At 44.0% G+C, this 472,958-nt stretch overlaps 14 protein-coding genes and 5 long non-coding RNA genes across 54 annotated transcripts in view; 11 read left to right on the plus strand and 8 right to left on the minus strand.

Moving 5' to 3' along the window:
* The window catches only part of LOC121070274, a 29,122-nt gene extending 6,818 nt beyond the window's left edge, over window positions 1-22,304 (minus strand). For 2 of the 4 annotated variants that reach the window (XR_005819980.1, XR_005819978.1), the window contains exons 1-5: window positions 21,982-22,304; window positions 21,367-21,885; window positions 21,007-21,113; window positions 14,759-14,911; window positions 4,254-4,357 (exon numbers count right to left, since the gene is read on the minus strand). This is a non-coding gene — a long non-coding RNA (uncharacterized LOC121070274). Of the gene's footprint in view, window positions 1-1,749; window positions 4,038-4,253; window positions 4,358-14,758; window positions 14,912-21,006; window positions 21,114-21,366; window positions 21,886-21,981 lie in introns of those variants that run through there. The other 2 variants (XR_005819979.1, XR_005819977.1) reach the window with 2 other exon arrangements.
* Window positions 22,305-46,342: 24,038 nt separating this feature from the next.
* On the plus strand, window positions 46,343-138,855 carry PTPN13 (protein tyrosine phosphatase non-receptor type 13). The gene is made up of 47 exons (XM_040555434.1): window positions 46,343-46,462; window positions 54,775-54,944; window positions 59,458-59,523; window positions 61,940-62,125; window positions 64,882-64,975; window positions 75,768-76,331; window positions 85,931-86,026; window positions 87,664-87,763; window positions 94,156-94,375; window positions 95,671-95,811; window positions 95,929-96,103; window positions 97,164-97,317; window positions 97,467-97,605; window positions 98,045-98,197; window positions 99,554-99,736; window positions 100,768-100,930; window positions 105,977-106,460; window positions 106,570-106,667; window positions 108,342-108,398; window positions 109,681-109,773; window positions 111,036-111,143; window positions 111,889-112,020; window positions 112,427-112,893; window positions 113,878-114,006; window positions 115,317-115,410; window positions 116,171-116,256; window positions 117,110-117,272; window positions 118,120-118,334; window positions 118,423-118,521; window positions 119,933-120,297; window positions 120,465-120,639; window positions 121,900-122,058; window positions 122,394-122,565; window positions 122,661-122,871; window positions 123,812-123,882; window positions 125,543-125,604; window positions 126,319-126,475; window positions 126,801-126,977; window positions 128,277-128,359; window positions 129,592-129,647; window positions 130,573-130,676; window positions 131,899-132,047; window positions 132,671-132,761; window positions 133,491-133,828; window positions 134,357-134,572; window positions 137,052-137,114; window positions 138,033-138,855. Exons 1-47 carry the CDS (start codon window positions 46,348-46,350, stop codon window positions 138,108-138,110), a joined length of 7,671 nt encoding a protein of 2,556 aa, XP_040411368.1. The 5' UTR covers window positions 46,343-46,347; the 3' UTR covers window positions 138,111-138,855.
* Window positions 138,856-139,744: 889 nt separating this feature from the next.
* AFF1 (AF4/FMR2 family member 1) lies at window positions 139,745-245,815 on the plus strand. 6 transcript variants are annotated; one of them, XM_040556081.1, is made up of 25 exons: window positions 139,747-139,899; window positions 152,027-152,158; window positions 153,233-153,398; window positions 153,904-154,016; window positions 161,141-161,203; window positions 196,186-196,306; window positions 196,860-197,768; window positions 216,525-216,569; window positions 217,973-218,059; window positions 218,833-218,869; window positions 219,254-219,305; window positions 225,442-225,496; window positions 225,628-225,665; window positions 227,018-227,180; window positions 229,517-230,434; window positions 232,572-232,669; window positions 234,603-234,852; window positions 235,885-235,976; window positions 236,958-237,021; window positions 237,863-237,999; window positions 238,655-238,726; window positions 239,315-239,408; window positions 239,505-239,548; window positions 240,847-241,076; window positions 242,724-245,815. In XM_040556081.1, exons 5-25 carry the CDS (start codon window positions 161,169-161,171, stop codon window positions 242,843-242,845), a joined length of 3,663 nt encoding a protein of 1,220 aa, XP_040412015.1. In that variant the 5' UTR covers window positions 139,747-139,899; window positions 152,027-152,158; window positions 153,233-153,398; window positions 153,904-154,016; window positions 161,141-161,168; the 3' UTR covers window positions 242,846-245,815. The 6 variants fall into 6 exon arrangements, with proteins under 6 accessions (XP_040412019.1, XP_040412017.1, XP_040412015.1 ...); XM_040556085.1 differs by lacking the exon at window positions 229,517-230,434 and having other exon boundaries at window positions 139,745-139,899; XM_040556083.1 differs by lacking the exons at window positions 225,442-225,496; window positions 225,628-225,665 and having other exon boundaries at window positions 139,746-139,899.
* Window positions 245,816-250,853: 5,038 nt separating this feature from the next.
* Window positions 250,854-269,971, minus strand: KLHL8 (kelch like family member 8). 5 transcript variants are annotated; one of them, XM_040556091.1, is made up of 12 exons: window positions 269,899-269,951; window positions 267,444-267,565; window positions 265,878-266,220; window positions 264,314-264,560; window positions 261,639-262,187; window positions 258,677-258,863; window positions 257,879-258,022; window positions 257,044-257,155; window positions 254,854-255,022; window positions 254,105-254,264; window positions 252,884-253,085; window positions 250,854-252,448 (listed from the first exon to the last, which is right to left on the minus strand). In XM_040556091.1, the coding sequence occupies exons 4-12, from the start codon at window positions 264,518-264,520 to the stop codon at window positions 252,325-252,327; spliced, it is 1,854 nt and encodes a 617-aa protein (XP_040412025.1). In that variant the 5' UTR covers window positions 264,521-264,560; window positions 265,878-266,220; window positions 267,444-267,565; window positions 269,899-269,951; the 3' UTR covers window positions 250,854-252,324. The 5 variants fall into 5 exon arrangements, with proteins under 5 accessions (XP_040412025.1, XP_040412022.1, XP_040412023.1 ...); XM_040556088.1 differs by lacking the exon at window positions 269,899-269,951 and adding an exon at window positions 267,673-268,302; XM_040556089.1 differs by lacking the exon at window positions 267,444-267,565 and having other exon boundaries at window positions 269,899-269,971.
* LOC121069687 lies at window positions 257,044-262,185 on the plus strand. Its single transcript, XR_005819550.1, has 3 exons — window positions 257,044-257,597; window positions 259,075-261,076; window positions 261,444-262,185. It is a non-coding gene; the product is annotated as an uncharacterized LOC121069687 (long non-coding RNA).
* Window positions 269,972-272,914: 2,943 nt separating the features above from the next.
* On the minus strand, window positions 272,915-277,902 carry LOC121069685 (estradiol 17-beta-dehydrogenase 11-like). The gene is made up of 8 exons (XM_040556095.1): window positions 277,886-277,902; window positions 277,617-277,849; window positions 277,417-277,524; window positions 276,718-276,849; window positions 276,017-276,123; window positions 275,045-275,182; window positions 274,677-274,793; window positions 272,915-273,580 (listed from the first exon to the last, which is right to left on the minus strand). The coding sequence occupies exons 2-8, from the start codon at window positions 277,824-277,826 to the stop codon at window positions 273,493-273,495; spliced, it is 900 nt and encodes a 299-aa protein (XP_040412029.1). The 5' UTR covers window positions 277,827-277,849; window positions 277,886-277,902; the 3' UTR covers window positions 272,915-273,492.
* On the plus strand, window positions 277,830-283,044 carry LOC121069688. 3 transcript variants are annotated; one of them, XR_005819553.1, is made up of 4 exons: window positions 277,830-278,503; window positions 280,195-281,256; window positions 281,856-282,156; window positions 282,919-283,044. It is a non-coding gene; the product is annotated as an uncharacterized LOC121069688 (long non-coding RNA). The 3 variants fall into 3 exon arrangements; XR_005819551.1 differs by having other exon boundaries at window positions 280,195-280,723; window positions 281,100-281,256; window positions 281,856-283,044; XR_005819552.1 differs by having other exon boundaries at window positions 281,856-283,044.
* Window positions 283,045-285,773: 2,729 nt separating this feature from the next.
* Window positions 285,774-292,153, minus strand: LOC121069686 (17-beta-hydroxysteroid dehydrogenase 13-like). The gene is made up of 7 exons (XM_040556097.1): window positions 291,872-292,153; window positions 291,328-291,435; window positions 290,601-290,732; window positions 289,649-289,755; window positions 288,204-288,341; window positions 287,819-287,935; window positions 285,774-286,457 (listed from the first exon to the last, which is right to left on the minus strand). The coding sequence occupies exons 1-7, from the start codon at window positions 292,079-292,081 to the stop codon at window positions 286,370-286,372; spliced, it is 900 nt and encodes a 299-aa protein (XP_040412031.1). The 5' UTR covers window positions 292,082-292,153; the 3' UTR covers window positions 285,774-286,369.
* Window positions 292,154-292,275: 122 nt separating this feature from the next.
* Window positions 292,276-299,824, plus strand: NUDT9 (nudix hydrolase 9). 2 transcript variants are annotated; one of them, XM_040556093.1, is made up of 8 exons: window positions 292,276-292,428; window positions 293,674-293,913; window positions 295,086-295,181; window positions 295,952-296,038; window positions 297,229-297,340; window positions 297,765-297,911; window positions 298,120-298,204; window positions 299,573-299,824. In XM_040556093.1, exons 1-8 carry the CDS (start codon window positions 292,331-292,333, stop codon window positions 299,746-299,748), a joined length of 1,041 nt encoding a protein of 346 aa, XP_040412027.1. In that variant the 5' UTR covers window positions 292,276-292,330; the 3' UTR covers window positions 299,749-299,824. The 2 variants fall into 2 exon arrangements, with proteins under 2 accessions (XP_040412027.1, XP_040412028.1); XM_040556094.1 differs by lacking the exon at window positions 292,276-292,428 and adding an exon at window positions 292,610-292,631.
* A 1,361-nt stretch (window positions 299,825-301,185) lies between these two features.
* On the minus strand, window positions 301,186-303,634 carry LOC121069689. Its single transcript, XR_005819554.1, has 5 exons — window positions 303,102-303,634; window positions 302,734-302,804; window positions 302,254-302,295; window positions 302,046-302,142; window positions 301,186-301,375 (listed from the first exon to the last, which is right to left on the minus strand). It is a non-coding gene; the product is annotated as an uncharacterized LOC121069689 (long non-coding RNA).
* A 4,111-nt stretch (window positions 303,635-307,745) lies between these two features.
* Window positions 307,746-318,126, minus strand: SPARCL1 (SPARC like 1). Its single transcript, XM_040556098.1, has 9 exons — window positions 317,230-318,126; window positions 317,053-317,106; window positions 313,584-314,741; window positions 312,343-312,412; window positions 311,582-311,700; window positions 310,869-310,989; window positions 309,970-310,106; window positions 308,939-309,087; window positions 307,746-308,044 (listed from the first exon to the last, which is right to left on the minus strand). The coding sequence occupies exons 1-9, from the start codon at window positions 317,371-317,373 to the stop codon at window positions 307,822-307,824; spliced, it is 2,175 nt and encodes a 724-aa protein (XP_040412032.1). The 5' UTR covers window positions 317,374-318,126; the 3' UTR covers window positions 307,746-307,821.
* Window positions 318,127-329,588: 11,462 nt separating this feature from the next.
* Window positions 329,589-332,642, plus strand: DMP1 (dentin matrix acidic phosphoprotein 1). Its single transcript, XM_040556685.1, has 3 exons — window positions 329,589-330,467; window positions 330,553-330,588; window positions 331,073-332,642. Exons 1-3 carry the CDS (start codon window positions 330,381-330,383, stop codon window positions 332,267-332,269), a joined length of 1,320 nt encoding a protein of 439 aa, XP_040412619.1. The 5' UTR covers window positions 329,589-330,380; the 3' UTR covers window positions 332,270-332,642.
* A 457-nt stretch (window positions 332,643-333,099) lies between these two features.
* On the plus strand, window positions 333,100-337,253 carry LOC121070036 (integrin binding sialoprotein). Of its 5 annotated transcripts, none has more exons than XM_040556641.1 (7): window positions 333,100-333,116; window positions 335,689-335,800; window positions 335,875-335,925; window positions 336,052-336,117; window positions 336,273-336,335; window positions 336,473-336,562; window positions 336,657-337,253. In XM_040556641.1, exons 2-7 carry the CDS (start codon window positions 335,747-335,749, stop codon window positions 337,164-337,166), a joined length of 834 nt encoding a protein of 277 aa, XP_040412575.1. In that variant the 5' UTR covers window positions 333,100-333,116; window positions 335,689-335,746; the 3' UTR covers window positions 337,167-337,253. The 5 variants fall into 5 exon arrangements, with proteins under 5 accessions (XP_040412575.1, XP_040412574.1, XP_040412577.1 ...); XM_040556640.1 differs by lacking the exon at window positions 333,100-333,116 and adding an exon at window positions 335,287-335,383; XM_040556643.1 differs by lacking the exons at window positions 333,100-333,116; window positions 336,473-336,562 and adding an exon at window positions 335,287-335,383.
* Window positions 337,254-337,626: 373 nt separating this feature from the next.
* On the plus strand, window positions 337,627-340,611 carry LOC121069493 (ovocleidin-116-like). The gene is made up of 4 exons (XM_040555766.1): window positions 337,627-337,852; window positions 338,463-338,513; window positions 338,682-338,774; window positions 338,856-340,611. The coding sequence occupies exons 1-4, from the start codon at window positions 337,772-337,774 to the stop codon at window positions 340,563-340,565; spliced, it is 1,935 nt and encodes a 644-aa protein (XP_040411700.1). The 5' UTR covers window positions 337,627-337,771; the 3' UTR covers window positions 340,566-340,611.
* A 492-nt stretch (window positions 340,612-341,103) lies between these two features.
* LOC121070111 lies at window positions 341,104-344,582 on the plus strand. 2 transcript variants are annotated; one of them, XR_005819900.1, is made up of 3 exons: window positions 341,104-341,375; window positions 342,552-343,389; window positions 344,372-344,582. It is a non-coding gene; the product is annotated as an uncharacterized LOC121070111 (long non-coding RNA). The 2 variants fall into 2 exon arrangements; XR_005819901.1 differs by lacking the exon at window positions 344,372-344,582 and having other exon boundaries at window positions 342,552-344,173.
* Window positions 344,583-351,301: 6,719 nt separating this feature from the next.
* Window positions 351,302-355,365, plus strand: SPP1 (secreted phosphoprotein 1). Its single transcript, XM_040555989.1, has 7 exons — window positions 351,302-351,531; window positions 352,687-352,753; window positions 352,859-352,906; window positions 353,494-353,598; window positions 353,752-353,799; window positions 354,065-354,325; window positions 354,715-355,365. The coding sequence occupies exons 2-7, from the start codon at window positions 352,700-352,702 to the stop codon at window positions 355,117-355,119; spliced, it is 921 nt and encodes a 306-aa protein (XP_040411923.1). The 5' UTR covers window positions 351,302-351,531; window positions 352,687-352,699; the 3' UTR covers window positions 355,120-355,365.
* A 424-nt stretch (window positions 355,366-355,789) lies between these two features.
* Window positions 355,790-385,564, plus strand: PKD2 (polycystin 2, transient receptor potential cation channel). Of its 7 annotated transcripts, XR_005819348.1 has the most exons (17): window positions 359,874-361,932; window positions 364,243-364,376; window positions 364,725-364,975; window positions 365,268-365,492; window positions 366,076-366,304; window positions 366,492-366,662; window positions 367,815-367,996; window positions 368,695-368,815; window positions 370,954-371,052; window positions 372,066-372,187; window positions 372,545-372,662; window positions 372,889-373,052; window positions 373,452-373,599; window positions 374,574-374,760; window positions 377,492-377,610; window positions 379,886-382,328; window positions 384,578-385,564. XR_005819348.1 is itself a non-coding variant. In XM_040555192.1 (16 exons), exons 1-16 carry the CDS (start codon window positions 355,805-355,807, stop codon window positions 374,805-374,807), a joined length of 2,694 nt encoding a protein of 897 aa, XP_040411126.1. In that variant the 5' UTR covers window positions 355,790-355,804; the 3' UTR covers window positions 374,808-377,144. The 7 variants fall into 7 exon arrangements, 4 of the variants coding, with proteins under 4 accessions (XP_040411126.1, XP_040411125.1, XP_040411123.1 ...); XM_040555192.1 differs by lacking the exons at window positions 377,492-377,610; window positions 379,886-382,328; window positions 384,578-385,564 and adding exons at window positions 355,790-356,063; window positions 356,101-356,223 and having other exon boundaries at window positions 361,819-361,932; window positions 374,574-377,144; XM_040555191.1 differs by lacking the exons at window positions 377,492-377,610; window positions 379,886-382,328; window positions 384,578-385,564 and adding exons at window positions 356,134-356,223; window positions 374,871-377,144 and having other exon boundaries at window positions 361,819-361,932.
* Window positions 385,565-386,130: 566 nt separating this feature from the next.
* On the minus strand, window positions 386,131-406,806 carry ABCG2 (ATP binding cassette subfamily G member 2 (Junior blood group)). Of its 2 annotated transcripts, XM_040555194.1 has the most exons (16): window positions 403,972-406,806; window positions 398,429-398,641; window positions 397,273-397,332; window positions 396,708-396,822; window positions 396,195-396,347; window positions 395,701-395,858; window positions 394,876-395,027; window positions 394,385-394,489; window positions 393,218-393,465; window positions 391,710-391,792; window positions 390,872-390,961; window positions 390,128-390,252; window positions 388,844-388,998; window positions 388,173-388,262; window positions 387,347-387,444; window positions 386,131-386,886 (listed from the first exon to the last, which is right to left on the minus strand). In XM_040555194.1, the coding sequence occupies exons 1-16, from the start codon at window positions 404,169-404,171 to the stop codon at window positions 386,736-386,738; spliced, it is 2,196 nt and encodes a 731-aa protein (XP_040411128.1). In that variant the 5' UTR covers window positions 404,172-406,806; the 3' UTR covers window positions 386,131-386,735. The 2 variants fall into 2 exon arrangements, with proteins under 2 accessions (XP_040411128.1, XP_040411127.1); XM_040555193.1 differs by lacking the exons at window positions 386,131-386,886; window positions 387,347-387,444; window positions 388,173-388,262 and having other exon boundaries at window positions 388,289-390,252; window positions 393,218-393,468.
* A 13,454-nt stretch (window positions 406,807-420,260) lies between these two features.
* On the minus strand, window positions 420,261-466,713 carry PRKG2 (protein kinase cGMP-dependent 2). 9 transcript variants are annotated; one of them, XM_040555129.1, is made up of 24 exons: window positions 466,616-466,713; window positions 461,132-461,926; window positions 460,502-460,685; window positions 456,615-460,193; window positions 456,198-456,377; window positions 455,600-455,712; window positions 446,134-446,655; window positions 439,442-439,608; window positions 438,898-439,011; window positions 436,200-436,305; window positions 434,847-434,910; window positions 433,713-433,790; window positions 432,652-432,746; window positions 431,002-431,070; window positions 429,752-429,850; window positions 428,837-428,987; window positions 427,438-427,574; window positions 427,201-427,290; window positions 425,253-425,394; window positions 424,325-424,488; window positions 423,509-423,631; window positions 422,528-422,590; window positions 421,557-421,623; window positions 420,261-420,699 (listed from the first exon to the last, which is right to left on the minus strand). In XM_040555129.1, exons 7-24 carry the CDS (start codon window positions 446,640-446,642, stop codon window positions 420,604-420,606), a joined length of 2,334 nt encoding a protein of 777 aa, XP_040411063.1. In that variant the 5' UTR covers window positions 446,643-446,655; window positions 455,600-455,712; window positions 456,198-456,377; window positions 456,615-460,193; window positions 460,502-460,685; window positions 461,132-461,926; window positions 466,616-466,713; the 3' UTR covers window positions 420,261-420,603. The 9 variants fall into 9 exon arrangements, with proteins under 9 accessions (XP_040411063.1, XP_040411061.1, XP_040411062.1 ...); XM_040555127.1 differs by having other exon boundaries at window positions 456,198-460,193; XM_040555128.1 differs by lacking the exon at window positions 466,616-466,713 and adding an exon at window positions 462,256-462,616 and having other exon boundaries at window positions 456,198-460,193.
* Between the last annotated feature and the right edge of the window lie 6,245 nt (window positions 466,714-472,958).

Genomic DNA, 472,958 nt, shown 5'->3' on the forward strand with positions numbered 1-472,958 from the left:
GTTCCCAATAAACAGCACAATGCAGTAAACCACATTGATCGAGGGCTTCATTAAATGTGTTGTGCATCTGTACTCTTGCTGGGGCTCAAAGTCATGCAGGGACAGGACTCAATTCAAATATGGTATGTACTCTATGCATGACGCCTATATTACACCTTTATGACCTTATAGTGGGGGGAAAAAAAAACTGCTGATCTTTACAGATGTGGATTCGGACTATCTTTTTGGGGGGAGGAAGGTTGTAGCGAATCTTGGTCCTTATCCTACGTGCCACTTGCTGCTATTCAGAGGAGCTAAGTGGAGGCTAAAGTGGAGCAAAGGCTGCCAAAGGGGGCCGCACATGGAGGTGAATTTCATGCTGTTTGAATGTGATCTTGCCAAAAAGCCTGTATGTCTAGCAGGGGAGACTGTGACTGTTCTAGAAGGAGTGTTGTGTTGTTTACTTAAAAACAAGCTTTGCTAATTAAAATAGTGTATTCTGGAGTCCTATTTGAATGGCATAAGGGGTTATCAATGAAAAAGAGGCCAAGTACATTCATGCAGTCCTCCTGGCTTCTTGTTGCTTTTCCTGCAGTGCTCACTAGGGGACTCAGATCAAGCTGTAAACATGTGAAAGTTGCCAGGATTACAAAATCCAGTTAGTGCTCCATGTGATGTGTTCCGTAGGCTTTACCCTGGCAGTCACTGCTCATTTTAAGAAGCATTTACAGCACTAAAGGCATGTAAAGGGACCTTAGTGTCTGTGGGACTCAGACTGTTTTCAAGTAGCTTATGAGTTTATTCCTCTGGTTGACTGCCTAAATATGTAGAAAAAAATTACGAGATGACTGGACAGAACGAAGGAAAACAGCCAAGTAAAAGCTCTTTATTCCTTCTCCCATCTCCTCCCCCATTTTAAAAAAAAAAAAAAAAAGTAAACCAAAATCAAACTAACAGCAACAAAATAGGAAAAACAACATACCAACCGTAGTAGTTATTTGTGGCCTGTCTTGGCCTGATTTTTCACAAAGTTAAAGGTACTGCACTCTGCTTCAAGTGAAAAGGAACAAAAAGGTGAGAGGTGCTGCCTTTTGGAAAACACTGCTGTTTTTCTCCCTTCTTGCACAAGCTATCTGTGCCCTGTTTTAACTCCAAGTAAGTCAAACCATAATACACAATGGACATTTTTATGTTTGGATTTATCATGAGATTAAAAAACAAAACAAAAACACAGCCTTCTGTCAAAACAAAGCGGTCTGGGGAGGGCTATATAAAGGAGTGAATTCAAGTACCTCGTAAGCACTATAAAGGGAGAAATTCTTAAGGCTAGTAGTTAAATAGCCTTTCAAACATACTGTGTAGAGCTGGTATTTTTGCTCTGACTTGCTAAAACAGGAGACTTCAAGGTTTATTTTTCCCCCAGTTTGTGTATGCAGAGAGTGGCTAAACTAAAATGTAATACAAACCTCTGGCTTCCAGTAACAAGGAGATTTGGGCTTTGTGATTCTTACTGCAAAATGGGGAAGATAGGGAACAGCTTTTTGGTTTCACTGGGTGCCATTTGAAACAACTCAAGATTCCTCTTTTTTGAGAGGTTTGCCCTTTTTGGGATTCAGAATTTTTTTGATCATATTTCAGTTATATCCACCTCATTAAATCCCTATCTGAAGCTGTGACTGTGATTTATTTTTACATAAACCCAGAGTCCTAAATTCCAGAAAATCTGAAGTTAAATTTGAACAGGACAGGCCTCTTAAAGTACTCCTTGGTACAAAACGGAAGTACCTTTTTAGCACCACACCAGCCTTGGAATTTTTCTCCTGCAGTCAGTTGCAGTGACAGCCTAATCATCACTTGCTTGGTAAGAGGTAGTGTGTGTTACACGCTGACAAGCTGCAGCAAATCCATGGAATCGTTTGTCCTGAAGCAGAGTTGAAGGATGGAGATTGGACGGCTCCTGCAAACCCTTCTCTCCCTCCGCTTGAGGCAGATGAGTGGGATGAAGGTCAGTGAACAACCTTTGTGCTCAAACTGATGAACCACTGTGGTGTTGGGCAGCCCATTTAAACACACTGGGCCCAGTTCTCATTCCTTTACAGAATGTATGGCTGCTGTGAGCTGCATGTTAGTCATTTTCTAATTCGGTGATACAGTTGAAGACTTTTTCTTCTGTGTGGAGCCCTTTGCTGGGGGCTGCTCAGTGTTGGCTACGTTTCTGTCTGTGCCCTGATGCTTACAGAGCAACACTTTCATCGGCTCCCTTCACTGCCCTGTAGCCCAGACTCTCCTCAAGTCCATACTGATAAACACCGAGATGATCTCACTTTTCAACGAGCTCTCCCAAGCCCCTGTTAACCACACAGGATGGAGCCTGAATTGTAAATCTGCTGTGCCTCCAAGAAAATATGATCATGAGTACAGTGTAGGGAGTTAGGGAGGAAGTTTAGATGCTTAAATTAATACTCATTTGCTGATGTATCTGTCTTAGTTTAAAATGGACTGCAGGGTAAGAATAAGTGTTGGTTCTTCTTGATGCTTCTCTGTGATGTTCTGTCGACATTCCAGGTGCATTTAGATGTGGAATAGTAATTAGGGTGCTGGAGAAAACAGCTGGCTCTCTGAATATGGCTATTTAATGGACAGACTGCTGTTTTTGTTAACTAAGTCTCATTGCAGGGAGTGTAATCTTCCAGATTTTAGCCTTTCTAGTGTCATTAGCCTGGAACTAACAATGGGACATTTAACATTTTTCTTGGCTAAATATGAAACATGAATTATTCCCACCTCTACCTCATATGTAACACTGGAGAAGAAGGGGAATTATCTTGGATTCCTACAAACTCATGAGACAGAAATTGCGAAGGAGTAGCTGCCACAACAAAACAGCCCTTCAATTTTTGAAAATGCTTAATGATTTAATGTGTGAAAGAGGTGGAAAGCTATACAATCTCCCATTCCTGCATTTAACCTGAGCTAGGTAAAGACCTATCTGCTATTAACAGGATTAAGCTACGATAGTGATTAAGAAATTGACTGCAGATAACTATGAAAACTATTTTAAGCCTTGATCTGTCATCGAGTGTTCATAAAGAGTAACACATTTATTTTTTGTTTTGGAAGATAAATTTATGCCCATTCTTTGCTGAATTTGTCCTCAGCATTGTCTAGGTGATGCTCCCGCTCTTGGAGTAGCCTTACCTTCTCAGTTCCATCCCATCATCTTGGATGGGAAAAGATTTGTTTTTGAGTATTTTCAGCAGTTCACTTGATCACAGCTAGAATAAGGATTCACTTTTTGATTCTGTTCCTTTTTATATGAATAATGACCCAAAGTAGTCAAATAACAAAAGTTGTGGTTTGGAGGTAGCTCACCAAAGGGTTATGTTAAAGGTCCCCACCCCACATTTGTTCTCCAGAGAAGTCTGCCTTGCGGGAGAAAATTTGTGGATGTAGGTGTTCCAGAAGGAATGGAGATTCTTTATGTCAGCCTCAGTCCAGAATTAACAGGATTTGAACACAGACAAATTCGGAATGTGCACAAAAGCTCTTTTCAGTAAAATTGGAGGTACTGTAGGGCCCAGCAAGTAACTGAGGGGGCTGAAGGATGACACTCTGGTTTTAAAATCAATGAACAGTAGGAGAAACAGTCCAGTGATGAAACCTCATGGCTGAATTCCAAAGCATTTCAGTGTTTCAAGCAGCCAGAGCACTGTCCAAAAGCTCCTTCAAAAGCTTAATACCATGTAGCAGACAGGAATGCATGCTACAAAGCCGCTGCGGAGCATGAGTCATCTAAGATTTTTAATGTATGTGTTTCCGAATTGTCAGTACATAGTAGTTGTAGGATTGTTATGATTCTCTACATAAAGAAAGATTCTCCTTTTTGGCAACATGCAGACATCCCATAAGGTTTTTTTCACCATAAAGGAGAAACACCGCAACACAACACCATGCTGCTGACTGCTGGTGGGTGAGTGAGAGAACGTTGGCCAGGTTTCAGGGGAGTTGTACTCATCGGTTTTGATTTTCTGACGTCCTTTTTTCACGAGCTCAAGACACTTAGTGGAAAGCGCAATAAAATTACAGTATGTATTGCTAAAGTAACTCATTGCCAACAGTTATATGTGATTTCTGAAACATATGAACTAAGTTTTAATCACTCTTTTTGGTCATAATTCCAAGCATTAGCAAATTGATTGAATAACCAAGCTGTCAGTCAGTTTTAGCACTGGGTTTTTAAGCGGTTAGCACTGAGACTAATGTAAACAACTCACTTTTACTGCAAAAATTCACTGGCACCGCTGTGTAATACCAAATCTAGAGGGACTGCAGTTCCGCATCAGTCTTTCACTTAGTTGCAACAGCTCACTGGACCATCCTGCAGTTGGGAAAGAAAACAAAACAAGAGTGTGCAGTACAAACAGCTTTTTAAAGCTGACAGAGCATGGCAGCCATGGTCATTCCAGCTTCTGCTTTGTCGGATGAGATCCCCTATCCCAGGCTGACATTGCACTCATCTTACTCCCCTGAATGTGATATTTGCAGAGCTGTATAGACACAGCTGCTCCCTTTATCAAGGAAGATGCTTGATACAAGCAAAGAGTGCCACCTAAAGGCAAATGTGCTGAAGGCTCCATGGAGAGCCAAATTCAGTGAACCCTTCAGCATGTAAATCACCTGCTTGTTGCATTTCTTCTCCAGCCAGACTGACCTTGGACAGTTCATCATGTACTTGATGGTCTGGAGCATTTCTTGGACAAAGCTAGTTCTACATTCTCAGTAAGTTTTCATTATTTTTTGTTTTCCAATAAAAGCCATGTATGAAAGCGTATAAATCCCTCCCTTTAGTGTAGGAGATAACAACAAGGTGCTCAAATGAGCAGTACTGAGTGGTAGGTGATTGTGGCACTAAGCCAGTTGTGTGTGTGGGTAGATTTGGCCATCACTGATCTCTACAACATGATTTGGAGTTATTGAAGTAAAAGTCCACCAAAAAATAACAAAAAAAATACTTTTTAAGAATTTTCAACTGTCTGGTCTGCATCCAAACTGAAATTACACAATGAAAACTTCTTCCAAGATAATGTCCAAAGATAGCTAAATAGATGTGCTAGGTAACCAAGCATCTTTTCCCTTTAGTTAGCTCAGCCACGAGGCAGCAGTGTAACGAGACACCGCTATCATGCAGGGAAATGGCTTTGTGTTAAGTTCTTTTAACCACAAATCTCTGCTCCAGTTGTTTTGGTTTTGTTTGTCTTTTTATATCCAGCTTTACAGATGGGCTTTCTCTGAACCATACCATGTGTGCCTTCCTCCAGTTTCTGGTAACATTAATGACAGAGCTTTCTGACTTAACACAACACCTTTTGGGATCTGTGCAGAACCTTTTTCTGGTTAAATTTCTATACTTAACACAAAGCAATTCCCAAACAGGAATATGTTGCTCATCTCAGCTTCCTGTTCCTTGAGGACTCCTCTTTGGTGAGCTCTGCCCTGGTGCTGTATGGGCTGTCTCCAGCCACTCCAGCTATACTCACGAGGCAATATAGATTAAAAAAAAAAAAAAAGTAGTGAAACTGGAAACTTAGGAGAAAAGAGTAAATACAGATCTTAAATGGTAACTTTTTCTAAAAATCATAAAAAAAACAACACCATGGTATATTAATCTGTCATTGAGTCCATGTTTCCTGTGTTTAGTGGCTTTAGAGACTGACCAGTCTTATGTCCAGTGTAGTGTGTAATGCAGTAACATCTGTCTTGTTATCCAGGAACAACGTTTGTTGACTGCTCCTAGTACCACAAAATATACAGAGGTCAACCTTGTCATACTACTAATTATTCCTTGTAACAACTTCTTGTAGCAGTGGAAACAGTCAGGAGTGGCAGACTGAAGTTCAAAGAAATCAGACTTGACTACTGTGAGTAATGCTAATTTCAGCTAAGCCTTCCTTCAGATTTGTACAGTTGAGCCTGATGGCCCCATACAGAGTAAACAGTATAATATTCTAGAAACCATAAATCTTGACAAGCGATACAGTTTGTATCTTCTGGTTCTAAGGTCTAGTGCGTTTATTTATTAGGGGCTACTCTGTCAGCTCAGGAAATGAGCCCTCTTAAAGAGAATAGCATTCAGTAATTACCACATCTCTCATTTAACCATGTCAGAGAAGCTGCTTAAAATGATGATTACATCTAAATTCCTGTTACTTTGCCCTTAAGAAGTACTGTAAGTCAAGAAAAAAAATGTTACTGCATCAACATTGCACACTTGCTGTGATGACTTTGTACTTCATAGTGAAGCGCATGCAAAGAGTGGATACAGTCAATGATATGATGGTGTAGGTGATATTTAGTTAATATGCAGGTAACAGCTACATAATATATTAAGCGCACATGAGTTGGGTTTTTTTTTCCACAAAAGAAAATTAAATGGAAGAGCAGCAGTCAGAGCAGTATCAACTACATCAAAAACTGCAATTAATTAATTAATTAATTAATTAAAACTGCAAGATATCCTAACCAATTTATTTTTGTAAATCGGAGTCTACTAAGTCCTGTGTCAGGCAATGAGTTTGTATCAGGTTTTTAAATATGAATTACTAGTGCGTGTGTTTCATATGTCAGTAACTCATATCACAATGCTGAATATATTCAAAGGCTACTTAGGAGAGTAAATGACGTTGTATATAGGCAGTAGTTGCTTTAAATTAGTGTGGTGTTTTGGAGAAATATCCCTGGAAACATTTTGGCACAATGGCTTGCCTTTTCTCTTTTTTCCACAACACTGAAACATGGCAATAGCCTTGCCCCCAGGTCACTGCACTGCAGAGGATATTTTACATTCTTTTCCTTTCATTCTTTTACTACAGAGGAGTTTGGTTGTCTCAATAGTAGTAACAAACTAATCTACTCTAGTGGCTTTTTTGCAATTACTCAAGTCTTCATGTGAGAATAGTTTGGATTTTTCTTTTAGGGGCTTTTATGTTGAAAGAAAATAAAGCAGGTTGTTAAGGAATGTGGGACTATAGTTTCAGCCAAGCTGTGCAATTAATCAGGACTAATGAACTGATACGCTACTGGACTGTTGAGCAGCCGGTTGAAACAGCTCTGACAGTGTAAGTAATCCAGTTCTGATGCTGCGTTCAGCGTTTTGAACTGATGAATGACTGCCTGACAGCTGTGCTGGCTACAGTCATCACTCTTTTAGGAAATACCTCATTTAATGAGCACAATAGAACAAAGCAATACCTGCTAATTGGGAATGGTCTTACTGCAGCAATTGGATGTAAATAATACCAAATCAGAGGCCGGGTTCAATACCACGCGTGCTGCTGTAGTGCCAGGCTTTTGTGACTTCGTGTAAGATTACTGCCCCTGAAACACATGCACACAAGTTTGCGCTGCAGAGGAGCAGTGGACTCCCCAGCATTTCTCTCCATGGCAGGAGGACTCCTTTTCTGCAGTGTTCTGAGAGCAATTGCTGGTGTGGGGGTAGTGGCCTTTGATGTCAGATAATTTGACTTGCAGGTTTTGCTTCAGTTGACATATGATGTTTTCCCTGGGGCTCAGTAATGTGAACTGGAATGTTTTTTTTTGTCATAGAAGCTAAGAACTAGTCTTTGGTTTGCCCGTGGGAGGGAGGCCTCCGCAAACAAACTCATATGGATTTCACCTACCCATCCACATAGTTTCAAACCTAAAAGACTGAGGCAGGCAGCTCCGAGTCTGGGAAAGAAAATCACTGTTCTTCAATTGAGCAGGACTTAAAATAGCAATTAAAAGGACTAACATGACGGTGATAAAAGTACAGGGCGTGTACTTGTACCCTTTAAAGTTTAACCCATGTTCAGGCAAAACCTCCTCCACTGCCTAAGAGGAAATCTGGCAGGAGGAGGTCAGAATCAAGGTCAAACTTTATATACAGATGGAGGCAGAGAAAGAAACTGTTTAACAGCTGAGACTAAATGTAATTCTTTTCTGGAAAACAACTGAAGAAATAGCAACTGAAGCAATTTTGGCTTGTTTTTCATTAGTATTGATTGTAACTGATTTTTTTCTGGCCTGAGAGGGAGGTAAATGCACCGTTCCTCTAGAGCAGTGCACTGTAAGAGTGCGAGAGTCCCATCCTCTTCTCTGCTCCCAGCTCCTGGAACTTCCATTCCAACTACCACCAGACTTTTCATAAAAGTACACTCATTTCAGGAAATGACTTATTTATGTCTCCTGTCCTGAACCAGTTATATTTTTAGAAGGGAGGGGGAGGAAGGACACTGTATAGATTTTAAAGCTCTTCCGTATGAATAAATACTCCATGTATGATTGAAAATAAAAGCGAGTCTTTGAAATCTGAGCCATAGTATGGGCTGCTTTATAGACTTTTACCTCCTGAACGTTGCCTTTTTAAGAGTACTATTATCATCAAATGCAGCACAGCCGTGTCCGGGGATTGCCCACAGGAGAATAGCCAAGCAAATAAAAAATTTCTGCCTTGCAATTCAGAGATACTGGATGCAATGTAGTTCTATGATTCTGTATTGTGCAAGTACTCTGGGTGGTGGTGAACATTAGACATGACAAGGTTTTCAGCTACTTCCTTCACTTCAGTTGAAGATTGAGTAATATATTGATCAAATATACTGAATTTGCTGCCAGGATAATTCTGCTAGTTTTTTTCTAATACTTTGGTATTCAAGACCTGCATAAAAATATTAGCTATCCTTTAGTATGTGGATTACAACTGTTTCTCTAATTACTCAAATCGATTTGCAACCACAGCCCTGAGGAAAAACTTTGTTTTTACTCTAGAGATTGCTCATGGTTTTTATATAAAGCTATAACCTTTATTTATTGACACATTAAATTAAAATGGAAATAGGAAGGTACTCTGATAAAAAGCAAAGTGCTTTTCATGCTGTATCCTGGACACTACTCTTCTTGCAATTTTATTTAGGATGCTAGATAGGAGTGAAATATCCCATTTCCAACAGCGTCTGAAGTTTCAACACCGTCAGGATTTTCCCTCAGGCAATAAAAATTTAATTAAGTTTTATGGAATGAAGTCCAAAACTCATTGGATATTCACATTAGATTTTGATAAAATAAATTCTATGGTTTTAAAAAGTAACATTGTATTTATATATATTTAGGCTGTCAGGATGCCCATTTCGTTATCTATTGTGTGCTCCCTTTTCACATACTACTGTGTTAAGAGTGCTGCCATACATTGAAGTTCGCCATTTGCATAAATGCTACTGCTCTTTTCTTATCATCAGTGCCCCGTGACTCCTCATGTCTTACTGAAAATGCTACAAATCAGGACTGGCTATCGGTAAACATACCCTAAAACACATAAATCCAAAATGCAGCTTCCTAAATTGACAACTAAACTTCCTCAGAAGGCTGCATCTCCATTCAAAATCATGTGCAGCACACTAAGCATCTCCATCTTCTCCACCTGTTCTATAAAGAATAAGAGAATGTCAAAATCAGGGATACTAAGATGTCCACTAAGGAACATCTGTTATGGTCATGATGCAATTTTTTATTATTCTGCACCCAGTCTGAATTAAAATTTGCATAAGCCTCCCTGTATTTAAGAACCTGTAAAGCAGAATATTAATTCATTATCAATATAAAAAGATTAATTAAATTCCTACAGCATGGAATAAATAGAGTTGAGAGTTGTTATTGTTTAATTCAAATCTGAATGCTGAGCTGTGCAGGAGAATAGCAAGAGACAGAAGGAAAATGTATCTATAAAGAAAGTCAAAGCTGGTCCAAAGAAAATGAATGTATAAACATTTCACAATGACGTCGGAATTTCTCATGTTTCACTCTAAACAAGTAATTCTGCAGGGCAGAACGGAAGAGGAGGCTTCCAAAAATGGGGTGTCTGTTAAAGGTTTGGCTCATATAAACACAGTACATGTTGGGATGTTAACAATCTAGCGCTTTCCTCGACAAGCCTTTCTGCTTAGTGGTAAATTCCAGGTTGTCAGCCATGCTCATCTGTTTAGTTAAATACCATTACGGGATCTTGATTTTGGTGAGAACTGTGCTATTCCAGAGAGCTGTCTGTTCTGATGTTTTGAAGGAGCCAGGGGTTTTGGTCACAGCATGCATGCTTATGGCATGACAGCTCTGCCAAGAAGGTACTGTTCCACTGCAAATACTCAGAGCATATTATCCAAAATATAAAACAGTCCAACACCCAAGCATACAGATGGCAAAACAGACTGAAAGATTCAGTAACATGCTAAATCCATGTGCATTTCTGATTTTGTTCATTATTTGTTTTAACAGTCAGAGAAAAAATGTCCAGGGTGAAAAGGCAGCTGCTTTGTTTTTCTCCAGAGCCGAACAATGTGCATCCAACCACAGTCCCACGTGCAAGGAATACCTTTCAGTTCTCCAGCATGGCCAAGACAACGCCAACAAAGTCAGCTGAGTTTCAGATTTTTCTTTAAAATTTAAGTCACTTTACTTAAACCGTCTGTGGAGAGAGAGTAGTTTTGCAGTGAAATGTGTTCTTGGGATACACACGAGTATGTACAGTGTCAAGCCAGTTCTAAGTGGGCAGTATTCTAAAATAGCTGTTTTGGGATTACTGCTTGGCCAGTACTCTGTAATAGAAAGCACTTCAGCAGTGCAGTAAAAAAATATCCTCTGGATCCCCTGCTGGGTAATAATTACACAACAAGGTAACAAGGACTTTACTCAGAGCATTAGCAGGTATGGTTAATTAGTGCAGCTCCGCTGACTTCAGTGTATTTATGGCAGTATCAGTAAATGTTCTTGCTTGCAACATCTCCCTGCATTGCACTTCATTTTCTAGGACTGAATATTTCTAGCTATGCTCCCTGTGTTTCATAATGTACACGAACATTGGAAGTACTAGTTAGGAAAATGGAATAATGGCACTTGCACTGGTGTAGACGAATGCTCTTAAAGGAAACAAAAACTGTAATAAAATGAGGTTTTCAAGGTCAAAAATCAAGTGGCTGCTGCACCACTGGTAAAAGCAACTTCCAGCTAGAGCAGGACAGAGAAGAGATGGGAAAAGATGAGCCAGCAGGTGGAAACGTACAGGATGTTTAGCGTCAGAGGGTGAGATGAGTCTGTGGAGAATTTCAAACACTGTAACACCAAGTTTAGTTGATCACAGGGATGGCTAAGGAGGCGATCGAGAATCAAGTTGTTTCATCCCAGTTCCTGGAGCAAGCGCGTGATCGAGCCCCAGAACTGCAGCCTCCCTGAGGCCAGGAAGGCTTAGGAACACTGCAAGAGAGGAGTGCATGCACAGGGCTGTCAGGCTGTGCGAGTGCAGGTCAGCATCAGGGGGACAGGACAGGAAACTGCCATCTGCTACTGCGAGGGGTAAGTCTGTTTTCTTCCGAGGGTAAGTTTCAAAAGCAGATGATGTTGTTGCTGTGTCGGGGACACCAATTGTCAGTCAGTCATCTTCAGTGAAGTCTCCTGGACCAGGAACTGGACTGCAGTGGGTCAAGAGGAAGTAAATGCATACAGCCCAAATGCCTGCTGATGAGTTAGTGGCTCATGCACACGGTATTTTTCAATTTATGAAGACCTCCCTATGCTTTTTTTCGTGCGTGTGTGTTATTTCTGCCCTTGAAACACAAGGATAACTCTAACTAAAGGACTTCAGAAGAAAAAATCCTTCCCCACACAGTGGAATTTTGGAAGGAATTCCCTTTTTTCCGCATTTTCCAAATTACTTACTGAGACTGCTTTGGTTCTCCCTTGTTTTTCTGCTCGAGTACTTTTCTTCTGAGTACTATTTTATGCATAGTGATTCTTGGGGAACTCAGATTTACAGCACAACAAGCAATATGTTTTTTTTTTCTTAATTGCTACATACCTCTGCTTTTAGCCCCCAAATTTGAGTTGTCTACTCATGGAGCAGCAACCACAGCATTTGACTTGGGTGTGCAGTCACTTAGTCTGCTTGAATAATTCTGAAGACTGAATAAGTAAACAATACTTGTTTTGAACATACATGAGCTGTCTTCAGGCTCATGTTTGTTTATGCACACTACTGATCAGACAAATTAGAAAATAAGTTCACAATTTACATGCTGCGAAATCACAAAACAGAGGGCAGACTTCTCCAGCTAAATACTTTGGCAACTTTTGAGCTTATGTACTTTCAATTCTCAGACTTGTTCTACTTACCGGGTAAGTTTCTTGAGCACTGCTGGCAGAAACTAGCCTACTGTCAAAAAGAAGACAGCTGATTGGTATTAAAATCATGTAATGTCACATCTAATTCTTTTTAGGAAAAGGAAAATCTATGATGTGATAATGGCACCACTGGATACCAAAAAAAAAAAAGCCTCTTGTATAAAAGAATGTCAGGCTTGCTTATATAGACTGTTCCTATTGGTATAAGGCAGCCATACCAGCACTATTTTTAAAATTACCAATATATTTCTATAGGAAGAGGGAAAAGTTCTTCAAATTTTCAGTGACTCCTGATGAACTTATTTTCCATAATTCAGGTTTTGACGTCCACTCTTAGGCAGCCTAAAAAATGTGGCTACTCTCCTCTGGTGATTTCATATATAATGTTATTCCTACAGCTATTTAGCAATTATAAGATCATTTAGATTAAAATAAAAAATGAAAATTACCTTCTTCCCTACTTTGCTGCCTGCGTGTGCATAATATATGGTTAAGTTTGCTTGTCTAAGTCTATGCGTGATAAGCCCTGGAGACAATACTTCTATTTAAAAGTGGTAAAGGAAATAATTGATGCCAAATAGTTTCCTGTAATAGAAAAGACTTCTCCCCAAACACATCTAGCAAAGGGTTTAGGCCAAAGTCTGATCCAGCTGCAGATGCAAAGCCCCCTTATCTGAAGCTTCATTTTGAACTGTCATGTTAAGCAGGTAAGTTAACAACAGACTTGGTCACAGTGCGTTTGCATGCATCCCCTTGATTTTCATTTTTATTTTTTAACAGGAAACTAATAGAGCGTGCTAGACTTTTTGTTTCACTTTTTTTACCCTATTGCTTTAATGTTTCTCCTTTTTTTGTTCTACTGGTTGAATGAAAGCTGGCCAGTTTCTGCCTCCACCTATGAGACTTCAAGTCAAGACTCACCAGGGTCTTTCAATGATGACAACTCCTTCAAACTCTTGATGTACTAGCACTTTTCAGAATGCTGGGCAAATACTGTTTCATGGGGAAGCCTCACAGCATTAAAGGTACGTATAAATTAACCTCCTTCAACTTTCCCAGTTCATTTCTGGCTAATTACAGTCCAGTCACACAGAAGGATGTTCCCATTTGGTCTGAGAGCAGGAGCGGTCAAGGTTGTGACAGCTCACACCCTGCTTTTATTGACAGCAAACTCTCTGTTGTGGGATAACTGCTGCCTACCACATCGGTGTATTGAGTTCTGGTTCTCCAAAATCCTTGGCACCGACTCTTGAGAGGACCGTTTGCTACTGATGGTCTGCAGAAAGTGCAAAGCGTCTGCACTAACAAAGAACAATCTCTGTCCAGTTATATGAAAAGTACAGAGCTGGGGTGAAATGAAGGAGTAAGGACTGCATGCAATGGCAGAACATGAAAATATGTGTAGTCAGGGAAAACAGGAGTCATTACAGAAATGGTCTATCACTATGAAAGGCATAGTCCTTAGCAGGACAGAAAAATGCGGTAACTAGAAAACGTACTACTGCTCTGTTTCTAGGTCTGAAGATAGCCTGTTCCTCCTGAAGTTGTCAAAGTACTTATCAATGGAGAACCTTTGCTACATGAGGATCAGAAAATATGTTGTGGAAAAACATATGCCATTTTTTTTCTCCAGAAGTAATGGCAATTTCCCTGTTCTGACCTCAAGCAGATCCACTGTGATATGCATCACAGGGTACTACTACATGTTATTTGTACTCATGTGGTCCAAGTAATAAGAGCACTCCATTAATGACAACCTCTGTACATCTTTCCTCCAGCTTTGACTGGTAATGTGGTTATGCTTTCCGATCATGGCATGGTATGATTTGAATATACCCCTTTGATATATTTTGCATTCATGGTAAGTGTGTATTCCTTGGGGCACAATTATTTTCTGTTTCCCTGCACTGCGATAAATTTCACAGAGATGTGGACAATGCAAACAAATCCTAGCACAAGAAACAGAAAAAAAAAAGTTTTCTGCTTAAACACTTGAAATTAAACACTTGAAAAAGCTTCTTTGAGAACTATCATTTTAGAATGAGACTGTTCTTTGCACTGGTAGTAACAAGACAGGTAATGTCCCTTTGGTGTGTGTTTTTCATTCTGCAGATGCCCAGGCACAGATTACGCTGTCCTGGCACACAGCAGACACTTGATTTAGCAGACTCCCTGTCCCAGCTCTACAGCTCTCTTGTACGTGCCTGCCTCCAGCGCTGCTATGCACATGGCAGACAAGCACGGTGCCTCGAGTCTCGTTACCAGAGGAGTGCCTGACAGCCTCCTGACATGCCCCTCAGCCTGTTGCACCAACCCGCACCCTGTCCCCACAGATGCCACTCTGGTCTGCTCTCGCAGGCTTCTATCCAGCCTTTCCACACACATCTCCTTTCATAGCTCCGAGCACGTGACAGTTTCAGCCCCAGCAACCCAAATTCCAGCCAAGCACTCAGCCCTTCACAATGTGTATCCAGCTTGTGAACTACGTACCTAGCCGCAGTACCTCTCGCTTTCGGTCGGCAGTCTTTATCTGGGGAGGAAAGCAGGCAGAAGGAACAGCTATGGCCTGAATTCTTACCTCTTAGGGTGCGTGTGCTGTCCCAGACAGGTGATACAGGAGCATTTGGAGGTTTTGCTGTTATACAGCCTCGGTCTCTGTTCAGTGCTGATGCTGTGCTACGGACTGCTGTTGTCTGAGGAAAGAGGAGCTCTGTTGGTATGCCGCTGTTGTCTGAGAAAAGAGGATGCATAAGGGGCTTGATGATGCTATGAAAAGGCAGGTAGCACTGCATGATATTGCATTGGTCCACTGTATATTGTTATTTGTTGTATTAATGCATTCAGCCATCATGGCACGTTTAATAACAAAGACTGAACGTAATTGACATAAGATCCATTCCATGAGTGAAAAGTAGTTATTGCAATTAGTCATGTGATAAGTATACCTGGAACATTTTATGCTTGGATTCTTTAAAATATAAGCTGTCAAAGAGAATGAGGTATGGTTTCTTTGATTTTCTTAGGTGGCACTGGTAAACTGGTTACATTGGTGTCAAGCTAAAGAGTTTCAAACTCAGGACGATAAAAGTTGCTCAAAAAATCAGAACGTTTTTGCATGCTGACTCTGCCTGTATGCACTAGGTTCTGTTGCAAATGTAGCCTGAAATGCTCCTTGCATGCAATGCCCTGTAATTTCTAAATGTGCTGCGTAAAGATTTTATTTAAAAGGATAAACTCGTGGTTCCACCATAAGGAAGTAGTTTACAAAGAAACCCTTTGAAATTTAAATAAGACAGTCTTCTACCTGACGATCTCCACAGTTGCAGGGAGAAAAGGGTATGTTTTATATTCAAAGTAGCACAGGACATATTATGAAAGGTAGGGAAGTGAAAACAGATGAGTAACTACTGCTATGTGTAGCCAGAAGAAAACCTACCAGCAATTAAGCAAGAGGCAGATTCCTTCTGGACTACCAGCTCTTCTGTAGGAAGAGCATGAGAGTGGAAGTCAAAACACATCATCTTGAGTGCCAGTGCTTTGCACCGGGTTTCCTGTGTAACCCAGAATATGTCAGGTCACGCCTTGGTTTTTCCTCTTTGGAAATGTGAATGGTATTACCTTACCTTACGTGGGATTTAGCATATTAGTATAGGAACTGCTTTGAAAGTTTCAAGAGGCAGGAGCTACAGCTGTGAGAATATTATCATGCATACATGGACACATGAAATGATACAATCGGAACTGTAAAGTCAGAATTGAAAATTACGTACTTCATTAACGCTCGACGCACAGTCAAATGTTCCCTTCACTGGGTATCAGACAATAATGTGGCTTTTAGAAGACAGAAACTTTTCCAGGGGTGTGTTTCTATTGCAAGCTGTTTTCCGTCTCTGCTTGCTCTAAAAGTAATTCATGACCAGGGGATACTGAAGAAATTTCTCTTTAGGGTTAATGACTGTTATACGTTCTGTTAAAGATTTCCAGCTCTAGAAATACATAGTACAACAGCAACATAAAAGGCACAGGCTGTCCAACATACTGCTTCATACTTCAAAAATAATTTCCAGTTAACAAAGCAGTAAAATGTCATTAGGAGAAGCAATGTAATGAAGCTAAATAGAACTAGAAAAGAAGTTTCTAAAAATGATCCACATGAAAAATGTAATTATTTTAATCACCAGAGTAAATGTGGAACTCCTACAGATGTTCACATGCAATTCACACTGAAGTCAGCTAGTGGTTGACATACTCGATATGCCTATGATTCGATACATATTACTGAAAATAAAACTTACAGAACTAGAGGGATGCCCCTTACTCTGTGTGCAGAGTTCACTTCTTTAAAAGGAGCCTTGATTTATAAGTTGTCAGACCAAAACTAACTGGTAAGGACTTGCAAGAAAAGTAATATTGCCATGGCAGCTTGGTGATAGTAAGCAATTAGGAAGTAAATGCTAAGTCTTGAAACAACGCCTGCACAAATGCACAGACATACAATTATTCCAATACAATTAAAAGTAACCCAATTCAGTAGGCAAAACTGTGTGGAAAAGCTGTGGCTTCTCCAGATGAAATCAGTCCCTTTAGTTTGACAATGTAAGTTTCAATTAATTAAGAAAAAACAACAACAACAAAAAAAACCAACATCATAATCAGATATCCCAGCAAGTGAGTGATTTTTTAAAAGCTTGTATTTGTACAAGTCGAAAAACGTATACTAAAATAAGCCTTTCCCTTATACAGGAACACAGAGGCATTTCTTAGGAACAGAGCAACTTTTTGGAAAAAGTAATTCACAGCTTGTTACGACAAATGTGAGTAGAAGCGCAAACGACAGTAGATTGTACCATATATGGGTGAAAAAATTGCCTCCTCTAGAGGCAGATTATGGTTGCTGTAACATCAGTATAAATCTGGAGTATAACTCTGGTGTAATTACCCAGATTTCAGTGTAAATACTCTGGTGGAACTGAGAATAGCAGCATGCAAAATGAGAACTATACCTTTAAGAGATTTGCAGAAGGACAGAAGAGATTTTGCTGAATATGGAATTACATTCTGGCACCATTAAAGGGAGTACAGTATTTCTGAGGCATCATTTTCTTATTTTTTCTTCTTTTGACTTTCTCTTAATTCTTTCAGAGGTTTTTACAGAGATTCCACTTTAATTCTCTGTTTCTCTCACTATGTTTCCCTGAAGTCTATATTTGGTCTTTTATGGCTGGTTGTTTTAAAGAATTTAATTCAAAAGACGTTTACATCATTGTCTCCTATCCTGATCTCGTCATCCATCAACTTTTCCATCTTTACCAAGATACCATTTCACTACCTGTAATCTCAGCTGTCTCTTTCTCTCTGTCTTGCTGCTACCCAAAAATGTAATGGTCCGATTTTGTCATTGAAAAGATGATACTGGGAATGTGAAAAGCATAAAGAAAACACCAACTGCAATTTCCAGGACCAGAGAGTCTGTTTAACTGTTGCTACAACCAGTGTTCCCGAGTGAACGTTAACAATGACAGGAAATGCAAAAACAAAGATACCTAGTGGTATCTTTAGATGGTGGTACCTTAGATAAAAACAAAGAGACCTAGTGGATTAAAAAAAAAAAAAAAAGTACTCAAAAAAAAAAAAGCTGAGTTGGGTTATGTTAACTTGTTTTCTATTTTACTGTTTTGGCTAACTTTTCATGAAAGGTACCACAGTGAATGTATTCAGTTCCCATCTCTTCCAATTAGATGTAAGATCACGCACTTGATGTGCACATATTCACGGACCAAAAATAGCAAAAAAAATTTTGTATACTTTTTATAAAAAAAAAAAATTCCAATCATTTCTATCAACTTAGAAAATTCAGATCTGATTCAGCAGAAAAAATTAGGTGACTAGACTTATCAATCGCAACAGCTCAATGTGAAAGCGTAACAAAAAAGTGCATGAATGCTTTTCTGGATCTACATATCAGAGCTGTTTGCCTGCAGAGATTCACTTACTAAAACTGTCATTATGCAACTTTTATTGCAGGACATCAAAAACAGAAATAAGGATGACCACCAAATGATAAAATTTACCACCAGGTAAGCAGGCTTTCTGGTTGACATGTGAGTACTGAAGATCACTGCAAAACATAAAGCTGCCATTTGTGCAAATAAGGTCATTATTCATTTAATGGAAATAGGAAGCTCTTACCATGTTCAACAAATTTCTGCTATCACTTCTACACAGGATGATGCTAAGTTGCGGTGCAGCAGTAGAGCAATGTACTTAGTGAAGATAAACACAGTGCTTTTAGATTTTGGACAGCTGCAGCAAAAGAATATTCCGAATCCAAATTGTCTGCCTGGCCTTTAAAATTTGGTCATCTGAAAGTCATTAATTATGGAATTAATAGGAACATGTCAATTTGGGAAAAAAATCTGTCTTTTCTCCCCCCACCCGCTGCTTGTCTAGACTCAGCTCTGTCCTTCCACACAATCTCGCTACTGTTATGTGAGAGCCTTTTCTTCCAAATAGGCTGGAGTCTGGGACAGCCTTTGTGTATTTCCCAGCCTTGGTGACCCTTCATCTCATTTCAAATCTCAAATAAAAACAACTCCTTTTCTCCTCCTCTCCCTATACATTTTAATGTCTCTCTTCCGCTGCTCTGATTTAACTCTTGACTGTAATATTCCCAAACAAAACCTTCATTAAGATAGACTCCAAAGTTGAATGCAGGAAGGACCTGTTTGAACAAGTAGTTTCTGTCTGGGCAAGATTGTTCTCTACCATATATTTACAACTGTTTCAACCAGTCTGCTTTTAAGTATCTACAGCTAATTAGATTCTGAATATTAGATTTTCTCCAAGATTATCCTTCAGAGCTGTAAGACTTACCATAGGAGAGATTTTCCTAGTAAAATCTATTTTTTTTTTCTTCCTTAGCTGGTACATACATAACTACAATCCCAAATATGTTTCAGGTCTCTTTTCTGCAATTGTACTGCTATAGAGCCTGTGAGCACACTTGAAATCTCATTGGCAGTGGCCTACAAGAAAGGTTTCATTACAGGTAGGGAGCCAAAATTACTTTATTTCTCACAGTGGCATTCAGCCTCATCAAATGTTTGTAGCCCTGTCCCTTGATTGTCATTTAGCCAAAGAATATAAAAATGGCTAACATTTTGAAAGGGATTTGTGCATGAAGCTGCCAAACTTCAGACACCATTGTTGAGTGCTTTTGGAAAATAGGTTCCTGTTTGGGCACCAGAACTGGGAGACGCCCAAAATTAATTGTCACTTTTGAAAATCCCAGACAGTCACTGCACTTAATCTTTCTCGGAGATTTAATCTTTCTTGTATGTATTTCTTTTTGCTGCTTCTTTCTCAGCCACTCATTTCAGTTCTTTAGGATCTTTCCGATACTGCAAGGACAACACCTCACAGTCTAAGTAAAAAAGAAGGTGCTTTGCTGCCTAAGAACTTGCGTGTGAATTGCCCTAAGATGCAGCTGAGTTAGGCTTCCCTTTTTCTTTTAAATGGTTTTCGTTAGTTGCAAAATGTGCATGGTTAGACTTAGTCTTCCTCTAAACTGACCTTTAAAAGTACACTGGAGCATGCTAAACAATTTTTGACTCCCCAGTTACCCATGAGCATGAGATTAAGGGAGGGTGCTGGTTTATGTACAGGTTTTGTCCTGATACATAGCCAAGGTGTGGCCAGACGTGTCCCAAGCCAGGAACATGGAGGTGCTCTTGACTCCCCCAGTTGAGACATATAGAAAGGCACACCTGTTTGTTAAGGAGGTTTCAACAAGAACAAATAATGTGATTTGGCGTCTTTTTTTCTAGGCAATGATGTACTGCGCTATGCAAAAGCACTGAGTAAATGATGCAAGGGTTTGAGGTGGAATAATTGGAGTATATTTATTTGCCAGACACTCTGTGCAGAAGAAAAGTTAACGTTTTGTAGATGCAGCTAGCATGGAAACTTCCTCTGAACAGCTAAGGAAGAAGTCACGCTCTGGAATCTTTTAAGTTAAGTGCTGGCATTGTCAGTCTTCCCAGTAAATATACATAGCGTTCACAACAAATGACAGAAATACCACACTGACAAAAGCCATTGCGTTTTTCCACAGTGGAGACAGTCCAAGGCGTCAGTCTTTGTGCACAATGTGTTGTCTTTCTTTTAGTCAGTGATATAAGAAGTCTCTAAAGCTACGGCAATGCTTTTCATGTATTTGCATCCCTGTAAAATGCATAGTAGGTGAAGATGGAAATTATATTTTCCATTGATCCTAAGCTCCAAGTTTCCTTGTTCAAGATAGTTAATTAAAAAAAATAAAAATTAAATAGTCTAATGAGATAATCGTTAAGGTATTCACACACATTTACAAGGCTAAGGAAAACAGTGTCCCAAACAGATGCTTATTAGTAGGATAAAGAACAAGGAACTAAATCTTGTTTAGAAGAAAGTAAATTACAATCAAATTTGCAGTCTTTTAAGAGAGGTGACTTTTGGGGGAGGAGGCTGCTTTATTCAGAGACATTCTAGTACAAGAAGGTAATATTGCCTTATTACGTAGGCTGAGTTTTAACACATCTGTAAGTCCTGTTTAACTCATTACGTTTACCTCAAGTAATAATGTGTCTTTGCAAAAAACATTTCCCTACAAAGAGACCTTTCTATGCCCCATTTTCAAACAAGGTAAAAAAGATTATACAGTAACTTGTTATCAACTATAAATTGACCTGAAGGACAGAAGCAGAGTTTGGGGATAAAATCTACTGCAGATTGTCAATATCCTTTAAAAAATAAAAATAAAAAATCTTTTCTCAGTAAGAGACTAACCTGTAAAATGAGGAGGTGGGCCCTTGCTGTGGAAATGTATAAATGTACAGAGACCAAAATAAGCTTTCTTCTTGTTCGCGAGGTGGGTAACAATATAGTGAGTTCACCTTAAAATGTAAATAGACAGTTATCAACTTAAGAAACTTGTATTACAAGAAAACAGTATTTAAATTACATAACTAACATCTCAGATTACTGTAGTCTCTTAAAATGTTAATTAGCTCTACCATTCATCTTTATATTTATTATGACTTACACAAAGTCAGTGACACTATTACTTATGGCAGACTCACTTTCATATTGAGCCCTTAATACCGCAGTTAGCACAAAGGAATTTGTATTTAATGATGCAACACTTACGGCAAAGCATTTTATTTGCTCTCAAGTAATCGTTTCCACACAAATGTTTCAGGAAAAAAATAAACAACTCCTCTTGACTATCATTCTGAAGAAAGTTTAGTGGAAAGAAGTGAAATGGGGGTGTTTTTTGCACCTGAGCTACTGGTCTGTCACTGCCACCAGCCTGAGAGGAGCCCACCATGAGGCACCCCCAGAGGCGCTCCAAGATGGCTCCAGCCACCAACCTCGCCTTCAGAACGGGTAAAGAAGGCAGTTTTCTGAGGTAAGTTCACCTCACCAAGCAGGCCTTCTCACCAGAACGTGTCTGACGTGCTAAAAAGGAACGGCCATGTTTGAAAACTGGGCCACGGACGAATCTCTCTTTTTTTTTTTTTTCTTTTTTGACCAATTTAGCTGTGCTGTAGCTGATGGTCGGCTCCCTCGTTTCACCTTCCCTTCGCTATCCCCTAGAGTCTACAGGACACGGTCCCACCGCGTCGAGCATCAGCGCTGCCATTTTATGGACCAGAACCGAGGTAACTGTTAAAAAAAAAAAAAAAAGGGCAGAGAAGGGCAGTTGGGGCCAAGCGCAGGTTGCCGTTAGCGGCGCCACGGCTGCGCCAGTCCTCAGGTTACCTTCGAGCCGGGGCCGGGCCTGTGTGAGCAGCTCCCCGCCGCCTCGGGGGCGTGAGGGAAGGAGGGAAAGGAAAGAGGGCGGTGGCTAGCGGCGGGGAGCGCTGAAGGGAGGAGGGGAAGGGAGGAAAGAGGGGAAGGATCGGCGGGGCGGGGAGCGAGGCCGTGCCCGCCCCTCAGCGCCGTGAGGGAGAGGGGCGCCGCGGGAGGAGATGCTGCTGCTGCGCCCTGACGGCCTCCCCCCGCTGCCTCCCAGCCGCCGGCCGCACGGCTCCGCCAGCGCTGCTGAGGACTCCTCGCCTCCGTCGCCCTGAAGGCGGCCGGTAAGTGCGCGGCCCCCGGGAGGAGGAGGAGGAGGATGGAGGGAGGGAGGCTGCACAAAGCTCGGCGGCTGCTGCGGGTTCGCCCCTGCGGCTGAGGCGGGCTCTGAGTCCCGGCCCCACGCGCGTTGGGGGCCCCGGGAGGAGAAGAGGAGGCAAGGAGAGGAGCAGCCCGCTGCAGGGGGACGCTTTTCGCTCCCCCAACGCTTTTGGAGGGGCAGAAGCGAGGTCTGAACCTATTGGTCGGCGCTGAGTAGCAGCGTAGGTTTCGCTGGCTCTTTATCTCCTAGCAATCGACAGACACCTCCGCAAACCGCAGGGTAATCTCTCGCATATTCGAGATTGTGTCATTCTCCTTAAATTGCATGTTTGAAACAACAAAGGCAGTGACTTCATAGGGAACCGCCAGGAGCTGCTACATACCCTCCCGTTTATTGGGGAAACATTTGGGAACCGGTTTGGTTTTGTAGGTGGGATGTGAAGTAAATGTAGGACGTGAAAACTGTAAAGTTGGTTGCAGTAATCTGTGTCTGGGCGTCTCATTAAGGCGCGAGATGTGGAGAAGGGAGGCTGAAAGTCCTGTGTGGAAGGAGCTAGCAGGGGCTGGAGCCATCATGGGCGCATGAAGCTTTTTCAGTGGGAAGGGAGCGCATTTGGTGGACTGGGTCTGAGTCCACAGCTTTCCTCAGGGTCTGATCATCAGGTGAGAAGGCCGGCACCGAATGTGTAAGTCCTTATGTGTCTTGGCTTCCAGCTTGTTCCTTTGGGCTCAGGCTGGTGGAGTAAGGATTGTGGAGAAGGCTTGCTGTCTGTGTTCAACTTGAGCATCAGGCCTCTTCTGGCAATGCCAGTCCATCTTTGGATGTCTTGAGACACGTTTTAAAGAGGTTTCAGCAAGAGTTGGGATCAGCCAGTACAGAGATACAAATGGGAAAAACAACTTGAGCGTTTTGGTTCTTGTGCAAGAGGTACTGATGAGGAAAGAGTAAATCTGGTCTTAGAATCTTTTGTTTGGTAGTGCAGTTACAACAGATTTTGCTACCACTCCTAGTGCTATCAAACATGCCTATCTGTTCAGCTTTCACACTGGGCATTTGTATTTCATCTGGAGTGCCTCTTTTCCTGCCAACAAGCATGTCTCTCCATAAACAGCCTTTATATGTAAGCATTATTTTAAAGGAAGAAAAGAATGACAGCAAGAGAGAAATTATATAGTGAAGTTGGACTGTAGGGTTTCGTTACGCATTATTTAACCCAGCAGTCTTGTCTGATGACTAGAAAAGTACATGAATTCCCTCTGTAATGAGATGTTTCTTTCACTGTTGCCCGATAAAAAACAAACCTTGTGTACATAAGGGGTTTTGTACTGATACTTTTTTTTAACTGTTGCTCTGAATGCATAGGGTGCGTTATAAACTCCACGGGGAAAGTATTTGTACATTAATAATCTTTATATTTCTTTAAAGATGCCTTTGCATGGCCTAGTTGAGCCTGACATGTGTAAGGCACCGAAGGGTCTGTGTTTATATTTCAGCTGCTTTAGGGTGATCTGTAGATTTTTTTAGTGGAAGGTATGGTTTTGAATATACAAATTAAGTTGGAGGATTGGGGTTAAAAAGTTACCAGATGGAACAGGAGACAGGCTGTATCACAGAGTGCTGTTAGAACAGCTTAATTAAAAAAGTCTCATAGTACTGACATGGTTGTTGAGAAGAGCTGGAGGCTGAGAGCCACAAGTTCGAGGACACTCAAGTGGATGGAAGAGTGTGTGGCACTGGGAAGTATCCGGGGGATAAGGATGGGCTGAGTGTGAAAGTAGGACTGAGTGCACATGTGTTTTCACCAGGGAGGCAGGCTGTGTGGAGAAGGTGGGATTTAGTAGTTTGTTCACAGCTTTATAGACCCCTGGAAGTACAAACGTGCCACGATATGGATGAGTTCTTAATAAACACTGCAACAGGACATCTACAGTCGTGATAACTTGTGCATAGCATTGCTGTTTTGCATGCCCCCCTGTGCAGAAGCCTAGGTGAGGGAGGAGATTCCTGCCTGGGGGGAGTTGTCAGGGCACGGGTGTTGCGTTTGCCCATTCAGTGAGAGGGAAGGTGGTGTGTTTGACTGCCTTGTTTTGCTGTTTTTCCTTTAGAGGGGGATTTCTCAGCCATATGCTTCTTGGAAATATGGGTTAAGTATCACACCAAAGGACTGCAAGTTGAAACACACAGCATTTTATCAGTTGACTCACTTAAAAGCACAGCAAAGCAAGTATTTTAACTTGAACAAGTAGAACAGGAGACAGATCTGAAATAAATTGGCACATAGCTGTTTTCTTCCCAACCCAGTGTGGGTCTGAGAAATAATAATTAGCAGTTGTGTAGCACAATAAATCTTCAAAGTGCCTTCAAATCTTAATCAGCAAACTCTAATAACATGCTGTTCCTGCAAGAAAGGTAAGTAATTAGGCAGATAGAATGGAACTGGGCAGATTCTTCAACGGAATTTATTGTTGGAGCTCCAGTCACTTGGACAAAGCTCTTCTTTATCACCCAAGCTTCTGAATACTGCTGTGCATTAAATGTCCTCAAATATTTACACGTTGAAATAGCCAACTGCATGGCCTGGGGAGTCTGGTTGAGATAAGAGAGAGTCACTCTCTTGCTTGAGCGCTCTAGAGTCGCGGAGATCTTGGTCCGAAGAGTCTCCCTAGTGCTTGTTCCAGAGCACCTGTCAAGATTTGGTCACTCAAACAAGAGTGGCATCAGCTCTTTAAGGGAAAAGGATTTTATTTTGAAGAGCTTTCCTGTTTACCCATGCACCAAGCCTAGGACTTTGTTGTGTTGATGATAGTGGTAAAATTGTAAGTGATTTCCCCAGCACTTTGTTAAGCAAGTGAGCCTGTAAGCATTGGTCTGGCTGCCACATTTTAGATGTGTGAGAAAGTGTTGGTTAGCTGCCTGATGCTCTGTCAGTCACCTTTCCCTGTTTATGCAAACACTGGCTGGAATTTTGCTGTTTTAAAATGAGCTGGTCAGTGAAACAAAGGGACTCAAGTCCTGCAGTGGTGTGTCATGGTGCAGGAAATATCTTTTAAGCAGTTGCCCTAAGCTGTCACTTTCCATGGGACAAGCTCAGATGGAAAGCAATGAATACCAGAGTAAGTTAATGTTGTATGTCGCCAGTTAAGTATTAATGAAATCTGTGCATCTGTAAAGAAGGGTGGAACTTCTGAAAGCAGTGTTTCCCAGCCCCACCTCCTCCTGAAGTGTAGAGGAGGAAACTGGCGTTTACAGATGGGAAGGGCAGAAGACGACTCTTTGGTGCCGTTTTTATTTTGTCCAAGCTTCTCTTTCTCTTGTGCCAGTTAAATACCTGGTGAGCAACTAGGCATATTCTTTGTGCATCATTATCTATTAAAATACCTTCATAAAAGGCAATTGAGTAGTCTGCCTTGGGACAATGATATGCTGGGTGAATTTGAAATCCAATTGCCGGGATACAGATCTGCTCCACTTAGCTTATGAAACTCCTTAGGAAAAGAAACAGAGGTGAGAAGACTTTGTTCTTAGGGTTTCATTTGTTGTTCTTTATCTTTTATGTGTAAATTTATAATGTCACACCAGCAAGCCACAGAAATGTCTGCGAGAAGTATGTCAAGCACCACAGGAGACATAATATTGAAACTGCTGATTTTTGATTGCTGGTATTTAGAGGGAATACTATAGTTTTTGCAGGACATTTAGTGTCATTAAGGATTTGTAGGTAATATTGTAATGTCAGATTTCAAATTAGGTGTCATGTCAGCTAATTGTTCCTGTTTCAAACAGTTTATTGTCAGCGTAGATGAGATGGGGCACTTGGAAAAGAGAGGGAGGCTTTACCTTCCATTTCGCAGCTGGAAGCAAAGCACAGAGAGAAATGAACTGATGTAAAAATGACAGGTAAGTGCTGAAATTTGGATTTAAACACAAACTTCTTAGTGCCCTAGTCCAGTGCTTGGGCTAGCCTCTCAAAAAACACCCGTCGCATTTTCTGTAGACTCTCAGGTAAAAAGACTTTTGACTTGTGTGTGCTTCTGCTTTGTTCGGGGAAGGACATGTTTGGGGATGGGGAGTGTTCTCTTAGCTATGGATGAAGAATTGTTTGGTTTTTTTTTCTTGCGAAATTCTCTTAGTCAAGAACGTTTGCCTGTACCCATGGGAGAAATGTGGGAGTGAACTTCCTATAGAGCTTGCTGAAGTTCTTGAAAATGAATCTGAAAATGGTCTTCATGTCGTATCGACATCTGCCTGTGTGTAGTGTAGGTGCTTGGTTTCAGGCATACATACGAGGAAGTTTCTCAAAAGTGGCATCTCTGAAGTCTGTTTCATTTAGAAAAAAAGTTATCTTGAGCTGAAAGACTACTTGGGTGACTGTTCTTTCTTGATGGTGCTGTTGCAGATGCATAGTTGTGCTGTAATCTTGAAATTGATGCTGATTTTAAGAGGGAAAATTCCTAACCTATTTAACTCTTTGCTCTTTCCCAAGTGAGAGGACTTAAATACAAGTTCTTTACTACCTTTCCAGGAAATACAGTTTAGTTTTGTTGCTCTTGAACGTTTTTGGGGGGAAAGCTGGTGGATCATGCAATTTTTCTAAAGGTAGAATATCCTCCTCATTACAGTTGATGCAAGACACTTACTGGATAACTCAGTGGAAACACCAAGTTCTCTCAAGTTTACTATCCTGTATCTCAAAAGCTCTGTGTGTGTGTGTATATATATGTAGTCATAGGTAGGTACATGTGATGTTCTGTCCAAGCCCAATGACAGTAGTCTTCCCAAAATGTTCCAGAATATCCTTGTACGTCAGAATCTTAACGCCACGGCTGTTTGCTGTACAAAGCAAAAGGTACAAGTTCATTGTAATACTGTAGTTAGGCCAGGGTACTATAGAAACCGTTTGATATGCTGTTGACTTGGTTGCTGTTTCAGAATCAGCACTGAAAGGTGTAAAAAGTTGATTATGTAAATAATATTAATAGCCAAGTGGCATGCTTCAAGATGTAAGCATCTGTGAGCTCATGTCCATTCTGTAGTCTTTCTTGATTCTTCTTTGTGTAATGTGCTCAGGTAGAGGGCAGGCCCTCAAAGCTTGTTACAGGAGGAAAAAAAAGGAACCGAATATAAAGGCTTTCTAAGTTATTACTAAGTACAGACACAACGTGACTTATCTCAATCGCAAGGGTTATAGATACTCTCATTTGCAGCTCCTTGTTTGTGCAGGGGAATTAGTTCCTAGTGATTAATTTTATGTTCCAGATGATGTTTATTTCCCTCTTTATTATTAGTTTCTTCAGCATCTCAATGATGTGTGTAGATTGGCTACTGTATCTTCAGTTTTTCATGTAAACGTGAGTGACTGTACAAAGGGCAGAAAGAAACGGTGAACCTGTGGCACCGGTGGTCCCAGGGTTTTCATGGGGTCACCAAGGAAAGGTAATGGGACCTGACTCGTAAAGCCATGTCTGCTGTCCCAAAAGCTGTAGGATGTTGCTGTTGAAATGTTCACTATAACATTTCTAACTTACCGACTGCCTTTGGTGCTAAGTGTGTTGAAACTTTCTTGATGGGGCTTTTGATTTTTTTCTGCTTACCGCTTCTGTAGTTGAATTTTAAAACATTAAATGGATTAGAGGGGACTAAATCGAAGTTTGAAGGTTACTTAAATTGTTACAAATGTCTATGTTCATGCTTCCCAGCAAAGTCTTGCCTGGTTTAAATGATGAAAGATTTGAGCTTGCATGTTGCCTGAAGTTAGGAAGGCATGAAAAAATGAAGTATTTGGATTTTTTTTCCCCATGTCATGTCTGGGTAGTTGAACACTATAGCAATCTTATTCCTAGAGATTGCTCATCAGGATACCAGTGCATTTAGTGCAAAATTTAGTGTTTCAATGAAGAATTACAGAATGGAAAAGGAATGGATGTATCGCTTTTAGTGTGTTTCCCATATAACCAGTAAGTGGAAGATCACATCCTAGTGCTTAGGATTATGGTCAGTAAAATAATAGCTCCCTTTTCACAGGTCTGAGCCAAGCTGTATTTGCCACCAGTGAGTTAACGGGGAGTTTGAGTGCCAGGCAAGCAAGTGTTTGATGCAGTGGTGTAAACACTACTTTCATTCTTCGTTTGGCATGTCAGTGAGTATCAGCATGCGTGTCACTTGGAGTGACAGTCTCTGCAGTACACATCACTGGCTGGACAACTGTCCGGTTTGGGTTATGTAGAGTTGTCCCTCCAGCAGCCTCATTACAGAGCATTTGTCACTTCCTTACCTGTTGTGTTTCACCGGGTAGTAAATGATATTTTCTCCTGCAGGGGTCTCTTTATGGTATTTCTTTCAGATGTCTTAGTATATTTCAAATATTTTTTTATGTTTGAGGTATATTTTCTTGCTTGTCATTCTGAAGCACATTTTCTTTTGTTTTATGCAAGGCTCAAAAATGGATTTATTTTCATTAATTTGGCTTCAGAACAAGTCAGCATATTGATAAGCGTTAGAAATCTGTAGATGGAGTAGCAGCAAAAGATGCTAACACATCTACCTAATTAGATGATATCTCATGACCTAGAAGGCCTAGCTTGTGAAAATAACACTAGAAAAACAGTATTTTTTGGCAGTGCACACAGCTTAAAAAAAAATAAAGGACAGAAGCATTTCTGGGATGCTGGGGCATCTTTATTTCTCTCTGGTCCAGGTTATGCGCCTTACCAGAATGTCCCTGTCATCTCATATAGGTGGTGGGGGCCTCTGCCAGTTGAGGTTTCTCCTTGATAAAGGTTGGGGTGAGGTTTCACACCTTCAAACTTGGAAGTATTTGTGGGTCTGCCACTTACTGAGAACTGTTGTACTTTATTCCTTTTCAGCCAGGAGGTTGCTCAAACTCCAAAAACAGAGACATTTGCCTGGGAAGTCTGCTGTAGTGATCCACTTATTAGGATCTGCAACTGTAACTTTCTGAGGAAACAGCAAAACCTTACAGTTCTGTTTCCTCAATGAGGTTTCTTCTTCTCCTCTTTAGCTGGCAAATGCATGTGCTTAAGAACAAGAACCTTAAATTTTGAACCGTTCAACTTTTCAGTGTGCCCTGCCATCGCAATCCCTTCAATGACCTTAATAATGAATTTAAAGATTATCTGATGACAAAGATTGCTAGTTGGCAGTGATCAGTGTGTTTCATCAGCTATAGAGCCTCATTTATTGACTGGCTTTGCAGTTAGGCTATCACGTGTGGAGCAGCCAAATCAGCCTGAAGCTTAGAACTGAATTAGTGGCATAGCTTTGTGAAGTTGTTCCACGTCTAGTTAAAATGTGTGTGCTGTTGATGATTGTTTCAAGACACTGGTGCTTCTGAACTATGTGATGGATCGTAAAATTTTTTCCTTGCTTGTTTTCTGTGTCTTTTGGTACTGTTGTTTTATTACATTAGCATTAATGTTTTCTTAAGTCTATCAGCAAACAGTTCCAGTAGTTACAGTTTTCCCCCTTTTTCCTAGTTTCCTAATAGAGTTCTGTGCTCTGAATTTGAGGAATATGGTATGTAACAGAAGAACGTAAGCCTGATTTTTTTGTTGTTCTGTCACAGAATGCTAAAGAAAACCCTCAAATGGTTTTCATTATCATTTTGTTATTTTACTTGCCTGTGTACTCTTGAGCAGAATGGACAATATTTTCTATGCTGGAGGATTGTGTGATTTGTCAGGTAGTGTACACAACCAAGGCTGGCAGGAGAAAACATTTTCTCTTATTTTCAGTGGCTGCAGACGTTTGTGGCTGAGTGGCCACTAAAAGCCAGGTGACCACAAGGCATTACAGGTACTTCAAAACCCTTGGCATGTTTTTCTGTAGTGAAATTTGATATTCTGTAGTGGAATTTGAGAACATGAGTTAATGTCTTCACAGCAAACAAGAAAATACTCTGTGCAGTACTGAATTAGAGCTGTGTTACTGGACCAGAGTGCCCTGTGTACTAATAGTGTAAATGTGTTCGGAAAGGGATTAGACAAATTGACAGGACATAGGCCATTAGTGGCTCTGTGACTTGGCTGCGCCACTCAAACCTCGATGCAGCCAAAGAGTTCAAACACTGAGAGCTGTCATGCTCTCCAGATCTGCACAAGTCCACGTTGGAGCTGCATAGTGGGTGCACTTAGCTCAGTACTCTGCATTTTAGGTAGCAGCAGCTGTCAAGGCTGTGCCTGAAAGAGAAGTTTCCACCTAGCTGCAGAAATGTAAGCAGGGCCTTGAGGTGTCTGGTTCAAGCTGCAGTTAGTTCCTGCATGGTTGTTCATCCTTTTTGTCTGGGAATCCTTACGGACACCTGAAGGAGCGATGAAATGACAGGTAGTTGAGTAATCAAGGGAGTTAGCTGTCACGCATACAGCTTTGCAGAGTGAAAACAATCAATTGGTCAGGAAGAGAGGAGGAAAAAAGACAGGAACACCCCAGTGCTATCACTAAGCTTCTGTTGCAGTATTAGGTGGTGTTAAAGAGGAAGGTGAAACTGGAAGCTCTCACTGCTTGACATAATAGTAAAAACGGTTTTGGCAAATCTATTCAAGTATGAATCGTTCAGTCACCGCAAAATGTTAAGGAACTTGGTGCTGATGTGTATGCTGGTGGATACACACACGTATTGAAGTGTACCTATGGCTTTTAAGATGGTTTCCCTTACATAATAAGTGTTAAAAGGTCATTTTTTTATGCTAATTGAGTTCTAGGTAGATATGAGTTAGAAAATACTGGGTGCTAAGATTTTTTTTTTTTTTTAACCAACTTCAGATAAATGAACAATCACCATCTGAAGAAAGTAAACTTCCAGGTATGCTTTTAAATGATGTATTCTGAATAGCAAAAAATAGAGCTACTACATGTAGTGTAACAGAGTTGGGCCTTTTATACCTCATTAGATGTTTACATTGAGGGAGAGGTATTAAGCATTCATGCAAAAAGTAACTTTTGAAGAATAAAATGCAGTGGAATGTTAAAACAAGCAATATGTGCAGACAGGTTTTGCTTTGTACAGTAGTAGTGCAAATCCTGAAGTTCTAAATCTCACCTGCACAGCTAGGCTTAGTTGTGTAGGGTACGTGGGCATTTCTGCCCTACACAATTGTTCTGTGCAGACCTGAAAGCAGAAAAAGAGAAATTGACTAGTAATTTAAAGAACAGGAATAATTAAGCAAGCAAGCAAAAAACAACTTGTGTGGTTGTAAATTGGTTGATTTCTTTGACGGATGAGGAACATGTTCATGAAGAACTGACGGGCATTCTGTAATGATAAAAGGCATTCTTTTTGTTCTTGCTTGCCTCAACATCAGATTGTTATTTTCTGTTGGCGCTAGTACATGTGCAGTTTGCTGTGTGCGCTCTTTTGCCTTGCATGCTGAAATACGCATATAACAGTCAAAAAGAGGATTTCTTAACTCAAACCTCCTAGTTATGTGGTGATGTCAGACAGTGACAGGTTCTTTGTCTTTCAGCACTGAGTATTAAATAGCCAAATAGAACAAACAAATCGAATTTAATTTGCTATGTGGAATTTTCCCTGGTGCTTGCATACTACAGAATATACTTTGCAGTATTACAGAAAATATTTTTTCTGCCTGACATTAACTGAATTCTTTGATATATGCATTAATTCTCGCTGATTCTGTCCCACCCATTGCTTTTGCTTTGAGAATATTAAAGAATTGAAGATCACAGAATTTAACTTGTCACTGTAATGTGAACTGCAACTTGGGAAGTCTGCTGATAATGCAAAATGGGCTGTTTCTGCTTCCCTTTTCAGTGGTTTTGAAGAAGTGGAAGAGAAACTATTGCCTGTCTAGACTTCAATAATTTCTATATACATTTACTTTTTATGCAGGCAGCATTCGTTTCAAGGCTTATGATGTTTTTTCAATGATATGCTATGAAGACAGTTTGTTTTAAAAACAGGGTGTGGGGAGAGGCTGTTGTGCCACCAAGTAAAATGCATTTAATAGGAGTGATTGCATTTAGTTTTGGAGCCCAGGTTATATTATCTATAAACTGTTCCCAGTGAATTTTTCTTCTAGTGCAGAAGTGAGATTTTCCTGTGTGACAAAAGCTGTAGTTAGTGACCAGCAGCCTCTTTAAGACAGAGCAGCTGTAAATCGTGTGTGAATTTCAGGTGGGAAAAGTTTGGGTTTCCTTCTTCCTTTTTCTTGGCCCCAGCTGCCAGCTGGAGCTGCTGGGGTTTTTACTGCCTGCTTATATATACTGGGATGTAGCATGCAGAGTGAAGTCTTACAGCCAGTTTTACAGAAGTGTGATTATTGTGGAAGACCACTGAAAAATGGAAGGGGTTGCTGATCAGCATGTTAAAAGGTGAAGTCGAAGTTAGTGCTAGCTGTCTTCAGTTAACATTTCTGCCAAAACTCAAAATTTTCATCTCTGCCTTTTAAAATGCAGCCTGTGAATTGTTGTAAGCAATTATATCACCCAACAGGACTGGGGTTAATATTCTGCTTCCAGGTAAGTGGATGAAAAATGGGCAGTAAAGTAAACCAAATCATGAAAATACTACCAAAGGACTTGAGGAAGAAATAATTTCTTATGTAATTGATTAGTAATGATAGTGGTGATCCACAGAGTATCTTAGGTTGGCTAGCAAGACCTGGCAACTCTTAACGATTCGTTTTTTTATAATTTCCAATACCCTTAACTGCTCCCTTGCCTCTAAGTTGGGTATCTCTTCCTCGGCTAAAACAGCTTGTGTATGCGCTCGTGCAAGCACACTTGCTCGCTGTCCTGCTTCTCTTTACCACCTGATGACATCTTGATTCTGTCTTGTGTTCCTCTGCACAGTGAGGAATCTACGGATTATTCCTCCCACTATAGACGGAGAGAGTATTAAATTCTTCAACTTTTCTAAGATTTAGCTCCTCAAAATTTGGTCTTTCCCTTCCTGTTTGCTTTGTTTTTCTCCTTGCCTGCTTTTGTTAATATCAGTTTGGGGGGTTCTGTAAGTGGTGAACTTTTGATGCTTCTCGCTGATTATCTTGTTCTACTTTTTCTCAGTTCAGCATATGCAGTCTGAGGTAAACCTAAACAAGTGGAGCAGTTTTTGTTTATTTGTTATAAAAATCTTGAGAGGGTGCAAAGAAGTGGAAATAGATTCTCATTCAAGTATCTGTGATTGTAGGTAAGTGATGGCTTGCCTAGTATAAAATGAGAGAGGCTGTTGCTGTTTTCCATTAGTCCGTTTAGTCTGATAATTAACAAAGAGTGATAACAGGCGTGGCAAAGCAGAGATTCTGCCAACTCCTGTAATGTGCTCATCGATGGAGTGGTGAGAGGTGGTATTTATGGCTTCGGCTTCTCTTACTTTGGGTTTTAGGTCTCTGGAGGGAACTTGCTGGATATTAGGAAAACTTAAACTGCATCTTTTGACCAGACATAAATTCCATAACGCTTTATGCTTGGAGCTAAATGGAAGACTTTATAAGGCAGACTTGACTGTATGGTATAAAAAGTAGATGTTGGAGAAAAGGGACTTGGAAGAAGAAGGCAGTGTAACTACTCTTTAGACCAAGAACTTGGTGCAGGTGACGGTTGCGTTTCTTCTCTGAAGTTTAAAAAGATGATCAAAAAGTATCAATTAATGGCAGGAACGGATGCCTTCCAGTGTTGTAACTTGCAAAAGACAGAAAATGAAGAAAGAAAATGAACCTAATTAATGAGTTTAGGCACGCACAACTGATGTGTTTAATGTGGAGAAAAAAATGCTATTTTTTTCCATTCCATTTTTTAATTTCTCTTTTGTATCCATCGAACTCTGGACTTTTAGTGAGTATCACAATTCTGATACTGGTGGTTTTACAGTTTATTCCACTTCCCCTCCAGAGTTAAGGACAGACTGCAGTATTTAGCTTGGATGTGTAAAGGAGCTAATTGGAGCTGAAGACATCGTTTATTTCCTTAGCATGTTTGAGTTTTATATGCTCTAATGAGGGGATTTTTCAGTCTTTCCTACTGCTGTGGACTGACTGTTCCTTCTGTTGATTTCTCAGGTGTAGCATGGTATTTGGGATGGCTAGAAGCTTAATATTGAACTGAGTATTTACCGGGTGCCAGAAGGAGAGTGAGCTCCAGTTCTTGCGGTGAACCTGGGGGCACCCATTCCCACTTCGTTGGTATACGCCAGCGTATATTGGAGTGCCACAGACTCTCCAGTCTGCACAGTTGTTCTTATCTGATACCGTCATAGCCATCAGTTAACTTTAACTTTATTCTTATAATTCTTCTTTTCCCAACTTCAAAATATTCAAAACTTCTGGAAGTGTTTTCCAGTTTGATAACTCATCATTAAAATTCAGTATTTTATGAACAAAGTTTATAGTCAATGCAGGAAGGAAAAAATGGGATTGTTGTGGAACTTGTATCCTTTCATGGAAGCGATGAAAGCTGGGATGAAGTCCGTTGTATACAGGCCATGTTGTATTAGAGTTGAGCTCTTACATTTTGGAAGGATGATTCTATTTTTTTTTTTTTTGCCTCAATGTGATGTTTTTGCTTATTTTAGTTCCTCTGGTTAGTGTTTTCTTGGCTCTTTATGAGTGAAAGGGTTGGGCTTGAGCTGCTGAACATGGAATTACCACAAAGCTTTAGAGGACAGCAAAATTTGTTGCATTCTTTAGCTGGTCTAACTCTCTGTGGTCTAGCTGCATCAATAAAAAAATGCCAGTACTGTTATATTATCCTTCTCTTCTCATTTCAGTTCATCCCTCACAGGGCCGTGGGTTCAGAGGTTCCTACAGCCTCCTGCTTGCTTCCATTCCAGTGTGGTGAGCGCAGTTTGCACGTGGGCATTGTGTGCATAGATCCTCAGTCTGACTTGCTCTCTGCTGCTGTTCATAGGAATATTGTTAAATGAGAAGAAAGATGATGCTGGCACTTGCATTCCTCTCATGGTTTGTAGGCCTGCAGAGGAAGCATTTCTGCTAGCTTGTCCTTGTTATGCAGCCAAGGGTGTAATATGGCTTTTTGTCCCGCAACTCTACTAATATGAATGAATTTATCATCCGGACAAAGCAGATCTTCCTGAACTCTGCTTTTTGGTGACAGAGGGCTTGGCGTTGTGTAATGGGAGGAGGTGCTGCTATCTTGTTTTTCCTGTTCCTTGGCAATGCCACCTTCTGTAGCTTGTTCTGTCCTGTAATCTTACCAAGTACCAAAGCACCGAGGAGTGCAGCTGGTGGTTGGATGGAGCGCTTGTGCATTCTGGAGTGTGGAACGAAATCAGATGTGTTGTGCTGCGGACTGTTGGTGGCTTTGGGCAGCCTGCCTTGCGTGGAAGGTCTAGTTAAGAGTCCTGTAAATCACCCCTGCAGCTATTTCACGTTCCATCAATTGATACTGAAGCTTGTGTTCTTTGTGGTGAGCATCCCTTTTGTGCTCTGAAACCCATTGAATGTTTTGGCGCTGTAACCGTAAGCTTGGTAAGGATTTGAAGCTGGGCAGCGGTAACAGGTGGAGGAGTCTCTTATGAAAGAAGTAATGTCATGTCCCATCTAAAAGAAAAGCACTAATCATCACATCACCGTTGAGGACAGTTAAGACATGAAGAATGTCATGGCTGTAGGACTAAATAAATTAAGCACAGCATCTTAATTTGAGATGAATCAGAAACTGGGCATGTGTTCGAAATTTGTTCAAGGGGCAGTATAGTCAATTTAATAGCAGTTAAGTTGTGAACAGCATATTGAATCATATAATTGGATATTTTTCTGAAATGCAATAAGCAGAATGACAGGCTGAGGGACTCTCGTTTCCTGATCACGTTCCTGTTAACTTGTGTAATTCTGGTACAAAGCCCTATGTGGTGTGTCAACTCATGTTTTAGAGCAAGATCATGATTTCCTAACCATAGGCGTTCCAAGTCTTCAAGTGGCTTTGTCTACTAATTAATCTGGAGCTAAAACCTCCTAATTGCAGGATTTAAACTAGACAGTATAAGCTGCTCGGGAAGCTTTTGGCTTCCATGGAGGTACGTTTAAAAAGCAGGCATCCATGACCAAAAAAATAACCAGCACAAGCAGATGCTTCAAAATTTTGGGAAAGCCTGTAATGAACTGGTAAGGAGTAATAGCCTTCCTATAAAGATCGGCTGCCTTATCTTGCCTAATGTCTCTGACAGCATGAAAGAACATGCTGCATGTTGACTGCCCTCTTCCAGATATTTTTGACACACTGCACAACTTGTGCCCTGGATAGGGAGTAGGTGTGCAGAGCATATGTACCCTCATAGTCCTAACTGTTTTCTTGTGTGCGTGGGTATGGAAGAAAATGCAGAAAGAAGGTATCTGCAGTCCACAAGAATAAGTGATAACCCTAGTTGTTGTGGTCTGTATGCTTACGCCATGCAGCTGGGAGGCAGAAGAAGGAATCTCCACGTTTGTGCTGCATGCATCTGAATCAGAGCATGAGTATCTCCTGTATTATCCTGTCCTTTCCTCATTGGTTTCAGCAAATAATGTTTAAGATAGGTAATGTGCAGACCTCTTTGGCAGCTCACCCAAATTATATTACATTGGTAGATGGTCACTCAAGGGGTGGAAAAATGCTATGTAGCCCTGTACAAGGACAATATTGATGACTTTCAGCAGTCTGTTTCTCAGCTCGGCTTCATTTCATGAAGGGAAAACATCTTTTACATCACGGTAACAGGTGCTAAGTGCTTTCAAGAAGTATTAGTTATAGAACTTTATTTTATGGAAAAGCCGGTCACTGATGGATAGCAGAGTTTTCTATATAGGACATGTCTATATAGAGATGACAAACGCCATTAAAGTGCTTCTGTAGGAATGGCCCTACCCTGTGAAACTTGTCAGTGCTGCACCTGCAGTACCACGCATGTGGAACCAAGCTGGTTTCTGGGCAGATGGAAGTCTGTTCCTGCCATTGCAGCCCATCTGCCGGTATAAATCTGTTTTGACAAATGCTTACAGAAACTTATTTTAAAGCTTCCTTGGCCAAAACCCTTAATAGGCTTTAGAGGCCCTCTCATTTGGCTTTCAGGTAGTCCATGTTTACTGCTAGAAATAAATGAGTGTTCCTGCTGCTCTACAACTCTGTTTGTCCTTCAGGGCTTTTCTCCTGTCCTGTAAGTGAAACTTAACAATGAATTTTCTGGTGTAGATGAAGAACATAGGTGTAGGCAAATGCATATATACAAGTTGTATAGGTGTGTGGTAATGTAATGCACTCACACCTACATGCGTATGTGCACATACATGCTCTCTCATGGGTATGTGTTCTTAAAAACGCACGCTTCCTGAAGGCTGATGTAAAGAAAGCCAGGTATGTAATCTCACTTCCCAGTGCTTCCTATTTCCTTAGAATCAGTCTGCCTTCATTTGAGCAAACTGTAATGAAGCAGCAGCTTATCAGCTGTTGTCCTTCTAATTGCTCTGCGTAGGACCATCACTCCATGGACCAGCGAAATGTAGCCAGCAGCTTGTCTGCATACCTGCTGGTCCCTTGGAGAGCACACGTTTCTTGGTGAGGTCTCAGTAAGAGGATGGGGTATCATCAGATATATCTGCTTCAAAGAGGTAGTTTGCTTGAAGTTGCTTTTCACTTGGAAGTGGATGAAATCATGGTAAACAGTGATTTTTCCCTCTGCAGCCCTCCGCCGCTTCAATTTCTTGAGCAGAAATCTTTGCACAGATTTTAACATGTGTCGGGGGAGCATAGATCATATCTCTTAAACTGTATTTTGGGCATATCAAAAGCGTATATCTGATGTCTTGTGATACCGTATCTTCATTCTTACTACTACCTAAGAATGTTGCATACCAAGTTAAGCTTTTCTGAGAGCAAAATGTCTCTTCCTGCTGTAGAAGAGTGAAGAAAAGGCTGCGCTCTTTGAGGAAGACTTGATATTTGCTACTGACCTTGAATTAGTTCAATTTAAGTCGAAAAAGGACCTCCCAGTTTGTGCATTGGTCCTAAAAAATGCTGTTGTTCTTGTGTATACAGCTCGTGACAGCTGAAATGTAGGCTTATGTTCTGTCTTGTCTGTTTTTCAGGGTAGAAATTGAGCCTTTCACAATGAGAATTAGTCATCTCTTGTGTGAGTAATAGCTTTATTCCCAGACAGGTGAGTTCACAGATAAGGTATCTGTGGTGTCATCTAGCTGCAGACCTCGTAATGCTCTGTTCCTTGTGCCGTATGGCACTGCAGTTTCTTTTCCAGAAATGAAGCATGAAATTGTAACTGTCTGGAAAGGTAGCACAGTGTTTTTTTTCTGCTGCAAGTCCTGGGATTCTCTGGTGGTTGCCTGTGTTTGGACAGTATAAGCAGTCGCTTAGAGAAGCTGCCATTTCTGAGAAGTTGGGAGTATTACTCCCTTGAGCATCAAAGATGGAAGAAAAGGTGCAAGGTAGGCCCTACAGATAGTTAGGACAGATAATCTGCCAGATGCCAGAGATTTATCCTGGCTGAGCACACAAGCTGTGTTCTCTGCTAGCAGATCACTAGTCGGAGTATGCAAGTGTGCTGACTGCAAACTAAAAACACAGCAGAATTGTTTCTCAAATCAGCATATTTCTCACATGAGTACCATAGGTTAGATTCTTCTTACTAGGGAGAAACTGACTGGTCACACGTATGACACGAACAAGGCTTTTTGCTCATATACCCCCTTCCTCCACGGGGCTAAAAATATGAAAAACAGAGTGAACCCTGCAGTTCAACCATCATGACAGCAGCAAAGGAAAGCAATTTGTTGAAGGATTGGACTTGAATATATAGGATTCAAGTCTGGTTTTTAAATAACACGTCCTGGGGGAAGTCTTCATACTTGTTAAGATGATTTTGAATTTAACAGCAATTTCCAAATACTGCTACGATCTTAATGCTTATCTTACTAAAGTTGGTGAGAATTATTATTTTTTCAATATTTTATCATCTCAATTTCATGATATCCTTACACCTATTTGAAAGTCAGCCATTTTCTTCAGAGGGGAAAAAATGTAAATCTTTCTGAACTGAACTTTCTTTTTGTAATGCTGCATCCAAGAAATTTGAGGACTCCTACTCTTTTGGCAAGATTTGTGCCTAGGTTCTTGCTGATCCAGTCATGCTGCCTTCATTTACACTCATTATTACCTTACTGCAAGGGGATGTTGTACTGAGAAGGGATAGTTATAAAGCAAGGTATCATTCTCTGTTACTGAGAATGGAAAGATAAATATCTAACAGAATCTGAACCCAGCGGTACTAGAGACTATTATCTAGTGTATTGCAGTCGGTATCGCCTCATTACCACAGGAGAGAGCTTAAGCCAAGTTTTTAAAAACACACTCTAGAGTAAGTCTGTGCATTAGGGAACTTAGCTGTTCAGCAATACAGGTCTAATGGTACCTGTTAAATTACCGAAACTCTGTGTGTACAATTAGTTTTTAGTCTGTGGCAATTTATGTCTTGGTGTTAAATACATGCTCACTGTTCTTCTCAAGCCTTCGGGTGGGATCACTGAGAAAATCTCTTCGTAGTGATAGGAAAAGCAGTTATGCTGTATGGTTCGCACTGCTTTCTGGACTTGTTCCCCGTCAGAGGCTCATTGTCTTTCTTGTACATACCTCTAAAATGTCACAGGAAAGGGCACTTGTTGTCTTACAAGCATGCTTCCCAGTGACTCCGTGGTATTTAACTGGTGTGTGTGCCACTGTTTCTGCTTCTCTCGCGAGAGCTCACGTTCCTTCTTTGCCTGTGGTAAGAGCTGCAAGTGAACAAGGACAGACTTCAGTCACGACCTTTTTATAGCACGCAAGGAATGTGTAGCTCTTCGCACAGCGGTGGGGTAACTGCTGGGCCGGAGCTGGAGGTGCCATTCGCAGTTCGTGTCAGCGTGGTCTGGCTTAGGCGTGGTGACAGCGCCTGTCACCAACGCAGACCTGACCGCAGCGGTGTCATCTGCGCGCTTCACGAAGAGCCTGACTGCCGCTGTGCACTGAAAAGAGCAGCACGGAGGGCTGCCAGGGAAGGCATCTTCACTGAGACTGCTGCACCTTCTGGAATTGGTTTGTCGTAAGTGGAGGAATGTGGCAGTGCATCGCTACATCAGGAAGTTAGGCTTTCAAGAGTATGGCGTGTTTTGTTTGCAATTATTTTGTGTCAGTGGAAGAGTTTCATCTGTTGTGTGAACAGGGGTGTTAGGGGTTCATCTGTTACTTGAGAAGTGTTGATATCACCAAGCTGTCTTTGCAGCCCTGAAATTTCTGCTTTTCCGTTTATAAAGTTTGTATTAGTCACAAGTACTCCGTCACTACTTAGCAATTAAAATGAAAGTTGTGAGCCTGAGAGACGCAGCAAGGAGACGTGCCTATCCGAGGTGGAGCTGATCAGCAGCAAAATAAGGGAGTTACCCAAGGATCTTATGCTGACAATTAAACCAAGAGAGGGATACGAGAGTCATGCCCTGATTTATGTGGATTATGCTTACTTTGTAGTGATAATTATACACTATTCTGAGTAGAATTTTAATATCAGATGTGAAACATCAGCTACCCTGATGTATAAGAGAACATTTTGCAGTTGCCTAGAAAACATGACTTTCATGATGATTATTATATACGTTTTGGACTGGATTTACTAGTTTGCCTTACATGAAGCCTCAGATAAACAAGTTTATCTGGTTCTGGTGATAGAGAGACAGAAAAGCCAGAGAGGGAGCATATTGTCAGCGATAACCCTTGCTCGTCTTCCATTGCGAATTCAGTCTGGTGCCGAAAGCTGATTTCTTTCCACCTTCCAGGAAAAAACAAACACTTCTTGACTAAAATAAACTATGCTTGCCCTGGAGGTGCAAGCTAAGATTATAAATAAGTTACATTCCTCTGTCTTCCAGACACTGGAATACAAGACTGAGTTAAGGCTTTGCAAGGAAATGCTAACGTCTCAGCTGTTAGTGTGTGAGAGCATCACCATGTAGCTTGAACAGCAAGGCCAGCAGTCCCCTGTACTTCTGGCAGTGCGCAGCTTCTGTCGTAGTCTTTGTTTTATCACAACTTTCAGTTAGTTTCTGCTCCTTTAATTCAGAGGTGTAAGCTCCAGGAGGAAGCAGTCAGTTTGAAGAGGAGATGCAACTCAAGAAACTTTCTTGATAAAAATGTGAGGCCCAGGAGTACGGGACTGTTTTGCTGGTATTTCGTCCTGTCTGCCTGCAGGAGAGAGAAGACGACAAAAGGAAAAATAGGAATGGAAGAAGCTGATCTCTGCCAAAAGTGGATCAGAGGAAAAAGGTTCTGAGGTAGTAATCCTGGTCTCTAGTGGCATCTCCAAAATAAAGGATGAGTGCTCAGATAATATTTTTACCAGGTAACCGATTGAATGAAAGGCATCAGGAAACATATTTGGTCTCAAACTTTGATTCACATGATTTCCAGTGCTTGTTTAGAGACCTAACAAAACCTTAAAACAAAAAAAAAAAAAAGAGGAGTGGGGGGGAGGAGGAGGGATTTGCATCTTGCAGGGCTCTTCTCCATTTTTGTCCCCTCTTCATATCTGTAGGAGAAGTGAAAAAGGTGGACGTAGTACAGGGCTGGTTTCTTTATTCTTTAAGGGGATAAATGATGATAATTTGCAATAAGTATCTTCAGTTCAGGATTCTAAAAAAATATATATAAACGCAGTTGACTTGATTAGCTCATATATTTACCCTGACTGCATGCTTGACTTGAATATTTGCAAACGTTACCTTATTTTGTGGGCAGTCTATGCAAATTGGACCTGCAGCTAGGGTTTCAAAGAGTATTGAAGCAAAAGCTTTCTAACTAGGCTCCAGGGTTCTGTACTTAAGCAGAGTTTCAGCAACAGTGTTATTGGGGATAAACTAATTGATAGATGCGTTCCAGGTCTTCTTCAGGAGTGTAAGATGTGGGTCAATGCAAATAAATAGGATGGGTGCCAGCGTTCTGAAATTACAGGGCATGGTAATGACTCGAGATGCTTAGGTTCTGTAATGGGAGAGGTCAGACTTTCTAAGCTGTCCTGGTACAGCTCCAGTTCAGTTTCACTGGGATTTGTGAACATGGAGTGCTTCTAGAAAGCACTTGACATGCAGCAAGTGCTCAGTAAAACAGTGTTTTATTTTCAGGTAGCTGACTGTGGTTTTAGAGATTTTAATTTTAAGATGTGGTTGTTTTTTTTTTTTTTTTTGACAGAAATACACAATACGGTCTCGTTAAATCTACTTCTGCTTTCAAATATTTGAATCGACAAAAGAGAAGTTGATAAAGGGCTCCTTGCTTATCTGTTAAGAGAAAAGCACTCCTCAGAAACGGCTGTTTTTACCAAAATATACCTATAGAGCAGATGGGCAATGATGTGGGCAGATGAAGTCACCTAACAGAGTTTGACTTGGGAGAGAAAAGTTGGTGTTTTCTGTTTGCTTGCTTGTTTTTCTTTAAACACCACAGAGCAGAGTTTGGATTTTTACAGAGTCTTCTTCCTACCTCTTTTGTCTGTTTCAAATTTGATCAGAGGAGTAAAATGAATAGCAGAGTACAGTGCTTTTTAGTCTAGATTTTTTTCGCTATTTGTAGCACATCTTCAAAACTACAGTGAGTGTAAGCAGAGCAGCTGTTCTCTACATTTCTTGGCAGCATAGTCTGATGAGATATCAAACAGGAATGAGGTAGCTGCAGGCGTCTTGGTGAGCTGATGCTGTTCAAGCAGAGGTTTTGACTTGGAGTTTGGGTTCTGAATTTGCGACATCGGGAAAAGTGCTGATGTGGAAGGCGAGGTAAAAAGCAAACAACGCGTGGTGTTAAAAACAAAACACAAAGGAGTTGAACAAAGGCTGAGTTGAAGCAGCTCAGCCCTTTGACTTTAAGTTTAATACTTTTAGGAACTTTGACCAAAATACTGCTCCTCTAGTCTTTATTAAACACAGTTATTGCAATAGCTTCTTAATACTTCAAGTGGCAAGAGCTCAGTAAAGTCAGGAAAGACTAGGCCATTCAGCTGTGCCTAATTCTCAGTTGCTGTGGGGGACCTTCCATTCCAAATTTCAAATGAATTCCAGTTCAAATTTCAAAGGTGTGAGGAAAACCTTAGTGGTGGGGGAATGTGAGGCTCTGGAGCACCTCTGCTGCACGCGCAAATGATCAAAAAGCAAATTGTCCTAAACTTGATAAGCAGCAGGACGACAAGTCGGCGGATACCTGGCCGAGGGGAGGTTTGGCAGTATGGCTTGGCATGGGGGCTGCTCTTGCTGCCCATCTCTACCCAGGCACTGAGCCTTGCCACGGGCGGTGGAGCACAGGGGCGAGGAGGTTACCTAGCTTACTTTACAGGGAAGAGACAGAGCTACTCATCCCACTCATCAGGGAGTGGATAAGCTGTCTGCCTTGCAGGGAGGAGCTGGCAGCTGGCCCCGGTGAGGTAAACAGGCTTTTTAAAGGAAGTGTTTGAGATATGGGAGAGGCCTTTGGCCCAAGCAGCATTCTTTCTTGGAACTGTGCTGCCTGCGTGGCTTAGGGCAGAATGGCGTGGAGGGTGAGAAACTGCACTCAGGGCTTGTTGATACAAATGATTTACACCTGAATTTACTCTCTTGTCCTGAAGCAAAAAAGGTGGCCTCCACATGATGCAACTCCTTTCCTGTGGAAATTGCCCTCCTGTATGGTCAAGAAGCAAGTTCTGGAGCAAGCAACTTGCAAGTAACATGCGTGTGCATGCTTCTCCAGTGTCACCTGTTCTTGTGTGTTTGCCGTCTTCCTACACTATGTTGCACTTCCTGCAGCATGCATGGCGCCTCGCATATGTTGCTGGGACTTCGCATGGTTTTTGGGTGGGTGTAGGATTCACGCCTCCCTGGTTCATGCAGAGTTCATAGCACTGAGCCCTTTGACGTGCCTGGGGATCACAACTGTGCCCTGACTTCTCACCTTGTGAAGAGAACTTTCCTGGTGCAGCTGGATGCTTTTTGCCAGTCCGCCTGATAGCCTGAAAAACACAATGACTGAAGGAGGTGAAGGTAGCAGTCTGAACAGTTTGATAGGGTTTTTTACAAAAGCTTTGTATGATTTGCCCCTGTATAAGTTACTCGATGCTGTCAGCGTGTTGCAGCGTATCAGGACTTTGAAGCATTGCCCTAAACGAAAAGGTTATGAGTGTATTGAGCACTCAGCACTCCAGCTTCTGTATTCACAACAGGCCGGATGCTATTGCAGGGTCCTAGCATCTGAGGAGACAGCAAATTCAGAAGAACTGTGCACTGTAAAGCCTACCATTCCTACAAATTGCCACTTTCTCCTTGTGTAAAATCCACAGAGAGTGTGGGATTATGGTGCACAGTGCCTGCAGAGAATAGAAAATGCAGTTTCAGACCATGTTTTCTTCTGGTCATTTCCAGGGTAACCAAAGACCATAAATAGGTCAGCGCAAACTTGAAGGGAAGGGCAGAAATCACAACATTGTTTCCTTATTCTTTCTGAGGACTAGTAAGGTCAAGTAACCACTATGGATTTTTGCTTTCATTGCCTTGCAATATGAGCGAACAGCTTTGGAAGTTTTCAGGCCCACAGGAATAATGGCAGCTGGACCAAGTCCAGTGCGCTTGGGGCTCTGGCGGAGCAGGGGAAAACAAAAAACATGGGAAAAAAAAGTCACAGATCTTTCTAGAGGAAGAAGAGTTACAAAATTTCTTGGTTTTGTTGATCTTCTTGAGGAAGGAAAGTTAGAAAAATAGTTAGAGAATTCTCCTTAGAATCCTTAGAGTCCCACTCAAATCCCAACTCGAAGTGTTTTGCACGTGACTGTGTTGGTAGGGACTGAAGTTTTGCTCTATTCCGCTTGGGCTTTCAAAATCAATTTGAATTTATTTATTTTTTTCTTTCAGCCAAGCTACTGCTGGCTTTGTACAAGCAGATCTTCTGGCTTACCATGCTACAGCTGAGGCCTTTGTAGCTGGATGGATATTCATTGACTTGCTCTTGTGATCTAGAAACTGCTTTATGTACAATTCTTGTCCTGTTGATGTAATGTATTTGGGAGATTGAGCAGACTTGCTTATGGGCTCAGTAGTGGTGTTAAATAGGCAAATGGTTTATATTGCCTGCAGAACAGTCCGTGCTATTGTTTAATCACAGCTGAAAATAATCAGCATTTTGCAGGACTGGGAAGAGGGAGTGGTAGGGAAGTATTTGGGGGAGATTTTTGGTAGTGGTGTTGTGTTCAGCATATTTTATTTACAATATTTAGCACTTTCTGTGCTAAAGAATATTTAGAATATTTAGCACCTTCTGTGCTAAATATTTTCTGTTCCCTTTGGGAGTCATGTATTTTTAGTCTCTGCAAGTCTAGGTCTCGTAGCTCGAGTAATGCAGTTTGATTCTAGAGCTACCTAATGAAATCTGAGACAGCACCGTGAAATCCAGAATTCCCTGGTATGCATAATAGAGCAGCACTCTGTGCCAGTTGTATGTGAAGCAGTTGTATGGTTTTCCTTCACTTTGTTACGCGTACACAGAAGCTGAACATAAGATACCTGTCAGACCCACAGCTTGCTTGTATGTTTGCAGGCTGTGCTTCATATTGTTTGGTCATGAAATAATACAAACAGCCCTCTGAAAATCTGTCACAAAAGCTTCCTTTTCTAACAGCAGCTGATCTTACTTAGGCCTTTCAGAATCATTTTAATAGGACTATTAATGCAAATCAGCTGTAGCTATTAATTGTCTTTTTTTTTTTTTAAAACAGAGCAAACTCTTGTTAATAATATAAGGACTAATGACAGCTTATTGAATGTACTGGTTTAGTGGCCTATCATATTAATATGGATCGTTGTTGTCTTAACCTTTTTCTCATCTGCCTAAGAGCAGGTGGGCCTTACTGTGTGTATCTGCTGAGTTCTGTTAATATCAGAGACTTTTTGTGACTGAGTTGAAAATTGTTTATTACTACATGAGTGCTGCATACAAGGAGAAAATAGCTGTTAAGCACTCTTAAATGGGTTGTGTCTTATTTCCCAGGTAACATGCATGTGTCACTGGCTGAGGCACTGGAGGTTCGGGGCGGGCCACTGCAAGAAGAAGAAATATGGGCTATTTTGAATCAAAGTGCAGAAAGCCTTCAAGAGCTATTCAGAAAAGGTAAGCATTTTAAAGGAGGGATATATGGAATGGAAACATCTTGGTTATGTTTACCTGTAATATACTCTCTTGTTCTTCGTTGACTCTAAACCCACATAATAAATTGCTCCTAGGTGCACCTCAACCCTGAGGCTGTTTTCAGCCATTCCTTCATGTTCTGTCAGGACACAGAACACGTGGTTTCATGTGGTGACAACTTCACTTTGGTAGGAAACTACCACACAGTCTCTGCATTGTTCTAGACACTTAGAAATGAGATGGAAACAAAAAAAAAAAAAAAAAAAGTACCTCTGAGGCCATTGGAGCAATCTGTTGTAGTATACTATACAGCATAATATAGTGCTGTCAAGACCAGTTTGCTCTGAAGTGATTTAGTCCTGAGTGAGGTGAAGCTGAACCACTGAAAACTTGAGCAGATGGTCAGGAATCGCTCCCCAGCGTGGGTTTAGCGATCCAGGTATAGATACTGAGAGGAATGTGAGTGCATGTTTTGCTTTCCAGGAGTTAAAGTAAATCTCTCTTCTTCCTACCTCCCCCAAAGTAGTAGGTTTTAAGTTGAGCATGTGCAGTGTTGCTAATGATCATCTGTTCTAGCATTTGATCTAAGTATGGCGCCCTTTTCTCCCTTAGGTTTTCCTTCGCTTTTTTATAATCTGCAAGTCCTTAAGCTCATTGTTCACCCACCCACCATTTTTTTTCTCCCCATTTTTATGAAGTTTTGGACTTAGGTGACCTGACCTCAGATAGAACATGCGTTTCGATGATGCATCTAGCACTTGAGAAAACGTGTGGGGCTGTCATCTCGTTCTATCTAGGCATCCATATGTATGAGTATTTAACGTGATTCAGGAAAAATCGCAAGTTCTCACTTTGAAAATGGCTATTGTTTTTGCCACATTCCTATGCAAGAGATGTATCTTGATTATTGAGGGAAAATTCTGTTGTATTTTTGCATAGGATTGGCTTGAATGTATAATCTTGCTGAAACTGTAAATTTATTTTTTTAAGATATGCTTTAGAAAATATCTAGTCAGACACTAGATCTATCTCATACATGGATATATGTATGATCTCTGAATAGTTCACAGAACTCAAAAGAAGGCACATATGGGCAGAAACTTTCATACAGCACTTGATATCTGAACAAGATCTACTTAAGATCATAATTATGAAATTAAAGGGAAAACTGGTGTCTTCTCTCCTTTCTTTTTCTCTGTTGCATCTCTATGGAAACCATTTTTAAGACAGTGAGTTGGTGAGTCCATGGGAGACTTGGACTAAAGATCATCTTGAAAGATTACAGGTTCATACCTGAGAATCAACACCGTGAGCTCCATCTTGAAGTCCACCTGAAAGAAGCCAGTATCCTAAATACATAGCAGAGAAACTACTTAAGAAGTGTAGACTTAATAGAAGTCTCCACTGAAAACAGGAGCTCATCTGTTCTTAGCTTGAGTAGTGTAGAAGAGTTATAATTACTGTGAAGGCTTCAAGGAAGTGTTGAGAATGAGAACACAGGCAGCCCTCCTTTGGAGGGACAAGTACTGAAAGATGAGAGCACAAAATGGAAATCTGCCCCAGGACTTGTGGTATATGCTTTTAAGGTAGGGGAGTGTTTGCCAGTCAAGACTGGCTAAGATGGCAGAAGTTTCTGGTCTTGCTTCCTATCAGTGAATACCAAAACACAGCTTCAGATAAAATCAATGCCAGAAGATTCTGTCTCTTTTGGGATATGAAGGTGTTTTACTGAGTTGTTCTGCTAGTTCAGCAAACTATTTTCAGTCGCATGCTATTAATTAACCTGGGGTATAGCCCTGTGGTAAAATGCTCTTTAAAAGACACCTAAATGAAAGAGCTTTACAATGTAACAATGGTTGACAAAAACAACTTAATTCCTCCCAGCAAGATTAAGATAACCAGTCTTTAATGAAGATTTGGCTTTGCTAAGGAAAAAAAAAATAGACATCTTGTTTGGTCATCTTCAGTATCAGTTTCTGTGCTGGCTTGTAGAGCTGTGTTGCAGAGCAACACATGCATTTGAGAATGCAAAGGTTCCTGTGGGCTTTCTTGTCTGACTCAATTTCATTTGCTCTTTGTGGAGGACTTGCAGCATATGGAGGATTCTAGGGAAATCCTGCTTTCCACAGTTAAATTTTAGACATACAGAGAGCACAAAAGAGCTGTTCAGTGGCAGAAGTCAAACTGGCAGTTTTTCAGAACTGACCAGCCACTCCTGGGCAGAGGGCAACACAGGCAAGCTCAGAGTTTTGGTAAGTTCACCACAGGCTTGATTCTAGTCAGTCTCAGGGATGGTCTTTTCTTGCTCTTGTATCGCTCTGGATACCCTGATAATGTTGTTTTGTAACTAGATCTAAGCTTTGATAAATGTTTTCTATATTAAGTTTCTTTATTTTAAAGCAGCATCAACAACAAAAAACAATTCATCAGCATGGTCCAACTGTTTTGAAATCAGGAGGACAAAACGGCCATGGAAATTGCCATCACTTAACTTGCCTTCTATTGGAAACCTCCTACACCAGTCCAGCAACCACACACTTAAAGGAATTGCCAACCCAAGCAACCATTTATGTATTTATTTATTAAATCCTGGTAGAATTTTGAAGTTGGGAATTCTTGCTCTTGTTCCACCAACTGAGAAAGTGTTCTTCAATTCATTTGTTATTTAAACTAGTTTCAGGAAATTAGGGAAAATTGCTTAGGCAAGCCTCTGTGACAGATTTAGTGACTTGTTGATTTATACTTGTCTCTTGGTGCGTCTGTCTATTTATCCATCAAAGCACTGAATAAATAAGTACATAATGAAATTCCATGTTTTACATTCTTAATCACAGGTCACACCACGTCAAATTCAGTGACTGATCCATAGATGTGCATGTTTTTATGCTTATTTGTACTTAGAGTTCTAAAAATTGTTGAACCCATTAAAACACTTAAAAATTTGATTGCAGTCATTATAAGCAGTGAAAAATTAGATGGAAATGCCCAGTTGCTAATCACTGATTTAGAAGATCAACTCTGGTAGCTGTCTTGTCAGCATGTTATAAGCTGTTAAATGGAGGAGAAAGACAATCCAGTACTCCTAGTTGCAGTTCTGACATCAATTGTAGTGAAGTTGAAATTAATCTGGAGGTTTGAAAACGCCGATACCAGACCTGCCCTTCTCTTACATCTGTTTAATTATCTGCAATAACTATTTTGTTGTTCAGAGGGTGTATCAGCTGTTTCAGACATGCTGTATCTTGCATTCAGTGCTGCATGAAGTCAAAGGAACAAGGCTTTGAAGTGAAGCATCTCGGAGGCGAGCGTGTAGGTGCTGTGCTCTCTGGCGTTCAGAATAGTAAGCCAGGCATTCTTTTAATTTAAGAGGGTGAACTGGAGAGGGTTTATCAAAACTTCAAAGTGGGAAGACTTGGTGGCTTAGGCCACTCCTGTGCTACAGTGTTTCCTGGGTTCTAAAAGTAGTCACACCTTGTGTTTCTAGAGAAATGTGTGTTCGGAGGGGGAGAGGAGGAAGAGGAGGGGAGGAAACCTTTCTGATAATAGAAAGTCAGGCTGAGTGAAGACAGAACTACTGTACAGACTGGCTTTCTGCACAGAAATATAAACGGAGAATGATTTATGTTAAAAAAAAAAAAAAAGCGATACCATCTGAAAGTGCATGTGAGGAAAGACAGTTGTGTTTTTTGGGGACCTGTAAATCTTGTCGAGTCATGCCATTGCATCTGCTTATCTTGGGTAAGTTTAATGAAAGGGAAAAAGGCAAAGTGAAACGTGTTGATGGAAGCTGGTGGTGGGTTCCAGTAATCAGAGCTAGTTGGTTTTAGGGGGAAAAGGGCAGGGAATGGATTCTTTTAGTTGACGGGAGGGAAGAGGCAATAAGAGGAAACAAATCCTCATTTTCCAGCAACCCCCTCGGAGGCAGGTGTTAGTACATTCTTTTTCCCCCTCACCAATAACTGTTGCAAAATGGTTTTTTTCCACATTGTGCTAACATTTGATCCTTTAGTGAAGGAGGAAGAATGAGGCCAGACTTTTAGATTTGGCTGAGTTTCTGTTCTTCCCTAAGCAAGTCTTGCTTTTTACTTGCACTCTTTCTGGAACTCTGCAGGGTGTGCTTGAGGTGGTGGTAAGGCACGGTGTGCTGTTACCCTGAGCAGGGAGAGTCCTGGGAGTGACAGGGGTTTCCCAGAAACTAGTCATTCACGTTATTTCTTGCTCCAGTCCTCTGAGGAAAGAGTAACTTTCATTACACCTCCCATTCTTCCCTGTGTTGCTGGTTTCCAGTGGCTGAATGTCGTGCCAAGGCTTTCTGCTCAGTCCCGTCCTCCTGCATCTTGGTGATGGCTAGGGAGCAATGCAAAGAGGCAAACGTTGAGAATCCTGTGCGTGTACGTTTTGGGTTGTGGTTTTTTTTTTTTTATTTGGGGTGTTGACTCTTTTAAGACATTTTTTGGTGTCCTGAAAGGGTTGAAATGTTTGTCATTTCCTACCATTTTTTGCTAATTGCTATGGCCTAAGGGAGAAAAAGTAGGAGAAATCGCAACTTTAAGAGCTTGAAGTCTACCTGTTGTTTAGGAATTCAGAGTTACCAGCCATCACTATTGTAAAATGGATCAGTTTTAAACTGCTGCCTGAACTCGCTCTCTCTTAGAATGTTTGTTTTTTTGTTTTTTTTCTTTGGCAACTTGCATCCTGTTAAACCATTTAAAGGTTTAGAAGTCTTTCTTTTATTTTCCAGATGCTATGTAGCTGAATAATCTTCCAGTTTTTACTGCCTTTTAAAGCCAATTTACTCTTTTCCCTTCAAGTAGACCACACTATTTATCTGTGTCTTGGCACTGCTGGATAAACTGTGCTCTCACAAGTGTTTTGTTACCAAGCTGCATAGTTCGTGCATGAACTCAGAAGGCTGGCAGCACCAGTGTGGCTGAAAACCTCCTGGATGTAAAACTGACTGGGAGCCATACCCTGACTTGCAGAGCTTTCAGAAGACAGGCTCAACTCTCTTCTTATATCATTTTCCCCAGTGTTTTGTGCAATAGATTTCCCTCACTGCTCTTAGAAATGTTTCTGAAAGCATAAAAGAGGAGAAGACATGAATGTTATCTCTGGAAAGGAGTTCCCGTTGTTTTGTTATGGTCCCTGGCTCTGTGATGCATTCTGTCTTTGTTACTTTTTTCTGTGGCACAAACAGTGAAGTGGAAGAGTAGAGTAACTTTAAAATATTATTTTCAGGATAAATTTGCATTTGCAGGAGTTTTGAGGCAATTAATTTGATTTGTGACAGATGCTGCCTTAAGGAAGTAAATAGAGAATGATTTATTCTCATCACTTTTAAACGTAGATAGCAAGCTGTGATGTAGGCAGTATACTCCAGTATATGAGTTAAAAGCTACTAAAAGAAGAAGCTTTAAAAAAAAGTGCCAACAAAAGAAGCTTTGCAAAAGCAGACCCTTTTCTAATCTTAGAATTAACTGTGTTCATTGCATGTTGCCTCAGGTCATGAAGACTGTAGAGTGTAGATGGAAGTATTTTATGTGGGTCAATAAATTCAGCCTGCCCATCTGTAGGGCACAAGGGCATGCTCCACAGTAGGTTTAAACTGGTATTTGCAAGACTACGTGCTAAGAAGCGTGTTGATTTTAGTATTGTTAAAACTAAATCACACTAAGAGAAGGTGCCTGAAGAGGTAATCTTGTGTACCTCATTCTGTGTGTCTGCTACGTGCTGCAGTAAAATCATCATCTTGAACACAATTGATGATTTTTCCTACTGTATCAAACAGGTATCTTTTCATGGGTGATACAAATGTTGATAGGCTTAAATCTTTTTGAAGCCAGGGGTCATTGGGGTCCCCGTGGGGAAGAAGGAAAGTATGTACTGCAGTCAAAGAACTGGTGATTAATGTCTGCATCAAGTTTTTCTCCTGGCCAAATATATTTCATGTTGCTGAAGTAGCTCAGCAAATGGAATTCTTCAGTGATTTGGTTGTGCGTTTTTTTTTTTCTTTTCACAGCTTGATGAATTCAATATTTGGAAAAATAGTGACACTGGACAAGCTCTAGAAACAGAAATAAACTTGTACAACACCTGCTAGTTCACCCATATGTTTTATTTACTTTGCCTTATACTGATGTTGGTAGGTTCAAGTACCATACATTGCTTTGTCTCTTGAGTTTTTTATTTTAATATGATAGGAAAACCCTCTTGCTCCTGTATATCCTCTCTGAATAAGAAGAGAAAGATCATTATGCAGGGTTTTATATTTGTATTTTGTATATTTTTTAGGGTAGGTTTTTTTGTTGTTGTTGCTTGCGGTGAAGTGTGCTGGTTTCCATGGGCAGCTCAGCAGTTCTGTACAAGAGCTGAATTGATTTAGCCTATGTGATCAGAGCTGCCTTCTGCAGCAATTACTTGCTTTGGATCCAGAAGATGAAGGCAGAGCAACGAAGTATGTCCCCTTGAGGCAAGAAGACTGAGAGCTTCTCTTCTATGTCATAAAAAGTGAGGAGAAACCATTTCTGCAATGTGAATTCTAAGCTTTTCATACGAGCTTTTAGCATAACACACTGATGAATTAGAAAAAGTGTAACAAACTTTATGTAACCAAATTGCTATAAAGAAAAAAAACATGAGTCGCAGAGTAACAAAACAGCATATATCCTATGCTTTTTTTGGCTTGGGTTTATAAATAGAGTATTTTCAAGTTACTATTGAATGGGGACTTCTCTGTTCACATGGAAGCTCTAAAAACTTTCAGAAAAAGTCTGTGTAAGTACAAACATTTTGAAGTGAAAAGCACAAGTTTTTACAGGTCCACTTACTAATCGCTCTCAGGTGTTTAAACTTGAAATAATTAATTCAAGTAGAGTCTGCAGAATCTTCTAGAATGTTTGTTGCCCTCAGTGGTCCCTTTTTCTTTGTAAGGGAAAGTTCTGTTTAGGGTTTTAAAGAGCGTTTGTAACACTGAGTGTGCTAGTCTTAGGTTGAAAAAAGTATTGGTGGCTTCTCTGTTGAATGATTTTTTCTGCATGCACTGGTGTAGGAGGGGAAGCTTTGAGCTGCAGGAATTCAAAATTGGACGTTTTTCTGGATAATTGTACTAGCCAATTAATAATACAGTTCTGCTTCCCACGTCAGAGAATGTGGGACACCTAGAAGCAATTCCTTGGCCCTTCTTGGAGGAAGGGGAACAGAAGGAATGGAAGGGCTTGTTTGCTAGATCCTTTTACATCTGATACCTGCATGCAGTAATTTAAAACGTTTCCTAGGAGATTAGAAATATTCTAGATTACAAGATAGTTGAACAGCCTGGGCACCAGCACTGTAGGAGCATCCTGAGCTGATAGGAGAGTGGAAAATGTTGTTAGTGGTGGTGCTGAAGTAGGAAACGATTGTTCTGCTGTTGTTGCTTATTATGTAGAGGAGGAGGACCGACCTGTCCATCAAATGTGGGTTTCCTCAACTCTTTGAAACAGAGTTAATTTTTATTTTTACAGCGTTAAAAGCTTGTGCCTCCTTCAGTGAAAGTGAGCTATATTACTGTTAGAAACGTAGAAAAAATATTTTAACTCAAGAAAATGGAAGAGGAAAGTTTTCTTTGCTCTAATTTCAGTGTTTGTTCTGCTGTTCTAAACTAAGATTTGAAAGGAGGATCTTACAAAGGGATTGGGTTTATTCTTTGCCCGCTTCCGCTGCTGTCTCAATTTTTTTTCTTATTTTTCAGTTCTGAAAATACTTTTTTCTTTGGGCTGGATCCAACTGTAATGTCCCAAGACTTCTCTGCTTGTCCCAGTCCTATCAGCTAGTCTTAATACGGAGTATTCCTTTTCTCTGCTAACCTTGTCTTCCCTCTTCAGATCATTGCTGCTACAACAGTGCTATTAAGATAGCAGTTAACTCTGTTCTTAATGCAGGACCTCACCTTAATGACATGCATCCTATAGCATTTCATAGAATCAGAATCATAGAATTTGATCGTTTTAGTTGTCAGCTGTGTTTCAGACATGAAATAACCTGAGGGCAGGAGATCCGTGAGATTTTAGCAAGCTCTTCATGACCTTGGTGATATGAATAATGGCACAGAACTAAAGAAAGAAAAAAAAAAAAGAGATATTACTCTTTAGTGTGATGAAAATTGGGGTTACTGTTGTGGTTATGAAGCGTCACAGGTCGAAAAGGAAGCATTTTGATATTCAGTTTGTCTTTGAGCTAATAAAATTACATCAAGGAATGCCACAGAACAATTGTATGGTAATTTGGGGCTTTTTCTTTTCTTCTTTCAAATACAGCTGATCCTACTGCTCTGGGATTCATCATTTCTCCATGGTCTCTCCTGTTGCTTCCATCTGGCAGTGTATCGTTTACTGATGACAATGTGTCCCAACAAGATCTGCGAGCATTCACGGCTCCAGAGGTTCTGCAGAATCAGTCTCTGTCATCTCTCTCAGACGTGGAAAAGGTACGATACCTCTCCCATGGCAGAGAGCAGCTGCCTTTTCCTGTTGATGACTTCGCAGAATGGCTTTAAGCTGACCTTTTTGTCTCTGCAGTATTCTTGATTTCTGTGCTTGATTGTTGATTTATTTTGTGAATGCAAGAATCAGATTCAACAAAGCAGGATACAACTGCCAAGCTCTGCAGTCATAGTATTGGAATTGTTTATCTTGTTTCAGGAGAGACAACTTTGTTGAAGATAGTAATGTTGTCTCTAATGTAATCTCTGAAGGTAACATGCAATACAGGCCTTGAAAAACATCAGAAAAAAACATTCTGAATGGCACATTTGTGACATTCTTCAGAATTGATTGTGTTCTTTGTTCCATGCCGGGATTCATTCAGTATGGTACTTTTTTCTATTTGAAAAAAATAGAGAGCAGTTAATATTTAAAGCCACATTGTGATGTTTCTTTATCTTCAGGAAAGAAATCATCAGAAGGACCTCTGGCTTGTAAACTTGAGCAGGCAGCATATCAATAAACAATGACCGAATACTGGCATTCAGCACATACACACTTCTGATTAATCCTCTCTGATTACGGATGTGCAAATTTATTTCGTGATAGCAATATAACTTTGCTTGCTGCAGGGTGATGACAAAATCAAGCCTCTCCACTGCAGCAGTTGTGTTGCTTTTTGTATTGGGAAACAATTGTGTGTGGAAATGTACAAGCTTTGGCTTTACATAAGCAAATTCTTCACACAGTCACCTATAAACTAAATAAAACCCTTTAGCTTGCAGTGTTCCGTCTTAGCATTAGGTTGAAGCTTCAAGCTTTGGGCTTAGGATAAATTAACCTGGTTTGTGAATTAACTCTGCTTAATTTCTGGAAGTGTATTGTCCACACTGGCAGGTGAAAAAGGAACTGTTGCCAATACCCTGAGATGGTAAAAACATTTGAAAAAGATGAGCTGCTCCCATTCTTGTTCCCAGTTTAAAGCCTGGCAGATAAATCACAGAGCTGTGCCCCCAGTGTGGTATTCATGTCTGGGTGCTTCCAAGATATCGATCCTCTAGGGCTATTTGCTTACTTGTATGGCAGGGAAAAACTACCTGGAACAAGGAAAGGAGGTTAATCTTCACTGTAAAGACACTGGTGAAGCACTTCAATAATGGTAAAACAATATCAAACATCTCACTTGGGGAATAACCTAGCAAAACTAACAAATTTTACTCCTAGCATAAAATTGCAACTCTAAATAACGATCTCTGTTTATTTCTTCCCATTGTATTGTATAAACACTTGAGTCTTATTATGGCTTTGTTATTTGGAGATATTAGAGCTGATAAATAACTGGTCTATGCATCCTTTTTTTCTGCTCATTTCCCTTCACATTAGCAACATACTGTGCGTTGGAGTGTACGCTGTTAATTTGTCGTGACTTCATGTTTCTTAGGTCTTGTTTTGCACATGCTGACTTAATTTGAAACCCGTTTAAACCTCTTTTTTGTTGTTCTGTTGCATCTCAGCATAGTTTGCTAGACTCATTTAGTGGAAATCTTTGGTGTTTTCCTCTTTTGGTACTTGTTCTGAAATCAGACCCTGTCTGCAAGTTGGGCTTTCTTGTTGTCTTCTTTCTTCTAGCCTCTGATCAGCCAACAACAGAGTCGCATTCAGCTCTTCAGCTATGACTTCACTTGCTAGCCGAATGGAACAGTGTATTCAGTGATAACTGTTGGACAAAATGATAGTCACTCAGTGAATACCCTTTTGGTTCTTTCAAGACACTCGGTCAAATTGAATACAAACCAAGCCTGATATAATTGCAAGCCAATTGGAAATGCAGTTAGCAAACCATTTGAAGTTATAATAAGAGACGAATCTGGGAATTGAATTTGGCATTGATTTATATATTGTGGAAATTATTACAAGATGAACTCAAATTTTTTGAGTAAATGCTTTAATTTTTAAGAGGTGCCTGTGACATTCTTCAGTCAAAGATTGCTTCTTCTGGAGAGACAGATGAGTGTTTTCAATATTTGTGCCCATTAGTACTGTACAGAACCACCTATTATTTATGGATCGTTTGAAATTACCAAATTCCTGTTTTTTATTTTTTTACAACACAATTTTTCAGGAGATCATCTTTGCCTAGTTTGTCATGCATGCATTGTCTTGGGTAAGGAACTTGATGTAATGCTGCACAAATGTCAGTTAGCCATAATCTTGTAAACAGGCTGGTGTGGGATTTCATGTCCCCCACACCCTGACTTTCTGTCCCAAGCTAAGGCTGTCAGACCGTAATAAGCAGTTAGAAATTTGTTAGGGGAAACGCCAAACGCCAGTCTAGCAGCAATATCATTATTGATCTGGTTCTGAAGAGAAACTGTATGAAATAGGAGAGAGTTACAGGATATAATGCGTGCAGGCATTACTTGACAATCCAAAAGGGAATGTAGGTATGTAGCAGATAGATTTTTGTCTTATGTGTAGCAGTGGCTTGCAAGCAACTACACAATGCTGTACTTAAGAAGCCTCCAAGTTCATTTAAAACTTGAAATACGATGGAGTACCACATCATAGACTATTAAACTTATTTTTTTTTGTGAAAGCTGGTTTCAGATAGGCTAGTAGGGTAGCATCTTTTGTAGTAGTGACAGTCTTTGTTTTGAGGTCTTATAGATTGTGCTATAGTGTTTTTGCTGAGGATGACACACTTCTCAGTTCTAGAACAGAATAAAGCCACGGTGACATTCTCCCTTCTGAGCAAGAAGTTCTCTGTGGTTCTGCTCCGGCTTCCTCACAAAAATGCCATGTCTCTGTTTTCCTCTACCTACATAACCTTCTTGCACGCTTATCTGAATGCATGAACTGGTCCCGCTCCCATCCTCAGTGTTTGTTCGCCAGCTGGACTGAAGCATGCCAGTGAGGAATCTGCAAATTGCTGCTGCTTGCTGGTGGAGCCCATTCTGTCCTGCTGTGACTCTCAGGCTGTGCTATAAAGGCCGGCCAAGTGATCTGAGTGGCAGAAGCTTAAGGTTGGAGTGCTTCTCGGAGTGTGTTCATTTCCAGTGTTGTCTGAATAAAGCCCATTGAATTTAAGAGAGCAATTTTTAATAATAGGTTACTTCTACGTGTGTTCAGTAATTACTTCCTTACCCTGTCCCAAAGCAGTGTATTGCTTTTCTGAATACATAAAACAGAAAATGTTTCCTTATTACATGAGAAGTGTAAACATACATTATACTTGTGTTCTTGGCTAAAAGTCTGCACAGCGCAGTAATGTTAGTTAGGCCATTATCATGTAGTAGTTATGAAAGACATTATAATGTCTTTCAAGCGGTCTGATCTAAACAGGAAGACATTTTGGCGTCACCCTCTGAGTCTTTGTGAACACATTTTGTACGTTAAGAGACTTCTCAGTGCAGAGATAAATTCTCATGTACAACCTTAAGCTAGTACTAGACATGTAATTTCTAACAATTCTACATACTGAGTTTGGGAAGAAGAAAATGAGCATCACACTGGTTCTGTTCACTCCACTACCTTTGTCCAGTCAATTTACTTGGAACTTTTTAAAACCTGTATATGAAGTTCCAGAGCCTGGACAGATCTTGTCAATATACCTAGGACTTAAGTAAGATGTTTTGCTTTTAGTTGGCAAAGAGGTTGCCTTAAATGGATCATCCCTAACTTATCACTGTCCCTGTAACTGTTGTTCATTGTCTGCACAATAATTTAATCAGCTGCTTGCTTGAAGTTACACAGATATTACTAATAACCTGGTAGAGAGTCATCACTAGTGTATGCTACTTGCATAGTCCAGAAAAAACGTTTTTTTGTTTTTGTCTTTTACCGCTGTTCCTTAGCTGTATTGTTATTTTCACAGTGACCTGTTTGGACTGTGTGTATTTGTAGTCTGAAATCTGCAATATTTGACGATTGTGTTCCATGTCTTGAAGGATTTAATATGTTCAAGATGTATATTAATATCATTGTTGTTGATATTAACTGTTAATTATGAATGTAATGATTAATGCCTTTGTGTCTTAAAATACAAATGATAGATTAAGGTGACTGCTTTATGCATTAATGCTTTTGTGTTCATTACATTTTTTCCTTTGATCCCAGTCCTAGTAATTTCTTGACAGTAGTAGCCAGCTGATGGAGTCCCGCTAAGGCCTGCCTTGCCTTCAGACTAAAGGTTTCAGGAGCTTTAGATACCACCATGCAGTCTGTTCCCCTGCGCGGCTGCTGACACAGATATGTGTGCTTCTGCCTTCCTTAGGAGATGAACATGTGAAGCTAAACAGCTAGGCCAGAGGCACTGATTAGATGCAGTACCTTTTGTTGCAGTAGGATTTACTTCTCTAGCTCTCAGGCAAAAGAAAATAAAATATCTGAAATACAGATGAGCTTAACTGCCAAGAAAGTATATAGGCAAAGCGACACTAGGTTAGTTGCTCTGCTTTGAAGGTGCTTTGCATTTCCTGTGCTGTTCTGAGTTGATAAATGTCTTGTGTTTTATTATAGGTGCATATTTATTCTCTTGGTATGACACTCTTCTGGGGAGCTGACCATGAAGTACCTCAAAGCCAAGTAAGTTTGAATTTGGTTTTGTTTAATATCACGGTCTCAGACTTGGTAGTGTGACCACTTCGACATGTGAATTAACATGACACGATGTCCTTGTGGGACGCAGAAGAGTGTGGCTTCCTTGCTCTACTTGGAGCTTTTCCCTGTGGTGTGTAAGACTATTGTTGTTAGCTTGCAGAAAGAAGGTGCTGATAGAACGTCTGTCAGTTTCCATGTAGGTATATCTGGGCTAGTCTATACTGTAGTGTCACAGGCGGAAAAACAACAGTTAATGCTGCTGAAAAATACTTGTTTTGTTTTAGGCTTATGTATAAAAAAATAAACATTTAAGTAACGTTGTTGATTTACTCATAATAAAGCAGCTTGTGATCTCTGCTGCTGTAATTTCAGTGCGTCTGGAATTGGCACGTGCCAATACTTGCCTTGCACAATGGCCAAGAAAAAGGGTATGAATTGCTTGGAAGAGGGAGTAGACTTGCTACTGACTTGTCAGCCACTGCAGACACAGTCGCAGACTGCTTAGAGCTGAATGTTATTGCTCAAGAGGTTATCTCCCACACCCAGCAGAACGCCTTCACTTAGTTGTGGAAAGAGTCTGGAATGCCTAATTCGTCATCTGCCTGGGTGCTCCCACCTGCTCCCAGCTCAACTGTTTGAAGGCACTATCTAAAAGGGTGAAAAGTAGGTGAAATGCACAGAGAGAGCATTTAATGAGAGACCTGGTGTTGAGGGATTTGACAGAGCATTGTGCAGCTCAGGGAGCTGAGCTATTTCTGTTTCATGTTTTGGTTCAGTCCTATTTATTGGCGTTATGTTTAAGGGTAAGGAAGGAAATTTTGAAAGGCTTTGGGAGCTGAAGTGCTCGGTTTCTAAAATTTTCTGTACCATAGTAGTTGGGTTCTAAGTCCTCCTGCTTTGGAAATAGCTGTCTGAATGCAGAAGTCACAAAATTTGATGCTGACAGTTACAGGAATACTTCTTGGTAGTCTACCATGTCTGTCCCCCAAACTCCACTGTTTTCTTAGACAGTTATCCCCCTTCTTTGCTCACCTGCCTTGTAAGGGATGAAGGGAGCAGTATAGAGCAGTAGCAGGAGAATGGCTTGAGATAGGTGTTCAGCGGAAGGTAGGTAGGAATGAATTTTCTTCCATGTTTTTGTTCCTTCCTTTAGTATTAGATTGTAGCAACAGTTTTATAGTAATGCAGCAGGAAGAAATGCTTTCTCAATGCTTTCTTTCAGTGTTTTTCCAAAGTATGGTGTGGTGAGATATGTCTGGAAAGAAAGGGGGAGCAGAAGTACAGAATTTTCCATCAAATGTTCTGGTGCTCTGCCCTGTGGAGGTAGTAGAGGCAAAAGGACAGGCTGTGTATGGCATAACTTTTAAGTGTTAGTGTGTATGTGTGGAATTTCACTGTATTTTATTTGTCTGCATTTGTTGGTTGATGGGCTGCTTCTCTGCTGGGAATTTGGTTGAACTGCAAGAATGATTTGTATGTTTTGGGAGAAGAAGTGCTGAAAAAATAGGTGGGAAAAGCCTACGTTAGTTATACCAGGGTGATCCAGAAGAGTTATTTATGGCACCATTTAAAAAATAAAAAAATCAGGAGCACTAACACAGGAAAGGTGGGAAGATTGTTATGTCTTAAAATGCTCTATGTCAAAAAGCACGCGACAGAGCTTGTGCTTTGTAGATAACCCCCCGCGATGGGACAGTTGCACAGGGGGAAGTTGAGTCCTCAAATGCTGGTGGCACCTGAGAACAGGTGTTATCTCTGACCATTGCGTACCCTGTGGAGTCGTATTCCACTGGCAGTGTGCTGGATTAACTGGTTGGGGAGAGGATAATCAAACCTAGATTGTTCTCCACCATATGTTTGTTTTTTTTAACCAGTGGCTTTGCTGCTTGAGACCTTACTTCTTTGTTGATAATGTTTGGTGGTGGCACTGGACTTTGGAAATGCTGACCCAGCTGGAGCAAAAAAATATCCAAGTGTGGAATTAGAGAAAAGTAGTGAGGCAGACAGAGTCTTACAGAATGATTGTAATGAGGACTGAATTTTATGTTTGTGACCGGCAGAGTGTTTAAAAACAGCAAAGACCTTTAAGCAAAACCCTTTCACTGGTAATTAAGCCCTTGAGAAAGGAAAGTGGCAGTGTCCTGATGGTACGGATCAGGCAGCTTGTATGGACCATACTGTTGTAGGAGCCAAATCTAGATCCTGGCTGATTGTCTAGTGACTGTAACTGCAACTTCTTACCACCTAGATGGTGACTTCCACATTGGCACTCATTTGATGTAGGCAATAAGCCTCATGAATAGTCATTTTATTATGTTGAATGTCTTTTGTTTGTATGTGTGTGCTGCAGGTGACAATTAAAATTGATTCTCACCACCCTCCCATTTTTGTTTGTCATTAGCCTATCAAACTTGGAGAGCATCTCAACAGCATACTCCTCGGCATGTGTGAAGATGTCATTTATGCCCGTGTATCTGTACGGACCGTTCTGGATGCCTGCAGTGCCCACATACGGAACAGCAACTGTGCCCCTTCTTTTTCATACGTGAAACAGTTAGTCAGACTGGTTCTGGGAAGCCTGTCTGGGGTAAGTCTTCATATGCGTCTGAGGGTTAAGGGAGATCAGCAGGAAGAGAGCTAAATTGCTAAATCAGAGTCATTGCGCAGTCGTTCTTCCTCTTGTTTGACCATGTTGCAGTTGTGATAAGGGGGATTGTTGAAAGGGAAAAACTCTGAAATTGTAGGAGGAGAGAATTGTTCTCCTCTTGGTAACAGTTTGTGCACTCGACAATTCTTCCTGGAATAAAGATTTAAGCTGCTGTTGCTGAGGAAGATAGTTTTCTGAAATGGTTATCCTCTTTGGAAGAGAAGTAGGAAAAAACATGAACTCTGGGGGCAAACATTAGACCTATTCCTACTTGAAATTCTGCAAAAATGATGGCTGTGGTGTTTCTTTTTTATAAGTGTTCTTGACTTTGGGAGAGTCACTGATTAACTGGAAGAAGGACTTCTTAGTCAGTGTGCCGGTTCTCTTGCACTTCTCCTCAGCTCCTGGATAGACAGGATTTTGTGGAGGACTTTATTGTCTAATGATGACAAATGCCTTGAACTCTTGTAAGAAGTGAAGCATGCTACATGAAATCATCCTGCAGAGTTACTATTCCTGACAGGCGTCCTCTCCCTTCACCTAAACCATCACAACGTAGCCACAGATTAGTCAAATGACTTCAGGCTCTGAATTCCAAGGAAGGCCATAAATTGTCAATATTATTAAGATTGTTCTTTGGTCAGTACTTCCTTTTCCTTGTGTTCTGTTCATAATTCTAACAAATGCCAAGGAGTATGTTTTTGCTAGAGTGATATGCAGCGGTGATCTTGAGTTTTATCCTGTTCTATACTGTTGAAACTCTATCTCGTAGAGGTTACACAAATGTAAAAAACTGGTGTCTGGAGACGTAGCACTGTAATTACAAGAAAAGTATTTGAGTTGATAGTACTCTCATTTAACAATTTGTTTTATTATTTAATAGTTACTTAGGCTCTTTATAAATTTGGTTTGGAAGTTCTTGCATGATGTTACAGGTCCCTGTGTTTGTCCAATGTTCAGCAGAAGCTGTCTGTGACAGGACTCCGGAAGCAGCACTGAGTCGGAGTTCCAGATTTGTCTAATGTGTGAGGTTATGTCTGTCAGTCCGGTTTGCTCCTCGCTGTTACGTCTGTCAGTCCAGTGCTCCTCGCTGCAATGTCCAAATTCTTGTGCAGCTGCCAAATGGATCTGGCTTGTGATTCAGTGAAATGAAGGCCTACAAGGCCTTAATCACTGAAGCTACTAAAGTGAAGATCTAAATCTTAAATCAGGCCATGAGCTATAGAAACAGCCAGTGTGGAGAATTAAGTCATTCATTTTCAGATTCTTAATGGCCCTTTTTGCTTAGCAAATTTTCTGCTCTTCTGCTCATCTTGTCCTTGTCACTAGGCTTGCAAAGGGTCTCCACAGTTAGTGTGACAAACTGACTGGCCTGGCCAGCCGAGGACAGCAGTGGTGGTCCTAAATGCACGTGCTGAATCTAGCTGCTGGGTTCCCGTGCTGCGCTAATGACCAAGGAGCAGGACTGCTGGACGTTATCCAGTGTTGAAGCTTTGCTAATATCCTAATTTTCCTCTGGCAGAAGTATGTTTTAATCTAAGTCGAGGCTTTGCAGCAAAACAAGAACAAAATAGTTGAGTAGAGCCATGTGTTGACAGAACAACAGCAACATAGCTGTGCTTCTGGGTTTTTCTGTGCCTTAGTCAGCCCTCCATGCTGGTTTTAACATTTTAACTCTGTATGTGTCCTTGAATTTCAGTTTAATAAGAAACGTACATAAAGCTGTTTTTTCAGAACCAGAGTAAACTTTAGTGTGCCTCTGATCCTGCCTGGGCTTTTCAAAGGTTGGAGGAGCCTGAGCTCTGCAATAGGTCCTTGGGTGATATGTGAAGCACAGTGAGAGATCCTCTTGCATCTTTTCACTTGATGTTAATATCCTTTGTAAAGGGCAATACAGCGTAGGACTGATCGAACCTGTTTCATGTTGAGTTGCACAGTAACTGTGATGGATAAAGCTCTTTGATGTCTCCATCCCACCTCCCAGCTAAGCCACTGTTTAGGTTGGGCTGATTGCCACCATATCAAAACACCTCAATGAGAAGTCTTTGTTACAGCAAATAAGGTTTTTTTTTTTTTTTTTTTTTAATGAATGATTGATTGTGTATGTAAAAATCACTTCTTTGGGGAAGTGGTGTTAAAAAAAAAAAAAGCTAAAAATTAGTAATAAGAACAGTGAATTTTGGAATACAAAAAGAATGTGCCTGTGGGGATAAATGTAGCTTCTCACAAGTGCATAAGCTATTACATACAAAATAAGTTGCTTGAGTTATCAACCAAAACCGCTCAGGTACGAGACAGTTCTCTCGACTCTGTAGAGGACACATCAGGCTAATCACAAGTTCCAGTCATGTTGCAACCATGGAACGCATAAGGTTTTCAAGTGGTGCTGTCTTTGGAGTTTGTTGCAGGGATGGATGTATTTAAGTTACACAGTTGTGAACTTAATTCATACTTACTAGAAAAAAGTCAACCAGTTGTGTGCTAAAAATCCTGCCCTGAGTATTCAGATGTCAGTACTACAGGGGATGGTCTCGCTGGTGAAACCATTTTTTCTTTTGAAACATTTGAGCCTGTACTCCGAACTTGAACTTTAATGTTCAATGCTACCTTGTGTTGTGCGTTATTTAATGGGCGCTAGTTTAATGTTACTATGAGTTCTTTCAGTACGTAACTAGGCGTCATTGCCTATTTTGCAGATGGATCAACTTGCTTGCAATGGAGATAAAAAATTGCAGCCAGACAGGAGCCAGGCTATTCGGGAGAGGCTGAGGGGGAAAGGACTTCCCACAGGTAAGTGCTTCCTTGCAGGGAGGGTCACGGCAATAACAGCCCTGTGGGAGACCACATTTGCGGGGTAGATTTTGCAGCCAAAGAAGCTGAGTATTGGAGCCCTTGCTCACGGTAACAGAGCCCTGTTGGTAGTTCCATGTCTAACAAAGCACAGACAATGTCAACAAGAGAAAAATTGTTTCTAGAAAATACACGTCTTTTTCTGGTTCTGTTCCTGATGCTAGGAACAAGGTGGCCAGAAGTTTTATTTCAGGGGAGGAGAAGTTTCAGGCAACTGGAGGAAAAGGAAGCGGCTTCTCTTAGTTCCTTCATTTCTGTGGGCCCTCCTTTACCTCACTGTAACGCTCCTTGCATACAGCCGCTTGCTTTCCTTCCCAGGCAGCTCAGGGCTCTTCTCTCTGCACACAAAGCTTCTTGGTACCCCCTCTTTTTCCCTTAGCAGAGGTGGTGTGTGTTTGTCACAGTTCTGCTGTGCTTTGGCAGTGTGAGGTGGACGTGGAAACAAGGTAAGGTTGTAAAGTTGCTTCAGGGAGGTTAGGAAAGAAGAAAAGGGGGAGGAAGGGAAACAGCCCTTTTTGGGGACACACTGCCGTTGTTGCCAGTGGGGAGTAAAAGGGATTAAGTGATGTGGGATGACAGCCAATTGCTGGCCAAGACTTTATTAGATGTTGCTGTTCAGGGTCTGTGGCAGCATGAGCTCTGTGCTAGGCTTTTCAGACAAGAGTAGGTGTTCTTCCAAATGACCGATCTCATCTTTTTTTCTGGAAGAGTTGTGGAGCGTTTGTGATGTTCCAGTTGGGCCAATCAATGTCATTGTGAGGCAGGCAGTGCGATGCGATAATTATCTGAGACCTTTACTGCTTTAAAATGCTCATCAGTAAATGGAGTACCTTGGTTAGCAGTATGTGATGTCTTCCACAGATACTCAGCTTTGTAAATGCTAGCAGCACAGACTTTTCAGCTACCTTATATTAGCGCTCTGCCTAGTTACCACTAGTAAACATGGAATGAAAGTGTGTTGCTGATGTGCTTGAGCTGCTCCCTCTGTCTTTTAGTTTGGTGTCCTCCAAAAACAGCAACAGTTCTCATCTCCTCCAGAGTCTTTCTGCAGCAATAGGAAGACCTCTAGGAATTCAGGGTTTGGGACTGGATCAATCCAGTTGACTGGATTTGTAAACAGTAGCATGCTTTCCTTCTTATGCTCTTGTCTTAAAAATAATTCTTTCCCTGGCTCCCATCAGTTCTGCAAAGGTTGTGCCAGAACCTTATTGTTTTGATTTGTTAAATTGTTAGTTTCTTCTTGAACCCTCTTCTTTCCCAATTTCTAGTTTCGTCATATTCATGGTTTCTTTACACACCTTTGTTCTTCTGCAAGTACATACCATATTCCTCACCGGGCACTTTTCTTTTGCTTTTCAAGTGGATTCCCATCATCTTCAGTTTAAATAATAATTTGCTATGTAGCACAGCAGAACTTGATTTGAGCACATTAGCATTTGGCTACTACCTCAAGCTTGGTCATTTCCATACTCTCATTTCCATCATCTATTCTGCTTTTGATCCCATGATTATCATAAATTGCCTGTTTTGAGAATGGTCAGAATGAATATTTGTTTCGTTTTGGAGGCATAGCAAGGTTGTTTTTAAACTGTTCTCACTGTACTAGCAACCCTAATTTTTTCTTTACTTTGTTCTCTTGCTGATACAGCTGAACAGTCTTTTGCTCTTCTGCTTTTATTTTTCTTAGAAAATGCTCATGTTGAAGTCTGTGTATGCTTTGAGGTTTTTTACCTTTCTGTTTATTTTTCTTACAACTTTCTGGTTAAGCTGTTTAGCAGATGATTTTTTTTAATCTCCAAGAAGTCATGTTTGTTCCCAAAGTCTTAACTGTATCTTAACAAAGGTTTTTTTTTTTTTTTTTTTTTTTTTTTTTTTTTTTTTTTTAGGTTTTACTAAATTTTGTAGATTGGTGCAATAGCTCCAGCCAGTATCTCCATGGCTTTTTGGCTCAGTGTCCAGTCAAATAACCTCTCTTTAATGCCTGAAACATTTTCTGAGGACTATGCCTTTTGCTTACAGAGTATAGACTAGATGATCTAATTGGTGTTTTCCTACTGTATCCTCTGACTTCATAAAATGTCATGGCCAGAATACTCTTTCCTCTTATCCTTGCTTTCTTTGAATCACTTAGTATGTATGATGGTGCTTCTGAGATGTTTGAGAGGCATTGCTTTTTATTTTAATTAACGCAACATTCAGTTAGTGTGCAGCGTCTGGGTCACTGAAGGGCTGTGGAGCTGGAAGTCTGGCTGCTGGGTGCTCACTTGCCTTCTGGCTCTGCCTGAGATTGCCACAGTGCCAGGCAGAACAGGTTCCCTGCAGTGTGTGAGCTTGTGAAATTACCAGCTCGGAGAGGACTGCCTGAACAAAGGGTTCTCTCAGACTGAGGTGTCCAGCTGAGTCAGCTGCTACAGACCAGGACATTGTGGGTTGTTTTTTTTGTTGTTGTTTTGTTTTAGGTTCGCCTATTCTGATTCCATTCCAACTTGTTTCAGTTTCCCTATATCACATTAATTACCTGTGGAACTCTGTTTACTTATCTCTTTTTCCCTAAAGGGCTTAAAACCATCTTAGTCACCCCCGCAGACTTCTCCATTTCAACGTCTGACTTCAGTCCCATTCCCTGGTCCTTTTTTTTTTTTTTTTTATTTTTTTACTAGCATCATCTTAATTCTCTGTGTTTCCATCTTCAATATATGCCTTCATCTCACTTTGCTGAGCCCTCAGGGAATATAGACCATCAGAAACATACCGAACAAGACATCCTCGTAACCAAATGGGCTCTAGCTATTTTCAGTTCCACGTGGCATACTTATTGAATCATATATTTGAAAGTTAGGGTGATCCCAGTGAAAAGGGTGTCTGATATTAATGAGTGATAGCTCTCATTTGATTCAGGGCTATCTAATTCTTTGTTCTATTTATTGATTTACAATGAATGCAGGAGTATCAAAATGTTGCTGCATCCAACTTCAGATTGATGATCAGTCATGCTGAGTTAATGAATATAGAGATGGTTCAGCTGAAGAGAGATGTGCTCCTAGTTTCGGTCTTTGAAAGACTTAAACATGAACTTTAAGATCAGTTTTGCATATCTCGGTCATCCAAAATTACAGTTGTTGGGGCTTTTTATTGGCTTAGGATAAATGTTTTGAAATATTTTTCTACTTCATGTGTTGAAATCAGGTATTTTGTTCTCCTGTATGCCAAGGTTGGATGTTTTCAGTTATTTATTTCTGTCTTTACATCTTAAGTACAATTATTAAATTATTAAATAGCTTCATGCTAATATTCTCCCCAATTAAATTTATTTTCTGTCTCTTTCATGACTCACTTTCTGTGGTTATTTTGGTGAATGAGCTTTATGTCAGGGCAGACTGCAGAAGTAATTAATTCTAAATTAATATTACAGAATGTTTGCTTTTAGTCAAGTCATACTCAGAGCACAATATTTAGGAACTGACTTAGCCAGCAGAAATAGAAACAGTAAAACCTAGTGTGAGTCATCTGAATATATGAGTTGTTAAGGTTTCCTGTTCAAAACACTGTCGACCTTAAGAGTTTTCAAGAATTATTTGTGGAAGTTGTTTGATAAGATTCTTTTGGGGTGACAAAAGAGCAAGTAATTTTCAAACTCTTCCGAACATAAAGCAAGAATTAATTCACCCCACTACTGTTTTTGCTAAAAAACATAGCGTTCATCCCTCAAAAGAATGTAGCCTATTTAAAACTTGGTTGAAATCTCCATAACTTAACCAGTCCTGGGAGTCTGCTTCCCAGCTCTGAAATAAATGAAATCTTGCACCAGAGAAGTATTGCTGTGTCTCCTTGTGTGTTTACTTATTAAGTTCCACCTTGTGTTCAGGATCTGTCTGCACCAAGAGCAGACCTTTGAAATCATACTTGTCTTTTCAAGAAATTTAGCTACCATGTTTCTTGGCTTTGCTTTCCTATCACAATGCTCTTCAGTGTGACCTTGACTCCTACATCATGGAGTCTGTCCCAAATGAACCTTGTGTGTTACAGTGCTGCAGTTTGAGCCGTCAAATTTCCAACCTTCATCTCTGCCAAAAGCATGCATGCCACCTTATTCTGCTTGTGATGACTTTAAAGTATCATCCACTTCACCTTATCTCTGCTTAATAGGAAAGTGGAAAGAGGGAACAAAATTCTAAGTGTTGATGAAGTGCCTGTTTAATTAGACCATACACTCTGTTAAGTGCAGCAAAAATGGTAGGTTTTGTAAACCAAATAAAAGATCCTAAGGCTCCACGAAATCCTTTTAATTTTAACAGGAATACTAATGTTCAGTTAGCTCTCTCCAGAGTATTTATTGTTTATATGGCTGCCCAGCAAAAACTCACAGGAAAGAGAAAATAAGCCATTTTGATTTCGATCCAGGGAAATTAATTGCGGATTATGTTTTAGTACCCAATCTTGATGCAAATGTAGCTTTTAGTCTATAAAGAAAGAGTTTATAGTGATCACCTACACATGTGAACTGAAACAGATTTCATTTTCTTGCTAAATCCAAGCACAAAGCTTTCACTTACAAAAAAAAAAAAACAAAACAAAACAAAACACCAAAAAACCACAGAACTTTATTCCATTGATTTGAGAATCTCTTATCTGGCAATCTTCACACACACACACCCTGCCCATCTTCCCGCTATTAGAAAAACAGAACTGAGTAGGTGGGAGAAAAATTTCAAGAGTTGAACAAAACAAAATAGAAGCCAGATGAAGATTTTTATTTTTTTTAATCGTTGTTTTGCACTCTAGAAATGGTGTCTGTTTTCTTCCAATACATTCGTGCATCCTGCAGTTCTGGTGGTCGGTGGTGGTAGAGATCTTGTGATCTTCGGTATAATTGCTGCTGCTTTACTGAGCTTCCAGCCTGGCAGTGCTGCTGGTGGTGCTGAGGGCAAACTCGGAACTCTGGGACAAAATGAGAGGGAACGCAAAGACCCAGGAGTAAAGCAAACAGGAAATGTAAAATGCTGTCTCTGTGCAGAAAACGAGCTGTATGCCTGAGTTTCTTCTGCACTGTGCCCAAATCCGGGAAGGGAAAAGCAGGGTGGACCTTTGCCTAATAGACTCAGAAATGTACTGAAAGGAAATCAAACCATAAGCCTTAGTAGAGAAAACTGCAGTCGTGCAGTTCTCTGTCCTGCAGAGATGCTGAGGAACAGGAGAGGTGAAATGCTGCACTTAGGAGGTGCAGCTTGGCAAGTGTCTCTACCACTGTTCTGAACAAGACTGGAGTTTCTGGAGCTGTTTAGGTTGTTTGATAGTGGAGCCATGCCTGTCCAAAGCTGAGCACAGATTGTTCTAAAGGATTTACAGCTTTGCTGTTACGCACGGCACTTTGAACAGTCCTTCAGTCCAGCTCATTTCGTCCTTGACAAAGAACACATTATTTTAGGAGCGCTTCAATCTCAAACTTGGAATTTCTCAACAATTAAAAAAAAGTAAGAGAAAGGAGGAGGTACTGTTTCTAGCAGGCAACCCACAGGCCACAGCTGGCTCTGTGGTCTTCTGTTTGGCTCACAGCCAGCCCCAAAGGGATTGCAAATCCAACTCCTCCATCAGCTTCCCACTCACATCTGAGAAACTAACCGCATTGTCTCGGGATAAGGATTTTTCTCTTTAGCTTTTCTGCACGCTGATTGTGTGGGAGATGTTTTTTTAAACTTAGGCATAATCAGTTCCTCTTTTCTGAGCTTCCTGTCTAGCAGTGATGGTCTGCTCTTTTCGACGCGTGTGGGCGACCTCTCTTTCTCCCCCCAGCCCAGCACACGTGCATGCACATATGGGTGTACCTGTAAGCATTGCTGAAATGCAGCTGGAAAAGGTTTTCTGTTCTTTACAGACAAAAGAAAGGGGTGATCAGAAAGCATTTCAACAAAGTCGAACTGAGTTTATTCAGTATAAATAGACCCAGTCTGTGTTTGCATAATGCTTGATCAATTGCCTGTACGATGAAGGCGTTACACAAATAATTGCAGACAGACTGAATTTAGGTAGGACCAGATGACAGCTCTTTAGCTCAGATGAAAATGGACAAGATTACTGGCAGTGAGAAAGACAGATGGTTCGTAAATAACACTTGTCAAAAAGGGTGTAGTTGCATTCATAGCTGAAGACTCCAAAGGAAAAAGGAAGCAGGCCCATGGTCATGTAGTAAACGTAACTTCGGCCTTTTGTGCTCGTGTGGAAACGTAGATTTGGGTTTTAGCACCAGAAGGGATTTTTTTGTGAACTCTTGGTGATTAATTGCTATTCTCATGGTATGTATTCCCTCGCTATATATTATACTTTGGAATCATGCAATTACTATAATTGCATTTGAATTATTTACAGTAATTATGAATAATTGCACTAATGTAAAATCAAGTAGAAGATAAACACCCAGGGGCGAGATGTGAAATTGAGAGCCCAGATACTGTTCTGAGAGTTGGTTTCAGCAGAAAAGTTCTGGGGGAAGGGGAAAGTCTGCTCCTTGTCATTGCTCACATGCTGTGGTATCTTAACTGCTTGTGGCTTGTCCTGTCACCATTACCAAGATGTGGGGAAGCGCTTCTCTATCCTGTCACATTGCTGGGTAACTGAAGTGTAGAGTAGCTCTGTGTGGTGCCGGGTGAGGAGATAGTTTGTCATTAGTGGAGCCAAGAAACTTTGGATAGGTCTCGAGAGTTTCCATTAGAAAGAGAAGCCATTTTCAAAAGGATGGCACAATTCACGTTATGACCTTCCATTATAATTTCAAGATGTAGAAGTTGAATTATGTAGCCAGGTTCTTTTTGATCCTTAGTTGGATCTTTATTCTTCATATTTCGCTGGCAGTCATGTTCACATTTCATCATAAAGGATGAAAAAATAAATGTGATGGGTACACTGCATGTTGGCTCAATGAGTTTGGACTTGTGTATGCCATTCATCTGAAAGTAAATGTTTGGGGGTGTCAGAAAAATACTGCAGAAGTACTTTGAAGACTGTCGTATTAAGGATGCACAGAGGATTCCAGGCTTCCCTGTGCCGGCAGTGTACCATTAGGGAGTGGTAGGCCTTGTCCTGAAAGAGATTTACTGCAGTCGTTTAAGACCTCCTGATGTAAATAGTACTGAAGTAGCGTGTTTTGCAAGTCCAGGAAGAACAGTCAGAATTCCTTAATGGTTGGTTTTATGACTTTGGAATTCTATAACAGTGCTTACAGAATTGAGGGGGGGTGGGGACAGAATTATTACAAAAGGAAGAGTTGGCCTGGAGTGGTGGCTGGTTGGCCCAAGTAATGATGATCCAATTTGTTCGCTGCTTTCTGCAGCCAAGTTGCTTCTGTGCTGAGAAGTTTTGTACCTTGATCGTCGTGTGGACCTCTGCTCTCTGGTGCAAAGAGCAGTATGGACATGTGGCTGGTGTGAAGTACAGATCTGGCACTGTCAGGCATTGCTGCTCTTTCCGCTCTCCTTCTCCACATGCCCAACTTCAGCAGGCTTTGTACCCCTGGTCTTCTCTTTGCCTCTCTCTGAGGATGATTCTTCAACGCCTCACATTGACACTGTGATTCAGTTTGGGGAGAGCTTGTTGGAATTAGGTTGAGAAGGATTTTTGTCTTGCAGAGGTGTTAAGAAGCACCAAGACTGGTGAAAAGCAGAGGTGGGAATGGGGAAGGTAATGAAGGAAAGAAGGATGATGTCCAAGAGAATTTTAGAGTCTCAAGAGCAAACACGAAGGCCATGTGGGTCGCTGTGGAAAGGAGTTACAGAAAGACCTGCGGGCACAGTCAGTCAGCAGTGGGGAAGCAGTGTGTCTCCTGCACTGCTTCCTGACGGGACAGCTCATCTCCTCGTCGTTACGCAATTAGCTGAGTGAGAGGCCAAGCTGCAGCAATGAGTACTTTCCCGGTCACTGCTGATGAGACAGTGTTCCCGGCGTTCACTTTTCCTCATGAGGAAATGCCAGGTGGGTGGGTAACGTGGGGAACAGAAAGCACCTCTTTCATGCTGAGGCAAGGAGCCTGTGCTGCCCAACAGCAGTTTCTCAGCAGCAAACAGTGGATTCCTTCGTGTCTGTGGGTGCTCTGAAACAAGGTAATGCTTCTACACGCAGGGCAGTAAAAGACCTTCTGAGCCGGGGATGTTCTTCTGAGTTGTGACCAATAATGTACCAGGCAGTCCTGAATTTACAGCACTGGTAGTTTATTGGAGCGGCAGCCGTCTCTCTTTTCCTGCTTTGCTTGCCATACTTTTTTCACTAAGGTCTTGTGTTTCCAAATACTTCTTGTATCGGAGTTGGTTGTTTTTTTTTTTTTTTTTAATGAAAAAAAGACAAAGTGAAAACATTGTATTAGGGAGATTGTCTAGTGTTTTTTTTTTTTTTTTTTTTTTTTGCCCAAGTATACCTTGGAACTGTCGTTATCGCAGAGGATTCTTGGAGCTCCTTTTGATTTTCTGTTTTGGTGAGACTCTTAAATAATGAAGTTGTTTTGCTTTTTATCCCTGTCTCTAATGCCTGAGTTACAATCCTGTTTAGGATGCCTGATCTTGATGTAGATGTGCGTGAATGTGAAGTATGTGTTTGCAGAAGGGCTATCATCACAGCGTGCTGGATAGACAGTAGGAACTTGACAGTGGAAAATTATTTTTCAAAAGGCTTTGCTGTGTCCTTGAATATTATATGTAATTCACTAGCCTTGTGAGGGACATGCAGTCTGAGAGAAGCATAAGAGAATGACGTGACACGAGATTTATCTGACCACAATGATAAATATTCTAAATCGAGTTTAGGGTTGAAGCCATATTTATAAAAATATGAAGTGATGTGTCCAATTGTTTCAGAAGAGAAATTCGTTCCCATTGGCAAACACTTCAGTTTTATTCTCTTGACTGTCTGAAACATGTGGGAACCTTGTAATGGAGACGTGTTTGGGCAAACAGAATCCTAACATGTCACTATCAAATATTTGGGGGGAGGGGTAAGATGCAGGGGGGAGCATTCTGGTTTTGTTTGGCTTTTGTTTTGCTTTTTTTAAGCACCTGGTTTTAGGTTTATCACAGAAATAGAAACTGGGAAGAAATAGTCCCCCTTCAAGTAGAATGTCAGAGTACAAAGGTACAAAACCACAAGCTTTTAAAGCATTTCTAAGTGCAAGTATCAACACCCTTATGGCATTCTCTGAAACTTGATGCAAAAGAATAATAGAAGTTCAGCTTAAGCCCACTGAACAAGTGGCAATTGATCTCAGTTGATTTTCAAGGGAGGAGGGACCGCTAGCACTGGAACCATCTCACAGAACAGAAGATAGAGCACACGTATTTCCTCTGAGCCCACAGCTGTTTTCCTGTGTCAGGAGGGCTTCAAGACAGCTTCTTGGTCGAGGTTGTATGTGGCAATATCACACTAAGGAAGGGGCTCGCTCTAAGAAAGGCACATACATCACACTGTCACCAGCTGGGTGAGCAGGCATTGCTTAGACAGTCCCGCACAGAACACGTTGCAGTTGGCTGTTCTCAGTGGTGATACCAGGGTGAGGTTGAGATTGCCATATGAATGCAGTGTGTATGCTGCAGATTGAAAAGATTGGACTTGATGATGATTTTTGTAATGTATTTGATCAGTTGTAGTTATGAGTAGACTTCTGTATGTGTGGTATCTAAAATAGACTTCATTATTGCAGAAGTATTGAAAAATTTTAGTGTTTCCTAATAGGAAATAGCAGTTGGTCAGTCTTCAATACTGGTTGTTTTTCTGTGACTTTAATATTAAGATGCTTACTATTTTATTCTGATCTCAGGTAGTCTTAAGAATACGAACAGTAAACTGGGGTTCATCTGTGAATATTAAGAAGTTTCATTGTGCTTAGTAATGTTTGTAATTAGTTTTGTAAAACTGGGCAAGTACATTTAGAAAATCTTAGGCCTGAAACCAACATAAGCATCACAGCTTTTCAATGACGATTATACGGTACTCTTTTGAGAGTGCGTATTTCACCAAGAATATTACACCTCTGACAGTTTTTTTTTTATTGTGGAAGTTATTTCATGATAAGGGAGAGGGAGAAGAGGCAGCGTTCACCAATATTGACTGATCCATTTATTAACAAAACGTGAAGTGTACAGGCTTGTGCCATCACCTTGACCTTGAGAGCTTTGTCAGTTTTTTGTTCTAGAATATTCTGCATCTTGAGAGACTGTCATCATCAAAAACAGTCATTACAGGAAGATCAAAGATTTTTTCAATTCCTATCTGCACAGTCATTCTTCCCTTGCTACCAATAGTACATTAAGGCATCTGTAAATGTGTGGAACAAACCTGGACTTGTTGAGAGGTGATGAGAAACTGCAGCTTGTGCCTTTGTGTGTGAGGGGTGAAATGAATTGCTGATTTTGTATTGATGGTTAAACAGTGCTTCTGGCGGTAGTCCAGACTAGGTTAAAAATACAGTGAGAAAACAAATTTGCACACGTACCTAGTAGTCATTTTTAATATTATTGTTTAATTATACTAGGCTATAGTTTTTCTTGAGCTCTTCAGAAATAGGACAAATATAACGTTTCTGAGCTATGAGATAGTTGAAGTTTTGTCTTTGACTGAGGTAGCAGCTGTCTGAGTCTTTTGCATGACCAAATCGATGCCAAATGTGTGCTTGGTGTACACTCCCAAGTAAATAACTTCTGTCGCACTCTTGTGTACTAAGTACAAATTACATGTATGAAATGTCTCCTTATTCCAGGAAAAACCTTGGTGGTTGATGCAGATGACGGACACAAGACTCATTTCTCTCAACAGACCATGCTTAACAAAGGGCTTAGCAAGTCTATGGGATTTCTGTCCATTAGAGGAACACAAGGCGAGGAAGAATTTTTCCAGGGCATTTCCTCAGATTACAACTCAGGACAGGAAGATGCTTTCTGTCCTCACAGATGTAAAACCAATGAGTTTGGAAAAAAAGGTCACCTTCATACAGATGCTGCTCCCAGGCGGAAGGTATGGGCTTCCTCCACAGACTTGCTCTGCACAACTGACAAGGCCGCTGAGAGGGACCATGCTGGAGACTCTCACAGGCATGGTCATCAGTGTGAGACATTTACAGTGCGGACTTCTACCACCACCAGAAACAAGGAAGCAAGGTACTCTGATGGCAGCATAGCACTGGATGTCTTTGGACCTCAAAAACTGGACCAAACACGCCATGTGCCAGAGACATCAACTTCCGCAGCGATATCGAGTGCCTTTGACAGGATAAGAGAGAGACAAAAGAAGTTGCAGCTCCTGCGGGAAGCCATGAATGTAGAAGGTTAGTGAAGCTTTTAGATATTCTGAATCATTCCAGTCATTAAACAGAGATTGTCTTTATGATAAATTTGAGTTCTCTAATAGCAACTCTAGAAACTGCTGAGCTCTTACTTTTGTCCTCTGTTTTTAGGTGAAATCAAAGCATTAAAACATCTGTTGCCAACCAAGATGAAAGTGCTTGTCCAGATGATTTAGCCAGTGAAGATAGATGCTCTTTTAAAGTCAGCCAGTGTCAAGTTCATCAAGTGAAATTAGGAAATATATAGGTAACAGCCAATTGTCAGGTAATTTTCCTTCAAGGAAAACCTTCATCTTGAGCTCTTAAGGATGGATTTATACCCTGAAGGAAAAGAAGTGTGTCATCTACGGATCTCTCAGTTTTTGCTCTATATAATTCTGGATGATCCACTTAAGCCCCATAAATATGTAGTTTCTTTTGAGCTTAAGATCTTTACCTCAGTGAGGAGAATTGTCAATAAGTTCCCTCAGTTAATTTAGAGAACATGTTGGGGGAGAAAAACCTTGGGACTTATTGTGTGCACACTTATGGAAACGTCTTTATGTGGAGCCCTGTAATGGGGAACAGCATGTTTCGTTTCTTTTGAACATGCATTGTGATTTTCAGGGGTTGTAAAAAAACAGCTGGATTGAAACTGAGTGCCAAGTCAGATCCTGTTCATGATGGACAAGAAGGTGTTGCTTGTTCATCTAAGGTATATGCTGGAAGAGCTGTACGTGCAGATCTAGCTGGGTGATGTAGTCCAGTGTGTAGAAAATTGATACAACTGAACAATCATGGTGGCCTGGCCGTTGTGTGACAGAAGTGACAACTGCCAGAAATAACAACGTCTGCCTTGTTTTCCTGCACTGAGGTGTGAACACCCCTGTTGAGGAGAGCTGATAAAGCCTTTCATCGGGGTTGTAAAGCACTGTTTGTGCCCTGTGTGCTATCTCAGGAGGAGGCTGTATTGCAGGCAGCATGGGAAGCATGTTCTTCCTCTCCTGAGCACGTGAGCCTTGAGCTCCAGAAAGAAGGAGCCTTACTGAAACAGCATCAGCGGTTCAACAAGCTGCTGTGATTATGTACCAGCTGTGCAGAAAAGACAAGCGAAGGGTTTCTGTGCTATGGCATTAACATCTTCCAGTGAGGGTAACGTTATCAAGTGAAAAAATGAATGTAGATGGAAATAGTACAGTGGAGATAACCATTGTTTGTTCAGAATAGAAGTTGACCACCTGTAATTACCTACTGAGATGTCTGATGGGGTGGTGGGGACATTGCTTTATGTTTGGTTGAAGAGTGTGAAACTGAAGGGGACCATATCAAGTGCATGAGTCAACTCGAACCTTTGGAGATAGGCACCTTGCAGAGTGTCAGCAGCCACTCCCTGCATTGGGAAAGCTCAAGAGCTTCCTTGCTGAGGAGTTCAGCTTCGCGCGGGGTTGTGTTGCACAACAGCAAAACCAAAAGCTCGGCCAAGCCCGTTGATGAGCAAGGGTTTATCGTTCTCAGTCAAACAGGTTGGGAGACGACAGAAAAAGTAACGCGCCTGGGCCTCACGAACTGAGATGGTTCAGCTGTGTGAAACTGCTCGCTTAGTGTAGAGAATGGGTGACAGTGCAGCCAAAGCAAACCGGGAGCCGGGGCTTTACACTTGGAGGAGCTGAGTGAGGGCAGATCGAAGCCGTAGCTCATGACTCACTGCCCATCCTTCTGAATTCAGTCATCACTTCGTAGAAAAAGTCTCGATACTCTCAGCACATAGCTGGGTCACAATGTCCTTGTCTTCTGAGTTACTACTTTCAGTAGAGGAAGGAGGTATGTTTCACTCTTGCATTGGAGTCAGAATTGTGTACTCTGCGCTTTTACTGCAGGTTCGCCATTTATTTTTCAGTTAACTTCTTAAAAGTTTCAGGCCAAAATTGGACTGTGAATGTCAATTTTTAACGAGAGTCAGTGCAAAGAGGTATTTGAGTAAGATGAAAGGGGAATGGTTTTTCACAGAGGAGTTGGTTGCTGTTGGGTTGGAGGTGGCTTGAGAAGTCTGACTGAAAGGACTCCTTTTCTCCTTGAGGGCAGGGTTGCAAACCCCCTGAGATGTGAAGTCTCTTCAGGCTGCTTTTCCGCTTCCTTTCTTTGTTCCATACATTTTGCTATTTCTTACCGCACGTCTTGTTTGCAATAGATGAGTGCCTTGAGACCTTTCCTAAAGAGAGTCTACTGCTAGCCTCATCTGTCTATGAAGCAAAACCACAGCATGTAAGTTATTTCTCTGTGCATTACTCTTGTGTGTACTTCTCAGGCAAGTAGTGGGTAGATGGATATTGCCAAGTTGCAGGTACTACCGAGTGCGTGTGGATCTGCTCTTCTGACATAGAGCCAGCCTGGCTGAGAGCTGTGGTAACAATTGTCAGCGCTGGGATAGCGGTGGTGTCTGTCTTGGGCAGCACATGGTGGTGCCAAGCTGTCTGCCTGCAGCTGGTGGGCAGCGGTGAGAAGCGCCATGCGTGAGGTGTCTGGGGAACACGACAGCAGCTGCCCATCTTCTCCTTACGGTTATGTTAGGCCTCTGCGGCTGACACAGCGCGACCGCCAAGGGGCAGCACTGAGAGGAGGCGCGGGAGAGAAAGCAGCAGGTACGTGGGAAGCTGCCCGGTGGGGAAGAAAGGGTCTGCTCAGCTTGGAGGGTCGAGGAGAGCCTGGAGTCATGGGAGGGTCAGTGGTTGGGCTTAGTGGAAGGGCGGGCATCTGCCTGCTCACTGGTACGTCTGGGGATATTTTCAGTTTGCCTGAGTCCCACTTGAGGTTACGTGTTAACAGTAGGTAAGCCTCTGCCTTCAGCTCTTTGTTTTCTCAATTGTGAAAAGGCATCGGACTCTGCACAGGCAGAGCTTTGCCAGATATAACTTCCCTCTTCAAACTACAAAGGAATTTAAGTGACACGTGGCTTAGTTCTTCCCTAGCTTATTTTGGGTTCAGCTGGCAAGCTTTTTTGTTATTCATAAAACCTTAAGGAGCTGACTGTCTTGGAAAAAGAAAATGTTCCCATGCGTAGGCTCTGGTACGCCAAGCTTTCACTCGGAACAGATTTTTACAACCCAAATTATAAACTCATGAAAAGCCGAGTTTATAGTGGAAAGAATGACAGAGCTTTAATTACAACTATGCTGTAATGAGGTAGTTTGTAGTGAGCTACTAACCATCCACAGTGCACTATAATCTGCAGTTGGAACGTCTTGGATGCAGCCTCCCAAACCCTCCAGAGGCAGCGTCTTCCAAGTGTCTTGCTCACAAACTTGCTGTGTTGAATGTTGGTCCTCTGTGCTGCCTGAGGGCTGAGGTGGTTGTCGTAGGCCAAGTTTGGGTGTTTGTCAGTGACGAGGTGCTTGGCCACAAGTTTGGGGGGAGAGAAGATGGCTGCTATTTCAGCTCAGGTGCATGTCAGCCAATTCTGAATGCTCAGATCAGACTCCAAAAATGTGTTTTCATCTTGTCAAGTGATGGAAGAGAGAGTTCTGTATCTCTGCTGCTGTTATTTGTTCTTGTTTTTGTCGTGTAGTTTGTCAGCTTTGGTGTTAAACCCAAGCAGCTCTTCTGTACCGAGTGAGCTGATGGTGTTGATGGTCTGCAAGTTGGCAATGGCTGCTTGGCGCCCCCAGACAGCATCCCCTGTCAGAGCCAACAACCTTCTGGCTTTGGCATCTTACAAGCCTGGATCGCTGCTCGAGAGCATGAGAGCCTTGTGCCTTCTCCCTTACTCCCAGCTTTCTTTGCCTTCTCACCCACAGAACTGATGGTATCTTCTGAGAGCTGCAAAGCATAAACAGAGTTCAGTTTTTGTGTTGGGCCTGCCTTCAGCTGGCGCGATAGGCAGGCACGTGGCTCTGAGATAGACTACTGACAGCCTCCCCCATTCGTTGGCTCAGGTGCCTTTTCCCCCTTGTTTCATGCATCTCCTTAGTTATAAGGGAATTGGTTTCTGTGTTCCTTGAGCAAATGTGCATCCTTTTTATGTACAATGTTGCTTATGGGAACGTTGGAAATGAATGCAAGAGGGAGCAAGGAGTAAAGATTCTCTATGTCCTGGTGCACAGGAGCACAAGAGGCGGTTGGGAGAGTAGTAATGCAGAGCTGGCTGTGGATTAAATAGCACACGGGGGGAAAATGGGAGGATACCAAAAAAGTTGATTGTGCTGGAGCGTTGGAATGCTGGATACAGGGGTGAGGGACTGGGGGTGGTTGGGGAACATTCTCAAGGCTGTCTTTGTTCAACATGTTTGCAGTTGGGAACCATGTGAATTCCAGGGCCTCAACTTGTGTTACCTCTGTTTTCTCCAACTGGAATCCTGCATGATTAGCTCTGTTTTTCCTTCACATACTTGTGTCTGCTTCTAAGAGGTAGCAGCAGCAGGCAGTGTAGGATTCTGTGTTTCTAGATTGGCCTCTGCCTCCCAAGTCTTCTGAGTATTTATCTCGCAAGACTGTTAATTAATGTGCTCACCTGAAGACTCGTCTGGACCCCACTTATACACCTTCCATGTCATGGCTGCGTGTCGTCGGCTGGCGAATTAAGCTTGCGGGTACTCTAAATGTTCAGATTTTTAAAACTCTCTTAGTTAGAAGTTGCATTTGGGAATAAGGAAAAGTTATTGTGGTCAGTATATTATGGGTAAGCAGGTTGGTAGCGAATGCCTTCCAGCAAATGAAGCCCAGGGGCTGGAACTGGGGAGCTACAGGAGAAGCAGGTTAAGCAGGAGGTGGGATGTAGGGCAGAGGAGGAATAGCTGCTCTGCAAACTCACCTCTGCGGATTCAATGACATGCATACTTTCTTTTTCAGTTGTTGTATATACTCTACAGGTAAGCTAAGTGGAGGAAATGCGAGTCACCCACAATGATGTATGCTGTTTGCATGTGAAAGCAAATTGAGGCTCAGTTTACACTTGTTTTAGGCTCATCCTGCTGCAGTGTGATTTCAGCTCAGTGGCGGTGAAAGGAATTGTCATGTGGCTGGTATGTCCGGTATGGATAAGGTTCAGTTACTGTTCAGCAATCAGTCATGAAGCTGCAGGGTAGGCTAATGAACTGTTCCTAAGAAAACTTTGGGTCATGACTTATACTGGCACTGTGGAAATTGGCCTTTTAAGGAAGAAAATAAGAAATACTTGTGTGAAATACCTGTAAGGTACAAGGACTCTGGCATCAGTCACAGCTGTTTTGTTCTGAATTATATAGCTTAACAAAAGGTAGTAAAACAGGATGGTGAAAATCCTGTGTGTTACTAGTGAGCATGTGTCAAATAGGAATCCTTACCAGGGATTCATTCTGGGTCACTATGCTCTCTGTTAAACATCTGCCATGCTGCCTCACAGAAGGTAATTCAAGTTGTATTCGATGAAAAGAGGAAAGGGAAGAGTAAACATGACTCTAACTTACTTTCTGCGCTTCTGCGAAAGAAGCACATCCCAGCCCTTTCTCAAAAGACCATGGATGAGTTTCACGGCATTACAGTGAAGCTCTTCAGTACTCAAGACGCCCACCACCAGAACCCCAAGAACAAACCAGAACACCCGCCCTGCTGGGAAACTGCTTGTTGAACTCTATCTCTATCCTTTTCCTTCTCTGCACATCCAGTAAGAATTTTGTAATAATGTGCATTTGAAAACCTGTGTATCTAATGTGAGTCATGAGTTCGGAATAATGACATTCCAGGCTAAATGCGGTCCTCTGATTTCTGTTGAAGTTGGCTGGGACGAGGCTTTCTGTAAATTACGAGCCTGGGCTTGCACGTCTTGCCTTGCGTAAATGGCGTGGTTTGTTGTTTTGTACTGGGTTAGGTGCCTGTGAGGTTGTGCTCTGCTGGCTTCCACGGGGAGTTTCAAAAAGTATTACTGCAGTGCTACAAAAATGGCACAAACGTGCTTTCTTCCATTTGTACGGCAGCTCTTATCCCTATGTTGTGGTGCTCGCACTTTTATTACAAGTTTTATATCTACATCTTTATTACAGACTCTTAAAACAAAAATAAAAATACCAAGGCTATTCAAAAATCCCAGGGAAAAATGTGAATTCTGGAGACCAGTTGTTTATTGTCATCATTAGCTTTTGCAGATCTCATTTTACAGTTCCTTCCAAGCTATTCAGGCTAAAAGTTGGTCCTTGTTTTTGAAATTCTTGGATGAAAAGCTCAGCTTCAGCTCGGTCCCAGAGTGTGGACTCGTGACCTTTGGAAGCCAGTTCTTCATTAGAAGAGGTTTGGTTTGGATGCGATCCAGACGCCTTCTCTGAAGTTAAACCTAATATGATATGTTAGAATTGAAGAGAATTTGCTGGAGGAGAGAAGAAAACATGAATTACTGGGTGAATTCAGCAAGCACTGTAGATACAGCAGTCTCTGCATTGATGGTTGAATCTCACTCTTGCAGCATGTATCCTGTCCGTGCAATCAGTTCCACTGCTATGTATATTTTCCTGAAACTGAGCAAAGAAAAATCTCTTGCTTTTACCCCGAAGCAGAGGCTGTGGCTTCTCATTTGCCCCTAAACTACTGTTCTTAAGCTGGGGCTGATAGTCGTGGGCACGGCCCCATATGGGAAGGTTATAAAATGATTGGGGAAATGAGAAGATGACCTTTGTGTGTGGTATGAGGGAAAGTTGTCTGGCCTCCTTAGGGTGGAAGGTGTGACAAGGCACAGCTGGTCCCAGCTCTGCCTATGCTTGCTAACAGTGCGATAACAGACTTACAGCTGGCTGGGCCTCCTGTGGCGAGGTGCAAAACCTCTGAGCGGTGACTGGGAATCTCACTTGGTGTTCCTGGCCCACGAGCTGCCCCCGTAGCCTCCAGCAGGGCGTCCGCTGATGGGCTGAGCGAGGGGAAGCTGGACAGCCCGCAGAGTCTGATAGCTCCGCAACAAGTGCTTGTTTCATATTCTGCTTTACCATTTTACGTGTATTTTTTTGCAAAATTTTGTGTCCCAGAGAGCCAGGACGGAGCCACAGTTCTGTGTGCAATTCAGGAAGCCCAGGCTGCTGACTAGGTGGAAAAAAATCTGCTTAAAATCTCATGTTGTGTTTTATTGTTCCCTTCCCTTCCTTTTGCTTCAAAGACAGTCTAGCAGACTTGCAAAATCTACAGCTAATAAAACTACTGGGAAAGAGATCTGTTTTCACTTAAGCATTTCTCCACTGTAGCTCCAATATCATGTTAGGATTCGTGCCGCATTTGGAGGGCTGGGAGCATTTTAAAATAAGCAACAGAAGGCTTCCCACTGAATTTGGGGTTTATTTTCCTATTTAGGCAAGTCATTGCTAGATTGGTGGTGGGTTTCGGTGGTGTAAAATCCAGAAGGCTGAAAGTAGCCATTGTGAAAAGCTGAAGCAAGCCCCCCCACCCCCCCCCAATGAATTCTCTGCATCGAGCTGTAGGTCGCTTTGCAGATGTGCACGCAGTGGTGCTCAGCTGCAAGAATCCAGTGAGGCATGTGTGTAGGATTCACCGGGCTTCAGCTTTTGATGTGTCTCTTGCAGCATCTTGCTGCATTTGCTGGGGCCCTGGGGAGCTGCACAACTGAGTGGGCTGGTAGATAGTTGTAGGAAATACCAGCTTTTGGAGGTTTTGGAAACAAGTATTGCAAAGTTAACGCAATCTTGTCTTCAGTGTTTGTCTACTGCAGCACTTGGTTTCTTCTCATATCTTTTTCTTGCTTGCAGCTTTCTCTGCCACCACGCCAAATCCAAGCAAGTAGTGCTGTCAGCTGCGTGTCTGACTTTTCCTCTGGCCTCATTCAGGCTTTGCTGCACCTTTTTTGTTGTTGTTTTTCTCAGAGGGTTTTGTCTTTTGAACGTGGGAAGATGGAACTTCAGAATTCCTTTTTGCAGAATCATCTTGGAAAAACAAGGATGGGGTTTAAACCACGCGTCAGAAGATAGTTTTGAGAATGTTACTTGCGAGCCTAAAATACGTTGCTTGTTAATAATTAGTGGAAAAACCACTCCAGGTTGTGCAGGTAGTGACAGGGCACAGTTGGTAACATGTGGTTCTAGTTCTCTCAGAACATAGCGGAGAACAGAAATCTGTTTGGTGCAGGCTCTGTTTGTGGAGCCCTGGCAGGCTGGGGTTGGATCAGCCACGTCCAGCTCTTGTGGTGATGGATTGCACCCTTGCTGCTCAGCCTGTCCCTTCGTACTGGTAACCTTGTACTGGAAAACTTGTTCCCAGGAACTGAGCTAAATATCTCATCCTGCCAATTTCGCTCCATTTCTGCTTTTCCAAACAGCAGGTAACTGCTTTGTTCAGAAGAGCACTCTGATGCTGGAGTCTTTTGCCCATCTCCCTCTTTTCTTTGTTTTCAGTTATTTCTCATCATCTGTAGAGGAAGTAGCACTGTTTCACTTAACCATTAATGGTGGATGATGTTCTGGTTGGTTATGGTTTGATTTTGCTGCTCCCGTCCAGAAGGGGGAAGTGCAATTAACTGAATTCCTCTGTATTGGTTTTTCACCTGTTTTGGAAATAAGCTTAGTTTACCAGTTGTGTCCTCAGCAACATTGGATCGGGTAGAAAACATGTTTTCATTATTTCTATATAATAATTTTGTTATTAAGATGGTTCGCTTAATAAATTTATCACTAGTGTTAATCACACCTGGTCAAGCTGTGGTCTGCAATAACTTCACATCTCTTGCTGCTGCCTGCTCGATTGTTCACCATTTTGTATTCCTCCCCTTACATGCCTTACTGCAGTAATTGGCACTTGTATTTACAGCTGTTACATGTGCTTGCTCTGTATCATCACTTCCGTTTTCAAAAATGTTAACTGTAAGTGGACCCAAGACAGCCTTTTGGAAAGAAGGACATCTGAAGTGTGCTCTGTTTGACAGCAAAGCCTTGGAAGTCTCCAAGTGTGGAGGCTTTTTTGTTTTCTGTTTCTTGCTTATAAGTGTTGTACATGGTTGTTCCCTGCCTTGCATATGACAAAGTTTTGAAGATAGCTGAAAATATCAAGTACGTATCCCTTCCAATTCCTTTGCTTTCAGTGCGTTATGTGGAGAGTTCACTGACACTAGGAGTTGAGGCTGCGTTGTTTTGCTTCCTCTTCAAAAGCAATTAGCTCTTCTGGTTAATTAAAAATCCTGCAGGGACTTAATAATTGATTGCTAATCATATTTTATGGATGTCAAATTAAGGCTGAATGAATTCTCATTTTCCAGTTCCTGCTTTGTTGCTATGGATATTTTTTCTTTCTCATAGAGAAGGAGCCAGGGGCTGAGTCCTGGCTGTTGCTTTCTACACACATTAGGCATGCGCCAAATGTTTTAGTCAGTTTTGGTCTGGGTACTGGGGCTTGTAGCTGTTGTGTGTTTTGTTGGCTTGTGGGGCTTTAGATAGGTTGGTTTTTCTGTTTTTTTTTGTTTTTTTTTTTTTCTTCTAACTATTAGTTTTCTGCACAGCTTCCACTGAGCATTTCCTTTGCTTTCAGACTCCCAAACCACAGACTGGCATTTAAAATGTTTTGAACAGATCAAATTTCAAGTGTTGCTTTGTATTTGACTTTGCATTAGAACTGTTGTTCTTTTCTGACACCCTGATTTAAACTTTCAGAGCCTCTGAGAAGGTACAAATCTTACCACAGCGATGTTTATAGTACTTCGAGTGAAAGCCCATCTGTTATTTCCTCGGAACCAGATTTCAGGCAAGGTAAGACCTGTGTTTAAAAATAATAGTAAAAGAAATGGAAAAAAAAAAAAAAGCAAGAAGAAAGTTCAAAGGAAAAAAAATATGAGGGAAGTTAAATCATTAGTAGGAGGCTTGATAATTACTACTAATATGAAGTTGTAAGATGATCTCATGTAATTAAATAATTGTGTTCAGTTCCGCATAATTGGCAGTCTGTTCAGAAATGAGTTTGACATTTAGCACTCTGAAAGGGAACATGGTAGGAAAAGGTGGAAATGGTTAACTTCACTGGAGTGCTTGATTTAAATGGCACATGGTCTTCACAGGCACAAAAACAATCCTAGTTGTTGCTAGTGTGCAATCTCAGTAACTTGTAAAAGCTTTCTATGGAACGTATATGGTTTAATTTTTTGGATTTCCATAGGCTTTACTAAGAGGATAAAATGGTCGATAATTTATAAACCAAAGATTTTGGTGTAACGCAAAAAAGTAGATAGTACAGGCTAATTGTATGACAAATTTATACAAGTTCTACTAAATCAGTGGCTTGGAAAAACAGACAATGGTATTATTTATTGATATATGACAGGAAGGTTTTCTTCACAACATGGAAGCACAACATGGAAAAAAGTGCTTGGGGTTTTTTATTAAAGCAGTGCTAGAATATGCTCCAACCCAGCTGCTCTGTGCTCACCACTCCTTCCACATCTTTTGGCAGTCCTCCTCCTAAATACTGAGCCTGAAGCCTAATAAGCAGAAACAAGCAGCAAGTAACAGTAGTGGTCTTGAGGCACAATAACTATTTTCCCATCTGTTTCTTGCCATTTAGAACAGGCTACTTAAGAGTTTCTATCCAAAGTCTGTACAGGTGAGAGAGAGCTGCTTTTTGGGTACCAGTAGCCAGAGTCAATGAAATGGGTGTCATAAAGAACAATTTCAAATTCAACATGGCTTTAATGTGTTGTCCAAGATCTCTCCTGCTACTACCTCTGTTCACTGAGGGTACAATAAGAAATCAAAGCCAAGCACTTTGCAAAATCAGGTCAGAAGTTTAAAATTTCAGGTGCTGCTGCAGGAAGACACACCAGCAAAGGAGCTAACCATTATAAACAAGAAAGCAGATAAGTTGGTTTTTTTTTTTTTTTTTTTTTTAAATAACACTAAACTTTTTCGTAGTAAAGGGTCAGATTTCAGGGACAAAAATTAATCACAGGAGCTCAGCAGTATACTGGTTTCTTAACTCCCTTCTTGTGAACTGGATGCAGAATTACTTTGTGTAGCTGCTTTGATACTGTTCTGGAGCGGTTTTGTATGGTGTCTCTGCCACTTCGTGTCTCAATAGAATAGCAGAAAAAGAAACCCTTTGTGTTGGAAAGGTGTCTATGCAATCGTGTATTTATTTTTTCAGCATGTTTTTTAAGCCTTCCTTAGTATTCTTCCTCAAAGGAATTCTGTAGTGTAGCTACCTTCACTGGGGGAAGCAGTAAGATTTCTCTGAAAACTGAAATCAACTTCCTAATACTAGTGTGTCTGATATGCAGAACATAGAAATCTGATTCCTTCTAAGTAATCTCATATGACTGATAAATCCTTGATTTTTAAATGGGATCGATGCTTTGTTGCCCAGTCAGGTATTAATTTGTCTTTTGGTTTGCTAGTGAGAAGAAATGAAGGTTTCAAGAGAGATGATGCCAACGGTGCTTTACCGGGCGCTGATGATATCTCGACATCAAGTCAAGCTAATTCTCAGAGAGCCAGGTAAACCATGTGAAAACTGTGTCTTGGAGTGCTCAGTCTCTATCAGAGAAATTATAGTTAATCTGCAAGCCAGTTTTTCACTCCCATCCTAGCTTCTGTTTAATTTTAGTAAATTGTTGTGTCTGAACGATGATGGTGTTTCAAAATCGCGTAATGCAGTCAGTCCAAGTCTCATCGTGCATGTGGTGTAGAGGTAACTATACCAGCTGTGAGCTCCCGTATTTATTGGAGACTGGGTTGTGCTCTGTCATGTTGGCATATCTGTTAGAAGGTCAAGGTTTATGTTCTGCTTGGAAATAGTTAATCATTTCTATTTCAGTTATACTTGTCTAAAATTTTTAGGAAGTATTGGTATTATTTTGAAATGTGTTCATTTAATAATGAGATGATAATATGCAATTGCTTTGAAATAAGCTAAAAGCCATACATTTGGTTGTTTATTCTGACAAACTCTTGGTTTATGATAATGTTAGATTATTTTCTTTTTTTTTTCTTTTGTATAATCTCAGCACTGGTTAGGCTGGCCAATTTAGTAACAACTTAGGCTTTTTGAAACCTATTTTACCATACGGTATATTGGAATATTAAGTTCGTATGATTCTGTTGCATTTTTAGATTAATTTGTTTTTTAAATGCTGTTTATCAATATTGCTTTAAAAAGCAGGTTCTCTTTTAGACTGTACTTGTGTACAGCAGAGGCTACTCTAGCCATACCTGCTAGGTTTTGTGAGTGGTTCCATTGTAAATGTTGATAATCTTTATAGGCGTGAATCTTTTAGATGGAAAATTTTCCTCTGTTAGTCTTTGTCGCATGCTGAATCACCTTGGAATATTTGATCAAAAATATTCCAATAGCATTTTGGGTTGGGCGGGCAAGACGTGTTTTCTCTTTCTCCTCTCATTTCATTACAACTACAGCCATCTCTCAGCAGCTTTTAGCTTTATTTGGGATAGATCAGGAGAATGATTGCTGCTGTGCTCAGTATTGTAGGATATTTATAACTTTTAGCATGGATCAGGTAGAAATCCTGCTTTAATTCTATTAAAGAAACTCAGAGGTGTCTGAAGATTGTAAACGTTTCAGGAAATGTGGCAAGGCTGCCAGATATGTCCTTGTAGTTTAGCCTATAGAGCTATGCTTTGAACATGGAGATTAAAATAAAAGAACATGTCCTTCTTGCACTATTTGTTTCCCCTAAATGCATCTGAGTAAGGCAGGGTCTCAGGTGGGCTGTGTATGGGTGCAGATGAGAAAAAGAACAGAAACTTTGAAATGTTATGGCTTCTGTAGGTCTGTTGAAATAATGTATTGGTTTCCTTACCACTTGCACTTTGCCTGGAAAATGTGAAGTCGTTTAGAGATGTATGTATTGGCATTTCTTCTGGTGGAGCAGTATTTAAGCATTACTTAGCTGGGCAGAAATACAGTATCAATTCATATAACGGTGTAGGTGTTGTGCTGCAATGTTGAGGCAATCTAAGAGATCTGTCCTGTTGTGACTTAAGAGGATTTGGGCTTGTATGGGAGCTTGCAGGGCAAATGTTCAAGGACCCTGCTTACAGGTTCATGTTGCATGTCAACCTGTTAAAGATCTGTAAAGTTCTGCTTCCAATTCTATGCTACCTTAGAGCAGTAAAATGGCTACTTCCACTGAATGCACAGAACGAGCTCATTAATTTATTCTTTGCCCTTGCTTTTCCTTTTGGTGAATAGTGCTATGTCAGCCTCATTTCCACAGTGGCTGATTTTGACCCCGGGAAGCTGCCAATTCAACGCTGCAGCAATGCTTCAGAATAACCCGTCAGTAGTTGGTGGATGCTGGTAGAGAGCTTGGGTTTCTATTTACAAAATGTTTCAGAAACAGAGTGTAGTATGTGGTATGGAAACAAGTCACATTGTTGTATATGAATCAGGCCTATTATGCAAGTGAAGGTGCTGTGGTAAAAGAGTACATACTTTCTCATGGTTCGTTTTACATTGTCTTATTTTAATTTATATTGTTCTGTTAAGACTGGTCCCTTTAATGGAAGTAATTTGTGTATGTGTGAAATCCAGCAGGAAAATACTGTTCGGTAAGTGCAGCGTAGAATCATCTCCTTGGCTTAGCAGTGGTGTGAGCTTCACGTTTATGGAACTCTACAGCCTTTCTCCAAGGCTTAGAATTTATTTTGGTCTGCTGGTTTTGCTTGGCCTCATATCTCTGCATCTGCTGAAAGATACCACTCTATACCTGCACAAAAATGGCATAGAAGGGTACCACAGGTAGTTCTTTACAGAGTTAGAGACTGACACCCTATTTTCATAAGCTGAGAAACCTTTTCCTCAGTACCAGACTAGTAAGTACATCCAAGATAAAAAATAAAAATAAAAAATTAGGCTGAATTCCTGAAAGCTAATTTTACCTTTTTTTTTTTTTTTTTTGACCCATTGAGAAACAGAGCAAAGCAGCCAGGAGCAGAATTTGGTCCTAAAATAATACTTAGATAATATCTGTGTTAATTATGTGAGCTGAACAGAAGACAGGTCTGTCTGTCTGTCTCTTTCTCTGTGTGTCTTTCTCCAACAGCTGTTAAAACTTCCCGGTGGTATGGCGTGCGGAAAGGAGTACCACCACTGATGGATGGTAGCTGGTTCAGCAGGGACATTTCCAAGGAAATAACCTTCTATTTGTATCCAGCATATTGTGTATTGCTCCTTCAGAATGCTCCGTGCTGCAGAAGACCATGACTTTCATAATTTCAGAACCATAAACTGTCAGAGTAGAATCATTGATAGCAAGTAGTTCCAGGGAGCACATTCTCAGAGTTCAATGGTTTTGGCTCCGGGTTTGGGGAGGCACATGTGAACGAACCTATAACTTGAGTCCCTGCAGATGTTCAGAGTGTTGTTCTCTGTATTCAGAGATAGCATCTGTACTTTGGTACATTTTAAATTCACTGCTCCTGTGGCACGTCCTTAGAGGCAGTCTGCTTAATTATCCATGGAATAAATCTCATACAAGTGAGGTGTATATCAAATGGGAGGATTTGAATTTGAGGGAGTCAGCAGCTGATATTAAGAAAGTGGTAAAGCTGCATCAAGATTTGTGCTGTTTGGGAGAGCAGCCTACTCCTAAACAAACATAAGCCATAGATTTTATTTATTTATTTATTTAGTAATTTTAGAGAAAGCCCAAGCCCTTCTTGTGTTCCATGACAGTTGTTACCCTTTAAACTTCTTGGAATGCTTTCCTTTTGGCAATGGATACTTGACCTTTTCCTCTTTGCTTTTCGTATTTCTTATTTTTGTCCTTTATCTCTTTTTCCTCCTTTACTATTTCTTCCTTTTTCTCTCTAGGAGCAGCAGCTGACATGGATCTCTTCCTTCTGTTGCCTTTTCCTTCCAGTTACCCGCTAGATTCCATTTGCATCTCCGTCCTCTCCTACCACTGTGAATCCATCTTTCTCTGTCTCTTCCTAACCTTTCCACTGCACTGTTCATTGCAGAATGCTACCTGCTCCCCTTCTTCCAGCTTGCTTCCTTCTGTGATCCACTATGTGCTCATGCCGTGGTAAGTACACTAGGAGTGAATTCACTTGCTGCTTTGACAAGAGTCAGCCTTCCAGGTGACTGCTCACCTGCCATCTTAGGTTAATACCTAACTGCCAGACAGTGGTTTGCAGCCAGACATGGATGATAATAAAGAGTAGCAGCCAAGTACTTGCCTTATGGGGAACCATAGGAAACACGCTGCTGTCTGTTAGGAATGTCATTGGGATTTTTTTATGGCAGTAATAACACTTGCCTATTCCAAACTTCTCAAAAGAGCTCTACCTGGATCTGTCAGCAGTATCTTCTCTGCTGTTGAAAGATATATTTCTTGTCTTGGGACCTGGAGAGGGAATCAAGCTGCCACCCTCCATGGAAAATAGACACTCTGCCCAAGCCTGGCTTTACTGTACTTATCTGGGATGCTGGAGTGTGCTTTCTCTGGGTGGTGACAGTGTTTATATCCTGAGCTGGGAAAACTTCTGAAGCATCAGATTTTTGAGCTGCTTCTCCCTGCCACCACTCACGTTTTCAGAGAAATGCATGTGAATTAAAAAGATAAACCAGCGTAACGAGACTGTTTTGCACAGTAATTTATGATTGCTATTGCACAGATCTATATGTTATTAAAAAGGCAATTTTTTTTCAGCAGTAGGGGTGGTTTCACATTAGCAAGTGTTTTCAGGTACAGCCAGTTGCAACATGTCTCACTTTTTCATATCAACTTTGATAATTCATAGATATTTACATTCAGAAAGTGTTTTGGTTTTGTTTTGTGTTGTTTTTTCATTTTGGAGCCCATCCTTAGACCTTGATCTGAAGAGTGCTTGTGGGCGTATTTAACTAACTTCATTGTGAATATTCCCACACAGACTATGTTGATCTTAATAAGCCTCCTCTCTGTGAAAAGCTAAGCTCGTGCACAAGTCTTTGCAGGTCTGAGCACTGTCCTCATTACTTTGGCCTTTTAGGTGCACGTTATTAAGTCTGCTGCAAAAAGAAGCAGAGGAGGGAGAAGGGGAGCAATGCTAGGAAAGCCCAGCACAGTGGGAAGGATAATGGGCTGACATCAATAAGTTTCTCTGTAACTCCTCAAGAATTTGCCTGAAACTCCGTTTGAGGAACCTCTGCCTTATCTTGCTCAGTTCTCGGCACAGCAGTGCCGTTTTATTGTTTGGAATTTTCCACGGTAACATAAATCTTATTTTAAGACCATTTTTGTATGTTGGTCGATGGAACTCCAATATCAGAAAATGTATGAGGACATGCTGTATGGTTCACACTGCTGGCATTCATTAGAAGCTTTGCTCTGAGATGATGGAAATAGATTTGAAATTATGCCCACAGATTATCATAGACAACTGTGCTGTCTGGGCAGGTGCCTTTTCTCTTACTTGGTAACTGATCTGTCATTTATCAAACTTATATGTCTACTTCTTAAAAGAAACTAATGGTAAATTTTTCTGTCTGAAGAAGTCTGTAGGTTACCTTCTTACTACAAAGTGTCAGTGCAGGACTTGTTTTACATTCCTCTGTATTCCTAAATTTCAGTGCAGGGGTATACAGGATTCAAAACATTTTTTCTTTCTTCTTTTGTGTTTTTCATTGCTCTAGTGTGCCATCAGAACTAACTTAGCTGAAAAATAGAGTTGTTAACTTAGCTGGCAGAATTGCTAACAGAGCTAATTTAGCTTGGTATTGGTCAAAGTGCCTTTGCATTGTTAAAGGTATTTTTCGGTAGATGAACTTCATGTTAGTTTCTCCTATCTACTTGTGCTGAAAAATTGTGTCTGTGTAGTTCTGTAAACAGAGGGAGAACAATAAGCCCTGATTAATTTCTATTTAGTTTGGGGTTTAGAGGTGTTTTTGACTCGTAAGTACAGGAGACAGGGAGAGAAGTCAAAGTTGTGTTTATTTTTTTCCAATTTTTCAAATAAAAATGGTTGTTTACCCAAAATGAGACCTGGATTTTTTTCCTAATTAGAATAAAATTGGTAGGATATTGGGGATCCTTATTTGCTGAGTTAAGAAGTGGAGGCTAGATTGCTGTTTTCACAGAAAGAGTGGTGGCTTTTTATTTTTGTTCTCTTCTACTTTTTTCCTTCAAATGATTCATTTAGACTCTTACTTCATTTATTGTCATGCCTATATATCACCCAAGTCATTCTTAGGAGTTTAAGAGAAACGTTTATTTTTTTCCAGGAAAAAAAAAAAAAGATGATTAAAACATTTTAGTATGGTATTTAGAATAACTTAGGATGCTGACACATATAAAATGTTTATATAAATATGAAATATAGTAAATATTTCAAGTAAAGCGTAGCAAATATTTTAAGCTATATTTCCTGCTCAGGAAAAGTTCAGGGAATAAAATACAATGTTGTGCAAGGAGTTAGTAAAGAATTGCTGCAGAGGAAATGATTGGAGCAATACGTACTCATATAAAGTACGCTTTTTTATTTTTTACAACATCTTTTCAAGCATGCCTTTTTCACAGTCCCTGCTTGAACAGACTCAGTTGTTCTTCCTCCTGTAGATTGCCTGGTTTTGTATGGATTCCACTGGTTTGTAGTGTCGAGTATTTTTTAGACTGCAGTTGAGCCTTTATTTTCATACAGATAAATGACAGGCAGTTGTAGAACCTCGGCATGTGCTACTCATTTTCCATACTGATTGCTTGCTATAGAGTGCTTCTGTCTAGGAACACCCTGTTCATCTCCTGGCTGCTGGATAAATGTTGAGTTTACCATAGTATTGGTTAGCTTGTTTATGTTTCTGGGTTTCCACTTCGATAAGTGCTTAATGCAGAGGAATGTCTTAGTCACACCCGTAATGTCTTTTATCCTCTCTGACTATGTAACAGGCAGCATGAAGCACCATTTGAAGGCAATCTTATAAGTCAAGAAGTGATGCTAAAGCGTCAGGAAGAAGAAATGATGCAACTGCAAGCTAGAATGGCTCTTCGGCAGTCCCGACCGAACCTCTACCCTGGAGATGCAATTAGGTCCTCAATGCTCGATATCACCAGAGATCCGCTGAGAGAAATAGCCCTGGAAACTGCCATGACTCAAAGAAAACTGAGGGTAATGCCTTGATCTTAGGTGAACTCTTATTTTCATTGAAATGGAGCAATGTCATGACTGAAATTGAAATATATGGGATTCATAAACTGGGTCCTGCCATAAACAGATGAAATACTAGGTGGTTGGTGTTGCTGTGGTAGGAAAGACTTAACTCTCACGAAGTAAACTCCTGAGCTTTTGTGGTGTTAGTGGCCACGTAGCATAAAGAAGCAGCAAAAGATACTGAAACAGACAGCAAGCCTTGACTGAACATTGCATTGGTTAAACAATCAAGAGTTCTAATGGGGATAAGGTATATTTTTTCCAGTATTCGGTTCCTCTTAGTGGAAAGTAGATGTGTCCCACCACCATCAGTAGTTATTAAATAAATAAACTGGGAAGGTAAAGAAAGAATGGCAAAAAGGTGATACATTTTGTGCTTGGGTTCACCCTGACTCATTGTGCAAACTGCCCCTCACTTTCCCAGCTCTCTTGGTATGTGGATGAAGTACAAGATTAAAGAGGGAGACAGAGACATAGGTAAATGGAGTGGATGATGTTCAGAGGAGATGACAGTTTGATGCCCTCTGCTGCTGCTTTCAGTTAATTGAATTCTTTTTCTTGTTTGCATGGGAAACAGTGATACAAGATTTGCAGGTGAAGTTGCAGTCATCATACTGGCTAAGAGTCTATGTGTCTCCAGTCCCTAGCACTCTGGCCAGTTTATTCACATAGGCCTTAACTAATAAGTATTTAGGTGAATCTTGGACCACTTCCTTACGGCAATATTCAAGTCAGTATTGTGCAGAGGACTTCTTTGAACAGTTTAGACAGTTTATGCTCTTCTGTAATTCACGGGAAGAACAAATATGTAATGCTTATTTGCCTACAGGCAGATAGAAATTTGCCAGAACCTTTGCTTGAATCCAGCAGACAGAATGAGACTGAAGCATTTCAGACTTTAGGAAAGGAGAGTTGGGTGTTGCAGGCAGAGATCTGTCAAGGCAGAGTTGCTGCCAGTGCAGAAAACCTTAGCAATGTTAGGACATAGATTACTGAAATAAGCCCAGGTGGTCCTAATATGCAGCACACACCCCTATATTTTCAAGGAAGACAAATAATATCAGTGTTAGCTTTTTGCCCGGGTAAGGAAGGAAAACATGTAGAGTAGCAATGTCATCAACACTGCAGCCTGCCAGCGCATCTGGCACGCATGCTGACAAAATAAGATTGTTCAAACTGACCAGCTCCTGTGAGGAATTCATAACAATTTTCCAGCTTCAGCCTTCAGTTCCTCTTTAGTGTGTACAGGGCAGGAACTAACTGTCCCTTGGTCTCTTATTCGAGCAACACAGTATTCATTCATACGCTTGTGCTTTGCAGAATTTCTTGGCCCTGAGTTTGTGAAAATGACGATTGAACCGTTCATCTCCTTGGATCTACCTAAGTCTATCTTGGTAAGAAAGGGGCTGTTGAGCAATCAGTGGCAGGGGTAGGAAGTTTAACGAACAAATAAACAAATGCACTTTTACCGTGAGTGTGAACATTGGGATATTTTATTTCACACAACGCAGACGAAGAAAGGGAAGAATGATGACACAAGGCGGAAAGTAAATGTGATGCTTCTAAGTGGGCAGAAGCTGGAGCTGACCTGTGACACCAAAACAATATGTAAAGATGTCTTTGATATGGTTGTTGCACATATTGGCTTAGTGGAGCATCACTTATTTGGGCTGGCTACTTTAAGAGGTAAGAATAATCTTTTTGTGTAGTAGACTGGTATAGAGCAATAAGAGGTAAGTACAGGGTGTTGAGACGAGATAATCAGAGACTGCCTGGCACGTACAAGGCATTTACTTTGAGTTACATGCTTTTGTACAGAGGCAAAATATGTTCTGCAGTGAAGAAAAATTCTATTCTTTAAAATCGTTTGTTTGCCTGAGTAATGGCATCTTGGCTCAGGCAGCCTGTTCCTTTTGGTTGCTGCGTGTTCTTCACTGCAGCTTGCTGCCTTCACAATGTGTATTGCTCTGTATGGCACCCCTCAGAGGATGTGAGAGGGGTTTGGGTTCTGATAATATGCTCTCAGCAATGCTGCAGCCTCTTGTGGGGGCAGGCCCACAGGGGTGCTGGGTTAACTAATAGGGCTCCTGGTGTAGAGGGAGTTGTATTCAGCTAAAAAAGGTTTGCTTCTGAACTGTTTATTTTTTGCTGTTAGAACAGACCAGAAGTTGGATTTCTTTTTCTTCACTGGGGGGAAGGTCATTTTGGCAGAACTAACGTGTTGAGACACAAGTTTCCTGTTTTCTTGTCTAGTGGACTAGTGCAGAACTGTAGCACTCAGAGTACTGGCAAGAGATAGAAAACCTTAGCAGCCTGAGAACATTCTCCGTCTGTGGCAGCCTCCCAGTGCCCTAGGCAGTTTAGAAAGCCTTGAAAATACTTTGCAGAAGCATAATTTGGACATAAGTAGTAAGGGAGGGAGGGAATGACAGATTAGAAATTCCTATGGGTTAGGAAATTTAAAATTTTAAAGATGCCGTAGCTCCAATTTCATGGCTATCGTGGAATATTACTTTTTTTTCCCTTCCCCTATTTTTGTCATTACTAAAAATTATTTCTAATACTGTTACTCAGTGTTTCTTCCCTTCAATAGCCATTCTGTTCATAAGCCTTTGTTAGCCATCACAAAACCTTACTGTATAAAACTGAGTTTCAGAATTATAAATCTGGTCTTGATCCTCCAGCTGGAAAAATTACTTGACTCTGATGTTTTTACTCATGTGCTTCTCTTTAACATTCATGGCAGACAATGAATTTTTCTTCGTTGATCCTGACATAAAGCTAAGTAAAGTAGCTCCAGAAGGATGGAAAGAAGAACCAAAGAAAAAGAACAAGCCCCCTGTCAACTTCACTCTGTTTTTTCGCATCAAGTTTTTTGTGGATGATGTCAGTCTTATACAGTGAGTGTATGAACATCTTTTTAACCTCTTAAGCCCTAAATTTATGTATGGAAATTGGATATTAATCAAACACTCTAAATTCCTAAAAGGAACAGTACCAAAGTTGGTGTGTTTTTTTGTGTTTTTTTTTTGTGTTTTCCTTCTTCTAGGCATACTCTCACTTGTCACCAGTATTATCTGCAGTTGCGGAAGGACATCTTGGAAGACAGGATGCACTGTGATGATGAGACAGCCTTATTATTAGCATCCCTAGCTCTTCAAGCTGAGTATGGAGATTACCAGGCAGAGGTACACCATCAATTTCATCTCTGAGAAACTGTGTTCTTTGTGTTCTTGCTGCTTAATAAAAGAACGGACTGTGAGCAGCCATGCGTGCTTCACAGTTCTGCCCTAGACAAAAAGGTCAGCCAATATGCTGCTGACAACTGTAATTTTTTACAGTCTAACAGAGAACATGCACAGGGCTGTTGTGGAACCTAGTTCAAGATCTAGATATTGAACCCTCCCTATTCGGTAGAAGTGGAGTCAGGCTTGGATGGGCTTTGAAACTATATGTGAAACTAAGCTATGGGTCACAGCTGGGAGTCTGAATCCCTCCCCTTACTCAGTCTGAGTTTGCAAATGTGCACTTCTGCCTAAAATTAACCTTAAAGCTAAATTAACTCAGTCACGCCCATATAGTCCGTAGCATATGGAAATGCTGTCACAAAAATGTTTCATGTTGTAGGTGCATGGCATGTCGTATTTCAGACTAGAACACTATGTCCCAGCTAGAGTGATGGAGAAACTAGATACATCCTACATCAAGGAAGAGCTGCCAAAATTGCACAGCACTTACGTGGGTGCTTCTGAAAAAGAGACAGAGTTAGAATTCTTGAAGGTAAGTGGTAACTGTTTGCTTCCTTAGTCTGGCTGCATGAAATTCCTTTCGAGAAGTTGGGTGCATGGACTTCAAATGAAATCAGAGGAAGCCAGCTTGAAAGGAAGAAAGCTGAAAAGATCTCAAAAGATTAATTGTTAAAAGTGGAAAAAAAATCGTAATAGATGAGGAGGAAATCCCTTATGCTTTTTTTCCATCATCAGTAGTCTTCTTGCTTTAGCTCAAATAGGTTAATTAAAAGCAACTATTGATCCTTGTGTTCATTCTAAAGGAAGCCATGATTATGAGGCAGCACAGCCTGCATGCCCTACCTAGTTTGTTCTTTCTGCTGTGGGGAAAAAAGAGAATGTAAATAATGAAATGTTTTGTTAGATCTAATACCTTTTATGCTGGTTAGGACACATGGTATAAAGCGAGCCAGAAACATTACCAAGCAGACTTCCTTTTGCAGATAGTGTGTACGATGATAGGAAAACTATAATTGCAGACATACCTGCTTTATTCTAAAAGGACCGATTAAGGAATATAATTATGGGCTTTGCTGCTGTTGCTCATGAGATAATGATCAGGTCCTGCCTTGATTCAATGGCTGAAAATGAATTAAGCGTCTGAGAGTATGCAACTTAGACGCTGGATAACTATTACACTGTATTTCCAGAGTCACTCTCTGCACTGCAGCAGCACACTCAGAGACCGCAGCGGCAGAGGTGGTCTCGGCTGTTGCTCATGTGGCAGAAACGCTCTTATAACCACCAGGAATTAGAGCGAGCAAGAGCTGGGGACTTGATCCTACCCAAATCTAGCCTGGCTGGGGGCGGGGTAGGGAGAGCAGTTGGATTTCCTCGTTTGATTCATTGCATCAGTCCCTTAAGCAAGTACTGAAGAGAGAGCGAGAAGAAGGACTGGGAGTGCAAAGTGAGCCAAACTGCTTCTTTCAGCAGTGGGGATGCCTTACTGTGATCACGGAATGGAAGCGTAGATCTAATTCTGCTTTTAAGAAATGTTTTAACACAACAAATGCATCTGACTGGTTACAATTTATTCTTAGCAATTAATGTGTGGAAAGTTTGATTTCAGTTTTCATTATTCATACTTGAGTTGTTAGATTTTGTAATGAATCCTAATGAATCCTTTGCTGTAGTCTTGGGCAGTGTGTCAGCAGATACTGCCAAGACTTAAAACCATCTAGAACAGTTCGTGTTGACGTGTGTTATCATCACATTCATAACCTAAGTGGAATCACCAGATGAAGAGCAATCTTTTTTTCCCAAATCCATATGTATACATAAATATATATATTTCGTACTTGTACTATATATTCTTAACTTCAGACCCTCTTTGCGTTGATCTATGCAGTTGTGTCAGAGGCTCACAGAATATGGCATTCATCTTCATCATGTGTTGCCTGAGAAGAGATCCCAAACAGGTATCCTTCTGGGAGTGTGCTCCAAAGGAGTTGTTATTTTTGAGGTTCACAATGGTGCTCGCACACCTGTACTACGCTTCCCATGGAGAGAGACAAAGAAAATATCCTTTAGTGTAAGTCAGCCTCTTTCACTGTTTGATTTTTTTTTTCTTTTTTACTAGCGTGCATTCTATGCTGCTCAGGTTCCAGCCTCAGAAGAGATTTTAGCACCTGTGTTTTGAAGTGCTTTACAGCAAATCTGTAATGGTATGAAATGTGGCTTCCCTGCTGTCTAGGAAAGAACTAATGCAAAGATAGATCAGAGGCTACTGGGAGTGTGGGGAAGAGCTCTACCCACTTAGTGCATTTCTGGGCACTCTGCCCACGCTGCTGTATGGCACCTGAGAAGTGAAGGAGCCCTAGGGTGAGAATCCCGTGTCAGAGGACCGCGTACTGGCAAGTGCCAGTGCTCTCTGGAAAGAGTTGTTGCACCAACGTTGCTTGTCAGCTGAGGTGTTTAAAAGAGTCGTTAAGCTAAGTGATATATTGGATAGCAGGGGGTGAGACACTTGGTCTGGGCTATACCAGCCAACTTCAGGAAGCACACCTTAAGCTGGGGGTTGTGTGTCAGTTGTTAATGAGCTGCCAATGCTTGCTTTTATAGAGGTATTGAAAACAGTACTTCTAATTCTGATACCATATTGAAAAGCTGCAGCTTGTGTTGCCTGTTCTAGGATTGTAATGGTCAATTGAAGTTTCAAGAATCTTAAAAAGACCTGAAGCATTAGCTGATAGATTTCATAAATAGATGGGCTTATAGTTCCTCTTCTCTTGAGCGGTACCAGCTCCTGTAAATTTCGGAGAGGTTTTTCAAAAACTCATCCTGCTAAATGTGACAGTACTAGTTGTTATTCAGCAGTAACAGTAGCAGACACTAATTAAATAATAATGAAGTACCATCTCAACTAGCCCAGAAGTAGCTTTAAAGTGCTTCTTTGTAAAGCTCAAATTACTTTCAACCCCTATTTTAAACAGAAATCTCTCCCATCGATGCATTTTTTTCAGGAAAGTTTGAATGCTGTCATTATGCAAAAGCAAGTAAAAAAATTATTCATAGGGTAAAAGAAATCAGTGTCTTAAACTTTTTTTTTTCCCCATCATGTAGAAGAAGAAAATAACTTTGCAGAACACATCAGATGGTATCAAGCATGCGTTTCAGACTGACAATAGTAAGACCTGTCAGTACCTTCTGCATCTCTGCTCTTCCCAGCATAAGTTCCAGTTACAGATGAGAACCAGGCAGAGCAACCAAGACACTCAGGACATTGGTAAGGACTGTGGTGCTGTGGTGGTTTTTAATAGCAGTCTATATGTACTTTTATAAGGAGAAAAAAGTGGACTTCAGCTTCTCACTACATGTGTAGCTCTACATTTAGAGAGAATGTATAAGGAGAATCTACTAGCTAAGTTTATTTTGAGACAGTGAGTTGGCAATCACACAGAGCTGGCAGCCAGCAGTTCCTTTTAAATAGAAGGAATCTAAAAATAGGTCATTAGTAGTGCTCTCCTATCTGATTAATAGCTTTTGGTATTTTTTAGGAAAAAAAAAAAGATAATTCCTAAATGTGATTTGTAGATTTTGCTTAATGTGAAATGCGTTGATTTCATCATGTGGAATTACGGATAAATTACAGTGTTAACTCACTAGGGCAAATAAACCAGGGAGCATTTCATGCTGCTGCATCTGTAAGTGGAGTGGGTAGCTGTCTTTTTATTCTACTTACTTTTTGGTGGACCAACTAAGGAACGACACTGATGATAGTCAATTTTCTTCAGATAGGAATTGCCATCTAATTTGCATGTATATAATAGAAAGTAAAGTGATGTTCTTCTAGATGGAAAGTATCTGATGAGCAGTCATTTAAAAAGAAAAAAACAGCCCCTGTAGTAATTTCTTGCCTACTTGGATCAGAGCTGGCTTCTCTGCCTGACTTTAGTGCAGACTTGAAAATGCAGTTCTGGTCAGTCTGCCTGCTCAGTCTTTTTGTTCTGTGTTTTTATCTGTCTGCATTCCAGTTGCTGTTAATCCAGATTTCCACCATCCTAGCTGGGATGGAGTCTGTGACCCCATTGCAGTAGAGGTTGTGATATAAATATATATGTATATTGCAGCCTTTTCTGTTCAGTCAGGTGCAACCAACTTGTTAGTGCATAGTGGGACCACAGGGTACCTTGATACGGTGCTTGGTACTGCACTTAGTGTTAGCTTGCACTGAAATGCAAAGGAAGGCAGTACATGCAAGGCTGTCATGGCAGGCAAACTTGGTTGCTTGCAGATGAGGTAGGTGTTACGCTTTCAGAATCTGGAAAATAGTAGTTCATTTCTGTGCAGTGCAGGTTTCTTTGAATTCAGCGGTTTCAACTCTCACCAGTCATTTATAACCAGAAGAAAATTGTGCTGTGGTTAATTCTGTTATGCTCCATCATTAAAAGGAAAAATAATGCAAGGGAAAAATTTGCTTTTGCCGTAATTTCACTGATCTAAATGGATTAGCCCTGTTTCTCTTTCCTGCACATAAATATATATATAAATATATATATATATATATATATATATTTAGTAATAAAATCATTGCAATAGTATTTTTTAAATAAAAAATACTGCAATACAGATAGGAGAAAACAGTAATGAAGTAGCTAATTCAAATAGCATATTAATTACAAATACTGCTTTCCTTCTGTTAGAGCAGTGAAATCCCAAGCAGTATTTGGGAAGCATTATTATTCATCTGCAGAAGCATCCTTTTTTTTTTTTTTTTTCCAGAGCTGTTAAAACGTTAGTTAAAAAAGAAAACAAAGTGGTGGTTGGAAGAACTCAGCAAAACAGTAAAGAAAAGGACAGGTCAATAAGGACATTAGTAACTCTAGGCTGATCACCCCAGAAGCTGCACCTGTCGAAGGCTTCTAAAGGGCTGATTGTGGGTTAACAACAGAGTAAACACACACGTGTACCTAAGGCTTACAGCGTTCATGGGTTGGAGTAGCAGAGTGACAAGGATTCAAATGCTTCTAAAGACTTCAGAAATACAGTTTTACTGTGTCTAGCAGCCTCACATGTGATTTCAGATGATAAGTGGAGAAAATACTCGGAGAAAAGGGAGAAGATCTGGTGTGCATAATGGCAGTGAATGAATTTTCATGGAATATAACAGAGGATAGAGACATAACAGAGAGCACTTGATAGTCCCTGTGATGTTCCATGGCATGTTTTTCACTTGCTGCACAGTGTCCTGGGAAAAAACATTTTAACATACACAAACCTAATGAAAAGAAATAGGTTGGGAAAATAAGAGGAGAGTGCCTCTTGGATAACATTCTTTCTGCATGAATAAAAAGAGATGAGACACAGAGTTCAGGGAAAAAAAGTAAGGAACAATTTTACGGCACATAAGAAAGGATGTTAGCTATAACTTGAGGGATAATCACTTCTTTTATACACAACTTCTGTGTCAATGCAGCAAACAGAACCAGGCACCGAGTTTTAAGATGGATCTTTTGGATTCTTGAAAGGGTGTATAGAAAACCACAAAGATCGAAGGGTTAAGTCAGTTTTACAAAGGAAGATTTTAGAGCACATGAGAATTCTCAGTTATGGGGTTGGCAGAAAACACTCACCTGAAATCCATAGGAAAATTCAGTCTTGTATTGTCAGAGGGTATGTACAAGGTCAAGAATAGAAATCTTAAAATGTTTTATGGCGGTACTCTTCCTCAGGATGTGAACGCAACAAGAGCCAGCATCACTGAGCTTCTGTCACTGTCAGGAAACAGATTTGTGTGTATCTGATCCAGCAGAACCATTCTTACATTGCTTATCAGCTATTTGATGTGGATAGGGAGGTGATAGTTGTATGCTAATTCACATTTTAAAATGACAAAATGTGTTCCACAACTAAACCTTCTCTCTATCTGTGTGTTTATTACAGAGCAGGATTGAGTTACTGTTGCAGTTAATTTCTGACATACGTACTAGAGGAAGGAATGTCTTCCTCAAATGGCAGTGCTGAGGCTGTGGTTGCCAAATGCGCTCTGCAGTGGCGAATGCTTCAGCATTTAGTAGTGCTGCTGGATGATGCCTACAAAAAAGTAACATTTCCCTTGCAAGTTACACTGCTGCTTCCAAAAGCAGCTTATTTCCCAGCTGCATGTGTGGAGCTTAAAACACTAGCTAACAGAAAATGAGAATTATCTACGTGGTTGAGGATTGCTTTCCTCCATCTTCCCTCTGAACTGACTCCAGGACATCAGTGAAGTTGATGAAGGGTTCAGATGGCCAGATTTCCTTTGGAGGCTCTAACCAGCAAACATGTTGCCACAGCTTATCAAGCTTCTGTGTGAGAGCCAAGCCACAGGAACTTACCTGCTAGCCTTAGGAGGCAGTTAGGCTAATAGATGTGGGCTCAGCTCAGCTTTGCTCTGAATAAGGCGGGGTTAGGCTAGCTTATATTATGTCGTGTTTGCTTTCAGCTAAGAATATTCACCCAGACGGTTCCCACGACTCAGCTGACACAGTAATTTAACTACAATCCAAAACCTGTTTCTCTCTGCTGCTTAAAGGAATTGGGATTTCAGGGGTTAAAAAGTCTGGAAAACCCCAGTCCACATTGTCTGTTCTGTGCTAGAACATTAAGGATGTTTCTGGCAGGGGAAGTCCCCAAGTTCACCTGAGTGAACTGATGTTCTTGTACTGGGTAGAGATGCTGCCAAGCTGTGATGGTTTTACTCAGGTGGGCAGCCGAGTTCCACCACGGCCTCCCTCTCACTCCCCTTCCTCAAAGAGGAACAGGGAGAAAATACGATGAAAAGGGCTCAAGGGTTGAGATAAGGATGGGGAGATCACTCAACAATTATCGTGATGGGCAAAACAGACTCAGCATAGGGAGATAGTAAGATTTATTGCCTATTACTAACAAGCTAGAGAAGCGAGAAACAAAGGAAAGAAACCAAAAGCACCTTCCCCCCATCCACCCCCTTCCACCTCCTCCTCCCGAGCGGCGCAGGGGAACAGAGGAATGGGGGGTTGTGATCAGTTTTTGTATCCGCCGCTCCTTTGCAGTCACTCTCATCTCCTGTGCCGTGGGGTCCCTCCCACGGGATGCAGTCCGTGCTGAACTGATCCGGTGTGGGCTGCCCACAGGCAGCAGCTCTTCAAGAACTGCTCCAGATATGGGTCCGTACCACGGGGTCCATCCCACAGGAGCAAACTGCTCCAACCTGGGTCCCCCACGGGCAGCAGCTCCTGCCAGGTCACCAGCTCCTGCGTGGTCTCCTCTCCATGGGCTACAGGTCCAGCCCGGAATCTGCTCCGGCAGGGGTCTTCCACAGGCCGCAGCCTCCATCAGTGCAGGTCCACCTGTTCCACCGTGGTCTCCTCCACGGGCTGCAGTGTGGAACCCTGCTCCACCGTGGTACTCCATGGGCTGCAGGGGGACAGCCTGCTTCACCATGGTCCTCACCACAGGCTGCAGGGGACTTCTGCTCTGGCGCCTGGAGCACCTCTCCCCCGCCTTCTTCACTGACCTTGGCGCCTGCAAGGCTGTTCCTCACTCCTCTTTCTCTCCCAGCTGCTGTGTGTGGCAGCGTTTTTTTTTTTTTTTCCCTGTCTTAAATATGCTTTCACAGAGGTGCAAACAACATCGCTTATTGGCTCGGCTCTGGTCAGCAGCGGGGCCCTTACCTAACATGGGGCAGCTTCTAGATCCTTCTCACAGAAGCCACCCCTATGGCCCCCTACTACCAAAACCTTGCCACGTTTAGCCAACAGGGCTGTAAGAGTGTCAGGGACTTGTGAAGAGAGTTAACCAGTGGTTGGATGGAAATTGTGTGGGATCTGATAGTATGGATGTGGGGCAGCGCTGCTTGTTCAAATTCTGGAAAATAATTGCATGAGCAGGTTAAAGGAAGTATAGTCTTACAGTTCACTTGGCTTGAGATGCGACAAAGATGACTTGCTTGGCAGACGGAAGTGATGTGCCTGTTCATAAGGCGGCGCGGCAGTTTAACAGGAAGTAAGAATCTTTGTATTATTAAGGGGATAAATGTTTTTCAATTTTAGTGTTTTTGAACTTCAGTGTAGCATACAGTTAGGTTAGCATACTATCATTAAATCCAAACTTTGCTTTTTGAGCAAGCTGCATGGATGTCATATGTATGTACCTGATGATGGTGCATACTTTTGGGTGTTATGGCTACAGGAAAAAAAAAAAAAGCTTTGTTTGAGTTGGTTGTTTAAAATGCATGCCTTATACAAAGAGGTCGCATTAGCTCTGTTTTATAATGTGAATTTGTTTCTTCTTTAAAAAAAACAATCTGCAGAGCGAGCTTCATTTAGGAGCCTAAACCTTCATGCAGAGTCCGTCAAAGGATTCAACATGGGACGAGCAATCAGTACCGGTAGCCTGGCCAGCAGTACTTTGAACCGACTTGCTGTCCGGCCTCTGTCAGTTCAAGCAGAGATTCTCAAGAGGTTGTCCTGCTCCGAGCTCTCGCTCTTCCAGCCTCTTCCTGGCTCTTCAAAGGACAAGAACGAGAAGACTTCTTGGGAAGACAGACCCAGGGTTATGAGCAAATCATTTCATGATCTGAGTCAGAGCCATATCTCGGTTTACCCTCCAAGGAAAAATATTATCGCTGCTTTGGACTCTTCCTCCCAAAAAATAGAGGACATAATGGGAAGAGTCTTTCAGCAAATGCCAAAATTTGATACTGGATTGGCAGCAGGAGCATTGAAACGAGCAAGTAAGAGTCTCTCTGACCACCCTGAAATGCCTTTGTGTACAGTCAATGTACATATGCATCGGTTTTGATTTATTATTCATACCATTATTTTATTACATTGATCCTTCCTTCCCTCTCCCAATTTCCTTTTCCCTCTGTCTGGTTTCCCCTCTTTCCTTCTCCCCTTTAAGTTCAAAATCTCATGCAGGTTTAAGTAGAAGTCCTGAAAGAAAGAAAAATGAATCGGACTCATCATCCATTGAAGATACTGGTCAAGCCTATGTTGTAGGTCAGCATACATAAATCCTATTGCGGTATTTACTAACTAACCTCTAAAATTGCTTCAGATGTAATGCTTTGATATACATATTAAGTGATAGTAATATTTGGACTTAAAAAAGGGATCACATGTTAAAGTATGCCAGACACATCGCCTGTAGTTCCAGAATAACTGTAGCAAAGAAACAAAAAAAATACTCCTATGGAGAAAGTGACAAACCAGTCTATACACAGGTATGCAAAGAATCAATAGTTTATGGTACCGATTGCACAAATAAGTCCTAGCAGACAGTAAAAATCAAGTTCACAAAAAAACAAGCTGAATGCTTTTAAACTCAATCATTGGATTATGGAACAAATTTTTAGTAGTTCTGTCATGAATTTCTGGTTATAGAAGGTTCCCTGTTAAAATAACAGAAGCAAGGATGACTGAAGTATTTGCAACCTTAACTTGCTTTTTGTGTGTTTAATATAACATTGATTGGTTATGGAATTTGAGAACAAGTGGGAGAATGTTAAGTTTATGGGAGTCGATAGAAATGGACCTTTCACTCAGAGGGTGGTGAGGCACTGGAACAGGTTGCCCAGAGAGGTTGTGGATGCCCCATCCCTGGAGGCATTCAAGGCCAGGCTGGATGTGGCTCTGGGCAGCCTGCTCTAGTGGTTGGCAACCCTGCCCAGAGCAGGAGGGTTGAAACTAGATGATCTTTAAGGTCCTTTTCAACCCAGGCCATTCTATGATTCTATTCTGTGAAATAAAAAAATGCAAATAGTGACCTGCAAATACTTAACAACTGCACACAAAACAAGGACTGAACTGGGAACCAAGCTTTTTCTGGATTAAGAGCATCAGCTGCTCAGAAGTGAGATGAGGCATGGAATTTCTGTAGAGACTGATGGCAGCCATTTGTCCTGTGCATTTAGCTTTACAATTAGTCTTGTTATCATGTGCTAATCCATGATCTCTGGGTCAGCAAGTCCGATAACCATCTTAGTTACATGTTGGACATTGCTGCTGCTGGGGGACACATATTCTTTGTGGATGAAACTCATCAGCTGAAACTTTAGGGTTTAGAGGTTGAGAAGGTCTGCGCTGCTTTGCTAAAAAGCTTGAATGGTCTTACCTCATTTAATTCCATAACTTAGTACATTTATTATTTCATCCTCTGTAAAGTACAGTCTTATTTACTCGGCATTCCGTCTTCCAAAGAAAATATGGTCCTAAGAGCAAACCAATTTGAATAGGAATATTTGGTCCAAGTGGCTTGTTACTGCCCAGACTTGCTTGTTACTGTATAAAATCTTACAAGGCTACTGTTCTGTTGCTTTATAAAGTTAGGTATATTCATGAAGTCGTGTAACAAAATTTAGTCTTTGACTTAGGCCTTTCCTTAAAACCCTGCTAATTTTATCTGAAGTTAAGAGTGGCTGTGAAGGCCAAAGCTCTGTCCTTTCTTTAATTCTTTGCCTTTGCATGAGCTACCCCCCTCTCTTAACTTCGAATTGCGACCAAAGTACTTTAATCACCACAATTTGCTAAACCATAACTTCTTTGGTGTCTTTTTTCAACTAAGTAATCTGATATTGTGAATGAGCTCATGCACGTTCTGTGTAAAGTCTGAAGCTTCTCCATAGCTTTATGGAAAAAAAACGATAATGTCTAATATTTGCATTCATGTTGCAGGCGTTAGCATGAATAGTTCTGGAAATCTTCCATCATCAACACCATTAAAAGAGAGCAGTAAGTTGATAAATAGCATGTCTATTTAATTATTTCAGTCAGTTACTTTTAATTTGTACTTGTCAAGTGCTTCACTTGAACCTGTCTTGTTTCTTGGCTATTCTTAAATCAGATACTTCTGCCACTTAGTTGGATGTGGAACATTTTGCTAGATACAGCTTCCAATATTTGTTTTGGATGGCTTTTTGAGGGAGATTTTTACGTTTGTGTAATGCTTTTCTGCTGTGGAGGGTGTCTGTTCAGTCTGATGCTTGGAAAGTTGTTACCTAACATGCCATGCCCTTCCAAGCTCATTTCCCTTACTTGTGAGGCTAATGATGCTGTAGGGTCCCAAAAGACCATGTTTTGACTTTTGCAGTGGGGATCATAACCCTTTTCCAGATGGAGAAGTCTGTCACATTCTCTCGCATCAGGTTTTTTTGTTTGTTACTGGTGTGCAGAGCACACTAGGTTTCCGCTGTTGTGGAAGCACTTGTACTATTTACAGCAAAACTGAGCCACCTGTCCAGTCTAAACGAATTCCATCTTCTACAGGTAGAAAAGTCATGAGGTCAGACTTAGAATACATTGCCTTTTTCTGAACTGCAGGAGACGTTGTTGTGGTGGGTTTTGTTGTTGTTTTTTTTTTTTTAGTTGTTTTTTTCCCCAAATCATGCTGCTTCTGTCTCTTAAGTGCCTGGGTCTCTTTCAGCCTGTTGAGAACACTCATAAGTCACATAAAGCTACCATGAGTGTGCTCAGATTTGAGAAGCGGCAGAGTCACCAGCCTTTAGAGCTGCAAATGTGGAAGTCAATTTAAACAAGATAGGGTCTAGAAGATGTTTCTAATGTTGACTGTTTAAACAAAGGACCATCATTAAGAGAATTCACTCTTAACCTTTAGTAACTTAATATATTAAGCCCCAGTTTCGCTTTTACCAATGTGTTTAAGCCCTGTGTCCCTGGGCAGGGTACATAACCACAGATCTATATACCTGGCTGAACTGAGACCTACCAATTTGAAGATTTAAGGCTCAGGTGAGCTCAGACTATGCTGAGTGCTTTTCTTAGGAGGAAACAAAGATTTTACCTGCTGAAGATGAGATGAGGTGCAATTTTTATTTTTTCTTTTTTACTTATACGTGGCTTGGAACATCCAAGCTGGACCCACTGCTTCAGAGAAACTTTTCAGTTTATCAGAGGACTAATTTCTCCTATGGAATAGGATTTAAAGGCAAACCTAAAAGGATGTGCATGTGCAAGTGTTCACCTCGTGCCTGATCAGCAAATGTTGGCTTTTCAGCTGACTCTCTGCAAACAACACAGAGCAGAGTTTCCTCGCCAGAAAGAGAGATCACTTTAGTGAACTTGAAAAAGGATGAAAAAATGGGTTTAGGTAAGTGACTTCAAAATTGTTGAGTGTGTTATTTTTTATGTTCGTTGAAGCTGAAAATAAAATACAGTTTTGGTATTCTGTTTTGAAGTATTTATCATAGGACTGAGGAAAACAGACATGAGCTGGATTTCTAAGGCATTTGTTTAAGATGTAGAAGGCTAGGCTTTCTTAACAGCACACACTACTGACTTGATTGGTGTTAAGCAAGCCTGTTTCTCGGCTTCTCTATATTACATGTGGTATAACATTTCTGATTATTGTGAAATAATCATCATAGAAGTTAGCATTTGAAGTTTGTCTCTGTGTTCAGCTAACACGTGGACACCTCACAGTTGTGACAACTTGGAGGTTTTAAAGAAGAAAACCTTATAAAGCTGTTAACAAATAATTGTGTTCTCATAATATCATTGAATGGAACATTAGTATGAGGTTTAGTGAGTCTGGAAGTTGAGATATTTGGATTTCATTCCTCCTCCTGTTGTTGTTTTCCATAAACCCATGTAATTTTTCTCTTTAATTTGATAACAGTTGCACTTGAGGGGAGGCTCTTTGAAGTGTCCTTTAGGGTATAGTTCTGTCATTCCACATAAGACTGTTTTGTAAATTTGAAGAGGGAAAAAGTTGACAAGATCATATTGTGCAGGGTCAACACTGAACGTTAAGATAAGAGCTGACCAAAAAGGATAGCAGTTCATATGAACTTTACCTTTTCTTTCCCATGCAATCTGTTACTTTGCTGTTCTGCTAGAGTAGAGGAGACCTGTCATCTTTGACCTTTTTGTTTCTTGATCATGGACATCTTTGCCAGCTTTACCTTGTAGAATTGGCAGATAGATCTTAGAAGCTTCAAAAGAAAGCCTAGGTATGCTGCTCTTCAGTACACAAAACTGGGGTTTGAAGAACCCCGTTCTTAATATCAGGGTCAGACATTTAAGTAAAGCATCTAACTTTAAGTGCAAATACATTTCATCCGGTCAGTGAATGGACATATAATGTTATCTTTTTGTGCATGTTTTTTGTGCCACAGTTGACAGCTAGACAAAGTCTGAACTGCTTACTTAAAAAACAAGAGCACAGTAAAGTTTTATCAAAAAGCTTTAACGTTTACTTTCATGTAGAATTCTTTGACATGTATAGATGATTTTCTGTTACTTTACATATGTTGGAATGATTAAGTTTTTGTCTGTTTTGAAATATAGACTTGCAGTGTATTAAGATAAGCTCTGATCACTGACATATTTGCATCGGGCCTTTTTTAATAGGCTTTCAAATAGTTGGTGGAGAGAAGACTGGCAAACTTGATCTGGGAATTTTTATTCATTCAGTTACTCCTGGAGGGCCAGCTGATCTGGAAGGATCTCTAAAGCCAGGTGAATAATGTGAATTAGGAGAGGGGTATACATGACACAAAAGGCCAAACTCCTACGTAGTGCAGTTGTCATCTATGGCTGCAAAAGTCAGTCCCTTAAACGTGCCAAACTTCAGATTCCTTCAGGATAACTTAGAAAACTGGTGATGTACATCTCAGTTAGACAATATGAAAATAAATGACATTTGCATCAAAATAAAAATTGTAAACTTGAAGGAGTAGAAAATGGAAAATTCGTAAAAAGAGAGAGGTTTTCTTTGATGCTATCTCTTGATTGGTACTTTCTAATTTAAAACTGTTTAAACTCCCAATCCATACCAGGATTTAGGGAAAAGTGCATGTAATCCTGTTAATACTATTTAAAAAAAGAGAGAAAATGGATTTTATGTAATATCAGTGCTTATTTATTTTAGTTTGTGCCTTGAACTGAACTGCACAGTCTATTTCACTTCTCAGTTTGTTTTTGCATCCGTTCTGCTTATGGCAAAGGAAAAGGTTGAATGAGTAGAAAAAAAAATCAGGAAAAAATAACAGGGAAGGGTTTGGCAGTTTCAAAAAAGGAAATATCATCAGTTGTTGATTTTTTTCTTATTAATGATTGGGGTTCCTTTTCCCAGCATCAGTTTAATTTTAGTAGTTTTTATTCCATGCTTTGCATAAATATGTTCAGACCTGCACACTCATGTCATCAATGATGGCTGAAAATATGTATGTTAGATTGTATCTGAATAAATCATTTTGTGCAGGACACCGACTAATATCCGTGAATAGCACAAGTTTAGAGGGTGTCAGCCATCATGCAGCATTAGAAATTATAGAGAATGCACCTGAAGATGTGACACTTGTTATCTCTCAGCCCAAGGACAAGCTATCCAAAGGTACGGAGAGAAATATTCTTTACTATTAAAGAGTTTTTTGAGTTTGAGCGATCTGCCTTCTCTGACAACTTTTGTAAAGTCTTTTCTCTGTTTCCTTTAATTCACTGATCTGAGCAACTGACCTAGCCATAAAATGCCACCCATAACTTCAGTCACTTCTGTGAAAACCCAGCTAATATGTGCTTGAAGTTTTGTTTCGGGACTGAAAGCAGACGCGTTGAATTTAGCAGTAAGATAACTTGTGGTAACCTTTAGTGAGGACACACTGCTTGCACTTTAAGATGAAAGTGTTCTACATGATATGGACCGGTAAAACCGTGCATGGCTGTAAACTGAGAAATTTCTATAATACTGCAGACAAGATGTTACCAGCAGCTCCTGACTGTCTTGTCTTGTGATTTTTCAGCATCATCCAATGCTGCACACCTCACTAACGGAACCAGGACTTATTTAAGGAGGCCGTCATCCGTGCAAGACAATGAGGCAGAGTCCTCTTCGGAAGAGCACAACCGGTCCCGTGGCCACCAGAGGCCTGTCTCAGGGAGTTTGTCTGGCTTGTCAGGAGCCAAGCGGGATGGGAGCATGAGCTCCCAGGACTCCAGAACTGAGAGTGCCAGCCTGTCTCAGAGCCAGACTGCCGGCTTCTTTGGCAAACGTGCAAGTGGCAGAGCCCAGCAGGATCCTCAGAACAACAGTGATTCCCAGACTGGGCTTTCAAAAAGTAATGAGAAGAGAAGATCGTCATCTGACAGTACTCGAGCAAAAATTAAAAGGCCTGGGGTAGCAGAGTCGGTGGAATATTCTGACCGAGGAGATTCTGACATGGATGAAGCAACTTACTCCAGCAGTCAGGAGCAGCAGGCAGATAAAAAGGCATAGTTTATCTCATATGAGCATTTCCCATTGGTGTTAAGAGTGGGAATGAAATAGCTGCCCGTGGGTGTGAATAAGGTGAAAGGGTGTGGGGGAAGGCCAGCCTAGCCTGCAGCTTATCCTGCTAATGGCAAATGCTAGTAGCTAATTTCTACTAGTTTGGTGATTTTGTTCAAAATGAGTGGAGAAAATCACTCCTGTGACTTCCAAGAGCTTTCCAATATCACATCATGGGCATGTCTTAGTTGAGGCAGATTCTGTTTTGGGATGAATGTGTAGTGCTCTTGCTGATTCTGTAGAGAACATGTTTTCAGTTCTTTGGTTTTGTCCAGTGTGGTCATGGGGTAATGGCCACTCCTGAAGATAAATTAATTTACCTGGAAGATAATTTAAATTTTTCCTAGATTAGATAAATTAGTAGTGATGTATCTGGAATGAGTAGCTAGAATAGCAGCTCAACTCCTATTGTTTGGGAGTTCATTATCTAATCACGGAAAAAATGCTCTTGTTTAATGAGAACTTCATTGCAGAGAGCCATGCCGGAGCAGAGAGCTTGCTACTTCACCTTGCTTGAAAGCACATGAGAAAGTACTACAAATTCATCCCTAACTTGCAGTGATCCCTATTTTTGGCTGATGGAGATAGTTCAGTGAAGTTGTAATAATTAATCCAACAGACCCTAGGCTGCTGTAATACTGAAGTTTTATAGTTAACAGTTTCTCTGTTCCACAGCCAGCTCACTTTGACAGTAAAGACTCAGCCGCTGAAGGCCAGGCATGTTTCTGCACTAAAACTTTGACTGCAGCATTAGAGGAGTTAAAGCTATGAGTCTTACGAGTCAGACCGATGGGTCCTTTCCCATGTGGACTCCTTTTGGCTGCCTCTGACTCAAAAGCTCATCCTGTGGGAGTCTTAACTGCAAGCTTCTGTTCTAACAGAAACCTTTCTCTTTGTTTTTCTTTTTGCTTTTTGTTTTAAATAAAGGAATCTTCCTCAGCGAATACAGCACACAAAACGAATTCTAAAAAGGTTACTGCAGCACTTCTTAAACCTGGAGATATCTTTGAGGTTGAACTAGCCAAAAAAGATAACGGCTTGGGAATAAGTGTCACGGTACTGTTTGACAAGGTTTTTAGATGTTTTCTCTTTTTCTCTACTCCCAGCAACCCATTAATTACTAATTTACAAGGAAGCAAAACATTTTCTGGAGTCACTGCAGAGTATACAGCTTTACTGACGTAGAATTCATCTCACCAAAGCTGAAAAATTATAATATTTTAAGTCCCTTTTTTGTCATCTCCCCCTTTGTTGTTTTATGGTAAATCCCCAAAGTCCTAGTAGAATCTTATTGTAGAAACTACTTGCAAGTACAAATAAAAAGATGTTATTTGGCCCCTGCCACCCAATAACAGGCAAGGGAGAGAAATAAGACCTTTTCTGATGGGCATCATAGGCAGTGGAAGGAGTAGTGTTACCTCAGGGTATCTGAGCACTTCCATGTGTACATGCACCGTGTTCTGTGTTCTCCCTCTGCTGGTTAAAAGGCAGAAAGCAAAAAAATACTTAGATCCAAATTAGACCTGGCTGACACTGCCTCCTTGCAAGGTTACTGCCTTATGAGATCAAAAATGTTTTTTATTGGACAAATTTTTCATCAGGTTATAAAATTTTGAAGGTAGTTTGCATTTAGGGCCTGCCATCCTGCAGAGTGGTGCTTCGGGGTGATGAGAAGGATTTAGAACTGAGATGCACACGTCTTTCACAGCTCCTGTTTTTGTTGTGTCTTAAAAAATGCTTTTTGGGTAGCTTAATATTCCAATATACGCATTGCTGGGCTCCCTCTGCCCTCCGAGTCTGTGAAGAAGCTCTGGTGGTGCAGCATTAGCTGTCTGTGAGCCAGAATCACTAAGGCCCTCAAAAAGCGATGCCATTTGAGTTTGGGCAGGTGTTTTCAGCTTAAACCTTCAGACTTCTATGATGTGAGAGAAGGCAGCACTCCTTAGTTTGATGTTACATCAGAGAGGGTGAATCGGAGTAGGACAGTGCATGGTATGCATCTTCTGCTTTGGCTCTTGATGCGTGCTGTGCTCTCAAACATCTCGGAGCGTCTGTGTGCATGCAAGCCTTAAACTGCAGAGCAGACGTCTTTTTGCTGAAAGACGCCTGTTTGCCCTGAGTGCATCTGCACTGTGAAGCATTGTCTTTTTACAGTCTTCCCACCCCAGCTTCACTCGTAACAAATTGCATGACTGTGGGAACATGCTTTGTGAAACAGTTTGCTTTTGACGGTTTGGCTGTTCCTTATACATGGCAGTAGCCAGAGTGCTTCCTGAGTGCAGCTATCCTTGTGTGACATAGCATTTAACTACACAGTGCTCTGACTGCAAAAAGGCTGACAAATCCTGGTTTTGCTCTCCTTTTAGGGTGGTGTAAATACTAGCATACGGCACGGTGGCATTTATGTGAAAGCGATTATTCCTAAGGGAGCAGCCGAAGCAGATGGCAGGATAGAAAAAGGTAATATTTCACTTGGTTCAGTCAGACTCTTAATGTGCAAAATGACAGATAACTGTCTGTGGTGGACTTGAGGGGTACGCTGTGGCCTAGAAGCTAGGAAATATGTTGGATAAAAGTACGATTAGAGGAGGCACTGAGAAGAAGAGCAGTTTCCCTGAGCTACTGCATTTGCAGTTGTAATTTTATATACTGTCTCAAATGATTTGACAGGTAATTCTGCAGGGAAAGATAAAATGTTAAGACAATTGCAGAACCAACAGAAAAGTGCAGGGATGGTGGAAAGGAAAAATATGAAATACGCTGCATGATTTCTGTTTCCCTAATGCAGCCTGTGGTAATGCAGAACACTTCTCTGTGCCGGCCATGGAGAGGGCTTTGTTTTATTTGTGGCCCTCTTGCTTGTCGTTCAGGGTAACTTGACACAGAAAATCAATGTAATTGCTATGACTTTTCGTGTTTCTAAGCCAGGCTTCATTCTTTACTAAAGAGAGAATTGCCCTTGTAGACTAAAATATTTTTAAACAAAGATTTTGAGGTTTGTGGCAGATAGCATTCTCACAGTTAATACTGGCTTTGACGCGCTGTTATCCCAGATTAGTTGGGTTGCAGAGTTCTCTCCTTTGCTCAGAGAATGGAGGGGAGAGAGGATTTACTTCAGTAACTGCCTTTGTTAGCTGAGACTTGAAGGTTTCTGTATGTCATGTATGTTTTACAGATGTTCTGATTAATTTTTCTCAAAGGACTCATCATTTATTTGTAGGTGACCGTGTGCTTTCTGTCAATGGGATTAGTTTGGAAGGCGCTACCCATAAACAAGCTGTGGAAACACTGAGAAACACCGGGCAGGTAAGTGGTGGTTGTTCATTCCTTCTGTCTGTAGTAAACCGGCTGTTCATGAGGGAATAAAAATAGAGGAAACAACAGACAGGTGTTCTCTGCAGTGTGCTGGTTGTTTCAGGTGTGATTTCTCAGACTCTGTTGCTTCCTGGGTCCCAAGTCTCTCTGTCCATCCAAGCCAAGTTCTGGTGCTGTGTGTGGGTGAGAGATCTGCAAGCCATTGGTTTCTGCTTGACCCTGAGCTTCGTAGGAAGGAAGCTGGGGCACGTGGGTTGGAAAAAAGCTCTGGCATGCTACAGAAAGGTCCTGAATCTGATCCACTGGGAACATAAGGGCCTCCATGTGTACAGCTGTGTTTGCATGTTGTGTGAGTAGCTTTATTTGAGTGTTACCTTTCTGGAAGGCACTAGAGTCTGTCAGCAGTGTCTCCTCGTAGTGCTGTTCATGGCTGCTGCTTCATCTATGGAAGTACATGCACACCTGAAAATAGCCAGTGACTGCACACATCCAGAACTATGAAGGATTACTGTCTGTGCACACTTTATAAAATGCTTTTAACTCTTCCCTGTACCCATGTGAAAATAACACCATCTTTGACACTTAACCCCTTCAGAGACTTATTGGAAGAAAACCTTTTCTGATTCTGCCTTGACAAATAATTTGCAAGCCCATTAGTTTATTATGGAACTTGTCGCTCACAGCCTTTAAAATAAGGAGCAAACTGAGGACATGTGAGGGAGGGAGGTGTCCATAAAACTTGCTGCTGTAAAACTTAAGATCCTGACAAGTTAGAAAGAAACATAAACTGTGTGTCGTCTCTGTGACTGTTGCAACTTAACTAGAGATTGTTTCATCCCTTTAGGTGGTGCATCTGCTGTTGGAAAAAGGGCAACTTTCAGCGGCAAAGGTTCATGCTCCGGTAACACCACAGTGCACACCTCCAAATCAGGTGGGGCAATGTGAGCCTCAGGAGAAACCAGCGATAAAAGCTACAAATGCCAAAGACTACAGCTTTGTCACTGCAGGTCGGGTCTTGTAGGAAAATTGTCTGAAGGCTCAAAGCATCCTTTAGCTTTGTTAATTGTTTTCTCTTATCTTCTGTGAAATAGAAAGGCAGACAGGAGACAAAGCTGGTAGGAGTCTCTACCAAGCACCAGCGCATAATGCAGTTTCTTACTTTTTGTGATGTTGCATTTGTTGTGAAGGTTTCCTTTCTCATCTTGTTAACGTAATTCAGTGACTATTAACTGTTTCCTCTCTCACTGCTCCTGGTTGTTTCCCAATTTTGCCAGCCTTGCAGCCCAGGTTGGTAGCAAGATTGGGGTAAAAGGGGTGCTGCTAACTCTGGTGCTGCTAAGAAAAGCATACCAAGTGGAGGTCGAGATACTCAGGTGTAAATGAGTGCTCCTGTAGGTCCTGCTGTTCCTGTCTAGATGAGAGTAGACATCAAGAGCTGGGTGAGGCCAGAAGAGGGACTGGAAAGGCGAGAATTTTCTGGCTGACAAGAGGCTGGCACTCTTCAGCTCTTGCTGGGGATGTGTGAAAAGGGAGGGAAGCTTACTCAGATGGCAAAGCCACTTCAGATGGCTTTTCGTCTTCCCATGTGGGGTTTATCTTGTCTGTCAGGATCTACCCTTACTTCTCTCACAAATGTCTGATCAGTGACCAGAACGGTTACACCACTCGGCTGTAACAGCCTCCTGAATGGACTGCTTTGGAGACGCCCTGGCTTTCAGCAGCTTGGAAGGTGAAGGAGAACCGTGTGAGGGGGGAGAGTGTGCAATGTCACATCTGGAGTCAGAGCACATGCTGTTGTGTTTTTTTAATGACCAGCATGGTGTAGAAAATCATGTGCAACTCTTTCTCTTGCAGAGAACACATTTGAGGTGAAGCTGTTGAAGAATAGCTCAGGCCTTGGGTTCAGCTTCTGCCGTGAGGATAATCTTACCCCAGAGCAGCTGGGCTCAACCATTGTGAGGGTGAAAAAGCTCTTTCCTGGGCAGCCTGCTGCAGAAAGTGGGCAGATAGATATTGGGGACGTCATTCTCAAAGTGAATGGGGCATCACTGAAGGGTTTATCCCAGCAGGTATGTGCTTTCTACTATCTGTCTTAGTGGTGTGGTAGCCTTGGAAGTCTTGGTGTCTGTCTAATACTGAATCCAACTCTGGCCATAGGAAGTCATCTCTGCTCTGAGGGGAACATCTCCAGAAGTTTCTCTTCTCCTTTGTCGGCCACCACCCGGTATACTACCAGACATCGATCCTTCTTTGTTGGTAAGGTCTATGGCATAGAATATTTTTCTTTTAATTACTGTTTGAAGGTTTATTTGTTTGGTCTGGTGGATTAGTTAAATAAATGCAAAATGGGGGTGGAAAGATGGGTGAACGGCACTCACAGAAATTTTGTTCCTCTGGTAAATTCCTTTATCCATGTACCAAGGATTTCACAGATACTAAAAGAATACAAGCCTTCCATAATGTGTTTGTGGTTTGTTTATTAATATTATTATGTAGTCTAAAACATTTGAGATTGGCTTAAACTTTTGGGGGGAGGGGGTTGATTAGTAGAAAATAGGTTTGAAAAGTATGTTCTATTTGTCTGCTTCTGGCACATGTAAAACTGGGGAAAAGATCGTTATATTTACTTGCTGGACTTGAGAGATGTTCCAAAGAACATGTTACAAAGCACTCCAGTAAGTAAATCAAAAGAACAGAAGAACATTCTGTTCAACAGAAGGATACTTAGAAAAATTGAAAAAACAAATATTTCAGTAAAAGAGAATATATAGAGGAGTTTGTCTGAAATGTAGGCTTTCCATAATACAGGGAAAAAAGTACAAAAGGAATGGCAAAAATTCTATTTAAGTTACTTAATTTCATGTTCACACTGTTAAATCCATTCAAGTCTGATGGCAGAAACCTAAATGTACAAATAAAAATGTAAGCAAAGCAAAGATTAGAGTAAGAAAATGAGATGAACAAGTGGGCATAATAATACAAACAACTAATCCTACAATCCATTTCTAGTAAGGAATACCTTTAATAAAGGAGCACATATATTAAAATAAGTAAATGATCAAGTGAAAATTTTTGTATATAACACTAGCACAGATGGGCATGGTCATGAACGCAAGAATTTAGCCCTAAAAGCATATGTGAAGCTTATAAACTTTTTTTTCATTCTTGGGATTATGTGATGGTTGGCCAAACTGTCTTTTATCCTCACCGTAGTTGTTAACTTGGCTAAACAGTCTCCATTTGGTGTAAATTCTGATGGCTTTTGTAGACTATTGTTTAGCTTTTTGTTTAAAACTTTTTCTGATTCCCTGCTGTGTGAAATCAGTTTGACTTAAGTTGCACTTTAACCATCAGCAGTATATTATGCTCGTCATAGCTTAGAAGCACCTGTCAGCAGGCTCTCAGAAGCAAAAGCGCAGAGTGTATTTGTTTTCCATAGATGATGTTGCAGTTGTTTAGCAATATATGTTTCCAAGTTCTGCATAATTCATCTTGGCAAAGCTGCATTGAACTTGGTAAAACTGCACCATAGTATGTTCACTGAATTGAGGCTACATCTAAATGGAAGGGGTCACTGACTGCTTCTGGTAATTTAACGCAGTCTTTGCAACTTTCTTCTCTCTGCAAAATTGGAGTTTGATGCATTAAATCTCCTTGCTTTCTGTAGACTCCCATCCATTCACCCCACCAAGTATTTCCAGATGTCAGCAGAGAAGTTTCTGGTCCATCGACTGGAGAACAGGGTGACAGCTCAGATGAAAATGAAACCATTGATCCGAGCAAGAAAAGACTAAAATCTCCCTCGAGGAGAGATAGCTACAGTGACAGCAGCAGAAGTGGTGATGAGGAGGTGATGGACTCAGCAGCACAGGTGGGCTCTGGCTGGAGTTCTGCCCTATACCAAACATCAGGTGAAGCTGTGACACAGGCACACAGCCAGTACGAGGCACGCAGCGGGCAGGAAGAGGCTGTTCGCACCATCTTGTATTCTGTTCATGAAACTTCTAGCAAGTCGGAGCTAGAGGACGACAGGTATGTTGCTCATAATGACCCTTGTAGTGCTGCAGAAAGTGTTTACAAAAATAGTTTTTTGGACCTACTCATGGAAATACATGGAATACTTTAGTGGTTTGTATATTCATTTATTGGTGATAGGTACATTGTGTAAACTGATCCTTGATTTGCTTGTTTATCTTTAGCACTGTGCCATTGGATTTGCCACTGATCCCAACCTGTAGAACTGTTCCTGATGTTACCACATCCGTTTTAATGAACAACTGTTTTGCTACTCCTGCATCTGAGCTGACTCCACACCTGGGAGGAATGGCATCGTTACTCAGCCAGTTGGAAAAAAATGCTGAAGAATATGAGCCAGTAATGTCCTTTTTCTGTCTTTCAGTAATATAAGCATACTTGTTGCTGTGGCCAACTGGAAGTTTTTATAGCTGTGGTATTGGGAGTGACAGTATAAAAGTTATGAATGTTAATTTACAAGGGGGATAGTTGTAAGTTATACTTGCAGTAAACTGGAGTTGTGTCTTATAAATGGCACGTACATCTGCCATTTGTAACCACTGAGCTGTGGCTGTTCATACAAGCGTTGGCAGATGCTTTCTGCCTGGGTTTTTCAAGGTTTTTTATGTTTCCCTCTGAGTGTGGAAGCCTCCCTGCATGCATGTATGCGTGTGTATTTCATGTGTCATCTCAGCCTTAGAACACTTGGCATTAAGCATTTATTGAGCTCTAGGCAGTGGTCTTAGATTAACCTTATATGGCAGTTACCTTGCTTTGTGGTTGTTTGGAGAGAATGGGATAAATCAGGGCAAAAGGGAATTGGGTAGACCCTGTTCTTTGCTGCTTTAGTATCTATGAATCCCCCAAATTTTCTGCTCTGCCACAAAATGCAGCTTATTTTTAAGATTCTTCTGAGATAGCTTACTGCCGCCTGAGAAACATTTGTGTTGTGTATCAGAAGGGACTTGTGCTTCCATAGCCTCCCATAATCGATTCACAGATAGAAAAGAAAATGAAAAGTGAGGCTCGATATTTTTTAATCATGAGAGTCTTCCAAGTTACACAGCTGTTCTAGCCTATACTCCATTTGGAGAAGTTTTTCCTCAAATCTTCATGGTGCTGTGTGAGTTTCTGTGCAAGTGAAGTAGATATGCATCTTTCAAACAAAAAATCATGCAAATTAAAAAATACAAAACATATGCCTGTGTTCAGTTCTAAGAAAAGCTAGTGTTGTATCCCATCGTAAGAAAATGTATTTGCCTAGTTTAGTTGAATAGCTGCTGCTGTATCGTCTGTCTTGGAAAATACAGAGTCTTTTTATTGCTTGGCAGCTAGTTGAGGGTAAATTAAGGTGTCAGTTTTGACAGGTACCTTGACAAATCTGTTTAGATAATGGGCGTTTGGCACAAGGTTAGCTTCATGAAAAAGAGGTCCAAATTAGAGGTAATTACTTGATGCAGCTAAGCTGAGCCTGCTAAGACAGACATCTCAGTACTTATTCAGGCTTGTGTTCCATTTAAACCGATAGGTAAATCCATTTTATATTTCTGACGCTCTTAAATTCAGTGAAGTGTTTGCTTCTGTTTGTATGTGTTGTAAAGTGCTACTTTCTTTCCCTAGGAAGTAGAGCTCCAAGTCACCATGACCAAGTCTGAAAAGGGTAGTCTGGGCTTCACAGTGACCAAAGGTAACGATAACGTTGGCTGCTACATTCATGACATTGTTCAGGATCCTGCCAAAAGCGATGGGAGACTACGACCTGGAGACCGACTAATAAAAGTGAGAGAATTACCATTTCCAGATAGAGTGATTGCATGAAAAGGACAACTTTGACCTTAAAATAAATGTGAACTCCATTGTGTGCTAAAGTAAATGTGCTTAAGGAACAAAGGTGTGCACATTTTGTGAGGCATAATTAGGTAGTAGTTAGACAAAAGAAATAAAAGTAGGAAATAAGTATGAGTAACCGCAAGTGTTGTCAATAAAGCATCCATAGTTTTGTCCTTTAATGTCAAGCGTCAACAACAGGAACAGTAGTGATTGTTTATTCTAACACTGTCTGTTTTATTTGGAACCTAACCGGGAGATGCTGCTTTTTTTTTTTTTCTTCGCAGGTTAATGACATTGATGTCACTAACATGAGTCATACAGATGCAGTAAATTTTCTCCGTGCTGCCCCCAAAACCGTCAGATTAGTGCTAGGACGTGTTTTGGAGTTACCCAAGATGCCAGTATTGCCTCATTTACTGCCTGATATTACACTAACGTGTCATAAGGAAGAGCTAGGTAACAGAGAATTATACTGCTTTTTTCTCTACTGTGATTTTTTTTTCTTCAGTTACAAAGCAAGAACATGATTTTTTTTTTCTTTACCTACACAGGTCTGGTGTTATCAGGAGGTCACGACAGCCTTTACCAAGTTGTGTATATTAGTGACATTCTCCCCAGATCAGTTGCTGCCAGGGAAGAGAGTCTCCATGTGCTAGATATTATCCATTACATTAATGGAGTAAGCACACAGGGAATGTCTCTTAAAGAAGCCAAAAGATCATTGGAAACATCCCTTCCTAAAGTGGTGCTCAAAGCGACCAGGTATGTTGGAAGCAAATGCTTCCCTTTCGATTTACTCAAAAAAAACCACAAATGATTATGTGAGTATTTGGGTAAAACGTGTTCATGCTATGATAGCTGATTCACCGGAGTGGTACCAGCTGTCATGTTACTGAAGACTGATGCCACAAAAAGGGGATGTATATTCCCAATTTTTGTGCTTCAGGGGAGAAGGGTACTTGGTACTTGTTGTGTTTTGTGTTTCTAGGGAACACAAGGCAGTGTCCAGCCATGAAGCATAAGTGTTCAAAGTATCGTTTTCAAAATATAACACAGGTTGTTTTAATGCAATTATTCCCTTTTTGTTGTTGTTTAAATCAAACTGCTACTGAGCATTCTGTAAGCATAAAAAGGAGATAAACTGATGTTCAGTGCTTAAATAGTTCTATCATCGCATGGATGCTCTGGCACAGCCTTGAATGTCAAAACCCTCTGGCACAGATCTTAGTCTACCATTGCATTTTCACTAATCCCTGCTGCTTCTTTTATGGAATACAGCAGTCTAACAAACTCTCCAGATTATTGTGAGTTTTAGTTTTTGCTTGGGACAGAAAGCCTAGTGACATTTACCTCATTTTTGAAATCTTCCAGCCATGCTTGCTGTTCTTTGCTCCCTCCCCGCCTTTCTCCTCTGTTCTGTCACAGAAGGGGAAGAGTGTTGAGGTCAAATCTTTTTGTGGGAATCCAGAATGAAACTCCATCTCTAACCAAGTCTTGGTTCCTTCTCGAAGTAGGAACTAACCAAACCACCAGTGCTTTTATCTCTATTATGGAATATTTTAATGTTTCAGAGCTCTTGTAATAGGCAGAACAACTAGCAGTTTTACTGGTCATCAGATATTGATGTATGTATGTGCAATAATCATGATTTTATTGATTTATATATGTTAATACACATTTCTGTAAACATTTCTTTTCATAGAGATGGTCATCCAGTGCTTCCAAAATCCAAAATCCCAGACAGCTCAAATTCATGGTCAAAAAAATCTAATGGTAAGATTTGCTTGGTTACTTATTGCAGGTGAAATGCATGTGTCCATGAACATGAAGGAACTTGTATGCATCTTAAGATGCTATCCAAGTGCAGTTGCTGCACTGCAACTCCATGTACTGAGATCAGCTCCAGCAGGTGTTTGCTGGCTCTTTGCTTTAAAAGCTGCACTAAAAGAGATTCAGCAATAGTCTCTCTGTTTCTGTTTCTACTGTAATTTAGAAATTTTCTCTAAAAACAAGCCAAAGGAGTAAGTTCAACTGATCTTTTATTATGATATACTTGTAAAAATAATTATAATAAAAATAATTATTCTACTTGTGACCTGTATCTTCTGACCAGGCATAAAAATATCATTCTGTTACATTTGCAAGGGCTTCAGGTCACCTGTTAATCTTTTTGCAGACCAAACAAGCCCAAACTGATCTTATCATTCCCCTCCAGTTTGTTTACATTGGGCTGTTTTCCTCCTCAAACATGGTGTCTCCAGTCACACACATGACATTGAGTGAGGCTCACAGACAGGCCAAGCAGACAGAAATAATTGGTTTTAGTTTTCTGTAGACAGCATTCCTGTTAATGCTTTCTGAGTGAGATGAGATGAACTTCGTTTGGCTAAATAGTACCTTGTTCACTCACTTAAATTCAGGATGTTTTACCACCTACATTTGCTTCCCTGCTGAACCAATGTTTATGCTGTCACTGTCTTAAGCATTTGTTTCTTCCATTGAAGTGTGGTGGTTGGCATTTGTTGTGATTCATCAAGGTCTTGTTTTTCACACTTGCCCTTAATGTATCAAGATAGTTTTGAATATTGATCTCACCTTGTAAAATTATTGAACTGTTCCATTTCATTGTTGTTCACATACTCGACAACTATGCTAAACATTCTGTTTCAAAAGACTTAGTCAAGATATTGATTAGGAAGATGCCTTTTAACTGAATCTTCAAAGATACCACCTTAAACTCCCTTCTCTTAGATGACTTGTCATGCATAGGTTCACAACAAGCAATTCTTACCTTTTGGTAATTTCATCTAAACGCGTCTCAGCTTGTAAAAGCACGTGTAAGGAAATCCAGAACTCCACTAGAAGCTACATACACAGCATCAAGTGGTTCCTCTTTGTCTTATTTATTATACCAGTAATATGATGTCTGACATAAGCAATGGTCTTATGTATCATGGTATCACTCTTTTCTTGACCAAGAAGGGAAGGTACCTTACAACAAGGACCAATATGTCAGATGATGTTTATTGAAAAATAAACAAGCAACAAATTACCAGATGTTTGCAGGGTTGTAATCTATACATCTGAAGGGAAAGGAAATCATATCGTGTTTCCCTAAGATGCCAGTGCTGCCTTTACACGTTAAGTTGTTACTCTATTTATTAACATTTGTCTTTGTTTAAAGTTGGTTATTTTTATGAGCAGTCAAGCTTCCCCTTCCATTGAACTTTATTTTATTATGGCTTTTTGAAGTTTTAGTTTGTCAGATGTAAGCTTGGCAATGTCCATTAATCAGGCTGGCAGAAATGTTACTCATTTCACAATATAATACAAAACATCTTGTTTATTTTATAATAATAACTGATGGGGACTAATTTAATTATGGTAAAAATAATGTTCTTAAGTTGTTGATTTTCTTCCCCATTTTGTTTAGGCTGTTCTCATGGTGATCCCTGTGATAAAACAGAAAAGACAACCGATGCTTATGGGCCCAAGGTAAACATTTCCTCTGTGGTGCGCATTTTCATTAACTAGAGAAAAGAATATAGTTTACACAAGTTAGAGTTTTGTTCCTTTTCTTTTTTTAAAGAAGAAGTTAGTTTGACGTAATGCACTGTTTAATTATGCAAATCCCCTGTTGCCATTTGTTATGAAAAAGCAGTGACGATAATAAATATGCTAGTTTTGGGAATTCATCTTCACTTTCTTTAGGATTGCCTTATAGGAAGACAGGTGATCTTATGAGAGGATGCAAGGCTATTATCTATTCTCTTCCCAATTCCTGCAGATACTTGCATGTTACATCACCAGATTGTTTTCTCCTTTTCGCCTTTGTTTTTTTTTCTGAGGAAAAGGTGTAATGTGGCACCAAAAGAATTGAAGCCTGCACATTTTATTGAGGATATATAATGTGAAATGTTATTGTGTGTTTTCTTGTAGTAGTTAATTCTTCATCTGTGTTTTTTTCTTAATTACTTTATTTCTTTTCCTTTGCTAATGTCATTTGAAACTTCAAACAAACTTTAAAGCTGCCAAATGGGCAAGTAGAATTCTGCCCACCCATCACCCAGCTGTCTGAGATGAAATAGGATATGACTAGTTTCTTTCTGTTTTTTGCTAAGTGGAGCTGTGTACTTTTTACTTTTTAAACTGCTTAAAAAGATGCCAAACTCTTTAAGAGTTAATTTGTAGTGTTCTTCACTTTATTAGGTCAATGGCAATGGCATCCTAGGACCATCTCATGCAAACACAGAAAATAATACCCACCACACAAAAGGACTGATGAATCTCACAGGGTCTGGAGATGCCTCTTCCCTTGGCTTTGCCACTCAGATAGCAGATTTTTCTAAACACAGTGACAAATCAGGTAAGAAGAGATGAGATGAGATAAGGGACCATTTGTTTGCGGGCGAAAGAGAATCAATGTAATAGAGTTTGAATAGACTGAAATTAGTCCAAGCTAGGTTGGCAGTCAACATTAAAAGATCATCTTTAAGCCCCGTGGTGTGCTCTTGAGGAATTAATTCATGTTGGAAGTAGATATATGAAAATTGGATTTTGCATCAGAGGGAAATGAGGGAAAGCCATGATAGCAGCTAGGAATAATGCCTTGGAATAATGCTCTTTCTTCTCCTCGTCCGCCCCCAACCCATTTTGGGAAAAATTGACTTTTTATGCTATTTGTTTTTCAGAAACAGAGGTTCCAGATGATGAATATTATGATGAAGACGACCACAATGAAGTTGTCCAATACCTGTTGGATGTTGTAGATGAGGAAGCCCAGAACCTCTTAAATCGTAATAACGCTACATCAGAGGCCCAGAACCTTCTACACATCAAGAAGGCCACATCAGAAGACCATCTGTCAGGTACTGTGAGCCACTGAAAAAACAGATGACTTGAAACAACATGCCTTGTGAAATAGGTGCTGAGTAAGCCGCAGCAAGTGTGACAGGTGACATTGAATTGTTTTCTGAAGTGAAAGTTTCCAAAGTAAACTACAAATGGTTGCTGTTTCCAGTGAACTTCAGATGCAGTTTAGTATGTCAAGTTCTAGGTTGATAAATCTGAATCATTGCATTCAGTAATCTGGGAGAAAGAATCCTGTTCTGTTCTCAAATTGTTCTATGAGTGGAATTAGTGCTTAGGTACCTAGTTCTTTAGCTGCAATCACACTTTTGGCATTCCAATGTTGCCTTGATAGCAGATTGCAAAATTTGGAAATGTGTTGAGATCTCTCAAAACCAAACAGTTTGTTCCAACATGCTTTATCTCTTAGGAAAACCGTGCATCTTTTCAGTAGCTGTTTCTGTTTGTGCAGCTTTTTCTTTTTTTTTTTTTTTTGTCTCCTCAGCTACAGTTGTTACTAACTGAAAGTTAGTATGCAGTATGATTTGTTGTTCTTTGTGGTGTCATGCTATGGATGCTCCCCACTGCTCAAGCAAGATGCTTGCTAACTTGTATAGAGTTTCCTTTCAGAATTGAAGATAAACCTTCCAAAATTGTAACTACTTCAGCTTTTTTGCTGCTCTTTAAGTTTGTTGGGTTATAGTCACCTGTCATTATATTAGAAATTAGGGAATACTAAGGTTCTGGCTGTGCCAGGACCTTACCTGAGGAATATCATTTGAGCTCCACTACTTGCAATTTCTTTTAGCTGTGATCTGCTCTTTGCAAATGAACATATATTGTACATTTAAGACAGGGCAGCAGAGAACTGCTATAGCAGCCAGTTTTTATCCAGAACTTTTGATTAGGACTTGGTAATACAAGGAGAGAGTAGAAGCCTTGTTTATAACTGTTGCAGGTCTAAATGTAATTGAAGTGCAGAAACACTGTTGACATGGGAATCTGATGATTTCCTAGCACTAGCCTGCCCATCTGTTACACTGTGGAACGTACATTCTGTTAGCTGTGCAAACAACCTCACTTTTAATCACAACTCTCCTAGTTAAGAAGGAGGAAGCCGTAGGTCTGATTCTCCAGAACGCTGGTAGTAAAGGGACTTAAAAGTTGTTTCTTGATTATTCTGGCACCTGTGAATACTGTTACACATGTTTGGCACTACACAGGAATACATGAGAATACAGGAATCTGAGAAGGTAGTTTCAGGATAACTTTCATTGTGTTCGTGCTGTATCTTCTGCATTCTGATTTTCCTGCTACAGTAGAAATGAATGGGAAGCTGACAGAAGATAAGTCTGAAGATACTGACTGTGATGGGTCATCTTTACCTGAAGATTTTTCAGAGGTGAGATGGCAATAAGCTGGCAGACATGTCTGCAGATTTTGTTGTGTCAGTCTGTTTTAATTTATTGTTTTACTTATTTGTATAGGCCTTGTGGAAATAACCTTAACGTGCATTTTAAATGAAATTATCTTTGTCAATAGTAGCTTTAAATGGTGTATAAAAAGTTATTTTCGAAATAGTGTATGATTACTCTTTAATAAAATAATTATGCAAGAGAACAAAGCATGGAATTAGCATAAACTTATTCTCATATAAAACCAGTTTTTGTTTTGTTCCATGTGTTGTTGTTTTTTTGTGATAAAATACCTCATTAGTGTTACTTCAGTCATTTCATCTCAAAAGTTGCCTTGATTCCTGCTCAAATAAGGGAAGTAGTCACAATGAATATTGTGTAGATTTATCTGTGCAACATATAAATTTGAGGCCTCTTTTCTCCTTTTTGCTAGAATTCTTTCATTAACTTGAATACCTTCTACATGTGATTTACCCTACATTATTACATGTCCTGTTCTACATTGGTCACTAGATGCCCTAGTATGGTTTCACACTTCAAATTATCAGAACTCCTTTGTATCTGCCATATCCTAGCTGTTGTAGATTTCTCTGTCCAGTCAGGGAGAGCTGAGAGACAAAATGGCAATCTGGCTCTCTGTCGCATTCTCTAGGAGATCCAAAAGTAAAATGAATTGACTATGACAGTGGAAACTTCCAGGATGGCCTAATAAGCATAAATCCTTTTGGAGAGTTGTTCTTTCTCCAAAGGAGAATTTAAATGCCCTCTTCTTTGCTGAGTCATCTTTGTCTTTTGAGGAAGACATAGATAGGAGTACCTAGAATTTAGAGGTAAAGCCCTGTTCTGTTCTTTATGGCAGCGGTGGCTTTTCAGGATGCCTAAGCGTTCACTGTCAGACTTGCCTCATAAGAGGTTTTTAAGGATTACAAACAAAAAAGTCACCTGGAAAAAATGTGGATGGCTCTACTGCTGCCATGCGTCAGGAATAATTTTAAGATAGCTGTTGGCCTTGTTACAGTGCAGCCTTCTTCCAAGTGCTCAGTGTTCTTCTCTGTTATTTTGCATTAGTGAGCTAAAATAGTAAACTCTTACATTATTTGATGCTCTGAACTTAGTCCCCTTCAGAAAAACTCTGTATAACTGCTCACATCCTTGATAATTTAGAGTGGATGAGCTTTATGACTATGATCTTGATGTGTGTGTTTTTCTCTTCCACTAGCCAACGCACTTAAATGGTTGTGAAGACCATTGTGAAGAAAAAGCTGTGCCAGAAAGGTAAGATTTCTAGTGTTGCTTGAAAGTAAACCCGTGAGATATGAAGCTCTGAAGAGAGCTGTTACAATGCAAATATAGCATACGTGTCTGTGCAGTGGGAAGAGGGATATGGATAATTATGTATGTAATGTCTTGTTGAATTGCTGTCTGCCTGTTCTTGTTATTGAAAAGGTTATAATTCACCTGAACATTAGTCACCTTTCTGTGGTTTACTGTGCCCTGGCTGTATTTATTCCTTTGATATATGGTTTTAACATGTAATTAGGACGTGTGCAGTCTGTTTCCACTTGGGTGCCTGGGGCTTCCTCTTCTTACACGGAAAACTAAGGATGTGCCTGGCCATGTTACCAGCTTTTGCTTCGAGACACCTTGAATCTTGGAAATTCACACAATGGTTTCTCTGTGCTAATATTTGTCCTTAGTCTAAGTAGTGCTTCAGTCAAGATGTGTGTGCTTCTGTTTTGATAAAGCCTCTGGAAAGTTTGAGTTGAATCTTGGCTTAAACAGTGCCATTATGTTGTATAGGTACTTGATATCTTTATTGCCATTCTCAACAAAGGTAGAAAACTTGCAGTTTAAAATAGGTACCCTAGTACATACGTGTTGAATTATGTGAATGGTCCAAATATTCTATTGGATGTTATTTGACTGCTTTGCCTTTGAAATGTAATTGTAGTGATTATTATTACTAGAGTAATATTGTCCGAGTTCTTTCCCCGCTGTCATCTTTTTTTTTTTTTTTTTTAAATCCCCAGTGGTGATTGAAAAAAAGTGGATTGGTTTTGTTCTTTTTTTTTTTTGAGATCACTTGTATGGATCTGGTCCAGAAGAACTTGTAGCTATAAATTACCTCCTGGTAATGTTTCATTAGATTGCAAATGTGTTATCTCTGGGTGTTGTTTCTTATGTTCCTTGTCTTCTGTAGGTCACCTCCACAACCTCCCTTGAGTCAAGCAGATGAAGATGAAATCACGTGGGGAAGCGATGAATTGCCAATTGAATCAATCAACCAGGAACGTGTAAATAAAGGCAAGAACTTCAGCAAATAATCAACTGAAAACTGAAGATCACATTAAGGAGACAATATGTCAGAACTGAATAGTAAAATGTCTAGGATGTGTTTTGAGGATGTAGTGATAGGTATAATGGGAAATATAACAGCTCCACTACCCACTGGAAAGGATCTTTACAGCTGTAGTATCTGTGTGAGAGCTGATCGGAACAAGTATTGTCAAGATTTGGCCTCTAGTTGTAGTAGAGTTGAAACCAGTTCTCTCCCATAGTATCTATCTGACAAAAACTGTAGCAACGTTTGAAGGTTTGTGTGGTTTAACCGTGATCAAATCACTGTCTTGTGTGCTTGAAGTAGTACCTACATGTTCAAATTGTGCAATATTTTCCCTCTATATTGAGTCTCAGTTTTCCACTGTTGCTCAATTTGGCAGGGTGAAGTACTGCTACGTTTGATGCATTTGGCAGAAGCTAGTCTTTTCCTTTTGAGATAGGATTAGAAATGTCAGCTCCTGAAATTCATACACAGTAGCATTTGTCTGTAGTATCTGTATTCATTAAAAGAAGTAAAGAATAATCCATGTAAACCTTTTGCCTAAGCTAGTAGATAAAAAGACACTTAATTGCAATAGCAGAGACTTCTGGTTTATGAATTTTTTTGTGTTTCAGAGGAGTGCTGAAGTTCTTACAGGAAGCAGGCTTTATTGGAGAAAACAATGTTTTTAATGCATCTTACAATTAACATTTAAAAGCCATCTTGACTTAAAAGCGCTACAGATGAATTCACAGGATGTGATGTTTATTTAACTGGAGACTTCTGAACTCATCCATGTTTATATTTATGAATTTAGTAGATTATTGTTTTTAAGAACCTACATTTAAAGTATATATGGAGTTTAGTTTAGTTTACTTATTGTAAGTTCAGGAAAACATTCCATTTGGTACCTGGATTAATGAAAGCCAATTTTGCTTCTTGCTGTTTGTTAGTTTGTTTTTGCCTGTCAAACTGAGAAACTATCTACAGAGGTAGCAAATAGCGTTGAAAAGACTGTTTCACTCAAAGATGCTTTATTGGTCATGCCTTTTTTGTAAAAGATAATAATAATGTATGAGTCACTCCTGCATGGCAGGAAAACCATATATAACAGTAACAAAGAAATCTAGCACCGCACTGCATTTTATGTTGCCTTAATTTTAGCTATTTATACAGGCATTTAAATCATCCTTATTCTTCTGCTAGATTTCCCTTTGGTGACAAATGAAGAGATCTCTTCGCTCCCTACTGTGAATGTGCTCCCTGGAGGCAAGTACGCGGGAGCCAAATTGAAGTCGGTCATCAGGATGTTGCGTGGATTGCTGGAACAGGGAGTCCCTTCTAAAGAGATTGAAGTGAGTAACTATTTGTCCTTTTCGGTCCTTTTTTCTAAAACTTTGCTTTTGAACAGGATGAAACAGTTAGAAATAGAATGGTTGATTCATCACTGCCTTAAAGACCACAGAGCTTTGATTTGCAGCTCTTTAAAAGGATGAAAAGACTTCGTTCACCAAACATCTCTCCCTTCCCCCCGCCAGCTGCTGAGAGATGAGATGAGGTGGAGCTGGCAGTTCAATTCAAAAATGTGTTTACGTCATTCTTATTTTTAGTAAATTTCTGGTAAATTCTTATTTCATTTCTGTATCCTAAATGAATATACAGGCGTGGATAAGGTAAATAAATGCTGCAAAATCTAGCTGCAGAATCAGAAAACAGTCCTTTCCATGTCTCAACATTGTTAAACTCTCCTTTAGGAGAAGGAGCTGAAGTATTTACTAGATCACAGGGTTTTTTTCCATTGGTTTGTTTCATGGTGGTGTATTTTTTTAGGTATCTGACATTGGCTTCCTTTCTGTGACCCAATTTTTGTGCATATCCACAGTAGGATTATTTTCTTTGTTTCGTGTCTCTGAGAGACTGCTTTACCACTTGTCATCATTCATTGCATTGTAATGAATGAGTTATTTCTTCCTTACAGAATCTTCAAGAGTTAAAACCGTTGGATCAGTGTTTGATTGGACAAGCAAAGGAGAACAGGAAGAAGAACAGATACAAAAACATACTTCCTTGTAAGTCCTAACTAATCTGATGCTGTTGATATTTTGTCTCCATCTGTATGGTCACATGAATTGCATCACAAGTTGAGATGGTTTGATTCCCAGTCCCAGTTCTACTGCTGAGTAGGGAAAAGATAATGTCATTTTCTACAATTTTAAATTGAATATTTATAAAGCAGTTTAGTATTGGTAAGCAACAAATTCATGTGGTAGGTAGGAATGGATGTCCGTGGGTTTGGCAGCTATTTGAGAAGGTTCCACTTATTAAATGAGATATATTTATGGAGCCAGAGAACTTTTTTTCAGTTTTACTCATGTACATTTGGGAATAACAAACGTATACACAATTGCCAGTAAGTTTCCTACAATAAACCTACAAAGAAGTTGGTTTGTTAGCTGGGAGATGAGTTGAGGAGTAGTGAGAACTGACAGAGGCTACCTCTGAGTGAAAAATACTCCAATTCAGTTTCAAAGGTGATGCAGTTTTAGTCACGTACCCTGCCTGTCTGTTGGTTAAGTTTCTCCCCTAGCTATCTTCTTTTCTCAAGAAGTACTGACTTGTATCTTAAAGCAAGTATTATATTGTTTTCTGTTGGTTTGGGTTTTCTTTTTAATAAAATTTAGAAGCATCTTTGAAGATAAGCACCATGTAAGTGTGCAAGGCTCAGCATCTCTATTGTGTGAAGGTCTGATAATGTGCATGCATAGCTTTAAAGTATTTCTGTTGCGTTGGGGTTGCAGATGATACCACTAGAGTACCTCTTGGGACTGAAGGTGGATACATCAATGCCAGCTTCATTCGCATGCCAGTGGGGAACGAAGAGTTCATTTACATTGCGTGTCAAGGACCTCTCCCTACTACTGTAGCGGATTTCTGGCAAATGGTTTGGGAACAAAAATGTACTGTGATTGCCATGATGACTCAGGAGGTTGAAGGAGAAAAGATAAAATGCCAGCGTTACTGGCCAGATGCACTCAATAAAACCACCATGATAACTGACAGACTACGGCTTGCTCTAGTAAGATTCCAGCAGCTGAAGGGCTTTATCATTAGAGTGCTGGAGCTAGAAGAGATTCAGGTAAGTGCATCTCATTTGGCGTGCTGAGAACTTCTTCCTGGGTGCTGATGTTTTAGTTCTCATATTTGTGGCTTGCCTGCTTTCAATTGCAATGTCCATGTGGAGATGTAACATGGAGCTTCTCTCTGGCCAATGAACGTTACTGAGCAACTCTTCTGCCTTGCAAGTTGTGCCACTTAGAGACTTTTTACAGGAGAAGGCCTGATGGGCCAGGAGGTGATTTTATGATGCTCTGTGGCTCTTTATGTGCCTTTGGTCATGTAAACAGAAAGATATATCAGGATGTAACACTCGTTATTCAGTCTGTCTGGTTCATTCCTGTATATGATTAACTCAGCCTGCACATTGAACCTTATACAGTTTAATTATCAGCTAGGAGTTTAGCTCATGGCTTCTCTTGTTTCACTGGATTAGAGACCACTTTCATGGGTCAAATCTGTCTCTTCAGAAACTGCTTCTTTTGAGAACTTACCTTTTTCTTCATTCTATGTGTAACATTTTATTGTTCCTGTTGTTCTTAAACCTCAGACAGGTGAAGTACGGCACATTTCCCATCTGAACTTCATTGCCTGGCCTGACCATGACACCCCTTCTCAACCAGATGACCTGCTAACTTTTATCTCCTACATGCGGCATGTCTACAAATCGGGACCCATCGTAACTCACTGCAGTGCGGGCATTGGCCGGTCGGGGACCCTCATATGTATAGATGTAGTTCTGGGATTAATCAGCAGAGATCTCGATGTAAGTACCTGACAGGATGGGTAAGCTGTGCTTTTGACTTGCAGGAGCTGCTCAATGGGAGTTGATCAGTTGTTTTGAGAAAATGCCATGCTTTTGAGGTCAGCATGTAGGCCACAACTTAGTGTAACATAAAAGAGGATGTAAAGTCAGTCTCACCTCTGTCCCTGGAAAGGTGTTGGAACAGCTTGTTCTGGATGTCATCTCCAAGCAATTGGAAGAGAAGAATGTTATGAGGAGTAGTCAGCATGGATTCACCAAGGGGAAGTCGTGCTCGACCAACCTCGTTGCCTTCTATGATGGCATCACCAGCTGGGTAGATGGGGGGAGAGCAGTGGATGTCATCTACCTTGACTTTAGCAAGGCTTTCAATACTGTCAGCAAAGCTGAGAAAGTGTGGGGTAGAGGAGTGGACAGTAAGGTGGGTTGAGAACTGGCTGACTGGCCGAGCTCAGAGGGTGGTGATCGGTGCTGCAGAGTCTGGCTGGAGACCTGTGACTAGCGGTGTTCCCCAGGGGTCGGTGCTGGGTCCGGTCCTGTTCAACATCTTCATTGACGACCTTGACAAGGGAATAGTGTCTGCCCTCAGCAAGTACGCCGATGACACAAAGCTGGGAGGAGTGGCCGACACGCCAGAAGGCTGTGCTGCCATTCAGCGAGACCTGGACCAGCTGGAGAGATGGGCAGGAAGAAACCAAATGGGGTTTAATAAGAGCAAGTGTAGAGTCCTGCACCTGGGAAGGAACAACCGGATGTATCAGTACAGGCTGGGGGACGACCTGCTGGAGAGGAGCTCTGAGGAGAAGGACCTGGGGGTCCTGGTGGACGACAGGTTGACCATGAGCCAGCAGTGTGCCCTGGTGGCCAAGAGAGCCAATGGGATCCTGGCATGCATTAAAAGGAGTGTGGCCAGCAGGTCAAGGGAGGTGATCCTCCCCCTCTACTCTGCCCTGGTCAGGCCTCACCTGGAGTACTGTGTCCAGTTCTGGGCTCCCTGGTACAAAAAAGACAGGGATCTCCTGGAAAGAGTCCAGCGGAGGGCCACAAAGATGATACAGGGCCTGGAGCATCTTCCCTATGAGGAAAGGCTGAGAGACCTGGGTCTGTTCAGCCTGGAGAAAAGAAGACTGAGAGGGGATCTCATCAATGTTTGTAAATACCTGAGGTGTGGGAGACGGGGATTTGGCCAACCTCTTTTCAGTGGTTTGTGGGGACAGGACAAGGGGTAATGGCCACGAGATGGAGCACAGGAAGTTCCGCACCAACATGTGAAAGAACTTCGTGACAGTGATGGAGGACTGGAACAGGCTGCCCAGGGAGGTTGTGGAGTCTCCCTCTCTCTGGAGATATTCAAGGCCCGTCTGGACACCTACCTGGGCAGCCTGCTCTAAGGAACCTGCTTTGGCAGGGGGGTTGGACTTGATGATCTTTTGAGGTCCCTTTCAACCCCTTCAATTCTGTGATTCTGTGGAAACAGCAGCAGCTGTGCAAATGTTTCTTTAATGATGATGGGGATGCAGAAGGGTGCAGGGAGAGATCTAACATCTGGTTCTTGGATTAGATCAGGGAATTTCTTTAAGTATCCTGGTTGTTGAGAGCTCAGTAACGCTATATGAGGTGCCGCTTAACATATTCTAGGTTGTGCTGCAAGGAGATCTACTGAGCAGATTTTCAGTGTGTGGCTTGGGAATAAAAGTGTATTGCCACAAGAGCTCAGGCGAGTGAAGGAAAGGAGTTAAAATGCCTGCCTTACTGGCTGGATGTACTGACAGATCTGAGAAACCCTTACAGTAAATGACAGTAGAGATGACAGATGTGACGCTTGATGAGCCAGAGATTGATGCCCAGTTGCAGAGCTGCTAAAGGCAAGCAGAGTATATGTTTAGGCAACTGAATCCCAATCTTAGTGACAGTGTAACTTCCGTGTTTAAAACAAGTAACAAAAAAAAAACATCAAAAACACACAGTGCAAACACCTCATTCTGAGACAGCACCCTGCTCTCTAGGGTGATCCACAGGAGGGTGCTAGCCTCCTTAATGTTTGTATCCTTCACTGGACCAGTGTAGCAAATGTTTTTGTGAATTTTGTAGAGGTGAGCTATAATGTCATCAGCAGGGTTTCCAAGCACCCACTAAATGTCTAGAACTCGTATAGACCTGTAGAAATTAAAAGCATTGTGTTAGGTTGGGATGAGGGGCTCTATTTTCTGTACACTCGGTTCCTAGTATGCGTAAGCAAGAGAGCCAATAGAGGCGCACAACGAAAGAAAAAAGAGAAAGGTATATGGTGTAGGAGGGCCACATCCTTATCGCTCCAAGATAGCTCATGCTGGTAATCTGCCAAACATGTGCAGGATACACTGAATTGTAAATCGTTTCACTACGAAATGTTTCATGTAGCTAGTTGGATTCCTTTGTGTGATGCTCATTTTCTTACATGCAGTATGTCTTTCAACATTTCACTTGCTGTTTGTTTTTGTAGTTTGACATCTCAGACCTGGTGCGCACGATGCGTCTGCAGAGGCATGGGATGGTTCAGACAGAGGTGAGTCTGGCTTCTCCAGATTCAGCCTTCCAGCTACAGGAAAGATGCTGGAATTCTAACTGATGTGCCAGGAAGCTTTTTGTAAGGCATGCAGTGGTTGTCTTCATGTCCTCTAATGCAATGTTTGTGTTGGGAGAATTAAATCGGATGCTCTGTGCTCTTTCAGTTTGTGGTTAAAAAAATAATAGAGCTGGAGTTAGGGTTTTCTTCTTCTAAAGCATGTGTTAGAGTAGAAATCAGATGAGCTTTTTTGTCAAAAAGAATTGCATTGCGTGCTGAAGAGAGAGCCTAACTATATAGCTGCTGTGAATCGCTGAAACTACTGGAGACATCTTGAAACTGCCTTTTAGGGGGAGGTGTTAAGCTAGAAATAAATTGAGTGTCTTAGGAGTGATCTGGATCTGGAGCTGTTTAACCTTACTTTGGATTTGCACCACTTTTTGAACATGAAGGACTTGTCTAACTGCAGTTAAAAAATAAACCAGAAAGAACCATCGCCCCAACCTCTTCCACAAAACGAAGATTAGCTCTCAAACCTGTATTGACCTATAAAACCTAAGATTTTAAGATGATAAGATGCTCTGTAATCTGAGTTCTCTGTTAGTTGGAGTGATCAAAGATCTTTAAAGGTCACTTGCTGTCTTCATTTCTGCTTCTGTGAAGTGTTTAGTCTATTCTATTTCACATCAAAAATGAAGCGAAAGGAGGATAAATGCCCTATGTAAAACTATACCTTTAGTGGCAGTCAAGTACCTATCTTTGTTTGAAGTTGAGGTTGTATATTTCTCAATTGTCTATTTTTTTGGCTTATTTTACTATAGAAATAGTATTGAAATCAAGTGCTGTGGCAGGTGAGAGTGAATTGCTTAGGTGGTGCAAGCATTTTTCATGTGTACTCTGATTTCCTTTCCCTTGCAGGACCAGTACATTTTCTGCTATCAAGTTGTCCTATATGTCCTGAACCATCTCCAACAGGAAGAACAGAGAGGGAAATAAAATACTGAATGGAAGTGCTTTTAGAACAAGGAAGCAAGGAGATCTAAAGACTCTCACCTGTTTTATTTGTTCTGCGAATATTATTCCAGTCATTTTCTTCAGTTGCTGTCAAATGTTTTTTCTAAATAGTCTCTTCATCACTCCAGATAAGGTATATAGTATATGGAAAAGGGATAGCTCATGCAATACCACTAGTGTCTTACGCCCATGGACACATCTGTGAGATACTTGTATAACAGTAAATAATATTTAATAAAAGCTGCATTTTTTTGCAGCATCCTTAGTATGTGATTAAGTACTGAAATAAAAATATTTTAATTAAAAAAATGAAGAAAAAAATAATCTTATAATACCTCCTGCAGTTCTGCAACTGCTCTGCGGTATTTGTTTCTTAGGGGGGTGGGATAAAGCAGTATTTTTGGCCTGGTCAACTTTATTACGAAGATATTTTACTAGTCTCTTTTAAAAGCTTGTTTATGGCACAGACTTTTTTGTCCTTTTAGTACAGTTAGAACTATTTTATAGAGGGTATCTTGAAATCAGTATTTAAGCTTTAAGAGATGCCTTTTAGCGTAAGGATAGTAGTGAATGTTTACTGTAAGTATAACAGTTAATAATGTTTAATTGATAGAGTTTCATGTATATATTTATATACTTTTACAAAAAAAAATTGAATTATCAGATGTCTAACCTTATAACTTATTAGGCATCTCTACTCTGTAAATAAAAATACACTTAAAATACACTGATCGGTGGATCTGGGTATTTTTGTGTCCTTTTACTGATTTCCCTGGCCTAACAGGGCATTCTTCCCTAACACTGTGGTTGCTACACTTCTTACACGATTGGCAACAAAAGGGCCATTCTGGTGCCTGTTCTTCAGTATCCATTTGAGAAAAGCTGCAGAACTGTGGGTTCCGTTCTAGAGAGCTTCCACACTGTGGTGAAAGGAAGAGGTATTTTCCCTTCCCTCCCTGTTTTTCGGCATACGTGGGCGTTGAGACCTGCATCACATTTTTATGGTGGATTGGTACTTGGATGCTGTGGCAGTGAGCTGACAACAACGGAACCTGCTCTGCTTGAACCAGCCACGTTTGATGGGGAAGTCAGGATACTGAGTTCTAAGTAACTCAGTGTTTTAGTGATACTACAAACAGCCAACTGTTCTGAAAGGAAATCTTAGTTTTATGCTCTTTGGGCATTTTTTGATGATGGAAAAACTGCTAGAAGCATTCTGCATTGCAAGGGTAAAAATAAGTTCAGAGACCTGTGACTCTCCAAGGTTTCACTCTTCAAAATAGTAGCTGTATTGATCTCCCTGTCCTTATCTCAGCCCTTGAGCTTTATTTTCATTGTATTTTCTCCCTGTCTGTCTGAGGAGGGGGAGCAAGAGAGCAGCATGGTGGTGCTGAGCTACCTACTGGTGTGAAACCACCACATACCCCACAGTGTTCTGCTGTCCCAACCCTGGAACGGTCACCATCTAGCTTATTTAATGGCATTATATATTATTAATGGTAATATAACTAGCAATAGCATGACTGAAGAAAGGAAGAGAGCCTTTTTCACTTGTCACAGTAATGCTATGATCTTTATTCCCTCCAGCTTACCAGCACAGCTGAAAAATTACGCCTTTTAAGAGCAGTGTATATTAAGGAAGGAAAACAAATTCTGTGTGCATAGTGAGAAGCAGAGGCAAATTGACTAGCCATGTTGACAGTACACCTGTATGAAGGAGCTTTAAAGTAACGAGAGAACATTTTCAGGACTACAGTTGTCAACAGGCAAAGTAAGTAAAGACAGCTGATATGCTGCTACTGTTTTCACATAAGTAGTGAGTTTAGAGGATTTGGGTATGTCTGGTTTTCAGAAATAAAAAATTACATTATTAAAATAAAAAATACATTATATTTAAAGCTGTTAAATTCTTCCCTAAGATGTTTTCATATACATGACAAAAAGTATAGAAACAGGAACTTTTTTATATGCTACGCTATGTGAAGCCCACTTTTGTATTGTGCAAACAATTTGCACAATACAGCAAACAGCCCATGGGAAACAGAAATCAGTGGAAGATTCCGGGATTTGCTTGTTGTTGTCACAAATACGAAGATCTACAGTATGGTATATTGTACCCACTTTCCTTTTAATGATGGGTGCACCAAAGCAGAGGATAATTAGCTTGACCAAACCTCCCCACCCCCAGGAAAAAGCAAAGAAAAAACTGGTCTGAATTTCTTCCCGTTTGTGTCTCAGCTTTGAGGAATTTGGTATCCAATAAAGATGAAATTGCTCCTTTGTCTTGTACCTGTTGAGGGCACTGAGAAAGGTGGGTATCTGTCTTTTGCCTAACAGGTAGAACTCACCATCTGTGACACTGGGCTGAAATGGACCGCATAGCTCAAAACTTGTTACCAGAAAATGCACATGCTCACACAATGTCGTCGCTTAAGCTTGGTATCCATGGGGAATCAGGTTGGAAGCAAGCAGCGATTTTTATCTTTCTCCACAGGGTTAGACTACCTGAAATCTTTATGTCCCCTTAATAGTAGGTAGAGGAAAAGTGATTGAGAAGCTACTTCCCTGGATGGATAAATACTTTGTGATTTCTTAGTAGGCTGACCACATAATTCTTAGGGGGAAAAAAAAATCTTGTGTTCTCACACACACACCTTTTTATTTACTTTTTTTTTTAAATAACATTGTGATGTCTTGCTGATTAAGCAACCAGGGCAGGTTAGATCTGAAAGGGATTTTCCCTTTTATAGGGTATCTGATTTTCAGCAGGAAGTTTACTAGACTAGGGAAAAAGCTGATACATACCCCATTATGGCTCTAATTAAAGGATTGTCCTTGTGTTAACAGGGGAAGGATTCTTTTTTCTTCCAAGTAGAATTAGCTGACAGAAGCATATGTGCTTTGCTAAATAAGCAGCCCTGTGCCATTAGTAGTTTATCTGTACTTTGACTTTTGTTGATGGTCTTCCTCTATGCAAGAGGAGGGCAACAGCCTATGAAGGATTAATTCCAGTCACTCCTTGGAGGCTGTTCTGAGGACTCATTATTCTTGTTTCTTGAATGCTTCTAAGCAGCCTCTTCTTTCACTTTCACAGTGGACTTCCTTCTACAGCTAGCTCGATAGCTATCTGGGGAAAGTAAGTACTTAGGAATGATTGAAAACTCTGCTATTGTAAGGATTGCTTCCCTGCATCAACTGCCCAGTGTTTTGCAGGAAGATCTAAAAGGCAGGAGGGAAAGATTTCAAAAGGTGCTTTAAGTAAAAGGAAGCAGGCTTCTTGCTGGGATGTGGGCTTGTTTTCCATTAAAGCTCTCATCTGTCATCTTCTGACAGTGCAAGTCCAAACAGCCACTCACTTTCTTGGGTGTCCGGATAATTCCACAGCTGCACATACTTTGTTGTCTGTGTGGTGAGATGGGACTGAGGAGGACTATGGAAGATGAAACAGGAGAAATCTCAGGAGCTGAACAACTCTGTGCATAGTGAACTACATGGTAGTGAAGGTTTTCTGGAGTGACTCTGCAGGCGTGGCAGAAGCCAGTGGTATAACCCCCCCCCTGCAAACCCCTTACAGGACCGTGCATCAACAGAATGTCTGGGCCATGAGTACTGCATATGATGAACAAAGTAGAATAAAAACAAAATCTAAGCTTTGGAAGTTGAAAAACCAGCTGACTTGCAGGTGCTATAATGCTTTTGAAGTGCTTTGGACTTCTTTGTTGAAAAATATTTTCCCACTGGGAAACCAAAGCGGTTTGGCCCCTCATATATGCTAATAACTTCTTGGTTTATGTCATCGTAGTATTTCTCACCCAAACAAACCTGCTGTTAATATGCACAATATGTGACGTCCGCTTTAGAGCACCCCAGGGGTAGAAACCTATGGGCCAAGGGCCACCTTTTGTTGAGTGAGTGGGAGGTGTTTTGCTAACATTCATGAATGTGAAGCATCGTCAGGATGCAAGTCTGAGTTTGTTATGGTATCCACCGATAGTCAAGTTGTAACGAAACCAGGGGCAAACGTGGAATGGTTTGCGGCTCTTCACCCTGCTGGAGTGGACAGTCTGTTCGGTGCTACCTTTCCAGTGCAGGTAGTTGATCTTGGCCGAACGAAGGGTTCTGGGAAACGTTACTCATCATTTAAGCAGCTTTTGAGAGGACAGCCCGGCAGCAGCTCTGAATGTTAGAGGCACAGTGAGTTCTGTTGTGTTTCTGTGTTGTGTTACTTGATTTTACTGGTGATACAAGTGTGTCTGGTGTAACCCAGCAATTATTTTTGTGTAAACTATGAAAAAAGAGCGACTGAGTCACCTGAAAGTCTTGGGAGGGGGTGTGAGCGGTGCTGGTTCATAAAACTGAAGAATGCCTTCTGCAGGTGGCATTCAGACCTGAATTTGAACTTCTCTTGTTGTGCTTTGTTTCTACTGATTTGTCTTGGCTAGTCAAGTGGGCTCTGCAGGGAGCTTTGTTTCGTAATGAGATGTTGGGAGCGGGGGGTTGGTTTTGTTTTAATGAAGGCAAGATCTTGCTGGCTAAAAGAATGGGATCTGAAGGTGAAATTGTTGGGCTGGGAGCAGATTTAGTTACTAATTTGCCTAGATGAGTCCCAGGAAGTGGATTTCATCTCCATTGCTGTACTGTGATGACCTCACTATTTTTTTTTTTTCCTCTGGTAGGGCTGTGACTGCTACTTGATTATAATAACAAGATTCCCAAACAAAGTGTTACCTCTAAATGAGTCAGCTTGGTCACAGAAACAACCTGGTATTCATTAACAAGGAGCTTTGCATGGACTAATTTGTTTTTCCAACTCTTTTAAAGCTAGATATACAGTATTTCCACACTGTCCTCAAGCAGATAGAGATAATGAAATATCCCATTAAAAACATATGGCACGTCTGCGGCTGTGTTTTCACATATGCTCATAATTCTTCTCAATTATATATACGTGTATGTGTCTCTCTGTGTGTATGCTTTTTAGTTCTTTGGATTTCTTTTGGGGGAAGAACATGTTCAGCACCACCTTTTTCTATTGCTGGGTTGTATTCCACAGACATTAAACCATTTTTATTTTTCTTCACAAAAATTCTTGTGAAAGCTCTGCTGTGGAAAATAAGGTAGTATGCCAATTATTCAGCCTTTCCTTCCTCAAGAACCTGCTGCATAAGTCTGTTTTGTTAGTTCTTGCATCTCCAGCATCAGCAATGTTTTTGGCATTGCCAGTCAGAATTTACAGGCCCTACTGAAGGCTAAGGACAAAAACATCTTAGTGTTCCTTCCTTGTAGTGTCACCATCCGTTAAAAAGTTTCAGTGTTACCTCAGAGCACTCTTTATTTTTCATACTGTTTTTCAACTTCTTGAGGTGTTCTGTTGAAATAATCTCAGGGGTGCCTTTTAGGGCCAGTTGTGCCGCTTTGTGAAACATTTATGGAGTCCGGCCTTGCTTGGATCATTTTATGGTGACTGTGGATCTGAGTTTCATTGCTCTATTCATCTTCCTCAATGCTGCATGTTCTCCTTGAAATCTGTTGCTCTTACAAAGCACGGGCAAAAATCCAGCACCTGGAGTTCCTTTTTCACATCAGGCGTAAGTTTCTGCTTGTACACCTGACAAATCGTACGTAAAAGAATCACACTAGACTCCAATGCTTGAAATTCCTACACAGTTGCACTGTTGACAGCAAGTATGTTTTGGATATCTTCTCCCTGGCCCATGAGGCAAATGGAGGTTAAAGGAAATCTGACGGAGCGCTGGCAATGGAAAATGAAGCCTCTTGCCCCTCAGAATATCCCTGGGTGCTGTGCAGGTGTCATAACATGACCATCTATCATCTTGGTGTTAAGCAGAGACCTGGCAGACTCTACACATGCTTCAGAATGTATTCCTTGTCTGACTAATAGCGCAATCCCAAACGCAGGTGTTAGTCGTGCGCCCAAAGGCAGAAGGCATTAACATTCCTCTCCATCCTATTGTACTTTTCTACAAGTCTCCATTCCAGCTCCTAGAACATTGCTTCAGCCTTTGACAATGAATGGATCCCACAGTGCTGAGGTGAGCCTTTGTGTGTTCCAGCTGCTGGTTTTTAGAAAAGTGGAAGGTTCTTTTGTAAATGGTGAGGTTGGGTCTGAATGCATACCCAACCTTAGTTAACAGACAGAGTTAAAGAAAGTATGCAAAAGAGTCCAGAAGATAAGCAAAGGAATTGTGGTGTTTTCTGTTCCTGTTTCCCCAGTAGTGAATTTCCCTGTGATGGTAGCTGCAGTTCTGCCCTCAGCTGGGTATGCTGTGCTTGGCACTGCAAGGGGCAGGTCCTTAATAGCTGCAGAACCTAACAGGCTTGCAGGAAACTCTGTAAGGACTCAGAAGCACTCTCTAATTGATAACAGTGTAGTTAGAATACTTGTTTTAATAATGAGCATTCAAAACTTCACTGCTCTTGCCTTGAAATCTTGAGTGAGGTAGAATTCAAAGCTTGAGTAACAGCTGGAATTTGGTTCCTCCTCTACCAGTGTTGGGCATTCAGGCTGAGCCTACTGAAATGGGAGCTGAGGGCTTTCTGCATTTTGCACCTAACACCTTCCTGCCTGAGCTGGGAGAGCCAGCTTTGATGCGGTGAGCAAGGCAGCAGGAGTCGCTTGGAAGCTGGACAGAGTTAGGGGATAAAGCAGAAGAGCACTTGGCTATGCACTGTAAAACGGGATCACTTTCCCCACAGCTATTTTGACATTTGTCAAGCAAATAAATTTCTCGCATCAAACAGTTGTGGGTTTAAAAATACCCTGGCCTTGAGTGGTCAAGAGTCAGGACTGTATCTTCTTGCATCTCTTCTGCACGGCCTTTTCGGGCTTAGGGAAAGCAGAACGCCTCTAGAGTAGTGCCACCATGGACCCACTGAAGCCAGATCTTTCCAGCCCATTGGAGCCATCCCAAACAACACCAGCAGCTGATAGCCTGTCATCTCATTTGTCTCGTAGCTCACCCTTGCTCTGATGCCCCGTGGGCTGCTGGTATGTTCAAATAGGGCCTGTCAGCCTGCCGTGTGGAGTCTCTTTGCTTTCCTGTGCTCTCTGTCCATCTGCTGTCATTCTGTCGCTTCTTACTTTATATATAGGTTGTCAGCTTCTCGAGGTCAAGGCTGTCTTTAGGTGCTGGCATTGTTCAGTGGAGTCTAGGAAATGACAAGGCTTTTTTTTAGCAGTTATTTCTCTAGCAATAATGTCTCAAAGGCCAGTGACCTCAGACTTGACGATTAAAATAACTGGTCCTGGTCCACTTGATGTATCCACAAAGAAAAATTTCAGCTACAACAAATGAAATTACAGAGTAAGGTCAAGTCTGTTTGTCTCAGTGTTTTTGACAAGCTCTGAACGCTGTGAAGCAACTGTAATGCTGCCTGCTAGCTACTGAGGCTGGATCTCAGGACAGTGACACAAGGGCATCGTTGTCAGCTCTATTCTGGAAAAGGTTATCATGCTGATGCTGTGGATGGGAGCAAGTGGTTATCACGAGGCATTTCCTCCACGGTACTGTGCCCAGGGCCCTGCCAATCTGTCCATCAGCATAATTCGATCTTCCTTCCCCGTGCCTCAACGGAAACGATTCCCAGAGCACAGCTGCCTGCTTTGCTTGGCTTTCCTCAGTAAAACATAAAGCATTAGCAAGCAAAGTTAGATTTATGCAGGAGCTATGTGAGCCAGGCTTGCAGTTAAACAAGCAAGGCTGTTTGTTCATATGAAAATTGTGTGTTTGTCCCCCTGCTGCAACCTGTTTTTCCATGTTCCGTTGTTTTTTCTTTCCAGCAGAGCCCCAGTGGTGGTTGTTTTGTATCCCTGGCTCATTGTAAGCGTTCAGTACTTCTGGTGTGCTGCGGTAAGCCCTTCCTGCGACCATTTTGAGAACAGCTCTTCGTTGTTCTTTTCAGAATCCAGGCATGGTATCAGAGGCTCCAAGAAATGCAAGATCCTTCTTCCATGCTCCAAAGTTACAGAGCTGGGCGGAAAACCAGTGCAACTGAGGGAACCCCAGCAAGCATGGCCTCCTGGCTTTTCCCTAGCACAATTTATTGTGCGGTCGTGCTGTGTCATGATTTCTAGCTGTCTCACTCCCATAATTTGCTGAGACTTGCCAATATTCTTGGTATGAGGCAAAAGCACATCAGGACCTGACCCGAGAAATTTATCACCTTATGTGTTCAGAAAGATGCAATGTAGTATGTTCAGTCAGTTCCTGCTTATAGAAATTCATCCTCAAGCCCCAAGGAACACTGCGTGAGAGCACAGCTGAAGGCTGGAATGGAAGGAAGTTTTTTGGTTTGTTTTTTACAAATGGCATTTTAACAGTAGTAAAATCTCTCCCTTCCCACAGAACATAAGGTTTCCTTGTTTGTTGCGCATGCGGTGACTCCACCCGGAGAGGGACCCAGGAGGTAAATAATAGCAACAAAGCCTTGTGCGGGGTCTGAAGGGCAGTGTTTATTTCAGGCTAAAGGCTTCCTCTGTCTCGCTCTTGCCTCAGCCTTTCGAGCAGCTTTCGGGGCGCCAGGCTTCAGGCGGATGGGGCTCTTGGGGTGTTTGGCATCAGCTTGTGCTCGGAGGGAGGGAGGGGTCGTCTTGCACCAATCCTCGTGCTGTGCAGGTCAGATGCAGCTTGCTGTCTGAGCGCGCTCTGGAATTCAATCCTAGCTATTCTTTTTAATTCGGAAGTCCTTTCAGCCTCTATAGCTACAAGGGCAAAAGAGAGCCAACAGAATGATACCGACACCTTTTCAGCAGTCATCTGCAGTGTACTGAGTACAAACTGCAACAGTAGGGTTCTCCCAGGAAAAGGTGATTTCCAATAATAGTTGGTTTTGTTTTGTTTTGTTTTCTCATTTATTTCCCAGGATTGGACACTTGTATCGTTCATGGCCTAATTAAGGAAAGCATTATCTCCTGCAGATGTGATTTTAGCAAGTGCTTATTTCCCCAAGACTTGGGGGGGGGGGGGGGGGGTTGGAATGTGAGAATTTTTCCTCATATCATTTTCTTTACCATCTTCTGTGTAAAGAATTGCTGTGTGTATTACCAGAAACTTTCCTTCTGGACCCTTTTTTCAGCCTGAGTTTAATGTTGAGATTTTGCCAAACATGCCCAAGTACTATCAGATGGTAAATTACAGCTTATCTGTAAAAAATTGTTCATGAAAACACACAGAAATTCCAGAGGATAAGAATGCAGACTTCTTTAGTCAGCAAGCTGGAATAGCCTAGTCAAAATAAGCAACTGGTTTAGGTCACTTCTACCAGTAACAGACCCAGTGCACCTGACATCTCTGTATGCAGCTCTACAGGAAGCAATTCAGCTACATTAGCATTTACATTCTGGAGTCTGACTCAGTGCTGTCGCTAATCCTGAAAGGATTGCTGGGGGATATGAAATTCCTCTGAGAAGCTGCTGCCGTCAGAAGTTAAAAATAAACTTTTTTTTTTTAAATGTATTTTTAAAAAGTTAAGCTGTAAAGTGAAAAGAGAGTGCTTTAATGCATGATTTAGAGAAGTGGCTTTGCTTTCTCCCCTTGCAGTAATTACAGCTGAAGATAGGAAGAGTTCTAAATGATTACAGAAGGGTTTTTGAGCTAGAATCTCGCCCAGCTTTAATCCAGTTTCCATAATCTTAGCACTGCCCTTCAGAGGCAGGTAAAGATTTAACACTTAGAGAGGGAATTTCCCATGGGGGTAAGACTGGCAAGTTGAATTCCTCACTCAAGCAATCCCCACATCTGCCAGGGGCTAGCTCAGACTTCGTGCAGCCCATGACTTCTAGAAGGTGAGACGTGCCTGCACATTGGCTGGCTGTAGAGTGAGTTTGAGTTTGCATAACTGGGAATCAAGCACTTCTTGTAAGCAAGGCAAGTGCAAACACTTGGCAATTTTCAGTGCCATGTCCGTCTCTCTTCTTACTTTCCTGCTGCATCTCTCCTTTCTGCATGGGCTTCTGGTGGGACTCAAGTAGACCTGAGTCAGATTCGAACTTAAAATGGGTCATATAGCCACCTTGTGCTCTGGTTTCCCTATCGGAAAAGGGTGATGACAATTCATTTTGTCAATAGAACCCAGAGGTTTTCTAATTGTTTTTCCCACATTTCCACTTAGAACATGTTTTACTTTGACATTAAAGAATTAATTGTGAAGACAGCAACCACTTCAGCTAGTTTTTATATGCACATTTTGCAGCTGACTGTTTCAAGGTTGCGGTCAGTGTCATTGTCATAGGTGCAAGGGACCGATATAGTGGAATCCCTTCAAATTAACCAGGTTTGAAGGCACGTTGTTCAGAATGGCCCTGTGCTGCTTCAGAAAGCAGGCAATACCTTCTTTTGGTGGTATCAGGCCTCTCTCAACGGTTATGGCTCTCTGCAGCGTGACAGTGTGTCTCTTGGGAATGTCTGGATAAGCAGCCATTCCGTGCTTTCCCGGTTCTTGCAAGGCTGGCTCCATGGGGTTGTGCCTGTGATGTTCCCAGTGTGACAGAAAGAGTAGATTTAATAGAAATGAAAACACAGAATCGGGGGATTCTTCACATTGTGAAGAAAATTTTCAGTATCTTCTGGATTTGCAGTGATTTGCAGGCTCATCTTTTCCATAGGTTTTGTCTTAGGAGAAAGGTGCTTAGGAAGAGCGGTGTGACGGTGTAATGAACCCAAGCCCAACATGTTCGTAGCCAAATCAGCACAAAGCAGAGCCTGAGGCACACAGCTCTAACTCAGACCTTAGCATCACTAAGCACAGCTTACAAGTATTCTGTTTCTTTGGTAAAATCTGAGAAGAGAAAAAATTTTCTTACATGTCTTCTCTCTTAATTTTTTAATTTCCTTCTCCTGGAGTTAGAAGGCAAGATTTGGGGAAAGTGGGTTATTTATGTGCACAAGACCCTGCACTTTTTGCTTCTATGCACACTGCAGGGCTCAGAGAAAACAGACTGATTTGTCTGCATAAACACCTTAGGTGCTATTAGGTTTCTCAAAGTGCTGTTGCTGATTTAAATACACATAGGATACACTTCCTAGTTTAGCAGTGACTGGGAAGAACTGGCCCCAGTGGCTTAGGGAATCCTTCCAGTCCCAGGGCCTCTACCTGCGATCCCCTTTTCTAATATGGGAATTGAAGCATAGGGATCCTCAAGCTCAGCTCCTGTCTCCCACTCACTTTCTCTAACACTGAGCACCTGTGTCCTTTTTGAGGCCGGGACTCAGCCTGATCATTGGGAAGTGAGGTAGGTTTCATCATGTCCACATGGCGCCCATGCTCCCATTACAATCACTGGACTTGTAGTCACACCAGAAAAGGTAAAAGAAAGTTGAGACCATTACGGTTAAAGGCTTAGACAGGTAGATAGATAGATAGATAAGTGAAGGTTGAGAAGTCATGTTGTTGACTTAGATGATACAGAAATGAATTAAATTTCTTATTTCTACTTTTTATGTATGCTTAATTGACTGCTATGCATGCTTAATCTACTGTTATTTTTGGTGGGCTTGGGTGGTGGTGCGGTTTCTACATTGTTTGGGGTGGGTGTTTGGTTTGTTTTTCAGTGTTTGCTGTTACATAAGGATTGCCATTTCATCTTGCACATCCTGAAGCCTCTTTTAGCATGTTAGCTAGCTTCCTGGCATTGGCAAGCTGAAATTTCCCCTTCCGTGATTGTCGCATCACATGTGAAGGGTTGCCAGGATGCGTGAGCAAGAAGCTGCTGGTGGTGGTGCTCTTGTCGTGGTGCTTTTGCTGTCTTTCTGCCCAGACAAGGGAGAATCATGTCCCTGCCTTTCTCCTGGTCAGCTTAGTGGGGAGCATTTTTATGTACATCTTCGGCTGAGTCCCTTTTACGATGTATTTTGGTTACTGCCCAGCATGTTTAAGTTGCAGTCTCTTAATAATGAGTGATTAATATAGTAGAGCAGTATAAAGAACAGTGCTGTGCTGCTGTGTCACTTACACAGGATTGGATGTCCTCTTTCCATGTAAATTGTACTCTGCAGTCTGCACTTTATGAAGCTCACCTCCGTACACGTGGCAAAAACTGCAGTGAACTGCCTCCTTTGCCTCGGTGCCCACCTACAAAAGGAGTTTCTGTTAGCTTTGAGGAGCTTTGCTGCTTGGAATCTGAGCTCTTTTTTAATTACCTGATTCTGAACAAACCATGAAGAAAAGAGTGAATAAACTTGCTAATTCCAGCTTCAATCTTGCTCTTATGTTTTCCATGCATAAAAGGAAAACTGACCTTTAGGCTTGATTGAAGGTTAAGAGAGTTGACGAAAATCCTTTCTCCTAAATCCAGTGGGCCTATCTCAGGCTCTTTTGATCTAGAATTTCTAGGTTAGAGTAAGGAGAACAGGAAAAAAAATAGGAAAAATGAACCAAAAGAGACCAGGAAAAGAGTTGTGTTAGGCTCTTTAAGTTAAAATCTGCCCTGCCCGTTCCTGGCAATGGCCTCTAGAGCATTTAGAGAAAAGTTTTCAAATGAAAAAATAGTCCAGACTTTTCTGTTTCAAGTAAAAAAATCACATCCTTTTTTTTTTTTCACTTGTCACAGGTGTTTTCTCCCCAAGTGTCTGCTGTCCACTCTCATTTGGATGCTCTAGCATTTAAATTAAAATCTTTTCTTAATTTTTATTTGAAAGAATCAGAAAATACTAATCACTTAACAATTGTAAAGGATTAGTCACTTAGATGCGGTAGTGCCTGGGAGTAGCTGGAATCTTTTTGACCAAAGAAGAGTTTGTGGGCAAAAAGTAGTCATGGTACAGACCGATGTGTGAAATGATGTGCATGTAGGCTGGCGCTGGGGGCAAAGATCCTGCAGTAATTGCACCAAATCCTTACTAACCCACACAGCTGGGAGGAATTAGCCTTTTATATTCGAATATATGTAGGGTTTATTTGAATAGCAAGCAGGTAATAGGTTAGGGTAAACAGACTGGCTGAGTTAAAAGGTGCCAAGAGTTCTGCAGCTCACAGCCACAGAGCTGATCCCAGCACAAGGAACCTGCTCCTTGACACCCAGCAGCCTTTCTGGGCTGAGTATCTGGCTGAAGGTTTTATGGAAGCAAATAAGTCAGCGTATTTATGGTGCTAGTGGAGGAAAACCATCTTCACAGGCAGAAGCATGACTTCCCCCTGCTGGCATTTTGCGTAAGAGCAGGATTTACCCTGAGGGAGAGGACGAGATGGCACTCTGCAGCTTGGTAGCCAGAGCTGGAATGGCACAGCGCCCATCTTAGTGTTCCCAAACCCTCTGCTGCTTCTCCTCAGTGCTTCCTGAGGGATGTGAGGAGGGCACAGACTGTGCAGCACAAGTGTGCACTGGGTGGTTTAAACTGGGACAGGACATGCTTGTTTGTGGGAACGTTGGTGAAGAAATAAATGGGGATTGATTCATTTTTTAAATACTGAAAGATAGTTCTTGATGCTTATCACTCCAGCATTCACCATGGGAAAATGGGACACGGGAACTTCTTTGAAGCAAAATTGCAAATGTAAAGCTCAGGATGTAGGAAAACTTAAAACAATTTGAGGTGAAATGAAAAGTCTGATTTTATTTCCAGGTATATAGCAACTGTAGAAGTTCAGGATGTGAAAGCAGGGTAGGTGGAAAGAGACTAGGTGGTGATAGCTGTTACGTCTGCAGCAAAAGGAAGCCAAAACATTCCCAAGCACTGTCTCCTCAGGCCTCCAGGCTGGAAATGACTGCGCTGTTCTGCTTCTGAATTCAGTGCTGGTTGATGCCTCTCGAGTCTTTTAATGGAAGAGGTATACTGAAGATAACTGCTCTGTTAACAACTATGGTTTGAACTGCATACTGAAATGAAATTGTTCAGGCAGTACATTTTGGGTAAAATATCTAATATCTGTTGCTCTTTCAGAAAAATGCCAAGGAATGTGAAGCGGTGTGCAGCAGGAGTCCAAAAATGAGGCAGCTGAGCAGTTTGTGTGCCCCAGACATCTTACACTCGTCTACCGTGGAAAAGGCTGGAAGTCAGACAGTTCATTTTATTGTATGTACAGTTAATGGAAAGAAAGGCATAGAATATTCAATTAATTTGCTGAAATCGTGCCGTCTTTCTAAGATGAAGGAGTTCCTGTCCTGTTGGGTTCCAGGGCATTAGGGCAGGATTTCTCTGCAAACCAGTTCATCATGTAACACACCAAGAGCTTTTCCAGCAAAGCCAAGGTGTACGAGATCAAATGTTAAGTGCTGTTAATGTTGTGATTGAAAGCCATCCTAAATAGGAATTTGTTACAGGATTACATCCCCCACCCTCCAAAAAATAAATAAATAAATATCTGGCATAGAGTTGCAGTGCAGAGCCTTGATGTTGAAAAGATTGCACAGCTGGCAAGTGAGTAGAGCAGTTGAGCTGCATGAATCACCCCTCACCAAAAAGAAAAAGTCTGACAAGTATTTGTCAGCGTAGAGCTGAGCAAATAATCTCTTTGATTCTTTGAATTGGTGATTTAAACCTTCTCAGTGATGTGTTCATTTTGAATTTCTTAGATTAATTGTCTATATTTCACTGAGGAAATTTAATACTGCATTCACAATCTGATGGGGATGCTTGGGAAGGTTTGCAGAAGCCTTTTGCAATATTAAATCTTCCAAGAAGTAGCTGCAATTTAAGGAAACTTGAGAAGACTCTGTGAGTCATACACTCCTGCTCAAAGCTGGACTGCTGTGGTGTTTGGCTGGCTACAGGGTATCAGAGTTTCGAGAGGTTTTTGTTCCTTTAACCAAGGATTTATATATGAAATTCTTGTTGTAAAGGCCCCAGTCCAAAGTTAGCCTGTCTAGATAGGTAAATTCAGCCTCCTTGTATTTCCATCAGTGTGTGGTTGCCAATGAAATGTGCAAGTCATTATTTCATTTAATTTTCTCGCCTTTTTTCTTTTTCCACTTAATCCCTTTGGTACTGCAGCCTTTGGAAAAAATAAGCCACATTTCTGGTCCTGGTTCCTAAGGGTTCCTGAGATGGCTTTTTACCACCTTCTGGACAAGTGGTTGGGAGGTTTTGTCATACACATACATCTGTGCTATATGTACTAATGACGTGCCTTTGTCCTGATGTCCCCAGCTTCAGGTGGAGATGGGGGATGGGGCCAAGCTGTCCCTGCGAAGCTAGGAATGTGGGGCAGTGGGGTCACAATGCTGGTGCTGGCAGTGTCTTTGTGATACCCATGTGCCCGGCTCCGGGGGACATGGGGAGTCACAGCGCCACTATCTTCAGGCGGAGCTAGAAGGTAGGTGTGCGTGGCGGTATGCCTCCCTTCAGGTCTCTGCAGCACCGCTGCTTTAGCAGTGCCCCTCTTGACAGTCATGCTGTCGTTCAGCTGACCCTCAAAATCACACAGCTCATTTGAAAATTAAGGCCTGGAAAAAAAAAATCATAAGCACTGGGTTCAGCCAATTCACCTTCTTTCATTTGGGGGTGGGTTTCTTGTAAACATGGTAAAACTACGACCTGTCCCCAGAGCAGCCAGCATCTACTTCTGTAAGATTTCAGAAGTCGTAATTCACAAGCTCAACTGTTAGCTATTCTCTTAAGCATTGCTTTTACAGGTGGCTTTGGAAATGGTCAGAGCTGTACCTTTGCAGTGCTGTCCCCTAGTTTTCATTCACAGAAAGCACAGACAGTATCTTTGACCTCGATCTCTGTGCATATGGTACAGAGGATAAGGGACACTGAACCTGGTGACTCCTTGCAGTTCTTCCAGCAGTCCTAGTTTTCTCTTACTTCCTTTTTAGGAGAGAAAATTGCTATTACAGTTCTAACTACAGATTTCTACTTCTCTGCTCTGCAAGCTGGATGCCACAAATTGTTTTCTCTGCTAGAAGTCCCCACACCACGCAAATTGTGGGTAAGGCCATTTTTATGGATTTTTATTTTTAACAGCCTGCAGTGTGTGAAATTAATTTCACGTGGAGAGTGTAAGGTTCCAGGAGGGCTTGGTGCTGATTGAGCATTAAACACACGCCTCTTTGAGGACGAGGACAGCCATGCAATCCCTCTTGTTTATGAGTGCTCTGTAGTGACAGTTTTGTGCTGTGATCCTACATCTCTGCAATGTTGTAAGCAACCTGGCCAAATACAGATTTCGGTGTCATGCACATGATATTTCTCTCTTGTGGGAAGGCTGGACAAGGGAGAGACTTGCAGGGGTGTAACTTTTGGCAGGAAGGATATGTCTCCACGATAAAACTGCCCCTTGGATTTGCGCTGCCAACCTGGAGGCGTCTTTCCATGTAGAGTTGTCCGGCTGGCATGAGCAAGGTCAGCCAAGTGAAATACTCTGCAGAGCAGAATTGTACCAAAGCACAGACCAAGAGCTAGTGCGTGGTTAGGAAGTAGCGCTACCGCTGGGACAGTCAGTGATCCTAAAAATATCTTTTTGAGGGTTTCTTGAAGTTTCCTCTGAATCAGCTGCCCCTGGCAACGCAACAAAACAAGATCAGGCAGAGGTTCGGCACGAGCTGACTGCAGTGTGACTGCTGCAGCAAAACGGTATGCAGGCCTTGCACACAGCAGTCTCCATAATTCAGCAAATCTCTGAGGAACAGATGGCATTTCAGAGTGTTATGATTTTGGGGGGCATCCTTCTGTTGTCTAACACTCCTGTTAGACAATCTTCTAACCCTTTGAATTAAAACTTAAAATGAAGATGAGAGTGAGTCTTAGACAATCGATATTTAAACAGCATTGACAGAAGCAGCTTTGAGACGGTGGCTAGCACGAAGTTAATCTTTTAACTACATTGAGTCTGAAATAAGACTTGGAAGGTCCTAGGATACACAGATGTTACTATATTAATTACTTACTTTCCTGCTCTTCCACACATCTCTGCCTGCTTAATAGCTGGCAGTAAAATAGTTGCTGTTGCTAGGAAGTCATTAATGTGAAAGGAATATTACTCTACAGAAACAGCAGTTGTTGCAGTTGTTGCCTTCCTAGCTGCAAGACCTCGTGCTGGTGTTTTGCTTTTGTATTTCCTGAAAGTTGCTCTTTGCACATAGTGACCTCGCTAGCCAAGTGCTTAGGCAATTCTTAGTACCTTTATGGTGGTTTTCAGCCTGAGGTAGGTTCTGTGGCAGGCTCTGCGATGAGATAAAATTCATGCTTTGTTTAGTTAATTGGCTGAAGCTGTTTAATACATCAAGAGGGCCCACAGGGAGCTGTGTGAAGCAGGGAATACGGTGGAAATTGTTTGTCTGTGTGTGGTTTCTCTCCTGTGTGCAGAACACATGTACATCCGAAGATCTGTCTGCAGGGTCTGGCACAGGTTTTATGATAATCTGTCAGCGTGCATGCATGTGTGTGCATGTGTGAACACTGAGGGAGTTCTCTTGTACTATGGTAGATGTCCTGTGTTGAAAATGCTTCTTTGCTTGTTAGTGGGGGGAAAAAAAAGGAGGGGTAAGATAGCAAGAGAATATTTATGGCAAACAGCCTTCTCAGTCCATCAGTTCTCCTGGTGTTTCTGTTCAGTTTTGCTTCCTATACCAGCGAGCTCCTTGGGAACGCACAGCACGTTCAGAGGTTAGACGCTTTTCATTTGCGTCTGGAATCTGAGGAGAAATACCAGACAAGAATTTACACGTCTTCCACATGTACTAGTGTGATGGCAGAAACAGGTCTGTGCTGACAAAGCAAGTTCATGGCATCATGCTCTGCCCTCCACTCCTGCCCTGTTTCCAGCTGCCTCACACCTTTCTGCACGCCTGCTTCTGCAGCCCAGCAGAGCTGGGCTTCTCTGTTTGCCCCACAGTTTGTGTAGTTGGGAGCTGATTAGCAGGGAATCTGCTCTGGGAAAGGAGTTTATCTGGGCATTTTTGCTGGGTTGAGTACCAGCACTGTTCTTGTTTGTGCACAGTCGTTGGTCAGTGTTCAGCTGTAGCCCTCACTGACTTGGAGGAAGATGGTAAAGCTTGTGTGGGGAAAAATACAAATTAGAGAGATGAAGCCCAAACTGTTGACTGTTTTTATTTGTTGTAATAACCCAAAGTCTTATCTGACTCTAGGCAGAGGTGTCTCTTTGAATAATTTTGTATATACAAATATGTCAAGTTTTTTCCATAACAATATCAAATTAGTAATATCAGGCCTGAAGGGGAGCTCTTCAAATGGGTACATATGATTTAACCTTCCCAACAGATTCTGGGTTCATCAGAGCAGCTGGTTGCCTGTGGCTTGATGGAGAAAAGCAGAAAGAACACAGTTATGTCCAGCTAAGGAAAGCAAAAATTACTTCTGCCAAATACAGGAGTATAAGCAATTTATTAAAAAATGAACGATCAGTGCCACTTAGGTGCCTGCTCTCATTTTCATGGTACTCTGTGGTTGTCTATGACAGTAGCTATTTCGCTTTGCTTTCATAAAATTTTGATCTCCTGAAGAGTCTGGTTTTGAGCATTTCTGTTGCCTCTCAGTATAGACAATTATCTTTTTCAACTAATTGCTAGAGTCTGTGTTCTTCTTGGCCGTTGGAGAAGCACAGGGTACACTTGATCCATGTCCCTGCTGGACTGCATTTTTAGTTAGGCTTCCCTTTAAAGGCAGCACTTGTGTGTTTTGTTAAAAGCTGGGATTTAATGCTGTGATCTAGCCAGTCACAAAGCAGTCTTACACGTTGCTGGAGCTGTGATGGAAAAATCTAGAAGCTTTTGCATACCTTATTTTCTATTAGTTAGGAACACGTCTCAGCTTTGGCACAGAAGCTGCTGGCCTGGTGTTGCAGCTGGCTGCCATGCTGAGGTATGCAGCTCAGGTGCTGGTGTCTGAGTTACGAGTCCTCCAGCTGGTGCCAGCGGTGGGTTAGGAGCTATCGATGGCTCAGCTGGGGCTGGGGGCAGATGCGGACAGTTTCTCCCCCCAGCAGCTCTGCACTTCCCCAGCTTTAACTAATCTCTTGATTAATCTGCACCTAACGGCTTAAAATAGAGCTTGGCTCACCAGGGTTTGGCACAGGTAGAAGATGAGCTGCTCCTCATGGTTAGGAGCCTGGGCTTTCTGCAATGTCACCACCAAGGTGGGCTTGCAGCGTTTTTGTCTTCCAGGGGCTGTCAGGGGTGCATTTATAGTATTTTGCATATGCTCAGGTGTGTGGTGCTAACCTTTCCTTTTTCTCCTTTAAGAGTTATAGTGAAGTAATATTAGAATTGCTATTTTTAAGACTTCAGTAAAGCAAATAATAAAAATGTGACCTTTTCCCATACAGCAAGCTGTGTCTCCTGTTATGTTAGCTCATTTTTGCATGGCTGTTAGTGTCACCATTTTGGGAAGATAAGTTAGCAGGCTGAATAAATGTGCACAGGCATTACTGTCTATTTTTAGTCTGGTTTTATAGCCTTGATTCTTGAAGAATGAAACAAAGAACTGCAAAGAAAAAGAAACGACAGAAATGGTTAGTGTGTCGTACCAAAAAAGAGATGTCTGCAAATCTTGTGGAAGACAGGAGGCTTCCGGACAGATTCTGAAGGAAAACTTTGGCATTCTAGCATCCCTGAAACATCAGGGAGGTAGCAGATGGCACTGAAAATGAGTGAAGAAACAAAGTTTGAAGCGTTTTAAGTAAAAAGCACTGTTAATAAAATAGCTGCTTTTAGAACAGGAAGAAGCATCCTAGCTAAATTACCCAGATAGTTTAACTGACGTTGAAGAGGAAATGAAAGGCTGTGTTTATAAACATTGTCTGGTTGTAGAAAATAAAAGCAGAAGCATTTGTAACTTGTCGAAGTGTGACAGATCAGTGGTGCCCATGCAGCCTAAGTTCCTGCTGCAGCTCTGTAAGTGTAACATTATTTGAAAACCTGGTGCTGTTACAGGCAGTCGCAAAACTTGTAGGTAGTTGAAGGAAATCGAGTTGCTGCTGTTGGACGCTGGCACATTTGTTAAAGAGATGCTGGCATAAGAGTACGTGTCCCCAGCACCCAGCTTCATCAGAAGTGTGAATGCATCTCTATCTGCCTACGTTATTGCAAGGTGTGAGGTCTGTGCTCTGTTTATTTTAAATTCAAGTGGATGCCCCTTTCCCTTTAAGGTGTTGATTCACCAGTGAAGGTTACAGTTCTCATTGTTCTTAGAAGGGAACGGATATTAAGGGTTTGTTCCCGCTCAGATCTGTTTTCTAAACTTAGCATGCGTGTCTAATCTGTAGTCTTCTTAGCCGCAGGTCGAGGTGGTTGTCCGAAGGAATTCCCATCATCAGTGGCCTGTGTCTTTCTGCAGTCCGTAGAGCGGTCATACAATGGTATCTGACCTGGGATTAAAACCATGACCTGGAGGTCAGCTGCTTCATCTAATTGCCATAGCATCTGCTCCTGTTTACTCTCAGTTACCTTAAAAAATTTCACATGGCTTTGCGTGCTGCTCCTGTAGCCTGCCCTCCAGACAGAAATCATTTTGCTCCCTCAGGCATGTGAGATGCTGCAAGTGAATGTCACAGAGAGAAATGTGGATGCTTTCAGCTGTTGTTGCAAATTGTCACTTCTGATGAGGTGATCTTGCATGTTGATTAAGCCCAGCTTGTTATCCTTCCTTTGTGTCCCCAGGCAAATTTCTTGTAGACCACGTCTTAGCTGTATGGGGCACCCATGTGGCAAGCATGTTGCAAGCTGTTCAGGTGCTGTCAGTCTTGCACACGCCTGGCTTCCTCTGCCCTACTGAGAAAGGCAAGCTTGGGGCAAGCAGGGAAGGTGAGGAAGAAGTGTTGGACAGAGTGAGAAGAGCTTTGTGACAAACTATGCTCCATGTTTGTCTCTTTCATGTGCACAGGAGCACCGGGAAGACTTTTTTGGATGTATGTTCTGCAATCTGCCAAAATGGCACTAGTTGTGTAGTTGCTGAAGCCTGTCTGAATGCCCTGCAAGGTGGAACTGCTGTTACAGCAGCACAAGAGTCAGTCTCTTGCAGTAATTACTGCAACATCCTTCCCCTTCTGTTTCCTCCTTGCTTCCTGAGCACTGCTGCTTTGAATTTTTTTTTCCTATGTTACCTTTTAATCAGTAGCTGTATCTTTTTTAAATATTTTTCTTTTCTCTCCTTCCCCTTTCCACAAATGTTTCCGTTCATCAGAAGGCTATTTGGTTGTCTGAAGGGAGTGCCCTAATGGCATATTTGTTCTGCAGTTGAACAGAACAGCGTGGAGCCTGGATTGTCACGCTCTTGGCTGAGCCCATAGTTCTCTGAAACGCAGGATCACTGCTGAGACAAGGGATAGATGCGCCTCAGGACTCCCTGCTTCTTACCTACCTGTGATCCATACACCTGGCTTGCGTGGTTTTGGAGCACTGCAGTGGCTGCCAGTTGGATATCAGGGGCTCTGTGCATGCTGTGTCCCTGGAGAACTCGATGTTCTCTCCCCACTTCAGGCAGGTATTGAGCCGGCTGCCACTTAACTCCTTGTTATCAATGCTGAAAGGCTCAGCAGAGAGAGTGGCATAGCTGCTGGCTTAGGTAGGTGCTAGACCTTTGGAAAAACCTGCCTGTGAGAAGCAGGATCCCATGGTGGTTCCTGCTGCATTGCTGTTCCAGTCAGATGATTGCTAAACACATTTTGCTGTTCCTAGACAGTTAGGACCAGTTCCTGCAAACACTCATTATCATGTAGTGATGAGTGTTTGGGGCTCTAAGAGGTCTCTTGGAAACTTAACAAGTGTTTACAGGACCAGTCCCAGCATTTCCAACTTTTTCCAGTATTCAGTCTCTTAAACTGTAAGCGTTTTCGATGAAGAGAGAGTGCCTCAGCCTGTGCATTGGGGATTGAAGCTACCAACCTAGCGTGCAGCAGAAATTCAAATGATTTGCTGCCTCGGATAAGCAATCTATTCATTAGGTTATGTCTCACCTTTCTGTTGGGTTCTATTTCACACTGTCACCCTGAACGTAATTGAGAGAAGATTTAGACTGCTAGTGCGAATGCCTCAATTCTCCCAATTCTGAAAATATCAGGCAGGGGGGATGAGTACTGTGTCTTAATTTTGTAGTGCATAATGGTTCTGGAGAGTTAACATAAAACGGAGATTTTGGATGTAACACAAATCCAAACCTAAAAGCAGAGTGTACAGAGAGAGAAGGGAAATAAACATTTAGATTTCATTTTCTGTTCACTGTAACAAAAATTTTAGACATTACCATACTGTAATGTTGGCTGAATATGAGCCAGCAGTGTGCTCAGGTGGCCAGGAAGGCCAACAGCATCCTGGCTTGTATCAGAAACAGCGTGGCCAGCAGGGCTAGGGGAGTGATTGTCCCCCTGTACTCGGCTCTGGTGAGGCCGCACCTCGAGTACTGTGTTCAGTTTTGGGCCCCTCGCTACAAGAAGGACATGGAGGTGCTTGAGAGAGTCCAGAGAAGGGCGACGAAGCTGGTGAGGGGTCTGGAGAACAAGTCTCACGAGGAGCGGCTGAGGGAGCTGGGATTGTTCAGCCTGGAGAAGAAGAGGCTCAGGGGCGACCTTATCGCTCTCTACAGGTACCTTAAAGGAGGCTGTAGCGAGGTGGGGGTTGGTCTATTCTCCCACGTGCCTGGTGACAGGACGAGGGGGAATGGGCTAAAGTTGCGCCAGGGGAGGTTTAGGTTGGATATTAGGAAGAACTTCTTTACTGAAAGGGTTGTTAGGCATTGGAATGGGCTGCCCAGGGAAGTGGTTGAGTCGCCATCCCTAGAGGTCTTTAAAAGATGTTTAGATGTAGAGCTTAGTGGTATGGTTTAGTGGAGGACTTGGTAGTGTTGGGTTAGAGGTTGGACTAGGTGATCTTGGAGGTCTCTACCAACCTGGATGATTCTGTAATGACTTGCTTCTTTGGACACTGAAGGTACTTCAGGTTTCTTTATTTAATTCTGTTTTCTCTCTCTGTTCAGACTCTGAAGAAGGATGTTCTTGTGTTGGTCTTTGACTGTTGAAGCAAAGCTTGGGTTGCATCAGCAGAGTGTAATGTGCTGTTCTTTTGCAAAAGAGATGTTCAATACCTGTTTTTTCTCTTCCAGGTGAGCTGACTTAAATGAAAACAAAGCAATGGCATCTCCAGACAACAAGAGCACCACAGACAGGTAGGAGTTCGTTTTGTGTAATCCTGGCTACCCAGGTGCTGAGACTAATTTTGAGATGGTTTAAAAAAATAAAAACCTCAATGAAAGAATCATTATGACTGGGTGGGATGGAAGTGGTTTCAAGCTAATGCTATCTTTTACCAAAGAATGGATGCCTTTTGTAACCTGCACCTAATGTGAAATGAAGTCTGTTTGACACCAGGTCTCAGTGAGACCCTCACTGATGCAAGTGGCCCCTTGTCCTGTGTAATCTGCAGGTGTCACACTGAGTTGGGACATTCTCTTGCAGCACAGTATGCCTCCATCTCTTCGGAGCAGTGCACTGGCCCTGTTGTTCCATATCCCGTTGGGTTCGCAGCTTCATCATCACAGGGGGCAGCATTACCATTGATCTGCATGAGGCAAACCCAGCCCTTCAAACAAGCACCCCTGTGCTCTAATGCCTTTGAGTTCCGAAAATCAGTCCTGACCAGGGGGCTGAGTCTTGCAAGTACACATCATTGGAAATTGGGGCAATGAGGGTTTTCCCTTAGATGCCTAACTTGCAAAAGTGATTTTATGGGGGTCGTTTTTTCTGCAATTCCCATTACTGTCTCATGAGGCTCTCTGCAACTGCCAGTAGGCTTTTTTCACAGGTCAGTGTTCTTTTCCCCTGTTTTGTGTGCTTGTCCTGAGGCATGAAAGGACAGCGATCGCTGCAAAGCCACATAAGGGAAGGGGGGAGGCGTGGGTGGGCAGAGACTTAAACTTAGCTATTGTGAAGACATTCAAACAATTCTACTGTGCTTCCTCTGCTGTCACCCTCCAAAGTACATCTTCATCTATACATATTCAGTTGGTGATATAGCTGTGAAGAGTTAGCCATTAAAAAATCTATTTCTGGATGGTTTCTGTTGGGAATATAATGTATTTTTGCCTGATCAAAATGCAAATCAAAACTGTGGGCATTCACTTGCTTAGTGTCCTACATACCTTTCTGGCTCATCTGGGGATTAGATATCACTACAAAATGAATCTGACAGCTGTAGTGAATCTGAAGGGTACAGTGTGTTCTGTACATAGGTGTTATCTTGATTCATTTGGAATATAAATCAGGATATTTAACACTCGTTCACAGTGTGGTTTCTGACAGCTCCAGTGCCAAAGCCAACGAGGACTATAAACTTCTCTCTGTTGATTTGAGCTGTTTGTGAAAGTCCTTACTGGCGATGGAACGTTCAAAGACATGAGGAGTGATAAGTGAGTAGTGCCAAGGAAGATGATGGAAATTCCTCCTGATGGCTGCCAAAAGCTAGTAGGGTGCAGCCTCCAGTGCAGTCTCATTCGTAGGAAAAGGTGGTTTCTTTTTTTAAAAATGTTTCCTTTAATTTAAATAGTGAAGCACAAAGGGTTGCTTTCCTCTCTTTTCTCACAAATGTTTGATTTTTAACATCTGTAGAGCATTTTTTTCCATTTATCTTAGTCCTCTATTGTTCAAGTCAAAATAACTTCTTGGTTATATTCCTCCCCTCTCTTTTTTTCATTACAGTACTGATTTTCCTGCCTTTGCCCTGCTGCTTCTGTAGCCTTGCTGTAGTCATGCAGTATGGGTTAGACCTGGTGAAATCTGAGTGCTTTTCATTGCCCAGCAAGGATGTGTTGCTGGCAGCCAGCTCGAGTTCTGAAAAGTGCCAAGTTAAAGAAGGTGTGATAAAGCAAGCCTATGGAGAAGTGCTCTGCTGAGTCAGGGTCAACAAAGAGCTTTGCTACCTCAGCCTTCTCCAGGCTCTTGCCATTGCTCACAGCAGGCAGCTTGATTTACCTTGCTAAACTGGTTTTTGTGCATGCTTGCATGTACGGGTTTTTGAGTTTTACTTGCTTTACAATTGTACTTTGGAGGCAGGAGTGTGGGGACCGGACTAATCTATCTCCTTTCTTCCAAACATGTGGAGCCTGTGAAACACTGCTTTATGGTGGTGTAGCCTGTGCTTTACAGTAGCAATGCATATACTTGTTGTGCAGCTACCTCCTCGGCTGGTAGTGGAGGAAGACAGGAGAATATCAAGCCCTTGACAGGTTTGTGCAGGGTTTGGGATTGCCAAAACGTTAGCTGCTCTTTAAGGATGAACCTGTCTGCTGGCATGCAGCCTTGGGTTTTCTACAGAGTTGAGGAGGAGGAGCGGGGAAGGAGGGTGCTGACAGCTAAGAATACTCCTGGATCTGAGTGGTTAGAAATCTCCTGCAAGTCTGGGGCAGCTGAGCCTTGCAGGAATGCCATCTTTCCTTCTGACATGGTGCAGAAGTCCCCTTTGCAAATGAAAAGGCCACCCTCCGCTTCACGTATCTGGAATCACAATACGCATTTGACCCTTTTCACCCCTCAACCAGAAGGACTCATCAGTGGCAATAAATGGTGGTGGTGAGATGTATTTCTAGTCAACAGAGCTGGGAGGGCCCACATTAATTAAAAGACAGCAGTGACTCTTGAAGACTGAAAGTAAGGGTGTGTGTCTGTTTAAAAAAAAAACAGATGTGGTACAGTGTAATGAGATGTTTTGAGAAGGTTGGTAGGGCAGGAAGCTGACCTATTTCTGGGTGTAAACAAGCATATGGTTTATTTTACAGCAAATGTGATACTTGAGGAAAGCTTACAGGCCATGTAATGTCTAATGATTTTTATACAGTATGGTATCTACTCCTGTATTCACCCTCTGTGCTTGCTGAACTGTTCTGCAATAGTGTAAGTTTCTGGGATTTGTCACACAAACTTAATGAATTATCATACATTTATTAGTCTAATGTGTTATTGCAATTTTTTCCTGAGTAAGGGATGATGTATTGCCACTTGAACAGTCCCTGATCCGTATTTGTTGGAATCTTGCACCAGAAGTTAGGTACTGATTTCTGTCATTAACATTTTTGCTTCTTTTGTTCTTTCCCCACCACCACTTTTTTAACACTTCTTGAAAACAAAGATATGTAAAGATTTCTTTAATAAAACCTAGAAGAACCCCCATACATACCCACCCCGCCCCCTGAAAGATGTTATAGCAGAAAAGGGCCTGCAGCAACTAAACTTCATAACAGGTTAAAAAAGAGTAATGTAAAGATTGTCTTCCTGAAGTTTTGTGAAGATGTGGAAAGCTTCTAGGTGCTTCAGGAGGAACAGGTTTAATGGATTAACAAAGCTGAAGATAAAATGCCACATGATATCTTTCAAAATCCACGGATGTGTGAACTGAGTAGTACGGAACTGATACTCAGGTATGGCAGGTGTTGTTACTGGTGGGTTGAGAGATAATGCTCTTCCTGCAGTAGGAGCATTGATTTTTAATCCTGTTGGCAATGCTGTAGGTACTGTCTTGGGCCACTTCTCAGCCTCTGCACCTTATTTGAAAATGTCACTTCATGTTCAAAACATCTGAGCCTCTTTTTTTCCCTATACATGTCAGCTTCCTTTTGGTCAGCACCTGTGGATCCAGCTAGGTAAATGGCTGGAGGAGGCGGTGCTTCATGTATAAAATGCACATAATGTACCCGCATCCTGTGTTTTACCATTGGTGCCTGAGGTCAGTAGTCTGGCATTTTCAGGAATTCAAAATTAGGAAATGATGGCATCTAGGTTGCCTGTGCAGCTTCATTTGCTGTTCAGTTGGATTTGCATTTCTGTGCGATGTTTAATCACCAGCTCCATCTCTGGAGAAATCCATTCTCATTCAATCTGTAGGTAGATAAGAGCGGATCTTCTAATATTGAAATGCTGCTAAATAGCTTAAATACTTGTTGAATTGTGATCACCTGTAGGAAGCTTTTCCTGTGATGTTTTTAAGAAGTATTGCTCTTCACCTCAGAAGTACATTCCTGAGCATGTGATGAGATGGAGTATGAAAAGCTTATTTTATTGTTTTGTTCTGTTTGCATTTTACCTCATGGAGACTGTTTCCTTGGCTTGGAATGTGTTTTTCAGAGACACGGACTTGAAAAGGGGAAACTTGTAACCCTGGTGGGTGAATAAAAAAACAGGTGGGGAAAAGCTGCAGTCTGCTAATCTTGAAAACAGATGTAAGGGAGGGCTCTACAGCTGACAGGATGTATTCGGACAGAAAGCTTTCTTCGGGGAACCACTGATTTGTTGGACTTGAAATGTTCCACAGGAACTTATCGGTTTTCATCAAGTCTTCCAACCGGAATGGCACAATCTTGTTTTTAGGGCAGCTGGTCAGCCAGAAGCCAGAGGTTGGGAATGCAGGGCCTCTCGGACGTCCCCTGGGTTGTGAGTTTGAAACCTAAAAAATAGCATCATAATGGCATTTGCTTCATGTGAAACTCTTGTGGTGTGGGATTTGTGAGGCTTTGTTCTGGGTGGGCTGTTCCGTGCTCTGCCCCCCTCTCCTTCCTTTAACATGGAAAGTGGATGCCAGCACAGCTCAGGAATTATTGTTCATCTCTGTTGGTAGAAAGCAGCTCCCTGTCCTGCCCAGCCTCATTGGAAAACCCCAGGAAGCACAAGTAGGATTGTTGAGATGTTTTAGAAAATCTGAAAGGACTAGGATGTGCTTGAGCAGTTTACTATCTTCCTTGTTAACTTACAGCTTTGACAAAGAGCATGTTCAGTTTTGTTTTCTTTTAAAATCCCTTTTATATCTTCACCGAGCTTGAAATGTTGTTTTCACACGTCACTCCCAGTATTCTTTGCCTTTTCTTTCCCCAGAGATATCTTCCTCAGAAAGGAGTAAAAACCACTCTGCAAGTCAGAAGTAGCATGTAACTGTGAGCAGCACTAGGGGAAGCACAGTGCGAGTGTCCCACATCTCGCAGACCTTTCCTGCTTCAATTCGTGGTTGTGTTATTCCTCCGGTCCAGTAGTCAGCAGGACCCTGATGTTCTCCAGCTGTGCTGTGCAATTTTTGCACTAAGGTTTCAAATTATTTGAGTATTGATGTTACTTAGAAGCTCTGTCCAGGGGTTATGCGTTGCGTGACATTGTGGTGACTTTGTTCATCTTTTTAAAGGCTGATATTCATACGCTTTTTATTTGAATTCACTGTCAAGCCAAATTTAGCATGATGCAGTTTGGGGATGGGAGGACACCATTAGGATTGCTTTGTCCTGAGGACTGGCAGTGGGATCTGTGTGGTTCGTGGCCATGTCTTAAAAGACTCATTCATCATTGTTGCCTAGGCATCAGTGATACTGTCATTTCTTAAATTTGAAGTGCTCACCTTTGCAAAAATAATAGCATCCTTTTCATCACAGTGTAAGTTCAATTAAAAAAATAAAGCCAGCTGCTAGGCTGGCATTCCTGTGCCACGGCGTTGTACAGTCATCCTTTGCTTGACCTGCAGGTCTGCAGCCTCTTCAGAGCTCAGCAAAGGGCTTTGCTTTGTGCTTTGAAGAAACTGGTGGTAGGCATCCTCACCTGGCAGCGTGAAGGGTGGTAGACATCTGTTATCCTGTCTCAGCGGCTCTCATGGACGTTCATGAGATGTGAGGAGGGCTGAAATGCTGGATAGTGACATATGGAGGGCTCTCTCCTGCCATGTTCTCTCGGAGAGCCTCTGTGCTACCTGTGCCAGTGCCTCACCTTGGCACAGCTTGGCATACCTCGGATCAGTGCAGAAGACCTTGCTGGAAGGCCATCACCCTGTTAAACATCAATGCCTTTGCACAATGTGGGAATCAACAAGTGCTCAAGCAAAAGGGCAGAAAACTGCTAGAAACTTTCAATGCAAACAAAGCATATTGTTTTTGATGATTTTTCCTGGAAAAAAAAGCTTAGCTGTTCTGGCAAGAGTATATATATATTTTCGTCATCTATTGTTATGCCCGAAAGGGCTGAAACGGATTGTATTTAATCTTCAGGGAGATAACCTTTATGGAAATCTTCAGCCTGTACTATCTGGATTAAGAGAAGCTCTATGAACAGCCAAATAGGGCCTTAAAACAGACAGCAGCTCTGTCTGTAATTTGACAAATGACATTTCTTAAAATTTCTTAAGCGGTGTATCTGTGCAGTGTAGACAGACAAAAGCTTTGTTTGGTATTGGAGACAAAGAGGAAGCCTGTAAGTATCTAATTTTCAAAATTGTCTTGAACACAGAGCAGGCTCCAGCCTGGTTAAGTGTAGGCAAGGGGCTTGAGATATCCTTTACTGATGCTGTCAGTCTCTTCATACGGGACTGAAGCATCCAGGCGTGTCTTCAGAAAATTTGTACTTGTTCTCACGGGAAGGAAAATGACCCTTTCATTTAATGGTCTTCTTTGACAAATTTCTTAAAAGCTGTGTCGCCTGGCTTACATTAAACATCTGGAAATGTAGTCTGGACTTTGGGCCCAGGTCCAAATTCATTTCTAGTCAAGCAGATCTGACATTTGGTCCGAGTCTTGATGTTTCCCTAAGCACTTGAGGAGCCTGGAGTACTTAGCATTCCCTTCGTGTGGGTGAGCAGCTGAAGTGTAGGGCTTGGAGAGAGGAATGCTGACCGCCATCATCTCCATCATGGGCTTTCTGCAGGGTTGAATGAAAGCAATGGGATTGTCTGCTTTGTGCACACTTACCATCCGGACAATGGGAATAGGTTGCTGTGTTTTGTAGTGGCTTTGATTCAAGTGCAAACCGTCCTGTTAAATGCAGAAAATAGTTCCAACTTGCGTGTGAAAAACATGGAAAACACCAGCAAGCAGGTTGTTGGAGCAGTGCAGGAGCCGCAGGTCTTAGCAGGGTGTGGGGTAGCCAAAGGCCTAATTGCCCCCGTTTGCATTGTGCATTTCCAGCGCTGAGCCTGCGGGGTGTGTGACTTGGTGTGGCAGGACATATTTTTTGTTTCGTTGTTTAAACAGCAGGGTGGAAGGACCTCATGTTCTACCCATAGATTATGAATGTTCAGAAGTGTTTTAACTTCCTAGATACATCTATGGAGGAAAAAAAAAAAAATCAAAGATGAAACTTTGAGATAGATTTCAGCTCATTTCCTTTCTCTGCGTAGTACCCCTTCTTTCAAAAAGAAGGATTCTGTTGTTGCTTGCATGAAGACAGTTCAATGAAATTTTAATTACTTGACTTGAAAAAATGTAGATACTCTTAAAAAAGTAAATGCGTCCCTTCCCTTTTTCCCTGTTTCCTAATCTCTTCAGCCGAAATTGCAGAAAATAATTATATGTATAACTCTCTAGGGCAATCTTTCTTCTAGTGGGAAAACCCCTCTAAAACATTGGCTGGATATGCAGTTCTGGTGCCACTAATAGTATGGTTAATTATCAGTGCTTTTGGTTATACTTACATACTTAGAACTTTCTAGCAGCAGTGAACCATATTCTTTTCTCTGCAGATGTCAGATTCTTGGCATTATTATTTTCTTAGGGGAAAAATGAAGTTCCTTGGAGTGACAAATGAGCTTGAAAGAGGATGTGGGATTATTTATGTATATATTTTTTTAAGTCATAATTTTAAATGATGTGATCAAGCCCTAAGAAGAAAAGAATACAAACTTTGAAAACTGCAGTTGCTCCTGTACTCTTTTTGGTCATGTCCATCGCACTGAATCCAGATTTTGCCACTTAAGGGAGGTGAATGTCCTGGTAGAGAAGATGAACATGGGCACAGAGACTTTGTAGTCTCTCCATCCCCAGTGCAACTTGGTCTAAGTCGGTCGTGTTTTGGGGGCAGGCACTGCAATAACTGATGTCTGCACATTGCACCTATATAATATTATGATTCTGCCTTGCAAAACAACACTTTAAAAAAGGGGAAAAAGGCTCACTTTTCAGTTTAGAAGCATGTATCGTGAGTGGGCGTTTGGGTAAGGCCAAGGCCTGCTTTGCTGGGGCTGGCGCCATTCCTGCCATTGCCCCCAGTGATGGAGGGCTGGCCCCCGTTTGCTCAACGGGGGATGATGTTTTGTGGCCCTTGAACCGACAGGGATGTTTTCTAATCGTGTAGCTATGAGGTTTTTAAACTGCCTGTTTGAATCAGTAGGCCTGCAGAAGTTGTGGGTAGTGGTGGTGAGTACTTTGTGATCTAATCTACTGTTTCACGTGAATGGGGTACAAGCTGCTCTCTGGGTTTTTGATCTTTGACATACTGATGGGCTTAGAACAGCAATGGGGAACGTGTGTCGGTGGAAATGCTGGCTGTGCCCGAGCTGCCAAGAAAGGCTGAGGGGACGTCGGTAAGCATGCTGCCTGCCGAGTGTTTGCTTCATGACTGGCCTGTAGGAGTTGGGTTTTATAATGGTGCCAAGGAACACCCAGAGAAAGGGACGGGTAGCGCTGCTTTCTGCATCGGTTCGTACACCGATTGCGTAACTGGTTGGGGTTTGTTTTTACCTTATTTTACTTTTCCCTTCTCCCAGCCTGCAGTCTGAGGCGTGGGCACCTGCACGTTGAGCCGCTTCCGACGCCGCGCTGTGAAGTTGCCTCTCGTTTTGCTAACCCTCTTCAGAGCCCTGCCCGCGACCCACTTTATTTGCGTTCGCCCCCCTCCAGCCTCCCGCAGGAAGCCCCCAGCCTCGCGGCCGCTGCTCTCCCCTCAGCACTTCCCCCGACACACACACACCCCCACCCCCCCGGGCGGCTCCAGTCGCTCCGCCCGCCCCCCGTGCCTCCATTTGCGGCCAGGCCGGGCCGTACCACAGCGCCCCTCCCGCGGGGGGACCGGGGGGCAGCGGCGGGCCCCGAGGGGCCGCGGCCGGTCCGCGGCGCCCCCTGCTCGCTGCCCGCCGCGGGGCCGGGCAGCGCAGGGCGACGGGGCCGTGAGGGGCCCCGCTGCCGCTCCCGGGGCCCTTCTGTGGCGCCGGGGCCTCCCGGTCGGCGCCTCCCCGCCGCCGGGCGGTGCGAGGAGCCGGGGGAGGGCCCGGCCGTGGGGCGGGGGGAGCCGGGGCCAGCCCCGGCCGCCGCCGCCAGCGGGGCGATGAGGAGCAGCTGCCGGGCGGCGCCGTAGCGAGGCCGGCAAATGGCCGAGGGGCCCCGTGCCGGCCGGCGGCTGAGGCACCGCCGCATGGGGGCCCGGCGCTGAGCTTCGCCATGGCTGCGCATTCCAGGTACGGCCCGGCAGCGGGGGGGTGGGATCCCGGCCTCTTCTCCCGGTACTCGTTTTTGGGGGTTTTGTCGCGGTTCCGTGCCGTAACTCGGCGTGAGGAGGCAGCGCGGGCTGCGGGCGGCAGCCCGGGGTCAGGCTGCGGGCGAGCTGCGGTTTGCCAGGGAGAAGCGGGGTACGGGGGGAGGCAGCCCGAAGGCAGCCGCACCTCACCCAGCCGCCGCGCTTGGCGAAGCCACGCTCCTTAAGGGACGTGGGAAACATCTGGCAGCTTTTCGGCTGCTCTCAGGGACGTTTCAGAAACTCGGCTTCGGGCTCCTTCGTCCCGCACCGCACAGCCGCCCCGCTCCCCTTCCCTGCGCGCAGGAAGAAAAATGGTGGCATCGCCGAAGCAGAAGTTTGGCACCGGCGCTGCGCTTTCGCAGCGGCGCTTCGCTGCAGCTTTGAAGCCAGGAGCTGGCTTTAAATTACAAACTGCAAAATGACAGAGCCCTGAGCTTTGGGGAGGAAGGGCTGGAAGATTGATTGCTTCGTTAGCAGCTGAACTCTTGTCGAGCTGCAACTGCCTGCTCTTCTCGCTGTGTGTGGGGAGCCCGGGAGTACTTAACAAAGAGACCAAGGTTTAATTTTCCAGCTTTTTTTTTTTTTTTTTTGCTTCCCCCTTTGTGCGATCGCTTGATTCGCATGATTTACTGGCGTGCATTATCAGTGCATTGCTTTAATAGACCCACATGCTAAGAGAGGGTTCAGCGTAAATTTCGGCGCTGCTAGCTGGCCTTGAGGTTTGGCTGGTCCCCAAGGCCAGGGCCATGCTTGCTGTCTCAGAGGTCGCACAGCCATTTTCTTGGGTGCCAGGGCCCAGCAGCAGCCCCCAGACCCATCTGTAACCCATGAGGGGGAGGCGTAATCCTCTTGGGCCAGGCGCCACTCCACCAAGAGCAAAATTCTGTCCGTCAAGATGTCCAAAATAGAAGGGACAGAGGTCAGGGGCTGGCCTGTGGGGCCAAGCACTGCGGAATGAGTGACCCACGGCACGTACCTGCCGCCCTGCTCCTCCATTCTGTGCGTTGGTTTCTGCTCCTTGTCAGGATGGTGTGAGGCTCTTACACTGTAAATCTGCGTCAGAGCATTTTAGCGCGGTGAGTAAGAAGGCAACCTCTGTGTGCTTCAAGATCAGTGTTCAAGTCTGATAAATGATCACTTTAAAAGACTTTTAAAAGGGAGTAGGAGTGAAAATGAGCAGCAGAAATGAATCTCTTGCAGGAGAGAGGTTATGTTTACCAGTAAGCTCAGTGCTTGTGATACTCTTCTTTTAGTGGCACAAGTTGGCTGTGTTATCCACCTCATTGCAACAGATACGTGCTGTATGAGTGCATAAAAGCTTTTCTTCAACAGCAAAGGATGAATTCGTATGTGCAATAAATAACTGGAGTTATGCTGCATAGGAAGGAGAGGCCAAATGTCTCTGGAATGAATTTGTTAAAACATGCCAGAGGGTTCTCCCTGGTAGGCAGCTGATGAAAGATGTGGGCGAGCTTTTTGGTTTTGCATCTCTTCTTAAAAAATAAAAATCTGCAAGCTCAGTAAATTACTGATGAGCTGGTATGATACAGAACACCACAGTGTTTAGGTATCGCTCAGTATGAGATCTTCGGGCACTCCTCCATCTGCTTGGGCTTGCTGTTTCTCATGCTGAGTGTTCAGTAGGCACAGCTAGTGCAAGGGATGTGAACTTGGGGAGGGTGCCAGTTTGGCAGCAAGAAAATCCTGCACCCATCCTTCAGCTTCAGTGCTGTGATCCAGGGCAGCTCCCATAGCATTTGGATTCCCTTGTTCTGAAGGGTGGAAGGGTAAAGAAAACCAGGTGGTAAAACATGCCTGTTGCTGCTCGCCAGCATTTTAAAAACTACAGTAGTAATGAGCGAGAAACTGGTGTGTTAATGGGTGCCGTAACAATTTTTTTTCCATACTGAATCTTAAGAATGGATTACAGCGTGAGTTGGGTGTTTTGTTTTAGCTGTTTGAGATGAATCAGCTTCTGCCACTGGCTACTGTAATTAGCTTATATCCAGAATCATTAGGTGAAGAAACCATCCCTCGGTCTGTGTTGTTCTGTGTAGAAAGTAGGGGGGTTGTTTTCAAGTTGCTGTCTGAGCTGTAGGCTTGCAGCCGTAGCTCTCTATGCACTCACTTCTGGAATGTGTGGCTGATGTGATGCTTGCAGTGTCCCCGGGCAGCACAGCCTCTGTCAGGTTTTTGTGCTGTATTCGGGAACGCGTGAAATTCAGAAGCAGAATCGAGCAGAATAAGGACAAGTTCACTTTCTTGTTGGATACGGTATGATGCTCAGCAGTGCTATGCAGCTGCTCTGAGGTATGGCAGGACCCCTAGGAGGTATGTGGGACCGACCGAGACCCTCTGTCAATGTGACAGCTCCAAGCAGAGGTCAGTGAGGCACAAGGATGTGGCTCCTTTGCCGGGTGGTGGAGCCCAGCTCTCTTCTGCTCCCTTCTTCATTAAAAAACAAGCTCTGCTGCAGCAACCGCAAGCTGAGGATCTTTAAATGCATAGCTGCTTTTTTGAAGAGGTAGGCTGCTGTTCTTGGGCTGGTCAGGACCATTGTAAATTAGCGGTGGCCCCTGTTGGTTACACTTAAAATTATGGATAGATACTGTGTTACTCTGGATGCTAAGAATTCCTGATTGTTGTAAAACTTGGCTTTGGATGTGCTCAGTGTGGTTGCAGGTAGGCAGAACCAACTCCGTTTCCTTATCTTTGTAGGGCAGCACTGTCAGAGCAGCGTGCAATCAGTGTCATGCCGTCATCCCCGCCGGGCTCACCTTGCTCCTTCTGTGCTGGCCCTGCAGGGAAGGGTGAGGATGGGCAGTACCCTGGGGAGCCCTCCCTTTCCACCCCGACAGCCCCATCACCGCAGCTGGCCCCAGGGGCGCCTCGGAACGGGGCTGGACCACTCATTCGGGTAGAAAAAGGAGCAGATGATGTGCCGAAAAAACCTTGTGGCTGTACCAGCGTTTAAAACACAGTGAATGCAGCAAAACAGTCTCTTCTAAAGGGAGTGATGCCGAGGCTTTTTCCCAAGGAAGAGCTACTTTGAATGATGCAGCTTGATTTTTTGCTCTGTGTCGTTTTTCAGCTTTCCAGGCCAGATCAACAGACACGTTTCATAACATGTTTGTTCTGTGGGTCCTGTTGATACAGGCAGATGCGAGTATTGGTGATACTGCATTCCAGTCAGCTGAGGCAGGTGAAGAAGGGCTGAAACAGTGTCCAAGTGCGCCTTACCTGTAAGTTGAAAGCTAAAACATCCACCACACTTCTCTGAAATCTTCCTGGAGAATTACACTTGGGTTTTCTCTGGCATGCGATGCCTGGCTGCCCTGCAGCATGCTTTGCAGGCTCCTGGGGAGTTTCAGTCCACAGCTGCCTACTTGTCTGGGCTCTCTGAGCTTGCTGTGGGGCAGCCCAGCTGGAAATGGCCCACGACTGGAGCTCCTCCAGGGAAGAGGACACCCAGGATGTTTGTTAGGGGTGGTGGGGATTACAGGTCCAAGCTGTAATAGGACCCAAGTCCCCCGAAACCTTGGAATTGCTATTATCACAGTGTGCCAGCCCTGGGATGGAAGGGAACGTTTCCTCAGATCAGGTAATTTTTGCTGGGTCTGAATCTGTATTGTAGAGGGAGGCATCTTCTTGCTGCTTTTTAGGAGAAAGTGCAGGATGCAGCACAAATAGCAGGAAACAAGCTCTTAATGAACTGCATCAATTCTCCTCAGCCTTTTCTTTCTGTGTGTAGCCACAGTGAACGAGAGCACGAAGCTGTTAAATCCTTTAAAAGATGTTATCGAACGGACCTCAGTGAATACATAGGAAAGCTGCTAAGACTGTTCCTCCTGTCGTGGTGGGCTACAGGGAGGCGAGGGAGAGTTTTCCACAGCATGCAGGCTGCCTTTCTACTGCCAGCTGCAAGTACAGGGCGGCAGGGAGCTGAGAGGCTGTTTAACCTCTATTTATAGGAAAGCATTCATCCTGTTTGGGCTTGAACATGGCACAGAGTTTTTTTCCCTGTGGTACATCACTGTGAAAAAAGCATGGCCGTGCTCCGTGTTGCAACTCAGGCTCCTGGGGCTGGTTCTGGCCATGATGCAGGGCAGAAGACACACGTAGCGCTGGGGTGGAGCGACTGGCTGGGGCAGACATCGCTCCGAGATGCGTCGTGTCACCGTGGGAGGATGAAGGCAGAGCTGCTTTGCTCGGGTAAAAGGCTTTACTGGGGAGCAGACAAGTGCTTGTGCAGATTTTCCCCAGCTGTGTGTTCACAGACAATTTGGGGAAGCAGCCCCCAGGTGCTGTCTGCTGCTCAGGTGCGGAAGTCATCCGTCGCCTGGTTTTACCGCACGGGTTTGGTGTGTGTTAGGGTTGTTCTGCTGCCCTGATCTTGTAGTGGAAGTGAGGGAACCAGCTTCATCACAGCTGCTCTGTGCTTCATCTGCACACATTTGTCTTCAGCATTAGCCTTGTTTGTTGTTTAACAGTTAGAGCTGTCATTTTTCATTGTACTAAATGTTTGTTTTAACAGTGATGGGAAGTTCCAGTGTTGTTCTGCAGCATTACCCGTCAGGTTAAGAGAAAGCAATGCCCCTGCTTTAGTTTTTAGAGAGAGGTCAACAAGCAAATGGTTAATGGTTAACCTCTGTGACAACAGTAAAACTCATTCTCAGAACTGTTTAAAAAAAAAAAAAAAAACAACAACCTAAAGTGTGGGTTTCGTTTGTGTACTTGTTAAAGGAAAAAAAAAAAATCCTCCCCACAACCTAAACAGGAAGAGTACAGCAGATGCTGTTTTTTTTTTTTTTTTTTTTTTTAGGAAGAGCAAAGTGAGAAGTGTATGATAGTGTTTGAGATATATATATACATACATGTGTGTGTGTGTATATATATATATATATATATACCTTTTTGCTCAGAATACCATTTACGGTGTAATTTATAAGCAGTAATTGATGTATTTGTTCATCAACATAGGAGCAGCACCTTTGTGGCACAGTAGTGTTTAGCAGCTGGTGTGTGTATGCGAGGTATGTGAGTGCGGGTGCCTCCTCTGAAAGGCAAGTCTTTTTTTCCTCCTTTCCTGAGCTGAGTTACAGGCATTGCAGTTTGAAATACTGACAGCTGTTAGCATCTGAACTTGCAAGGAATTATTAAAATGTGTAGTGGTAAAGGGGTTTTTACATCTTCAAAGAGTTCGAGACACCTGGTCAGAAATTGCTCTCAGTATTTGTGCGCTTCTGTAGTGTGTGAGATTGTATTTAACAAATGTATTACAGAGCTAATCCATCTTTGCAAGTACGGCTGAGAAACTCTCCCTCATGACTGCTCTGCAGCTCTTGCTCAAGGCTCCTCTCTCCCCAGCAGGCTGATATGGAGAAAACACCCAGCTTTGAGGGCTGGGCCGAGAACAGGCTGTCGTCGGTCTAGGAACACATTTGTTTGGGGCAGGGAGCTGGGCTTGCTCAGAGCCACCAGTGCCTGTGTCTGTGTGTTTACCAGGAGGAGTTTGGCTGGCGAGCTGGAAGTACAGGCAAAGAAATAGGCTGCAGAGGTGAGATAACTGCTGGCCAGCGCTGAGCGTCAGCTCCACCGTATCGCTGACCTCCTGGAGCTGCCTATCTTAAAAGCGCTAAAACCCCCGTGGTTTCAATAGATGCAGAGGTGAAGGTGCCTTGGACACACATCACTGGGCACACGCTCTATGCCTCTCTCAGGAAAAGTAGATTTTCCTTGCTACTGCAGCGTAGTTAGAAACAAGAAATACACTTTGGTAGTGGTACCTGTCTGGGGGGAAACAAGGCAAAGTGGTGATGATACCGGAGACTTTGCGCCTCATCTCCTGTGATTTTGAGCTGAACCGATGGCCGGCTGAGGTTCTCACATGACAGTCCACCAGGCAGTGCTTCTCCTGCAGGAGCAACCGGCTGGTTTTAAAGCTCAGTCGGTGCCAATTCAAAAGCATGTCAAGTCTATATGCTGTTTTTTTTTCCCCCATCTATGACTATGCTTTATGCACGTTTATGTTGAAAGCTTGTGATTTTCAGTTTGTTTAAATGCTGTGTCTGTGAAATGTTTAAAGTGATGGTTTTTTAGTTTCACAGATCCTTGATTTAAGAGACAATGTTCCATAACTTCCTGCAGACCAAAGATGCCCTTTTAATATTTAAGGGGAACGCGATCGTTACGCTGAGGTTTGAGAACACCGTTTATCATGTTTATCTGTTTGCAACCCCCTGTCCATTGTACACAGCTGATTTCAGCAAACTAATAATAGGCTTGCTTTGCTTAGCTGGCTTTGTGAACCTCCTAGGAGTAAATGCCTGGTTCTGTGCAATGGACCACGGGCCTAAAGAAAGCTGCTGGTCTAGAGACTAAGAAAATTCTGTTGAACTGCCCAAATTCTGGAGGGAAAGAAAAACAGTTAGATTTGTGTTCTTTTCTTTGAGAAAGTCTTGTCTCCTTTCAGAGGCACGACAATAACGAGATGTGGTATTCAGAGACGTTTTTTCCATGCCATTCTGCATGAAAATCAGTTGACTCATACATCGAGGCATTAAAAATAACAGACCAAAAAACTTCCTAAACTGGCTGACATGGAAAAATGCAGCAACTCAAATGTTTCGCCTTTGAAAAAATACTTCGGGTCAATTAGTTCCACGGAGCTTTCACGCATTATTCTCTATGATCTGTTCCAAAAATCCCAGCCTTCTCTGTTAAAGCACATGCTGATAAAGGAATAGCTCTATGTCTTTTGTTCTTCCGGTACAGGATTTTTCAGTGTTCTCAAGCTATTGGGATAAAAATGATGTGATGTTTGGAGGAGCTAGCTGAAATTCTTCCCTGCTGGGAAAAGGCAGAGTTTGTCAGTTAGATGGTATAATGCAATCAAGGATTTGCAAGTACAAGAGCTGAAGGAGAGCATAGATGATGCTAATAGTGCTGTAGGAGTTGGGCCCTCTAGTTGTAACAGATGCTGGAGATTTTTTTTCCATAAGTTACCTCTGAAAAAAAACATATTTTTAACATATTCAGTAAGTTCTATTTAAGGGGAAAAAGAGCTTCACTTTCTAGTTTGTCTTAGCGGGATACAAGTGTTTGTACTGAGCAGTTCCACAGCCTAACAGGGAGCCATTAGTAACAATGGCTAAAGGAAGAGTTACTGGCTCAGGTAAACTCATCTCATAAAATGAGCCCCTCTGAGTACAGTGGTGTGCTGAAGGATTGGTTCTGAGTAGCCATCTACAACCTGCAGCTTCTTGTGCAGGAGTAAACCGTGCTAGAAACGTGTTTTAGCCAGAGACTTTCTGTGCAGTTACATGACATTGTGTGTGCGAGGCAGCCCGATCTGTCTGAGATGATGAGTTTGACTTAGGAAAGGAGAAGAAAAAACGATGCTAACAGCTTGGTTTCCAGCAGAACCTAGATTTCCCCTCTGAAGCTGCCCTGAAGTTTTCTTCCATTTTTTAGTCCTCTCCTCCTTCTAGGCCAGTTTGAAGCCCTCGATGGGTAAATAGGATGAGCTCGGCCTTTGAGTGACTCACAACATGACAGCCCTGACCTGGCGTTTCCACCCCTACTACATTGGCACGTCGCTGAGCAGCGCTGCTCAAGCGCTCCCAAGCCCTGTCAAAATACATGAATCGGTCTGGTTCCTGATGATTTGGAAGGTGTGTTTTCCTTCCAAGTCAGTCGAGCTAGCGGCCCTGTGGTAGGTGGGTTTCCCTAACTACACATCCCTTTCCCATAGGTTTTTGGAGGGACATGCGGAATGGATGGGCAGGGAGCCCATTGCTGTTCTTTCCCTTACAGCTCAGACATCTGATACAGTCTAGCACTGCTTTTCACAGCCAGAACCTTCATTCTGTGATTTTTAAATAAATGCAAACAGATTGTAATTGCCACACAATCTGATAATTGCAACCAAACCCACCTCAGGCTGGTTGTTGGCAGCTGTATTGGTGTGTGTTGATGTTGTTCCACTATTTGAATTTATTGTGGAAGCTTAGCAATTGATTAAAATCTGTTCCCAAGTGCTATTTTATTAAAACAAACAAAACCAAAACAAACCTATCCTGTAATGCATGCAAAGCCAGACACGATCTGGATTGTTTCTTGAATCTAATGAACAATAATTTGACATTCAGACCTTTCAGAGACTGGATCTTATGTCTCAGTCCTTGCCCTAAGAGCTGGATTTGTCTCTGTGCTGTACTTCGCTTGGTAGCAACACGCATGGATCACTTGGTGTCTCAGGTGAGGATGGTGCACGTGGCCCTGTGTCCACCCAGCTCTCTTCAGAGTGCTTGTTCTTGGGGCTTTCAGGTTGGGCAACAATTACTTGTGCTAGCCATAACAGGGGCAAAGGGGAGAAAAAGTCATTTTCAGCTATTGCAAACATAAAACTCAAAAGTAATGTGAGTAACATATTCCCCTACCCACTTCAAAAAGTCAGATAGAAATGTCGTATAGAAGATGGTGGTGTGAAGAGATCTCTCTTCTTTCCATGTCCTGAGCCTATCTTTTGCTTTTCTTTTGAGGGGTTTCTGTGCTACCGACCGTTTCACGTCTTCCTCTGGTCCTTTCCTTTCCCGCTGTGACCTTGGTGGGTGAGAGATGTCGATCATGGGCCAGATGAAGAAATAAACAACTTCTGGGTGGAGGAAATATCAGGAAAATAATTTCTTTATGTGCCTGTTCCTTTGTGCATGTATTAAATACCAAGGTAATGGTTTCCTTTTTTTAAAATGGCTTCCTTTGAAAATGTGCCATCCACCCCTCTCCCAGCTTAACAATGGAAATTTACAGATGATAATTGATATAAGCTATGTTTACTTGAGTGTAACAACTTTAAAGACCATTTATGTATAGTAATCTGCCAAGCAAATAATGATTTGTTTAGGTTTGTTCAGTGTTTCTTTCCTTCCCCTAGAGGAGTCCCTCAACACGTGTGAAACAGGCTCGGAGGGCTGAGACACCGGCAGCAGTCACTGGGGTTAATATGGTGCTTTTAAAAGGTCTTCAGTTAAGTGATGCACTTTTCTTAGAAAGTCCTTGAATGGTTCTTTCACCCATTCCTCTTCTTTTTCCCCTCGGTGAGCAAGGACAAGCATCTCACATCTTCCCAGCACGCAGCAGCCTCTGGGTGGAAGCGATGCATGGCTTCTGCTCCAAATTCCATCACCGTCACTTGTGCTCAGGTCCAACTTGTGGCCAGCTGAGCTGTCCCCTTCTTTTGAAAGGCTTAGCCTGTGTGTTGTAAGGCAGTCGACTACTTTTACGATCATGATCTGATTTCCTCGTTGCCTTTCAGCTCTCAAGTCCAGTTCCAGAAAGCATTCCAGTGAAGAGCGCTGCTTGAGTGTATGCGCAACAGCAATTCTTGACCTGGAGCTAGAAAGTGAAATGTGGAGGATGTTTATTGTGTCTGCATCTGTGTAAGCAGGTGCTCAAAAAGGGCTCCTGATCATAGCTTTAAACTGAGGAGTGACTTCTCTGTGTGTGCATGACAGAGAAGTGATGTGGGAGAGAGGAAGGCTGTTAGGCTCACCGTTTCCTCTATTCCTGTTCTTCTTCTGTTGTGTTGGTTCTTGCAAATGTCATATTTTATAAAGCAAAGAAATGTTAAGTTGGAAAAAAAAAGAAAAAAAAAAGAAAAAAAAAAAAGGTGTTTTAGACCAAAATACTGGCCAGAAAGGATTCCAGTAGTTTTTGTGAGGTGAAGTTGGATAAAAGCAAGGTTTTAGGTAGAATAGGCAAAAGAAGCAATAGTGATTCTGTTCCTTCCTCCTGCCCATTTTTTCAGGTGCTTCTAGAAATACTTACATGTACCACATCTGTAGTGCAAAAACGTTTGTGTCTCTGGTGGTGTGTTTAGTAATTGTAACAACTGAACCACTGAGTAACATGGAGAAGATACAGACTTCTGTAGAGAGTATGTGCAGAGGATTTAGGGAAATTCTGTTTGAAAAACAATGAAAAAAAAAAGGCAAAGAGTTACTGCGAGTCTTCACGATCAGCCTGTATTTTCTTGAAAACGCCTAGCTTTCCACGGATGACTGGGCTGGATGTGGCTTGGGTTATTTTGGGGGTTAGCCAGTGCTGGAGGTGTTGTAGTCTGGGGAGAGGCTGTTGGCGAGGCTTGCCACACCGCGTATAACAGTGTCAGGCACAAGCCGGGGATGAGGAAGAATCCCTGGCAGCATACGCAGAAGGATTTTAAAGCTTCTTTGGAAATTTGACGTGGTGCTTAATGCAGGGCATCTGCTGAGACCCTGGGAGAGCAAAAAGCCTCCTGCTCAGGGCGATGAATAAGCCTGGCTGGAAAAGGCATGTGGGAGGTCTGAGGACGACGAACCCCAGGGAGAGGCGGTGTTGATTCACTTCTCCTTTTGAAGCTGCCTCTTGCCACCGTGCCATAGAGGATGGGGACTGGAAGAGGCCATGGGCTACTGCCGTGAAAATCGTCGAATGGGCAGAGGCTCCAGAGGTTTTATCAGGGAAGCGACCTGCCCCTGGAAGAAGTCCTGAATGGACAGAAGGCTGCGTGTGCCTCGTGGAGCTTCTCCTGTGAGATCCTACGGCACCTTGGTGTAATTTGCCAGCCGTGGTTGCAGGTTTGGCATGAAATTACCGCTGTTATCGTCTGAGCAGATGTGACTTCCTTTGGTGGTGGTGGTTTCTGCAGACAGAAGGACAGCAGTTCAGAATGGGCTTGGAAAGATCCCAGTCCCTTAGAGAGTTCAAACTGGAAACAGAATGATAGAGAGGGTGTTGAAGCCAATACAATAGAAGAGCTGTAATGTAATTAACAAGGATGTTGACTAGTTGCCATTTACCAGTTGGCTGTCAGGTTTTGCTTTCCTTGAAAAAGGCAAGCAAAGTTGATGTGATGTGACCATATGTTGTGATGGCTGAGATAGGCCAATTTTTATTCAGCTGAAGTTGAGCTTCCTCTCTGATTTGCATTTGCAGGAGTTGCAGCTGATCTGTCTGTTCGTTCCGTGAGCTTCCTGCCAAGCTGAGCAGGAGGAAGAGCATCTTTCTCATTTGTCACAGCCTTGGTACTTGGCAAGGGCTTCACTGTATCGATGGTGTCTCAGGGCTGAAGTTTTGCAGGTGACAAAGCGGGGGCTTCCAGCAGTAACCTGCAGTTTCTTTCTCGACACGACCAAAGGTGCTGCGTCTGCATGGAAACCCTCCTGTCCTGCATGTAGGTGTCCAGCCAGCGGCTCTTGACTCTGACCCAGATTCCCGGCCGGCGGTAAGCTCCTCCCACACTTCCTCCAAGCTGGCCCCTTTGCAGTCATGCTCGCTGTCCTTTCCCTGATTTTGGGAGCCCGTCTCTGTTCCCGCTCGGGCACTGCCTGCCCTTCTGGGGCTGCTTTACCGGGATCTGCTGGCGAGGCTCCCGTGGTTACGTAGCCTTCAGTTGCTCAGTTGTTTAACCAAGTGCTTTTAACGGGAACATGAAACCAGGCAGAAATACAAAACCCCACAGAGTAATCTCTTAATTGCAGTGCTGTCGATGTCGATCCACCCCCCGTGGTTACTGTACTCGCAGGAGGGTGGTGGGGAAGGAAGAATATTAATAGAAATAGGCTAAACACTTAAGAAGGATAATTTATTGCCAGTCCGAGCATCAAGCTAAGCATTGCAAGTAAATGGACAATATAAGTGCTTTTGGAGGCAGAAATTGCCTCATTTGATGTAGTTGCTGTGTGGGACACCTAAATTCTATGGGGATAAATACACAAAGAGCAATTAATTAATAGTGGCAAGATACACATGCCTGCGCTGTCCTGAGGCAACCCCAAAAAAGTATTCATCAGCAGATTGCCCAGTTGCTGGCAGATGACTCCCTGCTGTGCAGCAGTTTGCCATTTCAGCTGGAAAATGCATTGTCCCTCAGCCTCCCTGCAAAAATCATGGCTGTGGCTGCTACGTGGTTCACAAAAAGCAGCGCGTGGCTTTCCAGCCGCAGAGGGGAGGTGTTTGCAGGCACGTTGGCTTTAGGATTTCTGGGTACTGCTGTAAACCTCCCAAGGCCCATTAGGCCTTACAGACGCCGTGTCAATCTTTGGGGTATCTCACCTAGGTTCAGCAGCAGCAGGCGAAAGCAGAGCAGCTCAGTATTGGTCTGGCAGTGTGTTGGTTGTACAGCTGCGTGCTCTCCCAAGCAGAGCAGGGTTATCAGCGAATCCCCACGCAGGGTAAACATTTTGGAAGCGGCCTTGCTGCTTCCTGCCAGCGCTGCCTTTTCCACTGCGTACTATGGGAGATCCGTCTGCTGGCTCCACATGCTGGCAGGAGCCCCTCGGTTGCCTGAGCCTTTCTTTGCGCGTTTGGGACATCCTGTGTTGCAGCTGGGCTCTCCGGGAAGCACGTGCGTGCCCGCCCAAGTTGCTGATGGTTGTAGCCCCTGCAAAATGCACCGCATGCGTGTATTTTTAGCAAGCAGCAGAAAGGAAAGGCGAAGCACCTCCGCATGTGTTTTGGAGGGACATATGCTTTGCAACGTGCATTAGGCATGCTTCAGTACCTGCCTAATGCGCCCTGTCGCGGATTATTGCATGGTTTGAATGCTTTCCAAGCCCTTCTGAATGACAATGAGCCGCTTTGTTATAGAGACATCAGAGTGATGGTTCAAATGCAGTTTGAAACCTCTTTATAACATCAAACAAAAGCGACAAACCATGGGAAAATGTGCAGACGGTTCTGTGTGTGGATGGAAAAATTAGGAAATACTTGTGGAATACCTGAAACCTGGCAGAGAGTGCAGGAAAGATTTTTTTAAATAGGCTTTTGAGCATATAAGCAGGCTTCTTCTGCAAACAGTGCTAATCTCTTTCCGCTCCTACTTAGTCCTTGCTATGCAGATAAGACTTGTTCAACCTGTTACGTGGTAGGTGCTGTTATATAAAGGGAAAGCTCAGGGGAATAGGAAACCTTGTCATTTGTTGCATGAGTTGTTTGCTGCCTTTTTCTATGGAAGTATGGAAGAATTTAAGCCTTTAATATTCCTTGATTTTGCTAGTGCCAAAACCGGCGGTCTGCAGGCACATGGTGGTGCAGGCAGTGCAGCTGACACTGAAACGAGGTGTCATTTGAAATGACACGTGAAATGAGGACATGGGGCACTGGCTGGCAGCGTGGCCGTGATGGGGCACCCATGGACGGACCGTGTAGCACTCGGGTCCTGGTGGACTCATGAGCTGCTTGGCGCAAACTGCACAAGGTCGGCTGGTAGCAGGCTCTGCAGAAACCCAGCAGCGTGCTCACTCAGCTGGACATGCAGAGGCGGTGGCTGTAGGGTGAGGATGCTGTTCAACAAGAGATTTAAAATGCAGGCACACAAAGCAGCTGCTCAGTAAACATTGCAGGGTTTTGTTTTTTTACCCAACAACATATATCTTGTTAGACTTCTTTGGTGCAGTGGAGAGCAACGTTTTGTGTTTTTTTTTTTTTTTTAAGAGGATTTAAGGAGCCAGTTCTATAAAATCAGTGAACAAAGTGAACAAAGAGCACATCTGCTTGAATAATTTTAATGTAGCCTTAAAGTAGAAAATGTATTGCATTTGACTTCTTGCACCTGCGATAAGCATTGCTGTATGCTGGATGAACTGAGGTAGAATAATAGATTGCAAGACATGAATCCTTGATTTGCTGTTCAAAGTCATTTCAGGTGGATAATTAAACATCTTTTTTTTTTTTGATATGTTGATATCTGGATTTTTTTTGTAACCTACTTTTTTTTTTCAGTGCTTTTTACCACGACAGTTGTTGGAAAGGCTCCCCATTTTTGTGGGGCCCCCTAGGAAAGAGCAAGTGTGTTAGGGGACCACTGGGCTTTGCTTTACCAAGTACTTCTGTGCGAGGTCAGGAACACAATGTTAGGACAGTTGGTCTGAAGAAAACAGTAGTTCTAAGTAATCACAGTTCCTTTCTTATGATCAGTAAAATGAAAATGGGTGTGTGGGAATCAAAATCTTGTGATTGTGTGAACAAATGAATGAAATTTGGGGGTTTGGACCCAATGATCTCTTGAGGTCCCTTCCAACCCCTGCAATTCTGTGATTCTGTGAAATGGGTCTGAGAAATTGATACTTAAAAGGCAAAAATATGTTTTACTCGATCCCTTGACTATTAAGTTCTTTCTGCACCAGTGCAACTTTGCTGCAGCTTTTTCCACATAATCTCAGATTTGCCTGTGAAAGACTTCTGGAACCTGTTGTAAGGGAACAGAAGCCTGATTTCATGATTTTGTTCCTCTCTTGGTAGTTCTCTGCAGCAAATGCCTGGTTCTCTTGCTGTCTTTAAGCATGTTACCAATGAATTGATTGTACAGAACAACAACAAATGCTACTTCACGCAGTATTTCAATGCAAATCGACAGGCAGGATAGTTCCCACGTAAATGGAACAGAATGGAGGTTTTATTTCTCTTCCCAGGCAAGCCTAGAGCAGTTCCCCAGAGCTGCTGCATTTCTGTTGAGAGCAGGAGTACCGAGGCAGGTGGCTATGGTGAGAGAAGATTTCACGCGGCAAGAGCCCGTCCCTGCCAAAGAGGCTTGCTGCTTGCCACGTGGTAGCCGCTGCATTCCTCTACTCATATAACTGACTTTCAGAGCTGTAACAGCAAGATTTGGCACAGAGATCATGGCACAGCTGCAGTGGTGCGTGCTGAATTGCAGTGCTGGAGGATCTTGCCGTGCTTGACCTAACTTGTGTTTCGGCGTTCCTCCACGTATTTCACTTCAGTCTCATCGTTTTCAGAAGCTGCGGTTTGTAAGCTAACACTTGATCTGGGTTTATTTATGTCTCTTGGGCTGACTTAATTGTTTTCATTATGAGTGGGATGCAGCTAATCAAGAGGAAGAAACACTGTGGGAGTGGGTGATACTGCAGCTGAGTCAGTTCCTGAGCAGTGGGAGTTGATCCAGGTACCGCAGCCCTGGTGGAGGAGACTTGGCTCTTGAACAGGTGCCCGTGCTGCAACTTGTCCTGTTGGTCCTTTTCTGTGTCCTACTGCCTGACCGTTCCTTTCTCCAAGCAAATGGCTGCCGTGCCATCCTGACACAGCCACATCTGATCTCCTGTACGCATCCCTAGCACATAGCAGCTGCAGAGTGCTTTTCCCCCATTTCCCATCAAGTGGAAAACTCCCTTGCAACAAGCTCCTGGTGCTGTAGGGCCAGGGTAAGTGCCTCTGAAACAGCTCCTGCCCAGCGGCTGTGTGCAGTGGTTTGTTACCCGACTGCCGCTGTGCCTGCGCTTGCCCTCTGGCAGACTGGGAATAATGCGAGGTAGATTTTGTTGATGGGAGACTGTATGACCACCTTCAGCTGTTAAATCCTGAAAATGGGAAATTGGGGTAAACGTAGACCCTGCTCTTGTGTTCTGGGTGGGTTTGCACATGGAACAGCCGGCATAAAAGCTGCAGGAGGATTTCTATTCACTGCCATAGGTAAAATACATTCAGGCTTTGGGTGGCACGTTTAAGTTACATACATTGGAAAACAGGTTACTTTTTCAGAAGGCTGTGTACTGTGACAGTAGCCTTTCTGCACCCCTGGTGTGCTGTCATACATCTGTGGTGAGTTAAGCATACACTTTCCTTAGTGAGATAGGTCGCTTCCTCCTCAAGTTTCTTCGCATCAAGGTTGTGTTGTAATGCTTTGGCTGTGAGGAACAAGACCGGCCCCCATCAGCCCTGGAGAGCGACCGTGGCTTACATAAAAGAGGGTTTTTCAACTCTCTGTCTTCCTCCTCATCATTTGAGGAAATCAAAATGAGAGTATGTCGTTAATGTCTCCCTTGCACATTGACAGTTTATTTTTTTGGTCAGGTTTCTCAAGATCTAACATGAAAAAATCACTGGGAAAAAATAAGACAACTGAAGAAAATTCAGTGATTTATTTCTCCCTGTGTTTTTCTTCTCGTTTCCTTATTTTTTCCTCATGTCATTTTTGCATTAGTTCTACAAAGGAGTGCATGATATTTGCCAAGGGCTTTGTAATGACTTTTTTTTTCTTATCCTCTATTTGGTGGACGTCTGGGCTTTGATCTGCAAATATGTCCCAGTTCTTAGATGGGGAGCTCTGCTGCATCAGGGAGGCAGGGAAGCACTTGGCAGGTATACGTGCTGGTAAGGTTACTCCCCTAGCCTGCATGGCACTTGGTAGGTAAAAACATAAACAGAAAGCTAAAAAGGAATAGCCATTTTTGTGGTAAGGGTGATTCATGGGCGTAAATTCCATAGCTGCTGATAATCTATTGTTCCTAACCAGGGAGAGCTTGCTACTGGGGTGTAGCTTTTTATCTGAGAAGCTGTTGCCTGTACATATGAAGTGTTTGATCAGAAGTGAGTCTCTCTGGGCACTATATTAAATGCAAAAATGGACTGAATTTTCAGTTTAAAGACATTCTTTTTCTTGTATGTGTTCTTCATGGAACTCTCTTGAAGAAGAAATTGAATTCTTGTGTGCTGATTGTTGTATGATGCTCTGCTGGAAAAAGTATTGCTTTGTTTTGTGTTTGGTGACTTAGAATAATAAGTTACGCTAGCCAGAGTTTCTTCTATTTAAAAAAAAAAGGAGAAAAAAGTGTTGTACAACATAAACTCAGAAATCATGCTTCTCAGGGTGGGAGGAGAGACAGGAGATGAACTGAAGGGTTTAAAGCTATCCACCAAGTAAACACTCCTTAGTAAATTGAATAAGTTTGTTTTAGGAATGTGGTTTTTTTTCCTGCTTGTGCATTTAAAGTCAGAAACTGCGTCCTTCTTAAGCAATCCAAAAGAGTTCTTAAAGCAGCGTAGTATAAGCAGAGTGGTGAGTTACTACAGCAGGTCTGTGCCCAGCAATTCCCAAGACTCTTAAGACTGTCAGTTCTGTCAGTGAAAAGGTGGGATGTGCTCCTGTCCTCGAAGCCACGTTGCCTGCTTGGTTCAACTCAGCTGCCCTGAGCTGCGTGTAGGCAGGCAGCTCACTTCTTGTTCGTTGCTGGTGGACCTGTGGGTGTTCAGAAGGAAGACGAAATGCTGCTGATGCTTGCTTTGTCGTGTGGAGGCATTTGGAGATGGCGGCATGAAGGCAGGTGCTCGAGGCTGTTGGTGCAGAGCCGCAGCAAGTGTCTTGCAGCGTGGCTGTTCTGATGGAAAAATAAACTTCCGAGGTAGGAACTGGCCTCAGTGTAGAGGAGCCGTCAGGAAGATAACAAGTGAGACTTGTCAGAATTGGGCCTGAGATCCTGCGGGGTGACGCCCAGGCACGTCCGGAAGGAAGATGGAGAGTGACAGATGAAAAGTCGAAGGCGATTCTGCAGTCACTGTGGTGATGGATGGTGCTTAACGAACGCTATGCAGGGGGTCTTCCCAAAAGTCCTTTCCAAATAGCTTATGAGCCTGCGTGCTGAAGCAGTGTCTGAAAAAAGGGCTCAGAAATGGTAAGTTGATGTCTGGCCGCTTGAAATAAGACAAGTGGCAAAAGAAAGCGAAATAAGAGCACGATGGCTGTGAGGGCAGTGAGAGGAATGGAGAGGCTGGTCTTTGAAATCTGATTTTCCTGTGCTTTGACAGTCGATGTTTTCTCTCGGAGCTCAACTTCTGAGCAGAGCCTAAGTTTACATTCTGGCGGAAAGGCTACACCCCACCCTGAGTGTTGGTTGATAATGCCAAGGCCTTGTATTTACTTGCAGCAGCCTTTGATCTAGGGAGGCGTGATGTAAATACCTGTGCAGGGTTAATGTCTTCTCTGTCAGTGTGGTAATTTCTTCAGGACTCTTTGCAGACCAGTATGGGGCTGATGGTTGGTGACTCAGGGTCCCCTCCCTGGCCGAGCAGGATCCGCGCAGCGAGGATTGCCATTTCTCCGAGGGGCAGGTTCTCACAGCCAGGATGTAAGGTGCTGTCAGAGCAAGCTAGGCACATGCCTCCAGAAATACCATCGAAACTTAGCCCAGGTTGGTCTGCTCTCTGAGAGCATGCAGTGGCAGCGCCTCTGGAGCACTTGTGTTGGTGTGATAAGGTTTGCTCGGCTGTAATCACCTTAGTGGCAGGCCGAAGTCTCCAGCTTCGGTAGGGAGAGCGAAGTTCTGCCCAACTGCCAATTCAGTTTTGCCCACTGCAGAGTAACCCCAGTGATTTGTGTGCTCATCTGTGTCCTGAGTAGGCTAATCTTTTGATCCTTGTCGATGAAGTGACAAGAGACACTGGCTCCTCTTGCCTGCTCAGAGTTTCCTCTCCTTTCCTCAACTACCCGAAGAGACATAAGTGCCTTCGGGGCTGAAAGGTGGTCGGACCACATACTTGGCTTGGGGAAATCCTGAGACGTGTGCCTGATGAATTAGGCTGCTGTATACAGAGCGCTCGTCTCTAAGAGACAAAGTGGTCAGGATTTTTCATTGCTTCTACCCGGTGATTTAAATTTTTCACATTTCCTCCTGTGCCTGCCACTTCCAGATCAAACAAAGCCTTAAATTCATCATTGTTCCGCCGCCTAGGCTGCTCTCCTTGTAATTACTCTTCACACATCCACACCTTCATAGAAGCCCTCCCGGTATATTTGCATTTAGATGGAGAATGACAACTTTCGTGTTCCCTGCATAACTTGTAATTAACGCCTTTCCTGACAGCATTCTATTAACATCAGCCTACCGGGGAGAGGGTACAAGCCTGGGTTTCTTTGGAGACTTGATTTCTGGGGCATCCTGGGCAGAGAGACTGCCTCTTTTGGTTTGCTGAGGTGCTTTGACTACAACGTAGTTAAGTGCTCTTACTGAAGATGACAAAGTGGAGACCGTATGAAATAATTGTCATGTCTTTGCAGATTTTTTAGGCTGCTGCTGTAGACAGCTGTTAAGTGAGGCTGGCCCTCAGCACATGTTTCTGTTTGTAGGGTGAGTGGTGTGTCTGTGGAGGCTGAGCCGTGGGCAGCTGTGGGCGTTTGGGGCTGTAGGCCCAATTCTGTGAAGGGTTTGTCCTTTGTGAAGAACGTCACAGAAGGTGAGCTCCCGATTGCTGCTCAAGTCACCGGGCACTGCAAGGGCTCAGCTCCTCTCAGCAGACACTTGGGCTTACTCCTGGGAGCTGCTGGGTGAATCAAGGCCTACTGATGCCAAAAGGAAGCAAAAACCTTTTAATGACTGAGTAATTAATGTATTTTTAAACTTGGCGACAGCAATAGGAAACAAGTAGGAGTTTGAACCCAAAGATTACCACAGGAGAGGCAGTGTGGAGATGTTTGACGTTACTTAAGTAAAAATGATTTTTTTTTTTCTGGAAAAAGCCAACTAAACTTCTCCTTAACCAAACTGGTGATTCCCTGCCCTCTGTTAGAAGACCCCAACTGTTCTCTGACTTTCTGGGTTACCTGGGAAGGCTGTTCTAGTTCAGAGCCAGCAGTTTTCCTGCAGCCATGGTGGGCCTGCAGGTGGGCCGGGAGGTGTAACGCTGCTGTCGCGCAGGTAGCAAACAGGGCTGCACACATGTGGCGAGCTGAAGGAGGAGGGGAGCCAGTGCTTGAAATCCAAGTTCCACCTCTTATTTTTCCAGTGTGAAGACGTGTTTTCTGGAAAGCATGCACCGAAGCTGGTCTGTGATGACGATGCAGAAAATAATTGACTAACTGTACCATCTGTTGCGCCTCTGCCATATGCTTGCTTCTATCGTCTGTTTCTGTTCAAACTGTGTATGTTCAGTGAAGTAGTGTTTAATGATGTGAGGCAGCCTTTCCAGTAAGGAAAGGAAGGAAAGGTTGGGACGAGGCTCGTTTGATGGTGTTTGCTATTAGCTTTAATGTCTGTCTTTGATCTGCCTGTCTCACAGCCACGTTGTAAGGCGAGCTGCTTGGGCACTGCGGTGCGAGAGCCGAGCCTGATCTGAGTTGCTTTCCAAATGAGGCAGGAACGTGTCCCTCAGCCCTGAGAAATGTTGATCGGCAGCTTCTCGTGATAAAAGAGAATCTGTTTTAATGACAAAATGGCATTAATAAATCTGTGATTTCCTGCAGTTGTACCAAAAGGAAATGTTCCCTTTTAATGTTCTGGAGGAAGAGCTTGTGTGTGTTCAGAAGGAAGTGAGCGCTGTTTGTGTTTGCTTTTAGCCTTTCTCCACCCCCTTCCCTGCTGCTGGAGTAATTCCTTTTGGGAGTCAGCAGCAGATCTTACTGCAATTAAAACTAAAGCAGATTTTTATTTGACTTTTGTTTTCATACAGAGAACATGCAGGTCAGGAGCAGAGACAGACTTTCCTTTCACAGCCGTCTATTTTTTGAAAACGGCATCATGGGCTAGATAGCCGCGTGCCAGCATCTGAAACCGTGGCAAAGACTGCGATGTCTGTGAGAATGGTCTCAGAGCATGCTGCTCTCTTCATGGCTCGCATTACCGACCCGAGCCTGGGTGGTGCTGTCAGTGTGGGGGCATACCCCAGCTGGTCAGGTTAATGGTTGACTGAAACACAGATGCTGGCGTTCGGATGACTACAGGCTCGTGTTAAAAAGCATGGAGATTTCAGCAGAACACGGATACCCGTGGTCTGAATTCAGAATGCCACCTAGTGTAATGCAACAAAAGTTGTTCTAAACAAAAGCCCCTCACTGTGAGGTGGTGTGCACAGAAACCTGACACTTACAATGTAAAATACATGAATTAACAGGAGTTTCAGCTTTTGTCTTTAGTTAGCTTAAGGGCTTGCTTTTAAAGCAAACTTAGGGTAGGTTCTCTCAACTGCACGATGAGATTTTCATCCCCTTTCTGCTTTTGAAAATGTGTCCCCTTCTGTGCTCTGAAGTGGGAGGAAAATTCTGAACTAAAGCCGGTCTGATAGCTTTTGGAAAGCAAGGATGAGCGTGGATGGGGCTCCTTGAGCACAAAATGGAGCGGGTGACCTCCCGAGGTGATGGATGGGTGGTCAGCTGCCCAGCCATGAAGTGCCGGGGGGAGTAGGGCAACCCGCCGAGCCGTGCCTGCCAGCCCATCCGTGGGAGAGTGTCTGTATCTGCCGGAGTCGGCATGTCGGTCTCCTTTCAGACCTGCTGGAGTTGGCTCCAGGGCAGGAACGCAGCATCCCTCCACCCCCTCGGTCCCTCCTCCTCTTCTCTTCACACACTCTTGAAAAAGAATTTATTGCTGGGAAGCGGGCTGCGGGTCAAGGAGGGTTCAGGGAAAGAGGAGGTCCTTAGACGTGTTACAGCTGCTGCTTCTGCAGCAAGCAGCACGTATAAGATGCTTAGTGTTCAGCGCTGGGATACACAGAGCAAAGATAGCTCTGTCTCTCTGTAAATATTACGGTTGCAGGAGATGCAAGTTTGGACTGTGTAGGGTTTTCCTTTTGTTTGGATGTAGTCAGGACCTGTGAGGAAAACAGCTCGATGGCTCTGAATTTGGATGCTTGCCAGCCTAGAAATAGAAGGATATCCGTAATCCACATGGACGCAGTGCTTTAAAAAACAGTTTGCAAGGTCATAATACTTGGATCCTTCTTACTGCTGCTGTTAAACTGCCTGCGAGTTTTGTGCTTCTCTTGCTCTAAGCTGAGAGCTTGTGAGACATTTGTGACAGGACACAGTGTAAAATCAGAGCCCTGATCCTTCCGTGTTGACAGCAGGCATTGTCCCAGTAGGACAAACACAAACAGCCCCCAGGGTGTTCCCCCCCTCTGTGGTCTCAAAATCTCAGACTGATGTTCCTCTTGCCTCCATTCCAGTCAGTTTTTGCTCCTGTATGTATGTGCACACACACGGCCTGCTTTATCTTAATAGTTGTGATGTTACTGCTGAGACAGCTTCTGGTAAAGTGGACAAAATGCAGTCCTGTGGTGTGCGCACTACTGTGGCACTATTGCTTTGGTTTACATTTAACGTTTAGCAGCTCAAACCCTAAATGTTTAAGTTTTTCGGGTTTGTTGTTTTCTTTTTTGGAAAGGCACCGGAGCTGAGCCCTGTGAGCTGCTGCGTAGCGTCCAAATGACGACGCGCCTTCCTTCTGCGTTGCTCATCTGTGCCCAAGGTCAGGCCTGTTTTGCATGACTGAAGAATGCTCACTCGATGCCCAGCACGCGGTCTGTTGAAGTCGATAAGAATATTTTTGCCTATTTCAGTGGGCTTTGGCTCACCCACCTGCTCTGCAAGCTGGGACAAGTGACCAAAAGGTGAAGCCTCCCGGTCAGAATTTCCACTTGGTGGCTTCTCAGCTTCGAGCTGAGAAGCGATTCATAACCTCAGTGCTCTTCCAGCCAGCAAAATACACACATACTTGTGCTGATGTTTGTGGATCACCCCAGGTGCTTTTCAGTCTTGGCTTACTGTTGATAGTGGTGTGATCTTGGGTGTTTTTTTCTGGAAGAAGGGTCATCTGACTAGGTTACTGCTCCTGCACTTCTTACCCAGCAAGCATTAACAAAAACTGCTGATACAGAGTCAAATTCTGTATGGGTTTATCATACACAGGGAGAGCACAGGCCACATCGTGGACATCCTTCCCCTGGTCCCAGCTCCCCACATCAGCTGGAGGCTCTGCAAGCCCTGAGCGCCTTGCAGTGGGGGCACCGCCAGAGTGAGCCACGTCAGATTTCAGCTCTTGGGTCCTGCTGCGAAAGCCTTGCTAAACAACAAGGCAGGCTATAAAGGGATATCTGAAGGTAACTGAGGTGGTTGTGATGGTCAGGAGTGGGTCGGCTGGGAGAAGGGAAGTTACTCCTTTGGTCGTGACAGCATTCTCCAAGAGGCTTGCCTTCATCTTCCCCGTCCTCACTGAAAGAAGCAAACCATTTCTCACCTGGGGAGATAAAACGAGATTTAACAGATGGTTTGTCTGCTGCTTTTGTCCTTCTGTGTTGTTTAGATGAGTATTTTAAACTGCTTTCATTACTTGTGATCTCACGCTTCAGCACAGAGCTATGCCAGCTCAGCAGTTCACCCGCGGGAGGCCTGGATCTGAAGCGTGCCTCAACAATCTGCGAATTGCATTAGCAAAATCTGTGTTGGGGAAAGCTAGCACAGTATCTGTGAGTACTGTACTTCAGCCAACACTGTCAGTAATTTAATAAGCACTTGGGAGAAAACAAACAAAAACAAGGATGTATATTTAGTGCAGCAGTTGTATTGCAAAGAACCAAGCGCTTGGTATCCACGGTGTGCATCAAGACAGAAATAGCTATAGGGCAGCCTGAGGTGTTGTCAGTGCCATGCAGGCCAAAATGCATATGTGTATCCAAAGACATGAAGGAGGGGAAGGAGCTTTGCTCTTTTTACTCTTTGTCACATTGCAAAAAGTAGATCCCCTTTGTGTCCGCTAATTTCTTGCATGTCTTCCTGCCCACGGAGCAATGGAAACAACGGCCTAAGCACTGCCAGGGGAAAACTTGACCAGGCAAACAACTGATACCAAAGGAAGTGGTGGAGAAATGTGTTTTAGAAAGTCATTTGCAGCCTGAGATGGGACTATGTCTGAAAGCTGTGTCATCTGCTTTCCCTAAGAGGTGTGTGTGATGAAAAAAAAAAAAAAAAGTATGTGGCATGTGACCAGAATAAGCAAACGTGCGTTGTGTGTAAACACTCTTGGGTTTGTTTGTAGTAGCAAATGCTGTCTCCTGGGATCACCAGGAGGAAGAGTTAATTTTAGCTGCATGCTGTCTCCTGTTTCTTGCCACTTGTGTGGCTGGGGTGGGGGAGGACTCGGGGTCACCATGAGGAGTTGGCTCTACGTGCATGCTCCCGTTGTAGCTTTGGCGCTGATCTGAATGGTGCTGTTAGCCTCAGATATATACTTGGTGCTGGCTTTGGCAGGCAGAAGTCAAGGCTGGGAGCAGAGCTGGAGCCCAGCACGTGGTCACAGTGAGGGAGGAAATGAGCCCAAACAGGGGTCAGGAGAGCTGCTTGCAAGGGAGCTGTGTAGTCTGCTCAGGGAAAGGGATGACTGTAGGGCAAGGAGACAGGAAAAGAAGTGAGGGCTGCCACCAAGGGCAGCCACCCTGCTCTGCTTTTGTTGGCTTGTGCAGCCACCTGGGAAATGCGACAGGGCTTGGGGGGGCGGGAAGAGGATCTGGTCCACGTTAAATCTCACTCATCTAGTAACAAGTTTATCCTATGGTTGACATCAGTGTTCCTGAAATGGGGCTGTAATCTCACAGCTGTGTACAAGGGAAGTGTCAGGGGATTGCTTTGTGCTAACAGCCAACTTCTTAGCAGTTAAAAACATGTTTCAGGGCTTTTTCATGCTTGCTCTGGAGGGAATTTTTTTTAGAGTTATATAAAGGATATTTACGGAATCACTTTTTACTTCCTGGAATGGTTGGAAAATGATGTTTCATTCAGTAAAAATTTTCCAGATAACTCAGGCAGAAATGTTTAGAAAATATTGTCAACATGAAATGCATTCATTTAAGAACTCTCTCACATACACACGGTTTCAAGGAGTGGATGCAGCCAATATTTCGTCTAATTTGCCCTAATTCTTTTATTCTGCAGTTGATATCTCTCACATCTGGGTGGGCAGAGGTTTCCCAGCGCGCACACACAGGGCAGCTGACCAACAAACTGCTTATAAATAGGACATTTTTCACATGCAAGATGACATCAGATGCACAGAGGAAATGTTTCTCTTGCATATTGTTTTTAACAGAAGGGTTGAGTATATTTACCAAATCAGTGATCTGTGGTTCCTTTTTATTATTTTAATTTCTTGCATTGTTTTCAGAAGTGGATTACCTAGTAATTGGAAGCATAGTACATGGAAACTTCTGGTTTGCTATGTTTGGAAACCATTCAGCACTAGCAAAAGTTGGAAACTATTTTAAATGTGTGTCGTCTGACCCCTGAATATGTTTTTCTGCCTTAGTGGCACAAGTACATCCTTGCTGCAGTTCCATGTATGGAAATTTGCCACCAGGCAGCATCCTTTTCCAGATTTGCATGGAGTCAGGAATACCCCTGTGCAGTTGTCAGACCTCTTGGCTAACTCTTGGAGCAGAACCTCTGCTCCTCTAGGGCAAGTTAAACCTTCAGTAGGTGGTTGTGTGTGTGTGATAGCTGAGAAGGCATTGCTCGTGGGCGAGACATGGCTCTTCCCTTCCACACTGGGATGCTTCAGAGCCAAACTAAAAGTAGCGGAGGATCTGCATGCATGCAGTAGGCTGCACAGTGGTGAAGGAGGGCTGAAATACCTGCGTCCATACACTACACGGGCATGATTTTTCTTTCTAAATGTCCAGAAATATCTGAGCAATGGATTTCCTTGTTTTGCAGTAATATTTCACAGAGGAGCATTAGCTTACAGTGTCTGGTTTTCCATGAAGTCGTCCCGCTGTGCATACGAGACAGCTTTATTGCTGTTTTGATGTAGGGCTGATGGAGTGAGGACTGTGCATTTGTGGTTCAGGAAGGGTTTTTGCCTGGTATTTTCCAAATTCCTGAGACCTTCTCTTTAAATATGGCTATGTGATGGCTTTAAATGCGACTAAAGGGTTTCCCAAGTAAGCTGCTTTCCAAATGTCCATTTAAAGTAAAGAGGAACAGGCTTGTTTCTGAAGTCAGCAAAGTTCAAACTCTGAAACTTCGTTTTCCCCAAGAGAAGAACTGGAGTGGAACTGTGGAGTACTTCTCAAGTCATTTTTTACCATTAAATGGATGAATATTTTCCTCCTTCCCCGTCCTTCTTGATATATGGTATCAGCGGTAGCAATGACTGAGAAGGGTACACGCTGGATGCGGTACGTTACCTTACGATGCCAGATGGCAAATACCTGATGTGAACAATTTGTTGTCGGTAAGCACCCTGTGCATTTCAGAATGGCTGCTGTGCTGGATGGATACAGTTGTCTGAAAACCAAGGGTTCTGCACAAAGATGTCTGTTGATAGTGGTGCTCATGAAATGTTAACCATCCTTTATTCTCTCTTTCCTGAAGCTTGTACAATGAGGACAGAAACCTGCTGCGTATTCGAGAGAGAGAGAGGCGGAATCAGGAGGCGCTGCAGGAGAGAGACAAGTTCAGTGAGAACACCCCACTCTTTGCCGAGCCCTACAAGGTAACGGTAGGGCTGTGTGGTGGAGGGCGAAGAGAAAAGAGGGTTGGGGCAGAAGAGTAGAGCCATGGCCTCTGCACAAAGTATAGTTGGCTTGAGTACGATATTAACAAATCTAACAACGTCCCATCTGTTTCACTTAAATCAGCAGTGCATGTTCATAAAGCTCTGCAGGTGGCAGTGTATAGTATGGCCTTTGGGGTGGGCAGGTTCATTTGGGGGCCTCCTGTAGTCTGGAAGTTTGTGGCAGAGTGCTCACACGTAGCTTGGCCACACATCTGTCTGCAGCTATGGTTGAAACAAAGTGGTCTGATGTTCGCAGACCTGCAGTTGGGCCTGCAGCATTTCTAACGAAGAACTCATCCTGCTAAGAGCGGTCTGATTCTCTTTGGAGAGACTGCCTGCAGAAACAAAATGAGCTTGCCTGACTGAAGTTGTAGTGATGCATAGCAATTAAAATAAGATCCTGAAGGGTGTCTCGTCTTGAGCGGGATCTCTGGGGTTGTTTTTTTTTCTGTGCTTTTTAAATTTCCCACTTTCTGTTCTTCTGTTTCAGACTAATAAAGAGGATGAGTTGTCAAGCCGTATTCAGAACATGCTGGGCAATTACGAGGAGGTCAAGGAGCTTATCAGCGCCAGGTGCCATCAGAATCTCATAGGGATACCAAAAAGCATCGCTCCTCTGATCCCTCAAGGAAAGCCTGATCGCCCGTTCTTCCCTGAAAAGACCAGCCATACACCATCTTCATTCCACCATGCAAGCCGCCATCCACACATGGGACCTCCGGTTGTAGCTCCTCCGCCTCCAAGCCACTCCGTTCACTACCAAAAGGCACAATCAAGAACAGAACCAGCTTCAGGTTTGCATGCCAAGAGTCACAGCTTGTCCAGCAGCCGGAGCCAAGGTCAAGAACACAGTCGTGGTGGGCAGGAAAGTCACACAGGTTCTCGCCACAAGAGAACCGAGAGGCGTGCTGTTGGTGAGGGTCGTGCTAATGAACTGCAGGCCTCCCTTCTGGAGCTTTCTCCATTGCTGTCATCTTTGTCTACTCCAGTGGCACCCCTGTCACCTCTACATTCCAGCCAGCATGTTAATTCCAGGTCACAGAACAGCAGCAAAAGTCATGGGCCGACCTACACTCAAACAAAATCACCTCAGGACCTAGTGGCAGGCTCACAGGAGAATGAAAGTCGGGACAGCTCAGCCATTAACTTGGCTGGCACCACTCAGCCTTCCTCGCAGACCTTTCCCCCACCTTTGCCATCAAAAACCAGTGCAATGCAGCAGAAACCAACTGCCTATGTCAGGCCAATGGATGGCCAAGATCAGGCACCAGTAGAATCCCCGGAGCTCAAACCTCTCCCAGAGGAGTACCATACAGAACCGTATGAGAAAATCTCAGATTTGAAGGCAAACGCCAAAGCCAAGTTATCCAAGCTGAAAATCCCTTCTGAGCCCGTTGAGGTGAGTGCAGTGGTCGCGGGGCTTGGCTGGCAGGGTACGCTGAGCTGTGGGAGAGCAGGTCACTGAAGAACAGTTGGCTGTTCTGTTGGCTGCTGGCAGTGCTGACGGCTGTGCACATTACAGTGTCTAGAAGGTGCATTTTGAGGTCGGCTTCAGCTGACCTGGGTGAGATACCTTTTTGAGTGGTGAAACTGCAGTGCTCATGGTGATTTTGATGAGGTTGCAACAGGTTTTGTGGTTAGAGAGGCTGCTTTCTATTGCTGTATCTCCGTGCTGGTGGGTAGAGGCCCCAAATACTGGCTGAATATTGGGGCAGCTGATCGTCCAGTGATTTCTACGGTCACCCCGTAGGCTCAAGTTTCTGGGGCTCTGTGGTAAGTGACTCTGAGCACCCCAGAGTTCGCCAAAGTCAGTCCGCAAGATCTCACCATAGTGCGTCAGGCAAGAATGCGATGAAGAAAAAACATGATGTAGATTTCTGCCAGATGAATTTAGCCTAGCATCCTCAGGAAACATATCACCGTTCTGTCTTCTCCTTCTTCACATCCCTTTTGAGCGTGTTTTGAAGATTTAAGTAAATCTTAGCACAGAGGAGGAAGTCTCAATGATGAGGTCCCAGAAGTTCTGTAATACTTGGCATACAAGCAAAGGAGGTGCCCTCTTCCTTGTCCCAACCAGGAGAAAAATGAAAACAAGTCTGCTCTTTGCTCATTCTTATCAGCACAGAGCGGCCTGGCCTGCGCGTTCGAGCATACCTTTGTTCTAGCTCTTGTTCTTTCTCTCCCGAGGAGTGAGAGGAAGTGGGACGTCCCAACAGGCATAGGATGGGAAGCTGCGGTTTTTGCAGTGGAAAGATGGCAGATCTGCTGCATGTAAATGTGCAGTTATTCCTGCGCATCCAAGAACAGCTCCTTCCTAGTACTTGTTATTTTCTTGAGAGCCAAACGCTTCTTCATCTGCGCCCCGTTTTAAAATTGATCATCTTTATGGCTTGGAAGATCTGCAGTTAGATTCCAATCTTGAGATGTCATTTCATCGTGTACTCTCCCCTTGCAGTCGTCGTCATGAATTGCTGTTTTCCAGGCTGAGACATTGCAATAGGTTGCAGCAAGGTTGGGCATGGAGCGTGCGATTCAGAAGGTAACGCTGCCACTCGTGCCAGCAGGGGAAAACTTCTGAAGATACAGATATTTTGTGTAGCTTTCTCTGCAAGTTCAGTTGTTTAGAGGTTATATGCAGTGTGTGGTAGAGACTGGCACACTTGAACAGGATTAGACTAGTCTGTTCTAGCTTTGGCTTCAGAGAAAAAGCCCAGAGCAGCTGTCAGAGTGGTTTGGACGGCTTTTCTGACAGCGTTGGAAGGCATCTCGCACCTATGTTTGGACCCTGCCGTGAAGTCACTGGGGTATGTTGTTTATGAGACTATGGGGAGACTTTAAGGGAAGGAGTGGCTGGAATTAGTCGCTTCTTAACCAGGGGATGCTTCCCCTTTCCTTTGTAATTGTTTAGAGACAGCAAGATCCCTCGTTGTACTCCATCTGTTTGTGCCTACCCCAAGGCCACCTATCTGATTTGTCACATGTGGTGGCGGACAAGTCTTGGGGTTCTGAGACGCGCTGTAGGATCAAGTGGCTTGCAGCCCGCCCCGATGCAGCACTTTGAGAGTAGGAGCAATATTGTTGCACGTGTTTTGGGAAGCTTTACCATGCCTGTCCTTATGCTCATCCTGTGTGTTACAGCATGTAGGAACCCACAGTGCTGACCTCAAGGTATGTGGGTGAGGAGACCTGCAGAGATGCTTTTCAAGTTGTATTTTGCATTTGTAATAAAAAGGGATAGGACGGGTGCGGTCTGCTTTTCATGGAAAAGAGTGTTGTAGGGTGTTTTCATCAGCTGCAAGTAGCTGTAGGCAATTTCTTGTGGAAAATGAGAAGAAGCTGGCAAAATGACATTGTCAAGAAGTTGTGAAAATAGTTTCATGCTGAGAGACACTGTTTGCTTCCAAGTAGATTCAGCATTGCACATCATAACTCAAAAAGGAAAGAGCAGCGAGGTCTGGATTTCATTATTTGCTCGACCAGATATTTTACTCCTGAGGGAGGAATAAAGCAACACACGGGGTCTTAGTTTCTTCACTACCCATTCTTCATTACCCCAAAGATAAAGGGCATTTCTGGTTTTAAAACTGTCTTTGTAAAGCCTGAGTTTTGTCTTGGTGTTGTTTTCTGTTGAGAAAGAGTGCTTACTTGTCAGAAATGGGACTTCCCTGTTCTGTCCCAGCTCTGGTTCCATTACTGTTTTCATCTTATCTTTTTTCACATCCCCATGCTTTGTATTATCATACGTGCGTATGCGTCTGTTTGAGTCTGAGCTCAGATAGGGCAGTGTTAGCCACGATGCTGTCTACTGAATGAAACTTCTCTGCTCACTTTCCATTAAGCACATGACTTTGATTCTAAATGCCTATCCAAAATCCTACAGCTGCCAGAGCTGTGCAGTAGCAGTGCTGGTGCGGGAGTGCTATTACGTCTGTGGCGGAGTAAGAATATAGTAAAAAGGGAATCAAAGCTAATGTAGAAAATGATTCTGCACAAGCCAAAACCCTAATTTTATTTATATGGTTGGACAACTTAGAAGTTGATAGATGACCCCTTGAGTAAATGTGCTGAATAACCCTCCCATGGAGTAGGCTGTGACCTCTGTTGACCGTTTTCTATGCACGGGCATTTGGAATAATGGCTATAAGAAGCTCTACTAGAAAATCTGTGACTTCATTTTCTGCCTGTTTGAGCTTCATCATTATGGTATTTACTTTTTTTTTTTTTTTTTGTCATTAGTGACACAGTCTTTCAGTGTAAAGCCTGGAGAGTGAAGAGGGAAAAGGGGTACTATGGCACAGCTGGACAAGTCTGTGTGCTGGATGTGCAGTATGAGATAAGTGGCTTGGGGAGAGGGGTGGTCTGGCTTGCTTCCAGGGAACAGCAAGGTGTCTTATGGGCAGGTAGGATCTTGGGAAGGCAAATCAGGGGATCCTTCAACCAGAGGTTGACCATTGTATGATTTTGGTGAAGTGTGGCAGCGAGTGGGTCTGGGCTAGCGGAAACGCTGCAGTTCTTCCCCCTCCCTCCCGGCAACTTGTAGCCTGGTTTTACACTTCTTATCCCCTTCAGCCCCAATTGTGCTGAACAGCCACATGCAAAGTACAGTTTTTCCCGTGATCTCCCCTGACATCATTTAGGAAAGCCATTTCTTTGACCACATGGTTTGTGGTTAGTTGAATTCTGAAGGCGTGTCACCTGCAGCTGTGAATTCATTATCGACAGCTTCTGCTCATGGCAACAGTGATGAGTTAAGCCTTCCAGTCTGAATGGACGAGCAGATTCGCTGTCAAGTGAATGAATCCACAGCAGATAACTGTGGTGACTCACTTTGCATTCATATACAGAAGCTGAACAGCCTTTCCCCTCTCTTCCAAATAAAAAAAATTTGCTTTCAAACTTTATCCCCTTCTCTTCAAGGCAGCTGTCCAAATTTACTGTGAGAAGACTTAAAAAAAACAAAACAAACAAACAAACAAAAAAACCCACACAAATACATCATGCGTGAAGCTTAAACATATCCATTCTCTAAATGTGCCAAGTTTTACCTCTTCACAGCTCTTAAACAAAGATGCTTTTAAAGCCAGTCTCTCTTTCCATCTCTTCAGGAGAGCTGCAGCACTACCAGAAACGCTCCTACTACCTCCATTTGCAAAGACGGAGATGCCTGGAAGGGAATTGGCTTGACAGCAGGGCCCAGAATCAGTGAGGCTGGTTTGAGAGAGAGTGTTTATAAATCCTAAAGCTTTATTAAGGGCATGTTGTCTAAAGAGATTTGTCTTGGTTTTCCTCACAGTTTTATTAATGTTAGTAGGTAGCTGCTTTATCCCATGCGATGAAGCATCACAGGACCCACCTCTTTCACCTACAAACTGGGAAGTAAATTGGCAAGCAACTAGTTTAACAAACAAACAAACAATGTTTAAAATAAAAAACACGTAAAGGTATGTTAAGTCTTTCTGGTAGTACTTCATTATCCTTGAGGCACAGGATACACAAAAAGATCTCAGCTTTCACAATGGGATTGCTGTCGTTGAGCCCTGTTCACCTCAGTACACATCTTTGAAGGGTCACCAGTTAAAATGTGATCATGGTATAGCATATAGTAGTGACTAAATACCTAGCGAGACATTTAGATGACAAATAAAAAGTCCATTTTAGGTTTTCATTGACTTCTTTCCATGGCAACTGAATTCTTCCGCTGATAGAAGTGGCCAGACAGTTGAGCCCTGTAAACTAGAAATAAATGTATTGTTTTAATCCTGGATTAAGGTGCTATTCTCTTCTTTCCACCAACCTTATATATACTTAACGTTTATTAAATGGGGGGGAGATTGATTTCCCTTCCCTTTTTTGACTCTCCTTGTTTTTGTGTGTGTGTGTTTTTTGCTTTGCACTAGGAGAGAAGCCACAGGTTATTAGTTTAGTTACGTGTCTCCCCTGCTGCCCTCTTCGTGGTCAGAAGTGTCATATGTGGCTTGAGATGGGTTTCCTTGCTTCGCCAGGATTGTGTAAATTTGTCTTTTTGTTGGTGCATGACTGCAAAACAGGCAGATCAAACATTAATGACAGTTGTTACTGCTGTTTTTTTAATGTTTACTTAAGGTCCTGGGAACAAAGAATGCTCTGGAAGAGCTGGAGGGTGAGGTTATGCGGGGCAAGGAGGCAGGTGTTTGGTTCAGAAGCCAAAAGGACATCTTGTATTGTTACTGCAGCTGAACCAGACGCTGATGTTCAAAGCTCGTGTGTCAGACTGCAGAGGTCATAAATTAGCAGTGCTTGTTCATCTTCCTCTTACGCTTGGTGAAGGTGCACTCCGGTCACATTCAGCTCCCAATTCTCAGCTGCAAGGCTCTTCAGATCAGAGATCCTTGCTTGTTCGCTTGGATCCAAGATCTGGCCTTGGCTCTTACGCAGAATACCAAATATCAGGGGAATTGCGCTCGCTTTCTCTCCAAAAAAAAAAAAAAAAAAAAAAAAAAAAAGGTTAAATATCCATAGTGCTGCATTCAGCTGTCAACAGCAGCGGGCGGTTTGTGCTCCTGCTGTTTGGAAGGCCAGCAAGGGGGTATCGTGAGGAAAGGAGTGGGGGTGCTGCATCTGCCTGGAGTATGGTGAGAAGGGGAAGGAGGGGATGCCTTCAGAAACACTCAGTGTTTCTTAGAGTGGCTCAGTCCTTACCAGCTTCTCCCAGCAGGTATGGGTGGACTGTGCCTGGCATAAGCCAAAGAGCTGGCTTCTCTCCAGAGTGTCTTAGAGCACCAGGTTTGTCCAAATTCAGTTGCTAAATCCACTGCTTCACAAAGCAACAAAAGACTGAGTCGTGAGCTGCCTTGCATCTTTCCAGGTGACTCAGAATTCAGTGCCTCGTCTGGGCTGTGACAAACTTGTGCTTAAGTGAGCTAGCACAGTGTATTCATTGCCACCATGTTGGGGGGTTTGAGGTTTGCCAGTCTGTTGACCTGCCTGTGAAGGGTTTGTGATCAGCCATCCTGGCTGGAATCAGCTGTGACTCCAACATAGCGTGTAGACCTTTGCCTTGCATAAAAGAGAGCTGCTTAAAAAAGGAGGGAAAAAGTAAAAACAACTGGAAACCCATGGTTCTCTGTGGTTTGCCAAGTCAGGAGCCAAGCTGAACTTAGGAAGAAGTTGAGAGCATTTCCGTTTTTAATTACCATTGTTGTGCAGCACAAAATTAGTGCTTGTTAAATGCTGTGTATCTGAATAGCTGCTTTTTTCTGTGATAACCCATTTTAAGTCAACGGCTGTGCATTAAGCAGTAAAATGCATATCCTGCAATTGTGGTTAAGAGAAATTCTCCAAACCTTCATCTGTACCATGTGTACTAATGCACTGCAGCTTTTCAGAAGGCGAGTACATGAGTAAGGAAACATTCAGATGCAGTGCCGAGAAGGTGGTATCAAAAGGGAATTAAGAAGTCTTTCCTCAAAGCACGCTGTTAACACGCTTTGGTAAGTAGAGCAAGAGCTGCTACTGTGATTGTGACTGCCCGATGTTCTGAGTAATAAAAAATAAAATATATATTTTTTAAAAAAGGTGATGCACAAAGCCTGAGGAGGGCTGACAGCGGATGGCAGCCAAGCCTTCCAACCAGGTAACTTGCAAGCCAGCGCTGGTGGCAGGCGGCATGCGTGCCGATGGGCTGCAAACTGAAGGCAGCCACCAGCAGCTGGCTTCCCAAGCAGGGCAGAGATCTGCCTCGGTGGAGGAGTGATGGTGCTGGCCTCAGCTGTTGGTCTGCCTGGTGCCCAGCCTCCATCATCCTGCAGTTTTGTAAGGCCTCTGATGGCGGGGGGTACAAAAAGTGTTGATTCATTCTAAATGCACATCTTGGAAGAAAAAAAAAATCCCACTGCGTAGACCATCCATGGTGCACTCTGTGTTAGGCAGCCACTGGCAGATGATTTTCTTGCTCTTTCAGCCAGGGGTGGTAAGCTTGTTAAAATGAAAAGCTGAGAGCTGGCTTGTTTCTGACCTAAAAGATGCTTAAATGTGAGCTATGGCCAAGGTGTCTTTAATTTGTGATTTATTTAATAATTCTTTCGGGGTTGGAAAAAGATTTTTTTCTGTCTTGGACACGGCTGATTTCATCCATCCTCTGCAACCCAGGCTGCTGTGGTTTGGGCATATTTCAGAAACCCGTAGGGAAAACTTCACGCTTCAGTGGATCCTTGCAGTGGCAGCATGTTACTCTCTGCTAAAGCAAGATGGAAGAGGCAAAAAAAAAGGATGAGCAGCTGGTTGGGTATGTCAGACTGCCTTCTGCTCTCTTCCTTCTCTCCCCCGTGCCTCACCAAGCTTGCCCTGGGTTTCTTCAGTGTTTTCTGCCCTACCCACTTTCTTCCCAGTGCATGCCAGGGAGGTGCAAGGGATGCATTTGTGGCACAGGTTTTTCAGTCTCATCCAGTCACCACTAGCATCACGGGGGGTGAGCACCAACCCTTGAACAAGGAGCCTTTCACCTGTGTCTTCCCCGTGGCCCTCTGAGGCTCTTGGAGATGAAAGCGGGTGGATCCCTTTCTGATCTTGCACTGCTTTTGTTGTTTTTATCCCCTCATGTGGTTGAGCTCCCCAGCTCTGTTGCAGGTCCATCACAGGCATGGATCCTGCCCTGCGCTCCTCGGGCAGCTTCAGGAGAGGCGAGCAGAGGGTCAGAGAGCGTCTGGGCACAGGGTCAGGGCTGCACACAGCTTTTGTGCCTCTGAGTACCCAAACAACTCCTGGATTCCCTTGTTTTCTCTCTCCTGATGCGTGTGCACATCCTTAGGAGGAATTTAGCCCGATCCCAGTGGACAGGGATCCACATGGTGTGGTGTTCTGTTTTTTTTTGTTTTGTTTTTAAACCAAGCCAAAGCATGCAGAAGTAATTATATAAACAGCAAAAGCTACTTGTTGTATTTGATTTAATAGGTGAGTCCCACCGGATGCAAAAGACATTTTTTCCCTTGTGTGCCTCTTCTTTGGAAGAAGCAGCACGTTTTATCCAGGCTGGAAATAAACCAGCAAAACGGCGCCCAAGCAGCTGTAGCAGCTCACGCGAAACCTCTTCGGCCAACCTGCCTGTAGATTTTAAAACTCTCCGCACCATTTCTTGCGCGAGTGGAAAGTGCTGAAGGGACAGATGTTGCCAATTTGAACCGTACAGGGGGAAGGCGAGTATTGCTAAGCAACCGTGTGCTTGAGAGACCGTTTTTCGGAGAGGAGCCAAGGGAGTTATGCCTGGGAGCGCTCGCGGCTTCTTGTGGCTCGGCGCGAGGGAAGAGAAGAAAAGTTCTTTCCTGCCAGGGCCGTCACCAGCACAAAAGGCACCGTAACCTGTTGGTACCAATTAGGGCCAGCAAGGGGATGCACGAAGACAGGACATCTCCCTTGCCATGCGGGAAGGCCCTACGAGATGTTCACAGAGGTAAGCGCAACACGCGCCACCCGGCGCTGGCCACAGGGACCTCGGGACGGGCTGGCGGCAGCGGGGCTGGCAGCAGCTTCTGGAGCCCCCGAAGGAAGGGCAGAGGGGCTCTTAGCCATGACCAGCTGTAAAACCCTGCGTGTGGCTGTTCCCCTGCCTGGCCAAGTGGTACTGGGAAGGCAGGCAGCAGGGGCTGCTCTCCTCCTGGCCGTCCCCTGGCTCTGGAAGGAACATTCAGAAAGCAGTGCTGTTCTTGCCCTGACGTCGTGCTCAGCACAGTCCGTCTGCTGTCGGTTGTGCCTCTCTTTTTTGCCTCTGTGGGGGGTTCTGCTGCACTTCAAAGTTTCAGGTCTCATGGTTCACTTTGACTGATGTCTAATGATGTCGCTGCCTGAATCATCTTTAGTGTTTCCTTCCCTCCTTCCCAAGCTTTAGCTGCTAGTTTTCATCATCTTAATGATGATACTTGGACAATTAAGTTGTATCTTATTGTTTTTAGCAGCAGAATATTTTAACTCCCAGTTGGAAAAGGTGATGTTCCTGCCTTTTCTGTCTTCTGCTTTTCAACATACTAATTTCACTTTCTATACCACATTAGCAGGTTTCCATTTTTCTTGTGCGTTTGGTCAGACATTTATGAATGTCATCAGACATCAGCGTGCTCTTTTTGTCTGCGGCCAAGTGTTGCAGATACTGCCCGATGAGATGATGTCTCCGTCCCGCTCCGAGCAAAAGGTCCAGCTGGGTTTCCCAGCCAGGCTCTGCCCTCAGCCCGGCCGCCTTTGCACATCCCCAGCCACACAGAAGACAGGCTGCAGCCACCTTGTGCTTCAGACTGGAGAAGGGCTTGATGCTGCAAAGGAGGCGTCTCCTGTCCCGCGGCCAGCTTGGCTTAGCAGTAGACATTGCCACTTTTTGTGAGGCTTGCTTCTCCAGGCTCCTGTATTTATTAATCCCTTGGCCTTTCTGCCAGTTCCTAACATGGAGCTCTTCTTGAATCACAGGGGGGAAGAGCCAGCCTGATGTTTGCCTTGGCCGCTAAGTAAAGGGAGATCAATAGCTCTGGGTGCCGGGACTGATTGTTAACCTGTTGGTCAGCTGCAGAATTAGCAAATGGTGAAACTTCAGCTAAGCTTCCACTCGCAGCACTTGCAGATATTTGGGTCTGGGTGTCTGGTCCAGATGTGCACTTCGCTCTCATAAATGCTGAGTAGCTCAGATATTGCCACAGCCAGAAATATGTTCTTGACTTGCCTGTTAAGCTTCATTAAGTCAGAAGAGAAATATGGTCAGCATTCAGTTTTTCTAAAACTCTGGTGGGTATTTCACGTTTTCAGAGGATCATTCTTTCTCTTTGGCTGCTTAAATTTAGAATGAATAGGGACAACGTAGCAATGCTGTTCCCTCACCTTGAGAGATGTTTAGAGAACTAGGTGTCTGTATCAGCAGGGTTTCTGCAAGAGAGCTTACCTCTTGAATCAGAACCTAAACTCAAATATTTGTTTTAATGCATATTGAATTCGATAAACAAAAAAAAAAGGAGCAATTCCTGATTTTTAAGGCTGATTGCTGTATATATTTACAAGTATTTTCTGTGTCCCTAGCATGAAAACACTGGCTTGGTGGCTGCACATTTTAAGAGTCTATTGTAAAATAAACAATGTGTGGAATGATGCCGTGTTAGCACTGTAGCACATACTTCTTTCAAAGCGTATAGTTCAAGATGCTCACTACTTGAAGAGCATTTTTTTCCCTTGCGTAAGAACCCCAGATTTTTATGATGTGCCTTCAGCACACTGCATTTTGAATGGCAGTGGTTTATGAAGAATGTTATGGGGTTTGGAAAACGGGGCAAACTGACTTAGCAGGAGACAAAGTTGAGTCAAATTTGGAAACTTCCAGCTTTCACCTCCTTTTAAAAGGCATCTTTTGGTTTCTTTTGCCAGCCTGTCCGCTCCTTGCGGTTCAGACTACACTGTAATTCAGACAGGGTTGGATGCCATCTGTTTGTTCAAGGTGGAAGGTGTGTATTTGCAGCTTGAAAGTTTTCACTTGAAGGAAGCACTGTGCTAAAGGTTCTCCTGTAGCTTGTCGGTTCTCAGCTGTGCTCCACTGGCTGAACATGCAGAAGGAATATATTCTGTGCCATGTGATATGTCTATCTATTCAAGAGGAATATATTCCAGGGCTACAAGTAAGTCTCATTGTTTGCTGTCCACTGAAGTTGCTTCAGGGAGAGACACAAAAAACTTTTCCTTAGGCAGAATTTGGCTGGTGTCTTGGTGATCCATGCTGCAGCCATCTCCCCTTGGTTGGGTTTTCATTACAAGGCAGTCAGAGTGTTTCAAATAAACAGAGAAGCTGCTTCTCCCCTCCAGAGTAGATGGGAGGGGACAAGAGCAAACAGCTGCCTTTCTCCTGTCTTCTCAGCTTTGGTTTCTGGCCTCGCCAAGCTGCCGACGCAGAGCGCACCCAGCAGCTTCCTGTCCTGCTTGGAAAGTATTTCTGGACGTGGGGAGGACACCCCCGTACCTCCTGGTCAAGCACGCTGCAGAGTGCACAAAGCTGTGTGCAGAGGAGGGGATGAAGGTGCCGGTGTGTGTGCTCTGTTGTGTCATAGGACAGGCTTCGGGCCTTCTGTTGCAAGGCTGGGGAGCTTTCTGGGACAAGTGTCGAATATTCATCTCAGGGAGACGACCTTTCATCTGAGCGTACGTGACTTCAAATAATGTTACCGACAATAAGACGCTCTTCTCTCTCGACTCCAAAACATACAATCTAGAAATGCTCTGTTTGCATTCAGGTCAGTTGTAAAACAATGGCGAAAGTTGCCTTGACAAGCAAAAGGATATCCTGCTATTTATTTCCCACAGGTTAAGTTCCTTGGTTTGGAAGCACTTGAAAATATTTCTTAATTTTTTTCCTGAGTTTTAAAAATAGCACCTAGGCTGTTTCTCAGTGAAGAGTTCTGCTCATATAAGGAGAGAGGTGAAACTTGTCTTCTCTAAAGGCTCACGTTTGCTTCCTTTTCCCCTGGGAAGGCAACGCCGGATGCGCTGACAAGCACCCGCTTCTCTGCTGACGTAGCAGCACCAGCATTGATGCTGAGCCCTGGTGCTCCCCGACGGGTTGCTGCATGGTCCTGGGAGCTGCAAACCCACAAATGAGCCCGAGGTCTTGGTTCAGAAAAGGGAAGGAGTGCTTTTCTGGGCTGGGGCCTGCACATCCACCGCTTGTTTGCTCAGCTGGGGGCATCAGGTGGCACTGCTGCCAGCAGAACTCTTGCTCTCCGCCTTTTCCAAGGGGAAAATGAGGTTGGAAAGGGAAAAGCTTGTGAGAGATGGCAGGCAGTAATGGTCTGAGTTGCTCTGAGTACTGCAGCATACCTCTTGCAGCTAAAACCTCCTGTTTCCTTGATGGTTTTAACAAATATCATTACCGCTGTCGTGCCTTTGTTGAACTCAAGTGAAGATCAGAATTTGCTGTCAAATGCTGTCTCAAGCTGACATTGCCTCCGACTTGGGAGTGCATCGTGCTAGTTGTAACGCGGCAGCGTGCGCGGCGTTACTGTCGCCATGCAAGGGAAAGCAGTCCAGCACCAACAGTCTTGTTGACATCGGAAGTCAGCCTGCTCACAGCTGCGGTTCCTGGGGGCCTTGGAAGGGACTTCCTTGTGCCAATACCCGGGGGGTTGTGAGACGGGCACCGAGTGTCAGCAAGACAACAGCAGTGGGCAGGAATGGGCAGGGGGAGAGAGGAGGTCTTGGAAGCGTATGTAGGTTCTCAGAAGTGTGAATATTTTGAATATTTTTTTAAGCAGAAGAACAGACAATATTTTTTTTGAACAGAACAAGAAGTTGCTATGTTCACTTTTGGTCGTAGTGAATAGAGTTTATTTGCAAAGAGCTGTTGGCTTTTAAGAGCATAATTCCTGCTGACTGTGACCAAAACATGGACTCTTAAATAGTTATATCATGTTAGCAAGTAAAGCTGGAGCTACTGAGAAATTCAAAACCTTGGGAATACGTAGCCCATCATTTGAATTTCTGAACTCGTGCTCCTTACTCAGTTACGACACTGTGATTTTGCTATATCCTTGTTGTAATTGATAGGTCACTTGAGCATGTGTATGTCTTAACCGTGGTAGCACATTCTTGCTGATGATCATGTATTAAATTTTGCAGACATGTTGATGCACCATAATGCCTGACTTCACGTTTCTTTGCTTTAGAAAATGTTGACTCCCATCACCTTTCAGCCAGCCTGTGCTGCTCTCCCCTCCTCCCCCAGACCAAAATCACCACAGCCATGATTTCTCCTCCTGCTCCGCTCCCTTCCTGTGAGTAGTTTGTATTACCAGAAATTCACACGTAACTGTGGTTATGCCAACAGAGCACGTGTGCAGATTTGCCTCATTTATTCATCTGACAAATACCGTCAACAACAAACTGCCTCTGGTACAAGTTCTGTTTTGTTCTGCTTGCTCAGCTTTATCTCCATCAGCTGCGGCAAGCAACATTTTTCTGGAGCCAGGCTACTCAAAATAGTGTAACAAGTATATCTAGTAGCGTAAATTGCAGCAAGGGGGGATTGGAAGGGAAAAATACTCAAAGTCATGACTTGTAGCTCTTACAGAAGTGGTTTTCATACCATCAACACTTACGCTGAAAGACACCTTGTTTTCCTTCTGGAGACATCAGGGGGACACTAATTAACTAATGAAATCATCGGCCTTGGCTGGAGTTCTGGTCTGCATGGCTGTATGCAGGCTCTGCTGCAGTGCTTACTTTTGATGTTTTGTTTATTTGGGTTTCAGCTGTAGTATTATTAGGGCAGGGCTAATAGGGCTGCAGGAGTTTGTTCCAGCGGCTCACGGTTTTGGAAGGTCCTTTATTAAAATGTATCTGCACAAAGCACTGTGCTCCTTCAGACAAAGGCATATGAACCAGAGACTTTTTCGTTGTCAAGAAGGAGCTTCTTATAAAATTGGCTTTCTATTTCAGTTTCCTCTCCATTTCTTCCTTTTGTCCCTCTGTCCTCTACCTTCTTGTACCTTTTTTGTTGCGGTTGTCCTATTTTTGCTGAAATCAAGCGAGCTTTCTTCCGTCCTTAAAAACGATGAGTCTTGTGGTAATTCTTCACCTGCTGTGAAAATTAATCCTGGTCCTAGGCAACCTGCAGAGAAAACTGACTTTCCTTCTTGTGGCTTTGCCTGCCTCTGACAGCACGGCCCTGAATTTCCTAGAGCATTCAAGCTGCTGTTACAGGGACCCTGCTGTCAGGTACTATCTGTGTGTTAATTTGCAGTGGTAATGAAACCCAGGGCAATATGCCCATAACAAAATGGTGTTTAAAACCTGTGGCTGTTATGTTTGGAGCCAGTCGTTAAGGATGTATTTAACTGGATCAAATTCGAGGCTTTAAACAAATCATATCAACAAAGATTTCCAATTAGATAATACAAGCTCCTGCTTAACTCTAAGTTAATGAAATAAATGTATTTGGGCTTACTAGAGAAATAGCATTAAGGAAAACCTAAATTTACACAAGTATTCCCACCCTGAAGTCAGGGAAGGGGTGGTTGCATTCTTAAACTACCGCTTGTTTCTAAGTCTGTCTGCACAGTCTGATTTGTTACTGACTTACCAGAGCTCACAGGAAAGAGCATAAAGACTTAATCATCTCAGCAAGTTTTAGGTCAAATTCCATATTTTTCCTTTTCAAATTTCCAATACTTTTGTAAGGACTTGGAGAAAAACAAACAAAAAAAAAAAAAAACACAAAAGAAAACCAACCAACCAACCCAAACCTTACAATCTGTGAACTTGAAAGAAATCAGAGGAAAATCTACCTTCCTGCACCGCTTTTCTTTGGTGCAGCTTTGTTGCTTTTATTAGCTCTTCATCAGCGCCACGGTTCCCATGTGCAGTCAGTTCTCCTGTGGTTTGCAGGGGTCTCTTTTTTTTTTTTTTTTTTTTTTTTTTTTTTTTTTTTTTTACCGCAGCAGTTGTGCTAGCAGTGCTTTTCCTGTATGTTCTCTTGCAAAACCACGCAGGGTTACAAGTGCAGGTGATGTATACGCAGCTCAAGATGTTTCACATGTCTGCGTGCTGGCTTTCGGGCTGGCCACCTGCCCTTTGAATCGATTTCTCCTGCTGCTCCTGAACCCCCGTGGCACAGCAGATGTTGCTGGATGGCTCCTCATAGGTCCTCAGCGCGGCAGCGAGGTTGGCTCTTGACTTCGAAATCAGGCTGCTCCTGGCAGCTGGGAAAGGTGGCATGGCAGCCGACCGTCGTGGTTGGGGCTCACCTGCATGGGCAAAGCCAGTTCCACCAAGTGCCTGGTGCTGCCCGATCTGAATCTGCGGTGGAGTATCAGAGGGGCAGGTGCTGACAGAACGTGCAGGGAGGAAACAAGTGTGGTTTTATGCCTCAGAGAGCTCTTGAGGGCAGTGAGTTTCATAAGCGTGTCCTGCACTTCGGAACTAAGGCATCGCTTTCTTTTGTTTCCCGTCTGCTGAGCTGCAAACAATTAAAGAAATCTGATCCATGCTTGAGAACTGAGGCAAAAACAGTGCTTTGGACTGGGTTAGTGCATGCAAGAGAAGAAAATGCAGTGTCGTGGCACCTATTTGCATGCTTTCTAGGGAACAGGAAATGAGCTGGTAGCAAAGCATACATTGCAGGGGAGGATATCTTTTCAGAAAGCTGAAATAGTTCATCTTTTTTTTTTTTTTTTTAAATAATTACTTTCAAGTTATGCAGTATGAGATGCAACATAAGAGGCACTCCAGGTTTGAAAAACACCAAGACCTGTAACACTTCTTCCACCGGAGCTCCCAGGAGTTTTAGCACTGCAGGAGCAGGGTGAAGCTGGGAACTTTGTGCTTCCAGAGGAGATTTTGACCTCAGGTGGTCAGCTCTGGATTCCATGGTTTTACCTAACACTGAAATTGTGTAAAATGAAGATTTTGTTCCCTACAGGTGAGCTGAGTGTTAGCACGAGCTGTCCTTCCCCCTTGCTTGTACCCCTTCTGGTATTCATCTGGTGCTGTGGCAAGGTGGTTCAAGGAGCTGAATCACCAGAAAGAGAAAGCCACCAGCAAAAGAAAAAGCAGAAGAGCTAATGGTTGTCTGCCAGGTTGACATAGAAAATGTTTGCTGTACAGGCCATATTTAATTGCTGGATGAGGCTGTGCGAGAAGAATCACAAAGTAAAAAAAAAAAAAAGCTTGCAGGCATGATAACCTTGTTAGCATTGTTGTCTAATTAATCTCATTTTCATTTCTGTTCACCCCCTGTTTCTAGCGTATCGTAACAGTAGTTATTCATGATAGGAAAATGATGTCGAATTCAGGAGATACTTTGTGAAGGGGTGTTTAAGAACTTATCTATACAATAAAGCCTTAGGTGACAGAGTCGAGAAAAGTTGTCTTTTGTCATATGAAGAAAGAGCTTCCCATGCGTCAGACGCTACGGGGCATCGGTGAGTGCCTGAAAGCAAGAGGTCTGCTGAACAAATGTGCTCCGTCTGCAGCAAAACAGAAACATCTTTTAACAACATGTTCTACGGCCACCCATGCCGACCGCATGCTGACAGCGGTGCCTGTTCTACAGTAAGAGATACTCATCACGTGTGTGTTCGCACAGTCTTCATAGCTGTTCTGCTACATGCTTTACAAGCAGATTAATAGGTGTTACTGCTTCAGCTTTCCCTGAAAGCAGCCGTGTCGCCACATCCTCTAAGAAACATGGATGGAGCAAGCCGGGTTTGAGATCCTCACTGCTGTCTTTGCCTGATAGATGCATTTCAGCCTGTTTTGTGATACAGAGCACTTACGCACCCTTGGAGGACAATCTGCCAGTGTCTGATGTTCCTCACAGTCATGTGAGAAAATCTGCACAAGTTTGTGCTTGCACTTGTTTTGAGCAACAAGGTAATGCAAGCTCAAATTTTGGCAGGCTTTGTCAGTATGCTGCAAAATGTTTCTGTATTCATAATCAAGGTTAGTAGAAGATTGTTTAAAAACATGCATCGTCTCTATTGTTGGATGGCTTGTCTTCGAAGCTGTGTGTGTGCAGCTCATGAATAACTATAGAGTGGAAAGGGGGGGGATTTTAACTGCGCAAAAGTGTTCTTTTGCTGCTGAAACTAAGTTAATGTGCTGTCCCTTGGCATGACTTGAGCATGAGTAGAAGAGTCTGTCTGCTGATGTGCACCGTCTCCTCCTGCTCTGAGCTAGTTGTGCAGTACAGGTGAGGTGAGGACACTACAGCAGCTTTTGCTCCGGGTTAGTCCTACTTCTTGTTTTCAAGCAAACCCTTCATGCAGATGCGATTTTGTGATGTTCGCTACGTTCAAACAGTGAAAGTCCATGCGGTTGACATGGAAAAAATAAATGGCAAGGTGAATGTTTACTTCCCATTTAATCCTATATTTTAAAATAGCTGTAAATGTGAACTCTGGTTTGCTTCTTAGCATTAGTGTGTGACCTTTTCTGCCAGTAATTGCAGTGCCAAAGTTAGGAAACAGAGACATAGCGAGTAGTGGAACTTGGGCCTCCCGTAGCAGCCCCTCGCCTGGGTTGCCACAGATGCTGGTGTGCTGGTGCAGGAGCCCAGGGCTTGTTTGCACGCAGGGCATCAGAGATAGCTCCAGAAGGGCCGTGGCATGCACGGAATCTCTGTTGTGCATCAGCTGGTTGCTCAAGCAGCCACAGGTCTGGTTTTGTGTGGCTCTTCGTGTCCCGAAGTCTCTGTTCGCCTCCCTTGAATGTGTCTGGGCCGTGCTGGCCTCAGGGCACGAGCAGAGCTCCGTGCTCATGAAAGAGTGCAGTTTTTGGAGTGGCTCGTGGGGGGGAGACCTGGAAATAAATCAGGGAGATGCAGTACTCCATTGCTGTGCAGTTCAAATTGAATGCCTGTGCAGATTGTAGGTTTTTCTCGGGACGAAGAGCTTCCCTCTTCTTGTGCGGATGCGTGCACCTGTGCTTTTTTACAAGGCAGAGCTTGTCCTTGCAGAACTTCTGGGGCCTTTGTGGGACTGCAGGAAATTACCCTGGCTGCCATCCTGAAGTCCCTTTCAGCTCAGGACCACAGAGGTGCTGAATCCTTCAGCAGCTGTTCTTGTTTGACTTGTAATGGGCACACCTAAATCCCATCATGTAGTCAAAGCAGCAGATTATCTGCTGCCCTAGTACGTATGGGGAGAGGATTCTGCAGAGTTCTTTACTGTAAACACTCTAATAGGTTTTTAAACTTAATTTAGCTTCTCCCCATCTTTTTGCATGGGGCAAGCTACTTTTTATGTGGTTGAATGTGTTATGTTACAGGGGACTGGCATTTAACCTCATCAGTGGAAGAACGATGCTATAGAGCAAAGCAAAATACTCTTAATCTGGTCAGCTTCAGGACATTATGAAGTAAACGGCAATTCCTGCAGGTCCCTGGCTGCTGATATGCCTGTGCTCTGATAAAGTGAAAGGATCATCAAGGCCTCAGGAGCTTTCTGAAGCCACCTCCTAGCTGAATCCTGCTTTTCTGTACAACCAGATGCAATTTTCTGTGCCTGCTGTTCACAACTCATGAAATTAAGCAGTGAATTAGGTGGCTGTGCTACCAGGTTAAGCTTGCTAGCAAAAGAAAAAAAGCAGAAGGGAAGGATCCCTTTTCGGCACCGTGAGTTACGAAGCATTTTGAACTCTGCCACATGGTAAAAGTTTGCTGCCGTGCCCTGTTTCCACTGATCTTGGGTGAGTAAGTGGCAGCCCTGCGTGTGTGATTTTCTGAAGAGCAGTCAAATCTTTGGCAGACAAGTACTGTTCCACAAGGGCTTTGTGTAGACACAGGCAAATGAGGATGCAGGGCAAAAGGGTTCCTCACCTGCTGTTTCCCCTGTGGTGTAGTATATGGAAAACAGTTGAGTGTCCTTCCTGTGTGAGCACTGAGGACACTTTTGGTCTTTACTATGAAGCCCTTTCTTGCTTTACCTCTCCTGGGGGAGATCCCTCTGGCCACGCAGGGGAGCTCGCTGCCCTCTGCCTCCCAGCAGGGAGCATCCCCTGGAGCGGGAGGTGTTGGCTGCGCTTCTGTCAGCCCCTGCATTGCTTTTGCTTGGGACTCGTGGCAGGCTTTGCCAAAAGCCAGCACGTTGCTCCAACTTGGTGGTAGAGCCAAGGTTTTGCTCTGAGATGTGCACGTCACGATTGCACTGTTTTTTAAATTTCAATATCTTAATGGCGATTGATGTTCACATGAGTCCGAGAGCTGGAATTCAAGCTCTTGGTGCACGATAACCTCCACTTAAAAACCACCTCTATTTTGCCTTCTCTAAGCTTAGGGCTTTAGTTTCTTTTTTGGCTGAGTGCACGTGGCTGCGTAGAAGTAAGAAGGCAAGTCACAAAATGAGGAGAATCCCAGCACTGTTTAATAAGCTTTGTTTCTCTTTACGTGATTTCTTCAGGAGATGCTGTTTGAAGACACTTTCCTTCTTTTTCAAATTTCTTAGAATATAGCTTCTGCTAAATACTTGAAAACAACAAACTTTGTAGAGACATGTTATTATCTGCCCTTCTGATGGCCTTTTACTTCTTGCTAGCATTTTTTTAATTAATAGGTTTCCGTGAAGCTTATAGAACCAGGGGTGAGCAAATACTTGCTGAGTTTATCTGCCCAGTGTCAGTTGGTAAAACTGAAACAAACTCACACTTCTTCCTCTTTTTTTTGTTGTAGCAAACCTTCCCCAGTGATGTCCAGTGCGTTGAAGAAATTCTGAAGGTGGGTGCTCTTAAATACCACATCTTGTGTTTCCTTATATTTTGCTTGCATTAAAATAACATGCAGGGGGGAAATACTGCTCTGCTTCTTTTTTATCAACTGGTGTTGCAATCACCAGAAGCATGTCTTTGGGTATGCTGCAGAGAAGTAAGGTGACAGCTTCAGATACAGTTGGAGTTGTCACACCCATCAGTGCATACACACAACGCAGCCTGGTGCAGTCCAAGAGGAAGATGGGCACATCACCTGAACCAGCCAGAGCTGCTCCTCGGCCAGGCCAGGGGGCTGCTGTTAGATATTTCTGAGACACTGATGCAACCAAAAGGAAGCATGTACGCATGCCTGAAGAGATGTAGAGCAGTATATTGAGGGGTTTGCTGTCTATTGCAAGGTCGCACAGCTAGAGAGTGTAGAGAGCAGTGAGCTGAGCAGTGGAAGGGGAGAAACAAGAAGATGAGGGTGATAATTACATGACCAGATGGTTACACAGGTTACTTGAAGGCTGTTTACAGTTCTTGCACAAAATCCTCCTAGATTTATCCAATCCCTGCTTGTAGAGCCAAAAGTAGCCACATGAAGTCACTTCCCTATAAATTTTCATGTTTTGTGCTATTCCTAACTGATAAGGAAACTGAAGCCACTTCTGAGCTTTTGTGCCTTGATGAAAACAGGCGCCCCAAAATTACAGCCCGATAGAGATGTTCACACCACAGTCGGTGTATTTGGTGCACACGGTACAGCCATATAGTTTGCAGGCACCTTCTCCGTACATTTCTTTCCAGTCCTCAGGCAAGCCACGTGTGGTGCATGTCTGTCTTGAGATGCGTTCAGCACGAGCACAGTTCCTACCTCTGTAAATCGAGTCCAGCGCCAGTGTTGTGTTAGCCCTGGTTGGAGGCAGAGCTGCTGCTCTGTGCCAGGCTTTCTGAGCACGTCGACGGCGGTGCCAGCCGAGCACGTGCATTGAGGCTGGTCCTACCCAGCTAGCTCTGTCCCGTGGTGCGCTGCCCCTGCTCTGCTCTCACATGCGCTGTCACCGAGCCCAGAGTCTGCACTCTGAAAAAGCCCACAGCTACTCATGTGCAGGTTTTGTTTGCTTTTCCTTTTATTAACTGTTTGCTGTAATGCCGAGGCCAGATGCTGCAAACGCAGTAGGTGCTTAGCTCTGCAAGCTGCGCTGAGATGGCTGCTGCTTGGGCAGTGCAAATGTGCTTGCAGAGAGGGGCAAGTGCTCACCGCGGGGCAGATGCTGCATCCCAAGGATGGTTTCTCACTGCGGTGCTTTCTCCACGGTCTGCAGTCCAGCCTACAAGGGCTTTAGGTAGATACGAGTCTTAAGCTTAAAACTTCACTGCAAGTATCAGCAAAAATACCCTAATCCACTTTTCTCCATCTCTTTCCAGGAAATGACCCAGTCATGGCCACCTCCTCTGACAGCTATTCATACACCTAGTACGGCAGAGCCCTCAAAATTTCCGTTTCCAACAAAGGTAAAACAGCCTCTTTTTGTCAGACCTTTTGATATATTAAAGACAGCTTTCCAGCTTGCATGTGTATTCATATAATTTTTGACCCCGCCCCTTTCTTAGATAAAGGCTGTCAGGAGAGATTATCTTTTGAAGCAATCAGATAAATGAAAGCACAGTGGATCTCACATTACATAACTGCTGCGTGAAATGCATAATTTTACTGAGAATTAGATCAGATCGTGCTTATGAGTAATTATTTCTGAGTGAGCTATGTGGTAGTGTGATTATCTTTTACCTTTTTTTTTTAGCAAGCTTTATATTTTTAGAGTTGTAAGATGTTTGAGCCAGAGAGAAGGATGAATCAATGCTGTTTAGATGACATAGATGTTTGTTCGAATTGTCGACTCCAAATGTGACTACTTTGCAGAAACATTTTAAGCATCTCCTCTCTGTTGCAGCACAAAAGAAGTTTTAATCTTTACTTTCAAGAAAAATATTTGTTGACTGCATTAAACAGAAATATTTGGCAGCTCTGTCAAAATTTTCTATATTCCTTCAAAAAGGCGCATACTGCTAGTTTGCCAGCAGCACGTTTTTGGTGGCAGTAGGACATTATGTTTGTGCTAAACTACGTCAGAGCAACCTAAACTCTTAGACAGTTCAAAGGCAAGCTGTGGTTAGGCTGACTTTTATTACAGTAAGTTACACGTTGAAAACACATCACCAACATGCAGCTATTGAGAGAGAGCTGGTGTATTTTATTCTCAACTTTTCGCTTTGTCCTTTCTTTGCAGGAATCACAGCATGTTGGATCTGTAGCACAGAATCAGAGTAAGTAGAAATCCAAAGAATACACAGCAATGTCTGTATGAGCTCACAGATAACTTTGTGTGTTGTTTGTGAGAGAGTGATGAGAATATCAAATGTTTACATTGATTAAGGAGCACAATTTCCTGGGCTTGGTTGAACACTGAAGAATTTAGATAATGCCTCAGAGATTGTGTACGTTCCTTACCTGGAAAGTAAAGCAGCAGTTCAGCAGAGAACAAACAGTGTTTTGTTAGGAAATCCCATTTAGGATGATGAATAATCTCACTGGCAAAGGATTACATCCTGGAAGAGAGTGACTTTCTAATTGTGACACCCAGAGACCATAGGGTAAAATACAGTTCATGTGAGGCAAGTAAAAAGAACTGATTTGTTTTTGATTTGCAGAACAGTATGACGCACCTTCAAAAACGTTGCCTAGTTCTCAACCAAGAACATCGTAAGTAACCAGACTCAGTTCCCATGCTCTACTATGCAGTTACTTAAAAGAATCTGTAATGAATTAAAATATGCCTTACTTGATGTTTCTGAAGATTAAAGTTTATTAGTTCAGTTTTTCTCTGAAAATTTCAACGGAGGGAACTTACAGCCACAGCAATATTGCTGTTTCATGTTTATGGTTACTGTATTTAAAAAAAAAAAAAAACAAACACAAAACCACACAACTATTAATATACCAAGTGGAGGGGGTTTTGTTCTGTTAATCTGTGGCTACTTAACACCTTGTCACACAGTGTGTGTGTATTAATAATGCATTAAACTGACAAATTAGGCACAAACTGAATCTGATCCATTTAGCATACCATTTTGAATTTGTGAAGGTTAGTAAAGCTATGCTTACAAAATTTGTGAAAACTTGCACATCTTACAGAAATCATGGGGTATAATTTTTTTCAGTTGTCCAAGGGAAAGTTCGTGAGAAGTGTTCTTCAGGTTTTTTTTAAATTTTATTGAAACCCTCCACCCCTCCAAAAAAAAAACTACCTTCATATGAAGTTTCTAAAAACCTCAACTTACATTATCTAATCAAGTTAGCAAGGTGCAAAGTGGGGTCCTGGATTTTTTTAATATTATTTACATATTCCTTTTGTCTCTTTGTGTCTCTTCTTTCCCCTATTATTTTATGGTTTCTCTGAGAAGGCTTCTCAGAATTGGAGTCCCAGATTTTTGTGCATAATCTTGGCAACAGTTTTACAAAGGCAGGGAAGGAATGCCAACTAATACTTGTATTGCTTCAATATCGAGTTGTAAGTTGGTGGGAAAGATCCATAATGGCAATAAAAAAAAAAAAACACTTGGCAATGTCCTGGTAGGTTCAAGTGGTTGTCTATTAATTAGGTTAATCACAGGAATTTCTTGAAAGTAGTTTTGTGTGGGCTGACTTTGAGTCTTTCGGGATTAACCTGGCCAGATGGCAGTATTGATGGGTTTTGAGCCTTGAATAATAGAAACCTTTCCACATCCAGGAGGCTGAGTGGTCTGTGTGCGAGTCAATCGCCCAGGCATTAAATACCTGTCAGCTCAGTGATAAAGAGCTCGTTTTACTTCACACTGTATCCTTCCGTGGAAGGCTGCAAACTGCAGACTACAAAGCTTACACCTTTTTTTTTTTTTTTAAACTTATAATGAATAATTCAATTAAAATAAAGGAAACCTGGGAAGGGCACAAGCAAGAGGCTCTTCTCCTCAGCTGAATTGCAGGATTTTGTGTTCAGGCTTTTCATTCAAGCCTTCCTGACCTGACCAGTCTCCAAAGGACAGCCAGAACCTTCCTGCTGCTGGTTTCTGGTAACATCTCACTGAGCCTCTGCGTTTAGGGATTTCATTTGAACTAAGACAAACACAAGCCCTCTGGGGCCAGCTGGGCGGAAGGCACAAGGCAGCTCAAGCCAGGGACCCCATCCCTGGGCGTTGGTTGCCTTCACAGGCTGGTCCTCCTTGAGGGTGAAGGGAACCTCTGTTTGCTGATGTCCATCGGTGAATGTCTTTCCCTTCATGGTGATTTTTATTAGCATCTCGGAGCCAGCACTCACTTACCGTGGCCATACATCAACAGAGGCAGTTGAAGGCAGAGGAACAGAGCGGCTTAGGTTAACATCCTAAACGAACTGAACCGAGGTTTGCCCGAGGACTTGCCCTGCGTTTTCCCCTTGAAGTGATGCATCCCTTCTTTTTGTCTCCTTTTTTTCTCCTTTGCCAAACAGGGCTTTCTTTGCTCTTCAGAAGCCACGTGACCCTCAGAAAACTCAGCTGCCGATAGTAGCTCATGTTACCAAGTGTGGCTGGCTGAACACAAACAGCGTTTGTGTTGCTTAATTAGAGGTTGAAATCCCTGGGCATTTGTGTGCCCAAATTAAGCATCCAGCTTCCCCGAGCAGGCACAGGTTCCCAGATGGCTTTCCTTCTTAGATGCAGCCCCCAGGTCAGCTCCTGGCTGTGCTGGAATGGGAGCAACTCTCCTGCTCACGGGGGAGATGCCGACCTCTGCCTCTGCAATGCATCTTCAGCACGGCCAGCAGAGAGGGGCCGGCCTGTGCCTTCAGGGGAGCTGCTGTGCTGATTTTAGCGCCACTCATCTCACGAAAAGAGCTCTTTATAAATAGATTCACAGGGATATTGATGATGTGTGCATAAGCGGCAGGTCCTGCAAATGAAAACTCAGCATCTTTTAAGTGCTGAGCTAATTAAAGTATAAAGATTATTAGGGCAGATTTATCTTCTTTAAGTAGGCTATTTAGCAATTTGTTGAAACCTTGTTTTGGGGAAACTGGCTTTGTCTAGCCATGCAGAAGTGTGACTCATATAAAATTTCCATGTTCCTCCTTGATACTAAATTGAATTTAAGTGGTAGCAATGTTCTTCCTTGATTCTAAATTGAAGTTAAGTGGTTGCAATGTTCTCGCACTCTGTGCTTTACTTACCAGCAGCTCAGGTGAAAAAGGCAGTCCTTATGTGTAGAAACAGTTACATCAGATTTAAAGGACAATCTAGGTAGCATTGCCTAGCGTATCCTTTAGCCTCTAAAGGAAATGTATCTGTAGGCCAGAGTGCGTAAGGTAAAACAAAACAAAACCCAGGAAAAACTTCCAGGACATTTTCATATCCCTGGAAGTGTGTTTAAATTGCAGGGCAGACCAGCTTTGGCTCCAGCTGAAGCCAGTGCGCACGATGCTGCGGGCTGCATGCCATTTGCCTTCAGTAGGAGATGGAGGGGGGGTTGTTTGCCACATCAGCGTCTTGTAGCGCTTCCCTCCAGTGTTTACTCTAAAAGCAGAGGCTCCAGGTGGTGTCCACAGGGAAGGTGTGTGAGGAAATGAGGTGTTGGAGGCTGGGAGATGGAAGAGGACAGCCACGAGGGAATGGCGAAGTCAAAATGCCTGAACAAAGAAAACATGTAGCTCTGCGAAGGTGACAGCAGGCAGAGCCCTTATGGCACCAAAAGCCTTTTCTGCATCAGTGTGAGGTAACGCGGGGCAGTGGGGCTGGTAACTCCTCGGGAGGCAGTGCTGTGCAGGAGGGGTGGGCCCTGCTGGTGGGCACTGGAGGCCTCTGGGCCTTCTGGGTGCCATCCTGCTCCAGGTACAAGAGCGTGGGTCCCAACCTCAGTCTTTAGTAAACTCTGACTCAGATGTGTGTCACGTAGCAACATACCCTTCTGAAGCCAATTTTTTTCTGTGAACTGTACACTAGCAGCCCCGTGAACGTGTTTCAACAAAAGACCTCGTAACTGGAAGAATAACGTCAGCAGCAACGAATTACACTGCTGGTGCTGCAGTGGGAGTAGCTAGTCTGAGTTTGGGAAAAGGGAAGGCAGGAGAACTCAATTTGTCTCTTATTACTTGGACACCCTGACCTTCTTAACCTAACTCATCTTTACATTCTGTCCTGAGGTTTGAGGGGTTTATAACTTGAAAGTAAAATGCACGGAGAAGCTGTCTCATCAGAGTCAGCAGTTGACGTCCAGAGCTGCCAACCCTGGTGTCTTGGGAAGGAAACTGTACCAAAGTATACATCTTGCCAAAATGAGAATGTACCCTAGGATAGCAAATTTTTACTAGATTCAAAGATGTAAATAAAAAGATAAGAAGGATTAGATAAAAAGAATTTTTTTAACAGGGAGGAAAACATTCCCATTTCCTCGTCTTCCAAACCAAGAGCCTGAAAGTGTAACAAACAGCAAGCACATGGGAAACGGAAATGGCCCCTCACCCAAACCCCATACAGGAAAAAAGAAAAAAGAAAAAGGAAGGAAAAAAAAAATCAAACCTGGCCACGTCCCTAGTAAGAGGTTAATTTGGATGGCTGAAGTTTTTCAGCTTAATAGTACAAGCAGATGGGATGACAGCAATGTATGAAGACAGCAGTTCAGACATGCAACGTGTAATTCAGTAAGAGAGCCTACCACAGTATTGGAGTGTTGTTTTGCAAAGAGACTGGAGGTCTGGGGTTTTCTCATTAGTGGATATTCAGCTTCAGGCAACAAGTCCTGATTTTCGTAGTGAGGATGTACAGCACTGCATGAAGAGAAGTTAATTCTGGAGGGCAGTATGCTTGGTTTTCAGTTGCACAAGTATTAGAATCTCAACTTGCTTGTAAACCAAAATAAAAGTGTTTGGTTTTAGGCATTTGAAATTGTCTTTTCAAGGGACTTCAGCAGTAGCGTTTTGATGTTCCTTTTCTTAGAGGCATCCACAGTAAAATATATATTATTAGGAAATGACATGCGTAAAAGCAGCAAAGCTGTTGGAAGAGATGTCTCCGTTGTGAATGCTATGAAAGGCTCAGAGCAACTCGCCCTTGAGTACGCAGTGGTTGAGATGGCGAAGCCTCACCAACGATCTCCTTCCCCATAGCTCAGTGCTTGTCACCCAGCGCCAGTGTGAGGAGGCACCTGTGTCAAGGGCCTGTCTTCCTTGCTAAAAAGAGCAGACGGGGCCATGGGTGTGTTAGCATGTTCAGGCTGTCCTGCTGAACTGATGCGCTGTCATTGCTGGTATGTGACTGTAGGGGGGTGTGGAGTTTCCCGGAGGGCTCCCGGCTGATTTTGACATCTCACTTGCTCCAGCTGGGGTTGAGGTGCCCTAGAAAGCAAGTGGTTGACCTTCAGTGTGAGCAGAAAGGCTTTCAAGTAGCAGGAAATCACTGACTGCACTTCCTGTGGTTTTATGTACAGGGCTGGGTTCCCTCCTCAAATGGTGGAAGCAGAGGATTTGTTCCTGGTACTAAAAGGAAACATAAAACAGGCAACAACAGAAACAAACCTTGAGAATAATTGCTGGAGTCTGTTCTCTCTTCATTCTGAATGTGCAATTTCCATTAGAGCTAATAGAAGTGACGTAGCTTTCTGTTTGAAGGAAAGATACAGTCTTTCCTTTGAATTATAGTGCTTTAATCTGGTGCTTGGAAAGGTTGAAAGGTACTGAGAGAATGCCTAAGTTATTGTTTGACCCTAATCCTCAGTTACTGACTGCTGAAATAGATTTTATCTGTTGACTGACAGGTCAATTGCTCTGAAATTTTCTTTTGGACTTGAGGTTCATTGCTTGCGGTTTGTGGACTCGTTCGGTGTGAGAACATTGCTAGCTTTGACACTAAACACAGTCTTGTGTCAATGAAGGCATCTCTTTGCCTATTGACTGCTTTGGTCTAAGTATAAAGTGACTTGAGTTAGTGGGGATAATAAATAGGAGCTCTCTAGGCTGAGCAGTCTCCGGGCAGGCCCGAGGTTTGAATCCACGTACTTCTAAAGCAATAAGAGATTCGTCTTTCTGCTTTCTGGCTTTTTTTAGAATGCCTACGTGGGTGCTAAAGGGGGGGAATGACAGTTCAGGAGAACTTGGGGTCTCTGCCCACAAATCCCTCTCCTCCAGCCTTCTGAGGACCCCAATTTCATAGAGGACGGGGAAATTAGAAGCAGCAGGTACCACCTGCCGACTTAGGACTGAACGGTGCATCTGGAAACACTTGCAGGCAGCCCACTGTCTGCTGTAGCAATGCTAGAACAGGACTTGTGCCTCACCACTCGGGAACTGCTTTGGGTATGTGAATCCCCAGTGTTAGGGCTCTCGCTGTGCAGAGTAGGAATAGGAGCTTGGCTTGACCTTGGCCTCTGCTTAGATATGTGTGTGATGGGAGATTGAGCAGCAAAAAGAGGAGCTTTGTGTCAGGAGAAGTATTTGCAGCCCACAAAGAGCAGGATGTGTGAACATGCGCATCTTGTGGTGCTTTCTGCCCCTTGGGGAGCTAGTGCCAGCTAAAAGCTTGCCCGTCTCTTGCTGTACCAGGACTGGACTTGTTCCAGCAGTTGTCTGCAGATGGCAGCCAATGGTACTGACCCTGTGTTGCAAAGTGCCCTGAGGTCAGGTGGAAGGCACAGTAAAAGGCATAGGCTGTGTGTTTCCATTTTGTTGTTCATTCAGGTAACGAGAGGATTTAGCAGATTGAGCATGCCGAATGTTAAAAAGCCTTGGGGAGGTCCATTTGTTTTGGAAAGTGCAAACCAATTCTTTTTTGAGTGTCTGCTGCTTGAAAACGTGTCTGCCCTGGCTGATGTGTATCTTCTGGTTGTCTTTCAGAATGCTCCAGGACGACCTGCAGCTCAGTGATAGTGAAGACAGTGGTGACGACCAAGTCAGTTTTAGATGTTTTATACCCTACGCCCACAGACATCCCGTTAAATCATCGCGACGTGTTGCGTTGCTCTGAGCTCCTTAAGCTAACCTTTCCTCCCCCTCTCCTCTTTGTTTTTGTGAACAAAACAGGTTGTTGAAAAGCCACCTTCTTCACTTGCTCCTCCAAGGTACAGGTTTGTTCCCAAACTGCTAGGTAGACAGATAAGGAGGAAAAAAAGAATTGTTTATTTTATATGAGGGTAGGTGGGAAAGGGTCCCTCATTTCTGTCATAGATGCAAGCTTTGGTTTCTAGCTGCCTGAAGCCAAATTGGCTTTAGTTGTGTGAGGTTTTATAGAAAGCTTCAACTAGAAATCAGTCCAGGCATGCTAGATTTTGCCTTTGAACCGGAATTGTATTTCCCCATCTGTTCCCTTCCGTTCTCCTCTTCCACACCATCACATTATTTGGAGAGCACACTGGAGATGATGGGATTTTCGGTTGTAATAGTGATGGCTAAGGTATGAGTGCAGCTTTAGTTCAGAAGGAAGCCAGAAACAGCCAAGTAGGCGAAGAAGAAATTTGCTGAGGCTGCTTCAGCCCCTCCTGATAGGGCAACTTAGAAGCAGTATTCAAGGTTGACTGAAAAGCCACATACCTGGATTAGAAGCAGAAAGGTGGAGAAACCCCAGCAAGAGAGCACCTATGTACCTTTCTGGCTTGATGTGTGTGCTCTTCAAGCACTGGTGACAGTCTACAAAGTCAGGCTTGCACAAGGGCATATCGATTTCTTGGCATGACCGACTGTCTCTGCAGGCTCTTGAAACAGTATGTTCTTGCAATATCAGTCTGCATCAGCAAGCTCCACATCATACAAATGCATTTATGCTGACATGGGAAACAGTTTTCAGAGTCAGAAGTCAACGTTTTGACTTCTTTAGTTTGTTTCAGAACAAAAAGTTATGCCTCAGCTCCATACACTCCCATTGTCAGCAGGGCTGGGGCAAAGCACTTGTGAGCAGTGATGGGTTTTGCAAAAAATGCTGCTGTTTGGGGCTGTTCACAAAACAGCTGCAGCACCTCAAGCAAGTAACATGGGTGAAGAAGTGAGAACCTGCTTTCCCCCTTCTTGTGAAGGGGGAAAATAAAAACAGATAAACCATCCGGGCATGTATGTTTCTGTCTTGTTAGTCTTTATTAGGCATCTTTTCTGCTGAGTGTTGGGACTTTCAGAATAGCATTTGTCGCTTTTTTTTTTTTTAAAGCATTTTGTTGGCTAAATGCAGCTTTGTACTCTTGCAGTGACATCCTGCTTGTATAGTTATGGCTGGGTTGGAATTGAAGGTTTTATTATTTCCAGAGGTTTTTTTATTCCGGTGCTTTATCTTGGAGTATGGCAGTGTATTCTTTTGGCCTTGTCCCCTTTCCTTCCAGTGTCAAAACAGGGGGTTTAAGTTTTATTTCTGAATGCTTCCATATCAATATAGTAAGTAACCTTGATGCGTGCTGCTTTCTAATTTTATCTCCTGGTGGCCTTGCAGTGCCCTGCAGTCCCAGCCCGAGAGCGTGGCATCAGCACATTCCAGCAGTCCAGAGTCAGGGAGCACCAGTGACTCAGACAGCTCTTCAGACTCGGAGACGGAGAGCAGCTCGAGTGACAGTGAAGCCAACGACCCTGACCCTCCGAGAGTGTCAGCTCCTGAGGTGAATGCACGTGAACTGTAGGGGCTGCTTAATGCAGGCTCTCTGCTGGCTGAACGCAGTCAGACAGGGGACCTGAAATACCATCATCCTTCAGGTGTCCTGTTGACATCTTTGCTGCATCATCAAGCTTCACTTGCCCTTTGCTTCTTTGCAGGAGTTTGTCAATGAAATAACCTGTAGTAATAGCATAAATTAGACTTTGAAGTGCCTGACCCTTGCCTTTTGGCGTCATTGGCTAGCACTCCTGGAGGAACTGGTGCCTTTACTGGTGAGGCGTAAGCAAGGCACAGGTGGGAACTGCAGCTTGTCCTCAGTGCTCGGGGCCCACCTCTGCCTGTGCAGCTCTTCAGGGTGCCGAGGCTGTCGGCTGCTTCGGGGTGAGCCCAATTCCCTGACATGCTCCGGGAAGCTGCCACTGCCCCTCTGCAGCTCTTGCGCATGAGTGACAGACTTGGCTTCTCCCAGCTGAAGTGATCAGGCCTGCAGGAAGGGCTGGAATGTGCTTAGACTTGCTTCTGTTGAGTTTGGCTCACATAGTGCTGCACTGGCGTTTCTGAGGCTTTTATTGGGAAAAGCAGGCAAACAGAGCTTAGTGCCTCCAAGTTGCATAATAATTGAGACCATGCAGCTTTTAAAAATCTGCTACAAATGTACTCGTGTCCTGTGGTTTAAAACAGATCCTCCAGCTCACAAAACATTCTTGGGCCAGCAGGAAGTGCAGGGTTATATCTGATGGACCACAGCTTATATAAACCAGTCCACTGACAGCTTTGCAATAATTCTCACAAAGCCCAGAAACCTTGTCATTTATTCCTCTTGATCTCCCTAGCCTTAGCTTTCCTTTCTTTTACCTTAGGAGCACATTAACAGGGAGAATTTTCCGTGCAGAAGACATTGCAGAAGCTCTGAAAAGACCTGTCTTCTGATCTCACATCTAACACGCTTCACTCTGCAGCAGTTCACTCACAGACTTTACCTTGTGCTATGTGAGAAACAGATATTATACTTACCTTCTTATACCAAATCATGCCTGCTTTATACTGAAAATATACTGTATTACAGTATTGTTTTCACTCTAGTGAAGTCCTAGTTATTGTGGATTGACCATTTTCCCCCCTTTTTATTCAGTAAACTGTTCATTTTACACAAGGAGTCAAGTGGTGCACATGCTCTGTGTTTTTTATATCCAGCTCCTCACATAAAAGCAAAGACTTTAGGACCCATACGCAGTATTTCCTTATTGTTGTTTATTTTTTTAATATTGTCTCTTACTATCATTTGTGATTGGGAAGTTTAAAATGTGATAAAACCAAGTCCATTTTATAAACCAACTTTTTAGATGGAGTCACCCAGACACAGCTGAAGACGTCTTCTTTGTCAACATGTTGTACGTCGCAAAGAAGGGTAGAGTCTGGGTGGAGAAGAAAATGCCAGCAGAAGGGATTAATTAGTCCTGGAAAGCCTTTCATGTGCTAGGGCTTCTCTTTTCTGAGAAGTGCTGTGGCTGTTCTCCGAAGAGAGTTGTGGCTGGGGAGGATTGGTGAGGGCACAAACGTAGCTGTGCTCTGATGGTGCCCAGATCGCAAGTGACACGTTTGAGCGATGCTGAGAATTAAGCGGTATTTTCAGAATGGGCCCTAGAGAATTGTGCCCCTAATTTGCAGCTTCAGATGTCTGTTTTTACAGCTAGCTGGTTAAGTTTTCTCCTGATACGTCAGCCTTCTGTTTTGATTAGGCAGGGCTTCTCTTAACTACGTTACGTATCTGAGTGATTGCAGAGACCCTCAGTACTCAGTTGTAGCTCATGCCTTGGTTGACCCAGGGGGACGCGAGTGTTGGATTGTGTGGGCAGAGGACTTGGAAGAAACTGGGCTTGATGTGTAAATTCTTTTGGTAACTGCTTAAACCAAGGGAGCCTGCCAACCTACCTGTCAGACTTCAGCAAGATGTGACAGCTGGGACAGCTCTTGGTCCATCTTGTGCAAATTACTTTGTAAATGCATTGTGAGGATGGCACCTACTTTGTTTTCACAGTTGGTACTTGTCTGACTGTGCAAGGACGTTGGGTAGTGGCACAGAGCAAACCAAGCAGGGGTTTTCAGGCGTATCTCTTACTGCATGACAGGTAGGGCTAGCAGAGATCCAGCAAAGCTGCACCACGTGGTTGGTCCTGTGCTTGTGAATTAAATGTTGATGTGTACGTACTAGAGCGTCCCCACTTTGTCATGGTCTTTCATCTTTAACAGTAAGGGGAAATTTTACTGGGTTCTGATAATGTGTTAGGATTGAGATAAAGGCGTCAGTCTTGCATCCTTCCTTTCTCTATTTATCTACAGCCTGACCCACCAACTTCAAACAAGTGGCAGCTTGACAACTGGCTCACCAAGGTGAACCCGCCAGCAGTGCCAGCAGAGAGCCCCAGAGAAACTGCCCACACAGATGGACGTGAGGAGGACAAGGAGCCAGGACAGCATATCGACAGCGATTCCTCCCACGAGCACGCTGAGCCGAGGGAGCCTCATCACAAGAGCTCTGTCCGAGCAGCCAGGGCTTCTCAGGATGCTCACCTTCCGACCAAACGCAACTGCCAGAAGTCTCCCATGTGCGCTGAGGAGCCCTCGCAGAGGCAGACTGTTGGTATCAAAAGGCCCAGCAAGCCTCCAGTGCACGAGGGGCCCAAGGGAGGCCTGAAGGTGGAGAGTGAACCTGGTCCTTATGAGGTTAGAGACCAGTCTTCCAGAGACAAGCCAAAAGTAAAAACGAAAGGGAGGCCAAAATCCAGCGACCGAAAAGAACTGAAACCCAGGCTGCAAGAGCCCCCCGAGAGCAGAAAGCACAAGAACTCCCATCAGGCCAGCGCCAAAGCCCTGCTGGACCCCAAGCCCCCGAGGGACGTTGTGGTGGGCAGTACCCAGGAGCACCTCACTCTCAGCCCCCACTCTCAGGGCCAGGGCACGACTCCCACCAGGACTAGCGGCCACAGGCCTGCTGCTGTGCTCAGAGAGGACTTCCACAAGGAGAAGCTTCCTTTGTGTGTCAAGGAGAAGAAGTTGCTGTCACCAGTGAGGGACGTGCACGTCCCTCACAGCCTCATGGTTAAAATTGATCTCCCACTGCTGTCAAGAGTTCCCCAGCTCCCCGGGAAAGGCGGTCAACAGAAGAGAGCGGAGGCAAAGGAGTTCCCTGGTGCAATGGGGCAGGATGTGGAGAGGAAAAACACGGACACTCCTGACAAGTCCTTCAAAAAGAGGAAGGTGAGAGGTGGAGGTGGAGGTGAAGGTGGGTTTGTGCAAGGACCGTGGTGATGTGTAGGGAGTGTGGAGCTGTTCGAAAATCCCGTGCTTGGAGTTTGTTTCTGCTTCATAGGGTCGGATTGGGCTCATTGTCCTCCTCATACCACGGCGTTTCCAAACTTTTAAAGGGAAGATGTGTCAAAAACTATTCACAGATGTTTCTTATTGGTCAAAAATCCACTGCTGAGCAAATGAAAAGCCCTGCAAGCTGTCTAACAAATGCTTTGGTGTTTTCAAAGAATTCTTGCTGTTACATCTTGCTTGCAGCCTCAGTCTGAGTAGCGTGGCCTTTTCCTGTCCAGAGTTGTGGGTTTCTGGGAAACAATTATGATGGCTGGCTTACGCAGAGAGAGAACAAATTCTGCGGCTGTGAACTGTATGATTTCCGGGGGTGATGCCAGCAGCTCCATGCCTTTTGCTTTTCCCTAAATGCAGACTTTGAACTAAACCACTGATAATAACAACCATCACTAAACCCTCCTGTGCATCTCAGTGCTTGGATGAATACATCGAAAAAGCCTCTGATTTCTCCTGGAGTTGCTGTGGCACTGGCAGAGATGCTGATGCTCACGAGATGCACGTCTCCAGTAAGGGGCTTTCCAGGGATCCCTTTGCAGAGTCCTGTAGCAGGAATAGTTGCTTTCGCTTGAATTCCTTTGCTTGGTTTGTTTGCAAGTGGTTTTTTGAAAGCTGCCTCCCAAAGCAGGCTGTGAATATACTCACAGCCAGCTGGTTCACCTGCACAGCAAGTTAGCTGCAGGACTTGCAATGAACAGGCCTGCTACATGTATTCATCGCTGCCTATATATCTTTTTGGTCCCTCCTCAAGGAGCAGGTGGCTTAGCACGTGGGGTGAATAACTGTGGGTTTGGGGTGGGTTTCATTTACACTTGTCCCCCTGTGAGCTTCCCATGGTTACATGGGAGAACTGAGAAGAGCAGGGAAGTGGTGAAGAACCATGGGAGGCACAAGCAGAGCAGCAGGAGGAAGGGAAACAGGCAGTAAATAAACAGGCAGTAAATCTCTCACTGCTCCTGTTGTTCTCCCTGAGACCCAAGAGAGGAGCTATTCTACACTGGGCATCCTGTGCCCTGCAGCCTAAGCATTGCACGGCTGGAAAACCCATCGCAGAGCCTCAACACCCGTGTTAGGTCAGCGTGCCTGTGGTGGCTCAGGCTTTAACCCAGACAGCTTCTTTCTGCAGCAGCATGAAGCTCAGTCTGACAAGCAGTGTGAGAACTTATCCCATGCACCTGCTGGAGCCATGTTCTGGAGGCTCAGAGGTGGACTTTGTGCCATGCATGACCCGTGGAGCTCCATCGCGCTGAGGTTAACCTGCATGTGCCCCAGGAGGCAGATGCAAAGTCCTGGGATGCTTTGGGCTAGCACCAGACACTCCATGGGTAGTGCTGGCTGAAGAGTTTTGTTTGAAGAGTTTTGTCCAGCCTTTTGTTTTGCATTTCCTTGTCTTATAATGAATTATTCTGAAGGTTTTCTGTTCAGGTGAGACGATAATTTGGTATTGCATGCTTTGTATCGTAAGATCTGTGGAGTGTGCTTAAAAAGGGTCATTTATTATCCCTCTGCCTCAGTGGTTCCTGCTGTTCAGTGTATAGGCAGCAAATTTAATTGACACTTCAAAATTTCATGCTATACTTGATTCTTGCTAGTAAAACATCTTGACTACATCCCTGCGTAGTCTAGGTCTCCAATGAATGCTTTTTTTTCCTTCCCTTAGACAAAAACAAACAAAAAAAAGCCTATCACAAAACACTAGGAGAAGAAAAACAACACCCAGAACAGATCCTGAAATGCTTCAGCTATAGAAGTACATTTGTTTCAGACTGTTGGCAAGGAGAGGTTCTGGCAGTTCATCCCCTCCACTACAAAATAATTATTCTAACCAGCAGAAGTAGATAAAATGTCATGTTAGGATACTTGTCATTGAGCCTGAAATCAACTGTGCTCTGGTTTTCCACTTTGTCAGTTCCAATCTCTTTTCTTTTTTTAACATGAAGCCATCAAATGTAGCTGTGTTGGTCTGTACTGTACATGAACTTCCTAAATCTGAGTGATTTTTTTTTTTTGTTTTTGTTAGAGGGAAATGGAGAAGGAGATTGATAGGAAGAAAATGAAATCAGACAAAGAAACAAAATCATTGCAGTCTTCAACTAACAAAGACTCCACTAAACAGAAGTGAGTATACAGCGGTGGGATAGCAGAAACTGAGCCTTTCTTTTAAAGCTTAAAGCAGGGAACTGTACCTTTTATTCTTCTTGTGAGTTTGTTTAACATAATGTGCTTTCTGAAACTTAATCTGCTGCAGATTTGTCTGTACGTCCTGACACCAGCCATGTGGCTATAAGAGTGTAATTTATTCGCCTCTTTATTTGTTGCAGATGTACAATTATACTTGGTGTCATTGATCTTCCTCTCCCTTTATAATGCAGAGCGTTCATGTTCTTGTTATTCAAGCACAAGGTGACGTTGTAGTGCCTGTTTCCCCTTCCATACTTGTATTATGCTGCTGTAAAACCATTGAATGTGGTGGCATTTGTCCTGATTTCTAGCAGCTGAGAAGGAATGAAGACTTGACCATTTTCAACACAAACTTGTCCATCCTGCAGTTCAGAGTGCTGTGTGCTCTGATCCATCCATTACACGTTTTCCCCTTCTTGGTTTCTGCTGTCTTACTTGTTTTTGGGGCTGTCATGCTCATGGTCCAGAAAACAGATCTGTGTATGTAGGTGAGGATAGATAGGGAGCATTTCCCTTTTCCACTAAATGCAGCTCGTGTGACTGAACAAATGCACACCCAGGGTGCCTTTGGAATCGTGACCCTGTCTCGAATTTCAGGTGGCCCTTACAGCCAGAAAATTCTCATCTCACAGAGCAAGTGAGACAGACTTAGAAAACTGAAACGTCAGGACTGGGGGTTAGCCAGGTGAAGGGACGTTGCAGCCCTGCTAATAATGGAAGAGTTTTGAATCCAGGGTTCGTACCTCCCCTTTTCTCAGAGCAAACAAGCACCCCTTCTAGCCATGTGGTGACCTTCAGAGCGGGAAGAATTGGATCCTTTTTTGTGGGGAGAGAGCTCCAGGATCAGGTCAGGGATGCAGGTTAACTTGGCTGGAGGTTGGGAAGGAGGTTGGGGCTGCTGCTCTGCTCCCTCTAAAAGGCCCTCTCTGGAGGATCGTGCTGCACGAGGTGGCACAGTTAAGAAGGGAGAGCTGAGCAAGCTGCTCAACTTCACGCTTCTCACTGCGTTTCATTTTGTTTCTTCCTCTCCTGACTTTGCAGCTGGAGGGTTGGCATTCACTGCTCTAGACATTTTGTGCATTCTTGGAAACTGAGGAGCTGAAGGAAAACGAAATAAAAAAGGCTAGTTGCAAAACAAGGTTTAGTGCTATTGCGTGCTGCCTGTAACTGCTGGAGTTCCTGTGTAATCCTAACCCCAGATGATCAGAAATTTGCCACAGAATTATTAAATATGATCAGCTCTGCCATTTAAAAGCACAGCATTTTAAGTCTCTGTCCCTCATATCCTCCCAACTCGTGTGTGTTGTCTAGTTTAGCTGGCAAGTCCCAAAGGAACAACTCAGTTTAATTCTGTCAAAGCACACACAGGATCAAGTGTCAGGGCGAGTATCCCTGACTGTAAAAGATATCTTCTACCGTAACGGGGAGAGAGGGGCAGCGCTGTGCATCACTTGACATGTTGGGTGATGTGTCCTGGGGATTTTACTCGCTGTAATTACCTCTCCCCCTTTTTCAGTGAAAAGGTGCTGTGTTGGAGGGGTGTCATTTTTGCAACATTCTGACATTCTGGTTGCAAGCCTTTCCTCCAAGGATAAGCCCTGGGGCTTATTCCTACTTCAAAAGCAACTTGCTTGTGTGCTGTTGACAGCTGAACATGTGGGATCTAATGCACTGTGAAGTCCCTGAGGTTTCATTTTGCTTTTGCAAGATTCTTTGTTAACAAGTCAGTTCACATTTCCAGAGAAATTTGAACAGAATTGGTACACAATGTATTTAAGTTTTCTGATTGTTTTTTCTGTTTAAAAAAAAATCCCTATATTATATAGACATTGTATTCATGCCAATTGCAAAATTCATTTCCCATCTCTAGAGCACCAAAAGCATCATTTGAGACCCAGAAGAAAGATCTCCTGCTACCCCCACCACTGCCACCCATGTCTCCCGCACATTCTGCACCAAAGTCAACCAAGATGGCCCAAAAGAGACCCAGGAGTGAGAACGGCCAGCTGCCTGCCACAGAAAACAACACTGCCAGGGACTCAAGCAGCCACAAGGATCCTTTGTCTGCCAAGCACAAGAAGGTGGAGAGAAAGCACCCTGAACAGGTGAAGGGCAGCAAAGTAGGTATCCGTTACTGCTGGTGTATCCTGCGACCCGTGGGTGCTGTGTGATTCTCTTTAGAAACCTTCCCTTAGGGTATTAAATGAAAAGAAGGGTAAGCCAGCCACTAGAGAAAGCTCTTTGAAGCATATTTGCCCCTTCAGTGGCTATCTGTGACCCTGTCTTGCTAGCCCTAATGCCCGTGCTGTAATATCTCAGGTCAATTTCCATCTTCTGTTTTATTTTAATCTTACCTGTGAAACACAATGAGAAGCTGTGACCATGTAAAAATTAAAGGCAAGAGAATCGTGTTTATGCCAGGACCTGGTTCTGACTGTAGGCAACTGCGAGTATAATACAATAGGTGTGAAAATAAGTGTGTTTAAAAGGAAAAAAAAAGTTCAGTCTTGAAAATAAGCAACCTTTGGTTTTAACTGTAACCTTCACTATGAGCTTTCATAGTTTGCTTACAAAATTATTGTTAATGATTCTTGCAGCTGAATCTTTGCATTATTGGGTTATAAAATTCAATTATATTGCCATTTACAAGTGCCTGGATGTGTGTGGTCTGGGACTTCGATGTGTGTGCACATTAATGGAGACTGTCTGTGCTGGCTTCTAACTGCTTTCTTTTTCCCGATGTTGTAGATAGCAATGCAGAGTCAGCAACTGCTGTGTGGTTAAACTAGGAGTAAGTGTGAATAGGTAGTACTAGTTCCTGCCTTTTCTAGTGGCCATGAAAAATGTGCTCCTAGCGTCCTTGCTGCTCTCTTAGCCATTCTGCAAGGAAACCTGCTACCTAATTTCTGCATGCTCAGGGAAAATCTGAATGGTATTAACCCTCACCAGCAGTCTAGCGAGAAGCCAAGTTTTCATTTCCAGTATTGGAGTGGGGACTGGGGAAGAAAGAAAGAAGAAAGGGGGGAGCCTGGAGAAGTATACTATGTCTCAGACAAATAAACATTTTCTCTTTAAATTTAGGAAAGCTGTGCTTTAGAACAGTTTCAGATGGATGTCTCTAACCAGCTTTATCTCGCTCTGTGATTTTTCAGGGATCTGCAGGGGATGTCACGAATCCTTTCCCAGTGCCTTCTTTGCCAAATGGTACCTCCAAGCCAAGGAGACCTCAAGTCAAGTTTGAAAAGTAAGTGTGTGTTTTGTGCTCCTCATCTGTTCTTTCTGAAGACACTGGGCTTCTGCTCCATATTGAGCACTGCTTTCGTGAGAGAGAGAGGTATGGGACCTGCCCCGTCCTTCTCACCTCTGGGACTTCCCCACCCACCACAAAGCAAAGCTCCCTCCTCTCACCAGCTCTTGTTTTGAGGGAGCTGGTGTAGACGCAGGTACTTCTTAACTCAGAGACAATCCCCCTCTGCAAGGCCATGTCTCTTGTGCCTGCCTGCAAGGGATGGGTGCTGGTTTGTCTGATTCCTGACAGGTGGTAGACTTGTCTGTGACAAGGTGCTGTGCAGGAGACTGATGTCTCTGAGAAGACGTGATTCCTTTCTGGCTCATTGTGTTAGTGCTCAGGTGGCTCCATGCCATTTGCGCGGTGAACAGATTATTCCCGCACTCAGAATCGTGCCTGGTCCTGCTTTATCATCAGTTAGGAGACTGGGACCTGCAGCAGCCTTGGTGACCCCATCACTTGCAAGCAGCTACCTGGAACGCAAGTTCTTGTGCTCTGAGATGAGTGCATCGTGTTGCAAGGTGTGCTGTATGCTTCAGACAAAATATGGGGGTGTTGTGATTGAGGAATGACAGGCAATCACATGACTACTATTTTTACATGGAAGTGAAGAAGTAAGCTTGTACTCGCAAAAGACTAACTTCCTATTATTTTTTTTATGTCCAAGTGTAAATTTTACCTGGTTTTCTATCATATCCTTAAATAGTCCTAAAAAAAATCAACTTCTTTTCATACCATTTTGTTTGTGCATTCAGCAGCTGTGTAGTTACGAACAGGCAGATAACACTGATTTAGTGATTATCATAACTCTAACGTGCATTTGGTAACAGTACCAGGTTGTACTGGAGTCACAGCATCCTCTAGGTAAGGTAAAATCAATACTTACACTACCCTTTTTTTCTTGTGTCTGTTCTCCTCTGTCTGCCCCCAATTCAGACAGCATTCGATGGAATATCACATAGAAGAGGCCAAGAGGCTGAAGCACAAAGCTGATGCAATGGTAAGCCTGGGCCCTCTGCTAGAAACGTCCAGTGGCTCTTGCACGGGGATCTGATAGCTGCAGGCACGTGATCAAGTTGTGCTGGCTCATGTCACTTCCACCTAATGGAGTATGTGCTTAGTCATACGTGGAGAGGCTGTTTTCATTTGCCTAATTTTCAAGCACTTCCCTTTGTATAAACACACTTAGAGATTATGCCTGGAGAATAGGAATCGAAATGGGCTTGGAGGTTAGCAGGCCTCTTTGCTTTGCAGAGCTATCACTCTAGCTTGGGAAGATGGCTCAGAGAGTTGGTTTTACAGCAGTTCTCTCTGAAATACCAGGATTCAGATGATAATTGTGTTGCTGGTGAACAAGACTTGAAAGTGCCCTTTGCTGGCTGTCTCAGATGCGTGCAGTTTAACAGCATGCATGGTTAAACTACGTTTTTTTTGCTAGATATGGCTCAGTCAGGTAATGTACATTTGTCACTTGCCGTTCCCCTGTGAAAATAAAGTGGGGAAAGTAATAGAGTGGGAAAACCCCACCTGCCTCGCACGAGGCCTGCCCCCAGTGCCAGCCAAGAGTATCCAAAGAATGTGAAGAAAATAAATTATCAGAGAAAACCACTTGGCTGTGGCAGAGCATAAGGTGGAGACCCAGGTAGCCAGAGCACACAGGGCTGATGACTAGGACTACGTTAGGGACCCTGAGGAGAACCCTTTCGTTATCACCTGGAGGTTTGACATGATTTTTTTTTTTTTATTTATTCAAATACTGCCTATTTAGGGGGAGAAAAGGAATTCAGGTAGAGAGAAATAGTATTTTCCGTAGTCTGAAAATAGGATTTTTTTCCCAACAGACCGACAAGACTGGAAAGGCCTTTCAGTACCTTGATGCTGCCCTTTCCTTCATTGAATATGGGATTGCCATGGAATCAGATGCATCAGCACCAAAATCTGCTTACAGCATATTCGCTGACACGATAGATCTCATCAAGTAAGTGGTTTTGGAACCGTGATGGTTGGGCAGTATGTTTGGAGGAGAGTGGTTGGTTGTGTCATTTGTTTGCAACCAGGATGGCTCTGGATGCCTGTGAAGCTGATTGAGACAACTGCCAGTTATTTTTTGTAGTAGGCTTCAAACTTACTTTTAAACATGTTATTGCTCTATGGTTTTGACAGACTGTATTTCCACAATGCTGTTGTCGTTTTGCTTTCAAAAAGGAGATTTGCCTTTTTTTTTTTTTTTTTTTAATCTTCCAAAAAGAAAGAATTCCACCAAGATGTCTATCCTGGCCAGAAACACTGGAATTAATATTTCACCCTCAGTTCAGGAGGACCCTAGGTCTGTGGTGGTCCCCTGGGGAGGCACTTAGCTGTACATGTGCGCTTGTTGCCCATTAATCAGTCTAAGAGGAGAGGAGGTCCTGTGAGGGGCTACATCTGTTCCCACTATGGGTGACACAAGGCATTTTCAGACAAAGTTGTCTGCTCAAAATTATACCAAGCACTCAGTGTCAGCACCAAGGATTCAGGTCAAGTTTCCTGGTTTTTGGACCAGTGTTTAAGGTGGTGGTATATGATAGTTTTTCGTGAACAGTGGGACTTAAGAGCCTTGACGACTGACATGATTGTTATTTTTGTTTCCTTAGATTCATAATGACATTAAAACCCTTTACGGACACCTCAGCATCTTCACATGAAAAAATCTTTGCCGTGTTATGGTGCGTAATGTTTTCTCTGTGACTTCATAGTCTGTTCCTAGATCTGGTATAGTGAAAGCCCTGTTGCTGTCAGGGGCAAAGGAATGAGTGAAATGGGAATCAGAGTTCTGCAAAGGAAAAAGCAATATAAAAGCCAGAGCAAACTGGAACATCTCTGAAGTGAGCCAGGATACCTAAAGGGACCACATGTGGAAGGCACAGGCTCTAAAATTTGATCTGCTGGTAACTTGAGAGCGCATAAGGACTTTCACCTCAGGTGGAAGAATGTGATGTCCCTGCCCACATTTTGGCCACGTTGAACAGAGCTGAGGTGCTGCTGGACAGGGGCACATTCAGCCCATGACATCCGTAAGAGGCTGGGCACCCATTTCTTTAAAATGTGGCCCTTCCTCTTTTTTTTTTTTCTGTTGTGTGATTTTTTTTCACTGAGTCTTCGTTTCTGAGATGAGCAGGACAGGAGAGATCCTGAGGTCTCTTGAATTTGCAGAGAGGCTGATGGGTGCCTGCCCCCATCCCACGTGGTGGATTGCTGGCGAGCCAGCAGCAGTGGGCCCAGGTACTGACTCTTGGGTTTCTTTCTGTTCACAGCATGCGCTGCCAGTCCCTCCTGCACATGGCAATGTTTCGTTACAAAAAGGACACTGCAATAAAGTATTCCAGGATCCTGAATGACCACTTCAAGGTAGGGCACATGTATTGCCAAGCTGCCAGTTGAATGGCTGTAGCTGTTGCTGGTGTGGGCCAACAAAACTAACAAGAACTCTCTTCCTTGCTGCAGAGTTCTTCCAGAGTAACACAAGCACCTTCTCCATGTGTTGCAAGGTAAGATGTAGAAATATGGGTCTTGTGATGCGTCCATGAAGGTGTAAGCGAAAACAGTAGCAGGGATCGTTGAGATGCTAGCCGCATTTGAGAGTGACTGACTCTGCCCTGCCACCTGAAATCGTTTTTTTACAGGGTGCAAGTATGTTTCTGCTCTCTTATTCTCCATCTTCTGCATCGGAGAGGGATTTTTTTCGCTATGAGATCTAGAGGGTTAGCGCCCATCATGCAGAGTAGTTTTCCACCAGAGGACCAGGGAGAGTAATGTCACTGAGCTGCTCTCAGAGCCCCTGCTGTTCTCATCCTTCTTTTGGATGTCAGAGATCCCTAAGACCTGCTGGGACAGCGTCCCCTCTCCCTGGCTACTGACCAGTGGGATTATGCCTTTACCATGTGGCAGCCTCACTTTAAAGTGGTATTTATGTATTTTTCTCTGGTTTAGCTGCTGATTAAGAAAAAGAAACACATTTTCTGACTTCTGATTTATTGAACGTCTTGTCGTTCTTATGTATTTGCTGCAGAGTTCTTGTATATGTAGCAGCAAAAGTAAAAGGAAAGCTGTCATATAAGAGTGTTTGACCCAAAGCCCAGCACACTGGGCCTGCTTTTTAGCAGCACTAGTTTTACTGTGTTTTGCAGTAATGGTGTGTGGCAAATAGATGCTCAGCTCTGCGTCTGTTCCATTTAAACTCTGTGGTTGAGAGGCTTGTTTGGTCTGAAATTCCAGTTATTCTTCTGCCACCTTGTGCAGTACAGCTGACCAGTATGTAAATAGTCTCCCAGGAGTAGTGGTGGAGGCTGTCTGTACAAGTAACTTATAACTAGATTGGGTGAAGCAGTGGGAAGCAATGATGGGGTGAAGCCAGCAGGCAGCTGAGCTGGCCACATTGAGCTTCTCCAGGTCTGCAAGTAAAGGACTAGCTGCCAGAAAGCTCCAGTTTCCTAAGCAGGGGACAACATAAGCATGCCTGAAGTCGTTAGGTAAAAACACTCGGATTACCTGGTGAAGGCTTCCACAAATAGGTGTGGATTTTGGAAGGTGGGTGGGTGGTGCTTTTGGGTGTCTGATCCCTTGTTTCTTTTGTCCCAAGAGGAGTGCTTGGAGTTGGGAATCACTTGAAAAACCTTGGCGTTGCACCTGAAGGATAATTGTCCTCTCTAGCTGAACACTTCTCAGTTTTCAACACTCACTCCATAGCACAGGCCCAAATGACATGGGATAGCTCCTGGTATGAGCCTTGTGGTAAGACATTTGTCGCTGAAGGTAACATTCATGGTGGTGTTTCTTTCTCCTGCAGAAGCACAGGCATGCCTTCTCCTCTTTCTCCAATGCCCTCTCCTGCTGGATCCATGAGTTCTCAGCCAGGATCAAATGCTAGCAATTGTGGTGGCAACAGCATTAGCTCTTCAGTCACCATCCCTTATAATATCCCAAGCATCACCTCTTCATATGTCAACATCACTTCCTATATCCTCTATGCGTATGATATTTGGGAACAGGCTGATGCACTGGCCAGGAAGAATAAGGGTAAGGTTTTTTCCCTTTGGCTTTTCTGTCTTGCACATCGTGTTTATCTGCATGTGCCTGCTTAAATCCTAACACTCGGTGTAGCAAACACCATACCTGCAGATCAAAGCCTCAAATATGTGGAAATAGACATCTGTGGTGTATTGGCTGGTTTTAGGCAGAGATACTTGCTGGCAATGCATTGGTGAGTGTTCCAAATTAAAAGTACTTCTCGGTAGCCTCAGAAGTCTAACAGCCTAAGGGGTGAGAGTATCGAGCACAGAAAACCAGGCAAATTGCTTCACAGTAGCAAGAGAAGCACCAGCATTTTTCTGCTATTTGTTTTTCACTTTGTGGGGAGCTTAGGTTTTCGGAGTTGGTTCACCCAGCTTTCAAACAGGTTTGTGCCCAATGGCCTGGTGTTTCATTTTGTTTGTCAGCCTCCCAGGTATTCTTGATTTGAAAATGGCGAGGCTGGTTTCCTGCCATAAGAGAGCAGGCGAGCAGCACTTCAATGGGAGCCCTTGTTGGGCATGTGACTGGCATTTGCCAGTAGCATTTCCTAAATCCTCTGCTACTTTTTTACCTTAGAAATTTATTGTTTAAAATAGTGTTTCATTGTCCCACAAGCAGCTGTGGGTAAGCAACAGCCCCAGAGCGGGCACAGTTCGGTCTGTGACCAGCCAGCCCACGTGGTGTTCGCAGTGCCGTTGTTCATAGAACACCATGTTTTGTCAGCTACTGTGAGTGAAGGGATGTATTGCCAAACCTGCAAAAGAAAATGAGAAGGATGTGCCTGGCCTGAATTATTGGAAGGCTGTAAAAACACTCATGCTAGTCAGGCAGTTGCTGAAATTCAAAAGGCTTTGCAAGTCAATGTTGAATAAAGTAACTCCAGTTGTTGGCTGTCCGCTGAGCAGATGCGTGCTCACAGCAGCAGTTCACGTGTAGTGTTTTGGGCTGTATCCTCGAGAGGCTGATCAAAGGCTGCCACACTGAAGGCATGTGCTGGTAAGCCAGAGCGAATGAGTCATGGAAGAAAACCCACGGGAGAGCAGGCAGAGCACAACCGTGCATCAAGGAAGATGAAAATCAACCCCTGTTCTAGGCTGCTGCTTCAGTGCAGGGGAATGACGGCAGGGGATTTAATACTCCCGAGAGCGTGGGTCCATGCAGAACAGTGAATAGTCATGTAGGCTTGGCACTTGTTTTGGTGGAGACGTTGGAGGCCTGTCTGGCTGAGGAGCTGTGAGGTCTCCGTGGTCTGAGGATGAAGGACAGCAGGGACCAGTCTGATGACAGCTGCTGGTGCTTCCAGGCAGCAGTCAGTAAAACACTCAAATTTGGCTTCTTAAACCTGGGGGACGTGCGCGGCAGGGACTGAGCTATGAACACCCAGACTCCTGCTCACTTGCCATGGAGTAGCCATGTCCTTCTGATGCCAGCACGTGGGGAGGCACTTCAGTGCGTGTGTGTGATCCTTGCATGCGCCCTGCGTCACGTGCTTGTTGCACTGGTGAAAGTACTGATCTTTGTGCATTAACAAGGTCTTTCATGAGACTTGAGGACTGCTGCTGTCCCCCCTCGCTGCCCCCAGCCCACTGGCCGTGCCTCTTGTGTGAAACCAACCAATTGTTCTATCTCTCTCTCTCTCTCCTTCTTCTCTAGAGTTTTTTGCTGAACTCAGCGCAGCAGTGTGCCCTCTGGCACTGAACAGTAGCATGACCGAACTGGTACACTACAGTAGGCAGGGTTTACAGTGGCTGAGACTGGAGACAAATACGCCTTAACTGGTGCTCAAGGTGGTTAAGTACCTTGAACTCTTTTGCACTTTGGAAGCCTCAGAAACAGTCTGGCTTGCTGAATCATGGGATACAAAGCACCTGCAAGGGAAAATAAATCAGAGTGGAAGGGATCTGGTTACACTGGAAAAAAAATGAACTTTGTTTTTAGGGTAACATTTTGCTGCCTTGAAAAAGAAGAGACAGAGGAGGGCCCCAGCGTTGATGTCGCCTTCCTTTAAAACAACAAAGTGCAATGAATTGTCTGAATGGCTCAATGTATTGATGGTCTATAAACATTTCTATTACGAATAACCAGCAGGACAATAATCACACATGAAGAAGTGCCGACAAGAAGGAAATCTGCCTCCACAGGTGAGTTATTATGCAACATGCCACAGTCTGCAACAGCTGTGTGCCCAGAAGAGATGTCAGAGAAGTGTTTTTGCAAGCACGGATGCAGTCCATCACACCACGTTGGTTCTTTGTCCATCACACCACGTTGGTTCTCGGATGGCGAGTAGCGTCCTCGTCAGCACCCAGCAGCATTATGTTACAGTAGACAGCCGAGTGATCTGCCTCGCCTGCTTCCCAGCCTCACCCGCGTGCACTCGCCAGCCAGCTCCTGTGCTGAGAGTCGGGTGAAGCCCTGCCATCGGTGCTGCACGTTCACTTCTGGAGTCACCATTGCTGCGGTCCTCTTCCTTGCCGTACGCTCACCCACACGCCCGCCCCTAACGCTGTGTTGCTCGCCATCTCGCTCGGTTTCAGCCACGTAAGCTGAACGTGGTCGAGGTGGTGAAATCACCAGGTGTGGCTGGAAACAGCTCAGCGCCCGCCCTGCTGAGGACGCTTCGTCCGGTTGCGTTGGGTGGTTTCGGTGGGTGGGGGCGCGCGGCCGTCCTGGGGCTCTGCGGGTGAGCGGGGAGGGGCTGCTTGTGGAAAATGAGGCAAATCCTGCACTTGGATATCGGCACGCAACCCTCGCAGGTCTCGGTGAGTATCTAAGAGCAGGATCTGGTACCCAAGTTGTGGATCCTTTGTGTGGGAGGTAATTCATGTGCTCTTCCTCAGCCAAGCCCCAGGATGGGCCCAGGGACTTGGAAATCTGTCTTCAGGGGGATCATGGAAGGGAATAATGAGGTGTTTGCAAGCCTTTTTTTCCTTGTCAGGAGCTGCACATTTGAAATTGCGATTTTGCAAGTGGCAATAAGAGCGAAGGCAGTATCTGCGGCATTTGTGTGTTCAGTAAAAAGACAGCCTTCTGTACCCAAAGATTTCCTGTTGCATGACAGCAGCATCCTGCCATCCTCATGTCTAATAGTGTGCCTTAGCCCTCTGGTCCCCTCTCGCATCCCTCGCCCTGTTGCTGACGCAGATGCGGGAGTGGCAAAGAGGAGGATGATATCCCAAAATCATTGTGCTTACAGGAAGGAACATGTCTCCGGTGAAGTAGTTCCCTTTTCCCACCTAATACCAGGATGGAGGAACAGGTCTGCACACATGCAGCAGCACCTCCATTGTAAAATACCTGCTGGTGGTTTGGAGGCTCGCAAAAACCAGCAGCGAACACATATCAGCAAAAGGTCTGCATTTCCAGAAGTAGGTCCCGTAGAAGTGGCCCCTGCTGCGGGGCTCAGCTCCAGTTGGAGCTGGCGGGAGCGTGCCGTGCTGGAGACGCACCTCCCCGGGCGTCTTCCCGGACCTTCGAGTCGTCTTATGTTCACTTTATTCAAAGCCTTAGCGCATTTCAGGGATAAGCTGCCCTAGTGGTGGAAGGGAGGTCCCTGTCCCCTGCCCGATTTACCTGCCAACCCTCACGCACGCTACCCCAGCTTTGGCCCGAGTGCGGAGGGCAGGCTGGGACTTAGGGCTGCGATCTCAGGAAGCGTGGGAGGGGACAGCCAGGGCCAGCTCCTGGTGTGCACTTTGGGGTTGGTCGGCGGGCCGGTGGCCTTTTCTGACTTGGTCTTGGTGCAGAGTTAGTTTCGGGTCCACCAGCCGAGCAGGACAAAGGCAGAAAGCCTCATGGCAGCCAGACAGCAGCATGGGAGTGGGCAAGAAGCACGGCAAGGGTAAGGGTGATTGGGAGCAGGGAGGGTGCTCAGTCTGGGACAGCATTTCATGTGCTGTCCTCAGCCGTGGCCCCCGGCCCTCCAAGCACTTTGCAACCTGGATGGGGAGCACCCATTGCCCAGCGGGCGAGTGGAGTGTGTGCAGCTGCATGGCTGGCACGCGCCCTCGGCGTTGGGGCGGTGGGGGGCTCTCGTTTCAAAGGCCAGGGGCCGGTGGAAGCATCGGTAACTGGCTTCACGCCGGCAGCCAGCTTTTTCTTTCTGTTACGGAGGAGACTGCTTAAATAGTTGTTACTTTTTAGAAAGCCATCGTATTTCAACCATGAGCCAGGTCAGAGGCCTGTGAGGGATAAGGGAAGATGCCCATAGTTTTCACCTGAGTCTGGTCAGGCCCTTTAAAAAAAAAAAAAAAGAAAAGGAAAAAAGAAAAAAAAAAAAAGGAAAAAAAAAAAGGAAATAGGATTTGCCATTAGAAAACAAAACCATGCATCCAAGGAAAAAGGAAAAACAGAGGTGATGGTTGAGTCCCCGAAGGAGAGAAGGAGGGTATGGTGGCAACAAAGCATCATTTCCACACAATATTTATTTAGAAGGAATAATACATGTGTTTAAATTGTCAAATGTTCTATTTTTAAGATGCTGTTTATTTAAGAGTTGGAAAGCCCCACTTACATGGAGACAGAGATCTCTTCTGTAACCAAAAGTCAAAGTCTGACTGCAATGTCCTTGTTTTTGTGGTTTTTTTTTTTCCCCTCCCTCTTGGTTCCCATTGCAAATCTGTACATCTTAAACTTATTTTGGGGATGCACATCCCTCTTGTAAATACCGTTTTCTGCCCTGTGTGTGGTGGAGTGTCGGAGATGGTCGATTCATTCCTACGGGGTAATAAACAATAAATGAAGTAGCCCATTTGTTACGAGTCGTTGCGAGAGTCCTCATGTTCTCAGCTTCTTGTCGAGAAACCAGGTCTGCGTAGGCGGGCTGGTTAGTGTCTTTGTGCTGTGCCGCGAGGGGCAGCGGCACCCTGTCAGCCCGCGGGGTCGTCTGCCCCGCCGCCCCTCACCCGCCTAAGGGGGTCCCCGTGGCCTCGCGCTTCTCTGGGTGTTCTGCTCTCTGCTTGCCATTGGAAAATGTCACCGTTCCCTGGAAGAGTGGCTTCGCATCTCTATGCACTGTTGTGGTATAATCCGTGTTTCTTTCAGGTCCTTTCTGCAACACGCATTGCACCTATGATGTTTGCTACTAATGGATGTGGTTTTTTTTTAATACAGTGTCTAAAGCATAGAGAATACTGAAATCTGTTTTAATACTCGCTAGATATGTTGCTGTTACAGATAATGTATATGGAAATGTACACTTTTTTTTTTAGGTCAGTGCAGTTTTTCACTGCGCATGTAAAATCCCAAGGGCAAAATTGATCTTGAAGTAAAAGGAAAAAAAACAACTAGTTTGACAAAAACTGCAGTGTGAAACATCCCCAGGTGAGCACCTGCTGCAGTCTTGAGCTGTGGACTAGACAGGAGGAGCTTGCAGCAAGGCGGCACTGGACTCGGTTTGCCAAAACCAGATGTTTCAAGCAGCATGGAGCCAGCTTAGCCCCTGCGAGGTTTGCCACAGTGCAGGGTGGTCACGGGGCGAGCTGTTGGTGGCCGGCAGAGCCAAACCTGGAGCTTGCAGCAGCGTTGTGCCAGCCCAGGCGTCCTGTGGCAGTAACGTACTTGGGGTTGGGTTTTTATTTTTGCGTGTTTATTTATTGAGCCTGTATTGACCAAACCTAATTTTGCAGCCGTGTATAATTTATTTTGATTAGTTATACACTATGGATTAGCTGTCTTTCTCTCCTTGGCTTTGCTTATCTGTTTCAGAGGCAAATGTTATTTTTGGCAAACCAGCTGCATTAAGTTTGATTGCAGTTGCTCAGCTCTCTGCTGGCCTCCAGACACTGAGAGATCTCTTTGGCAGCCTGTGCTTTCTTGATGTGAATTGCACTGTGAGTAACCACTGTCACTACCCGAAATCAGCAGTATTCCAAGGCCACCGTCAGCATTTCTCAATCTGTTTCCGTAAACTTTGTGTTCCTGAAGCAAGGGTTTTGTACGTGCTACGTCTGCAGCATGTTGTCACTGGGGTTTTGCAATGGGCTTTGTCAAGGTACGAGGCTCCTGGAAGTCTTGTTGGGATTTGTCCTCTCCCACTCAGTATTGCTGAGGTTAAGCTTTTCTCTGGGTCCAACGTTTCATGTCGTAACAGCACAGTAGCATTGTCCACTTCCATTAAGCCATCAAAACCGCAACCCAGCTGGTGGCTTCTTTCTGTTCTGCTTCGATGTCCGCAAGCGTGCGGCTGCCCAGCCGCGGCCCCTTGCTGCTGGGAGGCATTTCTGCAAGCTGCTCAGAGCCGTGCACTTCCTTGCTGGTTGCACGCAGGAGCTGGTGAGGGTTGTGGGGGGCAAGGTTTTTGCTTTGTTTGGTTTCTCCGTGTGTCCCCAGGAAGCAGGGTTTGGTGAGATGCACCCTGTGCCTGCGAAGGCTTCACTTATGGCACTTCTCAAGCAGAGTAGAGGTGCATGGCAGTGGCAGGGCTTCCCCGGCAGGTGCTGCTCAGCTGCCACGCTCACCCCTGCCTTTCTGGGTCCTTGCTGTGGGCTTTGTATTTCAAGAGTTACCATATGGGCTTGTGTTTTAATTCCTTTTTTTTTTTTTTTCCACCCTACCTTTCTCAGCTTTTTAAAGCATAAATAAAATACTGCAGTTCTCAGTGAGGATGTCCTTAACAAAGTAACTGTGGTGTTCCCCCAAGATGGGTTGTAAATGTTGTCAAGTTACCCCCAGAAAAGGTGTACTGGGGCTGCGGCGCTGAATCTGCACTCTGAGGCTTCTGTCAGTAAGAAGTAGCTGCCTTTATAGTCCTTGAAAAAGGTGAAAATCAGATCTGTGATACAACTTGGGAAAAACAAACAAAAATCTCTCCAAAGAAATTGTGCCACAGATCTTTTGTCTGTCTTCTGTACTGAGGATGAAGTGTTGTGTGCGCGTGTGTGTATAGTTATATAGATATATATATATATAATTAAAAGAAATGAATTTTGACTTGCTTGTCTTTAAATTCTTCAGATGAAGGAGATGTTGGTTCAATCTGTAAAGGCGAAATGGCAAACAAGCCACCTGGGGGGAGGGAGGGGAGAAGGGAATCTCTTGTTTTGGCAGTCCTGAGCTTGAGCGGTCTTGCCCTCCCTCAGCCATGCTCTGCCCACGCATGAGCGCAGCGTTTTCCTTGGCACGTGCTGGAATTTCCCAAAAAACTCAGTGGCATGAACACACCTTCACCTCCTTACTGCCTTTGGAGGGAAGACATCATTGCAGTATGTTTCGTGTTGGTTTTTTTTTAACCTTTAAGTTTGACATCCAGGTGTCCATCCTGAGGAGACAGCAATGCTGGCGCTCATCCGTAAGTACTGCTTTGGCAAAAAAAATTGATGTGTGCTTCCAAATTGCATCTATCTTGTTGAAGGGCAGTCATGTATTACCAGGTAAATTGTCCTCAGGAGCACCACGAGCCTGGTAGGTTCGCATTTAATTTTTGCCTCTTTCCTGATACCTTCATGCAGGGTAATCTGGCCCTGTGGCTGCTGATGGCACTAAAGAGAAGGCAGAGCCAGCCATCCACCTGGCCACCCTGTGTTGTCCACCTTCTTTCAGTGAGGAAAAAATTAATTACTTTTAATTAATTTTAGTTCACCTTCTGTTAACAACCAGCCGTCAGCAGCAGGCGGATCCTGGTCATGGCACATGGGGGCTGCAGGTGAGACAGGGCACATCATCTCCTTGAATTGAAGCAAGGCCTCAGGGCGCAGCTGGGTGCCCAGCGTGTGGGTTTGCAATTACTTTCTCCCAGACGTGCTGGGTTAGGTGTGCTGACTTGCACTGTTCTGTTTCCTCCTTTTTTGTTTTTCTTGGAAAATGCATGTGTGGGAAGACAATTTGCTTATGATTCTTGGCCTAAGCTAAGTCTTACCATCAAGCAAAGACAAAAAAGTTTCTCGCTGGCTGTGTAACCAGAGCCAAGCCTTGATGCCACTCCCAGGAACGGCTGTAACAGCATACTTTGCTGCTTAGAGCATTCCTTTTCAGGACCATTTAGTTAAAAAAGCATCAGAGAGGTGCTCCCGTGGGTCGCTGTCAGGCAGACGGGCACTTCAGCGGGGTGGCCAGGCCCCTTGTGCTCACAGCCCAGCCATCATTTCCATCCGGACGCCAGCTGCGGGCAGGGACCAAAGTATAAAGTCGCCGGGTCGGTGGAGATGTGTTAGAAACAGTGCAGGTATTTATCAGTGTGGGATTTTTGCTCCAAATGGTGGAGCACAGCAACCCTTGCAGACCTTTCTGACCACACAAGTCAGATGGCAGACGTAATGCAGCTGCCTGTTGACTTGCTTTTGGTGCTGGAACAGCTTTAAAACAAAACTGTAAGCCAAGGAATTGCGTAAAAAAATGTCATGAAATGACAGCAGCACCAACCTTGCTGACAGAGCCAGGAAAGAATTACAAATATAAGTTTAATCTCCTGGCTAGGAGTGCTGTGTTTTCTGCCAGTTCTAGTCAGAGAACATGCAAAGGTTCAGAAAACAAATACAGATGTGGCAGAAGCGGTCAGCAAAACGTTTAAGGGGAGCATCTGGTATAAAGTACTTAGGTTTGCAAAATAGTGCACAGCAGTGATGCTGAAAATAGTTTTAAAAGTAGATTTAGCCTAAATAAAGATAAAAGGCCCCATTTAAAGGTGGGAATAGCCTGGACTTTCCAGGCATTTGTTGTAATTAAGCCTGGACAGGTGAATTGGCTGAATTTTTATGTTGATGTGAATTTTCTGGTGCAGCTCATTACCAACTCCTGTTGATCACCGCAGAATCAAAATGCTGTTGAAAGGGGAAGGGGGGATGCACAAAGCCAAGGCCATGCAGTGGGGACACAGATTTAGGTAAGTGCACACAAAAGTTGTGAACAACGTGGTGACCTCCTACAAGTTCCAGGGACTTGGAGCCCGGTGGCCACTGGGCTTTGTGCGTCTCTATTGCCCGGGCTTGGACACAGTGGGATTGAGCAGAGCGAATGGTTTTTCTCAGCTGGCTTTCAGGTAGGGGAAAAGCAGCACGTAGGCTTTCTGATGGGACTAAGAGCGCACACATGGTTTTTGAACACTTGGAAATATGTAAGCATCGAGTGCAGCACCTTCTACAGCCTTTTGCCCAGGTCTGGTTGGTGTTTGGCATTAAGAGCTGTTGCTGAAGGTTTTAGCAGGATGTTTAATCCAGTTGTGCTTCCAGCCTGGCTGATGGAAAGGAGATGCTTTTAGGAGAGAGCAATATTTAAAAAACCACCTTTCTTCACACACGTGGCGAGGTCAAGAGTGGCTCAGAGCCTGCTCCTGCTCTGCCTTGTGCCACAGTCACCACAGGGGTGACCAAACCCTTGCATGGGGGCATTTGTGCTGGGGTCTGGAGCAGGATGTCACGGGTGGTGTGCAGGCGGCCTGGCTCCAGCCTCGTTACTGGGAAGGAGAAAAGCTTTGTGTCTGCAGGCCGTGCTGCTGTGGCACTCTGGGCAAGGCTGCAGCCCTTCCGAGTGCTCCGATCTCGAGGAGAGTGGGGTAGCAGCAGCTTCGCTGGGCCTTGTGGAAGGTCCAAAAGGTCCCAGCTTACGCCTGGAGTGCCAGGGCAAGCCTGCAGCCAGTGCAGTGTGATCTCCATCGCCCCTTCCTCATGCCCTGACTGAGCCGGGTACTGGGTGGCACAGCTCGTGGCTCTAGCACAGGTTTGTCCCCACGGACAAAGGCCTCCTGCTCAGAGCTGCACTCTGCGGGAACCAAGAAACACTCCCTCTTTTCATGTTTCCCCCAAGAAATGCTCCCTCTTTTCACGTTTCCCCAAGATAGCATGATCCACTCACACTATAAACAAGGTGAAGTACAAACGTTTTATTGCAGTGTTTAATTATTTACAGTACCGTTTGTTATGTCCCTGGGTGCTACCCACGTGCAAGCTGTTTGAAACTGAAAAGCTAAATGATGGTAACACAACAGTAAAAGGTGGCTGTGCTTTTATGCTGGTGGTCGCACCTCTTCCCTGGTACTGAAGGCACAGAAGTTTGCTGCACTCCCTGGTCACTTGAACACGGTGGCACCGTGGGGCCCTGCTCACCGCGGGGCGTCAGTCTCAGCCTGTTGGCGGTGATGCAGACCAGGACACTGTGGTCTCTCCAGCCAGACTTGACCTCGTGTTCAAGGTTTGTGACTGTGTAACAAGATGTCTTTGTACGGAGCAGTGTCAAGTTCCTATTTTAGTCTTTAAGGTAAGTACTGCTTATTTCCACTTGTTCTTGCTGCTGGTTCTCTTTGGTTTATTTAAGCTTTAAGCCATGAAACTGCTTTGAGGAGAGATCTTTCTAGCTGAATGATCTTAAAAGAGCCAGCACCCCTACTATTGCCACGGAGTTGTTACTGGGTACTGAAATTGGACGTGTCATTTCCTAGAGCTGCATTTAAAGGTCTTAACCAAACACTGCAACTTCATTATGTTTCCCTTTAGTCTGAAAAGGGTAATTCTGAGACCACTGAAGCCTACGTTCTGGCACACATCTCAAGAAGGCCAAATTACATTGGTTACTTTTGGAACGATCTCTCTATAGAAATTTGTCTTTTGGAGGGCGTCACTACTACAGATTTTATTGAGGATAAAATAATTTGAGTAGTACAGTGGCTCAATTCAGGCTGAGGCTAAATTTCAGCTTTCTAGCAAGTGTGTGGGCCTGAGAAAGAATACCTGCAGTTCCCACCGCAGCCAACAGTCCCCTGGGAGGTGTGCAGTTAACTTCTGTACTCCAGTTAGCTTCATGAGAAACGCGGATGTCGTTACCTTCTAAAACTTGGAAGGCTTTGTGTTTCAGAGCTCTTCTACAATTAGGAAATGCTTAAGACTTGAATCCTGAAAATAAGTTACATTAATAAACAGCACTCTGGTCCTTCAGAAACATGCAGCAGGGCTGTCGGGTAAGGCTTGGCAGCACTGCCTGCTGCTCTCTCTTCCTCACCCTCCCATGCCTGGTTTACAGTTCAATAATGAGTCGCTGCAGCAGCTGCCTCCAGTGACTGAAATTGCAGCTTCTCAAAGACGGGATGATTACAGCTCTTGGCAGGTTTTCTCCTGTAAGTCATACTGTTATTCTGTGTTTTCACAGGCTTTTCTGTATAGCTGTTGTCAGAAAGCCACCCAAAGCCTGAAAGTCACAGAAGGTAACATTTTCACAGAGAAAATGTATAGTGTTTATTTCTTAACCTACCACACAAAACACCAAATTTAAAAGCTCTGTAGTGCCTCTGTACAATGACTCCTCTGGAGTTTGGAGGAGGCAGCAGAGCTCACATGCAATCAACAACGTTGCTGGATCCTTGGCCCACGTCACGGATCTGGCTACTGAGGCAGGAGCACACAGCCACGCCTGCCCCAGCCCTGCAGTGCGACACAGAGCCGACGAGCTCCCACCTAGAGGAGAGGGCAAAGGAGAAAAATAGAAGTAAGCTGTTGGCCTTTCTGAGCAACCTGAACTATTTATTTCCAGTGTCTGAAATTCTATTGTAGAACCTAGCTGTTAACTCTGCACAAAAATACAACCTATTAGTTCATTCTCAGTATTTCTCTGGTAAGTTTAGTGCAAAATCAGATTGAGACCGCCACAAACTGAATGAAGGTAAGAGGACAAGGGATAGACAGGAAGAGGAAGCAGGAGGAGAATGTACTTAAGTATTTCAAGAACCCAGCAGCATAAGCAGCATTCCTGCATCACTGATCATGAATATTACTCAATTACTGCCAGGAAACAACAGACATGCTCCTGCTACACACAGTTTCTATTAAGCTGTGTTTTCATATAGGCAGATATGAGCGCTTTCGTAAGCCAAATGAAAAACATTAAATTACCTGTTCACTATGGGATCAAATGCTTCCACTGTATTCAGGTATGCGTTGCCGTTGTGACCTCCCACGGCAAAAATTCTCCCCATCAGTGTTGCTATGCCGACTCCACCCCTTGGAGTTGTAAGCTCTGCGACATATTCCCACTTGTTGCTGCGTGGGTCAAAGCGTTCCACAGAGCTCAGTGGAGAGTTGTCATCAAAGCCACCTGCAAGGAGTCATCACGTACTTGTATTTGGCCACTTGGTGGTGGTAGTGATATTCCGGGTTTGCATTATCGGAGCTTTCTTAGTATAGAGTGGGCTAGTGTCCAGGTCTGTGTTTTTATCTGATTCTTAAAATGTCCTAAAAATCAATCTAGTAGCTCTCTATGCTGTCACCTTACACACATCACATTAACGCTGTTTCTTAAACTCACTTTGGAAGAGAGATTTCTGTCATTTGCTCCTTGAATTTGTATTGCATGTAGTTATAATGAAATGGCTTCTAACTTGGAATGGAAAAAAAACGGTAAGCCTGGTGTAAGCATGGTTTTTGATTTCATTCAGGTTTAAATAAAACAAGCTCTTGCAGTATGTTCAAAAGAAACAATTGCTGAAAACTTGAGTAGGAAAAAATCCTCAAGTAAGACTGACTTCAGTGATGGACTCCCATTGGTGGGGTCAGCTGTCCAAGGTGCATTTTACTCAAAAAAGATTTAATTACTACTTTTTAATACACAAGGCAGAACTCAGTAATTTTTTATTGTGGCATCCCGAGTTGGAATGTTCCTCCCTCAGGAAAGAAGGTAAATGCAAGTTGAACAGAACAAGTCGGGCCCAGGTTGGCAGGCCAGGGACTTAGTGTAATCTCTGCACCAAACAGCTGTTGGGGTCTGTGCTGAAATCAGAAGCGAGTGCTTTGCAAGTATGTGTAGTAACAACTCTTAGTAATAACTTACATAAAAAGGAAACTTGTGATGAGTGAGTTGCACAGTGATTTCATACGTAGACATCTTGTTCTGAACAGTATAGCCCTCCTGAAATGAGTTAGGAACTGGTTTTTATTTCCTTTTAGCATACACAATTAGTTAAATGTGCCCTGGTTGTGCTTACTTTCTTCTCCTGCCCAAGAACATGCAGTACAGGCCAGGTCTGTCTCTTCCCCAGTTCCTTTAGCAAGGAGAGCCCCTTCCAAACACTAGTGCTTGGCAGAAACTGCACGACGAAACGCCCTACACCTACTCACCAACAACGTACAAGCAACCGTGGAGCTCGCTGACACCGTTGCCAGCTCTCCGCTGGCCCATCTCTTTCACTTCTATCCACTTATCCAAATGGGGATCGTATTTCTCCACACTGGAAAGAGATGCTACACCATCGTTGCCACCCACAGCGTAAACGTGGTTCTGAAAAATTTGTATAGAGAAAGATTATTTGTAATACATATGTATTTAGGTAGCTTTTCATAGGCAGTGTTAGAATTACAGGAAAATACGGTATAGCCATACCCTCCTAATTATTTACCTTGATGTAGGAATTCCAACAAATTTATCTAACTTGCAAATGCTGTTTTCCAGCTAAAGAAGTGAAAAGGGTGTGTGTTGTTGCAGATGTTTTGCAGAGTACACAGGGAGGATTACAGTGGAGATAAAATGCAGCACATTCAAAGATGGTAGCAATAACAAAGCAGAGTCTTCTGAGTGAGACCTGCAGCATTAGCCTTGCTCTCCCCTGTTGTTTTTAGAAGTGTCCTGGTGCTTGCTTACAGTACCTCAAGTACTTCTCAAACAGGGAGCACAGTTTGATAGGAGTATTATCCTAAATACCCACACCTTTTGCAAACTTCTGTAGGATTTTGACAGCCAGAGGAGCTCAGCCCTACCAGCTGCATTTGGTTTAAATCCTGTGTTCTGCCATGTAAAACAAGATTTGAAAAGCAGTCCCCGAGGTCAGTTCTGCTGCTTGCTGCAGAGCTGGGAGGAAGCAGTAACTCACCATGAGGGCTACGGAGCCAACTCCTCCCCTGGGAGTGTTCATGGGAGCTATCGCACTCCATCGATCAGACTCAATGTCATATCTTTCCACATCGCTGAAGCACGTGTTGTCATCTAAGCCTCCTATTGCGTAAATGGGGCCACCAAGGGAGGCAAGAGCGATTCCTCTCCTAAGAAAACCATAGGATCAATACCACAGTGCAAATCCTTAAAGGGAATGGGAAATGTGCATCAGATGCAACATTACCTGACTGGCAAGTATGTCAAAATATGGGAAAAAAGTAATGAAAGCTTATCAGGTGAAGTTTTAAATAAATAATGATCAGTAACTGTGGCTGATTCTCTGCACAGCTGTGTCAGTCTCACAGCATTACCTAGAAAGTCTTTTGTATGTTTGCAGCCTCCCATTAGAGGGGAATCTAGAGTTTTATCTTAGCTTCACCTCAGCTTCACCTGTATGTTATTGTGCCATCCATGAACAGGACTGTTGAAGCTACAATATTTTAAGACTGCAAAAAGAGAAAGTCCTATTAAAAAACAAAAAGAAAAGGAAAGAAAGAAAAAAGGCCAGGCAGCATGGAATACTGTTTTGATTGCACGTCATCAAAGGCCTAAGTATTCTAATCAAATGTGTGAATATATGAGGTTTTCTTACTTATTAGATTGCTCTACCTGAATACTGAATCTTGCATCTCCTGTCTTACTTTGTTGTGTCTGATGGAGAACTAAAACCTGCTGGTTTTAACTTTGTTGGTATAGCTGCTGCTATGGCTTGCAAACCAATTTTTGAGGGGTGATAATACATACTAACAGGCAAACCTGTGCTGCAAAATCTAGCAATATGAGAGTACAACTAGAGTGTGAAATGAAATGTGTCGTTGTCAGAGAGCTTAGTGTAAAGTGTGGTCTAGAATGAAACTGGTAAGATACTACTGAAACTACCAAGATGTCTGATTTACTGTTTCTCTGAGAATATTCTCATGTTATTGCACAGAGGGTAAGTTTGCAGATACTTATGTGTGCAGAAGGTAGAATCCCTCAACAGAATATAGGCTGTGGCGATATCCTGGGCTTATCTTACATTGCCTCAGCAGGTAACTTGTAGTCACAACCAATGGTGGCAGTTTTCTCTCAACAAAATGTTCTGGCACTGCCTTCTTGAACTGGAGGGGTGGGGTGTGGCCAAGGCACAGCAGCCATTTCATTTACCAACCTCCTAAGAAAGAAATGTCACAGAAATCCAGAACTGAAGTTCACCAAGGATATGCCCAGCGTGGTGGCAGGAGGGAGGAAGAGGAGCGAGAAGACATTTCTAGAACTCTGGGCCTTCTCCTTTGATTAGGTCACAGCCACAAATTGTGTTAGGGTGCAGCCATGGCCAGTATTTCACTCCTACTTGTACATGTCACTTTTAGAAACAACAAATTACAGAATTAAGTGTAGAATTAATGAGGTTGATTTAAATGACGGAAAAAAACAGAGATCTGAGAGTCCTATAACTCCATAGAAGAGTCTTACAGTAGCAAAAGGCAAGAAAAATCCACAATGTGTCTTTCAGTGTTTTAGTGCTTTCAGTGGCAAAAATCAGGCAACTACTGGACATTAACTATTTTACTATGCATGTCATGCTGACGTATCTTGCTCATTGCTTAAAATAGATAACATACCAAAACAGTTAACCAGTTTCAGAATTTTTATCTGTCTTAGCAGAAAGGCCCTAGTTATCAGAACATAAGTAGGGCTGCAATGGAAGAGTTCTCTCTGCTTCACAAGCCAGACCACCAAAACGAAAAACAAAACAAGGATACTGAGGGGCTGGGGGCAAAAGAAAACAAAAGAGCAAACAAAACCCACATTACCAGCCAGGACCTCTTGCTGGAGAGAAGGAATTATGCAGTTTTGCACTGAAACACAGTTTTGCACTAAAACACTTAGTATGTTCCAAACAACTTTGTGTTCATGCAAGTACGCGATGTATGAAAGTATGTGATGCAGATTTTTGTTTGCTCTATCTACAGAAATTGTTTGTTAGCATTCAGGCCACAAAATAGGAAAAAAACAAACAAAAACAACCAAGTTTGGAAACCCAAATAAAGGCAGGACAGATGCACAGTTTTTTAGCATTAACAAGAAATGATGTATTGTGGAGTAGGGCTTAAATTTTGTCCCGTGTGGATCCTGGGACACATACCTCTTTGTGTTCATCGATGCCTTCATCATCCACTTGTTTGTGAGAGGATCAAACACTTCCATGCTTCCTAAGTGTTCATTTCCATCATGTCCACCTACTGCATAGACTTTACCTGAAAGGCATGCACATTATTTGGATACAGAGATTGTCTGGCAGTGTTTCAGTTTTCACTTGTACAGTCTCCCTGCCTATGTGGAGAAATAAGCTCAAACAAAGGTTAATGTTTTTAAAGGTTTTCCGTATCAGGGTTTTATTAAGTTAAGGACCCGATATTTTTATATGCTGTACTCAACCAGAGAGCTGTTTTTATCATAGACTTTACACAAACCTTGAGATATTTAAACAGGGAATCTTCCCGTAGCTCAAGTAGCGCGGATCAGATCCGTTTCAGATGTTTACCTCAGCCTCTCCAGATTTTCTACAGGGAAAGCAGATCTCTGTTCTGCTGCAGCAACGCAGGGGATACCATGTACAAAGGAGAGCTGCATCATGAGTGCTAAGCTGCTCTGGACTGCCCAGGCCTGGCTGCAGAAGACGATGACCCAAAACTAAAGGTAGGTCTGTCCTTACAGTCTTAGCGATTTGCCTATATGGATTTTATTGTGAAGGAAACTAGCATGAGTACTAGCGAAGTCTTGGTGACTGCTGAGTAACTCCACTTTAGGAATTTGTGCTCTGAGATTGTTTCAGAAGCAACAACCCCTTCACGGAGAAGAAGCTTTACTAACGTGAATTTGAGAAGCCATGCAAGGCATTTATTTAGCAATAGCACCAATTCCAGCAAAATGTGCAAACAAGTCCCTTTTGAACAGGGTTGCTTGAGTAGGTTACTGACCTCCCACGGAGATGACACCCACGTGTCTTCTCCTGCTGTTCATTTCAGGGCCGAAGAACCAGTTGTTCTTATTTATAGAGTAACATTCAATGCTGCGAAATGGGTCGCCTGATCCTCCTCGACCACCGACGCAGAACAGCACACCTGAAGGAGACGTAACAGGTTTCCAGAGAGCTAGCAGGGAAAACAGGGATAAAACTGTATAGCAGAGTAGAGGGAAAACTATGCAGTTCAGGAGAAGCTGTATTTCCCTTCAAGGGGCACAGTCATTGCATATTGGATGCTGGACTTTGGGCTTTGTTTGGCATGCTGCTAGGGCAATTAACTGTCTACTCTCTTGCAAAAGCAATGCATATTTTAAATATGTTTTCTGATTTGCTTAGGGAGAGAAACTGATCGTTTGTTAAATCTTAACTGAATGTAGAAATTAGAATTTGCAGTGTAATATCACTTGCTTTTGGTGTAGGTTAGGCAGAGAATCTAAAAGCTAGCTCAGCCTTCTCGCACCAAAAGGTAAGTGCCCATTGCTTTCTGCAGAGCTTTGAGCATACTGCCTGCACATAATACACTTAACAGTTCTGGCTGATCAGAATAAATACTGCTCTAAACAAAGAAAAAAAAACCGCTAAAGTTCTGTTAAGAAACTGTAGCACAGAACCTAATCACCACAGAGGTACACAATGGTTTTCCCAGTTACGCATTAACAACCATTTATACCAAGCTGTCTAGCCCTATGCAGATGCGCTGTCTTTTCTCCACACCACTTCATACTGGATAATCAGACACACATTTAATTACCAGCAGTCTGCTTCCTTGGTGTTGTGCGAATGGAGTATTCAAAGTCTGGCACTGCCCTGCTGCTCAGGTGAAGGTGGTAGTTTCTTGCTTCATCCAGCAAATCCCTACATTTTAGATTCTGCTTGACAATCTCTTCCTTTGCCACAACACCCATAAGGAAACAAATGGGCAAGAGAGGCAGTCGTACCTGACAGAAATGAACACAGTTGGAATAACTGGCTAAACTGAATCTAACCATTTACAGCGACGTACGCGTAACAGACTGCAACTTCCGAGCCTACTGTCAGCCCCGTGCTCTTTGGTAAAAAGAGCAACTTTCGTTTTCTTTTCCAGAACAACACTGAGACAAACAGTTCGTTTTGGTGACAAATGTTTGCTACAACCATTTGCATTTGTAGGCAATGCATTCACCGTGGAGGAAGAAGGGCAGCTTGGCTGTACCAGGAGGGCCGTGGATGCAGGTGCACTGAGCATGGCCAGGTGTTCCCTCCCAAGCAGGGTCTGCTGTTTCAATGGGATCGCCCATTTCTGGTTAGTCTGGTGAGGGTACCAATTTTCAGCTCACTGCTGTGCCTGTGCAAAAGGGCTTTTTCTAGAGTTTTATCTTGGGTGGCAAGTCTGTCAGTGTGAACTAAGTGAATATTAAGGAGGTGTTACTGACTGCACAGTTACACCCTTCTCTAGGATGACTTGACAGGCTGCAGGATAAAAAGAAGCAGGCCGTGGACAGCTAATTGCCAAAGCCCACAGGGAGCAGACGGAGCTACAGTGCTGTACAGTCCACTCAAATTAAGATAAAATCTTGATGTCAGATTAATATTGGAATGTATCAGGAGCAGGTTAAAGACTATTAAAAAGATTAATACCAAAAAAAGCATGGTGAGGCAGAGACATGAAGGTTAGAGAGCTGTAAGGCTGTAACCGTGCTGGCAGCTGCCTGTTGATACCGTGACATTTATACTGCTCAGACTTGAGTTTTCCTGATGGGTGGTATTACCCACCACCACCAGGTGCTGCCTGGGTGGGACAGTGCTGCTCGGCCACCAGCAGTCCCTGCCTCGAGCAATCCCCAGTGACAGAGCAGCTCTGAAATACGGTCAGCCTCTCAAAGACCACCTTGAAATGTCCCTCCCCATAGGAATTAATTTCTGCAAACCTCACGTTGGTCCTTCTGAGAGAAACAATGAGGAATACGAAGGACAATCGGAGTGGGGCGACAGGAGGAAGGCCAACAGGCGGGACAGGTCTGGACGGGTGAACTGAAGTAAAGCACCACCTGGCTTGCTAAGGGCTGGAGTCAGCACCGTCACACAGCTCCCAGGCAGCTCAGCAAGAATGGTGAAGGACAAATCCAGCACCTCCGGGGCTTCTCAGAGCAGCAGAACAGTGCTGTTCACGGCTGGCAAGTACCCCTGTCTTTCAAGTAAGCAGGTCTCTCTAGCAATTATTCCTTAACCACTTGCTTTCAATCCTATTTCTTCCTTCCCTTTGGCCCCATTTTATTTTAGGCTGCCTCAAAGCACTACCATAGTCCTGCTAATAGGCTCACAAGGTTAATAATGCAGTAACAACACAAGGCTGATGAAAATTCAGAACCTCATTTTAACAGTGAAGCCCATAAAACTTACTGTGGTGTTGATAATAACTGTCAGGAAGGCCCGTCCTGTTTCCTGCTAGCAGTAATGTCAAATGCAACTGCAGGCTGCACACATTTTGGCAAACAACCTGTATTTGCAGGAAGGGTTTTACTTTTTCATTGTTTTGCTCTGGACTCTGGTTTCCATGAATAGAATAAAGCCATTAATCTCATCTGCTAGCATAACTGGATTGTAAACACCAACCTAATTCTTCTTTTAAAAATGTTCAAGTTATGTGGCCTGTAAATTTAATTAAGTGTGCTAAAGAAGGGTTTTTGTATCAAAAAATTTTATGCTAGCCTAGATACAGCTGAAAATTTTTGGAAGTCACTTAATAAACAGTTGAGGTCTTTTACAGGGAAAAATGAAAAAATAAGGCGTCGAGGCAACGAGAGCAGCATGTTACTCGCATGACGCAAATATTAGAAACTCTGCTCAATGCAGTGCGTTCAAATTGGTGTTCGGTGACAACTGTCAGACCACAGCTGATCCCACCTGCGGCGATACATGTGGCACTCTGCAGCATGTGGCACATTCCCTCCTCCCCAGGGCAGGTTCTGCCTACCTGTCTCAGGCGCTGTATTTTAAACTTCCATTACCAGCACGTGCAGAGCTTAACTGAAGTTCTTACTGTTCTGACAGGATGATGTTCATCTGAATGGCCCTGCTGTAAGGGATGCCTGCCTAAGGGTTTCCTCTCAGAAGCAGTAAATTCTTAACACATCTGAAGGATCAAAATGCAAACTCCTTTTGGATCCTACACGTAATCAGCGCTGATACTCTACCTTGAAAAGGTCTAGAATGTGTTTCCTGGCCTGTTTGTAGGGCTGCAAAACCTTGGTCTTTTGCTGTTTGTATAACAAAACATTCTAGGAGTAGCATAACTTGACAACTTATCTCCATTCTTAGCCATGTAACAAACAGCTTTGTTCGCCTTTCACAAGTGCAAATACTTACCAGCAAGGGAAGTTAGTTTCAGGCTGCATAGCATGTGAAGTGATGGCTCTAGGTTCTCCACTTCACTACATGTAAATCTAAGAATTCTCTGTTCTGGCACAGAAAGAGCTTTGTGTTGGCTCCCCCTGCTCCCTCCTCTGATGAGCTTACAGTGAATACTCTTTTCTTGACAGAAACTGGAGAACATAATTTGTTCCTGATGCTCCTGAGGCCTAACCTGCTCTCACTGTCAACACACCACTATGAATACAAGATGAAGCACCAATTGGTAAAAGCATTTTTCTTCTCAAAATCTACCCAAATATAAACAGTTGGTATAGAACCACACCAGGGATGAGACAGGCACCCAGCGCCTCACTCTGCCCTACCTGTGCGAGTATTTCATCCAGCCACATAGCGTGATGCTGGGGATTGGCTAGCAGCCACTTGATAGCAGCACTGTAAACTTGCTTTTCATTTTCAATGTTCAGATCATTGGAGGACAAGAGTTTATGCAGGTGCTGAGGTGAGATTCTCACAAAGTCTTCACATTCCACCACCTCAGTGAAGTGTTCGCAGGCGTACTGATCGGCCATGTCCATCAAGTCGATGCGGTTGTGACTCTCTGCGAACGCCCTGACTGCCAGGCAGTTGGAGGGATGAAAGTGCAGCTTCATGTACTCGCAGCATGCCTTTGCCACCAGTTCCACCTGAAGAATGCAGGCAGCATACAGAAGTGGCTGGACATTGTCTACAGTCAGCGTAAGCCGGGAGGAGTACACAAACTTCACGAGGTCTTCTACTGCGTCACCATCAAAGTCCCTGATTTCAATCAAAGTCTGCTTGGCTTCAGCCATCTCTGAAAGAAACATGGCTCTGAAGTAAGGTATAACGCACGCTAGCACCAGTTTGTGGCAGGAGATGAGCTTTGTACCAACCTGTGAAAAAAGAAAAGAAAGAACTATTTTTTCAGTTACTTTCCTTCAGCTCTACAAGAAAGGCCAGTTAAGCTGAAAATGTAGAATTCTGGGTTCAATACGCATTGAACTCCCATATTTTGCTGAAACAAACAAACTCTGTTTGCTCTGTACTGCTGACATTAGATCAGTGCATCCCAAGCAGATCTGAGCTGTAACTTGGCCACCAGAGCATGGCAAGGCCATAACACAAGGAAGCAGTATCATTCATCTGCTGAACTTTTTTGTCTTTCAAGAGCCATGCCCCATTTTTTAAAGGAAACTTCCTTAGGAACCTTCTCAAAGCATCTTGGAGACAGGAGGTGACTGCCAAAAAAATCTTGGTTGTTTTATGAGCATGTAGAGATTTTGCAGGAAAATCTCTAAAGTGACATTTTAAAACTATTTAATTTAAACCTCTGCACTTTTACTACTGTTTGAGGAGTCTGTAATGCTCTTCATATAAGAAAAATCATGTAAAACTGCAATAATAAGAGCAAGTATAAATAAACATAAGGATTATTAAAGGTTACCAATCACTTCAAGGCTTTAGAAGTTAGTTAGATGTGCTCAAAAGATGTACTATTTCCTATATTTTTTAAAATTCTGATCAGAAATTGTGAAACAAACTTTTCACTTAGAAATCTGCAGATTTCAATTATGTTAAAAGATAGTCAGCCTAATACTTGTGTTATAGCAGTGCTTTCTTACAAACCTGGTCATTTTTCAGTCTGTACTAACATAAAGGGATGGGAGTTAAGCAACAAATTTCATTGACAGATTTCAAGTACGTCTTCATTTTCAGATTAAGGTGTGAGTGATTTAAAAGGAAAAAAAAGGGATTTTAAATTCTATAGGATATTTTGGAGTTTTTCTAGATGTGATTCAATACAGAATCGCTCTTTCCTTTTTAATAGTGTTATCAACACAGGTGTAAGCTGTTTAGAGAGCAGCACATTCAGTTCCAAAAGCAAATACACATGGAGGAGCATAAGGACAGATTCAAAGACAGGAATGAGCTGTTCACACGACAGGAGCAGTACTTCAGGAGAAATTCCTGATTTATGTTTGCAGAGCACAAGTCTCCCCGTGTGCTCCTGTGGCTTATGACAGTTACAGTGTTAGTACTCAGGTACTGGTGTAAGCAGCTGTTGCTCTAGCCTCCGCAGATTCTCTTCTCCACTTCAGGACTGGCAGCCTTCAATCTAATATTTTTAAATTACCAAAACAGCTTCACACAAATAAAAATGAACAGTAAGAAAAGCCTAACGGAAAGTTAAATTGCAGCCATAGGAAAGTATATTTTCCATGCCCAATTTCCCTAGCCAGAACACACATTAACTATGCCTATAACGACTGTAAGCAATAAGACTATTATAAAATAAACAGAAAAGGAGGCTTTTTTGCAAGGGTGGATAGAAGGGGAGAAAGGAGAAGATGAGGTCAAAAGAAGCGAAAGGAAGGGATGCGTTGTTAAGAGTTCTGAAATGCTCTTCCCCAAAAGAAGGTTTGTAGGTGCTGGCAACCACAGCTACAAATGGTAAATATAATTTTCTTGTGATCGGGGTATAAATAAGATAGAGCTGAGCTGCAAAGAATGCATTTAAACACAACGCAGCGCAAGAATTGTACAACTGGTTCCCTCCTTCTCATTTACTCTTTGATTGGTTGTAGAACGACATGACTGTCTGAGGTTCTTTTTCTTCTTTGCGAATGCTGGGAGTTAGATTTGTTCCAGAAATCCTGTTTGCCAGGAAAGATACGTAAGAGTAACACAGAATGCAAAAATAGAAAAATTGGGATCAAATTGCATAGTAATGAACTGATCAATTGTGGGAACTTGCTTATAACGCAAGTTGGGTGAGGTGACAGTCACGTTCTTGATCTCTGGGATTGTCAGTATCTTCAACATTCACATTTTAGTTGTGAACTTTCTAAATGACAAAAAAAAAAAAAAAAGCTTATCTGGACATGCCTCAGATCCAACAAGTATTGTATTGCTTTTGCCCCCCCCCCGCCCCGCCCAAATTCGCTGCCATCTCCAACACACTTATTTAAAGCCTAATCCTCAGCCTGTTAAACGCAATGGATGAGGGTGGGACTGTCACCTTCAGCGTCACGTCGCAGAGCTCTCCAGCTTCAAAGAAGTGAAGAAGAGAGCTGTGAAAATCCTTCCAAGCCTCATTCGCCTCAAAGACGAAGATGTCATCTTCACCATCACCGTTGGAAGATCTCGTTTGCTGCTGCTGTGGCCGCCTTCTTCCCTTCATCAGATGTTGCTTTCCCTGCTCGGAGACCAAGGATTCTGAAGCCATTGGCTGTTTTGTCTTTCTCAGCGTGAATCTTCAAATGCTCCTGCCAAGACAAAATCCAGCCCATCAGGGTCAGTCCTAAAATGCAGCTAAGTCCTTTTCATCTTCCTGTTTAAAAAAAAACACACACAAACCAAAGGACAAATGAGGTATTAGCTACTGTTAGTACCTACCATTAGATCCCATGCAAAAAATACTACCTCCATTCTTATTTGGGGTGGGGTGAGAGAGAAAGAAGGTAAAACAGGCCCAGAGACAAAATGGTACGCAGGTACCTTTAGGAAAACCCCTTGTTTATGGACTTGTTCCCCTCACTTCTTGGAGAAAATAGCAAACAAAAACAAAAAGGCAAGGATGTGTTCTCTGCCATTCCTGACCTAACAGCTGTGGATGGCAGAGGAGCAGAGGGACACGTGCAGAATGTTGATCCTAACCCAGCAGGTATGTTTGTATGTACACATTACTAAGTACATATGTTTTCCTTAAACTCCTCAACAGCTAAAGCCATCCTAAAGTGTTTTGTGTATTTATGCAAATATACAAAGCAAAATGCAAAAATGAAACCACTCTAATACTGTTTCAACAAGAACTAAAAATAAATTTACATTTACAGAGAAACTTGGGAACGAAAATGATTTGCTTTATCTAATATTAACCCAAAGACTGATGTTTAAAGCATGAAAATGAGCATCCTGCAAAAGTTTGTTACTGCTTGCTAGCTTTTATTTTTTAGAGTCTGTCTACTTATCTTAGCTGACAAAGTTTACGGTGTCTAAGATGTATAATGTTCTGACAAAAAAAATCTTAGTTGTACTGATAGCACAGCTTTTCCAGGACTGAAATATGCATCTGGGATACCACAGGCAAGGGAGAGAGGAAAAGGCTTTTTCTGCTTCTGTCACAGAAATATTTTACTCTTTCTGCTGCTGTGGACTTCAGTTTGGTTAAGTTTGAAGTCCACCTTTTTATTTGCAAATAAAAGTTCAGTAGTAGGGGAACAGCAATTTGGTTTTCAGTTCAGTAGCGCAATTCAAGCTTCATCTGTGTCACAAATCCATGAAAACTTGAATCCCATTAAGTCAGTGAGGTGTAGGCTGTGCTTTATTGAAGATGATGAAGCCCACGAGAAAAATGAAATACTGATTGAAAGCATGCAGTTACTGATTCAGGTTACAAGCTGTTTTGGCAAGGGAAACAAATGGATCTGTAAGGTTTTAAGACAAAAGTCTCTGGAAAGCAGAGGGAATATTTAGTAGCGTGTGCCTTTCTTACACTGGCTAGCTTTGGGTTTAATGTTTGTTGGTTAACTTTCTGTATGATCATTCTTCATTCTACGCTAAGAATTGATCATTGCTCTTACCCCGCGATTTCTGCTCCTAGGCACTGGTGTTGGAGGAAGCCGACTGACTCAAGTAAGAAACTTTTAAAATAAAAACCTAAGTCACGTTTGGGCGCAGGACTTCTGTTTGTCTGGAATATTTTTAAGGTACCTGTGCCCCTTAGTAAACGTGCAACTCCTCAAGCATCAGAAAGAGCAGGAAGTGACTTGAGGCAATCATACACATTTCTGCTCTAGGTCTCAGCGTGGCTGACAGCTCCGTGTTCCATGCAGTTACAACTCGGGTGGCAGCAATAGGCCAGGCAGATTACAGTGCGGCGTGCTTAGAATATTCTCTATTGCTGCTGCAAGCAAGGTACCTTTCCTGTAAAAGACAGCCAAGAAAAAGACACAAGTTGGAATGCTGCACAAGGGTTTTGAAGAGCATCGTGTGTTATTCACAAGTAAGATGTAGCATGTGACGGTACTTTTACAGTGGCATAGAAACACTGCTTTCAGACAGAACTGTCACTGACTCGCGAGCAATAGTTTGCAGCTCCTAAGGAATACGGTTATGCCACCTGGTGTATGTGCTAAGTGTGTCTGCATGTTTTAATTGCACCTGCACACCCAGCTTTACAAGCCTACACTGTGACCCTTCGTAAAAGTGGCTGATGGTGTAAGTTTCACCCTTTCTGGACATGACATTGTAAACACCAACCCCAAACTCACGCTTCCTAACCTCAATCAACACTGCTGAGATGGCTTTTTATTTTTGTAATAAATTCAGCAGTAACTCAAAAGCCAACCGTAACTGATTTTAAGCAATGTTTTTCATCCTCACAGGATGCTCATATCAAATGAAGCTGTTGGAGATGGTCTGTGCACTTACGTGGACTGATGTATTTGGTACATACCAAGAACAGACATGGTACTACAGGGGCAGAACCTAGAAATCACACTGGGGAGACCAAGGCTTTGTACACGCACAAAGTTGTGGACAGGAATCACATGTACCAGGGGAAGCTTCTGATACAGGTCACGGCAATATCAAATACGTGTATGGGCACATGACACTAAGGTAATCCTCAGGTAAAAAGAAGTTACTTTAAGACATGTTAAAATTAACAGGTTTAATAAAACATGAATATGAAATTCAGATACTAAGTAGTATGACGCACCACAACTTCATTGTGATGAGATTCTGGGACAGATATTAATATCTTAGGTTAAGATTTTAGTTCTTCCCCAAATTCACCAATTCAGGAACATCTTGTTTCTGTGATGTGTCTCGCTTCCCAGGTCGTGTTAGCTACTCTATCCCCAAATCTGACGCTTGTCTTAACTTCGGTATCTGAGATTTCGAGTCTTTAACCAAATCATTGGCTTCTATGGAAAAGAGCAGCCGAAGCCATGAGGCAGCTGAAAGGCTAACTTGGAAGGAGATGGAGGTCCCTGTATAACTGCAGCTGCCCAGGGATAACTAAGGGCTGCCAAGTTGTATCTCACTTGAGAAATATCACTGTGAGCATTACTGTTGTCTGTTGTGGAAATCAAGCGTTTTTTACAACCAGAGGTTTTAGAGGAAGTCAGCAGCCTGTACCTCACCTTACTTCCTGTAAACAGGCGGACGCGTTCGCACGGCATGCTTGTAGAGTTACACACAGGAGTAATATTAGAAGAGGTAACACGCAATATTAAGAACACGTATGGGAAGTGTGTGATACAATCTGTCGGGACAAGGAGAGAAGAAAGGTGTAATTTGCAGAAAATACTGGTCTGGGCTGATATGAATGCCTGGCTACAGGCCTTTGCTGTTCTCAGCTTTTAAACACACCAGCAATGAGTTTTAGCAGTAGTTTTTTCAGTCAAGATAGTGAACTGCAGAAACGTGAAGGTCTCGCAGAAGTCTTGAAGGTCAGCATGCTTCAGCTCCAGTCTACTCTTCTTCCTAGCCAGAACTGGAATGACAAATTGTTTTGCCATTGCACAGCCTTAAAAGGATAGCATAACAAAGTTGTATTTTTCATCTCCTGAATTGTATACAAGTACTCTAGTTGAAAAATCACTTGCTAGGAGGCTTAATAAGCATTTAGATTAGCATGCATGATGTTCTGTCAGTGTCGTACCATGACTCCACAGACCAACAGAGAAAAGTTGTTTGCAGACGTTCCTCAAATCAACAAGAATGCAATGTAACAGCAGCTATGTGAGGGGAGGTTAGTGCTCGGAGAATGCTGCGCACAAATCATGCGGCGCCTTTCTTTCTTCTCTAAAAGCAAGTATTGCCATGGCCAGCCACTGTCCTCATTTTATCTTGGCAGTGAAGCATCCACGCTTGGGTACAGACTGGCATTTTCCCTGCCTGAGCAGTGTAAGTCACCAGCTGTAAGGAAGCTGAAGGAAGTGCCTCATTCACGGCATCATCCGGTGTTAGTCTGTAGGCAGCAGCCTAACACTTTCCATGGAAGAGTAATGCCCTGACGAAAAAAAAAGTACATATTGTTTGTATCACGCTATTGTTTGCTGGCAGCAGCACAGCAATTTTACTGGTCAAGTTATAAACATTTAGAAATATTTGTTGGCAGAGTGCAGCCGTCCAGAGATGATGTTCTGGTCCTCGGAAAAGGGTTCAAGGATCCTAGCCCAGCTATTTCTCAAGAAACAAGCAGGGGTGATTGGTCAGAGCACAGGCACAAGGTAGCTGCTTCAGTTCAGCTAACCATAACGTGCTGAAGTGATTCGTTCACTTTTGATTTGTTCGTTCTAGCCAAACACTGAAATTGAAGCAACCGTAAAGTGCCTCGAGGCTGACAGAGCGGTTAGGTCCAGTACAAGTAACGCGCCTCCAAAAATTCTGCAGCAAAATGGAAGAGCTGTCAGGCACAAGCTGGGCACGACCATTGCTGTTTTCCTCTGTGGTGAACTGACAAACAGGCCAGCCCACACATGGAGCACATGGCCTCCTCCCCAGCACACCAGCTTGGAGACGATGCCCCAGAACAAGGGGATTGTTTGCCCAGCTCCGCTGGCACAACGGAGGAGGGCATCTCAGCTACAGGACATGGAAACGGAACCATGAGTTAGGTATTACTCACAACCAGAAATGCTCAAACGAGGGGTTTTGTGCTATTGGTAGGCTTATAAACAGGCATTGGATCTGAGTACACATAAATCTAATTGTGCAAGTGCAGATGTGTAACACTGACTAGTCTACTGCAGAGCCTGATGAGTTTCTACAGGTACCTATATGACAGTGCTGCTGCCCACAACATGCGAGAGGCATCGTTAGGGATGAGATCCTCCCTGGCTGAGGCTGGATAGCAGAGGGCAGGTACTGCAAGAGAGGCAGTGAGGGCAGGATGCATGCAACACAGCACAAACTGCAGCCCAGCAGTAGCTGCTCAAGCAGCTGCTCACTATGGCTGGCTTCAGCTGCCTTGCCAGGAAGGAACACGGTGGGGGGAAATATGCCCATACTGAAATGCGGCAGAAACTACTTGTTGGTAGTCACAGGTGCAAAAATAAGCCTTGGCTACGCTTCCAGAAGCCTTTGCGAGAGGTCCAGAAAGCCCACATTCTCAGCATTGCGACACACCCCGGTCATTATATATACACGATGCATCATATATACATGAATACAGAGTCATTAGGACAGGAGATTGATAAACGAGCCCTACGCGGTCTGCGCGTCCCCTCTTAACGGCGCAGAATTGCTTAATTGCTATTTCCCACCCACCAGCGAGCTTCCCTGCAGAGGTAAAGGTGGGCTGGCCGTAGCGGGCGAGGCACCAGGCAGGGCACCAGGCAGCCCCCGGAGCGGGCCCGGCCCGGCCCTGCCCTGCCCGTCCCCGCCGTGCCGGGGGCCGTTGGGGGCCGTTGGGATCCGCAGGCCCCGGTCGCCGCGCTGAGGGGCCGGGCGTTACGTAAGGCACCGGGCGGCCTCGCCTGCTCCGCCGGGGCCGGAGCCCCCCGAGCTTCCCCCCGAGCTCCCCACCGCGCCCGTCCCGTCCCGTCCCGGGGGAGCCCCGCGAGGGGCCTCCGAGCCCCGCCGCCCGCTCACCTGCACCTCAGACGCCGCGGGCCGGCCGGTGGAGGGGGCGCCGGCGGTGGGCAGTGCGCATGCGCGGCGGCGGGAGGGAGGGAGGGAGGCGGGAAGCGGGAAGCGCGCGCTAGCGGAGGGCCGCCCTCACAGAGCCTGTGAGGTGCTGGAAGGCACCGGGGTGCGCCTGGGGGGGTGCCTTTACGTGTGCCTGTACGGGCAGAGAAATTACTAGATGAGAGTAAACTATTTTGCTTGTGATGTTTTGGAACGTGATCAGCTGCCAGCTGTGAACGCTAAAAGGCTGAGAACACAGAGGAGGAAATAGTTTGCGTGAGAGCAGGTTTATTCCTGGCAAGAGGGCTGTAGGTCAGTGTAAAATTATTCATACGCTGATAGAAGTCTTGCAATGAGGACGAGGTACTCGTGGTGGTGAGCTCAAACTGTACCATCAAAAGCAAGAGACGTGCTTGGAAAAAGAGGAAAACGCATGGCTAGATGCAGACTTAAAGAATCCTTGAGGTTTAGGGTAACAGAAATTTGTTTCAGATTAGAATTTGGCAGGCAGCCTTGCACCCTTGGTGAACAGTGATCTCAGATGCTTAATTTCAGTGGGACAGTAGGAAAATCCTTTTCATTAAGCTTCTGGATTGAGGAAGTTCTGTGCATTTAGAGTTCCATTTCCTGAACTGCTGCCTAAATTTGCATATTATTGCATGCATATATTGGCATTACCAGCAAGCATTAAATTATGAGTATTGCCCCAGGTATGAGTTTGGGGCCTCAGTGCTACCTTGGTGCTCGGAGACAGTGGCAATATGAGGTACAGACACAAGTTTCACTTGTAAGTGGCCTATGTTTGTGACAAGAAACGCAATATGGATGATAGTTGTAATACAGAGAGGAGGATTCAAGAACTTTGGAAAATGCAGCAGAGCTGGTAATCCCAGACTATGCTGAAGAGACAGATCACGTTGTGGTGTTGTGGGGAGCTTTAACCCGTGCTAGTAGGAGGTCGGTAAGAGTGGGTCTGCCCGAGAGGAGCTGAAGCCTCTTAGAGGCATCTGAAAACGTGTGGACACGCAGAGCTAGGCACTAGTCATCTCCTGGAACTTGTTACTCTTCCTAATTAATACGTTTGGCAGTTCAGCCAGGCCCCGATTTCACAGCTCAGCAGTCCTGCCACTCTCCTGGCATGGGGCTGTGGTTGAGGCAGGGGAGTGCCAGCTCCAAGAGGCGCCAAAAGGGAGGCAAAGCATGAAAGCAGAGTCCCCACCGGGCTCATAAGCGCCCTAAGCTGGCAAGTGAGATGCCCCCATTTGAATTTGGGGCTTTGCTGGAAGTGTCTATATGAGGTTTGATGGCATAGGCTTCTGCTAGGTTTAAATTCTCACTTTTATGTTCCTTTATGCCAAGCAAAAGTGGGAATATGCAGCTCAAATAAAAGCAGGAACTGCACAAAAACACAGAACTTAATTCAGAGTAGATGCAAGGCAAAAATGCTCTTTTCAAATTTCAGGGTTGCTTCTGAGAAAGGGAGAAGAAAAAATAATTCACTAGACATGCATGCATATTAGCCTGCTTTTCCCTTGTGGCTCCAACAACACTTCTCAAAAGTTTTGCCATTAGGAGGGTTTTAGTTTGAAATGCAAAACTAGTATTTCCTTTACCTGGATAACTTGTTCATTATTAATTTTAACTTATTTCCATGAGTGGAATTTTGACAAGCCCTTTCTCAGCCATAGGATCAACTAGGAATCAAATTGTCCCAACCTGGGAACTTGTGCTTAGAAAGTCCTGTTCCATGGAGTTTGTATGAGTACCAAAGGAACCCTTTCTTTTTTTTCCTGCCGGTTCTTGCCAGCAGCACAAACTTAGACCTGTTGCTGCATAAGAGCAGGTAAAGCTGGATTACAAGAGCTCTCAATTGTCTGAAGAATCTCAGTTGGCAGGACAAATGCTCAGGAAGGACATCAGAACGGATTACACTGGAAGCCACCCACGTGTAGCCATGCCTAATGCAGCAGTGTGTTCAGGCCTCCCTCAAATGGCCGCCAGCCAGCAAGAGCCTGCCGCAGCCAGCAGTTGCACAAGTAGGCAGAAAACCTCTCTGTGCTCTGAAGAGGTCTTTGACCGGCGTTTCATCGCACGGTGTTCTGCTGTTCCACAGGCCAAAGGGAGTTTACAAAGACCTTTGGAGGCTTAACCTCTTCCTGGTCATGGTGATGCCAAGGGAAGCAGGCGGGAGGCTTGTGAGGGAAAGCGGGGCTCCTCTAGGGCCGTGGCCCCAACACCTGCAGCACCAGGCTTGCTTCCTGCTGTGCAGCATCCCTGATCCCCTGTTCCTGCAAAGGGCAGAGCAGGGTGAAGAAGAGAAAGTCCGGAATCATCCTGAGCTGTTGGTGCTGAGGCATCTTGTGCAATGAACAGTGCCAGTGTTTAAGAGGAGTGGAATTTGCCCTCAATCAGCTCCGTGTGTGTTTGAAGAGATAAGAAACACAGGTATATGGAAACATGCATGTTAACTGGTATCAGTTCTGGTTTTACATTGGGCTGTGAAGAATGCATGAGTTAGCTGAAATGAAGGCTTATCCAGGAGTCGCTGGCTTCCCTGTTAAGGATTTCTCTTGTGCTCTATACTGGCATAGAAGTCCCATGGACTTCCACTTCAGCTCACCCCAGCATGTGAATGAAGGGCTTCCTGGCTTAGCATCTCCTTGCTTTTTCTTTAAAGACATGAGTGCCTGCTAGCGTGAGGACAACAAGTCCACATCTTTTTTTTTTCAGTGCAACTTTTCCTACCTTTGGTTGAAATAAGTTGCGTTCTCAAGTGAGCATGAAATGCGGGAGGGCACCCGGTAACTGGCCGAGAAATACTGTGCTCGTTTCAGAGGAAGCTGTTTGGAAAGAGTCTGGAGATTACCGATAAGCCATGTGGGAAATGACACCGGCAGAGGGCGTGTTACTTGACACTGCTGTGCCTTAAACGCACCTCTAGGACCTGGTTATGGCTGAACTGCTGCGAGGCACCTTTTGGGTAAAGAACTGTATTTATTCTGTACAAGTTGTGCTGATGTTGCTCATGCATAATGCAATAATCAACATATTCAGGTAACATTTGATTAAAAGGTTGTGTTCTTTCAGGTACTCACTACAAAAGCATATAAAACTGTGTGCGTTATAGGGCTTTTAAAATTTAAAATGATTGACTGAGGTGAAGCAGACCACCCGTACGAATTTCCTCCCACAAGATCACTTTGCTCAGTGATCAGTCCAGATTAACATATATATACTCAGGCAATCCCTGTGTTGCCCAAAAATGGGCTTTGCTGCATTTCCTGTCTGCCTCAGTGCAGAAAAGAGCTAGGGCTGATACAATGCACAGCTAAAACAGCCCTTCTGACTTGCAGAGCTGCATCTCTGCTCTGGTAACACTCCATGTTATGCATGTGTGCTCCTGCTGCAGGTGTGGGATAAGCGTCTAGGTGTGAAGGGTAGTGGTGGCCTGGAGGAAGTACCTGTCTTGCTTCTGCTCTGAATCGAAACTGCTGTGCTACACATGGTCTGTGTTCTGCTTTCAGTCATGCCACAGGGAAACGAGAAACAATTTGCTGTTCATTGGTTGCTTCGCTGCCCGATGATTGCATCAAACTTAACATCTGTCAGCTTTTTCAGACAATTCAAGGCACGTTCTGGAAGCAACCTGTAAGATAAAACCGTGAGATGAAATCTAGGATAAGACCTTGGGTCACAGGAAAAGTGGCAGCACAGGTGAGACAAGAGCTGGTCTGGGTGCAGAATGTGTGCTTGCCTTAGACAGAGAACAAAACTGAAACTGGGAGTAGTTCCCAAGGATATGTAGCCCTTGAAATGCTTTGGCTAGCTTTGATTCTGATCCCTTCACCACCTTCCTCCTTTGATGACAACTCCAAGGACAGGTATCCCCCGGGCAGGATGTTGGTTGCAGCATTGCTGCTGCATCCAGGAAGGTTTAACACCGAACGTAGGCCTGTGCATTAAAAATAAGGTGAGAATTGCCTTTGCCTTCTTTGCTTTCAAAACCTCATCTGGTTGATTGAGGAATTTGGGGAAAACAGAAGAATCTTTACAACCTCTCATAAACAGGAGGTTTTGGTTAGAGCCAAGTTGTCTTCCCACAAACAAGTTGTTACCAAGGGTTTCTTGAGGGACTGTAGGAGCTAACTGACGTGGCAATTTAGTTGTTCTGATGTGCCTTCTAGGCTTCGAACCTGAGCTCTGGTGAAAATGTCCCAGCAGAGCAGCTACAACAGGGTAAAGAAGCCTGAGAGGACAAATTGCGCTTCTCATGGCCAGGAGAAGCAGCAGCGTCCTTCTCAAGCACCCTTCCCAGCCCCTGTGGCCTAGACCTTCCGGTGCTGACACGAGGAAGTGAAGGCTAAAATGCAGCAGTTCCTCAGCTGCTTCTGGAGCTTGTGGCTGCTGGTTCAGAGAACCTGTGAAGCTGTTCTTGGCAAGCCCATGAGAAATTCTGTCTGTGAAGGAAGAGAGATCCCTCTGTCTCCCTTTGCCTCCCTGTCAGCCTGCAGAGCAGTCGAGTTCCCCACGCAGCAGCTCTCTGCAAACAGTGGGTTGCAATGACCTACGACAGGACTCAACAAAATGCTTTTATTTCTCTGCTGTTTTCAATAGGAAGAAACATGATGCTATTTCATTGTCTCCTCACGTGTTCTAAATTAATGGTTAAACTTGAATCCGATGTTACACGCTTAATGGTTGTACACGCATGGACTTATTCCCAATACTTATGTTGTTCTTACCTTTCAAGAAGTAAAGCAAAGCGTTGATTTGATGGAACAAAAACCATTTTTTTGTTAGTGAGTATTCCTTCCATCAGTTCCTTTACAACTTCGTCAACCTCCAAAATCCTTCCAAGCCTAAAATGAAAGGAAAGCATTCATATAAGAGCAACAGTGGTAATATAAAGGTAGCAGTTGAATATAAAGTAGGATGTTTCATGCTTCCATCAAGTTAGGTAATTAAAAGATGACCATCATGTAGGATAAAAAATGTTGCAAATTTTTGTTAGCCAATTGTATATATCAATTAACCTCAGTTTTTATACACTCAGTTTGAATAACAGTTGTAAAGCAGATTCAAATATGTAATGCTGAATTTTGACCATTACCTGGTACTGGGATTTTTGACAAATCCAGTATTTATAAAAACCGGGCAGAGACATGTTGTTTTTATTCCATCCTTTCCCAGGGTAGACAGCTCCTCAGTTAGAGCTTTATGAAATCCAACAGCAGCAAACTTGCTTGAACTGGTTGGGAAAAAAGCACAAACAAGAAGGTATGAATGCTATTTCCAGCCTCATACAAATGGAAATGTGCTGAAACAACATGCAGTACTGACTTGAGGGGGGGAAAAAAGGCGATCCACCTGAGAGGGCAGGGAATAATTCTACTTTTCCCTGTGCTGCTTTTCAGCGCAGCATAGTGCTGAAATGCATATTGCCGATGGGGAACACACTGTGGAATTTAGTGGGGAAAACATAGGTTACCCTAGCAGTGAATAGTCAGAAGAATGTTAAGAATTCTTAGGAAATAGTAATTCACATGCATAAATCTAGTGTTTCCTTTCTTAAGGAAGCACTTGAGGCAAGCCTGTGCTGTCCAGCATTTCTCACTGCAGGGGACAAAAATACTGCTTAAGTTTTTAAAATGAAGAAGAAAGAGAATAGTAAAAAACAGTAAAACTACCTATTGTTTATTTGAGGACTACAACAACTCACAAGTGCACTATGATATCGTAAGACGAAAAGAGGATACCTTTCTTACCAACCAAACTCTGGAGAAGGTATGGAGAGAAAAAGAAATGGAAGACATTATTAGTTGATTTATCACATCATCATTCCTTCACTGAAACATTCTTCCTTTTTAGTCAATGCTAATAAGCAAATCACTGGGTACACCCATGAGTCCTTATTTGACGGGTGTTCTGTTTTTTTTTTGTTTGTTTGTTTGTTTTTTTCCCCTCCTTAGCCATCCTGCTTAGCAAGTAACTTATTCAGTGGCAAACTATTCTTACTCTCCTTGGTAGTGCAGAAGGCAATTAGAAATAAGAAACGAAGAGAGCTGATTTGGAAGTCACTTACCAATAAGCCACCATGAAAGAGGTTACAAAATGACCTGCTGCGGAAGCCACCGTAACAATGTGACCGCGGTTGTTGTCTATCATTGCTGGCAGAAAAGCTCTTGTTGTCTGGACAGGGTTTTAGAACAAGAGGAAGAGGTGGGGCATGGGAAGGAGGAAACAAACAATGACTTCTTAGGAGTCTTCAACACTGGCCTCAATTATGTGCAATTAATTGAGCGATCCAATTATGTGCAGTTAAGTGACTAAGCCTACCCCTAGTGCTGGGGGGTGCATGGCACCAAGCTCCTGAGAACCACAGAGACACCCAGTCTCCTTTTAGTTTTTAGGTTTCACTTGTCAGCAGCCACGCTGCCAGTGTCTCTCCTCAGCACACCCAAACTGTAGCACGCCTTTTAGTCCCCTGCAAGCAGAAATTGTTTACTGACCACTCTGTTTTCCCTTCTGAATGCTGCCCCTGTACATGAGCTCTCTTCCATGTCCGAGCTGGGCCAAGAGCCAGGGCTGGCCCTACCCTGTCTGGCCCCTGGGGCCAGGTATCAGCCACTGCCTGCTCTCAGGGCTTGCTGACAAAAAAACATTTTGCATTTTTGAGCCGTGCATCTCCTGCCTGCAGGGTCTCGGTGCCTCGCTGAGGGTGCCCCCACCCCCTCAATGACACTCACACAACCACGGAGGGACGAACGCGCTAGCGGCCCTTACCCAGATGTGGGCGAGAATGTTGACCTCAAACATTTTCTCAATCTGGTGGTCCTGGGTCGAGAGCAGGTCGGCAGCCGTGATCACACCAGCATTGTTCACCAGGATGGAGACATCGCCAATGTCCTTCTTCACCTTTTTGACAAAAAGAACATGCAGCCACGTCTTGTTTGTTATCACAACAGTGCAAGGTTGTGAGCAGCAATTTCTTACAATTCTTTTATTTGAGGTAGGAATTGTGCAGTATCCTTGAAGCCAATTTAGATGTGACTTTTTTCCCTTGATTTCTGCCGGTATTTGTAGTCTTCTATATATCACACAGATGAATATGCCCTGCGCAGTCACAGCTGGCTCTGTGAACATACTGAATATTTTGGACCACCTGAACCTTACTCTCTACAACAAAGTCTTTCAAATTTCCACAGAGGCGTCTGTGTGTTTTTTGGCAAGATTAAAGGAAGACGTTCCTTCATGGGTCTAAAGCCTAAAGTGGGAGCTCGCAGGGACAGAAGCCCACAAAGGAGGATGAGCTGGGCTGTGATACCCAAAGGGCCACTGCGATCTCTGTATGTGCAGCAACAAAAGGGCAGCGATTTCAAGATTTGTACGCCATGAGTGGAATACCCCGGGTGCAGTTTTCCAGCCCTTTCTGACACCCAAGCCCATCTGGCTAAGCTTTCGCTCGTGCACCTGCCCCCCTACCTTCTCCGCAGCGCTGTAGATTTCCTCCCTTTTGCTGCAGTCCACCACGAAGGTGTGGACGGTGGCTCCCAGCCTTTCGCACTCCGCAGCCGTCTCCTTGAGGCCGTGCTGGGACAGGAAGGAAAGGAGCGGACGTTATGTGCCACGCACCCCGCAGGGGCTCGGCTGGGCGGGGTGGGGGGGGCTCCACGGCCCGTTACCGTGTCGACGTCCCACAGCACCAGGCGGCTCTGGCGCCGGGCGAACTCGCGGGCCGTGGCCCTGCCCAGCCCGCGGCCGGCCCCCGTCAGCAGCACCAGCTCCCCGCCGACGGCCTTCCTGCGGGCGGGCAGCAGCAGCCGCACCGCCGCCTCGGCGTACGCGTAGAGCAGCGTGCCCAGGAACAGCGCCAGCTCCCGCACCGCGCCCATCCCGCCGCACGCAGCGCCCCCAGTGCACGCAGCGCCCCCAGTGCACGCAGCGCCCCCAGCGCACGCAGGTACCGCAGCGCACGCAGCCCGGCACCCTGACAGCGGCAGGGGGCGGGGGAAGAGGCAGCCAATCGGGGAGCGCAGCGCGCGGGGGGGGGGGGGCGGGGACTCCGCCCAATGAGGGGAGGAGGGGCGATGGCGGGGCAGCCGTTGGGCGCCTCAGAGGGGCGGCGGGTGCCCGGTGCCCGTGTGGGGTTCGCGGGCTGTCTGTTGTCCGCAGAGCGGTGGCTGTGCTTAATTCTGACGGTGTCTTGTGCTTAGGGCAGGTGTCCTTTAGCCCGTTCTAATTTTTCGAGTTTCTCCTAGCCTGGGGTTTGCTTCCTTTTGACAAGTGAACGTGGGACTCCTCCCATAACCACAGCCTGGCGTGAGGGCGTGCAGTGTCCTCAGCACCCCTGAAAAAGGGGGGCAGCCAGGGAGCGCTTAGGGACACTCAGTTCTGTCTTTTTTTTTTTTTGTTCCCCCTTTAGGGGGATGGGGGACCCAGGGGAGAGGTCAGCGCCACTCTTAGGCAATAATTTGGGCAAGAGGCCTTGAACTCCTTGCAGAAATGGCCTGAGGAAAAAGGAAGCTTAGAGAAGCGACTCCAAAGGTTGCTCAGCCAAGAGCACTTTGTGGTAAGCTGTGTCTTTTGAGATAGCTTGGGGGTAACTTGCACCTAGTTAGGAGTTGAAAAAAATATGTCTGTCATTGAAATAAGCTGCGATGCCCTGGTTACATACCTGTGTAGGATTAACAATTATTCACATCCTAATGTCTTAGAGTGTCTCTATCTAAAACATGCTAATAGCCTTGAGGTTCCCTTTAAATCCCTGTACACTTCTTTCCCCATACTTTATATCTTGTACAGTATTACTAACACTACATAAATGCTTTCTGTTGCTGTTTAAGCTTACATGGATCTTGTTTACAAAAACACTGTCTTAAGTTGTAGTTAAGATGTGGTGTTTGCTTCAGTGGCCATGTTTGTAATAAATAGTCTCTTAAAAGCACAGAGAGGAGGCTGGGTAGTATTTAGTAGGGCCAGATAGAGACCTGAGAGAGCCTGTGAATCTCAGCATGGACAAAAGGCAAAGCCAGCCTCAGGAGTTCCCTTCCTTTCCTACTCATGGTCATTGCAAGCAGGGCCACTGAAGTGACATTGATGTGTTTCTTTTTCCCAAGAAATAATTAAGAGACCTTAGTCATTTGATGCTCAGCATTTATTCAGATTTAGGAATTAAGCAGAGAAGGGTTGAGAGTCATGCGCTTTGACACACACCAGCTTCAGCAGTGGGCGTGTGAAACAGGGACCCTGTTGTTGGTGGTCCTCCATTTTCAGCACATTGGTGACAGAAGATATGAAGGAGATGTGGGAAGTAGAAGATCATCTAGAAGTAGCAGCGTCCTGCAGGAGACAGCCATGGTCGGCACCTGCAGAGCAACAGGAGAATTGCAGGTTAGAACCAAGAGCAGTTAATTGTTTTAACGTCTTAATGAATGTTTTATTTGAGCCCTTAGCAGTGTAATTGTCTTTTGAACCGATGGCCCCAAGAGGAGGCTGTTTCTGTGTTCACGGGAGGTGGCTGGGCGGCTCCTGACAGTTGGGTATACGGTTGGCTATGGTGTGGCAAGTCCAAGTAGCACGTTTCTTTCTTGTCTGTGAAGTGCTTAAGATAATGTTCAGTGCTGAAGGAAATGAAAATCACTTAAGTTCTGAAAAGTACTCTGCAGAATGATTACAGTGTAGAACGTAAAAAGTAGGCAAATGTCATGGTAGTGCTTGCTGCAGACTTCTTTTTGTATAACAAGATAGGTTGCTTACCTCAGGCTCGCAATCAGGAAGATCGAGCAGCCCTGAGCCTTTCCAGGAAGGGGCGAATAATGGGACGAAAAGGCCAGAAAATGGGTCGTCTTGTTGGCTGTGAAAAGAAAGGCATTGTGTAAGTGTTTCCCAGTTCAGTGCCAACTGCCTGGTTAAATCTGAATGTTACAACTGGTGAGACCCAGTAATTTAGAAAGAGAAGCCTTACCGCCTCAGTGGTCTCCCCACCAGAGCTATCGCTGTCGTCTTGCTGTAGAAGAAGAAACAACTTTTTGTTAGAGCAAAACACACTTGAAAAAACACACTTCTCTTTGTTTTTTTGTTTGTTTGTTTTAAACAAAGTGCTCAGTTGTTTATTTTTAAGTGTATCCTGTTAGAAAGCCAAGATCTGCAGAGGAAACTTGTTCTTCAGTGTCCGGAAAATGGTCAGCTGTGCGATGAAGGAATTGGGGGGCCCCACTGATGGGCTGGGAGTGACCTTGCAATTCCTCTTTTGCTTTAAAGTTTGAGGAGGACTCGATCTTAAGCCAGAAGTCTGGAATGGGAGTACAGTACATGTGTTCAGCCTTGCACCAGCCATTGGTATTTCTGAGGCTCTCCCATCAGTTAAAAAAACTTGCAATTTCCAAGTGACAACATGGAGATTGCCCACATTGGACGCCCGCCTGTTTCTTTGTTCGGTACTTACAGCATTGGCGACAGCAAGGACCATGCTCATGACGCAGGACAGCAAGAGGAGCTTCATTTTGAGCGAGACGCCTGTGGAGCAGATGGCACAGAGTTGCAGCGCCCCGGTTCCAGCGGAAGGGAAGGCGCGGGGAGCACGCACGCAGGCTGGGTTGACTGCAGCAGCTGGCCCAAGGCTGCTCCAGCTGTGCTTTGAGCATCTCCTGTGGCGGAGGCTCTGCGACCTGTGTGGGCAACCCGTTCCAGCGCTTGCCCACCCTCCTCGTGGACTTTCCCTTCTGTTCCCTTCCCTTCCCTGCAGTTTGCAGCCATACCCAAGCAGATTTCTGTCCTGCAGGGCAGTGGGGTAAGAGCTCTCCCCGGTACTACCTTTGGGTTGCATGTTGAGCGGCTGGTCAGCAGGTCAGGAGAAGTCGGCTGGCTGTGGTGATAGCGCTGCCTGGACGGCCGGCGTCTATATATACGCTGCTGGGTAGCGTGGCACACATCAGGAAGCTGGAAGGTGTCATGTGTCATATCCTCATAAACCCCGCTGGCTGTTTAGTTTAATTACTTCTCACCTGATAAAGCAGCCAGATTTTGCAAATGACCTTTACATGATGTTTTTCATATAATCCTTGGGGGATCGACAGATTTGGCAGTGGAAGCATATGTTACAAAAGGAATGGCTGTTGTCTGTTTCACTAAAGATCTTCACCTGACTATAGGGTTCTGCATTTTAGTGTTGCTGCAGGAATGCTTGTGTGGTAACAGTGCCCAGAGTACTGAAGCTGCTAACTGAGATGGAGAGTTACGATGTCCAAAATGGATGGAGCAGCTGATCTGGGAGACCCTTTCCAGGCATGTGAAGGACAAGAAAATGATCATTAGTCAGCCTGGGTGAGATACCACACTCAGTGTGAGCTGGCAATGTGCCCTGGCTGTGAAAAAGACTGCTGGTGTCCTGGCCTGCACTAGGCAAAGCATTGCCAGCAGGTTGAGGGAGGAAGTTCTTCCCCTCTGTTCTGCACTGGTGAGACCACACCTGGAGTGCTGGGTATTGATGGGTGCTCCACAGTACAAGGGAGACTTGGGGCTGCAGGGGGGAGTCTAGTGAAGGGCCTCAAAGAAGATTAAGGGCCTGGAGCACCTATGAGGAAAGGCTGAGAGAGTAAGGACTGTTCAGCTTAGAGGAGAAGGTTTGGGGGGATCTGATCCATGTCTGTAAATCTCACAAGGGAAGATGTAAAGGAGCTGGAGCTGGGCTCTTTTCAGTGGTGCCCAGTGACAGGTCAGGAGGCAATGGGCACAAAGTGAAACAGGAGGTTCCCTCATCAGGAAACACTTTTTTTTCTTTTCTCTCTCTCTCTCCGTTTTTTTTTTTTTTTTTTTTTTTTTTTTTTTTTTTTTTTTTTTTTTTTTACTTCTTTCTTACTGTGGGCATGACTGAGCACTGGCAAAGGTTGCCCAGAGGATTTGTGGTGATTCTCTCCTTGAAGGTATTCAAAACCCATATGCGTGTGGTCCTGGGCAGCCTACCTAGGTTGTGCTTGAGCAGATGATGTCCAGAGATCCCTTCCAATTTAAGCCATTCTGTGATGTTGTGAGGAAAAGGACCTTGGATTTCCTGAGGAAGCAGGACTTTGTGAATTCTAGTTACTGCTGACCTGTGAGGCCAGTGTTTCCTTCTTTCTGGAGTCCTCCATGTGGCCCTGCAGGTGGGCTGAAATGAGACTGAAGGCAAGAACCTCTGGTATCAGTACAGCACAGGGATTTGGAAAAGGAGATTCAGATTGTCAGGTAACTGAAAAGAGAGAAGGCTGCTTGTCTTCAGCAGCTGTATCTTGCTGGCTTGTTAATGTTGGAGCAGAGGTGGTCAACTCTACATGTGGAGGGAACCCACCTAACTGAGCAGTTTCCCTAAGTTGCAGAGAAGAGTTTTATGATTGGGTGCCAGTCAGTGGAAACCAGCTGGAGGTTGTTTTGCTGATTTGTGCTGTTTGTGGAGTATTTCTGATCTTTAGCCTAACAAAGTACAGCTATTATTCAATGTGGACTGGAGGTTATATATACATCCTGAACTCGTATCTACCTAAAAGGACCTGTGTAAGAACATTTAGCCTTATCTGCTTTTTCCATCTCACTTAACATTGACCTGATGTTTTCACTGAAATAGAAGGAAAGTCAATAAATGTGATATTTTTACTCTGGTTCATCTTTTAAGCAACTGCAGAGCTAAGATTGTTCCCACTAAAACCCTCGCACAATGAGTGTGTTCATAAGGGCCGGGGGGGATGTATCTCCAAGGAGGGTGCCAGATGCTGGGTAGGCATGAGACTTCACTGATGATACTTCCTTGTAGAGAGGATAAATACTTATGACTAATTTTAACTTAGACTCATTAAAACCAAGTGGAAGCAATCGAGTCCACAGAGGGTCACAACCTTTCTTTTACCGACTTCATAAGTTAACTGTAGTGTTATTGTTACTGGTTAACACACTGGCAGGTGAAACAAGTGGTCATTTATGGTCCTTATTCTTACTGGTGTTTATGATTTGTAGGTTAACGATCAACTGCAACTCCCCCCCTAGCAGAGGACAGGAGCTGAGCTGAATATCTCACTGGTGTAGCACTCTGGGAGAGCAGCATCTCTCCATGTGAACGCCAGCAGGCGCTCCTCCTCTGTGCCCCACAGTGGGAATGTGGAAGCAGCGGCATCACGGAGACCTCTGGAGCAGGTGGGATGCTGGCTCCTTCACGTGTCAGGCACTTCAGATCTCCATGGCTGTACTGGTCTTGGGGTGTAGTTGTCTGCCCCGCGTAGCTTGGGTAGTTTAAGGGCCTTTCTTTCCCGTTTGTCCTGATGAATTCTGGTTTGCTGCATCTTTTCCTACCGTTTGGCTGGAGCGCAGCACTGGTGGGTTAGCCTGTGGAAAACAGGACAGTCCCTTGTGCATTGTCCTGTCCTAAAAAGGGCAACGAACTCACCTGGATCGCTCTAAGCAGGCTGACTCATGGCTGTAGAAAGAGCAAGTAAGCAATAGGCTGCGGCCAGGCAGAAGAAAAGGCTGTCAAAAGTTCCTCTTCCTGAGAGATATCAAGTCCCAGAGAAAGGCTCTTTATCAAAAGGAATTAGCAGACTGTGTGTGCTGTTTGTACATCTAATATGGGGTTATGTGTACAAGCTGCTGGGTAATGGTGCACATGGTAACAGGTCAGGCTTACGGGGAAACTGTCAGCAAGATGGATTTTGTTGGGCAGCTGCCCTTAGCTTATGAAAGACGTTCCTGTGTCGAGCGTCCCATTGGCTTTATTTGTTGTCTTGTGAAGCATCAGGCTGGAGCTGGGCTGGCTCAGGAGCGAAGGAATAGAAGGCAGGTGGAGTGGTGCGTCCTGAGCCGCCCCAACGGCATTTTGGGCTGCCATTCATTGTTTGTTGGGAGGGTGCTGTGGTTCAGGTGGAGGGGGGCGTGGGGTCTGCCTTTGTAGGATGTAGTATTACTTCCTACTATTACTATAACATAGTAATTGTAGAAAATGAAAGAAATTCAACTGTAAATCACTTGAGTTCCTTCACCCACCTCAAACAATGTAACTGCTTAGTCTTGTTTGAAAGAAATTGTTTTTTTTACTTTTCAGTTTGAAATTTGGATGTATTTGAATCATGTTTATAACTGTACACAAGGATTTTTTCCCTAGTCTGGGCAGAGTAAAGGCTCCCTAAATATCTGCTCTCTAACTAGTATTGGCTTACAGCTAAAATGAGTTGTTAGAGGTTTTGTTGCTGTACTTTGGCTCCACAGTTGCTCGTACTTTCAGTGGGAGAAGATATTTGATGCCAGTGGGGATGCCCAGAGCTAGGTGCTGGTTTTCTCACGGAACTTTTTCCTCTTCCCAATTAACACATTTGGCGGTTCAGGCAGGCCCTGATTTCACAGCTCAGCAGTGCTGCTGCTCTCCTGGCACGGGCCTCCAGCTGGGGCTGGGTCTGAGGCAGGGGAGTGCCAGCTCCAAGAGGCAGCCAAGGCAGAGGCAGAGCACGAGAGCAGAGTCCCCATGAGGCTCGTAAGTGCCCTAAGCTGTTATGCAAGATACCTCTCTTTGAGTGTGGGGCTTTGCTGGAAGCGGCTATATGAAGTTTGATGGCATAGGCTTCCACCGGGTACCCTGAACAACCAGATTTTGGGGTAAGTTTGAGCTGTATTGACTCTGGTGGCCAGGAAGAGAACTGAGGAGGCCAGGAGAACATTGGTATGGAGAGCAAGGATTACACTGGAAGCCACCCACATGTAGCCATGCCTAATGCAGCAGTGTGTTCAGGCCTCCCTCAAACGGCTGCCAGCCAGCAAGTGCCTGCCGCAGCCAGCAGTTGCACAAGTAGGCAGAAAACCTCTCTGTGTTCTGAAGAGGTTTTTGACCGGCGTTTCATCGCACGGTGTTCTGCTGTTCCACAGGCCAAAGGGAGTTTACACAGACCTTTGGAGGCTTAACCTCTTCCTGGTCACGGTGGTGCCCAGGGAAGCAGGCGGGAGGCTTGTGAGGGACAGCGGGGGTGCCCCACACGGGCCTGCCCGTTGGCCTGGCACCTGCGTTAAAGCTGCAGCCTGTGCGTTGGTGGTGCTGTAGGTGTTCAGTGCCTTGCTGATCCCGACCCAGCGCTGCTGCTGTGACTTCATTGCCGGGTTGGGCCAGGGGCAGAGTGGGGCTGGCCAGTGCTCCATGGGTGAGACGCCTGACAGGTTGTTGGCCATAGCGCTGAGATTGTCTCCTTCTGCTGGGAAACCCTGCTCTGCTGCTCCCCTGCAAGGGGCAGAGCAGGGTGGGGAGGGGGAAGCCAGGAATCATCCCAGGCTGTTGGAGCTGCGGCAGCTTCTGCAATGAAAAGTGCCAGTGTTTGAGAGGAGTGGAATATGAAAACCCTCATTGCTGTGCATGTGTGTCTGAAGAGCGTCAGTGAACTGAAATGAAGGCTTATCCAGGAGTCGCTGGCTTCCCTGTTAAGGCTTTCTCTTCTGGTCTATACTGGTGTACAAGTCCCATAGACTTCCACTTCAGCTCACCCCTGGCATTTGAATGAGGAGCTTCCAGGTTTAGCATCTCCTTGATTTTTATTTAAAGACATGAGTGCCTGCTAATGTGAGGACAAGTCCACATCTTCTTTTTTTTTTTCAGTGCAACTTTTCCTACCTTTGGCTGAAATAAGTTGCATTCTCAAGTGAGCATGAAATGCGGGAGGGCACCCGGTAACTGGCCAAGAAATACTGTGCTCGTTTCAGAGGAAGCTGTTTGGAAAGAGTCTGGGGATTACTGATAAATCACGGGGGAAATGATACCGGCAGAGGGCGCGTTACTTGACACTGCTGTGCCTTAAATGCACCTCTAGGACCTGGTTATGGCTGAACTGCTGCGAGGCACCTTTTGGGTAAAGAACTGTATTTATTCTGTACAAGTTGTGCTGATGTTGCTCATGCATAATGCAATAATCAACATATTCAGGTAACACTTGATTAAAAGGTTGTGTTCTTTCAGGTACTCACTACAAAAGCACATAGAATGGAGTGTGTGTTACAGGTTTTTTAAATTTAAATGATTCATTGAGATGAAGCAGACCACCCTTATGAACTACTTCCCACAAGATCACTTTGCTCAGTGATCAGTCCAGATTAACATATATATACTCAGGCAATCCCTGTGTTGCCCAAAAATGGGCTTTGCTGCATTTCCTGTCTGCCTCGGTGCATGCGGGAAGCAGGGAAGGAGCTAGCGATGACACAATGCACAGCTAAAACAGCCCTTCTGACTTGCAGAGCTGCATCTCTGCTCTGGTAACACTCCATGTTATGCATGTGTGTTCCTGCTGCAGGTGTGGGATAAGCGTCTAGGTGTGAAGGGTAGTGGTGGCCTGGAAGAAGTACCTGTCTTGCTTCTGCTCTGAATCAAAACTGCTGTGCTACACATGATCCATGTTCTGTTTTCACTCGTGTCATGGGGAAACGACAAACAACTTGCTGTTCACTGTTTGCTCCAGTGTCCAACAATTGCATCAAACTTAACATCTGTCAGCTTTTTCAGAAATCTTGAGACACGTTCTGGAAGCAACCTGTAAGATAAAACCGTGAGATGAAATCTAGGATAAGACCTTGGGTCACAGGAAAAGTGGCAGCACAGGTGAGACAAGAGCTGGTCTGGGTGCAGAATGTGTGCTTGCCTTAGACAGAGAACAAAACTGAAACTGGGAGTAGTTCCCAAGGATACGTAGCCCTTGAAATGCTTTGGCTAGCTTTGATTCTGATCCCTTCACCACCTTCCTCCTTTGATGACAACTCCAAGGACAGGTATCCCCCGGGCAGGATGTTGGTTGCAGCATTGCTGCTGCATCCAGGAAGGTTTAACACCGAAGGTAGGCCTGTGCATTAAAAATAAGGTGAGAATTGCCTTTGCCTTCTTTGCTTTCAAAACCTCATCTGGTTGATTGAGGAAAATGGGGAAAACAGAAGAATCTTTACAACCTCTCATAAATAGGAGGTTTTGGTTAGAGCCAAGTTGTCTTCCCACAAACAAGTTGTTACCAAGGGTTTCTTGAGGGACTGTAGGAGCTAACTGACGTGGCAATTTAGTTGTTCTGATGTGCCTTCTAGGCTTCGAACCTGAGCTCTGGTGAAAATGTCCCAGCAGAGCAGCTACAACAGGGTAAAGAAGCCTGAGAGGACAAATTGCGCTTCTCATGGCCAGGAGAAGCAGCAGCGTCCTTCTCAAGCACCCTTCCCAGCCCCTGTGGCCTAGACCTTCCGGTGCTGACACGAGGAAGTGAAGGCTAAAATGCAGTAGTTCCTCAGCTGCTTCTGGAGCTTGTGGCTGCTGGTTCAGAGAACCTGTGAAGCTGTTCTTGGCAAGCCCATGAGAAATTCTGTCTGTGAAGGAAGAGAGATCCCTCTGTCTCCCTTTGCCTCCCTGTCAGCCTGCGGAGCAGTCGAGTTCCCCACTCAGCAGCTCTCTGCAAACAGTGGGTTGCAATGACCTACGACAGGACTCAACAAAATGCTTTTATTTCTCCTATTGTCATTAGGAATAATCACCATGTAATTCCTTAGCCTTGACATGTGGTGTAAGATGCTTGAGATAATTCAATCAGATAAAAATGTCTCCTGCAGACTGATGCACATTTTCAAGTGGCTATAGACATACTGAAGTCAAATAAGAAATGAATTTAATGACCTAGTATATTGATTAAAGATGGTAGAAAATAAATGGAACTGGACTGAATGTAGACTTTGGGTGTCTAGCCATCATTCAGGGGTATTTATTTCAATGATACCAACTGAAAGTTTTCCTACTGTGAAAGCAAAAGACACTTATTTCAATGGTAAAACTTGAATCAGATGGTTCAAGTGTGACGCTTCTACACTCATGCAGTTGTGTTGAATATTCCCCCCCCCCCTTTTTTTTTTTAATGCCACTTACATGTCAGAAAGTAAAGCAATGCTCAGCTGTGGTGGAACAAAAACCATTTTCTTGTTAGTCAGTATTCCTTCCATCATTTCTTTCACAACTTCATCAACTTCCAAAATCCTTCCAAGCCTAAAATGAAAGGAAAGCATAAATTTAAGAATGATATAGGTAAAACATGGGAGAGTTGAATGTGAAGTAGGATACTTCAACTGCAGGCAAAGTCAGGTAATTCAAATGCAGGTCTTGTGGTTGAAGTGATGTTGCAGATAGAGATTTATATTCAGCCAATTTTATTTACCCTTTGATATACAGGTTGGAAGCAAGTCCTAAAGCAGGGGTAAATACATCTAAATGCAAAGAAAGGCAGGCTGAGATGTGGCTTTTATCAAAACATTACCTTGTACGGGGGTTTTTGACAAATCCAGTGTTCATAAAAACTGGGCAGACACACGTTGTTTTTATTCCATCCTTTCCCAGGGTAGATAGTTCCTCGGTTAGAGCTTTATGAAATCCAACCGCAGCAAACTTGCTTGAACTGGACGGAAAAAATGTCACAAATGAGAAGGTGGGAATGCTATTTCCAACGTGATGTAAATAGAAAGGGGCTGAAAGAACACCCAATACTGACTAGCAGGGGAAGACATGTAATCCATCTCTAAGAGATAGGGCAGGAACTAATGCTGGCTTTTACTGTCTCACAGAAATAGATAGTGCTGCCAGGGGAGGGCATAGCGGGATGTGAAGTGGGTGACTCTAAAAAAACTTAGGTTAGTACTGAGCAGGCAGATAAATGCTAGGAAATTATAGTGTGTGAATCCATACAGCTGACTTAGAATGTGTTAGGCTGAATTCTTTCGAAGAATTTTATGAAGTGTGCAAAATTAAGAACAAATGTGATTATAGGTATGGGCAACAATCCTACTGCTTCTTGTATCACGTGGAGCATGTTGTGACGTTGAAGCACGAGATTTGAAACAAAGGACTTAAGCAATTTAGTGCGACTGAAGTTTGTGAAGGCCAGGAGTATAAAACAGAACCAAGTAGAAACAAATCAAATGAGCAATATCAAATAAGTTTAACAGTGTAATACAGCTAAAAGTCCTGGCTCAGGTGTTCTTACATGGCCAACAGTGACTCCCCATGAAGGAACATACCCAGGGAAAGATGGTTCTTCTGGGAAACACTATTGTAGAGGGCTAGGTCAGATGCGGTATGACATTATGCCAGACAATAGTATTTCTGCAATTTTGTGCATGCGTTTCCAGTGCCTCTGTTAAACTTGGGCAGTACTTTGGCCTCTCAGCAGTGTCATGTTCCTTACAGCACTCAGTATTACTGTATCTTTTATCTTCTCAAAAGATTACAGTAGTTTTACAGTCAAAACCTTGTTTTATCTGATGATGGCAGAAGCGTTTCTATCCACTGCAGTCACTGCCACAAATGCTAGAAATGCAAAAAGCTGCTCAGTAAGGATTTTCTTGTTAACACCACACCAACTCACAGGAGTGCTACATTCTAAGAAGGAGAAGGGAAGAAGATACCTTTTTTTTTTTTAACAAAGCAAAATCTGGATTAGGTATGGAGAGAAAAAAGTAAGATTTCATTAGTTGATTGGTCACATCATTAATCCTTTACTGAATCACCTCAATCAGAGCTAATAATGAAATTAGTGGGTACCTCTGTGGGTCCTTATTTGACAGGTGTTGTGTTTTTTTTCTCCTTAGCATTGCTCTTTGGAAGTAGCTTATTCAGTGGGATGTTTATTTCGGTTACTCCGTGTGTGCTGGTGGAGAAGACAATTAAAAACAAGAAATGAAGAGAGCTGATTTGGAAGTCACTTACCAATAAGCCACCATGAAAGAGGTTACAAAATGACCTGCTGCGGAAGCCACCGTAACAATGTGACCACGGTTGTTGTCCATCATTGCTGGCAGAAAAGCTCTTGTTGTCTGGAAAGGGTTTTAGAACAAGAAGAGGTGGGGCATGTGGAGGAGGAAATGAACAATGACTTCTTAGGAGTCTTCAACACTGGCCTCAATTATGTGCAATTAAGTTACTCGGTTATGTGCAGTTAAGTGACTAAGCCTACCCCTAGTGCTGGGGGGTGCATGGCACCAAGCTCCTGAGAACCACAGAGATACCCAGTCTCCTTTTAGCTGGGACAATTTGCATCCCAATTTCCAAAAGGAGCCTTTCAGCAAAGCCAGGGATTGACAGAAGGTGATGTTCACATTGCTCCTAGCCTAGTTTTTAGGTTTCACTTGTCAGCAGCCATGCTGCCGGTGTCTCTCCTCAGCACACCCAATCTGTAGCATGCCTTTTAGTCCCCTGCAAGCAGAAATTGTTTACTGACCACTCTGTTTTTCCTGCTGAAAGCTGTCCCTGTCCCCGGGGAGGGGGAAGGCAAGGCCTAGCTCTGATAGGGCCCAGCTATGTCACCTCCATGCAGAGAGAAGTTCTGGAGGGGTATAAGGAAGGTGATACACACAGGCAAAGGCAGAACAGCTCCAGGATGGGCTTGAGACAGTGCCATGAGCCTAGAACAGAGTCAGCAATGCAGGCAGGTACAAAATGCCCTGGGGTAGAGACCTGGAGCCCTACTGGGCTGACAGGAGCAGTTGGGAAGAGGCTGGCCCTGCTGCCTGCTCTCAGGGCTTGCTGACAAAAAAACATTTTGCATTTTTGAGCCATGCATCTCCTGCCTGCAGGGTCTCGGTGCCTGGCTGAGGGTGCCCCCACCTCCTCAATAACACTCACACAACCACGGAGGGACGAACGCGCTAGCGGCCCTTACCCAGATGTGGGCGAGAATGTTGACCTCAAACATTTTCTCAATCTGGTGGTCCTGGGTCGAGAGCAAGTCGGCAGCCGTGATCACACCAGCATTGTTCACCAGGATGGAGACATCGCCAATGTCCTTCTTCACCTTTTTGGCAAAAAGAACATGCAGCCGCGTCTTGTTTGTTATCGCAATAGTGCAAAGTTATGAGCAGCAATTAATTTAATTTTTACAATTCTTTCTTTCAGGGAGAGGAAAATCATGCTGTGTTTCCTGATCCAGTAGGAAGTGTGCAGTATCCTGGAAGCTGATTTAGATGTGATGTTTTTACACGTGCCAGTTTTTATAGAATCTTCACCCACAGAAAAATACACTCTGCACAGTCACAGCTGGCTCTGTGGACATACTGAATGTTCTGGACCACCTGAACCTTACTTTCTACAATAGTCTTTCAAATTTCCACAGTGGTATCTGTCTGTTTCTCAGCAAGCTAAAAGGAAGACGTTCCTTCATGGGTCTAAAGCCTAAAGTGGGAGCTCGCAGGGACAGAAGCCCACAAAGGAGGATGAGCTGGGCTGTGATACCCAAAGGGCTGCTTTCCTCTCTGTACATACAGAAACAAAAAAGCTGCAATTTTAAGACTTGCACACCGTGAGTGGAATACCTTGGGTGCAGTTTTCCAGCCCTTTCTGACACCCAAGCCCAACTGGCTAAGCTTTCGCTTGTGCACCTGCTCTCCTACCTTCTCTGCAGCACTGTAGATTTCCTCCCTTTTGCTGCAGTCCACCACAAAGGTGTGGACGGTGGCTCCCAGCCTTTCGCACTCCGCAGCCGTCTCCTTGAGGCCGTGCTGGGGAAGGAAAGGAGCGGACGTTATGTGCTACTGTACCGCGCCCACATGTTGCCCGGGGGAAGGACCTTGAGAAGAGAGCACCTTTGGAGAAGATTTTTTTTATATGTTTTTAAACCAGTGGAGCGGAGAAGCGTCTGACGAAGATGGCTGTCTTTTATGTTAGAGAAATGTCTATCCTGTACCCTGAAACCAGATCCGCAGGGGCATGCTTCCGATCTTCCATCATCACCTAAGCTGCCAAAAGCTTTGGGCTCAAGCGTCTCCCTTGGCAACGCGACGCAGCGCCTGCCCGGCCGGCATCGCCATGCGTGTCCCGGCGCTGCAGGTGGGCACTGCTGCTGCTGGCAAAGGCTGCCCGTTCCCCCCTTCGTGCCGGTTACACCGTGCCTCAGCGCCCCCCCAACCGCCCCCCCCCCCCCTCACGGCCCGTTACCGTGTCGACGTCCCACAGCACCAGGCGGCTCTGGCGCCGGGCGAACTCGCGGGCCGTGGCCCTGCCCAGCCCGCGGCCGGCCCCCGTCAGCAGCACCAGCTCCCCGCCGACGGCCTTCCTGCGGGCGGGCAGCAGCAGCCGCACCGCCGCCTCGGCGTACGCGTAGAGCAGCGTGCCCAGGAACAGCGCCAGCTCCCGCACCGCGCCCATCCCGCCGCACGCAGCGCCCCCAGCGCACGCAGCGCCCCCAGCGCACGCAGCGCCCCCAGCGCACGCAGCGCCCCCAGCGCACGCAGCGCCCCCAGCGCACGCAGCGCCCCCAGCGCACGCAGCGCCCCCAGCGCACGCAGCGCCCGCCGCCAGGGGGCGCTGGCCGCGCACTGAGGGAGGGGGCGGCAGAGCCCCACCCCTCCCCAGGGACAGCCGTGCCGGGAGGAGGGGAGGCCGCGCTCGCTGCCGATGCTGCCGGGCCCCGGCCTGCCGCCTGCCCTTACTCTGCTGGGGTTCGCCGCCGCGCTGGCCCCCCCGGCCGCCCGCTGCGCCCTGCGGCCCTGCAGGTACCGCCAGCACCCGGCTGTGGGGTTCGCGAGGGGCCAGGCCGCGCCTGCCGCCCCCCGGGGCTGCTGGGGGAAGGGGGGCGCTCGGCAGGAGCGCTGCGGCCGGCGCCCGCACGGGTGGCGTGGCTGGGAGCTGGAGGGGCCGTTCTGGGAGAGGTTCGCTTGGTGCAGCCTCCTGTGCCCCTTTGAGGTGAAGCGGTGGGGTTAGTAAGTAATATAAACTGGGTGTTTTCTTCACAAAAAGCTCGCTGCCCGTCTTCACCCAGTCAGCACGGGCGGTTGCTAAAACCCGTGCCCTTTTACAGAGCAGATGGATTTCCTCCTGTGCCGGGACTCCTTAACCGAAACCCCAAGGCTTCTTGCTGAGAGCTTGTAAATATTTTCCTTTTTAAGCACTTTGCAAGACTGTAGCCTCTTGCGGTACTTCGAGCCTCTTCGAATATTTCCCTGCATTTTGGGGACAGTTTATAAAAATATGAGTACAGGAAGGCTGCTTTGTGTGCTGCAATTAACCTGCGTAGCATTTTTAAGAGCTGCACGTCAGCCACTATAACCTAAATACTTTTAAAAACTTTATTATCAACTGCAGAATGTCAGCGCCGCAACACCCATGGCAAAGTAAAATCACAGGAGACCAAGGTTTTTCCTTTTCACTGAGTTGCTTACGTGCTCAAAGCCTTCCCAGAAATAGAAGAGCAAGGTGTATGTTACTCTCTGCAATGTCACACAAAATTGCGTTGCTCAGAGCAACTCGTAGGGTTGTTTTGCTAAGGCTTCTGGATTATTTCCTATTTGGTTTTCCCTGCTCTGCTGCTGGCTGTGAGAGCAGGCCTCTCATAAGGCTGAGCTGGTTTGTTGATGAAATGCTCAAGTGCAGGCCTCCCAGCTGCAGGTCCTGGTCAACACCTCTGAGCCGTACCTTGGAGATTAGTAATGGTCACAGCACTGCCCGGCCCAGAATGGCACTGACACTTCTCAGCTTCTCGTGCAGCAAAGTCCTCATGTGTCCAGTGAAATACTTGGTGCTTCACAGAGCTGGAGGAAAAGCTCAGAACCTGTTGGTCCCAAGTGACTGTTTGCAAGCTTTCTGAAAGAAGCAGCGATGCATTGTTGAAAGCTGTTGTTTAGCAAAATGCTTAGGCTGTTCTGCTTGTTCTAGTCTCATATTCAGATGTGAGATTTAATAACAGGCTTAATACTTACTCATTATGTGTTCAGGAATAAGATATTTATTTTTTCTTTCAGTAACTTGTCTGCAACCCATTGGTCCCATCTCCACCCTACTAACATGTTCAACAGTTGCAACGTTAACAAGTTCTACCACAGCAAAGCTCTCACCTCCCCGTATCCTGGATCACACATTGAGCGTAGCCAAGTTCCTGAAGACAAAGTGGGCTGGCTGACTCAGTGGGAAGATTATAATCCTGTGGAGTACACTGCAGCGGCTGTTTTGGCCGGACCCAAGTGGGCGGATCCTCAGCTCAAGTGAGTGGAAAGTGTGGCTCTTGGCTTTTTTGAACTGGGCAGGAGGAAATACTGATCGGCTGAGTTAAGTGTCACGTGATGCTAGAGGGATTTTGCAGGCTAAGACCTGGGGATGGTGGCTGGGGGACTGAATGGTTTGGGTCAGCTGTGAATGTCTTTGACACATGGTTTTAGTGAGCTGGTGATTGAGGTAAAGCAGTAGTGTTAATTGCAATAATGGGCAACTGTTCCTACGGCTGTTCTGTGTTGTGAGAGAAGTAAAATTCTCAGAACCCTTAATGATACATATTTTCCAATATTTTTGACAAGTGCGAATAAGAGCTTGGGAGAAAGTTTTCAGTACGTACATGCGTAATTGGATGCAAGATGAGAAGAATCTAGTTAGATCTGGAGGTCTGGAGCTGAGCTCTGACTCAGGAAATGCAGCAAGTTGAATGCCTGATGGTGACTGCTCCGTGAATGTGTGTATTGGTTCCGTGAACACGTTCTCTGTTCTCCTCTTGAGGAATGCCGTAGGCTGCTTAGTGAGGGGATTAGGTGCATGCACTTACCTACTGCCAGATGCTCTTGTAGGAGGTGTTGGTAACGCTTGAAAATGCAGAGTTGGTTTTTAGTGTAGCTTCCCAAAGGGATTGTGAGGAAAAAGCTGGTCAGTAGGTTGACTCCTGTGGTGGTTTGAGGGGAATTGCTTTGGGGAGCAGCAAGGAGGCTTCTGTAGACCACCCTACCAGCGTGTGCTTCCATTTTCAGAGGTGCACACAGAGCATGGGCAGTAAACTTTTGCAAAGTTGTTGATTGCTTTTAGCATGTAACTGCTCGCTGCTCTTCAGTTAGGAAAGTGTTTGTTAGCTTTGTCACTGGATAAAATCTAATGCTTCCTAATGTGAACAAGAACAGCTTTGAAACATCCTCTAAATGAAATTGTAGGAGGAGAAAACGTTAAATGCTTTGAGTGCCATGCGTAGCTGAAGATTTAAATACAGAGACAGTCATCAGTAATTGCTCAGACTGTATAGCTTCCCACAGGAGAGGGAGGGCCTGTACTTTAAGTTCCATCTAAACCTGCCCATTAGCCAAATGGGTGTTGTAGATTGGGTGGCTGGCCTCCAACCTTTTCTGGTGCAAAGGGGTGTGTTGGGTTTTAACTTGCTTCTAATTACTCTTTTCTGCAGTGATAAAAATTTTTCTCCCAAATTTAACGAGAGAGATGGAGAAGTAGAGAGGACGAGTCGGAATGGCTTGTATGTGGTTGAAAATGGGAGGCCCCGGTGAGTGATTTTCTTTGCATATTCATTTCAGTGGTGTAGTTTTAGAGCTCCTATAGGTCTGTGTCAGTTTAGGTAGATGGTACCTGCTAGAATAAAATCAAGAGGGTCCCCCCTAGAGACAGAAGAAACGATACTTCAGTGCCAGAAGGTTCTTTTGGGAAGAAGGCTGTGGCAGCGAGGCACTGAAACGCTAGCCAGTTCTGCCCCAACAGTGGGCTGTGGAAACCTGGGAGGAGGAGGTCATTAGCACCTTTGACAGCAGGGTATGGTGGAGTTGCTCCCTCAGTCAGACCCTGTGTTATGCTCTGAAGTTTTTTATACCATTCAGGTGTGCTACGGCAGAGTAGATGAGTATTTCCATCCACTAACAAATCCTCGCGTGGCACAGATGTGTAATCAGACCTGAATTTCATTTCTTTTTTTTCCTCTGGAATTTTTATGTAATTAAATGCTACGTGCATGTGTAGTCTGGTAAACTGAAAACTGGATTAGGTTCCCAGACCAGGTTATATTTGTGTGATGAGAGTAAAACTTGATCAGGAATATGTCATCTGGAAAATAACAGTTATTTTGTTCTTTGCCTGTACTGTCAGACACAAAAAGGTAATGAAGGAGAGAATCTCTTTATTCTTTAAAGCTTGTGCTGACACTGGATGTACGGTGCTATCCTTAGCTTTGTTGTTTCAGCTTCCTTAGAGCTGCTTTTGCAGAACACTTGAAGCCCACATGGGGCCGTACACTTATTTAATGTACTGTGCTGCATCTTTCAGGAATCCCGCGGGAAGGACTGGTCTCACAGGCAGAGGACTATTAGGGCGCTGGGGGCCAAACCACGCCGCCGATCCCGTTGTGACTAGGTAAGGAACAACCGACCGAAAGGTGGCGTGCAGTAAAGCAAAAGCATTCACATCTTTTTCTGTGCATTTGGGAACCAGCAATTACATGTCAGGTGGCTTTTTGTGTGTTGCTCTGCGTAAGCCTGTATGTGTATATGCATGGAGAGATGTATAGATATGTGGAACACAAAAGTTTTTTGGCCTTTGTTTCTGGAAAATGCTTAGGACTTGCTGTTCATTATAAGCCATTGCTTCTGAAATGCTGAGAAGGCAAATGAAAGATCAAGAAAGTGTAACTCAGTAGAAATACACTGTACAAATGCTATTCAGTAACAAACGTGAAAATTAAAAGATAACATGACATTTTGTTATTGTCTGAATAATGCACCAAAAGACCATAGCTGAGGCATAATAAATTGCAGGAACAGAATTTTGTTTTGGTGCCTCAGCTGTGAATGAAGTGGTGTGCCTGGTTTTGCACAGGAGGAAACACTGGGGTGGCCTGGTGTACAGGAGAAGGAGATGAGGGCTTGCTTAGTCTGTTTTGTCGGTGTGTGCTCTACTTTAATGGTGGTTTTGCCTCCAGAGCCTGTGTGATTTCATGTCAAGTGTATTACACCTAGAGCTTTTAGAGGAGCTGGTGTAAGTACCAAACTGCAAGCTAAGGAATACAACGCTGAAGACAGAAGCATTGTTAAAGTCATGCTGCTGCCTTTTCGTTCTTGCCCTTTTCAGAAGGCTACCGATGCTGCTGTTTTTTTCCTTTGAAGTAAAACAAACACAGATTTGATTTTTGTCTTTATTTAGATAGTTTTTTGCTGTAATTACTGCAGTTATTGTAAATCCTGAGTGCAGTGGTGGGTGTTTGAGGCCTTCTGTTGGTGCTGAGTGGGTGGTTTGAAAGTGTTGCAGCTGGAATTTATACTTTGTCATAGCAGAAAGTATAATTATCGTTATCTTACAGGTAGTTAGAAGTACAGTTAGACGTAAAGGCTTCACAGTGAGAGTTACAGTAGATACCAATGTTCTGGACCTAGCTGCAAAAATGGAGGGACGAGATCTTCCCGGACAGCTTTTGTCTGTCTTTGATCCAGAACTGTGCTTGATCCGCTGCATTGGCCCTCCAACAGGCCATTTTGTGGGAGCTCTGCTGTTTGGTTTCCTTCTAAGAAGCAGCAGCAACAAATGTCCTTATTTGTCGTTTTCTGCAGGTGGAAGAGGGATGGAAGTGGCAATAAGATCGCTCACCCAGTTACTGGCAAAAACATCTTGCAGTTTGTAGCTATAAAGAGGAGAGACTGTGGGGAGTGGGCCATCCCGGGGGTAAGAGCAAAGCTCTGGAAACGGTGGACATCTCTCTGGCAAGGCCATAAGCAGATAGATAACTGGCATACGTGTGATATAGTTACTTTTTGGGGATGACCTCATGATGTAGAGGGGAAGAGAAAGGTCCTATAAACAATTTATCTTTATCCTCCCAAGCATCAATTGATAGGCTTTCTGCTGTTCCTACATTACAGGGCAGTACGTGTATTTAATTTTGATGGTGTCCTTTGCTTAATGCAGGTATAATTTCATCTGTTGTAGTTTTTGAAGAATGTGTCTGCTTGCTTTTTACAAAGAAGTGTAGAATTTCTCACATAACCAGAGCATGATTTGTATGGGTGTAATGTCCTAAGCACCAGTAAAAGAGTGATAGCAAGGGAGGTCTTAGGCTCCTCAGTTGTGTTTTTTTCTCCACTCTCAGGGGATGGTGGACCCAGGGGAGAAGATCAGCGCTACTCTGAAGCGAGAATTTGGGGAAGAGGCCTTGAACTCCTTGCAGAAATCTCCTGAGGAAAAAGCAAGCTTGGAAAAGCAACTGCAGAGGCTATTCAGCCAGGAGCACTTTGTGGTAAGCTGTGTCTTTTGAGATAGCCTTGGGGTAACTTGCAGCTAGTTAGGAGTTGAAAAAATGCACTGTCATTAAAATAAGCTGTGATGCTCAGGGTTTTGTGATATAAGACAGGGAAGAGACAATTGCTTACTCTGTAAGAGTGACTGTAGGTGATTTTTAGTGATGCCACCTTTTTTAAACTTCTTGTGATTGTTCACTGAGTTAGGTGTACAGCGGATATGTGGATGACCCTCGTAACACCGACAACGCGTGGATGGAGACGGAGGCTGTGAACTATCACGATGAAACAGGTAGGCATTGCTGCTTGTGCTTTTTGCTGCTTTTTTTTTTTTACTGTAGATGTTGTTTTTGTGTACGTGGGGCTGGGGTGAGCCATGAAAGTGGAAGAGAATGCAAGTTGAGTTTAATTCTTAGACTGAAAGCAATGGGTGTGAGGGTCTCCCATCTTTTGTCATGTTCACTCACAGCCAGTATTGGTTGTCATTCCCCTTGGATTTCTTTCAGTCCTGAATTAAGGAACATAAGGGATTTGCCCGAAAATAATTTATTTTTGTGTTAGCTAGTTCCAAATCGCAGAATGTGCATTTGTTATATAGATTGAACACTAGGCCAGTCACTGTCCGGTCACTGTATTTAGCTTGAGTTGGTTTAATTTCCTGTTTCAGTGACTGAGTTGGATGGCTCTTGGGTTTCGTTTCTTCACGGTCAGTACCAGTGTCTGCTTTAGGTGCATTGCCTCTGGCTGCTGGCTGATCTTTACTGCGTTCTTGACTTTGTTGTCTTATTTGCTGTCTCTTGACACCTTTTATCTTTGTTACTCTGCCAGAGCAATTGTTGTACTTTAGATTCCTTCTATAATTTAATTGGAATGAGCATACATTGCTAGTTCTTGCATCGATCTGTTATCCTGAATGCTCATCTTTCCCCTCTTGAGGTGAATCGGTCTGCTTTCTCTGTCTGGAAGTCAGACAGACAGAAGTCATACAGAGATATTTTCACTCTTGGGTAGTTAAGAGGTAATAGTGGTGAAGTTTAATATGCTGCTGGTTTTTGATTTATTAGCCCCCAGAAAAAAAAATGAACATGGTGTTCTTTTGGTCTTTGCTTCCAATACACTTTTTTTTTAATAAGCATTTATTGGCTTGTTTTTTAACAGCTTCAGAGCAACTATAAAGCCTTTCTGCATCCTTATTTAAGTACTGGTTATGTTTTTTACTTCGGTGACTTTGATAAAATAGTAATTTGGGGAGGGGAGGGGGCAGGATTGCAGGCATATGTAAGTTTCAGAATTCAGTTCATATTTTGTTGAGTACCTGAGAAAGTAAGCAATCAGATGTTAAACGTTTAATTGATGCAGAGGGATTGGCTAAACTTGTGCTGTTGTAATGATTTCTGGTAACTTGTCACACTCCTGGTGTTAACCTAGGAGTGGCGATAAAGAGTTATAGCTGTGCCACTCATATTTCCGAAAAAATGTTTAATTCAAGTCTGGAAAAGTTTTCTAGCACAGACTCAGTGAGCTACTTGATTGGTTTCTCTCTGAGAAATAGTTGAAGGTTGCTGCCTTTGAGGGAGCCTTGTGGAAAGGAAGAACTGGTCAGGTGTGAGAAGAGAAAGTAGGAGAAAGCAGCATGTCCTAACGCTTGTTTTGTGAACAGGTGAGACAATGGATAACTTGCCTCTGGAAGCAGGTGATGATGCTGGGATGGTGAAGTGGGTTGACATCAGTGAGAAGCTCAAGCTGTATGCCAACCATAGCTACTTCATTAAGCTTGTGACTGAGAAACGGGGAGCCCACTGGCAAGAGGATCCTGGTCCTGAGTGCCATGAGTGATGTAAATGAGGAACAGACTCCCACACGAGGGGAATACCAGCTGCCCAGCCTTGAAACTGAGATGATGTCCTTTTCAGTGCTGAAGTTCAGCTGGCAAAAACTCTTACCTGGATTAGCAAGGTTGCATTGCAAGTGATGTATAACAATGACTGTGTCAAGTGCATGCAGTGTTACAGTTGTGGGGTCACGCTCTGGCTAAATATCTGCCAGAACTTTTGGCTTCAATGAGACATGCCGTAATGGAGGCTTTTGGAAGATATAAAATGGCTTTGTTGGATTTCTCAAGTGTAAAATGAGATTAACGTGGAGCTGTTAACTTCTTTCTTGTCTTAATTGTTTTCAGCCATTCTTCATATCTAAAGCGTTTTATGAAATAATTGGGAATTTGATTGTAGTTCTGAGCTACACTTGAACTCTGTATTTTTGCACTGATTTCTTGTCAGGAGTATGGATCTTTCAGGCACGTGAGACTTGTAGGATGATGATCTGAATTAATTACTAAGATGAATTAAAGAGCTATGTAAAAAAGCGATGTTTCTGAGTGGTTTCTCCTTAGAAAAGTCACTGGATTGAAGTCTTATTTGAGATGAGTTTTCACCTTTAGTTACTTTCTAGTTGACACTATGGTATTCACATGAGAATGTCCTAGTGTGTCTATCTAAAAATATCACTGTTGGGGGGTATACCTTGACTGTTTTTTTGGGCAAATCACATTTGGACGTTCTTCTCTTCACACTGCACATGGCAGTACAGCTGTTGGGGAGACAGTGCCATACGCAGGATCATTGGGATGTGTGGCCTTGAGAGTAATCTTCCAAATGTTTTGGGTGTATTTAATGCTTTAGGTCATGCGTGTAACTTTTGGTCAAGAGGCATTTGTGGACAACAGGAGATGTACAGCATTGGTTGCCATTTTTGCCTGTGTTTAGTCAAGCTTAGCTGTGTAATAGTATGAGAGTATATTAGTTAACTTTCAGAGGAAAAAGTGAAGGTAAAAGCTTTTAGTTTTCCTGTCAATCCTTGCCCTGCTTACTCCTATACATTTCAGTTCATCAGCAGTGTTATAAGACAGCATCAGTGGTTTCTGTTGCTGTGTAGACTTCCACAGACTTCATTTACAAAAACCGCTATCATAAATTGTAGTTAAAATCTGGTGTTTTCTTCAGCATCAATGTTTGTGATAAACAAGCCCCTAAAAGCACAGAGTGCTGGGTAGTATTTGGTAGGGCCAGATAAAGACTTGAGAGAGCCTGTGAATCTTAGCATGGACAAAAGGCAAAGCCAGCCTCAGGAGTTCCCTTCCTTTCCTACTCATGGTCATTGCAAGCAGGGCCGCTGAAGTGACATTGATGTGTTTCTTTTTCCCAAGAAATAATTAAGAGACCTTAGTCATTTGATGCTCAGCATTTATTCAGATTTAGGAATTAAGCAGAGAAGGGTTGAGAGTCATGCACTTTGACACACACCAGCTTCAGCAGTGGGCGTGTGAAACAGGGACCCTGTTGGTGGTGGTCCTCCATTTTCAGCACATCGGTGACAGAAGATATGAAGGAGATGTGGGAAGTAGAAGATCATCTAGAAGCAGCAGCATCCTGCAGGAGACAGCCATGATTATCCAGGTAGGCACCTGCAGAGCAACAGGAGAATTGCAGGTTAGAACCAAGAGCAGTTAATTGTTTTAACGTCTTAATGAATGTTTTATTTGAGCCCTTAGCAGTGTAATTGTCTTTTGAACCGATGGCCCCAAGAGGAGGCTGTTTCTGTGTTCACGGGAGGTGGCTGGGCGGCTCCTGACAGTTGGGTATATGGCTGGCTATGGTGTGGCAAGTCCAAGTAGCATGTTTCTTTCTTGTCTGTGAAGTGCTTAAGATAATGTTCAGTGCTGAAGGAAATGAAAATAACTGAAAGTATCCTGCTGGATGAGTTTTAAAAACTGCACAAGGGTAGTGTGTTACTTGTGGAAGGAAAAATTCTGTAATGATTTTCCTGTCCTCAGTTTTCTATTCAAGCCATTCTGGCAGGGGTACGGGGGCTTGGATATGTTTTTTGGTAGTCATTTGTTCCCAAGAAAGATTTCCGGCTAGACCATTTTCAGCTGGAGTACCTGATCTTAGACAGTATGTTGTACAGAGCACCATTGCTTTATGCCTGTTCCAGTATCTTCATAGCTAGATCTTGATGCTTGCTTGGGCCATGAAATTTCTTGCACAATTAAAATATTAACAGTGAGAATTAGGCAAATGTCATGATAGAGCTTGCTGCAGATGTGTTTTTGTACAGCAAGATAGGTTGCTTACCTCAGGCTCGCAATCAGGAAGATCGAGCAGCCCTGAGCCTTCTCAGGAAGGGGCGAAAAATGGGGCGAAAGGGCCAGAAAATGGGTCGTCTTGTTGGCTGTGAAAAGAAAGGCATTGTGTAAGTGTTTCCCAGTTCAATGCCAACCGCCTGGTTAAATCTGAATGTTACAACTGGTGAGACCCAGTAATTTAGAAAGAGAAGCCTTACCGCCTCAGTGGTCTCCCCACCAGAGCTATCGCTGTCGTCTTGCTGTAGAAGAAGAAACAACTTTTTGTTAGAGCAAAACACACTTGAAAAAACACACTTCTCTTTGTTTTTTTGTTTGTTTGTTTTAAACAAAGTGCTCAGTTGTTTATTTTTAAGTGTATCCTGTTAGAAAGCCAAGATCTGCAGAGGAAACTTGTTCTTCAGTGTCTGGAAAATGGTCAGCTGTGCGATGAAGGAATTGGGGGGCCCCACTGATGGGCTGGGAGTGACCTTGCAATTCCTCTTTTGCTTTAAAGTTTGAGGAGGACTCGATCTTAAGCCAGAAGTCTGGAATGGGAGTACAGTACATGTGTTCAGCCTTGCACCAGCCATTGGTATTTCTGAGGCTCTCCCATCAGTTAAAAAAACTTGCAATTTCCAAGTGACAACATGGAGATTGCCCACATTGGACGCCCGCCTGTTTCTGTGTTCGGTACTTACAGCATTGGCGACAGCAAGGACCATGCTCATGACGCAGGACAGCAAGAGGAGCTTCATTTTGAGCGAGACGCCTGTGGAGCAGATGGCACAGAGTTGCAGCGCCCCGGTTCCAGCGGAAGGGAAGGCGCGGGGAGCACGCACGCAGGCTGGGTTGACTGCAGCAGCTGGCCCAAGGCTGCTCCAGCTGTGCTTTGAGCATCTCCTGTGGCAGAGGCTCTGCGACCTGTGTGGGCAACCCGTTCCAGCGCTTGCCCACCCTCCTTGTGGACTTTCCCTTCTGTTCCCTTCCCTTCCCTGCAGTTTGCAGCCATACCCAAGCAGATTTCTGTCCTGCAGGGCAGTGGGGTAAGAGCTCTCCCCGGTACTACCTTTGGGTTGCATGTTGAGCGGCTGGTCAGCAGGTCAGGAGAAGTCGGCTGGCTGCGGTGATAGCGCTGCCTGGACGGCCAGCGTCTATATATACGCTGCTGGGTAGCGTGGCACACATCAGGAAGCTGGAAGGTGTCATGTGTCATATCCTCATAAACCCCGCTGGCTGTTTAGTTTAATTACTTCTCACCTGATAAAGCAGCCAGATTTTGCAAATGACCTTTATATTATGATTTTTATTTAATCCTTGGGGGATTGACAGATCTGGCAATGGATGCGTGTATTACAAGAGGAATGGCTGTTGTCTGTTTCACTCAAGATTTGTTACCAAGCATGCTCTTTGCCTGCAATAGTTGTGGAGCAGTTTGTTCCAGAGTATGGGGATGAAAGAGCAGAAAGTAAGTGTTGTGCTTTTTACTGGGTTTTCTTTACTGGTGTAGTGTGTTCTTTTCGTTAAGTAATTTGTTGACTTCTTTGAAAGTCCCCATGTATGGAAATCACTAGCAGTGACTAAAAAACCCAGATAGGTACAAGTAGAAATGCACTTGAGATGCATGCAGCAAATGTGCAGAAATTCTAATATGTTTTCCTTTTGGACGCATGCAAGGCCACGGAGGCAAAGGTGTAATCTGGGGTTCCTAGTGTGCACTTGTTTTTTGGGAATGCAATCAGGTAAAGCTGGTCAGTGTTCAACAAAATGAGAACTGTGACCCCGCATCTTTTGGCAAGAACCTTGGAGCCAGAAACAGCAGCAGAGGTGGTGGTTTCCTGTATTTCTTTCTTTCTAGTGTTTGCCATTAGGCCAAACAGGCAGACTGAAAGTTAAACCTAGTGTAAACATCTCTGGTATCAAGGAGTACAGCACAGGGAGCTGGAAAAGAAGAATCAGATTGCCAAGTCGGTAAAAAGTAAGCAGCCAACCTGTGTTGGGTAGCAACGTCCTGGTGCCTCGTTGGTTGTAACCAACCATGATGGATAAAACTGTGCAATGGTAAGTGTGAACAAGGAGTGTGGCTGGGAGGGCGCTCTGTGTGTGTGTGTGCCTGTATGTCAAATTAGGTTGCCTTAAGCTGGAGGGGAATGACATTTCACTGCTGATACTCACTTGTAGAGGGAGAAAATACTTCTAATTTTAATTTACGCTCATTAAAACTAAATGGAAGCAATCAAGTCCACAGAGGTTCACAATCTTTCTTTTACCTACTTCACCATACTGTGAAGACATGAAGTGATAAGTGTTAAGATATTTTTAAGTTAACTGCAGTGTTACTGTTATTGGTTGGTGCTATTTCTGGCATGTGAAACAGGTGGTCATTTATGGTCCTTATTAATGGAGTTTTTTATGATTTGTAGGTTAATGATGGACTGGTGGAGCTCCCCTCTTTGCAGCAGATGTGAGCTGAGCTGAATATCTCACTGGTGTAGCACTCTGGGAGAGCAGCATCTCTCCATGTGAACGCCAGCAGGTGCTCCTCCTCTGTGCCCCACAGTGGGAACGTGGAAGCAGCGGCATCACGGAGACCTCTGGAGCAGGTGGGATGCTGGCTTCTTCACATGTCAGGCACTTCAGATCTCCATGGCTGTACCGGTCTTGGGGGCTAGTCGCCTTCCGCACGTAGCTTGGGTGGTTTAAGGGCCTTTCTTTCCCGTTTGTCCTGATGAATTCTGGTTTGCTGCATCTTTTCCTACCGTTTGGCTGGAGCGCAGCACTGGTGGGTTAGCCTGTGGAAAACAGGACAGTCCCTTGTGCATTGTCCTGTCCTAAAAAGGGCAACGAACTCACCTGGATCGCTCTAAGCGGGCTGACTCATGGCTGTAGAAAGAGCAAGTAAGCAATAGGCTGCGGCCAGGCAGAAGAAAAGGCTGTCAAAAGTTCCTCTTCCTGAGAGATATCAAGTCCCAGAGAAAGGCTCTTTATCAAAAGGAATTAGCGCAGTGCATGTGCCATTGTACATCTAATCTGGGTTTATGCGTACAGGCTGCTGGGTGACGTTGCAGAAGGTGCAGCGGGTGACAGGTCGGGCTTACAGGGCAAACTGTAAGGGCAGGGTTTTGGTGGGCAGCCGCCCTTAGCTTATGAAAGACGTTCCTGTGTTGAGCATCCCGATGGCTTTATTTGTTGTCTCCTGGGACACTGGCAGGAGTTGCACTGGGATCATTGTCCCTGGCTGGCGAAGGAGCAGGAGGCAGTTGGAGTAGTGCATCCTGAGCTGCCCCAATGGAGTTCTGGACTGCCGTTCCCTTTTGTTGGGAGGGTGCCATGGTTCAGGTGGGGGGGGGGGGTTGGGTGGTTTGGGGTCTGCCTTTGTTGGAAGAGTATTTGGGGTCTCCTGTGTAGGGCAGACACTTGGGGTGTCTGTTCTTTGTGAAGTGTTTGGCTTGACATCACAAAGCTACTGGGATTCGAAACTAATATTTCTGTCCTTGCTTTTCCATGCCTAAATTGTGCTTGTTTTCAGGCAAACAAGAGTTGGCAGGTGGTGAAAGGAGTAGGTGGCGGTTCTTTCTGTGGAAAAATGGTGGCAGTAGTTAATGCTTCTGTGGAAGAACGGAAGCCACTGGAGGAGAAGTTGCAGCTGAGATTTCTCCTGCATTCTTGTGGACCTATCACTAATTTGTCTTTGTATGCACACCCAGGCTTGCTATGGTCCTTTCAGTTGTTTGTTACACAGTTGCTCAGCTGGAATTCGGTGTGACACACTTCCTGCACTGTTACTGTTTTTTCCAAGGGACGGGAATAAATTGCTGAAAAGCCGATAATGTTCATGCATTAGGAATTAGAATTTGGCAGTCCTTAAATTCTGATAATTCTGATCTATCCTGGAGTTTCTTTTCCAGCCTTAAATTTAACATGGATTTTCCACTGAACCTTTACCTTGAGCTTTTCTTTGACAAAAGTCTTAAAAACGAACAAACCACAGAACAAAAAAAATCTAGGTAGACGTTATCTTTATTTGACACTTCTATGCAGAATGTTAAACTGACAGTAACAGGAAAAGAAATAAATGCTATGTCAAGATAGGTTTCAGTGTGTAAGATCCACATCCTATAGTTCTACTGAAGAAGAGCTTTGTCAACAACTCGGCTCTTGGGCTAGTTCTACTTCTTGCTTCAGAGAGGTCATGGGTACATGTGGAGGAAAACACTTCTGTTCAGCAATGAGCCGCTTGGAGTTCTTAAATTTTTTTTGTTAGTGAATTTATATCAGTTATGCACTTGTGTTATTTGAGAATAACTCAGCCTACAAGAACCTTACGACAACTTTGTTCTGAAAACTATGAAGCTGTTAATTACAGTAACAAATGGGCTTTATATATTTGACCAGTTGTAGTGCAGCACTGGGATACTGGCTCAGAACAGGCTCATCCAGGCTCAGAACAACAGATTTTCATTTATGTCTTCTGCAACATAGAAGAAAATGTTAATAACATTTGAATACTTGATGCCAAAGTATAGTTTTTATGTAATGTTGTTATTAAGAAATTGACACAGGAAAATTTCATCAGGCTTAGGTATGGGAACATTATTGGCACTAAAAAATACGGTTGCTGTTATAGTCAGGAGCCATTCCTTTTGAGCCTTTCAAGCTTCATTGTTCATGGTGTTAGGTCTTAAGCTGTTTGTGAGTTGAGAATCCCCTACGCCCTTACCGTCACTCTTTACTAAAGGATGAACCCTAAAACCTTCTCTGGATGAGCAATCATTAGCAGCAGTACATGCATATTTTAACTCGTAGCTTATTTCCACATGTGGTTTGTTACTCATTAAGTGTCGTCAGAAAAGCTGGAAAAATTGTGTACAGAGTATAAACTCAGTGAATATCTGACCTCTGCGAATCAGCCTCTGGTTGAGTTTAGGGAGCAGCTAGTAGGATTTTGAAAAAAAGTTTTCAATCTGTGTTCCTAGCTCAGCTTCTATCATGCACCTGTTCCAGGTTTAACCTGTACTGCTGCTACCCTTGTTTAAAAACTGGCTGCATTACTTAGCTGTCACTCAAGGCTAGAATGTGGATTTCTAAAGAGTGCCCTAGATGGAATGTCATCATGTTAATGTAACATCAGTCACAGCAGCTTCTGTTCAGCTGCTGCCTAATTTTGGAGACATCACAAGCACAGTAGTGCCTAGCCTTTTAGATGTCTCAGGTGTCTCTGGATCGACCTGAGCCAAACATATGCCTAGCACATGTAGGATTGAGAAAATCCCTCTGCTGAAGCCTCAGGATGCACCAAGTCTGGTGGGCAGCCTCAGCATGTGTCGCATTAGGCAGGGGTTAGGTTAAATGCGCTGCCCGGCCTACTGCTGCAGTATGACAATGGTGATTGTGTTGCATATTGTCAGGTACAGATGAGTATAGTTAACTGCAGATGTCTCAGTTAATTTCACTACTTGGCCTGAGATTCTTCAAGTGCATCTTCAGTCGGTATGCTCTGACCATTGGTTTACATCACAAGTTTGCTTAGCCTTGCTTTTGGCACTAAAGGATGAAAAATCAGTACTTCGGGAGTGGTGGAGACAGAACATACAGGGTCAGACACCACAGAGAGGAGTGATTTCCTATTTATTACAAACTACCTCCCAAATTATTCCTGGTGAAAAACATGACTTTTTCCTGGTTGTAAACCATTTCAGAACCTTGCATCTTTCATTGTCTTGTCAGTACTATTCCTGTTGCTGTTGTGCACACTAGTCGTAGCTTCTGTCTAGAATTTTTCTTGTACTTTATGGCCTGAGACTTAGCCAAGCATTAATGAGAACACTTTGTCCTGCACACCTCCCTGGTCTTAGAGGCTTACCTTCCTTAATCCCAAAACAGTGGCACCACTCCTTCAAAGCAATGAGTTTGTCTTGGTCTTGGTCACACTCCTGGAAGAAACGGGTGATGCAGTGTTCCATGGGAACAAGGGAGGCTCTCAAGGGAGCAAGCTCTGAGTGCGTCAATGATCTGAAAGAGCAGATATGTAGAGGTATATTTCAGTGATAAATCACCAGGATCATCAAAGATGCTCAGTGTGGCTAGAAGATGGCAGCAGTGGCTTTGAGAGAGAAGCTCTGGTGCTTCTGTAGTGACTCTGTCCTGGGTCCTTAGGGTGATGTATAATACCTGATAATCTAACATAAGCTTTAACTGCTCTTCTTTAAAATCTTTTAGCTAGAGCAAGCATCATTGTCCTGTGTTTACAGTTCACCAGTGGTGTCATTTTGCTGTTGATCTTAAGGAGAAGTTTGCAAAGGTGCTTAGTTGCTTTCTAAGATGCTAGGTGTGATCAACACAAGGTATTAAGGGCCTGCACCCTTGAATTGCTGGACACTGATCCAATACTGAGTGTTCTGATGGAGGGCCTGAAATCTGAGTCTTATTTTCAGAGGTAAGCTGGGGCTTTCTCTGAATTGTGACATTAGTGCTGTCTTAATGTACTTGCTCCTTAAACTGAGAGCTTGTCAGTATTGGTTTAATAAATGGTACCTCACTAGTGAATTATTGCTGACAGGCATCTGCCCATTGTATTTAGCCTGTTTGTCCTAGCTTCTGTGGCAGCTGGATCTCATGAACTGCATTCTCCTCCACGATCAGGCCATGAGTAGCAATTAAGAAGCTGTAGAGTTAGCTGTAACATGATTATGAAAAGCAAGAAGATAGCAGGTTCTGGCTCAAGACATTGTTCCTGCATAGCAGTGAAACATCCTGTGTTTCAGTTGAGTTCTGAGGGGGGGATACTGGCTCGTATCAGCTGAGGGACGGGTCCTGTATGTCAGAGGATGCTTGACGTGGTATAGCAAGGTAAAACAGCCTTAGCTTGACCTGCAAATCAGAACTTAACATGCAAAGAATTTTTACCTGTCAGCTGGATGCTGATCAAGCTGATAAAACTGCCAGTGCACAGGATACACGTACATGTGATAGTTTTTCTCAAAGTCATGCAGGAGAAGCTCAGCTGAGTGGTTACCAGCCATGAGACGCTTTTCATTCTGGTAGATCTTTTTGACCTGAAGACAACAGAGAAATCCATTTTTGTTTAGGGGGGGAAGATTGGCCTGAAGAGAGCTTTCCAGCAAGGAGATGATTTGAAGAAGTGACTCTTGATAAAATACCACAGAGGAAAGGGGGTTTAGTGTTTGTGGCTGTATGCTATACAGAAAGTTTACCTCAAGTTTGCCGAGTGATTGGTGGTGACTGTGTGAGCTTCAGTAGTAACTGGAGAGGAAATCAAACCCCTACAATGTAGTTATCTGGCCCAGCTAAACAGGGCAGTAGCCTCAGGATATGAGACACAAGCCACTGTTTTGGGGTAAGCAACTCCGCTTTGGCATGGAATAAGCCATATCAGATACCAGGTAATTCATACCATTTAGTACGAGATGTTCCTGGTCAGCCACAGGCCCTCTTGGTGTTTATAGGAGTAGTCTTTGGTACTCCTCAAGAACATTTTGTATAAGCCTGCTGTCGCCTGCTGTTTGCATCTTTGATTCCAGAGTTAGAGCAGCCCAGGGTTTTGTTCAACTTTAACTATTTGTCTGCAGATCAGCTCTTAGGCAGTTATGACATCGGTTTCTTCAGAAACCGCCTACTGTCACCAATTCATCTGATGTAAATCCTTTGTCTCCCCCTGTTTAAGAACAAAAATGCTCAGTGGCAGTAAATGCTAACTATGTTTTAAGCCAATGTAGTGTGATTCTGCTTTAGGTCTACTGGGTGGTAGAAAGTTGGTTTTCACTTGAAAACTGAGTGTCACTCACTTGGACCAGATGACTTCAAGATGTCCCTTCAAACCTCAACCATTCTGTGATTCTGCGAATGGCTTTTGTGGGCTGCTTCGTCACACTCTAACAATGTAACTGCATGATCCTATTTGAAAATGGATTGCTTACCTTATTCCTTTGCTTTTCAGTTAGAAATCCAGTTGTATCCTGATCACGTTCATAATATTGCATGAGGATGTTTTTGAGCCAGTCTCTCATACGGAGGGGGAACTGATCTACTTCGTAATCAGTACAGTGAGGTATGTCTGTGCCAGACAACAAAGTTTTTGTTAATGGATCACTTGTTAAATACTCATTCAAGCATTTCTGAGCCAAGTTAGACCTGATTCTCACTAGCAAACTTCCAGTTCATCTTAAAATTGATGTAGTTAATACATAAAACTGGGAATGCAACTAATGGATTCGATAATAAATGTATAATTCATTGATTGGTGTGCATCTTTCACCAGTTGCACAAGCCACAAGCTTTACATACCTGTGCACCTTAAAGGCAGAATTGTGCAGTGAAGCTATGATCAATCTATTTGCTTGTATGAAAGCGGAGTTTCTAGGAGAAAAGGAATCTCCTCCTCCTAGGATAAACGGCAACTGAAGAAGAGCTTAGAAATCAGTTAGAGCCTCTTGATCGTGATTCCTGTATTTAGGTGACTTTGATTTTACCTTGATATTTTCATCTATTAAGTTGATTTATGTACTGTGGTGGGTTTTTTTTTTGAGAGTAAGGATATGAAAAATCTTCAGATGGTAAAGAAATACCGCAATAGTGCTGGGGTTGTGCTGGTTGTAAGCACAGGAGGAACGTATTTGGGATTCAGCCACTTAATAACCTTAACTGTAGGAAAAGTGAGTTGTTTGACATGGTTAGAATTGGAAAGTCAGTTTTACTTATGAGTTAATTGATGGAGAAGGGGGAGAGCACAGGAAGAAAGCAGATCACTAACGGTTAGCTGGTGATGTGAAGGCTTGTTTATATCTAAGTCAATTCTATATGGCAAAACAAGTCTTACATTTGCAGGAGCCCATATAGTCTAGGTGCAGCTGGCGTCCCATTTTTGTTCCTTCAAGTTGACATTTGGTACCAAAGAGTTGGCATGTACCGTCATAAGTCTTATTATCTGTGCCACAAACCTAAAGGAGTGAAAAACAAACACACCCCCACCATGTTCCGAAAAATTACCTGGTCAGTGAAGGAGGCATTACAATAATGAAGTGATTGTTGCAATGTGCTGTGGCAGTTGTGGATGCCCCACAGAGACTGGATGTGATCAGAAGTACTGAAAATTTTGGTTACAATATGCCTACATAGAGATTAGGTGACTGTACTTAAGCACCCTATTTCAAGACACTTGAATTTATTTTCATGTGGTAATAATACAGTGGTTAAAATGCTGCTGGACTATTGCACTAGTGTTTGCTATATGCTCAGAAACCTTAAATGGATGATGACTACTTTTAATGGCAGGAAAAAGCCATGTTCCCTGAGAGAAGACTAATGGCAGAAAATCACAGTAAGTACTTTCTAGCTACATATGTTAATACTATTCTCAAGTATTTGTAAATGTTGGTACTCTGTACTTACATTGACAGTTACTGAAATGACCCAAACCTACTAGCGTGATTTTTAGGGTAGAATTATTTGAAATAATAGCAGGGGAATGTGGTATCCTGTAAGTGTTGTAGCTGGATTTCCCACATGCTGTGCACTGAATGTAATACTTACACGCTCATAATCTTTGGTGGAAGGGCAAGCAGCAGGATCTTGGCAAATACAGCCGGGTTTCCCTTGTCTGTCTGCCTGGCAGACTTTTCCTCTTTTGCAGTGGAAGTTCCTGCATGGGTCTAGTGGTAAGATCAAGAGGGAGGGAATGTTAGAACAGGATGAAACCAAGCATTTCTGTCAAGTACTGCTTACAGTCGAAGCAAAATAGAGCCAAACACTCACCAAGGAGTCAAGTGCTTTTTGTAAGTTTCTGAAAACACAGCTGGATCTTTCACTGAATAATACAGCCAAATTTTAAGTGTGTTATTTTGAGGGACTCATGGTGCTCCCAGGCTTGAGTTGGATGGGGAAACGTTTCTTAGAAAAAGCTTTCTCCTGTAAGGGCTGACGTTCACTTCCAGCTTTCTTTGAAACTTATCCCATGCGTCCTTGCTGCATCTGAGACACTTGACCCATTCCTAGTTTAATTCAGGCTAAAAGTGTTAAACTGAGGAGTTTCAATGGAAAATGTTTCCCATTCTGCAATGCTGACACAAAAATATGTACGCTATCTAAATGTTTTTGAGAAACAAATGAGTGAATCCAAGGGTGTGCAAAAGGGATTGTTCTTGAAACATATCTATGGTGCAGGATGATGCACCAGCGCAGGTCAGTCATGTGAAATGGCTTGCTGCTGAAGGCAGAAAAGAACTGCAGGCCAGCAGATTCCCCAGCCAAAGAGAGTTATAGTGATGTGTGGGCTTTGCATGTGGTTTACTCACCCAGAAAAACCTCCCCAGTGCTGTTGCTTGCACTTCTCCTCGCACTGTATGAACTGCCTGTGGTCTTAACCTGTACAGTCACAGAGAGAAGCAGAAGCTGTGGTAAATCTTGGAAGGAAAAAGTACTTTGGGAAATTTTTTTTCAGATACAAATATAGACCTGACTCAATTTGCTATATTTGCTACAGAAAGGGGTTGCTGTGCAAGATGTGTGACAGTTATATGAGGCCTAGTATTAGGTAGTATATGAGGCCTAGTATTAGTGCTCTCTTTTCTGGGGAAAAAGTAATGGGTGGAGAGAAGCTAGGAGTCCAGCAAGACCTGGGCTCCTTGTAGTTTCGCACTGATTGACATAAAGCAGTGGTCTGCCTTGAGGCTTGGCAGAACTGGCGTTTTAGTCCTTACTTGGGTCGGTGGTCCCAATGGGTCAGTGAGCATAGACAGCATCTCAGTAGTGCCTGGGAGCTGCAGCAGTGCTGCGAGTGGCCATGCTGTGTGTGTGAAGAAGGAGAAAGGATGGATGTGTCCTCAGTCTTGTCCCTCCTATAGCGCTGTGGGGAGGTGCCTACCATACTCCATCTGGAAAGCTTTCATTGGTTTTTAACAGTGTAGATGTTGAACTAACACATGTAGCAAACAGTCTCTATTTTTAATTGACGTCTCCTGCTTGTCTAGTGGCTGACCCTGATGTGGGAGGTCAGGGTGCAATATTCTCTTTTGTCTGAAGGGACAAAGTGCATGTCCTTCATCTTGTGCAAAAGTCTGCTAGCCACTGGGGTGGTCATGCAGGGGATCCTGTCCCTTCCCTTGAAAAATGTTCAGTTTTGTAGGAAAGGTATGCATGAAAGTGGGAGAGGGGAGTGAACAGACTTCGGTACTTGGGTTGAGACTTGGTTCCAAGTGTTGTTATAGAAGTGTCCACGTTTATAAGTACATTTCATTACATGGTCCATTGGGACTGGAGCTATTACGTGAGCTGTGTTCACTTCCTTTCTGGACAATTTATTTCAATGTTGTACACGAAGTGACGCATAACAAACTAGGTGAACAATGTGTAAAAGGAGATCAGACTTCTCCAAAACATAAAGTTTGGTAGACCCATTTTTTCTCCAAAATGTCCCCTTAATTGCAAGGGGCATATGGGAGCACATAAAGGACCTCTTAATCACAAGAAGCTTAAATATGGGACTGATTTTTTTTCCCCTCTCTACTCTTCCAGTTATATTTTAAAGAAAATTTACCTCATCTACAGGTTCCATTGAATTCACACTCTGAACAGAGCCACTTGTTTGCAGTTGTTGCTTGCTGTCAGAATTAGGCACCTCATAGTGGTAGTTAGCATCTTCAGAGTGAGTAAGGTCTTTAATTTTGACACCTTGGTGATCCCATCTCTCTCTCTGAACTGCACTGTCATCCCCAGTGGTTCCTTCTCCTTCAGGCTCATTGCTGGTGCTGTCTTGGTCATTTCTCTGGATTCTCTCCTCTTCCTCATAGGCTGCTTCTTTCCAGGCATTGCTGAGATCTTCCTCACCATCATCGCCACTATCAATATCGTCCTTATCAATGTTACCGCCCTCCTTATCCTGTCTTTTCATCACCATGCCATGATCGCTCTGATGGTTTACTTGAAAACTATCTTTGTTTTCTTGGCTTTGCCATTTTTCATCCTCATCATGACTTTTCTTTGAGAAGGGGATTTTTTCTTCCTTATAGGGCTTTTCTTGACTTTCCTCTTCCTCCTCTATGCTGAATTTCTCACCGTGTCTCTTGGTTATCTGGATTGGCTGACTGGAATCTCTCAGTATTTCATCAGACTGCCTGCTGTTTTCTTTCTGCTGTCTCCTGTATTGGTTTCCGTGACTTGTCCGGTGGGCTTTGTGCTTCATATCCCTGTAATCAGTCACTTCCCCCCATTCCTCGTCCTCTTCTTCCACATTTTCCTCTTCATCGCTTTCACTGTTGTTTTCAGATAGGCCAATTGTATTTTTATTATATTTCCATGCATTATGCTCATGATCGAGATTGAGAGCATCCACTGGATTTTCTCCAGCATCCAGTGCTTGGTTGGCTGTGTTGCTGTGTTTCTCATGCCTCCTGAGCTGGTAGTGGTCAGAGCTGGACCGCTCTCTGCCACTGCTGCCAGAATCACTCTCCTGGCTATCAGAAGTCAAGCCTAGTTTACCCTGCAGGGAAAGGAAGTTAATGCTCTTCAGACTGGTTTTCATTTGATGCTCATGACCACTTTGTCCGTGTCTTCTAGCTGTCCAGGGCTTCTCCCTGTGCTCAGCATCTGCTACTGGTGCCTTTGCTTTTATGTTTCTGTGGCTGGGCTGCAAGTCGCCCTCGTTTGCAGGCCTTGTCTTCCCTTCCTTTTGGGCTTCAGAATGAATAGCCTTAGTCTGAAGGAAAAAAGACATTTAACAAGTAGATTAATAAATCTTAGGGCTTCATTTTGAAGTAGGTGCAATGGCATATACATCAGAGAAACATGACACTGTTATGTTCTTTGTAAGTGACTTCTTAACAAATTAGGTCAAATGATGAAATTGACATCTGATATCCTTTCTGCTTCTCAGTGAGTTGGCTTCAGTTCCCTCTTTCTGCATGGCTAGAGTTTAAGTAGTCCGTGCAACTCCACCTAAGTTTTGAGGGGAGCTGAGAGGCTTTTATTGTGTGCAGTGACGTCAACAGCAAAACCGGTAACTTGAGGGCAAGGTACAAATCCTCAAGGAGAAAGCAAGTTCTAAAATGACTGCTCCCTATTGCTGAGGGGATTCCCTTTCTGCTGTTAAACAGCATCACAGCTACTGCAGGTTGAGAACGGGAACTTCTGATGTATTTCTGAACACATATGGGTGTTTGGTGTTGCTTTTACTAAAGTATAGCACTGAAACTGGTTTTCCTCAAAGCTTTCGGGAGTCATTTATGAAAACAGAAGTTAATTCTAAGTGTCCAAGTTGATGGAAAAGCATTTCCTTTAGTGTGGGAAGAATCTTGAATGCTTGGAAACAAATACTCCACTAACAAATACTTAGACAAATAATTTAAAACAAATACTGTAGGATTAGATGTATTTATTTGGCTCATGGCAAATAAGCTATATCCTGTTTCCTAATGTCAAGATGGTATCTAAAAATTGTTTCTTTTGTCTAGTGTACTTAGTGATGCAGGAGAAGTACTAGGCAAAATATAAACCTTATTTTTTCCAACTCTTAACTGTTGCAGGAAAAGAATGCATGTTGACTGAAATCTAATAAGGTCAGTGGGAACTTTGTCCAGATGAAATGCATTTTTCTTGAAGATGTTATAAAAGGTCATTATGTATTACAAAGCATCACAAGATGAAATCAAACCAAACTCAACTTCTTGAGTAGTTTGTTTTTCCTATGTTTTGGGGCACTGTGGCCTGAAACATATTATGCCTTTATCTTGAACCAAAACCAATCTTCTGCAAAGGGCTTGGAATTCTATATAGTTAACAAAAATAAGGTCAAGCCTTCATTAAAATCCTTTGCTCTGGGTGCCCCTGTTTGATGAAACAGTCTTTTTTTGAGGAAGATATTTTGTCTCCTGTCTCAATAGGAAGCTTTTATGTGCTGCAGCTTCAATTTGTTTGTGCCTGGATGTGGTTTTCAACTGTCTTTTTTTTTTAATGCCATTGTTTTTATTTTAAAGTAAACCTTTATGACTCTTTTGTTTGTAAAGATACTGGGGTCCCTCAATATGATGATCTAAGTTTTGGTCAATGTAGTTGTAGTCGTCACATCTTAGGGACAACTGGCCTTGGAGAAATGCTGTGTATTGATGCGGAACTGATGGCTTGTCTGTCTGGTATCGCTGTGTTTTCTTTTCATGCAGGTGTCTGCTTCTGGGATATAGCTGTAGGCTGCCAACTGTTCCAGTTCTGCTGAAAACTTGACTAGGAACAGATACTTGCTTGGTTTTCCTAACACAGAGCGCTGTCTGGAGTGACATAGAATGCATCTAGAAAGCTGTACGGAGCTGGATATAGTTATATGAAAATGTTAGCAGGGGAGAAGGGATTTTGTATGTTAGTTCTGTACAGCATCCTCTGAATTTAGTTTTTACAAAACTTGATTGGATTGGGGCCCATGCCCATTTTGTCTGAGCCACAGATGCTGACCAGAACGGTGCATTACAAAGCAATTTTCATTTGGCTTGACCATGAATGAAAAATTGGGAGCTCTGTCCTTAGCCTGCACGCATGGCTTGGCACTGCTGAAGTCATTGTTCTCACTACCATCAGAGCTGCCTATCTGGCTTCTCAGCCACAGTGCGGTTTTCCGAGCTGAATCTTTCTAGTGCTCTGTATAGTGAATAACAAAAGCTATGGTGGCTAAAATTTTTACGTTTGAGAGTTTGCATATGATGACTTGACATGATAATTTGAGGATTGCATCTTATTCCTTCAATGGAGCAGTGAGGATCACAGGCTGGGTTGTTGCTGGAGCTTATTGCCTCTATGAAAATGAGTGCAATGTTTATAAGGGAATACATGTATATAAGTCAAACTTCTGTTTTGAGCTTTAGATTTTGTCCTGTTGCGTTGCTAGCTATGTGATGTGCAAGGCATGATATGCCCTGTAATAATTTGGGGACGGGGGTGTTAGGGTATGTATTTGGTAATGGCTTTTTATAGTTGGTATCAAAAATATACATTGCCTCTTAATGCTTTAAGAACATCAGTACCTTTTCTGCAGCTTTCTGTCTCAAGGCTCCAAGTTGGTGGTTTAAGGGATATGTCTAGAAGAGGCAATTATTAAAAATCTGTATGTAAATAATTTTGTATAACTACGTGGATTGAGAGAGTATTCACAGGAAGGGAAAGTTCAAGTGAGTGGCAATAATAGTGTGGTGAGCACTTACTGGAATAGCCAAAGCTGATCCTAGCAGGCAAATCAAGAGCATCAGAGTCTTCATGGTTTTCATCTCTTGAACAGGCCAGTAGTTAGTGGTACGGTGGAAGGATTTGAAGGTTTCCTTTCTGCAAGTAACATCAAAAGAAACCATGTTAGGTTGTGGGTATCATGGTTTAGAAATGATGGATGGAAGCAACGTGGTGGCTGCTGTATGGTACAGATCAGTCTGAAGCCCTGTAACATTTGGATGCTGTGCCCACTTGTATGTGAATTCAGGTGTTAGACCAGCTTATCCAGGGGGTGCTTTGATCCTGGTTCTTTTACTGAGCTTAGGTTGCATGCTGTACCCATGAACTCTAGTGGCCTCTCTGAAAGGCAGAGTTATAAGTTCTGTCCTGTAAAGCTTTATCCACTCTTCTGAGATAGTACTTCTTGGAAAAGATGTCCCTCTTCATGCAATTTTGGGACGCTGCCTGATTGGCATCCCTACAGCCAAGGGCTGATGTACTGTGCTGCAGTAGTGGGAAGAATCGGGTGGTGAAGCTCTGTTCCAGCAGGTTTCAAAGCCAGAAGCTCTGCGTAGAATGCTCAGTGCACTGCTTGAGTCCTGCTTGGGGAGCACCAAATCCAGCTCTGCTACATACCAGTGTGAGACCGGCAGCTGAAAGAATATGGGATGCAATTGGAGTTCTGCCTGTGCCAACCTTCTTAAGTGAGTGGCAACTTATTTTTACTTAAGTGAGTGGCAACTTATTTTTACCTTGCAGGTATCGCTAGTATATTCTCTCACCTATGCAATGCACATGCGCTGGAAGTTCCTATAGCTGTAGCTGTATCACCAGGAAAAGCAGGGAAAAAAAAAAAGGAATGTTTATCCTTTATTGCTCTTTTGCTTTCTTTCTGTTTTTCATTTCCTTCTCTACTTTTACCCCTGGTCGTAACTGATCACTGACATTTTTCCTTTGCTTCTGTTTCTGTCCACATGTTACTGGTTGTTCTTTTCCTTAGAAAGTCTCCTCTGTCTTCCCCCTCCTGCCCTTGAAAATATTTTCAATTTCTACATCACAAATTTTCGTTCCCCCCCGAATGAAATTTGGAATGAATATTTGGTTTCCAAATATTCATCCAGGCAGTTGTTCTTGATTGGGGAGTGGGGGGAATAGACACCAAAACCCAAAAAGGGGGGTGGAATTCCAGAGGAGCTTGTGCTTATTGGAGCCAGAGCGTGAACCAAGTAACAAGCATCCTGGTTCCTGCCATGCCTAGATCTATTGGGAATATACAGATTGGAAGCTTGCTGTGTTTTCCAGCATTCCTGAATTATTTAATGTCAATATCTTTTAGTTAATGAAGAGCAAAATACTTAATTAGTGGGGCACATCTAGTATGCAAACAATTTTTCTCTCAATGAACTAATTCAGTCTCCAAATGTGGCTCAACATACAACATCAATTATCTCTGGCATACAGGGTTAGCTGAGATTCTCTCATAGAGACAGAATATAACAAAAGCCATCAAAGAGGATATGCAGAATTCCTAATTATTGCATATAGGCAATCACTTCAGATTAAAAGCACATTATGTTAGACCGAGGGCCATGCAGGTTACTTACAAGAAAGTGGTGTAATCAAATTGATAATTAACATATAGCCCCAAAAACTGTATGCCATGCTCTTGAAGGCCTGGCAAGTGACCGAGGGAAGTAGTAGTTGAACTGCAGTTTTACAGGTCAGGTAGTCTTCATCTGTCTCCTTGTTCTTGGCTAGCAAAGCAGCTCTGGGCACGTCTTCCCATCACTGAGTTTCTCAGCTTTAAAATCACATTAGATGCATTTATTCTGGTAAAGTACTTTGAGAGCTATAAATGGATTTGATTTATGATTAGGTTTTTCAAATCTGGCTCTAACTGGGTAAGTTGGCTCCAACACCTTTATCCAAATAACAAAAAAATGGTTGGAATAACTCTTGAGTTCATGCGGCAAAACAGATCTTTTGCATTGTTTTTCTCTTAGTCACTAGCCTGCAGTCACCCACGGGAAGAATCAATCTTTAATTATCAGAGAAGTCTGACCTCCTTGAACTGAGTATAGGAACAGAGTCCAGTTAAGCATCTCTTCCTGTCGTGATAGTCCAAATGAGTTGCAAGCACTTACAAAATGATCTGCAGTTGGGATAATCTGCCACAAATCACCAAATAGCATCTGAAGAGTTAAACAGCCTCTTGAGCTGTGATGCTTATGCAAGTATTGCCCTTGTTAATTCCTGTTGTTTGCCTTTTTCAATATGGCAGCAATAGCATGCAGGAAGCGTTTCCTCGCATGGGTTTCGGAGCAAGGAGTTCTGGGGTTCTTCAGAACTCTGGTGCTTCATATTGGACCTGACGGCTGTGAGTGAAATATCTAATTCGTTGTTTCGTTTCTGATGCCAGTTCCATTATACTATCAGTACAGGGAGCTGTTTGAGGCGGGCAGATGGAACTACTGAACAAGTTCAAAAGCCACAGTAAAAAAAAAAAAAAATTCAGTGCTGGCAGCATTCATAAAGAAGGGGGAGCAGTGGGGGAAGCTGGGATTGCTGTCATAAAAGCTGCAAAGTCAATAACATGGCAGCTGGGCTTCAACAAAGGGGAAAAAACATCCTTGTACAATGGGCTGTGGTCCCTTCTGTCCTCCAGAGGTGAACAGAGTGTTTCTGTTGGCATCGCTTCCTTTTCGGTGAGGCGCCAGGGGCTTGGCTGTGAAATATGCAAGGACCTTTTGCCAGAACCCAGGAGAACAGTTGGGTTTGGTACAAATAATCCATGTGAAGGATTTAAGGCAGTTTGCTGGAGCAGGGTATTTAGTTTGAGGGGTAGTGCAGTTCGGGGGAAGAAAACACAAAGAACTCTTCCTGAAAGCCTGCTGCCCTTCTTGCTGCCAAGGTCATGGCAATGGCATTTTTGCACTTGCTCTTTTAGCCTTCTGGCGCTAGAAAAGACAAGTCATTATTGTTACAGAAGCTCAGGCAGGTGCAGAGATGAGCGGTTTTGTGGGTCATAAGTAATGCATGGTAATTAAGTTGATGGTCATGGAAGAAGTTCGGCATTACCTAACTGTCGTATGATGCAAGGATCTGCATTGTGACAGTACCTTTTTTCTACACTGAGATCTAAATGTGAAGACAATTTGTTCTTACTTTAATTTCCAAACTTATACTTCAGGACAGTGCCTAAAAACAAGCTTTGTAACGCTTGAGATCAGCAAAACTGCCCGTGTGGAAGTATTACAGTGGGAGCTATTTTAAAAGCAGCAGCCATCTACATAGAGCAACACAGTCACCACACTTTGCAGTGAAATCTGTAGGAAGGCTTGGTCAAAAGATAATATGCAGTGTCTTAAATTGGGATTTTTGGACAAAGAAGTGAGTAATTGGAAAACACTTTTGTTTGGGGTCTTGGGAAAGCAATGCTAACCAGGCCCTCGCTCTGCCCTTTTTCAGTCTTGGAAAGAAATTGATTTACCTGAAACTTGGAGGAGGCAAAAGCTCTGACTCACTTCATCCATGGTAGTGGGGTCTCTGTAGGATACGTGCTGCTCAGCTTAATATGGGAAAAAAAGGCCTTGCTTCACCAGTGACAGTCGTTTTGAGTAGACAACCCTAAAAAGTCTCTTTTTCAGATAACAGTGCAGAGCTGCTGTGAGGAGATGGGTGGAGCTAAGGAAGTTTTTGTGCACACAGTCCTGTTGGACTCAGGTACATTGGGCCATGTTCAGTCATTCCAAGGCAGGTTCCTGCAGCTCTTGCACATGGGAGTAGTCCCAGCTCACGAGAGCCTCTGTCAGGATATGAGCGGAGTTACTTTATGAGGAGCAGTTGGCTACGAGCATGGGCTGCATGTGACATGGTCATCTCCAAAAGTACCCAATGGCCTCCTGAGCACGGTGAACACCAGTCGCAGCCTGTGGTCAGACCTGTGACCAGCAAGAGCTGCAGAAATGTATGATACAGTAAATGAAATTACCTGACATATCAATAGCTTTTAAAACAATGTATGTTAATCTACTTGGTTTGCTGAACTTGCAAACAATAGCCATGTCCATCCAGACAGGAGAGAGAAAAATAGATCGCAAGTTAAATTGCAGTGTATCCTTAAGACAAGTGTATTAAAAATGACAGACATCAGTGTTTATAGTTAGGTCTTTGGTCTGGAAACCTGATAGTTGTAACTCAGTGGTTCAAGTTTTACCTAAGACTTCTGCTCATGTCTTCCAAACTTAGGTTGTAGAGATGATTGCTCAGGGGTTTATTTCACTCCTCCTAGTCCTGCAGTTGCTGGCATCTTAGCAGACACTCGAGCAATGCACTCTTGGCCATCTAAGAAACTACTTGTGAGCTTATCCTTGACAGGAAGACTGTGCAAGGGCTGCTGCTGATCAATTGTGTCAGCAGTCACTTGAAATACTGATCAATGACATGATTTTTGTCTAGAGGTCTAGAAGTAATGACATTTGACCTGCCTGCCAGTCTTGCCTGTCCTCAGCTGTGCTGTACCTCATGTATTTTGAATAACAGTTCTGCTCAGTCACCCAGGGATCTGACAACAGTTCGCTGTTTCTCATTGCTTACAGCAGGAAGCCTGCATCTGAAGTGGGAAATCAGATAAAATCATCTGCAAGAATAGATGAGATGGCAAGTGCAGTCTTTACTGCTGCTACTTTGTTTTGTTTCTGGTTGAGCATTTTTGTTCAGCCACTGAAATAGCAAGTCTCATGCAGCTGAGACCTAGCAGGTTCTCTAGCCTTTTGAAATGCCACCCAGAAATGATTAATTGGTGCAGGTCATGGCTGAAGGTGACAAATGCCTTGTGATGGACAAAAGAAAGCATGTGAACTGACCTAGTTTCAGCTCTGGCAGTGGGAGATAATTCTGCATGGTCCTTGGTCATTAGACCTAACTCTAGAAAATGAAGTTACCTAATCTGCCACCATCACTAATGAGTGTGGCTGTTGTCCAGCATTCAGAAAGGAGAATTAGAAGACAAGTCAGCTTTGGAACTCAGCTTCTCATTGTGTACAGGGGACACCAAGTCTCATCTCATAAGGATGAGACTTAGATTATGAGCTCTTTAAAACTTTGAGAGTCAGGTGAAGTGTGATAAGACTTCATGTTGTCATAAAATATTGTTTTTCATAATTCATTAAATGACAGAAGTTTTAGCTTATGCTCACGTACCCTAAAGTATCATCGAGAAGATATGCAATGAATTGTGAAATCAGCCCATTGAATCAGTTTGAGATTGCAATAAAATAGTCTTACTTGAATTCTTGTGAAAGCACTGTCCTTGGTGGTGTGTCAGCTTTGTTAGTAGGAAATGCAAATGCTGATGCCTATCCTCACTGATAAATACTTGGAAGATGTGGACCTCTTAGGCAATAATCACAGCACAAATAGTTGTGAGTGGATCAAGTTTTGTGTACAAGTATTTGGTGGAGTATGGAAACTAAGAGTTCACTGTACAAAGTCTTGCTATAACCAAGATGTGCATGTGATTTTCTTCAAGTGCAATTGGTACAGAGCTCGTAAGTGTAGGTCTGTTTCAGAAATTCTTGTAGGAGTATGTGTGTACACACACGTACCTAAACTGAATCACATGTGTATGTGCATACAGAACAAAGGCAGTTACATCTGAGCAGAGTAAATGAAGAGAAAGTAATAAAAGCATATCCCAGAAGGTGAAATTATTCTACTGTTTCACTCTGCACCAGGAAGTGGCTGCTAATGAGACTCAATCCTTTTGATGTTACCAGTTTTACAGCTGCAAAAGCCTTTGGTCTTGATGGCTGTTTAATTCAAAAATATGAAACAAAAGTACTTGATGACACCTTGAAACAATTATTAAATAAAATATTTCACCTGTGCTTAATGTTATTGTTAGATCTATTATCTTTCCTAAGTAGTTTAAGTCAAGTTCAGGATATTTTGATTCAATTTGAGATGGGATGAAATGAGACCTCTTAAATAGTGAGACCTCTTAAATAGTGAGAATGTTTTTCTCTATTTCTTATGAATTAGTGATTATTGCTATGTCCCTGAACCTGCCTTTCCTTTGCAGATCCTGTAGGTTCTACAGCCTTCTACCAGTTCTACAAATAGCTTTGTGAAAGGTTCCTCCAAGACCAGCCACAGCTCCTGTGTCTTTACTTCCTTATGGGAAAGGACAAGGGTGTACCTTGCTTTTTGTGGCCTTTTCTGTCAGATGAGGTTCTTGAGCTGATAATGCAGGAAATTGTCAGATGGGAAGCCAGGTTGCCCAGCAGTTTCAAGTGGACATTTGTACACTTCTGTAAGAGGTACATATTTTGCTTCACTCCTGCTGGCTGTCACATAATGCTTTATTGTTTTGCAGGATCACAGGGAAAATAATGGTCTCAACAGTAAGATAAAGGTCACCTTTTTCAACACAATAACTATACAGTGCTTTCTCTTCTACAGAACACGTTTCTTTCTGCTCCAGGCATAAAAGTCTGATATGATTTATCCTTAAAATAAGCAACAGTACTCTAAGAAAACATTAGCTATTTCAGTCCACAGGGGGGGAAACAGAGGATTAGAGAAGATGTTCTATGGTTTTAACTAAAAAATAAAGAAACAGTACCATAGCAGTAGAAGAGGTGCTCCTGCTTGGTTATCCACTGACGCACTGGAAATCCGTGAGCCTTGCAAAATCTTGCTTCTTTCCCTGTGGTATATTTTAGCATATAGTATGGACTCTGAAAATGTTTTGCTGTGAGCTTCAGAGAAGGAAGATCTGATTCTGTGGATCTCAGTAAAAATAAATGAACCACCCTCTTAGGCTTCCACAGGATGAGGTAGAGGGGTGGGGGGATAGATTAGTGAAATTCTGCTGAATTAATTGAATGAGAAAGACCATTCAGTGTTCATAGGCTCCGGGCCAGTGGAGCTCAGCCGCAGTGTGGGAAGGACATATTTAGTCTTTCAGGGGGAGGGGAGCCAAAGGGAATGGGTGCAATAACTCTGAGGCCAGCCAGTGTGGCAGAAAGAGCTGAGCTACAAGTTTGGCCGGGGCAGTCATGTTGCAAGCCTGGGAGCAAGAGAAGCAGGGAAGATGCTGGTCCTTGCTGAGCTTTTTGGTGTTGTTTCAATATACTGCATATGGTGTGTGCAAGCCTGTGGAAAAGAAGGGAAAGGAGCAAAAAGTCAAGCTCTAAATTAAAAGAAATGTAGATGATGATAACAAAGGGATTGGCTGGAGTTTTGCATAATTCTTGAGCATTGGCTCTTTTAATGCTGTCGCCATTGCTGTGCTGTCTCTTGGAGAGTGATGGTACTAGTAGAGTGAGCTCATGTATATGTGAAAAGCTCTGTAGGTGGCACCTGTCTGGAACAGGTGCCTGGTGGCTTTTGGTTTTGTACTGACTCCCTAGTAATGAGTTTAATCTTTATTTTTCCTTTTTGTTATTCTAGAAAATACATCTCCTGAGCTGACATACTTCAGAGGAGGTTCTCAGATCACAACTAGTGGAGCAGATGCACTGAGAAGAGGCACTTTCAGTGGTGTGTGCGGTAGATTCAGCAGATCCAGCCTTCTATTTCCCATTCTTCCAATATCATCCGTTACTGACGAAGGCATTTTGTATATTGTCCTTACACAATTGGCAGAGAGGTCAAAGTAAAGTGAAATGAATTGCATGAATGGTGCAAACTGTAATGCAAATTCTGAAAAATAATTCTTTTTGGATGATGTTTTGACATGTTTTTTGAAGGTTACGGTTGTACTAGCTTCTACTCTGTTCATACCACAAGGTAACAGATATCGTGGATCTGAGTAGACGAGCTACAGTGAGAAGTGTACAAAAACTTACCTTGTTTTGTATGGCCAACTATGAAAATTATTGTTAATGAATTAAAAAAAAAAAAAAAGGCTGATATCACAGCTGAGCCGTCTCTCTGTAAACCAAACAGAAAATCAAACTTTGACAAAAAGCCTGTGAGAAATTCTTTAAATCCCTTCCCCTTTTATCTCTGCTTCTTTGCCTGGAAACTGATTCATGCCTATTGGAGTTGAAATTCTGCTGTTCTGTCAGCTAGTCAGCATCTGAAGGGAGAGGTGAGATTTCAGAACTTCTGTTTTTTTTTTTGTTGTGTATCAATAAAAAGACCATCCTTTTTATTTATTTAGAATTTTGCAGTGCGCCATGCACATCCCTCTTTGTAATATGTCTAAGTTTATTGGGGGATTGGAGGTAAGTGTTTTTCTGTGATGATTAAATATCCCAAGTATGGGCAGATCCTCAGCTAACAAATCAATGTGCAGGTAGTTCCCAAGAGGTTAGAACAAATGGTCCAATGCTAATCTTACACTAGCTAAAACATGCAAGTCTTAGTTCTGGTAACACTTGGAGACAGTAGCTATTAAAATTGACCTGCAATCCCCACTTGACAAAAAAAGGTGCCAGATTCTCTCAAAGACCCTGTCTATGTAAGGATTTCCACCCAAAGAATTAGGATCAGATCACATTTTTGACAGCTGCGTGAAGAGCTGTGCAGGAACTTGAGGCTGGAATTTGTAGGAGCCAGGTTATCAAAAAAGGTGTATGTGATTTCAAAGCTTTGCCCGTCTTGGTTTTTAACAGATGTATTGGGACTTGGGGGAGGAAGAGGAGGGTTTGATTTTTTTTGAAGGTTTTGAAAGATTACGCCTTTGTTATTTGTTGACTGGTGTAGCTTATCAAAGCTCTTAGTTATTTGCAGAATGTTCCACAAATCAAAGTCTGTTTTTGCCTTTGATTTAAAAAAAAATAAAATCGGTTAAGAAAAGACCCCTGGCTGCTCCCTGAATGTCATCAGGTAGCTTGAGCTTGTCTCAGTCATAGGTGTTGGTGGGGATGTCTGCAGCGAGTCCTGCAGTGCCAGGGAGGGTCACTTTAGGAAACCCTATGGTTTATGGAATGATGTTTCCATCACCAGGAAGAGATGCTGTACTGTCATGGTAAAGTATGTGGGGGAGGGAAGCTGAGTAGTTGGTGTGCCGGAAAACTGCAACCTAGAAATTACTGTTGTGACTCATTAGATGATATCATTTGGAAACTGAGTAATTACATCCTATCCCCCCTTTTATTTGACTTGGGGTAATGTACTCGAGCACTGGTGTGTTTGACAGCTAGGTGACCTTTTAGTGAAGTGTCTGGCTGCATCAAGGATGGCTCCATGGTATAGAAGAGCATGAATTCGTTGTGTACCAGAGTTATGCTGGAGGTCCTGATACCTTTGTTTTGGTTCCCCTTTGTGTTGCTAAATGAGCTCTTGAAACAAAGCAAGAAGAGGAAAAGCGGAGAGAAGTGTATTTTTTGTTGATTAATACACGTGCCCTGTGTTGTGTTGCGTAACAGGAAGGACTGAGGACAGGTTTGTTTTTATTGCAGCTATCTGCACATCTTTGTGCTTGATACAGCCACAGACCTTCAGACCTGTGCCCACAAGAGAGTGGTGTTGAGCCATCCATTTGCATACCAGGTACAAGGATTGAATTTACAGGTTTTTTATACGTAAAGTACAATTTGACCTCGGTGCCAGTTCTGATTCCCAAATAAAATGTGACTTTTCTATCAAATATGCTTTATGCTAATTTGAAATAATATAAATATTTTGAAATTCAGCTGTTTTAGAATATAAAGGAATACACCAGCTGTTGTTTCCGTCATATTATTTCTACTGTATGTGTCCACATGGTTTTTTACTTACTACTGGAAGAAAATAAACCATTTTGAATCTGCTTACAGCCAGGGCTGGTCATTCAGTGTGGATGTGCCTCTCCAAGGTTTCCTAGGTGGTTTGGGGTTGTAGTCTGCCTGGTGGTGCTGACAGGGCTCTGAGCCTAAGTCCTCCTGTTTGTGACTTAGGGTTACAGCTGGTCAGGCACAAAGGGAGGGCTCTAACTTCTGTGCTGGATGATGCACGTTAAGGCTTTGAGCTGGTGAAGTGGCTCTCATTTAGAATATTTGTATGTAAGCACTTGAGACTTTGGAAAGATCACAACCTGTAGCAGCTCATGCTGAAAAAGTTGGCCTTCCCTGTTGGAAATAAGTGCTGATAGTGGTTATAATCGATGTGTTTGAATATGTACGTTATTATCACGTGTTCATTTTTGTTCTCTGTACTGGCTCACATTACTACTTGACTTGCTCTTTCCATTTCACCTCAAACAAATGAAAACTGAAATGCCTCCTGAAGGCTCATTGTTTACTGAAATTTGCATACTCTAAAAAAACCCTAACTTTTAGCACTGTTTTCTTGAATTTAAAAGCTACGTTTATCCGTCTGAAATGGGTAGTGTCCTGTGCCTGTCTAAATTTACAAGCAGCTCTTAAGTTGGAGCATAATAATAAATGCATATGAACTGACAATATTTCTTACTTGAGCTATCTCTGGAGAACTTTTCGGGAAAAATATCAACAAAAGATCACTATGATAGGGGCATATCATTAAAAAAGAAAATCAGAGGAAAAAAAATCCTCCTGTGCTCTTTTTAGCTGGTTATTTCATCTTCCTTTCGGGGGAAAAAAAAAAGTCAAGCCAGAGGCATACAGACTAGGTGCTTTCAAAGTTGATCTTATGTGCTAGTCAAGGTGTCTGACATCATCGCGTAGTTTTTCCTTACTGAAAAAAACTGCAGGAAAGCTGGGAGCAGGTGGGATTCCTTGGGCTTGTCCCTGCAGATGTTGCAGCTCCGGTGGCTGGTGGGCATGGTGTGGGTGAGCCTGGCGTGGGTGAGCTGACCTGTGCCCTGTGTGCATAAGGCAAAGAACTAGCCCGATGGTTTTCGGGGATCTCATTTGTGTTGATTGGTTCATTTTTTTTTTCTTGTATCATACTTCTCTTTTTTATTGTCAGTTTTGAATAAAAGCTGTAGTGACTGCATTTGTGTGTGTGGTTTTCCTGATAGAGGGGAGAACGGCAGTCGGGGCTCTGCCATCTTGATGTGCTGGCTCTGTGCGGGAAGTGGCTCAGAAACGCTCAGCTGAGGCTGCCCGTATGTGGCTGCTAAATTGGGTTTGGTCCTTTGAGGCGTGATGCACTCGGTGTATTAGAGACTCGAACCCTGTCGCCTCGGAGCTGCTGTGTTGGGCTGTGTCATGTTTGACCACATAGCCTACGCAAGCTGAAATTAAAAGTTTAAAAAAGAGGGAGAGAAATAAACACTGCTCCCAGCCTGGGAACATTTGACTCCCGTTGGGGAGGAGCTATTTTAAAGCGCAGACGGAGGGATGGCTATTTTTGCCCCTCAGCCAGACTGACTCAAGTAATGCCCTATACTGTCCAAAGTGTCACGTTGACCAAATTCTTAAAAAGTAGAATAAAACAGAACAGGAAGGGTCCTTCAACTAGCATGAGGCAGACACAGAGGTAAGCTGGAAGTACCTGATCTGTACTGGATCCCCTTGGGGTGAGGTGTGCTGCCATGTGCTTTGCCTTGCTGCCTTATTCAGGCATGCACTTGCATTAACAAGGAGGAGTGGAGGTGGAGGCCAGTGTGGGTAATGTGAGTGCTCTTCCACCACAAGCACCCAAGATGGGCAATGTCCATGTGCAGCTCAAGTTCCTGGTAGTTCTGGTCACTTCAGACGCACGGTGCACCTGGAGTCTTCTGGAGAAGCACAAGTATTATGCATCACGTGTAATACCCTGCTGAGTTACGTGCCTTAGCACTGCCTGTGCATTCTTGGGGGTTTCCAACACATTTTGTGTTAGGAGCAAATGCTGTTTTCCTCCGATGGAGGTGGAGAAGGATCTCAAAATGGCGAGGAGCTGTACTATACTGTTGGTGGGGTGATGGGGGAGACCTGAACTTGTGCAGCCCCATGAAGAGGTGGCGGCTTTGGGCATGGGCAAGACGTGAGCCTGGGCTGGGCGGCCGCACTCACAAGGCTGTGGCTCGGAGGTGAGGGTGGGTTGAGGTTCCCCAGGTCTGGTGGGGCGGGTTGAGGCCACTTCTGTCCAGCAGACCACGCAGCGCATGGTGTCACTGCCCAGGCACCGCCAGAAACCCTCAGGGCAGCATTTGCCAAGCACATCAGTCCCGAAGTTAGTCCCCCCCAAAAAAAACAACCTGAAGGGAATCTTTGTGTACCTGCATGGGTCTCTCTGCACAGAGGTGTGAGCTGGGTGCGTGAGGGAAATGCTTAGTACTCAGTTCTCACATGGCCTTTTTTTTTTTTTTCCTAAAGTAAATGTAACAGTGCTTCTGGTTGCATTTTGAGTCACTGCAGGCTTTCTCTTGTCCTCCTGACATTCAAAACTCAATATTCACACCATTTTTTAGGAGCTGAGGGTGAACAAGAACCACTTCCTGGCTCTGGGCACCAGCACCTTCTGCTGCTCGCCTCCCGGGCCGTATCCTGCTCCTCCAGGCTCTCGCTGGGCTGCAGCAATGCTTCCTGTCCGGCTCCACTGGGCAGAGGTAAATATAGCAGGAGGGCGGCATAATTACAGCAGAGGAAGGCGAGGAGTGTGGCTGCCCTCCAGGTACCCGCGTCACGGGGAGCGGCAATGGTATATGACTGGGATTTGGGGCACCTCACCCCAAATCATGACCCGATGCGGCCCTGGCTCCTTCCTTGGGGGATTTGCTGCTTGATGCCTGTTTTGGGGTCCAGTCCCCTTCCCAAGCAGGGATGTGAGGTAGCACCGGGTCCTCAGGGGCTGAGTTAAATACGGGCTGGACACGAGGAGCAAAATAACACATTGTAATTGTTCGAGGTGCCTAAAATAAGGCCGGTGATGCACGCTTGCATCTGGCGGGGGCCAGGGATATAATTTGGTCACAGGTCAAGAGGAAAACACGTCCCACGGTATCTGCGAGGGAAATCGGGTGAGGAGGAGGGGAACGTTGACAGGAGGGGCGCAAATTTAGCAAGGAAAACAGAGCGCAGGCCTGTCAGCTCATTAACGGCCAGCCCCGCCACTTGCCCCCCCCCCCGCCACCAGGAGCTGTTTTTGGGGCCGGCGTCCCGGTGGAGGAAGCGTGGGAGGCCGCTTCCCGCCGACACCTCCGCACCCGGCCCTGGTGCCATTGGCTGCTGGCCGCCCAGGACAGCGGTTAAATGCCGGGGCAGCGGCGTCGGGCCGGCAGCACACGCGCTGCACGCTACCGCACGCGTCCATGCCTTGGCTGCGTCGCACCGGCAGTGGGATGAAGGCTGCGCTGCTGGCGCTGCTGATGCTGTGGGCTGCGGCCTGCGCCCACCCTGTGAGTACCCCCCACGCAGTCCCTGAGCCCCAAACCCCACTGTTTCTGCCCCCAAACTGATGCGGGGTGTTTCCTTGGTGTTTAGGTGCACAACCGCCTCTCCGCGCCCCTGGAGCCTGAGGTAAGGTGCCCGCATCCCGTGGCAGTGGGACGTTCCCCGTGGGGAGTGCTGCTGCTGCTGCGGGTCTGGGAGCTTTGCCCCATTAGTTTGGTTTTTTTAAGCTGCAGGGGCTTCAGCTCGGGTGACTTTCTCTCTCCGTGCATGTTTTCTATTAACCTGAAGCGCTACACTACGCTTGAGCAAAAAAAAAAAAAAAAAGAAAAAGGAGTTTGTGCTTTCAACTGTTGTGGTTTAGGCTACCCTGAGCTCAAAGCCTTCTTATTCATATATCTGTGCATGATGACCTGTCCCATCTCTGCAGGATGATATGGCACCTAACACATAAGGTGACAGTCTCTTGTAATGTCTGGCCCCAGCTAAGAAGGGCTGGATTTTTTTCTCCCACCCGCAGTAGCAGAGGTGGGAAACGCTGTGGGTCCCAGAGGCTTGCATGGCTTACGAGGCAGCGATGCTCAGGCGACTTACATGCTGTTATTACCTGCAGGACACAGTGCCGGGGGACGAGGTGAGGGTACTGGGCCCCCTCCTGGGCAGTGGAAACATCGGTCACCTTCGTGCCAGCGTGGGGCCAGGGGACGGCGGTGACAGGGACCTCGCTGTTGGGAACCACGTGGAGCAGGACCTTGCCAAGCATGACGGGCTGCCTGCCTGGCCAGGGGACGAGGAGGACGACAGCGGGGACGACACCTTGGACGGTGAGGAGGGCGAAGGGCCCAGCTATGGCACTGCGGATGCTGGAGGACATGGTGGCAGCAGCAGCAGCAGCAGCAGCAGCAGTGAGAGTGCAATGGCCCAGCACCGCTACAGCAGGTACCGTGGCAGCTTCAGGCGGGGAGGGGGCAGCAGCAGCAGCCAGGAGGACGAGGAGGAGAGCGCCGGCTTGGGCGGTGAAGGCATGCAGGGCGACGACCCCTCAGTTTTTGACAATCTGGGCAGAGGGCGACGTGTCCGGGGGGCCTCTGTCAGCCCCCGGGAGGATGGGGACAGCCGGTCCCCGGAGGCCGAGGATACTGACTCCACGGAGGACAGCCCCTCAGCCGAGGAGAAGAGCAACTCACAGGAGGACAGTCAGGCCAGCAGGTCTGGGGAGGAAGAGGACAGCCACGATGAGGACAGGGATAGCCCCTCCAGGGAGGCCTCAGATGAGGAGGCCTCAGATGAGGAGGCTAAGGAATCCACAGAGTCCGCGGAGGATGGCTCGGAGGAGGCAGTGAGCGCACCAGAGGGGCGCAGTGGCAGCAGGGAGGAGCGGGCGTCCCCTGAGGACAGGAGCGCACCATCTGACCTCGACAGCGAGGAAGAGCAGAGCAAGTCCAGGGAGGAAGAGGAGGAGAGTAAGTCCACAGAGGACAGTTTGGAATCAGAGGAGGATGGGAACGACTCCAAACCTGATGAGGATGCTCCGAGTGCATCGGCTGAGAGCCACAGCGCATCCCCAGAGAGCAGTGACGAGGACGACGAGGATGAAGACAACACAACAGGCGAGGACAGCACATCCACAGAGAGCACCAACAGTGCGTCCCCAGAGGACGAGGATGAGGATGATGAGCAGAGCCGCTCCCAGGAGGACGCCAGCTCTCCGCGCAGCCTGGGCAGCGAGAGCCGCAAGCGGCGGCTGGACGCCTACCACAGGAAGCCAGCCGCTGACTACGACGACAACGACTGCCAGGATGGGTACTGACAGTGGCACATAACTTTTTGGTTGTGTGGACGGGTTGGCTTCCTCCGGGGAAGATGCTATGGACAATATGAGTGAGGGCTGGCCATGTGGGGCAGCCACTTGTGGGGGGATGCTGGACACGGGTAAAACCCAAGTTCTGCATCGCACGTGGATGCGTCCCGGCACTCTCCCTTAAACTGCCTACCTGTGCTGCACGGGGAGCTGTGCGTGGAGTGTGTCACACCACATCAGGATGAGGTGTATGTAATATTTTGTAAGAAATGTACAGAAAGCATTCTATTGTATCCTTTTCGTGTCAATGGCACTTACCTTTTCGAAACTGAAACATATCCTGTGTACTTCTTCATCAACATTAAAAAAACATCAGACCCCACTGCTGTTGGCTTTGCTGCTTTTCTTTCCCAGAAGGCTGCGGGTGGGGGGGGAAGGAGCTGCTGGGCAAGAAGGGGTTAACCCAAACCGGGCTCTGCCCCCAGCTGGGTGAGATTTGGGGTAGAAAAGCAGGAAATGGGCTGGGCCGTAGGAAGGTTGGGGCTATGCTGTAAGGTGGACAGGTTGGTTTGGGGTGCCTTTTTGCCATTTTGGGCACAAATCTGAGCTGCAGAGGGGTGCCAGGCGGGTGCCTCATGGACCAGGCTGCAAGGTTCTCACGCGCAGCAGGAAGAGGCACTGCTTTGTTTTATTGCAGCTGCAGGGAGCAGGTTTCTGGAGGAAGAGCTGAGTCTGGAGAGGAGAGGAGAGGAGAGGAGAGGAGAGGAGAGGCGAGGAGAGGAGAGGAGGCACCACCTGCTGCTGCCAGCCGAAACCCGGTGCTGTGCCATCTGCAAAGCACAAGGCAGCGCACGAGGTCCGTTACGGCGCGCAGCACCCCTTACAGTGCACGCACCCCCAGAGCCTTCCTTTGCAAAAGTAAAACGAGCACCTGAGCTGGAAAGGGCATGCTGTACGCAGTCAGGTGGCTGGTGGCGAGCGTCGAAGCCCATCCGTACGAGTTGCACAGTGACTGATCGGTGTGGGTTTTGGCACTGTCCTCCTGACGTAGCAGCTCGGCCACACACCGCACGCATTGCAGCCCTGCGCTGCTGCTGCTGGCGCGGGCAGCATCTGACAGGTTCGGGTTTGCGACAGCTCCGTGATCGCGTTTCATGGACCTGCCCCGTTTCCGTGTCCCTGCGTTTCGGGAGCATGCGTTGCAGCCCCAGTCGTTGCCTGCTTTTAGCTGGGTGCATAAATAGTATTAATTCCTTTGATGTGGTTTCATGCCTCAGAGAAAATGGGAAATAATATGAAAAGTGTGTTTGCAGTGGGCTGATGCAAGCATTTGGGTGCTAATACCTTAGCCAGATACCTGAAGAATTTTAGGTGCTCTCCCCTCCTGCTTTTACTCTAAAATAGACAGCTTGCTGAAAAAACAGCCAGCCCCGTGCCCGGCCGATGGGCTTTGGATCCGGGGGCACATGCCACCCTTCTCCCCGCCACCTCCCGTGTAGAGTGAGCTTCTGCCTGTGTTTGCTTTACTTATTTTTGGTGCTGAGGTTTCCTGCCAGAATAGCTGCAGGGCGAGGAGATGGGACGGCACCGCCTTGCCGCACTGCAAAAATACCAATTACAGGCAGGAACGTGCCGCTTGGCACCAGGACGGGGCGTCCCGGTGCGAGCCCCAAGGCGTGTGTCCTGTGGGGCAGAGCTCAGGGGTGCCTTCCCCATCCTCCTCCTCATCCTTCTCCTCCTCCTTGGGGCTCCGGGGGGTCCAGTCTCCCAGCCCCATGTTCGTCATCGCCTGCAGTAATGAGCCCATTGTGGAGCCCCGGGTGTTGGGTTGCGGCACAGCGAGCCCCACGTGCGCCATCGCGGGTGGCATCAGGGGACGTGGGGACACCGGGGCTGGCTGGTGCCGGCTCTGCCCTGCCAGCTAAAGATAGGTGTGTGGGCACAAGGTCATTATCCCCCGGCTTTTTTAGGGATTTTGGGTGAAATCAGCACTTTTAGAGTCAAAGTTCTTTTTTTAAAAGGCAGTGTCCCTCTAATTACATTACGGATCGCCTCCTGCAGCCCAGTTCTGATTAAATTTAAACTCCAACCTGAGCAAGCTGTGCCTGTCCCCATCCCCACCTAGCCCTGTTTTTTTTTCCCTCTTTAACAGAGAGCACTGCAATGGCTTTGGAAAAATGTATTGTTTATATATTGTTGTTATATATATATAATTTTTTTTTGCGGGTTTTCCTGGCCCAAGGCGCCGGCCGAAAGCTGTGGCCAGCCCTGCTGCTCCCTTGTAATTATGGCTGCAGCAACACCGTGGGCTTTGAAGCCCGATGGGCACATGCAGCTCTGCCCCACAGGCACATGCTTGCCACTGGGGCCACCGGTCCCCTGGGTGGCCGTGAGGGACCTCTCCGTCCCCTCAGATGTGGGAACGGTGGGAGCCCTTCCCCAACATCTCCGTGCTGATGTGGGGATGAAGGCAAGGGCAAAAAAACAATGCCTCACTCGTGCGGTCCCAACCTGGGGACAAGCTGACGGGAAGCGTTTCATCTCCAGCCCCATCCCACCTCACACGGGAGCAGGCGCTGCATTTTTTATTACACTTCTGTCCCAGGCAGTGAGTTCACCAGGGGCTTCTCCAGGCAGCCCCATCCATCAGGACTCAGCATTTTTTTGGTCCGTGCTTTCGCCCAAGGGACCGTGGAAGCTGGGCCTCTGAGATCGCCATTTATTTATTTTTTTTGGTTGTTTTACAGAAAAAAACAGCAGCAGAGTTTCCCAAAGAGGGAGGCAGCAGTAGCAAAAAAAAAAAAAAAAAAAAAAAAAAAAAAACAACCCCGAAACCAGATTTCCCAATATTTATTTTAACCGAGGCCCAGGACATTATTATACCCTCCAGCCATGGCCAGACCCTCAATTAAGTGCCGCGGCACATCCCTCCTGGCATCAGCACGGGGCTGGCCGTTGGCTTGAAGAGATTTGGGGGTTTTCTGGGCGGGCAGGGCCAGGGCAGGGCGGCGACTGTCTGGGGGGGGGAAAGGGGGGGCCCGCGGCCGCCTTATATCCCACAGGGCAGCAGCTGTGGGAAATCAGTGCCGGCCGACTCGCTGGGAGCCCCGGGCGCTGCAGAGCGTGAGTTTTTTCTATTTGGGGTTGCATGGATTTAATGTGTTTTGGGGGGCTGAGAGGGGGCATGGGGTGTTTTCAGCCATCGTATGGCTGTATGAGGTGGCTTGGGGATATGGGTCGGCTGCCTTCCACCCAGGATGGCAGCAGCATCCTGCTGGCGATGGTGGGGATGCAGGGTAGGGACCGGCACCACTGACGCCATTCATGGGGACACGGCTCCTCCAAGCAGTACCCCGTGTTTTTAGGAAGGGGTTGGCTGGGCATGGGAAGTGCAGATGCCAATGTCCCCTCTGCCTTTTGGGGCATAGCTGTGGTGTTCCCCGGGCACGGCACCAGCCTCTGCCTCTTCCCGCTGCTCCCGGCACCATGAGGACAGCGCTGCTGCTTGCCTGCCTGCTGGCCATGGCCTCCGCCTTCTCGGTGAGTGTGGGGACCATGGGGGGACCCTGACCCGCCCCACCCCCAGGCTGGCACCAACGCAGCCTTTCCCCCAGGTGAAGAGCTGGCTGCGGCGAGTGGGGGCGGACGACTCAGAGGAAAACGCGGTAGGGTCGCGCCCCGGTGGTGCCAGCATTAGCGGGGTCGCTGCATCCCTCCCCGAGTGATGGGGGTCCGCAGCGGGAGCTGACCCCAAGCAGTAGGGCTGATCCCCTCCTTCCTTTCCCCTGCAGGTGTTCAAGAACCGGCGCCGGTACTACCTGTACCGCTACGCCTACCTGCCGCAACAACGCTACCAGGTGGGTCCACTGGGGGCTTCACGGGTGTCTCAGCCCCACGCCTGGGGGTTTTGCCCCCAAAATGCCCCCGCACATCCGCACCAGCACCTGCAGGGCTGGGGCCGTGGGGCTCATAACACTGATGGGACCCAACAGCACGTTCTTCATCTGTGTAGGGCAGCGACTCCTCGGAGGAAGAGGGGGACGGCTCGGAGGAAGAGGAGGAGGGGGAAGGTGGGGTGAGTACTGGCCATAGGGGGCCCTCCAGCCTGGAGAAGAAAAAACGCAGACATTTGGGGGACTCACGCCCACACATCGTTGGATTTGGGGGGGAAAAAAAATGCAACTGACGCTGTGTCCCCTCCTGTCCCCACAGGTACCATCCCACCCAGGAACCCAGGTGGCAGGCGAGGGGGTGGCCCCTGGGGACGGCGGGCTGGGGGGGGACGCTGCATACCCCCAAAAAGTGAGCTCAGGGGGCAGGGGGATCAGTGTATGGCCTCCAAAGTTGGGCCCCCTGAAATGCACAGCTGATGCTGGGTTATTCCTTTGTGCTGCAGGGCTGTAAGGGGGCCCTGAAGGGCAAGGGTGGGGATGAAGACAGCGATGAGGAGGAAGAGGAGGAGGAGGAGGAGGAAGAGGTAGAGGAGCAGGAGAGCAGCGTCAATGGGACGAGCACCAACACCACGGCGGGGACGGAGGGGCCCCATGGCAATGGCACTGCGGCAGCCGAGGAGGAGGAGGAGGAGGAGGAGGAAGATGAGGAGGAGGAAGAGGAAGAGGAAGAAGAGGAAGAACCTGAAGCAACCACTGTGGCTGCCACCACCGGGCTGGTCGAGGCGACCACGGCGGGCGACGGGGAGCACACCGAGGCCACCACGGCCGGGGAGCAGTGGGAGTACGTGGTGACGGCCGGGGGCCGCGGGGACGAGGGCCCCACCGAGGGCAGCTACGGGGATCACGAGGGTTACGCACGTGGGGACAGCTACCGGGCGTACGAGGATGAGTACGGCTACTACAAGGGGCACGGCTACGACATCTACGGCCAGGATTACTACTATAGCCAGTGAGCGCAGGAGCGCTCGGGATCGCGCAGCAGCCGCCTCCCATTTTCTGTGTATCTCGCCAACCCAAATGCAATAAAGCAACTGAACGGAGCTGGCTCGCAAGGCGTGGTTTGCTTCTGGATGAGTGTTTCGGGTCAGCAGGAGCGGCTGCAGCCCTGGGGGGTGGACAACAGCATCAGGTCCAAGGGTCCCCACGTGGCCCTGGTGTTCCCACGGCAGGGCTGGCCGGGCGCCAGGCTGTGAGCCGCGCTAATTATCGGGCAATTGCAGCCCCCAGGGACAGATATTTATACACCGTGCTTTCTGTTTGCGCGGCCAGGTGGAACATTTGATAGCTGCCTGCCACCACAGGCTCATTTTTAGATGGAAATTACTCCCCCCCTCCCCAGCCCAGCATCCGCAGGCGCTCCCAGCCCTGACAAATGGCCCTGGGCAGGAGCTGATTGGCTCTGGGCCCCCCCCGGGCAACTTTAAATTTCAGCCAAGGGCACAGAGCCCCCAGCGTCGCCTGCAGGGACCAGCCTCTGAGGAGCACAGGTAACCCCCCCTGCCCTGCTGCCCCTGGGGCCACCCACCCACACCACAGGTGCGGAGCCCTCCACGGGGTGATGCTGTGCCCCCAGAAGCCGCCCAGGATGCGTGCAGCCCTCCTCTGCCTCTGCCTGCTGGGTGCCGTGCTGCCCACGCCCGTGAGTATGGTGCTGCCCGCTGGGAGCAACCCACCGAATAGCCCCGTCCCCTGCCCCGTTCCACATCCCATCTAATATCCCACTGAGCATCCCATCCAGTATCCCATCTAATACCCTATTAACTACCCTCTTGAATACCCCATCGAATACCCCATTAACTATCCCTTCGAATACCCCATTAACTATCCCTTCGAATACCCCATTAACTATCCCTTCGAATACCCCATTAACTACCCCTTCGAATACCCCATTAACTACCCTATTAAATTCCTCATTAGCTATCCTATCAAATGCGTCATTTATATGTCAAATATCCCGTTGAATACTCCATTAACTGCCCCATTGAATACCCCATCCAATACCCCATTAACTATCCCATCGTCTACCCCTGTAACTACCCCATTAAGTACCCCAATGAATAGATCATCTATTACCCCATTAACTTCCCCGGTGACTACCCCATTAACCACCCCAGTGACTACCCCATTAGTGATCCCATTAACCCCGCCAGTGCTGTGGCAGCAGAGCCCGCAGCACCACTCAGATCCGCTTACCCCACGCAATCCCAGGTACCACGCTGCAGCTCCCACTGGTGTTTTCCTGCCCACAGGTACCACTGCCACTGGCCAGGGCGAGTGGGAACTGCGCCGGACAGCATCGGGTAGGTCAGGCCATGCCAAAAATCACATGGAAAATTGGGAAATGAAGCCAGGGGACATGGGATGCATGAGCCCGGGAGGCGTGTGAGGGAGGTGGTTGGAGCTGAACCCCACTGCAGGGAAGCTTCTGCCACCATTTTTAGGAGGAAATCATTTTTCCCTCTCCCCAGATACTGTTGAAAGGCTGCAACACCAAGCACGGCTTCTACATCTTCAAATATGTGTACTCGTTTTCCACACGGAGGAACCAGACGCAGATAAAGGTGAGAGGTGCCGGGGGTGGTGTGGGACCCCGGGGTGTGCCCACTGCCCCATGCCCACCCCCCCCCCCGTGCCCCCCACAGAAGGAAGAGGCTGATGAGCAGAGCGCTGTCCCCGTGCACCAGCCAGGAGAGGAGGATGGGGAGGCTCCGGTGCGAGGCAGCGGAGGCCGCTATGCGCTGGAGGATGGGTACAGCCCCAAGCCTGAAAACCGCAGCACCCCGGGTAGCCGCGGGGAGAGTCATGCTCCAAGCCCAGGTGCCAGCACGCATGTGGGTCCCACCTTGGCTAGCTCGGAGGGCAGTGGTGACATGGATTTGGTGTTGTTGGAGGAGGTCAACGGTGGCGAGGACATCCTCCTGCAGGGCATCCTCCCTGGTGGCCCCCGTGGGGACAGCGATGGAGGGGATGGGGGTGATGGTGGTGTGGGGGGGGTCCTGGTGGACAGGGCTGTGACAGCTGGGCGGGAGCGGGTCTCGGCTGCCAGAGGGGCTGGGGACGAGGGCAGCGGCGATGTCACCACGCCTGGCCGAGGGCGGGCAGGCAGCACAGGTGGCATGGGGACAGGACGCGCCGCTGTCAGCTCTGTCACCAAGAAGGAGGAGGACGTCCGCATGGACGCCGAAGGCGTGGATGAGTTTGCGTACATTCCCAATGTGGGTGCCATCACCATCACCAGGGGGCTGCCGGGCAGTGCTGGTGTCACAGAGATCACCCCAGAGGATGAGGTGAAGATCTTCATCGGGAGGGCCAACATCCACATGGGTGAGCACGGCGGCACCCCGGGCAGCACCAGCGCTAGCAGCGAGGATGGCGCCATCCCCACCGCGGGGACCACTGGGCCCTGGGGGCAGCCTGAGGGACTGGCCGCCACAGACACCCCACGCCACGGGGACAGCATCACCAGCAGCCCTGGGGGTGGCCGTTCCACAGAGAATGATGGGAGCGGTGCCACTGCTGTCCCCAGTGGACAAGGGTTGATGGTCCCCGTCCCTGAGGGAAGCACCAAGGGTGACGTTACTGTCACCGCAGTGGTCAACGGCCACAGGGACCATGGCAACAAGGTGAGAGGTGAGGGGCCAAGGTCCAGGGGGAGGCCTGCTGTCACAAGCGGGGGTGCCAGCAGCGTGGCATCCTCAGGACTGACCACAGGGGACTGCAGCACCACTGCCAGCACACCGGGTGGGCACACGAGCAGGAGCGCCGTTGCAGGGCAAGGAGGCAGCGTGGAGGTGGGGACGGCGTCCCCAGTGAAGTACGGGCCCAAGGCCCGGCCGGAGGAAGCTGAACTCGGAAAGGCGGCAAGGATGGAGGCAGCGTCATCGCCCAGGAGGGCAGCGGCGAGGCTGGCCTCTGGCAGAGCCCACACAGGGGATGCCGTTGGGACCGCCGCCAGAGTGCCGGGAGCCCCCAGGCTGCGGGGCAGCCCCCGAGCCCGGGCCCAGCACCCCGAGGGCAGCAAGGCATCGCCCTCGGCCTCAGCAGGGGGCTTCATCCGCCTGCATGGAGGCCGGAGGCTAGTAGGTCTGGCGGCACTGGAGCGCTCCAGGCAGCTGGACCAGGTGAGGCACGCCGACGAGCTCCACCTGCACCAGCGGGCCCTGTACAGCCTCGGTGGGGTAGGGGGCAGCCCCCCGGTGCCCCCCAGCGCCCACGCCGGCCGCTGGAGTGCCGACAGCAGCCAGTCCTCGGAGGGGGAGCGAGGCAGCCGCAGTGGGAGCGGCGAGGAGGACGGGTGGGGTGCCCGGAGGGGGGCGGCGCGGTTCCACCATGGCCCCTCTGTGCCTCTCTGAGGTGCCACCAGTGTGTGTCCCCCCCCGCCACCCCAAAAATCAGCAGTGTAACAAAGCGCGCGCTCGGCAGCGGCGTAGCAAAACGGTGAGGAGAGCCCCGTGTCCTCCAGCCTCCAGCACGATGGGGAAATAAAGGCATTTCTGTCACTGAGGCTCTACTGACTTTTGTGCTCACAGTGGGGACTCGTGTGCCGTGCGGGGCCCCGCAAGCAGACCCCCCCCCCCCCCCCCCCCGGACGCGATTTCTACCCGTCTGTAGCGATTTCTGCCCATCCTGTCCCTGTGCTGTCCACTGGCGAGAGCTGGGCACCATCTAGTGGGAAAAGGCTTTTGGAGGGAGAGCAGCCAGGTGCACGTGGGCAGCTGTTTATTTGGGTAAATGCTTAGGGGAGGAATGTCAGCCACGGTGGGTTTCCAGCGATGTTTAGCGTCTCGGCCCCCTGGCACACGGGGTGCAGAGGCTTTTGGTAGTGGCCTCAGCAGCAGAAAACCCCAGGTTTTGCAGCTTCAACCTCTCCCTAGGCCCTGATACAGCTGTTCCTGCCTGCAATATGCACAGCTGTGCCGGGAGGAGCCTGGCCCTTCATCAGGTACACCCTGCCCCACAGCTATTTAGTCCCTGAGGAAGCACCATCCCTCTTTTGGGGAGGGCAGCAGCTGCAGCTTCTCATCCTGGCGTGACCACCAGCCTGTTTGCAAGCCCAACCTGGAGAGATGTGGTGCCATGGCCACTGGAGCTGGTGGGGCTGCCACTGCCATCACCCAGGTACTGCCGGTGCCTTTGTTTTAAAGTCGGGGCACCCTAAAAGTGTGAGATGTTTGCTCCATGCTCTCCACACAGCTCTCCTTGCTGTTGTTCATGGTTGCCTGCTCGCTCCCCGTTAACATGGATGCAGCGATGCCACAGCTCTTGTGGTGGGAAACCTCTTGTCCTGCCCTCCTGGGTCTAGAGGGGTTGGAGAAATGCTGCAAGCAGATGGCGGTGGGGTTTTGGATAATTGTAATTAATACCCAGGCTGTTTCAGCTCCGGAGGTGTCTCTGAAGGGCTCCCACCTGCCTCGTGCTGGGCCTTGTAGGGAGAGTCAAGCCTTCCTCCGCTCCTCATGCAGTTGGTGTGGCAGGCAGAGAGTTTCAGAGTTTCCTGGCACCACAAGGAGGTAGCACAGCCTTTGCCACGCAGCTCCAGGCACCAAGAGCAAGGTCCCTGACCTTTAGGGGAAATCACCCCTGTTTTGGGGGCGTTTTTTGCCATCTCACGCGCACCGGAGGAAGCCAGGATGGGCGACAATGCTGCTGGGGCTGCTCCATCAGCAAGCAACGGGGCCAGAGCTGGCACGCTGACCTTGCTGATGGCACTGAGGAAACATGATTCATGAGCCAGGAGGCTGCTGGAAAATCTCACGTTACCGAGCCGCTGCAGTCTGTCACACCTCTGGAGTGGCTCAGAAGTTATTTGTGTTTCCTTGCCCTTCGGTACCTTAAGGGGCAAGGTCGAAGCTCAGCTCCTCTCTGGTCTGGATGCTCCTCCAAAACACGTGGGTGAGGCTGGTGCTTGCCCTGGGTGGCTTTTTTCGCATGCCTTGCTGGTGACGGTGACCAGGAGGGAGGGCAGGGCATGCATCTCAGCATCCCTGCCTGCTTCTGAAGCACGGCTAGACCAGTCACGGCCTCCACAAATGCAGCTGAAAGGGGATTTTGCTGCTAAATGCTTGCTGGAAGCACCAGGTCCTTGGGAAAACCCTTGCTGAGCCATGGTTGTCAGTGTTTTGTAACACAGTAACCTCCTGGACCTAATGGGCCAGAACATGGTAAAACAGACAGCAAGAGGGACACCTTTTGGGTGACTGACTTTCAGTAGGAGCTCGTGCTTCCAGAAGCTCTCAGGCTTTGTCCTGTGGTCTTTGTGCGGTTCCCTGGAAATCAAAATATTTGCCTGCTTGGTTCCCCTCTCTTACCTTTCTCCCCCACTGCTGCTCTCATTTCAGAAAACGGCTTGGATCTCAGCACTCCTTGCACGAAGGCCAGGGAGAGGTAGTGACTGTGAGGAGGGCCGATTCTGGTCGCTGCCCAGAATTGGGCTGATTTTGGGAATTCTGCAGGAGTATCCCATGCCCTGGTGCACGCCACGTGCAGATTGTCAGGACTGGTGTTTGTACACAAGTTTTACAACTACTTGGGATCAGAAAGGGGTTTGTCATGTCGAGCAGTGGCTCATGAGCACACGCGTGTTGTGGCGCATGTTTACTCTGTGGAAAATTGCATTTATAGACTGGGGAGAACAAGCTGCTCCCAGCGAGCCAGCTGTCATTATAGGTTATGGCAGCCCTTCCCAGACCACTGCCTTAAACAGGAAGGCAGAGAGACGTCTGCCCTCTCTTCAGTTTTACAAACCAAACCCATCACAGTGTTTTGAAATGCTCAAACCAGAGCTCAGAATAACCCCATTCTTGTGCTTCGGTTTGTATGTGCAATTATACCTTGCGACAGGAAGAAAACCATGTTAATTACATTTCACAGAAAACACGTTTCTCTTCTGCTTTCCTAGACTGTTCTGCAGGGAGATTACTGTGTTGAAATAAAAACACGAACAAGCCAACCAACCGCTGTTTTCATTGGAAAGCCCAGTTTCCCCCCTGCCACTCGTCAGGGTAGGCTCTGCTCGGATGAAGAGATTTCCTGGAGAGTAACAGCTGAACAACCTGCAGGAAAAATGCTCCTTCTGGGCACTGCTCTCTTCCAGACCCTGTTTTCAGCTTTTTTAACACCTGAGTGTTCCTAACACCTTTCCCACTGGAGGCTTGGCTACCTGGGCAGCCTGCTGGGGTGGGCAGCTGGGAGAAGAAGACCAACACATGAGAGTGTGGTGTGGGTGGTGGAACTGGTGCTCATCAGTGTGGTTTTTAAAGAATAATGGCTTTAATGTGCAATAACACCAATACAGGAGGAGTAAGCGGAGAAGAGCGAACAAGAGAGTTAGTGAGACTTAGTGGAGTATTGTGTACTGTTTAAGTGGGGGCATCTTGAAAATGCTCCCGAGCACCAGAGGGTACGATCCTTTGAAATGCAGCACAGGTGGACACCTCTTAGCCAAGGGCTAAAAAAATATGCACTGGGATGCCTTGTGTACGGCTGAAAAAAGTGAAAAATTAACCCCAACATGTGTGACAAAGGTGCAAGGTCTTAGAAGTAAGCCATGGCCACTGCGATCACGAATAGGAGAAATGCTCACAGCACATCTGCTGGATGGCAGGATTTGGCCCAACGCAAGCTGTTGGGCTCGGGTTCCTCGTGCCCCCACTAATTGCTGCATGTGGATGGCGTGGGGCAGCGGGTGCAGACAGGCTAATTGTCCGCAGGCCGTGTGGTGGTGAAACAGGAGCAGCCCTGCTGTCTGAGGCTTCAATTTGCAGTGTCTGCACAGCCCACGTAACAGAAAGCCGCCCAACACACAGTCCCTGCGTGTATGAATGCAGCTTTTCCCCACCGAAGTCTATGGGGAGGACTTCCCGCTAGAGTTTAGAAGCGATGGCCGCAGAAAGCAATTAGGTGGCCAGGTTTCTGTTTGTTCTGGTGTTCTGTATCTGTGGGGTTTGCTGCCAGTATCCATGCTGATGGGAAATCAGTGTGCTGGGAGAAATGCTGGCATAGCTGTGGGTTGAGAGTGAGATCTGAGCACCTCTGGGGCTTCTGTGCCCCATCTGATGTGTGGGCAGCACGGAGCTGGGGCTGACAAAAAAAAAAAAAAAAAAAAAGGCGAACTACCATTTCTCTTATAGATGGCTCCTTTCTTTCATACCTTACCTAGGACCCGATAGCTGCACGACCCGTGAGGAAACGTGTGTCCTTTGAAGCAGCACTGCGAGGTCGGGCCTGCACAGAGCCACGATGAATCTGACCCGCGCTGAAAGCGATGCGAGTTACACGCTGCAACATCAGGATGGGAAGGGTTGGTAGACATCGAGTTTAACGAAAGGCTAGTTCAAAGAGTGGTTTCCATTAGGATTTTGATGCTACTGTGTTTTGGTTATAGTCACTTTTGGTGGAAAATCAACGTAATTGCAATCATTTTAAGAGCCCAAACCATCCAGCAGGCATGTCTTTGGAAAAGGGTGACTCAACTGGAAAAGCAGCCGTGCTGCCTTGCAGTGAAACTCACAGTGTTTGCCAAAAAGCCACAGGGAGTGTTCTCTGCACAGCCCACCTTGTCCTGCTGTTGCTCCTGAGACCTGGTCCCACTTGTCCTCCTACGTGAATCTGTGAAATGGTACCAATGCTGTGTTACCCTGCAGCCTCCCGTGATGGCAGTGACATAGCAGAGAGGCAGGGTGGCTGGGTCTGGGAGGTTGGAAGGTATATCTGAAAACAACCACTGTGTCTGCTTGGGGTGCAAGCAGAGGAGATGCCCACACCCATGACTACTTGTGGGAATTCATCCCTCCTCTTCCCATCTTCTCTCAAGCAGGGGGCTTGGGTTATTTGCATTAGGACTTCTGACGTACTGTACAGGAACATGCTCCAGGTCTCTCTCTTGTTGCTGTGATTTTCCATTTGTTTTGTAGCTTCCGTGTGACTCAGAACTCCAGAATTTCATTTGGGACAGAAAGGGGAACGTAACTTATTAACCGCATGTGGATGTGTTTCTATATGCACACCTGCGTGCAGGAAGCTCGCTCCCATCGTGCTGTCAGCCCTGGATGTAATCGTGCCTCCTGTTTCAAACCCGCAAAAATACCTCATGTGTGCCCCTGCATACCAGAGCCTGCCCAAGGGAGCTCAGCACCTTTTGGCAAATGCTGAACACAGAACACTCTTGCCAGGGTTTGTTAATCTGAGCAGCATTGCTGACCTGCACCCTGCCCTGTGTTTTGCTGTAGCCACCATCTGATTTTTTATTTTTCCTCCTGCTTTTCACATCCATATGCTGCTGCTAGGGTGGTGCAGGAGGGTGAAGCACTGGGGAGCTGTGTGGGTCAGGTGCTGCTGCATCAGTGCTACTGAAGGTGCAGGTGCTGGTGTTTCTGCTGCTCCTCAGGGGCACGGTCAGTGCTGCCCAGCAGCTCTGCCACTGCCCCCCGTCCTGAGATGAGACCAACCGAGCTCCCAAAAACCATCTTGCTTCCTCCTGTTGTCTAATCGATGGCTTAGATGTGAGTTAGGCTGTGTTTCAACATCAGTTATTTTGGGTACAACAGATCAAATTTCTCCATACAGAACGGATGTTGCTTCCCAAAATTGCTTGTCATCTTCTGTGCTCACATTTTCCATGGGTGAGGAGAAGTCACTTGACCTCTTGGTGATAAACAAGGCTCTGTGAGCAAACTGCACTTCTGGCTTGTTATTTATTGGCCTGTAATGTTGTTCCTAATGCAAAGATCCCTGATGCTGCCTATGCCTCTCCAGGGCTGGTTGCCCTGGTGGCTGTCCCTTCTTGCTGTTTGCTTTCGAGCCTGCTCATTAACCGAGTTTCTTAGACTTTCCTTTCCTCTAGTTAATGTATAGCTCCAGTACGCTTCCTGCTTTGCATCCCTATGCCAACCACAGTTTGCCATTTATTCTGTCAAATTTATAGCTGTAAGCTCAACCGATAATCTTTCTAGGTAGCCACTATGAATTATGTGCAAAATGTTATTTCCTAAATCTGGATGTGATTATCTTTTCTTTTTTTTTTTTTTTTTTTTTTTTTCCCAAAAAAACACTCCCTTCCTAAGGGTGCTGGAAAGCAAGGAAGGAGAGCAGGAGCTTGTCCTTCCCGCGTGGCAGGCTGCCGGGGGAGCAAGTATACGATTAGGAAACCGAATCTGTCCCTTGACTTGCTGGATGGCAATATCTCTCTCGGGTGTGAGTGACTACTTCCCATTCCATCAGAAAAAAAAAATAAATTACATTCATAATTTTTTTTAATGCAATTTTAGGTAGAACAGGAGGAGAAAGTGCTGGATGTGAGGGATGTTCTATACCAGCTCATTGCTTGCGCATGGTGTTGGAGATGTTTGTCCCAATGCTAATTAAAACAGGTTGCCCTGATGAGCAGGAGCTGTCTTGCCTTTCCAGCCTGGAGCTGAGCCTCCGGCGGGGAGCCTCTCCCGACTCGGGCAGGACGCCTTGACCCTGGCCTGATGGTTTTTGGTTCTCCCACAAAATCAGATCAGCCTCTCCACCAAGCTACTTCCTCTCCAAACCCAGTCCCCAGGTCTCTAATTTCCTTTCACCGGGTCCACGAGAGGATTTTTCCTCCCACTCCGCGTGCAGTGCCCAGGAGAGATGTTTGCTTTCACACTGACTCAGTGCTGCATCCGTCCCCTTCCCACCACAGCGGCACCAGACTGAAAACCATGAAAACTGCTCACAAAAAAACTGACACCGTGCGAAAGCAGGGTGGTTTCTGGTGCTCAGCCCAGGCTGGGTCCAAGTTCAGGTTCAGTGGCAGGGTCACAGCCCATCCCGGCAGTCCTGCACTCCATCGCAGCTCGTGCTTCACCTTCCCCAGCCCTTCTGGGGACAGAGAAGCACAAGCAGGATGTGGACAACAGGTCTTGTGTGCGGGTAACCACAGACCCGCGTGCTGCAGAGCATGGTGCAGTGCCTGGCACTGCTCCAAATTCCCCGGTCAGTGCTGGTCCCTGCCAGGAGGTGCTGGGAAAAGGTGCCCTGTTCAGCGTTTGCCTCTGGCACGGGTAGCAGCTTTTCTGGGGGGGCTGTCTGCTCCCTGTTCCCTCTGCTAGGTGGAACGGGTGTCTTGTGACTTTCCGGCAGTTTCGCAACGCAGAGCGAGGCGATGCTGTTCTTTCCATGCCCGTTCTGCACACGCGGACCTTTCCATTAGTGTCCTCTCTCCCTGGGAGGAGAAAATTGTGTTGCAGGGATAAGAAACAGGGACTCTGAGATGGCAGGGGAGGTGGAGAGGGAAGTGACTCGTCACCATGCTTTGCAATCCTTGCTCAAAAAGCAGTCTTCTGCAAAGCTGTCTCTACGCTTAGGTTGCCCTCAGTTCTTGGATCATGAGGCTTGAGCGGGCAGGGTGCTGGTGACTTTTTAGGAGCACACGGAAGATTTAAGCACAGGTCTTGTGGGCTTTCTGCATCAATGTTCAGGCTTCAGAGCCAACACCTCAAGAGAGCTGCTTCAGCCCCAGCCCCTGATGGGGTGCTACAGGCCTCACCCTCCAGCTCTCAAACAACTGCTTTTTAGGGGTTACGTACACCACAGAATGGCACCGCTGTGGAAGAATCATGCACAGCCTATGTGTTTTTGCCTGCTGCATTTGTTTCTAATAGTAGTCTGGACAGTTTCCTAAATTTTCCACTTGAAACAAATTGAAACAAATGCAATTCTTGTCCTGTCAGCTCGGTGCTGAAGCACAGCAGTACTGCAGTGTCTGCAGCTCTGCTCTTCGTACCAGGGACTACTGGATGGGAAAATAACACAAGTGCTCTGTGCTGCTTTGGCTCCTGCAGCCACCCTGCTGGCTTTGGTATTAAATCACGTGAATTTCAGCAGAGAAAAAAGGTCCAGAAAAGTTGATTATTATTGCTATTATTTTATGTCTGGCTTTGAAAGCTAAGGGAGGAGACTCATCTAGGGCTCCATTTTAGGAAGCTACAGACAGCTGGGCTGTATTTATGCCATAGTAGGAGCAGGCTCTTGGCTATCCTAGAGCTGTAATCTGGCTGAGGCCATCCAGCCTCGTGGATTTCTGGTCTACAGCTGTATGGCAATTTCTCAGATTTCTTTTCTTTTCTCTGTTTTATTTATCTAATTATCTATTTATTTATTTAGTCCTCTGTTTTTGAGAAGGCACTCAAAACTGCAAACAGGTAGCAGCTAGCCTCATAGGGTCAGAAGGAGCAAGCCAGTGGGTGCTCCGTGTACAGGGGGAGGAAATGGCAGACCAAAGCTGGTGCTATCTGTCAAACTTTGGCACTTTCTCGTCCACTGGCTGCTTACATCTGGGTTGTTTTCCCAGAAAGTCTGCTTTCTGTCCCTATCCATCCCTCTTGGGCCAGTGTTGTTCTGGAATGGCGAGAGCTGGCACTGGGTATGTGGGATTCTGAAATCCCCTTTGGTGCCTGAGCAAGGGTTAAATGGCACTCGCCTTGGCAGCTTGGCATCTGCACTGCACAGCAGAACAGAAATGTTATTGCCTCGTGTATTCCAGTATTGGGTGCTGCAATACGCAGACAAGTCATAGGTCCCCGCATCATTCTGCAATGGCCGTGTCACTCCACACAACATGGTTGCGGTGCAAGAATGTTTTGGTTTTCATCTGTTTTTCATAGAAACCGGTATTTTCCAAGCCTGCTTTTCTTTGGGATGCTGTAGCTGCAGAGCAGTTGTTTATAAGAGCACTGCCAAGTTGGGGTTTCTTGGGTTTTCTCCTTGACAGTGTTCGTAACGCTGCTGAAAAAAATAACCTCTCTGTCCTGGCCTTACTCACAGCCAAGCAGAGGATGCTGCTCTGGTCCCAGAGTGCAGCTGGAGCTGTTGCTCGGCCTGATGTACTGAATGGGGTCCAGGACAAGTAGGAAACCCAGGCTGGATTGTACCCAGAGGACTGACAACTGTGGGACAACAAGGCGAGCAGGGCCAATATGGGAAAGGTCAGGAGGGCTGACTCTCCTGGACTGGGTGTTTCAGGTAGCTGCAGGCAGGGGTCCCCCATGCCCAAGATGGAGCAGGAATTTGGGAGCTTAATGTGGGAAGTGAAAATGGTGGAACTCTACCTCCTTTCTGCTCCACTTGTTGCTTATCTCTGACAGGACGAGAAGCACTGCCTCCTGCCAAGGCACAGGAATTTCTCGGCTGGGCAAAACAATTTACAGGATGAATAACCACATAATGACGGGCATGAGACAAGCGCTAAATTTACTACAGCTCCATACTAGCTGATCGTGCATAAACTGAAGCTCTTTAGTAATAACTGTCGCTGCATGTCCTGCTTCTGAATTAGTGCAAAACATGACTATTGTTCTCCGTCTCTTACAAAATCAGCCCCGTGGCCTTGGCAGCGGTGCTCAGAAGCACAGCCATCTCCCAGCAGGCTGGAAACACCAGTTGTTTTCCAGAAACAACTCCCTGGGGTTCATGTCATGTCTCTCGTGAGATACAACAGCCGTATCAATGTATGATTAACTGGGTGTATCAGCTACTACCTAATGCTGAAGCTAAAATATCCAACAAACACCCACCTGCAGCTGTAGGCCTGCATTTGCATCCAAGGTCTTCGGTAAACAGCCTGCTTTCCAAAAGCACCAAACTGCGGATGTGATGGGATGACAGAAGCCATCGAAATCCTCAGGAAACCTCTGTTCCTGAAGGCTTTTATGCTTTAAAAATCTTTCACAAGGTAGTAAATTGTGATTCTGCTGCTCCAAAAATGAAAGCTATGACAGCCCTCATCCAAGTGGATGCATGCATGGGCTTATGAATGTTCAGAGCTTTTAGTGATGTACTAGCTTTTTACCCAATTCTCCTACACTATTAACTTAAATTATTAAGGTGACGTTATTAAGCAGGCTAAGTTAAACTTATAATTGTTGTTGATCTGAGCTCAAAAATATAATGAGGTAGGTCTGTGTGGTGCTGTGGGGGATAGTCGCTGAGCTAACTTGGGTGTGTTTCTGGTGGTGTTTCCAAATAAACAACACAAGTGTTAGTAAGCACAGGGTAACTGGTGACAGGAGCCACGACAAGGTATCTATTTCACTGCTGCTAGACCAAGGACAGACAGCCATTCTCTCACAAAATGAACATCTTCAGTGATGTTAAGCTGCAAAATCAAACATTAACCACGTATCGGAAATGAGGAGAAAGATAAGGGCTTTGAGACAGCTATGAATATTTTGCTTTCTAAAACGTCTGCTGGGAAGGTTTCTCTGTGCTTTAATGGCATTCCTGTTTTATTTTAAAGGCACACCAGTTGGAAGGGAGTCTGCAAGTCTGGCAGCAAGTCACAGACCAGGCAGGGGGACCGGCAACAGTGGCTGTCCAGGCAAGGTGCTACCGTCAGCAGAGCTGACATGCTGCTCGGTGGGTGGCAGGTGTGGAATTTCATCCCACAACATCTCTTTGTTCCCAATACTAGTCATGGCACTTCTTGAGACGGAGTATATGCCTCGAATTTGGTCCTTGGAAAGGGTCCTGCAGCGGGCTCAGTGCAGCAGACAGCTGCAGCAGGTGACTCAACTGGTCCAGCTGAAAGAGTGAATGAAACTGGAAAGGACCCAGAGGGGATACTACTGAATAGAAACGGAGAGAGAATTTCAGATAATGGCGCACAACCCCTTTTTAATTAGCATATCAGTGGATCTGATGTACCTTTCCAAACAAGTTTCTGGAAGCAGAAAGCTTATTGAGACAGACTAATATTGTTTTCTTGTTCAGACTGAAAAGGCAGAAAGCCATCTTCTGCGCCCTGCCTTTGTAATTCCCGTTGCAAGATGTATACCTGCTGAGCAAATCTCCTTAATACCTTTTTGGGGAGCTTTATGTTCAGGTCTTCCTGCAGGCATTATGCATCCCTACCCCTTACAGAACAGGGCGTGAAAGGTTTCTGGGAAGCAGGGCTCTGCCTCCTTACAAAAGGAGGACGGATGTGCCCTGAAGTCCTCCTACACGATACCAACTGCTGTGCATTCAACAAACCTGCTGGTTAATGATCTTGCCCATAAGTAATGTTTTAACCATAGAGTGGCTTTTGTTTGCTTCAAAAGCCACAAAGCCAAAGAGGAAGTGTAGGAGAACGTGGGCAGGACGGTGGCCAGGAGCCTCATGACCTCAGCTTTTTCCGCCACGCAGGGATTGGTGGCCAGTCTCGGGGACAGGGTTTAAATTCCCCATAGTTGCAGATGCCAGGCAGTCAGGGACGAAGGGAGAAAGCCAGAGCTTCTTGCAGCCAACGAGCAGGAGCTGCTGCTGGGATCACTGGGAGCCCTCCTGCTACAGCAGACTCCTCCAGCACCAGAAAAGGTAATTTTTTGCTTTTTCACCCAATGCATGCCTTTCTGTCTGTAGCTTCACCCAAGGCGAGCTTCCAGAGCTGCATTGCTGGGCAGGAACATTTGATGCTTCTCTGTGGGAAAAGGTCTGCTTCTAGAGGGAGAAGGTGGTTGCTGAAGCAATACAAAGTACCACAAAAAATAAAAAAATCACAGTTTTAAATCTGTGTGCTGATAGATATCAGGAGGTTACTGAAAACCCTGAAAGCTTCCTTCCGCGTGTAACCACAGCCTTGTAATATCCCAGTTTCTCCTGGCAGGCTTGCAGTTGGTGCTGCATGCTACTGAAGGGGTGGGAGGTGTGCCCTTCTCTGTGTATCTCTTGGGACTGCAGTACCTCTAATAGAGAGTCCTGCCTTACTGTCAGGCTTATTAATATGTTTTAAATGTCTGTAGTAGCCTTTCGTTTCTGCTATGACTTACTAAAGTTTTAAATGCTCCTTGTTCATTCCAGAACTGGCTTAATTTATCAGGGATGTTGTTTATCCTGGGAAATGGTCTGTCAGCACCAAAATTTACTGCAACTCAGCACTGTCCCACAGGCACCACTCTTTTATCAGATTGCTAAAACTGCAGTGTGAGCAGTTATTTCACTTCATCTCCTGCTTGGAAATGCAGGTTGTTCTGTTCAAAATTCTGCAGGGGAAATGAAAGTCTGTCCATAAAAGCGGTTCCTGTTCATGTAAAGTGAATTTACTCACAGCCACTCTAGTTAATAATTCTGAAAACTAGTTTTAAAGTAACTGAAAAACAAATCCAAGCTGGGTTTGTGTTGTCTGGTCTCTTGATGAAATGATGTTAACTCGATGATAACAAACCCTTACTGACCTGCATAGCACCTTATTTTTCAGAAGAGGTCTGCTTGTCCTCTCAGTGGGATTGCTCTCCCCACTGCTCAGCAATTTTCAATATCTGCTTTTAAATTTCTTGTAGCTTTTGAGTTGCTAAGTCATTGCAAAACCAGCTAGTTGGGGGACAGAAAAATAAGATGGCAATGGGCTGGCTGAATCCGAGTTAGAGAGTTGCTCTAGGCACAGTAAAGAACACCAGGAGAAAGAAAAAGCCTATGGCATTTTTTTTTGTGGTAGTTTACCTCATTAACTTATCGTTACAACTTATTTTCCAGGTAAAACATCACAATGAAGGTGACAGTTCTTTGCTTATGCCTTATCAGCGTTGCTGCTGCATGGCCGGTGAGTACATCATAAATGTGTATTAGTGATCACTTGCAATATTTTCTGTGCACTTTAGCGAGAAATTGATACCCATAAACCCTTTTTCTCTTTCCTCCCTTCAAGATTAAATCCAAGCAGCATGCCATTTCTGCCAGCTCTGAAGAAAAATACGTAAGTTTCTTTGTCCTTCTATCTGTTGTCTTTAATAAAGCAGTTGTGATTTATACTACTACACACTAGTGTGGGTTGGATAACAATGTCTAGTGTTAGAAGAGCACTGCAACCCACTTCCTGTGAATTTTGGAGTGGTGTGAGCAAATGATATTCATCTTGTATAGAGTTATTTGATTTATACCCAATCACTAGCTACTAAACTTGTAAAATCAATTATTTTCTCTAAGAACCAGCTACTGCATTTAGTTTGGGGTCTTGATGGTGAGGGAGATAGATCACTGTAGGGAAAAGAGTCTGAGAATGAGCAGAAACCACAGCGTTTAGATGTAACTCCAAATGTCACTAAAATGAGCACAGGCACATCTGCTGTACCATCTTATTTGGGTCTAACGTTCATCTGGGATTGTGGCTTGTTCCCAGTCCTCTCCCTGTGGCAGGGGATGGTTGAGGACACATCCTGTATGAACAGAGTACGTGCTGCAGCTGCCACACCTGCGTGAACACAGATTGCACGGTGCCGACAGTTTCACTGGCTCCACTCTGCTCCTTTTTTCCTCCTTAAAACCTCCTTTTTTCTCCTGAAGGACCCCAGGGGCCATCACTCACACAGACAACACCACAACCTTGTGAATTCTCACTCTCAAGAGCTCCTGCAGCACCCGCAGAATGACCTGGCATCACTTCAGCAGGTACGCCCAACTGACTTGGGGAGAAAGTGTGGCATCTTTCAATGCCAAACCTTGCGATTTAGGATTAAGTGCTTAAAGAATAATGAGCTTGTTTATCAGCTCCACTGAATGCGCCTCTTTGTGCTAATATAGTGAGTTTTCTGTTGTTTTCAGACTCTTTACTCTTCAGAAGAAAATGCTGAAAATGTCCCGGTAAAACTGGTAAGTGTTTTGGATGGCTAAATGCCAGCTGAGCTCTGCAGGGCAGCCAGTGCATAGCAATACTTGCTCTCCTCAGCCAAATGCAGTTCTTGTGGTAACATTTCCCCCTAAATAAAGCAAGGCTTCAGGCAGGATGGGGCAAATTAGGAACAATTTGGGCACTTAGGTCTGCAACAGTGCCTAAGCACTGGTTTAGCAGGAGGGACGTTGCTTGGCATGCCTCAGTGTATGTCGATTTGATTGATGCATGGTTAATGCTTTCCAGCACTTTCCTGATGTGCCAAGCAAGAGCCACGAGGCTGTGGATGACGACGACGATGATGATGATGATAATGATTCCAATGACACTGACGAGTCTGATGAGGTTGTCACAGACTTTCCCACAGACATCCCAGTAACGGCACCCTCCCCTCCCTTCCCTTTCACCCGTGGGGACAACGCAGGCAGGGGCGACAGTGTGGCATACAGGATGAAGGCCAAAGCCAGCATGGTGAAATCGAGCAAGCTCCGCAAAGCTGCCAGAAAGGTGAATGGGGCTGTGCAGCGGGTATTGGAAAAGGGTGGTGAAGATGAGAATGGAGATATTATCATATGGGAGTCAGCTCTGAAAAGGATTGGCGGGAGGTAAAGGCAGGCGTAACCAGAGGGGTGCCTTTCCTCTGGACACCCCCAGTCAGTGAGGGCTGTGGACATGCGGAGGCAGGAGCACAGCCCGCTGCTGCAAGCAAGGCGGTAATGCGGGTTGCACTGCCCTGATGGGCTTGCACGCAGGAAATCTGAGTCCAGGATCAGACCTGAGTTTCTTATAACATGACCAGTTTGTGTAAGTCCACACTGTCTCAGAGCAGAGGTGTAGCACTGCAGCACAGGTGGCAGGCGGCTGATGGCTCTTCATTTTCCCTTTGTGCAATGCAGCTCATTGCAGATGATGCCACAGAGGAAGATGAGAGTGCCCTGCATGGGGACAGCCAGCAAGTGGGGCTCTGGCAGAAGGAACTGGCTGCCCACCGTGCCCCAGGGAAGCGTGCTGTCAGTGGAGAGTGGCTGGACAAGAGCCATGAGCGGGACAGCAGCGAGCTCACCCACCACCAGAGCATGGAAAATGACAGCCGTCAGAAATTCGACAGCCCCGAGGTTGAGGGAGGTGACAGCAAGGATGGTGCCAGAGGCGAAGGCCGCCACAGCATGGAGAGCAGAGAGAGACGGGTCAGCGCAGCTGCCAGCATCCCCACTATTGATGACACCAGCAACCAGACATTGGAGAGTGCTGAGAACGCTCGAGAGCATCACAGCATTGAAAACAATGAAGTCACAATTTAAGGGGAATCTGGTGTGTTCCTCCTTTCCGTAATTTCTGCCAAAATGTGGGGCTGGGGGAGAGCAGATCTGCTGTGGTATCTGTAAACACAGAGTGCGTGGCGATGCTCAAGTTGGGGCGCACTGCTTCCTGACCACCCAGCCAGGCTGTGGTGGGGTGCTGGGGAGCGGTGCCTCCGGGGGATGCTGCGCATCCTGCTGCCTGTGTATATTTTGTAACCGGATTTAAATAAAATCATAAAAAACCCATTCCTCAGGGTTGTGTTGCTGTGTGGTGGTGGTGGGGGGGGAAGAGCTGCGTAGCTCATGGTGCGAGGAGCTTCCACACGTACATGAGGTGAAATACTCGTGTGTGTGTGTGTGTGTGTCCTGTGATTATTTCTGCTTTTACCAAAACACACAAAACCACAAAACTTTATTTCGGCAGGGCCCGACTGCGTGGCGGGAGGAGCGCTGAGGAGAAAAGGGCGGGAAGAGCGCTCCCCTCAAGGGCCGCCGGAGGGAGGGAGGGAGGGAGGCGGGCGGCCGTGAGAGGTGCTGCGGCCGGTCGGGCCGACCGACCGACCGACCGACCGCCGGACGGATCGACTACATCTCCCTCCGTGCCCCGGGCTTTCCGGGCTGGCCCCGGAGGGCGGGGAAGGGGCGGTGGCGGCTGCGCCCCGCCCCGGGCAGCGGCGGCGGGCTGATGGCGGGCCGCGGCGGCTGCCGGCGCGGCCGGGAGCAGCTGGAGCTGGAGCGGCTGGGCGAGGCGGCGCGGGCAGGCTCCTGCCCGCCGTCGCCGCCGCCGTCCGCCTGCTCGCGGCAGGCGTGGAGCCGGGACAACCCGGGCTTCGAGCCCGAGGAGGAGGAAGCGGCGGCGGCCGCGGCCGCGGCGGCGGCGGCGGGGGGGCCGGTGCTGGAGATGGACGTGGAGTGGGGCAGCCCCGCGGCGTCGCTGGGCAGCGGCGCGGCGGGGCAGGGCGGCGGCGGGGGCGGCGGCAGCGGCGGCGGCTGCCCGCGGGGCGCGGCGGGCGGCGGAGGCTCCGAGCCGCCACCAGGGGCCGCCCGACGGCGCCGCGCCGCACCGGGCCGCCTGGGCCAAGCGGCTGGCCCGGCGCCTGCGAGGTGAGAGCCCCGGCGGGCGGGCTGCCCGTCCGTCCCCCTTGCTTTCCATCTGCTTCTCCTCCCCGCCGCCCCTGCAGCCTCGGCCTGCGCGCACCTCGCTGTTCTGTGCCTCCGCGCTCTGTCTGCTCTCAGTGTGAGGCCGTCCCGAGCGGCTTCGGGGCCTTCGTGGCATGTGGAGGGCTGTTCTCTGCTCAGCTGGCCCTCTGGCTCCGGTACAGCAGAGAGAACGACCCCGGGGGTTGATTCAGGGCACCTGCGAGAGCGCCCCTGCCTCTTGGGAAAAGTTTGAAATGTCAGCATCAAGGCACAAATATCTACTGTGCTTAAGGGTCAGAGAAGATCTTTATAAATTAAGCCTTCTTACAAAACATGGATTTTCCTGGTGTGGTGGACGCCAATGTTACTGGTTGTCGCAGCGTCAGCAGAAGCGTTAAAACGCACCCCATTTGAAGCAGGGACTTGTAAAGCAGACGGTTCTGCGCCCTTTGCATCTTCACTTGTTTTTTATGTGCATTAAGAAGCCATTTGCTGTTACGATTGCTCTGACTTGAGCTGTCTCAAACCAAAATAAATCCCTCTGGATCGCTGGGGTGTTTTACCTGGGTGCAAGTCGGATTTGCAGAGGTTTTGGATTAGAGGATCTTTGCAGCAGGTATTAGTGGGAGACTGCTTCAGTGAACTAAGTCACTTTATAACGAGAGACCAGAATGCCCAGGAAAAAAATGCGAGTGATAATTACACATTATGTACTAACTGACAGTGCTCTGTTTGGAGTCTGCAGTGGTGTCTTTAGCTTAGTGAGTCACTGAGGTCTATAAATGGTTTGGGTAGGAGCTGCTTAACACAGAGAAAGTCAAGTCCTGGTATCAAAATGCACAGCTAACAGTGCTCCCTTCCCACCAGCCAGCGATGAGAAGCATCTTGCTGTGCGTGCTTGCAGCTATGGTGAAAAGTCACGGTTCTGCGCGAGGCGAATGTGACAGCGATGTGACAGCGATTTCGGGATGGCTCCAACCTGGCCTAATTGCTGCTGTCTCACCTCAGTCCTGGCTTCTGCTGGAGTGCTCAAAACAGATTATCTGCATTAGGACTGGTTTTGGTGCTGGTTTCTGAGTTGTTTTGAATCTGAAGTCAGAGCTAAATGCTCTGTGATTTGAGTAAGGTCAGAGTGCTCTCTAGGTGGAAAGAAAGTACAATGCTTTTATCCACCTTATGAGAGACCATTCTAGCAAAGGTTTGGTAAAATTTCTCGTTGAATCACCCACAGCGCATCTGCAGCCACAGCTTAGTGCAGTGTGGGATGGCTTGGGGAACAGGAGGGTTATTTGGTTTTAGTATGCTTGGTTTTGGTTATTTATTTATTTATTTAAGGCTGTATGTGTATTTTCACCTAGTTCAGTGGTGTGAGCAGCAGTGCCAAGAGGGATCGTTTTTTGGTGAAGCTGCATGCTGTGCTGGGCAGAATGAGCCCAGGGCAGCACCGGTTCCAGGCAGGCATTGCTGGAGGAGATGTTCAGGCCCTGTTCTGCTGCCTAAAAGCAGCACAGCTTCAGCTGGAATAAGCAGTTTGGGAGCTGATGCACATCTGTAACTTGAACATTTAATTTCTGTTCTCAGGCTGAAAGATGAGGACCAGTTTTGGCATGGTAATGTCACACAAATGGTGTGCTTCTCTTTCTGTTACTGGGTGTCAGCGATTAATCAAGCGTGTGCTGCCTGGCAAATGGTGCCAGGTTCCATCTTTTTGCACTGTAAGAAAGAAAAAAGAACTGAAGAAAAAAAATTTTGATAATGGCTATGGACCAAGCTGTCTCTTGGTGTTTTAGATGGTGAACGCTGTTCATATTCTATTTTTAGCCGCAAAGTACAAAGAGTTGGTTTCATGGCCTAGGAATGTTTGCAGTGGATTTATTCCTGTGGTTCCTATCTGCAGTTTCTGCTGATTTCTGACCCATGTGCGTTTTGTGCTTACAGGCAAGTGCAGCCAAAGTTCCTGCAGTAGACAGGTTTGTTTCTGGCTCTGTAACCCCGAGAATGTTGTTGCCATTAATTTTATAGGTGCAGGAAATTACTTTCGTGCCATAGGGGTACTGCTCGGGACTGCGTTTGCCTGCCGTGTGGGCAGTGAACCTTCTCTGGAGAATGTGATGGCTTCAGGCTACATAGCGAAAGGGCTGATTGCAAGCCTGAAATTGACACGGAACACTTGAAGGATAACTGTCAAAGAGAAAACGGAGGTTTCAGTATTGGAAACGGCACTCGGTAGTGACATTTCGTGGATAACCACGAGGATCTCTGAACACTGGGATATGGCAAACTTAGTTTTATTTGAAGATAACTAGAGGAAAATTAACAGAGATCTGTTTGATGAAATGCTGCTTCACCAGACAGGATGCAATGCAAGAAGGATTAATCCTTTGGATACCAAAAATAATAGCAGTACCGTGGATAAGCAGGTTGCTGCTCGTCAGCAGAGTGCTGTTAAATGACAGCTTATGCTTTGCTTGCTGTCCGGTTGTGAAATAGACATGCTAACAAAGAGGATTGCTGGAAACAGGATTTTGGTAATTGCAGCGATCAGGGAGACTGCAACAGGAGTTACTAAGTGAATAGAAACTCGACTGATAATGATTGTCGCTTAGTTTTCAGTCAGTGGGGCTTCTCAGTTGCAATGTAAGCCTCCCCTGCCTTTGCAGATCTCCCCAGCTGCCAGGAGGAGAGGAGGAGGTGGCTGCTCATCTCAGCTACTGAGGAAGTTGTCAGAAGGTTTGATGGGCAAGGGTAAGGGCCGTTTCCAGAGCCAGGCTGGAAAAGTTATCTTCCCGCCAGAGCTGTGCTTGGTCACCCAGCCTCACCGTGTCCTCGTATGCGTCAGTACGAGGTCGTGCACGTGGTGGTATTCTTGAGAGGTTTTCCTGGTTATTGTTAAATGGCAGTATCAAACGCCATTTTCAGCCATTCGTTAATTGTGATAACAGTCATCCGATCTGTACCGAGTTGGGTTAGTACCGGCTCTGAAAGGAATGTTAACTTCAGCTGGAGCAGGAGGCGGTGTTGTTGCTCTGGTTGTTTCGGGAGGAGGAACCTTTCCTTGGGGCCACACTGCTCTCCCTCTGCATTTCTGGGCAGGCGTATGGCCGTGGGCACCTGGGGGGTGGCAGCGCCGTCCCTGCAGAGCTACTGGGTGCCTTTGGAAATTTTCCATAAAGCCTGACTAGTTTATGTGCCTTCTGTACCTTATAACCTTGGATTTACGTATATAAAGGGGTATATGTGTGTGTGTATGTCCATTGTGTGTTTATATGACATGCAAACTACTTTTATGCATGCAAACAGAAAGATTTTAATTTCCTGTGTTACCTGTGTAGCAAATGTATATAAGGAATGAAATGAAATAATTAATCAAGGCTAGAAACAACGTTTTTGGTGCTCACATTAGATGTCAACTTAAATCCAGCACTGCTTATCACCATTATGCATTTAGATGCATCTGAAATAATATTCTAATGCAGCAAAAAATGGAAGTACTATGTGTGTTTGCTAAAAATGTGGCAGCTAATGAATGCTTCAAGCTAGCTATTGGGTAAATCCGAAGTTCACTTAACAGAAGGATCATTATGTGATCTCTGGTGCTGGTTTTTGTTTTATTTTGTTTTGTTTTTTTTCATATGAAACTTCCTGTTCTTTGCTGACTTGTAACGGTTTTCTAAAAGGACAGAAATGAAGCTTGCAAGCTTTCTCCACATTTCTTGCTGGTGAGTAATGTGCTGACAGCCCGGACACAGCTCTCGCCAGCCCAGCTCACTGCCTGCTCCAGCCTTTTCTTCCTCTCTCCTGCAGTGTTTTCGCGGTTTTATTATGAGGGTTGCTAGTGCAACGTACTGCTGGATTAAGGGCTGAATTTGTTGCCTTCTGTGCTACTAGTGACTCTGTAAACCTTCTTGGTTTTGTGTTTCTGCCTTCCAGAATGACCTAATGGTGAGGATTTGGCATTTCGTGTAGTAAAGCAGCAGTCCTTACTCGTAAATTTTCAAACTTACCCTTAAAGAACAGCTTTGGAAATGTTCTTTTCTTCTGGGGGCTGATGCCAGTGAAGGGTGTAATTAAGGGTGTAATTAACCAATCAAGGAGCATGAGCAGAGATCAACGCGAAGGCTGTCGGTGCTTGCTGGGCATATGCACGAGAGGTTTCCCAGTTGACTTTGTGGTTAGGTCACAACTCAGTCTGTGGTAGCTGCAAGGCTTCTGCAAACATCAGGCGCCTTAATGCTTTCTGAATAAAACTCCTCGTCAGGCTGAGTGAAGAGCTTCCTCATTCCTGACTTTCTGTTAGCAGATGGAGCTCTTCGGTGGGAGCAGCTTAGCCCTTTGGCTGTCCTGGTCTGGGCTGCAGAGGTTGTAAAGCAACCAGACCCTCTCCTCCTTGTCAGCTTTGTAACTTGTTTTGGCTATCTCTTGTTGCTGTTCCATTCCCTTCAAATTACTGTGGCATGATTGAAGGATCCAAGATTTTTTCCTAGGAATTTTGGGGTCACTTCGTTTCCATCTACTGGGAATGTGAAGAATGTTTGAAAAGGTTGGCAGTTTAAGATGCCTGAAAAGGCAAAGAGTGGAAGTTTGGCAGTCTGCTGTAGGAGTTAAATATTATTTCTATATGCTTTTCCTTCCACCATAAACTAAGGTCAAATTTATTTAGGCTTAAATAAAGATAAATTCCCTGAAGGTAGCAATCCTGGACTGAACAGCACCAGCTGTTCCCATTTTTGTTCTGTTCCGGTATTAGGCACAGGAAATCAGCGTGGTTGCTACTAACTGCTTTCCACTCTCATGCATCTTACTGTTAACAACTCCATTTAATAGACTCTTTTGCTTTTCTGTCACCCTTTTGGAAGTATTGAGCACCCTCCAGTGAGTTCTTATACACTCTTGTCTTGAGAATGCTGGGTGTAATGCCACGAAGCTGGTAGCACACACGAATGTTGTAACGCAGTCGTCCAGTTTGACAGCTCAACATCAGCTGGTCCCATAGGCTGCTGCTAAATTTTTGCTGTGCAAGGAAAGAAACATGAGGTTACAACATATTTTCTTTACAGGTGTTTGACAGGCCTACCATCCCTTTCAGGTAGAAAGTTATTTAATATTACTAATAAAGGTTCAGTACTGAATGTGCATTTTCATTCATCCGATAATGCTTTTCATATTAAAATTGAAAAAAACAGCACGAATTGTAGCATATCTTGGAGGATGGCTACCTGTGCATGCCTTTGTATACTTGGGTGTGTTTTCATACCACCTAATTTAAGTGGCAGCACTTCTGGCAGATATTCAGAAGCTTCCACAAGAGTTCTGCTGCACGGTTAATAAATGATTATGGTCCCTCACGAGTAGCTAGCACTGCTGCGGGCCCAGTTCGACTTGCACAATGGTAACGAGAGAAGCAGTTTTTGCTTGAGCTTAGATCAGTTTAAAATCCAGCACAGAACCTGTGGCAGACATGACGTGGGTGAAGCTTTCAAAGCCACTCGACTAACTGTGCCACTTGTGTATCTGGTCTCAGACCCCTGTGTGTATCACTGTGTGTGTTTTTCTTAAAAGGTCTGTGGGGCACAAGACTCATGGAAGAAAGCAACACCAGCAGAGAGCGATACCTGAAAAGTGTTTTACGGGAGTTGGTTACATACATGATTTTCCTTGTGGTCTTGTGTGTCCGTAAGTACCCTTCAGCATTAATGCATGTGGTTCCTTATGCTCAAGTGTATGTGGATCACTGGAGACTTGTATGATTTTAGTGTCATTTGTCTTGTTATCTGTCATATGAAACACAGTCAGGCTGTGCTTATGAGTGTTATGTCCAAGTACGTGAGACATGGCTGTCTGGTTCAAGGTTTGCAATCTTACTGACCACCTAGAGAGGAAGCAGAATGCAAACCTCAACTCACTTCTTAAAAAATTATTATTTTATTTGCCTTTTAAGCACATGACTGGTTTTAGGTATGTACTCTAGAGTCCACACAAGATACTATTAGTCAATTTTACTAAAGACACGCTTGAGAAAAACAGGCAGAAGTGAGGAGTTTGATGGATCTCCAGCCTAATGCACATAATGTTCATGGACCCAAAATGGGCTTTAAGGTGTAATGTAACAGATCTGAGGGCAGGTTTTTTTTGTTTTTTTTTTCTGGGCATATGAACTTAGATTTGAATCTTTATTTTTTTAATATATTAATTGCCAAAACAAGGTGTGTTCATATATTTGCGTAACAATCAGCAAGTCAGTGCAAAATAAAACTTGATGTGGTGTTGATGAAATAGATGTTTTACTTGGTTACTAGTGAGAATAACAAAAAAATCTGTGTGCATTAAGTTAGTGTAACTTGGTGGGTTACCCCCAGTTCTTAGCAAGGGCAGTTCTGTTCTAAATGTCCACAGTGTAAATGGCTTTCAAGTTGTCATTTTTGATCAGCTCTAACAGGGCAAGGTGCTGTTGTTATTTCTGGGGAATTAAAACTTTTTTTTTTTTCCCCTGAAGACAGACAGACAAACAAACAAACAAAAAAACAGCTCTGGGAGCGAGTGCCTTGCTTGTCCACAGCACAATTACTAAAACAAAAAACAAACAAACAAACAAAAAAAACCCAAACCACAAGCCTTATTCTGGTGACACAACTCACAGCTGTTTAGGTGATGTACAGCACGAATGATTATGTACTAACTCTAATGTTTATTTCCTTCCTGAGACATTTAGGAGTGCTTGGTGCAGGTTTATGGACAAGGGAATGTAAGACTGCTTGTGGCTCAGCCACTGGGAGAGGTGTAGCATGAGAGACTTGAATGAGAACACGTTTGTCTTTGGTGGGAGAAGCTTGCTTACAGACTGTTCATAATTCATTCTGTTGTAGAAAATATTTCTGGTAACAGAATGTGGGGAAAAATGTAGTATGCCAAATGTGTACGGACACTGCTAACTCATTAATTTTTTTTAAGTACGATCTCTTTTAATTTTACACTCAAGCAGTAACTATGGGACAGACTGGTCTTTGGTGTGACACGCCTTAGGAGGGTGCTTTCTGCTTCTGGCTAAATGCTATTAGCAATCCTTGTGTTATTTATTTTTGAGAGAATCCAGGTATTCCACAATTGAGGCTCACATGCAACGTGCCACGCAGCAGGAAACGTTTATTAAAAATAGTTCTTGTTCTCCATTTGCTAAAGAAAACATGCTTTCTTCCCTATAATAAAATATTTGTGTAAGTTTGTGAGAACAGATGAAAATTGTTCACCGTAGATGTGATCTTTCAGGCTTCTCTGGGTTTTAGCCTTGAAATGGTTTTAAGTATTTATAGGCAGTAGCAGTACCAGTGCCAAAGATTGCTTTCTCAAGCTGTCAGGGCTTTGTATGTCATTTTATAATTTATGCTCCGTGGTACTCAGCCTCATGCTTGGCCCAGCGCGAGGGAAAGAAGTAGCATGCAGCCATTATTTTCTGCAGAGAGATTCTCTTATAAGCACTGCACACCTTGGGTGGAGTTCTGTTGTCTAACAACACATGTTCAGTGTTGTTTGCCATGCCCCACGCTGCCTACGTTGAGCATCATTTTCTGCTCTGGCAGGACATGGTTCTTCCAACGCCTTGCATCATCCGTTCCAGCTCTCTGCCGAGACCTTGGATAGCTCAGGACACCTCAAATGGCACTAGCTGCCTCTCTTCAGGCTGCTGAGTCCTGCCTTTGTGGTTCTTGATGTTGGGTTTTGTAGGAGCATTAATAGCAAGTGAGGTGTGGGAAGGAGAACTGTGTGTTCTGAACTGGTTGATCGATCTGTTTTTCGCTGCTTTTTATATTGTAATCACAGCTGACAGACAGTTGCTGCTTGGTGTGGGTTTTGTTCTGAAACAGACTTTTTAGTGCAGAATCTATGCAAGTGCAACCCGATCTATCCAAAACAAGCGAATAGGTACTCTTTGTCTTTTTCTTCCCCTTGCCCACTTTAAACTCTCTCCCCTACCCAAATCTCTTGCAGTGACTTACGGGACAGTGAGTTCCAGTATGTATTACTACACGAGGGTTATGTCACAGCTCTTCCTGGAAACACCTGTCTCGAAAATGGAGAAAACTGACTTCAAAACGTTGTCCACAATGGATGACTTCTGGAAGGTAATATTATAAACAAATTGTTATCTTGCTGCTGCTGTGACTTGTTTCTCCTGTCTTGGCCTGTAAATTCAATCTGCAAGCTCTTTTTTTCTAGCATGACGGGGTTGGTTCACGAAGAGCTCTTTGTCAAAGCGATGGAACAAAGTTGGCCTTCAATATGTGAAGGTAATGCTAGGCTAGGAAATGCTAGTAGGGCAGGGCAGGGCTGGGGAACGTCTCTAGAGGACAGCTAACAGTAAGACCTTTGCCTTAACATCAAAAAAAATATATTCTTACATTTCCACAGAATTAAGATGTATAAAAACAGTGCTGGCAACATGCAAACTAAAATTCTGTCTTCCTCCGCAGTTCACAGAAGGCCCTCTGCTGGATGGTCTTTACTGGGATATGTGGTACAACAACAAAACCATGGCAGAAAACAAAAGCTTCATTTATTACGAGAACCTGCTCCTAGGGGTGCCTCGCATTCGGCAGCTGAAAGTGAGAAATGGCTCGTGCTCGATACCCGAGGATCTAAAGGATGAAATCAAAGACTGCTACGATGTCTATTCTGTAGCTAATGAAGATACTGCACCTTTTGGACTTCGAAATGGGACAGCGTACGTAGTACTCTTCATCACGTAGATGTATGTTTTTTTCTGATTGGGTTATGCTGAATGCTATGGTTAGTCACTTCTCATGGGCAACTCTGGAATTGCTTTATGTTGTCTGTAAAGCCAGCTAAAATCCAGTTTGTAAAGCTACCTAAATCCAGCAAACTGTGAAGTCTGCTCCTGAAGAAACCTTACCAAACTTGGTGGTGGTTTTTTTTGGTCAGATTTTATTTGTTTTGTTAATTGTAAGTTGAAAGTGGAAGGATTAACATGCTCTGTCTCACTACTTCTGAACTAGTTGGACATACACCAATGAGAAGGATTTGAATGGGAGCAGCCACTGGGGCTTGCTCGCCACGTACAGCGGGGCTGGTTATTACCAAGACCTCTCAAGGAGCAGGGAAGTGACAGCTGTGCAGATTGCCAGCCTTAAGAAGAACCTGTGGCTGGACAGAGGGACGAGAGCAGCTTTCATTGATTTCTCCGTATACAACGCGAACATCAACCTATTCTGCGTTGTAAGGTATGCACAGAAACACCAGTGGCGTTCACATGGCACGATGTAGGTTGTGGGCCTGGCATTTTCTTCTGATTGCTTGGTTTTAAGAGCATGGGTAAGCGTGTGTTTTGGAGTCAAAGGAGACATCAAGGAGAGCTTGTTCCAGACTACTGAAGTGGCATGCCTCCCTGTCCAGGAAGTGGGACTGCATGTTGTGGCTGCACTCAGCATCTGGAGGCAGTTCGGATTTTCCTGATGCCGCAACAGTTTGGGTGCAGTTTGCATGACTTCCCTGGTTATTAAAGTACATAGGTGGAGAACACCAACTGGTGCAACACCAGTCTTTACGTAGTGTGAAACAGATGGAAATGCAGGCAGGTCTTTATGCATTCCTTCACTGTTTCTGAAATGCTTTGGATTTTAGTTAAAATTGAGGGAACAGTAGTTGGGTTTACTCAACTGTATGAAGACTTCTTTGAAGCATGTGTGGGCTTTTGCCTATTTCCACTTGATTTAAATAATAATATAAATAAAACCAAGTTTCTTTAGTAGTGCTTTTTGTGGACACTGTTTAAATGAATTTTTTTTTTTTTTTTTCCAAATGCAGGTTGTTAGTGGAGTTTCCAGCAACTGGAGGCCTTCTTACGTCTTGGCAGTTTCAGCCAGTGAAGCTGATTCACTACATCTCTACTTTTGATTTTTTCCTGGCAGCCTGTGAAATGACATTTTGTCTCTTTGTTCTCTACTATATGGTGGAAGAGATATTAGAAATTCACATTCATAGATTGCACTACTTCAGAAGTCTTTGGAATTGTCTTGATATCCTTATCATTGTGGTAGGTAATCTTTATATTAAGCCTGAAATTGCTTTCTGAAATGCGCTCTGTGGGAGATGTTAATGGCACTGCATTCATAGTGGGTTTAAAGGGTAGTGCCGTCATCCTGTTTGTGAATATTTTAGGCTAAAATAAAGTGTTTTAAAACTCTCATCACCTTTCACACATTCGTTTCTCTTGTTCTCAGCTCTCTGTAGCAGCTATAGGAATTAGCATCTACAGGACTTCAACTGTTGATATGCTCCTGAAGAAGCTGCTGGAAGATCAGAACTCATTCCCCAACTTTGAACCCTTGGCCTATTGGCAAATGCAATTCAACAACATTGCTGCAGTCACTGTGTTTTTTGTCTGGATTAAGGTAACTCCAAGTTTCCCGTCCTTATTCTAAAATCAGGATGTAAGCTTTCAGAGTGTTCTGAATGTCATGTCATGTATTTCTTTCAGTTTCATCATGTTCTCCTAAAATTGGTCATGGGACAGATAGAGAGCACAAGGGTACCTTCTTGCAGATTAAAAACAAGGTTATAATTCTCTCTCTGCTTTATTCAGCTCTTGTTTAAGTACTGAAGATGCAGTCTGTAGTGCTTTGTCACAGCAGGAATGTGAGGAAATGTTTTCATTATTCCTGAATTGACAAATCAGGACTTGGTACTGGATACTGCTTTTTCCTAGATTGGCTTAACTGTACCCATTTTATCTTTTCAAAACTTCTGTATCATAGAAGTGTTGGTAGTGTCTGATTCAAGTCATAAATGTGGGAAAGCTAGTCCAATTCATACCAAAATTAGATATCTTGCTTTAGTTTAACGTATTTTTTTTTCATTTTAATTTCTCTTTCCTAGTGCTACTTGTCTTCCTGACTTTCCTGTCCTCTGCGTGTAAAAATTGCAGAGGAACATTAAGTTTATGAATTGTCTAGCAGTGGAAAACTTAAGAGCAACGATAAATGCATTTCAGCTATGATATTCCAAATCGATACTTAAATTATCAAGCAAGTTATCCAATCTCCTACTGTTTTGTAGGTCAAAGTTGCATGCAATTTTTGTGTCACCGTGTAAAAACAAAGCAGCTTATTATTAGAAATAACTAACTGCAGAGCTGCAGAGAAACAGAATTATGCAGGTTTAAGGGGACTTCAGGAGGTTTCTCGTCCAACCACCTGCTCAAAGCAAGGTCAGCTGTGAGATCATGTTTCCTCACGTTTTTCTATTTCATTCTGAAAGAATGTAAAGATAAATAAATAGACTTTTGAAAGCATATCAGTAACACTGCTCCGAAGCTAGGGTTTCAAATAGGAGCGCAAGTGGAAGTCAGTTTTCTCACAGTTTTTTTTCTTCACATTTCAAGCCTTAGTGTTTTTTTGGAAGCAATGTATATTTCTGAATATAAATTACCTGACTTTTTCAAATTCAGTAAGGCGTCTTGTGTAAAAAGCCAGAGAGCAGTTGTGATGAGAAACTGTCTTACTTGTCTTCACAGGTTTTTTTTTTTTTCTATTTTCTATTAACAGCTTTTCAAATTTGTGAACTTCAACAGAACGATGAGTCAGTTATCCACTACCATGTCTCGCTGTGTCAAAGATGTCGTTGGCTTCGCTATTATGTTTTTTATTATTTTCTTAGCATATGCTCAGTTGGCCTATCTTGTCTTTGGTACTCAGATTGATGATTTCAGCACTTTCCAGGACTGTATGTAAGTAAAATAATAAAAAAGGCAAAGAATTTCTCAGTACACCTCAACAGAGACCAAAGAAATCCTATAACATCTATCTAAAGAGATAAGCTGTAGACATCTCAATGCTGGTGTAGCTCAGTAGCTGCTTTTTAGAAATGCTTAATCATTTGTAGGTATCTGCGAGAATCCATGAGTGTTTGGTTGGACTCAGTATAGGACAGTAAATCAATTTCCCCTGTATTGGTTTGGTACAACATAACCTGATTCTAAGTGTGGTAATTACCAAGTTGTTTTGACAGATTTCCCCCCCCCCCCCCCGCCTTACACTGGGGCAATAGGGAGCGAAATGTTTCCTGTAGAGAGGCAGAGGCAGCTTTAGAAGGAAATGGTTGGGATTTTACATACTTGAGGGGCAGAAGGGATAGGAGAGCGACAGGCTTGGGTCATTGGTTTTCTTTGCTTCATGTTGCTGCCATTGTCAGTTGTGACCAAAAGCCAGAAATAACCACCTTATTTATGCTTCTTGTGTTGTATCTGATCACAGGTTTGGTTTTGCTTAAAGGTGGGTTTGAGAACTGACTTGGCAATGTCTGATGGAGTATTATAGTAGTGCAGACCTCTCTGCTGCCCGTCTGACTGTTACAGTGAAATAGATTGAGAAGTGCACAGCTCCAAAAGTGTTTTTCTCAACTCCTGGATGTGTTTTGTTTTTAAAGATTTACTCAGTTCCGCATCATTTTGGGAGACTTCAACTTCACAGAGGTTGAAGAAGCTAATCGAATTTTGGGACCAATTTATTTCACTACATTTGTGTTCTTTATGTTCTTCATTCTTTTGGTATGTACACCTTTGTTTACATGGGGTGGGTAGGTGGCAAGTTTCTTTTTATGGCCATTTTTGCATCTCTTGTTCTTGGATTGCTACTGCTACTTGGGACACATTTGTGTTCCATGTAAAGGGCCTCACTTTTACATCATCTTTCACTACACTTTTTGCTTTTTATTTCCTTTAAAGTAGATATGCGTTGTGTATTTGTTGTCTCTCCCTTATAGTGCTCCACGTTGTTGGTTTACTTTTTTATTTATTATGAAGAATTTTTCATTTCTAATTCAAAGCAGTGCCTAGCTTGTATACACAGCAAGCCCATATCCTGTCTTCCTCGTCCGGGGCAGAGCTGGACCAATTCTTTATTTCCATAAAACAACTTGGGGTTCTCCTTCCCCTGCAGATTACCCCTGTACTTCTAGACAAACAGTATTTTAGGAGGCTCAGCGTATCTGAGAAGCAGTATGTAGACATGAGTGTCTCAATTAAATTCACACAGTACAGATATTAGTAGTGAGTAGCCGTCGTTTGTATACTCTCTGTTCACAGTAGTGTTGAATTCATATTACAGTCTTATTAATAAAAGTTAAATACCAAAAGGTGAAGTGAGAAAGACCTCCGAAACCCAGGACATCACGTAAAACCATTTTTTTTTGCCAATATAAGTTAAGAGTCCCAGTATCTTCTACCTGTATGTAGCTTACCAGTAGTTTGGTACTAGCTTTGCTATACGGTAATCTGGTTTCTAATGGTATCTCCAGGCTGAAACTTCTGTGAGCAAGATGTCTTCAGATTATTCCCAGAACGGTGTGTCTTCTGGTGATTTGATAAGGTGGCAACAATTAAAGCAGGATTTTACTAACCTAAAATTGTACAGCAGTCATGTATCATCCTAACTTGCAGACTGATTTAATGACCCTTGTCATTAATGAGTTCTTATTTGTTCTTTGGGATGAGAAGAAGTGGTAGTCAACAGGAGACAGCTGGAAAATAATACATGGGTTACTCTGACCAAAGAAGTGCATGAGGCAGGTGCTTTGAATCACCTCACAAAATCCAGAGGTGCAGAGGCCAGCAAGGGAGAGAAACATTTTTATCTTTTTTTTAAGGGATAGCAGAAAAGCTCTGGAATGTGAAGGCACAGCAGACACTCAATGCAGTTTGTGTATTTATTAATGTGTACATGCTCTAATTTGGGTAGAGGGATATGTTGGTGAAAGCTTTTGAGACCAGGCTTAGACCTGGAAATAAAGTTAGGGAAGATAGGCAGAAAGCAGCATCCTTGACACTTATATTTGGGCAGCTGAAAGCAAAATAGACAGTAGCCCAGGTATCTCTTATTTTTTCTGGTGTTAGACCAGAATGTATAACAATATGACATTGGAAAACTATTCTTCTAAAAGGATTTTTTTATATATGAAATAATGTTAACAAAGCTTTTCCACAAGAGTGGCACAGTGAATATACCAGTATGTTGAGTCTTTTTGACTCAAATGTCCAGCTTGCAGTTCAGTCATGTGTATTCCACAGTCAGCAGGACACTTTCAGTAATGGCTGCACAGATCTAGTAAAATGCTGGGCACAGGGGCAGCGAGACCACTTCTTTCTCTTCTCTGAACAAGACACCGAAGTCATGTCAGAGTTGGTGACAAGCATGCCAAGTGTCTGATTTGACATCTTTTTCTTCTTATCTTTGTTCTGAACCGCAAGCAGGGCTGTAACAGGGTAAGATCCTTGTGTTTGTGCTGGTTATTACGGGATGAGTAATTAACTTGCATCTCCATGGCATTTTTGTTGCCAGCTGTAATGCCGAGATGATTTCACAGATGTTTTGTGTACGAGTTGGACCCTCTGCAGGTAGAACACATTTTATTGGCACCACTGTGTGTAGGTATGAACCCTCTTTAGAAACAAATTCCCCAGTTAGGTTAATTACCAGTAATTCGGATTAAAAGCTGAAGGGCATTGTATTTCAATACCTTAAGCACTTGGTGTTACTGCTTTTTAAATATGGCACCATTTTCTCCTGGCCCCTTTAAAAAAATAAACAAAAAACAAATGTGTAGGTCTGCACATGAAGGCCATGGGTGTAGTAGGATTTGGACTTGTGGAGATTTTTTAAGCGTCTTTTTCATTTCTTCCATGAACAGAACATGTTTTTGGCCATTATCAATGATACATATTCTGAAGTGAAATCGGATATGGCACAACAGAAGGCAGAAATGGAACTGTCTGACCTTATCAGAAAGGTAAAAGTAATGTTTTGTTTTGTTTTTTTTCATGTCTCATTCCTCACATCTGAACTTAATCCAGAAAACACTATAGAAACTAAAAAGTAAAGCTGGCAACAGCTGGTGAAAATATGCATCTTTTAGTTAAAATAAATGTGTGAGTTGAATGTGAATTAAACAATGAAATGTTGCATCACAACATATTTTAGCAATCTGAGACTTTATGTCAGAGGATCAGCCTCTAGTGAATATGACACAGGATATGTCTGTCTAGGCAGATAGAGAGATATTCACTTGATGAAGCTGAAGTGCCATTTTGTTTGGGCACAGAATTCCAGGTTATTTCATATCAGGCTATAAGATGAGTCGAGTCTTGTTTTACATATTGGGAGCTCCCAGGGCAGCTACCGGTAAGGTTTTCAAATACAGAATTAAAAGCTCGACCTGAATCTCAGTTTAGGACAAACCACATGCACCTGCATGTGCTCTGGCATGGGTGGTGCGGTGCTGTACCATGGTCAGAAATGTCTAAACACAAACTTAGCATGATCAGTGATTCAGTGTTTTAAACTTGGGAACTGGTTGTTAAAACAGAGCAGGGAAAAATGAGAAATCTTACTTTGTTGGATGAGGACTGTTTTTAGAAATCATTCGTACAACTGAAGAATGAGGGAAGCAAAATGACCAATATAAGTTGTACCCAATTTGTCAGCGTTGTTTAAAACTGTCACTTAACTGTCAATAGCTGCCAAAGGTGTCTTGAAATAATCTATTCCTACTGACCTGCAGTGCCAATTGAATGATAAAAGCCTTAATTCTAGCTGCAGGGGTATTTTCGTGTTGTTAATTTAAGCACTGAAATAAAAAATGGGTAAACTGGAGGAAAATACAGGTTCTTGCAGAGCTTTTGGAACACACTGCATGCTTGCGTATGCTAGTAGATTTTGGTAATCCACAAAAGTAGTCTGTTGGAAATCAAGTGCTAATGCTTCACGCCAAGTAAAACATGAAATCTCATTTTTTTCTTTTAGGGCTACAACAAAGCCATGGTCAAACTTAAACTGAAGAAAACTACTGTTGATGACATTTCAGAAAGCCTAAGACAAGGCGGGGGGAAACTAAATTTTGATGAACTCCGGCAAGATCTAAAAGGGTAAGGAAGCTGTTACTTTTAATCTTGAGTAGTGTGCCCAGACATATGATGTGAAGTCTTTCGTGCAAGTTGCTCTTGCCTCTGCGATGTCTTTCAGAAGTTAAGGATGGTTGGGAAGGATCAGGGTGCAGGTCAGGGGAGGTTTGTGCCATTAGGTAATGAAAAGTGAGGGTTGAACTTTGTTGTGGTCAGTATTTTGTATACCTGGTGGGGTAGAATTTATGGGCAGCTCTGGGTTCATTGTGTCTTTTGTTTGGGGATGAAAGTTCATTGGGAGTGAATTGCTTTTCCAGCACATGAAGTTGATTTAGCATCTGAAAGTGAAAAGTAAGGGGTCTGTTTTTATTGCTTTTTTAGGAAGGGCCACACTGATGCAGAGATTGAAGCAATATTTACCAAATATGATCAGGATGGGGACCAGGAGTTGACAGAGCATGAACACCAGCAGATGAGAGATGACCTGGAAAAAGAGAGGGTGAGCTCAGCATTAGGAATAGCTTGCCATCAGCACCATCAGCCAATCTGCTCCCTGTGCTGGTTTGCTGCCCCAGAAGAAAACTTTTGTTTCCTTTTGCATTTGCTCTCTACCCTGGCTGTCTTAGCAGAACTGTAAAATGGCACGGTGGAGGTCTTTGGCCTCCCCAATGCACAGGTGACAAGTCTTTATATCTTCCCTGTCTGCGGGTTGTGTTGCCCTAAAGGAGGATCTGGACCTGGACAGGAGCTCTCTGCCACGTCCTCTAAGCAGCCGCAGCTTCCCCCGGAGCTTGGATGACTCTGAGGAGGACGAGGATGAAGACAGTGGGCACAGCTCTAGGAGGAGGGGCAGCAGCTCTAGTGGGGTTTCCTACGAAGAGTTCCAAGTGTAAGTTGAGCCTCCTAGGGGAGCAAAACTACATGGTGGGGCTTCCCTTGGGGGATTTTTATGTAAGGTATGTTGTAGTCTCTCCTATAACTGAATGTTAGTCAAATAATTCAGTAAAAATCAGTTTTTTTCAGGTGCTGAAGTCACCTGTAGCTTTCAAGTAATATTTGAATTGTAAGTATTTTAGAGAGGCTCATGGGAGTCTGTCCCTTCCCTCCCACCCCTCAAAAAAAGAAAGTGAAAACCTGGTCACTGAAACAACAGAGAAAATAGCTGTGTTAGAATAATGCCAGAAAACTACTACTTTTTTTTTCCTAGTAGTAAAATCTCAAGGCTTGTAAGTTTACCAAGCACTTCAACTTAGTTCAATAAGTTGAAATTATTGTTTATTGCCCTCAGACTCATGAGGCGGGTTGATCGCATGGAACATTCAATCGGCAGTATCGTCTCCAAGATCGATGCGGTTATTGTGAAGCTTGAAGCAATGGAGAGAGCCAAACTGAAAAGGAGAGATGTGTTGGGAAGACTGTTGGACGGAGTGACAGAGGTAAGTAACCCCGCTCTGTCCTGTGTCGTCACCTGCTGGTCGCAGCCGGCATGGCTTATTTAGTGTCAGTACTTGTTTTCTACTGCTTGGCTTGGGAGGGTGCAGGGACTTGTGGTAAAGATGACATGGCTGCTTTAGCACTGGCCGAGCAATCTTGAGTTTTGTGTTACTGAAGGGACTTGATGCAAGTTTCAGATATGAGAAGCCATCTTCTAGCAGACCCGTGTCACATTGTGGCTGCAGAGCACCCTTTAAGCCCCTGGACAGGACAGCAGTGGTGATGAGGAGTTACTGAAGAAGCTTTTTCATCCCTTGTTGTCTGTTGGGATGAATACAAAGTTTTATGGACTAGTCTGGCAGAGTCAAGGTGATCCAGCCCAGCAGGCTGTGCAGCCTGCTCTTCTCCTCCTGATTTTTTCTGGGGGTGTGTGTGTTATCTAGCTCCTGTTGCCTCCCTTCCTACCTTCCCTTTTCAAAGGGCAATGTGGAAGCAGCCAGCAGGATAAGTGCATTATTTCTGCAGACACTAAAACCTGTCAGCTCCCTGATGGGTCAAGAACAGTCAGAAAAGGGCTGCTAAGGGGTGGGTGAGATGTTCTGTCTTGGTGGGTTATGTGGGTCAGACTCGCAGCTGCCCTGTCAGAATATAGTATCCCTGGCTTTTACTGTTGTTGCACCCAAAAAATCTGCTTGATTCTTGATCTGGAGCTTCCTTGGGGGTGTTCTTTCCTCAGTATATTTTACATTTCTGGAGGCGGACTTAAAAAGTGTAATACAAATTATGCTTTCATAAGTGAAGGGGACGACCCGGGAGTTGCGTTAGTGGAAAGAAAGCCATTTACTGCAGTAGCTGTGATTTGCCTCTAGCCTCTTGAAATACTTGAGTGCTACAGGGATTTCCTGTATTGCATAGGATTTTGGTGAGGCTGCAGTTTGGAAACTGCACTTACATCTTGCATCTTGTATCTGTTTAGGATGAAAGACTGGGTCGTGACAATGAAATCCACAGGGAACAAATGGAGCGGCTTGTGCGAGAGGAGTTGGAGCGGTGGGAATCAGATGATACGGCATCCCAAATGAGTCATCGTTTGGGAACACCGCTTGGACTGAACGGCCAGCCTCGTTCGAGGAACTCGCGGCCATCTTCCTCGCAGTCGGATGGTATTGATGGGGGAGGAGGGAATGGGGGAAATAACATCCATGTGTAGGATCGGCTTGGTAGTTTGGGGCCAGTATTAAGCCAGCAAACACCTGACTCCACTGTTTCCCAGCTTAAGGTGATCGTTCTGATCAGACCACTGAAGGAAAGCTCTAGTGGTGTGTAAGAAGAAACACTCTCTTCATAAGGCATATTCAGACCTACATAAGCCACACGTCAGGCTAAAGTCACCAACAGCCAGCCTGCTAGCGTTGGAAATGAAATGCAAGAGGAAATCTACCTGGACAGAATTCTGATACATGTATTATGGGGAACAGCTTCACGAGGACAGCAAGCTTTAGACAAAATGTGCTCTAGCTAAACCATTCAAATGAAGAGCTGTGGGTTTTCTGCTTTTTATTGGAAAAACAGAATTTTTAAAAGTTTTGAAAAACATTTTTTAAAGAAAACGGCACTAGTTTATTGTCTCATTCATTTTAACTAACTCTTTTCAAAGAGACAAATCAACATCTTTTTATTTTAACTCTGCGTTTTTGTATATTTTTCTGGAGTTGTTCTTGGTGTACTAACATTTTACTTTAAAATGGCCGTTTTTTCCTATTATTGAGAAATACTATGTCTTTAAACAGAAGAAAGTGCACTGAGTTTGTACACCTGTTAATCAGATCATTCTGTAATAGAAACCATATATGTTATGCCTCCTTCCATTTCATTATCATTTTAAAAGTAATATTTGAGAACTGCCTTCTTACACCCAGTTAATGTAATCGTCTTCAGCTCTGTTGTACAGTGCCCATTTTTAGTGCCATGTTTTGAAGATCTAAGTGTTATTGGGATAAATATTCCTCACTTCTTTAGGTAAACACAGTAACTTGGCAGAAAACACATTATTTAAAATGACACACAATTGAAAAATGCCAACTCTTCCTTGGATGGGAAGGGAGCCGGAAGGGAGCCCAATGGTAGGGAAAACCCAATCAAGTGCTCTGCGAAGTTCTGCGAAGCGCACCTCACCTATTTAGCCTGTATTTACATTTAACAGATCTGCTTGTAAAATTATTAGATATGCTTTTACGTACTCTTTTCTCCAGGGATTCAACCTGATTCCTTTGGAAAGGTGTTTTTAGTGTAACCACTGATTTTTAGTATTTAATTTTCTGTGCTTTCCATGGCACAGACGCTTTATTTTTGAAAGGAGGTACGCCACAAATTATGTTGTTTTCCTCTAGAAGGCACTGAAGCACAGTGTGTGTGGTTTTGCCTAGCAGCCTGTTTCAGTTTATGGCTTGTTGGTTTAGGAGAGAGGCTGTCAGTTGTGTTTTTATCCTGAAGATGGCAGTTGTCTTGTATTTAAATTCATACAGTTGGCTTAAAGGAAAACAGAAAGCTACATAATCAAACACATCTTAGCTATTAGCAGGAGATACAGAGGAAAAATGCCTATTTAACGAAGTAAAAATAGCATATTTATGTTATATTGGTGTATTTTTGTTTCAAACTAAAGTTGTTGCTAGAGGCTAGTACTACTTCTTGCAGTGGTGCTATGTGGGCAAAGCTACATTTTGCATATGCTCTTATCACTACATTGCCTGGACATACCCAGAATACATTCCCTCTAATCAGAGGATGTGCAAAAACTAAGTAAGACTATATGCCTTTTCCTGTTTTTAAGTTTACGAGAAACCCTATGCACAGAAACTTACTTAATAAAAGGTGGAGCAGGAGGAAGTTCAGTGCGGAGACTGGAATTTCTTGGTAGCTGTGGCTCAAGAATGGAACAAAGTGGGAAAACAGATTGTGAGTCTTATGAAGGGCTTTTTGTTTCTGTGGGTTTTTTTGTCCTGCACTAGGAAAAAATTGATGCACTCTGACAAGAGAGACCTGGCAGTACGGTTTGAAATAGCTGGCCTGTAAAAAAAAAAAAAAAAAAAAAAAAATGTGTATTTGAAAATGTACATTCAATCATGCAGCTCCTTTTTATTTGTAGTATATGTTTATTATGAAAATGAAAATATGTGCATTCATAGCTGTATTTGTTGAGGTATATTTCTGTAACGTGTCGTTACTTAATAACAAACTTCATCTTGAAGTGCATTAAGTTTTCATGGGGTACCCGTGTGTGTTGACAATAGGCCTTGCAGTAAGTGCATGGGCACTTGACAAATGTTTTGAACGTTTTTATTATTTCATTTTTAAATTTTAGATTCTAATATCATTTGTCACTTAGTAATAAGGTAAGGTTTGCATAGGAAATAAATGTACAGTATTTGGTCTTATTAGGAAGCTATTAATTATGCAAGCCTTCTACAATGATCAAGAATGTATTGATCTGTAAAACTGAGCACTTTACTTCCTAATAAACTTCTTATATAATCTGTAAAGCCAATATTGTGCCATACATGTGGATTATTTGTAACGGAACATTAAGAATGCTATTTTTGTATGTGAATATTACTTGTATCTTATCATACCTTACTCTCAAAAGAAATAATAATGTGAAAAGGAAGTACAGGCTGTAAATGAGCAGAGAGGACTGGGTTGGTCCAACTGCTTCATTGCCCAAACAATGCTTTCCTTAATGCTTCACTTTATATCTGCATAAATCTATCTTCTGCTATTTCAGGTAGCAGCTGTGACTGCTAATAACTGTCCCTTTAGTACTTCACAGTTGCTGTTTAAGCTGACTCCATTACTCTTTTTTTCTTCTCCCCTTAATTTTTCCCTGTGTTTCAGATGATCGTACATCTGGAGGGTTACATGCACCTTGGAAATCCCAGGCTCACATACAAGCTTCATAGTTCTGCCCGGGCAGCAAAGAGTAGGCAACTGTCTCACCAGCAAAAAAGTAAACCGTATTAATGAGAATTGAGTGCATAATGTGAAATCATCACAGTCTTTAATGAAATTCATACACACTGAGTTTAAGTATTAATCCTCTAGTCAGTGTACTATAAAAGTCACAGAGCATGGTAAGAGGGAAGCTTTCTTAGCGAGTGCTGTGTGTATGCTGTAGTATTGCTGACTTTGGAAAACTTCTTCAGGAAGTGCAGGTTGAGATGCATGTTTGGAGTAAGAGCCACATAATTCTTCCGAATTCATTCCCCACAAGCAGAAGGAGGGAGAATGAGATGTGGAGAGAAATCATTTACTTTATGCTTAGAAGACATTTGCCTTTTTTGGTAGCTAGCAGTGAGATGAATGTAAGTTCTGTCTGACAGAAGGAGAACTTTTTTTTTTTATTAAAAAAATGTGAAATATTTAGGATGAAAGAAGTTATTTGCATTTGTTAGAATGATAATCACACGAACACATAGTAAATTACTGAGAAAATAAAAATGGGTAGCGTGGAAGATTCATAGATCTAACTCGAGTCTTTGTTGGCACTGCTGCTATTTACATTTTGAGACTGTGCTCTCTTGTGCTGCTATACCATTTTTGTGAAAATACACAGATAAACGCTAAGACAGTGATTGCACTTGACCAAACCTTCAAGAGACAAGTTTATGTTTACAAGAATTAGCATTTAGCATTTAGTGTCAGTAAATCATTGCTTTTTTTCCCCCCAGAATTCAATGAGAGTCCTTTTTAGAAGACTACTTTAATAAAATGTGCAGAAAACCTAGAACTGTTGGGCTATAGTGAGGAATACTGAAATATTTTATCCAGGAAAGAAAAATTCCAATACTTAAGATATTTATCAGCAACACAGAGAAAATCTGTAAACCAGATGTTAAAAATGGCTACAACAATTATCCCTAGAAAAGTAAATAACAAAGTAATAAATATGTATTTAACTAAAATTAAGATCTTGTCGAAAGCTATAGTAACCACACCAAAAGACAAATACATGTATATATGAACAAACAACAAAAATGGATTTATGAAGCTCTGGATTTTTTTTCAAACTAGGAGGTGAAATCATAGCATAGCAGTGTAATTTTTGTATTTGTAAGGCAATTCTCTCTTCCAGCAGTTTTTTCGACTCAAACCACTTGCATAGTCAATGAAGGCTGTTAGTCTGTAATTAGGACAAAATACTTTCAAATCAGTAACTTTCTTAACTTTATAACAAAAATCAATAATAGTGGTACACAATAAGAATTATTAGGCAGTTTGTTTTCTGTATTGGTAATACTTAACTGTATTTCCAAAGTTGTAAGAACTAAAATTTTGAAAACTCAGCCTGAAATTCCATGGGCTACAATACAGCAAATCCTCAGCAAAGCTTGATAATGTATTCTGATTAAAATTAATAAAACCTTGCACAAGTAAGTCTTTTAAAGTTTCCTAGAATCCAGATTAAATCACTTACTCTTCAATGTCAAGAAACCACAACAGGAATTTTTATACACAAAAACACATTTTCAATCAAGTTAGTGACATAATCAGAATGATTACATTTTTACATCGCAGTTATTTAAGTATGTATGACAAATCTCAGCAAAAACAATGGTATCAGGCAGTTCTGTCATCTGTAAGCCCCAGCAATGCCTGAGCCTTAACACACTAAATCACTTGGTCTGGGGTACCCTGTCCCCAAGATCTTGCTGACAGGAACAAGTGTCGGGGATAACTGAGCTCCGAAGCCAAGTGTACGGGAAAGCAAGGATCCTAGCAAGACCCCTTCGGAGGAGATTAATGAACAAGGCTCAATGAAGCGTGTACTTGTAAAGGAATATGTGTAAAATCCATCCCTAACGAGGTGGGGAAAGAAAAGAGATTGTGAGAAAAAGTCAGGACCGTTAACCTTGGGGTATTATGAGATGGGTGGGAGTCTAATTCTTGTCACAAGGTCAAGCTTTTACAACGCAATTATTAAGGATCTCCATAATATCAGCATACAGACACACACAGGTACTCAGAGCCTTTTAACCTTGGGGACTCCGGGCTCATTGCCCTACTGCTAGTAATTACTTTCTCTTTTATTTTTTTTTAATTCTTCTTGACTTTTTTTTTCCCTTTCCATTGCTCTTCAAGGTACATGTGATAGTGACTACATATTTTTTTATCTCCAGAGGTTTTTTGGTGCGTTGTGTTTTGTTTTTTTTTTATTTGGGCTGATGGATTTTTTTTTTCTCCTCCAGAAAAAGCTTCTCTAATTTTCCTTTTGTTTCTGTGTTGTACAAGGACCTGTAGTACTCTTCTGCTGATTGCTTTGCAAGAACCCATTGCTGTTCATCTCCTCAGTGTTATCTTCTACTTAAAAAGGAAAAATATGTAAGTAAACTGCAGGTAAGAAACATTGACTGGCAGCTTTGGTACTCTGAAGGCTTTGTTTTTTTCCCCATCAGTAAATGATCAAAGCGATATAATAATTACTGATTAGTTCAGCAAGACCCTTGCTGACTAATTTTATTGTTACGAAAAAAAACTTAAATGGAAAATGGTACTAATGAAAGCTTTATTACCTTTCTTTGTTCACATCTCTAGAGCTTTCTGCACAAAGCAAGGAATCAAAAGAGAAATTTATGTTGGGGTAATTCCATGAGACAGAGACCTGAATGAGGCAGGAAGAAGGCATTTTTAAAACCATGTTATCTTCTCAGTATGCCTCACAAGTTGGTAATACTACAGCTATCAAGGAAGTTGCACAGGTAAAGAAATGAAATGTTTGTATTTAACACTGTATGTACGGCACCTATTTCTCTTAGCTATCGTGCCTAATGATGTTGGATATAGTTTATAGAAAGCGTGTTACTGAGCTTTCAAAAACAAATCATAGGACTTGCTATATCCTCAGTATGCGAAGAAGTTCCCTTGGGTTTCTTAAGAGGTTAAAATATATTACTATGTTACTGTCTTAGAAGCTCTGATCCAAGCAGTAAAGCCTTAATTGTATACACAAGTATTTATTGATGCAAGTCATGAAACAAGCTGGAATCCCTGCTTCAGTTCAAGTACTTTAATAATGACTAAACACACTTCGGATTTTTCACCAAGTTTTAATATACTATTTTTCAGTATTTCAATAGAATAATGTAATGACAAGGTGATTTTTTTTTTTTTTTGAGGAGAATGCAAGCACGAAAGCTAAAAAAAAATATTCAAATCTCAAATGCAATGTTTTTTTTAATTTTTACCTAAGAAAGATACCAAATGGTGACATGCTGGAAGGTTTTTAAATGCTTGCAAACAGGTAGAAGAATAGAAATCTTCAAAAAGAATGCTGTAACAGGCCTAATTTCCTTATGTCTGCCTAGTCTGACAATTTATATAAAACCATCTTTACCAATGTCTATATAAACCTTGTACTGATTTTTAGAAGTATCCCCTAAACTTGCATAAAGGTTAACCCAGTCTCAGATTTATTTTTTTTTTTTAACTTAATAATGATTTTCTTTTTACTAGTGGAAATAGATTACCATCTTGCAAATAAAATAGTAATATTGCTTATTCTCAAGCTGTGAAACAGTTTTTTGAGAAAAAGGAACCATCCTTTTATACTGGAAAGAATGTCACATGTACATTTTGTTCAGTGCCACAGCAATTGATTCTTGATTAGTAACATTCAGGAAAAAAATCAGAACCGTTGTTGGGCTCACATTTGTAACCTGCAAAGAACTGAAACAGTACTGGGCATTAAAAAATGAGTAATGGAAGATTTAATTAAAGGGTACAGAATGCTCTAAGATTAACGCTATGACAAATGTCTGTAAAAAGTAGTCACATAGGTACTACAGATAACTAATAAAACAAAAAAGCCCCAGTGTTACCAGACATGGCAAAGGGCCAAAGTCTTGAGGTCATAAATGGGTCTACACTTCATAAACGCTTTCAGTGCTTTAATTCATGCCATCAATCAGAAAGATGCAAAGTTGGAAAGATGAAAGTTCAGCTACCGAGCTCAGATAAGAATAGAGAGGACCCTCCCTGTACTTCCAGAAACTCACATTAAAATAGGCACTTGAATCAGAAAATGAACCATCGGTACGGTGGTGGATGCGGTGTGGTGGGTGCTGTGGAAAACTTCTTCGGTATTTTAAGGTAATGTAGGACATGTCCATAACTGTAACGGAGTACTGCTAGATCCCTGGTTCCCGCTGGAGTATTGATTAGATCTGGTGGCTTAAAGCATCTTAGTCTGTTTGTGTGGATAGTTAGAAATTTGTAGTCCTTTCTGTTTCGTGCAGTTTGCAAAAATTATCTGCATCGTGCGAGTACCATGTCCATCTGTGGTGTTCGTGGGAGGCATATTCTTAACAAACATCTACAAAGTACTACCAGATAAAGGACAGTTTCCAGGCAGTTTGTATGGTAAATAGGAGGAAAAATACTCCCTCTACCCCTACAACTTGGCCTGAGAAAGGCTCGTGATTAATTTCTGGTGCATTTCAGATTGCTGATACTTGTCTCTGGAGCTCTGAAAGCTTTGGAATGTACCACTTGATAAATAGCATGTCATGTTTATCTTTTCCAAATAGTTGTGACTCACTTAGGTGCTTTGTCCATGAATTCCTCCTAGGGTCCTACTAAATGCTGAAGATGGAGGCAGGACATTCCGACTGCAAAGCACTGATCACCAGACCTTTCCTACCCCAGAAATTGATGACTGAGTTCCAAAAATATTCAGGTAAATGGTTTGCTGCACACCATTTCATAATAGAGCTAGGGTATGTGAATTAAATTGACAGTAAGTACAGTGTCATTTAAAACCAGAGAAGTGCCGTACTTTAATGAAAACAGAGTCTCTTTATAAGCTGTATGGGAACCTGTTGTCTTGGCATTTTACTCAGCAATCTATCATCTCAGACCCTCACCAGAAGAGAGCCGAGGTAAGTTATATTTACATCTTTCTTTCATAACCAAAGGGACACTAATTAATGTTGTTTCTCTTTACAAACACAATCCATATAGTGCAAGGTGAAAGGTTTAAGTCTGTCCTCGTGATTAGAGCCCCCAGTTGGTGAAAGCTCACCAATCTATCTGAAGTTACTGTTAAACGTTACGAGCAGGGCCATGGTACAGCAGGCTTACTGTCAAGCTATCAAATGCTTCGAATATGGACTACTGAGGCTGATGAATGGAAAAAAAATATTGTTTTCCCTTGCCATGGCACCCTGAATGTGAACAAAAACAGGAACGACATTCAACCTCTGCATTTTTCCTTCCACAAATTCCTTGTATGAGGAATTCTGCCACGTCAGGCTGAATCCTGACATCCTTTTCCGTATTTAAATAGCTTTTATGAAATATATTGCCACTGATATTGAAGGGAACTCACTTAAGTAAAATCTGAGCAAAAGAGGAAGATAGGACTTAGTGCTCATATGCTATTTCTTAATAATAAATTATTTTCCTGGCAAGTAACTAAATTTAACCTGATCCCGTTATCGCTTTGATTACTTAAAAAAACATTACAAATATAGTCCCAAAGAAGACTTACAGAAAATACTGCCTAGCTTCAGTTATTTTCCTTTCCAAAAAAATATTTGTGATCTCTTTGTTCACATAACTATATCTTGTAAATAATTATGTATGAATTTTTGCAGAAAGCACACAAAAGTAGACATTGGCTAAATCTTAAAACCAAAGCAGAGAGAAAGCTGGGTATGGTCACATCTCCCAGAACAAAGTAATACTACAACTCTTCTCCCAGACCTCAAAAACAAAAGGCACACTTTGAAGAAAAAGCAAATGAGCAACAACTCAGAGATATATCTATCCCAGTGAGGCTGTCTTAAATGATGTGTTGTTTTGGCTTAAATGCAGTCCTTTCTACAGAATTATGGAAGAGCAGATGGGACCTGACTCCTAAAAGAAGAATAAGACTGTACTGGGTAGGGCTGGGATGTTAACTTTCCCTGCAGCAGCCCATACAGTGCTGTGCTCTGCACTCATAGCTAAAACAGCAATGGTATCACACCAGTGTTGTGTCTGCTGCTGAGCAGTGCTGGCACAGCATCAGGACTCTCTCTAACTCTCCTAGGGGTGGGCAAAGATGTGAGAAAAGAAACATCACCAGGGCAGCTGACCTAAACCAACCAAAGGGATATTGCATACCATACGATGTCACACTCAGCAATAAAAGGTGGAAAAAGGAGGAAGAGGGGAGGGGTGGGCTCTCGTTGTGAAAATGTCTGTCCTCCTCCCGAACACCGGCTACGTGCGTTGAGGCCCTGCTTCAAGGACGTGGTCAAGCATCGCTCATTTGTGGGAAGTACAGAGTAATTTCTTTCCTCTGCACTTCCACATAGCCTTTACTTGTTTTGTTTAGTTTTCCCTTTCCCTCTCCCTTTTCCCCTTTCCTTTTTTCCCCTTTAGTTAAATTGTTAATTGTTTAGTTAAATTGTTTAGTTAAATTGTTTAATTAATAATAATCTTTCCTTAATAATTATTTTTTTCCTTTAATTAAATCATCCTTATCTCAACCCGTGAGTTGTTATTTCCTTTACTTCTTCCCCTCCTCATCTAAGGAGGGGGAGTGAGAGGGCGGTTGTGGTGTTCAGCTGCCTAGCACGGTAAAACCACCACAAAGACCACAATTCAATTTATATAAATTATCAATATGTCAGTGTAAATAAAATATTTTATATATATTTGTGTATGTCTATCAATATACGGAAAGTAGTATAGAGAGGCATTACTTAATAAATTTAATTCTGAAAAGAATCTATAGAAGTAAATGAAATGAGATAAAAGCAAAGTAAGCTGGCTTCCTGATCGAGTTAACATCGAATCCTTAACACCTTCACCCAGCTACTGTGTATAAGGTGGAAATCTGTCCGAACTCAAAGCCTGTTCAGCCACAAAATACAGCTGGAACTGCCATGCTGAGAAACCTGAGGTTTGTTTTGCTGATCTCTTCTTTCTCCCATACAGCAAAAGACTCAAACTTATACTGCAAGTAATATTTATGCTCTGCAGAAAATGTCACTGAGTAGCAAGCGCCTCTACTGAGCAAAGAAGTGCCATGAAGATGGAATGTACACATCGCAAATTCAGGGCTTGAACAGGAGCAACTTAGGTTTGGTTACTTCATCTTTTTATGCATAGCAAAATCAGAGCCATATGCTGCTTGCTGAGATGTCTCTATAGCAAATACAGATGATGTAGAATAAATCTTTTGCTTAAACACAGAAATATTTGTCATGCACTGGGTTGTAAGATTGTGTCAAGGCTGGGCCTCATAGTCTCACTATAAAACAAAACCAGAAATACTCTATTTGTATGTTTATTTTGTTAATTTGGAAGTCTGTATGTTTAGATATGTGATAAAATCAAAATAGATATGTGGTAAAATCAAAATGTGGTAAAATCAACTTATAGGAGACCTGAGTAATACAAAACTATTATTTCATTCATATTTGGTTCTAGTTGTTAGTGTTACATACATGGAAATGCTTGAAGGCGGACTTCTGGTTCACCCGTAACAGTGTAAAGATAAAGAATGTTTGCACAGTTTTTTAAATAAGGAGATCATTTCAGGATAAGAACATGAAGTTTATATTTTGAAAAACTAATGTTATTTTATCAAACTATGAATGGATGGCAGCATATGTTGGAATGCAAAACTGGCAGGCTACTTTTAAAACTAACAGGATCATAACCTATTTTGGGAAAACTGAGTATGTTCAAGTAACTAAATAGCAAAATATTAATGATCTTCCAAGTACTTAGCTTTCCTCAGTTTTTCAGGGCTCTTGGCAATGTCAAGGATCTCTTCTGTGTGTATTATTTTATTGCATGTGTTCTTTGTATTATTTTTTTTTCTGTAAAATTGAGGTCACATTTAACACCTTCCTGTATAAGATTGCATATGTACACTTTTTGAGGACTGGCAATAAATTTGTGACTAAGCGTGACCAATTATTGTGTTTTTTAAAACTTTCTATGTTGGCCTTACATTAAGAGTTTTGAAACTTTTTCAGAATTTTAATGTATGAATGATAAAGTGTGGATGAAGTTGTAAATGAAATCATTTCCATCTTTTGTCTGCTATGAAAGACACTTCTAAAGAATGGTTTTCAGCTGCTAATTCAAGTAATCTTTGCCTTTATAGCAATGGCAAAGAAACCGTACTAAATCCTACTGTTTAAAAAAAAAAAAAAAAAGATACTGTTTTTAGGACTGGGCCTTCAGGCACTTTCTGAAACAGAAGCACTTCCAAATATTTAAATTCAGCGTGCTGTGTAAAGTGACTAGGTGACTAGAACTAAAGTGACTTGGTTTAGGTGCAGGCTGTGTAAAAGGGAGGACAGGCAGTCGAGTACTTCTTTCAAGGCCAAAGTTAATGGCTGTAAGTATGATGTGGAGGCAGTCTCTCTAGTATTTTTTGGTGATGTGCTCAGGCACTGGTCTCGTAGCTCCCCTCGCCCCGGGGGCCGGGTTGAAAAGCGGCGGCCGCGGGCAGCCCGCGGCGGGCTCTCCCGGCCCCTTCACCTCAGCCCAGCGACCGCCAGCCACCCCCGGCCCTTGGGCAGCGGCGGTGGCGGCCGGAGGAGAGGGGGGAGGAGGAGAAGGGGTGGCGGAGCGGCCGGTGGGTCGGCGTGTGGCGGGGAGGGAGGCAGGGAGCGGCAGCGCCGGGTGCTGGGGACGGTGCCGCCGAGCAATCTCCTCAGAAGAAAGAGGGGAGCCGCATGGCCCTGCCTCAGGCGGGCTGTGGCCGCGCCGCTGTGCTAGGGCTGCCCTCCGTGCCCGCTGGTGAGAGTACAGGGCCGTTTGTTTTGTCGGGTTAAGCCACTAAATGTTAGTTCCATTTGTTAAATTTCGAACAGGAACGTGCTGAAGGGCTGGGTGGTTTGCTGAGGAAATGAAGACTTGTATGCTTGTTACGGCAATAAACAGAACTGAAGCGTGCCAGATGTTTCAGCAAAGTACATTAACACTGTGTCTTTAATGTTACACAAAGATCAGCATTACATCAGAGAGCTTTGCGATCAGGAAAGTACAAAGGAGGTATCATAAAAATAATCAAGTCAGTTGCATGGTCAGTTTATCAGGCTGCTGAACAGAGCCAGTTGAGTTTTTATTTCTTGGTTTAAGAAAACTTCTTCATGAAGTGGAGTTTCAGGTATGAAATTGCAAGGAATATTACTGTCATGCAGGCAAGAGCCACATGATTCTGCCACAGGCCCCAGGTACTCACGTCAATGCCTTGATTTTCAAGATACTGGTCTCCAGTACACCACCTACAGATAAATACAAACAGATTTATAAACTTCGTCTGTTTTAAGTAAGTATCTAGGAAGATCCCTAGAAGTTGTCCTCTGATTTTGTGTCAATAGGAGGCTGGGCAAACCTCTGTTAAATGTTGCTGTTTTATTTTCTATTTATAATTTTATTTTTCAGGTAGCTACAGTCAGTTTCTTGCAGGAGGCTGAAACTGATTTTGTTAGGCTGCATGATCATAGTGTGCATATGCATTTCAGTAAATATAGTATAAAAAAAGAGAAGAGCATAATGGCAGGTATGTCTAATGTTAACGAAGTGTGACAAAGCATAGACTGTTCTCTGCAGACCTACACAAAAAACCAGTGAGAGTCCATCTTCCATATAAAAGCGCCTGTGAATTCTGCTGGTCATTAATAAACGTCCATGAACAGACTAAGACTCATGGTGGGATTCACTTTAATGTACCCAAATACTTACATAGGGATTAGCTGTTGAAAGTTATTCTTGCCAGGTAACCCTGTGTTGTTACTGATGGTGCAAAAGTTCAGACCAGACAGTTCATTAATTTGTAATGCCTTTTAAAGTAAAAGAAACAATGACAACAGAAATTAGCAGGTAAAGGAATGATAAGTTAGCAAGTTGAGACACAATTCAATTGCTATATATTATAAAAGTGTGATGGCATAGTTATTTATGATGTTGGCCAAATCTACTTTTTATTTTTTTTTTTTTTTTTTTTTTTTTTTACCAAGAGCAGCACAGTGCCTTTTCTGTCAAGAGAGAAATTCATGCAGTCCACACAGCACAATGCTCGAGTGTCTGTAGGCTGTAACACCACCCATGGATTAGAGTGCTTTTGCACAGGAATATCACAGCCCCAATTTCTCAGTGAAACACCACCGTGCCTTAAATTATCAAAAAATAGGAGAAAAGTTGTCAGCTTGATGTGGGTTTGTTTGATGGCAAAGAGAAAAAATATTTCTTGATGGATAACACTGTTCTTTACGCTGTATCATTTTCGTCCCATTATGTTCCAGTGCATGTAATTACTTAGCTTTGTCTCTCTCTCCCATTCGAGGTCCTTCCTTCTTATAGAAATTAGCTCTTCTAAACAGCCATGGGTGCTACTTGATGAGAAGCCCTTCTTTCAAGATACCACACTAAGTTTGAAGATTGCTGTATTTAACTAGCTTACCTTTTGCTCATTAATGCATTAAATTTGGAATATCTTCTATCATTAGTAAAGGGCTTCCTTTTAAGCAAATCATTTTCATGTCAGTACACAGGAAACTACAGCACTTACTGTCATTCCATATCGAGGGATGCTAAAGTACTTGAGCCAGGAAAGCCAGGACATGATGCTCGTGAGATTTACCAGCAACCCAGAGAAAATCTAGAGTCAACAAAAATAAAGTAGAAAAAAAATAGATTAAAAAAAAAAAAGTTGCTGCTAACATGATATTTTCTAGCTCTCGATTCCTCTTCCTCAGATTAAAACCAAGTTGGCAGGCATTTCTAAAGGAAGGAGCTCTTGCAGTGGGGTGGGGAAGGAAGCATTTCTGCTGACGAGCTTGAAGCCGTGGCCCCATGCAGTCCTACTCCTCGGCTGCATATGCTCTGCTTGAGGCAGCCCGCTTCTGGCAGGTTTGGTTATTGGTTCGGCTGTTCTAGTTCCAATCTGCCTGGTGGCTGGTGCCACAGGCGCAGGGGCAAGTACAGTCATGGTCTCGGAGAGCGAGGGGTTCTAGTCGTGTCCGTGGAACATCGCTCCGAGCACGTCTCCACATTGCTGGCAGTACTCTGCCTGCTGGAGCCGCTGAGAATACCGCAGGGAAACTCTCCCCGCCTCACACCCAACCCCAGGTTGTTTTGGAAAGCACAAATCCAAACTCAACCCCGCGGTCTTTTTGCAGAATTTGGCTGAACTCTGTGCAGTTTGGATTTCTCTCTAGTGAAGTAAATAATGCTACTCACAATCATAAAAACAAATGTGATAGTCATGAATAGGTTGGCTACAGCGACCACGTTCTGTCCTGTTGCAATGGCTAGAGCCATGGAAGTGGCTGTGTAGGACACCATCGTAAGGGTGAAGAGCATTATAAAGAAGGCTTCTGCTGTCGGTTTCAGACCTTAAAAAACAGAACAAGAAAGTTTTCAGTATGATCCTGCCAAAAGTGATACCACAAGCTCTACAGTGCTGTGCTGCCTACAGAATGTCTTGTCTGGCAGCATAGGCTGTGCAGTTGAGACCCAAGACTGCAGCTGGACTTGGACATCCAAAATGTGCATGCCCTGTCAGCAGAGGGCAGGATGAATAAGGGATATGCCTGTAACTGCAGTAACATTGGAGAAAGTGCTCACAAGATGTGGTAGAAGTTACAGTGGGTACTCCACATAGGCCAGTGAGAAGGAAGGCTTCTCCATGGCTCAAGTTGTCTATGAAAGCAGCAATTTCTGGTGAGCCTCCGTAAGTGGCAATTATGGAGTATTTCACTTTTTACAGCAAAGAGCTCCCCTAATTGCCAGTGGTATTTGGTAGCTGTGGATTTGGTAGCAAGGTCTCTCGCGCCCCAGTTTCAGAGTCTAATGAGAGATGATTGAGTCTAACGACAGCTGATGCTGCCTTCTTTTCTATTCCGTGGGGGAAAAACTGATCAAAATGAACTGTGATTATTTTGTAATTTGGTTTCAAGCTTTTGGGACATCCCAAAAACCTTATGCTAGGAAAACAGTCTGCCTGGGACATGTTTGAGCATGGCATTTGAAGGTGTTGCAGTGTTGTAAAAGTTGGTGCCAGCAATTTTCAAATTTCTGCTCATTAACCAGAAGACTTTTCACCAAAAAGAGTAAGTTGATAGTAATTCACACTACACGATGTTCTTGTAAAAAAACTTTTCCTTTGATAGGTATTATTGCAAGCATAAAGAAAGTGTCTTGTAAGAGTCACTGAAAGTTAAAACAGCTATAAATGAAAAGGAAGAAATCAAACACATATGATACTGACTGTGACTCTCCTCTTTCTAGGGGCAGTGGGGAAGAAACACACTACACATTCTGATCAAAATGCTCAGATATTAAGAAGTGTGTCTGTAAAAGCATGGTATGCTGCACTCAAGCACAATAACTGGTGCCATGCCAATGTAGTGCTCTAGCATATATAAATCTACGTATATACATGTACATATACACAAGTGAGAGCCTTGTTAATTTGTTGGGGGTGGGGTGGGGTGTAACAGAACTGTGGAAGGCAATACTTGCCTAACATGAAGTATGTTATGCAGGTGAAGATGATGCTCGGTAAACTCCTCATGGGTATCAAATCAGCCATTAGCTTTGAGATGAAATATGCAGCTGTTCCATAGTATCCGCTGATATACTCATGTCTGGAACACAGAAATATGTACAGCATGTTACAAAATGTGATCACTAAAGTAAATTTGTTTTAACTTGGAGACAAATGAAGTCTGGCGTGAACTGGAAAAAGGAAAAAAAAAAGTTCTTTCATGGATAGGCTGTAATGTTAACGTCCAGTAAGCCATTCACTACAGTAATGGTGCTGTTTTCATATGCAAATCAATATGAATACTTGTGCACATGTTTTTTAGTAGAGGTCTGTATTGGCAAAACAGACAGAGTAATGCTTAATTAACTTTTCCTTTTCTCAGTAGTGCAATCTGTACAGCCTTAAAGAGTCCAGTGAGGCACTATTTAATGTTGTCACTAGCGAGTCATAATCTTACTAATCAATACCTAAATAGGGTGTTCACCGATTTTTTTCCTATAAATATTAATTTAAAACTCTGAGGCATGTGCAATCATAGATATGGTTTGGGGGATTTGCAGACAGTTCACTAACAAACAGGCTAAGAGTACGCATGGAGCACTGACAGGGAAGTAATTTGAAAACCATACACAAGGCATACTTAAATGTCCAGGAAGATAAGCAAACAGATGACCTCTCTAACAATAGACCATGTTCATGTTTTAATAGGTTTTACTCACATAAATATCTTCTTTTCCACAACAAAGAGTTCAATAGCTGAAATACTGCTGAAGCACTGGTTGGTGGTCAGAAAGAACATGGCACCAACTCTACAAACAGCAAAACGGTAGGCAGCATTAAAAATGTTATACAAATGCGGTTTTTCCACTGTGGCATGTGCAGGCCCATGCGTAGTGCCTGGAGTGTGGCAGTGTTTGACCTCCCGTACAGGGTTCCCCAGGAAAACGTGTGGCTGCAAATTTGGGGCCACAGCAAAGCTGACATGGTACGCACAGCATTTTGCTACATGAGGGCAAGGACAGTCTGTTCTGTGATACAGTCAAAAGCTTGAAAATGAACTGAATTTCCTATTTTTTTTTTAGTTTAAGTTCCTGAGAGTTTAAAAATTCTCTGGCTGCGCAGCATATGTCTAATAAAAGACAAGGAAACCTTGCTGTCACACTTTTATAAGTGGTTTAAAACTAGATGGCGGATACGTCAGTGCTTTGAAGCAGTTCCGTGCAGTCTGCTGCTGTTCTGCATTTTCAGCTGCCTGATGGGCACTGAAAAATGTCATCCTACTGAGGAACATCGTTCCCTTCAGCTGGACTGCTCGGCCAGGCTGCAGCACACTGGGCAGGACCGGGTTCCTGCATCGCTGTTGGGCAGGGATGAAGGAGACCACCCTCACCTCCACATCACTAAAGCAGCATGACCTTACGTACTGAGGAGGAGCGTTTGCTCTAATGAGGCCAATAGGTTTCCTGAAGCTCTCAGCGGTTGCTTATCCCATCCTGTCCTGTATCCTATCAGAACAACGAGGGAGCTTTTGGAAAGCCATCGAGTGAACTGACTAACCTGTTCTGGAGGCCGGCGGTGTCGTTTTTAAGTCCAAAGAAAATGGCACCTACAATCAGTCCCAGGAAAACTGTAACAACCACCTAAATGTAAAAAAAAGAAAAGAGCAGGAAAAGTATTGTTCTCATTGTTTTCAAAGCCTCAGCAATTATTTTCACACTCCCCAGTGTACAGTTGTGGGGCTCTGTTGCACACCTTATTCACGGGATTTGTTCTTAACAGCATTGGTATCAGGCAGTTCTGTCATCTGTAAGCCCCAGCAATGCCTGAGCCTTAACACACTAAATCACTTGGTCTGGGGTACCCTGTCCCCAAGATATTGCCGACAGGAGCAAGTGTCGGGGATAACTGAGCTCCGAAGCCAAGTATATGGGAAAGCAAGGATCCTAGCAAGACCCCTTCGGAGGAGATTAATGAACAAGGCTCAATGAAGCGTGTACTTGTAAAGGAATGTGTGTAAAATCCATCCCTAACGAGGTGGGGAAAGAAAAGAGATTGTGAGAAAAAGTCAGGACCGTTAACCTTGGGGTATTATGAGATGGGTGGGAGTCTAATTCTTGTCACAAGGTCAAGCTTTTACAAAGCAATTATTAAGGATCTCCATAATATCAGCATACAGACACACACAGGTACTTGGAGCCTTTTAACCTTGGGGACTCTGGGCTCATTTCCACTCCACGCTGGCTGCTTTGTTCACTTGTTATGTAGAATGTAACAAAGACAGCAGTCCCTGCCCCTGCCTTGGGCCAGATTTTTCTATTGCCTCCCCTGCAGTGAATCACCATGGGAGCTTTGCTGGCGCAGAGCCTGCAGGGTTTGGTTGGTGCACTGGGGGATTCCTGAGGCCTGGTAGCCTTCATGTTTGAAGGCAACACGCGACTTTGAACCAGACCACACTTCTGGCTTTGGTTCTGCAGTGCTAACAGGGCCAGTTGGTAGAACGTGCTCATGTTCTGTAGCAAGGGCTAGGCTCTGGTTTTAATGACTTATTTTTCAGAAGGTATCACACTCATTGTGAACAGACTGGGAAAGTATCTCTACATGCGAGCCAACACTTAGTGAGCTAAGATAATTAATTATGCGAGCGTAGTCATTGAACTATCCTTGGGTGGAGGTGAGGGGCAAGATTTGAGGCCAAATCCTACTGTGCCAAGGCTGGACAATCAGCCTAGAGTCTGAGGCATGTTCCTGAGACAAGGTGTGCAACTACGGGGAGGTCATCTGTCCCTGGCCAGCAGCAGGGAGCAGAACACCTTGCTGGAGAAGACCCTGCCTCCCGTGGTTTTATGTAGCCCAAAATACATCACTGAACTCATTGTGCTGTTCATATGGGAGCATTCAGTGCATCCTCTAGTGAACCAGGTGTCCAGACCCTGCACACGCTTTTTATCAGATGCTACCTTCAGTCAAAATACCAAGAGGCAAAACTGTTCCCCACGGCTGGTCTAATACAGGAGCGGGTGAAAGTCAACGTATATTGCAAACCAGATAGATACAAATAACGTTACCTGAGCTATGGAAGCTTGAGGGTTTCCTACCAGATTTTTGAACGTGCGCCTGGACACCCACTTCAGCTGATGACAGAAGGAATTGGTATACGTAATTTGTCTGAAAAATGCTTTTGTTTTCTTTGTATTTCCCAAAGAAATATTCTCTAGTATTGCTTTTGTTTCTTGGTAGTAGGCAGAGTTGCAGTATTTTTCTGCTAACTTTTCAGCCAAGGTTGTGTTGTATTCAATGTGTTCTTCAATGCTCTCTGCTGGAAAGGTTTCAAAAAAAAAAGATTTAAAAAAAAGAGTAGTGTAAGGGATGGGAAGATTCGTTAGGCGCTAGGCCTAACAAGTTCTGCAGTTGGGGTGGGATCATTACTAATGAAGGAGAAGAATTGATATGCATGTTTAGCTCCAGAGACCTGCTGCACTCAGCCTTGTGCTAAAAAGCATGCGTGACTGCAGGTGAGAATTGCTGGTTTGGGGATGATTTCAGCCTTACCCCAACTTTAGGGAAGCATTTCCCTGTCCTTATTCCCAGCCTACTTGGAGGTGGGAAATAGGAATTTCAGAACAGATAAGCCGTTCCATTATGTTAAAAATAACTGGCATAGCTACACCAAATTTGTTCCTAACCAGAATAATTGTCCCAGTTTATCATTAGGGCTAGTGCAGGGCTTCAGCTGATTTGCCTTGAAGATGAAACCAGCTACTTCTCTGTGCTGAGCTGTAACAAGATTTCCTTAAATTCCCAGACATTACAGCTTCAGCACAGGCAAATATTCTTGTGCCTTTAACACCTAGTAATTTGATTGTGACACACAAGCATGCAGGTCAGTTTGTTGAAGAAATGGATAACAACAATAAATTAATAAATACCTCTTTATGAGAGGCAAACTATTGCAGAGACAGGAATATTTTATATAGTAGGGCTGTACATGAATTTGGTATTTATTTCAGGAAGTGTTAATTATTTTCAATGTATAAACAAACAGTATTTAGGAAGGTCATAGCCTTAAAGCAACATGGGTCAGCAGTACATAATAACCTGAGGCATACAGATAACCGCATGCGTGTACAACACTGTTCCTACTCATCTGACACTGTGAGTGATATGTCTGTGTTGGGCTGGACACCTGGCTACAGACACGTGGCAGATATTGCATTCAGCTCTTTGCCTTGTACCTGAGTTGGCTTCATCGGTCTTGTTCACCACCACCGCCGTGGAGTCCCCGTTGATGATGTCCAGGAAGAAGTCGGCAGGATTGTTGTAAGGCTCGCACTCGTAGCCTGCAGTGACAGCGTGACAAGCGCTAAGTGGCAGCTCGGTGATGGGCAGGAGGCTGCGTGCAGCCACCACGCCTGTACGAGGGATGAGCGGCGCTGCTGGACGTGCCATCAGTGAAGGCAGGGCAGCACGCCTGCTCAACCCCAGCCCACACTTTGTCTGATTAACACGTGCCCAGGAACAGCTGATTAGAAGTCAGCCCTATCATCCAAAACATACAGGTCGAGAGGTGGAACCCCAAGAGAAACACTCAGCCTGCTAAAATCTTGGGCTTGCTAATCCATACCACATCCAGTTCTCATCACGCGCTATTGCCGTTTGTCTTGCTCAAATGCTCGTGCAAGCTGCGGATGTAGGCGCAGCAGTCACCACGGTGCGCTATGCTCACCGATAGATTGGAAGTAGGCGATGGTCTGCTGAGCGGGGCCGTGGTACAGCATCCGCCCCGCGGCCAGGAGTGTCAAGCTGTCAAACAGACGGAATATGGAGTACCGTGGCTGGTGGATGGAGAAGATGATTGTTTTTCCTTGCTTTGCCATCCTGAACGGAGGGTGAAGAATAACAGAGGTGTTAGCTGCAAGAGTACTTTCAGCATTTAGACAGAGAATTTGCAAGGTCAGTTAAGGCCTGGTCAAGGGCAATTAAGTTGGCGTTTGAGAGAGGGGAAGGGGGAAGGAAAAAGGATGCAGAGGAAATCTATAGGTGATATCTAAAGTGCCTCTGTGAGAAAAGGGAAGTTCCCTCTCGCTGGGGAGGCTGCTGGGGGAGGTTCAGGAAGGCTCTGGTGCAAATTGGAAGGCTCTGGAGAAGGGCGTTTAAGTTGTTGAAGTGTAAGAAATGCAAAAAGATGTAAAATTTGCAAGTTTTTGTTTTCCCAAAGATAGGGCTGAGATGTTGTGATGGGGAAGAATCTAGCTGCGTTCTAACTACTATCTGTAGTCAGACTGTACGGCAGGTATATTTATCACTGTTCTGGCCAAGGCAGATGTGAAAATAAACACTTGCACCTACGAACATAGCTGTCAGGGACAGACGGCAGCCCTGGTGTGCACTTGGGACATTGCTTGGCACTGGGAGACCAGACTGCCTTTTCTTACTGCCTTTGCAGTTTTGGATCGGTGGAAAACAGTGATACGTGTGATTTCCCTGTCTGCTTATTCTAAGCATAATCCAAGTGCAAACCAAGTGCAGGCACTGGTTCCAAGGACATCACCTTTTCAGTAGCAGCAGGACGGCGTTAGCAGTGCTGGCATCCAGTCCAGTGGTTGGTTCATCCAAAAAGAGGATGGTGGGATCTGTGATGAGCTCCATCCCGATATTGGTCCTTTTCCGCTCTCCCCCCGACACCCCACGAGTGAACTGGGTGCCAATCTGGTGCGGAACAAGAAATTTGTGTCACGTGGCCTGATAACACATGCTGCAGTGACCAGCATCCTCCTGGCACTGCAGCATTCTGGAAGAGCTGTAAGAAATTTCTTAACATTAGCTGCGGTGTCCTCACTACCTTTCCCCGTCCCCACGGTGTGATAACGCATGCAGTAGCAGCGCAGAGCCTGTACCGGTCACCACGCAGAGGTGTTGTTAATTCTTACAGTACTGAAATTGTCTGGGCTACTTTACTTTTTTTTTTTTTTTCATCTGCCATGTGGCTAATTAAATCACTTCATATTTCTTCGTGATTTAAGCACTGCATTTAAATGCCATTACCTTGGAGTCCGCCACTTTGCTCAAACCCAGCTCCCTGATGATCTGATTAACTCGTTCATTTCTGTCCTGCTCCTTCACAGACTTTGGCAAACGGAGTGCTGCTGAGAACTGGAAGTTTTCTCTGATGGTCAGGGTTCCCATCACCACATCATCCTTCAAAAGAGAAAGAGCAGATACTCGGTGTTCACTCAGCAATTTGTGTTTCCTCTGATAACTGCATCTAGCTGTGTTTTATGTGGTCCTTGCATGGAGAGGGGTGGTGGCAACTGCTACAACATGTGGCAGGAGCTTCCAAGGAGGAAGGAGGGAAAGGTATGCCCGGAGGGATGTCGTTTTCTATCACTTCTTGGCATGTGTTGCTCCCCAGCCCACCCCGGACAGACCACGGCATTGGTGACACCACCCCTGGGCAAGTGGAGGTGAGAGCTGTGCACTTGCAGCGCTGCCGCCATTTCTTGCAGCTGCGGGCAGGAGGGGACAGGAGCAGCCTTGGGGAGATGAATGCTGTCCTACCTGCACTACGTATCCAGAGGTACATTTAAAGTTGGCAGGCTGAGGAGCTCCATTGATCAAAATGTCACCAGAAAGCCCGTGAGGGTCTTTCCTTGCAGCCAAAATGTCGAGCAGCCTAGAAGAGAAGGAGGTCACTTTGTGTAATCAGCATGTACAAGGTCAGATGACACAAGATGGACAGCGATGTGTAGGCATTCTGTGGTAGAAACATGCTATTTAGAAAACATCCATCAGCCTTCAAGGGGCTGAGTTTCTTTTCTCCTGGCTTCTTAAGGAAGTGAGGTCTGTGCAATTTCACAGTTTGTGTCCATTCACTCAATAGTAGGAGCTTAACCCGGAATGGTACGTAGTGTATCAGTGAAGTGTGCTACACTTAAATTACATATTTGTCATTTAAGCTGATTGCCTGTTTTGAATTCACGTATTTCTCAGAAATCAGTGAGATTTGCACAGTTGTAAATGAAAACAAAATCTTTCCCTGAAAGTCTTGTCTATTACTGCAAAATATGGGCAGATTCATTTTCTCCTTGGTGTAAATAATGCATAGAACAGAGGGGACACTTACGAAGATTTACCACTGCCAGTGGGCCCCAAAATTGCATTCAGTCCTGGTCTCATGATGCCACTGTAAGACAAAATAGATAGATGGCATCAGTAGTTCAGAGTTTCTCTGAATCTGATTTTCAGGCAGGCTACACTCAGAAGCCAGGTGGAAACAGTTTTTAAGTGTTGAGCTGGGGAGAAAAGCCTGTAGAAATGATGGATGGGGATGCTGCTGCCTTTTCTCCTGGTTGCTGGAGCACGCGCAAGCGTTGCTGATAGTTCTGCCTAGCCCCTAAACATGCACTCAGCAAGCACTTGTGTACGCAAGAGGCAGGCTGCACGTGCAAATGCCTGCGTGTTGTGATGCCAGCTTTGTCTGGCACTGAACTCTGGTGCTACTTGTTAGCAGTCCCCGTTGTGAGTACCTGGGCTTTGGGTCTGGCCCAGGACAGCCGTTCTCGTGGTCTAGCACCGTGCAGCCTTGGAGGCTTGGTTTTACTTTCTGACCCGTGCTTCTTCCCCTTTAGTTTCTTATTGTGGAAATTTCTGGTTCCACAGATTAAGAAACATACACAGTATACATATGTGGCTTTATATGTGATTTTAACACAAAAACCAGTATGTAATGAAGCAAATGCAGATGCCGCAATTTTTGTAAAATGGGAAAGAATAACGCGTGTTAAGCATTGGTCTCATAAAGCAAACCAGGAGACGGGCCTTCCCTCGCCTTGTGGCAAACAACCAACGTAAGGCAGGCGAGTTATCGTAACGTGCGGCACTCAAGGACAGTGGGAAAGATTTTACCAGCTCATGGTTCGTAGACATGGGAACTGCATAGGGCAAAAGACCCACAGTGTGAATCCAGCACCCGCTGGTCTTTCCTGCATTCCCGGGGTGAGCCAAGGCACGAGCGAGGAGGAGCTGCCTGTGTTTATCACCACAGCACAGTGGGAGACGTGCCGGGCAGCGTGCAGTGAGCACAAGTGGCTCATTTGCCACAGCCACAGTACTCTGGCCATGGCCATAACTCAGGCAGGTGAAAGCAAGTATATATATTATATGTAACATATATATAATTCTGCGCATTGTGCTCAGTAGCTGAGTGATGGCAGTGGGCTTCGCTGCCAGGAACAGAAATAAAAGATGGGCTTACTCCAAAGAGAGGTCAAAATACCTACTTGAGATCTCTCAAAACTTCTTTACTGGCTGTTTTTCTACAGCACAGGAACCCGGACTTCACCTTCACGTGGTAGGAGATGTTGTGGAAAGTTAGTGTGCTTCCTCCCTGGTTTGCCAAGTCTGGAGAGGACTGCTTGCTGCTCGGGATGCCGTTTGTACTCGACTCTGACATCTGAATGTTTATGTGGGACTGGCCTCCTGCCATTTTTCCTCTAGAAATTAAGAAAATAGAGGGGGGAGGGGGAAAAGAAACTTGGTTAGGTATGTAGAAGAAAGATGTGTCTGTTCCAGTGTGTGGCACTGGACCTGCTGGGGCCCTTGCAGATGCATCCATCCCAGTCTCTCTCCATCTGGGTCCTGCAGCTGGAGGTGAGGCAGAGCTGGCAAGGATATGGCTGCAGCACCTGCAGCTGGAGGAGCCTCCCAGCCCTCGCGAGCCCTTCTCCTGCCCAAGCTCCAGGCACCTTTCACTGCAGGGCTTTGCTGACTTGATGCTCCTCCTGGAAGGCAGCCTGGGACAGAGGAGCACTGCACATAAATTCTGCCAGCATGTTTGAGACCGCCGGCGCAACGGGGTCTCTGAAAGTCCAGCTGCAACGTGTGAGGGGCAGGGGGACCTGGCTTGATACTCCTCTCACCCCTGGCACTCCTGTGCAATGACAGCAAAATTTAGAAATCGTTGGTTTATGTTTTTAATCGAAATAATTTGGTGAGGTTACAGGAACACAGCAACTGGCACCGTGCCTAAGGCTTTCTTTTCCTTGGGCTTGTTTTTATGTCAAATCTAGAAGGCTGTTGCAGTGTAATAACCATCATTACCTCCCCCCCTTCCCTTGTCAGCCAGGCTCCTACCTCCCATCTCAAGGTGCAGGCAGTACGGGGAGGCTGCGCTGGAGGAACATGCTCCTGGTGGATGCTGGCCAGCCTTGCACAGGCAGACCTTTGTCCCCTTTGTGTTGCCGAGTGGCACGGGCTAGCTGAGGCAGGGGCAGGATCTGGCCCCTCCGTGTATATCAGGGGGACTGCTTGGAGTCTAACTAGGGCAGTTGGCCCCGGGGGAAATGTTGGTACCACAGCAGTTTGGGGCAACAGAGAGGCAAGAGGAGCTGCCAGGAGCTGTGGGAAGGTCAGTCCCCTACATTAATGTGGCTGTTCCCTTGCAGCAGGGAACACAGATGGCGAGACCTTCTCAGGCATGCTGAATAAATGGGAGATCAGTTAATAAAATGAGCCTCTCCAAAACAGCCATTTAATCTAACGCAGTCATATGGTCACATAAAAACCCAGCCTTTATCTTTTCCACTGATGCTGGCATGCTGTTGTGGTTGTTTGACAGCCAGCCAAGTTCCCGGTGGCGATGAGCACAGTGACGCGCTGCCTTCAGGACCAGGCTTTCTGCATGCGAGGGCTGGTGGCCAGCAGCATGATCCCACCAAGGCCACCTCTTCTGACAAAACCATGGGCTTCTCTGCCAGCAGAAATGTGAGGTCTTAGCATTTCAGCCCCTGTCACATAATCTTGCACCAATTTTCCTGTGATGAAAAGAAACTGCGTTCCACATGTGATTAGGATGGGACTGGTTTATTTTTAAGTTAAGCTAAAATGGATCCTCAGTAAATTGAGCATCATTTAGATGTGCGGCAGTTAAAGCCTGGAGGCCTTTTACTGACAAACTCCCCGCGCTCTTATCTGCTTGCCCCAGAGAAGACTTCTCTGCCTGCCGGAGAGCAGCAGGACTAGCCTGGCTGGGCACCAACTGCTGCCCTGTAAGAGGAGGTTTTGCTAAAGCAGAGATGTGCGCTCAGAGCCACCGGGGGAACGTGTCGTCGACAGCCTCACCGTGCGCTGAGCAGACGGATGTTTGCTTGCACATGTATGGGCTACCAAACACTCAGCCGTGGAGTGGCACCGCTACAAAATCCCTTGAAGCACTGGGCAGCCAGCTGCACGGTGTGGGTGCAGAATACATCAGAAGAAAGTTCAGCACTGACCTAGGTATATTGATGCATCTGTACGGTACCTAGATGAGTATTTTACTCACCCACATTTTTCTCAGCTTAGTATTTCAGTATTACTGATGGAACATTGCAAACATGCTGTGTGAGGTGGGAGTCTGTGGAATGGTTTCATTGTTTTTCGTTTTGTTTAGGTTTGCTGCTTACTGGCAGCTAGGGCCACAGAAGGTCACTGGCACAGCCGGACCACTGGTGTATGTCAGCATGGCGCTTAGCGGCTGCGGCGGCTCTTCACTAGTGGTCATTGAAGAATGAAATGGCAAAATTCTCTGTTGCTTAAAAGTGGAGTGGGTAGTTGTCAGCTGCTATGTGAAATCTGTGTTAGTTTTTAAAAGGAGTATGGCCATTGTGCTCGGCGTGATAACACAGCCTTGGTTCTGGACGTGCTGGTGGGAAGGGAGCTCTGGAGGCTGCATACCAGCTGTGAGCAGGATGATCCCCAGCTCCTGTCGTGGAAACCTCCAGCTGGAGACTGTTCCAACAGTGCTTTGGGTCGCAGCTGGCACCGCGCAGGAAGAGGAGGAAGTGCTACCCGCAGAAGTAAAGTCTGTGTGCCCCAGCATGAGGCTTGTAATTTGGTTCTCTCTTTTGGAGACTTTTTTTTTTCCTTTTTTTTTTTTTTTTAACATTCCTGTAGGATAAGTGCTCCCAGTGAGATGCTCAAACCCTTCCATTTCTGATCTATCACTAAGCTTCTCCATAGGAATACAGGAGGATGCTCCTTTATGGCAAATGTAATTGTTAGCTGTTTGTAATTGCTTCTTAAGAATGGATTTGTAAATATTACTGTAGTTCTTGTAGAGAAAATAATTTATTGAGTTTAACGTGACATAGAGCTACGAAGCATGTTAATTCAGAACACTTGCAGGACAAAGAAACAACCTTGACGAAATCTTAATCAAATCGCTTCATATGCAAGCTAGAATTCCCTAAATGAAGTTGCCTAGAATTCATTGCAAATTGCTTTCAAATATCAAATACTTTAGATCAGAAAGGAGCAGGAGAGTCAATGACATTGTGTACTGGCCACTGTATTCAGAAACACTCATTAATACAATGAAATATATCCTCATCAAACCAGCTCTGGTTAAAATCCATTATTTTTGCATCAGTTGAATATAAAATTGATGCGCTCTTTGGGACTATTACAAATTGGATTTATTTTCCCCAAATCTTCTAAAATATTTTTGTTGCAACTGCTTTCAGCATCGATCTCAGTCCAAGCCTAATGGAAAAAACTTTCCTTTAGCGAGACTTAGTGTCAGAAATTATTTTCAGGAGACAAAATATTGGATCTTGAGATTTAACATTTTACTAGTGGCAAAATGAAACTACTTTCTTAAATATACCATGAAATCTCATTGCCCGATGTTCAAATGCAAAGACAAACTCATTGTGCTCACTTTTCTGTGTCTGCTTCTCAGACTTATAAAGTACAAAGTCTTATTCTCTGTTCATATGCAATGGCACAAAGCAAAACAAGAAACAACTAAACATACAACAAACTACCACTGACTTAAACTTACTTTAACCTTTTAACTGCACCAAACCCTATCTGGAGTCTTTCAAACTGTTTTAGTGAATCTGATTGAAAGCCTTAAGATATATTGTATGTGTAAAAGCTAAGTGACATTCCTTCATGCCAGTCTTCCTCAAAGCTTTGGCACTGGTGAAATGTGCAGTTCAAATACAAAAAACCATCCCAGTAAAGTGGCGGCAAAATTTCAAGGGGCAAAATTCAGCAGTGCATTTTGGTTGATTTTTGAAAATCTGTCAGGTTATTTTAAGTATTTTATCTCTATAGAGAATTGGAGTTGAAATTACTTAGGGGGGAAGAGTTTTGGTGACCCCGGCAGCTTTCAGTACAGTTTCTAGATGAAGGTCAAAGCCTTCAAATCATAACCTGCCCTCCTTTTTCTGAATCCTTGAGCCTGCCAGGGAAACTACTGTTGAAAAAGCTTTTATTTCTCTTATTGATAATGGGTACAAAGTTTAGCTTTGTGGCGTGCTAGCTGAAATGGTTTGTTTGTTGAAATGTTGAAATGGTTTTAAGACATGCGTCTTAAACTGTGGATAAATATAAATTCAGAGGGCTGCACAGCCTCGTACTGCCAGCCCAGCACCGCACAGCCTTCTTTCTCAGGAAAACGCATAGGAAAATAAAACCGCTTGAGTAAGTAAGAATAATGCGATTCGGACAATCTGCAAGTTAATTGGAAACCAATTTACTGGGGATTTGTAACCTGCCTTCGGTGCAAAGCAGCCCTCTGCACTTGGGTAAGTGTTGTCTGCGGTGCATTAAGACACACAGGCAAGCTCTGAATGTGGCTCTTCCTGCAAAATAGTCTTAACTTTTCACCGTTTCACTAATTTTACTTTAACCCTCAAAGCTTTCTCCCCCCATTTACAAATCATATATTCATGAATTCCATGCCGAATTTCTCAATCCAATTCCTTGGAGAGCTAGGAAAAAGTAGGCAGGTGTTCCGTTACGTTTTCACAGCCGCTGGATAAAACAGAAAACCGAACCCAAGCACGCCATGGTGGAAACACTTTGCAGTGGCAGAGCAGCCCCTGTGTGCCCCGGGGGGCAGAAGAGCAAGCCCGCAGCCTGAGTTGTGCCTGCCACAGCTGCAGCGGCGGGGCCGCGGCCGGTCACTCACCCGCAGCGCTGGGTCAGGGCAGCAGGACGGCTGAGGAGGTGGCAGGGCGGTGGGAGCCGTGGGGAGCAGAGCGGTGTCCCCAGCCGCTGGCTCGGCCGACAGGGACGGGTTGTGGCTCCGGCGTCATCGCATCTTCTGCTAAAGTTGGGTTCCCCCTGCGCTGTCACCCCAGGGAGTCTCCACCCTCTGCAGGGGTAAGGAGAGGGCAGGGCCAGGGCAAGGCAGGACTTTCACCTCTTCTTACTTCAGCCCGCTGAGTGGTGGTGGTTTCGTGGGATAACGGGCGAGGGCATGTCCTTGATGCTGTGCAGGGAACCAAGCCTGACACAGCCTGATGTGGGCAACTTGGTCCCTGGTGCATGCTGTCTCCGTGGCTGTGCCTGGACATCCTCTCAAAGAGGCCACGGCTTTCTAGCAGCTGCGCTGACACGCGCAGTGGTGGTGGTGGTGCTGAGCACTCTGCTCCTCGGGTTTGCTGCCTGTCCTGCTTCCCTGTGCCAGGTGCACTGCAGTTCCCAAGCGCAGCACCCCCAAAGGCGAGTCGCGCCTGGAGAAGTTCCGTCTGCAGCCCAGCTGGGCTGCTGTCACGTGCCTGCAGCCCTGGCACCGTCGCCAAGCCAGCTTTTGTAGATGAGTGAGTTAATCTCTTAATGTTCGGGAATCGCATTCCTGGGCTCTTACCCTTTCTTTTATTACTAATTTTAACATGATTTAATTTTTTATATTTATACAAGACTTGCAAGCGTCCTAGCAACTAGTGAAGGCTACAGCGTGGTCCCAGTAGTGTTTGACAAGGTATTTATATGACTAAATAAATGCAGAAAATACCAGTATCTCATGCAGGGAACACATCTGTGCTCTCACCTGGTCTCATTTCGGGTATCCCCTATTGAGTCAGCAATAACCAGAGCACTAGCACATGACCCAGAGGAGGCTATCGCTGTCAGCATGACTGATAAAGCAAAAAAGGAAAACGGAGATGACAAACAGCACTTGTTGTCATAGGTACTCACCCTTAGAATGCAATGTGATTGTTTTTTTTTCCAGTTGAGGTCACAGATCATTTGTGCAGATCAGTTCCGAGCAGGTCACTGCATGCTTGGTCCTGCCTTCAGGACCACCTAAAAGAGAGCTGCAGCCTGCGTTTGTGTTGCAGTCTGAAACAAGGAGTGAAAAGTGTTCAGCCTCTCTTCCTGCAGCGTTGTGGGGGTGGATGGGGGTTATCTAATTTGACTGTGAGGTTTCCTCGCATACAGCAAGCACATAAACTGTTTGGATCAAGTGGGGAGTCAGTCTAGTGAGGCAACTGGGACTAAGCTGTGAACTTCACTAGTTGTAGAGACGCTTGAAAGTTTAGTATGAGTATAGTACTGAGGTAATTCCATTAAAATTAGCAGTAAAAGAAGGACGAACAGTGTGGGCACATGGTTCCTGAGCAGTAAGACAAGAGATTTCATCAGTGGGGACTCTAACATCTCAGGGGGTTTGCTGTGACTGCAGTCACACAAAGTCTTGGCAGGAGCAGCTGAACCCAGACCTCATGTTGCTGCAGGGCTCGAAACCTGCTCCTTCTGAAGTAACTGATTTGAATGTTGAGAGATAAGGAGCTTCCACCCTAGTCAATTTATTTTTTATCTTACTGTCCTCAAGGCCATGCCTGCCATCTGCCTGTCAGCTGTTAAGAAGCCCTGGCACGCTTATTTGTCAGATGAGAATGCATAACAAACATTCATAAATTTTTCAACATCTATTTCAAGACGAACCTGTGGCCATATCACAAAAAACAAAACAAAACAAAAAAACCTGAATATTAGTAACTGACTAAGTAGGGAGTTCAGCCTTCCAGACCTGTGTTTTGTGCAGTCAGGTGTGTGACACAGCCCTGGCACAGAGCAGACCTTTGGTCAGCTCACAATACATAAAACAAGAGATGTTTCATCTCAAACCACGAGTGGGGCGTAGCCTTATCAGACAGTGCTTCAGAATAGCTTTCATCCATCTGCGTGTGCTGTTTAATATTAAATCTGACAGAGGGCCATTACCCCCGGCATCCCATAGCTTGGGCAGAAGCTGTGGTCCTTGCAGCCACCAGCTGCGAGGTTCCTGGGGCAGCCTCTGGCTCTGCCGAGGTGGGAAGCGCTCCGTGCCGGTACCCCAGCACCTGGAGGCAACGTTTGTAAAACAGGAACAGGAACGTTTGTGAAACAGGAACTGTAGTTACATAGGAAGAGGAGACGAGAATTCATTTGGGAAGAATAATTGTTGCTAAAAAAAGGCCTGAAGTGGTGAGTGCTAGGACGGGCTGTAGAGCCTGAGTCTGATTTTACCTGCGATGATGCAAAGCAGGAATGACGCCTGAGCTGAGGATTAGGGTGGCGTGGTGCAGTAGAGCACTTACACCGTGATATCGCAGGCAAAGCTCTTAGCACCAAGAACAAGAAGAAGATTGTGTAAGGCTCGGCATTCACACACCTCAGGACGTTATCTGTGCTGCAGAAAAGGCCAGTTAAGTCACCAGGACGTAAACATCACATGTATTATTATTACCTGGTGCAGGGATATCTGGTCAGTTTCACTGATGCGCTGCCTCCTGGTGGGCCTGTCTGTGGCCCCGTGGTCCTCCGGCCTTACGAGCACGTTGCCTCTCTTTTGCTTTGTGGACCCAAACGTGATGCATGAGCAGTCCCATTTGCAAGCTACGTGGAAAGGGTGAGGCAGGCAGTAAGAGCAGCGGGTAGGTGGCTGTCTGCTGTGTCAGAAGGCTGCTCCGGTATCAAAGTATCGCGAGCTCCTTCTAACGACCACAAGCCACATCCTGTCTCGCTCTGCGCCCCAGCGGGCTGCTTTCTCTCAGAAATGAAGCCACAGCAAGTGGGGTGCAGCGCAGCAGGTGGGGAGCGCCGTGCTGGCTGGGAAGTGAACTCAGTGACATTCCCCACAGCCTGGAGTCCAACCAGCACAAGGTCCCGCACCCAGGCGGGGCAGCGCCGAGTCCCAGCACAGGCTGGGCAGGGAGCGCGCTGAGGAGACGGGCGTGGGGCTGCGTGAAAACCGGGCACGAGCCGGCCGCGTGCGCTGGCGTCCTGAGAGCCGAGGGCATTCCGGGCCATGGCGCCAGCAGTGAGGCCAGCGGGGCGAGGGCAGCGATTGCCGCATGTGGCTCCGCTCCCGTAAGGCCCCAACGCGTGTCCCCCGCTTGCTGCCCGCAACTCACGGCAAGGCCGGGCGGGGTGTGCTGTGCTAGTGGAGCTGCGGTCCTGCAGCCATGCAGTCTGCCCGCTGTGCACTGCGGCCTCTGAGCCGGGGTGCTGCGGCTGTGCTGGGGGCACAGCAGGCGGTGCCGGGCTTCCCTGAGGGTCACAGGAAGGACCGGGGGGTGTGCAGCGGCTGACAGTGAGGGGTAAGGCTGGGGCTGAGCAGGGGAGCGGGGCCGGTGGTTGTAGGGTGGTTTTAGGGGCCTGATTGCACCCCCTCGAAGGTGTGTTTCCGGAGCTCGAGCAGAGGCTGAGTTGTGCGTGTTCAGGGCCTGAAAGTGCAGGCTGAGTCGTGTGGTTTGGGGGCTCTGGAAACAAGGCTGAGTCGTTCGTTTTCAGAGCTTGGAAATGGAGAGCCAGCGCTGCCTTTTGGGGCCGGAGAGCGAGCTGCAAGCCAGAGGGTGGGGGAATTGCTGAAACTTCCCAACATCCTAAGCCCTCCATTCATAGAAAGAGAAGTCAAATATTTAGGGCATCTAGTATCTGAGGGGGAATGAAGAATAAACCCAGAGAGGATTCAGGGAATTGTTGAGCTACCCCTACCCAAAACTAAAAAGAAGTAACAGTTTTAAGAGAATGAGATTTTTAAGGAATTAGGAGTCACGAAGTCCAAAGGAAAATAGATACTCCCTGATGGGAGAGAAATGCTAAATAAAGTGCTAATGAGGCAAATATTAACTGTTTTACATCAAGAGGGTCATTGGGGAATTCAAGCAATGTGTGACGCTGTGCTATGGAAATACGTATGTGTAGGAATATATATACTCTGGCTGAACAAGTACGCAGGAGTTGTGTAGTATGTCAAAAGGTAAATAGGAAAATTATCTGCAGTCAGCCCAAAGGGGGGTGAGAACCAGGAATTCAACGCTTCCAAAATGTACAGGTAGATTTTACAGAACTCCTTAGAGTAGGTAGATTTAAATACTTGTTAGTCTCGGTAGATCATTTGTCAGGGTGGGTGGAAGCTTTCCCTTCAGTATCTGCTACTGCGAACATAGTAACTAAAGCAATTCTAGAACAAATAACTCCCAGGTATGGAATTGTTGAAAATATTGACTCTGATCAAAGAAATCACTTTATGTCAGAAATATTGCAAGGGCTAATGTGGACTCTAGGAATTAAGTGGAAATTTCACACTCCTTGGCATCCTTCCTCTTCTGGAAGGGTGGAGAGGATCAGACAATAAGCAGCAATTGACTGAGTTCTGGAAACTCAGCTTCCCCAAACGAAGTGCTTACCTTTGACACTTCTCCAAATTCAACCTGCACCAAGAAAAGATGTGGGAGTTTCACCATATGAAATATTATTTGGATTGCTGTACATGGACAAAGGGAATGAATTACCTCAAATTGAGACAAAAGATGCTTTTCTTAAGAACTATATACTCAGGCTGTCATCCTCTTTGTCATCTCTCAGGACCTGTGGATCATTAGCTCAAACCCCACCCTTGGAAACCCTGATCCATCCATTCCTAGCAGGAGACTGGGATTTGATGTGAACATGGAGAGAATTGAAACTGCAACCTGAGTGGGACGGACTTTTACAAGTGCTCCTGACTACTGAGATGACAGTAAGAACAGCTGAGAAAGGGTGGACTCATACCTGGGTAAAAGCATCAGTTAACCCTGATACCTGAGAGACTGCATTAACAAAGACTTTTAAGGTTAAAAAACTGTTAAAACTATCTACTGTAAAACTTTAACTTCTCCTTAGAAGAATTCTTAATGAATTAATGAGTAAAAGGGATTGAATTACACAGAATTGGAGTGTTTCCAGGGAACACTCCCTGGAAGTGGGAGAAAGGGGGGTGTTTAATCCCCACCAGAAGAATCCTTATTAGTTTGTGATTTTTATTGTTTTTCTTAATTATTATTTCTTAATTATTATAGGGATGTATATATACATAGAAATGATGTATTTTAAGTTTATCTTAGTAATACCTATTCCCAATGGATTAGTGATAGGATGGAGGGAAAAATCAGCATTTCCAATTAATCCAGAACATCTCTTGAGTTCTATCTCAAAATAATTGTTGGATTTGCACCCAGAAAGGGTGCCTAGAAAGGCCGAGAAGGCCTTGTCCCTGATTGCTATTTCCAGCAGCAACTGTGTCTGGATTCTCTAGATTTCTAAAAATGACAGATCATACCCAGTCCCGGGAAGGAATAGATTTTGAAGTTGAGCTCCCTACACATAGTCCTGGCTAAAATATACTGTGTTATCAAAGGTGCTTTTTAAACAACATTGATAGAAAACTCAGGGGGCAATATTACTGACCCTGAGTGTGGAAATATCCATGAAATAGGGAATAATCCATACTGTACTGAATATGGTAGCCACGGGAATGCTAATATACATAATGCGCACCAGATACTACATGAGAATCCTGTAACCAGATGGCCTGTCCCAAATGGCAAGGGGTGGTACTGGCTATGTGGTAATAAAGCCAGGAAGGTGTTGCCCCTAGGATGGAAGGGAGCTTGCACCCTGGAGGAAATAATTCCGAATGTAACTATTATTGAAGACCTACAAAGCCAAAGCCCCTTGAGACCACACGCAGAAATTAAGTGGACTCCAAATAATCCTCTAGTAAAATTCTCTAGCATTTCACAGTTTTGCAAGGTGGTTTTTACCTTGGTTAAGGGTGAATGAATTAGAAAAAGCTATTGTAAATATCTCAAAATACAAAAATATTGTAAATATATTGAAGATCTAGAAAATAAGTTAGATAAGTTTGCAAAAATAGTACTCTAGAATCAAATAGTATTAGATTTATTAATAACCTCATAAGGAGGAGCGTGCACTGTAATTAATACTAGTTGCTGTATATATGTAGATCAAATAGGATGAATTTGACTGATCTCAAAAATATTTGGGAAAAAAAAACACAACAAGATCCTACATAGAGTAGCTCAAGATGACAATTCCCGGGGATTTAGGAACATTTGGGAGAAACTAATTTCATGATTACCTGAATAGAATTGGCTCAAACAACTATTTGTTGGTATTGTAATAATAATGGCATTGTATATCTATCATCCCCCGTGACATCCAAAGAAGAATACTGCACCTTAATGTTGGAAAAACTCAAGAGTGCGGTATGTGCAGAAGTGCAAAAACAACAATAGGAGTAAGAAAAGAAGAGGGGGGAATTGTGAGAAACAAAGTTGTGTTTTTGCAGTAGAGAACTAATTTTCTGTATTCCAAGGTAGTTGTGTAGTCATAATAAGGAGAAATGCTAAGTAGATAAGTGGACGGTAGAAGGCCTCACTGTTCCAAAATAAGGTAGAAGCTTGAGAAAAACAGGATGAGCAGCGTGAGAACAGTAAAACAAAGATCACAAGTTCTCAAAACATAAGAAAGGAGAAATTAAAGGGTTGAAAAAAAAGAAAAATTGTATATATGTGGTATAGAGGAGCGTTGAGTAGCTTGTGAACCTGTAGTACTCAGCCAATGAGGAAACAGGGGAGGTGATCAGGCATCACGTAATAGGGAATAAAAGGTTATGATTTGTTTACCAAAATGCACTCCTGATTGACAGGATGTCCGCCATTGCAATCGCAAATAAAATAGCTTCACAGAAGATCCTGTCTGAAGAAAATTATTTGAGATGTTTCTCACAGTGGGGCGCTCTGGATAGGTGGGCTTTTGGGCAGGCGAGGGAGGGAGGAGGGTGTTGGGGCTGGGAGGTGGGAGGGGGGCAGGCTGGGCGTGCAGACCCTCACTGGAGGTGGGGGTCCGGTCGTGTTAGTCCCTGACCCCAAGGATGCTGGCATGCATCAGGGTGAATAAAGTGTTCGAGATGGGCAAAAAGGCACTTTCCCCCCTTCCCACTTCCTACTCATTGTCTGGAATGGTTACCGCCTTAATTGTCCAATATTTATACCATATTTGGACAATTATGACAGTTCATATTAATATGAAGTTGTGGCAGTGATTGATTTACGACCTTGGCCACACACCAGATTGCTCCAAGGAGCCGGAGCTCCCATTAGCTTAGAACCAGAAAGAGCTTTTATTGAGCTGGAACTGCAGCGAACTTGCAACAAGCAGGAACAGGAGCTGGGTGGGGCTGGAGCTTTGAGGCACCTTGTAACAAGAAAGAGCATTTCTTGAGCCAGAGCTGTGATTAGCTGCAAGTTCCATCAACTTTGGGCATCGATTAGCAGCATCAATAATGCAACCCAATCCCCTGGCGGCCCACCCAGGTTCCTCAACACCAAAGAGAGGTAAACAAACCAAATTGTCTGAAGTCAAAAAAAGACAAACCAAGCAAGCTGGCTAAAGACCAAAGACGAACCAAGCAAATTGATCAGTGACAAATAAACATGAAACCACAAGCAGAAACATTTCCTCCTAATCCCTAGCCAGTGCCAGCTTCCTCAGCTCGGGGTTCCCTGGGGAGCTGCTGCTTGCCCGACCCTACCAGCTACCCCGACACACCGCACCATCGGGGCACTCACCGGATATTGCCTTTAGCGCAGATGTCCCCCGGTGCTGCCAGGTCTGTGTTCCTCGTCTGGGCTCAGGGCTGAGACTTCCTAGGTTTTGGCCATTCCCGTGTGCCATCAGCTGTGCTGGAGAAGCCCCCAGTGAGGTGCCGGCCTCATATTGCAGCTGGGAAGACACAGCTCTTGATGCTGCCTGAGCTCCCTGCCCTCCAAAGCAGTCACAGCAACAGCCGCCAGGGTGCGTGAAAGCAGAGACAGGGTGGGGGTCTCAGGAGTCTGCAGTGCACGAGGACTGAGAGACCCTGTATGTGTGGGCTCAGTTACCCCCAGTTAGCAGGCACGCCACTTAGCAGACCCAGGTGTCAACGTACCATCAATTAGGGCCAAATTACCACTAGGAAGGCCAGCACCTGTTACAGGAGTAGAGCAGGTGCTTATCCTACAAGTTAATACAGAATTCAGCTCTTGAAGCACGTGTATCCCCCCTGAGCCCTTACCTCTACGTGTTCCCATACCCGTGCACGCACACCCAACCACGTACACCTGTACGGTGCTGCCCGCACCACGCTCACTGAGGGCACCGGGTATCTGGCTCCAGAGATGCACCACAGCCGGGAGACCCCTGCGGAGAGGCTCTGGTGGAGAAGCTCCTGCAGAAGGGCTCTTTTTGGGCAGAAAGCAAGTGAAATTTGTACCTTTTTGGTGCTGGTGCCTGAACGTCGGCTCCTGGTCTGTCCATTGCCGTAGTTTCTCAGCGCTGCCACTCGCCTCACCAGGGGCCCTCAGTGCCGGCCACGGCTGGGAGAAAGCCTCCAGCTCGGGTGCCGCAGGCACCGACTCCTACCTGCCCCGGCTCTTTCTGTCCTCTCACAGCCCGATGGGCCCTGCCAGCAGCGCGCTGCTTCTCCTCGCTGCAGCCGGCGGCTTCTCGTTCCCACCGCACGGCGGCAGCAGCCAGAAACCCTTTTTGTCCTGAGAGCAGCACACCGACAGCGAGGAGAGGAGCAGCCCCGGGGGTGTTGGCAGCCCAGCTCGGCCCTCGCCGCAGAGGGGACTTCCAGCGGCCCGTCCCCATCGGCCCCGCCGCCGCGGCGCCAGCCCCGGACCCCCGCAGCACGGCCCGGGAGCGGCCCCCGGGTGGCGCCGGGGCGAGGCCGGGCAGGGAGCGGCCGACGGGGGGCGCCGGGGGCCTGGGGACGCCGGAGCGGGGCGTGGGCAGAGCCGCGGGTACCCGGGCTGCCACTTGTCGCGGGGTGGCAGCAGTGCTCACTAATCACTGCTCACTAATCCCTCTCCTCCTCCTCCAGTACTGTCACAGTCGAAGTGCCAAAGCAATAAATTGGAAGTGGCTGTAAGTTTTTTTGACGCTTCTATAAGTATTTATGCAAAATATTTAACCGATTGGCTGTTGTCTTTCTCTCCCCGTAGGCAGCAGCAGCTCGTTTGTATGGTTATTGATGGCATACGAGTGCATTTCCATAGAAAAACTTAGATCAAATGTTCTTTGGGGTGGCGTCGGGGGAATATTAAAAGACTGGTTTCTGGCTTCTTCCTTGCACCCGACTGCTCGGCCAGCCCTGCGATGCAAACGGCACCTCCACAGTATTTCCTTCTGCAGACGGTTTGTTTCCAGATCTCTGCTTTGACCGCCAGGCTCCTTGGCTGCAGATTTCAGTCTCCCAGTGGCTTCCCCCTGTCCATAACGAGGCCGTACCAGTTGTTAATCAGTTCTGTTGCCCTCACTCCTTCACACATTAGACCCTCCCTGCTGCTATGGGATGGTGCTAGTGGCCCTTATCTTACTTAGACCAGGCAGCACGGCGAGCTCTGCTTAAATAGAAATCCTGAGCCAGAGCCTTCCCCAGTTCTCTGCCTGCAGGTCCCACAGCGGTAGGTGGTTTTCCGTCCCTTGTGACTAAAATGGAAGCTGGGGGGAGGACAGGGCGATATGTGAGCTACAGGTGAATGCTTTGACAGTTAGGGCAAGAGTAATCTTAAACTGTGAGTGAGTCTGTGCATCGGCTTCTGCACGTGGATCTTCTTTTCTCCTGCCCATTAGCAAAACCGATGAGTGACCAGCCCTCGGGCTGATACAAATCTGCTTGCTTCCAGTGCTTCCCATCGCCGAGGCGATCAGCTCCGGGGCAGATGCGTTCTTCAGCAGAGCGGGGGATCGAGTCGGGCAGGGCTTTTTTTCTTGCATCAAGGCCACTCGAGGCAGCCGAGGGAGCAGCGACCCCTCCCTGCCGTACAAAGTCAGCCCCTATGGAGCACGAGCGACCAGGAGCTCTGTGAACAGGACAGGCAATCAGAGCGTAGCACAGCACTCAGGGCAGGGCGCTGCAGTTTGCATGGCAGTGCACGCAGGCAGGATGAGCAGGGAGGGTGCCCTCACCGCTCTTCTCCAACGGTCTTTCCCAATGGCGGTTGTAATCTGCTCGTGAAGAGCCCGGCCATGCTATCCACCAGGCAGAAAACCATGGCCTCCGCATCTCTTGCAGCCTCTCCAGCCGCAGTCACTGATGTGGCTACCCAGAGAGAGCTCTTAGGGAAACACGTGGCCATCCAGGTCTTGGGCTGCAGGGTGTGCCCGAGTCTTCTGTCGGTGTCTGACAGTAGCAGCGGTGGGTATGCCTGTGGGAGGTGTGCTCAGGTTGAAGAGCTGCTCAAACAGGTAGCGGAGCTTCAGGAGGAGGTGAGTAGGGTAAGGAGCATCAGGGAGTCAGAGAAGGAAATGGACTGGTGGAAGCATGCTGTGCCCTCCCTGAGACAGACTCACGAGCCTGCCACAACACAAGTGTCTCCTGCTACACAGAAGACAAAAGTGCCCCCATCCCACCAGGCAGTAGGAGGGGGGGAATGGAAGCAGGTTTCTGCTTGGGGTGGTAGGCGAGCCCTGTCCCTGCCCACCTCACCTTCCCATCTACCCTTATATAACAGTTATGAGGCTCCAGAACGCGACAGTCAAAACAACGATGTAGACGAAAGCCCATCCCGGTTGGAAGGGGTGCCTCAGGCAAGGCAACCTACCCCCAGCATCGCTACATCTTCTGTCAAGAAGGAAAGAAGGGTTATCGTCATGGGGAACTCCTTTGTGAAAGTGACAGAGGGCTGTCTGGACCCAATCCACAGGGAAGTCTGCTGCCTCCCTGGGGCTCGGTAAGAGACATTGCCAGGAAAGTCACTCGCCTGGTACAGCCCACCAACTACTACCCGCTACTGTTTTTTCAGGCTGGTAATGATGAATTAGCAAGGAGAAGTCGGAGAACAATCAAAAGGGACTTTAGGGCTTTAGGGAGACTAGTTAAAGGTTCAGGGGCACAGGTTGTGTTTGCCTCTGTCCTTCCAATAGGGGAGATCTATGTCGACAAGCAGACTCGTCTTATTAACACTGTGGCTTTCAGGCTGGTGCAACCGGCAGAACTTTGGGTTTGTTGATCATGGGAAGGTCTATGCGACACCAGGCCTGCTGGCACCAGACGGGATGTGCCTCTCTCAGAAGGGGAAAAGGATTTTTGCCCAGGAGTTAGTGGGGCAGATAGATAGGGCTTTAAACTAGAGTTGAAGAGGGAAAAGAATGATAAACTAAGGGATGGTGCGCTAGAATCAGAGGGACTGTGTGCTAGTGAGGTCATTCGGTCGGCTACACAAGGTGCTGCGTGTAGGGAAGCGCATTTGCAGTGCTTCTACACAAATGCACGCAGTATGAGGAATAAAATTTATGAGCTAGAATTCTTGGCCCAGTCCCACAGCTACGACGACATTGGTATAAGCGAAACCTGGTGGGATGAGTCCTGTGGCTGGTGTGTTGCAATAGGTGGTTACAGGCTCTTCAGAAGGGACAGGCAGGGTAGGCGAGGTGGTGGGGTGGCGCTGTACATGAAGGAGGGGCTGGACTGTGTGGATCTTGAAGTTGGTGAAGGCAAAGTTGAGAGCCTCTGGGTAAGGATTAAGGGATGAACAAACAAAGGGGATGTCGTTGTGGGAGTCTATTACAGACTACCGGGCCAGGATGTCGACGCTGATGAATTACTCTTTGACAGACAGTTGAAATGGCTGAAATGACAGACAGCTGCAGACAGCAGAGCTTTTCAGTGCTGTGTCTTGGCGGTGAAAATGAGCCTGTCTGTGCTGCTGAGCTGTGGGGGCTCCAGCCGTGGCTTTAAGGACGGTCGGAAGCAGTGATGTGCACCAGGCTGCCCGTCCTGTGGGGCTCACCTGTGAACCCCCCGCTCTGCTGCAGGGCCCGGTGTCACCAGGGCACATGGGGGGGCCGCTGGCTAAGCTGGAAGGCGGCTCCGGCTCTCGGACAGCAGGCCCTGCAAGCACGAGAAGAGGTAGGGGCTTCCCCTAGCTGCCTTCTGTAATAGCTGCATGGATAAATACCTTGTTTATGCGGTTCTGCACGATAATGGCTACTGCTAAACAGTGCGCAAGCTCAAACAATAAACCTAACCCAATCTAATCTGCTATTTGTGGAGGGCTAGTTGCAAAACAGATTTCACCCACCACAGAGGAGAAGGTACCTCAGAGCTGTCCAACTCCTCACAGGAGAGCTGGAGCATCCTCACACTGCAAATGAAGCCGCTGCCTCCAAGAGGGGCAGTCAGTCCCCCAGGAAATGTGAGGGGAACCAGGCCCCGCCAGGTGAGGGTTGGCCAAGCCCCAGCATCCCACTCGCCGGGGGAAGCTGGAGCCACTGGCTCTGGGGCAGAAGATCAGGGCTGAGCTCAGCTCAGCTCAGTCTATGCCTTCTGTCACCACTTGAGTGTTAAATTCAGCATGGGGGATGCTCCCACCTCCCTGCCTGCCTGGCTGTGGCACCTCCTAGGCACAGCACGAGCATGAACTTGGATGTAAGGGGGCTGGGGGAAGTGTCCCCCAGCGCAGACGCCTGCCTCCGACATCCCCTGCATAAAGTGCAATGTGCTGACCCAGAGGACAAGGACACCGTCCCCTCTTGCTTGGTCCCCGGCAGGGCAATGTGCCACAGAGGACATAGCTCATGATAAGGTCCGGCACATTTCTGTCAGCTTAGCTAACCAAAAGGAAACGTGACAGCAAATACCAGTAATGTAAGCTCTCGGCAGCCAGGCACTAAAGCTGTGTAGCCGTACAACGTTGCTGGGGGCCTTTTTGAGACACACCAGGGTGTATTTAAGCTTTCCTTTTCCTGAGCATTTTCTCTTTAGCAAAATGGTGTGTCCAGCCATCTTCCCAGGGATGGACTTGACTTCCCTAGTGACTTACTAGATAATTAAGCAGCCATGCCTGCTGCTATCAGCCAAATAATTTAATTGGAATACTCATTCTGGCTTGTGATGTAGCTGGCAGGCAGCCTTGGTAAGGGTAATGGCTTTTGGCTCTGCAAGGAACATCAGATAAGCTTTAAAAAATTACATTTGCCACTCCTCAGCTGCTGTGCATCAATGAAATACTGGCTAAGGGAACTTGGCCACAGTTTACCCTTGACTTGTGTGGATCAGGAGCTCACCTTATTTCAGTAGCTTTGTGCCAGCTCCCACCAACCAGCCCGAAGTCCCCGTGTATCAGAAGTCACAATGATCTAACATTGAGGAGTTCTGCAAAAGGATGCACTTGAACATTGAGGGAAATCTTGCTGATGTCTCGCTATCCCCAAAACAGATTGTCAGGCAACATTAGTGGGGCAAACAAGGAATCACAGACTTGGAAGAAAATAATTAGACACCCTGTTGCTACTGTGCAGGCTAATATACTCTGAAACTGTAACTCTCTGTCTAGTGTGATTTTGCACACAATGTAAAAAACCAGGCTGTTATCTCAGGGAACAGAGTAGCTAGCCTCCCCCTTCCTGAGGCCCGAGGGGGCAGCTGTGAGGACATGGTGAAAATTAATCACTCCCACTAACTGGACAGAAATAGCATATACCTGGGAATCTTGCCTTACACTCTGCTGCTGCTCCTGCCCATCTGTCCCTCTGAAGTGCTCACCCACATCTCTGTTCTGATGTGGGAGCTGAGAAGAGCTGCTTCCATCTGTGCAGCCCAGGCCAACCGGACTTCAACTCTGTCCTCTGCTGGGAAGAATCATCACCCCTCCTGCCTCTAGTGGCAGAAGTTAATGGAAGAAAGCAGAGCGAGACCCAGGTTGCTCAGAGCCATGAAATAAAAGCAATTTGACAGAAAGGTATAACAGAAGTGAGAACACTGAGGAAAGACCTCAGACATACCCACAGTGTGCCCAAAACCTGAGTATCAAAACCTGTTTTTAACTGACCTTAAAATTGTGAAGTGCAACAGTAAGTGATAATGTGATCACAGTCATAGGTGTCCATTCAGATCTCCCACCATCTCCAGTGCCATGGAGGTACTTGAGCCTGAACTGCCAGTTTGAGTTCTTGTTTTACAACAGCATAACTACACTGGGGCTGGAGATGAAGCCTGAAGTACTTCCATCTGTTAAAGACAGTTTGGGTTAGTTCAAATAATGTTTAGTTTTTACTGTATGAGCTTGTTTCTGGAAAATTACAGCTCAGTCATCTGCATACATGGCAGAAATGAAATGAACCAAATGTACGTGGGACCTCTACATAAATACAAAAAGACCTGGGACCTCATTTATTGTAGGGTCTTTCGCATTCGTTTTCTCAGTGTCAACCAGGGAATAAATAGTTTGGGGGGGGGGGGGAGGTGGGGAGGTGCTGAAAGAAGTAACATCTGTGACTCTGTGCCCAGGGTAGTCTATTCTGCCTCAGTCTCTTCTGAAACATGTGGACCCCGAGTACAATTCAGGACTAAGAATCCAGACCGCTGTATGCAATGAGACTGTAAAAAGGGAATGTCCTGCACATTCCACTGTAGACTTCTTTTATTTGCACACACTGCAGGTTAAACAAAATATATGATTGCTGTATAAAGAAAACCTCCTACAGTTGCACAGACTTAATTGCTAACTGCACTAAACATCCTACTTTTATTTCTTCACTTTAAAAACATATATTTATATATATATAAAAGAAAATTACCTATAAATACAATGGAAAAATACATTTGAAAGCTTTTTATAAAACTTGGCTCAACAGTATTTTAATAAACATATTTGTGAGAGAAAGACAGAAACAGACACACAGGGAAACACATCCATAATGTCTAATGCTTGTCTAAATCCTGAAAAGAAAATCTGCTCTTTGGTGTTACTAAGCAGAGTTAGCTGCAAGAGTTTGAAGCATCTAACATCCCAGCTTAAAGCCTCTGCTCCACCCTCTTGGCTGTGTATGCTTACCATCATTTCACATAGGCTTTGCTGGCTTTGAGCTCCCGTGTTAGCTTACAACCAGGCAGGGAAACAGAATCAGCAGAATGCGTGCTGTCTTCCTCCAAGGGCTCCATCCAACCTCCTTTACATTCAATGGAAAATACTACTTTACTTGGACTGAATTTTCTACAGAATATGTAAAGTGATTTGCTGTCAAAACAATGACCACTCAGCAGTAAAAAATACTTGTTAACATGGAAAAATCAATTAGCCCACAGAGTGTAACAAATAAGTTCAATAGATACGTTGTCTTATTTGTTACAAGTTTTTATGGAAGCATTTTGTTAGCCTTCTGCCCAAACCAGCCAAATGAACATTCTGCCACAGCACAACCAGAAGTTCATCCAGCAGAGGTTCAGTGAAGAACAAGTTCCCCAAAAAAAGAACTTTCCTTCCTCACCAATTACTAAGGGAATCCAGCCCCAGGTCCCTGTAGACTCCTATTAAAGGCAAATTGAAGTCTGGCACTGGCCTTAGGAAGTGGAGGTTCAGGTTCCTTCACTTACCAGAAATGGGGAAAGTGGACAGTCCCTGGGGCAGTCCCTCTGTTGCCCAGTTGGGATAGGTCATGACCAGCCGCTAAGCATACAGCAGTCATCAGTAACTAAACCCTGAGCACATTTTACAAGTTTCCTGGGAGGTTTTCCATCCAGCGTGTGAAATGCAGGGTGCTGAGGCATCTTCATTATCTCCATTTAGATTGGATTTTGCCTCAGCGGGAAATGAAACAAATCCTAGTAGGGGCTGCAGATGCACTGAGCCCAGAAGCCCAGCATGACCCCCAGGAACACGTGTTCCTACAGCAGTTGTGGCTCATAACAGAGCGCAGCAGAGTTTTTCTGTTTAAATCATGAACACACAACATTCAACTGCATTTATTATCCAATCAACATTTCAGACTGACTCCGCTGTTCTCATGATCTAAAGGACAAGTGACAAAAATCAGGCATATATAAAGTCATATGAGAAAGCACATCTTGCTATATTGTACTTACACCACTGGCTGACAGTTAAAATTATTTCCTGGAATCCCAGAATCGTTCAGGCTGGAAAGGACCTCAGGAGGTGTCCAGTCCAACCTGCTGCTCACAGCAGGGCCAACAATGAATTCAGACTGAGATGCTCAAGGCTGCACCTGGTCATACAAGGTGCCCCAAAGCTTTCCCTCCTCCAGGCTGAACAAGCCCAGGTCCCTCAGACTCTCCTCGCAGCTTCCTGACCACCTTGTTTGCTTTTTGCTGGCCTTCCTTGCTCAAGTTGCTCAGTGGTTCTGGTTCACAATTTGTTTCCTTGTGCCAAAGTAGGTGAAAACAGAGCTTGAACATCTGAGCAACAAAGAACAATCATATTTCTATATTGTTTTTGAGAAAAGCTTGTCATTTCTTGCCTTTCTAAACGTCATTCGCAGCCAGGAGGGAGAAAGGAAGATGGTCAAAAGAGAACACAATAGTTTAACTGATTCATGAATAGAATTTTCTACAAAAGAAAAAAAACCACCTCTCTTATTTTCCCACTGTACACGTAGAACTAAGAATAGGTATATGTTAATGAAATATGATTTGAAACGGTATTTCACATCTAGTGAGAGCAAGCAGAACGTTGAAAATGGGTGGGAATTTTAGCACTGATGTAAGCATATCTAGCATTTCTGCAAAATACCAATGAAAACTAAAATATCAATGAAAGAACGTTTGAAGGAGAACACAGGATTCTGTACTTACTTATTTTTTCTTGCAAGATAAATGATTTTTGTCCATCTATTTTATCTTCACACTACATAAAAGCACAACATTTTAAGAAATGGACATAGCTCTTTGAAGCAGTTAGAGAAACACATACTATAGTCCGCTTCTCCAGGAAACTTCTATTATGCATACAACTAATTTCTTACTGGATTTTCCTTTGATGTGTTACAGCCTGTCTCACATACTCAACCCAGTGCAAAACTAAACTGGTAAGCAGTTTCCAACTGCAGCATCAAATCAAATCAATGTTGCAGAGCAAGTCTTTTCTACATGCTTCTGGATGAAAGCAGTTCTGTCCCTTACTGGGAAAAGTGAACCAGTAAACTTATAATAGAATGAAAAATAAATGCCTATAGTGTCAACTATTGACAAATGCCACATGGGCCCCTAATCCTGACCCTTTTTTTAAAAATTAAGACATATAGTAACCTTTTTAATATCAAAATAGTAGCTAGTGAAACTTCCAATAGCAAATCATACATCCCACCCACAGTGCATGAAAATGCTCACAGAGACACCGTGTATCAAAAAGTATTCAGGTTGCATCTGCATGCCCTTGTTATAAGGAGGCACACAGAGAATTTGGTGCGTTACCCAAACAGATTCTGGTTGCTGCACTGTCTTCTATTCTTCAGGGAACATCATGCTTGTCAAAAACTTTGCGTGCTTTGATTTTAAGCAAGAAACATGAGAACTGGTTTAGAACTGATGCCTATGAGTAAATGTCACGGAAGAAGGAAGAAGGAAGTATCAGAAATCCTTGTCCCAGCCTGAAAGTTCATCTGGAGGGATTCCCTCTTCAGGTGGATAGCTATCAAAGTAGCTGTAATCAGTTGGTCCAGACAACTATGACATGAAAAACACAAAGAAATAGTTATTTCAGAAGGTACCTTTTGAAAATACTTTCAATTGATTATGTGTCATTTGTATTGCTACCAGTGGAGGGAGGAAAGGCTAACATGACAAGGGATGATTTCTTTCATTGGGTTAAATTCCTCCTTCTTTAAAAGCTAGAACTCTAGAAATTAACTTGTACAACAGAACAATAGCATTAGCATCCATGTACACAAACACTCCCCAAATATTATGAAATCCAGGATTTCATCCAGAGGCCTATAAAGTTAGTAAGAAAACTGGGCCACGCTAAGTTCAGTTTTGATTCAAATTTGTTTAAGACCTCATCTACAAACATGGGGTAACTAATCAAAGCAGATCGTGGAATTGTTTGTTTCAAATTGTGTTCAAAGTGAGCTTCAGATTCTTTACCCTCAATCTTTTTTCATTTTATGGCAAAGAGAAATGGTCCACTTAAAACGTGAAGCTTATTTACGGATGTGCCGTAATACCATGAAAATACAGGAATTTGTACTCTGCACAGTAACGTGAGCAGTGCATCTTAACATGCCCATCTAAGAAAATACATTTTTTCACTGTTCATCAATAAATGTTCACCATTTATTATAATAATGGTGAAAAACTACTGCGAAGTACACAGGCAGAATAACATTTCCATTATCTAACTGAATTTAAGTTATGTGTCGCTTGGGTCTCCCTCTCCTTCCTTCAGCTTTCATTAAACATGGAGAGCTATAATAATGCAAATACATTTTGGGGAAATTCTGCACTTGTCATCAGTTGTTTCTTTGGAGTCAAGCATCTTTATATTAGTAAAGCATGAAGATATTGAAAGCCAGAGCCAATACCTCTCTTTTTAAAGGTGATGTTAATTTCCTCACTTTCAGACCATCCCAGTTAAAACCATTCAACCACCTGATTAAAAAGAAATGAGAGACTGACAGGGAGAGACTGAGAGACAGACCATTTTCTGTTAGAAGCATTATATTATTAAAAGTTTAAATGCATGTGAACAAGGGCTATAGAACATTTTTGCATGACAACAGTCCATGTGACAACACACTTGTTAGAAGTGGGAAACTTCAGCACTGTCTTTGCCATACAAGGAAGCAGTAGCAGGGAGAGCTTCAGAACCACCAGGTACATGGCATCTCCTCTCTGCAGAAGTGTTGAAGTGGCAGGCAGTCTATAGTAGATGGTTTAGTGCACATGGATGCATATGCATAAGCACTGCCACGCAAAGATGTATGTGTCGCCTTGGGATTCAGCCCTCTTTTAACAACATGAGAAAAGGGAGACAAATAGAAGAGCCAAAGCACTTCTTTTCCACAGAACAAACTGCAGGGCTTAGAAATAACTAAGATGAAAAGAAAAAGCAGGAAATGTCTAATCCACTGAGGTCCTTCTTGATTAAAAGAAAGAGGACATAAATCTGATATTGCTCCAGAGCCCTTAACTACTCTTCTTGAACAGCAACTGTCTGGCTTTAGATCAGAGACTCAGGAGATCTAAGAGGGCAGATAATCCTGACTACTACTGGCATTAATTTCTCTGCAAATGGAATTAAACTTCTATGTCAGCAACCTGTAACAAAAACCAGTCAACAACAAGATGTTTCTAGTTGATCCTGCTGAGGATTTATGTTGATATTGTTGCTTGCTGAAGTAGCAAACATACTCAATAGCAACACGAGTATCTCTTACACAATCCGTCTGGAAGTGTCTGAAGACTTATAGAGTTAGTGGACTGGGTTCTAAAATCCTAAAAATATTCTCAAATTAAAAAAAAAATTTTCTTCCTGGCAGTTTCTTTCACTTACCTGTGCTTCTTGATGTCATTAATTCCATTCCTCAGATTGCCTAATCTTTCTGTAGGGTTTTGCCTTAAAAACAGAAAAAGAATAAGCATAAAAATTTTGAAAACGTTCTTATTTTTGGAAATGAGCATTGGTCCTGACTGCTTGCACTGAACAGTTACTCAGGGAGGAAGCTTGCATACAACATATAGTCACATGAGGAGACATAAGGAGGTGTTTCTCTCTCCTCCTTTCTCCCAAGGATGGAGAAATCTTCCAATTTGGAAGCCAAGACAGTGTCACTCTGCTGTTAGAAGTAGCAGGAAGTTAAGTGGTTGAATTTTAGTTGCACACCTTACATCTTCTTGGCCAGCAGGTCTGTTCATGAGTTGTAAAAGGAGGCAGGCCAAAATTAGCAGCTTTAAAGGTCTTTTTAATCCCACTGCACAAACACAGCTATGTGTTCCTAGAGCCGTGGATGAAATCCCACAGGAGCTGGGAGTTCAAAGTCAGCAGTGTCACCAGTCACAGGCTGTGACTGTGACAATGTGCTAATGCTTCTGAGTTAGGCAGCTCCTTTTGAAACAGAACCTTTTTGCACACTTTTGAATGGGCTTAAGCCAGCCCTTAAATCAGGACCTAAGCTTTGTGGAGGAGCTACATGCCTAAGTAATTTTGGAAGCATTTCTTAAAACTTGATAATAAAACTAAGTTCTCTAGCTCCTTCCTTAGCCCTCAGCTACACACATTTTCCCTAAAATGTCTTTCAGAAAACTACAGAAAAATTCATACTTACAGAGGAAGCCCACACCCTGCATTTAAGGCTGTGCAGACTAAGAGGCGTGACATGCTCAGAGGCATGCATGTGTACTGGATATAATCAGAATGGACCATGTTAGGCATAACAATGTTAAATGAAGTTGTAAGGAATTTATGATTTTAATCTGGATCTTAAATAGCTCAAACTATCTACACCCAGTCTCTGTCACAAACTGCCCCTCCTACCTGCAAAGTCTGCGGATCAAATCCTCAGGCCGCCTTGTTATTATTTTAGGAAAGTCCAGTTTTTCAATGCCTTTGAGAATCAAGTTATATGTCATCATTTGATCAGCCCCGGAGAATGGTGGACTAGAAAAAGAAAGCACATTGTTACATAGAATTGCTGGCAAGAACACATCTGGCCATTTCTTATCCAAGCAAACATTTGAGAATATGGAAAAAAAAAAAAAAAAAACACCTTCCTAGCCTGACAACCTGCATTTCAGCCTGTTTAAGATACTTGAAGGGTGTGAAGTTGGCAAACTGCCTGTAGGAGTCAGGGATACTGCATGACACGTGTCTGTCAAAGCTAACCCTGCTCCGAGCTTCCATGTTGTACTAACATCAAAGTTAGACAAAGTTTAGACAAAGAAGTGTCATGCAAGTGTGCATGGGGACAAAGAATGAGCCCTGCTCACAGTTCACCCATCCCGCTGCACCCCTTCGCCCACTGAAGGTGAGAACAGCTTGCTGTTAGGTCTTCCTTATAGGAAGCATGAGCATCTGTTAAAGGAGCTCTAAACCTGTGTCTATAGCCTGTGTCTGGCTCTTTCCTTGGATGGATAAGCCAGAACTGAGGATATGTCCCCTGCCTCGATCATCTGTGACATTTCTGAAATGATGTATGAGTAGACATACAGAAGAGACAAAAAAACTTATCAGTTTGCAAGTTGTTCCTGTTTACCGATGGGGAAAATAACAAAATTCATTTTAAAAATAACCTTTAAAGTGTTCTTCAAAACAGATAAATAAGGTAAGAACTTGGGAGTAGTAGGCACTTACCTGCCAGTAAGGAGTTCATATACAAGAATCCCAAGGGACCAAAAATCCACACTGAAGTCATGGCCCTTACTCAGAATGACTTCTGGGGCAACATACTCAGGGGTTCCACAAAATGTCCAGGTTTTCTGCCCTGACCCGATCTTCTTTGCAAATCCAAAATCAACCTGATGAAAACGAACATATGCTGTATAACATAGACATGCTTTGCACTGAGAAAGTTTAAGGTCCTAATTGCTTCCCCACCCCCTCTAGAGATCTCACAGTCACCAGTAAAACCAATTGTTTATAGCTGAACAATTACAGTGTTACTGGGAAGGATAGAGAAGTAATTCCATGGGATTACTGAATATTATAGAGTAGTCCCATTTACTTTCATGAGTAATTTCCCAGACGATTCTTGTTTTGGACAGAACAACCCGTGTTCTCCTTGAGGATACAAGAATTACAGCCCATGGAAAAGGGTGGGTTGCTCATTGTCCTCAAGAGTGGATGTTTCAAGCTCTCTGAAGGATAATCTCTCTCCAATTTTACTGTCACAGTCAAGTACAGCAGGAGTTGTTCACTGTGTTCCCTTTCTACAGAGATAATGTAGAACCTATGATTGCTTGAGGCTGGTCAGGGAGGGCATTCTGGTCCTGGGAAAAAATGGTTCCTGCCTTTTCATTAAGAATGGCTGGTGGGAGACAGTACTTTTAGGGTTTACTCTGTGGCAAGAGCTCTCAGAGGCTGCAGATCCCCATTTTGTGGCTTGAAATAGCTTTGCAATGCCTTTGTTCCTCACCACACAACCAGTAGCCTGCCCTCTTTTCTACTGAAAAGTAAGGGATATTAAACTCCAGGATCCTGGTACTATAATTACATGCTGTCTATTTATATCCCCCTGCAAGAAAACAGGATACAGGCACAAAAAGATAACAGTACATCTTACCAATTTTATGTATCCTTCAGCATCCAAAATTAAATTTTCTGGCTTCAGGTCCCTGTAGACAATTCCTATGTGATGTAGATAGTCCAAAGCCTCTGTCACACACCCAACACAGAACTTGGTAGTGGGTTCATCAAAGCTGCCTCTGGAAGAAAAAAAATCATTAACTTTGCAGACAGTATTAACTTCTAAAAATACCTCACTTAACAATCAGATAACATGTAACACCCAGAACATGAACAACGTTTTTGCATTAACATTCTGTATGTCACTCATGTGGTTGAAACTAAACCAAATATCTTTTCATGGGACAGCCTTTGAATTATCATGTTGTAAATCATTTTGCTTGTTTTGACAATATTTTGAGTGATACTTCATCTCTCACTGCAAAAAAATCCCAAAGGTCTAGATACACTGCAAGTGCACAATAACCTCATCTGACAGTGAAATGCAGCCACTTTATAACAACACAGAGCCAAATGACACCACAGTATAAAATAAAAATTGAGAACAAGGAATTTTTCAATGAATTGAAATGCCAGGTGCTATTATAGAGAACAACCTCACTTGCAAACAAATTTGCCTTAAACACTTTCTGGTGAAAGAAAGGGAGCAAGATCCTCAGTCCTTCCTCCCTGAAGGACAGCACTTCCAAATGTGAACTAAATCAAGCATTGTGTTAGGACAACAGTATCGTTATAACTCAAGAATACCTTCAAACAAATTATTTCTGTACTTCTTGCTGAATTTGGTTGTTCCCATGCTGACAGATTGGATCCAACCTCTTCGTACATAAAGAAACAACCAAAAGAGACGATCTCTCCTAACTTGCTTACAGTCTCTACATTTGTGGATGTGTACAAATGAATTACTCCAGGTAATCATTTTTAGACAAGTTCATGAAAGCAAGCATCTTGCTTCTCTAATGCTAACAGAGATTCCACAGCACTTCTAGCCAGAGCAGGGATTCCATTAGTTGCTAAGAAGGACTTGCCTTCTCTCAGTCAGAGAGGGCTGCTTACAGCGTTTTGTTTCTCAGGCTCATTGCTGACTTTTCAGCAGGAGACAGTGCAATATTCTTATGGCAGTGGCCCATGCCACGGTTGTCAGCAGGGAAAGACTGCTCTGCTGCTAGTTACCTGATAATGCAATGTCTTAGCTTAGGACACAGTTCACTCATTCCCCTTCTCAAGTTCTACAGATCCCTCTCCTTTTGTACAGGAAGCTGCTGTTCAGTTTTTCATAGGACTTGTTCTCTGCTTCCTGGAGAGATGGTGAACTGTGATGGTGGGCAGCAGCAAACTCAGAGATATCAGCATTAGAACCACTAGAGACATGTTCTTCCTCTACCTACATAGATGGGGCCATGGGAGACAAGCTGAGCCTAAAGAACAAACAATTGCAGGGGTTACGTCCTCCAGGCAGCTCAAAGACAGCCTCTGGCACAACGTTTATGCTATCCAGTTCTTATTTTGTAATATGTTCACTGATGTGCTGCTCTGCTAAAAGCAATCATACATTGCAAGTCTAGCCATGAATACAGAAACATACTAGCATTGGCTCATGCCTGCTGCTTAGAAACCAACCACCAAGAACGTTTGAATACCCCAATAGTCTCTTTTTTTCATATCCAATGGGAAATTAACAGAGTGAGACTGAAATGGTATGGCTCTTCTGTGAAACCAGCAGGATGTATTTATTTTCAGCATCTTGCGTATACAAAGAAGTGATGATTGCTCAACAAATTCTCTAACTTTAGAAAGGAGTGGGGAAGAAGGGGGCTGTATACAAAGTATTGTAGGGCTATGAATTTTGAAAATCTGATCCCTTTCCCATTCACAGCCTCCGTAATAGATCTGTACCAACCAAGCTAAACAGAGAACCTACTCAGCAGATGTATGGAGCTGACTGGTGACTTCAAAGGACAAGGTTCCACTTCTGTTGCTGTTACCTGTCTCTCAGTAAGCTCCACAATTCTCCTCCAAGGCAAGCCTCCAGTAGCATGTATACATACTTACTATCCTTGAATGTACGATATAGTCTGTGGAGACACAAAAACAGCTATTTAGGACAAGCAAAATGAATTGCAAGACCCACAATGTCTTTTCTCCAGAACTCATTTATGCGAAACCTCATTCTAATGCTGTTCAGTGGGTCAGCTTTTAAGGAAACTCTACGGTGAACTTACTTCACAATGAATGGAGAACATATCTGTTCGAGAATTCTCTTTTCAGAATAGATATGCTCTTGCTGTTTGGTGTCCACTACATGTTTCTTCTTTATACACTTCATAGCAAAAGCGATGTTCTCATTTTTCACTTTAACCTGTGAATAAAAATGGTAAGTACATATGAGGTAAAGAAGTTTTGCCCATTTGTTCTCAATAGGTATATTGGTGTCGGTCCATTTCAACACAGCACGGGACTGAAACTGATGACTAGAATGAGGGATAAATGCCAGATTTTCTGCACAACTATTCTGTATGATTTTAAGTAAAGCATCAGAGCTTTTTAGGGTCCCAGTCCATACTTGTAAAATGAAGAGAATGCTGTCTTTGTCCTTTTTATGTATAGAAAACAGCAGCAGTTTGGATAGGCACTGTATTTTAAGATTAGTTTATACTGCAGTGGGTCCTAATTTCAGTTTGAGATCTCTAAATACTAGCATAATACAAATAATAATAATAAAAAAAAAAAGCAGAGGCAGTTTATGAAGAATGTTTACAATGAAATATTATCCAAAATGGAAGATAAAACAGGGTTTCCAGGAAATCAAAGTAGCAGCTATCAGTGCTCTATGGCTAGCTGAGAATTTAATTTTTAGCTTATTTTCCAGGTGAAGTTGTAGAATTCCCAAACTGGCAGTCGACCAATGTGGAAATTTGTTTGGTGAAGTCTGATTCAGAATAAAACAACTGATTGTCTAACTACTGTAAAGACTATATGTGTTCATTAGAATCACCTTTTTTTTACCATTAACTCCAGCAACCTGTAGAAGAAGTGTTCACACTTTTTTTTCAGATATTTGGTACCCAGCCAGAGCAAAGTGGAATTTTAAGACTTAAGTCTAATGAGGCCCTTCACATCCCAGAAATGTGGCTGTTCATATTATAGAATATGACCCAAAAGAGCCATTACAAATTGTGGGAAAATTCAAAATGAACACAGCTCAGAATCAGATCACACTGTTTCCTGTAGCTGTTGGGCATAACAAAGCAATTCCAATAACAAAGGCTACGTCGTAACCCTGGAGATCACTTCAGGCAGAATCTGGGGAAAGGACCTGCAATTCAGGGGACACGATGCAGGTAGGCACATTGGTAAATGTCACACACACAAACCGATGAATATACGTATAGTGATGAGGAAGATACTTTTAACAACAAGAGGTGAAAGCACACAAGAGTGGATTTGGTTTTTTGAACATCTAAGTCCTGAAAATACCGTTTAACAAGCCTTATATAGAATTATCTCTGTCTGGGAGTCACATCATGCAGAATAAATGTTAAAATCCTCCACATCTTTCAGCACCTAAATCAATTATTTAAGACAGAGAACTACTTGAATATGTTTAAAACAAACTCTTACAAGCTCAACCCTTCCGAACCCACCAACACCGAGAGTTGTGACAACTTCTAAATTCTGGAATGGGGAAGAAGAGAACTGGGCTACTTTCTCCTGCAGCTGTATCATCTCCAAAGTCACCTCTTTGGCCGACTGTCCACAGAAGGATCTTCTTCTGCATTAAGACAATTAACATAGGTTAACGCTTTCCTTGCCAGCAACGTGTATCACAGTACCCTAATACTCCTATAAAAAGAGAGGAGAGGAGAGGCGAAATTTCTTCTCAATTTGGAGAAGAAATTTCTCTAGGACTGTGTAACAGTTCAAGCAGAATTAGCAGAAACAGAAGTGCAGCTATATTTTTACACAGGAGAAAAACATACTCTGCTATTATTCCAGCAGTGCTTAGGCTGAAATCAGAGGCACAGAAACAATAGGTGTGGTCCACCATTAGATGCAAACCCTTTAACAACACTACTGCTTGGCTGAAACATCAAAAATAGACTGCTTCTTCTATGTCTTCCTATTTCTATTGGAAACGGCAATTTATCTTTTGTACAGTAATACAGTTTTATTAACTCCTTTGGGGACTGAGGTTGACCTTTAGTGGTTTTACCAGTCAACTTACCATCAGAAAGCAAAAGGTAAGTCCATCATTTGAAAACACTTTCACTTCTTTTCTGTGTTCAGTTTTCTTTGGATAGAGTTAGTTCTTGGTTGGAAGTCAATATACTGAGATTCTATGTACTCTAATTTTCAGAAAAGAAAACTCCTTGGACTCAATAAGCATACCTACACAGTTTTAGTGTAGTGATTCCTATCGTTCCCAAAGGCCTGTCTCCATCAACTACCATCCATGATTTTACTGACATATCTATCGCTTATTTTTGTGATTATCTACTGAAGAAGATATGAAGAAGAACAAATGATCTGACTTACTTTGCATGTCGCTTTTCATCAGCCCGGGCCAGGTTAGCCACATAGCCTTCAAGGTATTTTTGGAGCTCCTCATAAGTTCCAACGGTTTGATTAAATGTCCTAAAAACCCAATGAAACAGTATAAACTACTGTACATACTACGGAAAGAGAAAGAAACCAAAATCTGTGTTGCTGTATCAGGACTTTACATTGCCCCTAAGCCATGACCCAGGCAGAACTTGACCCTATTATTTAGATGGTAAAAATTTTAAGAGATCTGATAAGGCGCTAACCCACTGAAGTACCAAATTTGGTTTGCCAAAGGGTAGGGGGACAGAGCACCTGATCTCAGATAATTTCCTGTTATGTTGAAATAATTCAGAGCTGGCTGGACATAGTTTGACTCTCATAGACACCGATTATTAAGCATGGTTCCACTATCCCTACCACAAGAACTAGTGTAGCGTGAGTCTAGGCTGTCACTCCTTCCTTCCAATGGACTGAACCCTGGGCATGCAGTGCCAAAGCAACTGACATCACCTCTCCTTCTTCACAGGTGAGTGACAGCACAGTGGGAATGATGTACCACCAGCTTCCGGCATGCTTCTTTCCAACCCATTTAAACAAGCTAAAGAACTAAAGAAGAAAATGCATTCACAGCCCAAGACGTCAATTCCTGCGTTGGGACAGAATCTTAGCCCTCAGCAGGACCCTTTTGGGGATTCAGCAAGGAAAATGAGGGTGGCTGTCCACATTCCAAGGAGGCATCCTTGAAGCAGTTAGCCCTGAGAAATGTGGGTTTGCTGTTTTGCTTTCCACTGGGAATCTTCTTCCTTGTATCCTCCAACTGTTCCATTTTTTCCACTTTAGGAAGTCTGCAATTGGCCTCTACTGGACAAAACCAGCAAATTGGACTGCATGATCCCCTTGACAAATGAACATACCCAAAACAGGGACGTGAGGGATTTTGCTGTCCCCTGAGCCAAAGAATATTACTTAAATGTCAAACATCACCACCATGAGGAGAGAAAGAAAAGAATAACTGAATTACTCCTAAGCTTCTCTGCTCCCTCCGTGCACCTTCTGTGAGCCTTTCTTCATTATGTCTCTGTCTAAAGCACGACCACAGCTCAGAATACCAAAAGTATAACCACTTGTTCAGTACTCACTTAAGAAAACATTCTGGTTGTGCTCATGCTGAAGTTACTTCTTACTGTTGTTCTGCCTAAAAAGAGTGCAGATCATTCCTTAAAGCATAGCATGATACTTACTCTCTATCTATAACAAGGCACTCCACATCATATTCATCTGCAATAACGTTTGCTGATCTGACGTCATCACTAAGAATTGAAACAGATTAGAAGAATTCAGAAGCATATCAAAACCCTTGAAATACCTCACACTGTACTTATTCACAGAGGGTAACAGCTGCTAGAGGTGAAACTCCTGCAAGGCCTCTGTAGGTTGTATTTGTATTAATATTGCTGAACCAAATACACAATTCTAGCATTTTACAGGTCTTTACTATTGTTTAGCACAGTTTGTATTCCCACTTCAATAGGGTTTGAATCATGACTCTTTAGAAACCTCCCAGAAAATTAGTTGGAGATGTAAATAGCATTCAAACAGATTAACTATGCATTTCAGAACTGATCCTCAGAGATAAAACATTCCACACACCAAACATTTTCCACTCAATCATCCACATAAATATTCATAGAAAGGAATGCAAAGGTGCCCAGAAACTTATTTATCAATTTGAGTATTTTCTAAGTTCTTCAATCCTTCGTTGTTGTTGTTTAGTAGCCTGTATACAAATATTTTAATTTCATTTCTGTAAACGTCTTCTTAAGAAGTAATTCCTTTTACATCAGCCTGAAAATTGTTACAATACTGCTTATTGCCCAATCAAACACGTGAGTGCCTACATGTGAAACAACACAACAATCTTGAACTGTAAAAAGAGGTGCAGTTTTCTTCTCTTGTCCCAGCTTCCCAGTGGCTGTTTTACATCCAAATGTATTTGGGAGTTTATTGTGCATTATTCATACTTGTCATATTTTCAGTTGTGAGAGGGAATGAAGAAAGCTTACTATAAAATATTTATGTCCTATGTGAATTTACTCATACAGTTGGTTACTAAAAAGAAAGACCTTTCAAAGTCTTAATGTAGCCTATGAGACATGAGTGCCCCAAATACCCTGAGCAGTTCCTAAAGGCCAACAAAGCACAGAGAAAAGAAACTAAAGAAAGGGAATGCTCAAGATACTGAGCACAAAGAAGTTCTCCAAAGCTTAGAAGTTTTTAATTTATTTATTGCAGGTGCTATCCAACACAGGTTTAAAATTAAATGAGTGACCACAGCAACTTCGCTAGCCAAATCCACTACAAAAATTCTATCAGGAAGAGATCCCCAGAAGCCAGAACTTAACTACTCTTTCAAAACAGGGCTGGCATCATGTAATGCAGCAGTATGGGTAAAAATTATCTGGAGCCCAGAAATAATAAACCAAGACCTTCTGACAGCTCATGAAAGCCTGAAAACATTTACTAGGAAGAAGCTATTGGCTCATAGGTCACATACTCTCTGTATTCCTAACAATTGAACTTACCCATGCTAGGAGTCATAGAGAGCCTGGAACAACAATTTTTCATCACAGCTTTTTAGAAACAAAAAGCAACAATGCTGAGAGGGCCAGCAATTTATCTTTTTTTTTCAAGGAAAAAAAAAGGTAAATGACAGTGTAAGTTTTAAAGTCTTTTCTGAAAACAAAAAACATATTAAGACAAATTCAGCCATTGCCTCAACCTGCTGGCACTTCAATCAAAACAAAGATTATATTCAAAACAGCCATGAAGTGTACAATCTGACACAGTGACATATCCAATGAAATACTGTACACCAGACAGTGAGAACTAACCTGATGAGAGCCTTTTCTCCGAAGTAATCTCCTTTATGTAGACTTTTGATCAGCTGAGGCTGTGAGTGATCTGCAGTACTCTGGGTAACTATCACCTTGAAAGGACAGGAACAAAAAGTTAGGAAGGTAAGAGTCAAAGCATCCCATGGTTTCCCCTTCTTTCTGTATATTTCATAAATGCTTAAAACTCAGTGAAGCTGCAGTATTTAACAGATAAATGTAATTTCTACTTTCTCTCAAAAATTAAAACCAGTAAACATCCTGCAGCCCCTCCCACATTTTTGCTGAAATGGCAAAACCAAGCTTATTTATTATTTCTCGTCCTCTAACATTTTCTCATTACACCTTTTAAAACAGAGCAAAATAAATCCAATTTCAATGAAAAAAGAAAAATACTTCAGGTTCCCACAGTGGGCAGACATCATATTATCTTTTTGGCTTCTCAGTTAAAGAGCCTGCAGAAATATTAACTAACATTTTGTACCTTTACAAATAAATCATCCCCGAGAATTTATGAAATAATCAGAGTTTTATATTTGTGTGCATTTTTTTTTTAAATATTTTATCATACCACATATTTGAGCACCAATATAGTTTAAAATATTGGAAGAAGCAAATTATATTCTTTAGTTCCTCAAGTAGCGCTTTACTGTTTCAAATGAGTTTCCTGGATTGTCAAATCATGAAATAAATACAACGAATAAGTAAAACATGGCTCCTACTGGTGTTTGGACTGTAAAATGGTCTACTTAACCTGTCAGATAATGAAATGTGCAGAAGAAAGAGGATCAAATCTCATTTACAAAAAAAAATGACATTATATCTTTGCTACAGAGTTGAGAAGCTTCAGAACATACTTGAATTACGTTGTAACAGTATAACATGGCTTCGTTTCCAAAGAAAGTAAGGTTCCTATCTTTGCAATACTAGTCCAGGCTTTTATCACAGCATTGTGAACATAAAAGCAACTGAATACATTTTACTGAAGACCACACCCCTCAAGATAGCTTTTGAAATACCAGTGTTTGTATTTGTTATAAGTTTGTTTTATTACATCTTACCTTTCCTTTTGCTATTATAAAGAAGGTATTTCCTTCTTCTCCTTCCCGAATAACATAATCTCCCTTGTCATAGTACTCCTGTTGGGTGATAAAGAGAGAGACAACATTGCCTGATATATCATTAGCTTCTTTGATAAATCAGATTATTTGCAGAGCTGTCAATATGTCTCAATGTTCCATTGATGTTTAACTTCCTATCTCCAGCATAGGTTGTGTCCCATAATAATATGCAAGCATTCCACTGTGTAAAGCTTGGTGGTTGATCTGTAACATATCTAAATACAGTACTATGTAACAAAAAATATTAGCACTGGTATCATCCCTACAAAGCAGGGAAAAAATGAGGATAAAATATAAAAAGCTGTTAAAAGAGTTCCAAATCCAAGTCCCATTTTCAAAGTAATTTGGGGCTTGACGCCTCAGCAGCAGTGCCTAAATCATCTATTCCAAGCTACCAAAACATCAGCTTTTCTGTCTCTGCTAAGGAATCCCGCCTTCACCGCCCAATTCTTTAACTTTCAGTCAAGAACTTTTTCCATGCTAACTTTCAGTTTCGTGATTCGTTAAAAATCCACTTAATTTTTTCTTCTCCTCCAATTATTCGTAGAACTGTTCCAAGACTGGGGTTCCTAAAGAATTTCCCAGTACAAATAATATCAATAGCTACCACTGCTCTTTGAAAACATCACAGCTACGACTACATACCTAAACTTTACCTCCAAATGCTGTTGTCAGATGCATCCCTAAGACAGACAGGTCTTTTTTCCCTTACATTTTGCAGTATATGTATTCCAAGGCAAATGAAAATATTACATATCCACATTGTATGCCAATAAAGCATGATTACCAAAAAAGAATCAGAGAACTGGGCAGCAACTATGTGCTTAACCCTAACATAAGATAGACAGAATATGCTCTTAACTACTTGCTTGACTTCTTAGATGCCAAAGATATAACTTAGTTATATGCCACTGAATGTTGGTATTTGGAATCCACTCTGACCACTTCAAAAATACTGTCATATTAAAAAAAAATATATATATATATATATATATTTTTTTTTTTAACCTACTTATTATTCATTATTTTAAAAGTTTACTGAATACTGTTCAGGAAAACTTAACAGTATCTTACCACCTCCAGGCAGTCCATGATCTTGGTTAGTTTATCTTCAGGTAAGTTTTTTAGGAGAGACACACTACCAGAAAACAGAAATGCAAAGCCAAAAAAAAAAAATTATGACTAACACTTTTTTCAGTTTTTTTCCATGATTTCTTCTCATTATAGAATTTGTACAATCACACTTTATAACTAGCTAAACTGGTGTTGTGATACAAAACACATAATATAAAACATGCACTAAATCTTTATTTGAAAGGTTGAAGCACTCTCACATCTTGCTTTTCAGGTAAGCAGAACTTGCACAATTATAGAAATGTAGCAAACATTGCTTAGTTTGTAAATCACCTTTGTACTTCGTTAGGTAGAAAAAGCTCTAGCAGGCGCATGGCCCAAATTCAAAATTAAGTCATACAGAATCCACTCATTGCAAAAACAAGACACTATAATACTCCAGTAATGTATTTTCAAAAGCACTGCAGAGACTGCGAAATCAGACAAAGTTAGAAACTTCACTATTACTTTTATAACTATTAAAAGAGAATTCAGCTACAGTGATGACTTAGTGAACTTGCTGCTAAGAATGGAAAAACCTCTCCTCCGTAGCACTCTGACTGGTAAAAGTTTGGAAATTGTGGAGCTCTCTAGCTACTGGGCTCAACAAAGAAATACTGATGGAAATCAAAGATGGAGACAAGCAATGGATGCAAAAAGACATGCAAGGCCAGGCTTGAGATTTCAGTCTGAAACTGTATCAGAATGGCGATGCTTTTTGAAAGGAAAAGAAAATATGAAATCAGCTAATTATGATTTGGAACCTCTAACTTAGTTTCTTCTAGAGGAAAAAGACTGCACATCTCTCAGTATTCCCTGTAGGAGATAGTATTATTCTCCTTTACCTCTCTACAGGTTTCCTAGTAATTTATATTGGAAAGAGTTCATAAATAAAGATATGTAGTTCTCATATTCAAGTCTCCAAGGGATGAAGAATATATTATTTAATCTACTCCAACAGCAAATGAACTTCTAGTAGGACGATTTCATTAACTCTCTTCATTGAATACATTGTTTTAACTTCTAGCCATGTAACCTGCCTATATATTTGTTCCATTACTTAAAAGCATGCATTTCATCAAGCAGATACTGCTGTTTCCTAATGCAATAGATAAAGACAGTCAAAATAAACAAAATAATTATGTGAATCCTAAAAAAATTGAAAGAGATTAATATTCAGGTTATTAAGGCCCTTTGCATTCCTTAATGCACCTCTTTTTCTGTCCCTTTGTAAGACAGACAAGCACAATACTATTGTACACCTTACCAAGTAGCTCAGACCAGTACTTGGAAACACAAATGCATTAGGTTTACCTTCTAAGAAAGCTTCTGTACTGTTCTTGCCTTGTCTGTGCTGTCACTCTCATGATGTTTTGAAACACTTCTCTGTCCAATGCCCATGTTTTTACATTGGTGATTGCTTTAAGAAAACAAAATAAAACCAAACAAAACAACAACAAATCAACAATGTTTCCTTATGATCTGGTGGCAGATATTACAGTATCAGGCCATGGTACAAAATAGACTAGCCTTTTTAAATTGCCCAAGGACAAATTTTTAAATCTGCAACACCTAATGCAATCAGACTTTTAAAAGAATCCAGCTCCCACATAAGTAACCCTCACTAAAATAAGGCTTAGATTTCCAAATGGCTCCTTCAGTGTGCACTTTCAAAGCAGCCCCATGGAGTGAGTAACCCTGAAAAACTAGCCATTTGCTATGGGCATAATCAGGGCTGAATGCTCATGAAAATCTATTCCTAATCATGGATAGACTTTGCACTTGAAAACTCCAATGTAATTTGTAAAACAGACGACTTGAAAGAAGAAAAGTTGGCTGAAGTGCGTGTGACATAAATGTATGATATAAATGTTGAATACTATGGCTCAGATCCATCTCTAATTCAGATTGATTACATGCAAATGTTTGTGAGATATGCAAGAAGATAGGAATAACAGAGGTCAAGAAATTCATGTAATTTCATTTAATCCTATGATCTTCACACATTTTTTTCCTCTAATTTAACCATTTTCTAAGGGAAAGAAGAGCAATCAAAACAAACCTTACAGTTTACTGATTATATTTAGGAAGGTAATAAAAATATTCATGCAGCAAGTGTCTACAAGACCCAGCATCAAAGATGCAAACCACTAAGCGGCCTCTATGTGAAGTCACTGAATACACTGCACTTTTTATTTCTTTCAGCAAAATATGGTGATTCTATTTAATTTAATCTCTCTCTATTTCTCTCTCTCAAGATGCTACATTGTACTCAGTAGTTTTCCTTCTGTAAGGTGAAGGAATAAAACTTTTCTCTGGGATAAATGCTACAGAAAGCTACAGAAAAAAAAATAGAACAACTGATTTCCCCAGTTTAACTATTTATCAGAAACAAAAACCATTTTTACAGGAAAGAACAATGCTAGGTTTAAAAAGATGCACAGGTCAGTTGTCAGTCATTGTACTTAATCCTGATATACACATACACTCTTAACTGGCATTTATTAAAAGAGCTCAAAAAATATTTCTGGATGCTGGAAGGGAGACCAAAGGTTTTGTTTTGGTTTTGGTTTTCTCCTAAACAATATCTTTCAGTTTACTTTCCATGAAGAAAATATGGTAAGTATGAAAGCTTTCCATCTCCTGTATCTTGTACCTTAATTAAATAAACTAATTACATAGCTAGAAAACAAACAAACAAACAAAAACCTGCGATTTCAAAGACGAGGCAGAAAAAGAGGAATCTAGAAAGAAACACGGCAGTAAATCTTGTTCTCAGTTTCAAATACAGCTAATGTATATAAAGATGCTGCTGGGTAACCATGGTCATTAAAATGCTGTCTGGCTAAACTCCTTCGCTTGTCATTTTTCAAACGTTGCAGGTAAGGGGGTTGACTAGATCCAGCATCCACATCAGAGTTTTCGCCTACCTATTTGCTAGTTGTGCTCAGTTTTGGCATTGCAGTGTTCTTCCTTCACCACAAGGAAACACAGGAAAACTAGTGGGGAGGCGTGGGTTTCTGGAGGGATTTTAAGCATACAAATATCCTTTCTTGTCAACAGTTGGAGAGACCTTGTCGTACCTCAAAAACAATTCACGCTAATAAAGACCCAAAACAGCATGACATCTTACTATGCTGAAACATCACTTTACAACGCTAATAATATACAGCATGCAAAAAAGAAAAATAAGGAACATATTCAAATGCTAGTACAGAAACTAATCACATTAGTGATGCTGTTCTATTTATCAGGAAGCCACAAAAAAAAAAAAAAAAAAAAAAAAAAGATTACAGGAGCTTACTCCATCTACATAGCCAGCAATGATTAAGTACTTAAATTGGGTGCAGGAACAAAGACCAGAAGCTTTTAAAACAAACAACTTTTGTTTTATTCCATTTGCTCCCTTTTAAGTAAGCAAGAACTCTTCATACTTACTGGTGGTTCAAGGTTCCTCAATTAAGATGAGGCCAGAAATGAGCCTCCAAACACAAGTTATTTTCACAGAATGGTGGAGACTGGAAAAATGGGGATGAGGAATGAAAACCCTATTTGGTCACTTACTGGTCTGTCACAGAATAATATGGCAGGCTAGAAAAGGAATCTAGGGATATTTAATGAATTAATACTCAGTCTAATAAAGGAAGATGAATATTTGTATCCCAGCAGTACTGACCTCTATCCTGGTCAGACAGTAAACACTAAGCAAGAGCCAGTATTTTCCATGGAGAAGCAGCATGTTTCACCTAGCAATTCCTTATCTTCCTCACAATCAAACTCAACCTTCTCCTTAATGCCAGTCACAAATGCAACATGTAAAGGGATCTTGGTGAGACTCAATAACTTAATGATTTGGAAACAAAAAAGTACAACAGCAACTAATTCCTACATACTCTATTACCTCTCGAATTAGGATTTTGACATCTATTAAATGACAATTTCAAAGATAAACTGGATATAACAGGAACCTCACAATAGTCCACACCATGTTGTTATAATACACTTTGTATACCTTTCACAGAAGCTGTCCGTGTGCAGTTGTATAAAATGGCTAGTTCACCAAATGCTGTCCACACAGGTATTGAGGAGAGGAGTTTATTCTGCTGAAAGACTTCCAGTCTGCCCTCTGTCAAAAATCATCAGGATAATATGCATTAAATCTGAGCTCTGTTCCACAGAGAGGAGGGAAAGTAAATCAATGCATTTCTGGCTTCACTACTCCCTCAAGTACAGAAATGGGAGCAGCAAGGATGCAAACAGTGCCTTGAAATGCAGGTACAAACCAGCCTCTCCTGGCCTCTAAGTTTCAGAGCTGAAAGAAGCACTTCAATTTATTTTACTAGGAAATAGCATTAAATCAAGGTTCAAGTTTCTAGGGTACTTTTTGTTGCTCTCACTGTTTCACAGAAATCACAGATAAAACTTGCATTGCCCTCAGTGGGGCCAGCATGAGTCATTTAGGAATGCAGATATCAACATTCCTGTCTCTTGCAAAGACTTATAAATTATTTTCCTGGTTTTAGCACTTACGCATTGTACAAGCAAGCAGTACTTACCTTTGAGCACAAAAATGTGATTGCCTGGCTCTCCCTGTCTGGTGACATAACTCCCCTGCTGGAAAGTCCTTTCATACATACATTCCACCATATCTCGGATCTGCTGAGGCTCCAGTCTCTTCAAGAACTGATTTTTATTCAGGGCATCTGTGATGAGCTTCTTCTCACTGGTTTCGATCAAAAAGCAAAGTTTCAAAGATCAAGCACTGCTGGGATATATTATTCACCAGGCATTCATTCCTCTCAACATGCTTCGTCTGATTTCTAACACTGAAAACATGACCAGTATCAATGATGCATATTACAATCCTTGCAACTAACATGCATCCCAGAAGCAGTGCCACACCATGGCCTCTCTCCTCCTGCATGATCCCATCAAAGAAAGCATCATGTTAGATGTGAAAAGGCTCCAAGTAGAAGGCACACTCCCCAGATGTTTCGCACTGTTTCTCACCATGTTCTTTCTGCAATGCATGACTAAAATATACAGCCTTGCTTATGTGAAGGAATGAAATGTGAAAGGTATGTCTTCACATACCTTTGCCTGTACAGGAATGGCAACCTGTTATAAAATCAGGTCCACTTTTCTAACATTCCAGTGTATTTTTTTCTTAATAGCCAGCAGAAACAAAACACCGATGATAGTAACAGAGTTAAATTCAACACTGATGGTATGAAGAGTTTCTCCTTTGTAGTGAGGTAAGCAGCAAGGAAAAAAAGCATGCCAAAGCATGATTAACAGGCACTGCTGGTTCTTAGGAACATGTTAAAAGACATTGGTGGTGGGAAAAATGAAGCAAGCTGTAAATGATTGTGGTTAAACAACTGACTACAGAGAACTTGCCCTGAACCTGCAAAAGGCCATTGATCCTATGGCATCCCCTTTTCATAGCTACTAAACTAAGTTATGAGTGGGACACCATGGGAAGGTCAGCTTGCAGAGTACCTGCTGAACGCTGTCCCCACATTTGCACAATAAGCCCAGGATAGAGGGTGTAAGGGGTGGGCAGGGGTGAGGGCTGGGATTAATGCAGCTCCCTTCCGCACTGTTCTTTGTCCTCTGTCTTCCTACAAACAAAACTCTGCCTACCTTTGCTGTATCCACTTCCTCTGCATGGATGACAAAAACCAGCATAAATGCTCCTACCTGTGTAAAAGTGTGGTAGTGGTCTGCCCATTTGGGATGACAAACTGGCCCTGTCTCCTTAAGAAGGAGCAGACAGAGGAGAAGTCTTCCCTAAGCATGCCCTTTGCAAAGCACAACTATACAGGGTGGTTTCATTGAAATGTCTTTGGAAAAGCTTTGGGGTATTCACAAAAGTCAGACAAAAGGCATGTAAAGTAGGCATACCGGAGTTCAAGGAGCAGCCTGTGAGGACCCCGCTGCTGGCAGTAACAGGCCATCACCACCCTGATCATCCTCACCTGGGACTCCCATCCACACACCCACTGCTCCATTGGCCTGCAGACTCTATTTACGCTCAGGCCTGGGAAGTCTGGTTTTATTTGAGCTATGTTATAGGGATTGATTTTGTCTTTTAGAGGGATTTTGGCACCACGCTGTAAGTACTTTGCTTACGTTTCCTGGATAGAGCTTGCACTTGGACTGATCGCTTCTTGGATGGGATTTATGCTGGATGCTGCCATCGCCACCCTGTTCTGCCTAACCTGTCTGGCCCTTGTGCGATGGTACCCTGGTTAGTGAGGGTGCTGTGTGGTCATCTGTGGCTCCTGGCTTGCTTTTCCCTGGGGACCAGCCATGTTCTTACTGCTCCCTGCGATGCTGTCTCTGCACTATCTCCTGGAGTGGGAAATCTTGATATAGAAAAGGATGTTGCAAAGACAAGATCAGTGTATTTTTCCAGCTGATAGAAGATCTCAGCGGCTGGATTTTAAGAAGGAGAGAATGTGGAAAAATCAAAGCTGGCTGAACTGACTAACAATGAGCGATCAACTGAGATAAAGCTGGCTCTACATACACATTGGGCAGCCTGTGAAGTCTGATTGACTGACACATGCTCTAGGTCAAGGGCTTCCTGTAAAAAGCCTTGTAGTGCTTTGAATGCATGCCAGAAGTGAATGCATTTAAACAAACGCTGCATTGATAAATCTTTTATGGAATTACTGAGTGATTTTTCTTACTGCTGCAGTGAAAGTTACATTCTGCTTTCAAGTCCCCTTGTTCCTATTATGCTGGTGTAGGCAAACTGCCTAACAAAATTAACACCTTCACAGCTTTCTGGAGCATCTAAGGCTTCCTCTTGCTTCTATTTGTAAAACAAGGCAAAGCTTTCATCAAATGCAGGTAATGTGGGAAAGTTTCCTGAGGGAAATCAGGAATGAACAAAAGTAGATTTAACATGTTACTAGGCATATAATGTCTGAAAATCAGTAATGGTAATGACAAGAGGCAAGAAAATAAAATCAAGCAGTAATGGTTAAGACTGTGTTTAGAAATAGAGATGATAATTTAGCTTCTCCTGAAAGCAACAGCATTATTAGAATATAGTCTCTAACTTGATTTTCTGCTGAAAATGACCTTGCTTATTTAATTTATCCTGGCCTGCATCATGCACATTATACTGCAATAAAATACAGTAATGGCTTATAAACTGATACTTAAGAGCAAGCACTAAAGCTTGCAGAAATACTGAATCTTCTGATGCTGCTGTTTCAGGAAATGCAGTGGGCTACTAAGTAAAGGACCTAGAAGTATCATAATCATGCCTCAGGCTCTTAAATCAGTTGCTTGCTCATTTCATAGGCACCCAGCACAGTACATATTGTTTTGTTTTTCTCTGCTTCCCCTACACCTACCTTAGCTTTAAGATCTGCTGGAAATAATTACTTGTCCTGAAAGGACAGGTGACACTTGATACTATATTTGTACCAGTTACTGCACTGTTCTTTCTAGAGGCTAAACAGGGGATGCACAGCTCCATACAACTGTTCTGGTGTTCCTGAGGTATTTCTGGGTCCCACCACTAGCAAGACTTTCCTTTACTACACTGCTTGAGCTTTGCTGTAGCGCTCCTGTCCAGGCTTGGTTCCCTTCCCTGCTGTTAGCAATTTTATCAATGTTCCCTGAGGCCCTTTTCAAAACAGTCACACCCCCATAAATACTATTTGACAGTTCAAAAACATCTTTCTGTGAACAGTAGTTAATTTCCTCCCACGAGGAGATACCTGTCATCCCACAGGTTAAGGGTATGACGTAGTTCAGGGAACGCTGATTTCTCTCAATCTAACTTTGTCCTAGTGATGAGAGATCTTGGATTTCTGTTGGTATTGACTGGCAGGAGACATAACTTTTAAGTGTGAGATAGGTTTTTATTCTCCCCTCAGGGCTCCATTAAATCCTTACTCTGTAAAGGGGAAGCAGCTGCTTACATTAACAACTCTAAAAGCTCCTATAGCCACTGCTAGGATAAAGAAACATTTTTTTTTTTTTAAACACGATGGACAGAATTCCGTAGACAGTCAAGGTTAGACTTTGTCCTTTTATGAATGCCAACTGTTTGAATTAGACCTACCTGAAGTATTTACAACCTGTGTAAGAAAACCAAATGCTTGAATCTCTAGGCATTTTATCTCAATTGCAAGGGGATGACTTCAACAAGTGCACGTGTATCACAGGCTTACCTAGGTGGTGGACACAGCACTACTACGCCTCTAGCACTTCTGGTGTTATTTCCTCACTTCTGTATGCTTCTGAAGCATTTGGAAGATCAAAAGATAGCTTGACCACTATTGCATCAAAAGATAGACCTCTGCCCAGAAGTCTGAGCGAAGTCTTCACCCATTACTTGATTCATTGGGTAAAGTCTAATTTGTTCCCTTGGTGCATATCATGTATGTGAGTTTATAAAACAGCTTTTTGATAAAGGTACTAAACATTCTGTCTGAATCTAAAAGCTGTCCAAAAGACATAAAAAGACATAAATCCAACAAATACTGACTGCAACAGAAAAAAAAATGCCAACTTGCAAATGAATAAAATATTTTGGGTATGCCCTTTGAGCGTCATTCCACAGGAAATGAGGTTTTGATAGTGCACTGCACTTATATTAATTCAAGGCACCAGTTCTTGGTGTTTTTAGTCCAAGTTTCTAGTCTTTCAAAGCCCAAGACATTTGAACAAAGTCACTTCGACTGCGTAGCAGAATTCTGCCCATAATGCAGACTAAAGTTTCAGAACCTCAGCCAGAAAGACATGAACTCTTGGAGACAGTTGTAAGTGTATATAAAACCATGACATGCTTTTACATTACTTCTTAGACTTAAAAACAAACAAACAAACAAACAAACAAAAAAAAACTACTACAAAGCACCGCTTAAAAAATGTAAATTTTATTGCTGTAATGCTATTAAGAGTCCATAATCAGCTTTTTAATTGTCTTAGTAACTATTGGACTATGTCCCTAAATCTACAAGTAAAACATGGATATATTGCCATTTTATGTCCTACCAAAAATAGATCTATAAAATGGTTAATTATGGAAGATTACTTGGTAATTTAAGAACAATGGGTAAAATATGAAGTTGAATTTGAGTTTAATAATGTAAGAAAAGGTAATTTAATCTCTGGCATGATCTATCGAATACTTAGGATACCCTAGAAATCATTTTTCCTAATTCTAGCTCTTCTGATTTAATAAAGATACTCTAAGATTCTATGATATGCTTTTCTTCATTCATAATCCTGCCAAGAAATAAGTTCACGTGAGCTCTTGAGTCTGCTACAACAAATGTTCCATTAATATTTAATGTTAGAGCTGAAGTTTTGGTTGCATTTCCAAATTTATTTATTTATTTATTATTTTTTCTCAGTTCAGCTTAGGGAGCAACTTTTTTTTTTTTTGTATGGAACACATAGCTAATTCTCTCATGCTAATTACTCTGGCAGAGTTGATGCACTTACTAGCAGTGTGTAATGAAACAAATGATGAGTTCAACTTCACTATAAAATTACTTATACTCAGGACAGTAATTAGCAGACAAATGAAAGTTGAATTCTCATCTTCTGTGGTGGCCATTAAAATAAAAAATGAAGTGCAAATGAAGGAAACATGGATAGCATTGAACAGAAGGAAATAAGGTGAAAAGAATAATATAAAAGCTGGAAATGGTGGGGAGGAGAGTAGGGTGGTCTGTTCTTAGCTCTTTTGGGGTGAATACTAAAAAAGTTGTTTCCACTAAAGTCCAGATCAATACAGGAATGGTGTATTCTAAATTGTTATGGATCTATGGGAGCCTTACCATAACTATTTTGAACCAGATTGTTAAAGATTAGAGGGAGGGAAAATGAAATGACCAGTTCTGCTTTATCCTTTCCGTTTCATGCCATTGTTTAGGAAGACAAGAAAATGAAGATGGCATTCAAGAAAAATGGCAGTGCTAGAACTGCTCGGCCACTGAATCAAGACAGAAAATTCCTGGCTCTCTAGTCTATTGTATGATCAGCATTATGTTTAGACTGCATAAGCTGCAATATTTGCTTTTGTACTGAATGGTCAAGTCTGTGCTACACTTGGTAAATCATCCTGTCCTGTGCTTCACTCTGCAGTATTATTACAATTCTACTTCTGAAAGCACCCTAGAAAACAATCTGGTGGACTTCAGCACAAGGGTTATGCCAAGGAGAAGATAGGTAATAACATTTTATCACAAGTTGTAATTACAGTTCCCTTAGTTCCTATACACAGAAAAACACTGCTTGCTGAAGCTTTCAGCTCCTTGGGGTAATTCAGGCAGCCTTTCAGGTTCAAAAGATAGCTTTGAGGATATAACACAGGATGGATGACAACTACATTGAGCCTGATAACTCCTAGTTCTACTGCAGTACAGGTTCAAATGTGCCATGAACTCCTCAAAATAATAAAGCTCCCCACAAAGAGGAGACACTTTGGTTGCTGGCTGAAGTCCACATATTTTCTGGTTATCGTATTAAATCAGATAATCAGGATAGGCCTAAACTGTAAGGTAAAAGAGGGTCTACAGTATGGGTAAGAATACTAGTCTGAAAATTGTCCACAAGGCGAGCTGCAACTGCAGCTCCTTCTGTCTTCTGTAGAGGCTAGAAGTGTAACGATTCAAAGCAGAAAAAGTTAAAATGGGTTCCTTAACAAGGACTGAAACTGGGGGAAGAGGAAGAAGCTACTAACAGGTTAATTATGCTGTACAAAACAATTTTTATATTTTGCAAGAGTGAGTTGACACCAGGCTGACAAAGCTAGTACACAGCTGAGAACTGATGTCTATGCTGCACTTGAACTGAGGCCACCTGCTCCTTCCTAAGCCATCCATAAGGCAGGACTAAGAATCTGCCCCTATGTGAAGACATCCAGCCTTCCGCCCATCAGTACTCCAGAGAATAGCTTAAACTTTAAGCAGTAGGCAAACCTGGACCTGAGACTTGGGTTCTGCTTAGCTGACAGTAAAGACAAATACTGAAGGGGCTAAAAGCAAAGATGCAGATGCCACCCACCACTTGATCTGAAGTTAGGGGGATGCAGATGATTCTTGGTTGAAAGCTAAATGGAAATCCAGCCAGCATCTAACTACCATAGTGACAAAACCTATGCAAAAAAAAGTTGGGTACTCAAATTGTAATTTTTCACAAAGACAATATCATTGGGATCGCAGCTATATTCCTGTAACACAAACATACAACCACTCTGCAATAAGCTTACCTGAAATCCTTTTGGACTCTTGATTTTTCAAAGGAAAACCTAGCTTGCTTGCTCAAATCATATAGCTGTGTTGTTGGCTCTGCAGATACACCTTCCTTAGCTCCTTTCCTCCTGTCAGCAGAGACTTGATTCTTTGGAGTTGCTCTAAATGGAGAAGGTTGAAGAGAGTGTTCTCCTTGAGTATTAATAACATCCTGCAGCTTGTTCAGCTGTATACACTTGCTCTGAAGTTCCTTGGTGAGTTCTGCTATGACCTTAGTCTGCACAGCCAGCTGCTCCTGAAGCTCAGCAACAAGACTTTGACTCTCTTGCAATTCTTCATCTTTTCTTTTCAGCTCCTTTTCCAGTTCAACCACCCTGCTGCAAAGAGCATCAGCTTGCCCAGTCACATGGATGCCTAGACTTGGGTCCTTCAGAAACTTATAGTTGCCAGCACAACCAATAGAGAGGTTTGCTACGTGTCTATCTGGCTGTCTCAGGTGCTTGGGTTTCATTGACAAGTTCCCCATTTTGTCCAGAGACCTAGGTGCAAAAATACATTTGCAATATTACTTAGTTACACAGGCAGAAGTAGTATATTTTTGTTAAAGGGCAGGTAATTATTTATCTGGCAGCTAAATTTGAAGTAGACTGCAGTAAACATTGTAGCTGATGGCTTTCATCTTTCCCAGTCCTGAAAGCCAGAGAAGTACAGGGCAAAGAAGAGGTGGTGGGTTGGTAGATACAAAGCAAAAGTGGCTGACACTTTTTGTTTGTTGAAGAAATATATAAGCTCCTATCAGCCTAATAAAGAAAAAAAATCAAGAAAAGCAAAACAATCAAGAAGAAAAGTTTATGTTCTGTTGTTGAATCAAGGAATATGCTAAATGGAAAAAAGAAAGGTTCTTTCATTTTCCCATTGAGGAATAGCTATTGATCATACAAACTCAATGAGTGGGTATACATCTGTCTGGCAGAAAGAATGTGTGATTTAGTAAAGATATGGGCAAATAACATTTTTTTAAAAAACAGGCATACTGACCAGGAAACAAGGATCTGGCAGGCTCATAAACTGTCTCCAACTGTGGCCATAAGGAGATCGCCATGAAAGAGTATCAACAAGACAATTGTAGAGCCTACTTGATTGAAATGGTGTTCCAAATTTCAGATTACTGAGGCCAATAGGCATTCTTTAATCCTCAATGGATCTCTGTTCCTTGTACTTGTCCTGTTTTCCCTCTAACCCCTGTAAACCTCAAATCTGTGCAGACTGTGGCAAGGAATTGCATAGGTCTGTTGCTTGCCTGAAGAACTTCCTCCTATTTGTCTTTCCAGCACAAAACCAGGTACAAATCAAAGTTAGGAGGAGCCAGTTTCAGAAAAAAAATCTCTCTCTTAACCTTTTCTATGCTATTTTGCAAACTTTTGTCCTACCTTTCTGCCTTAATGTGTGTCTGAATTCTTTCCCAGAAAGAAGGGTTCTGGCTTAATCAGTCCTTCTTCATACAGGACCCACTCCAAAAGTTTCAACGACTTTGCTGTCCTTTGATAACAAATTGAGGGCTGAACACAGTTTGACCTGATGTACTCCCACCAAGAGCAGGCAGCTGGCATTGGTTCTGTAGCTCTTAAACATTAAAAGCTGGCTCAGGCTTGTTAGTGTCACAGCAGCTACTGCTTTCTACTACTTTCATGGAAAACTGTCCCTCTCTGTCATCTACTCAGGAAAAGTGACCAGGAAAAAAGAGCTTTGATTCCTGTTGGAACACTTGCTCTCCCGGCCCTTGTTGCAATCAGCAGCATTCAGTGGGTTTGCAAAGTGACCTACCTTCTTCGCTGGACACAAGCTTTGGCATATCTTCTATTGTTTTAAAAGAAGCAAGGAAGCAATATCTGCTGCTCAGGTCAGAGTGTATTCAATCCACGCATATTGGGGGGGGGGGGGGGGGGGGGGGGGTGAAACTAGCACACTGCTTTTAGTGGTCCAGTATTCAACAGTCACTAACCCACTGTACGCCAGAAGCAATCTTGGAGCAATGTCTGTTTACAGATCCCACGTGTGGACCACAGCAGTGCCAGGTCACAGCTTGGTGTAGTTTGAGCCTACAGAGACCTCCTCTGGAAGAGAAGGAATGAGTTTAGGGCTGTATTGCCAAGGCCTTAGCACCACACAGAGGTTTTTCAAAAAAAGCCTGCTCAGGTTCCTGATGAAGCCTGTTAAATTGTACCTTGCTGTAGCAGAGGCAGAACACCACAGCACAGGAGACACCTGTCTCAGGTGAAACATGATTTTTTCCCTTGAATTCCAATCTTTGCCTTATCAATATAGTATTTTACTAAGTTTTAAAGAAGTATTGCTGCATGGTGCTTTGGCTTGATGACAGCAGTATGCTGTTAATAAAATTCATCACACATAAATCAGTACTGCAGAAGAGAATTTAAGCAACTTGCACATCAAGGTACCAAATCAACTTATCTCTCAAGAGGGACCTATATGTTAATGCCTATGGCTCAACCAAAAATCCTATCTCAGCACGCAATAAAACTAAACTATTTTGATACATAGGTAAAAATGAAGATTACTGGAAATATTGCTATCACACACAACAGCCTCCCATACTACGTGCAGTAGCATTCACCACATTTCAAAAAGGCCATCACAGACCTAAAAAAATGACCTTTGAAAAGGATAGGGTGAATGCCTAAGACACAGAGAAGCACAGTAAGAAGACTGAACGCAGCAGCACAACAGGTTTACCAAATAAAGAGCTGATGACTTGGAGGTTAAAGTTTATAATGTAACAAATGAACTAGAGTGAAAACACAGGAACTTCTCCCATTGCATGTGCAAAATTAATAGGCAGTGCACAATGCAGCAAACGTTGAGATGTTACTGTTTCCACACAGTGCCCTTTATTGGCTGCTGGTATAGGAAACTCTCAAGGCTACATATACAACAGGACTCAAGAAAGGCCAGACAGGTAATCAATTCAGCACGATAGTAAGTAATTTAACAGAAAACTCAAAACATTACACCTCAAAGGTTTGAGCAGTCTTCACCTGTAAGCGAAGAGACAAAAAGAGAGCATTCCCTGTTCATTTCCTACAAAGCATCTCACATCCTCCGTGGGTCCACCACTGGCCAAGACAGGGCTGGGGCGCGGGGAGACTCACCCTACCTGGAGAGGAGGACGCAGACCACTCGGCGGATTCAGCCCAAGCCAGCGCTGGGTGCCCAGGCTGCGCTGCTCACAAACCACAGCCAGCCCTGGGCCGGTGCCTCTGCCAAGACCCCCCCGGCCTCCTCGCGGGGCTGCTCTCACCTGGCAGGCTCAGCCCGATGCCTCTGCAGAGCCGAGGTGGGTGGAAACACCGCCGCCCGCCGTGCTCGTTGCCCGTCACGGGTGGCCAGGAGGTGCGGCGGGGGCGGGCGGGGAAGCAGCGGTGCCCGCCCGGGCCTCGGTGCTGAGGGGGCTCTGGGCCGGAGAGAGGGCCTGGCGTGTCTCACGGGTGGGCGGCTGAGCTGCTGCAGGGATCCTGCAGCCCTCGCTCACCGATCGGCTCCCGGGTACCGGCACGCAGCCCTCCTGCCTGCTGCAGCCCCTTCGCTTGTCCACGGGTCCGTCCTCGGCCAGGCTGGAGCACCGCGGCTGCCCCCTGTTCCACACCGGCTCCTGGTTTCACAGGGGTGGTTCGCTCCCGGCAGGTACCTTCATGGTGCTTCCAAACAGCTTCTTCTCTTCGAGGAGTGCTGGCTCAAACAGTGCCAAACGCTGAGTGAAAGGATTTCACAACAGCCGAGGAGCTGCACACACGCTGCTCCTACTGGCGCTGTCAGGCAGGCTCAGTCTGACCCAAGCCGTAGCCTCTAGGACTCCGAGTCTCCGATTTTCTCTTCTATACTTCACCTCTCCTCTTGGGAGCGTCTTTACATTCACCTCAGATTCTTTTTTGTCCCACTCACAAACTCAGAATTGCTGCTCAAAGCTGCCAGCACTAGAGGAGAAATACCCTAAGTCAGTGGTTTTCACACTGCCCCTGAAATCCCTCCTGTTTTCCCTTCTACATCCTGACAGCCCCACAGGCGAAAAAACTCCACATAGGCATATCAATGACATAAATATTCCAGGCAACTCCATCACATGAGCAAACGCCAATTTCCCCACCTGTAAATCCCCCTTTGACTTTAACAGGCATCCGTGTTCAGTGTGACTGCTGCAGTCCCTGCCTGGGGTTGCAGCGAAGCAGCTCATGTAGACTAACAGGACCCCTCTGAAGAGAGCTGCACACATTTACTTACAATCTCGTTCTCGATTACAAAAGACAAAATTATAAATAAACAGTGGCTGTACATTTCGCTGCCTACTCACAACCTCCGAATGCCAATGTTGTAGTGATCAGAGGAGAAGCATTTGATGAGAAAACATGCCTCAGCAATTGCTTGTGCTCTGAAAGTCAAATTCTGTCACATCCACCAAGGTGTACGGCAGTTTGTCAGCATCCTCTTTTCCTGTTGCAAAAGTGTATGTTTTTGTGGGAATCCTGCCAGGAACACACTTGTCTACAGATACTACACGCTTTATTATCAGAAGACTCAGTCAAGACAAAGGCCCTCCTACACTTGTTTCTGCGCAGGCATGGAAGGAACAAGACTTGCTATTTTAAGTGTTTGCAATCACACTAACAAAAAGTAACAAAAGGTTACTAACAAAAAGGTAACAAAAGCGAGGACAGTACAGTCCCATACAGAGAAATGAAACAAGTAGTCTGTGAACAAACAGAAGTGAGTGGCAAAGCCTGAAAGGAACACACTGTCAAGGCCCTGAAGGCTCTAATAACACTTAATGGCCCTGACCACCCTCACTGGAGCCCCCTCCCCACAGCCATGGGTCCAGGAGCTCTATTTAAGCTCAGCCAAGGGTCTTTGCTCCTTGTTCAAGCCCCTTGATCCAGACTTCATTCTGTAGATTGACTTCCTGGCTTGATCTTGGCTCTGGCATTTTACTCTGCCTTGCAATGCTGGCCTTGATCTTAAACCTTACATATGGAATGATTTTTTGGCTTGACCAGGGATCTGCCTCATCACGTTGATATTGTCTAATCCTGTGGACTCTTGGCTGGACTGGCCACAATCTCTGGTTCTGCTGTGCTCCTTCACTCAGGTACTGTTGCACCGGGCCCTGGACAGTAAGGCCCTGGCCCTGCTGGCTGTCCGATTTCTGTGTCCCTTTCACCTGCCTGGCTTGTGGCTCACGTTCTCTTAGAAAGCACCTCTCCTCTTGCTGTTCCCTAGCTCAACAGACTACTGACTTGTCTTACGCATAACATCCTCACTTGTGTACATAGGAATAAGTTCTCAAAGAGCAACATAGCCCAAGTTGCTTCAGGTGTGTTTTGTTGTTGTTTTTTTTTTTCCCAGTTGACTCTCAATTTGGGAACATGTAAGGTGGAAAAGATATTACAAAGACTAAGATAGGGTGTAGGGGGAGGGTGGAAACACGCTCCAGAAAATTAACCCAGTAAAGAAATACTTCGGAGTATACAGAGCCAGAAATATTCCTAGAAATCCCAAGATGTCCTATTCTAAAAAATGTCTGGTATGTGTTACAGAGACTCTTATTAGATAGCATTTCAGGGTGGCAGTATGAGGGGGATACAGCTAGGAATTCTTGGTTCAATCTAGACTCAGAATGAACTTGATGTGGTACTAGTTAGTTCAAAAACTTCAAAACCTGTTTTTCTGGCTACTTGTTCTAGCTTTATTCTGGGTTTTTCTTTTGCCTTTTGAGCAGGTTAGCACGAGTGTATTATAGCTTAGGTTTGGGGAGTTGGAGGTCATGCTGTTACATGACCCACTCAAAGGTGACTCGCCTCAACTGCAAGTCACCAGCAATCACCCATCTATATATTCCAGAACAGATGTAAACTGAGAAAAATGCAAGATCTAGAGATCAGTGCTGCAGGTTGTTGGGTTCAGCAGTCATAATGAGGTTCTGGACCAGCATGATGCTGCAGAAATCAGACTTTTACAGATGATGCAAGTAGAAATCAATCTATCAAGAGGTGTGTCCTTTGAGATAAACTGTAATTGCATTCATGGGTCAAAGATGTTTTCATTGAGAAAGGAGAATTCCTCCTTCCTCTCCCCATACAGAAATGCCAAAAAACTACCCTACTTACATGAAAAATACCTATTGCAGTGTAACTTAGGTATGTGCATCAAGGATTGAGTGACTAGCTGTGCAACCTGCAATGATTTTGTTGTTGATCCAAGTTAATTTCTAAGGTCTGGCTTCTCAGGAGACAGATTTCTTAAATGGCAGCACAGAAGCAAAGCTCCCTGCCCAAAGGGGCTCCTGTGACAGCAATGACAGATAGGAAGCACTGGGCAGACCTGGTGATGGCAGGAGAGAAGGGCCATCATGGGAAGCATGGGGTTGTGTGTGGGTAAGGTGGAATAAACAGGAGTGGGGGGGGAGGGAAGAGAGAGATATCCTCTGGACCCCCAGGTGTCAGTCTGGCTTCACAATAAGCGGACACTGATCTAGCAGCCTAACTGGTCACAGTGGACCTAGAGAAGACTCTAAAAGCCCATACACAGCAAAGCCCTGCACTGTCTCTGGCCACCTTGAGCGTTCACAGAGCTATTGTAAGATGCCCAAACACCCCTCTAAGCCTCTGCAGAGGGATGTGTGAGGAGAGCAGCCGTAAAGGAAAAATGTTGACGGAATAAGATGTCCACTAAAATACTGACAGAGAAAGATATCTGCCAGCCTCGGATCTCAGAGCCTGGCAACCCAGAGAGCATCCTTGAGAAGTGTAGTTGGCATCTTTGAATCTCAGCTGGGTACCTGAGAAACTAAGACGTCCTGAGATCTTTAGTGAGCACAAAAAAAAAAAAAAAAAAAAGTCTGTGATAACTAATCAGCCTGGGAAAGCAGAAATCAGCCTGGCTATTGGCTGTTCCAGGTGGGAAAAGAATTTAGACTGGCTTTCTCACAATAAAAAGGAGATAGAGTTGAAATTGCTCTGAAGCAACTTGGTTTTCACTTTCAATTATTTCCTGGACAGCGTGTACTAAAAGAACACCAGTATTGCACAAGCCCTATAGTCTATAAATCCCACTCAACTATTTGCAAGCCTCTGGGACAGTAATAAACCTGTAAAGTATAATGGATATGTCCTAATTATAATCCTTTCCATTTGCAATGCTGTCTATTATCAAAAACTGGATCAAATTTACTACCATAAAGTAGGGAGGAGCAGGAACATGAAAATATGGAGCTTTAGATTGTGCCTTGCTGTTATAAAGTTGACATTTTGAAACAGAACAAATGATGTTATTAAATATATTTTCCTTGCAGATAATAATGAAATGGTTGGGGATTACAGATTAGTAATGCTATCCTTCCTGATTCCTAGACATATTTGCTTTGTAAAAATTTTGTTCTTAATTCTGTGGCTAGTCTGCTGAATCAGTAATTTAAAAGGATGGCTTTTTACCAGGACCAATAAACACATCATTCACCAGTTTTAGTGCCTGAAACAACATGAATTAAAATATGTTGTCTTTTTAAAAAACAAGTCCAAAGTTCCTCCAGAGCCTCCTGGCATCGGAATTCTTATGTGGTGCTATGCAGAGATGGCATATGTTCCTAATGTCCTCCAAGAAGCAACAGGACTCATCTCAATATAAGAAAATCAAGACCTTTAAAGTTATTATGTTTTATCCCTGGCCAGCCTTTCAGAATTGCAATTTCAATACTGAAATTATTTTTATGTGTGTTTTCTGATACTTTTACATGGTATTGCATTTGGAACTGGAAGTAAAAACTAAACGATCTCTTCTGTTTAGGATAAGTATTACAGAAGAAATATTGTCTCAATTTCAACAAGCCTGTATTTGACCCAGCACTTACACTTGAAGTCAAAGCTTCCCAGGGGGGTTGTATCTTGCTGATGTTTTCCAGTTTTAGACACATTACACAACCTTAATCAAGTTACTCTACCTGATGTTCTTTGCCATTGACCCTGTGACAATTGCCTGTGACGTTCCTCCCCTAGCAACCCATAAGATGCAGCTTTATAACTACACAACAGTAGCCTGTCTAAGTGCAGTGTGTGACCTTAACAATGGTGATCTGATTAAAATGCTACAAGCACATGTTCAAGGCAAATATTCAGCTAGCAGTTTTGTTACATAGGACATCACTACTCATGACCATTAACAGGGGCAGTGAACATATTTAGATTCTACTGGGACCTGGAGGCAAAATCAGATTGACATGATGGAGCACTAAAGTCACCCTGCAGTGGACATAGAGACATGGGGCAGCTACATTTTTGAATCCTGTGACCGCGGATATCATGGGACAAATCAGACTAATTAATCTCCCCAAAAGTTCCCACAGCTGACATGCTAATAAAAGACTTAAGACAAGTTCTGTGATAAGCATACTACTCCAGAGCTTCTCAATAGTGTGATTCAGTGAGATAGTTTGGGCTGTACATCATTTTAAGCACAAGAACTGGCTGACCTGAGTCAGGAACACCACCCCGTGCTACTGTACAGGCTGTTGGATCCACATGCCTTTCACACACCTTGTCAAGACCTTTGAAACCACTTCTTTTTTCTCTCCTCTAAGCACACAATGACTACTACTTCTCTATCTCACAAAATAGTCTACAGTACATTCTTTCCCATTCAAATTTTTCATTCAGCCTCTCTGTGTTCCCTTGAGCAGACATAGTCCTTTTTGTGTTAATGTTTCTAAGAAAATAAATGGAAACAAACAATAAATATATAGTCACTGAGGGTGGTTCAGTGCAGAACAAAGAGACAATATACCATACCTTGCCAGCCCTGAGGCATTTATAAGCAACAGTAAAAAACAAGAAAGCTAGTTTTATTTCCAGGTTGGGAGAACAGCATTTGAGATCCATAGAGGAAGCTGAATATGCTAAAAAGAAAAAAAAAAGTAGGAAGTAACTGAGTTCTGTGAGTGGCTCCGCCCTCCCTTTATCCAGCAAGGCAATTCAGCACGTGGTGCTCTGAACATGGCTTACAATCTCATGTGTGGCTAGGTGCCCTTCTGTGGTTAATGTGACCAGGGCGCTGCAGGAAGGTACCTGAAAGCTAGGAAAAAAAATCCCAAACCTAATAAGACAGCATAGAAAGATAAATGTGAATTATAGGGACCAGAAAAATGGGGAGCTAGAATCGGAGGTAGGCTTGCACGTGACAAGGGAGATAGAGACATGACATTTGAGATGTCTGTGAGACAGTGGAATAGAGAAATCACAACTTATAGCTCATAAAGAATATAACTGTACTACATCTGCAAAAAAAGGCTAGCAGAATTTAGGGAGGTGGCATATTTTTCTCAGACTGAATGCACTAGGCAGGCATGCACTTAAACATTTTTCTGTCTTGAATTACATGTATAGTTTTTTCCTGTGGCTTGGCTGTATATGACTGTGTACTTACCATGTCAGCCTTCTTCACTGCTGCCCAACTCCATCCCTTTATCTGGACAAACTGACTCTTGCTTATGACCATGTATGGTTTTTCTTCCTCTGTGATGTGACAGGCCTGTTAGCCTGAAAGAAAAAAAAAAAAAAAAAAAAAACAGAAATAAGCGAGAGGAACATATGGTAAAAATGTCTTGTTGGACCCATGTGAATAAACAAACAGCTGGCTATCTGTGTCCTACAGGAGGTCACAGAAGCAGAGACAGCACAAACAAAAAAAAACATGCATTTGGACTGCAACTTTTTAATTGACAGTGTGGGGGACCTGTCTATTTCTTTAACTCAACAAATTTGAGAGCATTTCTTACAGCAGTACAGATAGAAGTGTACTTAAGATTGTAATTAAATTATATTTTACCTTTTCATTCATGCAGTTCATTTAGAAATTTTTTAAACATATGTGTGTGCCTATAGGCCCCCAAGGGTCAGAGGTGGAGGTTAACTCCAGACCTTGAAGACTGGGGGAGCACAGTGCTCCATCTGCCAGGGTAAATAACATGAACAGTACACCCTAATATTGATGCCAAATGTGTACTGCCACTACCACATCCTACACAAAGGCTATCTGGAACTCGACAAACTTCACTTTCCAGGCCCTTTGAGGTCCTTTGCACTTCCCCTCCCTGCCACTTGGTTCTCCTTTCCTTTTCCCAACTACTTTTCTGGAGGCTGTATTTCATTTTTCTGTTCAGTGCAGACATCTGGTGCTTGAGTTGGTGACAGCAGCTGAAAAACTGTAAGGAATAGAATAGGATAGGATAGTTCAGTTGGAAGGGATCTACAAAAATCAGAGTCCAACTGCCAGACCACTTAACAAATAACCAGAAATTAAAGCATATTCAGGGCATTATCCAAATGCCTCTTGAACAAGGGTAGCTGAGCAGAGTCTTTTATCTTACTGCTTGGCTTAAGGGTAGAAAAACTAACAGTATTTGCAGCAAGGATTTGTTCTCCTGCTTGCTTCCCCCTACCTCACAGCTCATCTTTGTCCCTCCTCCAACTATGGGGACCTGCTGCTCCCAGGTGTTGAGGGACAGCTGGCTGTGTACCCCCAGACTGTGGGCTCCTTCTGCCAACACACATCTGCCCAGAGAGGGACAGGGGCTGCTTTGGCCTGAATTCAGCCTGCAGAGCAAACAATACCTGCAATGAAACAGGGGGGAAATATTTACCCTCTGTAAAGTATTACCACATCCATTGCATCTTCAGTGGCTGCTGGCACTTTTAGGATCTGCAATAATCTGTATTTTTATCCCTTTTTTGCACATCACCCAAGGCAAACTGAGGCACATCTAATGAATTATCTGACCAGGTGGAAGAGTAGCTCTGCTCCACAGGCAACATGCAGACATATGCTTGCCCATCCAAAAGGAAGAAGGTGGTGGGGGGATGCAGATAATGCAGAAAGAAAAGAAAACAACAGCAACAAAAAGAAAACCAAACAACAAAACAACAACAACTACAAAAAAAAACCAACCCACAGATCAGTATAATATTCCTCATTCTGGGAAAGCACTCAGGAATCAACAGAGAGCATTTCTTCAATGCTCTGAGTGAAGCCCACTAAGTTTCCAATCAAGATGACAATTACTCTCTGCTTCTGCAGGAGAGCTACTCCCAAGCAGGCTTCTCCTGTGGTACTCACGTGACCGACCTTCTTCAGAAACATTTTTAGAGTCGTGGACCCAAAACAAAAGCTCACCTGAGCATTCTGACAATATAAGCATATTCTTCTGTAAAGGAATCACTGTATTATAGAGTTCAAAGAATCTTAACTGCTGATTTGGTCAGGACACCTCTATAACGTGTTTCAAGCAGTTCTGGATAACCACATGACAGTATTTACAAACATCTAAAAACATACTTTTTAAAATTCCATCAGAAGAGACACCATAAGAGATACAGCTAAAGATTTTGCCAGAAACAGAGGATATTTTCATAGGATTGACTATGATTCTTCAATTCTCACTCCACTCTGAGTGTTTGTGCATGATTTCTCATGTTTTGTTTTTCTGAATTTAACTGTTGTCTTCAAATATTTCTGGAAGCAAATCCGATCTTTCATAAATGAAGCTGTTGGCATCACTGTGGTTACGAGAAGCAAAACACCAAGTAAGCTACAGTGCTCTGTGAACAGGGAAGTCCAGAGCCAACAGGGACAACTGCTTTATTAGAGGACAACTTCCTAAGCACCATGACAATTAATCAGGATAAATCTCAATTGCAATGGATTTCATTGTCCAACATCTTACTTAAAGAAGGTGTCTGAGGAGCCCAAGCCCCCGCTGGAATGCATATGGAACCATCTTAGCAAAAATGCTTAAATCATTAGTTTCAGTTCCAACCTTTGTAATTGAACCAACCTCTTCTGGGAATTCTCACACACTCTCCTCGAGAGCAGCAAGCTGGAATGCATCTTCTCACTGCTGAGAAATATTCACTTACTTGGCTTCACGTAATATTGACAGAAGGGGATGCATGAGCAGCCCCAGAAAATAAAACTCTCTCCTTATCCTTAGAAGGAGACAACTCTGCCAGCACCACGCAGATCTACCTGGAGATGGTCCCCACATGCAAGGAACAAATTAGCTTTTCTGCTTTGCTGACTCCACCATCCCCACATCACACAGCATCAATAGCGCAGCCAAACCCTTAAGCAATGTGAAAACAGTAAATTTGCAACAACAAAAAAAATGGCTCAGAACCAATGGCAAATTGTGGTACGCACACAGAGGCATAAGAAAACAGATCATAGCATGAAAAAATGCAGAAGTAGATTTTTACCAGATCGGGCATTTATGCTTTCTTAGTTTTGCTTTGTTTTCCAGCCATGCTCTGTTCAGCAAATGGGGGATAATTGAACAGTGCTCTCAGCTTCAACCTGTTTGAAAAGCAGCACAAGGCAGTAAGCATCTCATAGCTGCATTTTACAGACATCTCTACAACCTGCACTGGGTGACATAGGCAGCAATGTCTGCCTTGAGAATGTGCTCTGAAATGGGTCTGACTGATTGTAAAAATACTGCTTTTTGAATTTGCCTTTCTCCCCATGTTTCTGATATGCAGCATCAAAGCCTCAGTGGCTGAAAATCACAAAACAAACTGGGGCTGGGTGTAGATTAACAACTAGCTTTTTTTTTTTTCAGATTTTTTTTGTGTGTGTGTATTTTATGTCAAGGTTTCAGCTCCAACCTTTTTCTTGATGTAACTTATCTTTTTCAGAAAACTTACCACGTAAATGTCACAACAGATCATTCCGTGAGATTGATTTCAGTTAGTGCTACCTGCATTACCTACTTCTTAATTGATAAATTGTCACTCTGAACTCTGAAAGCTGCTCTGAGAAATATCCTTTTAGATATTTCTCTAAAGAAATATCAAAGCAGATCAGAGGTACTAGAGAGGGGTGAGAGAGGAGCTGAGCTATCAGATGAGACAGCACATTGCCAATGCAAACCATTCTCCCCCAGTATCCTTTCACATCAGCCTCTGGTCCTTGACTGTGAAAGCCCGTTGGAGAGCTCTGCCTTCGGCTTTGATGAAAGCAGGGAAACAGCTCAGGCTCTGCACATAATTCTGTGCAGACTCTGCTGTACAGAGGAAAAAGCAAAGGCCACTTTCCATAGACTTCAGGGTGGAGAAGATGGACTGCAGATGTCCCACAGCTATGCACGATACCTTAGTTTCACTGCAAGCTCACTGTATATCTGTTGTTTAAATTAATAATCATTGCAACAGGTATATTTAGAGGACTTTGGGGACTTCTCTGCACCTACTGCTAACTTATAAACATCCGTAAGGTCATTTTGCTTGGGTTTAAGACCCCATGCAAACAAAAGGATGAATTCTGAACTTGCAGCCTCATCACAGCTCCCCTCACTTCAGCCTCCTCAGAATCCTTTTTCCTGGAACAGAATTATAGTTTGTTAATTCATGCTATAGACAGAAGTCAGCAGGCTTTCTCCACAGTTTTCATCATCTGGGTGAGATATGAAGATGACAGACACATTCAGCCACGTTTCAGAATCAAGCCAGAAAACCAAAGGAAGGGAGGTTTTTCACTCCCAAGTACCGTTGCTGTCTATCGCCTTCTCACCACAAACATTTATAACACAGAATATTTCTACAGAAACGGGATTTTCTCACAGCTACAGTCAGACTTCACTGAACTTTCACACAGTACTGACACTGCTGTCTCCCATTAATTATAGCACTACACTACTATGGGCTGCTGTAAATCTGGCTTGGACTGTTAAACCCTGTTTTACTGTGCTCAGCTTCAGGTGAGCTACTTCAGTGCTTTCCATCACTCCAGACTAATCTGCCACCAGGAGTAATGGGGTAGACAATATAAGGCAAAAATGTGACAGTTTAAAACGGAAAACAAGAAATAAGTCAACTCTGGAAAGCACAAAGGCTTCCACTTGATCAACTCATTTACTCCAGAAGATATCTGTGCTGCTCTTTCATTCATTACATGTTTCTGGGCCTTTTCATCTCTTCATGTTTCACTTTTTTTCCCTCATTTCTTCCTAATACCTCCAGGTTTTCTAAGAAGCAAGATTTTCAGGAAAGTGTAAATACAATAACATTGGGAATTCATGGCCAGAACTAGAACGAAGTCCTACATAGTTTACATGTAAGAAACCTAATCTGAGAACTGTAACTGAAGTTGTTAACCTTAGCAAGTCTTTATAACAGGTAAGCTATTTCCCAAAGAAGAACATAACTTCTAAACCTATCTTTTGACCATGGGGATGAACTGATAGCTCTTTAAAAGAATACGCTCACAGTTGTGCATCTACATAAGAAACACAGCATCTGAGCATGCAAGGGACATACATTGTCTCAAATTTACCTTGTACTCAGTTCCTAGAAATTCAGAAGGGTCTCATATAAATGCCGTAATTTCCATTGTTTTCTCCAAAACATAATCCGGTTGAGCAGATCTCTGTGGATCTGTATCTATTTCTTTGGACATTTGAAACAGCAAAATTTAGTACTTCTCCTTTATCAGTGCTCCTGTACCTTGATTTTGCCCGCTGTGTTAAGAGAAAGCATGATCTGGTCAAGTCAGGACACAAGAAATAGCTCCAGTGAGTATAGAACATATACTAAACACTCCCAGAAATAGTGGTTCCCACAGGAATTAGCGACCAAATAGAAAAAGCTATTTTTAGCTTAAATACACACTTTGTGAAATTACTGTTTCTATCTCCTCAGGAGAGAGCAGCCGACCCAATTCTCAGGCAACAGCAGTTTTACGCATTTTATAATCTAGCTGACAACTGGTCCCATTTCAGCCGTTTATTACATACACTCTGACTAAACATACACACACAAACCAGTATAGTCATGCAAAGTATATGCTCTTCCAGGAAACAAGAGCAGGTTTACATGCTAAGGAAATTTACCCTGTTGAAATAGAGGCTAGAACCTGATCTCCTTAGGTATTTCAACAGCTGCAGGGGGAGAGAGACAAACTCACCTCCCAATCCAAGTGTTTGTGCAGCTGACTGGTACTTTTTCATCCAGGGTGTAAGATTTTCTGCAGGGCAGAAAATGATGGCACTCATGATGACAGTTTCCTGGCTTTGTGCTGATTAGTCACACAGCTTCCTGGAGGTGAGGTGTGCAACCCCTGAGATTCCCTTTCTCCAGGCGATTTAAGCATGGCTTTAAGCAAGCTATTGTACCGTTCTATCCTTCCGTCTGCCCGGAGTGATAGGGAACACGATGTACCCAGTCTTCTCCACTGTCTTCAGCCCATTCTTGGATGATTTTGTTTTTGAAAGGACTTTCAGTATCTGAGTGTAGCTCAAGTGGTATTCCACAGTGACAGACATCTTTGCTTATTCCTCCTAGGGTGCTACTCCAGTTTCCTTTCCCAGCAGAAACCTCCCAGTCACCATGATGATAGCTGTGCCTGGTGTGAGCCTGGAGCACCTGCCGGCATTGTTGGAACCCAGAGGGCCAATGCAACCTGCTGCACCACGCTTCTCCAGACATGTACCTCTCCCATCACATGTGCTGCTTCATCACTCAGTTTCTGCCTTATTATTCCACAAATACTGCTGGCATTATGGCTTCCCAAGATAAGTCAAATCTGCATTTTCTGCCCCAGTAATAAGTTTGATCCCTCCCAGCATGCCTGGCAGTTTTGTGGGCCCACTTGACTGTAATTGGTTCTCCATTATGCTCCCATGTCACATCTATGTGTTCAAGTTGGGCCAACTGGTCAGCCTGGTCTCTCTTCAGCTAGGTTTCTCTTCCTGAATTGCCTCTGAGACAGGCAGAAAAGGAAATAACACACTCTAAAGATGATTACAGAAGAACAAAAAAGCTTATCTCTTTCTTTGTTGGCATTGTCTGGTTTTGGCTAAGTGAATGCAATGATTATGTTATAAATGAGAACAGGTGCAAACAGTTTTCACTATATCTACTGGTTATTTGTAGTGTTTTGCTAGCTCTGCTAGCCTTGCTTTAGCTGTGCAGTGAAACCTGGCAAGTGGAACTTTTTTTTGTAAGATAGAGCCTATTATTCCTAGCAAGAGGAGGGAGAAAAGAGGTACATCAATTTGTTTTAGTAAATGCTAAAGAAGTACTACTTACACAGGACCCAGATCCTTCAACGTATGATGCATCTGGAAAGGTCTTCAAGCTCTCCCACTGATAGCAGTAGTAATCTATGCACGGGAGGAACTTTATAGGGTTAAGGACTAATGCATGCTCCATCTGCTAAATGGGGCATCAATCCCAGCGATGAGATGAATCACCCTCTGGAGATACCCAGTTCTTTTCAGTCTTGTAAAATACATAAACAAGGCATTGTTTATGTAGTAAGGCATTGTTGAGGCAAATTTAGGCATTGAAATGGGCTGCCCAGGGAAGTGGTTGAGTCACCATCCCTGGAGGTCTTTCAAAGACATTTAGATGTAGAGCTTAGTGATATGGTTTAGTGGAGGACTTGCTAGTGTTAGGTCAGAGGTTGGACTAGGGGATCTTGGAGGTCTCTTCCAACCTAGATGATTCTGTGACTGCTTTCGGGCCTCATCCAAGGAATCATCATTGGATTTTTTTTCAGAAATTACTTTATTTAAACAAGAAGATACCTGGACTCTTCCAAAGGCAGCATAGTTGCTGGAAGACATCTCGTGCTGGTGGAGTATTGCCTTCATCACACATGCCTTGTGTGAGTAGGTTTACTGACAGCTCTACAGGAGCAGAGTGACGGGGTACTGGCTGAAGGAAGCAGGGATGTGGTTCTATTTGAGAACTGCTTCATCAATGTAACTAGCCAGGCCCATTTAACATGAGTTGTTGGATGTCATTAATGTAGAAGCACTAAACTGAATCTTGGGAGATGAGTGTTTAAATTATGGTTTAACTTAAATTATCTAATAAGTAAATCCAACATGATTGATTTATTATAGATTATTTTCATTTGAATCCATGCAATGCGTATTACCATACATTGTCGCTAACACGAACTCGTTCAAATCATTATCACCTAGGCAAGTCATTCAGCTCCCCAGTGCTGTTACCCAAAATGGGGAGTATGCCCCTGGTCTCTTACCAGCTGTCCTGCTTGCATCCTCCCCTGGACCCTACTTGCCCTTTCTAAGGATCATACCTGCGCAGCAGTTGTGGGGAGCTGGGAGCAGGTCGTGCCTGCAGTCAGATCTGGGCTCAGGGATGTGAGTAAACTCCACTCCTGAGGACGTGTTACTGGAAAAGCATAGGGCTTGAACTGGCGGGATGCTTTGAGATTGTGGGCTCAAATATCAGAGCATAGCACAGAGATGACATGCTTGTCTGACTGGCGTTCGGCCAGCTGGAGGGGCAGAACAAGCTCGAGTCTGTCTGCTGATGGATATGTGGATGACCACTGTCCAAGTGCCCTGCTGAGGGGCACTCCTGACTGAGCCAGTGAAAGCTAAAATTACTGATAAAGAAACCTGCAGTTCTTGAATCAGTAAAATAAGGATGCAAATACAAAGAAAATAAAGCAAAAAATGTCAAAATGTTTGACACAAAAAATGTAGTCTTCAGCTACTACACATTTCTTACCCAATTCTTCATTTTATTTTTAGTAAAAAAAAATTACAAAGGGGTCTGTTTCCTTTTGCAGGATTTACACATGTTAATGGCAGTGACCTGCGTGGGAAAGAGTTAGAGATCTGCCTTTTTAATGGGGAAGCTTCACAAAATTTCCAGCAGCCAGACTTAGAAGGATATGTAGGCCTGATAGCCTCACAGATGAAGCAAGTAAGGACAGAGAAAGTCTAAAAAAGTCAGATACCTCTGCCAGTCTGTTGAAGTTAAGTGAAAACCTGTTATTCTTCATTAGGTGAGGGGGGAAGTGGACAAGAGATGAGCTTCATGATCTACCCAGTGCTATAATAATTTACATGGGTCACAAGATTCGAAGCAATTGCTTCACCGAGAACAAATTCAGAAATATATGATAAAAGGGCATCTTTGCCAGCAGACCAAATGGGGGGTGACTAGGCCTTCCAAAGTAGATGAAGGTAATGGGACAGAAAAGCATTGGAGCTGTTTGAGGAAGCACCTTTACACCCAGGGCCACAGGGCTAGTTAGCACAGAATAGCACTACACTACACTTCACTACACTACTACAACACATCTCAAAACAGCCTGTCTGAAGAGAGGTGGGATTCACTGATAGCCATCCCATGTTCAGACCAGTCCAGATCAGGAGTGAGCAGCCAGACCACCATGTCTTGGCAATGTTGTGTGTGACCCTTCTCCCTACTATCCATGAGTACAATAGATAAGAAAATAAATGACTGGGGAGCATAGGGTGCAACCTTGGCCTGCTACATAAATGGTTGTAGCAGACAGTTCAAGCTTGGCCTTTGGTGAGAGCCTTTGCATGCTATATTTCTCACTGGTAATGGAGGAAAGCTGTGCGGGAAGCCAGCGCATACTGGGTTCCCAGAGTTGCTCACATGGGAAGAGAAGCAAACCAGACTTCACACCTGCTCTCCGTCCTCCTCTAACCACTGTGCTGCCTGGGGGGCTGAGAGTTGTGCTGCAATGCTCTCATTCACCCTGTTAGTAGTCCTCAGAGCTTCAGCTCAGGCCCAAACAGATGCTAAAGGGGAGACAGTGTGATCTGATGCCAGACAGTTTGATGTGTCAGGGCTAGTGTATGCTCAGGCTCCAATTCAGAATTGTTCTGTCATGTGCATTATCAGCATTGCTTATCATAAAAAGAACTAATTTCTTTTCTCTGTCAGGCTTAGCTAAGATTTAAAGCTGCATTTATGTCATCCGTTATACTTCGTAGCCATCTGCAAAAGAAGCCAATTTAGCTATGAATGATATTTCAGTGCATCTGAATTCTCAATGGTACACTGTGTGATACTATCTCCTTTGCTAATGCACTCAATTTTGCCAGGACTTATGCTGTTTAATTTACATAAAATAAACTGCTTCCTAAGATATTTGAAGAGACATACAATTTAGTTCTAATAGTAGGCTGGGAACATTTAACTTGCTAGCAAATCATTATGAATGATAACTTCATGATGAAGACACAGGTTTTTTACCTTTCTGTAAAACAGAGGTGCTTTTGGGAGGAAAAAGTTCACATGCCCTGAAAGGTGGATCTTTTCCAGGAAACTGCCTGAGGCTGCGGTACAAATCCAATGAGAATTAAACATCATCATAAACTTTACTGAGCCTATTTCCTAGACAGTCACGTATATCTGAGCTTTTACCTTTAAACAGCTACTTTGTAATTGGACTAAAGCTAAAAAAAATCAGCAATTCAGCTAGGACACTACAACCTATTTGGTGCCACTGTAAAATGTTCAGATATTCTGGAGATGGGGACAAGGTAAAATGCAAAATTTAAGAAACTAAAACAACCAGGGCATGAGCAGAGTCTTTCTTTCTCCCTGTAATTTTACAACCTGCTGAGTCAAAATTGACAGATACTGTCAGATACTACAAATAGACAAAGAGCAGCTAGATGTTGGGATTACCCGCTTGCTCTAGAGATCACCATTTTGGATTAGTTTAAATTACATTTATGTTTGGGTCTTCAGGTAAAAGAGCCTTGTATGCCAAGATAGATTCACACTGTCTAGGGTGTCACACAAAACCAAGAAATAAAATAACTGCTGGTGCCTTTCCCCACTGTTCAAACACTCCCAGCCCTCTCTCACCAGTGAGGTCCTTGCCCTCAGCCAAAAGTGCACAAAAAGAAAATCCTACCAAAATCTTTGGTAACCAGGTAACCAGTGAAGAAGACTTCACACCCAGGACTGTTGAGGCATGATCTCTGGAGCAGCTGTGTTTATTTAATCCGTGAGCCCTCCCAAAAGAGTGGTGCAGCCAGTCCCTGCCCACACACCCAAACAGGCCCCACAGCTCTGCCCAGGCATTACCAGGCCCACCTAAACCACAAGAACCATAGCTGTGCACTGAGCTGGAGAGGCTGGGGAGCCCTTCCTCCACCCCCAGACCCTGCAGGAGGGTGTCCCCTTGTGCAGTCAGCTCTGCACTGTGCTCAGGAGCTGGCAGAACCCAGCTGCACAGGGAACGGGATAGCGGGGAATGGGAGCCACAAAGAAACTTCTGCTGCACACAGTTTTACCTATGACATGTCAAAGATGGGGAGAAGTATGCATAAGCATTATCCTGCACTAAAAATATCAGCTTAGTGTTTTCTTTGTTCTTTTGTTTTGAATAGGAACAAAGACTGCCAAGATTACTTCTGCTTTGCTACTGCGTGCATTGGCTACAGCCTACTTTAGTGCGTAATCATGGAACCTCAGAGGACTCATAATTAATTTGTCATGACCTCAAAAAATCAGCCATTTGGTGCAAAAGGTTATACTGAGGCCAATGTCCAGCAGCCATACCCTTCATTTGCTCCCCAATCACTGACAGCATCAGGATCAGGTTCTAGAGGTGCGTGTTAGGGTTTGAGCGACTTACCAAGAGTTATGCAGTAAATCTGACCAGCCTCAGAGATTGTGACATTCTCTTTTTCTGAAGATGAATCTGATCATCCCTCTAGGAAAAAGGAAACAGTTCAACCCTTAAAATAATCCTCAGCCATTTACTAAAGCCCTTTGATAGGTGCTACCACTTCTTGATAGTGTTTCCACCACAGCTTTTTTGACAGTGGTTGACACAGGTCAGTGAAAGCATTCAGCTCCTGAAATTATCTGGATTATACTGAATTATCTGGATTATACACACTAAGGCAGGAGTACCTTCAGCAGTTCAAAATGTTCATATAAAAATTGGTAGGTTCCAAATTATTGTCACTATCATCATCACTCAGTTACATCAACACCAATGGTGCCATCTGAGACAAAGCAGCATCGTCCTGCCCCAGTCACTGGACATGGCACACCTAGGAGCCGTGGCTGCTTGTACAAGAGCCTTTCTCTGGCACTGTACCAGCTGTCACATTGCTGACTGTAGTCTGCACCCTGCGGGGCAGTCCTGCACCTCTGCATCCCTCCTACAACAGGACGCGCAGGCCGGGACCAGGCTTGGATTCTCCCCTTGGCCACAATCCTCCCCCCAGTGTCAGCTGCTGAAGAGCAACCTGTGGGAAACCAGTGGTGGGGCAGCTAACAGCCTCCCACCAAGGAGAGCCTGTGCCAACATTTACAGCCATTTACACCAGCTGGGCAGAGCTCTCCAGGCCCAGGGAGGAAGTGAGCTGGGACTGAGGAGCCTGGTGGATGCGAGCCCCAGCAGCCTTCCCAGGACGCAGCCCTGCAGAGCCAGGCTCTGCTGCTGCCCTGTCCACCAGCAGAGGCACGTCACCAGCTCCTGGTTCTCCATCCTCATCCCTGGAGCTACAAAAGCAGCCACAGCCGTGCAGGACAGGCTGGCCCAGCCGCCTGGCTGGGGAGAGGAGATCCTGCTGCATCGTCCTGCTTTTCTCATCGCAGCCACCACCACAGGCAAAGCAGCCAGGTGGGGCTGTCTGGTTTGGCCCCGGTGCTGTCACAGACCTTTCCCCATGTCTCTTCCCAGCTATGTTTCTGACAACACCCCAGTCCCAGCCCATGTTTAGTAACACACGGGGGGATTGGATGAACTGCAGCTTGTTCTGAGGTCTAACACAATGAGACAAAAAAAAGCAAGCTGGTTTCCCTCCCCTCTTTCTCTGTTCCAACTCAAGGGCCTCACCATTACACTGCAAGTATCAGGCTAGATTGAGACGGGCAAACAGAAATTGCCATATGACCTATGAAGAAAATCGCAGCGCAGGCAAGAAGGCAGGAGGAGCTAAAGCATGTGTTCTACAGACCCAAGCACGTGCTAGGAAAAGGCTTTCAAATACCAAGGGCCTAGGACAGATATACATAAATAATTAGGCAACAGGAGCTCTGTAACCTCCACATAAAACTATTTCTACACACGCACTTTAAAATACACACTGAAACATGCTAGTGAGCCATATGCCAGTCAGCTAAGTGCCATGTGGTAACACAGATGAGGTGATCAGGGAATTCCTGAGGCAGGAAATCCCTCACACATTCTTTATGCTCGAGATGTTTTGGGTTGCCGATCTGCCCCCTCTCCACACGAGATGTCCCTGACAGGATGGTTCTCAACCAGCCTGCAGCACCAGGCTCAGATCATGGAAAGCCCTGCATTTCTCAGCTGCTCGGCAAAGTGAGTGACTCCCGACCAGTGCTTCTCCACCAGGGCCACAGACACCCACCATGCAGGTGCCTGCACCCCTGTGTGCGGGGCAGGGCTCTGCTGCCAGCCCTCCCTGCGGGCAGTCCTGGGGCCAGGGCCACCTTGGTGCGCTTCTCTGAGGCAGCTGCGGCAGGCGAGGCCCAGGCACGGCCCAGGCCCTTGGACATCTAGAGCCGGGGATCTGCCCTGGTGCATCCCTTGCAGCACGGACGAGCTGCTTTGGCTCTCAGCCTGAACATCCCCAGCTGGGAGTGCCTGTGTCCCCTGGCACGCATCCCGAAACTGGCCTTTTGCTTGTGCCATTTGTACTGCACACCACCACAGTTCACAGGAGTAGCACACAGTGATGCTTCTGTTTTCAACTCGCATTTAAATTGAGTTAACTTTCAAAGTTCCTGCCCTGTTACATGCCAGGTACCCTGCAAATATGGCATACCCTTTTACCTCTTGTTCAGTGAGTTCGAAGGAGCAGCTCTGCAGAGAAATTTGCTTTCTGCTTATATTTGATGTGCTGAAGTTTGGACTCCAATTGCAGTTTATCGTTAGCAGTATGATAGGTAGAGTATTTCTCAGAGGTATTGCTCCAAGAGTCATGTAACTATGGGAGAATCACTGTTTTTTTGAAGAATAGTGGAAATTACAAGCTCTGATAGCTGCGGTGAACAAAACAGTTGGTAGAGAGATCCGAAAATGCACTCACTGGAAAGAACCCTGACTGCATTCACTCCCAATATTGTGGTATACAAGCTAGACTTTTGATTTGAGCAGTAAAGGGATTATTTTTTTCAGTGCACAGGACTATAAACACCGTGAAAATTGAAAAGGAACTTAGAAGAAAATATTGGCTTCTCCTACTCTGCCATCCCAAAACCAAAGATAGTGCAATAAATAAAGCTCAGTAACATACCTTCATTTGTGAATCACTTTTCTTTCAGATAAATTAAATATAATTTCTCAATAAACAATTTAATGCTGCTTTATCAGAGAAGAATGTAGATGACACATTATAAGCACAGCATAAAGTCACAGCATGGTACACTACACATCTCGCTCTCTCCTTTCCCTTAGCTTCCAGTGTTTACAGCTGACTGACATTTGCACCTAAAACAGAGATTTACAGATCAGATTTCTTTAATGCTCAGCCCTCAGAATTCAGATAACATCTGTTCTCTGCAATGTTGATTGAGAACATGTAATTTTTTATTTTTTTTAAACATGATTTTTTTTTTTTTAAATGGGGGGCAAATGGCTTCTGAGTATCAGCTCTGTTGATTATCAAACTGGCTTACATGGGGATCAAGGGACACCATTTGCTATTTTCTCTAGACCTGATTGCACTGCCATACAGAAATGCATACAAAAAAGCAACAGATTTGCTCAAACAAAATGAAGGGGAAATCCTAACATTCTCCATTGGTTACATCAGAGGAGTTTGTTACCTTGGCAGCACTGGTGAAACATGATGTTGGGGGAAAAAGCATCTCAATAGATGCATTCTTTACTTGTTTCACATGCTGACTTTCTAAACTATCGCCTATCCATACTGGTAAGTATATTCCTTACTAATTGCTCTGATTTCATATTATCTTTTACTGTTTCATTATTAGACTGCTCTTGCTAGAACTTCACATTATTTCCTTTTAAGCAATAGATCACTTTGCCTAGTTTAACAGATGCAGCAATTCTCTGACTCCCTTTGCAACAAGAGTTGCTACAGCATTTCTGGTTACAAACGGACGTTCTGTGTCAGCAAGCCCAAAGTTCGACATAGTCCAATGAAGTTCAATAGTCAAACCAACTATAGTAACATAAACTTTGCTTGCTTGCTTGCTTTTCCATTCAATACCGCTGTCTCTAACTAAACGTCTCAGGAAACGTGAACCCATTTCCTTTCATATCATCTTTTCTCTTGCTGCATAGATCCTCCTCTGACTTCTTTTGTAGACCAGGAAAACTAAAACTAGAAAGAGGTCTAAGGAAAGTCTTGCTCCCTCTGAAATAACAGACTTGCTCCCAGCCCTAATTATTTCTGACTTTCTACAAACCTCTACTAAAACAGTAGAGGTTTTAGTAGAGTACTAAAACAGTTCTTCTATAGACGTTGAAATCAGAAAGATGCATAGTTTTTCATTTGCTGCATTTTATCCTATCTTGCTTTCATACTTTCAGTTTTGAGTAGGTTGGCAGGAATATAAATGTGGAAGATGGCTCAGCTCAGAAAGACAGCCAAGAAAACATTATTGTTTCCTTGAGAAATAGTAAGCCCTCTATCGCAGTTGCACACATGAACAGAAAACAGGCTCTGCCCAATATATGCATTTTCTCTCAGGGGAAAAAAATTAATAAATTGAAAAGCAGTGAGGCATCCAGAATCTTAATGCTATACTTGCCATAAAAAAAAAAAAAAAAAGGAAAAAAAAGCAGTTCAAAGGCCAAGTTGTTTTGTTTTTTTTTTTCCTCCTTCCAAATACTTTTTTGTTAGGAGGTCCTGGGCTGGTTTATAGTTTAAATGGTAATTTCTAAGGAAGGCTATGTCATCTTGACTTTTGACTGCAAGACCAAACTTTGGGGTTTACGAAAGCATCCTGCTGTAACACCAAGATGGATGCTCTGTTTGGTGTGTCCCTCTCTGGAGTAGTCTGGTTCCAGATGCTGCTTCCTATTGCAGCTACCAGTCCTAAGAACAACTTCTCTTCCAACCTCTGGACTTCATAGGCCAGGGGAGAGAAGCAGTAGCAAAGCAGAAAATCCTACGCCACAGGGTATGTATTTGGCCTATAACAAAACATCTTTTGAGGCTGTGCTAAACCTAGAACTTTCTAGCAAAGGGAAAATAAACATACTCCAGAAGAGCTTAATGCAGCACAGCAGAGTAATGGTAAAGCATCTGCTGGTATCAGTAACGTACTTTCTGGCACTAAGCTTGCACTTCACATCTCACCGACCTTCTATTCCATCAGTTTGGAGTCTGCAGTGTCAGTTTAGCAGAAGGCTAACAACAGTAACATCGTAAATAGACAGGTTCCCTTGAAAATCCCTACCAGCCTTGTTTTCAAGCTGAAAACCAGCTGATGACAGAAGACTTCATGACCATAAAAGTAGGTATGGGTACAGCTGCTTGGTAGAAGTGGAATCACATAGATCTGTCTGACAGCAGCTGCAGGAGCCGGACAGATGGAGTTGTGAGGGAATGAATTTTGAGGAGTTAGCCTCTCTCTCCACACTGCTGTCTCTCCTATGTACCTGGAAAAAATCTGTCCAGCATGACCAAGAAGAGACAGAGAGGAGCTGACAGAGCTAGCAGACATGCTATGGAAGCCCTTTTTTTTTTTTTTTTTTTTCCCCGGCAGAAATACCACAATAAGCCCACAAGGGGTCCCACTGCACACAACTAATACTGGGACCACCACCCCAAGTGCCAGGGAAAATTCCCAACACAAATAGCCTTGGAAGATGAATCACATTTTGCTTCCTATCTATAAAAGTAAATTTTACTGCTAGATCAAGCACCTGTTTCCCCTCTGTCAAGACCACACAGCCTAGGAAGGCTGAGAAAAAAAAAATACATCACTTGGAAGTACAGCTTCATTGGAGATAATAGTTTTAAGCAGGCTTTTGCGCATTATTGCATGCAAGTTATTTTTTCATGATTATAGCATGAAACTGTACCCAAGTAGGACAAAGAAAATGGGGTCTTAGCTGGACATCTAGACTCTTCTGAATAAATTGATTCATGGGGGTCCTTAAGATCCTCATTTTTTGTCTCTGCTTGCACCACAAGGAAAAAGAGGTAGAAGTCATGTGTGAGCTATTTTTACAGGGCAGACTTTGATGCTCCTTCTGTCCCTATTAAATACCAAGCATCTGTCAGCTCTGAACAGGGATGTTAAGTCCTGACTGAACACTCAACCTGTAGAGTTGAGTCCTTGTAACTACTCATTTCTGAGTCTGCAATGTTTCCTTTAGGAGCTGGTTAGCCATACAAGTCATTCTCTCTCTCATTTGCTACAGGTACAAGCTACTAGCTGTTTTCAAGCCCATAATAACAGCCTAGCAGTAGCTCAATATTCACAGTGGACACCCAGAACAGAAGGTTCACAGAACGTGGGAGGAGAGGGTACAGAGTGTGATGAGATCTGCATCACTCTAACATCAAACGCTGAGTTTATAACACCTAAAGGAGCAGCCTCTGGCTTGCCTGGGGCTAAGGAATTTGCATTCTCCTTTCAAGCACCAGTCGCAGCCTCCTGCACCTGCTGCCCAGCTACTGTGCTGAGGAAGCAGCCGCCTCCTCTGTTGCTGTGTGCTTCCTCTTCTCTGTAAGAACCTGGCCTACAAGACAACACCCAGAGCCCACAGGCTGGAGGGAGGCAGCTTAATGCTATTCCTCCTTTCATTTACAAAGGCTCTATTCAAATACATAAATAACAAATCCATTTCTAAGCCAGGCGTGTAGTCACATTGTGTTACAGTGCAGAAGGGAAGTGGCTAAGTTATTTTCACAAGTAATCTAACCCTTTGCTACAGACTGTGACTTTCCTTAGAAATAAAAATGTAAAAAAGAAGGGTAATAAGGATGCAAATATTGTGTCATGGAAGCTACTTTCAT

Source organism: Cygnus olor, chromosome 4 (genome assembly GCF_009769625.2).
Source record: "Cygnus olor isolate bCygOlo1 chromosome 4, bCygOlo1.pri.v2, whole genome shotgun sequence".
Lineage (NCBI taxonomy): Eukaryota > Metazoa > Chordata > Aves > Anseriformes > Anatidae > Cygnus > Cygnus olor.

What these genes read in the sequence shown, in the direction of transcription:
- PTPN13 (XM_040555434.1), top strand. Translation starts at nt 46,348, where the DNA reads ATGCATGTGTCACTGGCTGAGGCACTGGAGGTTCGGGGCGGGCCACTG. An exon ending in TTCTGGGAAGCCTGTCTGGG is followed by an intron (nt 62,126 to 64,881) that starts GTAAGTCTTCAT and finishes CCTATTTTGCAG; the next exon opens with ATGGATCAACTTGCTTGCAA. An exon ending in ATGCTGAAGAATATGAGCCA is followed by an intron (nt 120,640 to 121,899) that starts GTAATGTCCTTT and finishes TTCTTTCCCTAG; the next exon opens with GAAGTAGAGCTCCAAGTCAC.
- AFF1 (XM_040556081.1), top strand. Translation starts at nt 161,169, where the DNA reads ATGGCATCTCCAGACAACAAGAGCACCACAGACAG. An exon ending in AACAAGAGCACCACAGACAG is followed by an intron (nt 161,204 to 196,185) that starts GTAGGAGTTCGT and finishes TCTTTCCTGAAG; the next exon opens with CTTGTACAATGAGGACAGAA. An exon ending in AGTCCTTCAAAAAGAGGAAG is followed by an intron (nt 230,435 to 232,571) that starts GTGAGAGGTGGA and finishes TGTTTTTGTTAG; the next exon opens with AGGGAAATGGAGAAGGAGAT.
- KLHL8 (XM_040556089.1), bottom strand. Translation starts at nt 264,520, where the DNA reads ATGGCTTCAGAATCCTTGGTCTCCGAGCAGGGAAAGCAACATCTGATG. An exon ending in GGGTGTCATCTCCGTGGGAG is followed by an intron (nt 257,156 to 257,878) that starts GTCAGTAACCTA and finishes CATGCCTTTCAG; the next exon opens with GTAAAGTCTATGCAGTAGGT. An exon ending in CGGTTGCTTGTACGTTGTTG is followed by an intron (nt 253,086 to 254,104) that starts GTGAGTAGGTGT and finishes GACTCCTTGCAG; the next exon opens with GTGGCTTTGATGACAACTCT.
- LOC121069685 (XM_040556095.1), bottom strand. Translation starts at nt 277,826, where the DNA reads ATGGGCGCGGTGCGGGAGCTGGCGCTGTTCCTGGGCACGCTGCTCTAC. An exon ending in TGCTGTGGGACGTCGACACG is followed by an intron (nt 277,525 to 277,616) that starts GTAACGGGCCGT and finishes TTCCTGTCCCAG; the next exon opens with CACGGCCTCAAGGAGACGGC. An exon ending in TTTGCTTTACTTCTTGAAAG is followed by an intron (nt 273,581 to 274,676) that starts GTAAGAACAACA and finishes TTTATCTTACAG; the next exon opens with GTTGCTTCCAGAACGTGCCT.
- LOC121069686 (XM_040556097.1), bottom strand. Translation starts at nt 292,081, where the DNA reads ATGGGCGCGGTGCGGGAGCTGGCGCTGTTCCTGGGCACGCTGCTCTAC. An exon ending in TGCTGTGGGACGTCGACACG is followed by an intron (nt 291,436 to 291,871) that starts GTAACGGGCCGT and finishes TTCCTTCCCCAG; the next exon opens with CACGGCCTCAAGGAGACGGC. An exon ending in TCTTTCATGGTGGCTTATTG is followed by an intron (nt 288,342 to 289,648) that starts GTAAGTGACTTC and finishes TTTTCCGTCCAG; the next exon opens with TTCAAGCAAGTTTGCTGCGG.
- NUDT9 (XM_040556093.1), top strand. Translation starts at nt 292,331, where the DNA reads ATGCTGCCGGGCCCCGGCCTGCCGCCTGCCCTTACTCTGCTGGGGTTC. An exon ending in TGCGCCCTGCGGCCCTGCAG is followed by an intron (nt 292,429 to 293,673) that starts GTACCGCCAGCA and finishes TTTTTCTTTCAG; the next exon opens with TAACTTGTCTGCAACCCATT. An exon ending in GCCGATCCCGTTGTGACTAG is followed by an intron (nt 296,039 to 297,228) that starts GTAAGGAACAAC and finishes CGTTTTCTGCAG; the next exon opens with GTGGAAGAGGGATGGAAGTG.
- SPARCL1 (XM_040556098.1), bottom strand. Translation starts at nt 317,373, where the DNA reads ATGGTTTCTTTTGATGTTACTTGCAGAAAGGAAACCTTCAAATCCTTC. An exon ending in CACTGGGGAGGTTTTTCTGG is followed by an intron (nt 311,701 to 312,342) that starts GTGAGTAAACCA and finishes TCTTACCACTAG; the next exon opens with ACCCATGCAGGAACTTCCAC. An exon ending in CTATATGGGCTCCTGCAAAT is followed by an intron (nt 310,107 to 310,868) that starts GTAAGACTTGTT and finishes TGTCTGGCACAG; the next exon opens with ACATACCTCACTGTACTGAT.
- DMP1 (XM_040556685.1), top strand. Translation starts at nt 330,381, where the DNA reads ATGCCTTGGCTGCGTCGCACCGGCAGTGGGATGAAGGCTGCGCTGCTG. An exon ending in CTGCGGCCTGCGCCCACCCT is followed by an intron (nt 330,468 to 330,552) that starts GTGAGTACCCCC and finishes CTTGGTGTTTAG; the next exon opens with GTGCACAACCGCCTCTCCGC. An exon ending in CCGCGCCCCTGGAGCCTGAG is followed by an intron (nt 330,589 to 331,072) that starts GTAAGGTGCCCG and finishes TATTACCTGCAG; the next exon opens with GACACAGTGCCGGGGGACGA.
- LOC121070036 (XM_040556641.1), top strand. Translation starts at nt 335,747, where the DNA reads ATGAGGACAGCGCTGCTGCTTGCCTGCCTGCTGGCCATGGCCTCCGCC. An exon ending in CCATGGCCTCCGCCTTCTCG is followed by an intron (nt 335,801 to 335,874) that starts GTGAGTGTGGGG and finishes CCTTTCCCCCAG; the next exon opens with GTGAAGAGCTGGCTGCGGCG. An exon ending in ACGCTGCATACCCCCAAAAA is followed by an intron (nt 336,563 to 336,656) that starts GTGAGCTCAGGG and finishes TTTGTGCTGCAG; the next exon opens with GGCTGTAAGGGGGCCCTGAA.
- LOC121069493 (XM_040555766.1), top strand. Translation starts at nt 337,772, where the DNA reads ATGCTGTGCCCCCAGAAGCCGCCCAGGATGCGTGCAGCCCTCCTCTGC. An exon ending in ACTGCGCCGGACAGCATCGG is followed by an intron (nt 338,514 to 338,681) that starts GTAGGTCAGGCC and finishes CCCTCTCCCCAG; the next exon opens with ATACTGTTGAAAGGCTGCAA. An exon ending in GGAACCAGACGCAGATAAAG is followed by an intron (nt 338,775 to 338,855) that starts GTGAGAGGTGCC and finishes TGCCCCCCACAG; the next exon opens with AAGGAAGAGGCTGATGAGCA.
- SPP1 (XM_040555989.1), top strand. Translation starts at nt 352,700, where the DNA reads ATGAAGGTGACAGTTCTTTGCTTATGCCTTATCAGCGTTGCTGCTGCA. An exon ending in ACCTGGCATCACTTCAGCAG is followed by an intron (nt 353,599 to 353,751) that starts GTACGCCCAACT and finishes TGTTGTTTTCAG; the next exon opens with ACTCTTTACTCTTCAGAAGA. An exon ending in AAAATGTCCCGGTAAAACTG is followed by an intron (nt 353,800 to 354,064) that starts GTAAGTGTTTTG and finishes AATGCTTTCCAG; the next exon opens with CACTTTCCTGATGTGCCAAG.
- PKD2 (XM_040555192.1), top strand. Translation starts at nt 355,805, where the DNA reads ATGGCGGGCCGCGGCGGCTGCCGGCGCGGCCGGGAGCAGCTGGAGCTG. An exon ending in CCTTGTGGTCTTGTGTGTCC is followed by an intron (nt 361,933 to 364,242) that starts GTAAGTACCCTT and finishes AATCTCTTGCAG; the next exon opens with TGACTTACGGGACAGTGAGT. An exon ending in TTATGTTCTTCATTCTTTTG is followed by an intron (nt 368,816 to 370,953) that starts GTATGTACACCT and finishes TTCCATGAACAG; the next exon opens with AACATGTTTTTGGCCATTAT.
- ABCG2 (XM_040555194.1), bottom strand. Translation starts at nt 404,171, where the DNA reads ATGATCTGTGACCTCAACTGGAAAAAAAAACAATCACATTGCATTCTA. An exon ending in GAAGTTTTGAGAGATCTCAA is followed by an intron (nt 397,333 to 398,428) that starts GTAGGTATTTTG and finishes TTTGTCTTACAG; the next exon opens with TGGCATCATGAGACCAGGAC. An exon ending in CTCAAGCTTCCATAGCTCAG is followed by an intron (nt 391,793 to 393,217) that starts GTAACGTTATTT and finishes TTTTACATTTAG; the next exon opens with GTGGTTGTTACAGTTTTCCT.
- PRKG2 (XM_040555129.1), bottom strand. Translation starts at nt 446,642, where the DNA reads ATGGGGAACTTGTCAATGAAACCCAAGCACCTGAGACAGCCAGATAGA. An exon ending in GATGAAAAGCGACATGCAAA is followed by an intron (nt 428,988 to 429,751) that starts GTAAGTCAGATC and finishes GTCTTAATGCAG; the next exon opens with AAGAAGATCCTTCTGTGGAC. An exon ending in CTGAAGGATACATAAAATTG is followed by an intron (nt 424,489 to 425,252) that starts GTAAGATGTACT and finishes CGTTTTCATCAG; the next exon opens with GTTGATTTTGGATTTGCAAA.